Raw genomic sequence first — 576,716 nt, 5'->3', positions numbered from 1 at the left:
TACAAGTAAGGCTTCGTCCTATGTGGGAGACAAAAGCGACCGAGCGACGCGTGCGACAACATAGGGCGAGGAGCGCGACGCGCGCGATGGTATATGTTGTCCTGTGTATAGGCGACTCTCGAGAGCGATCCGTACGGAAGAAGATGTTAGAAAAATTTCAGTTCAATATTAAAAGACAACATGTCGCATAGTAATCGTAAAGTTGCAATGTTGGATAATATATATTTAAAAACATCGTTAATTCGAAAAAGGCGTAAGAGAAGGCCGACAAATAATATATATCTGGAAAGGGCAAGCATGGGAGAATTCCATAATTTATTTAATATGTTAAAAAGCCCAGGAAACGAATGTCTATTTTATTAGTACACAAAGATGTCAACTAACACATTTTATTATATTTTAAATGCAGTTATTCCGGAAATTAGACACTCTTTGACCAACTTTGAGTGTCCTATATCAGTGGAGGAGCGCTTACTGTTAATGATTAGGTAAGAAGTAATAAATAAATAATATATTCTATTTTTTTATTCATATTTCAAGAACATACAATAACTTAATTTAAATACGTAAGAAATCTGGATTCTCGAGTTGTTGCTGAGTAATGCTAGTATGCTGACTTGTGTCTGATGATGAAGTCTGCCATGTGATCCTGTTGGAGAGGCATACGGAGACGGTACGCGGGGATGTCCCTTTGTGCATCCGGCTGTGAAAATTGTTGATGGTTCTTAATTTTAAGGATTTTGTTTAATAATAGATCTTGAACAGCGCTACGAATTTAAGACCAGTTTCTTTATTGAAGGCAGGAGTTTGGCATGGAGTAATAAAGACTTGAAGAAGTTTATGTCCTCATCATCATTATCGTCCTTGTACAAAAGGTCAACCTTTTTCTTCTCAAGGTCTAGCATTTCTCGTTCAATTGTTTCTCTCAAGTCTCCGGCGATTCGTGTCCATTTCTTATTAGCAAGCAATCGATTGTGATAATACTTATGGGTCATATCCTAAATAATTGGGCAATTTTTTAATGAACTTATTAAACACTCTGTATAATTCTCAGACATTTTTATGACGTATTTTTGCGTTGTATACTATATACAAATACGCTCGCTCGGCTCGCGCGACTAAAATCAAATATTTCAATCGTCTCCGACGCCGCTTCAGTCGCGCGACTCTCCTACCTAGGACACCTTCGTAAGAAAACGTTGTTTAATAAATACGCCGTCGCCCGCACCGCCCGAATCGCGCCCTTTTGTCTCCCACGTAGGACGAAGCGTAAGCCAGCACCCAAAACAAATAAATTGTTTTAAAGTACACACCTTGATCTATGTTCTCCATAATTTCCAGGGGGTTAATTGCAAACCTTTCCACTTTTTAAGCGCAGTTTCACGCACAAAGATAAATTATATTAATACGCTTGATAAGAGACACGGATTTAAAACAATAGTTTTGCGGGTGGTAAGAAATGAGCTCCAACAAAAACCGGTTTTTTATGTTTTTTTATCATTTCAGTTGTATTATAAATCATCGATTGCGCACTTTTTTTTTGGATGAAATTGAAACTTGCTTTTTTTATTTTTGGGCATTGTTCGATGCACTGTGCGATGCCTCTAAATAGACGAAATCATCAGGATTTTTTCTTAATTATGGATCAATTGGAACCAAACTCGGCAGGTGGATAGGTACCCAAATGGAGTCCTAAAAAGTAAGTAGAAGTTTCACTTCAAATAGTGCACGCCCAATTTTTTCGAGTCCGGAGTTTACCGTTTTGAAAAAAATCAAATGTAACTTTATAAATTTCTACATATTTTGTCGTGCTTTTGTGAAGTTTATTCTTTTTATTTAAAGTATATTTGCGACAATTCACAATTTTTAGACTTTATACCACATATAACATAAATATAGTATCTACCATACGATCGAAAAAACAACGGCGTCGGCGATGGCTATGAAATGAAGATAGCTGATCTGGAATCTAGTCATAGATATTTAATACCGAGGAAAGTAGATTTTGTTGAGAGTGGCCAATAAACATTGTTTTTACCTTCTTGGGTAATTTCCTAAATCAATTGACATGATTTTTATTAAGTCATAGTTTTATATTATTATGTATTCATATTTCCATAACCATTGAATTTTGCCGTGAAAGTATATATTATAGTGAACATTGTCGTGCAATATTTATCAATTTCTAAGAGAGAAAATTAAATATTTAGCCGTTAAAATAATGTGTTATTTGATATGTTAAAAACTTTCACCAATTTTCAATAATTTAGCATATCAAAATATCTTTCACACCTGAGGCACTCTAATTGGTGACGAATAAAAAGTGTCAAGTGGATTAATATAATAATTTAATGTTTAATAAAGTTCAACTTTGATTTGAAATGATATTTATAGTAAGTAACATTAAGTTTTTATACAGGGTTGGATTGGGTCAGAGGGGCCCGGGTGGAATCTCGAGGAGGGGCACGAGTAGATTTTTTTGATTTGTATTGATTATATTGACTTGCTTGTATTTTTTCGCCTTACCTTTTGGTCAATTTTTTCAGTTGCGGACTAAGCCTGTCGGGGGCCCGGGGCGGCGAAGCTAAATGTGACCCCGGTCATTTTAGATAATGATATACTTCTAATGCACATTTTGTAAAAATTGAACGACGTATGTATAATGGTTGACAAAATTCAAGTATTTATACAGGGTGTCCCAGGCTGAGCCTGCGTTAGAAGTTTCTAGAGAACTACAATATCTAGATATGAGATTTTGTGCATATCATAGTTTCACAATGAGATCTATCGATTAAATATATTTTCAATATGGCGGCACTTTCGGAAGTAGGTACCGGAAGTTGACAGCAACTTTCATATTTTAAATGGGTGACCCCATTTTTTATTACATACTTAAATTCTCTGTAAAATTTTATGAATTTTGATATTAAACACTCTATACCTAACGTTAACCGTTTTTGAGAAAAAAAAATATTTATAATTTTTGGAGGAAAAAACTGCCTGTCAAAAATATGTATATAGCCTAAAAATCAAATTTAGTGATTGCAACCATTGCCACAGCCACTGTACCATAAAGAGAAGACATGTGGCTATCTATGTCTATGTGTATTAAATTGTCCGAATGTCATATAATAATGGCCGCAGCTGTCATGGAATTGAGCGGTTAAAACCACGCTGTTTCCATAATTTAACATTGACTTGACACTTCTTCTTGTATTTATTATTTTATGGTTAAAACATTATCATAAATCATTTTTTTTTCAAATGGAAATCCACTTTTTTTATTTCACTCGTGAAAAGGCTTTCGTTACTTTCGTTTTTAAAATTTGTTACTTTTTGACTATACATGTTCCTGTACCTAAAATAAATCGTTTTTAAGTTATTTAAGATTTAGCTTTAAAGCGTATATTTTTCTTGATTTTAACCTGTAGCCTATGACAGTATATTATCGATCATCATTTCCAAGCTATCTTTGCGCTGTTTTTTTTTCAATCGTACGGTATATTATTAAAATATCAACTATTAGATATCACTAAAGAACGAAAATACGAGATATATTTATATAAATACACTTTTTAAACTTTTAAGGCCAGCAGTAATTATAAATTATAATTAGGAAATTCAAATAATTCATTTTCTGACAGATGGAAATAAAGTGTCTGACTGTTTGACACTTAATGTCAAAGGAAGCTAGATAAAATCAAGAAAAATATACGTTTTCACTAGTGGAATAAAAAAGTGGGTTTCCATTTGAAAAAAAATATTTATGAAAATTTTTTAATCGCTCATTATTATATGAAATTTGAACAATTTAATTTTTGAAATAGATAGCCACATATCTTTTCTTTATGTCACAGGGGCTGTGATAATCACTAAATTTGACTTTTAGGCTGTACAAATTTTTTTGACAGGTAGTTTTTTTCGTCCAAAAATTTTAAATATTTTTTTCTTAAAAATGGTTCCAGGGAAATACCGCGACGAAATTATCGCGATTTTGTAAGTCCTCCAAGATCCGAGGGGCCCCTTCGCTGTTTCAGGCCCGTGGCCCCCGTTATACTAAAGACTTCACTGCTCATCATCAGTAGTGAAGCTAGAATACAAGTTATGCTGTGCATTGGTTGTAATTTAAAATGTTTATTCAGTAAAAATAAATAATGAAACCAATGAAAAATTTTATAACTACTGAACACATATTGGCCTTGTTTGCCAGTTGAATAAAAAATTACTTATTAAGATTCGGAGGCCCCCTAAAAGAGGGAGCCCCTTAGTCCGCCCCCCCCTTAGTCCGCCACTGAATTTTTTCCTATTGATTGGTTGTTAGTGTTTGAAATCAGGGAACAAATGCAATACAAATGTATCTAAATATTGTTAATTCAAAAAAAGTTTTGGGGATAACTTCAGAATAGTATCGTCACTTTTTTCCTGCTTCATTTCTACACTGAAGAAAACATAAAAGAAAAAACTACAACATTGTACTTAGATTTTTGTAACATAATGACACACAATTGTTGTATAAGCTATAAGTTATTATTCTTCCCTGACTCAGTTTCTAATAGTGCCTAGTAACAGCAAATCGTGTCAGAAAAATATAGTGAGTAGTGCTACAATTTGTAATAATGATTTTCATTTAAGTTTCAACAAGTACAATCTGAATCTCTCTGACACAAATTATTGTGAGAAATATCACCACACTCGTTCGCCATTTTCATATAAAATCAAGCATATCTAACTATTTTTGACATCTTGTGGTTGAAATAAAAGCTATACAAAGTGATGCCTATTGCCCTATTTTAGATGGAAAATGATTTGACAATTTTTTTTACAATTGTGGTGTTTATTACAATTGATTTTTTCCGTGTAAAGATTATACAGGGTGGCGCACCTCATTTGCCTCGGTTGATTATACGAAAACGGAAGATGTAAAAATAAAATATTTTATTTGTATATGTGGGGAGCGATGTACACAATTTAAAATTATTTTGATATATACAGGATGTTTCAGAACTAAGATCCATACCAGAATTGTATTTTCTCTTATGGAACACCCGGTATTTTATTTCATTTTTGGGTTCTTGGGCCCAAAAAAGGCATTTATTATAAGGGTTAAATATGTTTAAAATCTTTAGTTTTTGAGATATTTAAATATATTTAAATATGCATGCTACAACAGAATAGATTATTTACACCCTGTAAATTATTTTTCAGAATTATTTTTTGTGCTGAACTTAAAGGTAGAGAAATAAACTTTACGGAAAAATGTTACTGCTTCCTTAAATTTATACAGGGGTGCCAAAAATTTCTGATCTATTTTAAGGATTTATTTTATATAATTTTTTTTATATAAATCGAAGCAGATTCAAATGCTCTTTCAAACTATATATTAAGGTTTCCTATACCTACCTAGCTCAGATTTTGAATAAAAAGCGATTTTTAAATTAAATGACAATCAAGATGGCAATTTTCTAGTGACAGTTAGTAACTATTTTCAAAATCGACATTAGTTTATTGGCATTATTATTTAGAATTATAACAGTTTACTGAATTTTATCCACAATAGTTTAATAAGTATTCATTATATATTTTATCAAGAAAGATAAAGCTATTGTATAAAGCAGTATCTGCTGGCGGAACACATCCAATATTACTAGTGATTTTATTTTGTGAGGAAAATTGCTTCTTGGTCTCAAGGGCTTATGCTCAAAGATATACAAATAGGAATCTTCCTGATAAGCGTTCCTTTGAAAAACTACTTGTCCCATACTTGTTCTATTTCGCAGAGCTGGTAGTATGGTTTATAAAAAAACCTATTCTGCAGAAACCTGTCGTTGGAAGTGAAGAAAATTAATTTGCCGTAATTAGCTCTTTTATAGAAAATTCATATATCTACAAGTCATCGTAAAATAAATCAAAGAACTACTTCGTTTTTCTTGGTAGAATAATAAATATACATTTAATAAATATTATTTATTAAACTATTGTAGGTAAATTAAATAAAAGTAAACTGGTATAAATTTAAATAAGTCCGTAAACTAATTTCGATTTTGAAAATAGCTACTTATTGTAACTAGAAACTTGCCATGACGACACTAGCCCTCTTGGTTGCCATATTATTGAAAAATTGCTCTTTATTCAAAATATGAGCTAGATAGGTATAGTCAACGCTAATAGTTTGAAAGAGAATTTGAATCTGCTTCGATTTATATAAAAAATACAGAGCGTTGTATTTGAAATAACAAAGTTTTTATGTAAACTAAATATTTAAAATAGACCAGCAGATTTTGAGACCCCTGTATACATTCAACGAAGCAATCAAATTTTTCAGTAAAGTTTATTTCTTTGGCTTAAAAGTAAGCACAAGAATTAATTCTGAAAAGCAATGTACAGGGTGTTGACAACCTTTTTTAATATAGCATGCATATTTAATGTATAATGATCTATTTTACATGTAGCTCCTAAGACACGGGGCCCGCAAAGGCTGGGGCCGGGCTGGCAATTGCCACCCTGACTATATGGCCAGTCCGACCCAGTTACCAAAAAATGTAAAACAAAATTATATTTTTTTTGTTGTAGATGGTCCTAAGTTCCAAGAGTGAAATTGAAAAAAAAAACTAATTTAATTAGCTCTGAAAATTTAGTGGGTAAAGGTAATACTCTAAGATCCGGCTGCGTGATTATTGCGCTCATCGTATTTTTAATGAAAACCTAATTTTTACGTATATTTATGAAAATGAGAATATACTTTTGACTTTGACAAGGTGCCTATCAAAAACTTGCTGCAACTAGGGGTTGCCACGTTTCAAAGTATTTCTTATGAGCCCGGCAACAGTGCGTCGGGCATCTGTAGTTTCTGTAATAAAAAACTTAGAAATTTTGTATAAGTGCCAACCTAAAGTATGGGTTAGGATTAGGATCTATTTGAGGAAAATATTTTAAATTCTACAGGGTGGCTCAAAAAGGCATGAGTGGATCGGGATGATTTTTTTAAACGGAAAATGAACATTTTTAATATTTAAAGTATTTGAAAATATCTAACGGTTTCGCAAATATTCGCATTTTTATTTCACGGCTCTTTCAACGATAAATACCAGACGGATATTGACACAAGATACAGATTGATGGTCGGGTATAAGTTTACAAGTTGCAATTTCTGGGGTCTAGGAAGAGTATTTCCAGAACCTTAGAAGGGCGGGTGAAGACTGATAGGGCGGTGAGAGGCTTTTACATTAGATGGGTTCTTTACTGATGCGGGGGTACAAAAATGTTCTCTAGACACGTTATTCTTCAGTGTGTTAATAGTGCGCACTGGAGAATAATTATTTTTTCCATAGCAACTGCTAATATTGCCTTATATCTATCAAAATTAGTAGATAAAATAGTACTTTGACCGCAAGGGTAGATTAAATGATACTAACAGCGAGGATAGGTTAAAAACTTTAGTTCTTCTCGGACGTTTTTTAATTGCTTCCATTTTTGAAAATTTTTGTATTCCTTTTCATAAGTTATTCGAGATTTAAGTAGTTTGGATATGGCGTTTGTCGCCTCAGCCTGAATATCTGTTGGTAATTTATTTCGTTTTGATCCACTTCTGGCTCCAATTCAATCAGCAATCGACACGAAAGAGAATTAAAAAATAATGACTCAAAACTGACAACTTTATTTATTTGTCAAATTACATAGAAACCAACGCCAACCCAGCAAAATATTTTTAGCCGACCATACCAACTATATCGCCAAAAAAAACGTTTTTTTTAGAATAATTTTTTGTGTAATAATAAAATGTGAAATATGTCAAAATCCTTAGATTTTGGGTATGTGCTTCTTTAATAAAACTCACCTTTATTTTTTTCCTAGAATCGGAAAATCAAATAATATATAGGGTGTTCCATTAAAAAAACACAACTTTGATGTGTAACTTTTTTTGGAGACACCCTGTATAATTCTATATATTTTTATAAAATGCTTTCACTTAACCTACACATGCTGCCAAAATTTCATTTTGATATAAACTACTGTTCTCCTTCGTGCTTCCGCGGCGTATGAGAGGCGCCACCCTGTATAATGTATATTTTCCAGTACCACTTTAAAAAGGCACTGGTCGCACCCTAGTTGCGCCATTGCCTAAAAGGCTATTAGCCTGGTAAATGTGCGATTCTCTGTAATAGGCAATGATAGGCCAATGACAGAGAGGTATATGGAGGGTTCAGTCTCCAAGTTGCTTTGAAAAGGATAATACTGAAGAACTTAAGGATCAGAAGAGGACTAAATAAATTTGAAAAGGTCGCAGTGGATCAGGCCTCTCACGAAAAATCTAATCTTTATAATATAATAAATAGTTAAGAAAAATGAAACGTGTTCTAACTTTGCCTGTATAAGAGTAATATAGAAATGTGTATTTTGGGAACATTGCGTAAAATAACAAATGCTTTGTTTCTTCTTTCATCCCTTATATCTTCTGCTCCCCGAGTTTCTGCTAGAAGTCGGTCATTGTTCAATATTATTCCCCCCAGCTAGGCGTCCACGTCTTGTGGCACGACAGCTTTCTACCTCCTGGTTATATCTGTGGCAGGTGACTGGTTGCCGGTTCTTGTGCTTAGCCGCCGAAGACATTCCCCAGTTCGCAGTTCCGCTTGCAGTACGTCGCTGTGCACGACACACATAACCGCAATTTTATTCTTCTTCATTCTTCTTTTTTGTCTTACTCTTCGAAGATAGAAAGCAGCTCGCGCGCGCGCTCGCCAGCTATCGACACTATTCGATCGGTTTTATTTCGCGCTTCTATTTTGAAAGGTGGACGTTTTTGAAGGATTATTATTATTGAGCGATTGGGATAAAAAAATAAACTGTGTGACTAGAAGATGTGCGATTTCTAGTATGTGATGTATGGTGTTGTTTTTTTATTATTTGAGTTATAAATAATCAGGAAAAACATGTTGCAACCCAGGAAGTGTTTAGGGACATTATTTGCCCTCGCAGTGTTACTGGAATTTGTTCAAGGTAATTTACTATATCATATATTTTTTTAAGCATAATTTATAACCACTTATATCATAATAAATAATTAATGGTTTTAAGGGTAGCGTGGTATATTGTATATTTTTTTAAATTTCTCTGAATCATTCGATTTTTATTTTTCAAAGACCATAGGTATACAAGGTCGCTTTTATGTATGGAAACGGTCGATTATTAGGTAAAATATAGGAGGTATCGCAAAAAGTTAAATACATAAGTTATAGGATTTTTAAATATCTATTAGCGAGTAATAAATTTAAGTATACAGGGTCGTTCATAAAGTCGTGGCACATCAAAGTTTCATTTTTTTTAAATAGAACCCCCTATATATTATTACATATTTCAACCTTCCTTCAATTCTAAGCAAAAATCGAAATACACACAATGTACTTCAAACCAACTGTTTCCGAGTTATTGACTTTTGAAAATATCACTTAAACAATTCGATTTAATTAATTTCGATGTGTTTGGTTTGATTAAATGATGCCATTCTGCTGAAACTGTGATACTGTTGTAATGGGTTTTTAAATTCCTATTAGCTACTAGTAAATTTAAGTATACAGAGTCGGTCATAAAGTTGTGTCACATCAAACCTTATTTTTTTTAAAGGAAACCCCCTGTATATTATTGCATATTTCAATTCTTCGTTCAATTTTAAGCAATAATCGTAATACACAATGTACTTAAATTGAAGAATTAAAATGTTAAACGAAAATTTTGTAATTTCCAGACTTGATATAATTACTCTAATTTTATACATCTGTAAATTCTAACTTGAAAACTAATGTCAAATATTATTAAGTATTACAGTTTCTGCAGAATAGCATCGTTAAATGAAACAATAGCTTTTTTCGGGTTTTTGTTATTACCGATTCTGAACCGTCCTAGAGCTCTGCAGCGCATGCGCAAATGAAATAATGTCTTCATATTTCCTTCTGCGCATACGCATCACAGTTCTAGGACGGTTCAGAATCGGGAATAACAAGAATCCGAACAAAGCTTCTATATCGAAATTAATTAAATCAAATTGTTTAAGTGATATTTTCAAAAGTCAATAACTCGGAAAGGGTTGGTTTGAGGTACATTGTGTGTATTCCAATTTTGGTTAGAATTGAAGGAAGAGCTGAAATATATGCAATAATATACAAGGGGTTCCATTTAAAAAAAAATGAAACTTTGATGTGCCACGACTTTATGATCGACCATGTATACTTAAATTTATTACTCGCTAATAGATATTTTAAACCCTATTACTTTTATATTTAACATTTTGGTTGCGACCCTGTATACAATTTTTAACATTGCGATAAGATAAAAGAAAATAGCTCTAGAAAGTAAAAAAAAATATATGAAAAAAAAGGCCTCAGTGCCACAATTAATACAATATAGAACTAAAAGTATAGATCAAAAAGAAAAACATATTTTTAGTTTAAGATGTAGAATTTTTTTCATTTTTTGAGATCCATATTAACATTATTTATTTCGGATAATGTAATATTCTGCAATATAACATACATAGGTACATACAGAAAGTAAAACAATCCAGAAATCAGCCGCCATATTTTTACATGTTTTTTAAAAACTATTAATTATACTTCTTGTTTTGACTCTGCGTATTTGGTGGTCGGATGACGAAAGGACATGAGATAACTTACAACTTATTGGTCTGTATTATCGTTTGTTAGAAGCATATATTGTTACAAGCATATACCGTATGATCGAAAAAAAATGGCGTCCAGTTGGCTGGGAAATGACGATCGATGACAATTACAAGTTCAAGGATAAATCAGTATTAGAAAATTAAACTATTAATAAGGAATTTACCAATTAGATATGCTTTTGTAAATACTTGACAGTGACAGTTGTGTCTGTCATTTTAAGTCACAAGCAAATTGTATTTTCTCTCATTTTTGGGATGTCGTCTATCGAAATGTTCCTTGAGTCGTTATTGGACAGACTATAGGTACATACTTACATTTTACTGAAACTTATTTATTGAGTGAAATGCAATGGAATATAAATCTTCTTAAGTAGTTAAGTTAATATTTTATTTATAATCCATAACGCACCATAACATACGCGTTTTCTAATGAATCGATAGTTAGTCCAACGTAGCTAAAATACTAAAAATATCTTAAAGTACGGTATATATTAAGACTAGCGTGTACCCGCGACTTCGTTCGCGTCGAATTAATCATTTGTAATGGTGATGATAAAGCTAAGTAAGAATTTGCAATAACATACAAACTGGAGCAGAATCGTGGTTAATCAATTACCCAACTTTTTGGAATACCCTATATGATTTTTAAAAAAAGTTTCAAAATACGTAAAAAAACAAAATAAATTATGCGTGTCCAAGCGTTTTCCCGAAAGACTAACCGTTTTTTAAATAACAAATATTGTAATATTTGAGCGGCGTTTTCACACTCTTGGAATTTGAGATTTGAGAAACCCCTCCTTATCGAACCTCTACACCCCACATTCAATCCGTTTGCCAAAAATCAGCTTTAAACGTTAAGCAGTTTAAGCAGAATCGTGGTTACTCAATGGTCATATCTTATGAAACACCCTGTATTAATTTTTAAAAAAATCTTAAAATATGTAAAACAAAATAAAATATACGTGTTTAAGAGTTTTTCCGAAAAACTCACCGGTTTTTAGATAAAAAAATATTCTCTTATTAGAGGTGTGGTTTCACCCCCTTAGAATTCGAGTTTCGAAAAATCCCTTCTTATCGAACCTCTACACCCTAAAGTCAATCCGTTTTCCAAAAATCAACTTTTTACGTCAAGCGCTTTAAGAAGGATCGTGATTAATCAATGACCAGATTTTTCGAAACACTTTGTATACATTTTTAAAAAATCTTAAAATATGTAAAAAAACAAAATGAAATATACGTGTTTAAGCGTTTTTTCGGAAACTTGACCGTTTTTTAAATAAAAAATATTGTAATATTTGAGGGGCGATTTCATCACCTTGGAACTTGAATTTCGAAAAATCCCTTCTTATCGAACCTCTACACCCTAGAATCAACCTGTATGCCAAAATTGAGCTTTTTACATTGAGTGGTTTGAGCAGGATTGTGATTAATCAGTGAGTCACATTTTTTATATTAAGTATAGATATTTGGATTTGTATTGATATTAGGGTATATTATTAGGTAATGGCATTCGTTAAATGAAATGAACTTAAAGCACGAAAATTCTAGTTTATTTTTTGCATTCTTTATATCTCTAACAAGTCCATGATTAGAAACTTAAATGCACCTGATATTATTATATCTCGGCCATAAGTTTTAATATTATTTTAATACTATTTCTATGAATAAACAGACAATCGTTAAATGTCTTAGACGTTTTTAATTTTAATGTCAAACTCCATTGCCTCACAAATGCAAACGTATAGTTTTCTCTCAAGGCTAGAAACTTTTACTTGAGTTGAAATTCTCGTCCATTAAATATCAAAGGTTCAAACGAAACAACATTTTGTATTTTGTTGGGATTCCAATTGAAGAGTACCGAGGATTCAGTAGAAAATTCCGTTTTGAAAGTGGAAAGGTTACAGTTATTTCACGATAATTGAATATATCAGTTAATATTTTACAATAGAAATATATAGAATAGAGTATAGTTTTTTTATGAAAAATTAACTAGGTTAGAAAGACGTTCGTAATAGTAAATTGTTGCGTGGTAAATAGATAAATTAAGTTCTTATGGAAAATTACACATAAGTAAAATTGAACACGATACTATAGGTATACCAAAACACTTTGGATGTACAGGGTGTCTTATTTTCGTATGTTTTATTGGCTTTCTCGTTTACGAGTAGATATACCAAGATGCGGTTTTCATATCACTGATCACTGTGCTATGTTTTTTAATTTGAAAATATTGCCTTTTTGCATACTTATAACTCAAAGAAAATGTGAAAACTGAGTTCCGTTTACGTACGTAGTTTTTTACGTAGCATTCAGTGTCGTAGTCAAAAGTGGCTCACCCCTATAACTTTTTTATTTTTTTAGATAAAAAAAAACGAGATTTGGTATGTTACTATGTGACATAAATTAGGATTGATTGTTGTATTCAATTGTTTTTGGTCATTTCCTGTTTCACCGGAAATGACTACAACTTTTGATTTTTAAATGGCACCCTCGGTATTTTTTTACTATATTCGATAGAAAATTACATTCTGAATAGAATGACATATCATATGTCAACTTTTGACATTCTTGCTTAATAAAAAAAATTATATTTTAAAATTCAATCTAGAGTGCCATGGCTATGTTAAAAACACTAATTTTTCATCAAGGAACCTTGGAAAAATATATTTGATGGTCTAATGTTTTTAGTGTCTTGTCCTGGCCAGTTAGAAAATTCTCAAATCGTATTTTTAATCATTACTCAGTTTTTTCAAATGGAACGAGGGTGGCTCATTAGCATATTTGGAAAAAGCATTTTTTCTACGAATAATTTGATACCACACACTTGGTATTTCAAGTCAAGTTTTTGTTACGAACCGCAAGTTATAATTTCAAATAAACCATATGCGAAAATGTCAAAAGTTGTCATTCTATTCAGAGTGAGATTTTCTATCAAATAAAGTAAAAAAATACCGGGGGTGCCATTTAAAAATTAAAAGTTGCTGTCATTTCCGGTGAAACAGGAAGTGACCGAAAACAATTGAATACGTCAATCAATCCTAATTTATGTCATATACTAAAATACCAAATCTCGTTTTTTTAACTGAAAAAATAAAAATGTTATAGGGGTGAACCACTTTCGAGACGCACCCGGTATATAAATATTTCGAGATCTAACACAAAATAATCGCATTTAAGAAATTGGATTTAAAACAATTCGAATATGAAGCTCAATATCCGGAAATTTACGTGTACATCCCGTCATTTGAATAATTCACACAATAAACAATATTATGTCACTCTATGTACCATATGCCTAATGTTAAATAACTGGGATATTCAACAACTGTAGTCATGTAGTACAACTGTCATGTAGTCATGTCAACAGTCATGTAGTCATCAAAAAGTCATGTCAACAACTGTCGATTGTAGTCATTTCCGGTGAAACCGGAAGTGCCACTGAATTCACTGAATTCTACGTGAAAAACGCTATTATTTATAAAAAGTAGTATCTACGGTAATGTGAAAACTGCATCTTTGTATCTCTATTCATAAACGAGAAGCCCACGAAAATGGGACACCCTGAATAGGACAGATTTGTCCAAAACCTTTGCTTTTTGAAATACAGAGCGAATTTCAAATGTTGCATTTTTCCTTCTTTCCTCTTTCGTATTTCGCTTATGTTATAAAAGGTTATAATTTTACGAAAAGAGAACATCTGAGTTGCATAGAGTTTTTCACGTAGAACTCAGTGGCATAACTAGATTTTCGCTGGGAACTGTCATTCTTGAAAAAAAACCTTTATGTTTTCTTAAATGGAATACCCCTAAATAACACGAAAATATAATTGATTTTTTCCCAATTGAAATCCCAAAAATCAAAACGCGTTTCTTTTCAGGTTTTCATTCTTTGATAGATGGTTATTATTAATTTTGATTAGCGTCATATTTTTTGCTCTTTTAATATACTTAACTTATTTGGTTTGATGGTAGGGAGAAGATGATTATAAATTTTCTGCTTCTTTAACTAAAATAGGAAAAAATAGCAATGCCGTTAATCAAAATTAGTGCTAACCCTGTGTTACTGATTATCTATTGAAGATATCAAATACATAGAAAGGCGTAAATATGAAGGCGCAAATCAATTGGAAACATTCAAGTATATTTTCGTATTATTCTATTTTTCTTTAAAACAGTATGGAAATTTGAAAAAGTATAAACGGGGTTGAACATTTTAGAACAAGCAAAAAATGTTACGAGGAATGCGTTTTTCTCAAAAAGTTAATAATAAAAAAGTTTTTCTTCTTGTATAAAGACAATTCGGGGACATACTGTATAAGGAAATAATGTTAATGCCGAGGGTAATGCAGAAATTTTGCTTAAAATAACGTACCTTATGTAACTAAATTCTGAATATTCTGGTAGTCATTTACGTTCAGTAAAAACTTTGTTTTCTAATCTATAGCTGTGTCTATAGTTATATTTCGGAAAATCATTAAAAATATATCGAGCAAGGAGAAAACCTTCTATTCAAGGTCGACTGGCTTAAAATTTTTGACTTCTTGAATCGTTTGATGAAGGTTGACAGGTTTAAATGTTATAAACTTTCTCCTGTTTTATTAATATTATATTGACTTATTTATCCTACACCCGGCATTTCATCAGCCGACCATTTTTAATAAAATAAAAATAGTTTAGGTACCTAGGTCGACTCAGCCTTAAATGAGTAGGTACTTGGGATTCACAATCCTAAGGTAATAATAGACGGTTGAAGTGTAGTGCTTTAGCCACATTACCTTCCTTGTATACCGAACGGTTCTAGCATGGCAAGCAGGGTTGTTAAGTAGTTTATGAAGCAAAAAACTAAGCCATTTTTCTACGCGTAGTGTTTTGTATTAACTACGTTTTAAAATTTTAAAAACTACCTTCAAAACTACACAAAAACTACGGTAAAAACTACCTACAAAAATATGTATAGTAAAACATAAACAATTTAGACTTTAAACAAAAATCAAGCCAAATTCTTATTATGGAAGTATGAAGTTATATTTGTATAAGTTAAACAACATCAGAAAAAAAGACAATTTTTTTTCAACAAAAGTGTATTTTCTACGAAATACAAAGTAACATTGAACACAAAATAAACTATAAATTCTTATGGAGAAATTCTCCATAGACATTCTCCAGGAGAATATATGATTTTTTGCATCTAAAGGCACAACTTCATAATTCCCCTCTTCCCAGAAGGTATGGAGCAAGTATGGAGACGTCGACGTCTTCCAAGCATTTTTAACGACTAAGTATCAAAAATATCACATAATAAGGAACAAATTCACAAAATATAGATTTTTTATTTCTTTAAATTGATCAACAAATAAAGTTTTTAGGTTATGTTTTCACTGTTATTTACAAAAACTACATTAGTTACATAAACTACACATTTACTACTCGACATTTAAAAAACTACTTGTGACATGTAGTAAATGTAGTTTATTAATTACTACGTGTAGTTTAACAACTCTGATGGCAAGCTGTATCTACCTTGCTACTCCCAAGGTGTTAAACGCTATATACGGGAAACATGTTCAATTTACTAGCTGTTAGTTTCATTTTATATACCTATACGCACATAGTGCACACATTGTTTTTATTCTAACTGATCCAGTAATTTCAACAGATGACATAAAAAGCTAGGGATTTTTACATAAACGAGGTGCTCTTCGTTTAGTTGATACTGATCTGTGAGAATGTAAAATTTAAGATTAAGTCTTACATTTTAAACGAAATCTACTTGGTACTTTTTATTTATTTTGGCAGCTCAGTGAAACATTTGCAAAAGATCCACTTTTAAGACGTCAATAGTCCTATACACAAGAAGATTTGGCCTGAGGATTTGGCTTGCGGACTTGGAAGTTTGGAAGTTTGTGACAGGCTAAGCCTTGGGCGGACCAAGCCTGTCACATATCAAATCCGCAGACTTGATCTGTCAGATTAGATTCGTCTAACAAAACGAATCCGCCGACTTTATCCTTTTTTCCGTTTTCCGAAAGTCCGCCACTTTATCCTTCTTTCTTTCTCGCTCTTTCTTCCTAAAGGGCAGTTTTTATTCCAATATTTTGTCCCAAACGAAAATATTTAATCGGGCAAAGATTTAATCGGCAGACTAAAAACGGTCACATGTCACATGCAACGATATCTGAGAGATTTGAACAGTACAAGGTTTGGTTGAAATCATACGGTATCTCCGTTATTAGTGAAGATAGAAGGGTGCACCAACCTATCCCACTTTTTTGTTAAACGGAAGATGCTGTCAACAAAATGGCCTCTTCGTTTCAGGGTCAGTTTTTCGGGTTCAGGCCTCTTCGTTTCTGAGCTACAGGGTCTTTTTGAAAATTTTGCAATTTGGGACACCAGCCATATCTCGGTTATTGTGAAAGGTCTCGAGAAGGTGAAAACTATTTATTGTAGAACTTTTTTCGTAGAATACAGTGGCGTAGTATGTTATTCTACGAAAATAATATTTTTGAAGATATAAGTTATGTTTTCTTAAATGGTATATATATAAATTATATGACCACGTATATTTATAAATTATATGACCATAAGCTTCCCAAAAGTATTTATCGTACCGGAACTTTTAGATATTCCTTTAGATAATTTACGCGAAATATACTGTCATCCAGATGGAGCTCGTCTCACAACTTTGAAAAAAATAGAATTTTGTTAAATGACTATTTCCCAAATCAATGAATTGGGACCAATGGACCCATACGATAGCCTCCCTGTTTCCCGGATTTGTCCGCTCACAATTTCCATATTTAGGGATTTTTGAAACATGAAATATATCGTGGCAACTACAACAATGTCGAAGACCTGGAAAATGTTATCAGGCAAGCTTTTAGATATCTGCAAACCCATCCCGAAATAATAAATTCGGTTGTATAAAAAAATAAAAACATATATTCACAGATTCAGTGGTAATACTCTCTCTTTAAAAGTAAAATATTCCGGTCCCAAATAAAATTTTAATATGTGTATGACTATTTTAATAAATACCATTTTGATTTTTTTGTAATAAATAAATATATAGTGTTATATATTTTTGAGAAGCTCATCATCAACTCACATCAAAACATCAGCTCACCGTCAAAAGACGGATCATACTATAGTACAGTCTATAGTACAGTTCCCGCCAAATCTGTAGTCTGTGCAGTTAAAAATATTCAGCATGTTGAAAGATGGCAGGTCTCATCTCTTCGATGAGATCTTTATCGAAGCAGCCATTACACTTTTAGATTTCGACTGAATCAAACTACTGTACAGGGTGGGTCAAATTCGACGCTTTTAAATGGAAACACCCTTTTCTATAGGAGATAGACGAAAACTAGTATCGGTGTCTGGAGCTCAATTTTCATCAAAAACATGATGGTGAAAACCGCACATCAATATCTGCTACCGTTTCGGAGTTACGGGGTGTTTTTCAAAAATGTGCATTTTTAACAAATAGCTGTAACTTCTTTGCTATGGAAAATTTTGTATTTCTATGAAAACATTTCCAAAGCACCTTTTTACGTAGAACTTAATGGCTTAAGTATATATCTTTTTAAATTAATAATTTAAGAGTTATCAACAAAATATTGATTTTTTATTTGGTACACCCTTTATATTTTTAATTAACTGAAAAGAATTTAAAATTACCTTTCCAAAAATATAGCACACTTGATATTTTGTTATAATCCCCTTCGAAATACAGAATTTTTAAAAGTTCGCCACTTTTAACTAGTAGGCTTTGGACCCCTTATTGATGATATGCCCCTAATGGAACTCGAAAACATACTTTTCCAGCAAGACGACGCACCGCCTCTGAACGCTGAAGTTGTCAGTAAATTTTTGCAGCCAATTTGAAGAATAATTGGATAGCTAACCAAGATCCCAGCCGTTGGCCGTCGAGGCCGCCTGACTTAGTACCCATGGATCTAATCCTATGGATATATTTGCGGAAGAATAAAGGTTCCTTATTCTTCCGTATAATCTAGACAAGAATTAAAAATACTTAGCAGTTATGAGAAGGTATCTTTCGCCTCCAATGAGTTAATGAATTCCGCGAGAAATGTTTAAAAACTGCCCCGTCTGTCCATAACAGAAGACGGTCGATATGTCGAACACCGAACACCTGTAACAAACTCTCATGTCTTGGTTTGCTATTTGTTTTTATTATTATTAGACATAGTTTAAATGTGTTGATGTTGGTTAAATATATTTTAAATTGTTATAAAATTCTGCATCTCTCATAGCAAATATTATTTTCGTTTTAATTGATGCTTAATGCTCACAGCTAGAATTTTTTTGCATTACAGCCGGTGCCGTTCAAAGCCTACTTATTTAAAGCGGGCGAATTTTTATATACTCTATATCTCGAAGAGGAATCGAGCAAAATAGCAAGTGTGTTATATTTTTGGAAAGATAATTTTAAATTATTTTCAATAAATTAAAAATATACAGGGTGTCCCATATAAAAAATCAAATTTTCTGTTGATAATTCTTAAATTATTAATTTTAAAAAAATTATACTAAAACCATTAAATTCTACGTGAAAAGGTGCTGTGGAAATGTTTTCATAAAAATACAAAATTTTCCATAGCAAAAAAGTTACAGCGATTTGTTAAAAATGCATATTTTTGAAAAACTCCCCGTAACTCCGAAACGGTAACAAATATCGATATGCGGTTTTCACCATCATGTTCTGACAAAAATTTAGCTCCAGACACCGATATTAGTTTTTGTCTATCTCATATAGAAAAGGGTGTTTCCATTTAAAAGCGTCGAATTTGACCCACCCTGTACTTTTTAAGTTCGTAGACGAAAATACGAGAGTTTTAGTACATGACAGGCCAACTCCACAGGCCGAATCTTCTGATGTGTGGGGTGCTATTGATGTATCGGATGATAAACTGTATATTGTATCAGTTACAGAATATATTCGATAAGAACCAATGAATTTGTTGTCTGTGCAATGATAATGTCATTATCACCTGTGTACCTTTGCGCGTGTGACACTAATGTTGTGTGACAAGACACTTCACTCAAAAAGTTCGAAAAATTTATCTTAAAAAACTGAAAAAACAGCTTTACATTTAAAATGTTGTTGGGAAAAACTTACGCGAGACTGTTAAAAAATCACTTTCTTTTGATGCAATCGGTTCAAACAGCATTACTAATGAGCACTAGTGATATTTTGGCACAATTTGCAGTTGAGAAGAAAACTCTGCGTCAGTACGAACCGAGAAGAACGGCGGAATTCGCTTTCTTAGGTGCTGCTTTTGTGGTAAAATCGTTTTCTTCAGTATACAGTCCCTCTTTCAGACATTTTTTTAGGGTCCAGCACTTTCGATTTGGTATAAGGTTCTACAAAGAAAGTTTGGAAGCGATAAAACCTTACAAACCGGAATCAAGAAAATGAGTTGCGATCAACTTCTATTTGCGCCTGTATTTTTGCTTGTATTCGTGAGCAGTGTTGAAGTCTTGCATGGAAACAATATGGAGGGGATCAAAGACAGTTTAAGGAAAAAGTATAAAGATATCGTGATTACGAATTGGAAAATATGGCCGGCGGTGCAGATGATCAATTTTTCTGTGATGCCTTTAAAATACCAGGTGTTGTTTGCACAATTTGTAGCCGTGTTTTGGAACGTGTATCTGAGCTGGAAAACACAAAATAAGTGAACAGACATTACTTACTGAATCTAGATAATTATGTTGTTTAGTTGAAGTTATAAGTTGCAATGTATATTAAGATTACAACTTATAACTTATACACTATATACTATATATTATAATGTAGGTACACTTATTAGAATAGCGATTTTTATTGCTTTCAAATTTTAAAAAAAGTAAAGTAATTTAAGTTAACGCGTCTTATTTTTCCTGCTAAGGCTAATCTGGACGCTGCGCTGTATACTTTATACGTGGGTTTGGAATAGCGCAGTGATTTCTAAATTAACTACTATTACTCACGAGATATTCATTTATTATACAGCAGGTATCCAAAAACGACGGAAACAATAATATACTTTTCAAATCATCTTCTTGTTGCTTTAATTCTGGGGTTGAAATGCCATTCTAAAAAATATTTGCACTTATTTAAGACTCTATATTGTTTATGTAATAAAAAAAAAGTTTGTTTCGAACATAACCCTCGTGTAAAACTCCGTGTAGGGTCGTGTTGATTTCTGTAATTCAAATATTGTTTTGTTTTTTTATAAGTTTAAAGTATAGTAATAAGTTTGGAGTAATATTAAAAGCAATAAGTGGGTTGAGCATTTTTTTGTTAATTTATGTCAACTTTTAAGGATTTTAGATTTAATTTGATTAATTACCATTAAGATCGAATCTATCGAGGTCTGTTGAAGGAAAATCAAAAGGTTTTTGTGTGGTAGGAAGAGCAATGGTAATATTTAATGACTTGTTTATACATAAACATATGTACCGTTGTGTAATAAAAAACAGACATGATTATTGTTCGATGAGGAGAAACGTGGGGTCACATCTTTAGGAATATGCATGAATTTAGCATAGCGCATGAATAAAGCAGTATTGTTCGGTATGTTGTTTAAATAAATGATAGATTTGCTGAATATTTTGTAGCTAGTAGGGATGTCCATTAGCGTAACTAGCAATACATCTTGAGGGGGGGGGCTAGGGATTTTGTTTTATAAAAAATGAAGAATAATATCATTAAAAATAAATTAAATACATTTTTTGAATAAAACGTTTACACTCGCGTTTGCATGAATTCCTCTATCAATAAATTTTATTGACTTTTTTGCAAATTTTGCAAAGAAATAAAAACTGACACGTATTTTTTGAACACAGAAAAATAATATTAACTAAATAAAAATGGAAAAAATCATTTTTACTACATCACAAGCAAATAAAAATTAATATTTAGCCAAGAGTCATCGTTCAGTCAAAATTCAAGATTTCACTGGGGGTGCCAGCTAGGGAATGCAATCTCGCAAATGCGGGATCGCTCTGTGATTCCGCGGGCTCAAATTTGCGGGATTTACCGTGCGGGATCTGCGGGATCGACACCAGGGGACTCCCCTTACGGCTTGGCCATTAAAAATAAGTGAAACAAGCAGGTTAGTTATTAGATTTCTTTCTGGCGTGCGTAAGTGAAGAAAAGCGTTTAACTAGTACTTGTGGACAATTTCGTCAAATAAACTGCCGGACATAATTATCGGGACAAGCAAAATTTTAGGGTAAATTTAAAGTTGTATATCTCTTGAACTAAAAAAGATTTTGGGATGCGGTTTGGACCAGGTTTTAGATGCATCTATTGTGATTAAGATACCATGTGATTTTCGAAAATATATTTAGCGAATTCTCGTATACAGGTGGTTTTATAAGAGTGTGAAAATTTGGTCAAGATTCTTTTTTACCGTAAATTTATTTACAGTTTTTAAAAAATCGAAATTTTTACCAAGTACGACTAATCTGTATTGAAATTAAAAAAAAAACAATTTGATCGGTTTTTTATTTTTTTTTGTTTTAAGGAAAATACGACGTTTTTTCGAAAAATATGCATTTTTAGTCATACGATGGTCCTAAATGGTACAAAAAGCTTTGTACATTCTGCATATCCCAAAAAATTATTGATATAGAGTGTATCTAAAAGCAAATAACTAACACAAATTGAAAAAAAAAACCTTCAACATCAGAATAATATTTTTATTTATAAAATAAGTAGATAAATTATAATAAAATTTAAGTTTATTTAATATTAAATATCTTTTTTGAACACCCTGTATACATCGGTCCAAATTTCTGTTCAGCTAGTTTAAGATACACGCTATATCAGTATATTGTGAGCCTATGCAAATTGTGCAATTGGCCTTTTGTACCATTTAGGACTATAAATGCATATTTTTCGAAAAATCTCGTATACAAAATACTCGTACAAAAAATTTAAAAAAAACACCAAATTGTTTTTTCTAATTTCAATACAGATTAGTCGTACATAGTTAAAATTTCGATTTTTCAAAAATTGTAAATTTCGGTAGAAAAAATTCTTGACCAAATTTGTACACTATTATAAAACACTCTGTATACGAGAATTCGCTAAATATATTTTCGAAAACCACATAGCATCTTAATCACGTCTAAAACCTGGTCCCAACCGCATCCCAAAATCGGAGAGAGAAAAGAAGAGCATTTATTGTTTACAATCCCGCAATTTTGCGGATTCGCGTGATTGATTGCTTTATTCACGCGGGTTTGCAGGATTCAGATTTTGGTGCGGGATTGCATTCCCTAGTGCCAGCAGTACCTGGAAGTCTCGGCGCCCCGTGCCCACCTGTTGTTACTTACGTCAATGGTATTAGCGTAACTAGCAATTCATCCTGGGGGGGTCTGGGGCTGACCCCAGGGGGCCTAGGTCTTTTGTTTTTTAAAAAATGAAGAATAATTTAAAAAACACTTTTTTGAATAAAACGTTTTCATGAATAATTTATGAATAAATTTTATAGACTTGGTTATCAAACCGTGTTCCCGTAGATTACTTAAATACCTACAAATTTTCTAAAAAAATAAAAATTAACACATTTTTTGAACACAACAAAATAATATTAACTAAACAAAACTAGAAAACGGAATTTTTACTACATCACAAGCAAATAAAAATTAATATGTAGCCAAGAGTCATAATTCAAGATTTCTCTGAGTGGTGCCCAGCGGTACCTGGGGGAGTGGGCGGCACCCCTGTAGTTACGCCAATGGCCAATGGGGATGTTAATAGGGGACTGAATCATATAACATACCGATTTGGTCATTTTAGAAGTGTAGCCTGGATTTTAACGTGTAAAGCTTGATTTTCATGCATCCGTTGTCTGACGATACGATGATACGATATTAATTTTATTGGTTGAATTTAAAGACTTCCATTGGTTAGAAACGGTTAATCAATCTTTAAATTCAACCAATAAAATTAATATCGTATCATCGTATGGTCGGACAACGGATGCATAAAAATCAAGCTTAAGACAGAGAATAATATACCGGTTGACAGACAGAGAGACAAAATCAAAAACGGCATACAATGTTGCCGGTTTTTACGTTTGTGTAGAAAAAAAATTAACTATTTTAAAAACTTTCATGTATACTACTAAAATGAATACATCTAAGCTAAATATAATCTTTTACATCTGTAGTAAAATTAGTAACTAATTGTGGAAAATAAGGTTCCAACCAACGTATGTATTTCGTATGTTGTAACATATCAAATATAAAGGCAATGAAAGTCTAAAACATATTTTTTCCTATTTTATTAGGTGTGTCATATTTGCCAACAACTTTTATGGACTTTACAGTTTTTAAATACTGTTACAAATATGGTGTCAAGACGTAGGTGAAAATTATGAAAATATTTCGGGGAAGATTCACTTAGAATCGTCACAGTTTTTAAAAGAAAGTGAAGGTGTTAATGTAATGTAAACACTGAGAAAGCTAGAAGGTGGTAAATGTCTGTGTATATTAATTCATGGAGGTTGAAACCACAAAAAAACGGAAAATTAATGATAAGACCAAAAATGGAGAATAAAGATGATAAAAGTGAATGAAATGAGAAGTAGATATTTTAATAATAAAGGGAGAATATGGTCAAATATATAAAATTAAATATAAATATAAGTCTTCTTTTATAAGACCATCTTTAAAACACTTAATAACATATAGTCGACGTAGAAACTTATTTTGTCCCATTTCTGTTATTTCGATAAACACATTTGCTATTTCATTAGCATTTATATTTTCGGACTGGTCTGTATGGATCTTAATCACGCCTACTTCTTTGACCCACTGTCAACTTCATCAGGTCATCAGGTAAGACTGGTTTTCTCTGCATACAATGTTACTGGAGATAACAATTATTATTTGTAGAAATTTCTACATTTTTACAGCAAATCTTTATTTTTTGTAACTTAAAAATATACGTTTTTTTTATTTTATAGAAAATTACAGATATTTTATAAAATTTCAATAGACATAATTTATCGTTCAGAACCTTATTAGAGAAGAAATTAGTAGCTTTTTAATACTTTTGGGTTTACAATCATTCAAACAAAGTCTAAAAAATACAATTACAATTAATAGAATATTCTAGCAAGAACTTGCAGCTTGCGGTGCTTAGTTGTATCCATAAAGAAGGCCTAATAATTTATTAGCTTATAAAACAATAACTTTTTTCTTTCACACCACACTTCCTCTTGACGGATGATAATCAAAGAACAAAATGGGATTACTCGCAAATTTTGAAGTATAATTAGCGGCAAAAGTTAAAGTTTGTTGAATATTTTTACTAATTGAAAATTATTACCACTAATTTTGTTATTCTGAATGCTTACTAATTGCTATTGAAATTAAAGGAACACACTTCTTCGCTAATTGAAACCACTAATTTATTCCACTATCCACTAATTTCGAAGTTCTGAATGAAGCTTTAAAAATAATTCCGCAAAATGAATGGAACTTAAAATTCAAAATCTCTTTGTAAATAAATCTGTAAAAGAACTATTCTGAGGCTTTAATTATGAATACCCTTTTTTGTAAAGCATTAGAGTGTACAAGAAAGAGCTTTTAGTATCAAGGGTATGGTTAAAAAAATTAAATTGTGCATGAAGCATGCTGCGTATGATGCCGGATCAGTAAAAAAATATCCTCATCTGTTTTGAATGAGATCAACGTTCTAGTTAATCTATCTTTCTAGTTAGTTCTATCTACTAGGTTAAGTTATATAACGACAAAACAAAACATTACTTCACCACAATCCACCAAAACACTTTATTTTTGCACTGGATGCGCGTTTCGCTAACCATGCGTTAGCATCATCCGCAGATGATACTAGCATGACGCAAATAGTGAAAGAATTGCGTTGGGAGACTTTTGCGGCATTTTTTTACATTCTATGTTTTTGATTGGTTTTAATATTTTTACATAATCCTCAAAACAAATGAGATGATGGAAACTATTTTCGATCGTTGACGCACACTGGAAAAAGCATGTATCTCGTATGTTGTATTATATCGAAAATAAAGGCAACGAAAGTCTAAGGGTGTGTACAGACCTGACGAGATGAGAGTGAGACGAGCGCGAGATATTCTAAAGTTTAGACGGATCCTATCTATAGGGATATAGCATAGCTTATCTCTATCAACACCATTTATATTAACTATAAAATACCATATGATCGAAAAGTTTTAAGATAAAGCGCGCTTTGTGTGATGACAGATGACGGATGTGATGACGTTTTATGCCGAAGTTAAAGCTCGCTTTAATCATACGTTGTATCTGTGGTTGTATAAAATAAAGAACGAATTTTTAAAACGGCTCAAGTTTCGTTTACTAGAAATGTAAGAAATATTTTGATTATTTAGTATTTGGAAGCCTTTTCGAATAGTATGTAATAAAAAATTTTCTGCGGAAATCCATCCTTTTCGAGTTTTTCAACTTTAGACTAGCTGAAATCAGGGCTACTTTCGTTTACTTGGAAACAGTTATGTAAGAAATATTTGTTTAGTTAGTTAGTACTTGAAAGCCTTTTTGAATAGTAGGTCACAATAATTTTTCTGCGGAAATGCATCATTTTCAGTTTTTCAACTTTAGAATTGCTGAAATCAGGGCTACTTTAGTTTAGTTGAAATCAGTTATGTAAGAAATATTTGTTTATTTAGTACTTGGAAGTCTTTCCAAATAGTAAGCATGAAAATTTTTCTGCGAAAATTACCATGAAATCAGTTACGTACATGAAAACGCGTTTCTGTTTTTCATTCTAGAAATGTTTCTAAATAGACACGCAAAAAAGCTTCTTGCGGAACTGTACCATTTTCATTTATTGATAAAATATTAGCTTACTTCGGGTTTTTCTTATTACCGATTCTGAACCGTCCAAGAACTGTGATACGCATGCGCAGAAGGAAATACGGAGAAATTGTTTCATTAGCGCATGCGCGGCAGAGTTCTAGGACAGTTCAGAATCAGTAATAATAAGAATCCGAACAAAGCTAAAAGTACTCGGCAATTGGAATTCGTACAGACGCGTTTTTGCTTACAACGTGTTTTGGTTTGGTTTGTTGGTTCATTTTTGTTTATTTTCGTTTTTTTCTCGGTACTGATGTTTAAATTACAATATCTACTAGGTTAAGTTCATACCTATATAGAAAAATTGTTTAGAATATAAAGCAGGAACATGTTTTTATGTAACCGATTTCAGTTATTCTAAAGTCGGAAAAAAGAGAAAGAGAATGACGCATTTCCGCTGAGAAATTTTTATGATTTTGTGTTTGGGGAGGCTCTTATATACTGGATGTTTTGTTGTTTCCTTTATAAATTATTTGAAGTAAAAAAAAACTTCACCCATTAAAACGATTACGTAGAAACATATTGAAATATAAACAGGACAAAATATCATTTTATAAAATCTACATTCAGTTTCAATAAAAGTTGACCAGAACAAAAAAAAAACTTACCGCCGATCTAATATCAATATTTTTCTCATAAACACTTCTTGTATGCTATGCCGGTGGCCTTGGCGTTGCGTCATTCTTCTGATTATTTCGAAATATAGCTCCGCCACTATATCATAATATAAAGCTAATCTCGTTCTATTGTGGCTCGTAATAAGACTCTTTTCGGTACAGTTCAATATCTTAAGGATTTTATTACCAGAGGATAGTAACGAAGTGAATGGGTCTGTTTTTTTATTTTTATTTCGGGCGAAAAAACCGGCTCTGTTCTAACGAAAATAAATTAACTTTCTCTCAAAAGCCGTTTGTAGTTCTTTTTTGTCTTTTTATTGCCTTCTCGGTTCGGAATTTGCTCACCATCGAACAAAATTCATTATACGGATCGGTTGGCTGCATATTTTTAAAGATGAGACTAATTTTTTGATTGCGGATTTCAAAACAGTTATCGTCGCTTCTGGTACGAAGTGTGTCTGGAAATTCCTATTAATTTGTGGTTTATATTTTATTGTTTTTAATATTCCACAAAGAAGATTGAAAATATTTAGATTATCTCAGACCAAGAAGGGCTTAACGGTAAAAATGATAGGGGAAGTTTACCTAAAACGGGATACTTAAGGTTTGGATCTGGTTTCTGAAAAAGTTTAAGTATAAAATCAGGGACAAGCCTCGTAGTGAACATACCAAACATAACTTTATTCAAAAAATAAACATAACATATAAAACTATTAAACATAAGGAAAAAAAAAGAATCTTCTTGCGAGAGTCAAATTTCCCATTTTAGGAACATATATATATCTAAAACGGGATCAGTAGTGTTTCTAAAATGGGATTATATTTCCAAGCACAGATCACATATGAAAAAACTGGTTTCACTGTCTGACACACCGCAAGCTTCGTGGACCCATCTTTGGCAGGAACTGCATCGAATCCACTGGTCACCAGGTTTGCTGCTTAAAAAATCTACTTCACAATTAAAAGCACACAGGATTTTCTTGATCATTACTGTTTTCTGTGGTCAATCCCACCTTTTTGGTATTTTTGTCCTTCATTTTTGTTTAACATCTTTTTGGTCTCTATATAGTCTTGTTTGTTGCTTCATCAGTCTTCTTTTCGGCCGAACTATTTTTCTGTGGTTTCGAGATTTTCTTTATTGATTTTCCCCTCGATAACAAACTTTACGTCTTTTTGCCTGTATACTGGCATTCAATTCATCTTTATAAGGTGTACTCGTTAAAATGGCGGCTTTACCTCTATTTGCAGTTTTCGCTGCCCTTCTTAATGTTGCTTTTGGGTATGGTTGAACCATTTCTGGTGTAACACTATCATGCAGTATTTTGATTAGAGGTGTATCATCATCACTGGAGAAGCTATCATCTGACACATGAGGACGAGTTGATTTTGAATGTGGCAGTGTGGGATTCGAATATGAAGTAGATAGAGGTGGTGTTTGGTGCCTGATTGGAAATGGTTGTACTCTGTCTGGTGAGACCTCTTCTGTTGGATGCGATTCATTTTCTAGCTGATCAGTGGGATCAGCAGCTATAAACATATCGTCAGTGAAAACATGGCGATTAACGGGAAATAAGCCTGTTTCTAAAATGGGATACATCCCATTTTAGAAGCAGATGCCCTGTCCCATTTTATCAACACATCAATGTATGAACAAAAAATACGACACGTTATCCATATAAGAATATAACCTTAACATATCATACGTTAAGTGGTCGTTTATATCCTATTAGTTGGTAAAAAATATATCGCTGCCATCTCATTGACCATAAAGACAAAAAACTTATGTTTGTAGATCTAAATTTTTACAAGAAATGTGTTAAAAACTTAAAAACTCACCTAGCGTCGTTGCACCAGCTACGATTTTAGTCAAACTGCTAAAGGTTACTCACACACTAACAGAAACTATTAGGTGAATTGCACAATAGATGGCGCTGCATGTACTACAAAACAATTAGGGTATCCCGTTTTACCACAGTATCCCATTTTCGGTAAACTTCTCCTACAACCCTTTATTAACAAATTTAAAGAAGGCGATCATTCTTCTCAATTCTCTTTTCCATTCTTCCTTTATTAACAATCAGTTGTTAAAAGTAAAGATGTACCTAAAGAAAATGAGAAAAAAATCACTTCTAAAGTATTCAACGCTAAAATCATTGTTTTATTGGCTATTTTCATAATATTTAGTTCAGTTAACAATTTTTTCAATAGGAACTCGCAGCAATGAACATTAAACGTGCATAAGGTCGGGTCAGCGAATATACACTATCAGACAAAAGTAGAGAAACTTTTTAAAACTCGTCGGATTTAAAAAACCTCCAATATTTAAAATAATGTTTGTTTTAAACATACTTCCTTTTAGCAATACCATCATTTTTTGCCACATTCCAAATTTACCTTATCAGGTTTTTATTTATAATATGGACACAAATATTTTTGAAGGGACATAAATAAAGAAACCAACATAAAAATTGACCATACTTAGTAGTTATTTGCTTAAGGTGAAAACTGTTGATATTCTGACTTACATTTTTACTAAATATCTTCTTCTTAAAGTGCCTATCCTCTTTGGATGTTGGCTATCACATCGATCCATATTACTTTGTTCACTGCCGTTCTGAACAAAGCTGTTGACGTCAATCCGGTCCATGTTCGTAGATTTCGCAGCTACGATATTCGTCTGCGTCCCGCTGACCTTCTGCCTTCTATTTTTCCCTGCAGTATGAGTTGGAGTAGGCCGGTATTTCTCGTTCCGCATGATGTGTCCGAAGTATTCCAGTTTTCTGCGTTTGACATTCACCAGAAACTCCAACTCCTTGTTGATGTGGTGTAGTACACTGTTGTAGACTCATTTGACACGCAATGCACCCACGAAATCCTAAGCATGCGCCGATAGCACCACATCTGAAATGCCTCCACACGCTTGCATGATGCATCGGTAAGGGTCCACGCCTCTGCTCCATACAGAAGTGTTGCGAGCACGTAGCATTACTAAATATGCCACGCGGAAAATATTTGTCTGGAGATCCTCCCGAAAAAATAATCAACCCACATCGGAATGGTGTACGGCAAATGGACATAAGCAAAATGTTTAATTTGTATAAGTCTGTCATTAGCAACACGATTTCCAATTTCAAAACTAGCAATTCCTTAAAGACTATTAAAAAAAGTGGTCGACCAAGGAAAACAACGAAAAAAACATTGATATGATAATTAAGAAAATCGCCTTAACTAATCCGCATAAATCGGCAAATCAAATTTTGAGTGAATTATCTGGTATCAATATAAGCTCTAAGACCATCCAAGGAAGGCTAAGGGAAGCGGGATTATTTAGCAGAAGGAGCAGCCAAAAAACCACTCATCAGTAAGAAGAACCAGAAGGCCCGATTTATATACCTTCGCAAAAAAAATATTTTCACTGGTTGACGAATGACCGAAAAAAGGTCCTGTTTTCAGATGAAAGCAAATCAATATATTTGGATCCGATGGCATATCGTGGATACATCGCCCAGAAGGGAAAAGATTTGATCCAAAGTATACCAAGGCCACTAAACATGGTGGTGGATTTTGCTACTCACGGTTACTCTACCCATTATTAATTTTATTAGGTTAGCAACAACTATGTACTTGTAATTTTTATATTAATTTTTGTCCCTATAGTTTTTTATTTAACTGAATAAAATCTTAAGTTTCCGTGAAATATGTGATTACCTATTTCATTTAAATAAGAACTACTTAAGTATCTTTAATTTTAGCAATGCATAAAATGACCTCAGTCCCTGCGTTAACAAATAAGACACAATTTTAAAAAGTTTCTCTACTTTTGTCCGATAGTGTGAAAAACAAAACTATTTAAAATATCTAAATACGACTAATACAGTACTTTTCATTACAGTTGAGGGTTGGAACCTTTGGTGTTACACAGCAAAATAAAAACACTAAATCACCACAATACACCAAAACACTTTTACTTTTACACTGGACGCGCGTTTCGCTAATCATGTTAGCATCATCAGCAGATGATTATAAACTTCTTTTAGTTTATAATCATCATATAAACTAAAAGAAGTTTATAATCATCTGCTGATGATGCTAACATGATTAGCGAAACGCGCGTCCAGTGTAAAAGTAAAAGTGTTTTGGTGTATTGTGGTGATTTAGTGTTTTTATTTTACAGTACTTTTCAAGAAATGCACCCGCTACAGAGGTCTAGACATTAATTACGAAACAATATTACATAGAAAAGTTTTTGGGAATGTTAAGACACACAAGTGAAACTTAATTTTGACAATACAAGGTGATTACCAGTTGGGGGTTAGAACCGTTGGTGTTACAAACAGCAAACTAAAACACTAATTTACCACAATACACCAAAAACGCACTATTACTTTTTTTATAATCTCTAGGACCTTCTAACCAAATTCTAACCGTATCACAGGTAATAAATTATTATACGCACCATAGTAGTTCTGCGGTTAATCAATTTTCTGACCTATATTCTTCTTTTGCGTCTTGGTTTTTAACGTAATAGAATTTCTGTTAATTCTAGTGCCATTATCTTGGCGGTTTGAAGTATAGAGCCTTACGCACTGTCTCCATTTTGAATAAACTAATAGAAGCCTTTTGACATTAGATGTGTAAACTGGAAATATGCTTTCAAGTCAGTGATGAATTCAAGCGGTGATTCAAATGACTTAATCAATTCACTTGACTCGTGTAAACGCGCCTTAACTCAGCATTATGGGTAGTTGAGTTCCTCTCCAAGTATGGTTAATATACCTTAAAATATTTTATAAATGTAAGTGAAATGTCGAGTTCCCGACTCAGTAATGGCATGCACGGTCAAAATCTGGAAAACGTTCTAGTTTTACACCAGCCGTGAAAGCCTACATTCTTGGCTAGCTATTTACAACGGAATACAGCTTTAAAAAAATTAGATAGATATTTTTAAAAGCCGAATTTAAAACCAGCTTTTCTCTGATCATACGGATATGGATATAATGAGTATCCAAAAGTATGTTTTTCTCAAAATCTGGATAACGATTTAGTTTTGAACCGGCTGCGGCCGTGAAAGTTATATTTCCAAACTATTGCATTATTGCATTTGTTTTATTCTAAAATACCATACGATCGAAAAAAGGCGTGAGAGACGGCGTGGAAAAGAAGATCGCCCTCATTTGTTATATAAAATTATACGGGGAATGTCATCAATCGTCATTTTCAAGCCAACTAATTGTCATTTTTTCGATTACACTGTATATTTATCTAATTTTGTCAATCAACCATTAACTATTGTTAGTCAACTATTAACAAAATATTTATGTTAGAAGGATGTTAGTTAATGGAATTCAAGAAGGACATTAAATATTATCGTTAATTAATAGAAGCATAATTTAAATACTCGTAAAATACTCAGAATATTCATAAGTGGTTTCTTTTACTTTCACTTTTATCTAAGAAATATACCTTTACATAAGAAAAATTTAGGAGTTTGAATTTCCTAAAAAACTCCCAAAAGGTTTATAGTTCTTAATACATTATTGTAGAATTAATTATAATATATTATCAAAATAATAATATAATTATATAATAATAATATTATTAATTAATAATATATTATCAAAATTTATAATAATTAAAAAAAGTGTTTTCTGTAAGCCTCCTTCATCAACCATTTCTAATTTTAATCATAATGTAGTTATAAAAAAATGGGTGGTCAAAAACAATACTATGTTATAAAAAGATACTTTTAAAGGTAATAATTATTCTTCAAGAAAGGTTAAACCTTGTAGAAAAAGAACTTTATATAAATATTATTTTATAATTACTTACTAAGGACACTATTCCACCCATTTTTCATTAAAATCCAATCAACATTTATGTCTTTTATCCCATAATACGACATTATACAATTAATGTTGACACGGTAGATACATACGTATTTTATACACGAATACACGGCATTAATTATATATAATTAACTTCAGTATTATTTCCCGATGCCTTGGCCAGAAGCTTATATAATAAAAAGCCATGCTAAGCAATCAAAAGAGATAGATGGTATAGGTCTTTCAACTAGACTTTGAGATTATCACTTAGTAAGTGGCAGTGGCGGATACAGAGGGAGGGCCCATGGGGCCCGGGCCCCCCCTAAAGTCTGTGAATTGTGTAAAATGTTAGGCTTTTGGGCAAAAAATGGCGCCTTAAAAAGCATATTCTACATTGCTTTTCATTTTGGCCCCCCCCTAAAATAAATTCCTGTATCCGCCCCTGGTAAGTGGTATTATTCTATTCTTTTAGAATCTCCTTCTTTACTATTATTGTACTTGCAGACTTTTCCCTGTGAAACCAAAAAAAAAGGCCTTTAATGTCTAGCAATGATATACAGGGTACAATAATTTCAAAATGGCAGTAGGGTATATCTCTTGTCACCCTGTGTGTGTGTGCGCGCGTGTGTCGTGTGTATCTGTATATCTGTACATTTGTAAAATAATATTATAGGACGTCTTTTCGAGAACTAACTTTGATAGAAAACGTGTATTTAGGAGATTGAATACTCGATAATTAGACTGCAACTTAATTAAATTAATTATATTATCAGATTTTTTATTAATTAGAATTAAAATAACTTGATAATTTTATAGGGAACACACTACATAAGTTACATTTTTAAGCTTATTCTCAGATTTATTAATGTGACATACATACATTTATATATTTATACCGGGTGCGTCTCAAAAGTGGCTCACCCCTATAACTATTTTATTTTCTCAGATAAATAAACGAGATTTGGTATGTTAGTATATGTCATAAATTAGGGATTTATTGCCGTATTCAATTGTTTTCGGTCACTTCCTGTTTCACCGGAAATAACTACAACTGCTAATTTTTAAATGGCACCCCTGGGTATTTTTTTACTTTATCATATGTCAACTTTTGACATTTTCACTCTTAAAAACATCGTATTTCAATCAAAATTTTTTAATAAAATCAATGTAGAGTGTCATGGTTTTGTTAAAAACTCGTTTTAATCAAGGAGCCTTGAAAAAATAGATTTGATTGTCTAATGTTTTTCGTGTCTTGTCCTGGCCGGATAAAAGATGCCTAAATCGTATTTTTAATATAATATCTCAATTTTTTGAAATGGAACGAGGTTAGATTAGCATATTTGAAAAAAACATATTTTTACGAATACTTTGGTACCACACATTTTGTATTTCGACTCAAATTGTCGTTATGAACCCCATGTTACAATCTCAAATAAACCGTTTGAGAAAATGTCAAAAGTTGACATATATGATATGTCATTCTATTCAGAGTTTCATTTTCTATCGAATAAAGTAAAAAATATTGAGGGTGCCATTTAAAAATCAAAATTTGTAGTCATTTCCGGTGAAACAAGAAGTGAACGAAAACAACTGAATACGTCAATCAATCCTGATTTATGTCATATTACTAATGATACTAATAATCACTAATGTACCAAATCTCGTTTTTTATCTAAAACAATAAAAAAGTCATAGGGGTGAGCCACTTTTGAGAAATATCCGGTATGTTTATATACCGTATGATCGAATAAAAACGGCGTCCAGTTGGCTTGGAAATGACGATCGATGGCGTTTCCTACATAAATTTACATATAAAATGACAGCAATCTTCATTTCATAGCCATCGCTGACGCCGTTTTTATTCGATCATACGGTATTTGTACTAATTTGATTAATATTTTACAGTGTATCTACTCATGAAGATGACGTAAAAAGATAAATTATTAAATATAAAATGTTGTGGTGACTGTGGTGAGTGTTGGCGAAATCGAAGGCTTCAATCTCTTAGCAGAGGACAGAGGATAGAAATAAAAAAAATATATTTATCACCGGAATTTGTCGAATAAAAGTACGAAGAAAGTTTTTTGACCTGATGCGTAGGAAACCCGGAAAAGATCGGTTAACCGCAGACACGTGTTTTTGGCATACGGCTTTCATCCGTGCTGTTCATTCAATTATAATCTGACAACTAGGATCTGAGAAATACATAAAGAACATAGTTAGCATCAAATAGCTACCTAGACTGACTTAGAACAAAAATCTTATATTTAGTAGCTTAAAAACTTTTATTATTAAAAAAATATAATTTGTTATTTGTCAGATTTGTAATTAATAGTATACAGTTCATACCAAATAAACTTTTAGTCACGTGATTAAGCTTGGCCGGCACAGCGTTGCCCACTTTCATATAGGAGTACCTTCTTTTAATTAAAACATTTTAGGAAACAAAATTAAATTCATAATAAATATATCAACAGTTATTATTTACATCAACAAAACTTACCTTCTTAACAGCACTGGAGGGACATAAAGGGCCATTACTACCGGTTTCCCGTTTAAAATATTCTGATAAAGTTGCGATGAGTTTTTTACGGCTATTAAACTATCTCGTACCTCTTCGCACTAAAAGAGGTTCTACAAAGAACAATGTTCGACTGCAAGGACTGCTAGTAAACATTTTCAAGCTTAAAGTACCATAACACTATTTATTTAAACCAAAAACTCGTAATACAAAACTTAAGTGTCAAAACGAATGACTAATAAATAAATAAATTGAACATAACGGCAACTTGACATTTTTTACAGCAGAGCTACTACCTGAATCCCTAGCGTGAAATTTCAATTCCAGTTAATTAGCACTGCGCCGAATATGTCCATGGTTGGCAACAATGAATTTAAAAATCGCGCCCCCGATTACGTAACTAAAAGTTTAATTGATATGAAATATAGGTACTGAGTCTGTGGTTCAATCCTTGTGAAACATCGTTGAAATATTAGTCTATACTAATATATAAAATCCTTAAGTGACTGACTCACTGATTAATCACGATCCTGCTCAAATCACTCAACGTAAGAAGCTCAATTTTGGCATACAGGTTGATTCTAGGGTGTAGAGGTTCGATAAGAAGGGATTTTTCGAAATTCCAGTTCCAAGAGGGTGAAATCAGCCCTCAAATATTACAATATTTTTTATTTAAAAAACGGTCAAGTTTCCGAAAAAACGCTTAAACGCGTATATTTTATTTTGTTTTTTACATATTTTAAGATTTTTTAAAAATATATACAGGGCGTTTCGAAAAATCCGGTCATTGATTAATCACGATCAAAGCGCTTGACGTAAAAAGTTGATTTTCGGAAAACGGATTGACTTTAGGGTGTAGAGGTTCGATAAGAAGGTATTTTTTGAAACTCGAATTCTAAGGGGGTGAAACCACCCCTCAAATATTAGAATATTTTTTTTATTTAAAAACCGGTGAGTTTTTCGGAAAAACTCTTAAACACGTATATTTTATTTTGTTGTTTTACATATTTTAAGATTTAAAAAAAAATTATGCAGGGTGTTTCATAAAATATGACCATTGAGTAATCACGATTGACTGTGGGGTGTAGAGGTTCGATAAGGAGGGGTTTCTCGAATCTCAAATTCCAAAAGGGTGAAAACGCCCCTCAAATACATATTACAATATTTGTTATTTAAAAAACGGTTAGTCTTTCGGGAAAACGCTTGGACACGCATAATTTATTTTATTTTTTACATATTTTGAAATTTGTTAAAAAATCATACAGGGTGTTCCAAAAATTTGGGTAATTGATTAAACACGATTCTGCTTAAACTGCTTGACGTAAAAAACTTATTTTTGGTAAACGGATTTTTCGGAAGTCAAATTCCAACGAGATGAAACAACCCCTCAAATATTACCAAGTTATATAATAATATCGCCGTATTGTTTTTCTCATGCTGACAAAAATGTGAGAAAATTTTATCCAGTTTGTATGTTAATGGAAATTCTTGCTTTGCTTTATCATCACCATTACAGATGATTAATTCGACGCGAACGAAGCCGCGGGTACACGCTAGTTATTATATAAAGTATTTACTAATATAATATTAGTTAACTAAATCTTTAATATTATAAAAATAAGTAAATTTTCGATTTATTTCAGTTAAAAACATTCATACGAGACTGTAAAACAAGATTATTCACTCAATGGAGATGTCTATTTGAAAAGAATTAATTCAGTTTTGCCGTGCCTAATTTTTCAATCTTTCTCCTAGTTATATCAAGAATTGTGAGTTACGAAAATCGGACTTTCGTCACGTCTAGTAACAGCGTGAATAGGTATTACTCGCTTATTTATTTATACCAAATAAGCGATTCAGCTATGTCGGAATTAATTTAACAAACTGATTTTTTAGTGACTTGTAAATCTACTTGTCCAGAGTCATGATGAAAATTCAATCAACTTTTTATTTGCTCCTATTTTTTAATAGAGTCCCCTTAATAATAGTGCCGGTCGATAGAGATTACAGGGTGCTACAAATTTGAGGTACGAGCATTGGCATTCTCGGTAACAATAAAGCCGGTCCCAGACACTACGTGTATTTGGCGAATATTCGGTATTCGAGCTTATTTGCGTAGCGTGTGGGAGGTTACGCTTCGACGAAGATTCGTACTTCGTCATTTTCCCAGCGGTTGTCGGTAAACTGGCACGAATCAAAGGAGCTCGTAGTGCGGCGTAGTCAACTTCGAAATTACCTGAAATTACTCCCAGACGCTACGGCTATTTGTTTTGTTGAAAATCAAGACGTCCCCCGTCGCCCGGCGGCGTTGCTCTACTACCGGAAATATTTGTCATTGGACGCATTTTTTCAAATAACGTAGCGTGTGGGAAGGTGGCCGAAGCCGCAGTACATAATCCGAATGCACGTAGTGTCTTGGACCGACTTAATAGATACGAACATGGTTAAATTGGGGCAAAGTTGCCCTTTAGGATGTTCACGAAGATGCTATAATTTTTTTTTAATTTCAAGGATTGCTGAGTTTTTTGGAAAAAACTGATTTTTTTGAAAATCATTTTTATTTTTTCCTGGCGTTACTTTTTAGGAAATCAACAAATTAATTGCATATTCTAATTGCCACTGTATTAGGGCTATCTGATAGTATTTTTAGATTTTCAAATTAGCTTTTTAACTCGGTCTCCTGAGTACAATGATATGTCACACTTAATATTTTTTTTGTTTCGGACATTTGAACATAATTTATTTAAATTAATTTTTAAACTAGTTTTTTTTAAAGATTTAATCTATTCATCGTTACAATATTGATAAGCTTTCAAACGGTAAAACATTGAATGCGGAAAATCAAATGCAATAACTAAAGGGTCATTACTTGGCGTAATTTATAAAAGTGAAATCAATACATTTCAATATTTACAATGAAGAGTACCAAATGCATTCGGAACTATAACAAGAAGTTATGTTCAAAGAGCTATAAGTAAGATTGAACAAAAAATAAATTTGTACATTAGGGAGGGTGGTAACCCTTTCGATCATGTTGTAGAAACTACTTTATAGAAGTTGATTTATTTATAATAACTATGATTAATATTATGAATATTATTAGATCGTACATTGAGATTCCAAATTCACAATAAAAAAGGAAGATAATATCGCTGACCTGGATATTATTTATTTGAATCTTTGAATTAGCTCGATTTTCCTAATTCAATGCGCAATATTTAATTAGCGCTGATCAATAATTATTGCGATGAATATAATCAGATTAAATAATTTAAAAAACCAGAGTCGTACTTTAAATAATAAATAGTTTTGTTGTTGTTAAGGTACCCAAAACAAAAAAAGTATCAAGTGTGGCATATCATTATACTCAGGAGACCGAGTTCTTTCAAAACCTGAAATAAAAAATGCAGGTCCTTATTTAAAAAAATTAAGTTGGCCTCTGTATTTTACAAATTATCAGCTAATTTGAATAGGCATAATAAAGTGGCTATGAGAATAAGAAATTAGTTTTTTGATTTTCTAAAAAGTAAGGCAAGGAAAAAATAAAATTGATTTTCCAAAAAATCCGTTTTTTCCAAAAAACTCAGCAATCCTTTTTTAAAATTCCCAAATTTTTAAAACTTTTTTGATGGCATCTTGGTGAACATCTCAAGGCGCAACTTTGCCCCAATTTAACTATCTTCATAGCTATTCGGTTTCCGGGACACCAACGCTCGTACCTCGAATTTGTAGCACCCTTTATACAGGGTGTCCCAATATTCCGTGGACATAGAACTATTACGTATTTTTGGAATGAAAATAAGTTCATTGGATACAATTTACCTCTATACAAAAGTGCTTCGTTTGTCCGCTAGAGGGCATCAAACTTTAAAAAAATAAACACATTTTTTCAGATGTTTTAAGAACCGTTATTTCTATTTGAATCAGATTTTGGGTGTCTATGTTTTGCTAAGTGCTTTAACATTTAGCTTTCACATAAATCCCTAGATGAATTTTAGTATAAATATTTTCCAAGTCCACCGACGACAGATTTTCTTTTCGCAAAACGATGCTTCTAGTATTTATTACATTTTTTATCTCTTGTAGAAAAACACTACATCGCATAGTTTTTGAGAAAACATTTTTTGAAGAATTTATTTTTACAAAGCAGACCTAGAAAATATACAGAAGTTCTGATATTCCGTGAACAAAGAATAACTACATATTTTTTTGGATCAAAATATCGTTTGTCTGTTAGAGGGCATCAATCAAAAATAAACCCGAACGTTAATTAATTTAAAAATTATTATTTTTAAAGATTTTTATGAAGCCTATTGTCAAATATAATTTGTGATACTAACATAAAATACCATATTTTCGCTAACTAGATTATTAGAGCATAATAGATTTTATGCGCTTCCATAGATGGATGTGACAAAAAACATTTTTTATAAGTTAGCTTTGAAAAAGTATTTCTTCCTAAAAATGTATGCACGGTGGCGTTTTTTACAAGAGACAAAAATGTAGTAAATACTAAAGAGACCATTTTACAAAAAGAAATTTGGCCTTCGGTCGTGTCGGAAAATATTTATACTAAAATTTCCGTACTTTTTCCTGATTTTTATAAAAGTCAAATGTTTGGTTTGGTTTGATATCTTCTAGCGGACCAATGAAGCTCTTTTGTATAGAGGTAAATTGTGTCAAGTGTGAACTTATTTTCATTCCAAAAATACGTAGTAGTTCTATGTCCACGGAATATTGAGATACCCTGTATTGTACAGGGTGGGTCAAATTGGACGCTTTTAAAGGGAAACACCCTTTTCTATAGGAGATAGACGAAAACTAATATCGGTGTCTGAAGCTCAATTTTCATCAAAAACATGATGGTGAAAACCGCACATCAATATATGTTACCGTTTCGGAGATACGGGGTGTTTTTCAAAAATGTGCATTTTTAACAAATCGCTGTAACTTTTTTGCTATGGAAAATTTTGTATTTCTATGAAAACATTTCCAAAGCACCTTTTTACATAGGATTTAATGGTTTAAGTATATATTTTTTTAAATTAATAAGTTAAGGGTTATCAACAGAAAAATTGATTTTTTATTTGGGACACCCTCTATATTTTTAATTAACTGAAAAGAATTTAAAATTACCTTTCCAAAAATATAGCACACTTGATATTTTGTTATAATCCCCTTCGAAATACAGAATTTTTAAAAGGTCGCCACTTTTAACTAGTAGGCTTTGGACCCCTTATTGATGATATGCCCTTAATGGAACTCGAAAACATATTTTTCGAGCAAGACGACGCACCGCCTCTGAACGCCGAAGTTATCAACAAATTTTTGCAGCCAATTTCAAGAATAATTGAATAACTAACAAAGATCCCAGCCGTTGGCTGTCGAGGCCGCCTGACTTAGTGCCCATGGATCTAATCCTATGGATATATTTGCGGAAGAATAAAGATTCCTTATTCTTCTGTATAATCTAGACAAGAATTAAAAATACTTAGCAGTTATGAGAGGGTATCTTTCACCCCCACTGGGTTAATGAATTCCGCGAGAAATGTTCAAAAACTGCTCCGTCTATCCATAACGGAAGACGGTCGATATGTCGAACATCTGTAGCAAAATCTCATGTCTTGGTTTGCTATTTATTGTTATTAAGTTTATACTTTAAATGTGTTGATGTTGGTTAAATATATTTTAAATTGTTATAAAATTCTGCATCTCTCATAACAAATATTATTTTCGCTTTAATTGATTCTCACAGCTAGAATTTTTTATTCTTCCGCAAATATATCCATAGGATTAGATCCATGGGCACTAAGTCAGGCGGCCTCGACAGCCAACGGCTGGGATCTTTGTTAGTTATTCAATTATTCTTGAAATTGGCTGCAAAAATTTGCTGACAACTTCTGCGTTCTGAGGCGGTGCCTCGTCTTGCTGGAAAAATATGTTTTCGAGTTCCATTAGGGGCAGATCATCAATAAGGGGTTCAAAGCCTACTAGTTAAAAGTGGCGAACTTATAAAAATTCTGTATTTCGAAGGGGACTATAACAAAATATAAAGGTATTTTTGGAAAGGAAATTTTAAGTTCTTTTCACTTAATTAAAAATATACAGGGTGTGTTTCTGTTGATAACTCTTAAATAATTAACTTTAAAAAAGTTATACTTAAACCATTAAATTCTACGTAAAAAAGTGCTTTGGAAATGTTTTCACAAAAATACAAAATTTTCCATAGAAAAAAGTTACAGCGATTTGTTAAAAATGCATATTTTTGAAAAACACCCCGTAACTCATAAACGGTAACAGATATCTGTTATGTTTTTGATAAAAATTGGGCTCCAGACACCGATATTAGTTTTTGTCTATCTCCTATAGAAAAGGGTGTTTCCATTTAAAAGCGTCGAATTTGACCCACCCTGTACAAAATTATAACAAAATTATATTATTTCACTATGCTTACAAAAACTCAAATCTCTTGTTAGCATAGGTATCATTAAAGACGTTATGGAGGTTGTTATATAAAATTTCACTTTAAATTACATTATAAATTACACCAATTTGTTAGATTCTTATAAACTTATTCTTTAACACATAGTTTAAATACACATTTAATCGGCGTATATGTAATTACAGAGAAAGTGCAACATATAAATAGCATGTTCTACTGTGCTCTTAACTCTACAATCTGTTATTACTGTTGGTTTTCTTTTATAGGGAAAAGTAAAGAACAATGAAACATTGTATCATTATTTCATATGGAAGTTATATTGTCATATAAGCTTTCCATTGACTGTTTTTCAGATTGTAAAAAGGCCTAAAAATACTTTAATTCCCTTCATGAACCATGCTTTGAAAAATTACACCTAACTATACCTTAGAAATGCGGATTCTTTTTCTCTTTTAGTTACAATAGGTCTTTGGTCTTTGTTGGTTAACGTAGAACTACTAAAATCATAAAATCACTTTGTCCCCTGTGGCACAGATTATACAGATTATAATCTTTGTTTTTTCTTTATTGTTTTTCGTGGTTCCAATTTTCGGAATCGGTCACTAGTTAGGTGACTAGTTTCCGCACAATGCACGCCCACTTATGGCCTCTAAAATTGTGCACAGCGCCTGACCGGCACAGTTATTAGAGAGATATCGGAAAACCGAATAGCGTCATCCAGTATTTACGCGTACCTTATTATGTTACGATATGCGCGAGTCAACGCAACACCCGCTAATAACGTTACCGCTTACCGCCTGACGTAATTTGCGGATCAATTACACCAAGCGCTCTTTCTAAATAACCTCTGGTAACGTTTAAAAATTGCTTAAATCGGCATGTGCGGGTATTTGACAACCGGAGCCGGCCGGCGAGATCTTTTATTTTAGGTTAGGTTTGAATTGTTTTGAATTATTGGTTTAGTTTTATTAGGTAATTTGATATTTAAGTAGCTGGGATTAGTTTTAATTAAATAAATATGGCTCAAAATATGGATTCCACCTCTTCCAATACTAAAGAACCTATAAAGAGTCTGAGGTTTACAACAGATGACGACTTAGCCCTTCTAAGAGAATTTGTTGCTTGTTGCCCTAAACCCATTGGCAGACGTTGAACAATAAAGCACTGGAAGTAAGCACTTTAGCCCTTTAGTTTTAAAATACCTAGTAAACAAAACAATTGCAAAGTTTTAAATTCAAAGTTAGGTTAAGTTTAAATAGCGGACGCGACGCGATCATAATTCTTTCCGAACCGATAACTATAAATGAAGCTAAGAGTTAATACCACCTCACGTAAAAGGAAATAACACCTGGCAAGCATATTAATGTCCATGCACGCTATTCGGTTTAGCGATATCTCTCTATTACGCTGTTTATTGTTATTTTACGCGAGTTTATTTTTGCGCACAGGAAATTTGACTCGTTTGCACATCGTCATAAAAAACAATTTTCGTACCACGAATTAGGGACAAGATTTTTATCTGTATACTTATAGGATACCTAATCTGTGCCTGTGGCATAACATTAATGCCTGGCTCTATAAAGTACTGCCAGTAGGCTGTTTCGAGACCAATACATACTGGATGTTAGGAAAGACCAGCCCTACTGCACAATTCGAGCCGTGTGTAGTAAAAAAGTTGTATTAACAGTATTAAAATACTTTTAATACAACTTCGCATCAAGAGTGCCCCGTATATATTCTTGGTTGGTTTTAATCAATTTAGAAAATAAAACAGTAACGCGAAACAAAATTATATCGCGACATACTTCTGATCTGCCTACAACGGCTAAAAGCATTATTAAGATACGGCCACCGGGTATTATGTACGGTAAATTGTTTTTACCATATCTTTTAATATCATAATGTTGATTGCTTCCTCCCATGCAAGTATAAGTATTAGTATTAGGAATACTTGAACCGCACTAATAACATTAGTTTTCTTCGTTTTTCACATCTCGAACCGGTCATCATAACTCGGTAAATCTTGAAATAGTGCGTAATTATTTCGTATTAGTTGTTTGATTTATTCTGTATGTTAAATCTATAATTGGATTAAAAAAGAAATAAAAAGAAACACAATTGTATGACAGCTGAATTAATTGATATATTGTACTGGACATATTAATCTAGTAGATTTGAATTCTTTTATATCATCTAATATAAAAAATTCTCATGTCACAGTTTTAGTTACCATACTCCTCCGAAACTGCTTGACTTATTTTGATGAAATTTTATTTACTGGGTGGTTAATCGACGTTGGAAATTTTATGCAAATTTTGAACTGTTTAAATATTGGCTTTCCTATTGATTTTATAGGGAAGTCATAAATAGATATTTTAAAGGTCTACACATGCCTATATAATTTGAACACATACCAAATTTGAACAATGTTGAACAAACCGATTTTGAGTAATTTGAGAAAAACTCTCGGAAAAACTGCATCTATTTTCAAATTAAAACTGAACAGGTAACAATCAAATACCAATCAAAAATCGACATACTTAAGGTGTGAACGTCATTTTTAATATTCAGTATTAGTAATAACACAGATTAAGTATACTATATGTATACAGATAAAAATCTTATCCCTAATTCGTGGTACGAAAATTGTTTTTTGTGACGATGTGCAAACGAGTCAAATTTCCTGTGCGCAAAAATAAACTCGCGTAAATAACAATAAACAACGTAATAGAGGGATATCGCTAAACCGAATAGCGTGCATGGACGTTAATAAGGCCAGGTGTTATTTCCTTTAGGTGAGGTGGTATTAACTCTCTTCATTTATAGTTATCGGATCGGAAAGAATTCTGTTCGTGTCGCGTCCGCTATTTAAACTTAACCTAACTTTGAATTTAAAACTTTGAAATTGTCTTGTTTACTAGGTATTTTAAAACTAAAGGGCTAAAGTGCTTATTTCCAGTGGTTTATTGTTCAACGTCTGCCAGTGGGTTTAGGGCAACAAGCAACAAATTCTCTTAGAAGGGCTAAGTCGTCATCTGCTGTAAACCTAAGCCTCTTTATAGGTTCTTTAATATTGGAAGAGGTGGAATCCATATTTTGGGCCATATTTATTTAATTAAAACTAATCCCAGCTACTTAAATATCAAACTACCTAATAAAACTAAAGTAATAATTCAAGACAATTCAAACATAACCTAAAATATAAAATCTCGCCGGCCGGCCCAGGTTGTCAAATACCCGCACATGCCCATTTAAGCAATTTTTAAACGTTATTTAGAAATAGCGCTTGGTGTAATTGATCCGCAAATTACGTCAGGCGTAACGTTATTAGCGGGCGTTGCGTTAAAAATTGACTCGCGCATATCGTAACCTTGATAAGGTACGCGTAAATTCTGCATGACGCTATTCGATTTTCCGATATCTCTCTAATAACTGTGCCGGTCAGGCGCTGTGCACAATTTTAGAGGCCATAAGTGGGCGTGCTATGTGCGCAAACTAGTAACCTAAAACCTAACTATTTCCCGATTCCGAAAATTGGAACCACGAAAAACAATAAAGAAAAAACAAAGTTTATAATCTGTATAATCTGTGGTAATAATTTATTGTTATATACATAAAAAAAACTGAGCATGATAAAATGGTATCTACTACGCAAGAAATAGTTTAGACAATGTATCTGACATCTTTCGGTTAATTTCTCTTGAATATTAAAATTTTATTTAAATTAAATTACTTTTGACAATGACAAAATCATAGTTTGTAAACCTAAGGTATGTCGCTGTATTACTGGTGTTGCAATCTTTTTTAAATTAATCAAAACCGGCTGATCCAAAATTGTTCAAATTTGGCATGTGTATTTATCACATACATAAGCCTTTAATAATCTATTTACCGACTTCGCTAGAGTAGCCAATATTTGACCAGTTCAAAATTTGCATGGAATTTCCTATGTTTCCAAAGGCGATGCACCACCCGGTATATATTCAGTAGGTCTGAGAATAGGTTGTTATTTATTTTTTAGATTGTCCACCCCATTTTTTTTATTTGTTGTATTCTGAACTGTATTCCGGAAACTTCGGCAGCATATTTTGCACATAAAAATAAGTAAAAAAGTTCGTTTAAATTTATGTCCTTAAATGCTTCGTTTTGGAGATACAGGGTGAAGAAGTTTCATTTTTATTTCGATTTTTTTCCTAATAAGATAAGATACTAAATTCCTAATAATTTCTGAACTAAATGCGGTATTTGGATGAAAATTAGGGGAAAATGGGGGTTTTCCAACATGAGAAATTTGATTTCGATGTCAATAAGAATCCTACTTGTAGGGGGTGCCACCTACATATTTTTTAACTGTTTTGAAGAGTAATAACTTTTTGTCCGTCCCTGTACTACACTACTTAGTGAAAAAAAATATATACATTTGTGCCTTTTTCTACGTAAAAAATGTCCATTGGTAAAAATCCCTGCAAGCAACCATTGTTGAGATATTTGGATTCTTAATAATCAATACATGTCACGCATCAATGACTAAGATTAAAGATTTTCACTAGAAAGATATTTGACTGAACTAATATCATTTTCGATACATTTTAGGCATCATAGGTTCAACTGAAGTTGTTTTAAAACATAACTATAAGTTTTCTAGAAATTTCGCGATTTTTGAAAAATCGCATTTAAGTTAAAACAAGCAGTTTTTTTAGAGAAAAAAATTAAAAAATAAATCCTTTCAAAATGCCCATATTATCTAAGGCTAGCAAATCAAAATTAATTTCGGGTGGTTTTATTATCATTTTTAAAACTAAAATTCTTTTTCAGAACAATGTCACTTATTTACTTTCTACAAATAATATTACTAACTAAAAATTATTACATTAAAGACTAGAAAACACGCTTTTGCGTGGCCGAAACGTACCAAAAAGAACATAATGAGATAATTTAAATGTTGAAATAATTAGACAGGTTGTTGAAATAATTAGACATATTTGGGCATCAACTCATTTTAACGGAAATACGATTTTTCAAAAATTATGAAATTTCGAGAAAATTGTAGAACAGCTTCTGTTGAATTTTTAGTATGATCTATATCAGATATAGAGTCTGTACTAGTCTAGTGAACATGTTTAATTTTTGTCATTGATGGCCATGTATTGATTAATAAAAATCCAAATATCTTGAGAACGGTTGCTTGCAGCGATTTTTACCAAGAGACATTTTTTACGTAAAATAAGGCGTAAATGTATATTTTTTAACTCAGTAGTGTAATACAGGGACGGACGAAAAGTTATTACTCTTAAAAACAGTAAAAAATACATGTAGGTGGCGCCCCCTACAAGTAGGACTCATATTGTCATCGAAATCAAATTTCACATGTTAAAAAACTCAGATACCAATTTTCATCCAAATATCCACATTAGTTCAAAAATTATTTCGAAAAAATCGAAATAAAAATGAAAATTCTACACCCTCTGTATCTCCGAAACGAAGCATTTTAGGACATAAGTTTATACGAACTTTTTTACTTATTTTTTTGTACAGAATATGCTGTCGAATTTTCCGGAATACAGTTTGGACCACCCTGTGTATTTAATTGCACATTATGCTATTTTCAACATTTTTATTGAATACCAAAAAAACTACAGACATATTATACTATTTATACTGATTAAACAATTAGAATTAAAAAATTAAAAATAGCAAATTTTGCATTATCATGGAATAATAAATACCTGACAATACGTATAGGGGTCGTAATAGTACCGTATGATCGAATAAAAACGGCGTCAACGATGGCTATGAAATGAAGATCGCTGTCATTTTATATGTAAGATTATATAGGAAATGTCATCGATCGTCATTTCCAAGCCAACTGGACGCCGTTTTTTTTTCGATCATACGGTATTATTCGGCAAAACTACAGAGAAACAAGAGACATCGTTTGACATGTTTCTAAGGTTCTTAAGGATTGATGTTTATCGACGACATGGAGCAGGAAAAATAACAAATGGAATGTATTATGATGATTTATTGCAAGTGCATGGACAACAAGTCCATAGCCTGGGAACACGGGCATTTTCCCTATAACAACGGTTTTCATTTTATGGATGGTTTGTCCCGTTTGATATTTACGACCCTTGATCAGATGAAGCAGGCTAATAGCTTTCTTGACCAGGTTTGTTTATTGGTGATTATCTTGACTGAAAAATGAGAAAATATAGAAAATGTTCTATTATTGTTGGGAAATTGGTAGGGACAGTTTTATAGGTTACGGTTAGTTTTCAATTATACAGGGTGGTCCGAACTGTAAGTTTTCGGAACTTCGACAGCATATTCTGCAGATAAAAATATGTAAAAAAGTTCGTATAAATGTATGTCCTAAAATGCTTAGTTTCGGAGATACAGGGTGTAGAAGTTTCATTTTTATTTTGATTTTTTCCAAATAATTTCTGAAGTAACATCAATATTTGGATGAAAATTAGTGTCTTGGAGTTTTTTGGCATGAGAAATTTGATTTTGATGTCAATATGACTCCTGTTTGTAGGGGGTGGCGCCCCCTACATGTATTTTAACTGTTTTGAACAGTAATTACTTTTCGTCCGTACCTGTATAAAATTAGTCAGTGAAAAAATATACATTTCCGTGATTTTTTATATAAAAAATGTCTCTTGGTAAAAATCTGTACGAGCAACCGTTCTCAAGATATTTAGAATAGGAACAGTCAATACATGTCATGATTGACAAAAAATAAACATATTGAGTAGATAGTTATGTCTTTGACTAAAATTATAAATTTCGAAACTTTTTATTTTTTTTAAATTAATCATACATTTTTGACACAAAAACATTTCAAATTTACGATTCCAGTCTAATAACTATTTAGTCACAATGTTTAATTTATATTTCAATGATGACAGGTATTGATAATTTTGATTCCTATTTGGAATCAAAATTATCAAAAACTATTATCTCGAAAACTATTACTCGTAGCGATTTTTATCAAGAGACTTTTTTTACGTAAAAAAAAACATCGTAAATGTATATTTTTTTACTCAGTAGTTTTATACAGGCACAGACGAAAAGTTATTACTCTTCAAACCAGTTACAAATATGTAGGTGGCGCCCTCTGCAAGTAAGAGGGCGCTAATTGACATCAAAATCAAATTTCTCATGTCAAAAAACTTCCAGACACCAATTTTCATCCAAATATTTACGTTACTTCAGAAATTATTTGGCAAAAATCGAAATAAAAATGAAAGTTCCACACCCTGTATCTCTGAAACTAAGCATTTTAGGACATACATTTATATGAACTTTTTTACTTATTTTTATCTGCAAAATATGCAAAATAACAAAATATGTTTCCGGAATACAGTTCGGACCACCCTGTAGTAGTTAATCTTGACATTTTCAACCAAAGTAGGTTTTATGGGTTACGGTAATTGCTCATCTGGGGAGAGAATATTTGATCTTTTCAAAATTTACATGGGATTTCCTATGTCTTGTGTAATTTGATATGGTATGTTAATGAGATATTAAAACTAAAAAAAAAATATTGGGATTTAGGCAATCTTTTGCAAACTATTCCAAAGGATTTTTTTATTATTTTATTAATGTTTTTAATATAACGATATTTAAGAAAATATCCTACTTGCTTTCTTTACTGGATTATTCTCTGGTTTCTCCAATTTTAGACCCAGAAAGTTTAAGCAAAAAATAAGTATAAAACAAACTGGTGCCTGGTGCTTTAGAACAAGTTTTACACCTTTTCTAGACCTGAAATTTAATATTCATTAGGTTACTAGCTAAAATTGTTTTTATAATTTCAGTGGAAATAAACATAAAGCTATCTATCTAACGCGCTACTGCTTATATTATACATACCTTGTTATGAATTCCATAAATAATGTTTAATTGCTGATCTATATTCTGAATCTGAACGTCCGTATAAGCCCTGAACTATAATTTTCATCTCTCCTCTTATGGTCTGTTATGCCTAACTATGCCACGCGCATTATTCTAACAAGTCTGTGAGAATTAAGTAAACTTTGCACGCCTACATATCGAAGATATGCTAGATAAAATAACTTTCTATTCTAAATGATCTAGTTTGAACCTCGTCAAAAGGAGAAGTGTATTGTGGGATTTTTCGGACTTGGCACTTGCATCATTAGTTCTGTGAAGTAGATAGATATTCACGTTAGTCTGTAATTGTATATAAAATAATATGTAGAATGTTTAGGAGGGGAGTTAATCACCCCGACCTTACAGATCTATTGCATGTTCCTCTTCCTTGAGTTATAACAAGTTATAACTCATCATACAGTCTCAGGGCTTTAACAAAAGCCAGTATCTGAGACGGCTCCACAGAGGCCAGCTCTCCATCCTCGACATTAGCCGTACCAAATTTCATGGCACGAACTGTCGTCGTCTCGTAACGACTTAGTGATAAGGTGTTCTGGTGTTTCCCCATTTTCCCCACAGAATCTGCATTCGCCGTTGTTTCTCAGCTTCAGCCTACTGAGGTGTTCGTTGAGGAGACAGTGTCCTGTTAGAAACCCCGTGACAATCCGAAGATTGATTTTACTTAAATCAAGGAAAATCTTTGATTTTTCTTGGTCGTAAGTTCTGAGGAACTTTTTCGAGTGTCTTAGACCGTTGGACGACACCCATTCCAGGTTACGGATGGAGTATTCCAAGTTCTTTAGTTCTGCTTTAAGTTGGTTTCCACTTGAGAAGCAGAACGGTTCTGGTCCAGTTAGTGGGAGTGTTCCTTTTCTAGCTAGATCATTTGCTTTTTCATTGCCTTCTATCCCTTGGTGATCAGGCACCCAGAGTAGGAGGACTTTCTTTGTCTAATTTGTTGAGTTTCTCTAGTCATTCTTTGACCAACTTCGAATTGATGGCTACTGAGTTGATCGCGTTTAGTGCTGCTTGACTATCGGATAAGATGGCTATTTCCTGTTTTCGATAGTTCTTATCTAAGATAAATTTTAAGCATCTTTCGATAGCGTAGATTTCTGCCTGAAGGATGCTGGGGTAGGTGCCCATTGACTCGGAGTGTATTTAGTTTTCGGCCCAAATACTCCTATCTCTGTCCCTGCTTTGGTTTTGGAAGCATCAGTATACCGCGTTATGGTCTATGGTCTTTTACATGCTGTGTAAACGTTTCTTCCTTCCAATTCTTTTTATTACTCAATACTACCGTGAGGTGTTTCACAAACTTATAAATTCTTGGTATGTCATCCACTGGGAGTTGGAGAAGTGGAATTTTCTTTTTGAGGGTGTTCCAAGCCTAACCTGAAAATTATCTCAGTACTGTTTCCGTCAATGACCATTCTAATTATTGTCGCTTTGGCATAACTACCGACGACAATGTGCAGTGGTGTTAGGTCTATGATGACCTCCATTGCTGCTGTTGGGTATGTTCTCATGGCATCTGTAATGCAGATGCATGATGCATGCCAGTCTCTGTACTTTGCACAGGTTTTTCCTTGCTGTACGTTGCTTTAGTTTTGTGTACCAAGCAATTTCTCCATAGGTAATCATGGGTCTTACTATCAGACTGTCTTCTGCATATCATGAGAGCCTTGTGGCATTGCTGGTAATATTCTTAATATATCTGTTCCAGAGAAGTTTACTGTCCAGGGTTATTCCCAGCTATTTGACTTCCTGTGATGGCAGTATATCCTTTCCGTAAGATGGATTCTTTTCAAGTTTTTTAGACTTCGCTTTCTGGTGAATGGCATTACCGCGGTTTTGTCTGAGTTGCTGCTCAGCCCAACGCGACGGTCCTGCAACATCTCTCAGCGATGCGGAGTCCTTTTTGGATAATATCACACAGGGTGCCTTCATGTTTCTCCCGTGCAATCATGACTATGTCATCTTCATTCACTATTAAGCTCCATGGTAGGGGGAGGTCAATCCACCTTGTGGAGTTCCTTGCGTTGTTTTAACAACTACAGTTTTGGTGCCTATCTCAGCCTCTGCTGTCCGTTTTGAGAGAATTTCCCAAAACCAGCGAATGATCGTACTGTTCACCCCTCTTGTTTCCAGAGATCGCTTGACCAGCGAATGATCGTACTGTTCACCCCTCTTGTTTCCAGAGATCGCTTGACCACGTTGTGAGGTAAGTATATTGTCAAATGCCCCCGCAATGTCCAAGAAGGCACAAATTGCTGTTTCTTTGCTATCCAGGCTTGCCTGTATTATCACGGTTAACTGGTACAGAGCAGTTTCTATGGAAGTAATCATAGTAATCAAAGTAACGAATATTTGAAATGATTACTTAGTAGTCGAGTAACGATTAGTAACGAGGAAGAATAAGTAATGAAAATCAACATCACTAATACAGTAGCTACCAGTTTATGCAAATTAGTAGAGAGTTTAAAGTTTAAGCTGTCTTTATATTTTATTCGAAAAATGATATAAACTACCAGTTATAGTTTTTATTCAACTTCCTCGATTCAAGAATTAATTTTGTCAACACTCTCGTTACTCCGGTAAACTGTCTAAATCGATTTATATAAATTTACATACAAAGCAACAAAATTCATTTAAATATCAAATAACCTAGTTTATTTAATAAAGCATTTTTTCTGTAAAATCAGTCAATCAATTACACAGATAATTGTTGAAGAATTTTAATGATTAGAAATTATAGTTTGCTGGTGTTTTAAAAGTTGACTAATTAGTACAAGAATTTGTAAAGGTCGATTAATATCAGACACTATTTTTTTATTTCGTTTTGTTATACAACTTATTTGGGTTATTGTCGACCTGTAGACTGGTCGTTTTCACTTTCCTAGGTTGTCTTTTCTCTTTCTCAGTGCAGATTTTAAAATAACAGTCAGTTGGATAACTAATGAACATATCGTACTTATGTAAGCAAGTCCCCCATAATTACTTTCAAATCATTTACAACGCAGTTCCAGGGTCGGGTTTATATAGTATTGATATAACATTTTTTCATATCGCGATAAGAATGCATATCCATAATATAATATGGTCGGATATTTTATGTTCAAACAAATAATTTTTTCAATAATTTTAAATGCAATTTATAAAGCTTAATAGGTATCAATAATATTATAAAGCTTATTAGTGACGTAAATACTATTCTTCTTATTTCAAATAACTGATTTATTAAGAACCTGCATAATATAATAATTAATTAATAATTATTATTTTTGAAGTGAAAAATTACCTTTCCAAAAATATATAGCACACTTAATATTTTGTTATAGTCCCCTTCGAAATACAGAATTTTTCAAAGTTCGCCACTTTTAACTAGTAGGCTTTGGACCCATGGTATAAAGAAAACAAGGTATGATCGATAGCGGGTCCAATTTCGTTCAGTTTGCGCATATCACCTGTGACGTCATACGCCATACAAAAAAATATCCATATTGTTCAATTGCCACTAATAAAAAAAGACCTAAAAGAGGGAAGAATTAGGACATAACCCCAAAAGTTATGTCAAATCATCGAGCTTGACATTTGAAAAAATATTTTCACATTTTGACACAATTAAATTTCACAGATGACACAATCTGTTTGACAATTTGAAATTGGCGCGCAGTGCTTGCCGACCAATGGTGCCGTTTATCACCTGTGACGTAGTGACCAACCTGCGCAATATCATACCTTGTATTCTTTGTATCATGCTTTGGACCCCTTATTGATGATCTGCCCCTAATGGAACTCGAAAACATATTTTTTCAGCAAAACAAGGGACCGCCTTAGAACGCTGAAGTTATCAGTAAATTTTTGCAGCCCATTTCGAGAATAATGAATAGCTAACCAAGATCTCAGTCGTTGGCCGTGGAGGCCGCCGGACTTAGCGCCTATATGGATTTTTATGTTCGCAGAAGAATAAAGGTTCTTATTTTAAAATTGCCCGTATAATCTAGACAAGAATTAGAAGTACTTAGCGGTTATGTAGAATGTAGAATGTTTATGAGGGGAGTTAATCACCGCGATCTTTTGTGTTCCCCTTTCTTGAGTTATAACGAGTTATAACTCATCATACAGTCTCAGGGCTTTAACAAAAGCCAGTATCTGAGACGGCTCCACAGAGGCCAGCTCTCCATCCTCGACATCAGCCGTACCAAAGTTCATGGCACGAATGGTCGTCGTCTCGGCTTACTCAGTGATAAGGTGTTCTGGTGTTTACCCATTTTCCCCACAGAATCTGCATTCGCCGTTGTTTCTCAGCTTCAGCCTACTGAGATGTTCGTTGAGGAGACAGTGTCCTGTTAGAAACCCCGTGACAATCCGAAGATTGTTTTTACTTAAATCAAGGAAAACCTTTGATTTTTCTCGGTCGTAAGTTCTGATTTAGCAGTTATGCGAAGGTATCTTTCATCCCACTGTGTTAATGAATTCCGCGAGAAATGTTCAAAAACGGTCCCGTCTGTCCATAACAGAAGATGGTCGACATGTCGAACACCTGTAGCAAAATCTCATGTCTTGGTTTGTAATATATTTTTACTGTTGTTAGATATAGTTTACATTAAATGTGTTGATGTTGTAATGTTGTTAAATATAGTTTAAATTGTTATAAAATTCTGCATCTCTCATTGCAAATATTATTTTCGATTTAATGAATGCTCACAGCTCGAATTTTTTTGTATTACTGTGGGCGCCGTTCAAAGTCTTATTCAAAGTAGGCGATTTTTTAAAAACTCTATATCTCGAAGAGGAATAGAGCAAAATATCAAGTTTGTTATATATTTGGAAAGATAATTTTAAATTCTTTTCAATGAATTAAAAATATACAGGAACACATATACATGAATTATAAATATACATAATACCATATAAAAAATCAAATTTTCAGTTGATAACTCTTAAATTATTAATTAAAAAGAAATATACTTCTACCATTAAATTCTACGTAAAAAGGTGCTTTGGAAATGTTTTCATAAAAATACAAAATTTTCCATAGATAAAAAGTTACAGCGATTTGTTTAAAAAGCACATTTTTTAACTACTATACTACCTAACCTAACCCCGTAACTCGACAAACCCGAAAGGGTAATAGATATCGATGTGCGGTTTTTACCATCATGTTTTTGATCAAAAATTGATCTCCAGACACTGATATTAGTTTTCTTCTATCTTCTATAGAAAAAGGTGTTTCCCTTTAAAAGCGTCCAATTTGGCCCACTCTGTACATACACTTAATCTAAGGACCATTTTTAGATTAGGAATTTCAAACTCAAAAACTCAAAACTGATATTCTACCAAATAACATTAGCCTTTAGTAGAATTACAGATAACATAGTAATCTATGTAACATAGATTGAACACTAACAAGAATAGAACACTAACAGTCTTTGTACAATACACTAACTTAACCTAAGAACATTTTTGTATTTTTTTTTCAAACGTAACAATAGTATTAATTTTTGCGGCGTGATTTAAAAAAGTCATTTTAACGCCGAGGCATAAAAGTAAAGCACTTTTAAGCCTAGCAGAATAGTACGAAAATATATTATTAAATTGACATAAAGTGTTGTTGATACAACGAGTGTGACCATTGACCATATTTTCTCTAATTACCTACGAGATACTACTTTTAAATATTTTTATATTATTTGGCAACATTCGAAATTGTTTAATAAATTATTTGTGACGTTAGAAAAAAAATGCATGTTCTACTTGGAGTAAAAATTACTTTTTGTGCCTCGCCTGAAATGTCAAACGTACGCCAAAAAATAGATCATTTTTACTACTAACAAAACAATATCAAAAACTTAAAACTAATAACCTTGGTGATCAACCATGAGAATCTGACGATTGTTGCAGCTTTGCTCGTAGAATCGCACTATATCACGTGGTTTTATTGAACCGCACCAAACATCTGGGAGGGCTAATTTTGAGACAGGGGGGGCTATTCCACCCCTAGCCCCCCATAGTTGCGCTTCTGAAAGAGGACCAATTAATTTGATCCCACTATTCGAACTATTTTAATTGATTATTTGCATTGATTAATAATTGCTCTAAATAAGTACTAAAAAAACTGAATTTTGTATGTGTATTAGATAAAGTAGTAAAAATGTTGCTGCAAATACTAAAAAACGGATATCTTTTTCAAATAATGTCATTCTCTAGTTTTTCAGTAGAACTATTTTTAGTAGGTAATAGCCTTGTTAATGGTTTGTTATACGCATCACAGAGATCTTAGTCTGTTCGAGTGTGAAGAAAAGTGCGAATTTTCTTCTCATCGACAGTTTCGAGATCTCGCGCTCATTTATGGCAGATGGCAGACAGTTACGTTTTATTACGTCAACTCGTAACCTGAATTCTTCATTCTTATCGGTTCTCTCTAGTTTGAATTCAAACAAACCGAACGAAACACAACAAAAACACGAAATCGCCATAACTATTTCTTTAGAACAAGGTCAAATATTGATGTTAATTTTAAGCAAAGTTTACTAGTCATCGAGTCAATAAATTATCACTATTCAGATATTCGGTCTATATTTTTTATACACGGTTCATAAAACCAGTCGTATTTTTTTTGGAAAAATGGGTAGATATATACAGATATAGAGAGGGTGTAAATAAATTAGTGCATAAGTGGTGGTAAGTTTTCATATAAAACTTATTGATTTGGAACTTACTTACGTGTTGTTCATTAAAGTTTTTTTGGAATTTAGATACAAATTTAACATTTAACTGTTTTAAATTATATCATTTCTAAACATATTTCAAGACTCCTTTGATCTTGGTCTTGGTTTTGCAGGGTCCAGGCTTGGTCTTGGTCTTGCTCCAAGACTCTTGGAAGTCTTGTACTTTTTTAATAGAGTTTTGCTAGTGAAACTTTCTATATAAAAATATAATATAAATAAATAGTATTTTAAGTAATTTAATGGCAAATGAAACTTTACTGAAACAATATTTGTCTGATGAAAACTTTTATTTTTCAATATATTATATTGAAACAGCATTGGTTCCTTTAAAATGTTATACAAAAATCAGGAAAACACTATTTGCGTTAAATTAAAACAATAATTTGCACCAAATAGGTAACTTTTTATATCATATTTATTTATTTGAATGTTTTTTTTATTATTTTTATTTAATGAACTATAGGGGGAAAGGAAGTAAATATTTTTTTAATTGTTTTCTGTGAAAATGAGATGTAAATAAAAAACGTGAAAAAAAAGCAAGACTGCAACTGTCACTGGAAACTTGCCGTGACGACAATAGTCCTATTGGTTGCCATTTTATTTAAAAATTGCTCTTTTTCAAAATCTGAGCGAGATAGGTATAGGAACCCCAATATAGTTTGAAAGAGCATTTGAGTCTGCTTCGATTTGTTTAAAAAAATACAGGGTGTTGTATTTAAAATAACGAAGTTTTTATGTAAAATAAATTCTTAAAATAGATCAGGAATTTTTGATACCCCTGTATAAATTTAAGGAAGCAATAACATTTTTCTATAAAGTTTATTTCCCTACCTTTAAACTCAACAAAAGAATTAATTCTGAAAAGTAATGTACAGGGTGTTAATAATCTATTCTATTGTAGCATGCAAATCTAAATATCTGAATATCTCAAAAACCAAAGATTTTAAACATATTTAACCCTTATAATAAATACCTTTTTTTGGGCCCAAGAATCCAAAAATTAAATAAAATACCGCGTGTGTGTGTTTCATAAGAAAAAATATAACTTTGGTATGGATCTTATATCTTGGATCTTGTATGGCCTCCCCACATAATATACCCATAAAATATTTTGTTTCTACTTCTTTCAACCGAAGCGAATGAGGTGCGCTACCCTGTATATAAAATATTATACAGGGTGGTCATATGAATATGTTACAAATATGACAAAACTCTAAGAGTTTTAAAGCATTAATTAATTAAAAAAAAAGTTATTAAAAAATATAGCTTACTAAAATATCTAAAAACCATAATGATTACAGTAAGTATGCAAATAACATTGCAAAACAACCATTTTAAGAAAGTACACAACGTTAGTTCTATTAATGTGAAAAGAAGTCTCCAATTTGCTCTCTTTTATTTTATGGTTTAAATTTTATAATATGTCTATACTTATATATTCCAAAATTTATAGGGAAGTCAATATTTACTAAACCATACCTTATATAGATACTCGTATTTCTATTCAATCGATATACCTACGATATATCTTTCTGTACCTAATAATTACTAGTATTAAAGGTATTCTATCGACCATATTAAATGAAGTAACGTAACGAAATAAACACATAAACCATGCGAAGAAACAGTTAGTAAACTCGGCGAGGAACAGTTGCCGGTTAAGTTTAACATAAGCTGGTAAATGAATGAAATTACTTTTAAGGATTCTGTTATTAAACAGATTAATGATAGTATCGGAACGATGAGTATATATGCACTCGAAAAACGTATAAAACAATTTTTTAATAAAACTAAAGGTCAACGATTTTTTCTTGATTAATGATTTTGATTGTTTGGCTGGCAATGAACTTAAGAAATTCGAATATTTATCGGCTTAATAGCCGATAAACTAGGACCAAGTGGTGTAAAATGAGACAATTTTTTTCTTCTTAGAAACAGCCACTTAAATACAGAAATATTTCTTCTATAAAAGGCATTTGGTGGTAACGACTATCTTGTATTCATTTAAAACTTCCCAATATGGCGGACTTCAGTATGGGAGGCTTAAAAAACGAAAATCTCTAGACTGGAAGTCGATTCCAGTCTAGAGATTTTCGTTTTTTTTACACTGGAATCGACTTTGTAGTACAAATCGTTCAAATTGATAATCTGTGGTAAATCCAATTGAACTCTGACACTTAGCTGACGGTTCCTTTTTCTAAATATTTTCATTATTTTTTGAGTTTTTATTCACAAATTCTACTTGATTTTATTCTTTTATTTAACCTGCAGCCTGCAGTACTAATTATATAGTTATAAATAATATTTTCCCCGATCAAGAACTGAGGAATAGGCTGGAATATATTCAAAATGTGTAAAACGCTAAAAAACGTATTAGAAAACATTGACTCGTCCACAAATTCGTGAAAATAAATTAGTCCAGATGTTTGTAAAAAGGTCTCTAGTTATTTTGAGAAGTTTCCTCGTATCAGTAATTTTCAGATTTGTAATATATTAAAATAGATTAAAACTTATATTTCAGGAAACAGCGCGGGCATTACAGATTGTTGTAAATCAATTTTAAAATATAAAGAAGGTTTAAAACAGGTTTAAAAGTTGAGTTAGTAGAGAAGACCTAAATAAGGTAATGTTGGTAAAGGGACCAAAGATCAGATAACACTTGAAATATATAATATGTACAATAATTATTGTGAGTAGTTTTTATGAATCTGTTTGATATCTATTGCATTGTTTTTATATTTCTTGAAACATATATTTTTTTACTTTACAAGATACACAAAGAATAATAAAAAATACAGTTACTCACTAAAAGCACTTAACGTTTGTAATCGATGTGGTTAGAATATCAAACACCAAACCAAACCAAAAATTATGTTTATTTTACTGGTATTCCGCACATTTGAAAAGAAAGTCATTTCATAAATAAGCAGAAGGACATTGTATAGTACACTCTATATTAATAATTCTTTTTTATCCTATACTTGTTAGTTGACACATTACTTACTAGGTATAAAATTTAGTACTGATTCCAAATCTATAGTTGTGGTTGTGACATATTCTGATGTGTTTCTGGCAATTTAAAATAAGTTAATATTTAAACAAACATTTATGGCTTTCCTGACAGGAGTGTGAACACAAATTTAATAAAGGTATAATGTGGATAATGTTCTGATTACTACAGTTTGCATGGATGTTTTTGTTTGTTGTTATTTTTGATAAAGTATATTTGAGTATTTCTTTTTCCCTCAGAGGATTGTGTTCTAATCTTTATATATAAATTTTCATAAATTATATCTACAAAATTTATTACCTTATAACTTTTTGCTAAAGACTTTGTAGTTGATACAGTTTAATAGTATATAAAAGAACTATTTATATAAGATGTTTGAAAATATATAGCTGTTTTTGCACACATCAGTTCAATTTGTCATTAACTGTACTAAAATAAAAACAAATTAAGAGAAATGAGGTGATCTATAAACTATAACATGAAACGCATCATCCTATTTCCAAGTCTTCTATTAATTTCACTTATTAAACAACTACCGTATGATCGAGGAAAAACGGCGTCAGCGATGGCTATGGAATGAAGATCGCTGTCATTTTATATGTAAATTTATATGGGAAATGTCATTGATGTTCATTTCCCAGCCAACTGGACGCCGTTTTTTTTCGATCATACGGTATAATTATTCAATAATCTTGATAATTCTAGGAACTCTCAGATATCGTCAAAACACGAAAACAAAAATTCACAAACAGGGGAGTTAATATTTTCACTGAGAAAGTTTATAAAATACCTTTAAGTAAAATCTCCTCGGATCTGCGGTAAAATACCTTTATTCTTATTAAATAATTTCAATAATCTATGTGTTTATTTATGACAACCACCTAATAACCTAATTTTAACGTCAACTTGACAATCCTGAAAAATGTTATTGTTAACCAAAGACTAAATCAGTTTCTGAATTCCCTAACGCCACCTTATTTTTCATTAAAAAAAATTACTAATTTTCGTAACTAGGTCGGCCATATTGAGGAACTTTTAAAAAAATTGTACTATAGCCTGTGTGGCATATTCTCTGTTTGAGAACAGTCTTTGTGACCAGCCTGTGTAGCATATCCTCTGTGTGAGAATAGTCTTTATGACTAGCCTGTGTGGCATATTCTCAGTGTGAGAACAGTCTATGTGGCATATTCTCCGTATGAAAACAGTCTGTTTGACTACATGCCTTTGTGGCATATTATTATTGTTTTTAAACATGTATTTTTATGTTGGAATATTAAGAAACTATTAACTATTTAAGTAACTGTTTAATTTTAAATTCACCTCATTTTTCTCTTTAATTGCAGGTACGTCAACTCGGCAGCCAGGTCATACAAGACTTTTGTTGCTATACAACATTTGTCCATTTGTAGCGCCCAGATCAAAGTTGGCTATTACCATTAGTAACGTACCATCTTTTATTATTATTTTTATTTTATATTATTAGTTATTAGTTGTATTTTATTATATAACATTTACGCCCTTTAAATCTGTTTTAAGGTTTTTATTTATGAGTTAACAGCTTGAAAAAAATACTTATTGGCCCTTACAATAGATGGAGAATAAAAAAATGAACACTTAGAGTGATGTTTCAATTTAGAGTGCCATGGTAATAAATGTAACGACAATTTGACTCGAAATATCAAACCTGTGGTACCAAATTATTCGTAAAAAATGCCAAATATGCTAATGGGACACCCTCGATCCATTTGAGAAAATTGAGATATGATTAAAAATACGATTTGGGCATCTTTTAACCAGCCAGGACAAGACACGAAAAACATTAAACGATCAGATCTATTTTTTCAAGGCTCATTAAAAATTAGTGTTTTTAACACAGCCACTCTAGATTGAAATTTAAAATACGATTTTTTTAAGTGAGAATATCAAAAGTTGACATATGATATCTATTCAGTGTCATTTTCTATCGAATAAAGTAAAAAAATACCGAGGGTGCAATTTTAAAATTAAAAGTTGGTGTAATTTCCGGTGAAAGAAGTGATCGAAAACAATTTAATACGTCAATCAATTCTAATTTATGTCATATAATAACGTACCATTTCGTTTTTTTTATCTGGAAAAATAAAAAGTTATAGGGGTGAGCCACTTTTGAGACGCACCCGATAAATTAGAAAGAAAAGTAGAAAAACAAGGAAAACGAACTCTTTCAAAGTTTATTTATCTAAATTGTTTATGAATTTACTAAATATACTTTTCACAAAAGTCACTACATAAATCATATCACAACATGAAAAATATCAGGTGCATATTTGGCAAGTATATTATTCTGTTGTCCAGTTTTATAAGTAATGTCCTTTAAAAGTAAATCACTTATCGATTTATGTCAGCTTCGAGTAGAAGTACGGTTGAAAGAAAGCAAAAGAACACCTGTTTTCTCGTCGACTATATGAAAATTAAATGGCAGGACCCAATTCTGATAAAATTTCACCGCGTAATTGCACACAAATTAAGACCGGTTTTAGTATATTTGGTCCGACTTGTGTCCACTCCACTTTATTGCTAATTCTTACGCGCCAGACAATCTGATCGGTGAAAATAGGCCAGGTCAAGTATTTGATAACTTTTTTCTCATGTAGAAATTATTTCGGAATACTCGCTTCTGTGTGTCTGTAACGATGATTCTTATACAAGGTGGTCCGAACTGTATTCCGGAAACTTCAGCAGCATATTCTGCAGATAAAAATAAGTAAAAAAATCGTATGAATGTATGTTCTAAAATACTTAGTTTCGGAGATACAGGGTGTAGATGTATTTCTATTTCGATTTTTTCCAAATAATTTCTGAAGTAACGTCAATATTTGGATGAAAATTGGCGTCTGGGAGTTCTTTGACATGAGAAATTTGGTTTTGATATCAATATGACTCCGATTTGTAGTGGACTCCACCTACTAAATATGTTTTAACTGTTTTGAACAGCAATAACTTTTCGTCCGTACCTGTATAAAACTACTGTCTTTTGGTAAAAATCGCCACGAGCAACCGTTCTCAAGATATTTAGAATGGAAATAGTCAATACACATCACATTACTGACAAAAAATAAACACGTTGAGTAGATACCGTTTGATCGAATAAAAACGGCGTCAGCGATGGCTATGAAATGACGATCGATGACATTTCCCATATAAATTTATATATAATATAATGACAGCGACCTTCATTTCATCGCTGACGCCGTTTTTATTCGATCATATGGTCGTTATTTGACTGAAAAAATAAATTTGAGAAATTTTTATTTTTTTTAAATTAATCATAAATTTTTGTGCGACAAAATAATGATAATACAGTTTCTGTTGAACTTTTGACACAAAAACATTTCAAATTTTTGATTTCAGTCTAATAACTATTTAGTCCACATGTTAAATTTATGTCAATGATGACAGGTATTGATAATTTCGATTCCAAATATCTCGAGAACCATTACTCGTAATGATTTTTGCCAAGAAACCTTTTCTACATAATGAACGTCGTAAATGTATATTCTTTTACTCACTAGTATTATACAGATATGGACGAAAAGTTATTATTCTTTAAACCAGTTAAAAATATGTAGGTGGCGCCCTCTACAAATAGGAGTCATATTAATATCAAAATCAAATTTCTCATGTCAAAAAACTCCCAGACACCAATTTTCATCCAAATATTGACGTTACTTCAGACATTATTTGGAAAAAATTGAAATAAAAATGAAAGTTCTACACCCTGTATCTCCGAAACTAACCATTTTAGAGCATACATTTATACGAACATTTTTACTTATTTTAATGTGCAGAATCTGCTGCCGAAGTTTCCGGAATACAGTTCAGACCACCCTGTATATTGTCCTTATTTCGCATTTTTATGATTGTTTTTCAAACTTCAATCCATTGTCACCGTACATCATATTGCATTTTACTTTTTCTTTTCAATTATAACCACACATATTTTTTTAACCTAAAAGTCTTTCATATACAGTACCACATAAAGTCCGCATCATAATAGTCCAGGAGGCAGTGGATTTTTTTTGTATTTATTTTTCCAATCTTATATTAATGAAGTAAGAATTATTTTTTTTAACAAAAGACCTATTTTTTAAAAGTTTGAAGATCCTGTAACTTTAATATTATGCATTTCCCACCCATGTTTATAGAAATTTTTTGATGAAGAATCAGTGAGTACTTATATAGGAACCCAAAAGGCGGTCGCGGTCTTGGTCGATCTAAGCTGAGCTCTAAACAAAAATTAGTCGCATTTCGTAGTTGCAACAGTTCTGCTCGCGGTCACTTTTGTTTATATAAAATGAGTTCTATGGAAGAGGTCTTTTTTTGCTCTTCTGTTTGAAAAAGATTGTCTTTTCTTTGCTGATTGGTATAGTTCTTATCAACAGGATCATATAGTTCCACGTATTTTTTCAACTAAAACTATAAGTTTTTCGTCTTCCATATTCCACCATGTGCGAAATCACCATGCATGCACGCAAAACGAATAAAATGAAAAACTAAAAACAGTCTCTGGATCTGGATCGTACAGGTTAATGTAGGCACGAATGTTGCCGAATATAGACGATAGCATGGTACGCGATCAAAGAAAAACGCGCATTTGGCGTTCCCGACCACGTCTTGATCGCATCGCGGTCTCCCGAGATTCTTTCAAAAAGATCGGAGAAGAGCGCGTTGCGAGCGAGGCTAGCATCCAAACACCAAGTACAAATGTGTGTGTTATAAAACAAGGAAAAGATCTTCACTGAGCGCGATCGCGACTAGCTCGGTCTGCGATGGGACGCAACCGCGACCGCCTAGTGCGTTCCCTCCTTTAATGACATTAAAAATTTTAATGTCATTAAAATCTGGTCTTTATTTTTTTGAATTATGGTAAATTACTAAAATTGCGTTTATCTCATCAAGGAGACCGAAATAAATTTTAATCGGCATTAAATGGTTTACACAATTTTGCTAACAAGAGAAAAAAAAGTCAATGGCGCACGTTTTTTTTTTAGAAAAATATTCCAGTGATAATCCATATGCACGTCCCTGGTAAATATATCGACAATTTTTTAGTATTAAAATATGTTTGACATATAGTCTTAATAATTTTTACAATCAAAATTTTCATCGAATCGCTAAAAGCACTTGGAAGAAAACTTTAACAAACCGAAAAGAAATTAAGACACCCCTGTAGCTATGAAACCAAGCAGAATCGGACCTATGTTGACATAAAAAATAAATCTTATTTTTACATGAGGAATCTCCCCACAAGAGATGGCACATGTTTTTGAAACACTCTGTGTATCAGAGCTTATTGATGTGTATTATTTACGATTTTGAAATTTTCTATGCTATAAATTTTATTAATTTCGTTTTATAGAGTACTAATCTAATTAGTATCTATATATTAAGTATACTGAAGTTAGTTATACCCTTGGTTATACTAAGTTATTCTATGGGAAAATCATACCGTGACGTTTTCATTTAGATTAATGTAAAAACTCTCGTCTTCTTTCTGTTCCATATTATTGCCAACATTGACGGACTAATCCGTTAAATAATACTTAATTCGAGTTATTTGTTGAGCAGAAAATCGTTTTTAAATTGTAGCAATTCGTGGGACGACTACCGAAACCGCAACCGTTAATTCGCTTCCGTTCTGCTAAAGAATGGAAGATTTATCTTGACTGTTAATTTGGAACAGAAAAACAACGTTAGTGAAAAAGGCATAATCTATTTTTGTAATAAAAAGGGATTTCAGAATGAATACTATAAGTACATTAAATAATAAACTTGTGGCGAGTTCATTTCTTGAAATTGGCCTTTTTTTTGGCCACAAAATTGATTTTTTTTATTATTATTTTTTGTTATAAATACATTATGCCAGGATCCCCCCATATACAGGAAATCCCATGGAAATTTTGCACTGTTCAAATATTATATATACAGGGTGTTTCAAAACAAATGCGAAAAACTTTAGGGGGTGATTCCTTGTTCAAAATAAAGGGTAGTTTGCTTTATAAACGTTGGGTCAAAAGTCAACCATTAGGGAGATATCGCGGTACAAAGATGGCGGAAAAATAATGTTTTTATTTTTTATCTTGAAAACGAAAAGAGATAGACTATGAAATTTTATGGAAGCATTACTGTTATGAAAACACACTTTCTGGTAATTTTTTCACTTTTTTAAAATGAGTGGAAGGGGTTGAAATAAACTACCATACCCCTATCATTCTTGTTAACGAAATTTAAAGAAAAATCTTATCAAATACATGCAAAAAAATTAATTTGGATAGTTTAGTTTGTTTAGAAACTTTTTTATCTCTTGTATTTTTTTGATAAAACTCACCGATTTGAAATTAAAAAATAAAATGTAAAGCATTACATGCCAGGACAAAAAACATTTTCTGATAAAGAATCTAGTGGGCTGCTGTAATTTTTTTAGGAAAAAATCTAGTCGGCCGCTGTTACTTTTTAGGATGTTCCTAATATTATTTTATTTGACATTACTCTACTGCAATATGTTATTATCTAGATGATTATTATTATCGTTATTATCACTAGATTCTTAATCTAAAATGTTAAACTGTCCTGATATGTAAGAGCATTTGCATGTGTTTGACAAGATTTTCTATATATTTCGTTAACAAGAATGATAGGGGTAGTTTATTTCAACCCCTTCCACTCATTTTAAAAAAGTGAAAAAATTACCAGAAAGTGTGTTTTCATAACAGTAATGCTTCCATAAAATTTTATTAGTCTATCTCTTTTCGTTTTCAAGATAAAAAATAAAAACATTATTTTTCCGCCATCTCTGTACCGCAATATCTCCCTAATGGTTGACTTTTGACCCAACGTTTATGAAGCAAACTACCCTTTATTTTGAACAAGGAATCACCCCCTGAAGTTTTTCGCATTTGTTTTGAAACACCCTGTATAATAGCTCTAAAAGCCTAAAAGGCTCATTGCTTGATTGGTTATCTTTCTCCATTTGTTTTTGTATTTCGCCTGTATTCTCCACCCATCCACTCTTATCCTTCTCAAGTCCTCTTCAACATCCTTTTTCCATCTGGTTCTCGGTCTACCCCGGGCGGCGAATTATCATACTAGGAATACTTGCTTCAGCCATCCTTTCAATGTGTCCCAGCCATCTCAGTCTTTGTGCTCTTGCTACTCCCGTTATACTCGGTGCCCGATATGGTTCCTTTAATTCTTCATTTGTTTTTCAGGTCCATATGTTGTCTATCTTCTTCCCTCCAAAAATCTTCTTCAGTATTTTTCTTTCTCAAATCTCTAGCCTCGAACTTTCCGTTGCATTGAACGTCCACGTTTCACATGCATACAGCAGTATTGGTCTTATCATTGTTTGGTACATTCCGATTTTTAAACTTCTAGAGATGTTCTTACTCTTAATAATTTTCTATAGCACGCTAACACTTAAATTTACAAATATTCAAATATTGGCTCCCCTATTAATTTTACAGCTACGTCGTAAATAGATTTTTCAAAGGTTAAGCTGGAAAAACATGCCCAATTTCCACAATTTTGGACAAGCTGATTTTAAGTAAATTAAGAAAAACTGCATCTATTTTTAAATTAAAACCATTATTTTCCCCTTTCTTGATTTATAACTCATCATACAGTCTCAATGCTTTGAGAAAAGCCAGTATCTGAGACGGTTTTACAGAGATTAGTTCTCCATCTCTGATATCAGTCGTACCATAAACTAACTTACATAGTCTGTGGTCGTACCACATGGCACCTATTGTTGTCGTCTCGGCGCACTCAGTGATGAGCTGTTCTGGTGTTTCCCCATTTTCCCCACAGAATCTGCATTCGCCGTTCTTACTCAGCTTCAATCTACTGAGGTGTTCATTGAGAACAGTGTCACGTTAAATGCCCCGTGACAACCCGAAGATTGTTCTTACTTAAACTTAAACATAACCCCAAAAGTTATGTCAAATCATCGAACTTGACATTTGAAAAATTATTTTCACATTTATTATGTCATCTGTTTGACAATTTGAAATTGGCGCGCGGAGCTTGCCGACCAGTGGTGCCATTTATCACCTGTGACGTAGTGACCAACCTGCGCAATATCATACCTTGTATTCTTTGTATCATGACTTACGCCCATACATAATACATACCCCTGTCTCTATATGATAATATCTTCTTGACAGTATTCTTTATCTAATAGATATTTGAGAATGCCAGTGGTGGAGACAGAGAGGCCCATGAGGCCAAGGCCCACCATAAAATCTATAAATTGGGTTAAATATTAGGCTTTTGGGTTAAAAATGGCGCTCTAAAAAGCATATTCTACATCACTTTTTATTTGCCCCCCCCCCCCTAAAATAAATTCCTATATCCGCCCCTGGAGAATGCTATTTTTTAAAGTATCACCCTCTATAAAAACACCCCTGTAAATTAGATAGAAATCGACAGAGAAATATTATTAGGACAATTATTAATCTAAAGATGTTAGGTAGTAAAAATAGTATTGCTTGCTCTATAAAAACATTATAAAACAAATTGTAACACTTTTACATGAAATCTTGAAACTGGATCACCGGAAACATTCGCAGTTCAATTTTTAAACACCATAGATAGGGATACATAATTACGTAATTTAAATAGCCTTCTTTTTATTTCAAACATAAAGTATATGTGCTATTACAGATTATTTTATATTTTTTGGATATAATTGAATCTCATTAAATAAAACTGGTTCAGTAATTAATAACCTGTATACATTATATAGGAATTTCATACAACATCATTTAACAAAAAGGCATAAAGAAATTATACAGGGTGACCCAGTGTTCTCTGATAAAGTTTCATTTCGGGTTAACTCCCCTCCTAAACATTCTACATTCATTCATTTCAGGTTCCTTATTTAAAATCTTTACTTTGAGAAAATGTGATAGCATTAATGTCTGTATATGTCAAAATTAATTATTTTAAAATATGTGTAATAATAATAAATAACGCTTTATTGTACAAAAAGCCAAAATAGCTTCATCAAAAAACAAAAAAGCACAAAAAATATACAAATATTGAAAGATCTGACCAAGCATCAAACAATTAAAAAAAAAACTACGTCATTAAAATTGCAAATAGAACATACATGGACATTGCAGAACACAAAAAAAACAAACGTATCAATAAAAATTTTACAATTGGAAAATTTTAAGTGGTTATACTCATTTAGGAGTTATTATAAAATATTAAATACTAGATTTTTAACCAGTGTGTGAGATGATTAAAATTTTAAAATTCAAAATTGTTCAAGATTAAACATCAACAAAACTGTCGTTTCCCGCATATAGGGCTCTCTCCGGTAAGTATGATTTCAGAGCTTGCGAAATGCGGGAAAGAATGAAAGCGACTTGATATCCAAAGGCAGATGATTGCAAATTTTTTGGCATTGTACAGTATTGAGCCTTTAACTAGTTCTGGGCTCGGTGTTGGCAGATAAAGATCGTGCTCCGCATTCCTAAGTGGATAGTTGTGAGGTGGCCTTTCGGGAAAAGCAGATATGTGCTTGCGGATTAAGCAAACGAATTCAAATACGAATAAAGAAGGAAGAGTCAGTATTTTGAAATTTTTGAAGAAATTCTGGCAGTCCCAATAAATATCAAACTGCACTCTTTTGAAGTTTGAAATACGTTCAAATTTTGTCGCGCAGCAAGTACCCCAGAATTGAAGAGCATAACGAAGATGCGACTCAAAAAGGGCATAATAGACTATTCTAGAGGTTGATAAGTTAAGTCAGCCAAATCAGCCAGCGCTTAGTTTCTTTGATAAAGCTTCGATGTGCAAGTCCCATTTTAACTAGTAATGGGAAAACCCGATTAATTTCAATAATCGAGTTTCAAGCGATTGCAATAACCGAGTGATCGCTCGAGCGAAATATTACTTGTATTTAAAAATACGGTTTTTCGCCTGTCGCTTCTTGTAAGTACTAGAGGGTACTAGTTAACGCCAAGCAATAAGTTGCGTGCGCAGGGCACATATTCTTTCGGCGATGAATGGCAAATAGCAAGCGACGAGCGATTCGCTTGATCGCTTGATTTAGTTTATTTCAAAGCATTGTCGATGTAGGTCGTAAAATTTTGTCCCTCAGATACGCAACAGATAAATATATATACGGCGTCGTATAAATTTGCTACCTGCAATGTATGTAGAAAATTCGCTCGACTTTTTATCGAGTATGTCACATTAAAATCGGATTTCAATTTATTTCATTCTAGGATAGCTTGCGTTCGTCGCTTGTAACTCGTCACTTGCACCGCTCGTTTATAATCGGGCGATGTCGGTTATTTCAATAATCGAGTATTCTAGCGAATTTTCGCTCGAGTTATCCCATCACTAATTTTACATAATAAAATGTACTGAACAAAGAGAAAAGAGCAAGTAAGTAGAGCGAAAATTCGCTCGAGTTATCCCATCACTAATTTTAACGAGTTGTCTACAACAAGTCCTAAGAATTTCATAGAATCCACGACGTCAATAGTGGTGTTATTAAGTACAAAAGGTTGTATAGTACTTTTATATGACAAAACTTTAGTTTTTGATAGGTTGAGGCTAGGAGATTAGAATCGCATCAAGATTTAATGGTGCGTAAGTCACTGGATATAGTATCATACAGTGCCGTAACATCTGGGCCGCTCCAAGTGAAACTAGTATCGTCCGCAAAGACGCAGATTTTACCGCTAATGTATAGATTTGCAATGTCGTTGATAAACACCAGAAACAAAATAGGGTCAAGTACTGAACCCTGAGGGACACCACATTCTATAGGCTTGCAAAAAGACATAGACGTATCAATCCTCCCAAGCTGCCTTCTGTTGCCAAGATATGACTTAAGCCATTCGAGCGGCACTCCCTTAAATCCATAGTATTGCAATTTGTTAATTAAGATATTATGATTTACACAGGCGAAAGCCTTAGAGAAATCACAGAAAATTGTAGCTGTACATTATTAAAAAGGTCGAACAATGGTGTATTTTTTATACAATAGTACAAACTAAGGAACATACTATAGTACAAACTAAGGAACCCTAGAATGGTGTGAATATATTAAATAGAAAACCTAGTAGTAAAACCTAAAATAGTTTCCCTCGGGATATTGGATCACCCTGTATACGAACTTCTTAAAACGTTATTTAACAAAAACATACAAATTATATCTCAGTAGCAATTTACCCGGTCTGACGTATTGTAGCATTTTATGTAACCAGACATCTTTGCAGCGAAATATAGTACGTGAGACGGCGTGTAATGCGGAATCTCACAAACGCTGTAATTAGCGTTGAAGATTGATTTCGTGAGGTTTTGATAAGAAGTGTAGCATGAGAAGATGCTCGCAACTGAACAATTAAATTAGAGAAAGATATGCAAATTTTCGACGCTGAATTCCCTCTTTTAAAAAATGAATAAATTAACGCAAGTAAGTGCACATACAGAGTGTGGCAACTCGAGAAGTAGCAAAGCACTAAAAAAACATCGGGATGGCCTTAAATACAGGGTGGTCCGAACACATCTCCGTGGCTTTTTACGTAAAAATGTCTTTTGGCAAAAATCGCTACGAGCAACCGTTCTCAAGATATTTAGAATGGAAATAGTTAATACATGTCATTATTGACAAAAAATAAACACGTACGTTAAGTAGGTAGTTATTTGACTGAAATAATAAATGTGAGAAAGTTTTATTTTTTAAATTAATCATAATTTTTTCTGCGAAAAAATGATGATAAAATAGTTTCTGTTGATCTTTTGACACAAAAACATTTCAAATTTATGATTTCAGTCTAATAACTATTTAGTCAACATGTTTAATTTATGTCAATGATGACAGGTATTGATAATTTTGATTTCAAATATTTCGAGAGCCATTACGCGTAGCGATTTTTACCAAGAGACATTTTTTACGTAAAAAGCACGCAAATTAAAAAGTATATTTTTTCACATAGTAGCTTTATACAGGTGCGGACAAAAAGTTATTAGTCTTTAAACTTTAAACCAGTTAAAAAATATGTAGGTGGCGCCCTCTATAAGTAGGAGTCATATTGACATCAGAATCAAATTTCTCATGTCAAAAAGCTCACAGACACCAATTTTTATCCAAATATTGACGTTACTTCAGAAATTATTTGAAAAAAATCGAAATAAAAATGAAACTTCCACACCCTGTATCTCCAAAACTAAGCATTTTAGGACACGTATTTACACGAACTTTTGACTTATTTTAATGTGCAGAATATGCTGCAAAAGTTTCTGGATTACAGTTTGGACCACCCTGTATATCGAAAGGGAAACCAAAATAAGAGGGTAACAACTACGGATGGTTTTTTTCCCGACATATACCGGGTGCATCTCAAAAGTGGCTCACTTTTATAACTTTTTTTTCAGATGATAAATCGATATTTGGTATGTTAGTATATGACATAAATTAAAATTGATTGCCGTATTCAGTTGTTTTCGGTCACTTCCTGTTTCACCGGAATTGACTACAACCAAGGCTACAACTTTTGATTATTAAATGGCACCCTCGGTATTTTGTGACTAATCGATAGAGAATGACACTCAATCAAATTCTGACATTTTCTAATATGGTTTATTTGAAATTGCAACATGCGATTTACAACGACAATAATTTGACTCGAACTACCAAGTGTGTGGTTCTGAAGTATTCATAAAAAATACTTCTTCCAAATAGTACATATGAAATATGAACTACCCTCGTTTCATTTGAAAAACCTTACGATTATATCTTTACGATTTGCATCTTTTAACCGGCCAGGATAAGACATTAGATGATCAAATGTATTTTTCCAAGGCTCCTTAATTAAAAATTAGTCTTTTTAACACAGCCATGGTACTCTAGACTGAAATTTAAAATACGATTATGACTTTTTATTACTCAAAAAATTAGTCTAAAAAAGATTTAAGATATGTCAAGGAGGGTGGAGGGTGAGTTAAAATACAAATTATGTATTTATTTTTACGCAATATTCCAGGATATATTATTACATACCCTGTCGGCAACAGAGAGTCTTGGGTCGGTATTTACATGTCTAATGTTTATCTAGGAGTGAATTGCTACGGTGATCGTCGGAGAGAGAAAAATGCGAAGTGTTCCATGATTTCATGCGCTTGTGAAATACTTGCTCTTTTCTCTTTGTTCAGTACATTTTATTATGTAATATTTAGTACACATATTGATTGTACTCTTCGTATACACGAATATCTGCACCCAAAGCGAGATTTTGCCGACCGTGTATTATAATTAGGCGTGGTACATAAAATTGTGATAAAGATACAGTACATACCTACTAGATTAAATTCCTAACTAGAATATTCATTATACTAAACTAGGAACAAAAATGTTGACATTGTCAATTGTTTTTCGTCCTAATTTTTACATAAGTACTTACATGTTCGTTCTTCTAATGACAGAATCGCATGGTTTGTAGTCGCTAAGATTTTTTTAAAGAAAGGAAATTTAATGTAGCGTAATAATATTTATGTTTAATCTCGTTATATAACTATTGAATAATAAATAATCGACTCGTATGTATTTTTATAATACGTGGTTATGTAAAAATCGGTATTATTCGTTTATTAGTTTTTTTTTCTTCAGTATAATCCCCGTTAAATTTGTCGGAACCAAATATTTTCGATACAGTAGATCGAGATAAACGAGCGTGGTAAGTACGCACGATCACGTAAAATTGAATATATTTTTGATTGTCGTTTTGTAATGTTAGTCAAGCTCAATTAATTTCGTATAATAAATAAAAATAGAATTATATTCAATATCTATTATAGGGGCTATAAAAATAAATATCGTAGATACATAAACATTTTTAGAAAGTGTACTATTTTGACGAGGTCAATCCCTAGACTCTAAAACAAGAAGACATCAAACGACTTAATGCTTTTGAAATGTGGATGTACCGTCGTATGCTCAGGATAAGTTGGAGCTCTAGAACAATAAACTGAAGTTTTAATCAAAATGAAAACTCGTGCAAACCTAACAGGCATAATTAAAATCAAAAAGACTTCCTACCTTGGATACATATTGCGGCACTCAGAATATGAAGGAAATACGGCTGATAATAGAACGAAAAATTGATGGAAAATGCAGCATAGGTAGGGAAAAGAAGTAATGGCTACGTAACATAAGAGACTGCTTCCACACTGCCGGAAACACCCTTATCCATCAAGCTCTGGACAGAGAGTCATATATCATATTGATCGCCAACCTCAACAGAGAAGGCACCTAGGAGGAGGAGGAATACTACCTCATCTACTTTAAATTGACATAAAACTTGTCAAAGATTAACACTAATTCTAGATCGATTAAAAAAGGATAGAACGTTTCCAGGCACAGAAATATATTTCCTAAGAATAATTTTTTCTCGAATTTTAAACTATACCCTTTAAAAATCATTTTTAGTTCATATGCAAATAAATTTAACCTTCTTAAGCCCAACTGGCGCTATTAATAAATAAAGAAGATAGTACGGGCCAAAGAAATCACGTCTAGTGCTTGGCCTCTCCAAAATTAACATCGATTGTCATTCCCCAGCCGTCTTTGACGCTGTTTTTTTTGAATGTATAATTAAAACAGAATTTTTTGACAACAAAATATATTGCCGAATATTTATATGTTATAGTGATTCATTTTACAGTCTTTAGGTCTAATTTAATGATAATAATATTATTATAGATACAGAGTTTTTAGAAAATATCAGTATGAGGGTGTTGCTCACCTACTGAAGGTAGTAAGAAACTTTAAATATAGAAGTTGTAAGATTTTAACTGAAGGCCAGAAAGTGAAATAAAGATAAACAAAAGACGATCAGAAAGTCAAGAAACTAAACACTAAATATCTCAGATAATCCTCTACCTACACCTTGACAAAAATACTATTAAATTCAATAAAACTGAATTTTTTTTAAATGCACTGATTAAACAAAAATAATTAAAAAACGGTTTACGCAAATATAGGCAAACTATGTTTGAAATGACCGGAAAAGATATTTAAAAAAACTTAAAATATAGAGGGTGATCAATTAGAAATTAATAAATTTATATTTTTTTTAATTTTCAGATCATCTTTTGTTCTTTATACAATTTATAAAGACGGCAATAATCATTCCTCTGCATAAAGGAGAAGACAAAGATGAAGCTTCTAACTATCGCCCAATTGCACTCCTTCCAACGCTATCTAAGATCATAGAAAGGTTGGTTAAAAGAAGGCTGGTATCTTTTCTGTTTAAGTACAAAATACTTACTGAATATCAATTTGTATTTCTAAGTAACAAGTCCACAAATGACGCTATGTTTTCCCTCTTTAATAAAGTTTACTCCAGCCTAAACCATCTTTTTCTCCAGCCTAAACAAGCAACAATTTTCTGTGATTTTTCTAAGGCGTTCGATTGTGTAAATCATAAGATCTTAATTAATAAACTGCAGCACTATGGGTTCAGGGGATCATCTCTCGAATGGTTTGTCGTATCTGAGCAACAGAAGTCAACTTGTGAGGGTGGATACCACGTTGTCTTCTAGCAAGCCAATCGAATGTGGAGTACCACAAGGCTCAGTACTAGGCCCTATTTTGTTTCTTCTTTTATTAACGACATTGCTAACATAAACATTAGTGGCAAAATATGTCTTTTTGCGGACGACACTAGCTTCACTTGGAACAACAAGGACATCACGGCACTTCATAGGATTATATCAAATGACTTAATCACCATTAAATCTTGGTGCGATTCGAACCTCCTGAGTCTCAACATTTCTAAAACTAAAGCTTTGTCGTATAAAAACTCGTTGCAGCCTTTTGTACTTAACAACACCACCATTGACGTCGTCAAATCTGTAAAATTCTTGGGGCTTGTTGTGGACAATTCTCTGAAATGGGACATACATATCGAAGCTTTGTCGAAAAAATTGAGCTCTGCCTGTTTTGCATTAAGGTCTGTTTCTAAGGAGCTTAACTTGTCAGTGGCTAGAACTGTTTATTATGCACTTTTTGAGTCGCACCTCAGGTATGCCCTTCCATTCTGGGGTGCGTGTTGTGCGACTCAATTTGACCGCATTTTCAGGCTCCAGAAGAGAGCTGTTCGATATTCACTGGGACTAAACAGAAGAACTCATTGCCGGGACTTTTTTAAAAATTAAAAATATTGACTCTTCCTTCCCTAATTATATTTGAATCCGTTTGCCTAATACGTAAACATGTATCAGCTTCTCAAGAAAGGCCATCTCACACTTATCCACTCAGGAACGCGGAGCAAGATCTTTATCTACCTGCCCCACGCTCAGAGTTAGTTAAAAGTTCAATATTTTACAACTCGAAAAAATGCACAATCACCTGCCATTTGAAATCAAATCCATAACATTATTTTTTTTCATTTCGCAAAGCATTGAACTGTTATTTACTAGACAAGGCTTTCTACGCTGTAAATGAATTATATTTTGAAAATCAAATTTGAGCTTGTAAACACTGGTCTAATGTTTGCTATTGCTATATTTTACTAATGACATCGAAATGAATTTATTTAGAGGTCATTGATATTTTACTATAAACTAGCTAAATATTTTTGAATATTATTTTTATTTTTTTGTTCTTTGACATTATAAACATTTATAAATGTTTATTTTAACAATAAGACTGACAATATTATTTGTATAATGTTTTGTATTATCTTTTGTTTGTTTGTTTGTGTACCTTGTTTTTTTACTTTGTTTGTTAGTTTACTTTTGTCTACAAATTGAAAAATTTTTTGACAATAAAGGCATTTATTTATACTCTACTTTTAAAGTTTTTTACTACCTCCAATAGGAAAGTCGTATAAGTACCTACTAAATATCTCCGAAATCGCTGCTACAGGGAATACAATTAATGAAGTGTTGTAAATATGTTGTACAAATTAAAGACCATTAGAGAAAGTTTAGCAATCTAATTGTTTTCTAGTTATAAACTCATTTTTACTGGAATCCTGCGTAGCATTGAAGAAAGCCATGCGACATTGATGATGATCGTTTAAACGCTTTAATTCAAAATTATTATGACTCATAGCATTTGTCAGGTTAAAAATTGATTATTGAGTAAATTAAAAGAATTTTCTACTTTGTTGTAGGCAATTTAAATGTATTGTATGGCAATTTTAAATGAATTGTATGGTTAATTTGTATGGCAATTTTAATGATAAACGCCTGTTAATGAAATAGCGAAAGATAATAAATATAGATAGATAATAAATATCATAGATAATAAATCTTGTCTTATATTTAAAAGAAACACAATTTTCTCATTAATTGTCTATTTTAGGTATAGGCGGTGCTTAATAAAATAAAAGATTAAACAAAACTTTGTTCGATTATGATATAAAATACAGGGTGTTCTATTTAAAATAGTGGAGAACATTTAGTTTTGTATATATCAAATAAGAATGCAAATTTAGGTAGACTGCATTTTGAAGACACTATTATACAGTACTTCCGCTAAAAAACATCAACGTTAAAAAAAATTTAAATTTCTACGAATTTAGAATTTTGAGGGGGCTTTAAATAAGCAGTAAAATTAGTATAAAAACGGTTATATTTCAAAAGTCACTCGGTATAGTATATGACATTATGGTATTTTGTAATGGAAATTTAATGACAAATCCACCGAGCTAAAAAAAATTATAGTATTCCATTCAAAAATATACAACTTTAGTTTGAAAATATGTTTGAATCACCCCGTATGTTTAAAAAAGTATTTTTAAAATGTGCGTTACCATTGCCCTCATATTCTGAAAAAAATGAAATAAGAATAACAAATGAAATAAGAATAACAAATCAATGAAATAAGAATGAAATAAGAATAACAAATCAAAAACTTAATATAGAGCTTTTTCAAAAGCCTGGGTCACTCTGTCTATAGTTATTTCATTAAATTTTGGAATAAAAATTAAAAAGTACAAGAGAATATTTTGTTATAAATAAATAAATAATAAATAAATGCCTTTATTGTCAAAAAAATTTTCAATTTGTAGACAAAGGTAAACTAAACAAATAAAGTAAACAAACAAGGTACACAAACAAACAAACACAAGATAATACAAAACATTATACAAATAGCATACAAATGAAGCATAAATCCCAAGCATCTCAAGAATGAGAATGAAACTTTTTTTAATACAACAATAACCCAAGCGGTACTGACATAAAATAGACATATCGCACTCGTTAATACTACATAAATGTTCAAATTATACTGCCTTATAAAGGTTTATTCTCACCATACCTTCCATATCAGCTCCCTTCCGTTTCCCTTCCGTTTACATAAAATATTATATCATGTAAATGAATAGGACGATGCACACTATCCATTCCGTTTCCGCGCATCGGAAACAGCGCTATCAAGTTCTTACATTTTTACCATCTTTGCTAACATTTTGCTGATATTTATTTATTCTTTCCCCTCTTAATTAAATCTATTACTTTTTTCAAAAGATACATCATCATCATCATCATCATTTAGCTTATACCGTCCACTGCTGAACAAAAGCCTCCCTTAACTCTAGCCATTTCCTTCTATTTTGTGCCACTTGAATCCAGTTTCCAGCCACCCTCTTAATGTCATCTGTCCATCGACTAGGAGGTCGTCCTCTGCTTCTATAGACCTCGTGTCTCGGTAATGAATCATACTGTTTTCTCTAATCGACTTTCAAATAGAGTGTTTTAGCATTACCAAATAAATAAATAGAGAGTTTCCGAAGGAATGCATATTGTTTATTAGAATAGTGAATAAATAAAAGCATTATTATAACAAACTTATTTTCCAAGTTTTACAAAAAATTTGTATAAAAAAGATTCAGGAACATTTTTACTACTTTTTTAGTTGGGAAACACACGGTATAAAATCCCATATCGCACGAATTAAAATAATTGCTTATGATTTTTCTTCTGCTAGCAATGAAACACCTAAAGATTATTTATTATTTTGACCTAATAACACAAATCGCACCAATTCGTTACACTAACGAGAAAAATGTAATCCGACTGCATAACGATGCACATAATATACACACTACAAGAATAATATTTTATTTGTATAAAGGCTATATACTTATGTATAATTATAAGAGAAATGAAGTTATCATTATCGCATTAAGTACTCACTTAGTAATGTTAAGACATAGTACATATGTTGTTTGTGTGAATTGTAATTTCCATATCATTTATCAAAATGGAAATTATGATTATGCTTGCTTAATAATCGACATACCTACTTGAAGAATATTACATTCTAGAGCACCAATTGTATATTAATTGATTTATTAATATAGAAGTATTATTAAATTCTGTGCTAGCAGTTTTGATATCCAATGAACATCATCATTTTAATTCCTCAAAGAATTAAATCGTTATTACAAATATCGTAATCGTAGATTGTATAAGAGTGTTGAAAATTTAATATTAAAATTGTTATAATTATATATATTATTTATATATTTTTTTTATAATTTTTATATTATAAAAGCAAAGCATTTTCGAAAGATTTTCTTAACTTTAAGCCTTAATGCCAAATAAGAAATTTGTTTAAGTTTTTCTACTAATTTCAAGTCTATGATGAATATATTTATAGTTTTTGGACTAAATGGAATTAATGAAAGAATGATTCGATTTAAACAAGTTTTTTCTCCCAAGAAGATGCATTACAATAAACAACAATGATTTCTTATGTATCTTATACCTTACTGCCATTTGCTGCCAACTGCCAAAACCTGGAATTCCGTATTTTTTATATTTATTAAGTGGTGAACTTCATTGATGTTTACGTTATGCGTTATGCCGGGTCCAGAGGAAGCAGACAAAACAACAACAGAAACATTCACGTTTTACGACAAAATTGCGTCAAATCCAATACATTTCTGCAACATTTTTGTCTCATTTTTGTTTTGTTTCAAAATTCGGAGACTTTTCTGTGTCCCGTCTCGAGTCGGTAAAGAACAAAGTGTCTATGTTTTGTTCGTATATTTTTCGACAAGTTGTCGGCGCAGTGTGGATGGCATGTGCTGCCAACAGTAGGAGACCAGTGATATCACACATGGTGAATAAAACTCATTCGCAACAACTAAACTTTTGACTTTGTTGTACTTTTGTCCTTGCGGTGTGGACAATTATTTGTCTCAAGTTTGTCTTGTCAGAATTCCACAGTTTTTGTCGCAAATTTGTCTGGTTTTTGTCTAAAAATCGTGTTTACTTTTTGTCGCCTTGGTCTGGACCTGGCATTAGGTCTCATAACTTTCTCTAGGAGATGCGAGACCCTGTCGTTGGTGGGGAAGCTCCTAGTCAGGTGCTAAGGGGAATCCCCTCTGGGGGAACCGCCCGGACCAAGTGGAGATACTATGGAGATACCAAAAACCAATATCATGCACCAAAAACCTAAATCTTATGATAGCGGGACCAAGTTAAAGGGATACGTGGCTAGATAGAAGACTAGCTTCTGCCGGTCTCAACCTTGGGGCACCAGGGAGCAACCCATTGTATCAGTGGCGCATCCAGAGATTGAGTCTGGGAGGGGTAGTGGCAATATTTAAATAAAGTAATAGATTTAAAATAAATTTTTGCTCAAAGGTATTGTGACTATATGGAAAAAATAAACTTAGATTGTTCTAGATTCAATTTTATTTTATACCAGATTTTCTTATTTTTAAATTTCTTCCTAGAAGGGGTAATTACTCTCATTACCCCTCCCGTATATGCGCCCCTGCATTGTATTCTCGTCTCCCTTACTTCTATATGCGGGGCTCTGTAGAAATGGACCGAGTAACCCTTGCGGTGTAATTGATTTGGAAAAAGAGGTATATATCCTCTATTATAGAATCGGGACTACACCGGTATCAGGTCTAAGGAGAGACCAAATTAAAGAGGTGGAGAAAATGGAGACAAATCCTCTAGCCTCCACCTCACGGATACCTCAGCAGGGGACAAAAAGCTCCTCGACTGTGAAAGGCATACGGAGGGCTAAACCCCAACCGTGGCAGGGTGTATACTCCCGTAGAAGGTAGATGCCCACTTCTCGGAGGATGAACATCTGTTGTCAGAGAAGAATTGGAAACACAATAGCAATTTTTAAGAGAGATGAGATGAATTTACAAGTAATTTTAAAAATACATATTTGTATTTTAGATGTTTTAATAATATGAAATAGTTGAACTTAATAATCATATTTAAGTAATGTGGTTAAGAAAATGGTTATCGAACTCAAATTTTGGGGTGAGAAGATTAAATTGAAAGTTTTACACGTGCCAATTAAAAAAAAGTTAACGATGTTTGTATTTTGTTTATGCTAATTCTCTTACATGCAGTTTTTTGCGAAGAAATATTTCATTTATTTTTTAAATAGTAATATAAAGTAATATAACTAATTTTGATTTCTAATTTTTTATTCATATTTTCCTTCCGTTATACTGCATGCTTAGAAAATTAATAAATGTTTATATTTCATGATTTTAAAATTTGTTGTTAATATAACAAATTAGTTCTGTAATTATTATTATTTAATAAACCAACGTTGCCATTTAGAGACTATATTATTTTTAAATAGGATCTAATATAAATAATTTTGACTTCTATTTGTTGTTTATATTTTGCTACTACTTAAAAAAATGTTTATATTAAATGATTTTAAATTTTGTTGTTAATAGGTATAACAAATTATTACTGTTATTATTATTTATTAAACCAGTCTTTGCTTAAAAACATTAAAAACCATTTTCCTACATCCAAAATAAAAAGTATTATTGCAGTGTAACAACAGAATATTAATAAAAAAATGTAAAATATATAGACATACTATCCCTAACTAACTAATGCCAAAGTTAGTTTATAATCATCTGCTGATGATGCTAACATGGTTAGCGAAACGCGCGTCCAGTGTAAAAGTAAAAGTGTTTTGGTGTATTGTGGTGATTTAGTGTTTTTATTTTGCTAATGCCAAAGAATAATATTCTTTGCTAATACCAACTAATACGAATATATGGCAACAGCGCCCTTCATAATGTATTTTCTGTGTAAATACTAGCACCTCAATAAAAAAAATAATGTGTCCTTAAGATGCCAGATGCCGGCTTCTTTCATAGCATTGCCACCGACCGCTGTCGGGTTTCTAGGAAAGAAACCTACGTCGCCAGACGACAACTAAAATCCAGTTTATATTTTATTAAAATCGATTCTGACGAATAAATTTTGATAAATGAATGAATTTTATAAGGCTGTACTTAAACTGCCGTTAAACGGTAGCTTACTAAAATGCCGTTAATAGGTATGACGTCGTTGATGTGACGCATTTGACGGCTTTATGAAATATAGGAATTATATAAGGACTAACTAAAGCTATCCACCCCACCAAATAACCAATTTAACCAACGCAACTAATCTTGACACTGATAAAAAAATTTAAAAGACAAATATAAATTAGTAAAAACCAACCAACCCCACCAAATAACCAACTAACCAATGAATTAACACCCTCCAAATAACCACGCTAACCAACCCGCCAAATAACTGAACCAATCTAACCAAAAAGAGTGAAACCAATGCAATAAGATCACGCTATAAGCAAAAAAAAATATAAAAAAGTGTTGGTCACCGTGAGATTTGAACCCCGGACCATTCGCTCACGAATCGATAGCCTCAACCACGGAGCCACAGGTGTTCTTGCAATATGTTTATGGCTAGGCATTACTTTCCGCCGACATGAACGATGTCACAATATCTATTAACGGCGTTTTAGTAGGCTACCGTTTAACGGCTGTTTAAGTACATCCATTTTATAAATGAATGGTTTTTGCTGCCGAATTACTAGAATACAATATTTCAAGGCAGATGACGCATCTATTCGATAATTTTTATTCGAATAGTTTTTGACGAACGTTTTCTTACTAGCTATCGAATTATTCGAATGAATTGCAACTATCAAATGTTTCGATAGTATTCATTCGATAGTTCCCACTACTAGTCAAAATGACTCTTATTTGTAGGGGGCGCCACCTACATGCGTTTTGACCATAGACTTAAAATAAAATATAGACTGAGCATCTCATTCATAAATAGCTGGAACGTGCGGTCAGACAATGTCTTGTTATTGTTGTGTTATGGTTTTAGGTTATAACGAGTGCGACACGAGCGATAGATAGGTTGTCTCTGTCGTAACGGTCGTTCCCTGACGACTCTGCCGAGAAACACAACACTGTCTTTCGTTTCTCGAGTACACCTGAACTCTCCGTATCATAGCCGGGTAATTTTTTTATTTTAATGAAGCTATAATTAAATTAAAAATATATCGTATTTAAACTTTTTTATATTTTATTAAGATTTAGGACAGGTTTTTTAAATAAAACTTTAGAAAAAACAATTTAGAGTCCAAAAAGGATAAAAATAATAAAATACACGTTATAGAAGAAATTTTATAATCGAAATTAGGTAATTTTTGAAATTAATAATAAATTGTTAATTTTAGTCAAACATTTACAACCCTTAATATTAATCAAAACAGGATCTATTTCACAGATATAATAGAATCGGCGACAGGGAGAGAAAAAAAATATGATTGTTGTAATTTTTTTTCTGGTTAAGTGATGTCTTATTATGTAAATTAGAGAAAACATAAATCTGTTCCATTAAAGCAAGGAAGATGATAGGAAGTGGATAAAATAAAAACTACATTTATTTAACTCGGTACTGTCTTTATTATACCGGGTGCGTCTCAAAAGTGGCTCATCCCCATAATTTTTTATATTTTCAAATAAAAAACAAGATTTAGTATGTTAGTATATGAAATAAATTAGGATTGATTGACGCATTCAATTGTTTTTGGTCACTTCCTGTTTCACCGGAAATGACTATAACTTTTAATTTTTAAAACGGCACCCTCGGTATATTTCTACTTTATTCGATAGAAAATGACACTCTGAATAGAATGACATATCATATGTCAACTTTTGACATTTTCGCATATATGGTTTAATTGTAATTGTAACACGCGGTTCATAACGACAATTTGACTCGAAATACCATGTGTGTGGTATCAATATATTCATAAAAAATGCTTTTTTCCAAATATGCTAATGAGTCACCCTTGTTCCATTTGAAAAAATTGACATATGTATGATTAAAAATACGATTTGTACATCTTTTAACCGGCCTAGACAAGACACAAAACCTATTAGACGATCAAAACTATATTTTTCCAAGGCTCCTTGATTAAAACTTAGTGGATTGAAAAGAACTGGATTGAAATTTAAAATAGGATATGTTTTTAAGCGACAATGTCAAAGTTGACATATGATATGTCATTCTATTCAGAGTGTCATTTTTATCGAATAAAGTAGCAATATACCGAGGTGCCTTTAAAAATCAAAAGATGTAATCATTTCGGTGAAACAGGAAGAGACCAAAAACAATTGAATACGTCAATAAATCCTAATTTATGTCATATACCTACTAACATACAAATCTGTTTTTTTATCTGAAAAAATAAAAAAAAGTTATAGGGTTGAGCCACTACCATATTAAAAAATATTGTTTCATAATGTAATATCATTTTAAAATTCTTGTATGTTATTTTAGATTCTGAAGATAATTTTAGAATAAACCGGAATATATTTTTAATAAAAACATTATTAATTATTAACAGGGTTATAATTATGATTTTGTTACAATGTAAGTAAGTAAATAATGTAATGTAAAAGAAAAAAATCAGATTTTACATTTTACTAAAATATTATCTAAATAAGCGCCTTTCTACAACAACGCCACTGACTGTCAATGGGTAAATTGAAAGTTGCCTACCGGTCAAAAGTCGTTTCAAGACTTAAATGGATTATTTAAGTCAAATTTCTTGCAAATTTGGCACTGGCGAACCATATTTTATAGTTTTTGAACAGAAAAAGTCAATAAAATAAACACTTAAGGACTACAAGCTAAGAAAATGCGTTAATACAGCCGGGGAGATAGCGGCAACAAAGCTTTACCGCACACGTGCGACACGTACTACAAGGTAATAAATGAATGAATAGGCTCCCTCATAAAATAATTAACTAGAAAGAAGTGTCAACTCTGTGTTAAATCGTGGAAACACGATACGCCACCGAAAGCCTTCATTGTCGTCTGGAGAACTAATTTTCCAATTGACAGGTTGACATGATGGCTTCATTTTTATTTCCGTTTCCGGTTATTCAATGGCGGGCCCTCTTTCAGTTTAAATGTATTTTGTACTCTTTCTTATCATAAATAAAACAAAACAAAATTTTATTCAAACATATTTATTTGAAATATGAGACAACGGGACTAAATAAATATAAAAATAAAGAATTGAATGATTTCTACAGCAATTACTTAATTATATGCAATTTTAACGTAAATTAGTAAGGTATAAGCATGACTTACAGTAATTTGTAAGAAATAAATACGCGTATTCACAGACATCAAGGATAGAAAAACGGGGGCAGACATGAGAAACAGGAGCCTTATACAAAAATCTGAAAACAGAAAACAAATTTTTTTTTTATACTAAAATTAACAATGTAAAAATATCAAGGTATAAAAATATAAATATACTGTTTAAAAAAGCGTCCATTATTCCCAAAGAGACCTGGTTTGTAAATCAAAAAGAAGCAAAAAGAGACTTTTAGTCGGATAACAATCAGATTGTATCAGTCAGATTTACTGCATTATTGACAATAAATCGCACATACTGGAGATAACTAATGTTGGCTATAGTTAAAAAATGATCTTACCTTGCTGTAAATTGTTTCCATTTTCAAAAAAATCGCCGATCATAAACATAACAAAATTTTCTTGCATCTAAAAAATACAGAAATAGTGTTTATTTACTACCTATTTTTAATATACATGGGACATACCTGGTACTGCAGAAACGTCTTTTTCTCCAGGATTGTTCATGTAATAATATATTTTATATGCTTTACTACCTTTATATTTATAAATTTCTGCCGAAATATCAAATTGAATTTACAAAACAAAACTAACCGGAAAGAATTAAAATGGCGTCGAAATTTGTTCTAGAACAAATCTGAAGTTGTCTCTGAAATCTGTCAATTCTAAACTGTGAAGTTAGACAATAGTTAGAGAGAAACATTGCTGTCCTTGTCTAGGCGGCCATACTTGTCGTCAGGAGATGACAGGATTGACACTAATGACTGTTTCCAATTTTCCCATTTCACTGTCACCCCCCTGGGCTCCCTCGCCTCTAATCGGTGTTGTCATATTGTAAAGAACTTATCCTTATTAAACAGTATCCGACTTATAATTTAGTAGTATAAGGACTATTTAATACATCTATGGAATATTAAAACCTACTTTATTAAACTGTAGTATTAATATCTCAATATATGTGTATAACAAGAAAAAAAATATTGATAATATTAAAGACGTGAAACATAGGCTGTATGAGGAAGGCTCGGTCGACTGTACCCAGAAGTAAACATGTGTACACAAAGGTTGTTTGTCCGCGTTGAGATGTAAATAGTGTAGTCTATATTTTATTTTAAGTCTATGGTTTTGACTGTTTTTAAAAAGTAATAACTTTTCGCCCGTACCTGTATAAAACTACTATCTAAAAAAATATACATTTCCATGACTTTTTACGTAAAAAAATGTCTCTTGGTAAAAATCGCAACGAACAACCGTTCTCAAGATATTTAGAATGGAAATAGTCAATAAATGTCATTATTGACAAAAAATAAGTACACATTGAGTAGGTATAGTTATTTGACTGAAATAATAAATTTTTATTTTTTTTTAATTAATCATAAATTTTTTTGCGAAAAAATTATGATTAAACAGTTTCTCTTGAACTTTTGGCACAAAAAGATTTGAAATTTATGATTTCAGTCTAATAACTATTTAGTCAACATGTTAACGTAGTCAACAGAGTCAACATGATAATTTCGATTTCAAATATCTCGAGAACCATTACTCATAGCGATTTTTACCAAGAGACCTTTTTTATGTAAAAAATGTTGTGAATGTATATTTTTTACTCAGTAGTTTTATACAGGTATGGACGAAAAGTTATTACTCTTTAAACCAGTTAAAATCTTTGAATAAGAAGACTAAGGAAGGAGCATATCAAAAATCTTAGGTACACCGCGATGGGCCTCAAATATGGCCGACTTAAATTCCGATTTATCAGTGTCGTTCTAATTTTATTTAAAAAATGTAAAACTATGATGTAGGGTAGACGTGGGGTAGACTCAATAATTTGTTGTTTTATTTTACGTTGTGAATAAATTTTGGTAGTTATTAAAATTGTCATAAAAATATATAATTCTAATAAAAATAGATAAGTTATAATAAGTATTTATTACCACAAACATCCGATACGCTACTGAAGCAGGTAAGTCAAATTAACGTATCTAAATTCTTTGACATGTAATCTTTGACAAGTAATAAATAAAAGCTAAAATGCAAGAAAAATATATAATTTAGTTAATTTAAGTGAATTTCATAAATGATCGGTTTACTACACGTATGTATATTATATAGTCACTTACTAGCGAAAAGTTGTTCCATTGTTTCACTCAATTTTTGCCGAGATCTACCGCACGCTACACAACCAACTATTTTCGAGTCTTTTTCGATAAATCGCGATAGTATCACTGTTAATTTAAGTGCTGCCACAATTTCCATCTAGATTTACTACCTTTATACAACTATCAGTAGTAGAATAAATAATAAATAACATAAAATAAGCTCCATAAAGACTGACAAATCCACAAAATTTCATTCAAACCAAACCAAATCAAATTCAAATGTGTCAAATGAATCGTCAAACAGAACTGTCAAGGATCCCCACCCTAGAGTGCTTTTATGGTGCTTTTTCCGCCCACCATGCATGAATACATGGATAACATTATGCTCCTTCCTTAGTCTTCTTATTCAAAGGTTAAAATATATGTAGGTGGCGCCCTCTACAAGTAGGAGTCATATTGACATAAAAATCAAATTTCTCATGTTAAAAAAAACACCCAGACACGAATTTTCATCCAAATATTGACGTTACTTCATAAATTATTTGGAAAACATCGAAATAAAAATGAAACTTCTACACCCTGTATCTCCGAAACTAAGTATTTAAGGACATAATTTATACGACCTTTTTTTTACTTATTTTCTTCTGCAGAATATGCTACCGAAGTCTCCGGAATACAGTTCGGACCACCCTGTATTTAAGGTCGCGGTTTAAACCCTCTCTTACTCATTCTACATTCTACATTATAGGTCTCATAAGACTGCACATTGGTAGTATTTTTTAAGTATTTATATGCTATACAAGTCTATATTTTAAATTTATCGTACGTTACTTTGATTTACTTTAAAATGTAAAATATTATCAGTGTAACGACCAGATTTTCGTTTTTCTTTAAAATTAAAAGCACGTTTATAAGGTACGTGAGAATTATTTATTTATTAGGGGGGTTATCGACACAGAACATGCTGTTGTGATAAGAATATAATATCAAAAACTTTAGGAAATATAAAATATATCTTTTTATGTTTTAATTTTACGCGATATACCGTATGATCGAAAAAAAACGGAGTCCAGTTGGCTGGGAAATGAACATCAATGACATTTCCCATATAAATTTACATATAAAATGACAGCGATCTTCATTCCATAGCCATCGCTGACGCCGTTTTTTCTCGATCATACGGTATAATATTAGAATGAATTAGATAAACTTTACCATAATACCATACGAAAAAAGATATCAAATCTGACGACTGTCAAATAGGATAGCGTTTACTGCTAGCTGACCTTAAGGAGGTTGTAATTTGCTTTATAGGCAACCAATTCCGACCGCAGCGCTTCAACGCCAAAAATCAGAAATTATTCCTACCTATTTCACGCCGCTGTCATGTTGATTGCATTAAAATAATATTAAAATCGTGGTTTTGACATAATATTTAAGTATTTTAGCTTCTTGCTAGTGCAGTTATTGAGACTATAAAACACTCAGGTACTCTATTTCTGGTAGTAAAAAATAGTTATCGTCATTCTCCAGTCGTTCCATTTGACGCCGTTTTTTTCGATCATACGGTAATATATTGATTGTGTACCTAGTATGAAAAGTAAAACTTTTTCAGAAGATGGTGAAAGATGACGGCTTCATTTTCTACGAGATGCAGAACATATTATTTTTTAAGTACCAAACATGAAACACAAGCTTTAAAATTTAGCTGCTTTGACGTTTGTGAAAATCATTCAAAAATATATGAAAATAGGTAATAATCTATTTGAAATTGGCAATTTTGTGGAAAATATATTTATAAATGTTAATGTTTTTTAGTCTGATTTTTCTGCTCATGTCATAATTATATTTAAATTATACAAGCGAATATGTATGTTGGAAAAGTCGGATTTCAAATATTTTATATTAAAAGTTTTATCGGCATTATTAAGCTTCTTGCAGCACGAATAATGTATTTCATTCTATAAACTACGGATTGTAATTATTATCTACGTTCGGCATAATTCCTTTCATGGAGTCGTTAAAATTCGTGACCTCCACTTTCTCAATACACAATCGATAGATTATAAACCATGTATTCTGCAACTTTCTTCTCCGCCGCTTATGATAAACACATAAAATTCTTATTCTAAATTAATGAAAGTGTTTCCAATTGTTCTTATTTTTGCATTAGCTGGGCAAGCTGCCTATCGAATTGTCGCGCACGACCTTAACAATCGATTAATGCGTAAAAATATGTGTACCAACTATTCATTAGTGAAATATTTGAAATTATAATGTTTTAGATATCTGATTGTATCTATGATTCATATACACATGTATTCAAAATAATAGTACTACAGTTGCATGTTAGTTATGTTTGTATATGAAGTTTTGTAAAGTAAACTAATAATTATATCAGCAATATAAAACACTATAATTCACCACCAATACACCAAAACTTTTAACACTGTTAGCATCATCAGCAGTTGATTAAAATTAAAACTATTAATTTCAAGATGTATTCTTCTTCTTCTTTCCATGCCGTCTTCTCATAGAAGGTTGGCGACCACTTTTCTAAATTCTTCTCTGTCTTTTGCAACATGGAACAATTCTCCAACGCCAAGATTTGTCCACTCTCTAATGTTTCGGAGCCAGGATTTTTTCTTTCTGCCGATACCCTTCCTCCCCTCAATTCTGCCCTGCATAATATTTTGTAACAGTAGATTTTGTCACTGCGTAATATGTGTCCCACGTAAGATGTTTTTCTTATCTTAATGATTGTGAGAAGTTTTCGTTTTCGGCCTATGCGTCTCAACACTTCGTCGTTGCTTATTCTATCAGTCCAAGGTATCTTCAGAATGCGCCTATAGAGCCACATCTCAAATGCTTCGAGCTTTTTAATCATTTGAGTCTTCAGCGTCCAAGTTTCTACTCCGTACATTAACACCGACCACACATAACACTCCACGAATCTCAACCTGATGACAAGGTTTAAATTTCTGTTTGTGAGCAATGTGGAATATTTCATAAATGCATTTCGAGCCATTTCAATTCTGATCTTAATTTCCTGATCAGGGTCCATTTCAGAATTTATGGTAGAGCCGAGATATTTGTATTTTTGGACCTGCTCTATTCGGTTCCCATTTACTGTCAGAATAGGGTTAATATTTGGGTTTTTGCTTATGACCATCATTTTAGTTTTCTGCGTGTTTATAGCAAGTCCCACTTCTTCACACTCTCGACTGACTCCTTCCAACAGGGTTTGAAGATCTTCTGCACTCTCCGCCATTATGGCAGTATCATCGGCGAATCTTAGGTTGTTAATCAATGTCCCTCCAATGTTTACTCCCTCAGGTCTCTCGTAAAGTGCTTTTTGAAATACAAACTGAGAGTATAGATTGAACAGTTGTGGTGATAGAACGCAGCCCTGGCGAACTCCTTTTTGAATCTCGACTTCATCAGTCTCGATGTCCCCAACTCGAACCACTGCCGTTTGATTGTAGTAGATATTTTTTATTAATTGTATATCACTTGGGTCCAATTTGATGCTCTTTAAGTTCTCTATAAGTTTGTCGTGTTGGACTTTATCAAAGGCCTTTTGAAAATCAATGAAACAGACATACACATCTTTATTGTATTCTCTACATTTCTGTAGCATTACTGTGATGGCAAATAAAGCCTCTCTAGTTCCCAGACCTTCTCTAAAGCCAAACTGCGTCTCATCCAGTTGTTCCTCGCATTTTCGATATATTCTCTGTTGGATTATCCTCAAGAGTACCTTCAGAGTATGACTCATCAAACTGATTAGCCGATACTCATCACAGGACTTGGGGTTGTTCTTTTTAGGCAGAGGGATGAAGACCGATTTAAGCCAGTCTTTTGGGATTTCTCCTGTTTCGTAAATTTTATTGAGCATTATTGTGAGTTGAGTTAAGTTTCTATCGTCTAAGGCCTTCAAGAATTCTATTGGTATATTATCAGGTCCGGTCGCTTTTCTGCTCTTTGATGTTTTTATAGCATACTCCACTTCTGATTTTAAAATACATAGCTGTTCCGCCTGGTTGCTCTCATCTCTGACGTCATCTCGTCTTGCTGCAAATAGATGTTCAATGTATTCCTTCCAAGTTTGTCTTTTGCCTTCTTCTGTTAACTGTATATCTCCCTGTGCGTTTCTTGTGATCATCGGTATTCTTTTTTTTTATTTCCAGTTAATTCCTTTAACTTTTTATGTAGATTAAAATAATCATGTTTATTGTTCAGTTGTTCCATTTCACGGCAATTCTCCTCCATCCATGTCTCTTTGGCTTTTCTTATGCGGTGTTCTATTTGTCTTTTTGATTGTTTATATTTTTGCGGGTCAGTGTTTTTGTATTTACGCTTTTCCTCTATAAGGTTTATGATTTCCTGTGTCATCCAGGGGTTTTTCGTATTATGTTCTCTTCTGCCTACAACTTGGTCCGCGGCAGTCAACATTGTAGATTTGATTTGGTCCCAGGCCATGTCGATATTTGTCGCTGATGCTTCCAAAAACTCACTTGCTATTGAGTCGTTAAACTCCTTCTGATACTGCTGTTGTTTGAGCTTTTCTGTGTTTATTATCTTCGGTTTTATTATCCTTTGCAGCTTCCTTAGTCTCACTTTTACGTTGGCTACAAGCAATTCGTGGTCAGTGTCCGCATCTGCACCTGGGTAGGTTTTAGCACTCTCAATGCTATTCCTAAACCGTCTGTTGACACAAATGAAATCAATTTGATTCCTTATGATCTTCTCTTTGCTACTTCTTGGTGATGTCCAAGTATAGAGTCGTCGAGGTGGTAGCTCATAAAAAGTATTCGCAATAACTAAATCTTTCTCCTGACAAAACTCTATGAGTCGTTCCCCTCTCTCATTCCTATCTCCCAGTCCGAAGCCACCAACAGTATTCTCGATCCTTCCCTTGCCAACCTTAGCGTTGAAATCCCCCATTATCACGTTAATTTCATGTTTCTTCAACTTTTTAGTTAGCTCGTTTAGGTCTGAGTAGAACTTCTCTATAGTTTCTTCATCGCTGTCGGCTGTGGGAGCATATACCTGTATCAGGTTGGTGTTTATAGGCTTTGTACGCAACTGGACCAGCATCATTCTTTCATTATAGGGCACGAAATCAGCAACATATTGTTTGAGTTCTTTTTTTATCATAATACCCACTCCATGTTGGTGTTCGCCGTTCTGACATCCAGAATAGTACAGTACCACATTATCGCTATTACATTCTCCAGCATTTGGCCATCTAACTTCGCTGAGACCAAGGACTTCTATGCCCATTCTGCGCATCTCAATAGCAACGGTTGTTAGCTTTCCAGTTTTATAGAGGGTCTTGATGTTCCACGTTGCAATGCGAGTTAAAGTCGTATTACTCCTGTTCTTCTTGTTACTCTTGTCAGTCTTTAAGATAGTTGCGTTCTTATTCGTTCTCCTGTCACGGGGATTTCTCTGGATGACGACCTGGGAGGCCCCGTGGTCTAATCGTGATATTCCTCCCCTGCCGGATCTTGGCTTCCGTATTCCATGATCAGTAACATCTCTCATTCTTGTACTTGACATAGTGGTTATACTAGGGATGCTTACTAGCCTTTAATACGGTGGTTTCCCGTTGCCTTCCGTATCCTCATACCGTTGACATTGCTGTTCATCCGCCTTCGGGGTCGATTTCTCAACCCCAGGACAAAAGGGTGCCCTTGCCTCAGCTGTTCCTCCGCCCTCTAAGAAAGAGGCCGTTGACAGCTTGAGGGGGATAGCTTATTCCGGCTATCGTCGTTCGGTGCTTTCATACTATCCCTCAAAAGCAGGGTTGCCACTTTCGCCGGGTCCGCCGCATCGAAGATCTTCTTCTACGCCTTTACCGCCGGTGTGGGCTTCATCCGTAACCCTGGACAAGGGGCCCTCACAGGGTGCTATCAGCCGGAGCCAGCTGAACCCAGGTTTTTTTGCGAGGTGTTACTCCTCGATCCCTCCTCCTTCCTTGTCTCTTGCGTGACAAGGCCCCAGGCTTGGGACTGGTTTAGCGGAGTTCTAGATGTATTAGATATTAGAAATACTAATAGTGGCCTGAATTTTGGTATCTACAGGGTGTTTCCTTCGATGTTTTCTTTGGGTATCCCGGAAACTACTGGAGATAGAGAGTCGGTTAAATGGAGAAAGAATTGCAGTTTTGTGGGGTTATCAATATGCGCCTTTCAGATTTTTGAAAACGTTCATGGCTTAATAGATATTTCGAAAAAAAAAAACACAAATTTCGGCTAATTTAAAAATTGTCCCTAATTCCATTATAATGTATTTCAGACAAAAAGTTTTCAGATAAAGGTTATAGATAATCACATTTCTAATGAGTTTGTGTTCTCCGATTTTTTCTATAATCTATAATTTTTGACATATGACACAAACATATTTTTTTTAAGTGGTTGGCCATGACTCCATAAAAAGTGCCATTTTTTAAGGTTTTCAGCGATATAAGCTAAAATATGATTTTTTTTCGCAAATTACTTATTTAAGTATAGCCAATTCTTATCTTCCTTGACTAATTTGACTTAGTTAGCATGGTATTCTTATTCTGTTATGATTTATAACTTATAAAAAGACAGAATAATTTATTAAACGGTGCTTTGCAATTTACAGTACACAAACTAAGACTTAAAAAACTAATATTGCTACATACACTTTAAGTTATTTTAGCAAATGTTCAAAAAATCCGCCATTGTTTTGAGTACATAAAATGCACCTTTTTAAAAACGAATTACAAGCTTTTTCCACAGAACGGTTGACTACGGCCGGTCGACCCGTACTGGCTGGGGATCGAACCCAGTACCTTCCGCTCCGCAGATCGACACACTCACGCTGGAGCTACGGCCGGCCACTATGGTTTCTCTTTAAAAAAACATATGTTTGTGTCATATTATGTCAAAAATGACAGGCTTTAGAAAAAAACGGTGGGCGCAATCTCATTAAGGATGTGATTATCTACAACTTTTATCTAAAAACTTTTTGTCTAAAACAGATTATAATGGAATTAAGGACAATTTTTAAAATAGCCGAAATTTGTTTTTTTCGAAATATCTAGTAAGCTATGAACTTTTTCAAAAATCTGAAAGGCGCATGTTTATGACCCCATAAAATTGCAATTTTTTCCCCATTTAACCGACTCTCTATCTCCAGTAGTTTCCGAGATACCCATAGAGAACATCGTAGGATGTTCTCGGTATAGAAAAAAAAATATCACTATATACACACAACATATTCCTAATGAGTCTTATGACTTTGTTAAATAAAAGATGTCTGGTTTAAATTTCTAAGTTGACAGCGATCTTTATTTCCAAGCCAACCCTGACGCCGTTTTTTTTTTCGTTAGTAGGGTATGTTCAGGCAGTGCCTTCTATTAAAAGATCAGCCTGCGGACGAGATTTATGACGTCACGCTAATTAGATATAACGGATTAATAAATATGTTGTAGAATACATGGAAAACATAATTATTCCTCAGATTTTTGGTTTGTATTTTAAAAATGATATAGTTTACATGAAATATACATAATATACAGTTAACAACTACAACATATATACCTATTTATAGTAATAAATACTTTGGCAAATAAACTATGAACCATACAAATGCAGCAAATATTTTACAATGTACAAATAATGTATAGGTACATAAGATAATGGGTAAAATGTAAATATATTTTAAATTTTGGGGTTTGAAAATCGATCTAATTTAACAAAAAACATTCAATATCTACTAATAGTGATGTATTATTATTTGCATTCACAAAATTTATATGTATATTTTGCAAGTGCGCTTTTGCTTTGTCTAAAAAAAGGCGTCAGCGATGGCTATGAAATGAAGATCGCTGGCATTTCATATATAAAATTATTCTAAAATTTTTGATTTTCTTGGGATTTTTAGGTTCGGGAAAAACGCTGATTTAAGTTTTCATTTGGGTTTTCATTATTTTTATTTGTTTAAAAAAAAACGCTTTGGTTAACTATAGCCTTCATCAGTGTTGTGTCATATGAAAAAAATAGTCTTAACAGTAAAACTATCTACATTGACTATGGAGTACGCAGTAAACATTATGTGGTGCGTGGTGTGAATATTTTATATGTAATTTTTTGGATTATATTCGGCATTATTTTTTTCATACGACACAACACTGATGAAGGCTATAATGTTAGCTGAAAGCATTTTTTTTAAACCAAATAAAAAATAATGAAAAGCCAAATGAAAAACTTAATCAGCGTTTTTCCCGAACCTAAATCCCAAAGAAAATCAAAAAATTTAGAATATTTAGAAACAAGGTTCAAGAATATCAAATTTTCCAAGATTGTAAAATTTAGTTAATTATTTTATGTGTACAATTATTTAGGGAATGGCATCGATGTTCATTTCCAAGCCAACTAGACGCCGATTTTTTCAATGATACGGTATAATTTTACATAAAATGTTAATAATATTCGACCAATTAAAACAAAGAAATATGAATTTCTTTAGTATATTTTAGTAACACCTTTATTCTTAAAACTTAATTTTGTATTGCAAATATACCAATTTTATTGTTATTTTATTCATATTGTATTCAGCCATCACTTAAATTTTTTGATATTAATTTGGTATTATAAATAATCAACACTATTCAGTAAAATTACTGAACAAATATATGTTATGCTTTACATACATTATATTATCAAACAAAAACACATTCTTCTTTTAAACTTTATCATTCTTGTCTTTACAAAATCTTTTTTAATTTTGAACTCAAAATAATAATCTTTTCATGATCTTTAATACACATATTCTTTATTTTTCCCTAGATCATAATACCTACTTACATGTTTATCTTACGTGTTTGAATCTATCGAAGCTGAACCAACAACACTTGAGTGGAGATTCCACAATATGAATAAAATAAACATAATTGTCCAGTTTTCTTTAATACCATCCTGGGAGAATATTATTTTAAATTTATTAAAGATATTTTCAATAGAATTGTCTCACATACATTATATTATCAAACAAAAAACACATTCTTCTTTTTAAACTTTATCATTCTTGTCTCTACAAAATCTTTTTTTAATTTTGAACTCAAAACAATAATCTTTTTCATGATCTTTAATACACATATTCTTTATTTTTCCCTAGATCATAATACCTACTTACATGTTTATCTTACGTGTTTGAATCTATCGAAGCTGAACCAACAACACTTGGAGTGGAGATTCCACAATATGAATAAAATAAACATAATTGTCCAGTTTTCTATAATACCATCCTGGGAGAATATTATTTTTAAATTTATTAAAGATATTTTCAATAGAATTGTCTTGATTTATAACTCGTACCCACTTTTCTTGCTCTTCCGGATACTTAAGCTGCCTAGTATAACTATCCCTTTCCACCAGGAACACAATAAAGATGAGGCAGAGCACCAAAAACACACTCCACTTAAGCTTTATTGATGAATTGTTAGAGTCTTAAAAACACACACACAAAATCACGATAAATAAAAATTTATGGGCACTTTTAGGTTAAAGCACGTAACAAAACGTGTAATATTTCGTGTTTTTTATGAGAAACAGAGTGACCATCATAGTAACCATATAATTGCAATTTTTTCCCCATTTAACCGACTCTCTATCTCCAGTAGTTTCCGAGATACCCATAGAGAACATCGTAGGAAACTCACTCTGTATAGAAAAAAAAAAATATCACTATATACACACAACATATTCCTAGTGAGTCTTATGACTTTGTTAAATAAAAGATGCCTGGTTTAAATTTCTAAGTTGACAGCGATCTGTATTTCCAAGCCAACCCTGATGCTGTTTTTTTTTTCGTTAGTAGGGTATGTGAAAAAATGTATCCTGTAGTGATTCACAAAAAATATGGGCAACACTCTGAAACGTTAAGCATTTTCTATTGATCAGGCAAGTTTTTAAGCAGTTTTAGGCGAATAAAAATCTGCTACTACTAAGTCAAGGTCATTACTCGCTGACGAGTATTTGACACGTACCAGAAGATGGTTACTCACTGCGTCTTTTCTCGTGAGCTTTTCTGTGACTGAAAAACCCGACATGTGTGTTATCTCTCTTCCGCACTCTGGACATTCAAAAATCTCATTATTTTGTTGCCCCTTTACTTTTTGGTTGTCGTTGTTAACTGTTAACTGGGTTTACAATCCTTCTCCATTGTGTGCTGCTTCCGTGAAAATATCCTTGTACCTTTTGAGTTGTCCATCCGATTTCCTCTTACCGTTTACACTCTCGCTGTAAAGAAGCTATTTTGGTATGCGGCTTTCTTGCATCCTGCATACGTGGCCAGTAATTTTTTGGCGTGGATTTAGTAATCATGACTTCAGCGCTCTTGCAGCTAGCTTTTTCAAGGACGGATACGTTTGAGACAAGGTGGAACTGTTTGATTCTTAAAATGTGTCTTTGTTGCAACTTGTTTAATGCTGTCATGTGCCGGCGCACAGTGGGGTATTTGACACAGATAGTTGATCGAAATTTTTTTTATGTAGACCTTATATAAATTATTGCGATTTTCACTTAAAGAGGAAATAATATGAACAAAATAAAAGATAATTCGTCGATTCTAAAAAAAGAAAGAAAAATCACTGTTCCAGTGTTTCCACGCTCAATGCCACTAATGCCAGTAGTAATATCGCAACTGATACTACTAATGCTACGACTGATCCGCGAGCAATGCCCATACCACTAAAGTCGCTACTAATTGCCAAATTGTGCTATACTGCTAACAGCACTAATGCGATCGCTTTGTACAATAACAATGCCATCGCGGTTTACACCTCGTATAAGTATATCACTGATTGGCAAATTAGAGGAAACCAAGAATGTTTTTCTCATTTTATCAGCAAAGTCGCAAAAAGTCGCAGTATTTTATTTTACTGTATGAAAGCCCAATGTTTACTAAGTAAAACGTATATACACAATATGCTGAATTCTTCGAAATGCGCAACTAAATCTCTAAGTATAAATGTCACAAATTTAATCTAATAAAAATGTCACAAATTTAATCAAATTTTCTGAACGCCTAACTGTAAAAATCGTTAGTATAGAGAATATCAAAATAAATAATACGTTTTTGTAGAATACATACCTGCAGCTTGCTGATCCATTTTCAATCAAAACAATAATATAAACGTAAAAAGAGCACAAGAACAACAACCATTTATAATTTTAAACATAAAATTTAGCCATTTACCTCTTATTTGTGAGAAGTAACAACTTTGACGTTTCGTTGAAACAAATGAATGCAACTAAACACACACATAGCAACGCCATTCATGGCATCTTAAACACATTTGCTTTTTCGAATTTCGATCACCTTTTTCATGCTAATACCCCACCGTGCGGTGGTACGGCATCCAGGTTTCGCTTCCATATAACATGGGGGAGATTAATATAGCTCGGTACACTGCAAGTTTCGTTTTTGTGCTCAAGTCATAGTTGTAGAAAACCCTGTCTATTCATTTCCAGAATGCTCTCAAAAAATGAAATCGAACTGCCAAGATAATTGAATTCCGCTACATATTCCAATAGTTCTTTTCCGATTTTTATTTTTTTGTTGCTTTTTACATTGTTGTGGTTTTCAGGGGGAGAGCACTTGATTTTAAGTTTTATCGATGTTCAGCTTAACGCTTTTTATGCAATATATAACTGCTTTTATTTTACAAGTCTATATGAATATGACTAAATCTTAACATTATTTCATGAATCTAGTTATAATCGCTCAAGCCGAAACACCCTGTATGTGTTTCAGTTTTATGTTATTTTAAGAACTTTTCGAATTCAATAAATTTGCGACTACCATAATATCTACTTAATAATTTTCGAACCTGGCGAACTACGGTACTTTCACTTGAATGTGCTTGACTAAACTTTCGTGATATTTTTTGCAACCTAGGGCTATAACAGAGTAAATTCTCCTACCGGTTCCTCAAATTTACAGATAATATTTTCTCTAACTTTAATAAAGGTGTGGTGTCAGTGTATCTAAACACGAATGGAATTTGTGTCACTTGATTTCTTTTTAAATAGTGAAAATATAATAAGAACAAAATAAGAATAACTAAAAAATCGTATTGATTATTTTAACATTCCTGACTTTATCATTTTTTTCTGTCATCTACTAAATCTACTAATAGTTATTTTTTATACAAGACGATAAAATGGTATTTTATCGTCCACCGAAAAGATTAATTTCGGAAGACGATAATGCAATTTTACTGTCGTGTATAAAACATTATTTTTTTTTCCATAGCGAGTTACGTTTTAAAAAATATTCAGAAATTATTATTTCAAGGAATTTATTACAAGTAGAAAAAATATTGTGCTGGGTTGGCGTTGGTTTCTATGTAATTTGACAAATAAATATAAAGCTCTCTCTTTAGTTGTCAGTTTTGAGCATAGACAAACAAATAAAAAGGGACTGACAAATCCCATGGTAAAGAGTGGGACAACGTTCCCGTAGCGCAACTCAGAATAACAATTTTGAAACCAATTAGCAAGACCATGGCAGGACATACGTCTTTATTGCTATCTTTCTTTATTATGTGTGCTTTATATGAAAAAGAAAGAGACAGGTATAAAACGTATCGTAAGACATTATCGCACATTCTGGCTGGGGGGAAATTTAAATTAGCCATTATTAGTAGTATTCTTTCATTCTGAAACTGAAATTTTTCACTTAAACTGATTTATTCCCTATACCACGTAAAGGGAACGTGGTGTAGGGAATAAATCAGTTTAAGTGAAAATTTGCAATTTCTTTCAGAACGAAAGAATACTACTATTATAAGGGAAATTATAAAAAAAAGCAAAAATTGTACTGTTTTATAAACATATTTATTTATACATAAAAATAAATAAACTTTTTATAATATAATAACAAAAAATAACAGTGTTTATTCCACCCACCTACCAATTTTAAATGTAGAAGAACTGACTGTTGCAGGAAACGATCGGCCAATTTTTATAAAGGGCATTAAAAATCTCATTTTCGAAAAAACTGCCTAATTGCAATAACATAGTGAATATCCAAGCAAAGAAGACTTTGCGAGAATCATGATCCTAAACCATTTTCAAGTCCAGTTTTAATCCTAAAACAAAAGTAAAATAGGTATATTAATAAAGTTTCTGGTTACTATAAACCAGCTATAAACTCTCTACCCAAAAAATGAAAAAAATTAATTGTATTAATTTGTTATGTTAAGAGAGGTTCGAAATATTTTTGACACTACTACTTCTACTTTTTTCTTAATAAGATGATAAATATAACTACTTACTTTTATTTTACCGGGTGTCTTTAACATATTTATCAGAGAAAGGGGGTACCAATACATATAAAAAAAAATAGATGATACTGGCTCCTGCAGCAATAAAAAAATAGTAAAACTTAAAATTATAAGTAACAAACTATAAATACCTATCTGGAACAAAAGAATTTGTTCCCTATCCATATTCACAAGTCAATAAAATGGAGAGTTTAGAAAAAAAGGTAATCACCAAAAAAAAATTAACAAATATGACGAATTGTCATGATGTTGTCATCTTGGTTGTCATGATAACGAAAACGAAAAGTGATTGTTCTAATTTCTATTTAGAAATTACGTTTTATATGGCTACTTCTTTCTCTCTTGTTATATTAGAATGAGATAGTGGGCCCAATAGACGCAATGCGCAGATCAACATAAATAGAACGAAATTTTGCGTTCTGAGTTGCGCTACGGGAACGTTGCCCCTCTCTTTGCCATTTAATTTGCCAGTCTCTTTTTATTTGTTTGTCTATGGTTGTGAGTCAATATTTTTTAATTCTCTTTCGTGTCGATTGCTGATTGAATTGGAGCCAGAAATGGCACAAAACGAAATAAGTAAATTACCAACAGATATTCAGGCTGAGGCGACAAACGCCATATCCAAACTACTTACATAACCCGAATAACTTATGAAAAGGAATACAAAAATTTTCAAAAATGGAAGCAATTAAAAAACGTGCGAGAAGAAATAATGTTTTTAACCTATCCTCGCTGTTAAAGTATCATTTAATCTACCCTTGCGGTTAAAGTACTATTTTATCTACTATTTTTGATAGATATAAGACAATTTTAACAGTGGCTATTGAAAAAATGATATTAAATACTGGAATTTTAATTTAATATTTTACTTATAAAATTTCTTTATTAACAAAGGAATGTCACCGCTACACCTTGCCACCCAAAAGAAAAAGTATTTCATTAAAAATAGAAGAATATACATAGGTATATACCAGGTAACCTAGTTTCCACACCTATTACAAACAATTCTTTTATATAAATATTAACTTTTTACGAAGTTGGCCTCTCCATTAGATTAGGCGATTATTTTTCTTTACTTTATTTAAATTTAATTTCTTTCACATTCCTTCAAAATATATTTACATGAGTTATTTAGTACACGGTTTTTATTTTTGTCCATTGGTATTTATTTAGTTCTTTTTTTTTCAGGTGGGTATTCCAGTTTCACTTTTGCAAGCTGGTACTTAACTATACGTAAGTAAATCTGAAATAACCGGTAAAACACGGAAGCATTTTTTTGAAAATATGTTAATGATATTTTTTTAATTGATAGTAATAAAACAGGTTCTATGAATGCGTTGAATTCACAAAAATTGTTTTCACAAGGTAATCTATACCTTTCAGTTTAGGCTACATTTTATTTAAAAAAAATCTAGTCGTATTGAACTTCAAATGATAAAGCTTTATTACTTTTCACTTCCTTCAATCGAAGAAATAATTTTTGAATTACAAATAACAAAAAGGAAGAAAGAAGAAATTAGCATATTCGTGAACAATGGTTCAATAAACTTCTAGTTATGTTAATAAATGCATTTTATTGATTTATTTATGTATGATTTTTTCCTTTAATAACTATATAAATGTTTCGCTTATGATTTTTTAGCTTTCAGTAAATGTTAATAGTTTTAAATAAAATATGTAACATAACGATTTTTAGGTATTCAAAATATGTATAGATATGAAATGATAAAAGTATTTTTTGCTGGATGCTGGATTGTAGTGATGGGAGAACCCGATTAATTTCAATAATCGAGTACTCGAGTTTCAAGCGATTTCAATAATCGTTCGCTTGTATTTAAAAATGCGGTTTTTCACCCGTCACGCGTCGCGTCGCTTGTAAGGCCAAACAGTAAAGCTACGTTTACACGATGCAAGTTTTGCTTGCGCAAGAACTTGATTGCAAGTATTTGCTTAATGTAAACTGTGTTTCAAGTAATTGTTCAACTGATTGTACAAGAAAAATTACTTTGCAAGTAAAGTTGATCGACGGTCTACTTTTCTTGCACGCTAGTACTTGCAGAGCGAAAATTTTACATGTAAACACGTTGTCAAGTTCTTGCAGTAGCAGTTGCACGAAAAAATGGCCCCAGGCAGGTTGTCTCACGACCAAATTATGAAGTTTTTAACAATTTACGAAAAGCACGAATGTTTGAAGATCGTTAGAAGAGCACACTTAGTGTACACTATAGAAATAAAATTATGAGATGCTGCCTCTGAAAGAGTTTTGGAATAAACAGTTTTTCCTCAGATTTATCCATGGTTTTACCCGTACTCTTGTTTTTTTATTTTTTTCTAACAAAGTACGCAATTCATCACTTAACGTATGACAAAATATTTACACCACATTTAACAATCTCTGTGGTATCCATAGTTCTTGCACAATAACTTGACTAGTGTAAACATACAGTTTTAAAATGTTCAGTTGCAAGTACTCGCAAACAAGTATTTGCGCAAGCAAAACTTGCATCGTGTAAACGCCGCTTAAGTTGCGTGCGCAGAGCACATACTCTTTCGGTGAAGAATGGCAAGTAGCAAGCGACGAGCGACGAGTAATTGGCTTGTTTAGTTTAGTTTAAAACATTGTCGATGTAGGTCGTAAAATTTCGTCACTCAGATACGCAACGGATAACGTCGTATAAATTTGCTACCTGCAGTGTATGCAGAAAATTCGCTCTGCTTTGTATGGAGTATTTCACATTAAAATCGGATTTCAATTTATTTCATTCTAGGATCCCTTGCGTTCGTCGCTCGTAACTCGTCACTTGCATCGCTCGTTCATAATCGAGCGATGTCGGTTATTTCAATAATCGAATTTTCGCTCGAGTTATCCCATCACTACTGGATAGGATAAATTCGGGGATAAATTTTATTGAATTTTGGATTTAATGTTCTAGCAATAGGTGTTTATATTCACTACAATAATATATAAATAAGAGTGATATATTCTATTAATTAAACAGGGTGAGTCTTAAATAAGTGCAAATATTTTTAGGGCTGGTAAATCTCGATAAAAGAAACACATTTGCTCTTTACCGTTTTTCAAATAACTCCAAAATAACCGAGTTATTTTATTTTGAAAATTTTCAAAAAAAAAGTGATGATGAGAACCACTAGATCTTTTCGGGGTTTTCTTTCTTGTAAATTTAATCTACTACCTATGTTGTTATATTATCACGAAATTATCGTTTTTAACTAAAAACTAAATAAATTTCCAAAAAAAAATCAAAAAATTCCAATTTTTTTTCGCAAAAAAAATTCATACTTAATCGTGATTCTGGGATCGAAATATACTACGTCTAAAAATATTTGTATTTATTTAAGAGACTCCTAACCTAACCAAATGTAAACCTAACCTAACCAACTGTATATACAGGATGATAACTAAAGCAACGATGGATAAATATTTCAAATATTATATATGGAGGGATTGGAAAGGGAACATTGGTTTCTTATAATGTGTAGAATTTGATACTTAAATTTTTACTCGTTTTCAACAATGTTGCTTACTTTTAAACACCGATAGGTTCAAAACTAATTGTACAATTTTAAGATTTTGCTATACGACATCTTATTTCTATTCAAACGTTTATAAACATTAATTATTATTAATTATAACAAAATAGTTTTATAATTATCAGACATTATAGATCAAGACCTATAATATAATTAATTGCTAAAATATCTTCATGTAAGCCTTACTATATTAGGAAAACCAGGAAGACATATTTGCGGTAATTATAACAAATTAGATGTTTTATTTATTTTGAAATTAATTAGATTTTTATTTATTATATGATTATTATTTTTATATTAAGTATTTCTCACAAATATTTATCAAACTTGTATTTCGGAATCTGATTTGTTCTAGTGTGTATTTTTAACGACTCTTTTTTCAATAAAAATCGATAATTTTAAAATCGGTCGATCAAAGGAAATGGAATGCAATTATCTGAATTTACATAGCAAAAATGGAGTGTAAGCCAAACTGTTGAAGTTACTTCTTTTAATAGCACTCCATTAAATCACTTTTAACTATTATCTCCCCACTAAGAACTACTTCATAAATACCTCGTCGGTTTTATTCTTCAATCTGTAATAATCTCCGTAAATCTTTTTTGTAAAAAATCATTGTGCGCTTTCCTCAGCGTTTTCTTTACACAAAATATAACTAGTATTCATATAATATTACATTTATGACTATTTTGAAAAGTATTTTGGTATTTTACATGCTTTGTATTAAAATAATTAATCTTTAAAAGATCACAAATAAAATTAAAAATTACAAAATTTGTTATATTATTTTTTAATTATTTACAAAAGGCCTATTGAAATCGAAAGCCATATAGACATGCCAAAATGTGATGATGATTATGATTACCTATTATTAAAAGAGTTCATATTTGTTATTCGAAATATAAAATTTTTAGAAATCCATAAATTATCCAGTTATCTGTCAGGATATATATTATATAGATTATATTGTATTTTTAGAAAAAAATTGAGGGGGATGAAGAGTATTAAATTTTAGGTCAATACCATTAAAAAAAGGTCTATAATCAAAAAGCGAATTGCATTTAAAAAAAATCCTATTGCCATCGTTGAATTGTAGGTTAAAAACTTTTACTATTAACTACTTCTCTTTTTTTCGCAAAAATTATATCTGCATTCTGTATAGAAGAGAGTTTTTTTCGCAATAACTTTTTTAAAGTCTTAAAGTTTTAAATGTCCCCTAAATAGCCTCGAAACTAAGATGGTCGTGACAAATGTAATTATGTATCTTTTTTTTTCCATAAAAAATTGACATTATGAATACGGCAATTTTCTAACTTCGCTCCAAAGCGAGAAACATCATAAAATACGTGAAAATGAGACAGCCTGGACATATTTTCAAAATTTAGATCACTCTTTTTTAACCTCTTCTGTATTAGGGTTCAGAACTGGGAAATCCCGGTACTGAAAGTACCGGGAATTCCTATCTTTTGAACACAGCTTTTGAAACATAGGGTTTTTCGCCCGTCGCGTCGCTTGTACTCGTAACGCCAAGCAGTAAGTTGCGCGCGCAGAGCACATATTCTTTCGGTGATGAATGGCATGTAGCAAGCGATGAGCGATTCGCTTAATCGCTTGATTTAGTTTATTTCAAAGCATTGTTTTGAAATATGTCACTCAGATACGTCGTATAAATTAGGTCGTATAAATTTGCTATCGGCAATGTATGTAGAAAATTCGCTCGGCTTTTTATCGGGTATGTCACATTAAAATTGAATTTCAATTTATTTCATTCTAGGATCGCTTGCGTTCATCGCTTGTAACTCGTCACTTGCATCGCTCGTTCATAATCGAGCGATGTCGGTTATTTCAATAATCGAGTACTCGAGCGAATTTTCACTGGAGTTATCTCATCACTACTCCTATTATTTTTAGTTCTGAAGTTCTTTTGAAGTTCCTATAACGTTTATTAGGAATTATTGCAGTTTAAATATGTTGTTTTATTATTCAATATAATATACCGGGTGCGCGTCTCAAAAGTGGCTCACCCCCTATAACTTTTTTATTTTTTCAGATAAATAAACGAGATTTGGTATGTTAGTATATGACATAAATTAGGATTGATTGGTGTATTCAATTGTTTTTGGTCACTTCCGGTTTCACCGGAAATGACTACAACTTTTTATTTTTAAATGGCACATTCGGTATTTTTTTACTTTATTCGATAGAAAATTTGTATATATTATTAATTTATACAGGGTGAGTCTTAAATAAGTGCAAATACTTTTAGGGATGATATATTTCGATCCCAGGAACACGAATCCCAGGACTGTTTTTTTGCAAAAAAGGTGTTGAAAATCGTGCATTTTTTTAAAAATTTTCCTGTATATTTTAGAAAATTTTTTAGAACTGCCTGTTCACTGCAAATTTACCCATATTATAATTATTTCTTAACCTACCAAACCTACCATGCTTATGGTTTTACTTTATGGTTACGACACTTAAAGAATGGATGCAAATAGAGAAAAAAAAACAGGTGGCTTACAAAATTATTTAAAAATAAATCAATTTCTTTTTAAATTTTCAAACTTGAATAACTCGGTTATGAGAAGATATGTTTCTTTTATCTACCAGCTCTGAAAATATTTGCAAACTCACTCATATAGTCATCCCACTCACACATATATTCAAGACACCCTATAGAGAGTAATATCGCACTTTTGATGACTGTCTACTGCTGATTGAGCTACGATTTATTTGCCTACCCTTTTGCATACGGCTTTTTAAATAAATAAATATGACATTCCACCAATCGACATGCATGTATGCGATGATTTTTTTGTAAAAATTTCATGCCTCTGTCGTGTAGAAAAATGTTTACCAACAATTTTCCACGTTTCTTAATAATAATCCTTAAAAAGCTATTTGGCAATTATAACTCGTGTACCTTATAATATTTTTAGTGTCAAAGTTTCACCCTTTCGATTGGCCGCCCCTATTTAAGCCACTTAAGGGATCGCTCTGGCAGACATGAATATTTCATAATGGCTACACGAAAGGATAGTTCACAAGAAAAATTAGCCATGTAACGATGATAAGATTTTTTATGTAGCCAGCTCTCCGTCTATTACCTGTATACAATAAACAATATTGCTTAATTATTGAATACTCCCACATACAGTATGGTGCATTTTTAACTTACTCGGTGTTTTGATAATACCAATTTATATTTTTTGTTTTATCTTCCCTGTTAAATTAGTCTTTTGTTGCATTATTTTATAACGATTATCATTCGAACTTATTCAAATCACGCATAGCTGACTATTTTCCAATGTCTTCCAACGGTACAGATACCTATTAACATCAATTTGAGAATTATTCATCGAATCCCAAAGCTAGTCGTTCATTTCGACGATAAATAATTATTGAACGTACGAAGTCAGAAAGTAAAGAAAAAAACAAAGAAGAAAAAATTGCGAAGCCATTGAATCGAGGTTCGGAATGGTTGACCCACTGGGTTACTTCGCCTCACTATTCCGATGGATTAGATTAAAAATTGCCGATGGCTAAAAGTAAAATTCTTTCATAGATGGAGTCGTATTGGATTCGAATATGTGTGTTTCTACGAATTTTATACACAGTGATTCATTGTCGATGTTAAGTTTGAAACTTGATGGACGTTAATGGGAAACGAGTAATATTTTTTTGAAAACTTTGATACTTATATGAACCCGTACCTGTTCTGTCGACCTAAATTATTTTAAGCTTTTTGTTTCATTTGTAAACTAGTAGCCGCTTTGTTATGTTAAATAGAACACCTTGCATACCATGTTTTTTAAAACTATTTTAATTTCTCAGAGAGCTGCAACAAGTCAGGTTCAAAAAGACTTAAATTTTAAGTCTTAAGTCGTTTCTAAAATCAAAATGATATAAATCTTAACTTCAATATAAAGTCTAAATCATGTAAATCTTAAATCGTTGATTTAATTTTTTTTTTCAAGTCAAGTTTTTTTCGTAGACCAAATCACTATAATGTACTTTTAAGTCGTTTTTATGATTTAAGTTTATATTTTTGATTTCGATTAAGTCGGCAAAATGACTTAAGTATCTATTTTTTAATCTATACTAATATATAAAATCCTTCAGTGACTGACTCACTGATTAATCACGATCCTGCTCAAACCACTCAACGTAAGAAGCTCAGTTTTGGCATACAGGTTGATTCTAGGGTGTAGAGGTTCGATAAGAAGGGATTTTTCGAAATTCCATTTCTAAGGGGATGAAACCACCCCTCAAATATTACAATATTTTTTATTTAAAAAACGGAAAAACGCTTAAACAAGTATATTTTACATTTGAGGGTTGCAACCTGTATGAACCTGCAAAACCTGCAAAAAGTATATTTTATTTTGTTTTTTTACATATTTTAAGATTTTTTAAAAATGTATACAGGATGTTTCGAAAAATCTGGTCATTGATTAATCACAATCCTGCTTAAAGGGCTTGACGTAAAAAGCTGATTTTTGGAAAACGGATTGACTTTAGGGTGTAGATGTTCGATAAGAAGGGATTTTTCGAAATTCCATTTCTAAGGGGATGAAACCACCCCTCAAATATTACAATATTTTTTTATTTAAAAAACGGTCAAGTTTCCGAAAAAACGCTTAAACAAGTATATTTTATTTTGTTTTTTTACATATTTTAAGATTTTTTAAAAATGTATACAGGATGTTTCGAAAAATCTGGTCATTGATTAATCCCGATCCTGCTTAAAGCGCTTGACGTAAAAATATGATTTTTGGAAAACGGATTGACTTTAGGGTGTGGAGGTTTGATAAGAAGGGATTTTTCGAAACTCGAATTCTAAGGGGGTGACACCACCCCTCAAATATTAGAATATTTTTTATTTAAAAACCGGTGAGTTTTTCGGAAAAACTTTTAAATACGTATATTTTATTTTGTTGTTTTACATATTTTAAGATTTTTTAAAAATTTATACAGGATGTTTCATATGACCACTGAGTAATCACGATTCTGCTTAAACTGCTTAACGTCTAAAGCTGATTTTTGACAAACGGATTGACTGTGGGGTATAGAGGTTCGATAAGTAAGGGTTTCTCGAATCTCAAATTCCAAGAGGGTGAAAACGCCCCTCAAATATTACAATATTTGTTATTTAAAAAACGGTTAGTCTTTCGGGAAACCGCTTGGACACACATAATTTATTTTGTTTTTTTACATAATTTGAAATTTTTAAAAAATCATACAGGGTGTTCAAAAAAGTTGGGTAATTGATTAACCACGATTCTGCTTAAACTGCTTGACGTAAAAAGCTTATTTTTGGCAAACGGATTTTTCGAAAGTCAAATTCCAACGATATAAAACTACTCCTAAGATATTACCAAGTTATATAATAATATGCCATATTGTTTTTTCTCATGCTGACATAAATGTGAGAATATTTTATCCAGTTTTTATGTTAATGGAAATTCTTGCTTTGCTTTATCATCACCATTACAAATGATTAATTCGACACGAACGAAGTCGCGGGTACACGCGTGTTAATATAAATTTTCTTAAATATAAATTACCGATTGCCGATTTTCTTATTACCTATATTATAATCTTATTGTAGGTACAAATTAGATTAAAACCACATAAAATAAAACGGTTAATTTTCAGAATAACTACAAATACAAAAATATGTTTTTTTTATAAAATTTCACCAATTTTGTATATGTATTCAATACAAATTAGATGTCATCGAATACAGGTCCATTAAAAGTTGGTGATATGTCAGTTGATCACTGTGTAATAAATATGTCTATGGTATAAGTTAACGGTTGGAGGATTTTAAGTTACTCTTCAATATATTTGATATCAATTTCTTTTGTTCGCCTTTCGGGGTACATAACGGAGTAAGGGATTCACTTGAAAGACAACAGAATCTACTACGCAAGCGTAACACGACAAATAATCAAAACGGGTTCCGGAAACTTTTTATTTGCTAGTGGTATTGAGTATTATTTTTTATCTGCTGCCTGACTGGCCGCCTAACATTTAAAAATAAATGCTGATGTTAAAAATTTATCATAAAAATATATAAAAATCTGACTTATTAAGTCTTTTATAAAAAGACTTAAATCTTTTTAATGACTTAATTCTAAAAATTTGCCTTTTTTAATACTACCTACTTAACTCTTTTTCTATATCGGAATAAAGATTTAAATCTCAAATTATTTTGAAAATGATTTAAATTTTAAGTCTAGCTTTCGAAAAATGACTTAAAATCAAACGACTTAAGTCATTAGAGTGATTTCAATCAAAAAAAGACTCTGATGAGATGGTTTCTCATAATTTTTCGGTTATACTTTTAGTATACCTAAGTTTTCGAAGTAAAAAACGTGTCTAATATACACGTATAAACAACCGTCCGTCGTGAATCTCCCTGTGTTTGGTGATATGAAATATAGTTTTTCTCAATATATTTTGTTAATGACAAGAATTTTTATATTAATTTTTATGTTCATATAAAAATTAATATGTTTCAAAATGTTTTTATGTTAATAACTATTTTTAATTATACTTTCATATATTTTTTAAAAACCCTAATGCATCTCAAATCGTTTTCTAGTGTTTATAAAATACTAGTGTGTATCCGCGATTTCGTTCGCGTTGGATTGATCATTTGTAATGGTGATGATAAAGCAAAGCAAGAATTTCCATTAACATACAAACTGTATAAAATCTTCTCACATTTATGTCAGCATGGGAAAAAACAATATGGCGATAATATTATATAACTTGGTAATATTTGAGGGGTAGTTTTATCTCGTTGGAATTTGACTTTCGAAAAATCCGTTTGCCAAAATAAGCTTTTTTAGGTCAAGCAGTTTAAGCAGAATCGTGGTTAATCAATTACCCAACTTTTTGGAACACCCTGTATGATTTTTTAAAAAATTTCAAAATATTTAAAAAAAAAAAACAAAATAAATTATGCGTGTCCAAGCGTTTTCCCGAAAGGGGCGTTTTCACCCTCTTGAAATTTGAGATTCGAGAAACCCCTCCTTATCGAACCTCTACACCCCACAGTCAATCCGCTTGCCAAAAATCAGCTTTAAACGTCAAGCAGTTTAGGCAGAATTGTGATTACTCAATGGTCATATTTTATGAAACACCCTGTATAAATTTTTAAAAAATCTTAAAATATATAGAACAAGAAAATAAAATATACGTGTTTAAGAGTTTTTCCGAAAAACTGATCGGTTTTTAAATAAAAAATACTCTAATATTTAAGAGGTAATTTCACCCCCTTAGAATTCGAGTTTCGAAAAATCCCTTCTTATCGAACCTCTACCCTAAAGTCAATCCGTTTTCCAAAAATCAGCTTTTTACGTCAAGCGCTTTAAGCAGGATCGTGATTAATCAATGACCAGATTTTTCGAAACACCCTGTATACATCTTTAAAAAATTTTAAAATATATAAAAAAACAAAATAAAATATACGTGTTTAAGCGTTTTTTTCGGAAACTTGACCGTTTTTTAAATAAAAAAGATTGTAATATTTGAGGGGTAGTTTCACCCCCTTGGAACTGGAGTTTCGAAAAATCCCTTCTTATCGAACCTCTACACCAATCAACCTGTATGCCAAAATTGAGCTTCTTACGTTGAGTGGTTTGAGCAGGATCGTGATTAATCAGTGAGTCAGTCGCTTAAGGATTTTATATATTAGTATCGATTAAATGAATTTAAATTTATATATTTTTAATTTATTTTTTGAAAATCAAACTATTAAAGCAATATTAATACAGATATCAAAATCTACCGTGATGGGCGACATTGTTAATTCATTGTCTAATCGGGCGTTGATGTCTCTGATGCCAATGTTTACTAGGCAATTATCTGGGCATCTAGGTCGTTGCGTAGTGTATATCGATATCGATAACTGAAGTGTGTATCTTAGGTAATAATATTTAACAGTAATATAATATTAATAATAAGTCGGTTCAGAACGTTCTACGAGGTTTTCCGACACCTAACCTCCACTCTTGTCTATTTAGCCACAGATCATCAGGTATTTCTTATAATATTATCTGCTGAAAATAAATCTGTCCAAAGAAACAGGAATGATTTTGACAGGAACATCCAAATCCAAAAAAATATGGATACTGGGTGCGTTTCAAAACTGACTCACCCCTATAACTTTTTTAATTTTTCTGATAAAAAACGAGATTTGGCATGTTAGTTTATGACATAAATTAGGATTGATTGGCGTGTTCAATTGATCTTGGTCACTTCCTGTTGTCCAAGGAAATGACTACAACTTTTGATTTTTAAATGGCATCTTCGGTATTTTTTTTTACTTCATTCGATAGAAAATGACATTCTGAATAGAATGACATATCATATTATGTCAATTTTTGACATTCTCGCTTAATAAAAAAATCGTATTTTAAATTTCAATCTAGAGTGCCATGGCTATGTTAAAAACACTAATTTTTAATCAAGGAGCTCTGGAACTCCCCCCCCCCAACAGATATTAGTTAATTATAACCTATTTTATAATATTATAGTGCTCAGTGTTTTTTAAACAGTAAAATTGTCATTCCCCCGTTATTCTTTTTTTATTTTAAACTAGAAAGTTAGATACGATTTGAATATTAGGTGAGTTTTTATATTTTTTTAAAGTTTATTTTAAAGAAATTAATTGTGCTGTTATGTGCTATGTTATTTCTATATATACATATTTTAGCATTTTCTAGTTTGTACATATTTTTGCCAAAAAAATATGGTCACCCAGATGTATTAAAACCAAATATTTCGTATCTTTAGCTATATGTGTATATATTCATAAGCGTCGCAATTTTTTAATACTCGTAGACCACGATAGAAATGGAGTGCGGCCAATTTGCTCACACGGTGGTTTCCCTCTCGTTTACGGTCGTACCGCCTCCCAATCACGACCTCACTCGACTTCCGGTCCGCTAACGGGACCTGGAACCATCGTCTTCGAGCACTGTTAGACCAACAGAACGCCTCCGGCTAGGTAGACGTTGCTCGCTCTTTCCGATCGCCTTACCGGAGGCGTTGTCTATAGCCTAGTGACACACTGACGACGGACGACAAGGTTTGTTTGTCACCGAAATGCTGCTTATGGCGAGCTTAACAGTAGTGATGTCGAATATCGATACTTTGCGATACTAGTAGCTACTCAATACTAGAGTGTCATTGGCTGCATTCAGCAGACGCCACCGATTAGTAATCGATAACTAATCATATTCTGAACGCACCTAAAAATTTCCAATGACTAATCGCCGATTGGTAATCGGACGCCATTTTTACAATCGTTCTCAAAGAGCGATTTGTGATTAGCGATTACCGATTTGTTTATATAAAAAGTGTTAACAATATGACAATCTCTGAATAGCATGCAAGATTATTTATAGAAGAGAATACTTTTGATGCATTTGTTATTATTTATTTCGTAGTTATTTATAAATTTGTAAAAAAAATATTAGTGTAAGAAATAAAGTAAAAAAAATAAATATTATTTATTAAATACACAAACGGGATAAATGAAAATGATATAAATAAATAAACTAATATAAAAAAGTCAAAAACCATATCAAAAATTAAATAAAAACTAGCGCCCTCTCCCGTTAATCGTAGAATTTATAAAAAGGCATTCAGAAAAATTACAAATCGCAAGAAAACGATTACTAATCGTAAATGACCGATTACCAATCGGATTCCGTCTGCTGAATGCAGCCATTATTTTTTTGTCCACGACCACTTAATAATAAATCAATATTCTACTTCCTAGCTGAAGGAATATGGTACCCATATTTGTAATAGAGTGAAATATAACAGCTGATAACAGTGAATTATGATAAATCACTCTTTGCATTTACTTTACATTTGTTGCTTTGCCAACGTGACACTCACAACATCCCGATGCGCGGCGTGGATGATTTGATGTTTTTCTTATCTTTTCTTTTTATTAATTTTGACGTTTAAAATTGTCAAATTTTAAGTAGATAGTGATTATTAAGTGGTATATCAAGAACTAGAAATATCGTTTAAAATAAAAAAATGAATTATGAGAGTGATAATGAGCTCTATACACCACCAGAGATAGCAAAGGCGGCCAAATTAACAAGTCTTGGATTGCTACCACAAAAGTCTAAGGATCATTACATGTCTGCCTATAAAAACTTTCTAGACTGGAGGATTGCTAAAGGCATAAATTCGTTTTCCGAATCCGTGTTATTAGTATATTTAATTGCAATTGTAACGGAACAAAAATCAATGTCCTGATTGACTAAATAATGTTGGTACGATCTTTTCATGCAAAGAGCTTGAAATAATATCAAGGAAATTCAAATACATATATAACTTTAAATAAAACACAAATTACAAACTAGTTACACAAAACAACAAAAAGTCAGATGCTGGGACTACAATTTATCGTTCTCCAACAACTGTACTCAACTAAAGTTGGTAGAAGTATGTGTTTTATTGCAAAAAACTTGAAGCAGCATCAATAAAATTCAAATACATATATAACGATAAATAAAACACAAATTACCAACTTTAGTTACACAAAACAACAAAAAGTCAGCTGCTGGTAGTACGATCTATCATTTTTCAACCAATTTATTTTACTAAAGGTGGTAGAAAAAAGTACTAATATACAGGTAAGTCGTAAAACACATCTAATAATAAACTTCCCAAATATTTGAAAATAGAATAGATCGAGATGACTGCGACTCTCGATAGCAACTGATGATATTGACATTTTTATTATCTTTTAGTTAATTTTGACGTTTGAAATTGCCAAATTTTAAGTAGGTAGTGACATTTTCCCCTAAAACATGAATACAATAGTTAATAGTAAGATTAACACTAAAAATAGAAATTCAAACACTCCTCATAATTATTATGGCCGTGGACAAAGTATAGTATTCAACTCTCAATTTATAGCCATTATTCACTCGGGTGACTTTTCAACATTTTCGATACAATTAAGAAAAAAATAGTCGATTTTTTTTAAACAGTCTAAAGTATTTTAAATATCCACAAACTGGTCCAGTTTTACTGTAAATCCTTGAATCGTCAATAACTAAAATATTTGTGATATTTTTTTATTTAAATTTTTAAAAACTTTATAATCGTTGAAAATAAAGACAACAATTTCGTCAATACTAAAGCTCAGTTTATAAGAAATATGAATCTCATTTTAGAAACTGTTTAATTCAGTAAATTTTGTGAAATAATTTTAAAATAAAAAGAATATATTTACAGTAATAAACAAGCTTGTCTAAAATAATATGCAATGACCACTGAAATGTATACCACAAATATTAAATCAAGATTTCTATTATGAATTTATTTCATCGTTTAAAATACTTCATAAAATTAGTTTACTAAACTATAATTACCCATTACGGTCTGTAGACAGTGTAACATATTTTACATTAATAATTTATAATTTCTATGTTTTTTAGTAATTACTGGAAAGTGGTCATTATCTAATGATCCTACGAACCATTAGTTTACTTAATATTTTAGGTAAGGTAATCATTTAAATAGAGGTAAAAGGTTTTTTTGTTTGTTTTTAGAGGTAAAAGGTTTTTGTGTTTGTCCTCTTTCTATATCTGCACCCATTCTCCTATCCCTGTGCCCTGCACTAACTTATGCAGGTTCTTGATAAGATGGGAGCATAGTTCCCCGGATCTAGCCTAGCACTAAAACGTGTCGCTTGCGATCTAGAGCCTCGCAATGACATATTATGTGCTCCGCTGTTTCAGGATCTTTATCGCAGAGTGTGCAGCAAAAACTTCCTTTATACAGGTTGAGCTTGTTCAGGTAAAACTTGACAGCCATGTGTCCTGTCAAGAGGCTTGTTGTAATCCGCACTTTATTCCTGCTAAGCATTAGCAGTTCTTTTGCGGTTTTAGGGCTAGGTCCTTGGATAAAAGCTTTGCTGTGCCTGTGCGCCTGTCTGTTTCTCCAATGGACATTCTGCTCTCTTCTGAGTTTTAGTGCACTACGGGCCATACATTTGGCTACTTCGGGCTCATAGGCGCCCCAAGTGCCGCCTGACTATCTGAGCATAAGGTAAAATGTTAGACTAATGTCAACACTAGGAGAAGGTAATAGTGGAATATACTAAACTGACTAATATAAATTAAAAAATATTTAAACTGAAAATTTATTTTAAAAAATCCTTTTTCATATCTTAAACTTCAATACAGTAATACCCCGACTTACGCTACCTCGACTTACGCGAATTCGGAGTTACGCGATTTAATTTTCTCGTCTATTCGTTTTTTGTTTGAACGCCGTGCAGTCAAGGTCAAGCGGCGGCGTTTGTTTCTGACTCCCCCCGCCCGCATTATTATTCGTTCAGTTTACAACAAGCACATACGTGTAGTGCGGAATCGGCGCGTAGGTACATAAGTTACGATTTTGTGTTTTTTTGTGCGTTGTGCGACGACCTGAGATATTTACTAAGTACTATGGCATCCAAACGAAGTAGAACCGACTCTTTTGCTTTAAACAAGAAGAGAAAAACATTATCTTTGGAGTGTAAACTTAACATTATTAAAGACTACGATGCAAAAATAAAAATTTGTGATTTAGCGAAGAAGTATGAACTTCCGGAATCGACAGTCAGATCAATTACGAAAAGTAAAGAAAAAATTCTCGAAGCTGTGAAAAATGCTCAGTCTTTGAATTCAAGCATCATTCGTAAACGGCATGGTATTATCGCTGAAATGGAAACATTGTTAAAATTATGGTGTGATAATCAAGTAAGTGTGAAAAATTGTCCTATTGATCAGAACACGGTGTGCTTTCAAGCTAAACAAATTTTTGAGAAATTAAAAGAAGAAGCTGGGGAGATGGCTAAAGATGAAACGTTTAAAGCCAGTAACGGTTGGTTCAGCCGGTTCAAAAGTCGCTGTAACTGGCATAGCATTGCAGAAAGTGGAGAGGCGGCAAGTGCAGATAAAGAGGCAGCATCTCTCTATCCAGAGAAACTCAAAGCTATGATAAATGAAGGTGGCTATACCAGCCAAACCATATTCAACGTAGATGAAACTGGCCTATTTTGGAAGAAGATGCCTAAAAGAACTTTTATTGCGCGTGAAGAGAAAACTTTTCCAGGTTTTAAGGCCGCCAAAGATCGATTGACAGTGATGCTTGGCGCGAATGCAGCTGGTGACTTTAAATTAAAACCTCTCTTAGTTTATCGCTCGGAAAATCCAAGAGCATTGAAAAACAAATCTAAAGCTGGTTTGCCCGTGATTTGGAAGTCGAATCGTAAAGCTTGGGTGACGGCCTCCCTTTTTGAAGACTGGTTTGGTCATCACTTCATACCTGAAGTCGAACGTTATTGCCAGTCTAAACAAATCCCGTTTAAAGTGATGCTATTAATCGACAACGCGCCAGGTCATCCTCCTGCTACTTTAACTAGTTTCGACCCACGTGTGAAAGTTGAATTTTTGCCACCAAATACAACCAGCTTGCTTCAACCGATGGACCAGGGCGTTATCAAAACATTCAAAGCTTATTACACGAGACGATCGTTTGCACATCTGCATGAAGCTATGAGACAAAACAACGAGCTCTCTGTTAAAGAATTTTGGAAACAATTCAACGTTTTAGAAGCAGTGAGAATCATTGGAGAATCTTGGAATGAAATTTCACAAAAAACTTTAAATGGCGTCTGGAAAAAACTCTGTCCATTTTTTTTCTCCACTATGACTCAGGCGGAATTAGTGTCAGGGCCTGATGAAATTTGCAATGTGATCAAAGACGTTGTCGAACTTGGTAGACAAATAAATTTAGAAGTGGATAGTGATGATGTTCAAGAGCTGTTGGATTCACACAATGAGGAGCTTACAATTGATGAGCTCATAACAATGCGTGAACAAGAGGAAGAAATTGATAATCATGATTCTTTGGATCCAGTTCAATTAGAAGATCAAATGACAGTTGGAAACTTGACAGAAGCCCTCAGTTCGATTGAAAAAGGGTTAACAATTTTGGAAAGCATAGACTCCAATGAAGAGCGCAGTTTTGTTACAAAACATGGAATAAAAAAATTACTAGGATGCTACGAGGAGATATTACGGGAGAAGAAAAAATCATTGACTCGTCAGACGACTTTGTTACAATTTATGAAACCTTCTACATCAAAATAACTTCGGATTGTGTTTATACACTCTATTATATAGTTTGTATATTGTATTGTCATATTATTTAGAATTAGATACTAATTATTTCCTAAATTATTGTTTTATTTAGTCTCCAGTCCCAATTAAACATACTTTGTATGTCTTTATATGCAAAATTGTACCCCGACTTACGCGAATTCGACTTACGCGGATAGCGCTCAGTCCCACCTATCGCGTAAGTCCGGGGTATTACTGTATTCTAGTCTTGGAAGGAAAATTCCAAACATTTAGGTACTACTTACTTGATCTAGTCCACATATTTGATTGGTTATTGGTTACGAATACAGACAAGTATGGTAATAAAATACATCAATGCAAGAAAAATAGATATATTTTATTTAAAATTCTAAATATTTTTAAAGCAATTATTATCTATTGTGGTCCTCTTCTAATCCTTAGGTTATATTCTCTAATTCTAATAATTTCAAAAATGGCATACCTTGGGCATGTAATGCGTAATGATAAATACCAACTTATCCAGCTAATACTGCAGGGCAAAATAAATAGCAGAAGAGGTCAGGGACGCCGACGAACATCATGGCTGAAAAATATTAGTGGACGGGAATGACGACCGTACATTTATTCAGAGTGGCTGTCACTAGCATTATATGGACCAACATGATTGCCAACATTCATAGAGGATAGGCACTGAAAGAAGAAGAAAATAATCATTTCAAAAAGTCTAGCAACTTGGTTAGGTTGGGTTAGGTGAGGACTGAACCCTCTATATAGCTCTGATGTTCGTTTGATTGATTATCAAAAATTGACTTCTGCATGTCCGAACTACCGCACAGTACATCACATGGCCCATCAACGTACAAACCTATAGTGACAATGGGGTTAGGAGACGAACTAATGAACCACTTCGACGAGATTTAGAATGTTTTCAAAATATTTTTGGTAGTTATTGTTAAATTCGTAGATATTATAAAAAACATCAATGGATATAAATAATGAAGAATTATAACAATTTTTATATTAAATAAAGCGATAAAACACATGAATCCTCAAATATAATTAAAGGCTCATTGTCTGATCGGATGTTGATGTCTCCGTAATAATCAAATTTTAAAATTAAATTTCTGTCAATTATACTATTGCATACCAAATAAATATATACATTTTAAAAGAGTATATCATATCGAAGAAATTTTACAACAGTTTTGTTTATTTTTAATGCTTAGAGTAACGAAAAAGGATCTTTATATGCATATTGTTTTCAATGTTTATGCAATTCAGTTGTCTATATACAGATATCTGAAAATTTATGGTAATACAATTTTCTTGTTTGTTTTCCTTGTTTGTAATATTTTTTTGTTTTTCTTGTTTGTAGTATTATACTTCTATAAAACACAGTAATTTGAAACAAGAAGAGAAATTGCATTATATTATATTTTTATATGTTAAAACTTTTATTTCATGCTGGATTTTATTTTTTTTATTTTAATGAAATTTAATGTCAAAAAATAATTTGTAAATGAACTGTTAAATGCGAGATAGTTCAAGTTTTTTTTGCAACAGAAAAAGGGGTTAAATGATATATAATTGACAAACAAAAAGAATCATTCTTTTTGCACTGGTTATTTTGGTTAGAATAATTACACATATTTTTCAGTAATTGTGTTAGTATAATAAAGAATTCAGAAATATAGAAAGACAACAAAAAACCTTAACCAAAGAAAGAAACAAGACACCGCCTAAATGCATAAATATGTAAAACTTGATTGACTTAAAAAATATTAAAAAGAAAAGTTTTTATACAGTCTTAAATAAGAGCAAAAAAATAAGCCATAAAAGAAACATATTTTCTCTTTACCGTTTTTCAAGTAAGTCAAAAAACTGAGTTATTTTACTTTGAAAATTATAAAAATATACAGGGTGCGACAAATTCGAGGTACGAGCATTGGTATTTCGGAAACCGTAATAGATACGAACATAGTTAAATTGGCGGCTGTTTCCCAATTCTTCCCGATTCCTTGCCCCCTCCTTGGGATGTTCATCAAGATGCCACCAAAAAAGTTTTAAAAATTTTTGAGTTTTTTGGAAAAAATGGATTTTTTTTGAAAACCAATTTTATTTTTTTCCTGTCGTTTTTTTAGAAAATCAAAAAAATTAATTGCGCATTCTCATAGCCACTTTATTAGGGCTATCTGATAGTATTTTTGGATTTTTAAATTAGCTGATAATTTGTGAGATACAGAGACCCCTTAATTTTTTTAATAACGGACCTGCATTTTTTATTTCAAGTTGTGAAAGTACTCTGTCTCCTGAGTACAATGATATGCCACATAACACTTAATGATAATTTTTAGAATACCTATCATTAAAACCTGAACATGGTTAATTCTCGAAAATTATATTAAAATTTGTCAATCTCGATAGCGACTTTTAGAATTATACTTTTTGATCATGATAACATGGTATATCATGGTATTCGATATTACTGTAGAAAAAAAAACGTTTAAAAATTCGTTAGTTAATTTGTAGATACTTTCTACTTCTTGTGCTTATTCTCTAATGAATATTTGCGAAAACATTTTTCATTGATATAAATTTTATTGAAAAGTGTACACTTTACGGCGACGTAAATCAAATTTGCAAATTGATATCTCAACAAATTCGAATATCAAGTGTATAAGCAGCGAATTACGGTTTTTAGATGCCTTTCCATCGTTAGCGGATGTTTACCATCCCGACCTAATAAGTCGCTCGTTTTTACTCACGTCCGATGCCGAGCTAACGGTTATTTAACGCACTTTACCGTGTCCGTCCGTCCGGCGTGACATTAACCACGCCGATTACGGACGACACGTTCAAAATTGGACCGACTGCGACTCTCGCACCAGACTTTTTAATTTTGCGCTCTGAAAATTTGCATTTTGACACCGATAGATGCGCTTTAATTATTTTGGTATGCGCCCCGTCATTTCGGCCACTAGAGTGGATCGAATTTCTCCGTATATCTAGAATATACCGTGTGTTGCATCGCCGACCTGAACATAGGAAATCCCATGCACAGTATGTCCCCGGATTGTCTTTACAAGAGAAAAAACTTTTTTATTATTGACATTTTGGTTGGGAAAAATGCATTTTTCATAAAAAAATGGCTTGTTCTAAAATGGTCAATCACATTTATACTTTTCCAAATTTCCATACCGTTTTAGAGAAAATTATAAAAACGTGAATATATGGTTGAATCCTAAAATCCTAAATATAAGTCCTAAAATCAAAACGTTAATGTTAATATAATTTCGTTTACATTCTTTGATAGATTGTTATTGATATAATCTTAATTAACGTCAATTTTTGATAGAATTTTAATTAACGCCTTTTGCTTTTTTGGACTTAGTTATCGGAAAATGTAATACTTTAACAATAACAAAAATATGACGTTAATCAAAATTAATAATGACCATCTCTCAAAAAATGAAATCAAATATAGAAACGCCTTTTGATTTTTTGGACTTTTGGACTAAAAAATCATCCGTATTTTCATGTTTTTTTTTTAATTTCCTCTAAAACGGTATGGAAATTTGGAAAAATATAAACGGGATTAACCATTTTAGAATAAGCAGGGCAAAAATTTTTGTACTATAAATGGTGTCGAAATTGTACTTTCTTAAGTGGGACTGTACATTTTTCGTGGAAAAATGTGGGGTCATGTATAGTATCCTTGAGGGTGCATCAGAGGGGTGCATCCACATCCACATTATCCTAGAGAAAGAGGATCGGCGTAACGACCTTGAAACAATTTCCAGTAATTCTATTGGCTGAAATTTTTGCCAGATTAATTTTTCAGCCAATAGACTGGAAATAGTTTCAAGGTCGTTACGCCGATACGCCGATCCGCTTTTTCTAGGATAATGTGGATGGCACCCTGACGTCATTCAAGTCAGTTGTCAACCGGCACGTTGGCATTATTTGAAATGAGGGCCGCTAGGAGTATGATCTGTATTAAACCCCCTGCTCCTAGCAACCTGCATTTCAAATCCACGCATCGCGTATCACCCAGATCACCGTTCGTCTAGAAATATGTACGTGAGTTTAAGTTTGGGTTAGTTTGGGTTTGAGAAGTAAGAACTGTACATTTTTTCTTGCAATTGTACCTATGTACTCCTTGACTATCAAATGTACCCAAAATAGTACAATAATTCCAGACCAAGTCCAGACCAAGGCGACAAAAAGTAAACACGAGTTTGAGACAAAAAAAAGACAAACTGGAGACAAATTATCCACAGCGCAAGGACAAAAATACAACAAAGTCAAAAGTTTAGTTATTGCGAATGAGTTTTATTAACCATGTGTGATTTCACTGGTCTTGGCAGCACACGCCATCCACCTGCACCATCCACACTCCAATGATAACCCATATGCACGTCGCTGATGAATTTATCGATACTTTTTTAGCATTAAAATATGTAGCACTTATGGTAACTTTTACCCTCAAAATTTCATTCGAATCGCTAAAAGTACTTGAAAAAAAAATATAATAAATCGAAAGATTATTAAGACTTTAACATCCTGCTATGAAACAAAGCAGAATCGGATCTATGTTGATATGAAAAATACGGCAAGAAATGGCAAATGTTTTTGAAAATGCTTTAAGTTAAACTACATCATATGCTCACAAATACTCATAAAATTTCATTCAAAACATTGTTTGTAGTTAATTTGTGACATTGTGTCATTCTCCTTGGAGCCTCGCCATCGTATGAGTGGCGTCACCCTGTATATCAAAAATATTATTTTAGCTAAACCTTTTGTTATTTTATTGTAATTTATATATTTAAGTAGATATTAAAAAAGGTATATTATTGATACTAAAATTAAAGAAAATAATTATAGAAGAGTCCGGCAAAATCCCTTTTAACATTAAGTTTATTTATTGTAATATTGATTGTTGTAAACGTTTACCATTCTAGTTTAAATAATTGCTAATAATAAAAGGTATATTTAACTTTTTAATTTGAACTGTCAAGAATTAGAGCAAGGTTGATGAAATAAAAAAAAGATCTCAGAAATATTTACTTGTTCTTTTTCAGTCATTAACACATTTAATTTTAACAGTTACACGTATAAACAGTTGTTGAATATCCCAGTTATTTAACATTAGGCATATGGTACATAGAGTGATATAATATTGTTTATTGTGTGAATTATTCAAATGACGGAAGGTACTCGTAAATTTCCGGATATTGAGCTTCATATTCGTATTGTTTTAAATCCAATTTTTCAAATTTTGAAAGAGGATTTCCTCTAGCTTCAGACTAGAAGTTTCCCCATTAACGACAAGGTTTCGCATTTCCTAGAGGATTTTTTTTTAATTTTATTTAAAAATAGTTTATTTAAATATGTAATAAAGTACCATCAATAATTTGCTGGTTTTGTTTTACGATGAGCAAATAAATGTTAATAATATTTTCAATTCGGTAGAACTGACATGAAGAAAAATATAATTATTTAGTAACAACAATCTCTACAACAATACAGGGTGAGTTTCCTACGATGTTCTCTATGGGTATCTCGGAAACTACTGGAGATAGAGAGTCGGTTAAACGGGGAAAGAATTGCAGTTTTGTGGGGTCATAAATATGCGCCTTTCAGATTTATCAAAAAGTTCATGGCGTAGTAGATATTTCGAAAAAAATAAATTTTGACTATTTTAAAAATTGTCCCTAATTCCGTTATAATCTATTTTAGACAAAAAATTTTCAGATAAAAGTTGTAGATAATCACATCCTTAATGAGATTGTGTCCTCCGCTTTTTTCTAAAATCTGTCATTTTTGACATATGATACAAACATATGTTTTTTTAAATGCAAACCATAGTTGGCCATGACTTCATAAAAAGCGCTCTTTTTAAGCTTTTTAGCGATATAAGCTATATGTTTTTTTTTCGAAAAATTACTGAATTATAGCCAATTCTTATAATTTTTAAACAATTTCACTTAGCCATGAAAACAAGTTCAATCGCCGTTGCTCTCAGAAATGTGATGCTGTCACATCCAAACTTTGTAAATTAAAATAAACAAAAATTGTAGATATGAATTTTTCAAGTGTTTCATGTTCTAACATGACTTTCATTCTACCCCCCCCCCCTCCCATAATGACAGAAATGTTAAAAATTATTTATATCATAATTATGCAAACTCAGGGATAGGAAGAGGTTGACCAATTGCATGGGCCTTCTCGATCACCTGACCTATCCATTTTAGATTTTTTTATGCGGTATGGTTAACAATAAGGTTAAAAACTTATATGAACTTACTTATGAATTAAGAGAGGCACTCGAACGTGCGGTACGAGAGAAGTTTCATTAAGTCGACCGGTCCTTCTGTGAGAATATGTAGTAATTCACTTTTAAAAAGATGCAACTCAAAACAATGTCGGATTTTTTGAACATTTTCTAAAATAACTTAAAGTGTATGTAGTGATATTATTTTTTTAAGTTTTAGTTTGTGTAATGTAAACTTTAAAGAACTTTTAATAATATATTCTGACTTTTTATAAGTTATAAATCATAGAAGAATAAGAATATCATGCAATCTAAGTGAAATTAGTCAAGAAAGATTAGAATTGGCTATAACTAAATTTATCTTTTCTAACATATTTTGAAAACCGTTCTCTAAAAAACGTAGGTAACATTTACTGGTCAACATATCCTCGAAGATGTATGGCCAAGAAAAGTTGAACCAATAATCCTAAACGCTTTTCTTCATTTGAAAAATTCATATTTACAATTTTTGTTTATTTTAATTTACAAAGTTTGGATGTGACAGTTTCACATTTCTGAGAGCAAAGACGATTACACTTGTTTCCATGGCTAACTAAGTGAAATTGTTTTAAAATTATAAGAATTGGCTATAAGTCAGTAATTGTTCAAAGGAAACATATTATAACTTATATCGCTGAAAAGCTTAAAAATGGCGCTTTTTATGAAGTCATGGCCAACTATGGTTTCCATTTAAAAAAACATCTGTTTGTGTTATATGTCAAAAATGACAGGTTTTGGAAAAAACGGAGGACACAATCTCATTAATGATGTGATTATCTACAACTTTTATCTGAAAACTTTTTGCCTAAAATAGCTTATAATGGAATTAGAGACAATTTTTAAAATAGCCAAAATTTGTTTTTTTCGAAATATCTAGTAAGCCATGAACTTTTTCATATTTATGACCCCACAAAACTGCGATTCTCTCCCCATTTAACCGACTCTCTATCTTCAGTAGTTTCCGAGATACCCATAGAGAACATCGTAGGAAACGCACCCTTACTACCAGTTAAGTACAGCATGATCGAAAAAAAAGGCGTCAAAGACGGCTGGGAATGACAATCATTGATAATGTTGGGGCAGTCAGTCTCTTGACATCATTTACTAAAAATTGACACAGGATTTGTAAAAAATCAGCACTAATAACAAAGAAAAGAATGATTAAAAAAGGATAGAACATTTCCAGACACAAAAATCTATTTCCAAAACCAAAAAATTATTTTTTATCAAATTTTAAGCTACACCTTTTAAATATGAATTTTACACAAAATGAAAATAAATTACAACCTTCTTAAGGCCAACTGGCACTAAGCGCCATTAAAAAATAAAGAAGAGTACGGGCCGAAGTAAAAGACATCTACGGCTTGACGTCGCCAAAATTATCATTGATTGTCATTCTCCAGCCGTTTTTGACGCCGGTTTTTTTTTCGTATGGTATATAGTTTATGATAAAAGTCAAAATTAAATAATAGAGTAGTATTTTAGGGTAAATATCATATTGGGACTGATAATATACTTATTTTTATGTTTTTTTAATTTTATGATACAAAACCATAAGATGTTCTATCATTTGTATCTTTTCATGTGTAGGAGGAACACGACCGACAACAATATACAAATTACTTTTCTTATACGCAAGCCCATTAATAATAATTAACAGTTGACGCTTTGTTGGTTCTATACAATTTACGTTCCCATGAACGCAAGAAAAATATAAAAATATGTCTTATTATACGGAGAAATGGCGTTGAATTCTTTGGCTCTTTGACGTGGGTTGCAGTGAAAGTTATAAGGCAGGTTATTGGATATAAACATGCGTTTCGTCAATCGATTATCCACTTTAATACATTCAATAATATAAAGAAAAAATAAAAATACTAGTTGAAAAAGTATTATCATGATTTACTATGTTTTATGTATGATTTACATACATGATACAAAAAAAAATCATACATATCCGAACGCTACTTCAGGATTAAGCAAGATGATGTCTACTCTAACCTAAGAAAAATTCAAGCAGGCATACCGCAATGAAGTGTATTGGGACCGGTCCTTTACCTATTATACCGCAGCGACCTGCCTGCATTCAATGAAAATGCTGTTGCTGCTACATTTGCAGATGATACTGCAATTCTAGCCACCCCAGACAACAATACCAAGTCAACCGAAAAGTTACAGACTGCAGTCGCCGAAATACAACGCTGGACAGCAAAATGGCGGCTTAAATTGAATGAAAAAAAAAATCATTGTATATCGATTTCACTAATAAACGAATCGAGTACAAGCCAGTATATATAAATCAACAAGTAGTTCCTTACGAAAATACAGCTAAATATCTTGGCATGACACTTGATGCAAAATTCAGGTCGCATGTGAAGAAAAAATGTGAAGTACCCAAATTAAAGTACATGAAAATCTACTGGTTACTAGGGCGACATTGACCCCTATCAATATATAATAAGCTTTTGCTTTACCAACAAGTCCTGAAGCCAATATGGACTTATGGTATTCAAAAAAAACTTTGGGGATGTACCAAACAAAGCAACCGAAATATTATCCAAAAATTCCAAAACAACGAGGTATTGTTGACGCACCGTAGTATATTCGCAATGGCAGGCTACATAAGGAAGTGGATGATGTCGACGACGTTATCAGGAAATATGCCTCAAGACATGAAGAGAGGCTCCATCAGCACACCAACATCGAGACCCACCAGTTCCTGGATAATGATGGCTTAGTTAGAAGACTGAAAAGAACAAAACCATTCGAACTAGTGTAGTAAAAAATGTTACTACAGCCCAGTGCATTCTAACATAGTGCCCCGACAGAACTGACAGAACCATGCAAAATTACTATCATAGGATTAGTATTTTATACTTATCCGTAGCAAGTAAGTCAAAAACAAATAGCTTATTAGTGAAATTTTACTAGATTGATATACTAAATTGCCAAGGGTGATTAAAAAAAATACTATATTTAAAAATACCGTATGATCGAATAAAACGGCGTTCAGTTGGCTTGGAAATGACGATCGATGACATTCTCCATATAATTTTACATATAAAATGACAGCGATTTTCATTTCATAGCTATCGCTGGCGCAGTTTTTTTAGATCATATTGTATTTAATTAAGGGTCGTTGCACACATGCGTATTTTACCATCGGGCACAGTTGCGGCACCAAAATTTCGGCTTCAAGTACTAGATTCTAGATTGTATGGGAGGGGGAAGTTAATCACCGCTTTCTTGAGTTATAACTCATCGCACAGTCTCAAGGCTTTGCTAAAAACCAGTATCTGAGACTGTTTAACAGAGGTCCATCTCCGATATTAGTCGTACCAAAGTTGTATGGCATGATTGTATTATTGCACGAATGGTTGTCGTCACGGCGCACTCAGTAATAAGGTGTTCTGGTGTTTCCCCATTTTCCCCACAGAATCTGCATTCGCCATTGTTACTTAGCTTCAATCTACTGAGATGTTCATCAAGGAGACAGTGTTAAGAGACCCTGTTAAAAAACCGTGGCAATCCGAAAATTGTTTTTACTTAAATGCAGGAAAATCTTGAATTTTTCTCTGTGGTAAGTCCTGAGAAATTTCTTTGAGTATCTTAGACCGTTAGAGGATTCCCATTGCAGGTTACGGATGGAGTCTTCCAGGTTCTTTAGTTGTGCTTTAATTCGGTTTCCTTTTGGGAAGCAGAATGGTTCTGGTCCAGTTAGTGGAGTGATCGGATCCTTTTCTAGCTAGATCATTTGCTTTTTCATTACCTTCTATGCCTTGGTGCGCTGGCTCCCAGAGTAGGAGGACTTTACTGTCTTTGCCTTAATTCTGCCTTTTATTATGCTTCTCTAGGCATTTTTCAGCCAACTTTGAATTGATGGTTTCTTAGTTTTTTTTCCAATAACAAGGGGCCGTCCTCTGCCGGAAACACTGCGACATGTGAGGATTATTGTGTTTGTCCTCTTTCTATATCTGCACCCATTCTCTTATCCCTGTGCCCTGTACTAACTTATGCAGGTCCTTGATAGGATGGGGGAGCATAGTTCCTCCGGTACTAGCCTAGCACTAAAAAGTGTCGCTTACGATCCAGAGCCTCGCAGTGACATATTATGTGCCACGCCTTTTCAGGATCTTTATCGCAGAGTCCGCAGCAAAGACTTCCTTGATACAGGTTGAGCTTGTTCAGGTGACACTTGACAGCCATATGTCCTGTCAAAAGGCCTTTTGTAATCCGCACTTTATTCCTGCTAAGTATTAGCAGTTCTTTTGCGGTTTTAGAGCTAGGTCCTTGGATAAATGCCTGCTGTGCCTGTGCATCTTTCTGTTTCTCAAGTAGATATTCTGCTTTTCCCTGATCCAGAGTTTTAGTGCACTACGGGCCATACAATTGGGATGGTTTCTGAGTTGGTCGCTCTTAAGGCTGCTTGACTAGCGGATAAGAAGGATATTTCTTGTGTCCCATAGTTCCTAACATAAGTTGCATGCATTTTTCGATAGTGTAGTAGGTACGCATGGGTCCGGAATATTTAGGTTTCGGCTCAAATACTCCTACGCATCCTACCAAATACCATGATATAGTATGGTCTTTTAAGTGCTGAGCAAACGTTAGATAACTATACCAATTTTTTAATACATTTATTTTAGTTACTTTTAAAAAGTTGCAGATATATTTAATTTTTTATACAACATATAACATACTTTGAACATTACTTTGACTATTTCCAAGAACAGACAGCAATTTAGCATCTGACACTGAGAATTCAATTTCATTTGACCATGTGATTAAACTTTGCGCTGAGAATAAAATCAGATGAAAAGTGTCATGCGAGTGAAAGGAAAGGTCACTCTTGTTTAGTTGAATATATCGATAATATGTAAATTTGTTATAAGATATGAGATATATTCTGTCAGAACAAATATTATTAGTAATTTAAGGCGATTTTATTATACGTTTGCATAACTTTGGCATTTCTTAATAATTGTTTTATTAGCTAACATTAAAAAAAACTAAGTAAAAAAAGTAACAACAATTTTAACAGCATATGAATTTACAAAAATAAATATATACATATTTGGGCACTAAATAATTTGCAGCAGCTGACGCGCCTAAAATAAATTTTCTGACCCAGTCCTGTTTCCATTTAATTAAAACAGACCTAAAAAAATCAGTAGACTAGGTGAGAGACGTCTAAGGTTAAAAAACCGTTATTATTTTTATTGAGTGAAGATAATGTGAGAAAAAATTCACAATCTTTTACAAAGATACAACGCGACGGGGTGAGGGACATTGAAAGTGACAAATTAATATGCAAAAATGTGGTTTGTATTGTATACAACATTACAAATAATTTTTGAAAACAGTTTAAAAAAGTAAAAATACTAGAGGATTAGCATTTTTAACATTACTATTGTAATTACTAAATTACTATTGTCATAATTATGAAATAAAATATCTCCTTGGACTGAGATTGTCTTTAATTTTAAAATTTTCAGATGATTCACTAACCATTATCAAGTGTAAACTATAATAATCTAATTCCTAAAACTACTGAGCTTATATAAACAAGGAATTGATGGACCCGTGGCGTAGTTGTGTAAAGCGTGACGTTGTCCACCGAGGACGTTTTATAAGTGGCTTCCATATTGTAGAAGTTTCCATACTTGGATTGCTGTAGGTATTATTGTTTGATATAAAAATGTCTTCTTAAATTTTTCGCTTAAAACCAAACCTGAGATGGGACCATAATATTAGGAAATTAGCAGGGATAACTTGGGCCCGCATATTGAGTCAACCATAAACAACAATGGGTCCAACTACAAAGAGATATGAATATGTGAGGGAGGCTACATCATAATTGGAAATGGTTGATAAACTGAAAATGATGATGATATTCTTTTGGATCCCAACTAATTCTGAAACTAATAGTATAACAATCATATCAGAAAAATGCTTGTTGTCTCTGCACATTTTTTCCGTATTATATCCCATTAGAATGGAACAAATTGAAGTAGATGTATGTAAACATTTTGATCTACAATTATTTATCTAGTATTATAACATGATGAGATATCATTGTCTGGTGAAAACACCTCTTTGTGCAAATTGAGATTGTGATGTACCTAAGTATATCTACCTAATTCTAGTTTACCATAAAGACGTCACCAGACAACTTAGTAGTGAGTAGTCAGACAGCAAGTTTTATTTTCTTTTAAATATGAAATATGTGGGACTAAATACATTCCAACTTTGAAAATATCTTAATTCTATCGCTACTATTAATATTGAAGCTATCTAATCAGACTTTTCCTAGGCGTTTTACTAAGCGAAAATATACTAATAATAATTAATTATTGATGAAAAATTACAGAATCGATTCTTGGTATCCTTCACATATCATAAGAAAAATGCATGTTTTTGGAATTTACAAATATTTACTATAATAATTATTATAAATTGAAATATTATTTTACTAGTAAAAATTAATTGTGAGACTTAAGAGAACTAAATTAAACCTACAATTGTTTTTTTTTGAAAAATAAATTTAAGGTTTTATGCAATGCAGCAGACGATAAAATATGTATGTCTAAATTTCTTACTTTACGTAATATTTAATTTATTTTGAATAATGAAGCAAAAATTCGGAATACTGTTGACAAAGTTGCTATACCGGGTGCGTCTCAAAAGTACTCCTGTAACTTTTTTATTTATTCAGATAAAAAAAACGAGATTTGGTATGTTAGTATATGACATATATGTATTAGAATTGATTGACGTATTCAATACTTCTTATTTCACCGGAAATGACTACAACTTTTGAATTTTAAATGACACACTCGGTATTTTTTTACTTAATTAGAAAGAAAATGGCACTCTGAATAAAAAATATGCTAATGAGCCACCCTCGTTCCATTTGAAAAAATTGAGATATGATTAAAAATACGATTTGGGCATCTTTTAACTGGCCAGGACAAGACACGAAAAACATTAGACGATCAAATATATTTTTCCAAGGCTCCTTCTCCTTGATTAAAAATTAATGTTTTTAACACAGCCACTTAATTGAAATTTAAAATACTTTTTTTTTAAAGCAAAAATGTCAAAAGTTAACATACGATATGTCATTCTATTCAGAGTGACATTTTCTATCGAATAAAGTAAAAAAATGTGCTATTTAAAAATCAAAAGTTGTAATCATTTCCGGTGAAACAGGAAGTGACCAAAAACAATTGAATGCGTGAGTTAATCCTAATTTATGTCAAATCCTAACATTCCAAATTTCGTCTCTTTATCTGAAAAAATAAAACGGGTATAGGGGTTAGAAACTTTTGAGACGCACCCGGTATTTTAAAACCTTCAATCTTCAATGAATAGCTGCAATAACTGTTCAAATATAATCATAAGTGCAAAAGTGCTCGCATTCCTTTTCACTGACGGTAGATGAGTTTTTAATTGCTTACTGGATTTTCGAAAATGCTAATATTAAGTTTTAATTATCGTCGAAATAATGCGTTGACAAAGCGCGATTGCTTCACGGTACATATTTAATAATAGAGCGCATTACAAAAAAGGAAATCGAGAGTTTAAAACGACATATGCCATAAAAGATGCCGTCTCGTATAAATTTCTATATATCTACCGCCGGTTGTGAATATCTTTCAATACATTCTACAACTTGTGTAATTTAATTTTATGCAACGTTAGACTGTATTAACATATCTCCAGTCTCTTCCTCAATCTGTACTAATTAAATATCTGATTTGCCACATTTTGTCGATGGTGGATTTCTAAGAAATTCTGTTGATAAAAAGTAACCGTTCTCTTTATTAATTAAAATTTATTGGTCAAAATAAAAAAAATCTTGGGTTAGAAAGCGAAAGAACCGGGGCCAGATATTTTTGTCTGAAATAAAACTGAAAACTCTATTCCTTAATATTTGTTTATTTCTATTAAACTTTTAGAATATCTCAAATGGTGACTAGAAGTGATATACGTTTAAGTAATAAAAGAAATTCTAAAAAAGGAAAATATACTACTACGAAGGTTTGGAAATTACGATAGATGGCATTTAACAAAATTATATGGTGAATTTCATTTCGAAGCCAACATCTTTTTGATCATATGGTGTGGTCAAAAAATCATATCCCATCAAAAACATAGAAAGTAAAAAAATGCCAAGTTGCCAAGTTTCTCAACACCATTCTTCCACTATAAAAACTTGTGAGATCTCATGTAAAACCAAGTCAGTTTATTTTATTTGGTAGGTACCTCTTTAAGCACTTATTAAACAATTTTGTTTTAAATTGTTAGTATGAATATTAGTCATCTTTATTTCTGTAATAATTATACTGACTTGGCAATTGCACAGCACGGACAGCACCATAGGTAATTATAAAAGAATAATCTACCATCTCGCTTGCTAAGAAAATGTAAACAGTGCCCTTAAAAATAAAGTTTTTTAATAATTAGGAAAGAATATCATATCGTGCAATTGCTAAGTCATTATAATTAGTACAGAAATAAAGATGACTGATATTGATACTAACAATTTATAACAAAATTGTTGAATAGGTGCTTAAAGAGAGACTAAATAAAATAAACTGACTTGTTTTTACATGAGTTCTCACAACTTTTTATGGTGGAAGAATTGTGTTGCGAGTTGCGAGACTTTTTTTACATTCTATGTTTTTGATGGTGGATCTCATTTCTTTTTGTAGGTTATCCTCTTAATTTTTTCTCGGGTAATATATTATTCAAAATAATATTAAAGAAGTTTGACTAGCAATAATTCATAAACTTTGAATTATCGTATAAAGTCAGATAATCGAATGGTAATTCTAGTTTTCTAGCGACTTGTTTTTCCGACTTTTGTTATAACCTAAATATCATCTTTAAAAATGTTCAATTCATGATTTTACCATTGCTTAGTAATGGTAAATTTGCGTTATTTTATTTGCACTGATATACAAATAAAATCAGAAGAGACCGCTTCGAGTAATTCTAGTTTCTCGACCGGAAAGTCAGTTACCGGTTGCGGCTAGACAGCTAAAATTTAATCCATAAGTATATTTCGAGATTTTTTATTTTTTCTTTATATTATTTAACCTAAAATTCGAAATTTGAAGTTTGTGACAAATCTAGAAGTACCTTAGAATAATAGAAGATTATTTTCTTTTATCTATGCTTAGAATTTTGATGATCTGTCAATGAGTCAATGTCGAAATTAAAGAAATTTGACAAGCAATAATTCATAAATGAGGTATCATTACTACATTACTAGATATTTTGGTAACCTAGCCAGCTATAGTATGTCCTCATGTGCAATTAAAATTAGTATTCTTGCTGTATCCACAACGCTAAAGGTAACGTAAGTAACCTTTAGTAAAGATAATTCACGGTCAGCAGTACATGATCTTTACGCATAGTGCTGGAAACCAGAAGCTGAGCGAAGAGCTAAAAGTAGACAAAGTATTGGAAATATTTAGTCGCAGCGACCAAGCTTTGTCATTTGATTTAATAGCCTGGCCATTAGCTGATCGCTGTGGCCTGGTCGTCGCGTCGCGTCAGTGCGTTTGAGCTCTTAATTACTACTACTACTGCTATTACTCGCTGACGAGTAGTTGACACGCATCAAAAGATGGTTACGCAAGGCGTTTCCTGTCATGAGCTTTTCTGTGAAAGAAAAGCCCGATACGTGATGTTATCTCTCTTCCGCACTCCGGACATTCAAAAATCTCATTACTTTGTTGCCTCTTTACTTTTTGGTTGTCGTTATTAACTGAATTTACAATTCTCCTCCATTGCGTTCTATTGTGCGCTGCTTCCTCCCACTGATGCTGCATATTTATCCCCTTTAAGTTTTCATGAACAACATCCTTATATTTTTTGAGCTGTCCATCCGGTTTCCTCTTACCCTCTACAAGTTCACCGTAAAGAAGAGATTTCGGTAGGCGGTTTTCTTGCATCCTGCATACGTGGCCAGCCCATCTTAAGCGAGATTTAGTAATCATGATTTCAGCGCTCTCGCAGCTTGCTTTTTTAAGGACTGATACGTTTGAGACATGGTGGTACCATTTGATTCTTAAAAGTTGTCTAAGGTGTCTCTGTTGCAACTTGTTTAATGAGCTCGTGTGCCGGCGCGGCGGTACGGCATGGCACCCAGGTTTCGCTTCCATATAACATGGTGGAGATTATTACTGCTCGATACACTGCAAGTTTAGTTTTTGTGCTCAAGTCATGATTGTAGAAAACCCTGTCTTTTAATTTCCAGAATGCTCTTGAGGCGCTGCTGATTCTGTGCTGAATTTCAGAGTCGATATTTGCCTTTTCCGAAATCAAACTGCCGAGGTAATTAAATTCCGATACATATTCCAATAGTTCTTCTCCGATTTTTATAGCGCTGTTATGATTTTCCGGGGAGTGCACATGATTCTTGTTTTATCGATGTTCAGTTTAAGGCCCAAAGTCTCGTATGCCCAGGTATATGTGTTCAGCATTTCCTGTAATTGCTGTAACGTATTTGCAACTAGAGGACAGTCATCACAGCAACTCCAATACGCTGATGACTGAGCTCTTAATGATATTACTGCTGCGACCAAGCTGCGACCGCTGTTGTTTCATTTGATTTAATGCCGTTGGCTATTCGTTGCGACCTGGTCGTCAGTGGGAACGTTATTAGGGATGAGTTTTGGTGGAATTCACGATCTTTTCTTATTAGATATCCTCTCGTCCATTTCGCATCAGTCTCAGTAACTAAAATTACACTGCCCTCTTCGTGTTTGCAGGGCCATTGACAATAATGTTTTGATTGTCTGCTATATGCATTATAATAATAATTCATCGAGAAAATTAATTCGAAAATACTATGTTGTTTGATTATTCAGAATAATACTTATTTTAGTTTCAAGCCTAGGTACGTGATTTATGACCTAATAAGTTCTGGGAAACCTACGTTGATTAATTTCGAGACAATTTTCTATTGAACTTAGATTTTTTTGTTACTTTTATTATTGTTGTTGTTTTTTTCTGGGTCAGCAGTTCAGCGAAACAAACCCATGTTTTTCACAGACAGTTTAAACAATTAGTGGTCCTCTCGTGGAAAGGTGAGCTGTGCGTGACGAGCAGACTATACGTTAGATCGAAGAAAGTTTTGACCGGTGTAAATGTCGGAACCTTTGTCGGGTCGGCCGGGGTTCGAAATTAAAAGAAAAACAGTTACGTAAAGTTGGCGGTAATGCGGTCAACCTTGTTATTTTTGCTACAATCTCGAAAGTCGCGAGCAAATTTAAACGGCGAAGAAAATTATCGGCCTGCGGTTTGGTTCTATTAATAAATCAAGCGACAATAATAAGACTTTAACTATAATAATACAATTTTTATAGCGATGGCTCCAATAAATAATTGTCCGCTATTTTTTTGCCGCCCCGCCTGCGTCCGCCATTGGTTGACCCAAAATCTTGTCACTTTATTATAAGAACTAAGTATTCAAGCTAGACCTATTCGGTGTTGAGATTTGAACACCGGTGTTAGGTGTTGATGACTGTAGAATACACGAAAACTCTGGGGTTTAAAATAAAATACTGTTTGCTTGCTGGCTATCGTGTATTGACTGAACTCGCCTTTCCGCATTACGTAAAGATAAACATTGTTGTTTACAGTTATTCAGAGTACATTTTTTATATAATAATAATCTCTAAACTATTGAACACTACATCCACCTTCTTCTTTTTAAACAAATTGAAATACATTAACAAAATTAGCAACAAGATATAACTTCTGCAACCTATAACTAAAACGATATAACTTATTACCTAGATATATTAATTTAACTAATTCTAATTTACAATAAACAACGAACTAGTATAACTTAATGCTAATAATAATCTCTTAGGGACTACACTATTTTGTAACAATAAAATTAAGTTAAATCACAAAATACCCACTATCCAAACAATACATTTAACTTCATTCAATAGTTCCCTAGTCATGCTCATGACTACTATCATTTTGTTCTGGTTTATTAGTGACTTTCCATTCTCCTTCAATTTTCTTTAAATGTATTATATTTCTTCGATAATCTTGACCTGTTTCATCATTCCTAATTTGAATATCCCCTCCATTTTTATTTATTACTGTATGCGGACTTGGATTGAAGTTTGGACAAGTTTTATTACTTTTAATTAAATTTTTCACATAAACTTTGTCACCTGGCTCCAAATTAGTTTCTACTGCCTTTCGTTTTCTGTCCCCGTATTCTTTTCCTTGTTCTTTTAATATTTTGTCTCTGTCTCTAACTTCACTGTCTAAATTATTGTTTTCTAGATCGCTGATGCTAGGAATCTTGTCTCTAAAAAATCTTCGAAAAAACAATTCGGATGGAGATTTACCGGTAATACTGTGCGGTGTACTATTGTACATCATCATGTAATCGAGAAGATCCCTTTTCCAGTTTTGTTTTAAAGCACAGCTAATTTTAATTCTCTTTAGTATGTCACGATTTTGTCGTTCAACTTCGCCATTTTGTTGAGGCCAATAAGGTATAGTGTGAAATAATTCGATACCGGTTTCTTTACAATAGTTTTTAAATTCAATGCTTGTAAACTGCCTGCCATTATCAGCATTAATGCAAGATGGATACCCTAGCCTAGAGAAAATTTCTTGTAATGTACTAATCGTGCTTTGTGCTGAAATATCTTTTAATACTTTAATCTCCTTGTAACGGCTAAAATAATCGACTATGACGAATATAAACTCGTTACTTGGAAGTGGGCCTAAGAAATCAATGGCAACAACTACCCATGGCTGTGAAGGCAGTTCCCGTCGTTTCATTGGATTTGGTCTATTCGGCGCTGAAACCAACGTACATCCTTTGCAAGCCTTTACAAGTTTTTCCGCGTCGGCGTCGATTTTAGGCCACCACACTTTCGTTCGTAAACGTTTCTTCATAGCTACGATGCCAGGGTGACCTTCGTGAGCTGCTTCCATAACTTTTGGCCTAAGTTGTGATGGTATAACTATTTTGTCACCTCTTAATAGAATTCCTTCATGAAAACACAGTTCTGAACTAAATATTTTATATTGATTAATTGATTGGTCCCAAACATCTTGAAATATTGCTTCTTTTACTTTGGTGATTTCTTGGTCTTTTTCTGAAGCTCTCTTGATATCAGATAATGAAACAGCAACAGGTCTTGAATAGCTTAGTATTTGGCAAATAGAATTTTCATCAAATGATTTATTTATATTTTCTATTCTTGGCAGTCTGGATAAAACATCCGCTATATTAAATTTTCCAGGGCGGTATACTACTTTATAATTGTAACATTGTAGTCGAAGGACCCATCTCTCTATGCGCGCACACGGTTTGGCTGTTGGTTTAAATATGGCTTCTAGTGGTTTGTGATCTGTAACCAATTCAAATGTTTCTTTTCCATATAGGTACATATGGAAATGTTCCACTGACCATACCAGCGCAAGAGCTTCTTTTTCCGTCTGACAATATCTCTTCTCACAAGCTGTCAGGCTTTTATTTCCAAATGATATAATTCGAGGACCAGATTCGTCAAATTGGATAAGTACACAGCCAAGACCAACTGGACTGGCGTCAGCTATGACTTGGGTTCTGTCACCTGGATGATAATAGCCCAATGTTTTGATGCTGGATAGGGTCTCTTTTAGTTTTTTGAACGAATGTTGCTGTTCAGCCTTCCAGTAGGACTCTATGTTGGAATTTTTTCCTAATTTTAACCTAAGTATCTTCCTTAACGGGTCTGTCAGCGTTGCTAGATTAGGGATCCATTTTCCCACGTAATTTACCAACCCCAAAAAACTTTGTATCTCCATAATAGTTTTGGGTGCTCGAAATGTGTTTATGGCTCCTATGTAGCTCTCTAGTGGTTTGATACCTACTGCTGAGAGCTGATGACCTAAAAATTCAACGCTTCTCAATCTAAACATGCATTTATCTTTATTTAGTAGGATGTTATTTTGATCTAAAGTTGTTAAAACATTATTTAATCTCATATTATGTTCTTCTAGAGTTGCTCCAAAAATTAAAATATCGTCGATGAAATTGACAACACCGTCACATTTGGCAAGTACACGTTCCAATAATTTCTGAAAAATTTCTGGAGCGCAAGATATGCCAAACATCAGTCTTTTATATCGTAGTAATCCTTTGCTGCTAATAAATGTAGTAATATGACGGGAGGCTGGTGAAATTTCGATTTGATGGAATGCGTTTTTTATATCTAATTTTGAAAATATCTTTGCACCTCTAAATTTTGGTAATAACTTGTCCATAGTTGGAAGTGGATGATTTTTACGCATAATAGCTGAATTTGCTCTTCGCATGTCAAGGCAGATTCTAACCTCCCCGTTGTCCTTTAATACTGGAACGATTGGAGATACCCATTTAGATGATCCTGCCACTTCCTCAATGATGTCTAAATCAATAAGTTCCTTAAGTTTCCTGTTGATTTTTTCTTCCAGTGGAATTGGTACTCGTCTATATGGCTGACTTACCGGCTGTATTGTTTCGTCAATTGGAATATCTACAACTGTGTCCTTAAATTTCGGAAATGGGCTTGTTGTGGCATTGACATTATGTAAACCAATTTTTAGAACACCTAGCTCTATTGCCGTTCTTTTACCAAGTAGATTTTTATTTCCATTTTTTATTACATAAAATACGGCTTTAATAGGCTGATTTCCAACATCAATAAATGCTTCAAAAGATCCCACGACAGTCAAGGGTGCCTTACTGGCATTGGCTAAAAATATTTTGTCTGGATTTTTTACCTGGTTATGGACTTGAACTCTCTCACGTTTTAAATATTGCCAGGCATCTAGGCTCAGTAAATTACATTTACTGCCTGAGTCAATGAGCATATCAATGTTCACTCCACCAATTTTGCATGATAGTGTGTCGTCTTGATCGATATGGAACACATAGTCGCCTTCATCTTCGGAGTTTTCTTCAATGGCATGTGCGTTCGACATTTTCGCTTTTTTTTTTTTTTTTGTTATAACTTTGTTACCTAGTTATGATACATTTACAGTATACATATTATTTAATTAATTTACATTTTAACACCAAATATTAACTTATATATATATATATATATATATATATATATATATATATATATATATATATATATATATATATATATATATATATATATATATATATATATATATATATTTGTCATTTAATTTCGACTTAATCTCTTAATGGCATATAAATGAAACTCGAATTTGCACCTCTGTCCCTTTAATTTGGACCTACGTCCCTCTGATTTGGACCTACGTCCCTCTGATTTGGACCTAAGTCCCTCTGATTTGGACCTACGTCCCTCTAATTTGGACCTACGTCCCTCTGATTTGGACCTACGTCTCTCTGATTTGGACATACGTCCCTCTGTTTTGGACCTACGTCCCTCTGTTTTGGACCTACGTCCCTCTAACTTGGACCTACGTCCCTCTAACTTGGACCTACGTCTCTCTAACTTGGACCTACGTCCCTCTGATTTGGACCTACGTCCCTCTGATATGGACCTACGTCCCTCTGTTTGGACCTACGTCCCTCTGATTTGGACCTACGTCCCTCTGATTTGGACCTACGTCCCTCTGTTTGGACCTACGTCCCTCTGTTTGGACCTACGTCCCTCTAATTTGGACCTACGTCCCTCTAATATGGACCTACGTCCCTCTAATTTGGACCTTAGTCTCTTTTATTTGTATTAAATTAAGCTTAAATGTACACATGTACTTAGTATTATAAATTAACACCAAAAGAATTTTTTTTTGTTAACATTTTAGCTGCCTATTTCCATTTCTTTATAAAATAAAATTTTCATTGTCTTGTTATTAATGTACTCTGATACTTGAAGGAACCAGGAAAATGATTCTAATATACAATACGATGTAAAATAAACCCAGAACGTTTGACACGGCCGATTCCTTACCAAAGAAATGTCAGTCACTAGTGTTTAACGTGGCAGTTAAAGTGTTAATTTATTTTTCGAAATCGGTCAATATATAGTAAATATTTGGTGTAATTTTCCAATTAAAACTTTAGGTACTTACTCGATTGTATTTTAACCGAATCACAATATCTGTTTGGTTTAGTCCTCGTCGCCACTGTAGAATACACGAAAACTCTGGGGTTTAAAATAAAATACTGTTTGCTTGCTGGCTATCGTGTATTGACTGAACTCGCCTTTCCGCATTACGTAAAGATAAACATTGTTGTTTACAGTTATTCAGAGTACATTTTTTATATAATAATAATCTCTAAACTATTGAACACTACAATGACCACCGGTGTTTCAGTCGGTATACCGGTGTCTACACCGACACACTGAGATAAACACCGAACACCGGTGTTTATCTCAACACCGGTGTTCATCTACAACACCATTGTTTATCTTGACACCGGTGTTTATCTCAACACCGGTGTTTATCTCAACACCGGTGTTTATCTCAAGACCGATGTTTATCTTAACACCGCACCGATATGTATCGCGATGAACACCGGTATCGGTGTCGATGGTGCCGTTTGTTTGTTTTTTTTTTTAGTTTTTTTAATGTAATATTTTTTAGTTTATTTTACAGCTACGAAATTTTGTTTCTTTATGTTTTGTTTTGTTTTCTACTTGTTTTTGATTAAACAATTTTTTACTTTATAGTTGTTTATCTGATGCTTCCACTTTATTTTAGAAATTAGCCTGGCAAGTTAAGTTAAAGTCGGTGCGCTTTAATAGACGATAAAAATAAGCACCGATACGACATTATTATTATCAGGTATATTTTGAACTTATTAATTAACATTATTTCTTCTTTAACCCGTTTACCAAAATCCGGTGTCGATATCAAAACCGGTATCGAGATGAACACCGGTGTCCAGACCAACACCTGTGTCGAGATGAACACCGGTGTTGTAGATGAACACTGGATGGTCTATATTTGGCCACCGGTGTCAGCCTAACACCGGTGTTCCGGTGTTTGGAACAGGCCTAATTCAAGCATCTGGTTATTTTGATGAAACATTACACATCTACTAAAATATTTGCGAATATTGGTAGTTTTAGACAGATAGTTTTAAATAAGCGACAGGTAGTTTTAGAATGGCAGTTTTAAATAAGTGCAAATATTTTTAGGGGTAGTATATTTCGACCACAGAAGCACGATTATGAGGTTTTTATCGGGAAAAAAAATTAAAATTGGATTTTTTTTTAGTTTTTAGTTTAAAAACATAATTTCTTGATAATATGGAAACATTACGGTGCACCGAAAAAAAATATATTTTTTCTTTTTAGTTACCGTGAAAATATCGTTCAGAATGATAACAAAAATTGTGGTAAAGTTTGAGCTTTTCATATTAATATTAAGGGGTGCCTCATCGTGATTTTCTATTTCCCATTTAAATAACATGGGAAAGCATTTTTTTCTTTGGAATTTGATTGCGTTCTTACAAATTAGTATACTACAAAACAGCGATACTTCGATTAAAGTGTGAAATTAATAAGAAGCTTTAGTCAACTCGCGTACACAACAATGTTGCCGTTTGCTGTCGCCTTATTTTATGAACGGTTTTAAGTAACGCCTAGCTATAATAGCTAATTTTGCAAGAGCAGCTGTGAATCCATTGGTAAAATCGTCGCTTCGGGAACGAGAGGTCCCAAGATCGTGTCCCAACTTAAACCAAAACTTTTTTATTTTTTTACAGCTGTTTTTATTTTTTTTATTTACAGTTGTCGGTAATAGCAATCAAAATACGTCATAGGCGTGTTTTGATTGCGTTGGTTAGTCTCTAGGGTAAGTTTGTCTTTGTTTAGATTGCACGCGAAATACCCGACCGATTATCGTTTATGGGCGTGCAGAACTGCAAAATTAAGGGACAACAAACGGCAACGTTGGGTATGCGAGTTGACTATTGGAACGTAGAATCTAGTAAATTAATATGCCTACATACAGTGTATCAATTTTAAAACTTCCCACCCTCAATAACTTTCTTGCAGTTAAAAATATGAAAAATCGGAAAAACACGTCAATTTTATTTGTAAGGGGGACACTTTAAATTAATATTTTTAGCTTTTTTTTTAACCCCCTAGGAGGGGTAGATATCACTTTTACAATTTTAAATGGGAATGGGGGTCAAGTGGCACATCGTTTTAAAGGACGTTTAATTTTCTTTTCGGTGGTATCCTACTTTGTTGCTTTTTGTCCAGAGGTTTCCGAATAATTGCGTTTGAAACTTGCAGAAATAATTAAACATGCCTGCATTGAGATTATGGTTTTCAGGCTAGTGTTTATAAAAAATATTGCAATGGATCTCCTTGTAGTACAAATAATTAGAAGATTAGGTGGAAACATGAACGTAGCAATTATATTTTTTTAGGGGGGTCGAAATACTAATAAACAGAAAACATCATTAACATTAACGTTTATTTTCTTAAATTCGAATGAGTGGCAACCTCTAATCAGTTATACAGGAGGATTTGTTAACATTCCAGCAGGACGGTGGCTCCACCTTATTATTTTCTTCCGATCCGACAGTGGTTAAACGAGAGATTTCCGGGTACATGGATTGGCAGAAAGGGACTAATTGAATGGCTTCCAAGATCACCGGATTTAACACCCTTAGATTTCTTTCTTTGGGGACATCTTAAATCCATTGTTTATAGAGCACAACCTACTGATATTGATGATCTTAAAAGGCGAATTACAGCAGAATGCCGGTCAATTCCCGGTGAAGTTTTCCGAAATGTTAGGGAGGAGTTTGAAAACACACTTTATTATTGTTAACAGGAAAATGGACAACATTCTAAACAACTTATAAGATCGGGTGTAAGTGGTGTAATGTGATCTTCTAATCTTTTGTACTATAAGGAGATCCATTGTAATCATTTATGTGTAAACACTAGACTGGAAACCAAAATCTCAATGCAGGTATGTTTAATTGTTTCTGCAATTTTGAAACGTGATTATTCGGAAACCACTCGACAAAAAGCAACAAAGTAGGATACCACTGAAAAGATAATTAAACGCCCTTTAAGACGATGTGCCACTTGACCCCCATTTCCATTTAAGATTGTAAGGGTGACATCTCCCCTTCCTAGGAGGTTAAAAGAAAAAGGCTAACAAAATTAATTTAAAGTGTCCCCCTTACAAATAAAATTGACGTGTCTTTCCAATTTTTCATATTTTTAACTGCAAGAAAGATATTAAGGGTGGGAAGTTTTAAAATTGACACACTGTATATAGTAATACATAATAACTAACTTCGTTAGTTAGTATTCCTAATGTTATATTTATCGTTATTTCCTGTTAAAAATAAAACTTTGGCATTTATAAACTTTTAGAGTAAAAAGTTAATATGCGCTTTCACCGTGGTTTTGTAATAAACATATTACGTTTTGTATGATGAGAACATTGCTAAAATACTCTTATGTTTTAGACAATTAACAAGTAGATTTTGCTATGTTAATGCCCATTTACATTAACAAGCCAGTAAAGCAGGTAAGAAATAGTTATATGCTGACTCAAACCTTTTGCGTAATACTACTTAGCCGTGACATTTATATGAAGAAAAATATCATCAGGTTTAATCACATCTTATAAATAAGTGCATGTGAACCATTCAGCATCAAGGGAACATAGTTAGGTATATTGTAGTGTGTATTTAGGATTTATAAAATAAGGGTATTCCTTTATTTGCTCCATTTTACTAAACACCCATTCATTACTTATACACTGTTTAATATAATTTAAATCAATAATTGATATGATCTACAGAAATTATCAATATAATAATGGACTTCTATCTGTTTTATTATATACTGTGTGACATAGAAATTGTAATACCCAGTACATAGTTAGCTATATTTATAATGTTTTGTCGGTTGATTGCCTGCATGAAGTGTAGTAAACAAAACTATTTTTATACTAGTCTATTTACAAATAACCAGACTTTATTTAATTAAAAAAAATAGGTTTTATTTTATTATTTTTTTGAGAATTTTTCTCGAGACGTTCAGTATTTCCACTCAGACTTGCCACTAGAGAGTGGCAAGTCTGAACTGGCAATGGATAGGACATGTGGCAATGGGGAACAACAAGAAGCGTGGGCCGACCAAAAAAGAGATGGATCGATGACGACAGAACAGTGGCAGGAAGACAATGGATGGCTAGAGATCGCGAAGGACAAGATTGGCTAGAGATCGCGAAGCATGGAAAAACCTAGAAAATGCTTATATCCAACACTTGGTGGAACCAGGCTGAGAAAGAGAAGAGAAGAGAGTTCAGTATTGCTTTTGGGGTATTGAAAATCGTTTAGCAATGCCTCCTGTAGGAAGACGTGTCGTGTATCATCAATTAGGTGCATTTGACCGAGGTGGATAGTAGGCCTACGAGAGGCTGAGATGTCCTTTCGGGAAATTGGAAACAAGATTGGCCGGAATTTTACAACAGTGATGAGATGTTGGATAGAGCGGTTTGTACATTGTCTAAACGTTGTGTTGTGATTGATGAAACCTTGCTACAGAAACATTGTTTTTGAAAGGTGATTAAAACGATTTTTCTGCAACATTGCAACAAAGATTCAAATGAAAGATCCGCGCAAGTAAAACCGTATGAACGAAAAAATACGGCGTCCAGTTGGGTTGAAAACATTCCTCATATAATTTTACATATAAAATGACAGCGATCTTCATTCATAACCATCGCTGACGCCGTTTTTTTTTTGATAATATTGTATATCAGTTAGGTTAGGTTACGTTAAACTTGTTTTTTGCGTGTTTCGTATCACGCACGTATCACGTTGTATGCCTTTCGAATGAGATTTTGATGAATATAAATGTAAGTAAACAAAGCAAGAGTAATGATATATAAAACAACGCCAGATTTAGTAAGTAAACAAAGCAAAACCAAAACAAGAGGAATGATATATAAAACAACCCCAGACTTTCTAAATGGCAATGGAGTACGACAGGAAGGCGCGATATCACCAAAGCTGTTTTCAGCAACACTACGAGTAAAAGAAATCTTCCGTCAACTAGACTGGACCAACAAAGGACTAAAAATAGATGGAGAATATCTTAACCACCTAAGATTCGCTGATGACACAGTCCTAACTGTCAATTGCCAATAGTCCTGAAAAACTACAAACACAAATGAACGAATTAATTACAGCCAGCAATAAAGTAGGTTAAAATTAATTTAGCAAAAACTAAAGTAATGCACAACAAACTAGTAGACAGAAAAAATATTCAAAAGACATTCTAATAAATAACACGAAACTGGAAATAGTAGAAGAATATATATCTAATACACAGCTCGGGATCTCTACTACCAGAAATCAACCGAAGAATTATGTTAGCATGGAGTACTTATGGAAGAAACTTAATCATATTCAAATCTAGAATGCCACTTTATCTAAAGAAAACATTCGACCAGTGTGTTAAATATTATATATAACCATCACTAAATGCGTGTCTTTTCTTGAAACAGAAATGTTGAAAGTGAATTGGAACGCTACGTCACTTCGGCATTTTTATGGAATTATTAAAGGAGTATAAACCAATCCACGCCCAAAATACCGTCTAAAATGAAGAATTTTATATGTTTATCTCTCTTTAATTAAACTGATATTGCTATCTTCCATCTACTTCCGTTAACGCATAAACAAGTATGTTAGAAGGATGTGACCTTGAATGCTAACTTCTATTTATGTATACCGGTTCTGTAGCTACTTCGCCTCTTTGAATTAGCGAAATACATTGATACCTTCCGGATCTCTTTTTTACCGACCTTGCGGACATAAATTTTAATACTTTTATCGACACACCGAATATTGGTTTTAATTAACTTATTACATGTCGTACACCGGTGTCCTTCTTCTTCGTGCTTGTAGAACAAATAATTTGTCGTTCGGATACAAAATCATGGTCTGATCACTCATGCGGAGAATGCTTGTGCGTTTACGTGCATATAGCTAAAATATTAAATGTGGAATGCGTAACCCACTGTGGTAACCCAGTAAAAGCCTTTGAATAAGAAGACTAAGGAAGGAGCATAATGCTATCCATGTATTCATGCATGGTGGGCGGAAAAAGCGCCATAAAAGCACTCTAGGGTGGGGATCCTTGACAGTTCTGTTTGACGATTCATTTGACACATTTGTGGATTTGAAATTTTGTGGATTTGTCAGTCTTTACGGAGCTTACTTTATGTTATTTATTATTTATTCTACTACTGATAGTTGTATAAAGATAGTAAATCTAATCAGAACTTAAATTAACAGTGACACTATCGCGATTTATCGAAAAAGACTCTAAAATAGTTGTGTAGCGTGCGGTAGATCTCGGCAAAAATTGAGTGAAATAATGGAACAACTTTTCGCTAGTAAGTGACTATATAATATACATACGTGTAGTAAACCGATCATTTATGAAATTCACTTAAATTAACTAAATTATATATTTTTCTTGCATTTTAGCTTTTATTTATTACTTGTCAAAGATTAGATGTCAAATAATTTAGATACGTTAATTTGACTTACCTGCTTTGGTAAATTTGGTAGTGTATCGGATGTTTGCGTTAAAAAATACTTATTATAACTTATCTATTTTTATTAGAATTATATATTTTTATAACAATTTTAATAACTACCAACATTTATTCACAACGTAAAATAAAACAACAAATTATTGAGTCTACCCCACGTCTACCCTACATCATAGTTTTACATTTTTTAAATAAAATTAGAACGACACTGATAAACCGGAATTTAAGTCGGCCATATTTGAGGCCCATCGCGGTGTACCTAAGATTTTTGATATGCTCCTTCCTAAAGGTAAAAGCTCACATCAGCAAAAGCTCAGAAGGCAGTAGTGGGAGTAAATAATAAAAAAAGTTAACATGTCTAACCTTGAACTGCAGTCGACTAGCCAATTTTGCTTGCGATGAGCTTTTTTACTAAGGTCCGACCGAACCTGGATTTTTAGTCTCAGCCGAGACCGAGACAGAGACAAGATGCAATATACAGTGTGACAGTGTGGTCTGAACTGTATTCCGGAAAGTTCAGCAGCATATTCTGCAGATAAAAATAAGTAAGAATGTTCGTATAAATGTCCTAAAATACCTAGTTTCGGAGATACAGGGTGTAGAAGTTTCATTTCTATTTCGATTTTTTTCAAATAATTTCTTAAGTAGCGTCAATATTTGGATGAAATTTGGTGTCTGGGTGTTTCTTGAGATGAGAAATTTAATTTTGATGTCAATATGACTCCTATTTGTAAGGGGCGCCTCCTGCATGTATTTGAACTGTTTTGAAAAGTAATAACTTTTCTCCCATACCTATATAAAACTACTGAGTGAAAAAATATACATTTCCGTGATGATTTTTTATGTAAAAAATGTCTCTTGGTAAAAATGGCTACGAGCAACCGTTCTCAAGATATTTAGAATGGAAATAGTTAATACATATGTCATTATTGACAAAAAATAAACATGTTGAGTAGATAGTTATTTGACTGAAATGATAAATTTCTTTTTATTTTTTTAAATTAAATAAAAATAATTTAAAAAAACTTTTTATTTTTTTAAATTAATCATAAATTTTTCTTCGAAAAAATGATAACAGTTTCTCTTAAATTTTTGACACAAAAACATTTAAAATTTATGGTTTTAGCCCTAATAACTATTTAGTCAACGCATGTTTAATTTATGTAAATGATAGCAGGTATTGATAATTTCGATTCCAAATATCTCGAAAACCATTACTCGTAGCGATTTTTACCAAGAGACCTTTTTTACGTAAAAAACGTCGTAAATGTATATTTTTTACTTAGTAGTTTTATACATGTACGGACAAAAAGTCATTACTTTTCAAACCAGATAAAAAAATATGTAGGTGGCGCCCTCTACAAGTAGGTCACAGATACTAATTTTCATAAAAATATTGACGTTACTTCAGAAATTATTTGGAAAAAATCGAAATAAAAATGAAATTTCTACACCCTGTATCTCAGAAACTAAGCATTTTAGGACATACATTTATAAGAACTTTTTTACTTATTTTTATCTGCAAAATATGTTGCTGAAGTTTCCGGAACACAGTTCGGACAACCCTGTATATTCAATAGTTTATTATATGAAAAAACTACTAATTGAATTACTTTTTTAATCTATATTATAGGCTAAAAAGTAATTTTTCAGCATTGCATCCGTTCAAATTATGCAGTGTTTCATCATATTCTTTCAAAATGGTTCTTTGCTAGAGACGTTTGTTGGTGGTGCGGACTAGAAGTATATAAGCTGCTGGTTTCAGAATGGAGATGAATAATTACACACAAAAATTTTGTTGAAATTCTGTTGAATTTATAAAACTTACATTGATAAAACTAACATCTAACATTTGCGCGTTGTTTGTTAGAAAATTTTACCACGCATATGAATTTTTCTTCTTAGAATAGGTGCAAGAATCACCCCCTTAAATATTAGCCTGTCGTTAAGGAACACCTTGTATTTCGCCTTTTATTTCGTTTTTGAAATGCCTTGTATGACTGGAGTTGTTAGTTATTGCATGTATAGGTATATTATGAACATACAATATTGTCAGCATTTTGTGTAATATCAGTAACTCCTAGATATTTTAGGAGATGTTGGTATTAGACTTGTACCGTATGATCGAATAAAAACGGCGTCAGCGATGGCTATGAAATGAAGATTGCTGTCATTTTATATGTAAAATTATACAGGAAATGTCATTGATCGTCATTTCCAAGCCAACTGGACGCCGTTTTTTTTTCGATCATACGGTAGTTTGTGCTTTGAACATCTTTTAGTTTGTTGTCAATAACTATATACTAACATCCATACCCTATCTTTAAAAATTAGTTAGTTGATATGGTTACTAAAGCTAACTAATTACTATTGTTCCCTGTAGGAGGTGTGTAGATGTTTTTAATTTATTTTTGTATTCCTAAATAGATTAATGCTTTCTTGTGGCCAGAAAATTGTAATGTCCCTTAGAAAAATGGCGTTTCCTTTCTAAACGTTCCACATTCCATCAAAAATTCATTTGTACATGTCGAAGACTATTAATAAAACTTTTTTTTCGAATTCCACAGATTGCATATGCATGCATAATGTCAATTACGCCTCTAGCATATTTCCTACTACAAGGTCTTATTCGTAGTCATTATCATAAAATGGAAATATGATTGAGTAAACATATTGTTACACCTTTATTCCGTTTTAATAATAAGAGAGAAGAGAAACCATACTGTTAGCTGAGATGACTGAATCGTTTAAATATTCGTCAAAAACCCGTTAGAGTGATGTCGTGACATCACAGTTAATTGTAAAATTAATAAAAAAACACGAAAGGTGGGTCGTTTTGCTGTTCGTTTCATGTCAATCATTTATTTTTTGTTGAAAGACAATAAGAGGTAATTTATATCTATTGTCATTGTTGTATAAATACAACACTGACTTGAGCAGATTGTTTAATATAACTAGGCAATTATGTGGTAGGTTCATTTAGTACGTTCATTTGTGGATTAAGGAGTCTAACCCTTAAAGGAGTAACTAACAAAAATGTTACAATCTGGCCAATAAGCAACCTTAATTAAATCTATTCAGACATTGAAACTAAAATAATTTCGGACTTCTATTGTCCTTATTTATTTTTTTATTAAGACTTATTGATATCAGAAGGATCACTAACCGTGTAATTTTTTGTTGTTTCAGTCAAATGTAAAGAGTTTACACTACTTGATAACGGTCAGTGATTCTTCTGATAGAAACGTTGTGTTAATAATAAATCTAATGCTTTTAGTTTTTTAAACTATTAATTATTGGAAACTTCGGCAACATATTCTGCAGATAAAAATAAATAAAAAAGTTTGTATAAATGTATATCATGCTTAGTTTCGGAGATACAGGGTGTAGAAGTTTAATTTTTATTTCGATTTTTTTCAAATAATTTTTGAAGTAATGTCAATATTTAGATGAAAAGTGGTGTCTGGGAGTTTTTTGACATGAGAAATTTGATTTTGATGTCAATATGACTCCTATTTGTATAGGACGCCACCTACATGTGTTTTAACTGCTTTTAAGAGTAATAACTTTTCGTCCGTACCTGTATAAAATTACTGGGTGAAAAAATATACATTTCCGTGATTTTTTACGTAAAAAATATCTCTTGGTAAAAATCGCTATGAGCAACCGCTCTCAAGATATTTCGAATGGAAATAGTCAATAACTGTCATAACTGACAAAATAAACGTAAAAAATGTCAAGCAGATATTTATCTGACTGAAATGATAAATTTAGGAACTTTTTATTTTTTTATTTAATCGTAAATTTTTCTTTGAAAAGATGATGATAAAAAAGTTTCTTTTGAACTTTTGGCACAAAAAGATTTCAAATTTATGATTTCAGTCTAATAACTATTTAGTCAACATGTTTAATTTATGTTAATGACGACAGGTATTGATAATTTTGATTCCAAATATCTGGAGAACCATTACTCGTAGCGATTTTTACCAAGAGACCTTTTTTATGTAAAAAAAATGTCGTAAATAAAACGTCGTAAATGTGTATTTTTTTACTCAGTAGTTTTATACAGGTACGGACGAAAAGTTATTACTCTTCAAACTAGTTAAAAAATATGTAGATGGTGCCCTCTACAAGTAGGAGTGATATTGACATCAAAATCCAAATTTCTCATGTCAAAAAACTCTCAGACACCAATTTTCATCCAAATATTGAAGTTACTTTAGAAATTATTTGGAAAAACTCAAAATGAAAATTAAACTTCTACACCCTGTATCTCCGAAACTAAGCATTTTAGGTCTTACATTTATAGGAACTTTTTTATCTGCAGAATATGCTGCCGAAGTTTCCGGAATACAGTTCGGACTACCCTGTATAATAAATAAATAGAATAATCTAGAAACAATCTAATAATAGAAATATCCTCGAACAAACCTGTTCCCATTAAAAACAAAGAAATGGCAAATCTACTTAATAGCTTATTGGCTGATAACTAGTCAGCCCGTCGTTGAATGGATCGGCCATTTGGTTTACAAACAACCTTCTAATTTTTGTATTCTCGTCTTCGTTACTACTGACCTACATGAGTGAGGCACCGACCACTTGTCTTCTGCGATGCTGCCGTTGATGTTGTTAAATCGTAACCCACAAACGGCGAGAAGAGTATAAGAAGAAGAAACCTCTACCAGGACTGGTTTAAAAGTAAACAATGTCGAGAATACGGTGACCTAGAAATGTGTTTTTTTTTAATACCGTTAAACGAATAAAAAGAAAATGAATTGATAATTCACGACAATATCGGTCTTACATTACTTTCTTTGTACAAATATGATTAAATCATGAAGTAAGAAGTAATACACAGGTAGTAAATTTTTAGTAGCCGGCATACAGCACATCAAATCACATTTTTACGATGTGTTTACATTATTAGATGTAGATACAGGGTGACACAATTCCCCCGATGTAAATATGCTACGTTTACACATTGTAGTTCAACACGTATGCACAAAGGTTAAACGTCCGCCTCACAATGTAGCCACATATGTATAGTATTTACGTATACACAAAGTAAGGGATACACAGTGCTTGTGTATTACGTTTAAACTATGTTTACACATTGCAGTTGTGACTACCGCGTGTATACGTATGTATTTTGCTTCGTGCTAGATAAAACTACTTCTTATGAACGAATTTAGGAAATCTTTCAAGTTTTGATGCCTAACTTTTCGTTCTTTTTAAGAAATATTTATTCAATGATATCAATTATATCTTTTTAGAACGAAAATTAAGAAGGCAAAACTTTGTATTTTCCAAAAGTATCTCGATCGTAAGTTCAAGAGAAGTAGCCTTAAAATTGTTCCATTTTTGTTTTGTATTAAATGTACCATTTTTCTTCCATAAAATGCATTAAGTGGTTAAAAAATAAAATTCTTATATTTCTTTATATCATGGAACGCAATAGCGCAAATAACACAATAATAATAATTATTTACACTGCAGAAACCAGAAGTAAGAAAACACTGTAAAAGAACAGAATTTGTATCAAAATGTATTAAAAATATAAGTACCTACCTAGTATAACAACACACTAAAATGGTAAACACTGGTATATCGCCACGATTTGGTGGATCTCGTTTAGTCATTTTTTTCTCCTCTTTTCCCTCCAAGCAGTTGGTTTATTAGTATACTTATTCATCGAGCACTCTGTTGGACTTTGTTGTATTTTATTTCTAGATTAACAATCTCACCCTTAAATTTTATATGAAACTGATTATTGAATATTAAACATATCTGTATATTTATTGATCCATCAATAACTTACCGAATATCAGTGTAAGAAGTTCTTTGAAGTGTTTAAATCTTTCTTTCTCTGGTCCATTTAGATTTGTATTATATCCAAATTAAAAAAAATATATATTGCAGAGCTAACTCAGCTAACCTCTTTATCATTATACGAGAATATTTGGAGTTTTCATTCATTGGAGTCAAAATTTGGTAAATTGGGTATCGAGTAAGGGAAGAGTCGCTGCTATAATATTAATAATGCTCTTAGGAAGGTGTAACAAGGTAATTAAAAACTTGTACTTACCTTAAAATCTCTTTTAAACAACACACAAACAATGCATTTATATAGAGCTTCCGAATGATAAAACAATAATGGCTGCTACCACTCCTAGAAAGGAGAGAGAGGACACATAAGATACACTTGGTCGGTGTATCTACGCTGAGGCTATCCGCGCATGCGCACACCTTCATTTCATGCTAGAATGTAGACACAACAGTACACTATTACAAAGTGTCTATATAGATATTTATATTATGTGTATACGTCACATTTTTACTAGGTGTGTACTATAGGCACAACTATGATACGAAGTATCACACATGCATATGACTTATACATTGTATGTCTGATATACCGACGTCAGATTTAATCATTTTAATAATTATTTGTTACGTTACAAAAAACTCTTTAGAATCTTGAGTGCATACGGTATACAACTAGTAAACACTGTATCACACAATTCTATCAATATAAACCTGCGTGTATCTCATATGTATATGTTAGAACTAGATGAACACTTAGGTTCACTTTAACATATTGTTTCTCATGTGTCTCCCTTGTAGAAACGTAATTTCATTTGGACGTGCTATATGGGAAGGTTTATACCTTACCTCTTACCCACACCTTAAAAATATCTGAGCATTTTTTGGGCAATATGTAATCCAGAAGTCACTGGACATTGGACTATTTATGCATTCTCTTCCGGGCAACGCATTCTCCTATCCCTGTACCCTGCACCAACTTATGCAGGTCCTTCATAGGATGGGAGTATAGTTCCTTCGGTTCTAGCCTAGTTTTCCCAAATAAAAAGTGTTGCTTATAATCCAGAGCCTCGCAGTGACATATTTATTTATTTATTTATTTATTTAATACACTCCATTCAACAGCAAGAGCCAATTACTGAATGGGTCGTACTGTATCAATTACAAATTAAAATGAAGAAATTTATAAATCACAAACTAATTAATTATAATAAAAGGTACAAAACAAAATATACACAAAAGTAAAAAACAAACTGATAGATCAGATCAACAAAATTGACACAAAAAAATTGATAAAAAATTGATAATTGACAAAAAAAGGATGTTAGCCGATACTATTAATTAAAGATGAAAGCTGGACTCGGAAAATATATCCAAAATGCTCTGGCGTTGATTGTAGGCTAGTTGCATTCTATTAACTGGAGAATTTTTGTTAATGTTAGTCCCACAAGCGTCGACATAAAATGTATTGAAGTATCGAGCTGCTGCTCTCGGAACAAAAATATTCAGTCTATTGAGAATATGTGAGCAGTCTATTTTATTATGAATAACACCATATAGCGTCTTAATGTCAAATATTCCGCAGCGATCCACTAAAGAAGAAAACGAATGACGTTCCAAGAGGTCATCATGAGGGTAGCCTATACAAGGATAAAATCCATCTATTTTAAAACTAAGAAACTTCAGAAATGGTCGCTGGACACTTTCGATGTTATTTATATGTGTCTGGTAACATGGTGACCATATAACAGATGCGTACTCTAGCTTAGACCTAACAAATGTAAAATATTATAGCTTAAGTGCGACAGGGCTGGAAAATTATTTTGCGTTTGTAATATAATTAGTAATATAATTTCTAATATAATTCATATTATGTGCTCCGCTGTTTCAGGATCTTTATCGCAGAGCCTGCAGTAAAGACTTCCTTGATACAGGTTGAGGTTTTTCAGGTAAAACTTGACAGCCATATACCTTCTCAAGAGACCTGTTGTAATCCGCACTTTATTCCTGCTAATCATTAGCAGTTCTTTTGAGGTTTTAGAGCTGGGTCCTAGCTAGCTAGCCTAGCTATGCCTGTCCCCTGTCTGTTTCTACAGAGGACACACACATTCTGCTTTTCCCCGATCCAGAGTTTTACTGCACTTCGGACCATACCTTTGGGTATTCCCAGTACTGGCTCCGGACCAAGATAGGATGCCGATGATCCTTGCCTAGCTAGTTCATCGGCTTTTTTCGTTGCCTTCGATGCAGCTGTGGCCCGACACCTACGGTATCACTTAGCCTTTAGTTTATTTTTTAGTAATTTGTAAAGGTGCATTAATAATGTTTGGTTAGTATTCTAGTTGCAGTTGAATTAATTTATTTATTTCGAGAGGATTTTCAGTCGCCAGTACGGAATATTAATGAAGATATACACTGGACCGCAAGGAAAAAAGAGTAATAAGATCGAAACTAAACAAAAATGCAAAATTTATAAATTTCATTTGCTCCAGATATCTATATTATAAGATATATTCAAAAGTCTTCGGTTTCATTGCAAGACTGATTCTTAAATCAGTCTTGCCCTCGCACATTACTTTTAAACTGAAGTTACTGTTTTGTTGAGTAAAGTATATGGTAAAGCAACTGGTAATGGTACTGAATTTTGACATTTTTTTGCCCCATCCTAAGTAAAAACCTAGCTACACCCATTAGTGTGTGTGTTGCTTGGTCAACATGTAGTTGACATACCTATTGACAAACATATTGCTTAACGACGCCTGCTTTTGTCAAGCAGATTTCAGTCACTGTATTATTTGGATTGGACTTTGTATGAGGTTTTTGCGCGAAAAAGTATATTTGAAAATTTGAAATTTTTTGAAAAAATTTTGGAATTTTTTTTGGTTTTAATTAAAAGTCATAATTTCTTGATAATACGGCAACATATGTAGTAGACTAAAGTTGCAAGAAAGAAACCCCACAAAAGATGCAGTGGTTCTCAAAATATAAGGAAAAAATATATATATTTTTTAATTTTAATATACCGGGTGTGTCTCAAAAGTGGTCCACCCCCCATAACTTTTTTATTTTTTCAGATAAAAAAACGAGATGAAAAGATGAAAAGAATGTCGGCATGTGACATAAATTAGGATTGATTGACGTATTCAATTGTTTCACTTCCTGTTTCACTGGAAATGACTACAACTTTTGATTTTTAAATGGCACCCTCGGTATTTTTTTACTTTATTCGATTGAAAATGGCATTCTGAATAGAATGACATATCATATGTTAACTTTTGACATTCTCGCTTAATAAAAGATTGTATTTTAAAATTCATTCATTCATTATTCATTATAACTTGGTAATATTTGAGGAGTAGTTTCATCTCGTTGGAATTTGACTTTCGAAAAATCCGTTTGCCAAAAATAAGAAATAAGCTTTTTACGTCAAGCAGTTTAAGCAGAATCTTGGTTAAGAAATTACCTAACTTTTTGGAACACCTATGTATGATTTTTTAAAAAATTTCAAAATATGTAAAAAAACCAAATAAATTATGCTTGTCCAAGCGTTTTCCCGAAAGACTAACCGTTTTTTAAATAACAAATATTGTAATATTTAAGGGGCGTTTTTACCTTCCTGGAATTTGAGATTCGAAAAACCCCTCCTTATCGAACCTCTACACCCCACAGTCAATCCGTGCCAAAAATCAGCTTTAAACGTCAAGCAGTTTAAGCAGAATCGTGATTACTCAATGGTCATATTTTATATAACACACTGTATAAATTTATAAAAAATCTTAAAATATTTAAAACAACAAAATATATGTGTTTAAGAGTTTTTCCGAAAAACTCACCGGTTTTTAAATAAAAAATATTTTAATATTTGAGGATAGTTTCACCCCCTTAGAATTCGAGTTTCGAAAAATCCCTTCTTATCGAACCTCTACACCCTAAAGTCAATCTGTTTTCCAGAAATCAGCTTTTTACGTCAAGCGTTTTAAGCAGGATCGTGATTAATCAATGACCCGATTTTTCGAAACACCCTGTATACATTTTTAAAAAATCTTAAAATATGTGAAAAAAACAAAATAAAATATACGTGTTTAAGCGTTTTTTTTCGGAAACTTGACCGTTTTTTAAATAAAAAATATTGTAATATGTAATGAATTGAGGGGTGGTTTCACTCTCTTGGAACTGGACTTTCGAAAAATCCCTTCTTATCGAACCTCTACACCCTAGAATCAAACTGTATACCAAAATTGAGCTTCTTACGTTGAGTGGTTTGAGCAGGATCGTGATTAATCAGTATGTCAGTCACTTAAGGATTTTATATATTAGTATAGATACCGACATTCCAAATCTCGTTTTTTTATTTGAAAAAATAAAAAAGTTATAGGGGTGGGCCACTTTTGAGACGCACCCGCTAATTTTTTTTAAAACGGTAAAAAAGAACGAAGAAAGTTGTCTCTTTTATCGATATCTACCAGCCCTATTTTACATCAGAAGATGTTGCATTATTAAGATAAATACTATACACCATTTATTTAAAAATATATTGGTAGGAACTCTCAAGACAGCATTACGGCGTTTTCATACAATTATTAACGGCTTCCTGTGACTCATTACCGACAAACTTCTGACAATGTGGTGGGTTGTTCCGCAAAAAAAGAAAAAGACGAAAGATGGAGGCAGAAGATAGCCACGGCGCGTAGGGGAATGCGTTACCAGAAAAGTACATAATAAATGCTATTCGATGGAAATGATTCTCGAAATCCCGTCTACGAGTATATTGTGTAAGCGAGAAAATTTATAGATGCTGCAGAGGTATTTGAACGGTTAACAACATATGTTGGAATGTGGCAATAAGTTAAGTTCGCAAAAAAAATTCTCTTGTTTACCGAGTCGTAATAGCTGCAGGTTTAGATTCACTTATCCAGGTTTATCCTGTAAATTATAGCTTTTTGCTGGAAAGAAAGGTTGTCTCATTCAAGTTATTAGTTAGAACTTAATCTTCAATATCCCAAAGGTACAGTAGGTTCTAATTCTCTACAGCTCAGACATAGTATATTTTATATTCATTGTACAGGGTGGCGCCTCTCATACTACGCGGAAGCTCCAAGGAGAACTGGAGATTATATCGAAATAAAATTTTGGGAGCATATGTAGGTTAATTGAAAACATTTTATAAAATTATATAGAGTTCTACAGGGTGTCCCCAAAAAACAGTACGCATCAAAGTTGTTTTTTTGTAATGGAACACCCTATATATTAATTGATTTTCGGATTCTAGGAAAAAAATAAAGGGGAGTTTCATTAAAGAATCATATGCTTAAATTGTAAGGATTTTGACATATTTCACATTTTGTGAAAAAATAAAATAAATTTTAAATTTTAATAACAGCTACCTAAATTGTAATTTACCCTGTATAGCCTGATATATTACAATAACCATTGTATGTTAAACCAAATTAAAATTTGTCCCGAAAAGTTATACAGGGTGAGACAAAATTAACATTGAACATTGGCCACTTTTAAAAGCTAGTTACTCCTTTATTTTAAATGGAACGCCAACCATTATACCGGTATTCAATGGAGAATTCATATATCTTTAAAATACTATTAAGGTTGCCTACCCCGATGCAGATAAAGATTTTCCTAGATATTTTCATTTTTATCATTTTGTCTCAATAGATCTTAATTATTTGATAAAATATGTGTAAGTGGCTGTTATGAGGTTATGAAATAGCAAGTATACCTTTTGATAATTTAACAAAAATTTAAGGATGTAGAGTAAAATACTCAACGGTACTAAAAAGATACACGTTTAAAATATATTTTAATTATTACAGAATTAAAATATTACTACTAAAATTAGCTAGATGAAATGAAATCCCCAATATGTTTCCTTTTCTGTTCACCGCATAAAATGATTCTCTTTTCAAAAGAAAAAAAACCCTTTTCATCTTAAAAGGGCATATTATGTGAAGTTCTACTTCGAAAAGCAGTCACAATCATTTCTCTCATGTTGTCGACAATAGTTGGTCGAGTTTTGTAAAAACTGTCTTTGACATACCCTAATTAAAAAAGTCAAGACTAGATAAATTAGGAACATTTAAGTATTCTATTAAATTGTAAATGGGCACATAAGGCACCAACTAAGAGGATCATATCAATTCGCTCTGATTGTCACACAAAATTATAACTAGTTGTTAAAGTTGAACTCATTTCACAGCTATGTTGAAGTAACGTCAGAGGTATCATAGCCACCTAGATTTTATCAAATAATAAAGATCTACTGATACAAAACCATAAAAATTAAAATATCTAGGAAAATCTTTGTTTGAGGGGTAGGCAACCTTAATAGTATTTTGAAGAGACATGAATTCCTCCATAGTGTTTTTATTTTGCCATGAATTCCTCATTGAATATCGAAATAATATACTGGGTGTTTTATTTAAAATAAAAGAGTAATTTGCTTTTAAAAGTGACCAATGTTCAATATTAATTTTGTCTCGCCCTGTATCACTTTTTGGGCCAAGTTTTAATTTGATTTAAAGCACAATCGTTATTTCAACTACATATTGGGCTATACCGAGTAAATTCGAATTTAGGTAGCTTTTATTGAAATTTAAAAATTGTTCTTCATTTTTAGAGAATGTTAAATATGTCAAAAACCTTACATTTTAGTCATATACTTCTCTAACGAAATTCACCTTTATTTTTCTCCTAGAATCTGAAAATCAATAAATTTATAGGGGGTTCCATTACAAAAAAAAAACTTTGATATGTAACTTTTTTCGAGACACCCTGTAGAACACTCTATATGTTTAAAAAATGCTCTAAATTAACCTACATAGGTATGCTCAGAAAATTTAATTTCAATACAAACTGTTGTTCTCCTTGGAGCCTTTTCGTCGTATGTGAGGCGCCCACCTTGTATTTTTATTCTTCAGATTCTAGTGTCCAAACTTCAAAACTAAATAGATGCCACACTTTACTAGAGAAAAATAAGTGTATTTTCTCTTCGCTGGCATTTTTCTTGACCTAATGCATCTTCCTATGCATCTCGGTCGATTTCTTTCCTGTAAAACATATTAATATTTCATCAGGTCGACCAGAAACAATGGCGATTCACGCAATTCTCATCGTCGCGTCGTTATCACAGAACTTCTACTTTCGACACCGCGCACAACAGACACCCAACTTCCGCAGATTCTTCGACGGGAAACAATAGCTTTTAACCTGAATCCGATCATTAGCCAGTGAAAGGAATATTTTACAATGTTGCGCAAATCGAAGAGCATAAAAACATTGATAATTTGTAAAGACAGTTAATTTATTTCTATAGTTTCTTTTAAAGGAGATACTTATTTTACTACACTTACATAACTACTACACCAGTGGCGGCTTAACCATGAGGTCAAATGGTCAATGCCCCCCCCCCCAAATAAAAACAGGAATTGAAAAAAATACTAATTAAATTATACTTTTTGTAAATCACTTTTTTTCCCATTTTAAGATATTCAAAACTATTCCCAAAAATCTTCAAATTGTCCAATTTTCGCTTAAAAACGTTTTATTTTACCCATTTTCTCTACGGCCGGTCAAAATTTAATTTTGTCCTTCGTTCCCGCTATGTTTTACATGTATTAAACTCCAAATGCCGCGGCTTGTGACGCCAGGAATTGATATTTTCAAATAGACAACATGGTGTTTAGTTTGTGAAATCGTGCGGTAAAAAGAAAACAATTGCTTAAATTTCGAAAAACATTTAGAGCAATAACGCCGCATTGAAAATAAAAAAAGTGAAATAAAATTTTTAGAAGTGTGTTTATGTATATATATTATTATTTAAGTGTATTTTAAATCCTACCGTGGAAAATTTATGTAAAGAACATTGACTGAATTTTTGGTGAGATGGCACTAGACCACCTGTTTAAAAATGTAAGAGTAGGTTTCATTTTAATAGAATTTGTATTTATTTTTAGATTTATTTTCCTTCAACTAAATGTACAAGTACCTTGTAAGAAACCAATTAGGAAATGAGCGCGTCTTAAAAAAATCGACGCAATATTTTTAGATCTTGACCTCCCTACAGTAATGACCACGAGCCGCCACTGTACTACACTTTATTTTCTTAGTATAAAAATATCATTTTCTTAATTTGCATAGTATAAATATAATATAAGTAATATATATTTTTTATTTCAGGTAAGACAGAATGAAATAAAGTGGACAACTACTGAAAAAAATATACCAAGGAATACCTATGTAAGTGAATTTTGCATTTTTTAAGAGGACATCAAAACCAAGACACTTCGTAAAAACTTTGTAAAACGTAAATGAGTTTAGAAATTCCGAATATTATCATCTAAAATGTGTAACAAGCAAAAATCGTAGGAAAGTAAAAACTTAATAAATATACAACATAAATATAAATGATACATTTTGTCATAATATATCTTTCATAAATATATTTTGATGGATTTGATTATTTTATATTATTAAAATATAAAATAAATAATACTTCACAACTAATTTGTTATAGCAAAATAAAACACTAAATCACCACAATACCCCAAAACACTTTTAATTTGTTATAAGAAAATTTGATTTAATGAAACTGTAGGCACTTAACATGAAGGAGAAGTTAAATATCTTTACGTTACTCTTTCACAACAGAAGATTAATTTTAATCTTCATGCATACTGTTGACATAATTGCATAGGTACTATTATACGTTCAAGGGCGTACGCTTTTAGGATCAAACGTTAATAGCCACAAGTTTATTTGCGATGTTTTAAAAAATCTGTATTTGTCATTTTTGCGTTTTTCGATATGCTATAAAATAGTAGTCTGTAGTACCACAGGTTATACAGATTATAAACTTATCATCAAAAGCATTGTTTTTCGTGATTCCAATTTTCGGAGTCGCGCACTAGTTAGATTACTAGTTTGCGCACATAGCACGCCCACTTATGGCCTCTAAAATTGTGTGTGTGCACAGCGCCTCACCCGCCCAGTTATTACGCTGTTTAAACGCGAGTTTATTTTTGCGCAAAGGAAATTTTACTCGCTTGCTCATCGTCTGCATCATCTTACTAATTTTCGTACCACGAATTAGGGACAAGATTTTTATCTGTATACTTATAGTATATCTGTGGTAGTACGTTTTGGCATGGGGGGGGGGCAAGAGCTTTGTTTTGTTTGTTTTTTTATTTTGTTTTGGTAGGTGCCTATATATTTTTACCCAACTCTACTCGGTTTGTGGTTTGGTTTGGTTTGGTAATTTATATGAATTATTGGAATATGTCTCCTATACTGTTAAAATTGCCTTATATCTATCAAAAATAGTAGATAAAATAGTACTTTAACCTCAAGGGTAGATTAAATGATACTTTAACAGCGAGGATAGGTTAAAAACTTTATTTCTTCTCGCACGTTTTTTAATTGCTTCCATTTTTGAAAATGTTTGTATTCGTTTTCATAAGTTATTCCGGATTTAAATGGAAGTAGTTTGGATATGGCGTTTGTCGCCTCGGCCTGAATATCTGTTGGTAATTTACTTATTTCGTTTTGAGCCATTTCTGGCTCCAATTCAATCGACAATCGACACGAAAGGGAATTAAAAAAAATATTGACGCAAAACTGATAACTAAAGAGACAGCTTTTTTATTTGTGAAATTACATAGAAACCAACGCCAACCCAGTACAATATTTTTTCTACTAATAGTAATCAACTATAGTATTCAACTAGTATTCGGCAACTAATTTCTGAATATTTTTTTAAAACGTAACTCGCTATGGAAAAAAGTATTGTTTTATACACGACGATAAAATTGCATTATCGTTATTAATATTTTCCGGTCGACGATAAAATACCATTTTATCGTGTTGTATAAAAAATAACTATTAGACAATGTGATACCTAATTTCTTTTTTAAATAATACTTTTGACCACTGTCTAATCAATGTTTATTTTCTGACATTTTTTTAATGGTATTTGAACGAAAGCTAAAGATATTTCTTCACTTTCTCTTTATATCGACATTTTTACGTCGATTTTCCTTTTGATATCTGTGTGTTTTTGTAATTAGACGGGCGGCCGCTTGCGAAATATCCTTCACTTTTGTCCTCTATTGGAGCAGGATTTGCGCGAGTGTAGTGATGGGCATTACGATTCTTTTTAGTGAATCGAATCGTGCGAGTCAATTTCTTATAATGAATCGACGCTTACGATTCGTTCATGTGAACAAACTGCAAACAAATTTTGGTTATTACACTGTAAATATATATTTTTTTTATAAATAAGTTTTACATCGCTTGCATTTTATATCCATAATCATATAGACTATCATAATTATAAAGACGGCGTCAAATTAAAGTTTATTTTATTTACTAATATATACAGGGTGTTTCAAAGAACATGTGCCATATCTCGTGTGGAGATTCCTCACGTAAAAATAAGATTTATTTTTCATATTAACATGGGCCCGATTCGGCTTTGTTTCGTTCGATTTGGTTTCGTTCATTTTCTTTCGATTTATTATAATTTTCTTCCAAGTGCTTTTAGCGATTCGATTATTTATTATTTTATTCCTACTAATAAAATTTAGAGGGTAAGAGTTAATATAAGTGCTACATATATGTTAATGCTAAAAAAAGTTTCGACATATTCACCAGGGACGTGTATATGGGTTATCACTAGAACATTTTTCTAAAAAAACATGTGCATCACTGACTTTTTTCCTCTTATTAGCAAAAGTGTGTAGGCCATTTAATGCCGATTAAAAGTTGTATCTTGATATTTCGTCCATTTCAATCTCCTCGATGAGATAAACGCAATTTTATTTAATGACAGTTAACAAAATTAATGAATTAATTATATAATGTAATTTATTACTAAATTTTATTAAAATTTATAACACTGATGTACAGTGTTACCTACAGCAAATTTCCCGAAAAAATAATGTTATTTAAGAAAATTAGAAAAGGCCTATTTTTTAAAAGTTTTAACATCCTGTAACTTTAAAACTATGCATTTCCGCACCCATGTGTATATGAACTTTTTTTATGAATGAATCAATGAGTAATTTTTTAAAATTTTGGCAAGTTAATGACGATGCTATTAGAATTGGCTTAAAGCGAATTAATTAAATTGCGTTTATCTCATCAAGGAGATCAAAATTGACAAAATATCAAGAGACAACCTTTAATCAGCATTTAACGGCCTACATAATTCTGTTAACAAAAGAAAAAAATCAGTGGCGCCCATATTTTTTTTAGAAAAATATTCCAATCATAACCCATGTGCACACCCCTGGTGAATATGTCGACACTTTTTTTGCATTAAAAAATGTTTATTTTTTTTATTTGCATCAGTAATACATTTATGTTCAATTTTACTTAACAATAATCTTAATATATTGCAATAAATTTAACAACAATTTTCTAAATACACCTAGATTCAAAAATCACCTGTATGTGTATAATAATATTTTTTTAAAAAAAGTGGAATTTGTGGGAAAAAAATTAATCTGAAATAAAAATGTATAATAAACTGAAGTCCATAACATATACAAATCTATATTAAATAAAAATTATAATTAGTTGCACTTATAGTAACTTTTACCCTTAAAATTTCATTCGAATCGCTAAAAGCACTTGGAAGGAAATTATAAGAAATGAAAAGATGAAGACTTTAACCACAAATTACCTATAACAGATGCGAAAGAAAGCGACTGCATCGGAAACCGCTCGGCAAACCCGACACGCCTATTGAGTGGTGTAAATACACCAGTCGTTTAGTCCGGAAACCCATGCTGTGTCGTATTCGCTAGCTGGAATGACATAGTGCGTGGTTATATGTTTCTTTTTAAAAACGCGTGTAGGATTTTTGTTGAACTTTTGAACTGTTATTTCTAAATTTTGGTAATTTGTATATCTTATTTAAAATGGGATAAATGTGTTTATTTATAAGGAAAAAAAAGATATTTATAGTATAAAAAATTAATTTATTTAACAAAATTTAATTAAAAATGTGACAAAATAGTTACCTTTCTATTGGTTCTATCGGACTTTTTTCGATTATATAAATCTTTATTTGTAAACTTTAATACATCAAATATTTTCAATCTAATAAATCATTTAATGATGTAAATAAGAGGAAATTTCTCACAAGAGTGGTCAAATTTTATAGTTTTCATTATATCAAACAGCCTCTGAGAAATGTTTTCAACTCAAAATGCCTTTAATTATGTTTGACTACATCATTAAAAAGGGTACATCATTAAAAAAAATACATCAATGTGATATTTGTCTAAAATTTGCAAAAAATCCGAATCTCTGGATAACTCGAAATTATTTACCCATTTATCATGAAAGTGGAAAAATTTGTTCATTTATTTACAGGCTGGAAAAATTATTTATATTAAATTTTGATGAGTTTTGCACTGAAGAAAACATTCAGAGGCTGTTTGATATAATGAAAACTATAGAATTTGACCACCCATGTGAGAAATTTCCTCTTATTTACATCATTAAATTATTTATTAGATTGAAAATATTTTATGCATTAAAGTTTACAAAAAATAAAGATTTATATAGTCGAAAAAAGTCCGATAGAACCAATAGAAATGTAACTATTTTGTCACATCTTTAATTAAATTTTGTTAAATAAATTAATTTTTTATACTATAAATATCTTTTTTTTTTCCTAATCTCCTACGAGCTGATATAATATGACGAGCAATCTATTAAATTACTGTGAGATTATACAGAAAAGTACACAGACTTCGAGACATAGGAAAATCAAGTGCATTTAGCGTGTGTCCAAATTTTGACAAGTTTTCAAAAATGACAGTTTTGTTTAGACTGACGTTTAATTTCACCTGACTTCTCGGTGAATGATTTCTGATCTTATTTTTACTGGAGGAATCTCTCTCCAAGAGATGGCACATGTTTTTTGAAACACCCTGTATAATTGATATAATGGAACATAAAATTTTATTACTAAGATAATAATTACTTATCTAGGGGCACGGCACGTTAATACGCTCGCAAAGTCGAGCATAGCTTCCACCTCGAAGGTGTTAGCTGCACTTTTGACCACCCTATAACTTCGTTGTGGATAAAGCAAAAATATTAATTTTGACTAAATATGAGGACATACTATAGCTGATTAAATTACCAAAATATCTAGTAATTATATCTCATCGTTTATGAATTGTCGCTTGTCAAATTTCTTTAATTTCGACATTGACTCACCAAAATTCTAGGGTAGATTCTAGGCACTTCTAGAGTCACAAAATGAAAAATCTGGAAATATTTTTATGGATTAAAAGTTAGTTGTCTAGCCGCTAGAAGTAACTGACTTTCCGGCGATGGTAATAGGAGAACCGGTGATAAGATTGTTTTGAAAATTTGGATTCTTCCTACTTCTATACACACGTACGTATAGGTAAAATAAGTTCCAAACAACATAAAATAAAGTTATTTAATATAACATTAAGGTTAAAATTAAATACTAATAATTTTAAAATGAAGTTGTAAAATAATACCACAGAGGTGTCTCAATATGTTGGTAGGCATGATTCTGATACCCACATATACAATGTAACGTCCACTTACTTTTGATTTCGCCATTATTATTAATTTCCGCAACGTCACCTTAAAAAATACCTAATTTAATTATTCAATTAATAATTGCGTTTGAAAATTACCACTCGCGGTCTAGGCGTTATTTCAGTTTTCAGTAGATTTGCACGGCGATAAATGCTCTCTGACTGCCAGTATAGTTAGCGTTGTTATAATTAAAAACAGAATAATAACTGCCGATGTAATGACTTTCACGCTGAGCATAACGCTGAGTTTATTTGACATTTTTAAGGTTGACACATGGTTGACAGCTGTAACACACCAAAAATACAGCGCATTAATCTTAACTTTAACTAAAATCTAAACTATCGCTTAAAGATCTCCACAAACGTCAATAATTTTTATTAAAACTTATCGAAAAAAATTAAGAAGAGGTTGTTTTTTACATCGTTAGGAGTAGCAGCGATGAAAAAACAGTAAAAATAAAAATAATGGAAAGTTTAGCCCATCCAAAAAGATTAAATTTATCATTAATTTGAATTAAAGTAGAGTTAAGACAATGTTTTCGCACTTTTAAGTGAAATTTTTCCATATTTTGTTTATTTGCACTGCAAAACGTCTAAGATATGGGTATTTATTTAGTGCTAACTCAGTTTATAATGGACTAGTAGCTTTAATCCTTTATTGATGATCTGCCCGTATAATGGAACTCGAAAACATATTTTTCCAGCAAAACGAGGCACCGCCACAGAATGCTGAAGTTATCAGCAAATTTTTGCAGCCAATTGCGAAAATAATTGAAAGCTAAACAATGCGCCTATGAATTTATCTTTGCGGAAGAATAAAGGTTCTTATTTTTAAATTTCCCGTATAATCTAGACAAAATTCTATCTAGTATCTACTTAGCGGTTATGCGAGGGTATCTTTCACCCCCACTAAGTTAATGACTTCCGCGAGAAATGTCCAAAAACGGTCCCGTCTATCCATAACAGAAGAAGATAGACATGTGGAACACCTGTAGCACAATATCATGTCTTGGTTTGCTATTTATTTTTATTGTTATTATAGACATAGTTTAAATGTGTTGATGTTGTTAAATATAGTTTAAATTGTTATAAAACTCTGCATCTCTCATTGCAAATATTATTTTCGTTTCTAATTGCTTCACAGCTAAAATTTTTTGGAATTACAACTCTATGAAGAAAAAAATAATTTAAAAACTCTATATCTCGAAGAGGAATCGAGCAAAATATCCAGTGTGCTATATTTTTGGAAAGGTAATTTTAAATTCTTTTCAATGAAATACAAGGTGTCCAATATAAAAAATCAAATTTTCTGTTGATAAATTCTTGAAATATTCTCTAATATGAAAATATTAAGTTAAAAAACATGATATTTTAAAAAATAAAATTTATAAGAAAAGATATCAAAATTTTACCAAAACATCATGTTATGTTTTTTGGGGGGTTTATAGATATATAAAGTGCAGTAAAACTCTACTTTTATTTAAAATACAATTTCAAAATTACAAGTCATTCAAAACTAAACGTATGACTTAGATTGGAAAGAACTATTAAAAACACTATTTGGCGCTATTCTTGCAACGGTCGCGACCCAAAACTTTTGAAAATTTCGGAGCGATTCGGCTTTTTCTGGAATTATATCGCCAAATATTGTTTATTCAAATTTATTATTATTTTCGTTTAATTTTATAAATAAAATACAGTGTGTTGCATACAAGAAACTTTATTTTATATAAGGACGCATGTATGAAATACCTATGAAACATTGGAAACCGACGTTATGCCACGATCCACGATGGTTTTGCAGTTCACAGTACACAGCACAGCTTTTTAAGTTTTTAATGCCACTTTTTACAATTATTACCGGTTGGAGTAAATAAAACTTGAATTAAACTCAGAAGATAGCAATAATTACTGTGAAAATGGATGCTATAAACACTTTTCGGAATTTCTTTAATGAGAGCGGTTTAGATTTTGAAAGATTATTATGATTTTTGAAGATTCTGACTTTGACAAGAGAAAATTATTTCTGTTTTTGTTTGCCGTTGTTCTTAGCGATCGCTATAGCAGCGCCAGATCGCGTATAACGGTCGCGACCCAAAATAATTTCGCGACCCAAAATGTTTACGGGCTTTTCAATCTAAACTTGTTGCATTTATCTATGCGTATGACATGAGCTTGGCAGTTTTTCAGGTATTCACCAGGTGGAGGTGTACTCCGATAAATATATAACACATCATTTTATCCTTAAATTTTCAAAGTAAAATAAGTCGCTATTACGTTGGAGTTATTTGAAAAACGGTAAAGAAAAAAATATGTTTCCTTTATCAAGATCACCAGTCATGAAAATATTTGCACTTATTTTAGACTCACCCTGTATATCATTTTTTTACAGAAAAAATTGAAGGGTTTGTCTTTTTAACCATTTAAATGTATGATTTGGTAGTGTTTTCATTATTAATCTTGTTTTAATAAGTTAGGATACGATTTTGTTCTTTTACAATAATACTTAATTAATAAATTCTTAAATTCTTCCTTAATATTTTTGATTTTTAGGTCATTGCAAAGTTATATAATATGTTCGTATAAAATAGAGATTCTGTTATCATGCGAAGTGTTTTGCATTGGAATTGTAAAATTTCTATGTTTGATGTGGATGCTGTGCCCCACGACTGCAAGCTATAGGTCCTGACGGGTTTCAATATGCATTTATACGATAGGAGTTTATTTTTTAAGGATAGTTTTGATCTGCATCTCAAAAGCCCCCATAGTTTCCTTAGCTGGTGAAATTAGTGTAACTACCAATTTATCCTGGGGGGCTAGGTTTGAAACCAGGGGAAGCTTAGGGCTTTGGTTTTTTAAAAAATGAATAATAATATTAAAAAATAAACAATTTTTTTGAATAAAAGGTTTACATGAATTTCATCCATAAATTTGATAGACTTGGTTATCAACTCGTGTTCCCAAGGATTACTTAAATACCTACAAATTTAAAAAAAATAAAAACTAACACACATTTTTTGAATAAAGCAAAATAATATTAACTAAACAAAAACAGAAAAGGTATTTTTTCTACATAATAAATAAATAAAAATTGATATTTAGCAAAGAATTTAGGCAAAAATCATTCAGTCAAAATTCAAGATTTCTCTGAGGGGTGCCCAGTAGTACGTGGGGTGGGCCCGGCACTCCCGGACCCCCCAGTAGTTACGCCAATGGCTGCCGATCAAGTGCTTTTCTTTAGTTCCATATATGCTTTTGCCGCCTGTCCAGTTTCCAGTTACCTAAATTCTGACGTCGTCGCATCGTTTGACTGTGGTATTTTTACCACATACTTTTTACTATATACTGTAGGGCTACAATGAGCCTATTTATTTTATTTCAAGCAACTCTCCTTCTCTTGCAAACGTATTAATATTTGTAGCATCTTAGCCAATCTTAAGAATAAACTTTCAATATCTGTAGTTGTAATTATATGTTGGCGACAACTTTTCTATTTTTTTAAGATATTTTTAGAGAGTCAATACATAGTTTTGTCATTTTTACTAATCTGCTAACAAGAGTGAAAGTCTATTTAGTGCTGGATAAATAAGGCACATCTTTTCTATTTTTTTAAGATATTTTTAGAGAGTCAATACATAGTTTTGTCATTTTTACTAATCTGCTAACAAGAGTGAAAGTCTATTTAGTGCTGGATAAATAAGGCACATTTGTAGGTGTCTTATATACACAGGGTCTACAATATAATTATACTTTGTGGTTTTCTTAAATCGCCTTAATAGGATTTGTTAATGTAGTAAACGATTTGCTAATTAGGTACTTAGTTTATTTCCCTGTTTAACCTTTTTGAATGTACAAAATGCTTTTACGGTATCAATGAGCTCTTAATACACAAAATTAAATCATTTTTAATAAATCACATGATCAATAGTCTATGATCAATAGGATTATACTCCTAATGGCGCCTTCTCACGACTCGTGTACTTGGCAAGTATTTTTTATGGGCCTACAGGGTCTGGCGGGAGTACGGCGTAGTTCCTATTCCTATAATAAATAACTTAGAAATTCTGTATAGATGCCCGACGCACCGTGTATACCCTGTATACCAATTACAAATGTTTGGCAAGTACACGAGTCGTGAGAATGCGCCTTTAGATATACGCCAATAAACAAATAGTAGTTTCTTACTTTCTTATAGGTATATTTTTTAGGTTATTTTAAACAGTGTATTGCTGTTGTTATTTTTAATTTCTTTACTTTTCTTCTGAATGTTAAGTCAAATTTTGCCTAAAAACCATTAAACTGAAACTTTCTGAAAAAATAGAATTTTTCCATTAATTTTCTGAAATCACAGACTAAATAGAATGTTTGTCGAAATTTTTGAAAGGTTTTTTAAAAGGTATATGAAACGGTACAAATTTAGAATGATGCCGCATCGAATGGGAATAAAGAATGAAAATACGAGAATAAAAGCCGTTAAAAAACATAATGTGAATCAGATATAAAGAGAAAAATCGAATTTATTATTTAATTTCACGTAGATTCGTAAAAAAATCATCGATGCTTACATTCAATGAATTATAAAAATGAGAGGACCTAAATGTAAAATAGTTCATGATTTAGATATTCTTTAATAGAAATGAAACAGAAAAAAGTGACGGATTCTGAGGTTAGAGTAACAATATTTACACTTATATTTTATTTTGGTTTGCATTGCATTAAGGGTAGTTCCCTAATTTCAAACACTAAGAACAAATCAATAAGGAAAAATTGACCAAAACGTAAGGCTTTGGGCAAAAAATAGGCAAAAAAATTCTACCCGGGTCCCACCTCACAATGCCACCCGGGCCCCTCTTGCCCAGTCCGACTTTGATACTATTTATTCGAGTAACTGGTATGTTCAAATACCAGTAAGTGTATTTAGTGATGAGCAATGAGCGAGACTATAGTCTTTGTCTTGGTCTTGCACAAAAGCAAGAAAGATAAAAGCCATAGGACTTGTATGAGTCGCTTTAAGACACAATGCATACATATTAACATAATCGTTAGAACTCATATGGCTGACAGAACCGGAGCTGTTTTTCGGAACCGGGAATTTCTGTACCGCGTCTTTCCGTACTTTCGGTACTAACAAATTTTAGTTCAATGATGGTGCAGTTAATCAATTAGAAACCAAGGGATGATTTTCCAGAGAAAAATTGATACAAAATTGAATATCAGTCATGAGAAAATTAACATGAACACAAACAAAAACACAAGCAAAGAAAAAAATATGGGTAACTTAAAATTTTCATCAAACAACATAAACAAATTTAACAAAATTTGAGAAAAGAAACCTACATTTTTAGATTAAAATGCAAATATATATTAAAACATGACATTTAAACTTCAATAATTGCTAATAAATATGATCTTCAAAAAGGAATAGAAGCAAGAACAATGAGAAGTAGCATATCATTCCTTATTTAGAAGAGTTTGATTTCACCAAAATCAAACTCTTCTAAATAAGTAATAATAATTTTTTGGAGGTATAACTACATGATACCTATACAGGATTATCGAGAAGAGAAGATATAGAGAAGCTGAACAAACTAGACAAAGAAAAGAAAGTCCTCCTACTCTAGGTGCCCGCTCACCAAGGGATAGAAGGCAATGAAAAAGCAAATGATCTAACTAGAAAAGGAGCGAACACTCCACTAACTAACCGTTCGGTTTTACAAATGGAAAACAACTTAAAGCGGAACTCAAGAACATGGTAGGCTCCATCTGTAACCTGGACTATCGAAAAAAATCCTCAGAACTTACGACCGAGAAAAATCCTTGATTTAAATAAGAACAATCTTCAGATTGTCACGTGGTTTCTAACAGGACACAGTCTCCTCAACGAACACCTCAGTAGATTGAAGCTGAGAAACAACAGCGAATGCAGATTCTGTGGGGAAAATGGAGAAACACCAGGACACACCATCACTTGCTGTCTTCCACTGGCGAATTTGAAGTTCCAGAACTTTAGGCCCTGGGCTACTCGAGAACGGTTCTGAAAGGAGCTGTGCGCGATAGCCTGGTGCCCCATATGGCGCGGAACAGTTCTGAACTTGATGACTCAATTGAATCGTTCTTGAACAGTTCAGGGGTGCAACTTTGTTCAAGTTAGCAAACGATCGTTTAGAAGCGATGTCGAAATCAGATCGGTACTATGTTCATTGCAAAACTAGTGTCGCTCAAATGCTGCGAAATATGGTATCACTATCACACTCTTGCACACGTGTCTAGACTATCGCCTTGCCACAAAGCGAGAAATCAGAATATCGCTACGAATCGATGTTGCTACTTAACATTGTCAAGCTACAAATTACTTTGCTATCGCTTTGAAACATGAACAAAGTTGCACCCCAGAGCTGCACAACTGCGTGAATGGAGGACAGTATAACTGAGAGCGCCGAGACGGCAACCGTGCCATAAACTTTGGTACAGCTGATGTCGGAGATGGAGAGCTGGCCTCTATGGAGCCGTCTCAGTTATTGGCTTTTATCCCTGAGACTGTATGGTGAGTTATAACTCGTTATAGCTCAAGAAAGGGGAATACACAATAGATCTGTAAAGTCGCGGTGATTAATCCCCCTTCTAAACATTCGACATTCATCAATGGCCTTTCGCATGTAACTAAAAATATATTCTTTTTCCATAGCGAGTTACGTTTTAAAAAATATTCAGAAATTATTATTTCAAGGAATCTACGAGTAGAAAAAATATTGTCCTGGGTTGGCATTGGTTTCTATGTAATTTGATAAATAAATAAAGCTGTCTCTTTAGTTGTCAGTTTTGAGTCAATTTTTTTTAATTCTCTTTTATGTCGATTGCTGATTGAATTGGATCCAGAAATGGCTCAAAACGAAATAAGGAAATTACCCACAGATATTCAGGCTGAGGCGACAAACGCCATATCCAAACTACTTCCATTTAAATCCTGAATAACTGATGAAAAGGAATACAAAATTTTCAAAAATGGAAGCAATTAAAAAACGTGCGAGAAGAAATAAAGTTTTTAACCTATCATCGCTGTTAAAGTATCATTTAATCTACCCTTGCGGTTAAAGTACTATTTTATTTACTATTTTTGATAGATATAGGCAATTTTAACAGTTGCTATGGAAAAAATATTGTTTTATACATGAGGATAAAATACCATTTTATCGTCTTGTATAAAAAATAACTATTAATTATTGTTACCGAGTCCCGAAAGTACAGAAAAAACTGGGAATTAATAATGTTGAGTCCCATTTCTTTGATGTCTCAAATGAATCGGGTTCTGAACTCAGTATCAGTAAACTAGACCCCGTCGAACTAATCAGTGATACGAAAAAATAGACGTTTATCTATAAAAAATCCCATTATTTAATCATAATTTACGAGCTTAAATCTAAACTATCTCAACCACGTCTAGACATTTAAGACTAGAACGTCGCTAACAAGAAATTTATTAAAATTGCGGAACTCTGACGTAACGCCGGTTGCATTTAACATTTCTGACCGATTAGTTTTAGTCAAATTAATCTAGATGCCATAGAGCAGTTTTTTTATTATTTTTTTGATGTGGTGTAACAGTTTCTAGGCGCGAACTCTTATCCAAGGTCCGCCAAGTTCCAGGGCCGTATTAATGCATTTTCTTAAAACAGATATTTATGGTTTTAATAGTTTTTTATTTAGTTGTCTTTTAAGGCCGACCACTTTTTTATAGTTTGATATATCATTTAAATGCATATGTATTGTTATGCGTAAATATCTTGTAATATTTATGTTATAGTCTGAAAGGAACGATGCGTATAACTAGCGTTTTCTAATGACTTGAAAGTAACAGATAATTATCATATTTGTACGGAATGTTGCAATAGTAATTGACTTCCTATATAAATGAACTATATTCAATACTTAATATATTATTTAAATCGAAACATAAATGACATATGATATAAACTATTTAATATAGCTAAATTTAAAATATGAAAACATTATATATACCCAACTGCTTAATTATCCAATTCAGTAATTTTAAATGTTTTATAAAGCATATTTATCATTTACATTTATAGTATTTGTAATGTAAAATTATAAAAGATATACAAACACCAACTAGTTCTTACTAGCCATTGATTGTTAAAGATTATTGCAATATTTTACTTTGTAGTTGTTTTAGAATCAAGGTTCTAATAGAACAATCATTCGGCATCACTGAAAACAGACGTGAAGGATTGGTGTTTTTAAATGATATTGAATGGTCTTCTTCTTCTTCTTCTACTTATTTGAGATATGTGATATTATCTGTTAGTTTTAAGGACGCCTCCAATCAATATCTATAGATCTTAGCCTCCAATAACTAAAGCATACAAGGACGAATAACACCCAAGCCCAAATTGTTACCATGCCTCCAAACAGGGCCGTACCACATATTTTTCTTAACTTAGCTATAATTTGAAGAGATATTTATATTTTTGATAAATGTTTTGACTACGCCTATGGTGTGTGCTGCTTATTTAGGTGGCATCATACTAATTAGTTACAAAAAAACGTATTAAAATGTTAACAAAAGGTACAAAAGGAGTATCAAGTACGTATTATGTATATATTACATAAAAATAATTATCAGATTCAATAAGAAAACGCTAAAAAGGTGGATTGGACTGTTTATTTCCCTATGAAACGTAACTCCTGGCAGTCGACATATCGTTGCGGCTTTTAAACTTGAAAGCTGAACACTAAACACAGAAAAGTAATATAAATCGCTAAAATTGTAGCTGGTGACATTGAATTGCTTCCAAAAAAATGACTTCTAACAATACAAATTCTACTCCAGTCCGTATATGGGCGTTACTTGTACACCCCTTGTATTCTTTAGTCATGGGTTGCCTCTGTATGAGTTCTTGAGAGGTGGACTGCCAACTGTCCTATCTTTTTAGAGGTCTTCCAGTCGGCCTCTGGTAGAAGAAGATTGTAGAATGAGTGGAAGAGGAGTTAATCACCGCGACCTTAAAAATCTATTGTGCCTTCCTTTCTTGAGTTATATCTCATTATACAGTCTATAACTCATCATACATGGGGATCTTCCGGTTGTAGGAGAGGCAGGGTATTTCCCATCCTCCTCTGACAACAACTGCTCATTGCTCATCCCCCGAGGAGTGGACATCTACCTCCTACGACGTTATACACCCTTCCACGGTTGGGGTTTAGCCCTCTGTCTCCCACACAGCCGAGGAGCTTGTCTCTGGTTTAGGTACCCTTAAGGTGGAGGCTGGAGGATCTGTCACCATTTTCTACACCTCTTTAACTTGGTCTCTCCTTAAACCTGATACCGGTGTTTTCCCGGATCTATAATAGAGGATATATCTCTCTTTCTCTATTGTCTCATTCGATCTGAGGCCAATTTCTATTGTGAGGACCTGACTATGGCCCTCGTCCCTTGAGTTGATGACTCGCCAACTCGATGTCCTTACATTGGAAGCTGGTTATTAGTATGAAACACCGCAAGGGTTAGTCGGTCCACTTCTACAGATGCCCGCACGTAGAGGTAAGGGAGACGAGCATACAATGGAAAATATGGTACCTTTGGTGCCCAAAATTTGAGACCAGTAGAGGCTATTATTCTATCTAACCACGCATCTCTTTGACAGAATCCCGCCATCATAGGATTTAGGTTTTTGGTGAAGTCTCCTGTTGGTATATGCATTTTTTATAAAAATGTTTTAATTTCCAAAATCCATTTAGACTGTCTAAATACGAGCCTAAGTAAGATCTCTGGTGGTTATGTTAGTCACAAACTATTTTAATTGACCATGAAATAGGAAAGTCATCACTAAATCGGGAATATCAGTTAAACAATTAAATAAACTCTTACAATTATATAACAGAAGAACGAAAAAAATATACAAGTATAATGAAATCCTCATCTCAACATGAAGATTCTTTTAATTCTTATTTTTCTTTATTTTTAATTGACGAATGAAATGCTGAGATGAGGTTCATCCTTTGGCCTTTTCAAAAGTCAAGGATACTATTACGTTATTTATTAGATAATCGCATAAAACTTTCCTAGAAACTGGACTCCAAAAAAAAAATCAAGTATATTTTATTTATGTTAATTCAATATAATAATTTAATATTCTATAATGCAAAATGTACGTTTTCTATTATAGGCGGATTACCACAACAGTGTCAATATTAAACACGTTATCAGAAGATCAGCTCTCAACAAGGGGTACCGTAGAATTTTAGAATTTAGAATGAGTGGGAGGGGGGTTAATCACTGCGACCTTACAGATCTATTGTGTCCCCCTTTCTTGAGTTATAACTCATCATACAGTCCCAGGGCTTGACAAAATCTGGGACGGTTTTACAGAGGGTAGTTCTCCATCTCCAATATCAGTCGTACCAAAGTTGTACGAATGGTTGTCGTCTCGGCGCACTCAGTGATGAGGTGTTCTGGTGTTTCCCCATTTTCCCCACAGAATCTACATTCGCCGTTTCTTCTTAGTTTCAATCTATTGAGTTGTTCATTGAGGAAACAGTGTCCGGTTAAAAACCCCGTGACAATCCGAAGATTGTTCTTACTTAAATCCAGGAAGATTTTTGATTTTCTTCGAGTGTCTTAGACTGTTGCAGGATTCCCATTTCAGGTTGCGGATGGAGTCTTCCAAGTTCTTGAGTTCCGCCTTTAGTTGGTTACCACTTGGGAAGCAGAACGGTTCTGGTCCAGTTAGTGGAGTGTTCGCTCCTTTTCTAGCTAGATCATTTGCTTTTTCATTGCCTTCTATCCCTTGGTGAGCAGGCACTCAGAGTAGGAGGACTTTGTTTTCTTTGACTAATTTATTCAGCTTCTCTATGCATTCTTTGGCCAATTTCGAATTGATTGATACTGAGTCGATCGCTTTTAACGCTGCTTGACTATCAGATAAGATGGCTATTTCTTGTTTCCAATAGTTCCTATCTAAGATAAGCTGTATGCATCTTTCGATAGTAGATTTCTGTCTCTAGGATGCTAGGGTAGGTAATGCCCATTGGTTCGGAGTATTTCGTTCTCGGCCCAAACACTCCAATCCCTGTTCCCGCATTGGTTTTGGAAGCATCAATATACCAAGTTATGTTATGGTCTTTTAACTGCTGAGCAGACATTTCTCTCTTCCAATCCTTTTTATTGCTCAATACTACATTGATATGTAGTTGTTTAGATGTTTCCTTTTTGAGGGTATTCCAAGCCCCTGATCTGACAATCTCCCAGTGCTGATTCCGTTAGTGACCATTCTAATCATTGTCGCATTAGCATATCGGAGTACCGTAAGATCAAACTGCAAGACTCTTGCGGTCTTGCAGTCTTACTTTTTATTCCGCGTGTATATGATATAAGAAATTACATATTTATTCAAGATTATTACTTAATTTATTACAAATAGTGTTTTCCCGACTATTGCATAAAATTTTAAAGAAAGAAAGGCCTGATTCAATATAATATTTTCAAAAATAAAAATTTTCGTACTGCATAAAATTATTTTTTTTTTATTTTATTTGCATTAAATTCCTTAGTAAAACCAAGATCAAGATTTGTTTTTCAATAACAAGGGGCCCTAGCCGTCCTCTGCCGGAAACACTGCGAACCGTGAGGCCTATTATGTTTGTCCCCTTTCTATATATGCACCCATTCTCCTATCCCTGTACCCTGCACTAACTTATGCAGGTCCTTGATAGGATGGGAGCATAGTTCCTCCGGTTCTAGCCTAGCTTTCCCAAATAAAACGTGTCGCTTGCGATCCAGAGTCTCGCAATGACATATTATGTGCTCCGTTGTTTCAGGATCTTTATTACAGAGTCTGCAGCAAATACTTCCTTGATACAGGTTGGGCTTGTTCAAGTAAGACTTGACAGCAATATCTCCTGTCAAGAGGCCTGTTGTAATCCGCACTTTATTCCTGCTAAGCGTTAGCAGTTCTTTTGCGGTTTTAGACCTAGGTCCTTGGATAAAGGCCTTGCTGTACTTGTGTCCCTGTCTGTTTCTCCAGTGGACATTTTGCTTTTCCCTGATCCAGAGTTTTAGTGCACTACGGGCCGTACATTTGGGTATTCCCAGTACTGGCTCTGGACCAAGATAGGATGCCGATGATCTTTGCCTAGCTAGCTCATCGGTTTTTTCGTTGCCTTGAATACCGCTGTGGCTCGGCACCTTGAATAATTTAGTTCTGTTCCTTCGTGCCAGAGCAGAGCTCCCAAGGGTGGAACTCTGTAACGAAATAGCGATCGGTAGCAGTGAAGAATACTGTCGCTTGCTGTTTAGTTTGTACGGCCAAGGTCAGTATTCTTCATCGCTACCGATCACTATTTAGTTACAGAGTTCCAGTCCAGTTCACCTAGGCATTCCCAGACGAGTCTCGACGATACTTTTGTGCTCATAAGGAGTCATATTGACATCACAATCAAATTTCTCATGTTAAAAAAAAACCAGATACTAATTTTCATTCAAGCAAATACCGAATTTAGTTCAGAAATTATTAAAAATCGAAATAAACATGAAACTTCTACACCCTGTATCTCCGAAACGAATCATTTTAGAACATAAGTTTATACGAACTTTTTTACTTATTTTTATGTGCAGAATATCCTGCCAAAGTTTCCGGAATACAGTTCGGACCACCCTGTATATAGGGTACACCATTTAAAAATCATAAGTTTGAGTCATATTATTTAAAGAATGAGAGTTCCTAGCAAATATCTAGTTACCCTACTGAATTATACGTGAAAAGGTCTATGGGACTCAGTTTTCACCCTCTCGATATACAGTGTGGTCCGAACTGTATTCCGGAAACTTCGGCAGCAAATTAGCAGATAAAAATAAGTAAAAAAGTTCGTATAAATGTATGTCCTAAAATGCTTAGTTTCGGATATACAGGGTGTAGAACTTTCATTTTTATTTCGATTTTTTCCAAATAATTTCTGCAGTAACGTCAATATTTGGATGAAAACTGGTATCTGGGAGTATTTTGACATGAGAAATTTGATTTTGATGTCAATATGACTCCTACCAGTAGAGGGCGCCACCTACATGTTTTTAAATGGTTTGAAGAGTAATAACTTTATGTCCGTACCTGTATAAAACTACTGAGTAAAAAAATATTCATTTGCGACTTTTTTTACGTAAAAAATGTCTCTTGGTAAAAATCTCTACGATTATTGGTTTTCGAGATATTTGGAATCGAAATTATCAATACCTGTCATCATTGATATACATTAAATATGTTGACTAAATAATTATTAGACAGATTATAAATTTGAAAGTTTTTGTATCAAAAGTTCAACAGAAACTGTTTTATCATCACTTTTTTGCAAAAAAATTATGATTTATTTTTATCTACTCAACGTGTTTATTTTTCGTCAATAATGACATGTATTGACTATTTCCATTCTAAATATCTTGAGAACGGTTGCTCGTAGCAATTTTTACAAAGAGATATTTTTTACTTAGAAAATCACTTTGAACTCGGAGAACTCTGAAACTAAGCATTTTAGGACATACATTTATACGAACTTTTTTACTTATTTTTATCTGCAGAATATGCTACCGAAGTTTCCGGAATACAGTTTGGAACACCCTGTATAAGATAACCGAGAGGAGTCGAAAAATGCAATAATTTCAAATTCGCCTTGTATTTCAGGAACTAAGAGGGCTGGGACAAACCTGTATGTAGCACCTTTAGTTTCATAAAAAAAAGTATTGTGAAGTGAAAACCAACATCTTTGTATCTCTAATCACAAACGAGAAAATTTTGTGAAATGTGAATTTTGAACACACGAAAGTGGGACACCCTGTACGACTAGTATGTAAAATATTGTCAAAAATATTTCATTAAAAGTTAAGAAGCAAAAGCTTAAAAGTATACTCTCACATTCATGTTTTCAACCGTCAGATATTTTCCACATACGTCTTTGAAACGTAAATCAGATGAACCGAATGAGAGAAAGTTTTAGCGTGATGTTGGAAAACCATTAGTGTAGAAGGTATCGTAAAACATTCCGTTCTACTATACTTACTAGGAAGAAAAAATATTTTATATGGAAATATCATTTTATAGGTAAATATTATTAGCGCTTATTCAAGCGGTACAACAATACAGCCTCTGAGATTTTATTATACGTTTTCATATTAATTTCTACAAAATGAAAGTAATGTATGTGTAATTGATTAAAAAAAAGCGATGTCAAGTTGACTTGGAAATGACAGAGTTTTACATACCATACTGGTCATCGTAAAAGCGTGCATGTAAACAGCTTAATGAAGAATCAAATGTATTAAAAAGAGATCAATGTTGGGTCGATACATTTCTTCTATGCGGTATTGCCGAATTTTGCATCAAAATTTCGAACCACACAAGTAGGCGTTTATGAAAAATGTTGCATCTAGGATTGGAACTTTATTTTTCACAACTAGTTACTCATTTTACTACAGTTGTAATAGATTATATTTAGCTTAGATATATTATCTTCAATTTAGTAGTATACCGGGTGCGTCTCAAAAGTTGCTCATCCCTATAACGTTTTTATTTTTTCAGACAAAAAACGAGATTTGGCATGTTAGTATACGACATAAATTAGGATTGATTGACGTATTCATGTGTTTTTGGTCACTTCCTGTTTCACCGGAAATGACTACAACTTTTGATTTTTAAATGGCACAAAATGGTATTTTTTTAACCCAAACTAACAAGAGAATTTTTGAATTTTATTGGAAAAGAGGGCCCGAATTTTTGCTTGGGCCTTAGGGCCCGACCAGATCAAAAATAGGCCCTGAAAACAAATCATTGTTATTGTAAATTTAAGCCTATGTGTATTATTTAAAAAATCGAAACATAGAAAAAATGTCTTTTCAATGATATATCATGTAGCTATAACTAAACCTTCTGGTTTGTTTGATATAGTAATTTAAAGATAATCATTCTACCTATTATAATTGTTTCGTTTAAAGTCAAAGGTTTAAAGCAAATCGTTGCTATGACAAATATTCAAACTTTTATATCAATTAAATTTCTAAAACTGTCATGGTAATGAAATCTTTGGCATCCAATCCAAACCAAACCAAACCAAACTAATCCCAAATGCGTACCGTATAATCATAGTTTAAAGAATATAAATATATTTTAAAAACGGGCGACTTTTTAAACAGGGTCGTATTTATAAAAACAAAGTTGATGATAGCAACCCCAAAACGAAACGTCGATTTAAAAATCTGATAACACTGTTTTGTAGAACAAAAAAAGTTGCAATGAGAATGTGAAATTTATTTTTTATATTTATTTAAATAAAATTATAAACAAATACAAATCAAATCGAATATTCGTTTTTTTCAAAAAATGTTTGGAAGTACCGTATGATCGAATAGAAACGGCGTCAGCGATGGCTATGAAATGAAGATCGCTGTCATTTTATATGTAAAATTATATGCGAAATGTCATCGATCGTCATTTCATAGCCATCGCTGACGCCGTTTTTATTCGATTATACCACAGTTTAAAGAATATAAATTAGGGCTGTAACGAGCCCTGTTTTTTAACTTGACCGAGTACCGAGTACTCGGCTAAAGGTAATGGCCGAGTACACCTAGTACTCGGCTGCCGAGTAGTGGGGAATTGTCGGGTTTTTAATAGTCTTAACAGTTATGCGACCTTTATCAATATATACTAATTATACTATACACCATAACATAATAATAGTTTATTTTTTTTTATTTTTCTTAAACCTTTAGAATTATATCCATATATATTTTTTTTCCTTTCTTGGGTATGAGGTTTTTTTTTATTAATTGAAAATGGAAACTTTTTTTTATTATTATGCGACGTTTCGCCTCATCATGGTGGGCTTTCTCAGGCACTTTATTCTTGAAGCCGCAGCCGCCTTGCTACCACCAGTCTATATAGAAGAATGATATAGGATTCTTCTATATAGACTGGTGGTCTATTCTTAGAAAGCCCACCATGATGAGGCGAAACGTCGCATAATAATAAAAAAAAAGTTTCCATTTTCAATTAATAAAAAAAAACCTCATACCCAAGAAAGGAAAAAATATATATATGGATATAACATAATAATACATATTATATTTTATACATAATATAAATATAAATATATAATTTAATATTAAAGAAAGCTAGTTAAAATTCTTGGAATTCCCCGGCCTTAAACCAATAATCTTGTTTGATTTGCCTATGATTGGCGAGCGACTGGGATTCCCCGACTACAAACCAATGACCTGGTTTGTTTTACTTATGGAGATATTGTTTTATTCTGTGGTTTCCCATGCAAACTGATATTTCTAATGTGCTGGATTCTAAATTGATTCTTTTAAGGTGCGGTGGCGACGTTGATTTTGTTTTAAGCAAATCTTATATGTGTAACTAAGTTAAAAGTGAAAAATAATTCAAACAATTAATAATAAAAAAACCTTTAAAGTTAAATTAAAATGAGTGACCCTTTAAAGTTATATTAAAATGAGTGACAGTGCTGACCTCTTTTAGATTAGTAAGTATTAAATTATTATTTCACTGTGTTTGTGTTATTACTTTATACTTATTATTATTACTTTGCTAAAATACATTAATTAAAGTTATGAATGAATAACTTTTTGTGTATTTTATTATTTGCCACTGTCAGTCTCATTTCTATCTGTTTTGAACATGCATAAATGGATTGTTTCTATTACTATACTTTACTCGGCCTACTCGGCCGAGTAAGGCCGAGCACCGAGTACATATTACTCGGTTAAAATTCTGGCCGAGCACCGAACCAGTTGGCCCACTCTTCGCCCGTTTTTAAAATATATTTATATTTTTAAAACTGTGATTATACGGTACGTATTTGGGATTAGTTTCATGCCAAAGATTTCGTTACCATGACAGTTTTATAAATTTAATTGATATAAAAGTTTGAATATTTGTCATAGCAACGATTTGCTTTATTTCTGTAGGATAAAAACAGTCTCACTTCGTTGTTTGGGCGGGGCCAAAAGTGTACCCTTTGGACAGGACCTGATTAAGTAAAACTTCAAAAAATAAAAACAAACAATGATGAAAATTTGAAAAAAATGAAAATTTTTGTAAAATCATTGTGTAATATTAATCGTGTTTATCGCAATGAACAAATTACTTAGCATTACTACACCAAACTTAAAATAGGCATAAAATACTAATTAATGTTCATTCGTTAATTCGGTCATTACGGACCTGCACACTGTTTATCTAACCTGTGAAATGTTACGCGGGTGAATTTCTTCGAGTCGATATCTTTCCTGCTCCTACAACTGCGTACAGCACACAACACCATGGTTTTAAATGTTTTTATCATAGAAAACACTCAAATTATCGATGAAAAACATTAAATTTCGAGAAAAATGCACAAATTATAAAAAGTACCACAATCTAAGATGGCGGGTGGCTAGGTGAACCTCTTTTTGCAACAGCTGTAGCATCTCCCCTCTCTTATTCCTCCGTGGCTTTAAACCTTTGACTTTAAACGAAACAATTATAATAGGTAGAATGATTATCTTTAAATTACTATATCAAACAAACCAGAAGGTTTAGTTATAGCTACATGATATATCATTGAAAAGACATTTTTTCTATGTTTCAATTTTTTAAATAATACACATAGGCTTAAATTTACAATAACAATGATTTGTTTTGCAACTTTATAACAAACGGAAATTTTTTTTTTGATCTACCTGTTAGATATCCAATCGGTTGATTTAGACAGATCGAATATGTAGATTTTCCTTAACACAACAGAAAAATTATGAAATATGAAAGTAGTTTCGAAAAAAGTAATAGTATACCAGGTGTTCCGTTTATAAAATAACAAAAATGCTATGACTTTTCAAATAATCCGGCAATATTGTAACCCTGATAATATTTTAGATAAATGCAGCAGGTGCCTTTATGAAAAATCCCAAATTTTCAAAAAAAATCATCGGTTCTCCATAAACGTCTAACGTACCATGGCCGTGAATCACTCTGTAGAAGTTGTTTGAAACACTAGGTGGCACCACTTTTAGTTAATTTCTTAGTTTAAAAACCAATTTAATTGAATTAGACACATACTAGATTGCTCCAACAAATGCGTTTGTCTATTCAAGAAAAAATCATATCGTTCATTGTGCGTAGAAGCGGCGACACATTAATCCAACCTCGCCTTACCAACATGGCGATAACTAGATTTAGATTCCATGTCAACAGTTTTCTTCCATGGAATAAGTCTATGAGCGCTTTTAAATGGCGTAACCACATTTTTTTTTGTCTCTCGGTACTGTACAAACGAGGAGTATGTATTACATCAGCTATGTAGGTCCGTAAACAGTGGATCGATTACCATCAAAGGCGTTCTAAACAACGTCGTCTGCAGAAGAGAAATTCTACGTAAAGATCTAGGATTCAAATTAAATTTATCGATAAAAACAGCAAACAACTACATTTTTTTTAAATAATGATTAAAAAAATATTTTCCATTTGCATAATTTTTCACTATAATAAGAAAAGACATAATGTGTATTATATACCGGTGGCGCATCGTCGTTGGAAACAGCAAATTCTATGCAAGCAAATTTTGAATTGTCCAAACATTGTCTTCCCTGTTGAATTTACAGCGAAGTTGAAAATAGTTTTTTAAAGGTCAGCGTATGTTGAATGCTCAATATACATGCCAAATTTGTACAATTTTGGACCAGTCAATTTTAACTAATTTGTGGAAAATTGCATTTATTCTTAAATTACAACAAGTGCAAAATATAACACTAAATCACCACAATACACTAAAACACTTTACTTATGCATTGGACACGCGTTTCGCTAACCATATCATTCGCTAACCACGCGTTTCGCTAACCACATTATCGGTAGATGATTAAAGCTAAAAAAACTCTTTTTTGTTTTTTACTTTAGATGGAAGTAGTATTAAAACTAAAAAACATGTTTTTTTGTTTTGAGTCTCAAGGGTAGGCAACATTAATAATATGTTGAAGATATATGAATTATCCATTGAACACCAGAAATAATATACTAGAAAATAAAGGAGTAACTTGCTTTTAAATGTAACCAGAGTTCATATTAATTTTGGTTTTTTGCTGTATAACTTTTCGGGTCAAATTTTAATTTGTTTTAACATACAATGATTATTGTAATTAAGTATCAAGCTATACAGGGTAAATTTAGGTAGCTGTTATTGAAATTTAATATTTATTCTTCATTTTCACAAAATGTGAAATATGTCAAAATCCTTACGTTTTAGGCATATGCTTCTTTAATAAAATTTACCTTTATTTTTTACCTAGAATCCGAATATCAATTAATATATAGGGTGTTCATTATAAAAAAAACCATAACTTTGATACGTAATTTTTTTGGGGACACCCTGTAGAACTCTATATATTTTTATGAGAGGCGCCACCCTGTATTTGGCAATTTAAAAATTGAGTTCTGAATTTGGGATTTCCTTTATCTCCAACGACGATGCACCATCCGTTATACTAATATATTTCTATTAAATGCACTTTTACTGATTTTGCCATAAAATGAAAATGGCTGTGCAAATATTTCCTCTCTGATACTTTAACTCGACCTGAATACCTGAATCTTAAAGAGCGATAGATACCACAATGCAAATCATAATTCTGAATTATTACGATAATGCTACAAGGGATATTCTATAAGTAGTTTGTTTCAAGAAAACAGAGAAGATCTATAGTGTGAATCGTGAATCATGGGCGTAGCCAAGGTGGGGCAGTTGTCCCACTCTATATACAGGGTGTTTCAAAACAAATGCGAAAAACTTCAGGGGGTGATTCCTTGTTCAAAATAAAGGGTAGTTTGCTTCATATACGTTGGGTCAAAAGTCAACCATTAGGGAGATATCGCGGTACAAATATGGCGGAAAAATAATGTTCTTATTTTTTATCTTGAAAACGAAAAGAGATAGACTAATGAAATTTTATGGAAGCATTACTGTTATGAAAACACACTTTCTGGTAATTTTTTCACTTTTTTAAAATGAGTGGAAGGGGTTGAAATAAACTACCCCTATCATTCTTGTTAACGAAATTTAAAGGAAAATCTTATCAAACACATGCAAAAAAACTAATTTGGATAGTTTAGTTTGTTTAGAAATATTTTTATCTCTTGTATTTTTTTGATAAAACTCACCGATTTGAAATTAAAAAATAAAATGTAAAGCATTACATGTCAGGACAAAAAACATTTTCTGATAAAGAATCTAGTGGGCTGCTGTAATTTTTTTAGGAAAAAATCTAGTCGGCCGTTGTTACTTTTTAGGATGTTCCTAATATTATTTTATTTGACATTACTCTACTGCAATACGTTATTATCTAGATGATTATTATTATCGTTATTATCACTAGATTCTTAATCTAAAAATGTTTTTTGTCCTGACATGTAAAGCTTTACATTTTATTTTTTAATTTCAAATCGGTGAGTTTTGTCAAAAAAACACAAGAGATAAAAAAGTTTCTAAACAAACTAAGCTATCCAAATTAAAGCATTTGCATGTGTTTGATAAGATTTTTCTTTAAATTTCGTTAACAAGAATTATAGAGGTAGTTTATTTCAACCCCTTCCACTCATTTTAAAAAAGTAAAAAAATTACCTGAAAATGTGTTTTCATAACAGTAATGCTTCCATAAAATTTCATTAGTCTATCTCTTTTTGTTTTCAAGATAAAAAATAAAAACATTATTTTTCCGCCATCTTTGTACCGCGATATCTCCCTAATGGTTGACTTTTGACCCAACGTTTATAAAGCAAACTACCCTTTATTTTGAACCAGGAATCACCCCCTGAAGTTTATCGCATTTGTTTTGAAACACCCTGTATACCAGTATTCCGAATTACCCTCATTTCCTCCACTATTAATAATGTTCTAAAATTAAGAAATACCTATTGTATTTATCATACCAAAGAATAAATTGGAAAAATGATCATTTCACATTATATATACAGGGTGAGTCTTAAATAAGTGCAAATATTTTCAGGGGTGGTATATTTCGACCCTATGTCTATGAGGTTTTTTTGCAAAAGAAAAGATGTTGAAAATCGTGCATTTTCTTTTAAATTTCCCTGTATATTTTTCGAAAACTTTTTAGAACTGCCTGTTCACCGCAAATTTTCCCACGGTATAATTTCTTAATCTCTGATATTACCATAGTTACGGCTTTACTCTATGGTTACGGCACTAAAAGGGATGCAATTACAGAAAAAAATCCGGTGGCTCTCAAATTTTTTTTAAAAAAAATCAATTTTTTTTTTAAAATTTTCAAATTTAAGTAATTCGGTTATTTTGGACTTATCTAAAAAATGGTAAAGAGAAAATATGTTTCTTTTTTCGAGATCTACCAGCCCTGGAAATATTTACACTTATTTAAGACTCACCCTGTATAGCTTAAAAGCGAAAAATGTTAGAAAACACAAACAATTTATTCAGTATTTTTTCCATTTTTGCTTATATCTTCGGACACTTGTTTTTCTATAAATTGGTTCAAATTTTCCTTTTACATAAACATAATATATTATGGCTGATTGGCTCTCTACGAATTTCAATTTTTGAGATTATTACTAGATTTGGAATGGCCTATTCTTCTTAATATACTTCTTTTTTTACTTTTATTAACTTTTAATCAAATAACCTATAACGAACATATAAACCCATGCTACTAATAGAAATAATTAAAACGTTTATGTATTTTTTATATTTCCCTGGTATAACAAAGGCCATATGGCATAACTTGCTTCTTACATGACGTATAGCTCAATAATATTTCTTGACTGATTGTTTATATTTGAGTGGGCAGTCGTTGTACGATTAAACAATTAGGTTAATATGTTTCAACGGTCAATAAATAAAAACGGACACTAGGTTAATATAGGATTTTTATTTTAACGGTACATGCACAAATTATTTTTATGGTAATATTGTAGTAATATAGTATTTCATATTTTTAGCTACATAACGCCAACTTTTAGTACATAAAAATATTATGCATTATAAAATTACACAATTCTACCACCAAATGATTTCCACGTAGAAAATCTTTAAAAAATAGTTTTTCAAGTAACTTTAAGTAATTAATCTAATAAAACTTTAAAGAAAGTAATAATGTTTGTCTGATCAAAATTTCTGTTTTTCAATATTAAGACGACAATATTAAAGTGTACTTATTATCTTCAGATAGCCCTAGAGATTTATCATCAAATGCACATAAGAAATCGAATGTATATTCACCTATATAGAATATATGGAAGATTTCCAACGACGCGTCGGCTACTAGTGCAGAAAATCCGGAGAGGAAGAAGAACCCATAGAGCTAAGGCCTCCGAGTATATATTCCAAGGCCTCCGAGTGAGTGATCAAACAGGATTCCAAAACCCAGTATTATTATTATACAGTCTTAAAAAAGGCAACAGTGGTGTGATTACATGTGTTAAATTGTACCCTGCGGTGGCACAGTTGTAACATAGAGGAGGGACAATTGTAACGTGTTTATTATATTGATTCTTCACGTGAAGCAAATGAAATTGATTCTTTTTTTGTGTAACTATTTTGTGCTAGACAATGACTGAGTATTGAAAAGAAAAAAAATTCGGACTTCAAGACACGTTTTTTGAAGGGACTAGAGGAAGCAGCAGAAGCCAACATCAGTGACATCGGGAACTTTGCAAAGAGCTGCAAGTGCTTTAACGCAAAGAAAAAATGAGAGGAAAGTTTGATATACAATAATACAGGGGTATCACAATCGGTCCAAGGCCTCCGAGTGAGGGATCAAGCAGGATCCCATAACCCAGCAACCTAACCTAGAATTTTGATCATTAAATTAATGGATTCGAATCTAATTCATCCGTCTGGTATAACTGATAAAGAAGTCTGGCAAGCCACTAAATTAAAAACATCCATAGGCAATTTTATATATGTAAAAATTTTCCATTATACTAAAATAAAATAATAAAAATATTGTAATAATTATATTCCTGCACATCCACTGTGGGTACCCAGAGCACATTTTCATTGGGTGCCCGCAGTGGAGCCACGGACGATCGGCTCTCGAGCATTTGGAGGGACAGAGGCTGACAACGGACAGCATTGTCCCTCGTATGCTTGAATCTGAAGTGGTCTGGAGCGCCGGCACCGTATGTGACACGGCTGCGAGAATTATAAGAGCCAAAAAAGGAGCAGAGAAAATATCTGCAACAATCAGGAGAGAGAAGGGTTATTCAAGGGGCGGATACAGGAATTTATTTTAGGGGGGGGCAAATAAAAAAGTAATGTAGAATATGCTTTTTAGGGCGTCATGTTTAACCCAAAAGGCTAATGTTTAACTCAATTTACAGATTTTAGGGGGGGGGGGCTATGGGCCCCACCTCTGTATCCGCCACTGGGTTATTCTGTAACTGAAAGGGTAAATGGATAATGCTGAGGGTGCTGAAGTAATACCGAATAGGTGGTTCCATCACTCTTCTATCAGCACCTGATCTTCGCAAGGTGGTTTTTTTAGTGGGTAAAAATCCCACACTACCTGAACCTAACAACGCACAGGTGTCTTTTGAAGATTTTTCCCCCTGCAGCAAAAAAAATATCCCTGTACATTAATTGAAAAGGTAAAGAATAAAGTGAATCGGCAACCATTTAACCACGGAGACCATTAAACGATCTCGACAATATCGGATAGTACCCGTCAAAGAGACATATATAAGCAGACGACGAATACGTAAAATCGAAAGAAGAAAATATCGAAATCTGGGTCAGCTTCGATTAGTCGGTCAAGCGGCGGTGCCCGCGGCGAAACAAGTGTGATGCCATCGCTTTTTTAGATGAGCGGGCAAATCCTTTTGCGAATGGCCGCTTCTTCGTGGCCTCATGTCGGATTTCACACGCCGCGCCGTCTAGGAAGCGATTAAATCGGACCAACATCAAATTGAGGAACATGGAATACTAATAATTGATGTACCTAAAATTTTGCAACTTCATGAATATTTTTAATACGTACAGAGTATTTATGAAAATCTGCAGTAGAGGCTAGTGTGCAAGAACTGTAGAGATGCAACACCTGTTGAAAACACAAACATATTAAAATATTTTGTGGTATAAATAGTAATAAAATTATCCTCTATTTTTGTACATCAAAAAAGTTATAATTTGACAAATTCTTGTCCGTGTGTCTGCCCCCCGCCATGTAATCGGTAAACATATATTTTAGGTATAATTTTCATCCATGTCTTCCAGCTACGTAATCTGTTTGCAGCACGAGCGAATGTCATTCACCAAGTGAACCCCCTTCTTTCGCTCAGCGTGTAAAAAACCATACCATAACGTGGTATACTGATGCTTCTAAAACCAAAGCAGGGACAGTGATAGGAGTATTTTGGCCGAAAGGCAAATACTCCGAACCTAGTAATACTGGGCACCTACCCCAGTATCCTTCTGGCAGAAATCTTCGCTATCGAAAGATGCGCACAATTTATCTTGAATAGCAACTATCGAAAACAGGAAATAGCGTATCCGATAGTCAAGCATCATTAAAAGCGATTAACTCAGTTGGGAACCAAACCGCGGAGATAAGAGTTAACAAAAATTTATCCACAGACACCTTCAATGTGTGTCAAGGAGTCCGCCAGGGCTGTATACTGTCACCAATACTTTTTAATATATACGTCGAAAAAATATTTCAAATGGCCCTGGAAGGAGAAAGTGGAGGAATTAAGATTAACGGAGTTCCAATTAACAATATTAGATATGCAGATGATACGGCAATACTAGCACCAACTTTAGAGGATCTCCAGCAAATAATAAATAAGATAGGGGACATGGGAAATCGTTTCGGTCTTAAAATCAACGCTGCTAAGACCAAACTTATGGTAATAGGACGCCAGCCTACAATCAACATCGCATTGACCGTGGATGGAAATATTATAGAGCGAGTTCCACGATTTAAATATCTGGGTGCCATGATCAATGAACGATGGGACTGCGATGAGGAAGTTAAACTTAGAACAAATTATGCAAAGTCAACATTTTTTAAACTTAAAAACTTCCTATTAGCACGCCGTCTCCCGCTAACACTTAGACTATGGGTAGTAAAATGCTACATATGGTCTATCTTACTATACGGCGCAGAAACCTGGTCTCTCAAGGCTAGAACCCTGAACCGCATCGAGGCTTTCGAAATGTGGACTCTCCGGAGACTCTTACGTGTGCCATGGACCGCACATGCCACCAACGAAGAAGTTTTAAGAACTGCAGGCTATGAACGAGAAATGCTTAACATAGTTAAAGAAAGGAAAGTCTCATACCTCGGCCATATCTTTAGAGGAGACAAATATTACATTCCTAAGCTGATTCTACAAGGCAAAATAGAGGGACGGCGAGGCCCAGGAAGAAAACAACATTCCTGGCTAAGAAACATACGGGATTGGTGTAACATCAGCGACGCAGCCACCATATTTCGAAGAACCGAAAACGGCAGTCTACACATTGTATGAAGAGTACAGATTTCAATCGCCAACGTGCGGCTGAGCACAAGGCACAGGAAGAAGAAGAACTCAGTAACCATCAATTCGAAGCTGGTCAAGAATGCCTAGATAAGCTGAACAAATTAGGCAAAGGAAATAAAGTCCTCCTACTCTAGGTGCCCGCTCACCAAGGGATAGAAGGCAATGAAAAAGCAAACGATCTAGCTAGAAAAGGAGCGAACACTCCACTAACTGGACCAGAACCGTTCTGCTTTCCAAGAGGAAACCAACTTAAAAGGGAACTCAAGAACCTGGAAGACTCCATTCTTAACCTAGAATGAGAATCCTCCAACAGCCGAAAAAGTTTCTCCAAATTTTCCAAACTCGAAAAAGTCTCTCAGAACTTACGTACCGAGAAAATCAAAGATTTTCCTTGATTTAAGTTAAAACAATCTTTGGATTGTCACGGGGTTTCTAACAGGACAATGTCTCCTTAACAAACACCTCAGTAGATTGAAGCTGAGAAACGATGGCGAATGCAGATTCTATAGGGAAAATGAGGAAACACCAGAATACCGAGTGCGCCGAGAAGAAAATCCTTCGTGCCATAAACTTTGGAACACAAAATAGATGTGCATATTGGAAAAACACTGGAATTTGTAACAAAAAGGTAGCTAAAAGCAGATTGTACTTCTAAAGTTATACATGCCATTTGTCTCTAAAAGTCATCTTTCTTGGTTCATTATTTTAACATGTCCGCGCAATGTAAACTGCCTTTTTTCTACCTCTAAAGTTATATTCCATCTCCATCCTAATGGTATCGATTCTCACTCTTTCTAGTCGAGATTTTTGGCAACTTCTTATTTAGCAATCCATTTCGTTGTCTTTATAAATGTTTTTTTTTGTCGCAGAGAGGGGTGTATGATGTATGTATGATATTATGTAATGAGTATAATTTTACTAACATAAATATCAGGTATATTTGACCATACTATTAGTGACCATAGTATTAGGTATATTTGACCATACTTTTTCATTTGTACCACATTATATTGTATCATTGTACTTTTTCCTATGTAGATACAATACTAAAAACTTAGATTTCATAATAATAATAGCTCCCGTATATAGCGTTTGACGCCTTGGGAGTAGCAAGGTACAGCTTGCCATACTAGAGCAGTTCGGTATACAAGGAAGGTAATGTGGCTAGCACTACGCTTCAACCGCCTATTATTACCTCAGGATTGTGAATCCCAAGTACTCAATTAAGGCTGAGTCGACCTAGGTACCCAAACTATTTTTATTTTAATAAAAATAGTCGGCTGATGAAAAGCCGGGTATGGAATTCGAACCCACTACCTTGAGATTGGTAGACGAGAGCCTGTACCTCTACGCCACCGGGCACCTTAGTTTAGATTTCATAATTAGGTATATCCGGAGTACTAATGCCTGTACTAATGGATACATTAAATTATGATTCTTTTCGAATATTGCTCATTGATGAGTACTTAATTTGTGGCAATCATAGATCCTATCTATGAGTGTCACAAATTAAGTATCTATGGAAAATATTCCGCAGAAATTTGTGAAGCCAACGTGGTGGCATTTATCTTTCCTCAAAGAGAGTTGATCATAAAAGCTCAAAATAGGCGTAATACACCTTCGGTGATCTTTTTGTACAAATTGCTAAACTATTACATACGATGTGCTAATTGCTAATAGAGATGTAGATAATTGCTAATTTTTTGGAGTAAATTAATCTACTTAAACCTAATTTATACCTAAATTTATCTCTAGATATTTTATCTGGTCTACTAAAATTAGGTTTATAAAAATAATGTCCCCTTCTTTTTGCTTTTGGTAATTATCAATTAGGTCCTTTTGGATCATTTTATTTTAGTTTTGTTATTTCTTGCCTACTTTTATACTAAAAAAAATCCCTAACCAATGTAAATGGTTAAAACAGAATACAAATAAAAAACTAGTTTAGCTAATTTTAACCGTCTGCAAATAATACCGTATGATCGAAAAAAAACGGCGTCAGGGATGGCTATCAAATAAAGATCGTTGTTATTTTACACGTAAATTTATATGGGAAATGTTATCGATCGTCATTTCCCCGCCAACCTGGACGCCGTTTTTTTTTATCGATCATACGGTATCTACTAACATGGTTTGCAAAGCTTAGTACAGAGTTTAAAATAAAGTGTTTTGATGTGTGAATATAAAGTATTTTGTTATGTAAAAAAGTTGTCAATGATAAAGTATTCCGTTTCGTATACGGGGCAGCTGAAAAAATATGAAATTCAATATAATAAATTCTAAATTCTAACGGAATAGTCGCAAGAGGTTTGAAAAAAAACAGCGAAACATTTAATATTGCGTTATATAAAAAGTTACTTCTGTCTCAGCTGCCGAGTGGCATATTAATTATAAAAGTCACATTTAATAAGTTAATAGTAAAGTTCACACTCCGAAATGATTATGTAACAAGAGCTTGATGCATTTAACAGTGATATACGCCTATCCAACGCTACATAACTTCTAGTTAATGTCAGAGAGATCTATTAAAATTAATAGGACCATAAAGTAGACTAAATAGGTATAATAGAGAAATAATAACTCTGAGAAATAAATAGGTATTTTTTTTGAAAGAAAAAAACCATCATTGGCAGTTGGTAAGACAACCGAAGTAGTGTCAGACTCCTTACTGACTAAAACAACCCTCAGAACCTTTATGTCTCTCTCTCTGGAACCGCGTTAGCATTACTTCAGAAGGAGTGTTCTATGTAGATGTTCTGTTCTATGTAGCTGGTTTGAACCTCTCGAATCATACGTTCTCTCTCTGTTCTTTATTCCATAAGGCTTCCTTAGCCATTTTGCTTATTTCCTTCCAAAATATTTCGTTCCTCAGCATGATGCCGATTAGGTTATCTGGTATTAGTTTACCCACTTTCTCTTCTACAGCATGTCTAATAAAGTTCCATCTTGCGCAATGGAAAAATGTGTATTCGACATTGTCAACCAGTTCGCAGTAACGACAAGTATCCGTATAAGGTGGAAGCGTTTAAAATAAGCTTCAAGGTATCTATGTCCGAATAATACTTGTGTTAGGTAGAAGTCAACTTCGCCATGATTTCTGGAGATCCTGTGCTCTATATTACATATAAGACGTCTTGTCCAGCTTGCTGTGGCTTCTTTATTAGACCACTCTTCTTTCCATGTCTTCATCATGTCCTCATATGATCCTTGCTTTTTTCCTTTTCCTTCTTTTTCCAGCTCTGCTCGATGAGCGGCTAATAGATGTATTTGGCGGGGTTCTTGCTATAACCAGTGCACTTGTTGACGTAGTCCTAAAAAGTCCTTAAAAAGCGTTTCTATGAACTTTTTTCTCCATCGCTTCTACCCACATACTTGCTCAATATAGCATTATGGACTGAGCTACTGATAAAAGAAGTATTCTGTTATTTTCTTTAGGGCCGCTTATATAGGGTATTATTCTTGAGAGGGTGTGACCTTTGTTGCTCTTTCTACAGTCTATTGGCTAAGACTGTAGAAAGAACTTTCATAGTCATATTTTTATTTATATGTATTCCTAAATATTTTACTGATTCTTGGCTTATTATTTCTATGTTTTGAATGGCGATTTTTACATGCTTTATTTCCCGTCCTGCTATCGGCAACACTGCTTCGGTCTTCTGTGGAGCTAAGGTAAAGTTTTTGTTTCCAACCGCTCAGTGTTACAGAGAATTGCGTGGTTTGCTTTCGCTTCCAGGATGCCTGGACTTCTTGCTTCTACAATTATCGCTAGATCATCTGCATAACCAATAAGACTCACTAAGAGCTTTAGGACGCCATCTAGATGTTCCAGAGTGTAGAACCTAACACCGATCCTTGTGGGACACCACTAGTGACATGCATTGCAGATTCTTTTCTGGTAATAAGCCGTCTTCAAAATCTTCAAAGTAACTGGCCAGCATGTTATAGGTAGGGGGCTATTTTTCATTTTCTCAGTTCTTCTAACATTTCCTTGCATAGAGCTGAATTAAACCTAGTAACAGTAGACGTTAAAAAAACATTTTTTATGTCTACTGTTACCATGGCACAAAGTCCTCTTCGATAATTTGGTATTCGGTATACGTTTTCCATCCAAATTGTTGTTCTGATAAACTTTCCCCTTTAGATATTTCTTCCTTCAGTCTTCTTAGCAGGATGTGTTCGAGGAGTTTTCCGAGCACATTAAGGACGCATATAGGTCTGTAGGATTTGTCTGAGCTTTAACACGATTTTAGTTGTTTTTCTATGACTACGAGTCGTGATATTTTCAATGTTTTAGGTATTCTACCGTCTACCAGGATATCGTTCATTATTTGAAGGAATGTGTACCGCATGCAAATGCTTTAATGACTTCGGGTGGTAGCATATCAGGCCCTGGAGCTTTTTTATCTTTGATTTTGTCAATGGTCTCTACAATTTCTTTTTTAGAAAACAGAGGAATTTCACTTTTCTGTACTTATAGACGTGTCCATTCTCTAACTTCGTGCTGCGGGAAGAGAGAATTTACTACCTTTTTTGTCCTTCATCCTTCATCTAACATGACGACGGGTGTTCTACTTTTTATTATGATTTGGAAGCCTTTGCCCCATATGTCGGAGTCGATCTCGTCAATAACATTTTTCCATCTTTTTGAGAAATTAATAGTTATGAAAAATAATAAGAAATTAATGAAATTCATATTTTAGTACATACTCTAAGTCTTTTGGTTATGTTAAAATTACAATCTAGAAAGCAAATAATCAACAAGTTGTCTTAAAATTTATAGAGGCCATTATTAATCTTAAATACAATATGCACATTGCGTGCTCCGTATCCACATTGTATATGTTTTTGTTCGCATTCGTTGTACAGCACACTAAAAAATCTTTTTATAAAGTATAATTGGTTTAGCTAAACCCCCACATATCTCTATCATAGTTCTATAGTTTTATCATATTTTTCTGCATTAAAATGACAAACATTTGTGTATAAGTACTTAAGTTATGTGTGAGTATGGGAACTAGTTTGATATTTACGGCCTGTTAATTTCTCCATATAATTGCAACGAGGAAAAATAGTTTTCAAACGAAATGTTATTTCCGGGTAATAATAGATAGACTACCGGCGATTAAAATAAAAAGTAAACGCGATATGCCATGTTACTGTTGCTTTTTAATTGTTGCATTTTTACTTATACGGAAAAATAATTAACAAATGAACTTCTGTATGAACAATAAATAATTCCGGTAAAAATAGGCGAGTCTTAAATAAGTGCAAATAGTTTCAGGGTTGGGAGATCTCGATAAAGGAACATATTTTCTCTTTGCCGTCTTTCAGATAAGTCCAAAATAAACAAATTATTTTACTTTAAAATTTACAAAAATGTTTTTTTTTATTACAGTTGAGGGTTGGAACCTTTGGTGTTACACAGCAAAATAAAAACACTAAATCACCACAATACACCAAAACACTTTTATTTTACACTGGACGCGCGTTTCGCTAACCATGTTAGCATCATCAGCAGATGATTATAAACTGAGATGATTATAAACTTTAACTTTAGTAGTTTATAATCATCTGCTGATGATGCTAACATGGTTAGCGAAACGCGCGTCCAGTGGAAAATAAAAGTGTTTTGGTGTATTGTGGTGATTTTATGTGTGTTTTTATTTTGCTGTTTTTTTTGCTTAAATTTTAAGAACCACTGGATTTTATCTGTGTTTTCTTATTTATAAATTTAATCTGTTACCTATGTTGAAGATATTATATTTTTAGCGGACCTATAAAAAGTTTTTTTTAATTTCACTCAAAATGAGTTATTTGGGTCATAAATAACCTAAATACAAGATATTTTCATGGTGTGTGTCTGTCTGTCCGTCTGTCTGTGTAACACGATAACTCAAAAACCGCTAAACCGATTTTAACCAAATTTGGAACATCAAACCAAAACACGATAACTCAAAAACCGCTAAACCGATTTTAACCAAATTTGGCACAAAAATACTGTGTCACCCGAGAATCTGGCTATTAGTTTTTGGTGGGGGTGGGGAGTTGGTAAGGGGCTATGGGAGTGGGTTAAAAACTCGTAAAATCGTAACTCCAAAATTACAGTAGCTAGCGAAACGCGGTTTTCAATTTAAGATTAGGAATAATATTTGCAACAAAATTTGTAATAACATCAAAATCAGTCAAAGTCGCAGTTTTTGAGATATTCCGTGTTTCCGTAGTCCGTTTTTGAGAAAATCCGTGTGGAGAACTCCAAACTCCCATCGGACGCGACCTCAGGTGGCGGATAGGGGAAATAACCGCGGACCAAAATTGGAAAAATACCTTTACTTTGAAACTAAAAGAACTGCCTACCAACTTTTTATTAACATATTTCAGTACGGGCGGCTATGCGTTTTTAATCATGTCTCAAGTTTTTCAAATGGAACAAGGGCGGCTCACTAGCATATTTGGAAAAAGCATTTTTTTCGAATAATTTGATACCACACACTTGATATTTCGAGTCAAATTGTCATTATGAACAGCATGTTACAATTTCAAATAAACCATATGCGAAAATGTCAAAAGTTGATATGTGATATGTCATTCTATTTAATGTGTTATAAATTACGTACATTTTTTATCAAATAAGGTAAAAAAATACCGATGGTGTCATTTAAAAATCAGAAAATGTAGTAATTTGCGGTGAAACAGGAAGTGACCAAAAACAATTGAATATGTCAGTCAATCCTAATTCATGTTGTATACTAATATACCAAATCTCGTTTCTCTATCTGGAAAAATAAAAAAGTTATAGGGGTGAGCCACTTTTGAGACACACCCGGTATAAAGACAAATTGTTACTTTCCAACACCAATTAATTGTTACTACTAAAAAAAGCTAGAATAAAAACGGCGAAAATTTCTAAAATCGAAGGTAGTTATACAGGGTGGTCCGAACTGTATTCCGGAAACTTTGGCAGCATATCCTGCAGAAAAAAATAAGTGAAAAAATTCGTATAAATGTATGTCCTAAAATGCTTAGTTTCGGAGATACAGGGTGTAGAAGTTTCATTTTTATTTTTATTTTTTCCAAATAATTTCTGAAGTAATGTCAAAATTTGGATGAAAATTGGTATCTAGGAGTTTTTTGACATGAGAAATTTGATTTTGATGTCCATATAAGTCCTACTTGTAGAGGGCGCCACCTACATACTTTTAAACCGGTTTAAAGAGTAATACATTTTCGTCCGTACCTGTATAAAACTACTGAGTTAAAAAATATACAATTACGACCTTTTTTACGTAAAAAAGATCTCTCGGTAAAAATCGCTACGAGTAATGATTCTCGAGATATATGGAATCGAAATTATCAATACCTGTCATCATTGACATAAATTAAATATGTTGACTAAATAGTTATTAGACTGAAATCATAAATTTGAAAAATTCTTGTGCGAAAAGTTCAACAGACACTGTCACAAATAAATATCTACTCAACGTGTTTATTTTTTCTCAATAATGACATGTATTGACTATTTCCATTCTAAATAGAACTCTCAAGAAAAATCTTGAGAACGGGTGCTTGTAGCGATTTTTACCAAGAGATATTTTTTGCGTAAAAAATCAGGGAAATGTATATTTTTTACTCAATAGTTTTATACCGGTACGGACGAAAAGTTATTACCCTTCAAAACAGTAAAAACACATGTAGGTGGCGTCCACTGCAAATAGGAGTCATATTGACATCAAAATCAAATTTCTCATGTCAAAAAACTCCCATGAGCCAATTTTCATCCAAATATTGACAATGCTTCAGAAATTATTTGGAAAAAATCGAAATAAAAATGAAATTTCTACACCCTGTATCTCCGAAACTAAGCATTTTAGAACATATATTTATACGAACTTTTTACTTATTTTTATCTGCAGAATATGCTGCCGAAGTTTGCGGAATACAGTTCGGACCACCCTGTATATAATTACCAAAATAACATAAATGAAGGTAAATAACTACATATACAAGAACGAAGATAAATGGAAAAATGTGATGGAATAGTATTAAGCATAAGTGTATATTTTTTTACTTTGTTTTTCAACTTTGTGAACTTTATAACATTTGATTTTATAATTTGATTGACGCTTTCCCGGATAACATATTGATTCTCCGGGATCCGGGAAAATTTACCTAAATCCGCGATTTTCCCGGAAATCCCGGACGTCTGGCAACCCTTCTCCAATCTAGATATACACTCTTAGTTAAAATACAAAATTACGTTTCCAATTTAAGTAAATCCGTAAACCAATCAAACAATAAACTACATTTACTACACATTTTAAGAAATACAGTTAAATTAGTTTAAAACCCAAAACATATAGCCTATTTTAATTGTCTAATATAAATTACATGTCATGTATACGAAAATCCAAACTAATTCCTAATGAATTAAAATGTAATGAGTAACGGTTCCGCCAATATGGCATTTTTTTAATTAAATTTCAATCTAGTTCGTAGTGAACTAGTTCAACCCCATATCGTTTTGTGTGTTCGATCCTAGTAGGCACGCGGTTCGGCACGGCATCGGCATAGTAAATAAGAAACAATTAAATTGACTGCTGAATTCAATTAAAATAAAATTACAACATTTTACTTCGAAAAAATACACTTACACGAACCAAAATTATACAAGTGTAACACAAAAGCAAAATAATACATATTCTTTAATGGATGGAGCGTAGATTTACCGGACATTGATGGAAATCTTCATCTGTGAACTACAGAAATAACTGTAGTACAAATCCTTTATCAGGATTAAAATATATGCTTTTATTTGTGTAATTTTGTAGAGTAGTATCAAAGGTTCAAAATTAAATTGTAACCATTGTTAAATGGAACGTAGATATACTTCAGTACAAAATGAACATTAATGGAATTCCTCATCTGTGAACTACAGAAGTAACTGTAGTATAAATTCTCTATCAAAGGATTAAAATATATGCTTGTGCAATTTTGTTTTTTGTAATTTTCTAGACTAGTATCAAAGGTTCAAAATGAAAATTTATTTACTGATTTTGTGAATTACTTCATTATTGACGAGCTAAAGCAGAGGTTTAGTACTATATATTATACTCTTTATTATCTATCTCTATTGATCTTCTTCTTTCAGTGCCTATCCTTTATGGATGTTGGGAATCATGTTGGTCCATATAATCTTGTTAACAGCCACCCTGAATATATAGAATATACGAATATACTACAGAATATACGACATTCCCGTCCACTGTCTAATATTTTTCAGCCATGATGTTCGTGGGCGTCCCTGACCTCTTCTACTATCTATTTTGCCCTGCAGTATTAGCTGGATAAGTTGGTATTTATTATTACGCATCACATGCCCAAGGTATGCCATTTTTCTCACTTTCACACTATGTACAATTTCTAGTTCCTTTTGCATTCGTTGGGCCACGGTGTTGTTTATGACAAGGTATGAAATCCTGAGCATGTGCGGCGATAGCACCACATTTCAAAATCTTCCAAGCGTTGCCTGCTCCCACTCCATAGCATCTTAGGACCTGTGTTCTTATAATAATATTTGTAAATATATGAACCGCTTATAGTGACATATGAATGAAGCCTAACGTATTACCAGCTTTGTTGGAACTCTAATATAAGGATATCGAGTTGGCGAATCAACTCGAGGGAGGAGGGCCATGCTCAGGTCCTCAGAATAGGAACTGACCTCAAATCCAAGGAGGCAATAAAGAAAGGAAGATATATCCTCTGTTATAGATCCGGGACAATACCGCTATCAAGGAGGTATATAAGGAGAGACCAAATTAAAGACGTGGAAAAAATGGAGACAGATCCTCCATCCTCTACCTCAAGGATACCTCATCCGGAGACAAGCTCCTCGACTGTGAAGCACATGGAGGACTAAACCCCAACCGTGGAAGGGTGTATACTCTCGTAGGAGATAGATATCCACTCCTAGCAGGATGAACAGAATGGGAAATACCCTGTCCCCGCTACAACAGGAAGATCCCCATGTATGATGAGTTATAAACTGTATGATGAGTTATAACTCAAGAAAGGGGGACACAATAGATCTTTAAGGTCGAGGTGAATAATCCCCCTTCCACTCCCCATTCTACGTCCTTCAATATCTTGTTTTGCTGGCAAAATATCCCCCATCGAATGTTGAAGATCAATGAACTCTACCCTACAAATAACAAGTTTGAACAACACTATGTAACACCATGTGCACCTGGATGAAGTCCAGACGAAGTCCAACTTACGAGATATCCCTGAGTAACATTGTTATCTTTGTTTCTAAAATAGTCTTATGTTTACACAACACTACCAGTGGCAGAGGTCTGATGCAGTCTTGAGTATATTAAAGCGTCTCCTTCTGATATTGATAATCATTGCTCCCTCTTCCTTTAGATGAATTCTACTGGTGAATCGTCTTCTCATCCCTAATCCTACAAGGTCCCCACATTTAAAAATTCTCTCTTACCTTTGGATGTTTATTTGTTGTTTGTCTTGTATCTCCAGTGAGAGATTACTGGAGACCATTATTGTGATTCAAAGAGAAGAAAACAGGTTGGAGAGAATCAAGAATTAAAAAATAATACATCAGATCTCATCCAAGATAAGTTATAAGTAGACAGCTGAGTCACACCACAGTATAGATAGGTTGCTAGAAAATATTTTTTGGCATCTTTTTTCGTTGTTTTGACACTAATAAATGGGTTATTAAAAGCAGATTTCATCATTGTGCAATGAAAGCCCCACATACCACATGCGTTACAGTAGAACTTTTATGTAATCATGAAAAATCCATTATTTGCACAGCTACAAAGTATTATCATCTTATTGAGCAATTCTGGTATAGCTGACGACACTTAAATATCTTGTTGGCTGTAACTTTTATTAGTAGATACGTTTCCTTGAAGAATTAAATTCAATGTTCAGAGTATCACGTTGGAATTTTAAAGGAGTGATCCTATTTCTTTGTCTAATACGTAATATGACCGTATCGGACTCATGAATGAACCAACCTGTTTATTGTTTAAAATATCTCGTAAACAATATGGTCTAAATTTAAATTTTCCAATGCTACATCCAAAGAACAACAACGCTCTTACGATCACATCAAGTAAAAAACGAACCTGTGCGAAGAGCTCGAGGCTCTTTGGCGATTATGAAAGTAAAGGCCACGCCTAATCACGGCGTCGAACTTACACCCAGTAACACGCATTCCACCGACTAACCTGTTTCTTCAATTCTCTCTCACTTAAGAGGTCACCACACAGACCGATAAAAAACAGAGAGATGGTTTCTCAAACTTGGAACTCTCAAGCCAGAATTATTAATGTGACATATATTTATTATCGACCTAGTATGAAATGATATGACATGTAGATGAACAACGACACCCTCTAGACTCTAGATCATTACGTATTTTTATTTCATTTTTTTAATAATTTGAACCGAATTTGACCATGTCCAGTAGCAAAAAATCGTTAAATAACGTCTATAGTTACTCAAGACTCAAAGTCTCGGTCTCAACGTTTATACAATATTAAACTGTTACACGTGTTTCGCTCATATACGAGCATCATCAGACCTAACAAGAAAGAACCTAAATAAATAACAAATAATAAAAAGGTCATCATAACTTAGAAATACAATTAAAATCAATCCAAATACACGTTCACATTTTACAATTAAAACAACACTGAGACGAGGCTGAAATGACCGGCAAATACTTTAATTTAATTTGAACCAGGTCTCTTTGAGAAAAATGGATGCATTCTTTAAAAGTCTATAGTTATACCTTGTAGAGGGTTCATTTCTGAATATTTCGTCACTCAAACAGAAATATAAACTTTTTTGAAAAATGCCAATAGGTTAGAGTACAAATGAAAACCACTATCTTTCTCAGTGGCTTTTTTATTTGTGAACAAATTTGTCCAAACAAAAAAAGCTAACTTCTTGACAATTTAGAGGATGAAAATCGCATCGTCATCAGAAGAAAAAATATAAAGAGAATAAGAAAAAAGTTCTGATTGGGTATCATTAGATAAAGGTAAATTTGAAAATAGATTAGGCTAGGTTAGGTTGCTGGGATTTGAGATCGTGTTCGATCCCTCGGATTCGGAGTGTTCGAGCCCATTGCGATAACCCTGTATTATTGTACCAATCCTTCCTCTTATTGTTTCTTTGTGTCAAAGCACTTCCAGCTCTTTGCAGAGTTCCCGATCTTGCTGATGTTGGCTTCTGCTGCTTCCTCTAGTTCATCCAAAAAACCTTGCCCTAAAGTTTTCAAGCGTCGGTTTTCCAGTGCTGGTACAGCAGGTGCTCTATGGTTCCTTCTTCTTCACCGCATTCTCTGCAGTAGTCGTCGTTGGAAATCTTCCATCTCACAAGGTTTATCCCAAATACGTTTAAATAAAATATACGACGGCCTCCCCATAAGAGCAATGAGAGGATTTACGTCCCAGTATTGAAGGAGGACAGAAAATCGAGTCGAATGTTCAAGACATAGGTTCATCCTTGTTTAGTCAAACCTCCTACAAACCAAGGAATATGTAGGAAATCAGGCCTGGATTAAGGGGGGGTGGCACCTTGCTGCTTGGACTTGATGGTAGTTCCTAAAGCCTCCTTCAGTATGTCGATTGTCACAAATGGTGGCTCATCTGCAATGGCCTCTCCCTGGCCCCTCTTTGGCGAGTCTGTCGCGTTCTTGACTGCCCAATACATGTGCTGTGGTCCGGCACCCAGAACAGAGTGGCGCCGCACAGTAATGCCGAAAACGCGACGCATTTCCGACCATCAGTTTTGGCGAGATCTACCTACCTTTAGATTTTGATACAATAGTTTCGGAACACCCTGTATTTTTAAATCTACGAAAACTTAGGGATATTTTAAATTAATTTCAGATTCAAGAAGAAAAACTAAAGAAAACTTTAAAATTGACTAAAGTAACAGACTTTTTATTTGCGAAACCCCTTTAACGTCAAATTCTGAGTTGAATAAAAATCAAGATCATGAACAACTGCCTTCCTGTTCAACTTCAAGCAATATTAGTTTAAGTGAAAATAACAGCAATGAGGAAAAAATAATCTGACCTGGGGGCCCCAAGGGCCTATAGCCCCGGGCCCCCTAGGACCTTAATCCGGCACTGTAGGAAATGCATTGAAATTCTATAGCCATCCTTCAATATCGGAACAGGAATTTAAGCGGTACCCTCCGTATACTTTATTTTAAACGTATTTGGTTTATCCCTTATTCTGAGGTTTACCCCCGTGGGTGGGGTAGTTTCCAGTGACAACACCTTAATTATGCGTACTACGTTCTTTTTGTGCTCTAGTAGTAGTTTTGTCTTTTTGCTATCTGCCACTGGCCACAGTCTTCGAACTGTAGCGCAGTCCTCGTGGTGTTGGCACCTTGCTGCTTGGACTTGATGGTAGTTCCTAAAGCTTCTTTCAGTATGTCGATTGTCACAAATGGTGGCTCATCTGCAATGGCCTCTCCCCTGACCCCTCTTTGGCGAGTCTGTCGCGTTCTTGACTGCCCAATACATGTGCTGTGGTCCGGCACCCAGAACAGAGTGGCGCCGCGCCGCACAGTAATGCGGAAAACGCGAAAAGTGGCAAAAACTAATTTCTTAACTTACTACTACATTTATTTAAATTATTTTTGTTAAATGTGGTTTTCTAAGTATATAAGTGATGTTTTGAATTCAGAAAATTAAATTATGTATACAGAGTATACTTAAATTGGCTGTAAAAACTAAAAAATATGTTGTAGAAAATTGAATTATATTATTTTGTCTTTAATAGCATATTAATTTGATACTCTCTTCTTTGAAAAGTTTAAAAAAAGTTAATAATACGCAAGAAAAAGAAACTAAAAATTATCTTAAAGCTTCTAGATAAGATGGATAATATACCTATTTAAAATGGATTTAGCAAATGGATAAAACATAGAATAATTTAATCTATAATAAGTTTTAGAGCTTCAGGATGCTGTTCTATTTTACTTGACAGAAGAAGTCTTGGTGATCTCTTACTATATATCTGTAGTAGAAGGTGCATGACATTCTTGATAAAAGTTGTTGACTGAATGTTGACGCATCATAGACACATTGACACATCTTTGTAGTTTATATTAACAATAAATATTCAAAATTAATGAGATTTCTAATAATATTAAATTTAATGTCATATAAGCACAAAACGAATAAAATCTTAATCTTAAATGGGAATAGCAAGTTAAATTATACATTAAAAAATTACTTTTAAATTTAAATACATTTTATATCGAAAATTAAATTGAATAAGAGAAAATATATTACCAGTTTCCTTTCTAAAACTAATTAAAAATAACCAACAACAATATTTTACAGCACCTAAGAAACACCCAGTAATATATTGTCATAAGTAATTTATTTTGGTAAACTAGGGAAAGTAAAGCATTTTTGGGAGAGTTAGGCAACCTAGAGAGAGTTCCCAAGAGTTCCCAAGTAGAAAAACATTCAACATAAGGGTTTAATGTTTTATATTTTATTCCTATTCAGAACTTAATTTTTTTGTCACTTGTACTGCACCATTAAAATTGATGTGTAAATTCTTTCTGAATTGGTTATTAGACTTAAGTACTTTTTTTTATTTTCTCTAAACTCATTTCAATAAATTCATGTTAATATTTCCTACTGTGTTATTTTGAAAACCAATACAAACTTTTATATCTTTAAAACGAGAACTTTTAGCTCTATGCAAAATATGTAGAGAATGCTAATTAAAATTCTTAGTTCAATTTTACAATCTTAATGTATTATATTGTTGTTAGTAAAAAATGTGAATTTTGACATATTATGTTGAACACAACTTTCCAATTGATTGGATAAGAAACGTTAATTGGCGTCTTCTTCAGCGATTATGTTGCTTTACCCGATATTTAGAATTCCAAATATCATACTTTAGCATTTACATAGGTATAGGGACTGACTTTATGCTCATTTTTTTGCAACTTATTTATGATAAAATAATAAAATTTAATACCAATTGCCTAAACTTACAGTCAAAGAAATTCTAAATCTATACTTAAATGACTTAAAATATATGTTGATAAGTAAACTCTACACTCTCCATTAGATATTAATTTGTTAGAATTTGACTTTGAACCGAAAAAAGTTTTTAATTCAAACATTCATTGAATTATTTCTATTATTACTTATGGAATAATAGTCACTCTCAAAAATATTATACAAAAAAGGTTTCTCGAGTAGCTAACTTTACCATTCCTTTTCCATGCGTTTAATGTAATTTATCGCTCTAAGGATGTAGACATCGTTTCATTTTCATTTCATTATACATAAATTCAAAGTATTAAAGCTTTAAGTTTTTAAAGAATAAATTATACTGTTCATGATTTTCAAATTCTTTATAACGTAAACATCTCAGGCTACATCTTTACAACCTAACAAAACCTAATAATGTTTTTGAGAGAGTAACCTACTATTAACTACTACTAACCTAATTAATTTAATGCTCGAAAAGATAACACATGTTACTGTAAATGTCCGAAATGCGGTAAACACTAGGATAAGCGCGCTAAACCTAGGATTTACCAAAAGCATTAACTAATTAGGTTAGCCTGGTTATTTCGAGGATGTTAATGCATTGGTTAGCCTGGTTATTTGGAGGGTGTTAATGCATTGGTTAGCATAGTTAATTGGGGGTGTTAATGCAATGGTTAGGTGGTTATTTGGTTTTTACTACAACTTGCTTTTGCAAAATCCTAGGTTTTACCGCATTTCGGACATTTACAGTAACATATACAGGGTGCTACAAATTCGAGGTACGAGCATTGGTATCTCGGTAGCCGTAATAGATACGAACATGGTTAAATTGGGGCAAAGTTGCGTATTGGGATGTTCACCAAGATGCCATCAAAAAAGTTTTAAAAATTTCAGGGATTGCTGAGTTTTTTGGAAAAAATTGATTTTTTTGAAAATCAATTTTATTTTTTCCTGTCGTTACTTTTTCGAAAATCGAAAAACTAATTGCACATTCTCATAGCCACTTTATTAGGGCTATCTGATAGTATTTTCAGATTTTCAAATTAGCTGATAATTTTTGAGATACAGAGGCCAACTTAATTTTTTTAAATACGGACCTGCATTTTTTATTTCAGATTTTGAAAGAACTCGGTCTCCTGAATACAATGATATGCCACACTTTATACTTTTTTTTGTTTTGGATACTTTAACAGCAACAAAACTATTTAATTATTATTTAAAATAATTTGAAGTCCGACTCTGGTTTCTTAAATTATTTAATCTGATTATATTCATAGCAACAATATTGATCAGCTCTAATTAACATTGAATAAAGAAAATCGAGCCAATTGGAAGATTCAAATAAATAATATCCAGGTCAGAAATTTAAAGATATTATTTTTAACTTTTTTATTGTGAATCTGAAATCTCAGTGTGTGATCTAATAATATGCATAATATTAATCGTAGTTATTATAAATAAATCAACTTCTACTAACTAGTTTCTAATGTTCTACATGTTCGAAAGGGTTACCACCGTCCTTATTGCACAAATTTATTTTTCGCTCAATTTTATTTCTATACCTCTTTGAACTTTCTTCTTATACTTCCGAATGCATTTTGTACTCTTTATTGTAAATGTTGAGAGGAAGTGATTTCACTTTTACAAATGACGTCAAATAATGTAGCCCCTTGGCGATAGGTCTACGAATCTCGCTGGACATTATACGGCTCTACCATTTCCAATCCATCTTCCGGGAAAATGATTTGATTGTTTATATTATATTATATTTATATTAATTACTTTATATTATTTTATTGCATTTGATTTTCCGTATTCAATGTTTTACTCCACGTCATTGTTAAGTTTGAAAGCTTATCAATATTGTAACGATGAATAGATTAAATATTTAAAAAAAAACAGAGCCGGACTTGAAATTAGTTTAAATAAATTGTGTTCAAATGCCAAAACAAAAAAAAATATTAAGTGTGGCACATCATTGTACTCAGGAGAGCGAGTTCTTTCAAAATCTGAAATAAAAAATGCAGGTCCGTATTTAAAAAAATTAAGTTTGCCTCTGTATCTCAAAAATTATCAGCTAATTTGAAAATCTAAAAATATTATCCGATAGCCCTAATAAAGTGGCTATGAGAATGTACAATTAGTTTTTTCATTTTCTAAAAAGTAACGACAGGAAAAAATAAAATTGATTTTTAAAAAAATCAGTTTTTTCCAAAAAACTCAGCAATCCTTGAAATTTTTAAAACTTTTTTGATGGAATCTTGGTGAACATCCCAAACCGGCAACTTTGCCCACATTTAACCATGTTCGTATCTATTACGGTTACCGAGATACCAATGCTCGCAATTTGTAGCACCCTGTATATTACATATTTAAAAGTTTATTCAGATTATCATCTCTTAATTGAATAGTGTTCATTCTAATACCAACCAGTAAGATTCAATATGAGTTCTTTACAACTATTAAATAACGCAAAAAAATATAAGAACATCTAGAACCTAAAATTTTAGTAATTACGTAAAGAAAAAATGGGAATATCTAGGGAATATGTTAAAATCACATAAAAAAATCAAGTATTAATAGAGCAAAAATTAAAAAAAGAGTAAATAAATAAAATTAAAGTGCATCTTTTATTTTCTAAAAGATGTAATAACTAATTTTGTGTTCCTTTTTAAAATGGTATTCATAAAAGTCTTGTTGTTTCAGGTTTCGAATATGCAAGTACTGTCCCTCGACGAAGAAGAGAAGACAACAAAGGTATGATAGAAAATAAAAAATAACCAGTGTATAAAAAAAATATATAATTATCTCGGTGTAGTACTAACCAAAAGTTGTTTTTGTTCATTATTCAGCTAGCTTATTCATTTAAAGATTATGTTCAGTAGATTAGTTCCCAAGATAAATATTAATGGTATAGAGAAAGTCGGAATACCGTGTCAATCAGATACATTCCACTAGCTTCATGTTATATTGAATTGTATTCACATAATATGTGTTTTCAGTACGTGTAAAGAATTGTTTTTGATTCACCTGTTTATCAATGAATGATGTATAAAAATATTGAGTATAAAAACAGTTTTAAGCAAATCATTAGACAAGATTTTTTTTCTTGAATTTTACTAATAACTAACTAACTTAAGTTGGTAATTTCTTTGGTTGGCAACATACTAAATGCTATAAAAACATTCATTTTTGTCTCATATAGGATTTTTCTTTCATTTTCTATAGAAGAAATACAAATAAGTATTTTTTTGATTTTTTTAAGTAATGGTACAGTTTTTAAATAAATCTCAAATTTCAGACTTAAAAATCACTTATATAAATAAATTGATTTCTTTAAGGGAATACCTATAATAGACTCAATACCGTATGATCGAAAAAAAACTCCGTACAGTTGGCATGGAAATGACGATCAATGACAGTCCCCAAATAATTTTACATATAAATGACAGCCATCTTAATTTCATAGCCATTGCAGACGCCGTTTTTCTTTCGATCATATTACAGGCTGTAAATGTTAATATTTCATTAATACTATTTTGTGATTATTGCATTTCATTTCCTCATTTCAACAGTACCATTTAAACTACAGATAGGTATAATACAAATGGCTGTTTAGATAAACTTTGTTATTATTCTCGGATAAAGAGATGGTAGATATCTATTCTATTATAAGTTTTCAATAAGAAATGTCAAGGTTATGTATATCACTTTGTTGTTAAGACAATACAAAAGGAAAATTATAAAAAATCGATATTAAACGCTTAGGCGCGATTCTCACTATAACGTAGCCTCACCGTAACGTCGAGCCGGCCCACAGTGCTTCGAACATATGGCTCTAGAGGACAAAAATGCAAAACTTCTCTTTTATTGTAGGCAATTTATTCAAACTAGGTTTACTTGACACAAATGATGAGTACTCTCATTGTACTAAATGATGATGTTCTTAGTCCCACGTTTATGAAAAAAAATCTTATAAATAATAAAAATGTTGGAATTGTGTTCCATCTAAGGAAATAATAATTTATAGTATGAAAACGGTGTAAGTATTAAATAAATCCCTGTGATACAAAAGAATTCGAATAACATTAGAACATGATTCCTACAATATAAACCTAATATAAGATAAAAATGTTTTTCTTTAATGAAAAAGAAACATTAATGATATATTTAATTAAAAAAAAACTTAAGATACTATAAATTTACTTTAGGACAACAAAATGCATAGATCGTAACTACTCTGATTCAGAAGAATCATTGCTGACAGAACCTTCCAAATTTATAGTATCCAAATCACAGGTAGATGAAATATCCTCACATATACGATATTTCTGTACATCATTTTCTAATATGTTACTTTTTCGCGTTGTTACTGTTCTTTTTGTTGGTATGAGGGGTTCGGATGTTAATAGTTACCTCTTTAATAGACCATATCCATATATTATTTTTTCGTTTTCTTTGGTATGAGGTTTTATAATAAATTGAAAGATGGAAACATTTTTTATGCCACATTTCGCTCCAACATAGTGAGCTCAGGCACAAGTGGTTATAAAATTGGACTGGAAGGTTCATCAATATCTAATAAAGAACACATTTTTTGAAATATAAATAATTTTGAGTTCTTGTCCTTATGATTAAGCCAAGTATTAACCAGATCGGCATTGCTTATCAATTTTACTCCATCTGAAAAGTATTAAAAAATAAAGTCCGTCGCAAGCGGACGCAGGTGAACTATACAAAAATTAAAAGTGTATGAATATGGCAACAAAAATATTCAATAAATACGATATGTTTTGATATGTTTTTTTTAATGACTTTTTGAAGTTTGAAAACGTAAAATTTTTATACCCATTTAAGAATCATCTTAAAAAATAAATAAAAACTAAACAATAACGAACTTGTTTAGAAATAAATTTAAAGTACATACCTTGTTTAACAATATCCATAGTGGCTTTCAATTAAGTACATACCGTTTAACTCCATATACAGAACTACTATGAATGTTATTCTTTTTACTAATATAAGATAATGATCGCAAAATTTATTTTTAGTGAAAATATTTGCTAACAAAAAACGCTGTTTATGAAAAATAATATACAGGATGGTTGAACATTGCTATAAGTATAAAATTACATATTCAGATATTAGTAAATTTTAACTTTTTTTTCGATTTATGTCCATGGGACGAAGCACTGTGCGGCCCACTAAAGGGTATTTAACCCAAAAAGTTGGCCAATATTCTAATATCTAAATTCAAGATATCAACCAACCGATACCAGGAATTATTTGTATAAACATGAATGTAAATACATTCACCTACCCTCAAATGAGGGTGGGTGGTAGGGGTCAATGACCCGCCGTGTTACACTCCGCGCCAGTCACAAATTGTTCTTCAAATAGACGGTTTGTGTATCGCTGTGCTTTTAGAAAATTTACTTAATAATAATTATCTTAGTTTTTCTTACTAATCGCGATCTTTTATTGATCTTATATTCGTATTGAGGGGTTGAAGAAAGATTTGTTTAGAATTACTCTTTAGTATGACTGTTATTTTGTAGTTAGAACAATATTAATCTGCTAGTTCAATAATAGACATATTATTTAATTTATAACAGAATGTTTATGTAAACTTTCAGTATGTAATCGAACCTTATCAAGTACCGTATGATCGAAAAAAAAACGGCGTCCAGTTGGCTTGGAAATGAACATCGTTGACATTCCCCATATAATCTATACTAATATATAAAATCCTTAAGTGACTGACATACTGATTAATCACGATCCTGCTCAAACCACTCAACGTAAGAAGCTCAATTTTGGCATAAAGGTTGATTCTAGGGTGCAGAGATTCGATAAGAAGGGATTTTTCGAAATTCTAGTTCCAAGAGGGTGAAACCACCCCTCAAATATTACAATATTTTTTTTTTAAAAAACGGTCAAGTTTCCGAAAAAACGCTTAAACACGTATATTTTATTTTGTATTTTTACATATTTTAAGATTTTTTAAAAATGTATACAGGGTGTTTCGAAAAATCTGGTCATTGATTAATCACGATCCTGCTTAAAGCGCTTGACGCATAAAGCTGATTTTTGGAAAACAGATTGACTTTAGGGTGTATAAGAGGTTCGATAAGAAGGGATTTTTCGAAACTCGAATTCTAAGGGGGTGAAACTATCCTTCAAATATTAAAATATTTTTTATTTAAAAACCGGTTAGTTTTTCGGAAAAACTCTTAAACACGTATATTTTATTTTGTTGTTTTACATATTTTAAGATTTTTTATAAATTTATACAGGGTGTTTCATAAAATATGACCACTGAGTAATCACGATTCTGCTTAAACTGCTTGACGTAAAAAGCTTATTTTTGGCAGACGGATTTTTCGAAAGTCAAATTCCAACGAGATGAAACTACCCCTCAAATATTACCAAGTTATATAATAATATCGCCATATTGTTTTTTCTCATGCTGACATAAATGTGAGAAAATTTTATCCAGTTTTTAATGGAAATTCTTGCTTTGCTTTATCATCACCATTACAAATGATTAATTCGACGCGAACGAAGTCGCTGGTACACGCTAGTTTTACATATAAAATGACAGCGATCTTCATTTCATAGCCATCGCTTACGCCGTTTTTATTCGATCATACGGTATATCAATCTGGCTGGTTTTGTAGCTTAAGTATTCCTTTAGAAGGCCTTGAGGCCTTTTTTTAATCGAATAAAAATGTAGTGTTTTTCACTTTCAACACCCTGTATCTTAGAAACAATGCATTTCTGGACCTATGTTTATGGGAACTTTTCTCCATAAAATAACCTGAGGAATCACTCGAGTATTGACATGTTATTGAGGGACACCCTGAATAAACTTATGTATTTATATTATATACAGTACATCTGTCCGTTCTATAGGTACGGGGTATCCGTGAGAGGGAAAACGATATTCTCTCGATGTTTTTCGTAAAAAATTAGACGACGCGTCTCATCAATAAAAATTCGACAAATTTGCAAGTAGCCAATAAAATGAGTGGGCGGAGCAATTTGCGGTGACGTACTCGTCAACTCGACGAATAAAATATATTGTTGTTAATTTAAATGTTTTTTATCCGCATTCCTTTCATAGACACAGATCCAGCAGACGTACTGTAATTCAATCTTAATCTTCAATAAAAAAATCATCATCGTCCATAAAAAAAACGCTCGGTATGTATTAAAATTTGAAGCAATTTTTTTATTTTCTCATGTTTTAAAAAGCGGAAGAATGCAAAAAAAATACAAATATTATTGGCCAGGTTTTGAGGTAAAATACCCCATAGTTCGGCCGTCTCGACAGAAAACATGAAGTAGATGGAAGGGGGACGTTGCGATGCCGACGACACGACGCGATGGCGACGGCGACGTTATGAGTAGTGTGAATATTAGAGACGAGCAACAAATCGCAAACTGCGATTCAATCGCAGCGACTTTAAGATCGCAATCGCAACCTGCAATTGGCTCTCATAGGAAACCGCGACTGCGATTTCTTCTATTTGCGAGTTTCAATTTAGATATATTATTATAGTAGTGATTTTGCTGCGATTTGCGATTTTGCTGCGATTGTGATTTTGTAAACTAGGACCGTGATGAACTTCTGCCTGCGAAATTGAATTTTTAGGAGCTGCGATTTGCGATTTTGTTGCGAATGTAATTTCGTCGTCCATTGAAGCATTTTATAGTAAACTGCGATTGATTTTTTTCTCTAATTTTATTTATTTATAGAGAAGGTATTATTTTCTAGGGCCAAGATCATAATATACCGGGTGTTTCTCAAGGGTGGTTCGGCCCTATAACTTTTTTATTTTTTCTCATATAAGAAAACGAGATTTGGTATGTTAGGATATAACATAAAGATTGATTGATATTGCAGTTTAAAAAAAAACTTAAAAACTCAACAACTGATTTGTATTAACTTTTTTAACTGTTAAGCTATAGGTACATACACAGATAATACTTATATACCTAGTACAATATTTAAATATTAAAATCGCAATCGCAGGTTACAGTCGCAGCGATTGAAAAATCACAATCGCAGTTTCAATTGTGATTGGAGAATGGCAGTTTTGCTCATCTCTAGTGAATATGTTCATTGTTGGCAATTTAAGAATATTTACCATGGTGACCGGCGGCGGCGGCAAGCAGGCGGCTCGACGTGACGGTGGCGGTACGTTATAGTGAGAATCGCGCCTTAACTGAATTTTTTGAAATATCGAATGTAGTCTGTAAAGAAATGTAAATAAAAGCTCATCTTCGACAACTAAAGATTCTTATTTTGGTTGTTTTGTACGGATATATAAATTTTGTGTAAATAAAATGTAAATAGGCGTAATGTACTGTATTAATATTGAGCCATATTTTTTCATATTAACAAACAGCAAATGCATGCTTATCTGAAGTCCTAATGCCATTATGATTAAAGAGTTTTATAATCAAGTGTGTTTTTCCATTTTGATTTTTAAACAAACTGTATAGTAGCTATATTTTTTAATCCGTTTTTTATATTTATTATATATTTTTTATTAATATAATATATGATTAAACACAACCAACTTGATAATAAAAACTTTTTGATCAAATGTATATGAAACTTTTAGTCATTAGTCATGAAGCATATACCGGGTGCGTGTCAAAAGTGGCTCACTCCTATTAACTTTCTTATTTTTTCAGATAAAAAACAAGATTTGGTATGCTAGTATATGACATAAATTAGTATTGATTGACGTATACAATTTTTTCAGTCGCTTCCTGTTTTACCGGAAATGACTACAACTTTTGATGACTTTAATGACTTTACTTTCTTCGATGAAAATGACACTTTTAATAGAATGACATATATCATATCTCAACTTTTGACATTTTCGAATATGGTTTATTTGGAATTGCAACATGCGATTCATAACGACAATTTGTCCCGAAATACCAAGTGTGTTGTACCAAATTATTCGTAAAAAATGTTTTTTTCCAAATATATGCTAATGAGCCACCCTCGTTCCATTTAACCGGCCAGGACAAGACACTAACATTAGACGATCAAATATATTTTTCCAAGGCTCCTTGATTAAAAATTAGTGTTTTTAACACAGCCATGGCACTCTAGACTGAAATTTAAAATACAATTTTGTTTTAAGCCAAAATGTCGAAAGTTGACATATTATATATCACTCTATTCAGAGTGTTATTTTCTATCGAATAAAGTAAAAAAAATACCGAAGGTGTAATTTAAAAATCAAAAGTTGTAGTCAATTCCGGTGAAAGAGGAAGTGACCGTAAACAATTGAATATGTCAGTCAATCCTAATTTATGTCATATACTAACATACCAAATCTCGTTTTGTAACTGAAAAATAAAAAAAAGTTATAGGGGTGAGCCACTTTTGAGACGCACCCGATATAGGTACTTCTCGAACAACTGGTTGTAATGTTGCATTTTATGTTTTCGAGATCAACTAAAAATGTCTGGACCAGTGTTTTTCAATCTGTGGGTTTTCCCTAGAGAGGTCACGAAGCCTTACTCGGAGGGTCCCCGGCTGAAAGAAAAGGTCGAGGTTCTTACACAACAAAAACACAATTTTAGTGAGAAGGATGTGCTTGTTTATTTTTCAAAAGTTTATCAAATTGTGGTGCTATTTTTGAAACGTTAATAATCAAATCGTTTTCTAATTCCAGTCTATTTCTCTTTTTAGTTTTAATGTCTACCATTGAAGAAAATGTCAGTTCACACAAGTATGAAGTGGCGAATGACACTAATAATTTAAGAGCTTTCCTTGCCAGCTCTGAATATTTGTGTTTTCTTTTTATCCAAAATACGTCGACACTTTGTGAATAAAATTCCATTTTAAGCATGCCATCAGCGGCTAAATCTAGAAGACATTCTTTCATTTTTATGGTGACATCAGCCAGATCTATTGATTTGTCGAAAAAAAGGGTTTAAAATCCATCTACGCCCATTGCCAGCTTCAGAGTGCAGAAGTCTAGAAAGTATGCCAAAAGTTACTCTTGCAAATTATGCAAGCTCTGTATGGAATGTGAGCTGATACTGCAAAACTTTGGTCTGTTGCATTATCTTCAATAACCTTCTGAACACATAGAAAAGATTCGAACATTTTGTTTTACAGAGAAGTTGACCACAAACGAAGTTTTGCATGAAATGCTTCTACTTTATTTTTCGCTGTTAAAATATTTTCTTCTCTTTCTTGAAGGTTCTTGTTCAAATTGTTAAGGTGGCTAAAATATCTGCCAAAAATGCTAATTTCAAGAGCCAAATAGGGTCAGAAAAACGAGACGCATATTCAGATTTTGCATCTTGTAAGAACATTAACAATTCAGCTCTCAGTTCCAGAAATCTTGTCAATTCCTTTCCTTTGGATAGCCACCTGACCTCTGTGTGATAAAGGAGATTTTGATGAAGCGAGCCCAAATCTTCACAAATGATTTTGTATAGCCGGGTTTGCAAATCTTTACCTTTGTTACAATTCACAATTTTTATTACCTCCTTGAGCACGTCATTTAAATCAGAAGGTATACTACATTAGCAGCTAGAGCCTGTCGATGAAGAAAATAGTGTGTCCAGGATATGTTTGGCATTATCGATTTTAACTTTGCAATAAGTCCGCTCTTTTTGCCAGTCATAGCTTTAGCGCCATCGCTACAAATAGTGAAACATTTTTTCCAATCAATGTCGTAGTCGCGAGTACTTTCTAAAAACATATCGTATAAACACTAGCCAGTAGTGTTTGCAGGAAATGCTTTGCAAAAAAAAATCTTCTCTGATCTTCTTATTTGCTTCAAAGCGCACAAATACTATAAACTGTGCACAGTCAGAAACATCTGTAGATTCGTCAAACTGCAAAGCAAAATATTCGACGTCGCAGTTTGGCCCGCGTAAATAAATATACCAAAATAGGAAAACATAATTACCTAACTATATAGTCATTTCATTAAATTATTCTTTTGACTTTCTATGACACAGGGGGTCGCCAGAATATTTCAACCTGTAAAGGGGTCGCGAAATCAAAAAGATTGAAAAACACTGGTCTAGACTAACTGAATGTATTCAACTAGCAATTATTATTTTGATTTACTTCGACTTAAGTATCTGTATATAATAATCCTAGAGCCAGATACCCCTTTAACGCAACGGTGCATTAATATACGAATATACACTTATCCTTAGTCAGTGCTAACATATATTTTTACTCGATTTTTTTTCTATAATTCTATTATAGAAAGTATAATGAGTATTAATATAATATGTAAGTAGTATTAATACATAATTTTTAAAACCGAGATTAATTTCAGAAATTGTCAATAGTTATTTAGTTTACATTTTTATTCATACGTTTTCTTTTAATTAAATTAAAAGAGAACGTATTATACATAAACTTTAGAACAACTAAAATCTTGGACAAAACTAACTTACATTATGCCACTGAACATCGCCTTTATTAACCAAATGCTATATAATAGATACATAACATAAGAAAAGGTGAATATAGATACTTATTTGTTATTATTTCATTAAAATATCAGTTACAGCATGCAATTGTTGTTAGTTATTTATAAATATGACATATGTGTATAGAAAACATCTCCATTTCATTCTTTTGTATTATAAACTAATTATTTCTTCCTCTATCTCGTAGATGTGACAACAGTCCTCCTAGTGGACGCCCATGGCAAAAATTCCTTGGGCCGATTTCTCAGCGTCCGTCCTGACGTTGGACTGATAACATCTACTGCGCGGACGTTCATTCAAGACGGCGTGACTACCGAATATGCCACACAAGTACTGGGTACCACCCTCGATAATGGACGACTCTACGCCCACTTACTGACAAAAACGTCACGCGTTTTGTACGACAACGATTTACAGACTAAAGGATACGAGCAACAACCTCTCAAAAATGACTGGAAGCTTGACCAGAACGCAAACAAGAATTTCGTACGCAATACCGACTTTATTTCACCCGATCCTGCCCAAGCGGTTTACGTATTTCCTACATCCTTACCATTTGTTCATGAAAGTTCCACAAAACCCCAACCCAAACTATTCGTGGATCAGGAGATACTCAAAGAAGCTCAATCAAACAACGCTCGAGTCATATATGACCAACAAAAATATGTTGTACGTCCGGAAAATCATATCGTAAAAATTAACGCTCAAAACGACTTCACAAAGGAGAACATAATACATCACAAAGATAATCCAATCGATTTAGGAATTAAGGCTACCAAAGTACGTGCTTGGGATAATCTTCCCACATTCACTGTTAGAAATGAATTTTCACCTTCAGGCCTTTCTTTTATCGATCTTCCAGATTTCGATTCAAATACGGAAAGATCTAAGCTTACAAGTCCAGCCGATAGAAAAGCCAAACTCTTATTTAAAGCCGGTTTGCTTAAACCGAACACTGTTCAAATGGAAACAGTTACTTATACTGGCTTTGCTGATTTTACTACGACAGTTGCAAACACAGTTATTGTTTTTACACCTCACACATCTGATGCTGCCAAAAACACGGCTCTAGTAACTAAAATCGCTGTTGAGCCTACAATTCGACCAACTGCAGTTCATAGATTTCCATTCCCAACAAGAAGAGCTACCATTAAAACTCCAAAGGAAAAAAGCGGAGGGGAACCTGAAAGTACGGAACCTACCGTACCCACAACTTCCCAACAGAACCCTACCTTTATAACAACCGAAAGTAAACCAACAACAACACAAAAAAATATGGTAAAACTTGAGGAGTTGTTTACTCCTTCAGGTCTTAATAAACTGACTATTAATAAGGAAGACAGAAATGGTAAGATTAATAGCCCAGATGAACCGCTCGACTTAGCTGCTAAAATGTCGGTACTTGCCAATGAACAAAAGCAAGAAGGAATAACACCTCCAGCCGATACAACTATTTATTCTGAAAATATTCTACAGCCGTCAGAAACCCAGCCCGTTATGCTATCAACTCCTAGTGCGGAAGATATTGCTAAGATTTTAGCATCCCTACAAGCCCAAGCAAAAATGGCAACTGAACCACTAAATAGCAAATCTGAAACACTATTATTGGAGAAAAATAAATCAGAAGTAGTCCCGAAAATCAGTACTGGGGCTACAACTATCTTCTTTGAAGACGATTTTTCATTTGAACCAACTACAACTCAATCAACAACTACAACACCGTCTGAAACTGTAGAGAAAAAAGAAACAACTACAACTGAACAACCTTTAATACAAACAACATCAGAAAAAGGTACTACTACGACTGAAAAATACGATGAAATTACTACAACAGAAAGGGAACCTACAACCACACCGGAAATCACTGAAAATGAAATCGACACAAACAAAGCACATTTGGATTGTCACGATAACTCTAAAATAGTTCCAACGACTGTTTATAAAACATTAACATATCTAACAACTTTCTATATTCCATTAGAAGATAGCACAAGTACTTCTATTAAATCTAATGTAGTAGTATCTAGTGATATATCATTACAAACAGTATCATGTCATGAAAATTCCATACAAGCAAATGATGTGGTAGAAACAACGACAGATGCAGCTGCTGAAGTAACCGAACCAATTGAACTAACAACAGAAGATAAACTAACTACCACTACACAAGATGAAGAGGAATCCGATACCACAACATCTATTGGAACAACAACTCCTCAAGAAATCACAACTGAAACACGTCATGTTACTGAATCAGAACCAGAAACAACTGAAGCTACAACGGATGAAGGAGATGAAGTTGAACTTATTTTCAAGACATTATATACTACTTATACTTACTTAACAACTTACTTCCAAGATTCTACAAGTTCGGTTGCCAGTAGAATTGTGGTTACAACTAATGTTATTACCTCGACACTAGATCCTGGCAACGATGCAACCGATCCTGCTATGGATGCCTTATTGGAAAATTCTGATACGTCTGCATATAAATCAAAGACTGTAACTTTTGACGATTTAGCCGATATACAACCCTCGGCAGTAGGTGTAATTTCTTCTACTCAACAACCTATAAACACCGATTATTTGGATACTGTCAATGACCATGATGAATCTAAAATTGCTACTCCAATTTTAGATGATAAACATTTACAAACTGCCAATGGCATTAAAACTTTGTATACAACATATACCTATTTTACAACTATATTTGTCGACGGCGAAACAGAAATTTCTAGTAGAACTGAAGTATACACTAACTATGTAACTCCTAGCGCCGTAGGAGATAACCCATTAGATATTCTTGCGACCAAACTACCAAATCTCGAAGAGGACAGTGTGTCAGACACAACTACAGATAACAGCATAGAGAGTCAATTATTATTACAGAATAGATTAAAGAGTCTTAAATTTACTGGTGCTAATAATTACAGTAGCATTAATAGGCAAAAGAGCGCAAATAGTAATGAATATTCGATAGATGTTGATCAGAATGATGTTAATCCATCCAAGACACAAAATAAAGATGAATATATTACTTTAAATAGGGATAAGGAACTTGAAAATAAAAAAGAAAATGAAAATGATATTTTAGATTTAAGTGAATATGAAACGATTTCAACGATGGTTACAGATGTTCGCAGCAGCACATCTAAAGGGGATCAGAGAATAATTGAAAATTTAGAAAAACGAAATGTACTAGTAGATGATCAAGTTTTCTCCGAAAGTAATAATGATAGTGAAATTATACCATCTCCGACTTTATTGTTACAAACATCTTATACAACTTTTACATACTTTACTACAATGTACCATGGAACAACATCTAGTGATATTGCCAGCAGATTAGAAACTGTAACTAATGTAGTTACTACGACTCTAACACCAACACAAGTTTTACAAACGGAGGATGCTAGCCTTCCTGTAACTTATTATACTACATTTACGTATTGGACGACGTTCTATAAAGAAGGTCAAACTAAAGTTACTAGTCGTGAGGAAACTATCTCTAATATTGTTACTCCCGATTTCAAATCTACTGAAGCACCAGAAGCTATTATCCCATTAACCACTTCCACAATAGAGCAAACAATTAGCCCTACTGCCACGTTGGATCAAACTACCAGTCAAACTGAAACTGCCAAAAGTATTATTCCTTCTTCTGTTGGTGAAGATGAATTAACGACTTTCTTTACTACTTATACTTATTACACTACTTCTTATATCGGCGATGAAACTATTTTGAATAGCAGGTTAGAAACTGTAACAAATGTCTTAAATAATACCGAAGATACTCATGAAAATCAAATAGGGAGCGATAAAGGAGCGGATAAAAACTCAGAAGTAAAATCAACTGGGCTGTTGTCCACTATTGTTAATACTATTGAAAATAATGGTACTACTACGGTGATGTCAACTGATGTTTTTGGTACATTCATAGACGGAGTTTATGCTAAAGTATTAGAAAGTACATCGTCTATTCTTTTAAAAAATATTACGCCCAGTGCTACTGTAGACGTAAATATAAAACCTACCGGTATTGTTAGTATTAATCAAGGAAAAATAGTAGATGCTGACGGTGTTAGTACTTTATTTTATACTACTCAAGCTGTAGGTAAATACATTGATGATCTTTATGCTCAGGTCATTGAAAGTACAAGTTCATTAACAGTAAATGAAGAAAGAAAGGCAGCTTTACCGACTGATTTACCAACAGCACACCGTACTGGTTTAGTGAGACGTATTGAAGGAAGCATCATTCAAAATCAAACCACTACGTTATATGAAAGTAAGGTTCTTGGTACTATAATAGACGGGCGATACGCACAAGTCATTGAAAGTACTTCAAGCTTCATATTACCTACAGCTAGTGCCAGCATAAACGAAATCGTTCCTACCCCTACGAAAATTTTAGGTAATGACGCTACTGCTATTGCTATTGCTCCAACTCCAGTAGTACTTGAAGGATCATTAAGCGACTCTGTATCAAAAACTGATGAGAACAGCACTGAAGAGACTGGCGAAGACGAAGAGGATGATGATAAAGGAAAATCGAAGGGCAGACTGGGTTTTCAACCAAAAAAAAATACTTTTACTCCCGCTATTCGTCCATTTGCGCCTCGTCAACGACCACCTTTTGCTCCGCGACGTAACAAGTCCGGAACTACTACTGCGGCCACAATAACGCGTTCTGATTTTACTCCCACCGTTACAGCAGTACCAGCTTCAAAAACTAATCGCTTTGGCGGACGAAGAAGTTCATCTGGAGCAAACCAAGCTATTCAACCGACGGCGTCAGGTGGAAGAAGGTTCTCTAGGCCAAAAACTACAACAACGAATACAGGAGGTCGTAGAAATAGCGCAAGTCAAATTAAGCCAACAGCTACAGGATTTAGAAGAACAGGAAACTCGAGAACATCATCTGTTAGTAGCAATAGATCTAGCTCATTATTTGGTGGAAATTCAAGGTTTAGAATTAGACCTACTGCAGCAGGTGGTTTAAGTCGATCACCAAGTTCCAAAATTGTAACGGAAACACCGCCAGATGGTATTGAAAACGATCTAACTACGGCCGTTACCGATAATCCCACAGATAGTTCAGGAGAAGCCAGCGATACCACTTTACCACTTCAAAGTACTACGGAACAAAGCCGACGAGGAAATAATCCTCTTTTACGTTTTAAGAGACCACCTATTGCTCGGGCCAATCCAGTATCAAGAACTACTACATCCAAATCGACAACAAAATCTGGATTTAAGGCCAACAAGGGTTCAACAACAACCGCTAAACCAAAAACTACATTTGCTAGACCTAATTCAGCACTAAACAGACCAAGGGCCGGAGGTCTGTTTCCTAGAAGAAATCTTTTTACAACTACGACTACACCGGCTCCAGAAGACGAAGCAGAAGAGGAAGGAGATGAAGATCTCGAAGAAGAGGGGGAAGATGGTGATGAGGAAGAAGATACAGATTATGAAAGTTCTCTATTAAACACACAAACTGAAACAGCTCCTACTACTCCTACTTCTAAGGGAGGCCGAGCATATAACGGTGTTCAAATAAGACCATTTAGAAAGAGGGCAAAAAGACAAGCAATTTATTCAAGATTCAGAAGGCCGACAGGAAGAACAACTGCAGCTCCGTCATCTGAGGTCCAACCGTTAGAAGAACCAACATCATCAAAACCCTCTCTTTTTAGAAATAGGTATCAAGCCAATAAATATAAAGCTGGTACAACTTCTGCTCCGCCATCGACAACTAACGCCCCTCCTCAAAGACAAAGAATATCACCTACAAAGCCTTCTTCTGGAAGAACCCAATTTACGTTAAGGGAAAAAGACACTAGTTTAAATAGAAAAACTAACTTTAAAGCAAGAAACAGCATCAGTAGAAGAACAACTACTAGTGCACCTCGAAGCAACAGCCGTTTGAGAAGTGGATTCTTAACGGAATCGTCTGTTAATAGAAAAACTACTGCGAGCAGTAGAAAGGGTAGCAGAACGAGAGGAAGCACACGCAGACCCAATAATCGTAGAGGATATCAAAACGATCAACAGATTGACGATAACTTCGTTATTCCAAAATTTGATGGTACAGTTACAGTGACTTATCAAATTCCAATTGAAACAACGATTTCTCTAATAAACGGTAAAGTGACCGAGTATCAAAACATAGTAAGCGCTAAACAAAGCACACAAGTCCTTAATCCAAAACAGTACTCAACATCTGTTAATCCATTTGGAAAAGAAATTAAAGTTCTGTTAAGTGAAAATACAGCAGTTGGAAATAATGGCGCTACCTTAGTTACTCAATTTGTTCTGAACGAAACACCAACTACAAGTGTCACTTTCACCCCAACGACAATTGGAGGTCGTAAAACATCATTTTCGCATGTTGTTCCCAGTACAGTATACCAAGTTGAGGAAGTTGTTAATACGATACAGCCGGCTTTAGCCGCTCAAGCTCCTCTAGCGAACATTTTATTATCACAGCTACTTTTAGGTGGTGCTTTACCTCAAAATCCATTGTTAGGTTTACCAAACAATCCTGGAGTACCTGCTGTTTCTGCCACACCAACAACTGAGTACAAAACTAGAACTAGTACTCGAGTAACTACTGTAACTAGTACGATTGAAACTATTCTTCCTCTTACTTTCAGGGGCAAGGAGATATTAACTACTATTTTTGATAGTACTTCACAAGTTATAACTGCAATAGATTACTTTACCGATACGGTAGTAGTTACACCAACCTTACCAGTCTTTGGACAAGCACCGCAGCTAAACACGCTTATATTACCACTTCTTCAACAACAACTTCAACAGCAACAGCAAGCCAATCAACTACTGCAGAATCAAGCTTTGTTGTCACAAACACCTGCCGGTGTATTTAACTTAAATGAAGCACAACAGGTGTTAATAGAAGATGCAAATCAGGACCTAGATTTGCCTGTAGAAGAAGAGGAGCCTCTTCAAAATGAAGCTGTTGAAGTTACCAGTCGTGCACCTAAAAGAAGTAAAAAAAATAAAAATAAATCGTCACCGTCACGGGTAAAACCACCGAAAGAAACTAGTGTAATAACATTGTACGTGTCAGGTCGAACGCCGGGAGATTTTACCACTGTTTTATCGACAGTTACTGTTGGAGAAGAAAATAGACGAAAAAGAGAAACATCTTATATTCCCGTACGACCTTCTAAAAGTTTTGATGATAAACTTATTAGTACCGTAGAGCCTTTTGATCAATTTGTTCAACCAGCTACCAAAGAAGTTAATATAGAAGAATCAGATGCAACAACGAAAGAAACAGAAAGCTTAGAAAGCATAATTGGCGATGTTCCTAAACATTTTAGAACTAAAACCCCAAGTCATTTACTTCACAAAGCTTCCAAAGCTACCAAAAAATATACCTTGAAGTATGTTAAAGCGTCAGATAATAAAGACTTCAAAAAAGTTAAGTCTGACGGTGATTTTTTAGCGTAAGTGACCTTAGCAGTATCACTGCCCCTGATGATGCCAAGGTCGAAACGTTCACATTGAAACCTAGGGGCCTTTTAAGTGTGCAAGAGGAAGTTAACAATACTAACAAAAATTATTACGTTTCGAATAAATTTGGCAATAATATTATAATTAATACAACTAATGATGATGTAAATATAGTTAAGAATAGAAGAAAAAGAAATTTAAATGTAGAAATCCAAAATAATAATAGTAAAAAGGGTAACAATAAGAGAAGAAGAGTTGTTAAGAAACTCATTAGAAAAAAACCTGTATTATTAAATGATGAACTGACTCATAAACAAAACAATACTACACAAACAAAAGGTTTAAAGAAAAGGCGACGAAAAGTTAAAATAAAAAAGAAAAAACGACTTTTAGTGCCTAAAGAGGAGATACAACAGAGTACAAATTATTTAAACGGCTTAGAGGAACACGGTCAACAAGCTACCAAACCTAGAAGAAAAATTGTTATAACGCGTAAACGAATACTACCAAATAAAAGCAAATTACTTAATATACCATCGGTAGAAATAAGTCCAACGGCAGAATTATTAAATACACAAATGGTAATGCAGAATACTTATTTAGATGTGCAGATCGATAAAAATATAAATAATATTCAGATAAACGAATCTCGTCCGGGAAAAGACATATTATCATATGAAAAACATAATGACAATAATGAACAAGGTACGATTGATGATATTGAAGAATATGACGAAGACGATGAGAACGAAGACGAGGAAACTGAGGAAGAGGATGAATTTGAAAATGAGGAATTTGATAATGAAGACGTTGAAGATAATGAAGAAGATGTTAGCGATGACGAACACACAAATGAATATAGCGAAAATGAAGAAAACATAGAAAATTCTGAACATGTCGATGAAAAAAATAACGACAATAGTAGAGTAAACGATAACGAGGAATCAACTCCATCATTCCAGTCTCTTCCGGAATATGAGCCCTTTTTCCCAGAATTTTCACAATCTATTCACGCTCCCATCCTTCCTTTTAAAACGACCGTTTTATCTACTGTCGAGTACCTAACTAAAACGGTAAATGCTACAATATTGCGTACTTACACTTTTGTTGTAACCCGTGTGGCAGGCGACCAGGAGACCGTCACTTCGACTACAGAAGTACGACCACAAATAAAAACTACGACAGTTACTGAATCCGCCACCAGTTTTACTACTCTAACATTACTAGATTTGGACAATATGGACAAAGTTACTGATGTACAGCCAACTTCTCTTCCCAATCTGGAATATAATCCTTCTTCCTTATCGGTATCTAACTCCGAAGGTGAGTGCTTCTCTCTTTGTATATCGACAGTTTTTTTTGTATCATGTAGATCAATAGTTGTATTTTTGTAAATACCAGTTCTCAGATAAAACTATATTTTTAAATTTATTTTATTAACATTTAATACTTTCTTAGAATTAAATGCAAATCCAAAAGAAGAAGCAAGGAATTTAGCTACAAGAGTTATGTCCAACGGGGTCGAAGTAATTGTAGCTGGAGACAAAACAACTTATCCAGGAGATAAGGAGTTTAAACGTGTACAATCCGGTATTCAAAAGCCAGTTACGTTAAAACCTAGTACTTTATCTGATCATATGATGTTAACGTTACCTCAAGAAACTTACATTGTAAGTTACAAGTTTGAAATTAATATAAATTTTAAAAGCCTGTTTTATTTTTCAGACAGAAAAACCGATGAATGAATTAGATCCAAATCAATTTGTAGTCAAGACATGTCTTACAACTTTTACCTATTTAACCACCTATCTTGAAAAAGGTACTACGACAGTATCTAGTCATGAACAGGTTATTTCTAATGTAGCTACAGAGGAAAGAATGAACACTGGAAAAATACTTCCAACTCCGGCAGTAGGAATAACTTTAACTCAGGTATTCAATAAATATGTAAGTTAAAACGTTAATTCTATTTCAATATTTTAAATTTGCAGTATCCGAACTTGTCTGTAGGCGTTTTTCACACTACATATACCTATCTTAACACGATTCTTGATGGGGAACAACCACTAGTAATATCATCGCAGCATGTTGTATCTAACACCGTAACTGCTCCCGATGACTATCTTTCATTATTAAGGCCTTCACAAACTACCAAACCTGTTAAAGATACAAATACGTACTTTAGTACTATCAACTTAGAAAAAACCTTATATGAAGATGGCAAAGAAAGTGTAATTAGCACTAAAGAAGTTGTAACACAAGTGGTTATTACGGAGAGTATACCTCCTAGAGATAGACCTGTTATGACGTCGTATATAGCGTTGGATAGTATGAAACATCTCGAGAATAGATTAGTAGAGCCTACAAAAACCAACGAAGAAACTACTGACGTAACCAAAACATATTTCGTTACTTATACATATTACAATACCGTTTTGGAGAATGGGACACCTACAATATATACGAATATTTCTACAGAGAGTGACGTAGTTACAGAAAAAGTTCCATTGCTTACCAAAAAAGCCACTAATACAAAAGTAACAGATGAAAAAGATGATAAAAGTTCCCAAAGTATACTACAAACTGATGCTAAATTTAATATTTTAGCGACGAAAGTTTATTATACAACTTTTACGTATTTAACGACATTATTGAAGGAAAAAGATCCGAAATCAACTATTATTAATTCTAGCACAAAAATTGAAGAAAATATAGTAACAGAAACTTTGAATCCAAGCTTGTTTAATTCTGATTATATTTCTTCTTTAGCAAATGACATTAACAAAAGCTCTGATACTATTAAGAGGGTTGGAACGTTACTCAACGGTCAAGTTATCGATATAACTTTAGTGCCAAACCCGCATTATATAGAGATCAAACCAACTCAGGTTCTACCTATAGAGAAAACAAGTTTACCGTCACTAGAGGCCAGTATCGAAACAACAACAAATGCTGTATTAGAAGGGACTTTCAGTAATTCTAAACCTAATATTATAACAGGTTCTACTATTGTATTTATAGACGATGATCCTTTTGCTAATTTGCTACCAACTCCAAGTTTAAGTAGTACTTCAACATGGAGTACAGGAGCAAGCAGTTCATCGCAGATAGTAAAGGAAACGAAAGTGGATGTAGTAACAAGTAAAGTAAAACGCCCTGGACATAAAACTAAAAATAAAAATAAAGTGAATCCCTCTAAAGCAACCGCAGCAAATATCCAATTCAGTAGTGTTAATAAAAATACGAATAAGAAGACTGATAAGAATGATAAAAATAAAAAACAAACACCTGGGAAAACACCAGGCACGAAACAACCAGCGACGCCTCCGCAAGATTTACTCGGATTAGGTTCAATTAACATTCCAAATACATTGGAAGCTTTAACGCCTGTACTGAGCGCTATGGCGGGATATATAAACCAAAATTTAAAGAGTACAAGACGAAATGATGTGAATACTACGATAACTCAAGGAAAAAATCCTCTGGGTCCTCAAGTAATCGAGGCTTTACCGCAGAATCAACAAGAAATAAAACATCCCGGCCAGGACGGACCAAATCGTTCTCCTGTGTATATTCCAGTTGGTGGTGCTGTAGGGGATGATTTTGAAATTGCTGAAAGTCAAAACATTGCTACATTTGAATGGAATGATTCAGTAAGGCCTGAGACGTTAAGTAAGTAATTTTACTTTTTGAGTAATTAAATGATGCACTTTTATATCACATTAGGGGAAAAACCTAATAGGTTAATCCCTAAATGGGAACTATCATTTATATAAATATTGATTAAATTGATTTTGATATATTTAAACCTAATTCAAAACATTTAAGAAAAAAATATACTATCTGAATTATATTTTATGTGTACAGAGTGTCCCATTTTCGGGGGTTTCTCGTTTATGAGTAGAGATACAAAGTTACGGTTTTCACATCACTATGTTATTTTTTTATGAAACTAAAGATGATACACACAGATTCTCCATTTTACTTCAGATTCTACACACAGATCTTAGTTCCTGTAATAGAGGGCGAATTTGAAAATTTTGCATTTTTCGACTCGCCTCGTATCTCGGATCCCATAACTTATCGAAAAGGTCAAAATTGAGTTTCGTATAGTTTTTCACGTAGACTCCAGTGGTATAATTAGTTTTTCGCTGAGAGCTGTCATTTTTGAAATATGACTCAAACAAACGAAAATTTTTATTTTTTTTATTTTGTCTTATTACGAGTTTTCTAGAAATATATTAAACTCTATTTTTATTTTCATAAAAATGAGAAGACCAAAAATTCAACCTAGTTAAAAAGAGTATTATTTTTTTTTATTTAATTTAACCAGATAATTTTGCATTCGTTTTTTCTTAATAAACTGCACCGAAAATGAAGCACCGAAATGAGCAGATTTTAGGTAATCATTTTTTTCAGAGTTATTGATATTTGTGATGTGCTTGTGCAATAATTTACCTTAATTTTAATTTACATTAATTCTTTTTTTTATTTATTGTGTTTTTAATTTTATTGTTTTTATAATTCAAATTATTTTTATTAATTTTTATTTTAATTTTTTAATAATTTTTTTTGCAAAGAAACTACCTATTTGGAACCGGCCGCATATATATTAGAAAGTTAAATAATGCATTTTTTACCGTGTCTATACGGACTCAGTTTTCAGCTTTTCGATAAGTTATAAGATATCCGAGATATGGAGGTGATCGAAAAATGCAATATTTTCAATTCCTCCTTGTATTTCAGTAACTAAGACGGCTAGGACAAATCTGTGTATAGCATCTTTAGTTTCATAAAAAAAATAGCACAGTGATGTGAAAACCGCATCTTTGTTGCTCTACTAAACCCTAAACCCTGCAAAACACACGAAAATGGGACACCCTGTACACATGTACACATATTTTTTCTCTATAATAATTGTGTCAAATTTGAGAATTTCATATAATTATGTCAAGTTTGAGAATTGCATAGAGAGTTCTGATCAATGATTAAAGAATACAAGGACTAATAACACCCGAGACCAAATTGTTACCATACCTCCAAACAGTGCCGTGGCACATATTTTTCTTAACACAACTGCTTGAAGAGATATTTATATTTTTGATAAATGTTTTGACTATGTCTATGGTGTATGCGGTGGTATTATACTAATTAACTACGAAAAATACGTATTAAAATGTCAACAAAACGTACAAAACTAGTAGCGACGTATAGCACATATCAAGTACATATAATATCAGAAAAATAATTATCGAATTCAATAAAAAACGCTAAAAAGGTGGAGTAGACTGTCTATTTACCTATGATACGTAACTCCTGGCTCTTTCTTATCGCTGTGGCTTTTATACTTGAAAGCTGAACAACTAATCGCCATTATAATAAAGTTTATACAAAATTCACTACAAACAAACTATTAAAAATGACTATAATTATCGCTGATGACCAGTTGATGACTTATTCGTTACCTCCAAAAAAATGGCGTCTAACATCACAAGTTCTGCTGCAGCCCGTATATGGGCACTACTTGTCCTTGTATTCTTTAGCCATTGGTTCTGATCAAAATCTGTCTGACATATGAAACTTAAATTTATTTTCTTTCCAGGTAAGTTAAAACATGAAGCACCTTTGTTAAATGACGGTATTCCTATTAGTCCAGGAGATATCATTACAGCAAATTCCGACGTTATAGTGGGCAAACCTGGACGAGTTGGTCCACGCCTTCCGTCGACCATTCCTATCCATAACGAAGAAAACAATATTCCCCTCGGAATGAAACCTCCTCCTCTGCCACAAAAAAATTCCTGGAACTCTCAAAATAACTTATTAAAACATAGACCTCAAGGCTCCTTAATAAAAGATAATATAGCGAGTCAAGCAAATATAGTACATGTGCCGAACAAAGAGACTCCGCCTTTCCAAAAACAATCTTTAGAAAAATTCAAAGGTGATAAAAGGAAACATATACCGTTAGATTCTTTCAATAGAGGTCAAATTCTCTCCCATCAGTCAAATAATTACCAATCGGGTAACCGTTACAAGCAAAATCAGCAAGCATTTTCCGAGAGCCAACGTGTTCAAGATTTCTTTATATCGGGAGGAAAAAACACTAGAAATAATTTTGCAGGGGGGAGCCATGCAGTATATGCTGCACAATATAGCGGCGAAACGCCACCTCCATATCTAGCAAATCAAAATGCAGCATCTTATGTTCCACCAGAGAAGATTCCTACACCTAGTTTGCAAGAAACTATATATAAAAATTACCACATAGACACTCAAAATCAAAACTCTTATCCTCCAATATATGCCGCACAACAAAAACCAGTTATTATATCATCTATTCCGCTGGTACTACCCGAGGTAATCGAACGAAGTACCGGACAACCCCTTTTGGTACAACTACAACCATCTCAAGTAGCTTTTGTAAATATCCCTTTCAATCGAACGACAGCATTAATTTATGGTGGATCAACGGAGATACATCCCAACGGACAGTATTTTGATGACCCTAGTCCATATCCAGAGCCGGAGTTTTCTGGCATCGAAAATTTTAAAAATGGTGTTCCACAATTAGCCTCTATTTATCACAATACTCCACCATTCGATGGAATCAGCCAAAAACAAGTATCTGGTGTTATAAAAGTCGGCGCATCAAATGATCACATTGTCAAGCAGGAACCTGACACCAGTGAAAATCAAAAAGTGCACGTAAACATAATTCCGACAAAACCTAAAGAAGTTTTACTTCACCACGTTGGAAACGCAAACATAGATGTTCAGCCTCCTCCATTATCTTTTGGACTTACAAAGCAACATGGTGACTTAAATGCTCATATTATAAATCACGGAACTGCAACTGTACCAGTACCGTCCGTTCCTATTGTAATTCGTAATAAAACTAATATAAATTACAATCAAGAATATCTAGATCCAAACTATTTCCCAGAACAAAAACCACAAGAGAAACCAAATCTGTTTAATGCAGAAAATAACTTTGAAAATGTAGCATTGACAGGTGAACAATTGCCTCCAGCAATCAAGCCTAATGCTCATCCCGTTAACAACGTTCAAGTACACCCTCCGTCAACGTACTATCCGAAAATACAATCATTTCCAAAAGAACCCTCGACAGATATGGTACCTCCTGTATACCATAAAACAAAACCAATATTACAACAGAAACCAAACAGACCAAATAAAGTGAAATATTCCCAGCCACCTAAACGCATCTTGCCACGACCACGACCTAGACCGAACACGCAAATTTCAGAATTTATAACACCTCCTGCTAATAAGCATCTATTGCCAAATAAACAATTTGACAATAGATATGTACCTGGAAAGAGTCCATTACCAATACCTCTCGGTCCAGTTACTACAGCAGTTTTTAATAACAACATAGGATCGGCAAATAATTTCAATCCTCCCTCAGTTCAAAATTACTCACCACAACAAAGTAACAAACACGAAGGAAATCCGGTAAATTTGAATAAATACCATACTGAAAATATTTACAAGGAAATAATGGAAAACGAGAATGGCGATGTCGATTCTTCGGATGATCATCTAGAAGATGATTCTCCAAATGAATACGGTGAGGTGGTTCAAGAATCAAATCCTCGGCCGTTGAAACCAGGAGAAATTCCTATCGAGCTATTAAGGAAAAAAGAATCAAGTAGTACCACGGAAAAATCTAACGATTTTGTAAGGTTCCCAGACTCTAAACAAAATAATTCAATTGTTAGATTTCCGTATGATCATAATCAGTTTTCTCAGTTCGATCTTAGCAATACAAATATTAAACAAACTGAAAATTCATATGAAAATCCTAAAATTCAATTTGACGTGCCAAAAATACACGAACATAAACCCATACAACCACCAGAAGAAGCGTCCTATTATAATATAATCAATAGACCATTCAATACCAAAATTCCGCAATATGTAACATCAACAACCGCAACTATTCCATTCGGCGAATTCGAGAATAATCAGCAAACTGAAGAAAACTCGTTAGTTATTAATAATATTCCAACCATTTCCAGAGTTGAATCCACTACAAAAACTACTCCTGTTAAGCAAAAGATCCAGACATCCTCCCAAAAACCGGTTTTAATTTTCATCGATGAAAATGGATCAACAAAGGATGGATTCTTTAATAGGAGACCCACGGAAAGCAGTAGGCCAAAAGTAACGTCTTTGCCAATAGATACTCACACTCCTAATTCGCCTATAGTTGTAACAGTCCCGATTTTCAGCAATGATAAACCGTATTCTCAAACAGAACGACCGTTTGATAGTTCTAAATACTCAGGGAACCAACCAACTAATGAGGTGAATATTATGACTCCAGCTGAGGATTCTATTGAAATTAAATTGTCAACAACCGAAAGGACTATCGTGTCTAATATAACTATACCAACAGTTGATAAACTATCTGAAATGCCAATAGCTGGATTAAATAGTGGCGAGACGTTGGCAATTGACCTAGCAAATTTAACTCAAGAAATAAATAATATGGAAATATTACAGCCACCTCCACCAATAGAAGATATATTATTAAATATACCAAGTCCAGTTATGAAACCACCCAGGATTAACGTTAATTCTCCAGGGCATGATATAGTGCGTGTTCCAAATATACATCAATATAATCCTGACGTCGATGTAGGTGTAAGCACTTTAAAACCACTAGTACCAGCTCCAGTAGAAGAAATGCTTCCACCCCCTCCTGGGCAAATACCGGTTCGTTCAGAGATCTCTATACCAACGACGGAAGTGGTACTGGGAATGTCTCCGCCCCCTTTGATAACAACTCGCAATCCTATAAATAACGTTATTTCTGTGCATCATGGCACTTCTATAAAACAACCTACTATTACCACCGTTACCACGCAAAAATACGATCGGCCTACAAGACCTAGAATACCAGGGTATCGTAGACCAGGTCATAGAAGAACAACGACGGCAACTACTCCGTTCAGTAGCCCATCGACCACACACAGAATAACTACTTATAAGGGACACTTTAAAAGACCTACTGGTATTCTACAGCCTGTAAAAATACCTTCCGGGCAAAATAAATTTAATAAAAATTTTACTGAAAAAAATACTCTACCTGAAGATAACTTAAATGCAGCGTCAAATGGTGCTGGTAATATAATTACACCTACACCAACTATTAAATCCAAACCATCACTGGACGTTATTATAGGGCATCCAAACATGGGCGATGTAGAAAAGCAATCCGTCAAACAAAAAACTAAACACGTCGTGGAAAAAGTAACTAGTGATTTGCCTGAAAAGACTAGTACAACTCAACCTACTCCCGAGTTGATAACTGTTCCGCAAGATCTAAATGATATCATAACAAAACCAGTCCACCACGCAGGCAATGAAGTAAAAATAGTTGACGGTGACAGTGTATCCAAAAAGCACCAACCAAGTCAGGTGAAAGAATCGCGGCCTACCATTGTTCCTACCCGATACATTACCCATACCAAGACTCATACTGTCACAATAACAAAGACAACCGTAGTAAAGACACTTGGTGGTCCGCCAAGTACGCTGACCATACTGGTAACAAAAACTGAAAAGAGTTACATTATAGATACTGTGACGGAGATTCATACTTTGGTAAAACCGACTAGCATAGTGGAAACTGTCACTACTACCATACAAAGAGATCACTCTCTATATTCACCCGAAGTATATCAGAGCAAGTATCCAAAGATACACATGAGACCTGGTTTGAAACCGATTAACAACAAACCAGACGTCGTGACACAGATAAGTAGTAGCTTCGATGATAAAGGGGACAATGAAAATGAGGATTCTTTAGAAGACTTTATTATAAAAGATGCAGATGATATTGGGTAAGCATTGATTTGTTATTTTGTTTTATACGTATATGTTACGGCTAAAGCGTTCCCTTGGCTAGTTTATAGCTTTTTTGAAAAGCATATTTATCAAATCTATCTAAATATCTCATTTATTTTGATAAAAATAAAATTTCAACTAAAATAGCTACAAATGTTTGTTCAATTATATATTTCCAGCTAGTTTACAACCAATACAAAATTTATCACAAAGTATGAACCATTATACAAAAAATGAATCGTTTTTTTTTGGCTAGTTTACATAATCATATTTTATACATTTGTGACTGACAGTGGCTAAATATACAGTAATTTTCCAGAAATGAACAAGCCACAAAAGGATAGATATTATTTTCTTGCGTTGGATTGTATAAATAGTTTGATAGATAGTATACAAACCAACCAATATTCCTATCTATTTTAGATAAATCATAATATTCAATCCTAATAATAAGACATTCAGATATTAATAATTTCTCATAAAGCTATAAATTATCCAGTTTAAGGGTAAATACCGGGTGCGTCTTAAAAGTGGCTCACCCCTATAACTTTTTTATTTTATCAGTTAAAAAAACGAGATTTGGTATGTTAGTATATGACATAAATTAGGATTGATTTACGTATTCAATTGTTTTTGGTCACTTCCTGTTTCACCGAAAATGACTACAACTTTTGATTTTGAAATGGTACCATCGGTATTTTTTTACTTTATTCGATAGAAAATGGCATTCTGAATAGAATGACATGTCATATGTAAACTTTTGACATTCTCGCTTATTAAAAAATCGTATTTTAAATTTCAATCTAAAGTGCCATGGCTATGTTAGAAACATTAATTCTTAATCGAGGAGCCTTGGAAAAATAGATTTGATCGTCTAATGTTTTAGTGTCTCGTCCTGGCCGGTTAAAAGATGGCCAATTCGTATTTTTAATCATAACTCAATTTTTTCAAATGGAACGAGGGTGGCTCATTAGTATATTTGGAAAAAGCATTTTTTTACGAATGATTTGATACCACACACTTGGTATTTCGAGTCAAATTTTCGTTATGAACCGTAAGTTATAATTTCAAATAAGCCGTATGCGAAAATGTCAAAAGCTGACATATGATATGTCATTCTATTCAGAGTGTTATTTTCTATCGAATAAAGTAAAAAAAAATATGTGTGTGAAAACATTTGAACACGTCCTTCATCCTAATTTTTGTCGTTTTACTATCATACCAAATCTCGTTTTTTACCCCTAACCAAACCAAACAGAAAAAATAAAAAGTTATAGGGGTGAGCCACTTTTGAGACGCACCCGGTATATACTTTTTCATTATAGAATATTTTATGCTATTTATGATTATGTCCTCTACACAGTCCTTTTGAGCCTCATAGTGTATCCAACAGTTTTTGCGTCCATGAACTCTAGATTTCTACTAAAATGTAGAATGAGTGGGAGGGGGGTTAATCACTGCGAACCTAAAAGATCTATTGTGTTCCCCTTTCTTGAATTATAACTCATCATCATACAGTCTATAACTCATCATACATGGGGATTTGCCTGTTGTAGGGGGGGGGGCAAGGTATTTCCCATCCTCTTCTGACAACAGATGTTCTTCCTCTGAGGAACAGATGTTCTACCTCCTACGGGGATACACGCTTCCACGGTGGGGGTTTGGCTCTCCGTGCCCTTCACAGTCGAGGAACTTGTCTCCGGCTGAGGTACCATTTATACACAGTGCACCCAGGCCGAGTATATGAAACGGTAGCTTGTGTAGCCTGTTGGTCTAGAGATAGGCTCCCGACCCTTACTAGATGAGGTGGTAGCTTGTGTGCCACTTGTGGAGGCTGGTCTCGCGTAAGTATCGGCTGTCTTTCCTGTAGTTCCCTTTGGGGTTGGTCCCTTGGAACTTGCACCGTTAATCTTCACAGTGTTGTTAGGGGGTTTTCCTCTAGCTTCACCCTAAGAGTTAGTCGCTCCACTTCTTCAGCGCCTCGCATGTAGAAGTAAGGGAGACGAGAATACAATGGAATGTTCCAAGATTTCTACTGAGCATACTATTGATTCTTTTAGAGTATTTTTGCCTCTCCTAAGTATGTCTGCTTGTGTCCAGTATCAAAAATACATATTGGTGTTTCAACCACCGCTTGGCCATCTTTTATAAATTAATTCTGTTTTTAGTTTCATTCTGTTCGGGTAATTTTGGAAACGTACGTATCATATTGGTAGTCCTGGTGCGTTTTCTATTATCTTTTGCAGTTTATCCGCACTTCGCTACTGAATTTAAGCTACTTGAAGTGATATGCTTGGACCTGATCTCTAGTAACTCTTATGTTTTTTTTCGACTAGCGTTTTTATTATTACTCTAGTGATTATAACTTCTTTCGAGTGAATATAAGAGCCACCTCTAGATGTTGTTTTTTAAATAAATAAGTTCGTTGTCCTTTAGTCGTTGTTCTTTAGAAACGAACATTTTCATTGCATACAGAAGTCAGTTGTGACCTATATACTTTCTCACGACCAGCTATACCAATTATAGGGTAAATTTTATTAACCAGTATTTTATTAACAAACGTCCAGTGTAACAACTGGGTTTGTAACAACATATCCTTTATACCTCTTCTCTTCTAATACCTCCTATTTATTTAATTTGCAGTCAACAATCCTCCCACAAGAACCAATACAACGACAACGATTCTATTTTCGTTGTAATGACAGACAAGAACAAAGGCGGTATAATCAAAATACCTCCGGCCAGTTCCGAAGAAAATTCTTCACAAGACCAATCCAACGACGGACCTCCACATCGGGATGAAATCACCGAAAATGAAGCAAACAATATACTGTTGGGCGGAATTCTAATAGCCAATCGACCGGAAGTGAACTCGCCCGATGTAGATGTCAAAAACAAAGATCGATGCAGTCCGGAATGCAAGGCGAGCAGAAACGAATTGTGCCAACGGATAGGAGGCACAATGCGGTGCGTTTGTAGACCAGGATTCGCACGAATGTTCCCCGATAGACCTTGTAACCGTAAGTTAATTATCATAAAGGCGGAGATTGACTTGAGCTGAAGGTTGTAATGTATCTCACGATTCGTATCATCCATGTCCGATCATCCATGTCCGATCAGCACAAACGCAAGCACTACATTACAATGTAGACGCCGTTGCTTGCGAGCCGAAAGATCTTGAGAAACACGACAAACAGGAAGCCCAAGCAACGCAAGTACAACCATAAGCGCCTTTACAGTACAAATCAGTATAGGTTCGGCGAACGTCCGTATTCCAATCATATTTCTGGTAGATGCAGTAGCTTCAATTGTGGTTAAATCTCTGTTAATAGGCGGTGTAAGAAATATAATAAATAGCTCAAATTTGAATAAAGGTGCCACTCCCAATTTTTAGATCGGATAATTATTGAAGGTTGAGAAAATACTAGAGTGCAGCGAACCGAGCATTTGAAACGATATTTTCACGTTTCGACTCCGCGAGCAGCGAACAAGTTAGTTCCTTAGTGCACGGGCTTTCCGATGGCCGGCTTATCTCACAGCAGGTCTTATTGCTTTGTGTACCTACGCCATTAAAGCAGGTTGGTCATTAACAACTTCTTGTAGGAAGCGGGAATGTCATTTGGCATCATGGATCTATCCCGTGGGGACATATTGTGTCTTTTTATTAGCTATTAATAATGTTAATACTAAGCGGATACAAAAAAATACTACTCGCCTTCATAAAAGTCTCTCTTATTTTGAATTTGATAAATATCATACGTTACATCCACAACTCACAGCTCACCATCAAAAATCTTACGATTAATCTTAATATTTCCACATGGAGAATGAAACGTTGAAGTAATTATACAGGGTATTTCAAAAAACATGTGCAATCTCTCGTGGGGAGATTCCTCACGTAAAATTAAAATTTATTTTTCATATCAACATAGGTCCGATTCTGCTTTCTTTATTAGCTACAGGGTGTTAAAGTCTTAATATTCTTTCGATTTATTATAATTTTCTTCCAAGTACTTTTAGTGATTCAAATGAAATTTTGAGGGTAAAAATTACTATAAGTGCTACATATTTTAACACTAAAAAAGTTTCGATAAACTCATCGGGGACGTGCATATGGGTTATCACTGGAATATTTTTTAACAAAAATACATGTGCGCCACTGACTTTTTCTTTTGATATCAAAATTGTGTAGGCCGTTTAATGCCAATTAAAAGTTAGCTCTTAGTATTTTGTTGAATTCGGCCTCCGTGATGAGACAAGTGCAATTTTATTAATCGCAATTAATAAAATAAAAATAAAAATAAAATTAATAAATTATATATTTTACCTAATTTATTATTAAATATTATTACTATTACTTATTATTACTAGTAGTCCAACCAACAGCAATTTCAAATAAAAAAATAATGGTATTTAAGAAAATTACAAAAGACCTAATTTTAAAAAATTTTAACATCCTGTAACTCTAAAAATATGCATTTCCATACCCATGTTTATAGGAACTTTTTTTCATATTTTTTGATGAGGAATCAATGAGTAGGTACTTATTTAGAACTTTCGCAAATTAATGATATTATTTTTTTTAAAGGTTGCTATTATACATATATTGACTTGGATCAAGGCAAATTAATAAAATTGCATTTATCTCATCAAGGAGACCGAAATCGACAAAATATCAAGAGACAACTTTTAATCAGCATTAAACTGCTTACATTATAACACGATAAAAATGAAGTCAGTGGCGTACATGCTTTTTTTAGAAAAATATTACAGTGATAACCCATATGCACGCCCCTGGTAAATATGTCGATTTTTTTTAGTATTAAAATATGTCGCATTTATAGTAACTTTAACCCTCAAAATTTTATTCGAAACGGTAAAAGTACTTGGCAGAATATTATCATAAATCGAAAAAATATTAAGACTTTAACACACTGTAGCTACGAAACAAAGCAGAATCGGACTTATGTTGATTTGAAAAATAAATCTTATTTTTAAGTGAGGAATTTCCAACGAAATTGAAAACCGTGCTGCAAAAAAAATTCTACAATTTTAAAAATATATAGAAGTATTAAGTAAATAGTTTGAATTGTACTAAAGCATAACCTTTATTGGAAGTTTAAAAATGAGCCGAGCAGAGTGGATTAAGTTTGTGGAAGCGATGGAGTTAAATTGCTTTCAAAAGGGGTAGCTGTGATAAATCTGTTGAGCGGATAAAGCGGGCAAGCGACAAAAAGAAAGAAATAATTTCGTTAAAAGCGGGTAAATGCAGTTTAAACTTTAATTCTCACTATACCTTCCGTTTCCATACCATATCTATTCAATATCCGTTTCGTATATTTTATTGTATTGGCGCTATACGTAACCTTCCGTTCCGTATAGTTCCATACTTTTTATTGTACAGGGTGAGTCAACGATAGAGTAAAGTCCATTATCTCATTTGTTTCAAGGTTTACAAAAAAATGTTTAATATAAAAGTTATAGGAATGGTTAAGATACACATTTTAAAATTATTATAGAGTATACAAGGTGCTTCAAAAAAATGTGGCTTCTATAACATATGTTTTTTTAAATGCAACACCCTATTTTTTATTTTATTTTTAGATTCTGCGTAAAATTCCAATACTTTTTTGTATATAATGTTATATACCTAAAATTAATACTTTTTGTAATATTTCAATTTATTTAAACAAATGTTAAATTGCTGTGTGGTAAAAAATTGTCAGTGGTGCCATTGATTCTGAAGTTGGAGTACCAAAATTTGGTAGGAGAGGTTTATAGAGATAAAAAAAATAGATATATGTAAAAATATTTTAGTTAAATGATTCAGGGTGTTCAAAATACATTTGTGAATTTCAACTACTTAAAATTAAAAAATCTCAAATTTTTTAAACGGGACACCCTATATATTATAATTTTTTCTGATAGATTTGACAAAACTCTTCAACTTTTATTAAGTATGTCATATCCCTACTTTTAATAGTTTGCGATTTATTCCCATTTTTTTCTATTTTTACCCATATTTTTAATACAATTACCCTATCAAATCATAGTTGCCATGACAAAACAAAACTATTTATTACTTACCTTTAACAAGTAGCTTCATAATTAGTTACAATTGCTGGTATTAGTTAAAATTAATAACCTTTACTGAAATAAACTAAATCGCAGTAGTGAATTTCTTGGTGTATTTCTATATTATGAAAGATGACACTTGGGATTTTTCGTCGGGGCGAATAGCCACAGATTAGGGTAATACTAGATAAACCTAATTGCTGAAGACTACTGATATATGAATTTTCTTCGACATACAGTAAAGTTTTTTCTCGTAGTAATTCTGGTTTATAATTAATTTGGTAAAGCCAATATTACTACTGCCACGAAACCGTCCCATTATACACTGAAGATGTTTTCTAGATAATATACATCTATCCTTATAGTAGTTAGCAAAGTAGGTACTATATAATATATAGTACTGATCCAAAAAATGTGGTTTTCTAAGCTTGTCCGTGTATATCAATCACATTGACAAATTTCAAGAAAATCTGTAACTATTATCTTTACCATTTATACTTATTACAACAAATTAAACTAAAATTCAAATTTTGTTCTTAACTTGCTTAACAGACATGAAATTGTGATAAATATTACTTTTTGTCATGGCAACTATGATGTTATAGCGCAACTGTATTAAAAATATGGGTAAAAATAGAAAAAATTGGAATAAATCGCAAACTAATAAAAGTAGGTATATGACATTCTTAATAAAAGTTGAAGAGTTTGGTAAAATATATCAGAAAAAATGATAATATATAGGGTGTACCATTTAAAAAAATTGAAATGCCTTAATTTTAAGTAGTTGAAATTTCTAAATATACTTTGAACACCCTGTAACATCTAACTAAAATATCTTTACATAGGTCTTTTTCTATATCTCTATAAAATTCTCCTACCAAATTTTAGTTGTCCAACTTTAGAATCAATGCTAGCTTTGACAATTTTTTAACCCACTGCAATCTAACATTTGTTTAAACAAATGTAAATATAACAAAAACCATTAATTTTAGGTATATAACATTATATATAAAAAAGTTATGGAATTTTACGCAGAATCTAAAAATAAAATAAAAAATAGGGTGTTGCATTTAAAAAAACATGTTATATTCGTCACACTTTTTTGAAGCACCCTGTGTACTGTATAATAATTTTAAAATGTGTATCTTAACCATCTCTATAACTTTTATATTTAATATTTTTTTGTAAACCTCGAAACAAATGAAATAATGGACTTTACTCTATCGTTGACTCACCCTGTACAATTGATATAATCACGAAAGTTTTATTTTAAAAATTTGTATCTTTTGAAAAAGGTAATAGATTTAATTAAGATGTAAAAGAATAAATAAATATCAGCAAAATGTTAACAGAGCTGGTACAAATGTAAGAACTTGGACAACGCTGTTTCCGATACGCTGCAGTCTGTCCGCCAAAAATATGTATGGAAGGAAAGGATATGGAACGGAAGGGAAACAGAACGGATAGTGTGCATTATCCTATTCATTTCCATGATATAATATTTTATGTAAACAGAAGGGAAACTATAGGGAAAATATAGTGAGAATCAACCTTAAGCCGGTCGAAGCTGATTGACTGGCGCACTATGGCCATGCGCATACTGTTGTTCCTCTATTTTTCACCGCTAGTCTGCCGCGATAAAGCGAGAAGTGGAAAGCCGGAAGCCGGTGCACTATGGACGAACCCTTAAATGAGAGCGCTCGGCTCAAGTCATTCTCCGAATTTAATGACTACTTATCGTTATACACTATAATATAATCGCATCCCCTTATTTCAGCCACATATACGTATAGTTTAAACGTTACGATAGATCGAATCGGAAAACACCGACAAAAGTATTCAGAAAAGCTCACCATGGAAAATAGCACTGACTTTATAAATTTGGCCAGAAAAACGCATGAAGCTTTGGACAGGATGGTGATGCAGTCCGATCTTCGGGATATATATCACGGAGTACACGTAATGGCGTTCTATCCAGAAGAGGGTACAGAAGAGGACAAAGTTATTAGTCAGTTTTATCTTCAAGTAAGTGTAAAGATAATTATTGGAGGGTGATATTATTAACCCCATGTCAAACACGACGTTTCTATTTTATTCCTTATCAAGCAAACGTAATTGTTTCATCAGAACTACAATCAATTGTTCTTTTTTTGTTTTTAAATATAACGGTATGTGTTATTAAAGGTTTCGAAACATTTTGTTATTCTAAAAAAGACATGTAACCGATTTGCTGAATTTTTATTTCAGGACAATCGTGCATCTTTGCACGATTTTTGCGTAGAATTGCATAAAAAAAAAGAAATTAAGTAATACTTTAGAACTTTTATCTTAATCTAACACTCAACCCTATCTTTTTGGTATGATCTTCTCGCAACTTCAATATTTCAAATTTATATCTTTTAGACTAGGTATATTAAATTTTTAAATATTAAGTCGGGCTCAAACGGCTCGTGTACTTGGCAAATATTTGTTATTGGGATATACTAGCCATGTTGTGTGAGTAGTTTACATGTGCAATTATTATTTGTCACTTTTTTCGCGTCGTGTGAGCGCCAAGTTTGCCATTGTTTTTTACAAAGATGGTATACTTGCCAAGTACGCAAATATGGATGTACTTGCCAAGTAAAAAAGTCGTTTGAGCACGCCTTTAAACATTTAATTCCAAGCTATGAGGACACTGGATATATTATTGTTTTCATACATTAAAGTATAATTCTAAAGTTTCATTTTAATACTAAAATTATGCGCTTTTGTGATATACAGGGTTGTTTGCCACATACGACACGGAGTATTGTAGCTAAACGATTAGATTTTTGCATATTGTAAGTTTTGGATTCGTTGAAGGACTATTAGAGCTACAATTATTTAAATAAATTTAAAAATATTTTATATATTTTTACAAGATACAGAGTGTCCCAAATAAATAAAAAATATCAAAGTTGTATTTTCTTAAATGGAACACCCTGTATATTCTTACATTTTTTGTTTCTACGATTAAAATAAAGGTAAATTTGATTAAGGTTTACTGCATTTTAATCTTACCGTTTTTGAAATATTTAGGTTTTTGTCAAAATAGATTAATAATTTTAATGCTTTATTTCCTTAGGCGTATTTAAGTGTTTAAAACCAAATATTCTACTGAAGATTTACTAAACAAGATATTTACTAAATCTTGTGTTGCAATAATAAAAAATATACTACCTTATACAGAGTGTCTAAAAAATTATTTTAAATAATTACTAGCTTTAAACGGCAATAACTTGTTTAATTTAAAAGGAATACCCTGTATATCTTATGAGAATCAGATGCACAATTTAATTGTCTATCAAATTGTATTATACCATTTTTACCTATTTATTCACGTTTTTGTAGAAAATGCATTTTCTTATACTTTCGACCTAATTTATCAATATTACAGTTGAGGGTTGGAACCTTTGGTGTTACACAGCAAAATAAAAACACTAAATCACCACAATACACCAAAACACTTTTATTTTTACACTGGACGCGCGTTTCGCTAACCATGTTAGCATCATCAACAGATGATTATAAACTAAATAACAGTTTATAATCATCTGCTGATGATGCTAACATGGTTAGCGAAACGCGCGTCCAGTGTAAAAGTAAAAGTGTTTTGGTGTATTGTGGTGATTTAGTGTTTTTATTTTGCTTTTAATTTATCAATAATAATCAATATACCCATGGAATATTGATATTTTAAATTATTTTTAAAGATGTTACAAATTTTTAAAGAGAACTGATATTAATATTGCAGATATAGTTTGTTTATTTCATTAAAAAAATTAAAAAAACTATTTAAATATTTGTTAAAGGGGGTCAATTGATATGATTCCAGTATTCATACTACATTAATTGACTGTTTGCGTTGATTAATAATAATTGCTCCAAATAATACTAAAAAACTTACTTTTGTATGTGTATTAGACAACGTTAAAGTTACATCTTAAAAATGTTATTTAATTTTTTGACGAATGCTTATTTATAACAACAGAGACGTTCATTTTCATAACGTATTATTATATTGATTTCTGATCCAAATCCACATTTATTTAGAATAATTTATTAACTAACACAATTAAGTATGTAATTAATTAATATTTGGGCGGATATCATGGTGGTATATTTAATTAATGGTATACTTTTTTATAAAGATTTAAATAGCTTTCTTTTTGTAAACTAATGGGCTAGTAATATTATTGTTTTTAGCACCTGTACATTTTGTACATTTGTTGCGTTAAAAACAATCTAAAATGTCAATATTCCATGGGTATATTGATAAATGAGGTCTAAATTATAAGAAAATGCAGTTTCTACGAAAAGTTGAAGGGATAGGTAAAAATGGTAGAATACAATTTGATAGACTTGACTGAATTAAATTCTCATCTGATTATCCTAAAATATACAGGATGTTCCATTTAAATTAAACAAGTTATTGCTGTTTAAAGCTAGAAATTATTTAAAATACATTTTTAGACACTCTGTATGAAGTAGTATTATTTTGATTATTGCAACACAATAACTGTTCTATAAATAAACCTCAGTAAATATTTAGTATTAAAAACTTTGATAACCTTGGAGAAATGAAGCCTTAAAATTTTTAGTGCAATTTGACACAATTGAAAATATCTCAAAAACGGTAAGGTTTAAGTGTGATAAACCTTAATCAAATTTACCTTTATTTTAATCGTAGAAACTAAAAATGTAATAATATACAGGGTGTTCCATTTAAAAAAATACAACTTTGATATTTTTCATTTATTTGGGACCCTCTGTATCTTGTAAAAATATTTTTAAATTGTAGATCTAATAGTCCTTCAATGAACCCAAAACTTAAAATTTGTAAAAATCTGATCGTTTAGCTATAATACCCCGTGTCGTATGTGGTGAACAACCCTGTTATATTTGAGGAGCCTGGGATCATTTATATTCAGTCATTTGAGAAACACTGTTTTTTTATAGTTAAGCTGTTAATTTTCCATTCTCAGACAGGCCCGGATCTGTAGAGTTCAGATACAGTAATTTTTAGTAAAAAATATTTTTAAAAAAACAATAATCCCCTGCATATTTTCCCAAATTATTGTTTTTTTTATTATATTTTTTCTTTTTTGTTTAATGTTGTATAAAAAGTTATATACAGTATGTCCCCGGATTGTCTTTATAAGAGGAAAAACTTTTTTATTATTGACATTTTGAGAAAAATGCATTCTTTATAAAAATATTTGCTTGTTCTAAAATGGTTAATCCTTTTTATATTTTTTAAAATTTCCATGCCGTTTTAGAGAAAATTAAGAAAAACATGAAAATATGGCTGAATTTTTGATGTCCTAAAAATCAAAAGGCGTTTCTATGGTAATATCAATTTGATTTCATTCTTTGCTGTTGTTAAAGTATCATATTTTCCGATAACTATCATCACCCTTTCCGTAGCATTGAACTAAATAAATTTTGTGCTTCTTTAACGTTTTAAAACAACAAAAAATATTATGTTAATTAAAATTCTATGAATAACAATCTTTCAAAGGTTGAAATCGAAGTTATTCTACCATAGAAACGCGGTTTGATTTTTAGGACTTCAGGAAAAAATTCAACAATATTTTTAAGTTTTTCTTAATTTTCTCTAAAACGGTATGGATATTTAGAAAATTATTAACGGGATTAACCATTTGAGATCAAGCAAACATTTTTATGAAGAATGCTTTTTTTCTCAAAATGTCAATAATAAAAAAGTTTTTCCGCTGGTAAAGACAATCCGGGGACATACTGCAGAGAAATGTGAGTTACTTCATAGCATCACATTTGCCTTTTTGTAAAAAAATACTGTAGGAAAAATTCACATTCAATAGCCCCCCATACACCAGAAGATTTGGCCTTCTAATTTAACCTGTGGACTTGGTCTGCGGATAAAAATGTTGTGTTTGTGTGGCTAAGTCTGTGGGAGGTTAATTCACAATTGAAGAGAACATTTGAGACTTGATCTGTCATATTAGATTAGTCTAAAGAAACGAACAAAGGATAAAGTCGGCAGACTTATAACGCTCTTTCTTTCTAAGCGGCGCGGCAGTTTCAATCCCGATAAACATTTATCTATATAAAGAGTACTATAAACCGTCTAATTTTGTTCCAAACGAGCATATTTAATGGGGCAAAAATCTAATCGGCAGACTAAGTCAGCGGGCTAAGTCCGCAGACTAAATCCGGAGGCCAAATCTTCTGTTGTATGGGGGGCCATTGATAACCAGTCTTTGTTGAAGGGCTTCAACCACTTTGGCATTTCACTATTTTCCTAATATTAGTCCAAAGCTACGATAACCTAACCCAAACATATTTACGATAAACATCATTCTTAACATTTTTTTAGCTCTCCGATAATATCGATGAAAACCGTATGGAGGGTATATTTAAGAAGTATTTGAGAAACAACAATTACTCATTAGGAGGCACCGACGTCTTCACATCCGGCGAATCGATAGAACATTTGAAGGCTCGCGATTTTAATGAATGCGATTTTCCTCGCTTCCACGATTGCTCGGACAATGCTCAATGCTTCAATCTTAAAGGAACGTATACATGCTCATGTAGAGAAGGCTTCTCAGGTAAGAAGAATGAAGAAGCAATTATTAGATTGAAATGTAATTGAAACTTCTACTTACAGATTTATCAGAGAACATGCTCTATCCTGGTAGAATGTGCAGCGCTGAGCAGGTTGGTTGCGAACTGTGTAACTACCATGGAACGTGTTATTCCAGAGGTCCGGATGAAATTCTTTGCGAATGTTTCCATTGGTACGCTGGAGAATTCTGTCAAGTTAACCTTAAAGGTATGTGAATATTTTTCAACGATTTATTTTCAATTTAGAACCCTAAATTAATATTTAAATGATCTAATATAATTATTAATTAATTCATAAAGGGCAAATGTATTCATATGTGAATAGATAGTGTATTTCAAAAACAGCGTTCATTATACAGGGTGGTCCGAACTGTATTCCGGAAACTTCGGCAGCAAAATCTGCAGATAAAAACAAGTAAAAAAGTTCGTATAAATATATGTCCTAAAATGCTTAGTTTCGGAGATACAGGGTGTCGAAGTTTCATTTTTATTTCGATTTTTTTCAAATAATTTCTGAAGTGACCTCAATATTTGGATAAAAATTGGTGTCTGGGGTTTTTTTGACACGAGAAATTTGATTTTGATGTCAATATGATTCCTACTAGTAGAGGGCGCCACCTACATATTTTTTAACTGGTTTGTAAAGTAATAGCTTTTCGTCCGTACCTGTATAAAATTATTGAGTAAAAAATATACATTTACGACGTTTTTTACGTGAAAAAGGTCTCTTGGTAAAAATCGCTACGAGTAATGGTTTTCGAGATATTTGGAATCAAAATTCCCAATACCTGTCATCATTGACATAAATTAAACATGTTGACTAAATAGTTATGAGACTGAAATCATAAATTTGAAATGTTTTTGTGCCAAAAGTTCAACCAAAACCTTTTTATCATCATTTTTTGCAGAAAAATTTATGATTAATATAAAAAAATAAAAATTTTCCAAATTTATTATTTCAGTGAAATAACTATCTACTCAACGTGTTTATTTTTCGTAATAATGACATGTATTGTCTATTTCCATTATAAATATCTTAAGAACGGTTGCTCGTAGCGATTTTTACAACGAGATATTTTTTACGTAGAAAGTCACAGAGATAATAATAATATAATTAATAATAACGATAATTTTTTCGCTCGGTAGTTTTATACAGGTACTGACAAAAAGTTATTACGCTTCAAAACAGTTAAAACACATGTAGGTGGCGCTCTCTACTAGTAGGAATCATATTGATACCAAAATCAAATTTCTCATGTCAAAAAACTCCCAGACACCAATTTTCATCCAAATATTGACGTTATTTTAGAAATTATTTAGAAAAAATCGAAATAAAAATGAAACTTCTACACCCTGTATCTCCGAAACTAAGCATTTTAGGACATACATTTATACGAACTTTTTTACTTATTTTTATCTGCAGAATATGCTCCTGAAGTTTTCGGAATACAGTTCGGACCACCCTGTATATTACCTATATAAAATCTTTATACTACCGTTACCTCATGAGGACACGAATGGAGTCTTCCAGATTCTTCAGTTCCGCTTTCAGTTGGTTCCCGCTTGGAAAATAGAATGGTTCTGATCCAGTTAGTGGGGAGTGTTCGCTCATTTCTAGCTAGATCATTTGCTTTTTCATTGCCTTCTATCCCTTGGTGAGCAGGCACCCAGAGTAGGAGGACTTTATTTTCTTTGCCTAATTTGTTGAGCTTCTCTAGGCATTCTGACCAATTTCATTTGCTTCTCATTTTGACCAACTTCGAATTGATGGTTACTGAGTTGATCGCGTTTAGTGCTGCTTGACTATCGGATAGGATGGCAATTTCCTGTTTTCGATAGTTCCTATCTAGGATAAATTGTACGCATCTTTCGATAGCGTAAATTTCTGCCTGAAGGATGCTGGGGTAGGTGCCCATTGGTTCGAAATATTTAGTTTTCGGCCAAACTACTACCACGTTATGGTATAGTCCTTTACATGCTGAGCAAGCGTTTCTTCCTTCCCCCAATCCTTTTTATTGCTCAATACTAAAGTGAGGTGTTCCTCAAAGTTGTAAATTCTTGGTATGTAATCCACTGGGACTTGGAGAAGTGGAATTTTCGTTTTGAGTGTGTTCCAGGCTCCTGACCTAAAAATTCTCCCAGTACTGTTTTCGTCAATGACCATTCTAATCATTGAAGGAAAACAATATACAGGGTGGTCCCAACTGTATTCTGGCAGCATATTCTGCAGATAAAAATAAGTAAAAACGTTCTTATACATGTATGTTCCTATTAATGTATAAATACAGTTCGAACCACCCTGTAAAATAATTTGTATACCAAAAAATATAGTTAGGAAAATACAGTTGAAGGTTGGAATCTTTGGTGTTACAACAGCAAAATAAAACACTAATTCACTACAATACGCCAAAATACTATTTATAACGCTGGCGTTTCGCTAACCATGTTAGCATCATCAGCAGATGATTAAAACTGTTCTTAAACTCAAAATCATCTTCTAGTGCTGCTAACATGGTTAGCGAAATGCGTGTCCAGTATTAAAAGTAAATTGTTTTGATGTATTGTGTTGAATTAGTATTTTATTTTGCTAGTTAGAAGAAATCTAAAATTTTTGCTAGATTAAACCCCTCTATCTATATGAATACTAAAAATATTAATTTGGAGGACAAAATCTTTTAGCTAAAATATCTTCTGAATTATGGTAGCTTATATTGTTGTATAAAATTGTTTTATTTTAAATTGAACCTAATGTGCATTATTTCAAAAATAAAAAAAAAACAATTACTAATTCCAGATTTGTGAGAAAATTAAGATATTGTTGCTCTCTTCCTGAATTATAATTTTATTATGGTTTATTTTATTAATTCATACATAATTCTTATTATTACAGTACTTCTCATCGGGCTGTTAACACTGGGACTGGTTTTATTCGCTCTCCTATTGGTGTGTATTATACTCACTTGCGTACGAAGAAAGCCTACCAATCGTGGTGTTTCCAGCACTATGGGCTTTTTGCCTCAAAGTAGCGTTAACAGAGACGGCACACTCGACAGGCGGGCTATGATCGAAGACACCAGTTCTGAAGACAGTAGAAGTGAAACAAACACATTACCACCATACGTCCAACAGGTAAGCAACCAACTAAGCTAAATCTTCGGTCTACCGGTATTTCTGAAATATTTCCGTACTGGTATCATCTCGTATCCGGAAAATTGCCCGAAAACAAATCACCCAATCACCGAAACGAAGATTGTCCTAATGGAATATTGCCCGAAAAGATAATTTCCATAAGAACATTTTCCCGAGTCAGAAAGTTGCCCCAAAATAGCAATAATTTTCGGTTCATTGTCATTGTCATCTCTGCCAATTTCTGTAAAATTGTATTTATTGTGTAATCCGAGTATAAACACGTAGAATGGTAGTCAAAATACCGGTTTTAAAGAGTACTAGAAAACCGGTTAAAAGCGTTACGGTAATCCGAAAAAAAACTAGTTTAATGCCTCTAGCACCAAACTCAAACTCTGACAAGCGCAGCTGATTTTATTTTTGTAATCTGAGGGGGGCCACCTATAACCTATAATTATGCCATCCTATAATTATATCTGACCAGCCATCCTATAATTATGTCCAAACGGTAGGTATTCTGTTCCACCCGGTATTCCTAGGCATGTTCGGTCTTCCGGTATACCAGTACCACGACCGGCACTCTTGAAATATTCCGGTATCGGTATCGTCTTTTACAAGACCGGTATACCGGTTTCGGTACCGGTACCGGAAGATCGGTTTCAATCGGTACAGAAAAATAGATTTATGATAATATGAAAATGAAAAAACCTGTATAAAACGATTTCGGTACCGGTTTTTGTGTAAAGCTGATTGTGTTCTCCTACTCTAGGTACGGTATGATCGAAAAAAAACTGCGTCAGCGATGGCTATGGAATGAAAATCGCGGTCATTTTATATATAAAAATATATGGGGAATGTAGTCGGTGTTTATTTCCAAGCCAACTGGACGCCGTTTTTTTTCGATCATTCGGTTTAATACGGTCAGGAACATGCAACGTAATTTATTGTGATGTATTTTTTATATTATTTTGAAGGCATTGCTAGTCTAATTTGGTCTAGTAATCTAGGTAGTCTTATTTTTTTAGTACTTCTAAAATTCAAGTAAAGCATCTGACTCATGGATCACTCTTGTATATTATATAAATTAAAATGTCCGTAAAACTCCGATATTCAATAGCATCAACTCCATTATTTAAAATATGTAAAATAACATCTTATTTCCGCTCCAATATATCTCCAAAAGCTCCTTTATAGCTCCAAAAACAGCAGCTTCCAGTACTTTTTCTATTTTTCATAAGAGAATGTTAAGACAAGAAATCAAGAATATGCCGGAAATGTGAACATAAACAATGAAAATTTTAAGTTAGATCAATAACGTTATAACAGTAACGGATAGATTTACGACATTATATTCCGAGAAATCTAATTTATCCCTCAAAATACCGTATTTACTTAACGTTACAGGCACGGAAATTTTCTATTTACATTTTTTAATACGGTATCATGAGGTACAACTCACTGGCTCAACAATCAAAACTGCGATGTTATTTCGGTCTTTCCGATATTCCGGTTCATCCGGTCTTCCGGTCCAGCCGGTATGCCGGTTCAGTATCGGTCCCACTGATCTAATTGTTGGAACCGGTATACCGGTTGTAGGACCGGTACTGAAATATTAGGACCGAACATCCCTAGGTATTCCGGCCCAACCGGTATTCCGGTATATCCGGTATACCTGTTGTATGACCGGTTAATTTTGATACCGGATACCGGTATTGACATTTTAGGACCGACCATTCCTAGAACCAATAAACTGCATTTCCTTAATATTAGACTAATTATTGAATAATTAATGAAAACTCTTGTCACTTAACATACCTGAGATAATATATCTGGTCTTATAGAAAGTACCAAAACTGAAACCACCACCTGCAAAAGGAGCCTTGAAGAAAGTATCAAAGGTATCAATGAGTAGCGGGCCCGAACGTCGTGAGTCATCATCGATTATCTTTCCAGGTAAGTTAAACTCCTTTTTATAATAATTTTTTTTTCAATTGGGTATTGACTTGAACTACAAAAAATCAGTCAGTTAGGATGTAGCAATTCCTGAATTTTTCCACTGAGTGTCCCACGATGGTAGTTGGGGCATGGTTATTCAACCATGAAAAAATTATCGAGTTGTAATCAAAAAATAAAGGCAACGAAAATTGGAGTTTTATATAAAAGGATTTTTTTTCATTGTTTAGCATTTCTAGGCAAATAAAAATTAAATGTCCTTTTATTACAGATCAAAAAGACCGAGCGTTAACTGTAATGATACCCAGAGCAAAATATCATCCCGCTCCACCTACGTCTCCACTGATAAACTACACGAGTTTTGACACCGGGAAACCCAGCGTGCCATGTATTAACAATGAGGCAAAACTTCTAAGTTATTTGGATGCTGGGCCCTGCTCTACTAAGGTACTAAACCTTATTCAAATCGAATTTATATTTGTTTGTAAGGGGGTAAAAATACAATACCAGTTGATTGGGTAACATATGGGTAACACTAACTTCTGTTGTTATTAGGTTTCCAGTTGTGAATATGATTTATCATGTATAAGATCTATTCTTTACCAAATACTTGTATTGTATTTACTAAGAGTGGGTCCTCGTTATTCTTAATATAAGGGTCCCCACCTGGGACCCTCCACTGCGACCACGAGGGCTTTAACACAAAATAAACAAGAAATAGTTGCGAAGAAGCTAAAATAAACAGCATTGTTAATATTAGATTTGTTATTCGTTAGACCTTATTTATATCAACAAATAAACAAATTTTAGTATAAATAAAATCGAGGAAAAGTCGTTACTTAAGCCCGGTTGGCACGGTCCAAGTGTACTTGGACCAATTACTATTGGATGCTGCCATATAAGTATAGGTACATGGATGCTGTGCGTGTCTCACAAATATATTTGGTGTCTTACTTGTACGCTGCTTCTATCTTATCAACTGTTTTATCTAAGTTGAGTTGGAAAGCACATTAGTTCGCAGTCAGCCTACTTACTTGGATGTTACGAAGCCTTCCAGATTGACTTTGCTTCAAAATTGAAGCCTTCCAGATTATGCTTGGTCCAAATGCACTTGGACCAGAGAAGAACAATCGTCTTGGACCGTGTCCAATCCGCCTTTAATAGAAAATAATTTAATAAACTTTGTAAAATATTAAGCAACATTAGATTTAAAATTTTAGATTGAATCAAAAAGAAGATCTAGCAACACCGCAAGTGAATCTTTCATCGAAGAAAATCCAAGTTCGAGAAAAACATCAGGAGCATTGGTATCGGCTGGATTTGAGGTGTCCGCAACAGTTGTAAATAATATGGGCACTTTAGGTAAAACATGTAACACGAAAAATATGCTTAAATTAACTGGAATATTTTGTTTAGGTACCACCTGTGGAACCGAGGCTGACAGAAGCGAAAACGCTACACTAATACACAAAATTAGTGCGGATTTAATATCTAGAGCCGACACATCATCGCAATTTAACACACTGAGAAAATCTATTGTGTAAGTATTTCTCATAAGTATGATCGAAAAAAACGGCGTCCATTTGGCTGGGAAATGAACATCGATGACATTCCCCATAAAATTTTACATATACGAATTATACGATTTCATAGACATCGCTGCTGCCGTTTTTTTTTCGATCATACGGTATTTAAGAAATCAAATTGGCATTTAGACATATCTGTTTCTTTTTATTAAATGAAAAACAAAAAATCCGGCGACGACAGGAACAGAAAAAATAATAAAGGATTATCAAGATTTCACCTTTTTTCCCTATGTCAAAAGTCGTCAGTGATACATTTTTGGAACTGCACTTGTCTGAGCACCTAAACTTTTGACGCAATTTAGCATTATTTTCTAAATCTTTTTTAAATTTCTAAAATCGCAACAATCACCTTCAATTTTACAACACCCCATACTGACATAATATATTTTATGCTAAAGACTTATAGGTATGATAGATAAACTATCCCCTCAGAAAACAGGGTAAATTATCTGAATTAAGAAATGTTGATTCACAAAAAATTCGGAAATAAGTCCTTTAAATAGCAAGCTTTTTATATTAAACTAGTTGAAGCCTGGCGCATCCGCCAAGACCTCAGGAAAAAAATACTTTTTATTTTTTTTTAATTAAACGAAAAACAAAAAATTCGGCGACGACAGTTTTTAGAAGAGCCAATTAGCTATCTTTTAGTAAAAAAAGCAACTTTCTAGAGCAAGTCGTTACTTCAGTAGAGACGACACAGATAAACATTAGCATATGTAGATACTGGGCGACAACGTTGCACAAACGCCTCTTTGATTGATTTTTGTCAAATAAAATTCAATCTTGGAATCAAAATACCTTTTCAAAATCACTTTACCTATCAAAACTCATATTTTTATTTAAAAATAAAGTAAATATCACACTTTTCCTAAATACACTTGTAATTTTTGATTAAAATGAATATTCCTCCAATTTTAATCTTATTTTTTCTAGAAATTGTGAACGGGAAGCGGTCCTACAAAAAAACTAATAAGTAAATATGTCTAGATACTTGTAGTTGCTACTATAACTCAAAAAATTGTGTAATAAATTTGGTTTAACTATTTTCAATGATTTAATAATATTTCTTGAAACACTAGTAATTTTTTTTTAATTTAAGTTTATTTGGTCCACATCAAACTAAGAGCTTACCTAGAAATTGACAAATAATTTTATTTTTAGGGATGATGATCTAGAGTCTAACAGTAATTGGCTAGATATACCTAGGATAAGGTCAGTATAATTGGATTTTATTCATTAGCGAGTGATCTTGACATTTTCGTAGCATAGATAAAATTAAATATTTCTGGGCATTGATGCATTTATTTGTAAATTTAAGTTGTTCTTCAAGAATATAGATTTTATCAACTTAAGTTTTACTTAATAACAACTCGTGATACATACAAGTCAAAACGCCTTGTCAAATTTCATTATTAAAGATAATGTTAGTCCAAGAACATATTATGCTAGTAAACGTTATCCAACTCAGCAATATCACATGTTATAACTATAAGTATATTAATTTCACTTTTTTCGATTTCAGTACTGTATCAGAATCTCGATCGTACGATGAAACGACGATACCCCCTCCGATGAAATCTTTTAGGAGTGACTACGATACAAAGTCGCTACAGCACCAAAATGATGTAAGTACTTTATATCGTCTTTGTAAATATTCTATTTTACTAAGTATTTATTTAAGTATCACTAAAGAATTTCTAAAACTTCTCAAGAATTTTTTTTTCTAATTCCCTTATTTTTATGCGTATGTTTTTATGGCAGTTAAGAAAAAAATGCTTTTTAGAAACATCTTCAGACAGTCATTGTGAGAAATTTTAGAAGACTAATCTGTCAAATATATTAGGGTTGGTTGGTTAGAGTGGCGAGTACGATCGGTTTTACAGAGGTTTTATAGAGGTTAGTTCTCCATTTCGGATATCATTCGTACCAAAGCTTATGGCACGAATGGTTTTCGTCTCGGCGCACTCAGTGATTAAATGTTCTGGTATTTCCCCATTTTCACTATAGAATCTGTATTCCCCATTATTTCTTACCTTCAACCTACTGCAGTATTCATTGAGTGGCAGTGTCCTGTTAAAAAGCCCGCGACAATCCGAAGATTGTTCTTACTTAAACCGTAACATTAAGTCAAATCATCTTTGATTTTTCTCTCGCGAAATTTATTCGAGTATCTTAGACTGTTGGAACAGTCTCATTCCAGATTACGGATGGAGTCTTCCAGGTTCTTGAGCTCTGCTTTAAGTTGGTTTCCACTTGGGAAGCAGAACGGTTCTAGCTCATTTAGTGGAGTGTTCGCTCCTTTTCTAGCTAGATCGTTTGATTTTTCATTGCCTTCTATCCCTTGGTAGGCTAGCACCCAGAGTAGAAGGACTTTATTTTCTTTGCCTAATTTTTAAAGTTTCTCTAGGCATTCTTTGGCCAATTTCGAATTGATGATTATTTAGTTGATTTTCGAGCATATTTTCCATCTCCTTTCCACCAAATAAGCTTTCTTACTGTCGTTTACCTGGTGGCAAAATTGCAAGATATCAGCCTATATTTGACAGATTGTAAATCTTGCATCCACTATCTCTTACATGAGATTTCCAATTATTCACACTTTACTAAATTACGAGAAGCCATAAGCGTTTGATTGAAATAGTTTCTTTTACTCAATGTCACTAGTCTAAATTTCTAAACTACTTATACATATCATGTTTACTCTAACAATTTACAAAATAAAACTATTGTGGAGAATCAATACAGCCAAAATCATTGAAGCCTCTATAGTTCATAAAGATGTACTAAAGTTCTTAAATTAGACATATTTTACGTATTTTAAAGTTGTTAATCTTTTTACACCGATTTATCACTTTGTTATTCTTTTCAGGAGGCCAATACAATGGCGGAGCGTGACTTGGGATCAACGTTCTTGTTGCCCCATACACACCTGTATAAACCTGAGAGAGTAAGTAGATTGTGTGGTCTATCACTACTGGAAAATGATAAAAATCCTGAAATATGTCCTTTATTAACACACCATCGAAATAATTTGTTATCTGATTTTTTAACGGTTAAACAAAAACCCATTTTTTTTTTTTTGATACTACGGTATTTTTTGAATGTAATTTTTTTATATCTAATTTTTTCCTTTTTATTTCAGGGTTCAGATATATCAGGTTTCGAGTCTTTGTAACACTCTGCAGGTTTTTAAAAGACTAGTAAAAGTACGTTACGCAATTGTCCAAGTGCCTTATTTATTATTAGTACCTAAATATTATTATTTAGAAAATACAGCGGAGCGAATGGTTAAAAAAAATAATTTCATATATCTAGTTGTTTCAAGTTTACCCTGTTGGCCATAATTTATTTAAATTGATGTAAATAATTTATTTCGCGTATTATTTTAATAATGTTGTATGAATGAATTATCCAGTATGGGCCTTTTATTACAAATTTATTGGATCGCCCGGATACTGCTGTGAATGCGTGTGAATGTATATATCGTGTGATATAAGAGTAATTTTTATATACAATGTAACGAAACAAACATATTTATATTTTAAGTAAAAAATCTGGTCTTATATAAGTACTTACTATACGTTATGCTGTAAATTTGTAATGTATAATAAATATTTTTAAATAAATAAACGTAATATATAAGTATATACATAATTTGTGTAGCAGGATAGGAGTGCCAAAACAGTAATGTGATTTCCTTGGAAGAGATCACTTTTCTAATAAGAATTTATTGTTTGAGTTTACTAATTTTGTTCTATCGAAAACAAGAAATATACAAATGTTTTAAAATATAAATTGCTTTTATTTATTGACCTACAAAAAAAGGTAATAAAAGCAAAGCCAAGTTAACTCGGTTTGCTATTGACATTCATTATTAAATGCCTTGGTATGCTTATTTCAAAATAAAAATTTATTAATGGTTTACAAATAATACAATATATGACATTTATGTGTTACGGGTAATACGCGAAATTAGTTAATTCGCGAATTATCCGGTTAAAATGCGAATTAATCAACAGTCAGTTAGTGCATCTGGCTCACCCCTATAACATTTTTATTTTTTCAGTTAAAAAAACGAGTTTTGGTATGTTAGTATATGACATAAATTAGGATTGATTATGGATTGATGACGTATTCAATTGTTTTCGGTCAACAACTTCGGTTTACAACTTTTGATTTTTAAATGGCACCATCAATATTTTTGTTTATTTAATATTTTTATTTACTTTATTCTATAGAAAATAAATATCTGAATAGAATGACACATCATATGTCAACTTTTGACGTTTTCATATGCATATGGTTTATTTGAAATTATAACTTGCAGTTCGTAACGAAAATTTGACTCGAAATAGTGTGTGGTATCAAATTATTTGTAAAAAAATGCTTTTTCCAAATATACTAATGAGCCACCCTCGTTCCATTTTAAAAAATTGGGATATGATTAAAAATACGATTTGAGCATTTTCTAACTAGCCAGGACAAGACACTAAAAACATTATACGATCAAATCTATTTTTCCAAGGCTCCTTGATTAATAACTAGTGTTTTTAACATAGCCATGGCACTCTAGATTGAATTTTAAAATACGATTTTTTATTAAACGAGAATGTCAAAAGTTGACATATGATATGTCATTCTATTCAGAATGTAATTTTCTATCGAATAAAATACCGGAGGTGCCATTTAAAAATCAAAAGTTGTAGTCATTTTCGGTGAAACCGGAACTGACCAAAAACAATTGAATACGTCAATCAATCCTAATTTATGTCATATACTAACATACCAAATCTCGTTTTTTTATCTGAAAAAAATCAAAAAGTTATAGCGGTGAGCCACTTTTGAGACGCACCCGGTATTGTAATAATGTTCGCAAATTATCCTATTAGAACGCGAATTATACAATATGATTGGTTATATCTGCTAACACTTGGTTATTTCGCGAATTAGCCAGATAATATGTTAAGCGAGCAATTAATATCACATCCATAGGCGTATGCAGGTAATAGTGATGGGCATTACGATTCTTTTTAGTGAATCGAATCACACTATTCGATTTCTCATATTGAATCGACTCCTACGATTCGTTCATTTGAACGAACCACATGCACAATTTATGTTTCATAAAAATAAGAATCGTTCAAATGAACGACTCGTTCAGTTTTTGCCCACCTCTAGCAGGTAAAATGAGATGCAATTTTATTAGATAAATTTTAGCATTCATTTTGTACACTTCAACAAACAAATCTTTTTGCCAATCTAGCAATTTTTTTCAGTCTTAAAAATAAAACAAAAATCAGGCAGATGCAACCACATTCTGCTTATTAAAACAGGATAGGCTTGAATTACATAACATATTTTTTAGAGGGTGTATTTTTTGCCTCCTTAACACATTCATTATGTTCTTATAATAATCACAGTTTAAATAGCCGATTTTATCACTTTTTGTAACTGCGATTTTAAAAAAGTCTTAGGTCGCATGTACGGAATGACTGAAGCGGAGCACCTGGAATGAGAACACCGTAAAACGCATTTATGTTGACACCTGTTTAAGCTTCCTACCATATGATTGAAAGAAAAAAATGGTGTTAAAGATGGCTGTGGAATGACAATCGATGATAATTTTGGCGAGGTCAAACCCTTGGCGTTGTTTACTTGATCTGTGCTGTTCTATATTTTTTAATGGTGCTTACTGCCAGTTGGCCGTAAGAAAATTGTAATTGATTTTTAAGGTGTAGGTAGTTTAAAAATCGAGAAAAAAATAACTTTTACGAAATAGATTCGTGCGTCTGAAAATCTTCTATCCTTTTTAATCTTCATATAATTAGTGGTAATTTTTGACAAGTTTTGTGTCATTTTTTAGTAAATGACGTCGACACAATTATCATCGATTGTCATTCTCTAGCCGTCTTTGACACCGTTTTTTTTTATCATGCTGTATATTGCTGCCCTTGTTCACAAAAGATACAATACTAAAGCCCCATACTCACACTTCGCTCCTGCGTCCCTTCCTCGCGTTACTTCGTCACTTCACTTCGTTCCTTCGTCCCTTCGCTTCCTTCCTTCGTCCATTCGATGCTTGGAAATTAGTCGATTATGCAACAACACACCACAAAATATTTTTAATATAGCAGCTACATGTTTATTACGAAATATCTAGACCTCTAAATATCTAACCTCTAAAATTTTTAAAAAATCCGAAAGGCGCATAATTTTTATTTTATAAAACTGCCAGTAGCGTGGCAAATTCTCGCGGGGCCCCCTAACTATACTCAAAAATTCCTTCAAATACATCATTATTGTGATATCTGCTTGAAACATTTCAGTATCGTGTACAACAATATGATAGTATGAATTTACAAGGCGAGTCAACAATATTTATTTAGTTTATTATGTATTTTATACTCTTAAACTACTGAAATATGACATTAATTAAACGTTGATTTATAAGGGCATCATGCATACTATTTCTATTCAACATTTTTGTACTAATAACAATTACATAAATATGGACATGTATTTTTCACAAATATGAAGACATTATTGTTTTTTCTTCCTTCCATTGATATACAGGATGTCCCATTTTTGTGTGTTTTATGGGGTTTCTGGTTTATGAGTAGAGATATAAAGATGCCGTTTTCATATCATTATTCTACTTATTATGAAACCAAAACAACTACATACAGTAGATTTATCCTAGACTCTTAGTTCAAAGTTATTTTTTTTTCAAAAATAAAATACAGAAAACTTTTTAATTAGTAGAAATTTTTTATTTTTCGATAAAGTAATCGTATCTTCGAATTATCTTATATGCTAGATTGTGAAAAGGTCGTGATGGGAAATTTGGGTAAGTACCACTTTGTAGATAAATAAAATCTGGGTATATCCTGTATATATCTACAATGTAGATTGGTATGAACATTCAAATTTTGAATAAAAGTTTCCGACGACCGCATAGTAAATACCCAGTATAATACCGGGAATAGAAATGTACCAATATATATATATATATATATATATATATATATATATATATATATATATATATATATAATAGCCAACTGACGCCGTTTTTTTCGATCCTACGGTATATACCAGATACCCTGATTTTGTTTTGTTCTACCCATTGAGTACTTACCCACCGCCCGTGTCTCGTTTTTAAACAAGTATAAAAAAGCACTGTTAAACTATTTCGTTGGGAGGTCTATTTCAAAAAAATGACTCAAACTGCTATGTTCTTTTCAAAAACAGGAGACTCTATATACTATTTTTATTTTATTTGCCTTGTTATGAGCTTTCTAAAATTATAATTGAAATTATATTTATTTAGGTACTGCTACACTTCTAAATTGTCCCTTAGATTTTATTTAACAATTTTACTCCTGATAATTTTGATTTGCATCAGTGATATTTTGATAAACTACACGGAAACTGAATTTTGCTGCTTTTAAATAACATAGTAATAACCAACATTGTACGTCGAATAAATTAGTAAGAAAATAAATTCGATATTTTCTATTTTATCTAACATCTTGGCCTCATCTCTATCAGTACAATCGTACGTTTTTTTCAGTATTAATCTTAAATTCGATACTTAACGACGGGCAGTGGTGAAGCTATGGGGGGTGTTGGGGATATACCCCCCATTTATAAGACAACGCGACGTCTAAATCCCAAATTAAAAATATTAAGGATGATACGATTTTATTTTAATTTTAGAGTTGTCATAACAATAATTATTTATGCATGTTATAATGTTCAACAATAAAAAAATTTAAGTTTTAAATTAATAAAACAATTTTTTTTTTTAAACGAAGGGTTTTTATTTTTTAATTATTCTGAAATTTTGCATTTTATGGGAACCTTTTATCTCCTTATCTTATAACTTATGAGAAAAGGTGAAGTACAAGATCGTGAAATGCAATACTTTCAGGTTCACCATATGTTAGGAAGTAAGAGAGCTAGGACATATCTGTATGTACATCTTTAGTTTCATAAATGTAACAGCGTAATGTGAAAATCGCATCTTTGTATCTGACGACTCATAAACGAAATACCCTGCATAATACACGAAAATGGGAAATATACAGATGTACTGCCAAGTCAAGAAATCAACTACGAATGAAATCCATAGATCGATTTATATATATTTATATATTTTGTGTTCGTGATAATTCCTTTGCTACTTCGTCCAAAACCAACAATACGAGGAAGGAGAGCGTTTCGAACGAAGGACACACAGTCGCATAAAATCGACATTTCCTATAGTAAATATAAGATTTTGGACGAAGGGATGCAACGAAGGAAGGAAATGAGTATGGGGCTTAACACAATAAACGTTTTATAACGGTTGCTTTTGGATAATTAATTCGCATTTTTAACCTGTTTGCGGTAGATAATAGGCGAAACTAACACATATTCGGGTTTTATTCATTGCATATAGACACAGATAATTTGGTGATTTAACTGGATAATTCTGCGAATTAACTGATTCGCGTATTACCCCTAATATATATAGGGTGAGCCTTCAAAAGTGAAAAATCACTAAATAAACACTAAAACTGCATTTTTTCACTTTTTCAAATCTTTCAAATATTCGATTTATTGAATTGAAAAAATTACCTCAGATTTTTAGTAAATTTTATGCTCTACAAGAACTCCGCGATTTCAAATTTTTTATCATAAACCGTTTCAAAGTTATGGTACTTTTTAATGGAAAAAGATTTTTTAAGTGTTATTTAAATGAAAACTTCACCGACACCTCTTTAAAATTGAGCTAAAAAATCCTACCTTCCGAGGAGATTTTTTTCTCGGTTATTTTAACCCATAAAATTCTAAATAAATAACTCCCACAGACTGTAACTACCTATTTCTTTTTTTACCTATATAACCACTATAACCTATAAAATTAATAATTAAAAACCTATTTTTATCGCTATTGTTGGTTTGAAAATTACTGTATGATTCAGATATTTTTCAATGAGTCACAAATAAAATAAAATTTATTAAAGAAACTAAACCAACATAAACAAAAATAAATATTTGAGATGTCAAGTAGTAGTAACAAATCATACTGGTTTCGTATGAGGAAAAATACGTTGCTGAAATCGAATTTAAATCTCTATATCTTTAATAATCAAGTTAAAACTCTTGATCTAACATAAAAACGTCTAAGCAACCTTCACTTCCAAATCAACTCAAACGTTTTCTTTTATCGTGATGCTATTATCCATTTCTCGTAAATAAATATCTCCAACATAGACTGTAACTAAAAGGACATTCTTTTTAATATAACCAGCAGTATAACCTATAAAATTAATAAATTAAAACCCATTTCAATCGCTATGTTTTGTTTATTTGATGGATTGTAAGATTTGTGTTTTTTCTACGAAAAAACTTATTTATTTACCAGCATAATGTGGTTATTATTTTAGGGAGGTCAATAGTACTAAAAATAAATAAATATTTTTTAAGACGCAATCAAAATTTAAATTTTTTGGGAGTGCATTGACCATTTGACGCTCATGGTTAAGCCACTGTTATTTACTAATTATGCGTTTTTTGAACGATACCAGAGGTTAAATAAATTGTAAGTCTGCAAAAATATATTTCATCAATAAAATAATTGATCGAAAAAGGGTTTTTTACTTGTAATGTTTAGAAATTTTTGCATTTTTAAAAATAAACACTTTGTATCTCGATTATCTATATAACTTATCAGGTGAAAAGGATCTAGTGACATTTCACTAAAAATCCAGTCAATGTAGATAAATAAAATCTTCCACGGTACATCCATATACCAAAATGTAGATCCAAACCAAAAACCTATGGGAACAAAGGACAAAATGAGTTTCCTTTGACCACGCAGTAGAAAAATGGGTATAATAAAATGAATTCTAATCAATTAAACCGGACATATATGGGAATAGTTTTGAATATATTTAGAACGAAAAAAGTATTTACAAATATATATATATATATATAGTTTTTCTATATTTTCTCCCAATTTTTTGGGAGGCATTGACCATTTGACCTCATGGTTAAGCCACTGTTATTTTTACTAATATTGTTTTGAACGATACCAGAGGAAAAATAAGGATGTTGACTCGCAAAAATAAACGACATCCCATGAAGAATACCGCATGATCGAAAAAAACGGCGTCAGCGATGACTATGAAATAACATTTTTTCGATCATACGGTATAATCAAATGTAAAAGAATGTTGAAGTTCTCGAAACGCAGTTGGCAAACTAGCAAAGTCTGGATACCACATGTAAAATTAAGATTAGTTATTTAGTGTACAGGAAGTTACCTATTCAATAACCATGATATTGCTGTCTAATCAATTACTGTTTGACCATCGGATCTTGAAGCTTGAGAAGGAATGCGATAAAAAATCGATATCCAGCACGTTTATCTATAAAATTGCAAAATTTATTTATAGACATACTGGTTAAACTAAAAATTTAATATATTTTTTATTATATTTAAAAGTTAAATTTAATATTCTGTTGAACATTATAATGAATTTTAACGTAGTTTATTGTTATGACATATCTTTTATTTAATAATCGTATTTCCTTAATTCTTTATAATTTGCTCATTTAGACGTTGAAGATTGTCAACGATATAATTGGCAAAACTCAATTATACATGGGGGGGGGAGTATCCCCCCCAACACCCCCCATAGCTTCACCACTGCCCGTCGTTAAGTATCGAATTTAAGATTAATACTGAAAAAAACGTACGATTGTACTGATAGAGATGAGGCCAAGATGTTAGATAAAATAGAAAATATCGAATTTATTTTCTTACTAAATTTCCAAGGTACAATATTGGAAAATACTAACTTGCTTTCAAAATTTTCGTAAAAATGATAGTTGACATAGGATTGTTTTGATCGTTAATATCAGGAGTTTTTGTTCGTAGTAGGAAAATCTTAATATCAAGTTTGAAAGTGTTTATGTCATCAATGAATAAATTTCAAGGGAAATCTTGGAATATTGAACCTCAGACAAGAAAATAAAAGCTTATTTATATAGGAGTTAATAACTTTTTTGATGAAATCTCATTTGGTTTAAATGTTGAAAATCCTAATAAATCGATGAAGAAGTCACAGAGTTATGCTTGTTTAGATATAAAATAACTAAACTTAGAATCAGGTATGACGCATTTCAAAATATTTTATGAAAAATTTGAAATTTTATACCAACAAACATTGTTAAAATCCCAGGAATCGATATCTTAGCTAATGTCAAAGTATTAGTAGACAAATTTCCTAACGACCTAACACAATCTAGCATCGGAGCTACAAGCAAAAAATTACTTTATGAAAAATCGAAAAAAATTTCACAGTATCAGAGAATTTTCTGATTTTATTTTGAAAAAAAAACAATTCCTGATTAGAAAGTATTTTGCAAAATTTGCAGGAAGAATTCCAATTTTGTTTGCAGGAAAAAACCCTTAGGGGTTATTGAACCAGAATGAATTTTTTCTAAATGTCAAAATAACAGAAAGTTATTAATGAGGTCTACTATATTCCCAAGAGTATAAATATAAGCTCAATTCGAATAATATCAGTTGAGAATAATCGAGCAAAAGATGGGTAGACAATGGACTAGCCTCGTAAACAAAACTGCTGGCGAAGGATACCATAAAAAGTAATAGGACTTGGATCTAATGGTGAGTAAAATTATGTTTTGTTTGCGCTTCCAAAGTTAACTATTTCAAGATTTTTTTGCTGGAAGTAGTTATAATCTAAAATTATTTATTATAGAAAAACTATAGTTAGTACAGATATATAAATAAATATACCTCAAGACTAGTTTAATCATCTGCTGATGGCAGACATGGTTAGCGAAACGTGCGTCCAGTGTAACATTAAAAGTGTTTTGGTGTATTGTACTGATTTAGTGTTTTATTTTGCTGTATAACACCAAAGGTTTAATTATTTCTTCTATTATATTAATAATAAATAAATAAATGATTCAAAATATTTATCCAAAATATAAAAAAGCTTCAAGTGTGTAGCTCTTGTTAAACAATACGATTCAAGCAGATATCACAATAATGATTAATTTGAAGGAATTATGATATAGTTAGGGGGCCCATATAGAATTTGTACGCTACATGCAGCTTTTATAAAATGAAATTGGGCGCCTTTTTGATTTACAACTGCGTTTAGAGGCCGATACCCCGTAGTCTAGAGATCCGTTGGTCACACTATACCTATCAACATTTACAGTAATTAGTAAAAATGATTTCATTTTTCGATAACCTTAGGGTATCTCAGGTTGAGCTTATTAGATAGTTTCTAGAGAACTACAATATCTGGATCGGAGATTTTGCACATTACTGGGTAAGAACGAGATCTATCGATTGTAATATGGGTATATATGGTACTTCTGAAATACCGGAAGTTGACAGCAATTCTTATTTTAAATGGTACCCCCATTTTTTATTACATACTTAAATTATCGGTAAAATTTTATGAATTTTGATATCAAACACTCTATATCAAACATTAACCGTTTTTGAGAAAAAAGCATTTAAAATTTTTGAGGAAAAACTGCATGCATGAAATTGAGCGATTAATAAATTGTTTCATAAATCATTTTTTCAAATGGAAACTACCTTTTTTATTTCACTAGTAAAAAGCAATTGTTACTTTTTGATTATATATATTGTTATATATATAAATATATCGTTTTTAAGTTATTTAAGATTTAGTTTTAAAGCGTATTTTTATCTTCTTATTATATCTAGTTTCTTTTGACATTAAGTATCAAACCATTAGACATATTTATTTCCTTCTGTATAAAACTAATTATTTCAATTTCATATATATAAATACTGCTGGTATATACATATATAAGGAATATTATAATAAAAAAATTTTTTTAATTATTCTTGATATTACTGGTATTATACCGGGTATTTACTATGCGGTCGTTGAAAATACCTTTTAAAAAATTAGACTGTTCATCTAAATGTACAGGTACCGTATGATCGAATAAAAACGGCGTCAACGATGGCTATGAAATGAAAATCGGTGTCATTTTATATGTAAAACTATATGGTAGTATAACTATATGGTAGCTATACAAAAAGTAACGAATTGAAAAACCTTTTTACTAGTGAAATAAAAAAAAGGTAGTTTCCATTTGAAAAAAATGATTTATGATAATTTATTAATCGCTCAATTTCATGACAGCTACGGCCAATATTATAGGACATTCAAACAATTTAATTTTCGAAATAGATAGCCACATGTCTTCTCTTTATGCCACAGTGGCTGAGATAATCACTAAATTTCTTGTTTAGGCTATAACTCCACCCCCCCCCCCACCCAATTTTTTGACATGCACTTTTTTCCTCCAAAAATTTTAAATGTTTTTTTTCTCAAAAACGGTTAATGTTTGATATAGAGTGTTTGATAGCAAAATTCATAAAATTTTACCGAGAATTTAAGTATGTAATAAAAAATGGGGGTACCCATTTAAAATAAGAAAGTTACTGTCAACTTCCGGTATTTCCGGAAGTGCCGCCATATTGAAGATATTTTTAATCGATAGATCTCGTTGTGAAACAGTGACGTGCGAAAAATCTGTAATCTAGATATTGTAGTGCTCTAGAAACTTCTAATGCACGCTCAGCCTGGGATACCCTGTATCTTTACCCCAGTTGTTCTAAATTTATACTAAATATTAATTTATTTCCAATGGCTAAAAACTATCTGAAAAGAAAAACAAAAAATGTAATGTATATATTTAATAATTAAAATATCATATGCAGAAATTAATAGTTAATGCCTAAATACATGCATTCACAAATAAAAAATAAAAAAAAACTTAAAAGACAACACACATTTTTGATTTAACTGGTTCACAATAAAGCTTCCAAATTTAAGGGAAACAATTTAAAAAAATCAAGGATGATTGTATTTTTTAACGCCCACTAGGTAAAATATTAAAATATTTTAAAAATAGCTATACAAAAAGTTATTGCTCAATAGGTTTCTTTAGAAAACTTGGCAGTTAATATTACATATTTTGCATTGTAAAATGCATTGGGTAAAAATGTCTCAAAATTTTGGGTATAAAGCTGTAAAACCTGGTAGAAATACAAATTCCTTCTCCCTATCCACAAAATAATAAGTTTATATATAAATTTTAATACTTCTGATCCTTTTATAAATGCGCCACAACACCTAAAAACATTTTTTAACTATTAAACGGTAATTTACCATTAAACTCTAGTAAACCACTTACCTAATAGAAAAAAAAATAGCATCAAAGCACCTTAGTTTCTTAGTCTTTCCAATCCTTTTTAATTTCAAACGTCCACTCCCATTTTAAGTGTTCATGCTTATCATCGTCTGTAAACAACGAATTTACCGTGTAGGAGCCTCTGGCCATTAAGCCCGAAGGAGCATCTTCAGATGGGGTTGTATACGACTGAATTTCTGCCTTTGGAGCATATGAACCGACCATGTGAGTCATTTTATCCACTAGAAAATAATTTATTCTGAATGAATAAGTTTTGCTATTGTTAACCAAATTAGACAACAAAAAAATATATGGCAAAGCCATCTAGAATTATTTACCTGCTTTGCATTTATGATAAGGATAAACAAAAGAATAATCATAATAATATCTGTTTCCCTTTTTATATACAGGGTGAGTTTCCTACGATGTTCTCTATAGGTTTCTCGGAAACTACATAGAGAGTCGGTTAAATGGGGAAAGAATTGCAGTTTTGTGGGGTCATAAATATTCACCTTTCAGATTTTTGAAAAAGTTCATGATTTACTAGATATCTCAAAAAAAAAAATTTTGGCTATTTCAGAAATTGTCCGTAATTCCATTATAATCTATTTTAGACCAAAAGTTTTCAGATAAAAGTTGTAGATAATCATATCCTTAATGAGATTGTGTTCTCCGTTTTTTTCTAAAGCCTGTCATTTTTGACATATGACACAAACATATGTTTTTTTAAATGGAAACCCTAATTGGCCATGACATCATCAAAAGCGCCATTTTTAAGCGTTTCGGCGATATAAGCCAATTCACAATTCAGAGTTATAGCCAATTCTTATCATTTTTAAACAATTTATTATAGCTTTTAGGGATATGAAAAACTTAAAAAATGGCGCTTTTTATGAAGTCATGGCCAACTATGGTTTCCATTTAAAAAATATATGTTTGTGTCATATGTCAAAAATGACAGGCTTTAGAAAAAAAAACGGAGGACACAATCCTTTAAGGATGTGATTATCTACAACTTTTATATCTGAAATATTTTTGTCTAAAATAGATTATAATGGAATTGACACATAGCCGAAATTTGTTTTTTTCGACATATCTAGTAAGCCATAAACTTTTTCAAAAATCTGAAAGGCGCATATTTATGACCCCACAAAACTGCAATTTTTTCCCTATTTAACCGACTCTCTATCTCCAGTAGTTTCCAAGATACCCATAGAGGACATTGTAGGAAACTCACCCTGTTGTACCGTTTGATCGAAAAACACGGCGTCAAGTTGGCTTTGAAATGACGATTCTTCTTCTGTACTTAATATGGCCACTCGCTTTTATTGCATTCAGCCAGCAATCTAAAAAAAATCGAATTTTTGATTTTTTTTAAATCATGATTTTTTTGGTTCTACTCTTTTTTAATCTTTCTATAATTATTAGTGTTAGTTTTTGATAATTTTTAGTAAACGATATCTAGAGATTGACCTAGCCAAAATTATCATCGATTATCATTCCCCAGCCGTTTTTGACGCCATTTTTATTTGATCATACGGTTATTTTTAGTCTTTTGCTTTAGGCAGTGTATCAAACTGTTTAACAATTTGACACATGAAATGAAGCATATAGAAGTTAAGAGAAGTTTTATGAAAAAGTAAAAATATTCTTTAAAATTAATATTGAGCCATATTCAATTTCTGATTTATTATTTTATAGATTCTTTTTGTGACAGAAGTTGTGACAGTGAACAAATAATGTGACCTTAATGTGACTAATAATTATTGATGAATATTATGGTATAGTCTGTCCAACGAGAGGACACATGACAGTGACAGTTCTATCTGTTTTTAATACACCGGTAAAATAGTATTTTCTGCCATTTTTTAGTTTTCATCTGTCGAAATCCTCCCTCACTCGTTAAACAGACTATAAACGTAAATATCTTCTTAGTTTATAATATTAGGTATAATTCTTCTTAGATCGTAAAGAACCTCACAGATACATTTAGAATTTATTTGAGCAATTGTATTACCAAACATAACATGATGTCAAATGTTGAAATGTGAATAAATTACATGAAAAGAACTATATGAATTTAATACAAGAATAAACAAAAGAATTGCCTACAGTTTTGTTAAACTGATTTTAATAATATTATCTCACCTGTAATCCCCAATTTACTGGTTTTCTGAACATACTTTAATCCATGTACTATTTCACGTTGAACGATAAATTCAATTCTAATTTTGTATGAAACTCCTTCTTTTATAACGAAGGTTTGCTTCTTTAATACTGCCAAATCTCCAGTTAAATCAAGGGATATTTCTGGGTGATCTACAGGAATTAAAACTAGTCTCTTTACTATAACTTTTCTTGGATTATCGGGTTCTGAAATAATAAAAAATAGATAAGTAGGCTGCATTCAATAATAACTAAGACAGTAACATACCAACAATGATTGGGCCTTCTTGGGCTTGTCCTAAAAGTGTTTCTTTGTATTTTCTTAAACTTTCATCATCTTGATCAATTTCCAATATTTCGTTTATACTCTTCTCTGGCGGAGGCTTGTAATTAGAATCGGGCTCCTTTTCCAAATCATCGGGAGTAGTAACTTCATTATCGTCGGACATTTTTACAGTGCCTAATTTTAAGTAACAATAATAAAAATTGCTATTCCATTCACATACAAAATAAATAGTGAATCATACAACGATCTAAATTAAAAAAGAATAATACACATTGGAACAATAAAATGCCGCTAATCTATTTATAAATATTTCTTTAAATATAAGCCCCATCAAATTGGCTTTGGAAACCGTTATTGGTAAGGTTATGGTGGTTATATTATTAATGAAAATAATGTATATCGGTATCTTAAAATTAATAAAAAGTATTTTTTAAATATTAATCGCAACGCAATAGATATATAAAGTAAATAGAAGTTAGATTTTAACTGATAAAAATTCGGCTTTATCCCAAAGTAATGAACAGGCATAAGTAGGCACATATTATTTGTAAATAAATTAAACAAATTAATAGAAAAAGGCTAATATATCATATTTATTACTTACCTACTATAAATGATCTTTAATTAAAACTAAAGAAAATTATCAAACAAATAAAATAAAAAAATCCTCTCTGAAAAAATGGGTGTATGCCGTCGGCTATAACTGATGTAAATTGTGCGCATGGCATGAATTTTTCCAGTAAGTAAAAATACGGCTGTGATATCGACGTGAACACGTTTGCGCATATTAAGTTCACATTTTAAGGCTTTTGTTAAAATAATATAAGTGAAATTTCGGAATATTATTTACCGATTTCCAATTATTGCAAAAAATACCGGTCAACTTAAATCTTATTTTAATACCCCAAACAGAGCCCCAAATTCTAACCATATTAACCTAGGATATTAAGCCATATTTAAATTTTAATCGTTAATAGATGTATATGCAACCAAACATACACACTATCAGGATATGCAGACTAATGCAGACTCTTGATGCCTAAGCTTGATGCAGAGAAAAACTTTTACACAGTTTTTGAAGGAATGTTTTGGGATTTTTCCGTATTGGGGGGGGGGGGGTACCTCTATCAGTATTCTTATGTGGAATAATACTACATTTGTTCAATTGTAATTCTTCAAGCCTTGCTTTGGTTCAAGCTTTGCTTCCCATATAGAAAGTGTCGCTTGCAATCCAGAACCTCGTAGTCACATAATATATGCTCTGCTGTTTCAGATTTCAGGATCTTTATCGCATTCTGCAGCAAGGGCTTCCTTTATACAGGCTGAGCTTGTTTAGCGGGTTATGTTACGTCAAGAGATCCGTTGTAATCCGGACTTTATATCACTGTTGACCTGTTGAGCGTTAACAATTCCTTGGTAGTTTTAGAATTATGTCCTTAGATGAAGCCACCTTGCTATACCTGTATGCTCCTGGCTCCAGTGAACGGCCTCCTTTTTCCTAATCCATAGTTTTACTGCACAAGATATTTCTAGTAATGGCTCTGGATCAAATAGGCTTGGATAGAATTCCGATGATCCTTCGTCGACTTTTTCGTTGCCTTGGATGCCGCTATGGCTCGAAACCCTGAATAATTGATTCTGTTCCTTTTTGCCATCTGCCAGAGTTCCAATTTTATCATTATTAATTTCAATTTTATCATCATTTCAGACATTCTCAGACGAGTCTCGCGATACGTTTCATGGGCGGCTTAACTGATGCAGACTAACTGTGAGCATGTTTGATTTTGTTAGTCAAGTAGATGTTTTAATTTGCACAAAAAAAACTTCTGTTCATTTTAGTGCAACACAAACAAAAAATCCTTAAGGGAATTAATTGTTGTACACACAAGATTTTTTGAATGTCCTTTTTCTTTATTATTTGCTTTTCACTACGAACTCCCTATAGATGGATACATTACTTTCTCATTATACGGGTGAGTTAAAGTAAAGTAAGTTTTCAAATAAGTCCAACCGAGTTACTTTACTTTTTTTTCAAGAAAAAATATTTTTTGCTTAAATTTTGAGAACCAATTGATCTTTTCTGTTTTTTTTTCTTGTAAATTTAATCTACTACGTATATTGCTATATTATCAAGAAATTATGTTTTTTAACTGAAAAAAAAATTATGTGTGCGCACTATGTACGCATATTTGAAGTCAAACTTCTTCTTTCCTCCGTCTGTCTGTCCGACCCATAATTAAGAAAAATCCTGATGACTTCGTCCATTTAGAGGCAGGGGCGGATACAGAAATTTATTTTAGGGGGGGGGCAAAATAAAAAGCAATGGAGAATATGCTTTTTAGGGCGCCATTTTTAACCCAAAAGCCTAATATTTTACGCAATTTACAGATTTTAGGGGGGGCCGGGCCCCATGAGCCCCCCTCTGTATCCGCCATTGTTTAGAGGCATCGGTCGCATCGCCCACATAGCCTACCCACCAAATTTGGGCGCGATCGGACGACATCAACTTTTGACGTTTCTGCCGTCAAAACTAACTGTCACAGTGGCACCTGTCGTATACGGTCAAGTTGGCCTTGGTCCAATCTATTGACATACCAAATTTCATTTAAATCGGGCGATTTTTTTGGTTTGATTCATTGAAACGTCGTCAAAATATCATGAAAAGATGGGGCTCTTCGAGCTTTCACTTCAGAAATTCAAAAAATTCCTAGTAGTATAAAGTACAGTATTTTAAGTTAACCTTTTTGCTGCTAAGGCTAATCTAAACAGGGCAATCTAGACTAATCGCAGTCCGCGCCAGCGAATAGGTATGTTCCCTCACAGAAGCCTTTGTCAGCAAAAAAAAATAGACAATAAAAATACATACTTGATTTTAAACTTTCTTTGTATATTTAGCTGAAGAGAACTGTCGTCATAATTTAAGTATTTAACATAGTATTATACATGGTATCCCAGAAATAAGTGCAAGTATTTTATAACTGGCAGTATAGTTCAACACCAGAAACACGCCTGAGTTTTTTTTCGCGAAAAAAATAATTTGAAAATTCGAAATTTTTTGAAAAATCTTTCGGAAATTTGTTTAGTTTTTAGTTAAAAAACATAATTTCTTGATAATATGGCAACATATAGGTATTAGATTAAATTTACAAGTGGTTCTCAAAATTTTAGCAAAAAATCATTTTTTTGGAATGTTTGAAATTTCTGTAAATCGATGTTTTGTTTTGATAAAACAAACTGATTCATAAAATTAAAAAAAAAAAGTTTTGCCGAAACCCGGGATCGAACCAGGGACCTTTAGATCTTCAGTCTAACGCTCTCCCAACTGAGCTATTTCGGCTGTTGATTAACAGATTTTAAGTAGTTATTTATGTTCCACGTGCCTCTGGTAATTTAATTTCACAAAAAAATGTAATTTTAAGTCTATCTACAGAGTCTATCCAGATACAATACATTCAAAGTCCTTTAAATGTATTTGACTTCCATGTGTATTTGATGCAAGTACACTTTGATTCTGTCAACTAGGCTTTAAACAAAATACAAGGGTCCGTTACAGTAGCCCCCCCCGGTTCTCCAAACTCTTTAATATTTTAGCACTGTATTGCACCCACCTAGCACTACCTAGCACCCTATTTACAGAGCTAGCACCACAACCCCTAGCGAGTTACAGGACATTTTTACCGGGGGGCTAATGTAACACTAGCCCCAGTTGAATATTTCCCTTAAAACTTTAGCACTGTATTGCACCCACCTAGCACTACCTAGCACCCTACTTACAGAGCTAGCACCACAACCCCTAGCGAGTTACAGGACATTTTTACCTGGAGGGGCTAATGTAACGCTAGCCCACCCCCCTGTTGAATATTTCCCTTAAAACTTTAGCACTGTATTGCACCCACCTAGCACTACCTAGCACCCAATTTACAGAGCTAGCACTACACTCCCAGAAGAGTTATAGCATATTTTCACCTGGCGCACAGTGGGGCGGATGGCAATTCTAGTGGGACAAAACATCAGCGATGTTTGGGACTTTATTATCTCGTAATAAGAGATAATAAAACTAATGGGCATAAAACTGTTATAATATACATGACACAAAAACCGTACTGTAAACTATTGCCAAATAAATAAAATTATATCAGGTGAAACACTTACAAAAAACACTAATTAACAGTTATTTCTTAATTACTTTGTAATCTTGTTACACCCTGTATATTTTATTTTAAAAAATATTATTTTATTAAAAAGTAAATAAAATAGATGTTTAATTTTAATTTATATATATAGTAAGGATCTAAGACAATAGTTTAAACTTTTATTAAAACTTATAAATCATTTAATTTTATTAGAAGTTATAAGAAATTTAAAAAAGGCTTTTGCATATCATCATGTTTTATTTAACTAGAACATCATGTGGGTGTTTTTGTCTTGAGGAAAATTGCCGAACTGACTATTGGTGTCATTCATTGATTTTTTGAAATCAGTGCCTTTCGATAGAGTTTCAGAGTTTTCAACAATTATTACAGCAGCATCCCTACTCCCACTAGATCTAAAGCTGATCACAGTACTTGCAAAACCAAATCTTCTTTTGAAAGGTCTCTATTAACCCTTTAACAGAGAGTCTTTGTTTCGTGTTTATACTAGCCGATTGAAATTAAACTTTTAAAAGGGTTCACCAGTTCAGCTTAAATTCCTGTAACTAATAAAATGCCTTCTAGCCACGATTTATTCTATTTGCGAAAATTGCTTAAGGAAAAGCAACTTTTTTTCTATTTTCGATATAAAACAATGGAAAATGATTGCAAATGGGCCTCAACACCTTTCGTTTTATTGTCACTAAGAAAGTTGGGATCTAAAAATTGCATCACGACATCCCACAAAACGGTCAAACTGGTCTTAGATGTTGATTTTAAAACGCCTTTTTTTTGAGGGCTTCAAAAAATTCTTGGCAGCTAACTTCAACCTAATCTAACCGGTGAATCGGTGAGAGACTCCTAAAAATTATGTTTTTTTTGTCAACAATTTGGCAACGCCCGGTACAAATAAGTATCGGCATGGAAACTACAAATATTCTAGCATCAAAATTGCTTACTACTTTTTGGTAACTATTGGTAACTCAAAAGATCTACATCATTCAATATATCGATATTTGATAAAACAAGTGAAAGTTTGATATCTGCAGAACAAAAGCACGAAATATTTTAACGAATAATATAGGTGTATACTCTGTTTTTTTTCTCAGGTAAGATTTCGACAGACGATGACAGAAGAAAAGCAGATGACGTCCCATACCAATCTATTTATTTTACTAAAAAAAGTTTCTAATAATTTTTAAGTTAACTATGGATGGGTTTAAATATAAATCCGTCATGCGTCGTCTCTTGTTGTTTTAACCAGTTTTATTGGTTTATTTCAAAAATGACAGATCGTATTTCAATTTTATTGGTTTGACGGAACGATGAACGAAAAACGGACGCCGATGCGTATGAACTCGACTTTAGATTTTTGACGCTTGTCAAAGTCTTGCCAAATTATAGGTTATAATCTTTGGTTATAATTTATAATTTTGTGACATCTTTTGTCAAATACCCTGCGTTTTGGAAGATGATGCATTTTGATTCGTGTTATTACGTGTGTTTTGTGTCTTTTGAAGTCAAGTGGAGGAAAAATCGAGTGAAAATTAACTGTAGACCCAGAGCACAGTTTATGGTTAATTCTCGCTACCCAGGCAGAAAGTCTTATACAGATACACCAATAAAGTTACTAAGTTAGCCATCAATAAAGTTCGTATACCATCTCGTCGTAGATAAGTGCATCTCGAATGTGGTCCATACTAAACACATACTAAAAACTAGAGTAGCTGTAAAATATCGACATCATACGATAGGTAAATAATGGATTTTAGTACTGCAGGAAAATAATGTCAAAAGGTACTGGTTTAAAAAAATTAAGATTAATGTTAATTAATCAACCTTTAAGGTATAAAATTTGGTAAGTGTTATTATTAATAAAATAGTTTGTTTTATTCATGTTGTTTTATTTATTCCTGCGGAATATTACAAATTTCTATTTTTACATAAGTTATATTGATAAATATAATCATAAATTCGAGAAGTTTCATACAGCTTGAAAGTAAGAAATAGTTCTTTTTTATATTTTTTTGGTATGGGGTGTCTTGCTCTTGTTTGTTTTGTATTAGCACATACCGTTTTTTTATTAAATAAAATAACTCGGTTACATTTTTTCAGTTTTATACAGTTTTTTACATAATATTTTGAAGTAATCACTTGTCAGTCAAATTTTAAATATATTGATTTCCTGTTATGCGTTCCAGTTGTATCAACTTATTTCTTTGTAAAATAAAATAAACTACTTTGAAATTAAAATGACATACACATCTATCACTGTCAAGGATCTTCTCGTTGGACAGCTATAGTATAAAAGTAAAAATAACATAATTTGGTTTTGGAATAGAATGTATAAGCACTTGTAAATATTTTGTTTTCGTATAACTTCTGCCTTGCTGAGCAGAAAACGACCTTTAGTTGATAAAAATGTATCGAAAGACATACAAAGAATATATATAACCAAAAAATAATTGATGCATTTTTATATCTATTGGAATGCCTACAATTAATTCATCAGTACACATTATTTGGCTTATTTCTAACAAAACGGTTTTGTCCCGCTAGAATTACCGTCCGCCACATTGTGCGCAAGGTGAAAATATGCTATAACCACAGACTTAACTATGGCCACCGTCTTAAAATATTCTAATTAAAAAATTTTAGACGGTGCATTGGCTATAACCACCTATAACTCTTCTGGGGGTGTGGTGCTAGCTCTGTAAGTTAGGTGCTAGATAGTGCTAGGTGGGTGCAATACAGTGCTAAAGTTTTAAGGGAAATATTCAACCGGGGGAGGGCTAGGTTACATTAGTCCCTCCCGGTAAAAATGTCCTGTAACTCGCTAGGGGTTGTGGTGCTAGCTCTGCAAATTGGGTGCTAGGTAGTGCTAGGTGGGTGCAATACAGTGCTAAAATATTAAAGAGTTTGGAGAACCGGGGGGGGCTACTGTAACGGACCCGATATTTTGTCCCACTGGAATTGCCATCCGCCCCACTGTGCGCCAGGTGAAAATATGCTATAACTCTTCTGAAAGTGTAGTGCTAGCTCTGTAAATTGGGTGCTAGGTAGTGCTAGGTGGGTGTAATACAGTGCTAAAGTTTTAAGGGGAGTGTAGTGCTAGCTCTGTAAATTGGGTGCTAGGTAGTACTAGGTAGGTGCAATAGAGTGCTAAAGTTTTAAGGGGAAAAATTCAGCCTTCAGCCGGGGGGCTAGCGTTACATTAGCCCCCCGGCATAAAAATGTCCTGTAACTCGCTAGGGGTTTGTGATTTGCTCTCTGTAAGTAGAGGTGCTAGGTAGTGCTAGGTGGGTGCAATACAGTGCTAAAATATTAAAGGGTTTTGGAGAACCGGGGGGGCTACTGTAACACGGACTCGATGTTTTGTCCCACTGGAATTGCCATCCGCCCCACTGTGCGCCAGGTGAAAATATGCTATAACTCTTCTGAGGAGTGTAGTGCTAGCTCTGTAATAAATTGGGTGCTAGGTGAGTGCTAGGTGGGTGCAATAGAGTGCTAAAGTTTTTAAGGGGGAAAAATTCAACCGGGGGGCTAGCGTTATTAGCCCCGATGCAACAGTCCTGTAACTCGCTAGGGGTTGTGGTGCTAGCTCTGTAAATAGGGTGCTAGGTAGTGCTAGGTGGGTGCAATACAGTGCTAAAATATTAAAGAGTTTGGAGAACCGGGGGGGGGGGGGCTACTGTAACGGACCCAAAATACAAAATACTTGAAGCAGTAGAATATACAGGGTGTTGCAGAAATAAGTGCAAGTATTTTAAGGGGTGGTAGACCTCGAGAAAAGAAACATATTTTCTCTTTATCGTTTTTCAAATAAGTCCAAAATAACGGAGTTATTTTACTTCGAAAATTTCCAAAAAAAATATTTTTTGCTAAAATTTTGAGAACCACTGAATCTTTTCTGGATTTTCTTATTGTAAATTTCTTAGGTAAATTTAATCTACTACCTATGTTGCCAAATTATCAAGAAATTATGTTTTTAACTAAAAACTGCAAAAAAGTCCAAATTTTTTTTCAAAAAATTCCGAATTTTCAAAATTTTTTTTCGCGAAAAAAACCGCATAGGCATGTTTCTGGGGTTGAACTATATTACCAGTTAAAATACTTGCGCTTATTTCTGGCACACCTTGTACAGATATGACCACTAACGATAAGAATTTTTAGCAATTACAAAGATATGGGCAGATCCGGAGGGGGACAATCTAGGGAGCCTGACTCGGTGGGCAGTTTCAGAGGGGTAATGAGGGTAACAGTAGCGTGTCGTGGATAAAAGGGCGGAGGGGGCGAAGACCTTAAGGGGTGCAATGATCAATAAAGGATCAAATAAATTTAAAACTTTTTTTAAATAATAAGACTACATGAAAACTTTTTTTTTAGTTATAAATTTGTTTATTAATTAAAAAGTTAGTATACAAAACAGTTATTTCAAAGATGCAAGCGTCTTGTTTTAACCGATTTAAAAGAATCAATGATTTCGTCTATAGGTATTTAGATCCTGGGCTATGTCTGCTTCAAAACTGAGAAGTGATAAATAATCCTCTGGTAATTATTAATTCTTCCTAATCTACTGAAAGATCCTTGTGCACCAGCACTGTTGGTGGCTATAGTGTAAAAAATACTCAGTAATGCACACAAAGATGGATATGAAGACTCTAGGTCATTGGAAATTAAAAATGATAAATATTCGTCAGGTGCAAATTGCATTAATTTCTTCTAATAAACTGCAAAAATGTTTATATTCATCAACTAAAGAATAATCCATAACAATCCATAAGACATTTTAAATTGTCATCATTGACGTCCATATCCCTCCATATTGGTCCATATCCAATAAACAATTAAATTTTTGCCATATATTGAGACATAAGTCTTCAAAACGATTCTCTAGAGTACCAGTTAAAATACCATAAAACACTGATATCTTATTGAAATTATCTTCAGAATTTTGATGTAGGTAATCATTCTGAATTTCATCATGAATTTTTTTATTCTTTGTCTTTTTGTGGAAAATGATGTTGACGTATTGCATTTATTTGCCAAAATAGTAGCCTGTTTTTTAAAATTTTCAAAATATTTTTCACTTCTTAATGATTTGAGATCTGTAGTTACCGCAGTAATCATATGAGCAGCTGTACATAAGTTGATATTAACCTATTGCAAGTGATTGAACAATATATTAATTTTATTCAGCACTTCATTATAATCGATTATATTTCGGTCGGTGATTCCCCGAATTTATTTCCATCGCGACTGCTTTCGTCTTCTTCTTTGGCGGCGCCGGCGCAACGTTATGTCTAGACATTGTATTTTTTTTATAGACAATGGTCTAGGGGTAGCGTAGTTTCAAGTGGGTTCAAGTTTCAAACCCATATGAAAACTTTCGTACGTAGTATCCTTGTATAAACAAGGGAAGTATATACGCCTACTTCATTAGAGATTCAAATTATTAAATATAAGTGAGCATTAAAAAACAAAAATTAAATGTGAAAAAAATATACCTCATTTTTTATCTTGAAGAGCTAAGGGCACGGTAGAGCACCGTTTGTTTTGAGGTTAAATTTAGTTTTTCTATTTTTTTTCAAAGGGCGCCAGGGGTGCTAAGCGCATACGGGCAGAGGGGGCGTTCGCCCCCCTGGCCCCCTATACGACACGCCACTGGAGGGTAATTAAATGTCGGTATGTCAAATTTGGAGGGCAGGTAATGTGAGCGACGCCGACGGTGTCACATGGTCCAACCCTGCAAAGTTGGATACGACGCGACGTTTCGTTTAGATCTTCATCAGGGTGCGACTAACGATGGGATATTGAGGAAAAATGTGGAACGATTTCGGCATAATTGAGGAGGGACTACAGGATGACGCTCTCGACATCTTGAACCGATCATAATATCTTAATTAACAAATTGCAATACTATGGATTCAGGGGAGTGCCGCTCGAATGACTCAAGTCATATCTTGGCAACAGAAGGCAGCTTGTGAGGATTGATGCGTCTATGTCTTCTTGTAAGCCTATAGAATGTGGTGTCCCTCAGGGTTCAGTACTTGGTCCTATTTTGTTTCTGGTGTTTATCAACGACATTGCAAATCTAGACATTAGCGGTAAAATCTGTCTCTTCGCGGACGATACTAGTTTCACTTGGAGCGGCCCAGATGTTGCGGCGCTATATGATATACTATATCCAGTGACTTACGCACCATTAAATATTGGTTCGATTCTAACCTCCTATGCCTCAACCTATCAAAAACTAAAGTTTTGTCATATAAAAGTACTATACAACCTTTTGTACTTATATCCATATATATTTTTTTTTCCTTTCTTGGGTATGAGGTTTTTTTTATTAATTGAAAATGGAAACTTTTTTGAATGAAAACATTCTTCTATATAGACTGGTGGTAGCAAGGTGGCTGCGGCTTCAAGAATAAAGTGCCTGAGAAAGCCCACCATGATGAGGCAAAACGTCGCATAATAAAAAAAAGTTTCCATTTTCAATTAACAAAAAAAACCTCATACCCAAGAAAGGAAAAATATATATATATATATATATATATATATATATATATGGATATAATTCTAAAGGTTTAAGAAAAAGAAAAAAAAATAAACTCTTTTGTACTTAATAACACCACTATTCACTATTGACGTCGTGGACTCTGTGAAATTCTTAGGACTTGTTGTAGACAACTCGTTAAAATGGGACTTTCACATCGAAGCTCTATCAAAGAAACTAAGCGCTGCCTTTGCGCTACAATCAGTTTCTAAGGAGCTTAACTTATCAACCTCTAGAATATCCCATTATGCCCTTTTTGAGTCACATCTTCGTTATGCCCTTCCATTCTGGGGTATTTGCTGCGCAACAAAATTTGATCGTATTTTCAGACTTCAAAAGAGAGCAGTTCGATATTTATTGGGACTGAACAGTAGAACTCACTGCCAGAATTTCTTTAAAAATTTCAAAATACTGACTCTTCCTTCTTTATTCATTTTTGAATCCATTTGCTTAATCCGCAAGCACATATCTGCTATTCCCAAAAGGCCATCACATAACTATCCACTTAGGAATGCGGAGCACGATCTTTATCTGCCAACCCCGAGCTCAGAACTAGTTAAAGGCACAATACTGTACAGGGTGAGTCAACGATAGAGTAAAGTCCATTATCTCATTTGTTTCGAGGTTTACAAAAAAATGTTAAATACAAAAGTTATAGGGAAGGTTAAGATACACATTTTAAAATTATTATAGAGTATACAGGGTCCTTCAAAAATGTGTGGCGGATATAACATATGTTTTTTTAAATGCAACACCCTATTTTTTATTTTATTTTTAGATTTTTGCAATATTTAAATTTGTTTATACAAATGTTAAATTGCAATGTGGTAAAAAATTGTCAGTTGTACCATTGTTTCTGAAGTTGGAATACCAAAATTTGGTATGAGAGTTCTATAGAGATTAAAAAGAAGATATATGTTAAGATATTTTAGTTATATGTGTATTTTTTGCTGTTTGTATATATATTTTTTTTGTGCTTTTGTTTGTTTTGTGATTGCTTTGTCGATGAAGCTGTTTTGGCTCTTTGCACAATAAAGCGTTGTTTTGTTTTTGTTTTCCTCTAAATGGACAAAATTATCAAAATTTTTCTTAATGGGTCGATTGGAACGAAACTCGGCACGCAGATAGAGGTACTCGAATGGAGTCCTCAGACGGACAGACAGACAGACAAAAGTAAGAAGATTGACTTAAAATATGCGCACATAGTCCACACCCAATTTTTTTTTCGCGAAATTTCAGCGATGGCTATAAAATGAATAACATCCCTGTAATTTTAATTTTACATATAAAAGTATATGAGGAATGGCATCGATCCTCATTTTCAAGCCAATTAGACGCCGTTTCTTTTTCGATCATGCGGTATTTTTGATTGGTTACTTATGTACTGGTACACTGTTATCTTAAAAAGAAGGCACAGGAAGTTATAAAAATAGTTACTTTACTAAGATTGTGATATTTCTTCTTCTAGTGACTAAAATACTACTACTTACCGTGCTAGAAAGAATATATATAGTGCGAGTGTTTTTCCGTTTTTCCTAATATCTGCTCAAAAGTTGTGGAAAAATATTAACTTTCTACTAGACAAAATATTATGTCATAAAGGCCTGAAAACACATCAGGAGAAGGAGAACTAAAATCTTCTTTCTCCAATCTCCCGGTATATTATATGACATCTTCCTTATAATATTTTTTGTCTACGGAAAGAGATATTCCCTATTGCTATTTTTCAAATTCTCACCCTGTAGATATAGGATAAAAAGAATAAAAGCCAAACAATACCTAACGCGGTTCAAACCATCGGGCCCTACAAGTCGACCCATCTTTAAAAAGTGTTATTTAATTTTCTCTATAGTGTCACCGCACGTGCCACTATTAAAGGTCTTTGTGTATAGACTAGTGCAATGTTGCCGTTATCTAAGGGGTGAAAATCCTCCCTAAAGCCGCGTGTTCACGGGTCGATTTGAGTTGAACAATCTGAATCGCTTCGGCGTAGGTTGAAAACAGATTGAACGAAAAAAGTTTACATTTATCGAATATTTCGCTTAGATATTACTAGGGTTTCCAAACCGGTACCTCGAGATCCCCGAATCGCGGTAAATGCGTTTACCGCCGAAATCCCGATATTAAATCCCGGGATCCCTTAAATCCAATCTAAAATGATTATACACTTTATATAGTCTTTCTAATTGTTGTTATTTAGATTAAGCAGAACGTCAATATCTTTGTATATATTTATACTCATGAACAGTGAAACACTCGGCTTAAGAAAATATTATTTATTATTTTGAAAATGTTATATTAGATTATAAGGCGTTTTTTAGTTTATATTTCTTTTTTTATACAGGTAGAATTTTGTCTGAATGTAATTTTAAATTAAAAAAAAATACATACGTTATTTGCACCTTGTAAAAAACACGATATTTGTTTTTCAAATTGTGGTTTGTTAAGCAAACTAATATCATTTTTTTTAAACTAGTATTAACAACAAGGTAAAAATACTGCACCTGGCAACGCGGCAAACTCTATCCTGCTCCCCTTACTCCTTTGTCCATCTGGCGCCCACGACCGTTCCGTCGCCTATTTTGACGGGAAGGTCGGTCACGTGATACGGCTGGTGTCTGCAAAGCAACGGTGGCGCAGACTGCCTTGTTGCCAATTGTCGATAATTCTCCGAAAAATATATTAAAAATCTTATTTTTTGATTGATTGTTTATCTGCTATTATTATGATATGTATGACAATTTTTTTATTGTATATATTTGGCTACGGCTTTTTTTATTCTTTTTATCTGGAGATCTGTTATTTTCTTCCGACCTTCTTTACTTTTGGACTCCTAAACCAAACCAAATAATACCAAGATAGATAAAATATTTACTCAGATTATATTAAAAAATATACGATAAGAATAAAATAATAATAGTGATACTTTAGAATCATACATATATTTTATTTTTATTCATAAAATGTGCAAATATTGAAATAAAAAGTATTTTGGTGCAGGGTAGACGTTACGTTTAGTGTATGTGTTGTTAGATGACTGAAAATTTGGGAGACATTCAATTTTAAAATCAAGACATTCAAAGCAATCGAATTCGTATTAAAATTAAAGAAAACCATAGAATCGCAGAAAGAAGCTTGAAATCAAAGCAATCAATCACACTTGTGCAATTTCGTGTCGACTGGAGAGTTAGTTACAGATAGCGGCAAGACGTTTAATATTTTCCTAACCATGTTTGCATCACCAGTTTGAAACAAAATACATTATATAATTGATTATTTACTTGTATTGTATTGTGTTATTTTATTGTAAATGTAGTGCGAACCTTATCAACATTCAATGCGTTCAACCACATGTCTTGTGGATGTCGCCGCTACCCATTTTAATAAATAAATATGGTATGCGAATAAACATTCTCTACGGATTTAAGTAAATTTATTTAGGCATTTAATATTAACTTTTGCGAATGACGCCAGCCTGTGGTTTAAAATTTTATATACATTTTATTAATTATTATATTTTGTATAAATTAACTTGGTGCTAGGTAAGATCTACCTACTCATATATTTAAGTTTGGTTTGGCTCAGCAAATCATTTGTATAATTTTCTAGCCATCACAGCAAAGAGTTACACGAGAGAGAGAGAGAGAGAGAGAGAAAGAGAGAAAGAATACACGAAAAACTTAAACTATTGACCCTCCAAATTGCTCCTGTTACAAGTTTTAGCAATTTACTAATGCTGATAACTTATGGTAGGTACGGGTAAAAAATGTAAATGTAAACATGAGCTAACAATAAGTAAACGTAAAATAGTTAAACATGTTTATCGCTTCCACAAACACATACAATAATATTTCTTCGACTTCTTTTATGTACAAACGAGTGGGAGTTGCGAAAGACACAGATTTACAATTTTTTAAAACATTGTGGTGATACACCAACATTTTTTAAATTTTGAGTTGCGTATGTACAGTACGTCTGCTGGATCTGTGTCTATGAAAGGAATGCGGACAAAAAACAGTTAAATAAACAACAATATATTTTATACGTCGACTTGACGAGTACGTCACCGCAAATCGCTCCGCCCACTTATTTTATTGACTACTTGCAAATTTGTCGAATTTTTATTGATGAGACGCGTCGTCTCATTTTTTACGAAAAACATAGAGGGAATATCGTTTCCCCTCTCACGGATACCCCGTAACTATAGAACATCCAATAGCAAGTACATATTTAATTTGATTAATCCAATTGTGTTTAAGTGATCGTTTACTCTTGCAATATAATAATGACTGTATCAAAAAGCTTGAATGTAGTTACAGTATCATTACTAGAAATCTTTGTATTTAAAAATCTTGTTCGTCTATTTCATGTATTATCATCTACATCTACTCGTATTATTATCATGTAGGTATTTCAAAAACTATAAAACACTTTTTTCGTCAATGGGTATGCTGTATGATACCTTTCAATTTAATTAGTGTGAATTATTAGGTAAAAATATTTGAGTCTACATAACACAAAAATTTACAAATGAGTCAACAATGTTAGCATTTGCGTCTAGTGTGGAGTTCATAAGTTACAGTCACAAGGTCAGTCAAGGTCTTCATCCAATATTTTTCCATATTATTAAGTTATTAGGTATGTGGGTTATTACGATGGTAATTAAAAAATATCAGGAAATATCTGTAAATCAACGTGACAACAATGCAATTTGACTTTCTAACCAACAATCAACTCATGAACTCATCCGCGATGCGATCGTCATGGCCGCGTAGCTGGTGGCTGCTGAATCTCGGATTCTGCGCGGTTTTTCCTGTTTTGTGAGTGTTTTTCGAGTTTAATTTCGTACTTTAATCGTTAATATAGTTTGTTATCTACGTATCCTGATTGTTTCATACGTTGTTAGAACAATTCGTGTCGTATTTTGCGTGTTTTTGATAAAATTTCGGTGAAGATCTCTGCGAATATTTCGCTGGGAGCGCATGCGGAGAGCAACAGTCTGAGGTCGAGACACAGTGTTGCCAGATTTTCAGTAGAGGAATTTATAAAGATTGCTTTTAAGGTGAGGTATTTTTGTAGCAATGTTTTGGGAATTTGGGGCTATATACATAAAAATTGACTTTGAATTAAAGCTATTAAGTTACAAAAATATCTATTGTCTATCTTTTATCTTGTTAAGATATAATTTTTGGAAACTACATGTATATAGATTTTAAAAAAGTCGGCTAAATACAATAAAAAAATTAATTATTATGTACTAGACTGTCTGAAACATTTCGATTGTCTCTTGTTTGTAGATATCTAATATGTTGGTATATAAAACTACTTATGATCAAAAAGTTTTACGATCTAGCATGCTTTGACAGTTAAAAAATAGAATAATATAATATCCTATATGATTTGTTTATTTGTCATCATCACAAAGCCCGCTTAAAAAACTGCATTGATCCTCAAAGTGATTTTTCAAATGTCGTGTCTTAATTATAAAAACAAAATGTAATATACAGTGTGATTGAAATGTTTTTATGATCTCATATATGTTTATGTTAAAGATAAAGCCCTTTTTGATTTGCTGTTTTTAAACTTACTTTGAAGTATCATAATATAACTATTAAAACATTAGGTTTTCTTTTAAAGTCATTTCGTGATATAGTTGCGATCCTAAACAATTCAAAAAAGAACAAAGAATTTCTAAAATTGAGAAATGCCGATCATTTTGTGTATAAAATTATACAGTGTATGCAGAGCTTCAAGCTCACAGAAAACTTAAGTCTTTTTTGATTTAAATCATGCTGCTGTATCTACTTGCCCCCCTCCCCCATCTTGGAAACGCCATTCAGAATCCAGACTTTTAGTCGTGAATTTTGCAAAATAGAAATGCTCTATTTTGGTAATTTTTGGTAACTTGTTTAGTTCTTTGTTCATTATTATCCCCATTTAAAACCTCTTACCTCTTATAGCACAATAAATAAAATGTTTACATTTACCTCAAAATATGACAATATTTGATTTTTCTATGGGGAAAATGTAAACGAGATTTTTTTAGAATCTATTGCAAATTTCTAGCGTGTCTAAGTGTCTTAAAATATACTTTTATAGAATTTTCAGTGCAAACATCAAAATTTCAAAGTTATAGATACTTTATTAAAATTATGTTTGTTGAAATCGTTTACCATTACCCCAATTAACCATAAGTAGTAGAATATTACTAGATTTATTCATAAATGCATAAAAAACGCGCAATATGTAGCTTTTGGTAATAGAATACAGTCAAATATAAAAATGACGAAACCTTTATGGAAAATGCAGGCATATATATTTATGATTCTTACACCTGTGTTTGTGATCAATAATACAGCGTTCTTTACTGGTTTTGTTAGTTAGCAATATTTAATAGATTAACAATATAATTTAATAGAATCCCTGAGATAGATAGATTCCATGATTTTGTGATAAGTACTAGTACCAAGAATCTTGAAATAAATTTGAGGTTAGAATCTTAACATTATTCCTCAAGATCTGAAACTGTTCAAACTTCTATTGTAAAAATACCTAATTGCTTTCCCATCACTGTTAGACAAATGGCAAAGAACGAAGGCAAGACATTTTTCCAAGCTCGGTTCCATGCTTTAGAGCTATTGTATTATCTACATGGATTAAATAAAAAATTATCTATTTATCTATCTATCCATAATACACTTTTTGCAAAACCAAGTTAGTATCTTGTAGAATTTAGAATGAGTGGGTGGGGCGGGGGGTCAATCACCGTGATCTTACAGATCTATGGCGTCCCCTTTTCTTGAGTTATAACTCATTATACAGTCTCAGGGCTTTGATAAAACTATCTGAGACGGTTATGCAGAGGGTAGTTCTCCATCTCCGATAAAGTCCAGTCGTATCAAAGTTTATAGCAAGAGTGGTTGTCGTTTCGGAGCACTTAAGTTAGCATCTTAGCAAATTATTTGATTGATATTTGCTTATCACGTTGATGATGCTAACTTGGTGTTATGTTGTATTGTACTGAACTAGCGTTTTACTAAGTTTTTTATTTCGGCTCAAGTTTTGTTTACTTTAAATCAGTTATGTAAGAAATATTTGTTTATTTAGTATTTGGAAGCCTTTTTGAATAGTATGTCACAAATTTTTTTCTGCGGAAATGCATAATTTTCAGTTTTTTAACTTTAGAATAGCTGAAACCAGTTACATGAAAACACGTTTCTGTTTTTCATTCTAGAATTTTCTTTAAATATAGACACGCAAAAAAATGAAAATGGTACACTGTGATTTATTGATAAAATATTCTAAAATATAGCAAGATTTGAAAAGTACTCTACAGCATGTTTTGATTACTTTGGTTAGATTTGTTGGTTCATTTTTGTTTATTTTCGTTTTTTCTCAGTACGGTATTGATGTCTAAATTACAGTATCTACTAGGTTAAGTTCATACCTACACACCTGGCGGATACAGAGAGGGGGCCACGGGGACCGCCCCCCCCTAAAATATATATATTGGTTTAAATATTAGCCTTTTGGGTTAAAAATGGCACTCTAAAAAGCATATTCTACATTACTTTTTATTTGCCACCCCCCCTAAAAAAATCCTGTATCCGCCACTGCCTACACAAGAAAAGTATTTAGAATGTAAAGCAGGAATACGTTGTCATGTAACTGATTTCAGTTATTCTAAAGTCGGAAAAAAAGGAATGATGCATTTCCGCAGAGAAATTTTTATGATTTAGTGTTTGGGGAGGCTTCTATATACTGGATGTTTTGTTGATATTTTTATAAGTGATTTCAAGGAAAAAAAAACTTCACCCCTTATTTCTATTAACCATACCCAAATCAGAGAGTTTTGCAACATTAATAGGAATGAATATCTTCAAATATTAAAATCGAAATTTTGCGTTGCACTTCGAAAATAAATTTCCTAAAATATTTTTTTATTTTTGTAGGCCTTGGCAACAACGCAGACGTCCACCGATCGCCGGTCGCCAACCTAGACGCGCCGCCGATCGTCGCCGACGACGTCGGACCCCGCCAACCGCCGCCGCCTCACCGCTACCGCCGCCACGGCCATAGCCGCGCTTCGCTTCCAGACACGAGAAATGCTGCTGCCGCTCCCGACGCGCGCCGGAAAAGGACAAAGCCATCGAATCGTACGTGACAGAGAGAGATCCGAATAGTGGAGAATCGAGTGAAGCGACGAACCTTTGTTACGTAAGATTCAGTAGGAATTCGTCTGTCGGTTCGATTCGTGGCTGTCTGTGATCGGTTCGGCACGTCTACTTTGTCGTCGTGTAATCGGTGTGAATTTTGAGGACGAATCCAAACAGAAAGAATCAAAGTTGGAATGGATAATTAGTTAACTGTGAACATAGACGTAACAACTGTCTGGCCCCGAGTGTTCTGTGTGCTGATTTGTTTTGTTTTATTTATTGTAGTGACGTTTTTTTATTGGAAAAGTTCTGGATTTCCATTAAAGAAGTTATTTTAGTGTTTCTATTTTTGGGGTAGTGAAACTTAAAGAGCGGGAGACTTGTGTAAAATAGTGTAACAGTACTGGGACCAGTTACGCATTGATGAGGATTATTTATTGGTTTTGGACTCAACTATAATTAAGAGTGAGTACCTTATCTAGGTACATTCTATTTGTTATTATATTACATACAGTGCTATCAAAAAGTTTCATTATAAAGAGGATATAGACGATAAATAATTATATCAGAATTTTTTCTGTTAAACTGTGACATCTCTAACATTTAACATTTAATGACATCTAATGACAACTTTATTTTAGTGGTTTTTCAGTTGAACAATTTTGATTCATATTGGTTGAAAATTACATGTCAGTGGTGTAACTATCATAGGGCAGTTCGGTGCAAAGCACTGGGGCCCCACAGGAATTTGGGGCCCCTCAGAGCCCTTAAAAAAAATTAACAAAAAGTATACATTATTTTGGTTTTGTTCTTTACTCAGGGGCCCCCAAAAATATCTTGCACCGAGGCCCCCAGTTGTCAAGTTACGCCACTGCGACATGTTCTTAAATATAATGTGATCTAAAAGGTCTGTTAGATGCTGCTTTGTATATTAAGAGAAAAGTCTTATGGGTAAAGCATATTATTGTAGGTATTTTTTACACTCCAAAAACTCAAATTCAACGATCCTAAGATCCGAGCTAAAACCTTTTGATTGCTCTGTATGTATGTATACATTTAATCTAAGAGTACCTGTACCACAGTATTATTATATGTGTTGATTAATGTATGATAATACAAAGTTTCCAAAACACAAAATTATATTTTTCTATATTTTAGAAACTATCTATATTTTATACTGTTTTTTGGCGATAGACGTAGTGTGGTTTTTGTACCATTATGTCGTTTTCTTTCATTAGGTATATGTTATAATTCATAAGTTATTAAAGGACAAGTGTGCAAAATCTATTCAGTGATTATACACTGCTTAGTCTGATATATTATAAATAAAAACATTACCAGTAGTTAGGATTGAGAATGAAGGCCTGACAGTGTACTCGTGACGTCATCAAAAGAAGACAATGGACGGAACTCTTTAGAAGAATATAACCTTCGATAGTCATTTGTTAAAGTCGATTGTTAAAGCCAATTTTTAGAATGATCACCATCTGAGCGAACTGAGGAAGACTGAGAGAATTATATAGGTCCCATTGGATCCCCTGTATAAAGCATTCAATGGAAGACGCATACCGTCTAAGCCACCAGTCAATATCTAATTTAAAAAAAAATATTTGATTGAGGGTTGTTTTTCGTAAATCAACCACAATAGGCCGGATTTGCAGGTATACCCTGAAGATTACTAGATGCGACATTCCTCCCATCGTAGGATGTAGAATTGGATTTATTGTGTTAGTCCCATAACATATATTTACTAAAAAGTTGTAGAATAGGAAAAAAATCAATGCATTTTAAAATTGAAATTCGTAACTAAAAGAAAAACATACCTACGTATATTGAGTTATTACTCTAGAAAAATTGTTGGTAGAAACGCTGTATATTGCAAATTTTGCTGGCGACCAAGTAGTGCTTGCGCAGGATAAGTTTCACTGAAAACTGAATATCTCGCAGTCAGTAGTGAAGCGGCCTTTGAAGTTGTTGTTATGGATGACACTCAGGTCACACAGGTCCACAACTTTCATCTCATCTCATTTGCCATTACACACTGCCGAGTATTTGACATGCGTCAGAAGATGGTTACGCGGGGCGTTTTCTTTCATGACCGTTTTCTTTCATTTCTTTTCTGTGACTGAAAAGCCCGATACGCGATGTTTCTCTCTTCCGCACTCCAGACATTCAAAAATCTAATTACTTTGTTGCCTTTTTACTTTTTGGTTGTCATTGTTAACAGAGTTTACACTTCTTCTCCAGTGCGTTCTATTTTGCGCTGCTTCCTTCCACTGATTCTGCATGCTTCCCCTTCAAGTTTTCGTGGAATTCTTGCATCTTTTGAGTAATCCACCCGGTTTCCTCTTGCCGTCTACAAGCTCGCCGTAAAGAAGATATTTTGTCAGGCGGCTTTCTTGCATCCAGCCCATCTTAAGCGTGATTTAATAATCATGACTTCAGCGCTCTCGCAGCTTTCTTTTTCAAGGACCGATACGTTTGAGACATGGTGGTACCATTTGATTCTTAACAGTAGTCTAACGTGTCTCTGTTGCAATTTGTTTAATGCGTTCATGTGCCGGCGGTACGGCACCCAGTATACATCCACAACTTTAAATATTTAGGGTCAACCGTAACTAACCAGGGTACTGGAGAGGACTAAATCACTAAATCAAACTCCGCATTCAAGCTGGCAAAATGGTAGGATGATGGTAGCAAAATGGTAGGATGATGGTAGGATGTCTGAATTCATTGTGGTAGAATCGACATCTATCTCTTAGAACCAAGAAACGGCTAGGACAAATTTTGGTTGGGTTTGTGATATGCTACGGTTGTAAAATTTGGGCTCTAACAGCAGAAATGAATCGGAGACTTACAGCAGTCGAAATGGACTATCTCAAAAGCAGGCATATTGGAACTGGACCGGACTACCAACAGATAAATTAGACACAAAATGAACGCCCCAGAGTTAGTTATAGATAGAATAGAGATCAGAGGTCTGAAATGGTTTGGATATCTATTAAGAATGCCTGAACATTGATGACCAAAACGACTGTTTCAGTGGAGTTCTTCACAAAGAAGAAGGCGAGATAGACCAGCAAGGTCGTGGAATGCCAATATCAGACAAGCGATGACATCCAAAGAGCTAGAAGAACTTGATGCACTGGATAGAGAGGTTTGGCGAAGGCGAATAGGGAGAGATTAGTAGCTGTATTCTTGATAAGAATTCGCAGTATTTTGAAAGTTATACAATTGAATATGTTGTGTTAAACTTTGAATCCGAGTGACTCTATTTTGAACAAAAACTTGTAATGTACTTGAATAAGCACGAATCCATATATGAGATATAGCGGAATGGCACGCAAAAAAATATATCAGGGAAACTAAGAGTCATTGAACCTTTCACTTGATCAAAAAGTTGAGCTAACAAGAGCCCAGCACACAGTTCTAATTTTGGAGTGGTTAGCGATTATAAAGGATTAACCCTGCTTTTAACTATCAAGAGTTTTACTTCAATTTTGCTATTGGCAGATAACAACAAATGTGTGGTGATGGGTGCTGGAAGAATCTCGACCCCTTCAAGCTTTAATGACAAAGTGATTGAAGGAGGAAATAATCTTGCCTAAAATTAATATATTGACTAAAATGTCTTAATGGATCTAAAATCTGGGCCATATCAAGCAATAATATACATTAGCTAATCGTCTTCACAAGACCAATACCTAGTATTTCGGTTCGTTGGTCTCACGATTCTTAAAATAGTAGAAAGAGGGATATTACATTTTGGCATTGTTAAAAGCTTATTTTTGAACTTGTAAACATTCAGATTATTAAAGTTCTGCTTTCTGAATTCCAACATTTGAAATGAATCGTCTAGAATGATGGATCACATTGTAAAGGAATATGGACAATGAATCTATCATTGCCTTTTTGCTTATTTGGTTTGGAAAATGGGCTCTCGCAAAGTTATTTATTTGCGGATAAGTATATGATATAATAATATATTATATAAGTATGTGATAATATAAGTATATGATAATAATTTAATCAAGGTGAAATAGTCTCCGCGACTTCTCAAAAGTTTTTTAATAAAAAATGAAGTTCGTTTCGTACTTGTACAAAAGTTGCAGGTGGATTCCGCTACAGAAGAGTTGCTGTATAATTTTCCAGAGACATCCCAGAACAATTTCTTGACACAGAAAATGTAAGTCTCAAACAGAACAGCAATAAATCATCCATATAGAAAAAGATGCTACAAACTAAGACAATTGTAGGTATTTTTTGGAATAATCTATTGCCATATTATTACGGTTAACTTCGGATCACGAATCAATTTCTTGTCAAAAGAATGGAATCTTTTCTCTTTTTGGTATCATTGTCTTTTTGCTCGGTTGTTTTAGAAAACAAGCTCTCGCAAAGTTGTTTGTCTGCGGATATTTTGGGATAACTGCTAATTTAATAAGGTGAAATAGGCTCCTTGACTTTCCGGAAGCTTTTGAATAATGAACTGTTCGGCAGCAGGAGGATTGCTGTATAATTTTCCAGAGACAAACGTTTTTAGAAACATAGGTAAATTAGGTCTTAAACGGAACAGCAATAAATCATCCATATAGAAATAGATGCTATATATTGGGACGATTGTAGGGTGTATTTTTATCTATTGTCATTTTATTACTTCAACCGAGACTTTAACAACTGTGGGTCCCGACGGAATTTCCTCTCAAAATAATAGAATATTTTGGTAGTAATTTCATGTGAATCGCTCAGAGTAGAAGGATCACTCGTGAAGAAGTAGAATCGATCATCGTTTTTCTGCACGGTTGTCTTAGAAAATAAGCCCTCGCTGTCGAATATGACATTTCTTCCATGCGTCGATAGGACACTTAATTTTTACTCGATTGAGCCAACTTGGATGTAGACTAATCCATTCTTGACAGGTGACAGGTCCAACTAAAGGCTGTCCCTATAAAATATTCTCGAAATATTAACCTGCTGTCCTACGTTATACTAAGACAGACAAGTCAACATTACTCGTAGCTATTTAGCATAACAATAATATTAACGTACTTATACAAATTGAAAATGAATTGTTTTCATTGGAAATGTTTTTATATTTATAATTTATTATTATTTCGAAGTAAACGAAAATTCTTTTTACGAGAATTTAAAATTTTTAAAGATACATAATAAAATTGTAAATTTTCGACTATGAAAATATCGATGAAGTCTAGAAGTGAGGCGTCAAGTTGCAAAACCCGCCTTATCCATTTTTTTTAAATGGCCTAATGACATATACTTATGGTAGGCCCTGAAATCTAGATAAACATAATCCCAAACTGCAGTAAAAGTCGCCTATTCCTATCTAAAAGTAAAATATAATATATAAACAAATTGCGCTACTGTGGCAAAATTCGTCTTATCCACTTATATTTGCTATTTATTGTCATTATTGTTAGAAATCCCGCATTTTTTCATAAGATTTTTCATTACTATTAACGTCTTTTCAAATTCCTACTTAATTTTAATGAAATAGTATATTTAATAAATCAAGTTAGGATGCAAATACTGTATGCTCGAAAAAAAAATTCCCATATAATATCACGCCATTCTTCATTTCATAGCCAATATGCATCATACTGCAACAAAACCGGTCTTATCTGAATTATTTTTGTGCTTTTTCTGTTTAAAAATTCAATATTAATTTTTATTTCTAGAAAAACGAGATACAATAATTCCACTCAATCGACACGTTTTTTTGTAAATTAACGCTTCAAACATTTGCTAAAACGGTTTTTGCTTATTACCTCGAAACAACGTTTGTGGGATAAGACGGATTTTGCAACTTGACGCCTCAAGTAATTTATCAATTTTATTAAAAATTTGAAACATGTAGGTACTCCTATATTTAAGTTATTAGATATTAACGAGGGTATTATAGATGTTTGTTTTACTTCTAATATCTAATATTCCCGCTCAACTAATACTCTAATTCTAATAATAAATATAGGAATATTAGTGAATGTGCTAATATCAAAGATAATATTATTGTTGTAGCTTTTATAGCACTTATTAAACTACTAAAAATAACTTCCTTAATGAAACAAAACATCAGGATATTAACTAATTTAAATAACAATAATTATCATTTGACTTCTAAGTTGACAGCTGTAAATATTAAAAATTTAATTTGTAGTGTGCGACGTTTTTATACATGTCAAGGTGGACTTTTAATAAGCGAAGTTATTTTTTATTAACTGAAGACTAAATTGGATTTTTAATATTTACTTTACTCTCGTATTTACTGGTTGGTAATTTTAAACTTTATTTCTTATACTTTATATGAATAGGTCTTTATAGACTTTGAGAAGGTTTTCGACTCGACTTATCGTAAGGCAATAATAGAAACCCTACCGAAACAAGGTATTGACAGGCCTTATATAGAAACTTTAGCCAATATATACAAACAATCTAAAGCAAAAGTAATGATATATAAAACAGCCCCAGATTTCCCAACTGGCAAAGGAGTACGACAGGGAGACGCGATATCCTCAAAGCTGTTTACAGCAACATTAGAAGAAACAACTGGACTGGACCAACAAAGGATTAAAAATAGATGGAGAATATCTTAACCATCAAGATTCGCTGATGACATAGACCTAATTGCCAATAGTCCTGAAGAACTACAAACACAAATTAATGAATTAAGCACAGCCAGCAATAATGTAAGTCTTAAAATGAATTTAGCAAAAACTAAAGTAATGTATAAGGAAGTAGTGGAGAGAAGGGACATTCTTCTAAAGGGACATTTTATCTAAAGAAGAAAACATTCGACCAATATGTACTACTTGTCATGACCTATGCATGCGAAACCTGGACACTTAAAACAGAAATCGTAAGGAATCTGCAGGTCACACAATGCTCAATGGAACGAAATATGCTGGGGATAACCAAGAGAGACCGTAAAAGAACAGAGTGGATATGAAAAAATATCCAGTTAATAGATGTCATCCACAGAGTCAAATCACTAAAATGGCAATGAGTAGGACACCTGGCAAAAAGAACAGACAACTGATGGACCATAAAAATTACAGCATGGTACCCACGAGGAATTAAGAGACCTAGAGGAAGACCGGACCTGGGATATGACCATGATATTAGGAAATTAGCAGGGATAACTTGTGCCCGCATAGCTAACAATAGACAACAATGGACTCAACTACAAAGAGAGTATCTAAATATGTGAGGGAGGCTACACCATAATTGGAAATGGTTGAATAAGCTGAAAATGACGATGATGACTCTATATGAATATGAACTGGAATAAAACCCAAGAAGACTAAGAAGGTCTAACTTGTATTATAATTTATTATTCAAGTTAATAAAACTTTTTAGATGAGTTTAACTACGGTAGCGAGCATAGTTTTACGCACCGGTTTTGCTAGTGGAGACATAACTGATATAATTAATAAATTTGCTCTTAAAACATTTAAGCACTAGTTGATTAAAAAACGTATACCATAAATTATATTTTATCCTCTCATAGTATATGCCTATTTAATTTTTAGCCGACCATACCGACAGGTAATAAGTTTTTTTAATTTCACTCAAAATGAGTTATTTGGTTCATAAATGACCTAAATAGAAAATATTTTCATGGTGTCTGTCTGTCTGTCTGTCCGTCTGTAACACGATAACTCAAAAACCGCTAAACCGATTTTAACCAAATTTGGCACAAAAATACTGTGGCACCCCAGAAACTGGCCATTAGTTTTTGGTGGGGGTGGGGATTGGTAAGGGGGTATGGGAGGGGGTTAAAAATTTAAATAATCGTAACTCCAAAATTACAGTAGCTAGCGAAACGCGGTTTTCAATTTAAGATTAGGAATAATATTTGCAACAAAATTTGTAATAACATCAAAATCAGTCAAAGTCTCAGTTTTTGAGATATTACGTGTTTCCGTAGTTCGTTTTTGAGAGAATCCGTGTGGAAAACTCCAAAATCCCATCGGACGCGACCCCAGGTATCAGGGGAAATAACCGCGGACCAAAATTGGAAAAATTCCTTTACTTTGAAACTAAAAGAACTGCCTACCAACTTTTTATTAACATATTTTAGTATGGGCGGCTATACGTGCCTCCTGGCGCCAATTTTTTTATCATGTAATGGGCACTTTGTTTACTCACTTGTTTCGTTAAACTATTTGAATCTATTTTTGCTTTTGATCAAATCGGTATGAGAAGCTGTGAAGCTATAAAATGTTGTTTCTGGAGAGTTGAATATTCGGGAAAATTGAGTTATTGAATGTTATTGCACACACAACAACCACGTAATAGTAATAACATTTGAAATTGGATCAACCAACACAACGCGGCGCCAAGTTCTGGTTGTTTTTCACTTAATTTTTACTACCCGAATTACAACTACTAGAGCACAAAAAGAACCTAGTACGCATACTTGTAGGTGTCATCACTGGAAACTGTCCCACGGGGATAAACCTCGTTAGATGGAAGATTTCCAACGACGACTACTGCAGAGAATGCGGAGAGGAAGAAGAAACTATAGGGCACCTGCTGTGCTACTGTCCAGCACTGGAATACCGACGCTTTAAAACTTTAATGCAAGGTTTTTTGGAGGGACTAGAGGAAGCAGCAGAAGCCAACATCAGCGACATCGGGAACTTTGCAAAGCGCTGGAAGTGCTTTAGCACAAAGAAAGACTGAGAGGAATGTGTGGTACAATAATACAGAGGTATCGCAATGGGCTCAAGGCCTCCGAGTGAGAGATCTTAACCTAACCTAACCTACTACCCGAAACAGCGTTACATCACACAAATTTCTTACATGAGTGTTTTATAGTTTCAATAACTGCGCTAGTAAAAACTGAGGTTAAAACTAAAGTACATACTTAAATAATATGACAAAGCCACGATTTTAATATTATTTCAATGCGATCGACATGAACGGTAACGGGACTGCGTGTAATAGGTATATACTTTAGTTGGGCGCTTCTAATTTTTGCCGTATTGAGCGCTACGGTCGGAATTTAAAAAATCGACTACATCAATACATTAAGCCTATACTTGCAAATACATCTTTCTCCGATAGGACTACAAAGGATATCAAATGTTTTATTTGTTACAAAATAAATTACAAAATTGTCGAAAATGCGGTACCTATCTAGTTAAGTTTTCTAAATAGGTAAAATGGTGCCTCATTAGCACTGGTGCTAAAGTTTAAATTTTTACCTAAGTTGCCTAACTACGTAGAAAAAATTAACGAATTGAAGCAAAATGATACTAAAATAGATGTAAAATGGGTTGAAGTGTTTTAGCATTTTTTCTTGGAAGATATTTTGTTCATTGATTGACTAAAATCGGAGAGAGACTCATCGTCATTTTTAAAGCTACTTTATGCCGTTTTTTTATCATACAATATATTTCTAAATCACATCCGACGAGAGAAGGGACAATTTGAATTCTATAGTTGGACATAGGGAATGCAATCCCGCTGAAATTCCGCGGGATCAAAGTTGTGGGATTTACCGTGCGGGATCTGCGGGATTGACACATTACTACTGGGTAACCGAATACTTAAATCCCCTTACGCCTTGGCCATTAAAAATAAGTGAAACAAACACGTTAGTTGTTAGATTTCTTTCTGGCGTATGTGCGTATAAGCAGCGTAAGTCAAGAAAAGTGTTTTACTAGTACTTGTGGACAATTTCGTCAAATAAACTGCCGGACATAATTATCGGGACAAGCAAAATTTTTAGGTAAATTTAAAGTTGAATATCTCTTGAACTAAAAAAGATTTTGGGATGTGGTTGGGACCAGGTTTTAAATGCATCTATTGAGACTAAGATGCTCTCTGGTTTTCGAAAATATATTTAGCGAATTATCGTATACAGGGTGTTTTACAAGAGTGTGAAAATTTGGTCAAGAATCTTTTTTACCGCAAATTTACAATTCTTAAAAAATCGAAATTTTTACCAAGTACGACAGTACGACTAATCTGTATTGAAATTAGAAAAAACAATTTGGTCGGTTTTTTAATTTTTTTTTGTTTTAAGGAAAATACGACGTTTTTTCGAAAAATATGCATTTTTAGTCATACGTATGGTCCTAAATGGTACAAAAAGCTTTGTACAATCTGCATATGCCAAAAAATTATTGATATAGAGTGTATCTAAAAGCAGATAACTAACATAAGATAAAAAAAAACTTCAGAATAATATTTTTATTTATAAAATAAGTAGATAAGTTATAATAAATAAGTTTATTTAGTATTAAATATATTCTTTGAACACCTTGTATACATTAGTCCAAATTTCTGTACAGCTAGTTTAAGATACACGCTATATTAATATATTGTGGGCCTATGCAAAATGTACAATGCCTTTTGTACCATTTAGGACCTAATGTATGACTATAAATGCATATTTTTCGAAAAAATCTCGTATTTTCCTTATAACAAAAAATTTTAAAAAACCCACCAAATTGTTTTTTTTCCAATCTCAATACAGATTAGTCGTACAGAGTTAAAATTTTAATTAATTGCACAAAACCATTATATTAGCAAGTTTAATAGATTAAGTACAAAGAGGAGCATTTATTGTTTACAATCCCGCAATTTTGCGGATCCCGCGGGATTGATTGCTTTAATCCCGCGGGTTTGCGGGATTGAGATTTTGGTGCGGGATTGCATTCCCTAGTTGGACACATTATACATCTCCACTTATTTTTTTACACCAAGTATTAAAGAATATTACATTAGAAAAAAAATCTTCCAAATGATAAAAATATATTCCCGAGTGTATTCCTATTAACAGCAAAAATTCAGATTTCCAAGCATGAAAGCAGAAGAGCCAACTCATGCGAAATAGAATGCTTACATTGTGAAAGTAATCTCAAATCAATATAATGCTTACAATACCAACGACCGATGACCTTTTGAAAATATAAATTGCTTTGCTAAATATGAAAAAATATATTCTATAAGAAAAAAGAATAAATCATTTATTCAAACAACTTAAGGTAGTATCAGACACAGCTACTTTTGTTGCGCAATTTTTTTGCAGCCGCTGCAAAAGTTGCATACAGTGTTCATACACAAGCAGAAAGTAGCCCAAAATGCGCAGTTTTTATGCAGCAGCTGCCTAAAAAAGTTGCAGGTCGACACTACATGCTTTTCATATGTTCACACCAAAGCGCTACATTTGCAACATATTTTGGTAGCCGCAGCCTTGGAGGGGCAACATTCAACAGTACACCTCCCACAGCTCAAGGTATCGTGCACGCAACGTGTGAATTTTCGTTTTTATGTCTTCATCGGGCATATGTAATTCAGAAGAAATTTCCGAAATAGCGGCTGGTCTTTTCGTTTGGTTGTGATAGAATGGACTTTTTACGTTCCATAAACACTCCTTTGCTTCTACCACTTCTATTAAACCTTTTACTTGTTCTCTGTTCCAAATCGCTTTGTTTTGACTTCGACGACATCGCAATTTGTCGGTTAATTCTTTACTAAATACCTACATATAAATCCTGGAGTTAACTGAAAAAAAGTGTATACATTTCGGGCATACCAACAGAATACTGCACCGATGTCCGCAGTAAAAGTTTCAACTGATTAGTAATCTTTTGCTGCACTTGCAACCTTCCTCAACAAGTTATTTCTTAAACTGCGCGCAACAAAAAAGTAGCCTACGCAACCAAGCTGCGATCGCAACGTTGCAGGTTGCCTAGGTATTCACACTTGCAGCAGATCAAGTTGCGCAGTTTTTTAATGTGCTGCGCAACAAAAGTAGCTATGTCTGATACTACCTTTAGTACCCTTAAAATAGTTAAGTAACAGCTCAAAAGAAAATAGTTTGAACTACTAAAGTAAAAAAGCACAAATTACGAATGCAACAATGAAAAGAATTAATTTTGAACTTCCTATGATTTAAATTCCAAACAGACATTTAACTGATGAAGCACTGTTATTTATTAATTCTAGATAATGAATGTAAAATTGGTAATAAAATAATACAAAAATACCATAGAATCCAGTAACCAGTAACCAGTATTAACAGTAACATCAATTCCTAGAGTACTTAATACAGAAGGACAATACAATTTAGAAAAAAATAACTTGAATTTTTGATTTGATGCGAATTTTCAAGGTTCCATTCTAGGTCCCATTATATTCCTGATGTTATTGATTCTCATGATAATTTGGTATTTAAATTATATTTAAGGATGACCAAAAAGTTTCAAAAACACGAGGGAAAATTTTACAAATTTACACGTCCATGATTTTAGGATAATTTATAATACTCGTATAATCTGCTCTCATATAATATGTTATAGTTAAATTAAAATTATATGAATATCGTGTAAGATTTAGTTGGTAATGCAGTGAAAAAGGAACACAGGTGTACAAATCAGATTTAGTGTTTGAAAAGGTTAGCAAAAACATGCTTTAGATCCTATGCCAGCTATTTTGGCACTTTGACAATTTTTTAGTAATTGGAAAGGTGTTTTGAGTAACGTTAGTCACAATACATGGATACTGACTGCTTTCATATTGTTTTGACTGTTAAAGTATGATATGACATTACAAAATGTTGAAAACTAATAAAAAGGTGTTAAAAAAAAGTTATATTATTAACTTTTAGTAATATAACCTTTTAGTAAATTTAGTATAAAATGTTACAAGATTTATGTAAATTATCAGTTAGTATAGGTGTGTATAAAAAATATTTTAAATAGGGCTGGTATCGAAATTCAAACAATGAAGATTGAGCTAACGCTATTGTCCTAAAGCTCCTTCCTGAACAGAAATGTCTTAACTGCTTCAAACGTGGTTCAAGGACTAGTCAAAAGTACAGATTATTCAATACCTAGCTAGATATCTACATATTTTCAAGAGTTTGTGTTTCATCTTAAGGGGATGTAGAATGTAGAATGAGAGGGGGGGGGTGGGTAATCACCGCGACCTTAAAGATATATTGTGTTCTCCTTTCTTGAGTTATAACTCATTATACAGTCTATAACTCATCATATATGGGGATTTTCTCTGTTGTAGGCGGGACGCATTTTTCCGTTTCCTATACGGCTGGCGCAACCGATTGCGTTAGTTACATAGGAAACGGACTCGAGACTTACAACTCCGTTTACTAAGTGGTCATCGCAACCCATGCAAAGAAGCGCTTGCAATGAACTTTCTAGGTATGCTCTATTTGTAGTCACTTAGGACTTTTAGGACACAGAAAATGGGACACTCAATATTACTTGTAACCGCTACACTATAACAAAACTCTAGGAATTAAGATTTAAACAATTTAATTTGACCATTAATCGAATAAATAAAGTTACAAAAATATTATTCCTACAATGAAAATCATAATAATTCCATTCATTGATTTATATAGGGTGGATTGCTATAATTGTAATGCCATGTACGTATAGGTCAAACAGGTAGAAAGTTCCGGTCTAGCAACTCATTGTATAATAGTCACACAGTTAATGAAAACTGAATTAAGTTATTAGATAGAGAAACAAAAGGTAGACGTTTAAATTACCTATAATAGTTAGAAATATTAAAATCAGCTAAAAACGACAATAATTTAAACGACCAACAAGGATTTCTAAATACATTTTTTATAACCCCTATTGTAAACTCCTTAAATCAACCACCATAGCAAATATATTATATATCCTTGAAATGTAATTAGACGGGAGACTGTTAGTTTTTAAAGAACTCGTAAAAATGTCTAAGTCACTCTTTTAATTTTTTTTTGATACATCTAAAAGCATGTTTTATTAAAATTCTAATATTTCAACGATGTTTCACAAGAAACCAACCACCGACTCAGCACTATTAAAAAAACAGATTGACATATCAACCACGTCTTAAAGCTGTGTTGCCGAATTGCCTTGCCAATATTAGCATATAAATCGTTAAAAGTTACCTATTACATTTATCTCTCAATTATGTTGCTTTTTTTTTGGAATCCAGAATAAAAATAACCTCATTATTAATTTAAATTTACTAAATTTAACACCTATGCAGGTCCACCTGTCATAATAATAATATTACGACTCATTATAATAATATTATTTGCATTGGTTGCGTTAACCACTTAGTAAACGGAGTTGCAGGTCCCGAGTCCGTTTCCTATGCGATTAACGCAATCGGTTGCGCTAGCCTTATAGGAAACGGAAAAATGCAGGCGGGACAGGGTATTTCTCATCCTTCTCTGACAACAAATGCTCTATCTCTGAAGAGTGGACATCTACCTCCTCCGAGGGTATACCCCATTACACGATTAGGCTCTTCACAAGCGAAGAGCTTGTCTCCGTCTGAGATACCCGTGTTGTGGTGGCCGGAGGATTTGTCTCCATTTTCTCCACCTCTTTAACTTGGTCACTCCTTAGACTCGATATCGGTGTTGTCTCGAATCTGTAATAGAGGATATATCCCTCTTTGTCTATTGTCTCCTTGGATTTAAGGTCAATTCCTAGTCTTGTGAGAACCTGACCATGACCTTCCTCCCTCGAGTTGATGGCTCGCCAAGTCGATATCCTTATAATGGAGTTCTGGAAATGCTGGTGGTCCTTGCTTGCCACTCGGTGTTGGACGGCTTTCCATCCCGACTTCTTTTTTCTTTCCTTGCTGGAGCAGAGGTAAGAGGTTCTCGCCTCCTCTCTGGCCCTTTGTTTGACATAATAATATAATAAATAATAATAAATAAATAACGCTTTATTGTGCAAAAAGCCAAAATAGCTTCATCGACAAAGCATTTACAAAACAAACAAAAGCACAAAAAATATACAAATAATAAAAAATATATAATACAAATCATACAATGCAAAAAAAATTAAGTCATTAAAATTACAAATAGAACATACATGGACAATTGCAGAACACAAAAAAGGCGTATCAATAAAATTTTACAATGGGAAAATTGTAAATGGATATAATTTTAAGAGTTATAAAATATTAAATACTCGACTTTTGATCAGTGTGTGAGATGATCATAATTATAATATAAAATTCAAAATTATTCATGATTAAACATCAACAAAAAAGTCGTTCACCGCATATAGGACTCTCTCCAGGAAGTATGATTTCAGAGCTTTGGGAAATGCGGCAAAGAATGAAAGCGACTTGATATTCAAAGGCAGATGATTGTACAGTATTGAGCCTTTAACTAGTTCTGAGCTTGGGGTTGGCAGATAAAGATCGTGCTCTGCATTCCTAAGTGGATAGTTATGAGATGGCCTTTCGGACAGAGTAATAGCAGATATGTGCTTGCGGATTAAGCAAACGGATTCAAAAATGAATAAAGAAGGAAGAGTCAGTATTTTAAAATTTTTAAAGAAATTCTGGCAGTGAGTTCTACTGTTAAACAACTGACATGCGACAGGCTGTTTCTTAGTTCCTTTACTGTCTTCTTTTTCGACGAGTGTTTTCGATTTTGCTTCCTCTGGGGCAAATCCTTCATGGAGTAGTACATACTCCTGCTCTGCTGAGAGCTAGTCTCAATCATCTTGCATCTAGCCTGCCGGGTTGGCCTAGGTCTAGGCTTCTCACCTTTACTATAGGAGATGGCAGCTTGTGTGCTACTTCTGGAGGCTAATCTCGCGCCTCTCCTCTTTGGCGTTGCTGCCTTTGAACTTGTACCGTTGTTAGTATTGCTAGGGGGTTTCCCTCCAGCTTCACTGCAAGGGTTAATTGGTCCACTTCTACAGAGCACCTCTACTACAGAACGCATGTTGAGAGCCCAATGTTGAGACCAAAAAAGACGAGCCTTCTATCTAGCTATGCAACCCTTGGTTGTCTCCTCTTGGTCCAGGCGGTAAAGCCAAACCTTTGTCGTGTGGACGTAAACCACATATTAGCTGACAATAGTTTCGGAGAAATCTTTTTTTATTATTTTTTGTTTAATTACTTATGGGGGAAGGGGAAGGGTAAGTAAATTACAGTTTCAAAGTTTTAAAAAATATCCATGAGAAATAAGAGCACCTAAGTTCAAAAAGAAACACGTTAATTTTCTGCATTAATTAGAATTATGACTTTCTCTTAACATTGAGTTTAAGTACGTCTTCAATGAATTATTGAGATATAAATAAATAAATAGATATTCTTCTTAAGGTTGTATAATGAATATTCATGATCTTCAACGACATTCATAGCAAATGGGTATTAGAAGGACTACGTAAACTATATTGGATAGCCCCCAATTGTGTTTTAGTTGTAAACTTAATAATATATCATACATGAGATAAAATTACCAGTGAATTTAATTTAGCTTTTTTGGGATAAACTGATAGACATAGAGAAACAAAATGTAGGATTTTTATTTCTTCAGTTTTAAAAGCAACCAAATATTAAACAGATTTATATTATAGTATTATTATTTATATACATATGTTAAAAATATTTGTGTTTTTGTTTGAAGAATAATCTTTAACACTTGGCCTGTAGGTCAAAATTACGATGTGTTGTTACTGTCATGCGAGATTTCGTGTGTAGTCCATTTAGGATAATTAATCAACAGAAGAAATAATAATATCAGTCTAGCTTATACTTTGTTTTGGACGATATATTTATCAAAAATTACCAATTAAAAATTATTATTAAAGACTACAAATATAAATTGGAAATTATATTACGAATAGAGTACTAGCAATTTTAAGAATAATGCTTATTTAACGAGTGTATTTTTTTCATTTCCTACAAACATTTCAATAACTAAAAATATAGTCGGTTCAACGAGTTAGGGGAAATTTCGACAGACGACATCCGAATAAACTTATTTTGAACTTTGAATTAAAATGACAGGGATACAACTAATCTTAGACATTTTATGTTCCAATAGATATTTATAAGTGTAATATTTATACTATATACCGTATGATCGAAAAAAATGGCGTCCAGGTGGCTTGGAAATGACGATCGATCCCCATATAATTAAAATTTAAACGGAAACCAGAACTAGTTTTCTAGTTTTCTAATCGTAAAACAAATTTCCTTAACCAATAAAATATATTTTAGCGTTTCAGGGGGTCTTATCATCTGCCTCCGTCCGTCGTCAGAAGCCAAAAAGTATATTTACTTTGATACATATTCCCCCGGTCTCCTGATAACCATAAATCACTTCTTCTTGCCCGTTAATTCTTGAAAGAGTATGGTGACATCATGTCTCAATTGCGAGGATCGTTGTGGTCCATCCCTCTCTATCTTGAGCGGCTAGAGAAGCTTCTTGTATACTGTGACCAATAAAAAAAATTTCATTAGTTTGATTTACCCAGCGCGTCTAAGACCTGCTTCTTCTTGGTCGTTTGCCATTAATCTTCCCTTCGATGATGATTTTTTCCTGCCCATCTGTTCTTTTCGAAATGTGCCCAAAGTATCTATGACTGGTTTATTTTGGTTGAAAGTCTTGTGTTTACTTTCAACTCCCTTAGAATTGGGACGTTGGTCCGATCTTCTCTATGAAATTTGCAGCATTCTTCTGTAAGGGTACATTTCGAAAGACTCTATTTTTCTTCTGTTCGGAGTTTCCAGTGTACAAGTCTCAGATGCAGAAGTAGCAATAGGAAAGATCTATGTATTTCGTAATTTTACTTTGTTGCGCTGGGATATTGTAGATCATTTCCATATTCTAGTCAGTTTTATTGTATTGTTACGATCTATTGTTAGTCTGCGTGTGATTTCTTCGTCACAGCATCCCTTATTTGTTATTAGGGATTCGAGGTAATTGGACTTTTCAATCACTCTGCTAAGTTTGATGTTTCATAACTTTTTCTTTTGTCATCAGATTTTTATGATTATGGTATCAGTGTGAAGGTACATTTATTGGCATTATTTTTTATTATTTTAATGGCTTATATTTTCGGTTAGTTGGGTTTATACCGGGGTAAATCAAAACGTTGTTATTTGCAATACACATTATTATAACACCATGTGGAAAAAATGAGACGGGCATTTTGGATAAAAAACACTTTCCTGTAACATTAGATGAAATGACATTAGAATTATTGACAAAACAATAATTCTATAATAATTTTAATAGCGTGTCCACCTCTCGCAGCAATAAGCTCAGGTCTTCGTCGGCGTCGTATCGAATAAATAATGGTAGTTATTTTTTCTTGATCTATAGTCTATAGCTTGATGAATATCAAACTATAGATCAAGAAAACCGTTTACAAAAGTTAAGGCTAGCATTAACGGAGGAGGAATCTCCGTTAATGCTAGCCATAGTTCTTGTAAAGTTTGTGATGGAATAGGACGACGACCAACAGCTCTTTTAAGTTCATCGCACAAATGTTCAATTGGATTGAGGTCGGGATTACCTGAAGGCCATTCGCATCTTCGTCTGGCATTATCATGCATCATTATAAACTGATTTCCAATGAAAGCAGCAAACGGAACGACAACTTCTTGGGAGGACATTCTCAATATAACGGTGAGCTTTGCGAGCTCCATTTTCAACAAATTCAAGATTGTAAAAATCTGAGTACCTACTTTATTTAAAAATGTGTAGCTCATAAAAAAATAGAGATAATAGGATAATTCAAAAAACGAAATGCTAGGAATACATCTAAGATCACAGGAAAATCTTTTTTATCCAAAATGCCCCTCCCATTTTTTCCACAGGTTGTTTTGAATTTACTGCAAAAAAACAAAGTTTTGATGCACCCCGGTATAAACCCACCTAACCGAAATATATAAGCCATTAAAACAATAAAAAATAATGCCAACAAATTTAGCTACAAATTAACACCATAATCATGAAAATCGGAGTAGAAATTCAAAGTTATGAAACATCAAACTTAGTCAAAATTTTAGGGTATCGGAATTTTGTGCCGGACAGTTTATAAACAAAGTAAAAGTTTTCCTGTAGGATAATATGTACACATTACTATAATATCTACATTATAAATAATAATAAATAAATAAACCCAAGTAGCATTTTCACGACTTGCGACCACATGTTTACTAAACACAACGTTGGATTAGTTACAAAAAATAGTTAGCTCCCTACCTTGGGTATTAAAATAAATTTAAACATTTTTATAACGTTGTACCGACGTTGGACTAGTACTACAGCAAAGTAGAAGCTTCTGCGACGTCGAATAAACGTTGTCTTGTAACCTTTTTTGCTTAAGTGATCTTTAGGTGATTCGGACAACGTAGTTACAACGTTGGACAATATAGAGTTTTCCGACGTCAGTTTCAGGACCTATTCCAACGTTATGCAAACGTCGTCTATTTTACTAATTCCAACGTTGTTTAGATTTCCTTATTCTTACGTTGGTAGGACGTCGAGTCACTACCTTTTTGCAACTGTATTGAACCATAACCTTAAATCTTAAATTTTCACTTCATTGTTCTGTTCAGTCAGACAGTTCAGTGCTGCTTTTATTTTTATAAAAAAAACTTAATTAAAACGGGACATAATAAAGGTACATATAAAACTAAATTTAAATATACATCGACATATATTACCGATAGTTTATCCACTCCCTCGTTTATTTAGATTATAGAGGGCGGCACAAGCTAGACTCTAGGATGACTAAATTAGGGCAATCTTGCGTAGTATACTACCTGTTAAGGCCGAACTGCGACTTTATTAGTCCAGTATGCGACTACTCGAACTACTCCATCTTAATCTCCAAAACAACAATGTGAAAGCCGCCATGTTGTTAAATAAGTAAATGTTTCGTTCCTAAAATAGCAATTCCTACTTTTTGAATACATTAACTTGAAATATTTGACTCTAAAAAACACGCGGAAACAATTTTTTCGACTGCGAATAAATTATTCGCATTTTACTAAAAGAAAATTCAAGAAAATTATTAGAACTTCTTTAATTTTAAGGCCCATTAGTATTTTTCAAAGTAGAAACAATACATTTATCAATAAAGTTGTTTGCGTTTAACTTTTTTGCCTTGGGTAACGAGTTACAGAGTCGGTTAAAGTGTTTCAATAATTATGATCTTCAAACATCCTCCACACTTAAATACTTTTGTTTTGTTTTCTTTCACTGCCATCTGACATATGTCTCTAACTAAATCATAAAAATAATATTTTTACTATAATTATCCCAATTTAGGATAAAACGCGACTTAGACGCCATATTAGTTTTGTATTTCTGTGAATTAGGATTTTAAACAACGTTGCAGTTTGTACTAAATTAGGCTTCTAGCCAACGTCGGTATCCAACGTCGTTTCGACCCAAAAATTATTCTCAAACTAGTGCAGACTAGGGTTGGCACGAGGTTGTGCCGACGTTGCGCCCCAACGTTTGGTCGCGTGACACAACGTTGTCCCGACGTCCAAATGCTGCTTGTGAACATAACAAATACCTTTATTAGCTAGTCATTTTATTATATTTGACTGGATCAAAAAACCTTTATTTTTGTTTTTTCCATAGCAACTGTTAAAATTGCCTTATATCTATCCAAAGATATTTAAACTCAAAAATACAAAAACTACAACCTAACCTAACCGAGTTTAAATATCTTTGTATCTATCAAAAATACCGTATGATCGAATAAAAACGGCGTCAGCGATGGCTATGAAATGAAGATCGCTGTCATTTTACATGCAAAATTATATGTGAAATGTCATCGATCGTCATTTCCAAGCCAACTGGACGCCGTTTTTCTTCGATCATACGGTAGTAGATAAAATAGTACTTTAACCGCAAGGGTAGATTAAATGATACTTTAACAGCGAGGATAGGTTAAAAACTTTATTTCTTCTCGCGCGTTTTTTAATTGCTTCCATTTTTGAAAATATTTGTATTCCTTTTCATAAGTTTATTCGGGATTTAAATGTAAGTAGATTGGACATGGCGTTTGTCGCCTCTGCCTGAATATCTGTTGGTAATAATCTTGGTAACAATCAATCTGCTGGCTCCAATTCAATCAGCAATCGATACGAAAGAGAATTAAACAATATTGACTCAAAACTGACAACTAAAGAGACAGCTTTGTTATTTAGCATTTATTTGTCAAATTACATAGAAACCAACGCCAAACCAGCACAATATTTTTTCTACTCGTAATAAATTCCTTGAAATAATAATTTCTGAATATTTTTAAAACGTAACTCGCTATGGGGAAAAATATTGTTTTATACACGACGATAAAATTGCATTATCGTCTCCCGAAATTAATTCACTCGCGATTTCATCGCTTGTGAATTAATCTTTTCGGTCGACGATAAAATACTATTTTATCGTCTTGTATAAAAAATAACTATTAGAGGCCGTTGAGTCTTTTTTTGTAATTTCTGTATTGTTAAAGTCAAATACAAAAATAATTTATTTTCATCAGTTGAATCATATTAATAAATATTTCTTTTTTTTTCCAGTGGCATCTTATCGAAATGAAAACTCCAACTTCTTTTCCTGAGATCTGACGCTCCACCGCACCCCAACTCCGAGCCGAAAATGATGGAAGTGACGCCCCACCTGAAAACCGTCCTAAAGAACTACCAGTACAGCGCTACCAAGTCGCTCCAGGGCCCCGGCTTATCCCTCAACCCGTCGCCGATCAAGAACGAGGTTCCTCCTAGTCCGGAAGGTACCAACAACGATGAGGACTTCCAACCATCCCCGGTACCTTTTCCGGTGCAGCAGGTGCCCATTCTCGCCGCTCCCGACACCTCGTGCAGCGAGAGGAGCGAGACCATTTTGGAGGGCGAGGCGATTTCTTGCTTCGTCGTCGGGGGCGAGAAGAGGTTGTGTTTGCCGCAGGTGAGTACTCGATTGTAGAGGGCACACGTTTTCACTGTGTATACAATTCTAATTAGGGTTACCAGATAAAAACCCGTCCATCCCGGGCAAGCCTTCCCAAAAATCCGGACGTCATAATATTTTAGCGATATAAGAGCTAAAAATAGTACCGTATGATCGAAAAAAAAACGGCGTCAGCTATGGCTATGAAATGAAGATCGCTGTCATTTTATATGTAAATTTATATGGGAAATGTAATCGATCGTCATTTCCCAGCCAACTGGACGCCGTTTTTGTCGATCATACCGTAACCGTATAATGTTTTTTTTAGGAGTAAAAGTGATACTTTTTGTGGCGACGGTGTACGTTTGACAATGCAGGCGTTTGGGACGTTTCAAACGTCCCAAATAATAAAAAGATTTAAAAGCAATAAGCCTTGTAAGTAATTATATATCGAGAAACTATGGTTACTAGTATGTTAGTTTAATAATATATTTTCGTACTTTTGTGCTTAGGCGTAAAAGTGCTTTACTTTTATGCCTAGGCGTTAAAATGATGTTTTTATGTTGTCAACCACTTCGCAAAAATTTATGCTTTTGTGACGTTTGAAAAAAAAATACATTTATAACTTTCAAAACTTAAAACTTACGAAGTAAAGCAATGAATTTACACTGCTGAATTTATCGATGATTTTTTAAGTAACTAATTTTATTAAAATTAATTATATTAATTTGCATTATTGCAACATTTCTTAATGGAACATTAAAATCCGGACGCTTATGTCCGGATTAATCCGGACATCTGGTAACCCTAATTCCAATATTCGTTAAGTGCTAATTGAGTACCTTAAGCTACCTTCATATAGATAGGCAGAAAGTAGTCTCGACTGACTAGTGAGAAAGAAAATCTAGGAACTAGTGGGGTTGCAGTCGGAAGGGTTTGACAAAGAATTAATACACTTTGTTAATTGTTAATATATAATATATATCTATATGAAGATCTCTATATAATTAGAGATGTCTGTATTTATACAGGGTGTTTCAAAAAACATGTGCCATCTCCCGTGGGGAGATTCTTCACGTAAAATTAAGATTGATTATGTCGATCAAAAGTTGTCTTTTGATTTGTTTTTTTTGAAATGCAATTTTATAAATTTGCCTTAAACCAAGAATAGCAGCCTATAAAAACTTGACAAAGTGTTAAATAAGTAACCATTGATTCCTTATAAAAAAAATGAAAAAAAGTTTCTTTAAACAAGGGTGCGGAAATGTATAGTTTTAAAATTTAGGGGATGTTAAAACTTCAAAAAAATAGGTATTTTGTAAATACCCCCCAAGTAGCATTTTTGGACACATTTTAGGTAATGTTTCTATTAATTGTGTCTGTTTCTTGACACAAAATGGACACGGTATGCCACAAATACGAAACATTTTCGAAACCTATATATTTTATATGGCTCTATTACATGTGTTTCCAATATGGTGGCGGAATCAAAACTTAGAGGAAATGTTTCGAAACATTTTCTGCAATTTGTGTCCAAGATGGTTTCGTTTTCACCAGCCACTGTTTCTAAATGTGAAGAAACAAAATAACAAACTAAAATAGTCTATATCTGTGTGTGGATTTCAAAATGAAAACAACCATCAACAATGGCGACCTCCGCCATCATTTTTTTGTCTTAAAATCTTTGTTTTTAGGTTTTCTCGCACAAAAAATGTCTGGCAATAGCAAATTCATCGTTTAATTTAATAATGTACTTTTTACATTATTAACTACAAAATATTTTTGTTTGAAATATAGATTTTTGTTTTTATTTCTATATATCATGATTCTGAAAATAAAAAAATATATAAATCAATGTAAGTAGAACGCGTTCTTATGAGTTTAAAAGCTCAACAGCCGATAAAAACATATTTTTAGTTAAAAACACTATCACTAGTCAACATGGCGGAATTTTAATTCATTATTTTATAAAATTGACATGGAGTCGGACACAAATCATCTACATTATTTCATATTTATGTCTAAAAAGAGAGAGATTCGTGATGAACTGACAATAAATGGAAACCTTGTTTCCAAAATATTTCGATTTAGCGCTATCTGTTTAGAAATTTCGAACTAGTTACCTCTCAACAACGCCAATCAAAACTTGTGGTCAAAATAATTAAAACATTTTTATAGATTTATTATAACACAATTAAAACATAAAAACATACATTTTCCATTGTGAAAAAAAAAGAGAAAACGCTTTGCTGGTCACGTTTTTCTTCGGTCTCCTGTTGGGTATGGGTAGTGGCTGTTATTACCATTTATTCCTAAAACAAATAATCTCTGTTATGTGTATAATAATAAAATTATAAAATCGCATAAGAAAAATATATCTGTATTTGTACTCACCATAATATCTCCTTCCTTCTGCTTTTTTAATTATAGTACATCATAGTACAAGGAACTTTCCTGGTACTATAAAAACTTAAAGAATGCTTATGTGCAAAAACTGCAGAACAATAAAGTAAGGTTATGCTTTCATGTATATCAAATAAATTATGGAAACTTTTCAAGCACAAAACGGGTACAAAATATGTAAATGTGAGCCACATCTGTTTCTTAAAAGTTTCGAAAAACCATATTTTGGTAAAATCTTTCAAAACAAAAAGCGATTTATGTTACAAGACATATGCATCAAAAATGTGACGAAACTGTTTCTCAGCAGAGATTTTGTTTCGATTTTGTGTCTAAAAATGCTACTTAGGTCTACCATTATTTTTTTAATTTGCTTTTGGTAGCTCTTGATAGCATCAGTAGTATACATTTTAATAAAATTTAATAATAAATTAGATTAAATGAATAATTTATTAATTTTATTTTATTAATTGTAATTTAATTTATTTATTAATTGTAATTAATAAAATTGCGTTTATCATAAAGAAGACCGAAATAGAAAAAATATCAAGATATAACTTTTAATCGGCATTAAACGGCCTATACAAGAGAAAAAAGTCAGTGGCGGTAACCCATGCATATTCACGTCCCTGGTAAATGTGTCGACACTTTTTTAGCATTAAAATATACACTAATAATATTTTTTACTTTCAAAATTTCATTCGAATCACTAAAAGCATTTAGAAAAAATTATAATAAATAAAAAACGAAAACTTTAATTCCCTGTAGCTATGAAACAAATCACAATCGGACCTATGTTAATATAAAAAATAAATCTTTTTTTACGTGAGGAATCTATCCACAGGAGATGGCACATGTTATTTGAAACACCCTGTATTTTCGAAATGTTCATGTAACCCAGTCAAATTAGAAAAAAAGCTAAAGTTTTGAAAATAGTCTTAAACGGTTCCTCTAGACTGGGTTTGCTGTATATGCCCTGATTTTATTACTTATTAATTTTTTATTTTATTTATTTTTTTGCTAATTTTATTTGTTTGTTGCTTTATTAATTTTGTTTTCTAGGTACTGAATTCTGTACTGAGGGAGTTCACACTGCAAGAAATAAATCGAGAATGCGATCAGCTACAGATATACTGTTCGCGATGCACGCCAGAACAACTCAACGTCTTGAAAAGCCACGCTATACTGCCTTCTGGAGCGCCCAGTTGCGGTCTCATCACCAAAACGGATGCGGAACGTCTTTGTAGCGCCCTTCTATTTGGAGCACATAAAGTAAGTTGATAAAAATATTTAGATATTTAGAACTATTGAAAAGAGTATACGTCACGTATACTCTTCATATACGTTTCATATACGTGCTCTTTCTCTCTGTATAAGTTTAATTCCCTCTCTCTCTGTCTCTCTAAACTCTACAATCTACGTGTTTAATTATTCGGTGTTTGACATCATTTTAAAAAGTGGTAGAGCATCTTTCGTATTTTAAATGGAACACTACTTTCATATCTCATAATTTTTCTATTATACTCACCTGTCTCTAACATTTTTTGAGATAATAAAAAAAACATGTGCAAAATGGACAAAAACATAATCTTGAATGGAAACTACGCTACGCATTGGTAAAATCATGAATTGAACATTATAAAAGTTGAAATTTGGATTATAAATTAACGAAAGTCGGTATATTCAATATGTCTAAACCAACTGATTGGATATTACACAGGGAGAGCAAAAAAAGATATTTCCGTTTGTTATAAAATTGCTCAAATCTTTGTTATTTTAAATTCAACCCTATGTATTGTAACGTTTTTAGTTCGTTACATGTCTTTATATATGATATATGATGTCTGGCGTATCATCACCGGATTCCGTATTTATAAATAACATAACGCAACCGTTACTACTTCTAAAAAATAACAGATATAAAATAACGACACGTAGAGATCGGCCGCTCGTGAAACGAAAAACGAAGTCGGCGCTCTGCACCGCCAAGAAATTCTATGCTGCTCGAAGCAGTTCCAAAAAACAATTAGTATGGATGGAAAACATGTTATTTCAACTTGTGTCTAGCCCTAGCAGGCAACTATTAAGCCCGACCAATCACGTTAGAGTTTTTGACAAACACAAATGAATTAACACACTTCAAATAACCACGCTAACCAACCTGATTGGTCAAGCTTAAAAGTTGACTGCTAGGGCTAGACACTTCTGTTATTTCGTCAACCATCGATACAGGCGGCGAGACACGGACAACGGAGTGGGGAATGCGCTACGGCGAACGTAGCTGCTTCGGCCGATGCCGTCACTGGTCGTATTGGGCTTACAACAGCTTAAAAATAATAGGATATAAAAGAAGCAGGTTTTTTGAAACAGTTGCGGGCATAACGCCTGGCGGTCGAGATAACAGGAGTGGGAAAGAAACGCTGCTGCATCGGTCGATTGTCGATGGAGGCTCGCAACGGGTTGGAGAAGCAGTCATTTTAGATACGTTGTTTTTCAACCTGTTACGAGCATAACAGGGCGGCGGTCGAGATAATCGGAGTGGGAAAGGAACGCTGCTGCATCGGTCGATTGTCGATGGAGGTTCGAAGCAGGTTGGAGAATAACGCATCAGTTGTTTTAGACACATTGTTTTTCAACCTGTTACGAGCATAACGGGCGGAGGTCGAGATATGGCGCTGTATGTTTCAGTACTTACTTATTAAGTTTCAATATTTAGGTATTCATTTAATCTGAAAAATTTTCAGAATATTTTAAGATTTTTTAAAAATGTATACAGGGTGTTTTGAAAAACCTGGTCATTGATTAATCACGATCCTGCTTAAAGCCCTTGACGTAAAAAGCTGATTTTTGGAAAACAGATTGACTTTAGGGTGTAGAGGTTCGATAAGAAGGGATTTTTCGAAACTCGAATTCTAAGGGGGTAAAACTACCCTCAAATATTAGAATATTTTTTATTTAAAAACCGGTGAGTTTTTCGGAAAAACTCTTAAAACACGTATATTTTATTAAGTTATACGTTTTTATAAGTCAGGGTGTTTCATAAAATAAGACCATTGAGTAATCACTATTCTGCTTAAAGTGCTTGACGTTTAAAGCTGATTTTTGGCAAAGGGATTGACTGTGGAGTTGAGGTTCGATAAGGAGGTGTTTGTCGAATCTCAAATTCCAATAGGGTGAAAACGCCCTAGCGTAAAATATTACAATATTTGTTATTTAAAAAACGGTTAGTCTTTCGGGAAAACGCCTGGACACGCATAATTTATTTTGTTTTTTTACATATTTTGAAATTTTTTAAAAAATCATACAGGGTGTTCCAAAAAGTTGAGTAATTGATTAACCACGATTCTGCTTAAACTGCTGGACGTTTAAAGCTTATTTTTGGCAAATGTGAGAAAATTTTATCCAGTTTGTATGTTAATAAAAATTCTTGTTTTGCTTTATCATCACCACTAGAAATTATTAATTCGACGCGAACGAAGTCGCGGGTACACGCTAGTTTAAGTGTAAAATTAATTCGAATTCTAGTGTGTAGTTGGTTTACTTATGAAGAATATACTACACATTTTCTTATTGCTATTTTTTGACCGCAAATGGTAAAATCATAACTAAGAGCTTCTCGCCCGTCGAGTGAGATGCACCCTGTACACTGCTACGCAATTCAGGATCTACCCGGATCGAGGGGCAGGGCGTAGGTAGATCGGAATGTATAGGTATAGATGAGTGGCGGAATTTTGGCTTTTTTATATCGCAATTTGTAAGCAGCGCTTATTTGTAAACAACCACCGTTTTTAGAGAGGTATTTTAGATAACAATCGATATTTAGAAATCTTTTGACACCCTGGAAATACTACCACCGAGCACGTCATTGTTGCAACTTGCAACTGCGTTAATACGCCTGGCGGTGACCGCCTCATAGTCTTTTAGATATTTAGCAGTAAAATAAAGAAACCTGTTATTTTTAAGCTGTTTTTTATAAATAACTATAACAACTGTTTCAGCTGTTATCTAAAAATAACAGTTTTGCCCATCTCTACTCAGGCCTGATAATTTACTTGAAACACTTGGCGTAGTTCTAACGTTCTCAAGTCGACAATCCTGGGCGGTTCTGTGGGCATTTATTTTCAAGGTTTCGCTCTCCGCGAGGTAACGTCACTTTTGGTTTGGCGGTCTGTCGCCTGTCACCATACTAACCCGGCTTTTAGAAATGGTAATTTAAATCTTGCTGCTTAATTTGAATCGGCTGCTATTTCGAAGCTACAGATAAAGATGAGATATTATCTTTATTAGATTCGATATTATTATTGAGTATTTTTAGGGTAGAGTTTTGGATTGGCCCACCTTAACTCGTATTTGTATTTTGCTGGCACGTTGGTGTTCTTTTGCTTTTGTCTTCTAGAATATTAAATGGAAGAAAGGACAATTGCCTTTGTTTATTATACAGCCCTCGGAAGTATTTCGAGGTATGTTTATTATGTTTATTACACTACCGTTCTAAATGATAGTTTCGTGTTTTTAGGGTCCAAGGTACGGATAGTGTTCCAAAGTACGGACATTATCCAAGGTACAGATATCCAAGGTACGGACTGTATCCTATGGTTAGATGCCCTATGTACGGGTAGTTTTCCTATGGACAGGTGTCCGATGGAGGGATGCCCCATGTAGGGATAGTTTTGCCTATGTATAGAGTGCCCCAGTATGGATGTAGCGTAAGCCCCATACGAGAATGGCCACGGAACGATGGGTGGCCAACAAATCTCTAGAATGGTGGAGAAACTCACCAGGGCAGAGACAAGCGAAAAGGTTCATTGTAGAACATTCGCCAAAATTCACGGTAGACTTGATAAGCAAGGACAGAACGACAGTCAAAGCTGTAGTAGGTCTACTAACAGGGCATTGTAAGCTAAATAGGCATCTAAAGCTGATGGGATTGACAGACGAAGCTATGTGTAGGTTCTGCCAATCTGAAGAAGAAATGTCAGAACATATTTTATGTCGGTGTGACAGCCTGGCAAATGTGCGGTTTCCGGTAATAGGCAATGATAGGCCATTGCCAAGGAGCTACATGGAGGGTTCAGTCTCCAAGTTGCTAAACTTTGTGAAAAGGATAGGACTGGAGAATGTAATCTAAGGATCAGAAGAGGACCACAATAGATCTGAGAAGGTCGCAGTGGATCAGGCCGAAAGCCACCTCTAAGAATCTAATCTAATCTAAGCCCCATGCTGCTTTGCTCCTGTTTTTAAGCCTAATCAGTAGTTACGGCTATTTTGGTTCATGGTGTCCTCGTTTTGACCCCTTTTATTGTATTGGTCAACAGTGACGCCGAGAGACAGTGCAGAGGTACAAGCCCAACTCATGCTGTACTGTTTGTAGCAGGATTGTCTAAAGAACGAGCAGCTAAGTTTAGATTTAAGTTCTGGTTCTATGATTTGCATTTTCTATATTTTCAGTCTTGAATAATATCGTACAGACTTTACGCTTAGTGGTTAAATTACCTGTGTCAGATTAGTATTTAAAATATGATTTAGATCTTAGTTTCTTTGCGAACATTACGTCTTGTAATAGTATTACTTTCTATATATAAATAACGTCATTTTGACAGATGAATAACCGAACAGATTCTAGAATCTACGGCTTGCAACATCTCTGATTTAACATCGTATAAAATATAACAAATAAAGTAATGCTACTTTTTTTATATTTTTAATAACTCTGTATTGTATTTTCCATAGTCTTTCAGTGAACATATTTAGTACTATTTTTAACATAACTTTCTTCGATATCTATATCACAACCACTATAGTTGCTAGAATTCTACAATGTTATTTACCATCAAAGAACATCATGAATAAATATAGTCATTAGTTTTAAGTAATATACAACTGTGTTTTCTATCTCTGTTCGTGCCTGGCGCCCAATATTTATATTTTTGATTTATTATTGTTAATTAGTTTTTCTCCAGTGAAATACCTTATCCACGACTGCTCTACCGTTGAAAAGCTGCCGTTCGCAGTGGTAGTGTTTTAAAAAACGCTATAGTATATTATTTAAAAAATCAAGAGACTAATAACATTGCTAATAGAATAGCTTTTCAACGATATACCATGTTCCTATACCTAACCCTTCCGGTTTATTAAGTAGAGCTCTTTAAAAATTAATAATTCTTAATTTTGTTACCATGACAATTTTAAAAATTTAGCAAGTACAGTCTAATTGATAGTTATAAAGTTTGAATATTTGTCATGGTATGGTAACGGTGTTCTTTAAACAAAACAACCAAAGTCTATATATTTGAAACAACTGCATATAGAATTATTATCTTTTAAATGACTTTCCTGAAGAAACAAAAAGGTTTAAATATACACATTATATATCGTTGAAAAGCAGTTTTATTTATGTTTCGATTTTTTAAATATTTGAATTTAAAATAGCAATGATTTGATCGATTTTATAACAAAGGGATTTTTTTTGATCTCCCTATTTGATATTTAATCGGCTGATTTAGATAGTTCGAATATGTCGACTTTCCTTAAACTATAAACTAAATTTCAGCTTTCAATATGCCGAATTTATGATTTAACCTCGGATTTAACTGTCTATAGGGAAATTAAAATAACTTTGGTTGCACATCCTAATACGACCACCAGCAAACTCCATAAGACGACGCATGGTGTCATTGATGACGTGCACCGAAAGTTTATGAATTTAACCAACGCTTATTCAAGATCTTGTCTTTCCTTCATCGGGGAAACTATAAGAGATAGCTATAGGTTAGTAAATTAGAAAAATTATGAGATACTAAAGTAGGTAGTTTCCAATAATGTAATAATATATTGGGTGTTCCATTTAAAGTGTCAAATATGCTACCACTTTTAGTATAAACCGGCATTGTAATGTTGAAAATAATTTAGACAGCAGGTCCAGGTGCCTTTATACCTCGCTTTATACAAAAATCCAAATTTAAAAAGAATCCTATCACATTTAAACATCTATTTTTATTAGTCTGTAGTATATCAGTCGTTTTGCAATGTTTATTGTTAATATAATTGACACACTTTATTTTCACGAAATAATTCCACTATGCACATTGTTGTTATAATAGCGATTAAACAGTTTTGAAAAGAATTAAAAACAAGTTCATTTTATTCATTTCGTCAAAAAAATATTTAAAAATCGTTTTTATGGTCAAAAAGGCTTTCATTTTGACATACATTGTACAGGGTGTCCCACTAAGAATAGCTCTCGGCTGTATCTCGGAAAGTATTAGCCGTAGAGCCAACGGAAAAAAATATTTATAACTAAAGGGGCTATGAGAAATTGCTGGAAATTATTTTCAAGTTTGTAAAACGGCCGCTAGAGGGCGCAACTGCTATGGAAAATAAGAAAATAGAATTTTTACAGAATTTTGCCTAGATAACGAGTACTATAAATAATAGCTTCATAATCTTCAGTAAGTTTTGGATTTTTTTTGTTAGAACCATTTTCCCCTATCTGCTAAAATAAAGTGGTGGGGGAAGGTTAGATGTATCTTTATTTATATGTTAATAATTCCGGCCTGGATGATCAGAATCCAACAAACGAGGGCTCGTTTAAAAGAGCGTTTCTCACTCTATATTATACCATAAAAATAATAATAATAAGGTTTTGAACGTAGACGCTAGGGGGCGCTTTCTTACAATTTAACAAACATAGCGCGTTTTTTCAAAAAAATTAAATACAATAGTATACGTAATTTTAGCTGATAGTAAAGAGTAGTAAAAGCTTAAAAAATCAGCGAAAACCGCATCTTGATATCTTCTGTCAAACCGAAGATATTAGCAAAATTATAATAAATAGCAAAAAATAAGCTCTTAATTACCTTATTTTTACAACACGGTATCAGTAGCCCTCTTGATTATGCCCATTTTAACAAAAAAATAAGATAAAAACAGTTAGTTTATCTTAAAATCAACGAAATAGCAGAATACCATAATACCAGATGTATTCATATCTAATAATTAAGATATTAATAACAGTGAACAAGAAACGATGATTCAGTGAAGTCATGGTAGGCTTTGGAAAAAAGTTGCTTTTGACGTAATAGTATTAACGTCAAATTGTTATTAGATCAACATTTTAATAGTCTTTTATCTTTTGACTGGTTTTTCAAAATGCCAACAACTTCAACTACTTCAAATAATAATGGCATTTTGAAAAAGCAATTAAAAGATTAAAAAAACGCTGCTAAGATAAATATTACTCATTAAGCAATACTAAGTACTGTTATATTAATCAATTAAGGCTGCGTTCACTGAAATTTATGAAAAAAAGCCCTTTGCCTTGGGTACAGATACCGCCACGTTTTGAAAATAGCTCAAAACGAAACAAAATTGAACGAGGCAACAGGAAACGCTAAAAAAAATCCCACTATGTCTTTGTGGGGAGTAGTTTTCAGGCGCTTTTTTAAGAATCGAAAGTAGGTCAAGACAACTGGAAATAAACCGAAATGCGACAAAATTGGGTGACGAAATGCGACCTTAACCTGCTTTGAAGTGTTCTTCGCATAGTGTAGAGGCTGTTTAAGATATTTCTAACGTATATTTGGAGCATTTTCCAAACCTAATCTTACTAGACTGTTTTTGTTTCTAGAACAATCAGCCTCTAAGGCCCAGGAAAGGTGCCACGTCGTTTCCAGTATATCACGAGTGTTTTGGCGAGGCCAGGGGGCGATGCTATCCAGAACTGTTCACTGGAAAACATACGAAATGTATTGAGTGTTCAGATTGTCAAGGCGGTTTCAATCCTCAGCAGTTCGTCTGTCACGTGCATAGGTAAGGGATTCTATTTTTTGTTTATTATAAGTAATATTTAAACATATATCGTCGGCTTTGTGACGAAAAGGCGTATTTCGATTTTTGCAACTTTTGAGGAGTGCATTTTAAAAATTCTAAATATTTATTAATTTTAGTATATTAATTTTGTATTTAAAATTAATAAAAAAAATTGATATAAAATTAATAAGGTATAATATTGAGATACAGCCAATTTTCCATGCTAAAAAATGACCAATTGGGCATGTAATATTATTTTTTATCTAATTGATTTTTGACAGGAATTTGGAAAATCGAACGGTACATTGGGGTTTTGACTCCAGTAGTCATTGGAGATCGTATCTTCATGTGCCAGATGAAGAATCCGATAAAGACAATTGGGAGAAAATTCTGGACGAGATGCTGGAAAGGTATTTGGGCAAAATTCCTTTCCCACCTCCCCCAGTGGTGGAGAGTACAGTAAAAAGAAAACAGGTGAGTGATGTTTTTAAGTTTAGAAGTGAATCTAGAAACAATAGTTTGCTATTAATTCAATTGGATGTTGTATATTTATATTATGATTTTTAATAAGTGTGAGTGGGTTCCTCGTCTATATTTTTATGCTCTAGTTTGGCAACAAATATGATCTGAAGACTGATTATAAATAATAAGGACTAATCTCCGATCGGTCTTTCTTATAGATTAATTTGTGACAATATTTTAGGACAATCTAAATAATTCCTCTTTTTTTTATTGGATATAATATACACATGATCCAAGATATGTTCATATTTTTTAAATTAATAGGTATACAAATATTGGTATACTCTTTGGCTGTACTACTGTGCATGAGTATTCTCTGCAGTTATACATATATTTTCATATAGACGATTGAATTGAAGAAAATTCAAGTTTTTATTCATCATTTTTAAAGCATTGTTTTAAATTTTATAAATTTGATGGGTATTTTGGTTTTGAGAAATGAAAATTATTCAGTGTAGAGGATATGCAATCAATAGTGTATATTGTAGTGTTATGTAAATATTATTGGAACTCTAGACACACAGTAGATTTGCAAGTGATTAACCCCTCTCCTAAACATTCTACATTAGAACAGTTGTATTAGATTTAAAGCGTAGTTTACACGGGAGAGAAAATTGAGATAGAACTTGCTAGAGTAATTTGCGATAGTGTTTACATTTAAGCAAATTTTAAAGCAATCTCTTGGCATATGCTTTGAGCAAGAAATTGCATGCACGTATACACGCTATGGTGTATATTGCACAAGTATATTGTTAAGTAGAAAAATGTCGCGCCGTAAAAAGAGAATATAATATATAGAATTATAAGCGCCGTAATTAATTAAATAAATTAAGAAATGAAAACCCAAAGCATTTAAACAATTTTCTGCGAATGTCAGAAGTCGATTTTAACTTTTTACTACAACTAATTTCGAATAAAATATTAAAATTGGATATGCCACAATTCCGGAAATCCTTCAAATATATTAATCAAAGTGATGGTATCTTCTTTCGACCACATACGTTTCTCCATTTTAATATCGTTATTTAACACGCCTTCGAGAATCACTTGCACCAAAAACTTTCAACAAAACGGAAATAGATTTTAACTTGCCAGAGCACTCTCCTAACCTGTTTACACTTGCAAGCGTCTTGCGCCGCAACCACTTCCCCGCCAGTTTTGTGACTTGCTGGGAGAGTGCTTTCGGTTACTGTTTACATTATGCAAGTTTGGTAGAAGTGCTCTCAGACATATACTTGCGATAATTTACTTGCCCGTGTAAACTACGCTTAAACACCTAGATCGTTCATTGAAGAAATAAGAAGAGGCGCAACCTTATCGGCGATTTTGTGGCACAAAATATGTCCGAGATGTAGCTGGCGTTACCGTCAACCTGTCCGAGATTTAGTTTAGCTCTGCGCCCGCGCGGTTGCGTGCTTATAGTCGTTTACAGCGCAGTGGATAAAGAATACTGTACCGTAGTTCTGCTTTCAGTCGACAGAGTGGGTGTTGTTGGACAGGAGACAGTGTTACCAGAACTACGGGTTAATCCGTAGATTTACGGATTTTGAGTACAGTACGTTAATCATACAGATTTTTTCTCATTAAACAATTTAATATAATATTATATGATTAAACAAAGAACGGTGTCAGAGTTGGCTTGAAAAATGAAGTTGGCTTTTTTTATTTCATATGTAAAATATTATAGTAAATGTCAATAATCGTCATTTCCAAGCCCACTAAACGACTTTTTTCGATCATACGAGATATTCAGTACTTATAAAAGAATTTTTATTTTTGTTGTTTATTCTCTAACACGAATAAATTTTCAATACATAAACGCGGATATTTCACCAAAAGATATTTTCGTCAAACGTATTACACATTTTAATACGGTAACACTGTCGCTTTCAGTTCCACACCGTCTTCGATATTCCTTCGCTGGCCGAATTAGAGAAAATGAGTGTTTTATGCGTTGGCCGCAGAACGAGTAGTGGCTCTACCGTACAGCATTTGAGACGTAAGGGGAAATCAAATCAGCCTTGTCACGAATTTTCCCATTAGGTGGCGTATCTTCCCAATCCTTTCAATCAACGCCTATAACATAGCCCATTCATACCTAACCTGTCTTTCACTTGTCTTAAGGCTCGCGACTGATCAATGTGCCTTAGCCCATTTCATTTCCATTGAAGCATCACATGAAATCACATTTAGTCGTTTAGTCACAAACGTTTTTGACTAAAACTGTTTTTCTGTGTATCTCCAAGCTAAGTAACATATTAATTAATATTACATTCTTTGTTATATCAATTAAATTGAATGCTATTCAATATTCACGTATAAAAATAAATAATAAGTTGACGAATATTCAAAACAGTGATAACAATGTTTATATTTAATAACATATGATATTATTACCATTGATTTTAAAACACTATTGCTGTGGTGTTAACATTAGAACTAAATACGCTGATAAGGCCGTGTTCTAGTTGTGCGTTAAAGATGATTAGAAATTAGCGATAACCCCTGTGTTTTTTTTCGATGTTCATTGAAACGAACAGAATAAATCCGCTGGAGATTTTTAAACTAAATTCTGTAAAGGTTATTTGGAAATGTATCGCTGTCATATAAATAGACTCTTATAGTAGCGTATGATCGGAAAATAAGCGGCGCCAAAGATGGCTGTGGAGTGACAATCGATGATAATTTTAAAGACGTCAGTCTTTAGACGTCATTAACTGACTTAACTAAAAATTGACAAAAAAAACTTGTAAAGAATCCACTGAATATCATCAACAATGGGACTGCTTTTCTACTAGATGTTGTTGTTCCGTTTTTCAAACGTCGCAAATAGTTTTTTAAACAATTTCGAACTTTGCAAATAATATAAAAAGATTTAAAAGTAATACCTTGTGAGTAATTTTACCGCGCTGGCAACTCTTACTTTTGGGTCGGTATTTACATGTGTGGAAGTAAATCGCATAGGGATCTTATTAAGTCGGAGTGAGAGAAATGCGACGGTGTGCTGTTGCGGCGTTGCCACATTTCTCCGTTACGCCTTTCTCTATCAAGTAAAGTAAAATCACGATCAACCGCTTATTTTTAAAAGACTTTTTTTCCAAAAGATAACTAGATAAAATCATTAGATATATGTTTCTGAGCATCTGAAATAGAATTATAAGAATATCGTTAGGGTGTCCATTTTTTTATAACGAGAAAATGTTAGTAATCGAGAGCATTTAAAAACTCAACTTTTTAACACATAACACGCGATAATTCAAGACTTTAGATATTGAAACTTTTTTTTATTTTGAAGTTCGGATCTTTTACAAGATATTTAAATAAGAAAAATTTGATAGGCTTGTTTTTTTCCATTCAAAAATTTAAAAAAATCCATCCATTGCCTTTAGTGCATATCAATTTTCAGCAATCATGTAACTTTTTTATTTATAAAGATTTTCACATACTGACTGCGAAGAAAATATAGCGGAATAATTAAGAAAGTTTTTCAAAAAAAAACTACAATCAATTCTAATGGATTTCGAGATATCGATTTTTGAATTCAGAGTTCTAATAGCGCGACCACTGTCGAACACCAACTCAGTTCCACTTATTTTTACCAAAAGTGCAAGTGTTTCTAATTTGCACTTAAAAATTGACAAGCTAGGTATAGGGAAAATTACGACTCGTTAATAAATAAACAGATAAAGTATCACGAGACGTAATTAAATCGTGAAGCTGAACGCATGATGAACACCCTTTCCTAGAATTTTAAGTACTGATATGGTCCATGATACAATTAACATTGCTTATTGTTTCATGGATATGGTTGACCGGTCGACCGTATTGCTTATTATATCCATGATACAATGAGCAATGTTAATTGTATCATGGATATGGTCGGCCGCGACGAATCTGCTAGGTATATCCCCTTCCACGTCTCTTAGCAATTGTGCACAGTTTCTCGGTTTATTTCATACGTTTGGCAACGTTTTTACTGTTCTCTCTTTGTCCAGTATATTATAAACGCATTGTACTCTTCTTACATACGGAAATGTCGACTAACCTTTGCCAGCCCTTAGTATATCGAGAAACTATAGTTACACTGGTTGAATTTGACACTTTATGTCAGTTTAATAATATATTTTCGTACTTTTGTGCCTGGGCATAAAAATGACTTTTTTGCAGGCTTTTTTGTATTGTCAATCACGTCGCAAAAATTAATACTTTTGTGAAGTTTGAGAAATAGTATATTGTTTTATTATGAGTAAAGTCATACTTTTTGCGGCAAGCCTGTACGTTTGACTGACATTACAGGTGAGGCACAAAAAGTCATTTTACTCCGAATAGAAAATGCTATTTTTTATGCAAATAATTTTTATATAATTTGAAACGTTGCAAATAATATAAAAAGATTTAAAAGTAATATCTTACTTTATATATCGAGAAACTATGGTTACACTGGTTGAATTTGACACTTTATGTCAGTTTAATAATATATCTTCGTACTTTGTGCTTAGGCGTAAAAGTGCTTTACTTTTGTGCATAGGCATTAAAATAACAATTTTATATTGTCAATCATGTCGAAAAAATTACCACTGTTGGGACGTTTGTCCCTGTGTCACTATTGTGTCAGAACTAATCTAAATCCTGTCGGCTAAATTAACTACGTACGGGATACCCCGACAGGACTTAGTGTGGAAACACATTGCAAGCAGTTTTTCCGCTTACCGGTAGTCGGCGCCGATCTGAGTACCTATTCTTGACACCCTTCGCAACTTTGCGTATACGCATCAAATGTATTGTTATATGGCTTTTTCGGAGATCCGAGATGCGAGCGATATTTGAAGATGCGAGTTGTCAAGAATAGGTACCCTGAGACGGCGCTGGTTGCCGGTAAGCAGAAACCTGCCTCCACTATGTTTGTACCCTTAGATTAGTTCTGCAATCAATCCACGAGGATTTATTATTAGATAGTTTTGCCTGATAATCTCAATTTTGAAAATGGGCATAGACTAGTTCTAATCTAAGGGGATGATCTAATCAAATGCTCAACTAAAAATATCAATCGACTTTTCCCAGCGTTTTCCAACACGCTTACATTTATTTATTATCGTATTTATTCCACTTAGCTTGACTGTGTATGCCTTGTATGTCATCCACAGATATTTTGTCTTAGAAATTTTCAAAAGAGAAAAACAACAAAATTAAAATTGGAAGCGTATTCGAAATTTGCGTGGCCGAGAGAGCATATGACGTCACAAGCGGTATTCCGTTCGAATGTTGTGCGAAGACCGCCCGCTACAATCGATTATTTGTTTTAATTTAAAATAAAATATTAAGTTTTGTATAAATGTATTAAATATTATGCTGGGTGCTCAAAGAAACGATAATTTTTGTTTATTTATTTTATTGAGCGTCAAAAAAATGCATCTTTGTTAGGATATGTTTTTTAAATATTTTTGTATGATAACTTCTTCGCATTGGTAAATCGAGGGTAAAATGTTATTTTCAATGCGTGAGTTTTTAACAAACATAATATATCAAGATGGTTAATGTCAATAAAATTCAGCGGTAAATAAAAAATGATTTTTCTACATATATGGTATTTTTGTTTACAAATACATATAGTCTGTCAAGCGAGGGGATACTTGAAAGTGACAGTTATTATCTGTCATTTTAATTCGAACAAATCATTGTTTGAATTATTTAATCTGAGTCTGAACAGAACCTTTACCTAACCTTTTTTTTTGGTCATTTCTGGACATCGTCTGTCGAAGTCTTTCCTGACTCTCTGGATCACAGACTTAGATTAAATAATTCAAACAATGATATGTTTACATATGTCACCGATAATTAATGACGTTTGTGTAATTTTATATTGGTAGATGAAGTTTGTACTGGAGGGGGGAAGTTGTTGCTATTTTGTCCCTCTTTCTTCAGTTATAACATCTCGTAAAGTTTCAGGGCTTTGAGAAAAGCCAGTATCTGAGACGGTTTTACAGAGGCTAATTCTCAATTTCCGATATCAGTCGTACCAAAGTTTATGGCACGAATGGTTGTCGTCTCAGCGTCCTCAGTGATGAGGTGTTCTGGTGTTTCCCCATTTTCGCTACAGAATCTGCATTCACCGTTGTTTTTTAACTTCATTTTACTGAAGTTTTCATTGAGGAGACAGTGTTCTGTTAAACATCCCGTGACAATCTCAATAGTGTTCTTACTTAAATCAAGGAAACTTTGGTTAGGTTAGGTCATCCATATAAAATTAGGAATGAACTTATTTTTACTTGCAAGTATTAGGAAAACTATTTATTTTTTTTAATTAATTTGCCAGAATTGTGAGACAATATAATATTAATAGATACTAGATTAGATTATACTCAATAAAAATGTTTCTTACTGAAATATTTTTTTCTCTCATTCTTATCTACGAATTTACTACTTACCTATTACTACTTATCAATGTAGTAGTATTACTGAGATAGTATTAAAATTGAAAAAGAATAATTGAACAAACCACGTCGATAGTAGATTTCTAAGATATCGAAAATGGTCACTATAGTATGAGAGCCGAAGGAATTTTTATTTTTTCGATTTTTGTTCTTTATTTTACATTAGTGTAACCTGTATATCTCTCTATGGCTTTTGGACTAATATACGTTTATTCTATCTATCATCTAATGACCCTTAACTGATAAATGGAATAAGTGCATTCAATAGAAAAATAGAGATCTCTCTCTCATTTACTCACAATAGTATTTACGAGTTTTTTTTTGTTTCTGATAATATATCTTTAAACTATTATCTCTCAATTAATTCAGTTCAAACGGATAGCTACTTTTTATTACCAGTGCAATGGTGTTATAAATATAAATAATATATATGTTACGGTTAAGGTCCGATGTCCGGTTAATGTCGACATTACCCGGTTAATCTCGAGAATAACACACAACAAAACAACCAAAAACATAACCTAACCCAAACATTAACATGTTAATGTCGACATTAACCCGACATAGGACTTTAAACGTAACATATATATATATATACACTTATATATATATATATATATATATATATATATATATATATATATATATATATATATATATATATATATATATATATATATATATATATACAGGTTCATATCAAATAAACTTATAGTCAAGTGATTAAGCTTGACCGGCACAGCGTTGCCCACTTTTACATATTTTCTTTTAATCAAAATATGTTAGGAACCAAAAATAAATTAATTATAAATATATAAACAGTTATTATTTAAATCAACAAAACTCACCTTTTTAACAGCACTTAAGGGACATAAAGGGCCATTAATACCGCTTTTCCGTTCAAAATATTCTAATAAAGTTGCGATGAGTTTTTTACAGCTAGTAAGTTATCTTGTACACTTCGCACTAAAAGAGGTTCTAAAAAGAACAATGTTCGACTGCAAGGTCGGCTAGTAGTAACAGTATTTATTTAAACCAAAAACTCGCAATACAAAACTAAAGTGTCAAAACGAATGACACGAAATAAATAAATAAATGTGGCAACTTGACATTTTTTTTCAGCAGAGCTACCAACGGAATCCCCAGCGGGAAATTTAAATTCCAGTTAGTCAGCCCGGTGCCGATTATGTCCATGGTTGGCAACAATGAATTGAAAAATCCTCGATTACGTAACTAAAAGTTTAATTGGTATCAAATATATAATATTTATTATGTGCTTATGTTTTGCTAGGCGTTTTAAAAACCAGAAAAGGTACGGGAAGGATGAAACCTACATACCCCTACATAAATTCTAGTAGGAATAATTTTTCCAACGACTGAACTGTATGTTAGAGTAATATAAGTACTAAATAATTGTTAATATCAATAATGAAATGTTTATAATACACATCATTGCAATAATTAGCAAAAGATCTCGCATTAATTTGTATATACAAATTAGCAGATTACTGAAATATTTTATTGTTGTGGACAATGCCTAATTTCAGAATGTCAAGTAAAGTCATGAACTCTACACATATATATAATAATTCAAAAATGTTTAATATTTACTTTAGTCTTTGGATTATACGTCGCTTATTAATGTTTCCAACTAAATAATGTACAGTCACTATTTGCTAAATATTTAACAGCATAAATAACAACGTTTGAAAAAACGTATTTTTCTTAATATTTTGAGTTTTGAATTGGAAATCATGGTACAAATATTACATCCAAATTTTATTTGTTTTTAATTATAGTCGATATGTTTTCAAAGTTAAAATAATATTTACTAATTAAAATATACATATTTATTATTTTTTAGAATAATATGTACATCTATAATTCGATGATAGGGACGCATTTTAAAAAATTAAATTTAAATTGAAGGATACGTTTTAAAACGGTTTTTTCTTATGTTGTCATTTACATTACCTATTTATAGTAGTATATAAATTTGACAATTTGATCGGAATTTTTAAACGGCAGCGTGGTAATTGATGTATTTTTTCAAAACTGCGAACTCTAATTTTGTATGAGGAAGAATTTTATTTTTTAAGATAAATATTATATCGAATCAGCGTTCTTGTAAAATTTTATGCAAATGTCGGGAAAACACTATTTGCAATAGTTTAAAACAAAATAATTATGGAGAAATAACTTTTTATATCATATTTATTTATTTGAATGGTTTAAAACAGCCTTAACTACTAATACTAGCCTTAACTACTATTACGGCAATATTCAGTGAGTTTGGACAAAAAAGCTTTTATACTAATATGGCATATTATAGCGGGCTACCATAAATTATACAATATAATCGACAAAAAACGGCGTTAGCGATGATTATGAGATGAACATCGTTGTTATTTTATATGTAAAATTATATGGGGGAATGTCATCGATCGTCATTTCCACGCGTTGGCGTGGAAATGACAACTGGACGCCTTTTTTTCGATCATACGGTATATCGCTGGCAATAGATTTTGAGAAACTTGCAAATATTGTTAGGGGTAGTATATTTTGACCGCGACTGAGGTTTGACTGAGGTTGTTTTTTTGACGCGATTCGATTATGAGGTTTTTTCCCCGAAATTTTTTTTGGAAAATTCGGAATTTTTTGTATTTTTTAGTTTTTTGTTAAAAAACATAATTTCTTGATAATATGGCAACACAGGTAGTAGATTAAATTTACAAAAAAAAACAGAAAAGATCCAACGAGGAAATTTTCCAAAAAAATGATAAAAAAGTAAAATAACTCGGTTATTTGGACTTTTGGAAAACGGTAAAGAGAAAATATGTTTCTTTTATCAAGATCTACCAGCCCTGAAAATATTTGTACTTATTTATGACTCACCGTGTATATACTACTACATACATACTGGCATTACTCGCTGACGAGTATTTGACACGCCTCAGAAGATGGTCACGCAAGGCGTTTTCTTTCATGTCGAGCTTTTCTGTGACTTAAAACTCCGACACGTAATGTTATCTGCCTACCGCACTCCGGACATTCAAAAATCTCATTGCTTCGTTGCCTCTTTACTTTTTGGTTGCTGCTGTTAACTGAGTTTACTATTCTTCTCGAATGAGTTCTATTGTGAACTGTTTCTTCCCACTCATTCTGCATATTAATCCCCTTTAAGTTGTCGTGGAAAATGTCCTTGTATCTTTTGAGTTGTCCACCCGGCCTCCTCTTACCGTCTACAAGCTCACCGTAAAGCAGAGATTTTGGTATGCGGTTTTCTTGCATTCTGCATACGGGAGCTTCTCAGAGTCAGCTTTTTCAAGGACCGATACGTTTGAGACATGATGGAACCATAGGATTCTTAAGAGTTGTCTAAGGCGTCTTTGTTGGAACTTGTTTAATGCGTTCGTGTGTCGGCGGTACGGCAACCAGGTTTCGCTCCCATATAGCATGGTGGGGATTATAATTGCTCGGTACACTGCAAGTTTCGTTTTTGTACTCAAGTCATGGCGTGACTTTAATTACTAAATTGACAATTAAGATTGTTTTTTTTTCTTCTAATACAACGTAGTTCTGATGCCATGTCCAGACCAAGGCGGCAGAAAGTGAACACGATTTTGAGACAAAAACAAGACAAACCTGCGACAAAAATGAGAAATTCAACAAGACAAATTTGAGACAAAGTGTCTATACCGCGAGGACAAAAGTACAACAAAGTTCAGTATATGCGAATCAGTTTCATTAATCATGTGACCTTTCTACCAGAAAGAAGATAAAGATATATTACTAGCAACCAGTAGTGTTGTCTTTGACTCGCCATCCCATGTTCCAAAAAGAAACCCCAAATAATGTTTTTGTTTTTATTTCTTCTCGCATACTATATAGTTATTAATATTGCTTTTTTTTCTTAACATCATCAACCGAGTTTATATTTAATGCTAAACAAATCTCTTCTAATGCACCAGCTTTCTTGTAACAATTTTTGTAGTCCTTGTTTTTACCCTCCCAAAATAATAAATGCGCTCTATAAAGCTCTATTAGTTTGCGGGAATTTTCCGTATTGTACTTTCTCTCTTCTGACATTTTTTTATAGAGATGGAGCACTCCATCATATACTAATGTCATAATGTCATATATTAGCAGTACCAGCACACCACAATACTAAATTTTTGTGGTTCTATTAGTATCCTACTTTTTCAACGTACGACATCCACTCTGCACGGACAACTTGTCGTAAAATACACGACAAAACAGAAATTCTTTGAACTTTACCGATTTGAGACGGGACATTCAAAAGTCTCCGAATTTGGAAACAAAACAAAAATGAGAAAAGTCGCTGAAATGTATTGGATTTGTCGCAACTTTGTCGTAAAACATGAATGTTTCTGCCTTGTCGCTGTTTTGTCTGCTTGGTCTGGACCCGGCTTGAGACAGGCTTATTAAGAATCTATTACAGCTGTAGAAAAATGAGTACTTTAGTACTGACTCTCCATCACTGTCGTACACGTTAAAATCCAGACCACGCTTCTACTGTGATCAAATCTGTGTAACCTTCAAATGCTATTATTCATCTATTGAAGCGGGCCGTCTATTTTCTATCGACCCCGACGTTGCCGCGGTATTTACCAATTATCTCAAGCGAACAATGTCACAGATTCGTCTTGCGACACCCCTCACTGCTACGGCTATTTCCACCAGACAGCAGATACGCACACAGACACACTTTCGCAGCGATAATCACCATATACCGGGCGTCGTTAATATCCGTTCCACGCCATTTTTACCGTCGATTTAATTCGCGACCGCATAATTTAAAGTGTGCGGTATTTACCGTAGCGTCGGACGATTTTTTATTCCGAACAAGTATAACTACTGCATAGCAGTACAATCGGCGTCTAGTATACAAAGGTACAGTGAGCTGGTCAGTACTACGCCGAATATAAATAAATATTTTGTTTGTTTGTAGAATTTAAATTAGAAATACTTACGGGCGAATTCGGAACGGTCGGCTCGTAAAAATAAATTATCATTGTAGTTGTTGTTCGCGTTTAAGAACGGGTTTAAAGAATGCACGGTTAATAAAGAGAGGAGAAAATTTTAGGCGCCAGACGTTCGACGGTAATAAACAGGACTTATCCTAAAAAATAATCCTTTTAGATGGAATTCTTTAATTACAAAATATTTTTTAGAGATTTAAGTGGTTCTTCATTGAGGCATTTTTAATAATAATTAATAGTTTATTGAGTACTAACAATATTTATAATTAGTGCTAGCGGTACAACTAAATTTTCAAGAAAAAGCTGCACTTAATGATACAAGCAAGCCACTTTGCAGAGGTGTTCTAGGTACTTAATAGAATGATTTAACCCGTAGTTCCTAAATTTTTATCCCTTAGGATGCGAGTTTGAGGGGTGTGGGTGAATTTAGGGGGTAAAATACTGAAATGTGTAAATAAAGCTCAAAAGGCACATTTAAACGTAATATACTATGTCATGAACTTAATGCTTATGTTAAAATACACAAATATCCCCCGGGAGTCGAGCTAAACCACCATTTTTCAAAATAGCGACTGAAAAAATGACATTTTTGATAACTGGAAACATTAATGTGTTGGGTATCATTTTATAAGTTTTTGGGGTCGCTGAATACGTTAGTAATTATAAAAATACCATTAAATACGACCTTTAGCCATTAGTAGGAATTTTGAAATATTGTAGAAGTTATAAGTGTGGTTCCAAAAAAATAGGAAAGCTGCGAAACCGTTTGTCATGAAATACGCAGTACCTATACGATTTTACGGATCTCAACAGTTTCTTTCCTCATGAAAATCAGACGTGCCCTCCATCACTATCACTAAATGGAGAAATGAAAAGTGGAGATAAATCCCAGCTTGTGCATATGCTTGAAAAGCTTGCACCTCAAACAGCAGCTTCCGATGTTTATGACTCCTTGGTACTTGATGGTGCTCCACTGGCCCACAGTGTTAAGCCCCGTTCTGGTATTAAAAGCTTCAAAGAATATGTTGTGCAATTGCAGCAACATATTAGCAATTCTGTCAAAAATTTAGGAGCAAAGCAGGTTGACATAGCATGGGACATGTATTTAGAAACAAGTCTTAAGAGCACTATGCGCAATAGCAGAGGTTCTGGGGTTTGTCGTCAAGATCTTCCAACGAAAGGTTTCATATTCGAATGTTCGCCTTTATTTAAATTTATGTAATGTTAATTTATCTGTCTAGGAACCCTGCCAAGTAATTGGGATGATTACCTTCGTAATGATCTGAATAAAGAGGAATTGTTCAGTTATCTAGCCCAATCGCTTTTGGACAGTCCTGATATCCATATTGTGACAAACGTAGGCGATAAAATATTATCGTCGGTTCAAGGTTCAAGGTTCAACAATTTACACGGTTTCCTATGTACCCATATGGAGGAAGCAGATTGCCGCCTCATTTTACATACGAAGGATATGGTGTCGTACAATGCTGAACGTGTGGTGATTCAGAGCAACGATACTGATGTTGTAGTACTAGCAGTTTCATTCTTTTTCGAACTGAAATGGAAGGGACTGCGGGAATTGTACACACTTTTCAGGTTTGGAAATCATCGCCGATACATTAGTGTCCATTCCACTGCCGAAAGTTTAGGAGAAGCAAAGTCAGTTGGAAGAATACACAGTTGCCTTGTATGGTGTACGGGATGAAAACAACTGCAGAAGGGTTAATCAAGCAAGGAAACATTTATTCGCAACTGAAAGCAAACACATAAACGCAATTCCTCCAACAAGCGGTGCACTGCTTTAACACATTAAACGATGTGCATACCAGGCAGGTCACTCCTCCAGATAGTCCTCCTTCTCTAACAATGTGGGGTTGGGCCAAAGAAAAGGACCATTTTGGACTCTCTTCCAGAGTTTTGGAGTGAATGTAGGGCTCTAGACAGCTGTGGCGTGCAGCGATTCGTTGCAGCCACATCGCTGGCTTTCACAGCCTCTGGTGCAAAGGCTGTGAAAGCCAACTATGTTCTTGCCGTCGGTATCAACTATCCTGCATCTTGGCATGCAAGAAGTGCAAAGAACAATGCTCTAATCAGAGGTGTGTGAACATTATCAATATTCTTAAAAATATGTATGTTATTTGTTTTTTTTTTATTTCTAGGTACAGCGCTCCACAGTCTGAATTAGATAATGACCGAGATTTAGACGAAGTTTAGATTTACATGTTAAATATTTTTTAGTTTATGTTAAATAGATAGTACATATTATGTACCTACAGTAAAATTCGTTGCCTTCTAACTTATACTCACCTATTTTTTCTTACCCATATTTCACATACTAACGGCTAGATAACTGGGGATGTATCTAATTGTATTTTTATGGTTACGAACGTATTCAGCGCCCTCAAAAACCTATAAAATGATACCCAACATATCAATGTTTGGAATTATCAAAAATGTTACTTTGCCAGTCGCCATTTTGAAAAGTGGCGTCTTGGATCGTCTTCTAAGGGATGTTTGTGTATTCTAGCATCAGCATTTCGTTCATGAGAAAGCATTATTACGTCTAAATGCTCTTTTTTAGCATTATTTCCGCGTTTCAGTATTTTACCCTCGAATTTCACCCTCACCCCTCAAACCGGAATCCTAAGGGATGAAAATTTAGGAACTACGGGCCAAATCGTTTTATTAGGTCCATAGACCATCTCTGCAAAGTGGCTTGCTTGTATCATTAAGTGCAGTTTTTTTTTGTGTACCGCTAGCACTAAATATGTTTATTTTCATCCTTTCATATATCGGTCTAGAACGTCTTGCGATGTTTGTCCAATGCAATTCCGATGTTGTGGATTGGATGTTGTCCGATGCAACTTCCACGTCTTCCGATCGTTCCATTGTCCCTCGTTTAGATTTCTGGCACTCATTGCTCTTGTGACACCCTCCTTCCAAGTCTTCTTAGGTCACGTTTTCTTCGATGTTGGGGTATCCATTGCATAATTTGTTTTTGGAAGTCGGGTGTCATCCATCCTCTGGACATGTCCGTACCACACAAGCTGTTGGCGTTCGATGTCGGTTGCCAAAGATCTCTCTATTCCTATTCTCTGTCGGATTTCTTCGTTTCGGACTCTATCTCTTCGGGAAATTCCTAAGGTTCATCTATAGGCATCCATTTCTACCGCTTCCAGTTTTCTTCGGTTGGCTTCCGTTATTCGCCAAGTCTCTGCACCATAGAGTAGATTGCTCTTTACCAGGGTCTCGTATATATTGATTTTCCGTTTTTCCCTGTTTCATTACTCCAAAATACTCCATTCAGACAGCCAATTATTCTTCTAGCTTGTGATATTCGTTTTTTAATTTCTTTGTCATCTTTAGCTGTTGTATCAAATATCATTCCTAGGTAGGTGTAGTCATTGCAGGCTTCTCTTCATTTTCCAGATGTACGCTAGATAATTCTGCACCAATAGGTTGATATTTAGTTTTCCGTGTGTTTATTTCCAAACCCCATCGTTGATATTTCTCTTGTAGTTTTCTTGAATTTATTTTCATAAATTTACAAAAATAATTATTAATATACATGTACTAGATAGAGAAAAACACAAGGCTCTCATCAATAACGCCATTACTAATAAGGTTAGACTAGCTAGGTTGCTGGGGTTTGAGATCCTGTTTGATCCCTCATTCAGAGGCTTTGGGCCCATTGCGATACCCCTGTATTATTGTATACTAAACCTTCCTCTCATTCTTCGCGTTAAAGCACTTTCAGCTCTTTGCAAAGTACCCGATATCGCTGATGTTGGCATTTGCTGCTTCCTCTATTACCTTCAAAAAAAACGTGCTCTAAAGTTTTAAAGCGTTGGATTTCCAGTGCCGGACAGTGGTACAGCAGGTGCAGCTATGGTCTTCTTCCACTCCGCATTCTCTGCAGTAGTCATCGTTATACAATTATGCATACTAGGTTCTTTTAGTGCCCTTGTTAGTTGTTTTATCTTTTTGCTATCGATACCACTGTTTACAGTTTTTAAGCTGTAGCGCACGGTGTTGCGACGTCTCTTGATGCGTAGCCTTGATGTTAGTTCCTATAGTTTCCTTTAGTGTGTTGATCGACACAAATATTGGGTCATCTGCCACGGCCTCTCCCCTGGCCCCCTCTTAGGCGAGCTTGTCCGCTTTCTGGTTGCCCACCACATTGATGTGGCCTGGCCTCTGGCATCCAGCACAGAATGGCCCTGCCTTGACACTTCCAGGACAGTGCTTCTCGGCAGTCCATCATAGTTTTCGATCTCACTGATTGCCATGGTGATGCTTCTTAAAGCACCCAAGCTGTCATAGTATATCACGATATCTTTTATTGGTCTCTCCTGGCGTAAACCTCTGCTGGTAGAACAGTACAGCCATTCGATAGCCTTAAAGATCGTCGAATGTCTAGTTCGGAAGCAAAAATCAGTATGAAAAATACAGCAGTAGACTGCTGTCTCTTCAGTGTTCATTACTAAGTTGCTTTCCTATTCTCTTGTCGGGAGGCGAATTCTTCTCTTTTCTCCAAAATCATGTTTGGTGAGCATAAGTCCGTTTTCTGCTCTAACAGATGTGGACTCGTGTTCCCCAGGATTTTCTCTATCATTTGCAATATCCCCGAGTGACCGTAGTTGGTCTGGTTTCACAGATTGGATTCCCATGTTATAGGACACCCTTAGCGGCCAGATCCTTCATGATCCAGTAGATTGATTGCAAGACCAGAATTACTTCTAGCACAGCTTGCGCTGTGTTGTTCCTTGTTCCAGTTGTACCTAGAGCTGCTAATCGCTGTATTTTTGTGGGGCTTTTCTATTAGCCTCTTTAAGTACTCTTTTATATATATATATACAGGTATATATATATATATATATATATATATATATATATATATATATATATATATATATATATATATATATATATATATATATATATATATATATATATATACGTTTGTGTGGCTAAGTTAAAGACTTGTGCACATTGTCATAAATATTTTAGTGCATAAAAAAATTAAGTTTCACAATGAACAAAATAAACACAAAATGAATTATAAAATATTATTATTTTAATAGAGTAAATATTACATGATACAAAAGTACGTATAGTTTTTTTCTTTGTGCCATTCGTGGCATCTGAAGTAAAAAGAGTAAGCCATTTACCTATTGGAAACAAGAAATAGCCATCTTATCCGAGAGTCAAGCAGCATTAAGGGCGATTAAAGCTTGATTTTCATGCATCCGTTATCCGACGATACTATGATACGATATTAATTTTATTGGTTGAATTTAAAGACTTCGATTGGGTAACCGTTTATAACCAATCAAAGTCTTTAAATTCAACCAATAAAATTATTATCGTATCAACGTATCGTCGGACAACGGATGCATGAAATCAAGCTTAACTCAGTAACTATCAATTTGAAGTTGGTCAAAGAAAATACCTAGAGAAGCTGAACAAATCAGACAAAGAAAACGAAGTCCCGCTAATCTGGGTACTAATCTAGCCCACCAAGGAATAGAAAGTAATGAAAAAGCAAACAATCTAGCTATAGAAAAGGACCGAATTCTCCACTAAGTGGACTAGAACCATTCTGCTTCGCCAGTAGAAATCAACTTAAAGCAGAACTCAAGAACCTGGAAAACTCCAGCCGTAACCTAGAATGGGACTAGGACTCTAACGGTCCAAAGGGAATGGGATTCCTCCAAAGATTTTGCTTGATTTAAGTAAGATCAATCTTCGAATTGTCACGTGATTTTTAACAAGACATTGTCTCCTCAATGAACACCTCCAAAATGGGAAAACACCAGAACACTGAGTGCATCGAGATGGCAACCACTTGTACCATAAACTTTGGTATAACAAATATATCGAAGATAGAGAACTAACCTTTGTAAAACCGGCTCAGATACTGACTTTTGTCTAAGCCCTGAGACTATATAATGAATTATAAATCAAGAAAGGGATATATCCTCCATCTCATATAATCTACATCTACCCATTGAAAATAAAACGGGTTAAATATTTATTTATATCTAACCATATTTTTCTAGGGAGAGCTTTTGCCATATTATACTGATTTTATTTTGCTTCGGTAGAATAACAAAGACAGGGAACGAGAGACGGAGCCCGAAAGAGAAAAAATCTAAAAATGGAATAACTTGACCTCGGCGGCTGCTGAATATTTTACCTCGCCGGTTTAGCAATTCAAACGGTTCTGAATTCGCTAATGCGATAGAAAAAGGTCGGAGCCGACCACCATTGTCGCAATAAGGAGACAAGAAAACGGTGAAAAATCAACAGATTGCACGTTACATTCTCGTATAATTTATAACAAAAGCGCCTTATACTTGCTGCTTGCGATATAATCTCCGCGACCTATAACACCGTATTTTATAACATTACTTAATACTCTTACACCAGGGTTAAGCATATAAAAACTACAAATATTTTGGTGTAATGAATATTAGTTGTTGTAGATCGTAGGCTTTATGGGAGTGGGGAAGTTAATAACCGCGACCTTATAGATCTATTGAGTCTTCATTTCTTGAGTTATAGATCATCATACAATCTAAGGGCTTTGACAAAAGCCTGTACAGACGGTTTAAAAAGGTTAGTTTTTCATCTCCGATATCAGTCATACCAAAGTGTATAGCACAAATGGTTGTCGTCTCGGCGTACTCAGTGATGAGGTGTTCTGGTGTTTCCCTATTTTCCCCATAGAATCTGCATTAGTCGTTGTTTCTTAGCTTCAATCTACTGAGGTGTTCACTGAGGAGACAGTATCCTGTTAAAAACCTCGCGACAATCCGAAAATTATTAATTAAATCAAGTGAAATCTTTTCTCATTTTTCACATTCCTAAGTTTCAAGAAATTTCTTGGAGTTTCCACTTGGAAAGGAGAATTGTTCTGGTTCAGTTAGTATTCGCTCCTTTTCTAGCTAGTTCGTTTGCTTTTTCATTACCTTCTATCCCTTGGTGGGCTAGCGTCAAGTAGGAGGACTTTATTTTCTTTGTCTAATTTCTTCAGCTATTCTAGGCGTTCTTTGATCAACTTCAATTGACGGTTTCTGAGTTGATCGCTCTTAAGGCAGCTTGACTATCGGCCTCATACACCAGCGGATACCATACCAATACCACCATACCAATTTGATATGACACGAGCCAAATAAGGATAAAACTTTGTGTTTGTGTGGCGAGCCAAGCTGTTTAATAGTAGCTTTGTTCGCACATCGAAATATCCAACCGGTTGTCAATTTATTTCAACGCATCGTTGGTTTCCGACTAGTCTCAAATCTTGTTGTGGATTATACTTCTGCAAACCGTCAATCGAAATCGAATGTCAACAAATCCACGATTTATGGGGCAATTTACTTGCGACAGTTTTCTTCAAGTATTTAGTTACTGTACTAATTGAATAGTAAAAAAAATAAATATTTTTTGTTGTGTTATAAATTATTGTTGTTTTATTAAATTTGGTTAAGTCTAAATTAAGAAATTATGACAAAAAATTGTATCTAGTGTAAAAAAGTTCAATTATAGAACTGTAAAAATGTTTCAATAAATACAGGGTGCTACAAATTCGAGGTACGAGCATTGGTATCTCGGAAACCGTAATAGATACGAAGATGGTTAAATTGGAGCAAAGTTGCGCCTTGGGCTGTTCACCAAGATGCCATCAAAAAAGTAAAAATTTCAAGGATTGCTGAGTTTTTTGGAAAAAACGGATTTTTTTGAAAACTAATGTTATTTTTTCCTGTCGTTACTTTTTTGAATATCAAAAAACTAATTGCACATTCTCATGGCCACTTTATTAGGGCTATCTGATAGTATTTTTAGATTTTCAAATTAGCCGATAACTTGTGAGATACAGAGGCCAACTTAATTTTTTTTAAATACCGACCTGCATTTTTCATTTCAGATTTTGAAAGAACTCAGTCTCCTGAGTACAATGATATGTCATACTTTATACTTTTTTTTGTTTTGTGTACCTTAACAGCAACAAAACTATTTAATTATTATTTAAAAAAAGTCTGACTGTGTTTTTTAAATTATTTAATCTGATTGTATTCATCGCAACAATATTGATCAGTGCTAATTAACATTGAATAAGGAAAATTGAGCCAATTGAAAGATTCAAATAAATAATATCCAGATCAGCAATTTAAAAATATTATTTTTAACTTTTTTTATTGTGAATTTGAAATTCTCAGTGTGCGATCTAATATTTTGCATAATATTCATCGTAGTTATTATGAATAAATTAACTTCTACTACTAAACTAGTTTCTAATGCTTTACATAGTCTACATGTTCGAAAGGGTTACCACTCTCCCTATCGCACAAATTTATTTTTGTTCAATTTTATTTATAGCTTTTGAATAGATCTTTTTATACTTTCGAATGCATTTTGTACACTTTATTGTAACTGCCGGGATGTGTTGATTTCACTTTTTTGTATAATTTGGACCTGTCGAATTACTTGACGTCATCAGACGGTCCAGGTACCTCGCTAACCATTATACTGCTCTACCATTTCCAATCCATCTTCCGGGGAAATGATTTGATTGTTTACATTACATTTTATTTATATTATTTTTTATAATTTTTTATTATTTTATTGCCTTTGATTTTCCGCATTCAACCCACGTCACTGTTAAGTTTGAAAGCTTATCAATATTATAACGATGAATATATTAAATATTAAAAAAAACAGAGCCGGACTTGAAATTAGTTTAAATAAATTGTGTCCAAATTTTCAAAACATAAAAAAATTAAGTGTGGCATATCACTGTACTCAGGAGAGCAAGTTCTATCAAAATCTGAAATAAAAAATGCAGGTCCGTATTTAAAAAAATTAAGTTGGCCTCTGTATCTCACAAATTATCAGCTGATTTGAAATTCTAAAAATATTATCAGATAGCCCTAATAAAGTGGCTATGAGAATATGCAATTAGTTTTTTGATTTTCTAAAAAGTATCGACAGGAAAAAATAAAATTGATTTTCAAAAATATCCATTTTTTTCCAAAAACCTCAGCAATCCTTGAAATTTTTAAAACTTTTTGATGGCATCTTGGTGAACATCCCAAAGCGCAACTTTGCCCCAATTTAACCATCTTCGTATCTATTACGGTTATCGAGTTACCAATGCTCGTACCTCGAATTTGTAGCACCCTGTATAAATTATTTTGGCCACATTAATTGTTTTATTCATGTTGATACAGAAATAATACAGTTTTGTTTTTGCTCGTGTGTCAATTAAGACTAAAACTAAAAATTTCTTACCAGCACGCGGACTGTTCTGACGATTAGAAATCAGCTGTCAACTCTAAATTTTTGGTCTGCGAATGCTGGATTTTTAGTTAAGAATCACGAATTTTCGCAAACGCTTTAAACCTAATGCGCATATGCGTCGGACCGTTGTTAACTATCTTTGACTGATTTGCAAACGAAGCTAGTGATTAAAACTTTCAGAAATTTCAAAATATTAATAATATTCTTAAAGATTAATAATAAATTCTAGCAAGAATATTTAATAAGGTAAATCTAATCGGGATATTAAGTTGGCAGACCAGATTTGGCAGCCCAAATTGACTAAAGCTTTGATACGTGCCGAGCCTAGTCCGGCGACTAAATCCAAACGGACCAAATCTTACATGTTAGTGCCATCATCTTAATTTTCAGCTTATTCAACCATCTCCAACTATGGTGTAGCCTCCCTCACATATCTAGATACTCTCTTTGTAGTTGGGCCCATTGTTGTCTATTGTTGGCAATGCGGGCCCAAGTTATTCCTGCGAATTTTCCTATGTCATTATCCCATCTCAAGTTTGGTCTTCCTTTAGGTCTCTTGATTCCTCGTGGGTACCATGCTGTAATTTTTTGCCAAGTGTCCTGCCCATTGCCACTTGAGAGATTTGATTCTGTGGATGACATGTACTACCTGGGTCTTTTGTCGTATCCACTCTATTCTTTTACGGTCTCTCTTGGTTATTCCCAGCATATTTCGTTCCATTGAGCGTTGTGCGACCTGCAGTTTCCTTATAATGACCGTTTTAAGTGTCCAGGTTTCGCATACATAGGTTATGACTGGTAGTACACATTGATCGAATGTTCTCTTTTTTTCCGTCTACAGAACTCAGTCTTCCGTTTTAACTCACAGGTAAAAAGTTATGTGCGGACATTTTATTTACTTTTTTTTAAGTATTTTTTAAATAATATATTTGTTATGACAGTCTCTCAAAACAATAAAGTCTTTACTTAATTAAACAATATTTTTTTTACTGTGTGTTATTACGTATAAAAGATCCCTTTGACGATTTATATCGCCAAAAGGCATCATTTTATGCTTTATACCAGGCTTTATACACACGCAATTATATTATAACTCGAAAATTTTATGAGCCGGAATAGTGAAAACAATGGAGGTAACAAACGTGGAAGGAGCGGGAATACAGAAGTCTCCCCCTATAATAAAAGCGAAATTAAATTTAAAATGTCAAAGCTTGGGGTGTGTAGGTAGAAATCATTAAAACTCAAGATTTATAACGTTAATATTTTCCTTCTCCCGAAAATCAGGGCACGTAAAGTTAAGATATATGTGCGAATTACCTTTTTGGAGATTTTTTATAACTTGACTTGGTAGCGGAATTTTTAATATAAAAATAGATGTATGTATGTGTATATTACATCCATGAATTATTATCAGTATTATTAGTGTTACCGATCCCGTTAGTTCTTATACACAAACACACCATAACTAATTTAAAAACATACATATTCAAAGAATATTTCTTATATACAAACTAGACCATCTATAGGTATACCCAGACATGTCAGCTCTAGAAAAATCTAGTAAACCAATGTCGGTATCTATTTTCATTGGCCTACTTTATCGACTTGTCTATTTAACTCAAATTTATACTCAAAGTATACTTTTTATGCGTGATACTCAACCTATTTCTTCTTCAGATTTCTTGGTCACTCTTAGTGTACGTCCATAGTGCATAGTGCACCGGCTCTCCGCTTTCTGGAGGCTGGCTTATATCGCGGAGGGTCTACAAAGTATCTAGAACTGCAAAGAGAAATTGCTCAGCAATGGAAAATGCAGCGTGTGGAAATAGTGCCCTCATAATATCTTCAATGGGAGTTATTCCAGTCTATTTGGAAAAACAACTTGAGAAAATTGGTTTATCGAAGAACATATACCATCTAATGCAAAAGTCTGTGATTTTTGACACCGCCAGTATCGTCAGGTTTTTTCTTGGAGGGTTATAACATTATAACATCACACTATATTATAATTAGTTACTTGCCAGTTATGTGGTCGTACTAATGATCCGCTTATTCATACCTATAAAAGGGTACACAAAGAAAAAATTGCTGTCATTTTTGCTGTAAAATTTATTTATTTGTTCTGTCACGATTTTTAGAGATGTTGAGTTACAATGTTGTATTTTTTTATTTTAATAAAGAGTGGGCCTTATAATGCAACCTCTTTACTGTAATTACAAGCACATCATGCCCCAATAAATGTCAAAACAATTTTTCATCTAATATCCAACCTTTTGATACTGATATGAAATTCGTAATTGATAATATGATATCTAAGGTAATATCTGACACTACCAGTATCAGTTTTTTTACCGAAGAATTTGTTTCTGTTCTCAGAGGGAAAGGTTCAAATTCAAACATTGCATACTCCAAATTTCCTAATGTTTTATACAGGGTTTGCACTAGGGTTTCCAATTTTCGAGGTCGGGATCCCGTTTTGAAATCCTCCTTAAGGGTTAAAATGAACCTAATAACCGAGAAAAAAATATCCCCGGAAGGCAGGATTTTAGATCAATTTTGAAAGGTGTCGGTGAATATTCAAAGTTTTCCATTTAAATAACACGTAAAAAAATATTTTTCCATTAAAAGTACCCTTTCCATTAAAACCAAACCAAACTTTCAAACGGTGTATGATAAAACAATTTACTTCGGGGATTCTTGTATAGAGCATAAAATTTCCTAAGTATAAGAGAGTATTTTTTTTAAATTCAATAATTCGTATATTTGAAAGCTTTGAAAAGTGAAAAAATGTAGTTTTAGCTTTGGTTTTAGAGTTTATTTAGTGATTTTTTTTTTGATGTCACAGGGACAGGCAAAACGGTTTATGGTGGAACACTTAAAAGAATTTACAGCAGACACAGCAAGCACAAGAAAGCTGTTAAAATGTAGTGAGTCCACTAACATTGCACCAGACATACACAGAATCTTGTCTAAACTGATGTGGACTGTAGCTATTATTCCTAGATCTATTCAAAGTCATCTACATTTTTTTTAAACAACTTTTTAAAATGCGCATTTTGCTTTTTCGAAATGGGAGCGTATTTAAGTTGATTTCTGCCAACTAAAAACCGCACATTTTCGAAACATTTTTTTCTTTCATTCAAACGTTTATTGAAACACGTCCAAAATTTCGGAAACGTAAACATCTCCCGTCGTCTAATTCACTATTTCGTTCTACTCGGAAAATATATCCTATAATTATATCCATCCGAAGAGCGAAAAAAAGACGAGTAAATTTGGCAATGGCGCGACAGTCATCTGTCACGAATTAAAGCTACATGTGCTCGCATCGCGCACAAAGCCCGCTTTAGTTATTGCGATTCGAAACTGGCTACAGATGATGTTTTTCGCCAAAGCCTAATCCTTTGAAGCGCTGCCAGCGGGCTTTAAAGATGTTTCTATATCGATAAATTGTTTTTTGTTATTCTAATTATGTTACCGATTTATTTGGAAGGAATTAGATGCCACGTTGCACATAATATATTTTTTTCACAGAATAAGATTTTGATATGTATTGTTTGCCTTTAATTTATTGAATTCGTTTGCAAATTTTTGCATGAAAAAGATAAAAAGGATTTTTTTCATTATAGTTATTTGAGTTTATGATGGTTCTGATGTCTACTTGTGGTGGTTATACCAGGAATACCAGGAAAATTGCAATAAATTAAAACAATAATTTTAAACAAATAACTGTTTATACCATATTAATTTTAATTGTTTATAACACATGAGCGCCTTAACTAATACGGTAGTATGTACAAAGGTTTTATACGAATATACCTTATGGGGCTACCACAAATCACATAATCTCTAGCAAGTTTTGGTGAAACTTTTTTATATTATTTTTGATTCAATAAAGTACTTATACGGGGGAAGGGTAAGTAAATAAAAATATTTTTTTTAGTTATTATCTATAAAAACTGAGATAAACCTAAATAAAATCTTGTCAATCTTGCCAAATTTTCTTAACAGAATGTCCTTCATTCAGCCATGTTTCGTCTAGGTAGAAGACAGATTTTCCTTCCCCCCAAAAATTATGTTTCCGCTGTCAATGAGTTCCGGTTATACTTTTCTCACGAGAAGTTTATTTCCTTTAAAGTTGTCCAAAGTTTTTTTCTTCCCATGACCGACAGATTTTCGTTTTCAATTACAACTTTCTGAATTTTATCGATAGTTGGTATTTTCTTGTTTAAGTAAAAGGCGTGCACATGTCTCCTTATTGTGCTTCTAGAACAGTCATCAACAACCAATGGTTCCCCCTCGTAGATGTTTTGGATTCACAAACAGTTCCACATTTTCTCTCTTTCAGAACTCTACTACTATAAATGGTAGCTTCACCAACTCCCGTAATATTTGAACATTTCGTAGTAGACTTCTCGCACAGTAGCCGAGGCATCTTGATACATAGAGAAATCATGAACATTTAAAAGTATAGTTTTCGCTCTTAAATCAAGAATACCATTTATTTTGCCTGGAATAAATATCTCCATGTTTGCAAATCAACACCGCAAGGTAGACACAGCGATACCGAATGCACGTAATTTTTGACAGGTTTATATAAATGTATTTTTACAGGTGTAAATTGGTGGGGTTCTTAACCACATAAAGTGATCAGGTAGCTATTATACCATAGAATAACTACAGAACGATCAGCCAACGTAATAAAAACAAAATAAAAAGTGTTTGTTTTATTACGAAAATTATCTGCTTTGATCAGAAACGCAACTCAGAGGAAAAGTAAAAAATATACAGAAATTAAAAATATAAAAATTATTTTCTAGTTATCGATTTTTGAAATGTGCTTTCATTATAGTATTTATAATTACAACACATTAATATAATTAATGATTGATTGATATTTCATAAAATTAATTAAATAAAGAAAAAAGTTAACTTAATGACTGTGCATCAAAAAAAAATATATAGATAATAGTTAATCAATAATTATTTACTGTTTTAGGCGGAAGTGATATTTAAAAACAAAAAGTCGAATTTTCTAATTAATATTTGTCAGATAGGTGCGATAATTTTTTAATTAAAAACATAATATTTGTATAGCGTAAGGACTACCGGCAATATAGAGCTTTGAAGAATTCACACATAATCGCTCGTTGTACTACATTCTAGTTATATAGGTACCCAGCTACAAAGAAGTAGTAAAAAAATGCCACCTGAGGGTAGACTGAATGGGGGGGGGGGGAAGTTAAGCACCGCGACCTTATCGATCTATTGTGTCTCCCTTTCTTCCGTCTTCAGTTATAACTCATGATACAGTCTCAGGGCTTTGACAATAGCCAGTATCTGAGACGGTTTTACAGAGATTAGTTCTCCATCTCCGATATCAGTCGTACCAAAGTTAGTGGCACGAATGGTTGTCGTCTCCGCGCACTCAGTGATGAGGTGTTCTGGTGTTTCCCCATTTTCCCCACAGAATCTGCATTCGCCGTTGTTTCTCAGCTTCAGCCTACTGAGGTGTTCGTTGAGGAGACAGTGTCCTCTCAGAAACCCCGTAGCAATCCGAAGATTGTTCTTACTTAAATAAATAATCTTTGATCTTTCTCGGTCGTAAGTTCTGAGCAATTTGTTCGATAGTCTTAGACCGTTGGAGGATTGCCATTCCAGGTTATGAATGGAATCTTCCAGGTTCTTGAATTCCGCTTTAAGTTGGTTTTCACTTTTAGTGAAGTGATCGCTCCTTTTCTAGCTAGATTGTTTGCTTTTTCATTCCCATCCAGAATAGGAGGACACTATTTTCTTTGCCTAATTTGTTCAGCTTCTATAAGCATTCTTTGACCAACTTCGAATTGATGGTTACAGAGTTGATCGTTTTTGATGCTGCTGAACTATCGGATAAGATAGCTATTTCTTCTTTCCGATAGTTTCTGTATATAAGATAGCGTAGATTTCTGCCTGAAGGACGCTGGGGTAGGCAGGGGCGGATCGTGAATTTGTGGGGCCCTGGGCTGAAACTACTTAGGGGCCTACATAAGTACTCAACTAATAGCCATATCAAAAAACTGTTTCTATAATGATATATTATTATTCTTCTTCTTTACGTGCCGTCTCTTTCGTGGAGGTTGGCGATCACATTGGCAAAATCTTCACGATTCTCGGCTTTCTTTATAAGTTCTTCAAAAGTTAGGTGAGTCCAGTTTCTGATGTTTCTCAACCAAGATAGTTTCTTCCTGCCGAGACCTCTCTTTCCTTCAGTCTTACCCTTAACTATCAATTGTAAGACGTGGTATTTTTCATTTCTCAATATATGCCCTAAGTATGATGTTTTTCTTATTTTTATTATATTGAGCAATTCTCTTTCTCTGCCTATTCTGCTATAGACTTCGGTATTTGAGATATGTGGATTTAAGTAACATAAATGTTACTTAAATCTACGCAAGTATTAGTTGTACAAAAGGCGACCTTATTGCTGTGGTAGCAATCTCTTCCAGGCAATCTTTGGGTGAGAGAGAAACCGAAATAGTGATATTTTATAAGAATATAAAAAACAATAAAACAATTTTATTTATTTACTTATTATGAATTAGTAAAATAAATTGATAGGTAGTAGTCACAGAAATTGACAGTTATTTGGTCATCACATTCCAAGTCTTTAGTTAGATCACAATTTATGGAAAGAAGTGATAAACTATTTAGTCGATGGTTAGACATTGTTGTCCTATATTTATTTTCTACATAGGACATCTTGGAGAAGGAGCGTTCTGCTTTACAGCTAGTGATTGGCAATGTTAAAAAAATCTTTAAAATGGTATAGCAGTTAGGGAACACGTTAATAAGTTTATTTTCATACATGAGCATAAAAATGTCACTGCAAGAGGTGTAAGACTCAGACATAGATTGGAGTAAGTATGATTTTAATTGAATGCACTCATTCACTAAATGCTCGTCTACGTCATCGGGATTGTAATCAATAATATGAAGTGTAATTTCCAAATCTATGTTTTCGATATTTTTGTCTTGCAAATCCATTAAAAATTTGAATTTCTTGCTATATGTCTCATAGACTTGTCTCCTTTTATTTAAATCCATAATCAGCTTATCCAACGCAACTTTTAACGTGTCTCTTTAAATCTTTCTGCGCCGTATACTGAGAATTCACCTGTAGACTTATCTGAAAATTTTGGGATAATGCATCTCTTGTTTATGTAATTTAGTCTATTATTACACTAGTACTTAATTTTTTAGCTTTTTCGTCGTATTCCTGTAACATTTGATCTGATTGATGTCGTATGTTGCTCACAAAGTCTTTTAAAGAAACAATTAACTTGTTGCCTTCACAAATGTCTAAACCAGGGCTCTGTATTTTTTTATTAACTAAATGAAATCTCTCCAAAACTTCTTCCCAAAAGATAATCAAAATTGCAGTCTCGAGTTTCGCCATTTTATTGAATAAATTTCGTGCCTCTTTCCGGAAATCAACTTTCTCAACCTCATTTTCGCTGAAACTTTTGAAATTTTCATAATGTCATCATAGTTATTTTTTTAAGGCTTTGACAGCATCATAGTGGCAAGGCCATCTTGTCTGGCTTAAACTTTTAACCTGAATTTTAATTTTATTTCACGATTCAACAGTTCCCACCTATGGGTCTATTGTTTTTCGCGGGGCCTGAGGGCCCCTTGTAACCTCGGGGCCCTGGGCTGCAGCCCAAACAGCCCGTAGGTAGATCCGGCCCTGGGGGTAGGTGTCCCACCTGAGGGGAAGAACAAAATGACTGGTCAAGACTAAACATATTAAAAATGTTCCAAACGTTTTTCTTCAACACTGTGACAAAAAAAAGTTTTTATGTTATGTTGAAGTCTATTTCAATATCTAGTTTATTTCGGAAAACAAGACGACTAAATATTAACTGCGTATTTGATAATTATCAGATACACAAACATAACAGATTATTGTAAGAAGAACTGAAGAAAAACAAAATACGTATATATTTTATCTAATAGAAGAGAATTCGTTTTAACATAGGCGGTAAATATTTGATATGAGATAACAATGCTAAAACAAATATATAGGTTGTTCCTTTTTTATATATACACTTAAATATTGTCTGGTTTAATTTACGGATATAAATAATTAAGTAGTTATTCGACAGAAATTCCAGATAAACAAATCACTTTTATATTTGCGATTTACTTAGCGAGACCATTGTTATAAAATATGCTTTTTGTAATCGGTAGTTTATTTTTGAGAATATATCATTTTGTGACGTTAACTAATATCAGGGTCGTATTTATTTATGTTTTTAAACATAATTTGTAATAATAAATAACTAAAATACTAATAATTGTAATGATTATTAATTTCATGTTTAAAGTTCTTATTTTTATTTAACCTATATAGTTTGAAAGAGCATTTGAATCTGCTTCGATTTATATTAAAAAATACATGGTGTTAAATAAAAACTATATATAAAAAATATAAAATAAATAACCAAGTTTTTATATAAAATAAATATTTATATATTAAAATAATATCTCAATTTTTGTTACCCCTGTATACATTAAACGAAGCAATCAAAGTTTTCAGTAAAGTTTATTTCTCTGGCTTAAAAGTCAGCACAGGAATTAGTTCTGAAAAGCAATGTACAGGGTGTTAATAATCTATTCTAATGTAGCATGCATTTTTAAATATCCTGAAATATCTCAAAAACCAAATATTTTAAACATATTTAACCCTCTTAATAAATGCCTTATTTTGTGCCCAAGAATCCAAATATGAAATAAAATACCGGGTGTTCCATAAGAAAAAATATAACTTTGGTATGGATCTTAGTTCTGAAACACCCTGTACATTTCGAAATAATTTTAAATTGTGCACATTCCCTCCCCACATATACCCATAAAATATTTTGTTTCTACATCTTTCCGTTTTCGTATAATCAACTGAGGCGAATGAGGTGCGCCACCCTGTATACTCTATAATAATTTTAAAATGTGTATATTAATCTTAACCTTCCCTATAACTTTTATATTAAACATTTTTTCTAAACCTGGAAACATGTAAGATAATGGACTTTACTCTGTCGTTGACTTATCCTATACAAGGCAAATATGCGGTGGTTTGCCATTGCCTTCCTTGAATTGGCGGCTCGCTGGTTGCCTATTTAAATAAATAAATATTTTTATTTAAATAAATTCGAACCCAGTACCTTTCGCACAGCAGATAGATCAACTACCACCGGAGCTACGGCTACAGTAACCATTCTCAAGATCGTGAAATTATATGGGATTCATAATCCAATGTTAATAAATAATAAGCGGTTGAAGACATTACTATTAAAGATAACACAGAAAACGCAACTAATTATAGCAGAAGGAACTAATATTTTCCATTAAAACTAATATTATTTAATTAAAACGATCTTATTTCGATTGGAGATAATATTGTGTTTACGATATCGTTGATACGTTATAGTATTTACCGTTTTAATAGTCTTTCGGTATTATCTGTTATTTTTATCTCACACGACCCAAGCAACGGTTAGATAGTTAATTTTACTTGTTTATTTCATTTTTCTTTGCATAGGAGCAAAACGAAATCGACTTTCCTTGCCCTCTTGGAACTCGTTAACGCCGTACACAAGATTTATGTAGATGTGCATGTGTATGTGTATTATGAGAGGTCGTAAATAACGAAGTTGCTTTTACTTCTTCTTTCTCCTCTTCTTCTTCTTTTTCTCGTCATGAAAATAACCCGCCCGACGAACGAAAAAATACGAGCAAAAACAATGAGGAAAGAAAAGGAAACGAAATCATAACGGTGACTTGCAATGCTGTAACAGCAGCAGTAACATGGTCAAGTTTACAACCATTCTAATTACTGTTTCGCGTTTTTAGTGCAATTTTATTTTTATTCATTGATTTGTTGTCATCATAACCAGTTGCTTTCAGTGCTTCATTAACATTTACAGGGTGCTACAAATTGGAGGTACGAGCATTGGTATCTCGGAAACCGTAATAGATACGAACATGGTTAAATTGCTATCCAAAAAGTTTTAAAGCTTTCAAGGATTGCTGAGTTTTTATAAAAAAAACTGTTTTTTGGAAAACAAATTTTATTTTTTCCTGTCGTTATTTTTGAGATAATCGAAAAACTAATTTCACGTTCTCATGGCCACTTAATCAGGGCTATATGATCGTATTTTTAAATTTTCAAATTAGCTAATAGTTTCTGAGATATATAAACCAACTTATCTTTTATATACGGACCTGCGTTTTTTATTTAAGATTTCGAAAGAATTCAGTCTCCTGGGTGCAACGATATGCCACACTTAATATCTTCTTAATATATTCTTAACGCTTAAAAAAATAAAATTAGTAAGGTAACAAAATAAAAATAAATAATGTAACATAAAATAGCAAGGTTGGATGTTTGGAAAATCGTAACTGCGTTCAGATAGGGAAAATACAGTTAGAAATTAAATTACAATTACTTGCTTAAAAAGTTAAAACATTGACTACATATTATATATTTTAGGCCAAAACCGTTCTACGATTGCCAAATAATCACAATAAGTGCAATAAATTTAAAAAATATTGAATGACATTTCAAAAGGTTTTATTTTTCAAAAAAATCTCAATGGAATGTTTTGAACATTGTTAATTAAACAAATCTTTTAATCTAAATTAGAATTACACTAATTTATCTTATCTTTTTTATTGATAAAAATCTCCGAAACTTAAAAAAAAGTTTAGATTTTGTATGTGTTTTTTACACTTTCTGACCTTTTTGCATCCAAAGAATATACTTATTATACATATACTTAGGTAATGCATTTGTTAAAAGTGTAATACTTTTTTCAGATCAATTTTAAATTTTTAAAATTTCCGCTGTACTGTCAAGGATGGGAAAAGAAAATAGAGAAAGAAGAGATTGTAAAACAGTCTCTACACTATACCCGAAATGTTTTACGAAATCGTACTATTTTGTGAAATAGCACGAAGCAATCAAGGTCAAACCTTGTGGTGGCTTCAGAAAAATAAGTAAACATTGAGCATGAGTAAATAATATCATTAATTTGTAATGGAGTGTAATCTAATACCACTAGAAAAAACAACCAACTAGATTACAATCTTTACATGAAATTTCATAAATACACGACCTTTCCAATGGAGGTGTTTGATCTTTAGAATTACCTAATAATTGTTGTAATTTATTATTAGGACTATACACAAGTTCATAATTGACATTCTTAAAAATGTTTTTGTAACCACTGGATAACTCTCGATCAAGCGGTATTGAAAAATTGAAAAAAAAAGGATTTTTAATAATATATTTTAACGAACGTGAAAAGTTGGTATAAGTTGAAATTTTCCAGGATTTTATCGATTTTCCATTTGTTTGGTGTTGATCTTGGCGGAAAATTTATTTTCCCAGGGTAGTTTGAAAATTTTTCTCGTTTTTACGACTCCTCGAAAAATTTCCAGGGGTTAGCTTTTTTCGTTCGCCACTCATTTTACTTGGATTGAAAATGATCGATAAATACAGGCCTTAGAAAAGATACATTTTCAGCAAAGTTTTGTTAGGTTTTTTTGGAAGGATAATAAATAAATTACTTTCTGATTTATATATTATTTCTAATTGAAGCCCAAAAAATGTTTAGTAGTGATTATTAAATATTTATATTTCAGAATTTCTCTTCAAAAAATAACATTTTTTAAGTTTTTGTATATTTTGGAAAACTGAATACGTCTAATTCAATTTTAAACCCTTTTTTCTTTTTCTGGTACTTTTTGCTATTTTGTCATTTAGCATATCGGTAATTTTATTATTGCTGAGCATTCTGGATTGATTTTATATGACATTTTAACATATCAACTCAAAATTTTTTTGGCCCATCACTATGAAATATATGATAAACTCCAAATACAGCATTTAACTGGTTTTTAACTTCACTAAATAAGGTTAAAGCCATACTACCGTATGATCGAATAAAAACGGCGTCAGCGATGGCTATGAAATGAAGATCGCTGTCATTTTATATGGGAAATGTCATTGACTGTCATTTCATAGCCATCGCTGACGCCGTTTTTATCGGATCATACGGTATTACTTTTTCTAAAAAATAATAGTAGCAAAAATGTAATTTAAAATTTACGTTATCAAATACATTTTTATATACAGTATGTTTCCGGATTGTCTTTACAAGGGGAAAAGCTTTTTTATTATTGGCATTTTGAGGATGCATTCTTCATAAAAATTTTTGCTTTTGAAAAAATTCAACTAAATTTTCATGTTTTTTCTCTAAAACTGTATGGAAATTTGGAAAGGTATAACGGGATTAACCATTTTAGAACAAGCAAAAATTTTTATGAATGCAATTTTCTCAAAATGCCAATAATAAAAAGGTGTTTTCTCTTGTAAAGACAATCCGGGGACATACTTTACTGTACATTGTACAGTAGCAATATGAGAAAAAAATATTATTTGCTAGGATCCTTTTTTGCGAACTTTCTAAAACACAATGAGCAAAGAAAAAATATAAACTAAACAATTATATTTAAAAGAAATTACTTATATGGAATATAATGTAAATCAAAATTGTACAGAAAAACCCTCTCTAGCTAATTTTTAAGTAATTTAATATATCTCGCCAGAACTTATTATACGTATAGTAAACTAATCTTCTTTTTTTTTTTGGTTTCAGGTAAGACAATTACTTTAATTCCAATTTCACTAGTACTAGTAGGTAAGTTTTACTACACTGTCATAAAATAATAAATGAAACTCAAATGTACAGTATGTCACTCCGTTATGAAGCTAGGGGCATTCATAAAGGGGGGAACAAAATTATCTGTTAAAGAGCAATTCATGGGCGTATGCTATAAGTATTTTAAGTAACATTATTTGCTTATATATGCAAACTTTTCAAAAATACCAAATTAACTTTATGTTTATCAACGATTTTCCACGTAAATGAGACATAATCTTTATAAAAATAAAAATATTAAGAAGAACAACGCTAAAAAATAATTAAAATCACGCAACTATTTTACCGATAACGACTGTACTGTTCTCAAGCTCGGTTTACTACCGTTTTAATCGATCTTTCTCATAAAAAATTAGACGATGCGTCCCGTCAGTAAAAATTCGACAAATTTTCAAATCTTAATTAGCCAATGTAATGTGTGGGTGGAGTATGTTTTGCCATACTCGTCAAGTCCACGTGGAAACTCTGCCGCGTGTATATACGTAGAGATCTATAAAACACATTGCTGTAAATGCAAATAATTTAAATGCGTGTTGTAGTAAATTGATCATACTCCAATATTGTGTATGAATTCTTGAAATTCATTTTCATAGACACAGATCCAGTAGACGTACTTTACGTGATTTCAATCATATTACCTAACAGGCAAGACATACTGGTTAAAGACTTTGCATACAATACTTCTAGTTAGTTAGTTCTTCCGTTAACATTTTACTTTGTGTTCAAATTAATAAAATTTTTGATTTTTGACTTGCATGAATGTCACTAACACTATTTTCCTAAGCTACTGTCTTAAATATTAAGGTGTGTGTACTGAAATGTAGCTTATCAATGGTGAGTGTTTAAAATGAAGAACCCATATTTTAGTTGAATACTTCGCGAGCTATCTTCTGCTGTGGCTAAAGATATCCTACTTGAGGTTTAAATCTGCAGCCTCTCTCTCTCTTTAAAATTATTCTTCCAGTGGGGTTCCTTTATTAACATTTTTGTGTCTAGCCAAACCATGAGATGATTGTTGGACCACATTAAAATGAATTTTTGTATTATTTTACTACACATTTTTTTAGTCGTAGAAGAATGTTTTCTTCGATGATCATTATATCTCACAAATTCTATTTGTTAAAATGGTAAAATACTTAATAACCCAAGAGCTATCTTTCTGTTTTTGGCAGTTTAACCAGTGATGATAAAATGCTCGGCGGTTAACGAAAACGGGTAGAAATTGTATTATTTTTAAAGTAACAGTATTATTTTTAAAGTAAAGACTTACAACTTATTATTGAATTCATATAATCATAGAACTGCATAGAAACTATTCGTGTCTTTAGACGTTTCTGATAAACTTGAAAAAATAATGTCTATGAAAATTCGATACTACTAACTTACATAAGTATAAATTACAATAACTCTCCAAAAAAACTTCTGAACAAAATTGATTTTTGTTCCATGTGGCTGCTTTCGAAATTAGAAGTAAAATCTGCAAAAAGATCATTTTAACTAGAAAATCGAATATCTACTTGGTACCTATGTACTTGTTTCCGAACGATTTCATCTTGATTTTTTGTCTGCTACGTTTTACGTTGTTGAAAAACGTTATTTCGATTATTCCATCACGATCTTACGTAAACATCGTTTAGTGCAGTATTGTCCAAACTAATGCATCTTGAACAACTAATGGTGTTTGAGACATATAACGATTGAAGAATCAAAAGAAATCGGACTATCAAAATCATTACAATTGAAAGTAACTTAAATTGAAGTTGATGATAAAGCTATAAAGACAGACAAACAGGAAGCAAATGCATACAATACTTCTCATTGAATAGCACTCCCTTTAACAGTTCCGTATATTTGTATATTATTTTTTTTTATTCCGTATATAAATAACATTATTTGCTATATATGCAAACATTTTGAAAAATACCAAATTAGCTTTATGTTTATCAACGATTTTCCACGTAAATGAGCCATAATCTTTATAAAAATAAAAATATTAAGAAGAAAAACACTAAAAAATAAATAAAATCAAGCAAATATTTTACCGATAACGACTGCACTGTTCTCAAGCTCGATCTACTACCGTTTTACTACTACCGATATTTCTCGTAAAAAATAGACAACGTCAATAAAAATTCGACAATTGCAAATCTGAATTAGCCAATGTAATGAGTGGGCGGAGTATGTTTTGGGGCGACATACTCGTTAAGTACACGTGGAAACTCTGCCGCGTGTATATAGGTAGAGATCTATAAAATACATTGGCTGTTTATTTAAATGCGTGTTGTAGTAAACTGATCATACTCCAATATTGTGTATGAATTCTTGAAATTCATTTTCATAGACACAGATCCAGTAGACGTACTTTATGTGATTTCATATTACAATGATATTCATTCAATGATGTCATACTCCAAAAAAAACTTTTGAACAAAATTGATTTTTGTTCTATGTGACTGCTTTCGAAATTAAAAGTAAAAAACTGCAAAAAGATAATTTTAACTAGAAAATTGAATACCTACAGGGTTGCTTCCGAACGATTTCATCTTGATTTTGTCTGCTATGTTTTACGTTGTTGAAAAACGTTATTTTGATTATCCCATCACGATCTTACGTAAACATCGTTTAGTGCAGTATTGTCCAAAGTAATGCATCTTGAACAACTAATGGGGGTTGAGATATATCAAGGTTGAAGAATATCAAAAGAAAGCAGACGTATCAAAATCATTACAGTTAGAAGTAACTCAACTTGAAGTTGATGATAAAGCTATAACGACAGACAAACATGAAACAAATGCATACAGTATACTTCTCATTGAATAGCACTCCCTTTAACGTTTGTTTAACATCTTACTTTGTGTTTAAATTAATAAAATCTTTGATTTCTGACTTGCATTGTTCAGTTGAATGTTGCCAACATTATTTTCCTAAGCTACTGTCTTAAATATTAAGGTGTGTGTACCGAAGTGTGGCTTAATCAATGGCGAGTGTTGTGAATATATACCTCTTATTTTAGTTGAATGCTTCACGGGCTATCTTTTGCTGTCGCTGAAAATATCCGAATTGATGTTTAAATGTGCAGCCTCTTTAAAGCTATTCTTCCAGTGGGGTTCCCTTTTATTAACACTTTTGTGTCTGTCCAAATCATGAGCCTCACCCGACTGTGCCCGTATCTTTTTTTTACGTTCTGCGTCCCTCTGATGTTCTTTAAGTCTAATGATCATGAGTCTCTTTGTTTCTCCCAAACGAAAAACCCCACTCACATGGATCTATAAAATACCAGAATTGTCTTAATATAAGAATAGGGTTGCCAACTTTCAAAATAAAAAATAGAGTATGATAGGGTAAAAAAGAGGTACAGGCGAAACATTTTTTGAAACCTGGCCCATTTGTCTAGAATTTACCTAAAAGTTATGTCAACGGTATGCGATTGATGGTCTTTTTCTGGTTTGTAAAATTTTTTATATACTTCTTTCCTATTTATAAAAAACTCAAAACTTGTTAAAATAAAACAAACTATTTTCAACAAAACTTTTTTTTTTCAAAACATAAGCTAACAGTAAGTAAACCTAAAATAGTTAAACATGTTTATCGCTAGAAACGACTGGGAGCAGCGAAAGACACAGATTAACAATTTTTTAAAGCATTCTGGCGATAGACCAATATTTTTAGATTTTGAGTTTGGCATGTAAAAAAGAGGACTTTTTCAATACGTGAGAGAAAAGAGGACAGTGAGATTGGAAAGAGGACTGTCCTCTGGAATAGAGGACGGTTGGCAATCCTATAAAAAAATATGCAGTTGCTCCTTAAGGTTTGGTATTTGCCAGTCTGCTTCTCAGTGATTGTAGATAATTTTTGTATTTTAATTCTCTGCCCTCGTCCTGACCTTCTCTGATGTCGTATGTTCTGTATGATGCATAAAGTTTATTAAAGATGAAGTCAAAGTTTTAATCAAAACTCTTTTTATTCCAGTATTATAATTGATTATGGATTGAACGATTTTTTTGTATTTGAACAGAGCTTCGTACATGATACGAACGATTTTTTATTCATTACTACCAAATCTGAATCTCTGAATCTGCAAGTTTTGGTTAGATGGGTAGCGGTTCAGTGAACTTTGGGTACTACTGGTAGTGAATGGATGTAAACATTCGTATTTATTCGAACAGTGATACCCTAGTATGAACTATAATTATCAAAATAATGTAAATGTAAAATGTATAACATTAAAGATACATACATACATACATACATACATACATACATACATACATACATACATATACATACTGCCATTACTCGCTAACGAGTATTTGACACGCATCAGAAGATGGTCACACAAGGCGTTTTTTTTCATGAGCTTTTCTGTGACTGAAAAGCCCGATACTTGACTACCGCACTCCGGACATTCAAAAATTTCATTGCTTTGTTGCCTCTTTACTTTTTGGTTGTCGCTGTTCACTGAGTTTACAATTCTTCTTTATCGAGTTCTATTGTTAGCTGCTTCTTCCCACTCATTCTGTATATTAATCCCCTTTAACATCAAAAGATACAAACATTATCGTTGCTTTGAGTTCCAGGTTTCGATACTGGATTTTATCTCAAAGGTAGCAGATCTCCTACATTAATAATAGTAAATGTGGCATATTAATTATTATGCGACATATTATTATTAAATGTATTATAATTATGTTTATGGTATTAACACTATTTATCATTTTGTTTATTGAGGTGTTTTTCATAGCTAAACCAAAACTGGTACGATACGATGATGGTACGAGACTCTATACGATAATTACGCCATCTAGATATATTTCTACTGTAATCAGTATATTAATAATTCAAATAATTGTTAATCTGTTGTTGGTAGTGTCGTTTTTGCTATAGGATATAATTGTAATTTTATATCCTATCGCAAAAACGTCGAAACTATCAAAAAATTATTATGACCTCCTCTAACGGCAATTACCGGGCATTACGTATTTATACCGTAGCATTCTGCTCGTTTTAAGTGTTTATTAATTCCGCCATAAAAAGGAGGAAAAAAGAGTGAAATGTAAAAGAGTCAACAGCAAAAACGTTCTGCCATCGTTATGCGAACGTAAGTAACGGCATCTATAGGCCGGTCGGGAGACGGCGACCAAGAAGTGGTCGACCTTGAACACCATCACAAGGCGGTAGCAGCAGCGGTCGCGTCGGACACCACCAATCGTCCGTCGTTGCCAGCTTGTTGGCTTTTTGTTAATCAGTAAGATTTTTAATGGCGGTAAAATTATTTTACCCGGTGTATTGAAATTTCGGTAAGTACCCGATGTTTTGCATCCGGTATATCCTCCTCCTAGGTGCCTTCTCTGTTGAGGTTGGCGATTAATATGGCGTATGACTCTCTGTCCAGAGCTTGGTGAATAAGGGTGTTTCCGTCGGTGTGGGTCCAATCTCTTATCTTACGTAGCCATGATTTCTTTTTCTTCCCGATGCTGCGTTTTCCATCGATTTTTCCTTCTATTATGAGCTGTATTGCTTCATATTCTGAGTGCCGCATTATAAGGTAGGAAGTCTTTTTGATTTTAATTGTGCCTGTTAGGTGTGCACGAGTATGGTATAAGAACTTCCGCATGTTGAGGAAACCAGCCCTAGCTATTTCAATCCTTCTCCTGATTTTCTTAGAGTGGTCTAGCTGGCTGTTTAATTCCCTACCCAAATAAAAATATCTCTGCGTGGTTTCGAGATTGACGCCGTTTACCATTATGTCGGTATTCTCATTGTCTTGCGAATCAAAATCATAGTTTTTGTCTTGACGTTAATCTCTAGACTTATTCTTCTGTCAGTTTGTTCATTAGGGTTTGCAGCTGGTCTTCGGATTCTGCTAATACCACGATATCGCCTGCGTATCTTATATGTATTGTTTATAATTTTTCTATTTATTTTAGCCCTTTCTGGACAATTTTGAAGAGATTTTCGGGTTATACATATATTCGGTATATACCCAATGGGTAAATACTATATTGAATTTGGGTAAATACTATACACTCGGTATACACCCAAATATGTTTATTTTGTTAATTTAACGTAGTATAACAAATTTTAACAACAATTTGTTGTTATCTTACTTATCTTACTCCACAAAGAACTGTATAATAGCGCAATAGCCTTAATTGTATCAAAAATACATCACAACGCAGACAGTTCAATTTAGGTTAGGTGAATAATCGAATTTTGCAAGGGTTTCCGCGACGAAATATTCTTCCAATGGGTATATCGGCGGCGTCTCAAAAGTGGCTCACCCCTATAACTTTTTTATTTATTCAGATGAAAAAGCGAGATTTGGTATGTGAGCATATGACATAAATTAGGACTGATTGACGTATTCAATTGTTTTCGGTCACTTCCTGTTTTACCGGAAATTACTACAACTTTTGATTTTTAAATGGCGCCCTTGGTATTTATTTTTTGACAAATTCGCTCAAAAACAAATTGTATTTCAAATTTCAATCTAGAGTGTGGGAAAAATAGATTTGATCGTCTAATGTTTTTAATGTATTGTCCTGGCCGGTTAAAAGATGCCCAAATAGTATTTTTAATCATATCTCAATTTTTTTAAATGGAACGAGTGTGGCTCATTAGCATATTTCGAAAAAGAATTTTTTTAGGAATAATTTGATACCACACATTTGGTATTTCGAGTCAAATTGTCGTTAATTTTCTATTGAATAAAGTAAAAAAAATACCAAGGATGCCATTTAAAAATCAAATGTTGTAGTCATTTCTGGTGAAACCGAAAAGAATTGAATATGTCAAACAATCCTAATTTATGTCATATACTAACATTCCAAATATCGTTGTTTTATCTGAAAAAATAAAAAGGTATAGGGGTGAGCCACTTTTGAGATGCACCCGGTATACCCTACACCTTTTGGGTTGTTTTGGGTATATACCAGGTGTACAGGGTGCTACAAATTTGAGGTACAAGCGTTGGTATCTCGGAAACCGTAATAGATACGAAGATGGTTAAATTGGGGCAAAGTTGCGCCCCTTAGGATGTTCACCAAGATGCCATCAAAAAAGTTTTAAAATTTCGAAGAGTGCTGGGCTTTTTGTCGTTACTTTTTAGAAAATCTTCGTAATGCGCAAATGTGCGCTATCGAAAACGAGCAAGACTTGCAAGAGTCAATTTACCTGTGAATTAAAATGATAAAAACAATTGTCACTATCATGTATCCTCTTATCTTCTAGTTAAGAAGGTTTATCTTCTAGGTAAAATATTAATTCCTATTCGACAATTGAATTTCATCGTATTTTAGATTAAACAAGAGCTGTTCGGGCTTAAAATTTCTTATCGGTTTGAACAGACCAAACTCCTTTCTTAGGGTTTCTAATATAGAAATAGCCCGCTTGTCCTAAGCTTCTAATAAAGGTTATTGTTTGTGGATGGCTGAGTTTCTAACTTTAGGAACGTGCAATCTAGCCTTTCAAAGGGTATAACCTCTCTACAGGACTGTTCATTGATGTATTGGTATATTTATGGGGGCGTCCATTAATTACGTGAGAGGATCAGGATGGGGTGAGGGGGGGGGGGGTCGAGACCAATCTCACGAGATCTCTCCAGGGGTGCAAAAGTCAAGGGGTCAAAAAGTCCTCACATAATTCATGGACGCATGGACGACATTTTCTGGCACCTCTATCGATAAGTTGCCCTAGTTAAATCTGTTCAACCCTGCATCGACGTTAGGGCCATTTTCTGGTTGTAATATTTTTTGGTGATTGTGCGTGTTGTATATAAAAAGAAATAAATTCCTGAAGAAAATTACATTTAGTCATGCTAGACATTTCTGTGTTAGTTATAACTTTTAGTAAAACAAAGGGATATACTTCCTGCTATTTTAATAGTGTTTAGAGAAGAACCCCAAGTCTTTACTTGCAGTCGTTCAGTATATTATGTTTCAAAATGAAATACTAATCTAAGTATGGTGTTAAGGAATGTAACTTATAAAAAATTTGGTGCTTAGGTCTCTTATTATTAATATCATAACTACGGTAATCGCAAAACATTTTCCGATGCACGTCATCAATCATATCGAAATTGACACTAAAGCCTATAAACCTGACTAAATTAAATTTTGGCCAGAAATATTTAAATTTGTTGTATAATTTAAGATACCAAGCAGGTCTTCATTTTACTTTATAGAGCAAATGATTGTAACAGATATTTTATTTAGATTAAAGCGATTTTTATTATCGCCATGTTGGTCACATTGCGCCGCGATCAGCAACGTTGTCATTTATTATTTGACAATTATCATAATGTCAGTCATTATTTGGTATAATATCGTGTTGTTGTTGAATCTTTGTGAGCAATTCTCGTTTTATTGTCGATTTTCATATTCTTTTTTAAAAAATTGTACTTTTAAGCACAAACTGTCCTTTTAAAAACTAAAGTTTCAAGTTTTTGTATTGCATTTCTTGAAATTGTGTGTTGAAAATATGCCGCAGCATTTAAACAGTCAAAACAAAGAGCTTGTAGCTTTCCTGATAAACTATTTTGAACGAGAAGCGAGAACGTGACAATAAAGGTCCTTTATTACCCTTGACTGCAGTCAGAGAAGTAAGTTTGATTGGTAAGCACATACCACTTCCAAAATTATTTCTACTTATTTCGATTTGTAACGAGTAGCTACTGCCTTAAATTTAAATATTTCTATTGTGAGTGTTAGTGACTACTGTTAATATATAAATTAATTACTAAAATATTAATTATTAAATTAAAAATAAAACGTAAAAATTTTTAAAAAATGAAATAATAAATATATTGTTCCTCAATTTTACATTAAGGTTCATCTCATAAATCCATCACAATCTGGCAGCGCTGTCGCCATTGCTTGTCACTCAAAGATGATCACGTGCATCGGAAATTGTTTTGCGATTACCGTATGTTTCCAGTTTTTTTAGTACATACTCAAAAGTATCTAAAGTCTGTCCGAGTCAGGGAAGATTTCTCAAGATGACATCCAAAAAACGACAGACACAATTTTCACTATCTTGCATACCCTCGCTGAACAGGCTCTACGTATCTATCTAGTTTGGTAGAAATGGGATTATTTTATTTTATTAGTTATTCAGTTTCCAACCTTATAATTATTTCTTGGTGTACTTACCACTTACCCCCACTATATTTTACTAAATATAAATTGGTCTAACAAAATATGATTTTTTTTTATTTAGTTATGGCGTGTTTATACAGCCAAATCAACAATTCTCTAATGACTATAATGATATATTTTTCTTCAAATTAATTATATGACACCCCGTACATATCGCTTTCTATCGGCAAATAGAAATAAACAATTTCTTTTTCCTCTACACTAAGTGATCCCTCCATTAATCTTTCTCGGTTCCGTCCTGCAATCTCCATTATTCTAATATACACCCCTACGCTCACCCCCGCCGATCGAACGTCTCCACCCCTCCCTCCTCGCACCTCGGCGTCTAGTCTTTCGCCGCTCCTGCCCCCGCTTCCGTCAATACGGCGACGGCCACCTTGCGCTCGGTGACCCGGCCTCACGAGCGAGGTTGTCAGATTTTCTCTGTTTTTGCCTATGTCCGAAATTTGTATTTGTCCTATTAAGGTTATTGTGCAGTGTTTGTGGGGCAAGATAAAAACAAATTGTTTTTAGAATTATTTGTTATAGTACGTCAAATTAACAAAATAAACATACTTGGGTATATAGTGGGTATATATTATTTACCCAAATTCAATGTACCCTGTATTTATTCATTGAGTATACGGATGCAAAGCACCGGGTATTTACCCAAATTTCAATATACCGGGTGTTTTCCCTCCTTTAGAGTCAATATAATATAAGATTTTAACACTCTTGCCATGGAACAATATACAAAAATCGCTTTTAAAACGTCCTTCGACATTGTGCGATGCCTAGTCGCCATTGGTTTCGTTCATCCCAGTCTCCGTCACGCAGATCCCTGGAGCTCATCGCCTTCTTGACACCCTCCATCCAGTTTGTGCTTGGTCTTCCCTGTTTTCTTCTCTTTTGTGGAAGCCAGTTTAGTATATATTTCTGAGGCAGTCACGTGTTTCGAGTCCGTCCTAACGCTTAAGGTATTTGTATTGGTTACATGTTTGTATATATTGTTTTGCGATTATGTTATATATTATTATTATTTTGTTATATTCATTATCAGTTGCCCGGTGGCGTAGAGGTACAGGCTTTCGTCTACCAATCTCAAGGTAGTGGGTTCGATTCCCACACCCGGCATTGTCGATGACGCTGGAATAGTGGCAGGAAGACAATGGATGATACTGGTTAGAAGAGGCCTATATCCAAAATTGAATGGAACGAGGCTGAGGAAGAAAAAGTGGTGGTTTTTCAATCAGTAAACCAAATTTAACGTCTCTTCTTCCGAAAAAAAAAATTATATCATCAGTTTTTCATTCATTCTGTTTATTCCAAAAACGATTCGTTATAGACTTTATACACAAAAACATCGTTGAATATCTTATCTGGCGTTATAAGATTTAAACTTATCTCTTACTTTTAAACTTTGATGTGCCTTGATAAAACCGACATCATCACGAATCGGTCGCCAATGCTTGGGCCAGCTGAGTCAATCCCGCTCGCATATCTCAACATGAACATATCTAATAATCACCTCTCCAAAATGTCCATAAGCATTGGCCAGCAATATTGACACATCCATTGTCCAACGTGTAGAGGAGCCATTAAACTTGGGCTTGGTCCAATAGGCCCTCTACATGTTGGCCCAGGTATGTCCAATATAGCTGGGCAATGCTTATGGTCATTGAGGAGGGGGGAATATTGATCATGCTGGCGGCATTGGCTGAGTTTAACCAAGCATTGGCGACGGATCCGTCTATTATCAGTTTTTTCAAGATACATTAAAGGAAGATAGTCTTGGCGCTGGCAGGTGCATCCGCACGTTGGCTGTACTGGTCGGTGATATTTTGCTTTGTGTATATTTACTAAAGTCTAGTGAGTTGGAACGTCACGGATAATCCCGACCAATCAAAACACAAGGATACTGTTTTGTCCTGTTGCTCACTACCGATCGATACAGCAGCTGACTCTGAGATATTTCATTTCAAAATAAAGAAATCAAAGCAATCAAGTTCGTATTAAAATTAAAAAAAGATAATTACGAAAAACAAAAGATTGAAACCAAAGCAATACACAACAAAAAGGTACACCTGGTAGAAATTGAACGACCATCAAATTCAAAGCTCGACAACCTATGCACTATGATGGTACACACTGGCTTAGATCAGCACTAAATATATAAATCGTAGCAGCCTCCCAACGTGTGGACAGATTGCAATTCTCTGTCCAATACGTGTATCAGCATATTGGCCAACGTGTAGAGGGGATTGTCTTTTATATTTTGTTTATAGAAACATAGTAGGCGCCTGTCAACATATATTAAATGTCAAAATTAACTGTCGTCTTTAGTTAACTTAATGCAAAAGTTTTAGACCGCTTCGTTTAGAGCTGTACTTGAGTTTTTGTAGTCGACCAGTCAGTCGAAAAATGGAAATAAGCCGAGAGAATTTTCGCGCAATATTTTTTTACCATTTTTGAAGACAGTTGATTTCTGTTTTCGGCAATGAAGCACCACATTTGTCGACAATTTCTCGTTGGTATGGAGAATTTAAACGTGGACGGATTCGTCTTATCGACGATCCAAGAATACCATCAACAACGGCAGTCGTCCAGGAAAACCTCGATGCTGTGCGTAAGTTAAACCAAGAAGGTCGACATATCACATATTGTGAAATTGAGTGCCCATCATTGGGCATTTCAAAGACCTTAATTCAAAAAATTTTACCCGAAGAGTCTTCTTAATTAGTTTCTCGTTAGATACCGCATCTGTTGACGAAAGAATAAAGTCAATTGTTGTCAAAAAATTATACACCGGTTTAACACAGGAAACTCAAAAATATATTCAGTATTGTCAGTGATGATGAATCCTGGATTTATTCTTATGAACCCTAAAATAAACGTCATTTGGCTGTTTGGGTGTTCCGAGATGAACCAAAATCGACGAAAGTTATCCGTTGCTCGAACAATTTATCAAGCAACAATTCATCTGCAGGATCAAAGAATTGTTGGTTGGTACATATCTATTTGTTTGCCGGAAGTAATTCTGAAATTTGCTGAATTTGGAAAAACGAACCCTCAACGACGAATAATCCTTCACCAAGATAATGCAAGTTCCTATATAATAACAGCTCGAAATCAATTGTTTTTAAAGCAAGGAAACATCGAATTGTTAGACCATCCTCCATACAGTCCAGATCTAAGTCTTAACAACTCGGTAACTTTTACAAAAATTACCTGTGGTCAAAGGTCCCAGTCCCCAGAAGATGCAATCAGCGCCTTCAAAAACGCAATTTTGAAGGTACCAACAAGTGATTGGAATAACTGTTTTCAGAATTGGTTCCAACGGATGTAAAAATGCATTTCTCTTTATGAAGAATACTTAGTGAATACAATAGTGTTTGTACTGTTTTTTTATCTCTATATGCAAAATATAAAAACAACCCGCGTATGCAAGACCAGTTATCGAAGCTGCAAGGTCTCGAAGGAAGGGGAAGCGGTTCTGCATTTCCTGTGCCACTGTTTGGCTTTGTACGCAGGACCCGCAACCGTTTCCTCGGTGGTTACAGCTTTGTAAATCTTGACGACGTTACCGGGAAGAGCATAACGGAAGTCACCCGTCACCTTAATGCCACCTAATCAGTTATCAGTCCAACTTTTCCATCCCTAGGGATAGAGTTTTAGAGTAGAATGTAGAATGTTTAGGAGAGGAGTTAATCACCGCGACCTTACAGATCTGTTGTGTGTTCCCCTTTCTTGAGTTATAACGAGTTATAACTTCTCCAGTCTCAGGGCTTTAACAAAAGCCAGTATCTGAGACGGCTCCACAGAGGCCAGCTCTGCATCCTCGACATCAGCCGTACTAAAGTTCATGGCACGAATGGTCGTCGTCTCGGCGCACTCAGTGATAAGGTGTTCTGGTGTTTCCCCATTTTCCCCACAGAATCTGCATTCGCCGTTGTTTCTTAGCTTCAGCCTACTGAGGTGTTCGTTGAAGAGACAGTGTCCTGTTAGAAATCCCGTAACAATCCGAAGATTGTTTTTACTTAAATCAAGGAAAACCTTTGATTTTTCTCGGTCGTCAGTTTTGAGGAACTTTTTCGAGTGGTTGGAGGACACCCATTCCAAGTTACAGATGGAGTTTTCCAAATTCTTCAGTTCCGCTTTCAGTTGGTTCCCGTTTGGAAAACAGAACGGTTCTGGTCCAGTTAGTGGAGTGTTCGCTCCTTTCCTAGCTAGATCATTTGCTATTTCATTGCCTTCTATCCCTTGGTGAACAGGCACCTAGAGTGGGAGGACTTTATTTTCTTTGCCTAATTTGTTGAGCTTCTCTAAGCATTCTTTGACCAACTTCGAATTGATGGTTACTAAGTTGATCGCGTTAAGTGCTGCTTGACTATCGGATAGGATGGTAATTTCCTGTTTTCGATAGTTCCTATCTAAGATGTTGCTTGTTTTTCCTATCTAAATTGTACGCATCTTTCGATAGCGTAAATTTCTGCCTGAAGGATACTGGGGTAGGTGTCCATTGGTTCGGAGTATTTAGTTTTCGGCCCAAATACTCCTATCCCTGTCCCTGCTTTGGTTTTGAAAGCATCAGTATACCATGTTATGGTATGGTCTGAGGTCTGAGTAAGCGTTTCTTCCTTCTAATCCTTTTTATTACTCAATACTATAGTGAGGTGTTTCTCAAAGTTGTAAATTCTTGGTATATCATCCACTGGGAGTTGGAGAAGTGGAATTTTCTTTTTGATGGTCTTCCAAGCCCCTGACCTGAAAATTCTCCCAGTACTGTTACCGTCAATGACCATTCTAATAATTGTCGCATTGGCATAACTACCGACGACAATGTGCAGTGGTGTTAGGTCTAGAATGACCTCCATTGCTGCTGTTGGACATGTTCTCATGGCATCTCTCAGGATTTTAGAGTGAGTGGTATCAAAACGGCAATTCTGGTAATTGGAGTTCGACAAGCAAGCGGTCGCACTCGCCTCTTGAACCTACCAACCAACCGATGCAAGACCAAGACCAATGTTGCTCACCACTAAATGCCAAGACTCGTAAATAGAAAAGTAGTAGTTTCACCCCTTTAACATACTGCCATTACTCGCCGACGTTACTCATACCCCTTTAACAAGCGAAAGGGTCGCGTACAAGCGGCAACGCTGCTAACCAGCCTTATTGATCAGCCCGGGTCCCGACGCCAGTCGTCGACGTCTCCGACGACGTCGCGACGCGTCCCCACCGCCGTGGTAGGTCGGGGGCGGCGAGGGAGAGGATAAAATGACGGGAAAACTGAGGGCGGAGGGGTTCGGGTGATGGTGATATTTTTATCCAGCTCGCTATAGGGCGGCAGCGGGAAAATAAGCGGTGGTTATGTGTGTGTGAGCGTTTATTCTTTGATTTTCCTTCTCCAAATACGCACTTACGTCATTGGGTTGTTATGTTCGACGCACTTTTTAAATATTACATACAATAATAGCTCTTTGCTAGTTTTATAACTACTGTTATATCAATGAATAGGGATTGCAAATTTACCGACATTTCAATTTACCGGTATTTACCGTTTTATTCCTTATACCGGGTGCGTCTCCAAAGTGGCTCACTCCTGTAACTTTTTTATTTTTTCAGATAAAAAAAACGACATTTAGTATGTTAGTATATGACATAAATTGGGATTGTTTGACGTATTCAATTGTTTTTAGTCCTGTTTCACCGGAAATGACTACCACTTTTGATTTTTAAATGACACCCTCGGTATTTTTTTATTTTATTTGATAGAAAATGATACTCTGAATAGAAGGACATATCAACTTATGACATTTCTGCTTAAAAAAAATCGTTTTTTAAATTTGCCATGGTTGTGTTAAAAACACTAATTTTTATTCAAGGAGCCTTGGAAAAATAGATTTAATCGTCTAATGTTTTTCGTGTCTTGTCCTGGCCGGTTAAAAGATGCACAAATCATATTTTTAATCATATCTCAATTTTTTCAAATGGAACGAGGGTGGCTCATTAGCATATTTAGAAAAAGCATTTTTTTACGAATAATTTGGTACCACACACTTAGTATTTCGAGTCAAATTATCGTTGCAACCGCATGTTACAATTTCAAATAAACCATATGCGAAAATGTCAAAAGTTGACATATATTATATATGTTATTCTATTCAGAGTGTCATTTTCGATCGAATAAAGTAGAAATATACCGAGGGTGCTATTTAAAAATCAAAAGCTGCGGTCATTTCCGGTGAAACAGGAAGTGACTAAAAACAATTGAATACATCAATCAATCCCAATTTATGTCATATACTAACATACCAAATGTCGTTCTTTATCTAAAAAAAATAAAAAGGTTATAGGAGTGAGCCACTTTTGAGACGCACCCCGTATACCTACTAGCGAAAAAAAAAATATAAAAGCAATTTCTATCACATTAAAGCAGCATTTTCAAATATTTCCTCTAAACCTTCTTGCTGAAAATATTGCATTTCTGTTTTCAAGGTTTGGGCAATATCCATAGATGTTATATATGTTTACAGCTAGTTTAGCTTGGCTGGATTTTGCATTTTTTCTTATGAAAGTAACAGATTTTCCTTAATTGACAACAGAGTTTCTGCCGATGTTGAATGAACCGGAATATCAGTGCAATTCAACTTTAACTTTGTTAGAAACTGAGTTACAATAATTAACAAATCATCAATATCAATAGCGTTCGGGTACGATTTTTTTATTTTGAACTTTGAGATGCGTTGAACTAGTTATAGTTTTCCAAAGTCAATTGGAATAAGATGGAACTTTTAATTTTGGTAGTGTCTTTGTGGGCGTCATTGTTGGAATCGACTGGACAAACGAATTACTTCCTAATTACCAATTATCTTTGAAGAAGAAGAAGGATTTTATATAAGCCGCATCAGCTGCTGGGCCATTTAGCGGTAGAAGCCAATTATCTTTGGAAATACTATACACTATTATTTTTGTTACAGCGTTTTATTAACAAACTAAAGTGTTCTTGAATAGATGTATTTAGATATTTTAAATATTCTACGGACAAATTGGGCCTTGTTGGATCAACGCAGTGGTGTTGGCAAAAATAATAATATAGTATTTCCGTAGTCAATTTGAAATACTGGGACTCTTAATTCGCTTGTCCATACGATACCGACAAAGACAGTGCTGAAATTAAAAGTCCCAACCTATTTCAGTTGACTTCGGAAGAACTGTATTTGTTCATTAAGAGTAAAAATGATACTCTTTGTGGCGAAGCTGTACGTTTGACTGACATTACAGGTGAGGCACAAACAGTCATTTTTATTCCGAATAGAACATTAACAAAGCACATTAACAAAATGAATACTTTTGTAACGTTTGAAAAATAAGTGTAACTTTAATTTTGAGTAATTTACGTTGTTTTCAATGTGTTCTTCTGTGCTACTTGAATTTTCGGCATCTACTGTAATAGCTTCAGAATTTCTTCATTAGTGAGATCTTTTATTTCTTCTATCCATCATCAACAAATCGGCCCTTTCTTAGAAACTTGTCAATTTGTCTATCTAATTTTTTTTCAGCGAATTAACAACTGTACATTTTTTTACATAGTTTGGTTAAAAATGTGAACACAGTTTACCGGGTGGTGCATCGTCGTTGGAAACAGGAAATCCCATGCAAATTTTGAACTGTTCAAATATTGGCTCCCCTATTGATTTTATAGCGAAGTCGTAAATAGACATTTTAAAGGTCTACGATTGGTAAACATACATGCCAAATTTAAACCATTTTGGATAAGCCGATTTTGAGTAATTTGAGACAAACTGTAATTTTAAACTGTAATTTTCAAATTAAAACTGAACAGGTAACAATCAAACACAGTCAAAAACCGACATACCTTCAGTTGTCACCGTCATTTTCAAACAACTTAATTTTAATATGCAGTACTAGTAATAATTTATTGTTATACACCTTTGAATAAGAAGACTAAGGAAGGAGCATAATGCTATCCATGTATTCTTGCATGGTGGGCGGAAAAGCCACCATAAAAGCTCTCTAGGGTGGGGATCATTGACAGTTCTGTTTAGTATAAGTCTTTTATCTATGGTTCTGTTTGACGATTCATTTGACACATTTGAATTTGATTTGAAATTTTGTGGATTTGTCAGTCTTTACGGAGATTATTTTATGTTATTTATTATTTATTCTACTACTGATAGTTGTATAAAGGTAGTAAATCTAGATGGAAATTGTGGCAGAACTTAAATTAACAGTGACACTATCGCGATTTATCGAAAAAGACTCTAAAATAGTTGGTTGTGTGGCGTGCGGTAGATCTCGGCAAAAATTGAGTGAAATAATGGAACAACTTTTCGCAAATTTAAGTCGGCCATATTTGAGGCCCATCGCGGTGTACCTAAGATTTTTGATATGCTCCTTCCTTAGTCTTCTTATTCAAAGTTATACACCGAAAGAGTGTATGAGTCAGAGTATGAGAAAAGTAAGCATGATAAAATGGTACTACGCGGGAAATAGTTTAGACCAGTGTATCTGACATGTTTCGGTTAATTTCCCCTGAATATTAAAATTTTATTAAAATTAAATTACTTTTGACAATGACAAAATCATAGTATGATCATAGTTTGTAAACCTAAAGTATGTCAGTTTTTGACTGGCGTGTTTGATTGTTACCAACTTTGTTACAGCTTATCATGCTAAATATGCGATTTTGCATCGCAAATATCGATATTTTTAAATCGATTCAGAATCGGTATGGAATTCGACGCGCGTGGACGTTAGCCAACGCTAATTGAAAATATTTTTCCAGGTCTTTTCTCAATATTTATTAATAAGTTTTCCGAGATTTCCTTTAATTTTTTTCTATAATTTTAACATTGGTACTGCGAAATTAGCTAAAATATTTGCCAAGAATGTCAACAGGACGTTTCTATGAAATATTTAATAAATACTTTGTCCTTAAATTGAGAAAATAATTTATTTCTGCAATTTTTTATGGAATTTCTCGTGATAAACAGATTGTACAATTTGAAATATTTGTTATTAATTTTCTTTTCGTTGTTACTCACATTGCTAGTTAAAAATATAAAAAATGAATGCATATATAAATGATATAAGAAAACTGAAGGTAAAATATAAGAGCGTCGAAACACTTAAGTCGAAACACCATTTCACTAGTCCGAAAAAGCAGCAAAATAAGCGTTCGGCATTTAACGTTTTATGTAAAACTGGCTAGGTATTTTTACACAAATGAAGAAGGAAATTAAAGATAAATGATTATACTATATCCGTATTGTAGCACATTTTTAGACAACTTTTTGCTGGTCAAACATCAACAAAATATTACTTATGTTTGGACCAAATTTTATCGAAAATAAAGACATCATTTAAAATTCCGTTAGAATACGGAAATAGATTGAAGTTTTGTGATTACAGTGATATATAATTTATATGGTTTTGTAACAAATTGCTCGCTATTTTATGGCAAATGCTGAAGCTCTGCAAACCTTAATCAACCTTTAATCAAAGCACGTGTGTTTTGAGTCTACACTAATTTTCCATATATTTCTACATGCATTTTTTACAGTGTTGCAAAATCTATCAGAAAAAATGAAAATATTATAGGGTGTACCATTTAAAAAATTTGAGATTTTTTAATTTTAAGTAGTTGAAATTCCTAAATATATTTTGAACACCCTGTAGCATTTAACTAAAATATCTTTACATATATCTTTTTGTTCATCCGTATAAAGCTCTCATACCAAATTTTGGTATTCCATATTCAGAAAGAATGGAACCACTGACAATTTTTTACCACACTGCAATTTGACATTGGTTTAAACATATTTAAATATTACAAAAACTATTAATTTTAGGTATATAACATTATATATAAAAAAAAAGTTATCGAATTTTACGCAGAATCTAAAAATAAAATAAAAAATAGGGTGTTGCATTTAAAAAAACAGGTTATATCCGCCACACTTTTGAAGCATCCTGTATACTCTATAATAATTTTAAAATGTGTATCTTAACCTTCCCTATATAACTCTTTCCTTAAGCCGCAACCGCACATGCAGCATTTAGCGAACTCAGAGCGCTCGTGAGCGGACTTCGCCTTTCCATCCACACATGCGGGCATCGCCTACTCTGATAGCAACAACCACAAAACACATACACAAGGAGAAGTGCTAGCGTCTTGCTAAATATTGGAAAGTGAAATTGACGTTTAAATTTGAGACTGTTGACAAGTCTACTGCTACTAGCGCCCCCAATATCGCTTGTAGGAACTACGGACTAGATTGTCACGCATGGCGGAAAGTTTAAAACAATAAAAAAATTTAATTCTTCATTTATTTTTAATTATGACATAGATAAAAACACAAAAAATACACCATTTTTTAAAAATATGTTTAATATCAATATCAAATATACAACAGAAATTAATTTCACCACAATAAATTAATAAAATTAATGTTACAAGCAGATCAAGACAAAATTAATTATAACAAAACTGAAAAAATGGCGTCATAGATGGCTTAGAAATGAAGATATATATATATATATATATATATATATATATATATATATATATATATATATATATATATATATATATATATATATATATATATATATATATATATATATCATAATTTTGAAAGTAAAATTATATAGGAAATGTCATCGATCATCATTTTTAAGTCAACTGGACAATTATTTCAAACATACAAGCTGAGTTCGTTCATAGTGCTTTGAGAAATCTAGACAAACAAAGAATAATAAATTAAAAGTATTCCAGAGGAAAAGAGAGGAAAAACCTGTATCGTCTCTGATATCTGTCAGGGTATTGTTGAAAGTGTCATCTTTTTGCTCGAAGTCTTCAGGTCAATTAAAAAGATGACATTTACTACAATACTTTGCCATGACTTTGCCGTAACTTTCACAAATATCAGAGAGAGAGAGTACAGGTATTGCCTCTCTTTTCCTCTGGGATGCTTTATATCTGTTGTTCTTTGTTTATCTATATTTCTCAGAGCATAATGCCGAACACGACTACAGTATATAACAATTTCAATATCCTAAGTGGAAAGATCACCTTTCTGTTTTGTACTATGGTCCCTTTCTTCCGATGGCTCATCTCGTTGATATTTAGGAAGTTTTATCAAAAACCTATATTTGCCTAAATAATTTATGTATTAAATTTACAAAGCAAACTGCAGCGTGTAAACAAAAGAAATAAAATGGCGACAAGTCAACGTCAACGACCCGACAAGGAGAAAAGTGGTGTTCGAATAACAAATTATGGGTCACCAAATATTGTTTTTGTCTCCTTTCAACGCACACTTTAGAAAGAAAAAGAGATGAACTGGAATACTGAAAGTACGTCAAGGTTTTATCTGTCACTCTTGTCAATAATTTATCGGTAAGGAAGATTCCTAGAAAATCGCTTCTAGTCAAGTTTTCAACCATTGCCAGTTCTCCCATAAGAAGTGTCATCCACCTGGCAACAACATAGAGACGAGCGCTCGTTCTTGTCCCCAATCGAATCCCGAACTCCTACTTCCCCGCTTACTAATCCACACACATAGGAAATCGGTTAGGTTATGTTGTAGAAGCCCGGATCGGAGATCGCCAAATGCCGCATGTGCGGGTTGCGGGTTGCGGCATTATACTAAGTCTGAACTCCCCTGAACACCAACTTTTCGACTAACTGACTTTATAAATGCACGCATTCATTTAATAGTGTTGAACATTTTGAACGTCAACTGAACCTTAACTGAACTCCAGCTGCCGAGTTTATAAATTCAGCTTAAGTGTCGGTTCTGGACCTACAAATGATGTACCTGCACCTCTTTTCTTTGACTGACATTGTTTTTAATTTTATACGTTTCCATTCCAGTGATACATCTAATCGAAACGTACAATAGTATATAATATTTAATAAAAAATCAATTAAGTATATTGAACTAATACATATTTGAAATTTTTGTTTCAGGTAAGACTACTTCAAATCCTACTTGACTTGGTGGTAAGTTGTAGTATCTTATCAAAATAATTTCACGTGCAAAAAAATATGTTTGTCGTGATTTCAACCTCATATGAAATTAATTACTACATATATATCTCTGGTAAACATTTATCGATGGCGGAATTTCATATTTTAGTTGTCTAAATGATAAAAGATTAAGCTGTTATATTCCTTAATTTGGCAAACGTGTAGAAAAATAAAAAAAAACAATAACATATAACATTAATAATATTAAGTGTAATGAGACATGTATGTTTACTGAAGGTATTTACATTGCTTATCTTCTAGTTTTATTGAGGTGTTTTTGTTTTTTGAATTACATTATTATTTTTAAGAGAATTACTAAAACTAGACCACAGATTAACACAGATCTTAACTAAGACGGAGAAACATAAATGGGATGCATTCGATCCTTTTAAAGAGGCTATTTAAAGAGACCGAATGCAAAGTGTATGCGTATGATGAATCGTTACAAAAAAGCTGTGCCACAGATTAAGTATTATTTCAATTGGGATTACATTTTTTACAAAAGGCAACAATGCATTCGAGAAAAAAAAGACGCCATAGCCCTATTAAAGTCTGACAACGTCATGGCCCTATTAAAGGTCCAAGGTCACGGCGGCGTTTATCGTCAATATTAAATAAGTGCCACATCTGTATAAAGGTTGATTCTCACTATACCTTCCGTTTCCATTCCATGTTCGTTCCGTATTTTTATTGTATTGACGCTATACGTAAGCTTCCGTTCCGTATCAGTTCCATACTTTTTATTGTACAATTTATATCATTACCTTACGAAAGTTTTATTTTAAATATTTGTATCGTTTGAAAAAGGTAATAGATTTAATTAAGAGGTGAAAGAATAAATAAATATCAGCAAAATTTAAACAGAGCTGGTAAAAATGTAAGAACTTGACAACCCTGTTTCCGATACTCTTCAGTCCGTCCTCCAAAAAATGTATGGAAGGAAAGGATATGGAACGGAAGGGAAACGGAACGGATAGTGTGCATTGTCCTATTCATTCACATGATATAATAATTTTTGTGAACGGAAGGGAGCTGATATGGAAGGTATAGTGAGAATCAACCTTAATACTTACTCTGTGACTAGACATTAAGAAATTTATGTTTATGCTTATACAGGGTGGTCCGAACTGTATTCCGGAAACTTCGGCAGCATATTCTGTAGATAAAAATAGGTAAAAAAGTTCGTATAAATGTATGTCCTAAAATGCTTAGTTTTGGAGATACAGAGTGTAGAATTTTCATTTTAATTTCGATTTTTCCCAAATAATTTCTGAAGTAAAGTCAATATTTGGATGAAAATTGGTGTCTGAAAATTTGTTGACATGAGAAATTTGATTTTAATGTCAGTATGACTCCTACTTGTAGAGGGCGCCACCTACATATTTTTTTAAATAGTTTGAAGAGTAATAACTTCCCGTCCGTACCTGTATAAAACTACTGAGTAAAATAATATACATGTACGACGTCTTCTACGTAAAAAAGGTCTCTTGGTAAAAATTCCTACGAGTAATGGTTCTCGAGATATTTAGAATCGAAATTATCAATACCTGTCATCATTGACATAAATTAAACATGTTTACTAAACAGTTATTAGTATGAAATCATAAATTTGAAATGTTTTTGTGCCAAATGTTCAACAGAAACTGTTTTATCATCATTTTTTCGTAGAAAAATTTATGATTCATTTAAAAAAAAAATTCTCAAATTTATTATTTCAGTCAAATAATTATCTACTCAACGTGTTTATTTTTTGTCAATAATGACATGTATTGACTATTTTCATTCTAAATATCTTGAGAACGGTTAATCGTAGCGATTTTTACCAAGAGACATTTTTTACGTAAAAATGTCACGAAAATGTACATATATTTTTTCACTCAGTAGTTTTAGACATATAAGTTTTACACGTTTTAAAACACATGTAGGTTACAAATAAGAGTCGTATTGACATATTGTCATCCAAATATTGACGTTACTTCAGAAATTAATTATTGAAAAAATCGAAATAAAAATTAAACTTCTACACCCTGTATCTCTGAAACTAAGCATTTTAGGACATAAATTTATACACGAACTTTTTTACTTATTTTTATCGGCAGAATATGCTGCCGAAGTTTCCGGAATACAGTTCGGACCACTCTGTATAGCCAACTTTCCAACGTTCATAATAGTGATTGTTGATTTTTCTGTCAATTTTTAGATATCGTTTGTCGCAGTTCTCACTTCTCTCGTTAGACTACCTAAAATAACTTCTATCTATGCAAATATGAATTGGTCATACTATGTATGCAATTTTCTTACCGCTGATATATTTAACTTGTGACTATTTCAATTATTCACATGCATACTTCTGTTGCGAGTGTACAAAAATTTTATTAAGGCGGCGCGGCGTCTTTATTTTAAGAACAGGACTGGCAGTTATCGTTAAAGAAAGAACCATTAAATTGTTAAAATCGCATAAACTTCCAAGTAGAATCGATTTTGCTCAAGTAACGATGTTTTATTGTGAAAGTCTGTACGTATTTTTTTTTCTCAAAATTGGTTTACAATTTTTACAGATATTTAATCAATGTCTTTGGTTTTTCTTAGCAATAATAAATTTCTATGTTCCTTCAAACATGGATCTTAAAAATTTATACTAATCTCACCCACTTCAGGATTTCCGAAAAAAAATTATTGGAGAGTGAATAACAGTGAAGTGAAGTGAGTTTTTTCCAATGTTGTGGTACGAATGATGAACGATGCCGATGGTACGATTGAGTGGCTGATCTGGAATTATTTAGATCCACCTATTTGATACAATATTTTTTCACTATATTTTTGTTTACATATCGACTCAAACATTTTAAATTTCTATATGTTTCTAGATATAAATACCTACGCTAATTTCCCACTATTTTCCGTTGAATTTCTATTCTACAGGGTGTTTCAATAAACATGTGCCATCTCGTGGAGAAATTCCTCTCGAAAAATGAAATATATTTTTCATATCAACATAGGTCCAATTCTGCTTTGTTTCGTAGCTACAGGAAGTTAATCTTCTTCTTTTTTTCCAATTATTATAGTATTCTTACAATTGCTTTTAGCGATTCGAATGAAGCCTTTGGATTTTTTTTCGTTTTTAAGTTCTTCATTCATCATAAGCATTTGTGGCATAAATTTCATTTTTAGTATTAAAAGAATAAGTCAGAAGTAACACGAGACATATGGAAAAATAGGAAGACATATTTAAATACAAATACTGCCAAATAAAATATATCTAAGTGTCCCAGACGACGTAATACGTCGCATCCTTTGTTTCTGTGTATGCCATACCAATTGTGTATCGTGATTTTACAGTTGTAATATTTATGTCGTTGCCAGAAAGCAACAAAAACTTCATAAATCCCTGTTGACATGACATGTCTAATTTAAACGTCGGCTCTGTGGCAATAGTATGTCATAATGAGGAAATATTGGTTAAAGTCATAGCTAATTAATGCATTATACAGTCGTATTATATAGATGCAATATTACCTTCATTATAAATGTCACAAACGCATAAAGATCTGAAATACTACTAACCATGACGTCACTTTTTGTCCAATCGTACGTTCTGTGGCTTTTACAAGTATTGATCAAAGCGGAAAGAACTATATAGAACTCGCCAGAACCATAATCGCTATGATCTAACAAAGTTAATTCTAGGTTTCTAATACAAGTCGATTAAAAATTTATGGTTCCTAGGACAGTTTTTTTCCGAATTTAAATAAAAAAGAAAGAACAAAATTAATGTGCGCTACGAGTTATTGGCCTTGCCGAATTCTATGGGAACGGGATATAATAAAGGCCTTTTTTCAGTAATTTACGACTAAACGGCCTTATCTTTTCGAGGCGATCGCCGTTCTTATCCGGATCTGAGGGGGAGGGAGAGCTTTTTTTTATTTAAATTGAGCAATAAAGCTGTCTGTTGTGGACACGCGAAAACTTTACAAAATTAGAGGCCAGGGACGGCGATAGAAATAGGCTGAATGTGTATTTGATAGTTTGATATTTAGAAAAGATTGAATGATTAAGTATGGGGTTTCCGGAGAATTAGAAAAATTGTTCTAAAAATCTAGTCTTAACTAAGGGCGGACTCTGACGTCTCGTGTACTTGTACAAATATTTGTTATTGGCATATTGGTACTTGCCACGTTGCGTTAGCGGGTTATTTGTGCAATTGTTTGTCACAAGTTGCGCTGTGTGAGCGCCAAGTTTGTTGCAAAAAAAATGCTAATGTCGAGGAGCTTGTCTTCGGCTGAGGTACCCGTGAGGTGGAAGCTGGAGGATCTTTAATTACAGTTGGGGGTTGGAACCTTTGATGTTACACAGCAAAATAAAACACTAAATCACCACAATACACCAAAACACTTTTACTTTTACACTGGACGCGCGGTTCGCTAACCATGTTAGCATCATCAACAGAAGATTAAACTAAACTTTTAATTTTTTTTAAGTTTAGTTTAATCATCTGCTGATAATGCTAACATGGTTAGCGAAACGCGCGTCCAGTGTAAAAGTAAAAGTATTTTGGTTTATTGTGGCGATTTAGTGTTTTATTTTGGAGGATCTAATCTGTCTCCAATTTCTCCACCTCTTTAACTTGGTCTCTCTTAGACCTGATACCGGTGTTGTCCCGAATCTATGATGAGGATATATCTCTCTTTCTCTATTGCCTCCTTGGATTTGAGGTCAATTCCTGTTGTAAAGACCTAACCGTAGCCCTCCTCCATCGAGTATGTACTCGCCAACTCGATGTTTTTACATTGGAGTTATGAGCCTGGATTTCTCGGCAGAAAGACCGCGTTGCCTCTTTAGAAGAATTCGTTAAGCGTCATACAAAGAATGACAGAAAATATAATTTTCCTGTGAATTAAAATGAAAGACAACTCTCACTGTCCGTGAGAGTCACTCAACACTAGCCACAGCTTCTTCCACTTTAAGGTACGTCCAGACCTGACGAGACGAGCGCGAGACATTCCAAATTCGCTAAGCGTGGACGGGTTTCGCGATAGCCTCGCGAGACAACCCACGGAGCCTCGTTGCTATCCGTCTTCTGTCGGTTTTGCGAAAACCGATCAAAGAAAGCTCGGACGTGTCACAGCCTGAATCTGTTTTTGGTTGGCTCGCTCGACTGCGAGATATTAGCTCTGATTTATGAATTTCGACTATTTAAAATTAAATAATCTCAAATTTGTTAAATGGTACACCGTATGTATTATCATTTTTTCTGATAGAATTAACAAATTTTGTGTCACTGATAATTTGACCGTACCGAAATCTAACATTTCTTTAAACCTTTTTAAAGCTTTAAACAAATTAAATTATTACAAAATCTATTGTTAGATATATAACATTATTATATGCAAAAAAAATTACCGAATTGTACGTAGAATCTAATAATAAAATAAAAATTGGTCAAGTGCGAGTCGGACAAGCGCACGGTTCCGTACCATTCATTATCTATACAACATTAGACACTATATTATTATAATTTTTTTTCCGATTTAGCTGAAATTTTGAATGCGCGTATAAGTAATTTAAAAAACGATTAAAAAAAGTTGCCTTGACTAGGATTCGAACTTGCCTGACTACGGCTCCTAACGCTTTAACCACGCGGCCACCGAGGACTTGAATGATTCTATGTAAAATTTTTACTTAAGATAATGTTTAGTGAAAGTACTTTTTTATTTATAAACATTTATTTAATTCTGTTTTTAGTACTTGTTCTTATAGCGGCAACATAGATACATTATCTGTAAAAATTTCAACTGTCTATAGCTATAACGGTTCATAAGATAGACCTTTGTGACAGACGGACGGACGGACAGCGAAGCCTTAGTAATAGGGTTCCCGTTTTTACCCTTTGGGTACGGAACCCTAAAAATATGAAAACCTTGTATGAAGCTTCTTAACCTTCCCTATATGAAGTGTTAAAGGGGAAAACAACCAAAAGGAAAAAAACTGACCATGAATAAAATACGACGAACCAAATACCATATTAAAATTACAAAAATTTACTACTGTATGCGTTATTATTTGGCCATCGTTTGTTATATTCAATTACGATTTAATCTGTTTGGGTTCCTTTCACTATGATCCAACTCGTTTGTCTCGTGGCAGGCTTGCCTCAAAAGATGGATAAAAGATGCCTCGCTCTCGTCTTACTCTTGTCTCGTTAGGTCTGGACGCACCTTTACATAATCAAGAGGCCTACTCTAGTCGACGAAGCATAAATATGTTATGCTTTTTCGATTATTTGTCTTACATTTAAGATTTGTTCTCTTGTTCCTTTTCTTACACATAATATTTTTGGGAATTTCGACACTAGTAATTTAAAAAATATAGTAGTATAAAAATGTGGTGCGCCTCTGGATAGAAGAAAAATCTATAATTAAAATTTCAAAACGGCCGATCTGTGTTCGAACCGAAAAAGAGAGAAAAAAGCGAGCGCTATAATTACAGCCGGCTACTGATGGCGTGATGAAATAACGCCCGTTATTTACGAGATATTTCCTAGTCTCGATGGGAAATAAGGGCGTTATGGTCGTAAAACCCACTTTCTGACCGCAAGCAACGGACTTATTTTTAGTTCGCATTTTGCGACGGATTTCTGTATAACGGTGGACCTTGTAGAGCCTCTACAAAATCTGAAATCACGTCCAATATTTTTATCGAAATACTGCCGAATATTATTCATTTTTTAATTCCTTTCGACGGTTGAAAGGAGAAACTGCTAATACGCCACTTTCGTAACTTTACAGAAGACCTGTTTGTTTGTTTTATTTTGAAACTCTGTCGCTTAAGACATTATGTTTCTCGTCATTTATTCAAAATTTAAAATGTTTAATGCGCCAAACCATAGGATTATTAGGATAAAACCTAAGTAGATCGACGCAGAAAAATTCGCTGATTTCGAAGGGTATAAATAACTCAATTTCCACAAAAGTGGCGTATTAGCCATTTCTCCTTTCAACCGTCGCTTTCATTTTGCACTCTGGTTCAATACAGGGTGGTCCGAATTGTATTCGGGAAACTTCGACAGTGCATTCTGCAGATAAAAATAAGTAAAAAAGTTCGTATAAATGTATGCTTTAAAATGTTTCGTTTTGGAGATACATGGTGTGGAAGTGTTATTTTTAATTCGATTTTTTCCAAATAATTTTTGAGCCGATATTTGGTTGAAAATTAATGTCTGCGATAATAGCAAAGGGTAAAATAACCTGGATTGTTCACTGTTTATATTTTGGATACTCTATCATATACTTTTAACGACCGTTGTTTTTATAATTTCACTTTTATTTTTCCCTTGCTCTAGTTGTTTCAGTAATCAGTGCTAATTCAACAATTTACCTTACGAGCTCCATCACATAATATGTGTAACACCTTGGTTGAGAGAGCAGAGAAATAGCCCGATTGACTTTGGAAATACTATAACTATATCCAGAGCTGCAATAAGTCAGTTTTAAAAAGACTTAAGTCTTAAGTCATATCTAAAATCTAAATAATTTAAGTCTTAAGTCAAATTCAACATAAACTTCAAATGATTTAAGTCTTAATATAACGTTATTTAACTCGTTTTTATGATTTAAGTCTATATTTTTGACTTAAACCATGATAATCTACAAGTTAAGTCAGTAAAATGAATTAAATCAATATAATTACCCTCAAGTCAAGACAGCTAGAATTCAATTTAAGTATCTTCTGTTAAATGTTAATATTAATTTTCTTTTATCCCCAATTAACGATTAAGTATCTTTCTTACTGTGTTTTTTTTTTATAAAATTTAACCGATTTTGTAGTAGGTAGGAACTTTATATGTATCCATTACAGATAGATGTCATCGAATACATGTCTATTAAAAAATGGTGATGTGTTGTGATCACTATGTAATATGTAGATCGATGGCATAAGCTAAGGGCTGGAGGATTTTAAGATACTCTTCAATACATTCGATAAATTTCTTTGGTTCGTTTTTCGGGAGTTTCGGGCTACATAAAGGAGTTGGGGATTCACTCGAAAGACAACAGACTCACTACGCACGCGTACCACGACAAATGTAGATGTAAATGACTTAAGTCTTTTCTAAAGGTGCTCGCGCACTTAGCCGAAGCGTAGCGAACGGAAGTGGCGCGAAGAAAATCGCCCGACAAATTTACATTTAAGTTAATGCACTACGGCGCGGCGGCGCGAAGCGAAGAGGCGCGTCGGTCGACGCGCAAATTCTTTTCGGACCAACTAGGAGTCGTTTCTCTTGACGCATCAATGCGCGGCGATAGGCGGCGAGAAGTTTCAGATATTTGTAGATTCTTGTCTCATATCCAAGTTTTTGCGTTATTTCAAATCAAATCAAAATAGTTTATTTACTTTTTTTTAAACATTAATATACACAATAAACAAAGAGAAAAAATTAAGTAAATGGGACTGTGTCGCGATTATAAAAAAAACCGATACACAAAAACAAAAACAGTAAATGTTTTTGAGTCGCACAGCCCTGTAAATATTTAAAACAAATATACATGCATAAATGATACAAAGATTAATACAAAGAATTCAAAATAAAATACATAAAATATACTCAAATACAAAAAAAGAGAATGCAATCAACGGGAATGACCAGGAGGAAGGCTAGGGCACCAGGGAAAAGTTAAATTAAGTTGAAATCATCAGGTTATTATTAAAATTAAAAACTAAAAGGCGACGAAAGCAGGCAGGCAGGTTAGTCACTCGTTTAAATTTCTAACGGTTTTGTTTTTGTTGTTCTAAATATATAGACTTGACACTATTTACAAATTTTTCATATGAAAGCTCTTGAACGCATTTAGGAATCTGATGCCACAATTGAATCGCTACAAAGCTGAAAGATCTCTGAAATGCCGCAGTTCTGTGCTGGGGGACTTTGAAATTATTTACATTTCTGGTAAAATAAGAATGTTCATGAGAATTGAAAAGTGAATTTAAATAGGGTGGTTTTCCGGTTTTTAAAACTTTATAAATAAATGATAACATATGACATTTACGTCTATTGCACATTGATAATATAGAATTACTATTTAGGTATGGTGTAATGTGATGTCTATAGGGTATATTAAACGAGAATCGCATACATGAATTTTGAATTTTTTGTATAGATTTCGCTAGCCCTGCAGATAACGAGGCATCATAGACTATATCACCATAATCAAACAATGATAAAATAAGTGTATTGCATAAGTAATATTTAACAAAAGGTGGTAGAAATTTTTTATAAATATTTAGTTTTTTTAAGCGACAATATGCATTAGTAAGTTTATTTTTAATGTGTGAATTGAAAGTAAGTTTTGAATCGACATGTATTCCCAGATTTTTGGCCTCAGCAACTACAGGTAGCAAAACATTATTGATCTCAACTTTGAAATTTTTTGTAATACCCGTCACTCGAGCCTTGCTGGATTCAAAAAAAAGTACACAAGATTTCGAAGTATTTAATTTCAGATTATGATCTGTAGCAAATTTATCAATCCTATTTATATCAATATTATATTGTAAATTGGATATGATATAATTCTCGTTGGTGAAAGATAGATACAATTGTGAATCATCAGCGTATTGTTGTAACTTAGAATGCGATAATTCGTCATTCATGTCTGCTACATATAAAGAGAATAATAGCGGGCCCAATATTGATCCCTGAGGAACACCAGCGGTCATAGGAGTATAAGGAGATTTTAGCAGACTAAAGTCTTTTTTTATGCCAACACAATGCGATCTTTGAGTAAGGTAAGCACGTAAAAAGTTAACGGATTGTTCAGATAGTCCAAAATAATGCAACTTTGCTAGTAATAAGTTATGATTTAACGTGTCAAATGCTTTGCTAAAATCAAGCAGACTTAAACACGTTGTTTCTTTCATTTCCTGGGAAAGTCTTATATCATTAATAAGCTTAACAAGACATGTAGTTGTACTGAAATTTTTACGAAAACCTGATTGACAATCAGGAATAATTTTCATTAAATCGGTGTAAGTAATAACTTGATTACAGATATGTCTCTCTACTATTTTTGAAACAACCGGCAAAATACTAATAGGTCTAAAGTCTTCCTGATTTGTAGGATTCGTTTTTTTTGGAATAGGTATTATGACAGATTTTTTCCACAAATCCGGAAAAACATTCTCAAGAATACAGGTATTTATTATATTCATTAGTGGTTTCCCACAAAACGGCATGCATAGTTGTAGATCTCTTATTGACAAATTGTCTTCACCAACCGCATTTGTTTTAATTGACTGTATAATTTTATGTAATGATGTCTCATTAATTAATTTAAAGTTCAGTTCTGAAGTAATATTTTTGTGCCTATTATTATTGTAAAAAAAAATTTTTTCTATCGAGGTTGTGTCGATTATTCTATTGCAACTAGCAAAAAAATTATTAAATTTTATAGGATCCGCAATTTCAGGTGGAACTTCAGAGGTTATTCTATGAGTGAGATTTAATTTTTTTGCTGCTTTCCAGAAGTCACTACCCTTTTCACTAGATAGAGACTTAAAATAAGAAATTTTTTCACGGTTAATAGCATGTTTAGTGTAATTTCTTAGATCACGATAATATTTAAGCCGAGCATCCGTCTTATTTTTTAAATATTTCTTATGAGCATTATCCCTCAATTTAATCAAACACTTAATAGTGCCTGTAATCCAAGGTGTAAAAGGCTTAATTTTAGTTTTTTTTTGTTTTAAGGGTGCGTGTTTATTAATAAGATTTGAAATATTATTATTAAATAATTCTAATTTTGTGTTAATATTATTTGTATAATAGATGGTACCCCATGGTAATTCTTGACCGTCTTGTTGAAACTTTTCATAATCAATATTGTCATAGTTCCTGTATTGCATATATTTTTCTTTATATTCGGTAATGGGTATATTAAAATTTCCAAATATTAAACAGTGATCTGATATAGTCTCAGAAATATTAAAAGAGTGACTACTTTGGCAGTAAAGATTATTGTCGGTAATTATACAGTCAATTAGTGTAGATGCGTTCGTGTTCATATCTATCCGCGTAGGTTCCGTAATATGCTGAGTTAGATTAAAGGTATTAAGCAGTTCAATCATTTTTAATTTAGTTCTTGAGTTTTTTAATAAATCGATATTAAAATCTCCAGTTAGAATAATGTGGTTATAATACGGAACAGTAGCAGATAACATGTTTTCTAGAGTGTCAAAAAAATGCTCTAAATTCGACGAAGGAGGTCGATATAAACTCACAAATAGCAAAGTTTTCTTATTTAGGTTGATACGTACGCCAACATATTCACAACTCTCAGAGGTTATTCCAAGATCCACAATTTGACTACTAATATGTTTCCTTACATAGGCTCCCACGCCGCCACCCCTGGCCCCACGATCCTTGCGTATTAGATTATATCCCTCAAGATTAAAAGAACTTGAATCCCAGTCAGATGTTAACCAGGTTTCTGACAGTCCTAGTATGTCAAAGTTGCAATCATAAATATAATTAGCGAACTCGTCAAACCCTGTATTGAGTGATCGAACATTTAGATGAGCAGTGACAAGGCTCTTAGTTTTGACAATTTTGGAATTATGGCCTACCTGCGCAATATTATCACCTAATATCATTGAGATGTCGCAACCCAGTACCCACGCCAGTGCCTAGCTCCCATCGATCACACCCTCTCAGATTATAGCAAACATACATGCCCATCAAAAGCAGTATCAGGAATGTTTAGCCGTAAAGTACAATTTATATTATTCATTACCCAACTTATATAAGATGAAAGAAGATTTTATAGAAAAAATACAATAAGTCACAGCTATATCTCGCCGCCTACTATAATCAAATAAAACTTACATACAAAATTTCGTGTTCATTAGCTTAGTAATTGAAGCATCAATAGAGAATAAAAAATTAAAGTTCAATAATTCATAGATATATTCACCCGCATACTAGAATAGGCAGACTTGAAATGCTTATATCAAAACGAAATTAATATACACTTTCCCTCAAAAAATAGGTATTTTCAATAGAAAACAAAAGTATAAGCAATAATTCCCAACCATATCTAATACGTATAACAATTGCTAGAAAGCCAATACATTAAAATATGAAAAACAAAGTAATATTATGCAGTTTCTTTAAAAAATAGAAGCATTCAAAACAACGAATTATACAATACGCTTATTATGATAACTAGAAGAACAACTCCTTAAAGAAAAAATTAAATATAAATGTTTTTTTTTAGATATTCAAATATCTATAATATCCACACATTTTTTTAGATATTGAATTTGGTATAGTGAATTGATATATAAATTAGTTAATTGAAAGAAAATCAAAGACAGTACCTTGAGAAATTAGTCAACGAGGTATCACACTGAACTAGGCTTTTCCAATCAGCTCACTGAGTTTTTCCTGAGAAAAGACAACCACCTGCACACCTTCACACAGAACAATCACCTTCCCCGATCTTGTCCAGCAGTGATTTCGAAAGTGCCCACGGGCAACTTTAAATAGTTTTAAATTCTCGGCCGTAAGCAATTCAGTAAACAAGACATTTGAACCTTTGAGCAGTTTTTTGCTATAAAATATTTGATCTCGAAGCCATCGACAACAAAATGAAACTAAAATAGGTCTTGGTTTTTTGTCTCTCGTATTAGTGGTACCCAAACGATAACAATAATTTATATCGTTTTTTTGCACATTTATATTGATTTTGGAATGCATTAGATCGCATATGGCCTGATAGATGTCAGGTGAGTCCTCGTTCACACCGTGCACCAGAATATTATTGTTGTTTGTAGCGACCTCTATCTTTATTTGATTCATATCCTGCCTTAAAGAGTCCAATGACGTCATTACAGTTTTTTCGAATAATGAGAATTTTTCGGATAACTTCAGTAAATCGCCATTTAAGACATTGTCTTCGCTGGCACTTGTCCTTGCCATGGATTTTTCTTGTAAAACGTTCCGGAAGTCATTAAGGTCAGTCTTAAACTTGGCAGCCAAGGTTCAATATTTGAAACTCTCCCACCTGCTTTTTAGAGGAGTCCTCACTTTTGCCTCCACCTCTGGTCATCATTGCACTACTCTTGATCACGAATATGACACTTTTTCTATTTTTAATAATAATTACAGGTACTATAATTGTAAATTAATACGACTGCCGCTAGCACATAACCTACTCGGTACGCATGCTTGACAAACCCCCCTGCTGTTATTTGGTAGGAAGAGGTGCTAAAGTGGCGGCAAACTTCTTTTTATCTTGTCTAAGATCATTAAACAAATGATGAAATTCACTGTAGGTGTCTCTCTTTTAATTTATATTATAAACCCAGCATTTTTTCTTGTTTTTATCTTCTTCTTCTTCCATAGTGGCATTTAAACTTAGTACAAAAAGGTCCTCTTCTGACGAACTGCTCATCTACTACACTAGATAACGCACTGAGTTCAAATCATGAAATAAATAAAATTCGCGTCGCGTCGTTCGAGACGCCACGCTTCGCCCCAGTATCGCGGACATCAGCTAAATGACGCTTCGTCTCGCGACGCTTCCTTTCGCGACGCTTCGCCTAAGTGCGCGAGCACCTTAAAACGACTTAATTCCTTTTCTATTTCGGAATAAATATTTAAATCACAAGTCATTTTGAACGAGTCAACTTTCTAAAAATTACTTAAAATAAAATGACTAAGTCATTAAAATGATTTTAATCAAAAAAAGACTTAAGTTTTCTGTGAGCTTGCAGCTCTGCCTATATCACTATATGAATATTTAGAAGTCATCTCGTAGTGAAACAAAGTAAATCAATGGTAATAGATGCTATTTGTTATAGGTATTTTAGAAAGATTCAATTCATGCGAAAAATATGGCGTAAAATTTATACTACTTAAATTATACATCGTAACAAACCACAACTCTTTTTAAAAATAGAGTATATTAGCTCAAATTGCATAAAGAACAAGTTATATAAATTATACGTTGTTAAAAAGTAATGTAGTCAATGCTTTAATGAGCGTTCACTTAATTCTAAAAGTAGTAAAATTGTTTAAATAATAAGCACAACAGGAATATGTCCAAGGAAGTGTTAATGTTAAAATTAATGTTTTGATTATCTATATGGCGCCTAACGCGTAAAATCTTCCGATATTTTCAAAATATTTTCTATTAAAAGTATATCAATAGATGAACTATAAGAACATTTTCAGATTATATTATTATATTAAATACTTATTGAGCGAAATTATAATATTTAAAAAACACCGTCGTTTTGAAATAACTTTAATATTTTCAGTTACTTTATTTATTAAAACATAACATTTAGTTTTAATCAACTGATGATGATAGTAACTTGGTTAGTGAAACAAACATCCAATGTTGAAAGCAAAGTGTTTTGGTATATTGTGGTAAAATAATGTTTTATTTTGTTATTGTAAAACCAAAGGTTCCAACTCCAACTGTATTGTGATAAAACAAAGTATTGATATGTTTGTGCAAACTCTAATACCATTTTTTTAGTTACATATTCTAGTAATATCAAATTAAATACCTAATTAAATAGTTGTTATTTATGTTCTAATTTGCATTAAAATGACAATTAGAAATTAATAAATTGTGATATGTGAGAATATATAAAATATTAATGGCTATATGATATTACTGTTTCTAACATTAATATCTGTTTTGTAATACATTCGGAGTGTTTCGACATAAACTTTAAATTTATTACTTTGAACTGACGTAGAAAATATCTTGAAGCACACTTCAACTCGCTGGCGTACTTAAAAACTGTTCATCGAATCGATGGCTAACGAGAGAACACGAAGAAGTGATTTTTAAGTTCCTGTCAAGGTAAATACACTTTAGAAAGAGGGGATTGATTAGATTTATTCTTAATTAATTTTCAGCCTATCGTACCATTACTCTATTAGGTATATTCAAAAATATTAGGCATATTTCGTCGTAGATATATCACTAAGTGGCGTAACTCATTTTTTTATATTTTGAGCGGTTTAAAGTGATTTACGACTTTTGTTTCAATCATCATCGTTTTCAGCTTATTCAACCATTTCCAATTATGGCGTAGCCTCCTTTACAGTCGGCCCTTTACTCTCTTTGCAGTTGGGCCCATTGTTTTTTTTCCAGCCAGATAATTGGCCTGGTATGTCGGACTCGGGTTTCAATACCGACTAAAAACCTCCTCTTTCTCCGGCCTCTGCAGTCCCCGCGGAAACCGCCGTTAGGCATTACTTTGCAGGAAGAGGATCTAGCAATTGCTCTTCCTTCCATTAACTGAAGCCAATCTTCTCTTCCTTTAACCGTTCTTGTTGCTCACTCGTTTTTTCTCTATAGAACGCAGGTGTTTGCACTTTCGTTGTGAAAGTATTGGTCGCGTTCCAGGATGCCTCCGAAGAAAGCATCGCATCAATTAGTATCTCTGGTTGAATTGCTTGTTCGAGGACAATCTCCAGATGACTACGCATTAAGTTGATACGTGGGCACACAAAGAACTCGTGCTCCACGTCTTTAGGAACTCTTGGACAGGACTGGCACAGTTACTCCGGGCAATCATCGAGCTTAAAACGATGAAGATATGCTCGGAAGCAACCATGTCCTGAGATCATCTGTGTCAGGTAGTAGTTGTCACCATGTTTTCGACTCAGCCAAACATTCAACTGAGGTAGAAGACAGTACGTCCACCCACCCTTTGTTGCGGCCTCCCACTCTACCTGCTACCTGCCATCGGCGTATGCTATGCTGCCTCTTTTCTCTTCTGAGTGCATTAGTGCTCAATGCTGACGATCCTCTTCGTCGATAAAGGACAGGATGAGTTTCCTACGATGTTCTCTATTGGTATCTCGATACTCGAGATATAGAGTTGGTTAAAAAGGGAAAGAATTGGCAATTTTGTGGGGTCATAAATATGCGCCTTCAGATTTTTGAAAAAGTTGATGGCTTTCTAGATATTTCGAAAAAAATAAATTTTGGTTATTTTAAAAATTGTCTCTAATTCCATTATATATAATCTATTTTAGACAAAAAGAGTTTTCAGATAAAAGTTGTAGATAATCGTATCCCTAATAAGTGTGTGTTCAGCAAAATAAAAACACTAAATCACCACAATACACCAAAACACTTTTATTTTACACTGGACGCGCGTTTCGCTAACCATGTTAGCATCATCAGCAGATGATTATAAACCAAAGTACAATCTACAAGTTGAGTGTTTATATTCTCGCTCAGTGGGCACCGAGTGGGCGTGGCAAAATCTAGCCAACCGAGTCAGAGTCAACTGAGCGTAACAGTTAGATTTCCGCCACTAGAGTCGTAGGAACAAAGAACTTGAAGGAATTGGACCGTTGACTCTGTTCATACTATCTTTACATTTATTAATTCTGATGCTTTCATATGCATCTAATTGCCTGTAATTTGAGACTTGTTTAATTAATTTTAAATTATTAAGATCTATACAATGTTCATTATCAACAATATGTTCGGCAACGCAAGATTTATCCGGTCTACCATATCTTATCTGAGCTAAATGTTCTTTAAATCTAGTTAATATTGATCTTCTAGTTTGCCCAACATATTTCTGATTACAATCTTTACAAGAAATTTCATAAATACCCGACCTTTCTAGTGGAGGTGTTTTATCTTTGGATTACCTAATAATTGTTGTAATTTATTATTAGCACTATACACAAGTTTATAATTGACATTCTTAAAAATTCCTTTTAGACCACGGGATAACTCTCTATCAAACGGTATCGAAAAATATTTAGACGTATCTTTCTCCACTTGAAAAGTCGAATTTTCAGAAATCATTAACCTATACCTACGTTTTCTAATTAATTTATCAACTAGTGAAGGAGACTATTTTTCTAACATGACTTGAAAACCGTTCTCTAAAAAACGTAAGTAACATTCACCGATCAACGTACCCTCGAAAATGTATGGCCAAGAAAAGTTGAATCAAAAATCCTACTAAACATTCATATTTGCAATTTTTATTTATTTTAATTTACAAAGTTTGGATGTGACAAGTTTAGTATTTCTGAGAGCAACGACGATTGAACTTGTGTCCATGGCTAACTTAGTGAAATTGTTTAAAAATGATAAGAATTGGCTATAACTCAGTAATTTTTCGAAAAAAAACATATTATAGCTTATATCGTTGAAAAATGGCGCTTCTTATGAGGTCATGGTAACTATAGTTTCATATGTCAAAAATAACAGGCTTTAGAAAAAAAACGGAGGACACAATCTCAATAAGGATGTGATTATCTACAACTTTTATGTGAATTTTTTTTGTCTAAAATAGATTATAATGGAGGTAGGGACAATTTTTAAAATACCCGAAATTTAAAAAGAATTATGAAAGGCGCATATTTATGACCCCACAAAACTGCAATTCTTTTCCCATTTAACCGACTCTCTATCTCCAGTAGTTTCCGAGAAAACCCATAAAGAACATCGTAGAAAACTCACTCTGTATAAAAAAATCCCTAAAATATATCGGTATTTTTTTTCCTACGCCCAAATTCCGTTTAATATTGTAAAACGCTATTTACAAAAATATTCTGCACCTATTTGGCGAAAAGCTCTAAAAAATGCGAAACATTTCGAACGAGCGAGTTAAAAAATTCCAACTTTTTCCTGGAAAGCCAACACGTTTTCAGTTTTCGGAATCGAAGAGATTTATATAAAAATGTTTGGCGGTACACTCTGGCGCCAAGTTTTTTGGAATTTCAAAGCCTGTTAATAAAACGAGCGTATTTCAAATAACTCTTTGCGATAAATCTTCTTTTAACTGACGAAAAATTACGGTTATTTGGTTATGACAGAATAATTAATAATTCCTAACGTCGATTTTGATTGTAGAATTTATCGGTAATTTATTATAACTTTTATTTAAGATATTTGTACACTTAGATACTTTGTTTAGTATTTTGCAAAGGACTTATATAACTTTATTTTAATAACCCTAAAACTTTGATTTGTGTACTGCTTATTCCGAAAATGAGGGCTTATAATAATAATCCAGTAACTAAATTGTTTTCATGTTCACCCAGTTTTACTACTTACATTATTAGTTTTAGCATTTTAAGATGATCAGATTGGAAAAATTGTTACAGATCGATTACAATCCATTTTAAGTTCGACATATTTTAATGAGTCTTAATACTTTCCCGCTTTGTTCTATTATGCAGTCTTTGTGGAGTAAGAAAAGTAAGATAACAACAAATTGTTGTTAAAATTTGCAATACTACGTTAAATTAACAAAATAAACATACTTGGGTATATACCGAATGCAAAACATCGGGTTTTTACTAGTGTTGCACAAGACAAGAATTCTTGTCTTGAAAATCAATTTCTTGTCTTGTCTTGAAATTCAAGACAAGAAATTTTCAAAGTCTTGTCTTGCAGATTTGTTGAATGGCAAAGTCTTGTCTTGTCTTGCAAGACTCTTCAAATTTCTTGTCTTGAAAAATTTTACATTCTTTATTACAGTCTTTTTTTTATAAAACCAATATGCCAATATAATTTTGTGTATAATACCAATTACCAATATACGGTTTGTCGCCTCGACTTTATTTTATTTCATTATCAACTCTAAAACAGTGGCTATGATAGAAAAAAAAATGAACACTGGTCAATATTAACACAAATTATACAGATTATAAACTTATTGTCAAAAGCATTGTTTTTCGTGGTTCCAATTTTCGGAGTCGCGGACTAGTTAGGTTACTAGTTTGCTCACATAGCACGCCCACTTATGGTCTCTAAAATTGTGTACAGCGGCTGACCGGTCTTGTAACCGGCCCAGTCATTACGCTGTTTAAACGGGAGTTTATTTTTGCGTACAGGAAATTTTACTCATTTGCTCATCGTCATAAAAAACAATTTTCGTACCACGAATTAGGGACAAGATTTTTATCTGTATACTTATAGGATACCTATAAGTGTGACCAACGGATCTGTAGCTACGGGGTATCGGCAGGGGAATGCAGTTGTAAACAAAACACGCCCAATTTCATTCATAAAATAGGCATGGGCGTACGGTGTTATATGAAAATAATGTGTATCATAAATATAATACTCAGATTAATAATTTTTTTCAAAAAACTTTATGCTGTTTGAATCGTTACTGTTGAGTTAGCAGATAAACACTAAAAGCTTTTATTAAAGCTTTTAAATATTTTGAATCATTTTATTATTGTGTTGTTAATATAATAGAAGAAATAATTACAGCTGGGGGTTGGAACCTTTGGTGTTACACAGCAAAATAAAACACTAAATCAGTACAATACACCAAAACACTTTTAATTTTACACTGGACGCACGTTTCGCTAACCATGTCTGCCATCAGCAGATGATCAAGACTGAGTCTTGAGGTATATTTATTTATATATCTGTACTAACTATATTTTTTTCTATAATACATAATTTTAGATATAACTATTTCCAGCAAAAAAAAATCTTGAAAATAGTTAACTTTGGAAGCGCAAACAAAACATAATTTTACTCATCAGTAGATCTGATATTGCCTATTACACCAGATATGGTATCGCTCCGCCAGCAGTTTTTAAAGGTTAGGTCATTGTCTACCCATATGTTACATCCAAATAGATAATACTTGGCTATATTTTCGAATTTCGCGTATATATATTTATATCTCTCTCTGCAATATAATGGGCCGCTCCATTAATATTTATCTGTTATTTTAACATTTACGCCAAAAAAATTCATTTGATTTTAATAACCCCCTAAGCGTTTCCCTGCAAAAGGAAAATTCGATTCTTCCTGCAATTTTTGCAAAAGCTTTCTAATTGTGGGGACGAGTTTGAATTCGAGATAAAATCTATTTATCAAATTCCTGACCACTTCGAAAAAGTCGTTGAGCTTTTCGACAGCAGTCTCACGTGGTCGTTTCTTTCCAGAGAGGATATCATTTTATCGGGGTTAGTTTTCAGCCTTTTTTTTATCTTCTGTGTGAATTTTTTTATAGCCGATACGCTAACTCCGGTATAAAGAAATATCCGCTCAAGTTTACGTTTAAGCGGCAACTCAAGCGAACTCTCTGTAGCTTCTTCATCGCAAACCCTATTATGAACACAAGGAAATACACCAAATGAGATTTCATCCACGTTATTATTAACTTACCTATATAAATTAGCTATTATTTCTCTTGTCTGACTATGTAGCGTCTTACCCTTAACAAATTTATTCGTTTTAAAACACAAATATACGATCAAACTTGATATTAATAATTAAAAACTACGAACGAAAAACATTATAACAAGATAACAAAACAATAAAACACAACTTAACTATCAAATATACTAAAAATATAGGAATAAAGTTTAGGATAACCGGTATAAAATAATGAAATAAAGTAATAATGATCAAAAAAATGACACCGCCACTGGATATTTCAATAGTATTCAATATTCCTACTCTTTTCAGAAGAGACCGTGAAGTTGGGGATAAAGCAAGCGAATAGGAAAGGCGTAAAAGCCATGGCAACCGCGTGGTAACAAATCCTGTGACGTACTTGGCCAATCATGTTCGAGGAATAGGCGGCCATGCGCGGCGATGCCGGTTTGCCAATGATATCGTTGAAAAATCTTCAACTTTCATAATAAGCAGATTATACAGAATGAAAGAAATAAGTTATTAAATAAAACATATTGAACAATATGAACTACGTTAAAATTCCTTAATAATATACGTCAGAATATATGCTAAACACATTATATATAATAAAAATATATTAAATTTATAGTTCATGTCTGGCAATTTTGCAATTTTATAGATAAACGTGGCAATATCGATTTTTTTTTCTGGCATTCCTTCCGTAGCTTCAGATCCGCTGGTCAAACAGTAATCTGTGATATTAATCCCGGGTTTATACAACATTTGCATAAGTCATAATTATAATCACAGTCTTAATCATCGTCATAATCACTCTTTATGAGAACTGAACTGTGACACAAAAATCATCTCTTTGATCTATGTACGGAACGATCAAAATATTCTCTCATCAAGTGAGTTTTGACATTGACAGTTTTGATTTTGACCAGTTAATAAAAATATTCTAATATGGTAATTGCAAAACAATTTCCGATGCACGTGATAAACTTTGACTGACAAGCGATGGCGACAGCGTTGCCAGTTTGTGATGGATTTATGAGATGAATCCTTGACGAATGCCGACGGATGAATTCCGGACGAATCTTAATTTAAAATTGACAAACAACATATTTATAGTGATTAATTGATGTATTTGTTTTATAGCTTATTTTACTTATTACAATTGGCAAAAACTAATCCATTATGAAGATTATTATAAGCGTTATTATAGGTTATTTATTTATTGATGTGCATCTTACAACGCCATAAGTGGTAATAACAAGTAAGAGGGTGCTATTAATACACAAAGTAATAATCACAGAATTTAATAAAAACTAACTTTGAAAGTGGTATAATGTGCTTATCAATCAAACTTACTTTTCTGACTGCAGTCAAGACAATAAAGGACCTTTATATATTGTCACGTTCTCGTTCAAAACAGTTAAAACAAAACAGAGAAGCTACAAGCTCCTTACTTCGGCATATTTTCAACACACAATTTCAAGAAATGCAATACAAAAACTCGAAAACTTCGGTTTAAACTAATTTTTGCAGCTTTAATCTAAATAAAATATCTGTTTCGATCATTTGCTCTATAAAGTAAAATGAAGAGCTGCTCGGTATCTTAAATTATACAACAAATTTAAACATTTTTGCCAAAATTCTATTTAGTCAGGTTTATAGACTTTAGTGTCAATGTCGATATGATTGATGACGTGCATCGGAAACTGTTTTGCGATTACTATATAAATTTTCATAAGAATTTTTTATTTGTCATTGTCCTAAGAACGTTTAATCAAAATAGCTCAATGTGTTTTATAGTTTTAGTGATCAAAATCACTCCCTATCATTTTACACAATTAAATTCAACTAATGTATAAAATTGTGTCGACAATGATTTTATAGATTTAATATTACCCTTGATTATGTATAATATATAAACAAGGATATTACAATTTATAATACAATTAAATACAATTAAATCTGCCGCCACTAAACAAAGAAGCGTTCCCGGTAGTTTGTATGCATTTAGTGACGAACAATAGAGAAAAACTACATCTGATTTTCTCCGAAGCCATTGCTCATTCTGGAAGCGTCTGATAGCTCGTCGCGTAATAGCAATAAAAAAAACTGTAGGCGCGGCCAACATCAAAGGGAAATAAAAGCCGTATTCTGTCGCTTCTGTACGAACGTGAAAATTCGTTCTTTGTTTGGATTAAAAGAAAAACTAGTTATCGCATAGGGGGTCAGAGGAAAACGCTGTGAACTGAATTTCTATCTTTCTTAGCCGAGGAGATATAGCATTACCATTAATATGTCTCGTTTTTTAATTCTGGGTGCAACTTTTTCCAACATAAAAATAATTTAAATTAAATTTGTTTGCATCCACCCTTAATTTTTTTTGTTATCTCTGGAATCTTCTAACTATAGCTTAGATATTAATTATTTGATGCACCATTAATGCACCAACAAATAATGGTCACAAAGTCACCAACCTCAGATTTGCAGACGATACGGTGCTTCTAGCGGGAAACGAAGAAGAATTACTGCAGCTTCTAAAATTGGTCGAAGACGAGAGCGAAAAACTTGGAACTTTGGAAATTAATCCCTCCAAAACAAAAATTATGATTATCGACAGGCAAAACAACAACAAACCTGATGTAGTGAGCACCGGTCGTTTTGAGGTTGTCAGTCAATATATAGATATTGGGTCACTTATAAACAACACAGGATCGTTAGAAGGGGAAATAAGAAGAAGCTGTGAAATGACAAGAGTGGCAGTGCGAAACCTCTCAAAGACATGGCGAGACAAAAACATATCAAAGCACTTAAAAAAGGCTTGTTCCCTGCCTAATATTCCCTATATTAATGTATGGCTCCGGGTCCTGACGATGAGACAGTCAGAAATGAAAAAAATTGACGCAACTGAGATGTGCTGTTGGCAACGAATGTTCAGAATTCCCTGGACTGCCCGGCGAACCAATAAATCTATAATCCAAGAACTGAACATCACAGAACGTCTCCCAAGTTCTATACAGTCACGTATACTTAAATATTTTGGTCACGATGGAAAGACTCATTATACAGGGCAAGGTTCCAGTAAAAAGACCAAGAAGACGCTCGCCCTCCCGATGGATAGACCAACTATCAAAGCTCACCCAAGCTGCACACGCTTGTACAGTACGTCTGTCCGTTCTGTAGCTACGGGGTATCCGTGAGGGGGGAAACGATATTCCCTCGATATTTTTCGTAAAAAAATAGACGACGCGTCCCATCAATAAAAATTCGACAAATTTGCAAGTAACCAATAAAATGAGTGGGCGGAGCGATTTGCGGTGACGTACTCGCCAAGTCGACCTATAAAATATATTGCTGTTTATTTAAATGTTTTTTGTCCGCATTCCTTTCATAGACACAGATCCAGCAGACGTAGTGTACATGAACCACAAGACAGGGAAATATGGAGACAAACTGCACACGTCACATTCCTCTTGTAGGAATAAAGACAGAGAGAGAGAGATAGAGATGCACCATAAGTAGTTCTGCGGCTAGTCCATTTTCTGACCCATATTTTTCTATTACGTCTTGGTTATTGACGTAATAAACTTTCTGTCAATTCTGTTGCCATCATTTTGTAAGTTTGAAAAGTACAGCCTTATGCACTGTCGCCATTTTGAATAACAATTTTTAATACATTTTTAATACATTTTGACTAACAGAAACTCTTTGACATGAAATGTGCAAACTGGGAATATGCTTACAAATCAGTTGCATTCAAGTACCTTGATCAATTCACTTGTCTGGTCTAAACGCGCCTTAATACATATACCTGAATAATAGCATGTACCATAAAACATAACCTGAATAGGTGACAGCAAAATCGTGGTACAAAGTGGTCCAATAATTGGTGACGTCTGTTGTAACTTGGACATCGTTAAATAAATTGATAGAACTTAAGAAAGAATGTAGAATGTATAGGAGTGGGGTTAATCACCGCGACGTTACAGATCTATGGTGTCTTTCCCTTTCTTGATTTATAACGAGTTATAACTCGTCATATAGTCTCAGGGCTTTGATAAAAGCCAGTATCTGAGACGGCTTCAGAGAGGTTGGTTCTTCATCTCTGATAACAGTCTATCTATACTAAAGTTTATGGCACGAATGGTTGTCGTCTCGGCGCACTCAGTGGTAAGGTGTTCTGGTGTTTCCTCATTTTTCTAATACAATCTCCATCGCTGTTGTTTCTTAGCTTCAATCTACTGAGGAGACAACAATCATGTCATAACCAAACAATCTGAAGATTGTTCTTAGTAAATCAAAGAAAATCTTTGATTTTTCTCGGTCGTAAGTTCTGACAAATTTCTTCGAGTGTCTTAGACCGTTGGAGGATTCCCATTCCAGAGTCTTCCCATTCCAGAGTCTTCCATGTTCTTCAGTTCTGCTTTATCTTGGTTTCCACTTTGGAAGCAGAATGGTTCTGATCCAGTTAGTGGAGTGTTCGCATCTTTTCTGGCTAGATCGTTTGCTTTTTCATTGCCTTCTATACCTTGGTGAGCTCAGAGTAGGAGGACTTATTTTTTTGCCTAATTTGTTCTTTGGACTAACTTCAAAGTTAAACATTCGTAAAATTCTAGACTAACGTTTAGACATTCTTTGACTAACTGCAAATTGATAGTTACTGAACTCAGTAACTATCAGCTGATCGCTTTTAAAACTAGTTAAACTATGAAGAGACCTGGCTTATAATATAACTTTATTTCAAACATGAAATGAAGTCAAGTAACTATTTTTTAATTCGTCATTCAAAAATCATTGGACATTAAACAGATTTTTTTAGATATATTAAGAAATATACTTTAAGGTCCCTATATACCAAAGGACTATTCGTTGGTTTTTAGGTGCCTAAAATTATATACATAAAATGTATTTTCCTCGCTATACATTTACACGAACTATTACAGATACCATCTCCCTATAAACGGGGATCAAATATTTATTTGACACGGTTTGCTACTTTACGTCACGCGTGTGTTAGTCATGCCATTCTGGCAAACGTAAATTTTTCATATTTTACTGCAGAGAAATTAAATTAACATGCTTAATTAGCACCATAAATTGTATGGAAATTACTTTAATCCAGATCAATTTTACGATAACTTAAATATTTAAAAAAATCGAAAGTGATTGAATTAAAACAACATTAGGGAAAGAAATAACTAAGGATGGTTGCAGGATGGTGTATATTTTACTCAAACATGGGTATTTAGGCTTTTTGTACTATAAAACAAAGAATACATACTACATACCCCATGAACAATGTAGAGAATGTTATTTAGGAGGGGAGATAATCACCGTTACTTTACAGATCTATTGTGTGTTCCCCTTTCTTGAGTTATAATGAGTTATAACTCATCACACAGTCTCGGGGCTTTGACAAAAGCCAGTATCTGAGACGGCTCCACAGAGGCCAGCTCTTCATCTTCGACATCAGCCGTACCAAAGTTCATGGCACGAATGGTCGTCGTCTCAGCGCACTCAGTGATCAGGTGTTCTGGTGTTTCCCCACAGAACCTGCATTCGCCGTTGTTCCTCAGCTTCAGCCTACTACCTGAGGTGTTCGTTGAGGAGACAGTGTCCTGTTAGAAACCCCGTGACAATCCGAAGATTGTTTTTACTTAAATCAATCTTTGTTTTTTCTCGGTCGTAAGTTCTGAGGAACTTTTTCGAGTGTTTTAGATCGTTGGAAGACACCCATTCCAGGTTACGGATGGAGTCTTCCAGATTCTTCAGTTCTGCTTTCAGTTAGTTCCCGCTTGGAAAACAGAACGGTTCTGGCCCAGTTAGTGGAGTATTCGCTCCTTTTCTAACTAGATCATTTGCTTTTTTATTGTCTTCTATCCCTTGGTGAGCAGGCATCCAGAGTAGGAAGACTTTATTTTCTTTGCCTAATTTGTTGAGCTTCTCTAGGCATTCTTTGATCAACTTCGAATTGATGGTTACTGAGTTGATCGCGTTTAGTGCTACTTGACTATCGGATAGGATGGCAATTTCCTGTTTTCGATAGTTCCTATCTAAGATAAATTGTACGCATCTTTCGATAGCGTGAATTTCTGCCTGAAGGATGCTGGGGTACGTGCCCATTGGTTCGGAGTATTTAGTTTTCGGCCTAAATACTCCCATCCTTGTCCCTGCTTTTAAATATATATGCTTACATTTATTTATGTTCAAACATACATATTTTGTTACAGATACATATTATGTACAGGGTGTAATTTATATTCTGTTGTCTGTTAAGTCCAAATACTTTAATCGCATCACGTGTGCCATCTTCTCCATTATCAAAATTACTATTTTATCGTCTCGCTTCTTCTCTCCTCCAACCCGTTGGACTCGCACCGCGTCTGGTGCAGAGTCTAGTGCTTCGGAGACGACCAGGACCAGGTCAGGTCTTTGACTCTCGCGGGGCCCAGTTACGCCAGCAGGCCGCTGAGACGGCCGGTCGTTGTCGTTGCCCCATCGTCGTACTTACGGTCGATGCCATTGCTGCAGCAGACCGACGCGACGGACGGCCCCACCGAGAGAGGTCATCGCGAAGAAGGCCTTTCGTTTCGTTGCAGTCTGTCGACGAGGTAGACGAAATTTATTGCGCCTATGACATCACATACACTTTGTTTCATCGTATACGAGGTTAGCCCGAAAAGTTTCTGATTACCCGGATTCAAAAAAAATGTTAGACCACTAATGTCTGTCTCCTCCCACTAGTTAAAATTATTCGAAAAAGTCATCATAAATAGATAGAATGCAACTTCACTTGGGTACTATCCTTCCTGAACCATTGAATTAGGCAATGAAAATAAAGTATCTGGATGCCTGCTCACCAAGGGATAGAAGATAATGAAAAAGCAAATGATCAAGCTAGAAAAGGAGCAAACACTCCACTAACTGGACCGGACCCTTCTGCTTCCCAAGTGGAAACCGACTTAAAGCAGAACTGAAGAACCTGGAAGACTCCATCCATAACCTGGAATGGATGTCCTCCAACGGTCTAAGACACTCCAAAATCTTCGCATTGTCACGCGGTTTCTAACAGGACACTGTCTCCTCAACGAACACCTCAGTAGGCTGGAGCTGAGAGACATCGGCGAATGCAGATTCTGTGGAGAAAACTGGGAACCAAACCACAACACCTTATCACTGAGTGGGCCGAGACGACGACCGTTCGTACTATATACGTTATAAACTTTGGTACGGCTGATGTCGAGGATGGAGAGATGGTCTCTGTGGGGCCGTCTCAAATACTGGCTTTTGTTAAAGCCCTGAGACTGTATGATGAGCTATAACGCGTTATAACTCAAGAAAGGGGAACACAATAGATCAGTAAGGTCGCTGTGATTAACTCCCCTCCTAAACATTCATGAAACCATTGAGCTGGTTCACAGTGAGTCGGCAGCCTTTTGCTATAAGAAGGCCACAATTTTTTCAAGGAGATATAAGCGGGCCTCATTTGCACACGCATCCAGAAAATGCACAAGAAATCTCTGCCCGAAGCCTAAAGTACCAAGAAAAATTAGCAATACATGTTAATGCTATCTCTGCCAAATTAACGGATTCTGGAAGTACCATTTACTCAAGAGTGGTCATTGGACAGCTCCCCTTGCTTTAAAGCCACATTAACGAGTAGTTGAGTTACTCAACTACTCGTTGCATGATCAAGCGAAACTACTCAACTTGAGTAGTTTCGCTTGATCATGCATCGAAGCCTTGTCGATGTAGGTGGTAAAATTTTGTCACACAGTTACGTAACAGGTAACGTCGTATAGTCCTATAATTAACAATGCGGTCCCAATGAAAAGAACAATCTGTTGTTTGGAGATATTTTACCAAAAATACTGATAACATATTGCCAATCTGCAATATATGTAGCAAATTCGCTCGATAGGATGGCTTGCGTTCGTCGCTCGTTCATAATTGAGCGATGTCGGTTATTCCAATAACCGAGTACTCGAGCGAATTTTCGCTCGAGTTATCCCATCACTAATCATGATAACTTCCTCGTTCGACGAAAAGTTTTGTAAATAGTCAGGAGCGAGGCTGGTCTTGGTCTTGCACGACCAAAATCAAAACCGACCAGCATACAAGACTCTTGCGGTCTTGCATGTTTTCATATTTTTAAATTTCAAATATTGTGTCTTTAAATTTTCATTAGCATTAGATTACTTAAAGTACTATTTATTTAAAGATTTTTTATTTTTATTTTTTATTTAAAGATTTTTTATTAGATATTTATTTAAAGATCAGTATGTCGGTCACTTAAGGATTTTATATATTAGTATAGATAAAGAAATACATATATTTATGTATACAATTATACAGTTCACTGATTTTGAAAATGATAAAAAAATTAGGCTCACTAAAAGGTATTTGATCTGAGACTTTTATATTTTTCCTTCAAATTAAACATAAAGAATAAGTATTAAAAAATATCCTTTTGAATACTGAGCGTTCTGTTTTTTCGAGGTAGACGAACCTGAGTAATATGAATTATGAATTAAGAATAAAATGACTTGTTGGAGGCGGTATCGTCGTTCGGCCTTGGCGGTCTTAAAAGTGGCATCGCCGCCGACAACCGCCAGGTTGAACGGCCTGAAGTAGTACTGAGACGGTGTTGCCGGTCGATCATAATTCTGGTAAATCAGAATTATAAATTTCTCTGAAAAATGTATTATTACTCTGTAAGAAGATCTCTACTTATAAACGAATGTCTCATCAAATTTGATCATACTTATAGAATATTATTCGGAACAAATCAACAGTCAAAATGATTTTAAAAAATAACTCTGTAGAGTTTTTGACAATGGGAGTAGACATATCATTTGGGATGAATTAGTGTTCCAATAGCAAATTAAGACAGAGCAATACCGGATTTTTCTCAAAAGTGGCTCACCTCTATAACTTTTTTATTTTTTCAGATAAACGAGATTTGGTACGTTAGTATATGATATAAATCAGGATTCATTGACGTATTCAATTGTTTTCAGTCACGTCCTGTTTCACCGGAAATGACTACAACTTTTGATTTTTAAATAGCACCATAGGAAATGACACTCTAAATAGAATGACATATCATATATCAACTTTTGACAGTCTCGCTTGAAAAAATAGGGTTTTAAATTGAAATCTAGAGTGCCATTGGCTGTGATAAAAACACTAATTTTTAATCAAGCCTTGGAAAAATAGATTTGAACGTTGTCGTGTCTTGTCTTAGCCGGTTGAAAGATACCCAGATCGTATTTTTAATCATAACTCAATTTTTTCCAAATGGAACAAAGGTGGCTTATTAGCATATACTTGGGAAAAGCATTTTTTACTCATAATTTGGTACCACACATCTAAATTAAAATTTAAAATGGCATTTTTTTTTAATTAAAAATGTTAAAAGTTGACATATGATATGTCATGGCACCCTCGGTATTTTTTTACTTTATTCGATAGAAAATGACATTCTGAATAGAATGACATATCATGTGCCAACTTGAATTCTCGCTTAATAAAAAGTCGTCTTTTAAATTTCAGTCTAGTGTGCCTGTATTAAAAACAGTAATTCTTAATCAAGGAGCCTAGGAAAAATAGATTTGATCGTCTAATGTTTTTAGTGTCATGTATGTGTGTCTTGGCCAGTTAGATAATGCTCAAATGGTATTTTTAATCATAAATATCTCAGTTATTAGCCGACCATACCAACAGGTATGGTAGGCTATTAACATCGGCAGAAAAAAAGTTTTTTTAATTTCACTCAAAGTGAGTTAGTTGGGTCATAAATGACCTAAATACAAAATATTTTCATGGTGTCTGTCTGTCCGTCTGTCCGTCTGTAACACGATAACTCAAAAACCGCTAAACCGATTTTAACCAAATTTGGCACAAAAATACTGTGGCACCCGAGAATCTGGCTATTAGTTTTTGGTGAGGGTGGGGGGTTGGTAAGGGGGTATGGGAGGGGGTTAAAAATTTAAAAAAACCGTAACTCCAAAATTACAGTAACTAGCGAAACGCGGTTTTCAATTTAAGATTAGGAATAATATTTGCAACAAAATTTGCAATGACATCAAAATCAGTCAAAGTCGCAGTTTTTGAGATATTCCGTGTTTCCGTAGTCCTTTTTTGAGAAAATCCGTATGGAGAACTCCAAACTCCCATCGGACGCGACCCCAGGTGGCGGATAGGGGAAATAACCGTGGCCCAAAATTGGAAAAATTCCTTTACTTTGAAACTAAAAGAACTGTCTACCAACTTTTTATTAACATATCTTAGTATGGGCCCGGACGGCTATACGCTATAGACTACGGGAGGCTAGGTTAGGTTAGGTTAGGTAGGCACCTAACCTAGCCTCCCGGCGCCAATTTTTTGGAATGGAACGAGTGTGGCTCATTAGCATATTTATCAAAAGTAGGTATTTTTTACGAATAATTTGATACCACACACTTGGTAAGTTATAATTTCAAACAAACCATATGCGAAAATGTCAAAAGTTAACAATACTCGGATTCAAAAAATAAGGCTTCAAATAACTAATACAAATACATTATAGTTCATTTCTTTTCCCCCCAATATTTTTGTGTCCAAGGACGGAGAAAATTGAGAAAAACTGACGTTGATATCGAGTAGTAAAGGAGTGTAGAGGGGGAGGGTACCAGTGGAGTCAAATTATCACTCCGACCGGCAGCGACGTCATCAAGCCGTAACAGCGCCCCCTGCTAATGAGACTTTAACGACGAACTTTAACGAAGTTATTTGATATGCAAGCGCGAGTGTAAGTAAGCGACCTCTGCCAGTTGAGAGCATTATTAATATTTATTTTCCGACGTTAAAGGACAAAAGAGCGAAGGGTTAGATCTAGTGCAGGGTCGTTCTTTATGAGAGGAATATTCCATTTTTTTCTCTTCTTTAATAAAATTTTTGCGTATTAAGTATGTAGATGTTTTTGTATATAAATTATTTTATTAATTATTTGATTTCTTTATTTATATGCCTAATGTATAATTTATAGATTATTATAATACAGAGTTACTTTTATCATGTGTCTCGTACCATCCTAAACATGGATCTCAACTAGATAAAATTGGAGTTGAAATGTTGATTCTTGAATAAGAGATTTGCGAAAGATTGAAATGGCTTATTATTTCTTATTAGCCATAATAAATCTTATGTATGTATGTATAAATAAGGAATTGTTAAATAAGAATATGCGAGGATAAGAATATATAACCAATCACGAGAGTAGCCACAAAACGATGAATGGACATGAAATCTCTAGAATGATGCAGAAATTCACCAGGCCAGAGACAGGCGAAAAAGTTCATTGTAGAACGACGTATAGAGGTTAGGTTAGGTTAGGCTGCTGGGGGATCCTGTTTGATCCCTCACTCGGAGGCCTTTGGCCCATTGCGATACCTCTGTTATTATTGTACCAAACTTTCCTCTCATTCCTTCTTTGCGTTATAGCACCTAACCAAACCAGCTCTTTGCAAAGTTTCCGATGTCGCTGATGTTGGCTTCTGCTGCTTCCTCTAGTCCCTCCAAAAAATCGTGTCCTGCAGTTTTAAAGCGTCGCGTCGATATTCCAGTGCCGGACAGTGGCACAGCAGATGCTCTATGGTTTCTTCTTCCTCTCCACATTCACTGCAATAGTCGTCGTTGAAAATCTTCCATCTCATGAGGTTTACCCCTGTGGGGTAGTTTCCAGTGACGACATCTACAAGGTTCTATTTGTGCTCTAGTAATTGTTTTGTCTTTTTGCTATCTACCACTAGCCACAGTCTTCGAGCTGTAGCGTAGAACGACGTAGAATATTTGCCAAAATTTATGGCAGACCTAATAAGCAAAGACAGCAGTGGGTCTACTAATAGGGCATTGTAAGCTGAGTGCATGAGAGACGAAGCCATGTGCAGCTTCTTTCAATCTTCAGAAGAAAATGTGCGGTTCTCTGTAATAGGCAATGATAGGCCATTGACAGAGAGGTATATGAAGGGTTCAGTCTCCAAGTTGCTAGACTTTTTGAAAAGGATAGGACTGGATGATGTAACCTAAGGATCAGAAGAGGACTACAATAGATCCGAAAAGGTCGCAGTTGATCAGGCCGGTGCCGATAGCCACCTCGGAGAATCTAGAATATACATATAACCAATAGTAATACTGTCATTAACCAAACCGACATTTTCTGCATTTTGCAGAAATAATAATACACTGTTTAATCAGTCATCGATTCAATTTTTAGTCGACCGATTATTTAGTTGCAGAATTGAAACTAATATACCTATTCTTATGGAGCTGCGCACACTAGTAATCAAATAGTCGGACGACTAAAACTGGCATAGCGCGTGGGCGTAATTTTTAAAATAGCTTTAATTTTTTAAAATACATTAAGAATTTACTAACCAAAAATACTTGAAAGTACCCATTCTAAAATTTATAAATACTTACTACCAAAATGTTTGTGGAAAATATATCTTCTTATCAGCATCAGCTAGTGTATTTGTACTGTAATACCGATACACTTTAGCAATAACACGTGTCAACTAATTCAATAATAATTAAATCACTTAAATATGATGCTTAATGTTTTTTCCTATTGCGCAATAATACATTTATTTGAAACTAAAAGAATTTTGGACTTCCATTGACTTCCATTGTTGTTGTCAAGTGTAAAACTAATCTAATTCCTAAAACTACAGAGCTTTTATACTACAGCCAGGTATTTACTCGCGGAGAAGTTGGGTGCTGTCAACCGCGAGGTTGTCTTCTTAGAATTTCAGCATTGGTGCATTTTATCCGTGGTTGCCATATCGTAGAGGTGGATGGTTCAGTCTCCAAGTTGTAACGTAATAGGATTGTTAAATATGTTTGTTATTTGATTGTTTGCTATAAAAACGGCTTCTTTAAATTTACGCTTTTCCCAATGAGGTTTCCTGTGGATAACCCTAGCTTCCGACTTTGTATTGTACTGTTTTAACCAAATATGGTTCGGGGCAACGGAACAGCTGCGTCGAAACACCGGTTCCCATTAGAACACCGAAGTTAAGCGACGTAATGCGATACTAGTGGATGGACGGGTGATCGGTTCGAAACTCTGCATCGTGCTGTTGTCCAAAAAAAAGGTAACCAATCTATTGACACACTGCTCATTCACGCCGGTTCGAGGCCGGATGAGATCGGATATCTCGTGAGTAAGAGCCGATTTAGACACTTGCCAAGTCGGTAGGCCAATGACCATGATATGGCCGAGGACCGCGGTTCGGATTCCGCGTAAACAAAGTAGGCCCCATCCAGATTAGCCCTGGCAGCAAAAAGGAGACTTAAGATTAACTTGAAATCTTTACTTTACTTTAAACATGGTTCGCAATATAAACTCGGTATTTTTTCACTTGAGATGAGATTGTTCTATTTAGAATATAATTTTCTATGGAATAGAGAATAGAGTGAAAAAATATCGAGGGTACGTCAAAAAAATATAACCAGAAATTAATCTCGTTTATTTATTCAGAACAGTGAAAAACACCTAGTATAGAAATAAATATACATTTTCATTATGCGTGTACTTCTCTAACCTCAACATTGTTGTTTATTCAAATATTTTGTTGGTAACAGTAAACAAAATATTTGTTAAGCTCAATAACACAAATTTCACCGTTCTGAGTTATTTCACTTGATAAATATTTGTTGATAATTTATCAGAATTTCGAGTCCCGCAGGAACTTTTTTTATTAATTCCCCTAAAAGCAAAACTTTCTTCTCCTAATTTACTCCCACGGCATGTTCTGCGGCCAGATGGTTTTATACAGTTTGCTTAAAACTTTTTGGAGTATATCAATTTTGGACAACCGAAGTGAAGTTTTTAATAGGGAGTATATTTATTATATATCCAATAAATTTTGTTTAGAGGAGTATGAGCGGGGCAGTTGAATATAAAATTACATAAATTTACCATCACTACACAAAAACTACTTTATTTTAAACCCTGGAGGCATGTTTTTTTAACATGATAGCATTATCATCAGCAGATTATTAGCACTGTTTATTGTAACAAAAATGTTGAATACTCTGGACTGTCCGAGAAACCAATAAATCAATAATTCAAGAACTAAACATCACAACGTCTCTCAACCAGTATCCAATCGATGAGCAAGACTGGTCTTGTACTTGCACAAAAAACAAGATGAATACCTACCAAGACTAGCCATAGATCTGCAAAACCGTAACCGACCAGTGCGAGACCAGAACAATTATGGACAAGCCGTTTTTAACTAATTTATAGGCAGTTTCGGTAAATAAGTTAGAGGCATATAGGCAGTAAAGGTAAATAAATTTCATTATCTAAATAGAATGACTTTTTAGGACCATTTAAACTTATCATGCAGCCATTGTTTCTTAAAGTCAGGAACATTTAAAGAAAACATGAAAAACAAGACAAGTAATCGTGAATGTTTTTAAGCTATAAATATATAAATATTGATTAGATTTGCACTATTTGCATTAGAACGCCGATGCACCACCCGGTATATTATCTAGCAAAATTAAGTAACACATCTCGTATATAACATATATCTCGTCTAATATTTTTATACTATATAAATAGAACAAACAAAATAACAAATGAAGTCACCAGAAAGCAACGAAAGACGACACAGACAAAACAACGTGTTGTCGATTAGAATACAGTTTGGCAGCGGCAAGCAGGTGCGCCATCCATCTGGATTAAAAAAAGGTTAGTTTTGGCAAGTGTACCGTGAAGTTTATTTTAGTCCGAGATTTTTTCTAACTAAACTATTTTTTCGTATCGAGTTCTTTATAAGTTTTATTTTTTCAGCTTTTCGTTTCTGGTTATGTCTTTTGTAACTAAATTGTAAATTGTAACCGCATTTAGTAGCGTATAACAGTATACATTTATTTGTATACAATTTATCCTATATGCATTACTATTGTTGCATTTTATGCTGGAATTTTTCAATAAACGGTTGATTTTCAACATTCAGTGTCTTCATTTTTGGTATGTCGATAATCTAGTGGGTGATTTTAGTCTTACACAGACGTTATGGTTTTAGTCATAACATTCTTTCAGGATGGACTAACCTGGTATACAGACGGGTCAAAGACCGCTGAAGAGACAAGAGCTGGAGTATTTGTGGAAAGACCAAGGGTAAGCTTATACCATCATAATATATGTTCAGACAATAAGGCGACACTTGGAGCGCTTATGAGCCCAAAGGTATCCTCGATACCCGTGTGGGAATGCCTAGGTGAACTGGGAGCTCTGGCACGAAGGAACAGAATTAAATTGTCTTGGGTGCCGGGCCACAGCGGCATCCAAGGCAACGAAAAAGCCCATGAGCTAGCTAGGCAAGGATCATCGGCATCCGTCCAGAGCCAGTACTGGGAATACCCAAATGTATAGTGCACTAAAACTCTGGATTAGGGAAAAGCAGAATGTCTACTGGAGAAACAGACAGGAGCACAGGCACAGCAAGGCTTTTATCTAAGGACCTAGCTCTAACTCCGCAAAAAAAAACTGCTAAGGCTTAGCAGGAATAAAGTGCGAATTTCAACAGGCTTCTTGACAGGACACATGGCTGTCAAGTGTTACCTGAACAAGCTCAACCTGTATCAAGGAAGTCTTTGCTGCAGACTCTGCGATAAAGACCCTGAAACAGTGGAGCACATAATATGTCACTGAGAGGCTCTGGATCGCAAGCGACATTTTTTATTTGAGAAAGCTAGGCTAGGACCGGAGGAACTATGCTCCCATTAGGACCTGTATAACTTAGTGCAAAGCACCGGGATAGGAGAATAGGTGCAGATAGAGAAAGGGGCAAACACAAAGGGGCCTCACAGGTCGCAGTGTTTCCGGCAAAGGAAGGCCCCTTATTGTGGGAAAAAAGACCCTCCTCCCTCGAGCTGATGACTCGTCAACTCGATGTCTTTGCATGGGAGTGCTGAGCCTGGATAAGGTTCAGCAAGTAGGTGGTCTTTCCCTTTGCCCCTCGGCAGAGAGACTGCGATGGTCGCCTCTTTTGCGATGTTTTCTCCCTTCACAGCAACCAATCACTGACAGCAATTAACTGACCCCTGCCAGTTCTTAAGCTTAGGTGCCGTTTCCACCAATCAATCCGCCGATTCTTGAGATACACAATCTATGAGGAGCATGCCTACCTGAAAGTGTATCACCGCAAAACGCAGCTGGCTCACATGTTGTGGACCGTTGCGTTGCAATCCGCTCGCTACTACTTCGTCCAGTATCGCCTCTTCTAGAGCTCTTTGCTGGTCGGTGGTCAGTGCAACCTCTGGGTAATCCTTTGACAGCACCGCAATTTTCACTTGCCCAGCAATAGCGGTAAAGCTGGTGATACGTCCCTGCTTGCCTCCCGGTGTTGGACGGCTTACCATCTTGTTTTTTTTTCTCTCCCTGCCGGAGCAGAGGTGAGAGGTTCTCGCTCCTTCTCTTGCCCTTTGGTGGAGATACGCCAAGCTGTTTCTTTACTCTCCCCTTTTTCGAGGAGTGTTTTCGCTTTTGCATTTTTTGGAACAAATCCTTCGTAGAGCAATCGGGAGGTATCTCCGTACTTCTGCTCCGCTAAGACCTACTCTCGCAGGTCGTCTACCCTTCCTGGTTGACCCAGGCCGGGTGAACGAAACGATAGCTTGTGTCGCTTGCTGGGTCTAGAGATACCAACTTTTGTCTCATTAAACCGGATTCGTATATTCTTCGATTCCGAAATACTGGTGGTGAGCATAGTGGCGTATATAGAGATTAAGTCTGGCAGGCCTAGTGTTAATATTTAAGTAAAATGCTAGATTTAAATTAAATCTACGCTGAAAGGAGAGTGACCGTAGAACAAAATAAGCTTGGATTTGTGTGGAGGGGATTTTAGTACTATTCATTTCTTTTATGACAATTTTATTTTATGTCACCTTCTAATCTATACTAATATATAAAATCCTTAAGTGACTGACATACTCATTAATCACGATCCTGCTCAAACCACTCAACGTAAGAAGCTCAATTTTGGCATACAGGTTGATTCTAGGGTGTAAAGGTTCGATAAGAAGAGATTTTTTGAAATTCCAGTTCCAAGAGGGTGAAACCACCCCTCAAATATTACAATATTTTTTATATAAAAAACGGTCAAGTTTCCGAAAAAACGCTTAAACACGTATATTTTGTTTTGTTTTTTTACATATTTTAAGATTTTTTAACAATGTATACAGGGTGTTTCGAAAAATCTGGTCATTGATTAATCACGATCCTGCTTAAAGCACTTGACGTAAAAAGCTGTTTTGTGGAAAACAGATCGACTTTAGGGTGTAGAGATTCGATAAGAAGGGATTTTTCGAAACTCGAATTTTAAGGGAGTGAAACTATCCCTCAAATATTAAAATATTTTTTAATTAAAAACCGGTGAGTTTTTCGGAAAAACTCTTAAACACGTATATTTTATTTTGTTGATTTACATATTTTAAGATTTTTTAATAAATATAAATTTACAGAAATTCACTCAATCATATTTTATGAAACACCCTGTATAAACAGGGTGTTTCATAAAATATGACCATTGAGTAATCACGATTCTGCTTAAATTGCTTGACGTTTAAAGCTGATTTTTGGCAAACGGATTGACTGTGGGGTGTAGAGGTTCGATAAGGAGGGGTTTCTCGAATCTCAAATTCCAAGATGGTGAAAACGCCCCTCAAATATTACAATATTTGTTATTTAAAAAACGGTTTGTCTTTCGGGAAAACGCTTGGACAAGCATAATTTATTTGTTTTTTTACATATTTTGAAATTTTTTTATGAAAAATCATACAGGGTGTTCCAAAAAGTTGGGTAATTTCTTAATCACGATTCTGCTTAAACTGCTTGATGTAAAATGCTTATTTTTGGCAAACGGATTTTTCGAAAGTCAAATTCCAACGAGATGAAACTACCCCTCAAATATTACTATTAAGTTATATAATAATATCGCCATATTGTTTTTTCTCATGCTGACATAAATGTGAGAAAATTTTATCCAGTTTGTATGTTAATGGAAATTCTTGCTTTGCTTTATCATCACCATTACAAATGATTAATTCGACGCGAACGAAGTCGCTGGTACACGTTAGTCTTATTTATAAATTACTTCCTTGGAGAGGCAATTACCCCCATTATCCCTCCCGTATATGCGCCCCTGGTTGAGCATCGAAATTGTCACCACTATATAAACATAATATACAAGTAGATCTCATAAAAATTGCTTTGGTAAAATCTATTTAATTATGAAACAGTGAAACAAAACGGACCTAACTACGCATTGAGTTCTAAATCATTGAATATTCTATACCATAGCTTAAAATTATTGGAGTTTCTTCTTAGTAGGCGTTTTAGCTATTGATGTGTTATTCTAAATCACATAAACTCCCGTACTATCGACATGCTGTTAGACAGACCAAGCTGAAAATTGCACATTTTGACCGACGAAAATTCAACGTCACTGCAGGCTGTGCACACTCGCCAGATGTACATTTCACTAATGGTAACGTTGTGTTACTTTGAGAAAATATATTATAACTTACGCAGCACCATGAATAATTGCGCCTGTATTAAATATAGACCTAAACTACTTTACGCTGTACTCTGAAACTCTGAACGTGTCTTTGAAATGTGCATCCAGGATTGAAGTAGAATTTTATGGAAATATACATACTATTCGTTAGTTTTTGATAATAATTTCTGAAATTACATTATAGTATTCTTAGTGCGCCAAAAAGTTCGAAGATAACAAGAAGTATTTTGGTAAAATAGTGAAAAGTAGCGATGTAGAATGAAGAATGTTTTGGGTGGGGAGAGGGAAGATACCGCGACTTTACAGATCTATTGTGTATCCCCTTTCTTGAATTTTAACGGGTTGTAACTTGACATCAGCCGTACCAAAGTATATGGCACGAACGATCGTCGTCTTGGCGCACTCAGTGATAAGGTGTTCTGGTATTTCCTCATTTATCAAAAAGTAGGTAGCTTTTGACAAGTATCGATTCCTAGCGATACTTAACCCATACTAAAAAGTCTTGATACTCTTAGGCATTGGTCGGCAACCCGTGTTTCTATTTGTTATATGGACCGTAAAATTTACCAGTAAAACAAAAAAAAAACAAAAAAGTAATGCGGAAGTGGAGGTAAAGAGTGTGGAAGAAACTGGAATACATTTTGGATGGAAAAATATTGAAACTGAAAGCACAACTACAATCTGATATCCGGCTTTGTGTGGGACCCGGAATCGTTTTCTCTGAGGCTACAGCTTCGTAGATCTTGAGGATCTTGCTGAGAAGAGCATAACGGAAGTCACCTATTTCCTCAATGCCCCCGAATGGTTATAGTCACTTAACAATCTCTCAGAAAGAGTGATGGTATCAAAACGGCGATTCTGCCGGCGAAATTAGAGTTCGACAAGCGGCTGTTATTCGCCACTTTACCCAACGATCTCTTGTGGATTGGAGATTTTCGAAAACCATTTGCAGTGGATATTGATCAAATGCCAAATAAGTTGCAGATTAATATAACTGATTTGTAAAGCAATACCATGCGAAAAACGGCTTTTAAGGCAAATACTACTCACTTGTTAGGTTTTTACGGAAACTTCCTTTCCAAGAACTTCAGAAAGTTAAAAGAATGGGAGCTAATGATGATAACTGTTTAATAGTACATATATTTATGCGAATTTTCAATCATAAACTACCGCAAAAAGGAGCACTGTGCTAGACTGATAGCTGCATAGTCAGATGCACTCTAGAGGGTGAGTCTTAAATAAATGCAAACATTTTTAAGGGTGGTATATTTCGACCCCAGGAACACGTCTATGAGTTTTTTTCGCAAAAAAAGATGTTAAAAATCGTGCATTTTCTTTTAAATTTTCCTGTGTATTTTTCGAAAACTTTTTAGAACTCCCTGTTCACCGCAAATTTTTCCACGATATAATTTTTTAATCTCTGATATTACCATGGTTACGGCACTAAAACATTACTACATGACTTATATTTTTAATTATTCATACGAGGAAATGCCTCTAATAAGTAAAAAATTGCAGAAAAGGGGTGAAAAATTCTGAAAAGGTATGACCAAAATAGCCTGTATTGTAAAGTGCAGCGATACTAGTTACGCCATTATGGTTAAATTTATCTATTTTAGTATAAAAACACTCCTTTTTAAGTTTAATTAGAAATAACAAGAACTAAATCTTATACAATTACATCTTTCGGTACTAGCATACATTATTACATCTCTGATTATGTAATAACGAATACATAAAACGTGTGTTTTGAGTATAATATTGTTTAAACTCGATTTTCAGTGTCTTACCTTGTCAGATAAAATGTTGAACCCTAATATACAGGGTTAGGTCCCAGAAATAAGTACAAGTATTTTAAGGGGTGGTAGATCTCGATAAAAGAAACATATTTTCTCTTTATCGTTTTTCAAATAAGTCCAAAATAACGGAGTTATTTTACTTTGAAAATTTACCAAAAAAATTTTTTTTTGCTAAAATTTTGAGAACCACTGGATCTAGATTTTCTTTCTTGTAATTTAATCTAATACCTATGTTGCCGTATTATCAAGAAATTATGGTTTTTAACTAAAAACTAAAAAAAACAAAAAAAATTTCAAAAAATTTCGAATTTTCAATTTTTTTTTTGGCGAAAAAAAAACCAAAGGCGTGTTTCTGGGGTTGATCTATTGCACCAGTTAAAATACTTGCACTTATTTCTGGGACACCCAGTATATATTGCAGTTGAGGGTTGGAATCTTTGGTGTTACAACAGCAAAATAAATTAATTCACCACAATACACCAAAACACTTAACTATTGTACTACTAATTTATATCATAATCGGAGAAATACAAAACACTTTTTCCTACTTCATATAAATTACACGAAACACATTTTTCCTACCTATACATCTATCTCCTTATGAGATTGCAATTTTTTAAATAAGAAAATAATGAGCTTAACAAAATTAAAAAAATTCTTCCTTCATTATAAAATTAAAATAGTTTTAATATTGTTTTGTTATTCTGTCAAGAAGGTGAGTTTTGTTGATGTAAATAATAACAGTTTATATATTTATAATTAATTTATTTTTGTTTCTTAAAATATTTTGCTTAAAAGAAAATATATAAAAGTGGGGAACGCTGTGCCGGTCAATGTACGTACTTTTCGAGATTTTTTTTCATACATATGTCTTTGTGCCTCATCCCTACAAGTGTTTATTTGTAAACTGACCTAATAGAACACTGTAAACTCGTTCCAAAGGGCACCCCGTACACAATGGCGGTGTCAGCACCGGACGGACCAGGTTTCTCGGCCCTTTTCTTTAAAATTACCCTTAATTAATGATCGGGGCCGTTACAAAAGGGTCCGTTTATTAGCGTGACTAATATCATCACGCTCGGTTTGATTTCGACAAGCGGAATGACACATGAATGACAATGTTCTTATTTTGGCAGCGTGGGGAACGAGGGACGATATTTTTGTGGTCTTAAACTGGACTTTCCCTTTATTCTTTGGGGTTGATTTCGACCGAAGAAGGGTTTTGTGCCTCTAACTTCTATTTTTAGGGTCAGTTTTATAGGTTCAGATTAATATTCAGATAGTAGTTAATCTTGAGATTTCGTTATACTGTTTTCGGTTCTATAAGTTGCGATAAGCTGTAATCTGAATACATAAACTTACGCACTTATTCCTTTATTCTGAAAATAGCTTTTTCGTTTTCTTTTACATACATATCAACATGCTATTCTTTTATTTATTTTAGTCGGACATATTAACAGTTTGTTGACTTCGCTGAAAAATTTAGAATATAGGAAGAGTGTTTTTTTTATATCTGGCTATTAATAACACAATAAAACACTAATTCATCACAAATACACCAAAACACTTTACTTTTGCACTAGACGCGCGTTTCGCTGACCATGTTAGCATCATCAGTAAATGATTAAAACTCAACATCTGCTAATATCGCTACCACGATCCATGAAGTGTGCTTGGTGTATTGTGGCGAATTAGTGTTTTATTGTGCTGTTGTAACATCAAAGGTTTCAACCGCCATCGCGCCAACTGTAATCTTTAAATGCAGATCCAACATGTTAGGACCAGTTTCAACCTAATTTTTTTAAATACTCGAACTTGTTAAATTTATTGCCAATCAAAAGAGAAAAATCAGAATTATCAATTATTTAATACTCATAATTGCTCCGTATAAAACATATATGATCTGTAAATACTGACAATCCGCTAATATCTACAGGATGGCGCCTCTCATACGCCGCGCCGCGGTGGCTCCAAGGAGTTTGTATTGAAATGAAATTTTATGCAGCATATGTAGGTTAATTCAGAGCACTTTTTAAAACTATAGAGAGTTCTATAGGGTGTCCCCCACAAAAAGTTACATATCAAAGTTGTGTTTTTTGTAATGGAACATCCTATATATTAATTGGTTTTCGGATTCTGGGAGAAAAATAAAGGAAGTTTTATAAGAGAAGTATATGATTGAAATGTAAGGTTTTTGACATATTTAACATTTTCTGGAAATAAAGAGCAATTTTTAAATTAAATAATAAAAGCTACCTAAATTGGAATTTACCCGGTATAGCCCAATATGTAGTTAAGTTAACTATTGCTAATTAATTAATAATATATTATATCAAATTAAAACATGATCCAAAAAGTTATACAGGGCGAGACAAAATTAATATTGAACATTGGTCACCTTTAAAAGCATGTTACTCTTTTATTTTAAATAGAACACTCAGTATATTATTCCAATATTCCATGGGGAATTCATGTCTTTTCAAAATTCTATTAAGGTTGCCTACCCCTCAAACAAAGATTTTCCTAGATATTTTCATTTACATTATTTGATCTGAGTTGATCTTTATTATTTGATAAAATCTAGGTGGCTGTGATATTATGTCTGACGTTACTTCAACATAGCTGTGTCTAATAATGAGTCCAACTTTAACAACTAGTTATCATTTTTGTGTTAAAACAAACAAAAAATCTCAGAAATTTGTCGAAAATGCAAACTTATCCTACATTAGAGAGAATTGATATGATTCTATTAGTTGCTGAATGCAATGTGCATTCACCAATTAATAGAATACTTAAATGCTCCTCATTTTATCTAGTCTGAGTTTTTTTATGGGGATATGTTAAAGAAAGTGCTTACAAAACTCGGCCAATTATTGTCATGAGAGAAATTATTTTAGCTACTCTTTATTTTCACATAATGTGAAATATGTCAAAATCTTTAGAGTTTAGGTATATACTTCTTTAACACAGTCGAACGCATTACGATAGTCTATGAAGCATGCAAATACATTCACATTCATGTCTCTACACCTCTGTGCCATTACATTTAGGGAGAAGAGTGCTTCACGCATTCCGAGTCCGTTTCTGAAGCTAAACTGGGTGTTGTCCATCGGATTTTCGCACTTCTTGTAGATTCGCGTGTGAATGATTCTAAGAAAGGGTTTGAAGTTTGAAGACATGGGACATAAGACTTATCATCCGATAGTCATCACATTGTGAGGCGTTGGGTTTCTTGGGCAGGGTTACGAATGTTGATTTAAACCAATCTGACGGTATTTTGTTTGAGCTGTATAATGTGTTAAATAATGCTGTTATCAAATCTAGACTTTTGCTTTCGTGATCTGCAATCAATTTAAGTATTTCAACGTTTATTTTATCGGGGCTGATAGCTTTTCCGTTTTTCTGTGCTTTTATTGCATGAACAACCTCGTCTTTGGTTATTGCTGGAGCCTTTTCAAGCAAGGTCATCATTAAAAAGTGTTTCGATATATTCTTTCCATCTCGCAAGCTTAGCCTTTACTCCTAGAATTTGTCCTCCGTATATTATCTCGTTGTTATCGTCTCTTAGGATTGCTTCTTGGTATTTTCTGTGTCTGTTTGTAAATTCTTTCACTTTTTTATGAACATTGAAGGTGTTATACTTTGCTTGTAGTTGCTCTATTTCTTGACATTTTGTCGACATCCAGATCTCTTTCTCTTCATGGCACTTTTTCCTAATGATCCCATATAAACGTTTGTGTTCTATCGGGTTTGCCCTGTGCTTCCGTCTGTCATCCATGAGGTCTACTATTTCCTGCGTCATCCATTCCTGCTTTTTGTTGGTTACCGCGAATCCAATATCTTTTTCTTGGATATTTGTTATTCTAGTTCTTAAACCATTCCATGTCTTTTCGACATCCTCTTCCCGTACGGGGGTGGTACGGGTACCTCTACCATTTCTAGTTCTTTTTCGATCTTAGAACTTATCTCTTCTTTTTCTCGGGGTTGTTCAATACTGCAATGTCTATTTTGACGGTTTTTCTCTTTTAACTCTCAAGAATCTCTTGAGTCTAAAGTCCAGCACGACAGGGTTGTGGTCACTGCCGATGTCTGCTCGAGGGTAGTTTCTTGTTGACTTCATATACCTTTTGAAGCTTAGGCCGAGCAAATGAAATCAATCTGATTCCTGACAATTTTTTTCTCCCTATCTGCAGGTGACCTCTTATAGGTAATTACCTAAGCTTTACTATTTATGTCAAGAAAAATTTTGTAAATTGCATATTTTAGCAGATATTTGTGAAAAACTGATTTTTTGGCCATTTGCGGCCATTTTTTTGGCTAAAGCCGACCACGCACGGTGTTACAATTTTTCCCTAAAAGGTACACAATCCGCCTCAAGTCCCGTAGTCGACGAATTAGCCGTGGTTTCAATCTTTATTTACTGGACTACAATTTTTATAAACTACTATATTTTATATATTCCTATAAAATGGATTTATTTATTCGATTGATCGAAGTATATAATAGTCGTTCGCACAGAACGACCGTATGATCGAATCCGATCGTTTTATTCGCGCTAAAACAGAAGCAGCGGTTGTTTTGCAAGGCAGGGGGCCCACGAAAAGACGGCCGAGACGAGGCGCAAAGGGGGCCGTCAAGTGTTTCGAACACGTGTTCCTTGTCTTTTCCCGTATAAATAAGTTTCTTTGTTCGCGAAGGCCAGCCCAGCCGCCAAGACGGCGCAGTATTTCGAAACTGCGGTCGCGTCGTCGACGACTCCTTCAAAAGAGACGGGGACAGATAGATTTATTTATTTGTCATGTTGTTGGACGAGGAGAAAAACACATAAAACATATACACGGTGGCAGTGAACTCTTTTGAAGCCTCATCAATATCGCCTTACATTATACTTTTCATACAGCGCTTCTTTTTTAATCGTGAGAATTCTTATAATTGCCTTCTATTATTGGGATGAAAATCTCCAATTTCTGCAAGAGTTATTTGAACTTCTAATTCTTCCTTTGTAATTAGGGTTTCCATAAAATCTTTTGGAAATTCCGGACAAGTGAACTCAGAAATCCGGGTAAAATCCAGACAAATGAACTCTGAAATCCGGAGAAAATCCGGACGTCGCAAAAATGATCTATAAATTTATTTATGAACAATAGCAAATGATAGCTCTGAAATCAACAAGATATAAACCAAATAAGCATCCACTTTCTAGGAGTGCACAAAAAGCGTAAAATTTAAGCACCAAAGTATAGAAATGGGTACTTTCGAACATGCGTCGGTTAAAGGTAAAGTCAGTCAAGTAGCTGAAAAATTAATTCAACTGTATCTGTAAAATATTTTACTAAGTTAAATTTTAACATATTTTTGTGACGAAGAATCAATAAATATTTATTTAATATTTTGGCAAGTTAATGACATTACATTTTTTAAAGGGCGCTATTAGAATTAGATTAAGGCTAATTAATGTAATTGCGTTTATCTCATCAAGGAGACCGAAATCGACAAAATAACAAGAAACAATTTTTTATCAGAATTTAACGGTCTACACAATTTTATTCCAGTATATTCCAAAATATTTCAGTGATAACCCATATGCGCGTCCCTGGTGAATTTGTCGACACTTTTTTAGCATTAAAATATGTCGCACTTATAATTTATAATACCCAAAATTCATTCGAATAGCTAAAAGCACTTGGAAGAAAATTATAATATATCGAAAAAAGATGAAGACTTTAACCCCCTGTAGAAGAATCGGACCTATGTTAATATGAAAAATAAATCTTATTTTTACAAGAGGAATCTTATTTTCACGAGAGATGACACATGCTTTTTAAACACCCTGTTTATTGCCGTTAATTCTACCTGGAAAATCACCATTGGCATCTTTGGATAAGCTTCCAAGCAAAATTATTTCTTGTTTCAGCCCTGCTGTTCCAGCATTCAGTAAGTCCTCGCATTTTTTTGAAAATTAAGAAAAATAGACAGAAAAAAAGAGTGGATTAAGAAAAATAGACACTTGGATTCCCTCCCTTGCTTCCCTCCAAAAAAGTCTAAATCCGCTTCTGTCTACAGGTTAACAAAAATGCGCCATGATTTTCATATACAGTTCATACCAAATAAACGTTTAGTCAGGTGATTAAGCTTGACACTTTTATATATTTTCGTTTAATCAAACTATTTTAAGAAACAAAAACCAAAAGAAAAATAATTATAAATATACTAGCGCGTACCAGCGACTTCGTTCGCGTCGAATTAATCATTTATAATTGTAATGATAAAGCAAAGCAAGAATTTCCATTAACATACAAACTGGATAAAATTTTCTCACATTTATGTCAGCATGAGAAAAAACAATATGGTGATATTATTGTATAACTTGGTAATATTTGAGGGGTAGTTTCATCTCGTTGAAATTTGACTTTCGAAAAATCCGTTTGCCAAAATTAAGCTTTTTACGTCAACTTTTTGGAACACCCTGTATAATTTTTAAAAAAAAATCAAAATATGTAAAAAAAACAAATAAATTATGCTTGTCAATTAACAAATATTGTAATATTTGAGGAGCGTTTTCACCCTCTTGGAATTTCAGATTCAAGAAACCCCTCCTTATCGAACCTCTACACCCCTCGTCAATCCGTTTGCCAAAAATCAGCTTTAAACGTCAAGCAGTTTAAGCAGAATCGTGATTACTCAATGGTCATATTTTATGAAACACCCTATATAAAGTTATAAAAAATCTTAAAATATGTAAAACAACAAAATAAAATATACGTGTTTAAGAGTTTTTCCGAAAAACTCACCGGTTTTTAAATAAAAAATATTTTAATATTTGAGGGATAGTTTCATCCCCTTAGAATTCGAGTTTCGAAAAATCCCTTCTTATCGAACCTCTACACCCTAAAGTCAACTGGGAATCTTGCCTATACCAAAATTATATAGCCCTTTCCAATTCACTTCAAAGGGAGGAAAATTATGTAAAACTGCCTGCTATTTACTGAAAACTGCCAAAGATTAAATTATAACTGTAACAACTTAATATATACTATTTCTAGCCTTTTTAATATTTTTTTAAATTAATATCCGACATATAAGAACACTTTGTATGCTTTTAATTAAGTTGATTTATCGTTTATAATATGTTGGACCTAATTAAAAGCACACAAAGTGTTCTTACATGTATTTCTACATTTATTTTAAATTAACTAAAACAACCCCCTTCCCCGCACCCCTCTCCCTCATTAGTATTTCTTCCTCCGACTACCAGAGGCGCCCTTGTATAATAAAATTGAAATGTATTATAAGTTGCCTATCTATTTAATAGTATAAGTCTTTTATCTATGGTATAAATAAACAGTTATTATTTACAGTAACAGCACTCGCCTTCTTAAAAGCACTTAAGGGGCATAAAGGGCCATTACTACCACTGTCCCGTTCAAAATATTCTAATAAAGTTGCGATGAGTTTTTTACGGCTATCTTGTACACTTTGCACTAAAAGAGGTTCTAAAAAGAACAATTTTCGACTGCAAGGTCTGCTAGTAAACATTTTCAAGCTTAAATAATTACAACACTATTTATTTAGACCAAAAACTCGTAATACAAAACTAAAGTGTCAAAACGAATTACAATGTCAGGAAATAAATCAATAAATGCGGCAACTTGACATTTTTTACAGCAGGGCTACCACCTGAATCCCTAGCGCGAAATTTGAATTCCAGTTAGTCAGCAAGGCGCCGAATATATCCATGATTGGCAACAATAAATTTAAAAATCGCGCCCTCTAAACTAAAAGTTTAATTGATATGAAATATATGTGATTTTCAATATGTTTTCAGTTTTTTACATGTTTTTTTACATGTTTACTATGTTCAAAGTAAAGCAAGCCGTTACGATGTACAAGATGGGTGAAATTCGACGCCTTTAAATGGAAACACCCTTTTCTATAGGAGATAGACGAAAACTAATATCGGTTTCTGGAACCCAATTTTCATCAAAAACATGATGGCAAAAACCACACTAATAATCGATATCTGTTACCGTTTCGGAGTTACGGGGTGTTTTTAAAAAATGTGGATTTTTAACAAATCGCTGTAACTTTTGTGCTATGGAAAATTTTGTATTTCTATGAAAACATTTCGAAATCCCTTTTTTACGTAGAATTTAATGGTTTAATTGGTATATTTTTTTTAAATTAATTATTTAAGAATTATCAACAGAAAAATTGATTTTTTATTTGGGACACCCTGTATATTTTTAATTAACTGAAAAGAACTTATTTTGTTATAATCCCCTTCGAAATACAGAATTTTTAAAAGTTCGCCACTTTTAACTGTAGGCTTTGGATCCCTTATTGATGGGCTGTCCCTAATGGAACTCGAAAACATATTTTTCCAGCAAGATGAGGCACCGCCTCAGAACGCTGAAGTTGTCAGCAAATTTTTGCAGCCAATTTCAAGAATAATTGAACAGCTAACCAAGATCGTAGCCGTTGCCCGTCGAGGCCGCCGGACTTAGTGCCTATGGATCTAATCCTATGGATATCTTTGCGGAAGAATGAAGCTTCTTATTTTTAAATTGCCCGTATAATCTAGGCAAGAATTAGAAGTACTTAGCGACTAGACAAGAATTATAAATACTTATAAATGAGAGGGTATCTTTCACCCCCACTGCGTGTTAATGAATTCCGCGAGAGATGTTCAAAAACGGCTCCGTCTGTCCATAACAGAAGACGTCAGATATGTCAAACACCTGTAGCAAAATTTCATGTTTTGGTTTGCTATTTATTTTTATTATTGTTATTAGATATAGTTTAAATGTGTTGATGTTGGTTAAATTTAGTTTAAATTGTTATAAAACTCTGCCTCTCATTGCAAATATTATTTTCGTTTTAATTGATGGTCACAGCTACAATTTTTTTTGCATTACAGCCGGCGCCTTTCAAAGCCTACTTATTTAAAGTGGGCGAATTTTTGTAAACTCTATTTTTCGAAGAGAAATCGAGCAAAATATCAAGTGTGCTATATTTTTGGGAAGGTAATTTTAAATTATTTTCAATAAATTAAAAATATGTAGGGTGTCCCATATAAAAAATCAAATTTTCTGTTGATAATTCTTAAATTATTAATTTTAAAAAAATTATACTTAAACCATTAAATTCTACGTAAAAAGCTGCTTTGGAAATGTTTTCATAAAAATACCAAATTTTTCAAAGCAAAAAAGTTACAGCGATTTTTTAAAAATGCACATTTTTGAAAAACATGTGCATTAACTCCGAAAATACAGTAACTCCGAAACTGTAACAGATATCGATATGCGGATTTCACCACCATGTTTTTGATGAAAATTGAGTTGCAGACACCAATACTAGTTTTCGTCTATCTCCTATAGAAAAGGGTGTTTCCATTTAAAGGCGTCGAATTTGACTCATCTTGTACATCAGAACGGCTGGCTTTACTTTGAACATGTAAAAAACTGAAAACATATTGAAAATATACAAATTAAAACTTTATTATATAAAATATTGATGCTACAATATACATTCACATAAAATATTCTATTTAAGTCAGAATAAAGTCCCTCTCGCTGCGTTATTAATTAGTTAGTAATTTGTAAAGTAGCCGAAAAGTGAATGGCGGAGTAATAAATTCAAGTTTGAAAAAAACAACGATCTTGTAAACAAACCTCGGAAACTGGTAGTTTGCATATAAACAGTCTGGATCGTCTGTTTATAACGATCGAGAATTTAATGAATTCGTAGACGCGAATCAGTCATTGTCTGATGAACAGAATGACAGAGGCGTAATCTCAATTTTTAAATATTTATTTTTTAGGAAAAAAAATTAAATTGAATTTGATAAATATAAATGTGTTAATAAATTTAAAAAATAAATACCCTATTTTTTCCCTTACATTTATGTAAAATGGTTGGATGGTACATTTATGTAAAATGGTTGGATATGGTACATGGCACCTACACAGAGTGATTCTTAAATAAGTGCAAATATTTTTAGGGCTGGTAGATCTCGATAAAACAAACATATTTTCTCTTTACCATTTTTCAAATAAGTCTAAAATAACCGAGTTATTTTGCTTTGAAAAAATGATTTTTTTTGGAAATATTTAAAACTAAAAAATATTCCAAAATTTTTTTCAAGAAATTTGAATTTTCAAAAAATTTTTTTTTTCCGTAACAAACCTCGTTTAATAATCGTGTTTCTAGGGTGTGTTTCTAGGGTCAAAATATACTACCCCTAAAAATATTTGCACTTATTTAAGACTCACCCTTTATATCTGTACCTCAGAAGCACTTGGGCTGAAGTCCAGTTTTTATAATTTTACAGGAAATGTGAAATGCCTATACACTAAAGGTATAGGGACCTCAGTCCACTATTTGCTTATTATCTTTTTTCATATCATATATTCGAATCCAGCCTTTCTGCCACAGAAAGCCGTGATAATGATATACGTTCAAAAGTTCCATACACAACATTTAATAAAGTAGTGGACTTCAGCCCAACTGCTTCTGAGGTAGAGATATACTCTTTTGAACCAAAAACAAGTTGTTAAGTTTATTGTGAAAATGTTGTATAATGTTACAATTCGTCTCAATGGCTCTTTTCTTGTAAATAAATTTGCTTGGTCAACAAAACTTACCATTCACCCAGCTACTTTAAAGCTTGGTTGAGACAGCCAATGCACAAATTACCTATAACAGATGCGAAAGAACACCGAATTACGCGTTCAGGTTTCTGTGACGTTCAGAAAGAGTTCATAGACAATCCGCATCAATGTATAGTTTGGGTTATTATTTGTTTGGGTGAAAATAATCTGCTCCAATATGTTATCGAGGCATACAAAAAGGTCCACAGATTTCGAGACATACGAAAAATCAAGTCCATTTAGCGTGTGTCGCAATTTTCACACCTTAAAAAATTAGTTTTTTATAGCTATAGCAACTGCAGCGACTATGAAAAAAGCTGTGTGGTTTTCATAGAAAATAAGGGCACCTGTAATTCATTTGAGAATGTTATAAATCGCTAAAAGAGGTTTCAAATCTCTTGGATTTCTATTACTATTAAATAAATTTTATTAAAAATTGAACTAAAATTGTTAGTATCATTAAAAACAATTTAAGGTGAATATTAAAGTAAATATAAATACAGCTCATTCTAAGCTCTACTTATCTTTAAGAAAAATTTAAATCATTGTTGCAATTGGGCCTTAATGCCATTTCGAATGAACAATAGTATTAATAATGTACATTATAATAATTATAAATTTTATATCATAGTGTTTATTAAAACTACTAAAACACTTTTAAACTGTGTATTATATTAACAACTTTTGTTTTTTAATCCAAAAAAAAGTTACCAATTTTCTCAATCAAAATATTTGTGGTCCTGAAAAGGACCTTCGTTTTCCCATGTTCGTCAAGGTAGGTAATGGGTAAACGGTAAAAAAAACAGGATAATGAAATTTAAAAAATTACAAAAATTGTTCAAAAGTGCCTCCCTCTTGCATTAAACCAAACGATCATAAAATCCCCTCCTCACATTGGATAACATATCAGAGGTGACAGTGTCAAAGGCATTAAATATTTTCTGCCTTAACTGCTCCAAGTTTTGAGTTTCTTCATGACCGTAAATTTTAGATTTTATGTACCCCCATAAAAAGAAATCATTCACCGAGAAGTCAGGTGAAATTAAACGTCAGTCTAAACAAAACTGTCATTTTTGAAAACTTGTCAAAATTTGGACACACGCTAAATGGACTTGATTTTCCTATGTCTCGAAGTCTGTGGAGTTTTCTGTATAATCTCACAGTAATTTAATAGATTGCTCGTCATATTATATCAGCTCGTAGGAGATTAGGAAAAAAAAGATATTTATAGCATAAAAAATTAATTTATTTAACAAAATTTAATTAAAGATGTGAAAAAATAGTTACATTTCTATTTGTTCTATCGGACTTTTTTCGACTATATAAATCTTTATTTTTTGTAAACTTTAATGCATAAAATATTTTCAATCTAATAAATAATTTAATGATGTAAATAAGAGGACATTTTTCACATGGGTGGTCAAATTGTATAGTTTTCATTATATCAAATAGCCTCTGAATGTTTTCTTCAGTGCAAAACTCATCAAAATTAAATATAAATAATTTTTCCAGCCTGTAAATAAAATGAACAAATTTTTCCACTTTCATGATCAAAGGCTTTTAAATGGGTAAATAATTTCGAGTTATCCAGAGATTCGGATTCTTTTGCAAATTTTAGACAAATATCACATTGATGTATTTGAAGACCCTTTTAATGATGTAGCCAAACATAATTAAAGGCATTTTGAGTTGAAAACATTTCTCAGAGGCTGTTTGATATAATGAAAACTATAAAATTTGACCACCCATGTGAGAAATTTCCTCTTATTTACATCATTAAATGATTTATTAGATTGAAAATATTTGATGTATTAAAGTTTACAAATAAAGATTTATATAGTCGAAAAAAGTCCGATAGAACCAATAGAAAGGTAACTATTTTATAACATTTTTAATTAAATTTGTTAAATAAATTAATTTTTTATACTATAAATATCTTTCTTTTTCCTTATAAATAAACACATTTGAATCCCATTTTAAATAAGATATACAAATTACCAAAACTTAGAAATAACAGTTCAAAAGTTCAACAAAAATCCTACACGCGTTTTTAAAAAGAAACATATAACCACGCACTATGTCATTCCAGCAAGCGAATACGACAGAGCATAGGTTTCCGGACTAAACGACTGGTGTATTTACACCACTCAATAGGCGTGTCGGGTTTGCCGAGCGGTTTCCGATGCAGTCGCTTTCTTTCGCATCTGTTACAGGTAATTTGTGGCCAAAGTGTGCTTGGATCAAATACACTTGGATGCTGTTAGGATCGTTGAACTGATTTAAATTCGGTTGTAGAGGAGTAGTTGTAGAGGAGACGTCCAAGTGAGATTTGGACGCCACTTGGATCGTATCGACCGATTTTAAATACTCGACAATGGTGACATCATGTCTCAATTGCGCGGATCGTTTTTCTCCATCCTTCTCTATCTTGAGCGGCTAGGTAATCAATAAATTCTTTAGTTTGGTCCACCCAGGTCGGTTTGGTCCCATAAGGTCGGAAACCTTTTTCTTGGTCATTTGCCATTAATCTTTCTTACGATGATGAGCTTTTCCACATTATGTTTTTCTCGCATTGTGCTTAAAGTAGTATGACTGGTTTATTTTAGCTGAATCTTGTGATGACTTTCAACTGCCTGAATTGAGACATTGGTTAGATGTACCTGCATTTGGAAAGTATCTATTTTTCTTCTGATTGCAGTTTTCAGTGTATTATAGGTCTCAGATCCATAAATAGCGATAGGAAAGATCAATCTGTTGCGCTGGGATATTACAGTTTATTACAGTTTTATTGTTAAGTTACGAGCTATTGCTAGTCTGCGTTTGATTTCTTCGCCACAGCCTCCCATGTTTGTTATGATGGATCCGAGGTAATTGAACTTTTCTACCACTTCAAAACCATCATTCCCCTTCATGTCACTAGGATTTTGGTCTTTGTCATAACTTGCGTTTTCATTTTGTTTAACATAAGTACATGTTCTGCACTAATCTTACTCAGTCTTCTCATTATTTGAACCAAATCTTCCCCTCTGAAAAATCTACTTACTTTAAAGTAATGTAACGGAGTTTCCTGTTACAAAATTCATTCCTTTTATCTACAATGAAAACTTATCGATTTGATATATTTTTCGACCGCGTGTGAGATTTCTCTACTACAAAAACCTTCCTTTGAGTCCCTACATTTTTAAAATAACTGCATAAAAATTATGGCGTCGTTAAATGGCGTCACGGAGGCAACCAAAGCGGCGCTCATATAATATAATCTAATTATAAAATAATTTTAACGACTCCAGGGAGTCACAGCACGTTCATATTTGTGATTATTAATTAAAAAAGACTCCGAGCAAAAGCCCTGTTTTGGTCAACCCTCGTATCATTATATTCATTTCAAACTATAGGTAATTATCTTGGTCGTCCAATTAAAAAGTAACCAAAAATAAATCTAGTTTGGTAACATGTCTTTCTCAGTTAAATAATTTAGTTAAATTAGTTAGTTAACTAGTTTAGTACAAAAGTAGTGAAAAAAGGTGCCGAAATATTTTAAAAGCCTAAGATTTGATATGATTACGAAAAAAATAATTAAACTATAAATTTAAATTTGATTTCAAAATAAGCTAAGATGATATGGATTAATTTTAAATCAGGAAAAATATGACTCTGGTTACTGTTCATAGTTTGCAAATTTAGGTCATACACGTGCTTCTCCTACTCTCCAACTACGAAGGGTGACGAGCGAGAAGGTGGTAAAAAGGTTTTACGCCATACCTCACTTTCTAGAAAAAAGGGAAAATATTTTTTATGGGAAAACTTTTTGGGACTAAAATAACGAAAAAAAAAACGTTAGCTTTTTATTATACAGATTTTCGAATGTTTTCCTGTTAGTTTTTGCATTTTTGTTAAAAAAGGATGTATATTTATAATTTAAAAATTAGTGTATATACAGGGTGGACCGAACTGTATTCCGGAAACTTTGGCATCATATTGTGCACATAAAAATAAGTAAAAAAGTTCGTATAACTTATGTCCTAAATGCTTCGTTTCAGAGATACAGGGTGTAGAAATTTCATATTTATTTCGATATTTTCCTAACAATTTCTGAACTAAATTCGGTATTTGGATGAAAATTAGTATCTAGGGGTTTTTAACATGAGAAATGTGATTTCGATATCAATATGACTTTACTTGTAGGGGGCGCCGCTTACATCTTTTTAACTGTCTTAAAGAGTTGTTCAACTGTTTTGAGGAGTGAATTTTAACTTTTTGTCCGTCCCTGTATTACACTACTGAGTGAAAAAATTGACATTTCCATAATTTTATATAAGTAAAAAAATGTCTCTTGATAAAAATCGCTACGAGCAACCGGAATTAGGAATGGAAATAATCAATACATATCACTATTGACAAAAATGGAACAACTTTTCGCTAGTATATAATTATATCCTGAGTAATTTACTTAATTATTTCAGTACCTAGCCTATCTATATACAATAAAATCTATACATTATTTACTGATTATATAGTTTAAAAGTAGTGTATACGATTATGAAAAAAAAACGAATTTATTAAAAGAACAAAAATTAATTAAATGTAATTTTAAATCAAGCGAAGCAGACGTCGCTCTCATAGTTTGCAAATTTAGGTCATACACGTGTTTCTAGCACTCCACGTGTAAGGGCTGGAGGGAGGGTGGTAAAAATGCCTTTTCAAGCTATCCCACTTCCCGGTAAAAAATGAACTGAAGAGTGTCTACTTTTTGCGCTAATAATATATGGAGGCGTCCATTAATTACGTGAGGCGTTTTTGAGTATTTCTTGACCTCCCACCCCCCTGGTGAGACATCGTGAAATTTGTCTCGACCCCCTTCCACTAATCTCACGTGAGATCTTTCAATTTTTTTTATTTTGTGTATAAATGTGGTGGATTTATTTAAATAAACACAATTTGTGCTCTTTATTATTTTTATTAAAAATAGTGAAGACTAGAATTTTTTTTGAGATTGTGGAGATCGTAATCTAAAATCACATTGTTATAAGTTAAATAATACTTATGGAATATAATTAATCGATTGTAAGATATACAGGATGTTTCAAAGAACATGTGCCATCTCTCGTGGAAAGATTCCTCTCGTAATAAGATTTATTTTTCATATTAACATACAGGGGGCAGGACAGGGGGTTAATGTCTTCATCTTTATATATTTTTTTTTCAAGTGCTTTTAGTGATTCGAATGAAATTTTGAGGATAAAAGTTACTATGAGTGCTACATATTTTAAAGCTAAAAAAATGTTGACATATTTACCGGTGACGTGCTATCGCTGGAATAAATTTCTAAAAAAATATGTGCGCCACTGTCTTTTTTTTCTTGTTAGCAAAATTGTGCAGACCGTTATGCTGATTAAAAGTTGTCTCTCGTGAAGTTCATTGAAGATCCTTGGATTCAAGATTCTTTCGGTCATTAACTTGCCAAAATGTTAACTAAGTACGCATTGATTCTTCACCAAAAAATAGGTATTTTGTAATTATCTTAAATACCATTATTTTATTGGGCATTTGCTTTAAGTAAAACTATACATCAGTGTTATAACTTTTAATAAAATATAGTAATAAATTACATTAAATAATTAATTTCTTAATTTTATTAATTGTGATTAATAAAATTGCGTTTATCTCGTCGAGGATATCAAATTGAACAAAATATCAAGATAGAACTTTTAATCGGCATTAAATGACCTACAGAGTTTTGCTAATAAGAGGAAAAAATCAGTGGCGCACATGTTTTTTTTAGAAAGATATTCAATTGATAACCTATATGCACGTCACTGGTGAATCTGTCGACACTTTTTTAGCATTAAAATATGTAGCACACCATAGTAACTTTTATCCTCTAAATTTCATTCGAATCGCTAAAAGATCTTAGAAGAAAATTATAATAAACCGAAAAAAAATGAAGACTAACCTTATTCTGTAGCTACGAAACAAAGCTAATCAAACAAAAACAAAATAAGTCTTATTTTTACGTTAGGAATCTCCCCATGAGAGATGGCACATGTTTTTTGAAACATCCTGTAGAAGACTTGTATCAGATTTTGTGTGTGTTAGTGGCTTGTTCAGAAACATAATTTCACATTAACATTTTTTTGATAATATGGCAACATAGGTAGTAGATTACATTTACAAGAAAGAAAATCCAGACAAGGTCCAGTGGTTCTCAAAATTTAAGCAAAAAATCTGTTTTTGAAAAATCTGAGTTTTGGAAATTTTTAAAGTAAAATAACTCGGTTATTTTGGACTTCCTTGAAAACAGTAAAGAGAAAATATGTTTCTTTTATTGAGATCTATGAGCCCTGATTGAGCTATCAGCCCTGAAAATATTTGCACTTATTTAAGACTCACCCTGTATAACGGTTAGAGACACTTCTGACCAAAACGTTGTGTAAGCAAAATAAATAGTAATAATAAAGACAATGGAAGTCCGAAATTCTTTTAGTTTCAATACTGAATCATTGTCTACCACAAATCAAACTAATATTCTGATGATTAGTTGCCCTGACATCTCTTTAGAGGACGCTATGGCAATCTCCTCCTTCAGGTTATATCTTGTCATTCATTTTAATAAAAAATTGTCATAACAAATATGGAACGTATTAATTCACTTTCATAATAAAACAGAAACGGAACGTGACTTTAAACTTGCTTTCCGTTTGCATTGCCGTTTCGGCCAATTCACGGATTTCAAACGCTAACAGCAAAAAATGGGTAAAGAATTATCAATATGTAGGAGAACCCCAAAAAAGTCATGTGTTGAAATCACAGCTTATTGAAATCTTTTAGCCTCAATATGAAGAACATTTAATGAAAAATGCTGCCCCTCCTATTCTTACCCGAAGTATATTAATATTGTCATTTTTCATCAATTGCAGAGGATTTTCTCGGAGATACTCTTAATATAGGAACTTTAACTTGAGTAAAATATGTTTAAAGCGTTACTATAGATTACCTAAATGTTTATGCGACCAAAACGTTAAAGGTGACATTTTGTTTATCAATAATTCATGAAAGCAAAAATGCGATTTTAATTCTTTTTTGTTTTGTTTCAGGTAAATCCTTAGATTCTTAATCATGCTGTGTGCAAGGTAAGCTAGATGCCATTTTGTTTTCATCATTTCGGATGGGTAAAACGTTTTGATGTAGATAAAAAGTGATATTGTATGTTAAAGCAAAAATAAGTTTACATTATTAAATTACTTAAATATCAATTACTTAAATATCAATTTCTTCAAATGCTGATATGTTGGTTGGTTGGTTGATTGAAAGTGGCGAATACTGCCGCTTGTCGAACTCCAATTAGCAGAATTTCCGTTTTGAAACCACTCACTGTGAGACTCTATCTCTAGGACAACTGGATTGTTAAGCGATTATCGCCATTTGATGGCATTGGGGAAACGGTTGACTTCCGTTATGCTCTTTTCTACAGCATCTTCACAAGATCTACGAAGCTGTAGTGTGGCTGTAGCCTCCGAGGAAACAATTCAGCTGATATGATACTACATATTCTTAATTCTCATCTATTCACAATGAGTATCAATAATATCGTTTGAATGATACATATGAAAGCAGTTGCAAGATCCTGTCTATCGTTCACGCAATTGTCAACTTGTAACCCAACAATATTCACGTTATTATTACATTAGACATTTTTTAATGAAATAAGCGAATTATATCGACAATATTAGATTAGAATATCTTTAGACGGTGATATTAGTATCTGTACTTCTTGAAAATTTGTTACGTCTTTAAAAATAATTTAAATTGTCAATATTCCATGGGTGTATTTATAAATGAGGTCTAAATTATAAGAAAATGCATTTTCTACGAATACTTGAAGAGGTAGGTAAAAATGGTATAATACAATTTGATAGACAAGTACATTGCGCATCTGATTTTCGTAAAATTTACATTTTTTTTATTTTTTTTATTTTTATTTTTATTTTTTTTTATTTTTTTTTATTTATTTTTTTTTATTTTATTTTTTTTATTATTTTTTTTTAAATTTCCATTTAAATTAAAGAAGTTATTGCCGTTTAAAGCTCGCAATTATTTAAAATAAATTTTTAGACACTCTGTATAATTTTTATTATTGCAACACAAAATTTAGTAGATAGAAAAACTTCAGTACAATATTTGGTTTTAAAAACTTAAATACGCTTAGAAAAATGAAGCATTAAAATTATTACTTATTTTGACAGAAACCTAAATATTTCAATGCTAAATATTTCAATGCGGTAAACCTTAATCAAATTTACTTTTATTTTAATCGTAGAAACTAAAACAGTAATAATATTCAGGGTGTTCCATTTAAAAAAATACAACTATAACATTTTTTATTTATTTGAGAGACTCTGCATCTTGTAAAAATATTTTTAAATTGTAGCTCTAATAGTCCTTCAATGAACCTTACTTCAACGAACCTTGCTCTAATAGTCCTTAACAACGAAAACTTACAATTTGTAAAAATCTAATCGTTTAGCTACACTACTCCGTGTTTTATGTGGTGAACAACCCTGTATAATATAATATTTTTATTCGAAGAAATTAACCTATATTATATTTTCAGTTTTCCTTAAAATTTCATAGGACCACTTTTTATATTAGATACTAACGATTAGGGATAGATTTTTTCCGATATATCGATAACTATCAATAGTTCTCGATATATCGAACAATAACAGTAGGTGAGTTCAAAACTATCGATGTATTGATATTATTTATCGATATATCGATAACTATAATATATCGATAGGTTAATTGCGGTACTTATCGATCGAAGGTAAAATATATAAATAGTGAGAAATATCAGGTAGTTAATCATTTATTATTTTTCGAAATAATCGTCTATTTTCTCAGTGTTAGACAGACAAAAAATAAAAATATTGACAAATAAATAATCAGTTTAATAAATCTATGTAATTTCACGATAAAAATGATTGAGCAAATCGCGTCGCCTCACCCACCCTTTTTTTATTCACGTTCCGACCATTCAGTCGTCATTCACTCCCCCAATCAAGGCCGACACCGTTAGGCCACAAAGGATGCGTTCACCTGCGAACCCCTTTAATTCAATTCCCAGCCGCCCTTCGCGCCCTAACTTTCTACGCCCCCGCAGCGTCGGCGTCAGGGGTCGTTGCAACCCTGAAGGCCCCCTAGCCCCACCCCTGGCCCTTTCCATGTCCTTGACCGTTCGCAACTCTCCCTTTCGCCGACGACGACGACGTCGTAATTTCACCCCGCCCCTTTCGCCCCGTTCCGTCATTCCCTCTTACTTCGCAGTTCCACAGAGACCTCTGGCGGCTCGGCGGTGTCATAAATATAACGAACAGCGCCGAGCGAACGCGATAACAGCCGAAAGTAACGGGTAACACAAAGAAGATAGAAGGGGCTGTTTTTTTTATTTATTTTGATACAGGTCAGGTCTAACTTTAACTGAAAAGTCATTGATTACCCATTTAATGTACAGGGTGGTCCGGAAAACTTCGGCATATTATTTCATGAAATGCTTCGTTTCGGAGATACAAAGTGTAGAAGTTTTAATTATTTCTGCTTTTTCCAAGTAATTTCTAAATTAACGCTGATATTTGTATGAAAATTGCTGTCTGGACATTTTTTGACATGAGAAATTTGATTTCGATATCAATATCACTCCTACTTGCAGGAGGCGCCACCTACATGTTTTTTGACTGATTTGAAGAGTAATAACTTTTCGTCCGTACCTGTATAAAACTACTGAGTGAAAAAATACACATTTCCGTAATTTTTTACGTTAAAAAGGTCTCTTGTTAAAAATCGCTACGAGTTACCGTCTTCAAAATATTTAAAATGGAAATAGTCAATACATAACCATTATTGACAAAAAAATAAACATGTTTACTAAGATTATGTAGTTATTTGACTGAAATGATAAATCTGGGAACTTTTTTAAGCTATTTACTATTTTTCTAGAAACATATACGATACAAACAGTTTCTGTTGAATCTTTGGCACAAAACATTTCAAATGTATTATTTTGTACTACTAACATATTCTATGATCTGGCTGCATGATTATTACGCTCATCGTATTTTGAATCAAAACCTATTTTTTACGTATATTTATGAATAGGAGAATATACTTTTCACAGGGCGCCTATCAAAAACTTGCCGCAACTAGAGGTTGCCACGTTTCAAAATTTTTCCTACAAGCCCGGCAACAGTGCGTCGGGCATAAACTCCAATAATAAAAAATGGAATTTTGTATAAGTGCCAACCTAAAGTAGGTATACGTTAGGATGTATTTCAGGAAAATATTTTAACTTATACAGGGTAGCTCAAAAATTATGAGTGGATCGGTTTGATTTTTTTTTAAATGGTACACCCTGTATATTATTCCTTTATTAGATGGAGAATTAAAAAATGAACATTTTTAATATGTAAAGTATTTGAAAATTTTTAACGGTTTCGTAAATATTCGCGTTTTTATTACATATGGCTCTTTCAACGATAAATACCAGACTGATACTGACACAAGGATACAGATTTTGAAATACTTTAAATATAAAAAATGTTTGTTTTTTAATTCTCCATCTAACAAAGGAATTGACAACAGGGTATTCCATTTAAAAAAAATCATCCTCATCCCCATCAAAATCATCACACTTATTGTAGCGCCACCTTGTAGAAGTTAAAATATTCTCATGAAATACCTTTTCATAAAAATTTCTCTTAAAATTTTTCTGAAATACATCCATTATTATACATTCCAACCTAACACATATTTTAGGTTGGCACTTATACAAAATTCCTAAGTTTTTTTATTACAAGAGCTACAGATGCCCGACGCACTATTGCCGGATCCGTAGGAAAAACTTTGAACCGTCGCGTCGCAACCCGTATTTGCGGCAAGTTTTTGATAGGCACCCTGTGAAAAGTGTATTGTCCTATTCATAAATATACGTAAAAATTAGGTTTTGGTTAAAAATACGTTGAGCGTACTAATTATGCTGCCCCAGTCAACTTGTGTAATTTTAGTCAAGTATGATATGTATTCACTATTTCGGTTTCAAATATCTTGAGAACCATTACCACCTTTTTTACGTAAAAATAACGGAAATGGATATTTTTCACTCAGTAGTGTAAGTAAGTAAGTTTCACTAAGTAGATGTAATACAGGAATATACGAACAAAAAGGTATTACTATTCGAAACAGCTAAAAAATATGTAGGTGGCGCTCCGTACAAGTAAGAGTCATAGTGACATCGAAATCGAATTCCTCATGTCAAAAAAGACACATAGGCACCAATTTTCATCCAAATATCGACCTTAGCTCTGAAATTATTGCGTAAAAATCGAAATAAAATTAAACTTCTACACCCTGTATCTCCGAAACAACGCATTTTAAGACATAAATTTATACGACCTTTCTTACTTATTTTTATCTGCAGAATATGCTGCCAAAATTTTCCAAATACAATTCGGAGCACCCTGTATACAGGGTTACAATTTTAACGTCTACTTATAAAAATATTTTAAGGACTAATTTTTTGTTTGATGGTTTGTGCCTAACTCATTTTATTAGGTTAAGGTTTAGTTCTGATCAATGACTAAAGAATAAAAGGACATATAACACCAGAGACCAAACTGTTACCATTCTTCCAAACAGTGCCGTGAGTGATAAATGTTCTTACTACGTCTATGGTGTAGGCGGTGGTAGCATACTAATTAACTACGAAAAAAACGTATTAAAATGTTAACAAAAGGTACAAAACTATAGTATCGACGTATAGCACATATCAAGTACATATAATATCAAAAAAATAATTATCGAATTCAATAAAAAAACGCTAAAAAGATGGAATGCATTGTTTATTTCCCTATGAAACGTAACTCCTGGCTCTTTCTTATCATTACGCCTTTTTCACCTGAAAACTAAACAAATTACCATTGTTATAAAGTTTATACAAAGTTCACTACACACAACAAACTATTAAAAATCGCTAAAATTGTCGTTACTTCCAAAAAAATGGCGTCTAAGGTCACAAATTCTGCTGCAGCCCCTATATGGGCGTTACATGTCCTTGTATTCTTTAATCATTGGTTCTCATCAGCTCAGTGTTAACAACTAATTCCTACCACAAAAATGAAAACAGTATAATATTCCCATTCTCTTCTCGAACACATTACTAGAAGCAATAAATATAAAAAAAATGATTTATAGGTGATATTACAACCTGAGACGAGGGTTAAAACCAGCAGGATAAAACCCTGGACCGGAGTTAAATTTATAGGTCAGCAGGGAGACCAAAATTATAACTTTTCGGGGATAGAGGTGTTAGGAATAAGAAAAATTGACCGCAATCCTCTCTTTTTTCGATATTTTTGAGAAGAAAATGTTAAATCGTATAGTATAAAACTATTTAAGTTTTATATTGTGTTTTTCAAACGTTTAAAAATAATTTTAATAGCGATATAACGAATATTCGCATATTTTTTGATATTCGTATTCGTGTTCGCAAGAAATTGGTGGTGTCTGAAAGTTCTTGTATATTTTTGGCAACACGTATCTCTCATGTAGACTTAAGCTGGATTTTCATGTATCCGTCATCCGTTGATCATCACGATGATCCGACGGGCGGCGCTCTGGTTAGTCATACACTGAGAAAACACCTTATTTATAATGCACTAAACTTATTAACATTTAATAAATGGTTGATTGAAATAGCGCGGAATAAAATTTTATTATTGAGAAACAATTGATCAATTAAAACTATTTAAATATACCTCTATTAGTAGCAAACTGTAAATTATTAATATTTCATATATATTTTATATATTGTTCATAATATTAATGAACATTGATTATTAACTATTGTTTCATTGGGACAATGATTTTTTTCATTATATTAATGATTTGTTAATCAAAGATCGATGCCTGATTTATTAATAGTATGAATCTAATTTCATCAATATAATGAAAATTTGGTTATTAAATTAATGTAAGATTTTCATTAATATAAAGAACGCGTTCATTGTACCAATGAATGCGTTCTTTATTTTAATGCTGAAACTTTAATGAACACATATTCATTATATTAATGTACTAAATCATTGATTAATGAGTTGTAAATTGTGACAATGAACAATGTTATTAATACAAGGAACACACTACATTATATTAATGTACGTGGTTATTAATATCAGGAATAAAATATTAGAACTTAAATGGTGGCCATCTTGATCGGTTACTTTGGCACTTTAATAACGTCTGTGTGGTTATGTTATTCAGTGATGCTTTAGTTTCATTAGAGCGGTAAGTGTTCTCTTCAATATTTTAAATAAAAGTCCTATCGTATTATAGTTAATTTGTTGTGTTGTCAAATCAAATTCCGCTGTGTAAGATCTCTGGTGCGGGTATTCATTAAAACAGCGGTTTCCAAATATGTTTCAGAATATAAAAAACAAAAAGAAGAAAAACATAGTGACAAGTCAAGGTATGAAACCGATTATGGTAAATTCCAATGTTCTTTTAAATTTGGCATTTTAATTATTTTGATATACGTCGCTTTTAGAATCGGAACAAGATGCTGAAACCTGCCTTCAACCCCTCAAATTCGACAATTTAACATCGGACCCACTTTATGCGACTTGGAAGGCCTGTTGCAAATTCATCTAGAGGTTATCAAGTATAACGAAACAGCTAATATAATGAAGAAATGGTCTTTTTATAGAAATCCCTCAGGATATCGACTGGCAAGTTAGTTTTCTTATTATAATTTACCCTAAAATAATAACATTATACTATTCTCTTCGTCGATTCATTTTTTTTTTAATTTTTAACTTGTATAATATGCTATATCAAGTTTGAATAAATTATTATTAGTTTATTGCACTTGTTTTTTATTGCCCTAATGGAAAAATTTACTGTGCTGGTAAGTAAGTCGGCACTATTGGTAATTTTGCTACCTTTGTAGCCAAGGGCTTGTTCAAATGGAAATCTATCTACATATAGTAGAATTATTTTAGGTAGTTGGCTGGGAAATGACTATTAATGACATTTCATATCAATGACAGCGATCTTCATCATCGATTATACGGTATAACAAGAGTTACTCATAGTGTCGACTTTTAAATGTATAACTAAACAGGTTACGAAATTATTTATAAATATAAGGTTTTAGGTACATTATATTAATGAAATCTGTTCAGTGTACCAATGAATGTGTTGTTCAAATTAATGAACACTGTTCATTGATTTAATGAACTTAAGGTTCATAGAGTTAATGAATTACTTTTCATTGTGCCAATGAAATCGTTCATCGGCTCAAAATTAATGATTTAATTCATTATATTAATGAACTTTTTCATTATATTCATGTCGACTTTTGGTTCAGTGTGACAAATTTGGGGCATATAACGCCATCGGGAAGTGGTTATTCTCTTTCCAGTTGATATACAGGGTCTTAAATTGGTGCAAATATTTTTAAGGGTAGTATGTTTCGATCTCAGAAACACGATTATGAGGGGTTTTTTTGCGAAAAAAAATGTTGAAAATTTGGATTTTTTTTTTAGTTTTTAGTTAAAAAACATAATTTGTTGATAATATGGCTTAAATTTACAAGAAAGAAAATCCAGAAAAGATTCAGTGGTCAGCAAAATTTTAGCAAAACAAAAAATAAAATTGATTTTTCTTGTAATTTTTTGGATATTACAGTTGAGAGTTGAAACATTTTGGGTTACAACAGCAAAATAAAACACTAATTCACCAAAATACACCAAAACACCTTACTTTTGCACTGTACGCGCGTTTCGTTAACTATATGTTAGCATTATCAGCAGATAATTGAAACTCAAGTTTTTTTAATCATCTGCTGATGATGTTAACATTGTTAGCGGAACGCGCGTCCAGTTGGTGTATTGGGGTGAATTAGTGTTTTATTTTGCAATTTTTTGGATGTTGTCAGTTGAATTCATATCTATATTTTCATATTTTTTCAGCATTTCTATATAATAGCTCTAAAAGCCTAAAAGGCTTATGGCTTGATTGGTTATCTTTCTCCATTTGTTTCTGCCTTTCGCCTTTATTCTCCACCCATCCACTCTTATCCTTCTCAAGTCCTCTTCTACATCCTTTTTTCATCTGATTCTCGGTCTACCCCTCCTTCTCTTTCCACCTATTTCACGTTTCATTATCATACTAGGAATTCTTGCTTCAGCCATTCTTTCAATGTGTCCCAGCCATCTCAGTCTTTGTGCTCTTGCTACTACCGTTATACTCGGTGCCCGATATAGTTGCTTTAATTCTTCATTTGTTCTTCTGGTCCATATGTTGTCTATCTTCTTTCCTCCAAAAATTTTCCGCAGTATTTTCCTTTCCCAAATCTCTAGCCTCGAACTTTCCGTTGCATTAAACGTCCATGTTTCACGTGATTTCAGTAGTAATAATGATCAATATCCTGGTAGACATACCAATTTTTAGAAAATGTATTTCTAGATATTGCCATGAATACATACAATTTTACATCATTATTCGCACGATTACACGGTAAACTATATGAAAAAAAATGGGATTAAGTCCCTGATTTACAACAGCGGATTGAAAGAATGTAATAAAAAGACAGGCACACCCATAGAAGCTTATTAATATTAATATGTTGATAGCCCCTCTTTTATTCACGACGAAATTAAACACTGGTATATGTTTACTTGTTTTTCAAGTACCTTTAACGCCGGGTCCAATGGGAACGTGTTTATTAAGAACTACGGGCTGGTCGAATATTATTTTCCTCTTATTCATTTTAATACCAGTCAGTGCCGTGTATTTTTAAGACCGACAAAGTACTAGACACACGCATATCTCATAAGGTTAAATTATACTAGTTGCCGGATTTGGTTTGAGTTTTTTAGGCAAAATTTACTAAAAAACTAACTAAAATCTACTGAAACTAAAATCTACTGAAACAAACATACTGACCAGTTGTGATTCAGCAGAGTAGCAAGTAATTCTATCTCCAACCATTACGAGTAGAGAATCAATAATCTATCGTCTTCAAAAAGTCTAGTAGAATGTAGAATGTAAAATATTTACTGACCTATTGTGTCTTCCCCTTTCTTGAGTTTTAGCGAGTTATAACTTTGTTTTGATTCCCATTTGGAAAACAGAACGTTTCTGCTCCAGTTAGTGGAGTGTTTGCTCCTTTTCTAGCTAGATCATTTGCTTCTTCATTGCCTTCTATCCCTTGGTGAGCAGGCACCCAGAGTAGGAGGACTTTATTTTCTTTGCCTAATTTGTTGAGCTTCTCTAGGCATCATTTGACCAAACTTCGAATTGACGGTTACTGAGTTGATCGCGTTTAGTGCTGCTTGACTATCGAATAGGATGGCAATTTCCTGTTTTCGATAGTTCCTTTTTTTTTACCTAAGATAAATTTTACACATCTCTGGATAGCGTAAATTTCTGCCTGAAGGACACTAGGATGGGTGCCTATTGGTTCGGAGTATTTAATTTTTGGCCCAAATACTCCTATCCCTGCTTTTATTTTGGAAGCATCAGTATACCACGTTATGGTATGGTCTTTTACATGCTTAGTAAGCGTTTCTTCCTTCCAATCCTTTTTATTACTCAATACTATAGTGAGGTGTTTCTCAAAGTTGTAAATTCTTGGTATGTTATCTGGACTGGGAGTTGGAGAAATGGTATTTTCTTTTTGAGGGTGTTCCAAGCCCCTGACCTGAAAATTCTCCCAGTATTGTTTCCATCAATTACCATTCTAATCATTGTCGCATTGGCATAACTACCGACGACAATATGCAGTGGTGTTAGGTCTAGAATGACATCCATTGCTGCTGTTGGACATGTTCTCATGGCACCTGTGATGTAGATACATGCCACTCTCTGTACTTTGCACAGGTTTTGCCTTGCTGTACATTGCTCTAGTTTTGTGTACCAAGCAACTGCTCCATATGTAATCATGGGTCTTACCATCATGGTATACTTCCAAAATGTTAGGGGCGCAGCCCCATCTTTTTCCCACCAGTCTTTCCGAAAAGTCTAGTAACTTGGAGACTAATGTCCATATGGCTCTTTGACAATAGCTTATCATTACCTAATACTTTTTTTTCTTCTTTCTCAGCCTGGTGCCATCCAGTGTTGGATATAGGCCTCTTCTAGATTTTTCCATGTTATGCGATCTCTAGCTAATCTTATACATTGTCTGTCTGCCACTGTTCTACTAGTGATGTAAAATTACCAGTAAAATCGGTAATTATAAATCGGTAATATTTTTTTGGTAAGGAGGTGAAATGCAATTTACGCAACGAAGTGTCGGGCTCTCTTAATAAATACCGATCCAAAACACCTTCTTTTACGTCTTGGACTCTAGTTTGGAACCAAAAAAAATCGGTAATATTACGGTAACATTCGTAATTTAAAAAAATAGTTTTTTTAAATATTATTTTTTACTTCAAAACCGTAAAAATATTACAAAAAAAAACGTTTATTAAACTAATCAGGGGTAGAGTGGCCTATGTTATATTACGTAAATAGAGTGGATAATGGTAAATCATCCTTAATCTCGTTATCTGGTTCTTCGTCATCATCGCAACTCTTTTATTAATTGAGTAAAGTCTATTACGAAGTCGATATCTTCTTCTTCCATTTCTTTCTCAGCAGCTTCTACCATTCTTGGATGTTCTTCTCCATTTAGTAAATTATAATTATGGGCAATATTAGTAAGTTTTCAAAAAAAAACTTAACTTTGTGTATTCATTTCATTTAACCCTTTTAGGTATTATAAAGTCTAACGTTAAAAATACTTCAGTTGAAACGTAGAAAAAATATTATAAGTATAAATCAGATTGTACTACTGATACGTACGTCACTGTGTAATATAATTTTGTTGTCCTTTCTCACCCCTATAATCCTTATACTGGGTGTCCTCTCAAGAGGATTAGTACGGTATTAGGCAAAATATTGTTATTGTTATTAATTTTTAACGGTCATTGCACAAGGAGAATTTATATGGGGAGATAATATTTTCAGCAAAACATTTTCATGGACGAATCCAAGATTTGTAAAGCAAATGTTTGCCATTTAAATATCTATATATATACATATATATATAGTATATATATATATATATATATATATATATATATATATATATATATATATATATATATAGATATATATATGTATATATATATATATATATATATATATATATATATATATATATATTTTATTTCCAGAGTTAATTTTTAAGTTTGTAAAACTTCTATGTGTTAAATGTAACTTTTTGTTTTCAGTAGATCAATAATTGTGGCAAGGTGTCTGAACACTAAAATGTTTAGTTTTTTGTTTACAGTACAGAGACAAATAAAAATTATTAACTCTGAACAACTTTTCTCTATGATCAACTTATTTAAAAACTAAAGTTTCGTATTGATGAATTATTTTAAAACTAAGTTCTCTTGAAAAACTATTGAAAAAATTATAGATTCCGTGATAGTAAATAATTACACTAAGCAATAACTATTATTTGTACTGAGAGAAACCAGAAGCAAGCAGACAGATGCGAACTCTTCAATGTTTGTTTTTGAAAGAGTTAAACATTATAATTTAGACTAATATTGACAGCTTCTATAAGTAAATATTATCAGAAGTAAATACGCACAAATACTCGTAAGATAATATGTGTATGTATGTTTACTCTGTTTTGAATGTTAATCTTTGAAGTAATATTGTAAACTGTGTTATTCAACAATAGTATTGTTTTTCTGTTTTAAAATATTAATTAAAAAATGTATAAATTGGGTGCGTCTCAAAAGTTGGTCACCTCTATAACTTTTTTATTTTTTCAGATAAAAAAATTGGCGCCGGGAGGCACGTTTTTAGTTTCAAAGTAAAGGAATTTTTTCAATTTTTTTTTATCTCAAAAACTGCGACTTTGACTGATTTTGATGTTATTACAAATTTTGTTGCAAATATTATTCCTAATCTTAAATTAAAAACCCCGTTTCGCTAGCTACTGTAATTTTGGAGTTAGGATTTTTTAAAATTTTTAATCCCCTCCCATACCCCCTTACCGTCTCCCCACCCCCACCAAAAACTAATGGCCAGGGCCATTAATCTTGGGTGCCACAGTATTTTTGTGCCAAATTTGGTTAAAATCGGTTTAGCGGTTTTTGAGTTATCGTGTTACAGACGGACAGACAGACACCATGAAGATATTTTGTATTTAGGCCATTTATGACCCAAATAACTCATTTTGAGTGAAATTAAAAAAACTTTTTTTTTCCCGATCTTAATATCCTACCATACCTATTGGTATGGTCGGCTAAAAAGAGATTTGATATGTTAGTATATGACATAAATTAGGATTGATTGATGTATTCAATGTTTTTGGTCACTTCCTGTTTCACCGGAAATGACTACAACTTTTGATTTTTAAATGGTACCCTTGGTATATTTCTAGTTTATGCGATAGAAAATGACACTCTGAATAGAATGACTTAAAATAATCATGTGAATCAATGAAATCATATATATAAGTTGACATATGATATGCCATTCTATTCAGAGTGTCATTTTCTACCGTTTAAAGTAGAAATATACCGAGGGTGCCATTTAAAAATCAAAAATTGTAGTTTTTTCCAGTGAAACAGGAAGTGACCAAAAACATTGAATACGTCAATCAATCCTAATTTATGTCATATACTAACATACCTAATCTCGTTTTTTTTATCTGAAAAAATAAAAAAGTTATAAGGGTGAGCTACTTTTGAGACGCACCCTGTATATATAATCATATAAAATACTGGAGAGTTTTCATTTATTTTAATCCATTGAAAACTGTCAAGTCTGCAAGGCCCACACAATGACGGTTATAACTTTTCCCAGTTTTAATAAACCTGATAAATTGTTTCATAATTATTCTTCTATGCAATGCTCTCCTCGATAGAGATATTGTAGGTTCTAATTCGCAATATCTATGTTGTATTGTTTGGTTTGTTTTGAATGAGTCTCTATTTGAAAGATGACCTTTCAACACTTCACTTGCTGTATCAAAAGCCTATTGTAGTTTAAAGAAAAAAAACGTCGGAAGAAAACACAAGTGTAGAGAGATCGATAAAAAAAGGAAAAAGGAAATTAAAGAGATCACTCAAAGTTTAGACAACGTGAGTAGCTAGAGTACTTTGGTACAATGCCCTCTGTACTGACAATATGTGAACATCATCAGCAACCGAAAATTTGTGGTAGAATCTTTTGTATGCGTAGTTCGTAGTGTTTCCAAACCGAAATCCCGATATTAAATTTCGGAATCCTAAAAATCTCGAAAAATTTAAATGCCCAATCTAAAATTAGTCGACTTTATACACTTTAGTCTTTCAAAGATCATATGTTATTTATACTAAGCAGACCGTCAATATATAAGAGTTATATTTCCGTGTTTGCTATATTTTTTTTTCAACAAAAATGGTTTTTTTTAATCACTAAATATGAATGATATTTTGTTTTGTCTATTTTAATAAAGCTCTCTTTTCATATTTCATGTAAACTATATTATTTTCAAAATACAAACAAAAAATCTGAATAATTATGTTTTCCATGTATTCTACAACATATTTATTAATCCGTAATATCTAACTAGCGTGACGTCATAAATCTCGCAGAACAGCCTCGGTTCTATTAGAAAGGGCAGTGCTTCGTTGTGGTTACCAAACAAAATTAAATTTATTTTCTTTTTTTTTCACTTTTTTTTTCTTTCAATTTTTTCATCATTTTTCTTTCAATTTCTTCAAGTGATGGGAAGGTTTAGGTAACCTTCCTTGGACTTCTAAAAATATTTCAAGACAAAAATTCGCCAAATCGGTCCAACCTTGTCGAGTTTTATTCTAACAAACGGTTTTCATTTTTATATAGGTATAGAATCTTCGTAACATTTACTTCTGAAGTATTATTTCAGAAAAATGGAACTAATCATGGAAGTACATTCTTTGAACTAATAACCACAAACTTATCAACAATCTGACCGCCCGAACTATACCATTTCCATCCTGAACAAAAGGCGAGCCGAGACAAAACAAATTTCCTCAAAATCCAAACGAGGCTTTTATTCGTGAATGACGAATACTTAGGCGTAACAACTGACCCCTTTTCCTTTTCACATTTCTTTTTTTTGCCTCGCTCTTATTCCCAGTCCCAATTATTCTCCTTTTTTATCGCTTCTCCTGTCGAACAAAAGCCTCACCTCGGATCTCGAATATCGGCGTATTCATTCGGGACCCCGTCCCTAGGAAAAAAGGGGTCGCACATCCTGTACGGCCTCTTCTTTGTCCTTATTTTTCTGCGATTCCACTTGTGCCCCTCGTGTCTCGAAGGGGTTCTCTTCCTTCTGCGTTGCCGACTTTTTTCCTTTTTGCAATTGACCAAGGTTCAAAATAGATGATGTTTTGTTGTTTTATGCTGCTGTTTACGACGGCTGGGTAATAGTGATATTGATTTTCGTTACTTTTGATTACTCGTTACTAATCGTTACTCGAGTACTAGTAATTTCAACCCCTTAGCGGCCGAATTTCCAAAAATCTCTTCTTAGTGCTCACTTACATCAGTTAAGGAACACATTTGTCAAATTTCGTGTTTCTATGTCAAGCAGTTTCGGCTGTGCATTATAGGACAGATTTATATCTAGGATAGATTTAAAAACTTCTATACCTACAATATTAACCCCCTAATTTCATCCCCTCATTACTGCTTACTTACGCCACCCAAGGAGCGTCCGTGCAAAAATTCATACTCTTACAGATTTTAATTTTTTTATACCTACAATATTAATCCCCTAATTTCAACCCCTTAGCGGCCGAATTTCCAAAAATCCCTTCTTAGTGCTCACTTAAGGAACACTGAAGGAACGCATTATATCACTTAAGGAACGCATTTGCCAAATTTCGTGTTGCTATGTCTAGCAGTTTCGGCCTGTGCATTATTATTATTATTATATTTTCATAGAATTCGCATTTGATTACATTTACGTACATCTTAGATATACGTATAAATACCGACCCATGTTAAATTAAATCATAAATACTACAAGTAGTTATAAGTTATAAGTAATCAAAGTAATCGTACGGTTTTAAATTCGTTAGTCTAAATCACTTGGGGTATTGGTATCGGATAAGTAACGAAACTGACGAAAGTAACGAATAGTTACTTTTTCTTTTTACGATTACTTTGATTACTTAAAAACTATTGTATATAATACTATAAATAACTATTACCTTAGTATACTGGGCTTTTGCAGAAAACTGACGATATTTACTTTAATACGGTTCTGTTCCTCAATTTTCCCCACCCGTCGTTCATGAACGAATTCGGTTCATCGACAAACCGTCTCTTTCATTGAGATCTTCTGCTGGAGACGTCCCCTCCCAATTTATGTTCGTTTTATAGCTCTAAACCAGCAGGAATTCCATTTGAGGAACGGATCCCTGCGAATTGGGAAAGTTTCGGGACCGTAATGAAATTATTTCGGATCTAAAAATGATCTATTTGAATAGTTAATATATTTTAGAATTTTATAATTCTAAAATATATTAACTATTCAAATATAAAAAATATTAATAAATTTATTTACACTATTAAAGCTACTTCAGTGTGAATTTTACAAAGAACACGATGCTTGGTGCATTTCAGTTGATTTCAAAAAATTCCGACCGCAGCGCTCTATACGGCAGAGATCAGAAATGTTTGCTGTAATGTATTTCACGCTGTCGCGCGTGGCGGTTACGTTATGTTGATCGTATTAAAAAAATATTGAAATCGGGGTTTTGTTATCATATTTAAGTATTTTAGTTTTTTGCTAGTGCAGTTATTGAGACTATAAAATACTCAGGAACGAGGTTTGTGTGATGTAACGCTGTTTCGAGTAGTAAAATGTATGTGAAAAAGAACTAGAACTGGGCATCGCATTGTGTTCTGACAATTTTTTTAATAAACTTGACGAAGAAATGTTAACGCGTAAAGGAGGGCGTAATTACGTAGCTGTTGGGTGCAATAACATTCAATAACTCACTTTCTCGAATATTCAACTCTCCCAAATCAACGTTTTATAGCTTCACAGCTTTTCAAACCGATTTGATCAGCAAAAATGGATTCAAGCAGTTCGATGAAATAGCGAGTAAACAAAGTGCCCATTACATAATCAAAAAATTAAATAGACTTACTTAGAGAATAAAGTATAATTTGCAATATTACTGTTATACCGTTGATTGAAAGAATTGGGTTGGGTTATACTTGGGTTATACTCTTTTTTTTAATCAACTAGTGCTTAATTTTTTTAAGAATATCTTCTAAAATTATAATTATGTACCTTCAAAAAATTTCGTTATAGTCGAAATAGCCCATGTTATGTACCCACTAGCAAAACCGGTGCGTAAAACTATGCTTGCTGCCGTAGTTGAACTCATGCAAAAAGTTGTATTAGCTTCAGTAATAAGTTATAACACAAGTTACAGCGCTTTCAGATCTGAAAGCGCTGTTAGACCTTCTGAAGATATCAAAATATTTACTTTTTTATTTATTTTTTTTAGAATTTTTACAAATTATACTCCCTGACACTATTAGAATAATTATATAAACTTTTTTTCGTATACTCGCGATTTAAACCCGTGTATTTGTATATACCGAGTGTTTACGATATTCTCCGATGGTGGCAGCACCGGCGGAGAATGCACCAAACCTTATTCATACTTTTAATATTCTGCTTGATAAAAAAACGGCTTCAAGTTGGTTGGGAAATGACGATCGATGATATTAGCATATGATGTTATCGATGATTGATTGGGTGAGCGTATATCAATGTTACATTAGCCTGGGTACTGGGTACCAGAACACTAAGGTAACAAAAAGACAGATGAAATGGCCAAACAAGAAACAAGGTTTATCAACGCCATTTCTACGCCCAGAACCAGGACCCTTCTGCGTATTATGCACGTATCGTATTTACAATGTATTTTTTGGTACCTAACTATTTATACAATACTAGTTGAAGCCTGGCGCATCCGCCACAACATCAGGAAAAAAAATACTTTTTATTTTTTTTAATTAAATGAAAAACAAAAAATCCGGTGACGACAGTTTTTACAAGAGCCAATTAGCTATCTTTTAAAAAGAGCAACTTTCTAGAGCAAGTCGTTACTTCAGTAGAGACGACACAGATAAGCATTAGCATTTTATATACAGTGTGGTCCGAACTGTATTCCGGAAACTTCGGCAGCATATTCTGCAGATAAAAATAAGTAAAAAAGTTCGTATAAATGTATGTCCTAAAATGCTTAGTTTCGGAGATCCAGGGTGTAGAAGTTTCATTTTTATTTCGATTTTTTCCAAATAATTTCTGATGTAACGCCAATATTTGGATGAAAATTAGTGTCTGGTAGTTTTTTGACATGAGAAATTTGATTTTGATGTCAATATGACTCCTACTAGTAGAGGGCGCCACCTACGTATTTGTTAACTGGTTCGAAGAGTAATAACTTTTCGTCCGTACATAAAACTACTAAGTAAAAAAATATACTTTTACGACTTTTTTTACGTGAAAATAAAATCTTGGTAAAAATCGCTACGAGTAATGGTTTTCGAGATATTTGGAATCGAAATTATCAATACCTGTCATCATTGACATGAATTGAAGATGTTGACTAAATAGTTATTAGATTGAAATCATAAATTTGAAATGTTTTTGTGCCAAAAGTTCAACAGAAACTGTTTTATCATCATTTTTTGCAGAAAATGATTAATTTAAAAAAATAAAAATTTCCAAAATTTATTATTTCAGTGAAATAACTATTTACTCAATGTGTTTATTTTTCGCCAATAATGACATGTATTCACTATTTCCATTCTAAATATCTTAAGAACGGTTACTCGTAAGGATTTTTACAAAGAGATAATTTTTACGTAAAAAGTCACAAAGATGTATATTTTTTCGCTCGGTAGTTTTATACAAGTATGGACAAAAAGTTATTACGCTTCAAAACAGTTAAAACACATGTAGGTGGCGCCCTCTACTAGTAGCAATTTTCTCATCTCAAAAAACTCCGAGACACCAATTTTCATCCAAATATTGACGTTACTTCAGAAATTATTTGGAAAAAATCGAAATAAAAATGAATCTTTTACACCCTGTATCTCCTAAACTAAGCATTTTAGGACATACATTTATACGAACTTTTTTATTTGTTTTTATCTGCAGATAAAGGTTTCCGGAATTGCCGAGGTTTCCGGACCACCCTGTATATGTAGATACCCTGATGGCACAGAATATCTAGCTACGCAAAAACATAAAATTCTACATAAACTGCATTAATTTTTTGAGAATTTTATAAGGAACACAAAAATGGTAAAAGAAATAGGGGTTGCTATTTAAAATTTTAGGGGTAGGTGCCCTGGGGGTCAAAGGGTTGAAAGTAACACGACAACAAATGCCTCAAAAATTGTCCCCCTTAATATGTAAATTGACGTATTTCGCCAAATTTTTATACTATCATCGGTAGAGGTAATATTAAATACTGTTCGTTTTCAAATTGTCACCCTGTATATTCTTTATGTTCAGGTCGGCGATCCAACACACTATATCGGGATAAACAACTACACCCTCCACACCTAAAGGAGAAAAACACACCGATAGGGTTAAAGAATAATAAATATCCAGACTTGTCAACCGACAAGAGAATTAATGAATGAAAAGACGGATTATACCATCGAATCATATTTAATTTTCGTAGGGAAATCGTGGAAAAATGGGTCGGTGACATGATAAAACACGGGAAGACGGGGTCGGGAAGGGTAGCGATGTTTGCGAGGGCGTGAAAATGCTTCGCCCACAAACACAATCCATCACGTAGGGGAGAGCTGTCAAAAAGGAGTCTGGCGGGTAAGGGATGAACGGCGGGCTGGATGCAACGGGACACGACACGGTGCATTGTGGTAGGGCGTCAAAGGGCGCCATATATTGATGGGGGATGATGTTGAGGTTTGTGGGATCTTTTGTGGAAAATAGACGCTATAGTTTAGGAAAAACTTTATATTGATCAACTTGACAGAAAAACCTTTTACATTATTAAATGCGCATAATTTTTCTAAACAAGACTTAATTATTCTCATAACCTCTAAATTATATATCAGCTGATTAGCCACAGAATACATAGAGTATAGAGTAATAATAACATAGAGTATCATTCTTATCAGATGACGTAGCGTAAAGGGCTTAATTAATCTGTAATTAGTATAGAGGCTTTTTTTAGACATCCTGGTCAATAGAAGTTTTTATGATCCAATTTAGATACAAATCTGGGCTCAAGTATCGTTTACTCGAAATCGCTTATGTAAGAAATTGTTTATTTAGTATTTGGCAGCCTTTTCGAATAGTATGTCAAATTTTTCTTCAAAAAAAAATTCTGCGGAAATGCATCCTTTTCGAGTTTTTCAACTTTAGAATAGCTGAAATCAGGGCTACTTTCGTTTACTTGAAATTAGTTATGTATCTCGATAAATATCGGTTATCGAATGGGACACAACAGAGTTAGCATGGTGTGTTACGCTGATGATGCAGCCATTATTGTGGAGACAGAGGACGATATGCAGAGACAGCTTCATAAATTCTATCGGGAAAGCCGAGAATTAAATATGATTATCTCCACAGAAAAAAACTAAATGCTTAATTTTCTCTAAAGAACCGGTAAGATGCAAATTGGTAGTAGAAAGCAACATTATTGAGCAGGTATCACAGTTCAGATACCTAGGAATAGATATGTCGCATTACCATGATCCAGAGAAAGATCTGAGAAGCCAGATAAACAGAGCAACGGCCATGTCAGGATGTCTGAGACAAATAGTGTGGACAAACCCCGGCCGTCATGCGAACAGACAGCAAAATTAAAATTTATAAGACCTGCATCAGACCAATAATGACATATGGCATAGAAATCCGAGAGGAAACAAATAAGACCAAAAGCATGTTAAGAGACCCTGAAATGAAGAATTTAAGAACCATACTGGGGAAGACTAGAAAAGACAGAATTAGAAACACAAATATCAGGGAACAATGTGGAATACAGGACGTAGTGAGGTGGGGTAGGCAAAGAAAAAGACAATGGTTCGCACACGTAAAACGCATGGAAGAAAACAAGCTACCACGCATAGCCCTTGAAGGGAAACTCATGGGTAAGAGACAGCCGGGAAGACCTCCAAAAAGATGGAAAGACAGTTGGCAGTCCATCTCCCAAGAACTCCTACAGAGGCAACCTTAAAATTAACAGATCGAAAGATCTCAAATAAGTAAAAGAAGGAGAAATCAGTTATGTAAGAAATATTTGTTTATTATTATTTGGAAGCCTTTTTGAATAGTACCGTAAAACTACGGACAGTTTTTGAGGTTTTTTGTAAGTTTCTTGACCTAAGTGTGTTCAAATTCAACCAATATTTTTTGTGTGGATTACTACATCCTTCCCCTATGTCTAACTAAAAAAAATGTTAAACTTTCTTTTTCTAACGTATATATTTTTTTTTGAAAAGTGTCAGAAGTTATCCCCATAGCTGGGGTAACTTCGGACATGCCTTTAAAAATGTGTAAATTTGATGTTATACCAGTTAAAAGGAAACTTCGGACAAAAATATAAGTTTTAAAAAAAATCAAGTTCATTTTTTAATAAAAACTCAAAAAATTAACAACTTCAAACGTTATTTAAGACATGTTTATTAAAAAAGATTATTTATTATAGATTATTTCTAAAAATATCAGTCAAAAAATTTGCCTCTTTCTCGATACTCAGCACTGGTTGCAGTCCTGGATTCTTATCATGAATCCCCTTAACTTTATCCCCAATTGTGGATTTGGGAATCCTATAATACTCAGCCGCCTCTCTTAAGGTTTTTCGTTTGGCTTTGACATCTGCTACTGCTTGCTGTAACCTCTCTGGTTAATAATTTTGGTAGGGGCGACTCCCTAGTTGCTTTTTGTAACTTCGAACCATGTCCGAAACCTTCAAAATATGATTTTTTTGCTTACGACTTACGACCATCTGGAAAAAAAATTGAACGATTCAAAATCTTCAAATTACATAAAACATTTTCCGATAATATACCTACTGAATACTGGAAAAAGTACGACTTTATGAATAATAGCTTTAGTTGTACGCCAGTTACTTTTTCCACTTTAAAAAAAAACAACAAAAATTGCATACTTACAAAAATTGACGTAAAAAATACGCCGGGCCCGAAAAACACTCGGTACTTAAGACACATCTGAGGGCAACTGTTTTTCTTTCAAGGGCCCGTTGTCCGAATTTACCCGTGCTGTCCGAAGTAGCCCGGTTTAGGGTGTCACCATTTTTTTTGCGGAAATGCATAATTTTTAGTTTTTCAAACTTTAGAATAGCCGAAATCAGTTACATGAAAAGGTTTCTGTTTTTCATACTAGAAATGTGTGCGTGATTGATTCTGATTTTACTGGGGTTGAGTTAAACACAGTGCAATACTAGATTTGTTTATTTCAACGCTCAGAGAAAGAATGAGAATAAATTTATAATGTCGTACCATCAGTACCCTGCCTGCGCATACACCTACCGGAAACGGATAGTGCACTTTACGTTATACTATAGTATACAACACACTATATCGGGATAATAATAACTACACCCTCCACACCTAAGGGGGAAAACACACCGATAGGGATAAAGACTAATAAATATCCAGACTTGTCATTGACATTTGAAAAGTACTCGGCAATTGGGAATTCGTAAACAGCGCGTTTTAGCTTACAGCTTGTTTTGATTGCTTTGGTTAGGTTTGGTTTGGTTTGTCGGTTCATTTTTGTTTATTTTCGTTTTTTCTCGGTACGGTATTGATGTCTAAATTACAGTATCTACTAGGTTAAGTTCATATCTACACAAGAAAAGTATTTAGAACGTACAGCAGGAACACGTTTTCATGTAACTGATTTCAGTTATAATAAAGTCGAAAAAAAGAGCATGATGCATTTCCGCAGAGAAATTTTTATGATGTTGTGTTTGGGGATGAAAGTGTGAACTTGAAGTGATTTTAAGTAGAAAAAACTTCACGCCAAATCTGAATACTTTAGGATATTTTTGAAATGAACATAGAGAGTAGGGATTGCATTACCGGTAAATCGTCTTTAAATACCAGTAATTTTGGTAGACATTAAAAAAATAAATATACACTAATCTAGAATGCAGAAGCCAAATTTTTCAGAACTCAGAAAATGTTTGAATCTTTTATTTCGAAGTTTTATTACGATTGCAATAGATTTATTACAATATTTATTGTATAACGCCATTAAAATATTCATAACTTTTATTACTGTTTCCAAGAAATCACGTAAAAATTATTTAGAGTTAAATTGCTGTGGAGCTAATTTATTATACTGAAACCAAATTTGTAAACACAAATAATGGGAAGGGCAACGGCCCAGCTACGTCGAAACACCGGTTCCCTTTAGAACACCGAAGTTAAGCGACGTAAGGCGATGCTAGTGGATGGAGGGGTGACCGGTTCGAAACTTTGCATCGTGCTGTTGTCCAAAAAGGGAAAAATGTAAAATCTATTGATACACACTGCTCATTCACGCCGGTTCAAGATCGGATATCTCGTGAGTAAGAGTTAATTTAGACACTTCCTAAGTCGGTAGACCATTGACCATGATATGGCCGAGGACCGCGGTTCGGATTCCGCGTAAACAAGTAGGTCCCGTCCAGTTTAGCCATTGCAGCAGAAAGGAGACGTTAACTTGAACCTCACACAAATAATGGATACCACGCTGTGGTTGTCAATATGACGGCTAATGTCAAGTTATGAGGCAACCTTACAGTTGGGGGTTGGAACATGGTTGGAACCTCTGGTTGGAACCTCTGGTTGGAACCTTTGGTGTTACACAGCAAAATTAAACACTAAATCATCACAATACACCAAAACACATTTATTTTTTACACTGGACGCGCGTTTCGCTAAAAAACTAAGTTTAAATAACAGTTATAATCATCTGCTGATAACATGGTTAGCGAAACGCGCGTCCATTGTAAAAAATAAATGTGTTTTGGTGTATTGTGGTGATTTAGTGTTTTATTTTGCTATGAGGCAACCTGTTAAATTCAACAACCTTGTCCCAAATGTGGCAATAACCTGCAAAATGAGTTAAAAATGTTAATTTGCTTATTTTATTGCAATGTCTTATAGAAAAAACAAGGATTTTAACGAAATAGTGATAGGTCATGGTCTTGGTCTTGCACAAATAGCAAGACAGACCAAGACTAGCATTTGATCTGCAAGACTAAGACCGACCAGTGCAAGATTTCTGGAAGACTAAGACCAAGCATACAATACTCTTGCGGTCTTGCATTTCTTTTCACGTTTATATAAAAGTTACGTATTTGTTCAAAATTATTGTTTTAATTTATTACAAATAGTGTTTTCCCTTTGTGTTTTAATTTATTACAAATAGTATTTTAATTTATTACAAATAGTGTTACCCCAAATAGTACTATTGCATAAAATTTCCCCAAATCCTCAAATCTAGCAGGCAGCTGGGGCTTAAGACAAAATAACATGAGAAACCAGAAAAATAAATGTTCAATGGAATTTCTAATAATAGCTCGAAAAAAACATGGACGTAGGAACGACGAGAATTTCACTGGCAAAAAATCTAATTTTACAACTTCTTGATCTCTGTTATTAATATTATGAAAGTATTTTCTACAGGACAACTGGAATCAGTCGTAAAACAAACAAAAAAATATTTTCGTTTTTAACGATTAATTGCGGACAGTATTGTTAAATGGTGCATATACAATTTATATCATCGTTAAATTATAAATAACCATAGACCAAGTGTCAAAAACAAGACAACATTAATTCCTCATTTTTAATTCATTTATCTACATAATATGAAGTATTTACGTATCTATGTACTTGGAAATTAAATATGAAATACTTTTATGTGTAATTGACGGTGTCTCCTACACGATAGGGTGAACGTTTGTTCCAACGCTGGAAGCAAACTTGGCACTACATAATAAAATATCAGCCACGTAAAGACCCGTATAGGAGCGCATCGAACAATGCTTCCAACGTTGGAAACTCCTTTGACGCGGCTGAAATTTACCAACGAGGGCCCAAACACCACATGCTTCCAACGTTCAACGTTGGACGCCATTTTGAACGCATTTTGGATGCATGGATATCATATTTACGCGCCCACATGATGGGGCAAATGTCCGTATGTCCAACGTTGGAACTGTTGGGAGGTCTGTGTATCCAAGGTTCGCCACATCGTGTGGTACCGGCTTAAAGTGAGCGAATATACTGAGAAGCTGGGAACCTGTCTGTACAACAAGAACAAAAGGAATCGTTTATTATCTGATAGAGCAGATTATTTGGTATTTTTCCATGCCAACCTACCACTTATTCATTTTCAGTATTAATTATTCTACTACTTATTGTTCTATTAATATACTTTATATTATACTAGCGTGTACCAGCGACTTCGTTCGCGTCGAATTAATCATTTGTAATGGTGATGATAAAGCAAAGCAAGAATTTCCATTAACATACAAACTGGATAAAATTTTCTCACATTTATGTCAGCATGAGAAAAAACAATATGGCGATATTATTATATAACTTGGTAATATTTGAGGGGTAGTTTCATCTCGTTGGAATTTGACTTTCGAAAAATCCGTTTGCCAAAAATTAACTTTTTACGTCAAACAGTTTAAGCAGAATCGTGGTTAAGAAATTACCCAACTTTTTGGAACACCCTGTATGATTTTTTAAAAAATGTCAAAATATGTAAAAAAACAAATAAATTATGATTAACCTAGGATTTTCCCGAAAGACTGACCGTTTTTTAAATAACAAATATTGTAATATTTGAGGGGCGTTTTCACCCTCTTGGAATTTGAGATTCGAAAAACCCCTCCTTATCGAACCTCTACACCCCACAGTCAATCCGTTGGCCAAAAATCAGCTTTAAACGTCAAGCACTTTAAGCAGAATCGTGATTACTCAATGGTCAAATTTTATGAAACACCCTGAATAAATTTATAAAAAATCTTAAAATATGTAAAACAACAAAATAAAATATACTTGTTTAAGAGTTTTTCCGAAAAACTCCCCGGTTTTTAAATAAAAAATATTTTAATATTTGAGGGATAGTTTCACCGCCTTAGAATTCGAGTTTCCCCGATTCGAAAAATCCCTTCTTATCGAACCTCTACACCCTAAAGTCAATCTGTTTTCCAAAAATCAGCTTTTTACGTTAAGCGCTTTAAGCGGGATCATGATTAATCAATGACCAGATTTTTCGAAACACCCTGTATACATTTTTAAAAAATCTTAAAATATGTAAAACAAAATAAAATATACGTGTTTAAGCGTTTTTTCGGAAACTTGACCGTTTTTTAAATAAAAAATATTGTAATATTTGAGGGGTGAATCGAACCTCTACACCCTAGAATCAACCTGTATGCCAAAATTGAGCTTCTTAGGTTGAATGGTTTGAGCAGGATCGTGATTAATCAGTATGTCAGTCACTTAAAGTTAGCTAGTACTAGTAAGGTTAGTTTTTATTTAGCTTCAAGTAATCCATTAGGTATTACGAGGAAAAATTCTAAGATTTTTTTACATTTTTGTATTAAAATATGACAACATTTTTTTTCCTTGTCATAAATAAGTTTTGTTTTTCCTTGTTCAAAAAACAAATATCTTTAAATATTCACAATGCGTCGTGTAGCAAAATTTTCATAATTTATTTTTTTAATTCTAGATTCCTGCGACTGATGTGGTTAAGGACCATCAAGCAACCTTGTCGGATTTACCACTCAAGAAACAAAAGTTGGACGAATATTTGGGTAACTTGGGTCGAGTACCGCCGTTTGCTCTTCCAGCAGCAGCTGCAGCCGCCATTATGCAGCAACAAATATACTCAGCACTAGAACCAGTTTATATCCATCGATGTTTACAAGTAAGTTGATCAGTAGTATTTCCTAGCTTGTCAAGCAGTCTTTATTTTTAACTCTAATATTTTGTTGTCATTTAAAAAAAATCATTTTTGATTTAAATAAGTTACTTAATAGTTATTTTTGTATTTTTTTAAATCATATTTATTTATTGTTTATAACGTTTATGATTTAACTAAACTCTTGTCATTCTCTGAAATGACTAGATGAATGGCTTGTAGAATGTAGAATGTTTGGGAGGGGGCTCAATCACTGTGACCTTACAGCTCTATTGTGTGTCTCCCTTTCTGGAGTTATAACGAGTTATAACATATACAATACAGTTTCAGGGCTTTGGTAAAAGCCAGTATCTGAGACGGCTTCACAGAGGCTAGTTAGTTCTTCATCTCCAATGCTTGTCGTCTCGGCGCACTCAGTGTGAGGTGTTCTGGTGTTTCCCCATTTCCTCACAGAATGGCTTGGATTTAAAACCAAGAGAAATAAAGTTAAGGATGCAAAGGCCGATATTATATTGTCTGCTTTAAATTTTCTCTGGGTCAAATATGTCATAAAAGAAGTAAAATTAAAAGTTGTTTAACATTTAATTACGTTTTCTTAGCTAATTGTCCGTGATATCGTGGTGATATATTGAAGTAGTAACACTACCAGTAGAGTGGTAATTATTAATGATGTATTGCTATTTTAATAAATGAATTACACGAATGAAAAATATTCATTTGGCTTGAGAGCAGCAAAATAAACAGGCAGTTATGGTTCAGTCAACTAAATATGGTTCAGTTAAAATGAACTTGGACTGCAAAATATTAGATTATGGCCTGATCCACTTGACCTTTTGAGATCTATCGTGGTCCTCTTCTGATCCCCTTAGGCCTATCCTTCTTGCCCTGGTGAATTTCTCTACCACTCTAGAAATTTATTGGTTACCTACCGTTTTGTGACCATTGTCGTGACAGCTTTTGCAATTACTGTCCTCCATTCACGCAGTTGTGCAGCTCTGAACTGTTCAAGAACGCGATACTCTCACTTCATTCAATTGAGTCATAAAGTTCAGAACTGTTCCGCGCCATATGGAGGCACCAGACTATCGCGCACAGCTTCTTTTAGAACCGTTCTGTGTAGCCCAGGGCGTAAAGCTTTGGAACTTGAAATTCGCGAATGGAGGACAGCATATGCCGCAGAGGGGTTCTGAATCTGTAATCTTCATTGATGAGCCATTTCATCTGCGTTTTCGTTATCCTTGTAACTAGAGATGAGCAAAGAATCGCAAACTGCGATTCAATCGCAGCGATTGTATAATCGCAATCGCAAGCTGCGACTGGCTCCCATAGGAAACTACGATTGCGATTTTTTATTTGCGAGTTTCAATTTAGACAACCAGTATTAATATAGCGGCGATTTGCGACTTTGTTGCGATTTTGCTGCTATTGTGATTTCGTAAACTGGGTTCGTGATTGCTATCTGCGAGTTTGAATTTTTAGGAGTTGCGATTTGCGATATTGTTGCGAATTAATTTTGTCGTCTATTGAAGCATTTTATAGTAAAGTCCGATTGGATATTTATTAAATAAATAATATAATAAATTTTATAGAGGAGGTGTTATGTTCTAGAGTTACGATAATAATATACTGGGTGTTTCTCAAGAGTGGTTCACCTCTATAACTTTGTTATTTTTTTTATAAAAAACGAGATTTGGTATGTTAGTATATAACATTAATTAGGATTGATTAACGTATACAATTGTTTATGGCCAATGACTATATTTTTTTATTTTTATTACTTTATTCGATAGAAAATGGCACTCTGAATAGAATGACATATCGTATGGCAACTGTTGACGTTTTCGCTTAAAAAAATCGCATTTTAAATTTCAATCTAGAATGTGAATGTGACGGCTGTGTTAAAAACGCTAATTTTTAATCAAGATATCTTGGAAAAATAAATTGGTCGTCTGTTGTTTTTCGTGATAATAATACGTCAATCAATCCTGATTTATGTCATATACTAACGTACCCAATTTGTTCTTTATTTGAAAAAAATAAAATAAAAAAAGTTATAGGAGTGAGCCGTCTTAATTTTTTTAAGGATTGGATAAAGAATTAGGTAATTGAGAACCGTAGAAAGTGTTGGTTACAGTAGTTGCAGCTGTTGCAGCATATATAAAGTTTTAATACCCATAATATGTGTTGCAGATGTTAAAAAAAATGATTATTATTATTTTTTTTTGAATTGTTAAGCTATAGATACATACACAGACAATTATATACCTAGTATAATATTTAAATATTAAAATCCCAATCGTTAAGATTACTGTCGCTGCTATTTAAAAATCGCAATGGCTGTTTCAATTGCGATTGGAGAATCGCAGTTTTGCTCATCTCTACTTGTAACCCTCGTGCCCTGGTACCCAGGCTAACGTAATATTGTAGCCTTTAATATTGTAGCCTAGGTTTATTTAGGATATTAATAAATAATACTAAAATTTAAACCGTTTACTAATGTAATGATTTTTGTAGGAATTTAATGTAAGAAGCCATCTCAGCGCATTCAAACCGGTAACTCAGAGTATTAGAGAGCAGAAACTTCGAAGTGCTAACGCGTTAGGGTTAGCAGCTAGATGTACCGCCGACCCACCACTTCTACAAAACCCAGACAGAGTAGTTCCCATATCTGAATCAGAAAGGTAAATGTGTTACTTTAGCGCGTATAAAGTTTTTATATCTTTTTCAAACCAAGACAAGACTACAAAGTCAACCTATTTATTTTTATAAAGTATACGAATTAATATTATTTTAATTATTAAACATATCACGAATTCAAGATAAATACCTTCTTTTGGGAATATGATAAACATAGATATGTATATTATCAATGTAGAGGGTGTCCTAAATTTAAGCCCCTTAAGCATTGGGATCTCGGAAATTAGAAGAGAATAAGTCGTTTAAATGGAGGCAAAGTTGCGCAATTTGATGCCGATCCAAATACCACCTTAAAATTCCGAAGATTTTTAGAAAAAAGTATAGTACTTATATTTTTTATTTTTTATCACTCTATTTTAATACCTAAATATAGCAATTAAATGTCATATTCTCATTGCTACTTGTTTTGATCTGATTATTTTTGTTGTTTCGTCTTTGAGCTACCATCATCATTGTTCTTTTTTTTAACTGCGCTCTGGATTTTTATTAAGTAATTTAAGAGTTGTTTTGTTTACTTATCTGAAAAAAATCATATTAATGGCGACATTTTCCATAAGAACTCATATTTATGTTAGAGACAGGGACTAAATTTTTGATAACATCTTGCCAGATAATCATTAATTTGAATTTTTGGAATAAGTGCGAAACGTCATTGGCTTTGGGGTCCTTAAAGCTCTTAAAATCCTTAATAAAAATCCGAGCACGTATCTCTTCTAATTTTCGAAACCCCCCAGTACAAACATTGTAATGACGTCTAGGGTTTGACAAAATTATCATCGTCATTCTTCAGCCGTCTTTGACGCCTTTTTTCGATCATATGGTATAAGCAGAATTATTTTGTGTAACACAGAATGCAAAAGCTTTTTTTTTAAACACAGAATGCAAAAGCTTTCTATTTTAATAATATGGGGGATTTTGCTTAAAAAAAATAGAAAGAATATTTCTCTAAAATGCCAACAATCTCTCCATTGAATTCTGCCTACAAAATTGATATATTTTTCAATAAATTGTACTTTGTACGCTTTGTAATAATCTCATATTTTCTTTTGAGAGTAAAGATACCAATTTGTAGGTTTGAAAGGAGTTACCAACCTAACGTGGCTCTAGCACCTCCCACACCCAAGAAGCATCGCTACGGAAAAATCCATGAGACGCAATCTAATCGTACTAGTCCTCCAGTCGAAAAAGCTGATATCCCCACTCTCGACCCACCGTCACAGTCGTCTCTGACCAACGGGCATCATCATGTTAAGGTGACCTTTATAACTTTGTTTACATTACAATTCATCCAAAATAATATATTATTTGTATTTAGTTTTTCTTTATTCCTAATTTATATTTAAGTTTTTGTGTATTTTCCTTGGTTTTAGAATATCAAGTAAATTAATTATGTAATAATTGTCTTGCATATTATGGGTCTTTATTTTAGATGACGTTTCGGCCAATTTTTGGCCTTTTTCGCAATCTTATCTACAATAATTTAACACAGTTCACACCTTAAGGTATAAAATTACATTTTAGAATAAAATCCTGTCCCGTAGTAATCTACAACACATGTAATAAGTTACAAAATGGAAACACAACACTAAACATGTAATGTGTTATATTAACATTCAGAATATTTTAATTTGGTGCAGCGACAACTGATTTATCTATATTAGTGGAATGTATAGTCCGTTTAGACGGCTGACGTCTTTTTTATCATTTATGGTCTTCTTGTTTTCTTGAATTCGAATCATTTCTAGAAATTCTCTTTATGCGTTTTTTCAGTTTTTAAAATTTTTGTTTCACTCTAATTAAATTATCGTCTTTTTACTGTCTCACGGTTTGTTAAGGCCGTTTTATTTTTTTTTATCAAATTTATGGCCCTTGATTTCCAAAAACCAAAAGAGGCCTTAAAGTTACCCAACCTCACTAATAAACAAAAAATTTTCAAACAGAATCAACAAATAATACAATTCAATTGATCGCTCCACAAAAAGCAACAAAACAAAAAAATAAACTAGAGTTCGCACCAAATAAACTTTTAGTCATGTGATTAACCTTGCAATTTTTAAATTCATTGTTGCCAACGTTGGATATATTCGGCGCCGTGCTGACTAACTGGAATTTAAATTTCGTGCTGGGTATTCAGGTGGTAGCTCTGCTGAAAAAATGTCAAGTTGCCCCATTTATTTATTTATTTCATGACATTGTCATTCGTTTTGACACTTTAGTTTTGTATTACCAGTTTTTTTTTTAGTTTAAATGAATTGTGTTGTGATACTTTAAGCTTGAAAATGTTTACTAGCAGACCCTGCAGGTTGAACATTGTTCTTTTTAGAATCTCTTTTAGTGCGAAGTGTACAAGATAGCTTCATAGCCGTAAAAAACTCATAGCTACTTTATTAAAATATTTTGAACGGGAAAGCTTTATGTCCCTTAAGCGCTCTTGCGTTTTGTTGATGTAAATAATAACTGTTTAAACAAAAGATGTTATCGTGGGACTACAATAAAAAAGAAGAAAGAAATTATTGGACAAACCTACAGTGAGATTAGCCATGAAACATAGCTAAAATACGACTACCCGTAGACACTCAGTGTTTCTGCCTTCCGGCTTCATCAGTACGTGAGGAATCAGCAACGATGAACTAGCGATCCTGAAAAAAGAAAAAGGGAAGCAAACGAGGCACTAGGCACCATTTGCAACCTGGTTAAGCAGTAGCTCACAATAGCGTTACTACCAAAACACCGCTGCGGAGGTATTCCAACATACCTCGCCGCTATCACCTTGGCCCAGAGAAAACAATAAACAAAAGATGTTATCGTGGGACTACAATAAAAAAGAAGAACGAAATTATTGGGCAAAACCAGGTTGCAAATGGTGCCTAGTGCCTCGTTTGCTTCCCTTTTTCTTTTTTCAGGATCGCTAGTTCATCGTTGCTGATTCCTCACGTACTGATGAAGCCGGAAGGCAGAAACACTGAGTGTCTACGGGTAGTCGTATTTTAGCTATGTTTCATGGCTAATCTCACTGTAGGTTTGCCCAATAATTTCGTTCTTCTTTAATAACTGTTTATATATTTATAATTAATTTATTTTTGTTTCCTAAAATATTTTGATTAAAAGAAAATATATAAAAGTGGGCAACGCTGCGCCGGTCAAGCTTAATCATGTGACTCAAAGTTTATTTGTTATGAACTGTATATATCTCTACCATTTTTGACAGGCTTATCACAACAATTCAGCAAAATGTTTGGAAAATCAACCAAACGTCACAATATCTAGAGAATAGAATCAAGAGCCATAAATATGACAAAAAAATAAAACGGCCTTAATAAACTATGAGAGAGTAAAAAAACATCAATTTAATTCATCAATTTCTAGAAATGATGAGAATATAAAAAAAACAAGAAGACCATAAATGATAAAAAAGACGTCAGCCGTCTATACGGACCTAATATCAACTCATATAAATAAATCAGTTGTCCATGCACTAAATTAAAATATTCTGAATATTAATATAACAAATTACATGTTTAGTGTCTTTAGTGTTTTTTTTACATTTTGTATCTTTTTATATGAACACGTGTTGTATATTTCTACGTGACAGGGTAAATTTTATTCTTAAATGTAATTTTATACCGGTGTGAATTTTGTTAAATTATTGTAGATAAGATTGTGAAAAAGGCTAAAAATTGGCCGAAACGTCATCTAAAATAAAGACCTATAATATGCAAGACAGTTATTAAATAATTAATGTATTACTTGATATTTGCCCAAACCTAGAAAATACACAAAAACTTTAATATATTATTATACATTTTAGGAAGAAACGGAAGTTGTTAATACGCCACCCTCAGACAAAGGTGTTTCCGTGGTCCAAATGAATAATCCGGAAATAGAATTATCTACTGATACGGAAGATAGTGCCTCGGAGACTTCGGATAAACACACCCCGAACCACGTTAAATTGGAAGAAGCGCTTAAAGCGGTTAAAGACGAGGACGTGCGTGATAAGATAATGGAACTGTTCCGAAACGTGGCGAAAGAACGCGAACGTGCCGTTTTTGAAATTCATTCCAAGGATCAGAGCAGGATCGAAGATCTGGAGCGCGAAAACGCCGAGCTGCGCAAAGAACTCGAACAACTGCGCCAGCGTATAAGCGAAGAAGCGAAAAGTGAAAGCGTATCCAGCTCTTCCATTATAGTTCAGTCGACGGAGGAGCCGCCCTCCGCGCCCACGCCTGTGCCCCAAAGCGTGATAGCGACGGTTGCCAGCGTACAGAACGGCGTCGAGGCGCAAGAAGTGATAAAGAACACTGCGCCGGAATGATCCGTCATCGTGATGCGCAAGCGCAGTGTTACAAAGTGATTTCCGAAGTACCTCGGTATTTCGAACGATCCCGTATACCTGAAAATGGTGCTATTTGTTTTGTTAGTGGGGTTGTAGATGGGCGGGTGTACGGGAATAAATGTTTGGAAACTTGCCAAAATATTACACAATCAGTATCCAAAATATATATTTACGTTTAAATTCAACACTTTGAGCTAAAGGTTTTTTCACACACATCAGTAAATCATCAAATTATTGACGTGATATAAATTAAATGCCTTATCTTGCCTAAGTCCAAAAATTAATAATTATGTTTGTTGGTAGTTCAAATGGACATAATAATTAGTTTTAAACTTTAAGTCTTTTGTGGATTTGTGAAAATAGCTGGAGATATTCTAAGTTAAGAAGAGAAGCATATTTCTAAGTGATCATTGTATCTATTGAAATATTTATTGTGGCAATGGATATGTAAGTTAGGGTTGCCAACTTTCAAAATAAAAATAGAGGATGAAAGGGTAAAAAAGAGGCACAGGTGAAACATTTTTTGAAACCTCGCTCAAATGTCTAGAATTTACCAAAAAGTTATGTCAATGGTATGTGATTGATGGTCTTTCTTACTTTCTTAACAATATTTACACTCAAAACTTGTTAAAATAAACCAAACCATTTTCACCAAAACTTTTTCAAAACATGAGCTAACATAAGAAAACATAAAATAGTTAAACATGTTTATCGCTTCCACCAAATATTTATTTTACATAAATATTTCTTCAACTTCTTTTCTGTACAAACGAGTGGGAGTAGCGAAAGACATAGATTAACAATTTTTTAAAGCATTGTGGCGATACGCAAACATTTTTTAGATTTTGAGTTTGGTATGTAAAAAAAGAGGACTTTTTCAATATGCGAGAGAAAGGGGGACAGTGAGATCAGAAAGAGGACGGAGTCCTCTGGAATAAAGGACGGTTGACAACCCTAAATGTAAGTATACTCAGTAAGCCAATGGCAAAATTTATCCTTGAAATTTTACCGATACTATACCACTGATACACACATATTAGTTCCGTTTCAATCAGCCATATCTTAAAGCTTCTAGAACTCAAAGATCATATTTCCGACAAAAAAAATGGGTATAAACTGGTTTTGCATTATGGAGAAGAAAGCTCCATACTCTCCACATTAAAGTTTGTTAACATATTTTGTTTCATTACCCCAATACCCCTGTATGCCAAGTTTTTAGTTTTATAATGTTGTTTCTATCTAGAAATGCTGAGGGAAATGAACAGTAATTTAGTAAATTTGATGCCACTGTATCTCCATAATTATTATTTATTATTCTAAAGGTAAGATAAGACAATTCTCTTTTCACCTAAATTTCATATAAGTATCGGCCATTAATTAATGGAAGTGTGAATTTACCTTTACCAAAACACATCACATTGTTAAAGGTGGGTATCCATTTAGCCAGGGCTTCATAACCAGTATCTATCTATCTTTTATCTTTATTTATTAGTTTAGTTCACTACAACTAACGATAAAAATACTGTATCAGTCTCGATTAATCCGATATCTGTATCTCTAGAACAACATCAATTTTAAAATTAACATTTAAATTTATTTTTTTTTTGAAAAAAATATAAGTATAGCAGTGAAAATCAATATATTCTACTGAAATATTCAGATATAATGTTTTAAGTTGATATAAGGTTTTAAAAAGTTCATTTAATAAAACATCATCAAATATTTTAGTTAGTTGAAGAGTAAATAAATATTTAAAAGATGAATTTATTATCAACAAGATTGAATATTTTTGCATTTTTCTTTTATTTAAAATTAAGTATATTTTATTTTACTTAATTTTGGAACTTATTTAAACTTGCCTGAATTTTTCTCAATGTTGCTAAATGAAAAAGATTTGCAACAAACGACTACCACAGCGACTACTGTAAAAACAGACAAAAAATATATCATTATGTATGTCAGTAATTAATTTAGCTAGTCTGGCGACAAAGGTCTGAAATGTTCGAAAAATATCTAATTATAATTATTTTCTATGGAACATTTACAGAAATGGATCCTCACCTTTAAACATACTATTTTGGTCTAGAGATAGACAAAGCCCTCATTTTTTAACTGCAGACCATTCAAGTCAATTCAAAAAAGACATTGTATAATATAATCGACTTTGTACAAAGAATAATAAAATATAAAAATGGACAACCAGTCTTCGCTTTAATAATAGACCTGTATATATTCGTATGTAATTTTAGCCTAGAGAACTTGTTTAGAAACGTAAATATCTTTTATTAATAATTATTTATCTAGTTCTCTTCTTGGTAACTGCATTCTATACACTTGTGTAATATTACTTTTTTAACGTGGAAAAATTATTAAATTTTATTTACACTATTTTGTAAATACATAATGGCCATCAGAGTGCAGTAGCACTAAGAGAGCACCGTAAATATTTTTCTTTAATTATAATTTCCGCTTTATGTACAAAATGCTGCGTAGGACCTGTTTTTAATTATTAATAATAAAAGAGGACATAATTGTTAGTTTTTATGAAGAGAAATTGTTCTTGTTAAATTGTTTTCAATTTTTAAAATTGATGAAAAATGGTTAAGTTCTGAATTTAATTCAATGTGCTTAATTTCCAGAATTTATTTATATTATCATTTGTACTACTACTGTAATGTGCAAACTTTTTAAAACAAATATTTACGTCAGTTACAGAACTTTACTGAATTTTTTGGTGAAAAACATGTTGAATTAAATTTAATCAAAAACCATAGATTTTGTTAAGAATTTATATTACGGATTTAAAAGTACAAAACGCGGTGCAAAGCATCCTCCAGTATATAAATTTTACTCTGTGTAAATCGGTGCAAACTCTAAAATAAGAATAAAAGTTCTTCAGAAATTATCCACATAAGTTTATTTTTTTCAATTTACGAATTTATGTGGTGAAGTTTTCTGGAAGAAAATATTTTTATTCAGGAGTTTTGCAGATCGACTCTTTTTGCGACTGAAAGGCGTTTTCGACCAATTTTTTGGGGACGAAATAATATGTAGATTCTCAGGAATACATAAACAAAAATTTATAATTCTACATAATATCATAAAAAAGATACCAGCCAATCTTTCGCTATTAGAGACGAACTAAAGGTGTGAATGTAACATACAGGGTGTATAATATACCTCACTCACTAGTAATATTTTCCATTTAATTTGCTTGAATTGTTTAATTAATATGACAATGTTGTAAAATTTGGAACTCTACTTAGCAAACCGTCTACTAGAGTAAACGTTAATAAACAATAATATGACTTTTCAATGATAGTGGCATTATAAAAACAATAAAAACTATTTTATAAGTGTGTTGATGAGAACCCAAAATCAATCCTAAAATTGCTGTAAATACACACACCGGAAAAGTCTAGGGATATTACAATTTTATCCAGCCATCATCAGTAATTTTATTATTTGCATTTCTGATATAATAAAATTAAAATAAACAAATAGTTTACAGGACGTATTGGAAATAAAAATGCGAAATTTACCGAATTTTTCAAATTTACCTTGATTTTTATTGAACTCAAAAAAATATACATATTTTTTTTTAATTCTAAACTGTGAATTAAAAAAAAAAGATAAAACCATTTTTACTTAATAAAGGGTATCTCCTCTACTGTTCATTACAGCCCTACATCATCTCTCCATGCTCCTGATCAGGTTGTCAATCTCTTCTTGAGGTACAGCCTGCCACGCTGCATTCACGGCCCGAACCAGATCCCTACGAGTTTCACGAGACATACCCATTCTCAAAATTCTTCTTTGGACCGCGTCCCATACGTGCTCGATGGAGTTGAGGTCAGGAGATTGTGCCGGCCAGGGTAAGATGTTTAATTCATGAGCATTGATAAACTCACTTACCACTCTGGCTGTATGAGGCCGTGCATTGTCATGCATGAGAATGAAGTTTCTCCCAAAATCATTGGCATATGGTAACACGACAGGCTCAAGAATTAAATCACGATATTTGATTCCTGTTAGAAACCTTTCAAGAAAAACGATATTGGTTTTTCGGCCTAACTGGACTCCTCCCCAGACCATAACTGTTCCACCTTGATAAGGGTGCACTTCCTGAACATGATCCAACCGAATAAAATTTCCCGGTTCTCTCCGTTCCCTAAGCCTTCTCGAATCCGGATGAATTCCAAAGCGTGACTCATCCGTGAAGAGAACATTGGCCCATTGTTCATTCGACCACTGAACATAATCTTGAGCCCACAAATATCGTACCTCTCGATTTCCTCTCGTTAAGGGTTGAGCTCTCCAGGGGCGTCTGCTTCTTAAGTTGACCTCTCTTAATCTATTGCGAACAGTGTCGGGACTAACGGTTACATTATGTGTTTCCTGGAGAACTAAACTAAGCTCTGGTGCTGTAAGAGTCGGTCGGCGTCGAGCATTTAATTGTAAAAAATGATCTTGCTGAGGGGTAGTAATGCGATGTCGCCCTGTGTGCCTTTTAGCAACATCACCACTTTCACGGTAGCGTGCACCACTTAATCGCGATATTACACTTTGCGTTGTATTTAATGCTCTAGCTACGTCGATTTGGCGCATTCCAGCTTCGAGCATATCCATGGCCCTTAGCATTTCGTCTCTGTTATGTCTACTCTCCATAATGTTGTTTAATACTAAACAGAGTTATTTGAATGAATTTTGGCCAGTTATCATAAAAACATAGCCAGTACAGGTTAAATTCGAACAACTAATGCTAGGTGCTTTTTATACATTTGACAAAAAATGCACAAACACTTCCGCAAATATCCCAAATTTAGAAATAACTAGTGTGACTACTTTGTTTCAATCGAAGTAGAAAGAATCGGCCTACAAATATGTGGTTGTTTATTCAAAACATTTATTTTTAACTTTAATAAAATGATATCCCTAGATTTTTCCGGTGTGTGTAGTTACTTAGTTATTCAAAAGCTATTGAGATGAATCAAAAAACAAACTATCGAGAAAAGATGTACCTAGATGATAAAATTTAAATTTCTTGCTTTGTTAACATATTCCACAGGGTGTTTCAAACGTTCACCAAAATATCAACATTTTGTTTTACCTTGTATATTTGACAGATGGAAACTTTCAATTTTAATTTAGAAAGAGATACTAAAAAGTCAAATAATTTAGCTACAAATTGTTTAAAAAATCATCAAAATCGGCCCACTAGAACAAAATATATTAAACTTTAAAATACAATTTTCGTGCCGGTGAGTGTAGTTTTTTTTTAATTTTACTGATCAATAACAGAGCTAAATTTTTGCACACGATTTTTTAAACAAGTGTTTATTGTTTTTGATAAATTGAAAAAACTTAGATGAAGTTTAGTTCCAAAATGCTTTTCAAGATATATATTTGTTGATTATATTTTTAATAAACAATATACCTAGAATATTCTACACCCTGTAGTTTAATGAATGAAATTTTTATTCCCTTAAAAACGAGAGATAGCGTTTTTGGAGAATTCCAAATTCTCTAAAAATGCTCTATATTTCGAACTAGAGTTTGGTTTATTTTGTAATTAATTTATTCTGCAACAAAATACTCTAATTTCGAAAAAAAACTATTTTAACACTCTAATTGCCCATATTTTTATATATATTTTGTTTTAAAATTTTTGTGATACCATAGCTTTCTTTTAGTGTTTTCAGTATTTATAAGAAATTTATATTTGTTTCGGCAGCTTGTTTTTTTAGAGGGCGGTTATCAAATCTAGTCTGCTCGGGTTAAATAAGAAAAAAAAATGTTCAAAATTGTTCCTATTTGTTAAAACGCGACGAGAAAATAATATTAAATGTTCGACTGCCATATTTTTGAATGTTTGTAGCAATATTAGAGACCCAGTTAGACGTCGAAAGCCTTTTTGATGCCGCTCTTTACCTTTATAAGAATTTTTAACTTTTGTGAGAGAAAGAACGGGAGAAAAATGTTATATTTGTTATTAAATTATATATTTGATCTCAGAACATGTAAGAATGCTGTTAGTTATATAATTCATTATAGATACGTTTGTGTGTGTTATACATAACTCTATTATAAATAATATACACAAAATTATTACATAAATATATATTTCTGAAAAATTATGTGTCAAACAAATAAAAGTGGATTAATTTATAAGAAATATAAATCACCTATAGTGTTTGTTTTATTTAAATACCTACAAACAATTTCAGATCTTTAAAAATAATATGACCTAAATTTATAACACAAAAAGTGAGCACAATATTTAATATACGGAGGGTGCCAAAAAGTTTGCTGCTAATGGAAATACCGTATGATCCAAAAAAAGGCATCAGCGATGGCTATGAAGTGAAGATCGCTGTCATTTTATATGGGAAATGTCATCGATCGTCATTTCCCAGCCAACTGGACGCCTTTTTGTCAATTATACTTTATTTTTCATTATTCAATTATTAAAAAAAATTGCGGAATTTCTTAAACATGTCCAATAACAAAATTAATAATTTTGATATGTCATGCGACAACTGTCATGGCGGCAAATTACACAAATCGTCTATGCAAAAAGTGGGGTTAGGTGACAAAATAGAAAATATTAAAGAGAAAAACTGTATTTTACGTCTATATACCAAGTTTAGCAGAATTTTATTCTATAAAGTCTTCTTGTTTTCGCTCTGCTACGAGGTAATTGCCAGGTCAATTTGTCAGTGACCAGCATGTTCAAGACGTTGACTTGCTCTAAACCAAGAGGTCACCAATTCTTATCTAATTTAATGTAGTGCATAAATTATAAAAAAATCTATGACTTTAAAAGAGTGATACCTATGACTTTCTATAAGAGATGCTATACCTGTGACTGTAAACCGTAACTATCTATTGAGGCGGATCTATAACTATCTATTCGGGCATCTATACAGAATTCTAAAGTTATTTACTATTAGGATTTACTACGCCATTGTCACCGGACCCTGTATGCCAATCAAAAATACTTGCCAAGTACATGAGTCGTCAGAGACCGCCTTTAGATATAAAAATGAAATGCTAGAAGGTAGATTATATTACAAAAACAGTCACAGAAGTCACACAAACTGCATTAGGAAAGTGAAACAAAAAGTGTAGAAATTGAGCATTATAATTTAATTATTTCTATTAATGTTTAGAGATATAAACAAAATTAAAAATGATAATAATCAAAGTACCAATTCCTGTTAAAAATCAAATAAAATTCAGACTAAAATAATTCCAATTCTAGACAACTAGAATAGAGTTTTTCATTATTTTGTCACCTAAAGCCGTTTTTTTCGCTATTGAGGGTAGGGGTAATGAGTCATCTCATATAGGACTTTGCTTGAAAAAGCGGTTACATAAAACAAAAAGTGGACAAGGCGCTAATAAGCAATAAGGGTCGAAAAGTAACAAAACCAGAAAAGTTGTTTATAGATTGTTGATGCACAAAATGCTTTATTTTAACACTTTGAATAAAATAATTATTTTTTTACTGAGAATTTGTTTTATTTATTATAAATATTAAATATGGTAAAAGTGAAAAGTTGCTTCAGTAGAAAAAATAAAATAGCAAATAAAGACATTCTGTCTTTTTTTCCACCCTATGGTATATAAAAAGGCATGATTAGGTATTATATCGTCGCGCGTCGGTGTAATATGTTAAACAGCTAACTCCATTATTCCTAATTTTACAGGTGAGGAAAAAACGATACAACAAAATACACATGTAGCAAGTATATTCATGCGTTAATATGATAAGGGATAAGAGGTGAACAATAGAACTCAATATTTCGTTAAAAATTTAACGTAAAAATGATGTATCAAACGTATTATTTAATTAACGTAAGAGTTAGCAGGTTAACACGTTTCATTAACGATATGTAAAAATCTATATCAATTTTGAAATACAACAAAAAAAGGCTTAGTCCATAGTTTATGAATAAATTGATAACTTTTTCATGAGATATGAAAATAACATTTGTAATTTTTTTGAAACCCGCGCCAAGACAAATAGGCAATATCTATTTCTTTTTAGATATTTCCTGTTCTGAGAATTCTTTACCCTTTCTTTAAAATGTAAAACTTTTGCTACAGCAGCGCCATACTAATTGTACCCTCTTTGGTGACCACTGTCATGGCGGCACATGAAGCTAAATCACCTTATCCACTTCCCCTACGTTTTGCTTATGTAAAAATGATCGTCTTGTCGTTATGGCAATTGTGGCATGACAATATCAAAATTATATTTTTGTTATTGTGTATGCTAGAGCAAATCAGTATCAACTTTATTTAAATAACTCAATCAAAAAATTACGATACACTGCGAACTTTATAGCACATCCTGTATATTCACATAACAATAAAGATAAAATAGCTTAGAGATAGAATATACTTAGTTTCTAACTTCTAAATACAGATAACGTATGTATAAAAAATTCTTTTTAGAAAACCTCATAACTTAAATTATTGATTTAAGTTTAATCACATTATTGTAAAGGACTAAAACATATTACAGAACAAAATATTTACAATTAAAAACTAATTCAATAGACACATAAATCATATCACTTTTAGTAGAGTGTTTCAATTTAAGTAATAAAATGGAATGCTCTAAAGTCCATTTAAATTCTAAACCTTATAACTATAAATTGAGTACTGTAAAAGTGCATACAATGTAAACAAAAATATTTTGTTAAACTATGTAGAATTTTCTTACATACATATATTGCAAAAGATCTATAATGGCAACATTCTAACAATCTGTTTTTTTAATAGCCAATAAAAAATTCTTTACATAAAATTATTTATCAAGACACGACAAATAAACAGGAGCACCAGTCAGTAACAGGAATAAAAATTATAACAAGGTTAATTTTAAAAATGATCGACTTTAACAGCAACACTATTCGCCGCATGATTACTAGGCAACAAAATATTATCCCAATCAGTATGTATGTCCTGTTCAGAATCTGTGGCTTTGAGGCTGATACCTAGGCTGGGTAATGTGTTAGCATAATGGGGGATGTTCAGAATCACAGGCTTAAGAAATTCTGTACCTACCAAAATAAAACAAAATATTTAAGTATGACACTATAGAGAGATATATTATGTAAATCAAAAGATAAATGTCCAAAACAGGAAAGATGACGATTGATTGTATAAAATACACCAATGAACTAAGAAACGATGAATGTATGACGGTAATTAATTCATTCGATAATCTTCTCCACTTTCAGAACAGCGTTCAGCTTTGTTCATCAAAGCTCCAAATAAAACCCAACGAGAAAATTTCGCCTACGTTGTTCCGTCTTTGGTTAGGTTCCGATTCTAAGACAATAAATTAGAAGGTTCAAACCTGCTTCACCTACGTAACCGTAGATGGAGCTGAAAACAAGGTAGGGTGCTATATAAAATATACATAGTATCCTTGTTTATATATTAACTAGTTATTCAGCGTGAGTTAGTTCTGGGGGTTTACTGATAGAATACGAGATTTGTCGTATTTTGAACTTCAAGCCTGCTTCCAGGCTTGAAGTTCCAGTAGGCCGCTTAAATTGACCGACAAAAACTTGCGCTTCTCCATTGTCTTTTCCAAATAAAAATATTCTGATACAATCGTCATCCTTCGTGAATCCGATATACTCACCTTGAGGGCCACACATAACCAAAGGAGATAACATGGTCTCACCTAAAAAAATAACAGTATTTTACAACAAAAAATTGCTCGTCGAAACAACTTTCGATTAACTACTACTGGTAAAGCACCTTTTAAGAAACTTAGAAAAGGAAATAGTTTGATTTTTTTGTATGTACACTAGATAAATTAATCTACTATTTCCCATCACCTGTATATCATGAGCCTATCCAGAAAAATAAAACTGAATCAATTAGTACAAAATCAAGCCAGTTTTGTTTTTGTTGGCTACGCCCATGACCGTTACCATTATCTAGATCCAGCGGCGGAGAGTTATCGCACAATCTGGGATCGGAAATTACAAAATAAATTTCCTTCCTTTCTCCTGCAGGAATGGCCCCTGCTGGGACTTCTAGTGACACTCCCCAGTACTCATTCACCAAGGTAGCGCCTCTATGGTCTACATAGGCTGATGTAACATCTCTCTTGCTGGGTCTGCTGTAATCTTGCATCGTCACATTTCTATTTGCGTCACTCGCGACCTATCAGTGGATAATGACAATTAAGCAATGTTGCCCTAAACCGTTAGTATGCAAAATAGATCAAGATTATTAATATGGGCGATAAAATGACAAAAATTATAAAGTGATAATTAATGTCATTCTAATAGCGTAACAAAGATTGGCGTAGTTCAATTGATATTTTTTATGATGTGCCTTTAAGAAAAGGAAATATTCTATTTATTGTTATGTAACTGATAATTTAATTAATGGATTCGTAAGGCTTGCTAGAGCGGTATATATTGACCACCAAAAAGTTTCCAACAAATAATTTTTTTTTTCATTATTGATTTATCAAAAACAAAATTATTTGGAGTCAATTCAGCAAGCCCAATAAATTATTTTGATATGACTGTAGGGAAATTAATATAATCTTTGTTAAAAATATAGCTGGGTTCAGATGACATGACATTGAACATTTATAGTTCAGAGAGAGTTATAACTGCGTCACAAAAGTTAAAACTAATATTTTTATTGAAAAAATCCACAAATATTGGACTACGAAGCTGACGTGCTCTATTAATTAAAAATGGGTCTATTTGGCATTATTTTTATTGTCACGTTTTTATGCAATTCAATTTCTTTGAGAGTTATTAACTATATCAAATACCAAAATTTTTGTTATTGGACATACTGAAATGATACATTACATATAGTTTCTAAATATAAACATCTTAATATATAGGATGATCCACGACGATGCCGATGGAATGGCCCTGGGGGCGTGGGCGCTGGAAGGCCCACGGCCATACAGCGATTTTTGCTTTTTTGCGTGTGAAGCGCTTTTGCGATTTTATCGTTTGAAGCTTTTATTTCGATTGGTGTCTATTAAAAAAAACGCAAAAGAAGCGGCAGGTATACAGTTTCTATCAAGATGTCAATTGGTAACGTCGCAAGCTCGTGGATTCCCGGCCCGTTCAACAGTCAATCCTGTGAGAAAGAGATAGGCGATATTGGCGCGGTTAGCGTTGAAAAGACGAAGATGAAAGACATGCTCGGATCGATCGTTGAACGGGCTGGATATTCGACGACAAACGCAATCTACTGCTAATGCCAGTGGTGTGCCTAAAAATGATTATTATATCCCATTTATTTCAGTAATTTTAGTTTATTTGTGTATATATTTTTATGTTGTAGTTTTGTGGTTACTTGTGTGTTATAATTATAATAATATAATATAATAAATAATTATAATTATATAATAGAATAGAATTTTACTAATTGCTAACGCAATTTTAGGACATGACTTATCAAACTTTTTGAAGTGAAACATCTTTACGCGCGCTGGGAGTAAACATTCAAAGCCGTGACATACGAGCTAGCGAGACGGCCCCGACACACGAGCTAGTGGTAATGGCTTAGAAATACGTAATGACGCGACGAGTATTTATGAGCAGTTCACGTGTTTCAAATTTTAATACAAATTTTGTAGAAGTGAATCAAATTATTACGTGTAAAAAAACATTTTTTAAACGTAAAAACTATCTATTGCACGTAGAAAACTATTTTAATTATTTTTTTATTTTACGCGAATAAAACTGTTAAAAACTATTTGTTACACGTAAAAAATAGCTATTTATGTAACTAGTACCTAAAATGATGTTTTTTAGGACGAATCATTACTGTTTGCGGACGAGGCGTTAGCCGAGTCCGAAATAGTAGATGAGTCCTAAAAAACATAATTTAGGTACGTGTTACATACACTATTTTTTGTCATACGCTTTTTACAGTTTTTTAGAACGCATATTTGCAAATTTTCCATATTTGAAATTATAATGTTTGAAAAAGTTGGCTTATAAATTCATATCTTAGTAACGAGTTTGTTTATTTCATCGCATTTTGACATGTCATTCGAAATTTGTCACAAAATCACACAAATTCATCAACAATTTTAAAATGTTCCAAATCCCGAACATATTGCTAATAAGGCCAAAGAAATCGTGTTGGATTTACTTCCTGTGAAGTCTCGTGCCATTTACCAGAAAGAATATGATGTTTTTTAATGAATGGAAAGACAAAAATGGCGTATTCGTTGTAAATGAAGATGTATTGCTAAATTATTTCCACGAAAAAGTAAGTACCTAGGTACTTACTTTAAACAAATAACTTAGCTTTTGATATTGTTAGTATTTAATAATTTAATTATAAATATATGTATAATTTTATGTGATTTTGTGACAAATTTCGAATGACAAAATAAAACAACCAAATAACGAATTTAGACATTTTAGTCCATAAAGGTTGCCATGACGACCTTTACGGCCTAGGCCGAAAAAGAAACATTTTACGGACTGAAATGAGTCCGTAAAATAGCTGTTTTTGGGAGCGTATGACAAAAATATCTTTTTAATTTATTACTTTTTCAACATTTCAAACTACACTTTTTCAAACAAATCCTTCAATTTAATAGAATCTTCCTAAACAGTAGATGTTTTCTATAAAAATAGTTTTAGATAATAAAATGAGAAAAAAATGCATACTATTTAATTTATTTTTCTTGTATTATTAAATACTACGTCCACCTATCACGGGGTTTCATCTTGAAATCGCTAAAGACGCTACAGAAAACAAACTGATGTGTTCTCATTTGCGTCTTTTGCGAGACACGCCGAACGCTACACGCTTTTGGTCGAGCTAGTCCTATATAATCCTGTTATTTTGTTTTAGTCGCAAAAGACGCTTCACGTAAAAAACTCAAAAATCGTGTGGCCGTGCGCTGAGACAAAAAGACGAACCGATCATAAGATTTTTTTGAAAATTTGGATTTTTAAATAAAGGCACTTGCTCCATATATCTAAACTATTTTCAGCGTACTGTTGCCGCCTCATTTGAATAGTAGTAGCATATTTGCTATTTTAAACAGAACATCCGGTATATTGTTACAATTTTGGAAACTAATGTCATATCTCATAATTTTTCTAATATGTCATCTTTTACCTATCTCTAATAGGTAGTTTTCGAGATAAAATCTAAGGATAAAATATAAAACATGTGTAAAATTGACAGAAAACTGATCTGAATAAGTATTGGTAAAATTATGAGATGAAATTTCAACTTTCACTTCAACTTTCAATATGCCCACTTCTTGATTTTACTAATGCTTATTCAAGATTATATGTGTGTATAATTACGAAAATTATAAAAGATAGTAATTTCTAAAAATCTAATATACCAGGTGTACCATTTAAAATAACAAAGATATTACTACTTTTCAAATGAAGCGACAACACTGTAAGGCAAAAAACAATTTAGTTCGATGCCTTTAGGAAAAAATCACCGGTTCTCCATAAACGTCTAACCTACCATGGCAGTGAATCACCCTGTATCCTCGTACAACTGCTATTATGATCCTTAATATGAATATCTTACTATAATTTTAATTAAACTAATTTCTCTACAGTCGATTGTTTTGTATTTACTTCTAAATTATTTTAAGAGAAAGGATAGACCACCTCCTAATGTTACATTGTTTCATCCATATTATGATCATGATCTAAGTCAGACACCTCGCAAAATCGTTAACTGTTTACCTGATTGTCATTAACGACGGCTTTCTTTGATTTCCTTCCAAAAGACCATTTCCGGAAGAGTCTGGGGGTGCTATTACCTCCCATTTTGAATGACTGTGCTTTGGTTAACTTAGGTTTAGTCGTTGGAGAGTTAGTGGCCGAGGAAGGGGAGGCATTTAGTTTTTGAGCGAGATTAGGCTGTGACCCGTAATAAGAAGCTCCCTGCTTTTGAAGCCACGCGTTCCTGGTCGATAAAAAGAGATGGGCAATTAAGGTTAGGGGTGAACTTGATAAAAAATAAACAAAAAAATGCTATCGAAAAAAACCCAGGAGATTTTCTGCATCTCTTTTTATGTACAGGTGGGTAATTTCTTAAATACTATTATTTCGGATATAAACACAGGTAATAATAAAATGGTGCCCTAGTTCAGTATTTTTTATAAGTGAGAATTATTTTTCGTCAAGTCCATCATGTAGATTTACAACAAAAACCATGATTTTCAATATTTTAAAAAACAATACAGCATATACAGATTGTGCAAATATTTCGTGAACATAAAACTCCTGCTTATTTTTGGAATCAAAATAAGTGCATTGGACACAATTTACCTCTATACAAACTGCTTCCTTTGTCCGTTAGAGGGCATCAAACTTAAAAAAAAATAAACTCATTTTTTAAGATATTTTAAGAACCGTTATTCCGATTTATATGGGATTTGTGATGCCGATGTTTTGGTAAGCGCCTCAACATTTGACTTTCTGTTTTACCGAAGCTGACTTACAAATAATATTTTTTTCGTATGTAGGCACATAAAACCCAGTATGCGCTAATAACACAAGTTTACAAATTCGGGTCAACTTTTGGACCCGAGCAGATGAGAACGATTCTTAACGTTATTTGATGCCCTGAACTCAGATTTTCAATTCGTTTGTCAAGATTGGCTCTAGTTTTCGGTGTGGCCGAGTCGTACCCACTATGAGTCAGGACAACAAAATGTGTCCTCTGTACCACTAAGTAAACCCACAGGACGTTTTACTACCACCTCTTCACATTAAACTTGGCCTTATTATTATTTAACTTTGTCAAAGCGCTCAATCGCGAAGGACCGGCTTTCTAGTACTTAACCAAGTTGTTTCCAAAACTGTCATACGCAAAAATCAAAGAAGGAATATTTCTCGGACTTGATATTCGAAAACTAATGGCTGACGTAACGTTTACAAAATGTTTAACGCTTGATGAGGCAGCAGCATGGGCATCGTTTCAAAGTGTTTACAACTTTCTCGGTAATCATAAATCACTGGATTACAAGCAAGTAATCGACAATTTGTTGCAAAATTACCACAAGATTGGAGCTCGAATGCCTCTCAAGATACATTTTCTGCATTCACATCTTGATTTTTTTCCGCAAAACTTGGGCGACACGAGCGACGAGCAAGGAGAGCGGCTACACCAAGATATAGCAAAAATCGAAAGGCGATACCAAGGATTTTGGGACGAAGGCATGATGAGCGATTACTGTTGGACCCTAATCCATGAAACGGATCCCAAGCAGTATAAAAGACTCAGTTCAACCTCTGTTCATTTCTGATTTATATTGTTTAATTCAATAAATGACCGTTAACGGTCAAAAATAGTAAAATAATGAATTTATTGAATATTTCGAAAACTAGAACCAATCTTAAAAAATGGACTGCTGATTTGAATTCAGCTCCAAAAATTATCTTAGAAATTGCTTTCAGTTGCTCAGGTCCAAAACCGTGTATACTTGTGTAATCTAGTTGTCGAAAATATGGAATGTTATGTCAGTATCACAAATTATATTTGACAATAATAATAATAAATGCCATAAATGAAACAAGTTTAGATTGGAAAGTGCCCATAAGAACACTGTAAATACTATTTGGCGCTATTCTTGCAACGGTCCCGACCCAAAGCTTTTGATAATTTCGGGGCGGTTCGGCTTTTTCCCGAATTATGTCGCCAAATATTATTTATTCGAATTTATTATTATGAAATACCTATGAAACATTGGAAACCGACGTTATGCCATGAACCACGATGGTTTTTGCAGTTCACAGTTCACACAGCTTTTTAAGTTTTTAATGCCACTTTTTCACAATTATCACGGGTTTGAGTAAATAAAATTTAAATTCAACTCACAAGATAAACACTTTTTGGTATTTTTTCAATGAGGGCGGTTTAAATTTTGAAAGACTTTATAATTTTTGAAGATTCTGGCTTTGACAAAAGAAAATTCTTTCTGTTCTTGTTTGCGGTTGTTCTTAGCAACCGCTATAGCAGCGCCAGATCCCCATACAACGGATACGACCCAAAACAATTATACGTTGTAGCGGGAAGCCGAGCTTTCCAATCTAAATTTATTCCCTTTATCTGTGCAATAAGCTTCATAAATCTGAGATGAATTAACGTTCGGCATTATTAGCCGACCATACCAACAGGTATAGTAGGCTATTAAGATCGGCAAAAAAAGTTTTTTTTAATATCACTCAAAATGAGTTATTTGGGTCATAAATAACCTAAATACAAAATATTTTCATGGTGTCTGTCTGTCTGCCCGTGTATCTGTAACACGATAACTCAAAAACCGCTAAACCGATTTTGACCAAACCAAACCAAACCAAATTTGGCACAAAAATACTGTGGCACCCGAGAATATGGCCAATAGTTTTTGGTGGGGTTGGGAGGTTGGTAAGGGGAGGGGGTTAAAAATTTACAAAAATCGTAACTCCAAAATTACAGTAGCTAGCGAAACGTGGTTTTCAATTTAAGATTAGGAATAATATTTGCAACAAAATTTGTAATAACACCAAAATCAGTCAAAGTCGCAATTTTTGAGATGAAAAAAATTGGAAAAATTCCTTTACTTTGTAACTAAAAGAACTGCCTACCAACTTTTTATTAACATATTTTAGTATGGGCGGCTATACGTGCCTCCCGGTGCCAATTTTTTTTAATTGATACCCTCTAACAGACAAATGAAACACTTTTGTATAGAGGTAAATTCTATGTAATGAACTTATTTTGATTAAAAAAATACATAGTTGTTCTATGTTTATGGAATATTGGAACTCCCTAGCTGCGTTCAGTTATTCAGGTTAGACGCACTCCAGACAAAATGTACGTCCAACAACGTTTTTAAACAGAGGGTATACTTATACACAAAGACATTCCAATCTTGTTTGAAAATAGTGGGAAAAGCACAAACAATTTTAAGGTGTGACGTCGCGTCCAAATGCACTCTTATTCTCAATATCTAAACGCAGCTCCTTTATATTTTGTAGGTTGCTTTGGGAAAAATATTTCTAAAAAAAATTCTCAAAAACTATGCGATGTGGCGTTATTTTACAAGAGATAAAACCGTAGTAAATATTAGAAGGGCCATTTTACGAAAAAAAGTCGATAGAGTTGAAAAATATTTTTAAGTACTAAAATTTATGTTGGGGTGGGGGTAGTTTTCACTATTCCGTTATTTTTCTTCTTTTTTTTTTGAAATTCAAATTTTAAAGCGCTTATAAAAACACAGGCACCCCAAATCTCATTCAAATCGGAATAACAGTTCTTAAAAAATGTGTTTATTTTTTTAAAGTTTAATGCTCTAACGGACAAACGAAGCACTTTTGTATAGAGGTAAATTGTGACCAATGTACCTATTTTGATTCCAAAAATACGCAGTAGTTTTATGTCTACGGAATATTAGGAAACCCTGTATATGACATATGTCATGGACGCTAAAGAAATAAAATCTTAAATTTGTAAAACAAATACCTATGATATTTTACTTTTCGTACTTAAAGTAGTAAATTATTTTTTATTATGCTTAATGATCTCCTGAAGATTTTCCTTAATACATTAGTTGAACTAAAAACCCACAACTATACACATCACCCATAAAAACTATACAGCACCACCACCAGCATGCTCTAAGTTCAAAATTCAATTAACAAATTCAAAAACAAAATTACACACGACGTACCATCGATACGAACTAGAAGTCCAACATATAGACTACCCTAAACATAAAAAATAATATAAACATAAATGCCTAAATACAAAAGACATAGAACATAGAATTAATTTTATTGCTTTCTAATCAAATCTACATTTCCGTGTATAACTAACAATCTGAATAAGAGAAAATTGAGAAATTATTATATTATATTAAAATCTCAGGCATCTAGTACTAATCTATTCATCGAATGTAATAAAACTTTCCGTTTGTGCGGTTTCATTCTAGTGGTTAGTATTAAAAAAGCTAAGCAGAACTCTTTGCACTAAATATTACAAAGTTTGTTTACTAATAGGAGCAAACTGTCTAGTACATTCACAGTAGTTCGTTTGTTATACCAGTTATTAACAGTTGCACGCTTACGCAAAGTCAGTATCTGAAAAGCAGTAGTTTTATAGATTTTTATCTATAAAATAGGGGCTACTTTTAGCCCCTATTGAACTTCTAATACAAAAAAGACTTGAGACACACAATGAGACGGATATAATTCTAACACTACACATCTTTTTCAGCATTCGAATGGTAGAAGCCATACTAGTACAAGATATAAATCTGTAGACAAACAATACAGTATAAATTTTATGACCTAAGCATCATCTGAACACGGCTGCTTAAGAAAATATTTGTAATAATAGAATATAAATAATCATAGTAGAATCACAGGTAGAATAAAACCTAGTAATCTTTATACAATATATCAATACACAGTATCGAGCGTAGCTATTCTGGTAAAATGAATGACGTCAAGCATAGATCCTTTATTTACATGCGAATGATGGTGTACAGAGAATATTTTCATCTAGAATCCTACCAGAACTGTGACTTGCCTAGAATAGAGACTCTCTGTAAGAGAAAGAACAATAGAAGTTGAAAAATTGAACGGTAATGACTGATCTGGCCATAAAACTGCGTGGTCTGTATTTTAGTGCATGCGATAGAGATAAATATAAATGACCGGTTGACAGACTGAGGGACAAAATAAAATGCGGAATAGTGTTGCCGGTTTTTGCGTGTATAGAAAAATATATTTAGAAAAAAATAAACTATTTTAAAAACTTTCATGCTAAATATAATCTATTACGGAGCTGTAATAAAATGAAATCTAATTGTGAAGAATAGATAGAAGTTCCAACCCTAGATGCTACATTTTTCGTAAACGCCTACTTGTTCGGTTTGAAATTTTAATGCAAAATCCGACAATACCGCATAGAGGAAATGTACCAACCCAACTTTTATCTCTTTTTAATACATTTGATTTTACATTAAGCTGTCTCATCACTGTCTTACACGGTAAAATCCAGACCACTCAGTTTCGATGATCAGATCAGTATGTATTAGCGTAAGAGAGAGAACAGACTTCTTCATTGCAATGAACGATTCAGTGATCACTAAAGCTGTAATGGCAGTCGTATAACGGCAGTTATGCCCTTTTTTCCCTAGAGCTTCCATCTTTTTTCCAAAAGTAGACCTAACAGTAACTTTTGGAAATTTTATCTTTAAACTATTGAAAAAGGAAAAACCTGCGTAAACCGAAATTGTTATTAAATTTCTTCATTAATAACCTGAATAAAATATAATCTGAGAGTAGAAACAGTACTTTTGAATAGAAAACAATAATAGTAAATACAAGATGTGTCAACTTAAGTTCAATTTATATTTACATATATATGTTATTATTTAAACATAATTGGTTTTAATGAAACCATAAATAACAGGCCAGAATAAGTACTTGCAAAAATTGAGTATCAAACACATCCTGAATTCGAAAAAAAACAAACGTTTACAATAAAAAAAGAACAAATTTACTCCCCATGTTAAGCAATACATTCTACATAAAAATAAATCTGTGTACATACAAAAATCAAGACAAAAAAACAAAAACGAATATTTTTAGCAACTGCACAGATTACAGATACGTACCTCAAATTATGTCCCACTGGCTTACGGTACAGTTCAAAAGCAGAACCTCTTTGCTCTCTTGAGCCTTGCAAATCAACAACTGGGGGCGCTCTGTGTTCTCCTCCACCATTGTCTAAAGGCGGTGGGTAGTCGTGGCTAGCTATGGGCTGAATCTCGCTGCGACTCGCGTACGAAATACTCGGATGCCTTCTGGGAGATTCATGTTGATACGGTGGTGCCATGTCGTAATGTCCGCCCATTGTAGGGGGGTAATACGGAGTGGCGTGATGGGGCACAGCCTGAGCATTGTAGTAATAATTGGGCGGAGTTTGATTCAGTCTTGGATCCACAGGATTGCTGTGACTTTTACCATGTTGGTAGACAGGAGGCGGTTGTACCATTCCGTAATTTTGTCCTTGGGGAGGCCTGTAATTTTTAGGTTTGGGAGGTGGTATAGGTTTGTACTGATTTCCGTTAATATTGGGAGAGCCCATATCATATCTAAAAATACGTAAAATGTAAATATATTGAGAACTGATGTATTTTTTCTTTTGTACCCATTGTGGTTTAAAGGAGGACTCCTGAGAGGTGAATGTTGATGTATGCTGAGCTGAGATTCTCTGAGATCTTGATTAGAAGCCCGGGAATATTCTGGAGGAGGTTGATTTCGACTAAAAAAGAATATTTATTAAAGTTAAAAAATATAATTTCCTCGTTATTCACATTCAAATTTTTACTAACTCACCTATATTTCCCATAATCAGTCTTAGTTTCCATATGAGATTTTGAAGGAATGTTTTGCTTAGCAGGAGACCTGGAGTACCTATATGTATATCACAATTATGATATTTATCCTAATGCCTATATATAATTATTTACCTATACATATCTCTTTCTACTGACCCTCGAGGACTAACGCCATCAGACAACATACCACCATTTTCTTCCCGAGAGTTCCTAGGACTTTCTTCAATAGGATCGCCAGGAGGCAAACCATATTTTAAATCCATCTTTGAGCCACCTAACCTAAATTATATAAAAAGGGATAAAATACTTCATAGTAATTCATTATTGGATAAATTCACTTGATCATTCTAAATCGATGGTGTGTATATTTCTTGTATAAGACAAAAATGAATATACACAGATACACAAACAAATACAGAGTTGTCGGTTCCTCCGTGTGGTAATCATGATTAAAGCGAGTTAGAAATCAAAATTGAATAAAAAATTTACAATTATAATTCGAAACGCATCCCTTGTTTAAAAGTAAAGTGTTTTGGTGCATAGTGGTGAATTAGTGCTTTTATTTTGCTGTTGTAACGCCAAAGGTTCCGACCCCCCAATTGTAATCTAAAAATCTTATGTGAGGTAATAAGTCCATTTCAGTATTACGAAAAAGTAGCAAAATAAGCGTTCGGCATTTACCGTTTTATGTAAAACTGCCTAGGTATTTTTACACAAATGAAGAAGAAAATTAAAGATAAAAGATTATACTATATCCGTTTTGTAGCACATTTTTAGACAACTTCTTTATTTTTAAGATTTTGATAGTCAAACATCAACAAAATATTCTTTATTTTTGGACTAAATTTTCTCGAAAATAAAGACACAATTTAAAATTCAGTTACGATACGGAAATAGATTGAAGTTTTCTGACTACAGTGATATATAATTTATATTGTTTTGTAACAAATTGCTCGCTATTTTATGGCAAATGCTGAAGCTCTGCAAACCTTAATCCAAGCACGTGTGTTTGGAATTCTAGGTGTGGCTTTACACGACAGGATCAGGCTAAGCCTTAGGCAGATTTCTGAAATATAATAATAATATATATTTCCTTCGGCCACACACTCATTTCACCCGACTCCTGAGAGCGATCCGAACAGTACAGCGTAATAGACTCTTAACAATATAGCAAAATGATCAATTAACTGTTGATATAGAATGGAAAAACCCATGCTGCAATACTATTCCAAGCACTCTCTTAAAGATGTATACGGTTGTCTAGTATTTGTAACTTTTTTAACATGCCTCAGTTTGTATTAATTATGGTATCTTTATCATTATCTTATACGTCGACATTCAAACTACCCGAGGTCTGTTTAATATGACATACTTATGATGATAGGGTCCTCTTGACGGGCTGCTTTGATTTACTGGGTCTATTTTGGAAAGAGTTGTCTTGAGATCGTCATGAAGATTAGGCCCGATTCTTTGTTGAGCAGCTTGATTTTGCTTATTGTACGAATCATAACTAGACAGTGAATCCTATACAAATATTTAAATTTAATTATAAAAAATGATTGTTAACAAAACACTTGGAATACCGATTTTGAATTTTGACTTCTATCTAAAGATCCTCCATTTTCATTTCCTTCTGTAAGTCCCGGTTTTGTACCAAATAACCTTTCGTGAGCGCTCCTTCCATTAGGAATCTTACCCGGCGTAGTCACTATACCCATCGGTTTTGCTGCTCTATCTACTCTTGGTGGTAAATCAGGAGCAGTGCCGTATAATCCTTCTTTAGCGGGAGACATGGATTGATCATGAGATTTGGTATGATTGTAAGGACCATGAAGACTACTAGCTTGTCTGAAGTAAACCAAAAAATGTATCACTATAAGAAGCAACAAAATGGAGACAGTCATTACCTTTTATGATCTGCATAGTCCCCTTTTTGATAAATATTAGCGGAATATATATCCCCTTTTCCATAATCCGCCTGGGGATCACCTGAAGTCAATCCATAGGTAGGGTCCTTATTATCTATAATTCCTTGATTACTATTTTGATTTCCACCACTAAATCCGTACCTAGTATCGTATGTTGGCTAAAATATAGTTAATTAGCACTTATTATACTATAAATTATAGTTATTTTACCTGATATGGCGGTAATGTATCACTAGTTGCACTTTCTGGAGGCATTACGACGCTAGGGTCAGAACTGGCCTTAGTTAATCGTCCCGGTACAGGTCCAGGGCCGGATCCAGAAGTTGGAGAGGACGGAGGGCCCGGACTATGTTCCAAATCGCTTTCGGGAGAGCTGGCGTACGAGAGACGCAATGAAGACATGGGGAAGAGGAAGTCGTCAGAGAGTGATTCTTCAGGCTGTAAGTGATTGTGATATATGAGGACATATAATGATTATACATGCTAGGTTATGAGCCAAACAAAGGAAGGTAACAGCCTGTTAATTTCGGAATTTGTTAGTACATATATAGGCACGTTATTATTGAAGTTGTAAGGAGTGTTTGCGAGGTGCTTCAGGTAAGGTCAATAGTCCACCTAAAGTATTGGACTTATACATATAAATCCAATGTTATTTTTATTAATTGATTGACGTGGGGTATCCACAGAGAACGATACGTCGTTTTTTACTCGGATAGTAGTCGAAGTTGCAAGTGGCAAAGTTAAAATACATATATGATTTCGACGATCAACATTCAAAAATTGAAAGAATAGAAGATTGTTTTTAAAATATATAGGATAACATATAACAAGTATCCCTGCATATACAGGGTGTTATTTAAATATGTAGCCAAACTGCAAGGGGTGAATCTTTTGCGATGTTGAGACAAAAAGATTATATAATCTTAGGTTAAATTAGCTCCTCTCTGCTGTTAACAGTTTGCCTTTGCTGAAATATCACTGCTATATTTTAACAAAATCGACTAAAAGTTATTTTGATATTTACAAAAACATATATATTTTGCTGGACACACAGAATATTGAAAGTATTTATGGACTTATGTTAATATATTTCTTCGTCAAAAAATCACCCCCCTCAAAATTTGACTACTAAAATCACACCCTGTGTTTTTAATCTCGAAAAACTAAATTTTTGTAGTGACACTTTAAAAAATCTCGACTTGATTCCCTAAAATTTACATACATTTACATTTTAAAATACCCATTTTAAATATCAACAACTAGCCCAGAAGATAGAGATCAATCCCAAGATTATTATTTTTATATATAAGTACTTACTGGGGCAGGATCAAAAACAAATAGAGGTATACAAGGAACAAAGCAGTAGAAGTAAAGCCACTTAATCAATTTTAATGAGATGCACAAATATTGTGAAGTTAATAGCAGGATGTAAAATAATGATGAATGAATTTCACCACTTGTTGATCGTATATGTTTTGGTTACTAAAAACATTTAAATCAGAAGATACAAGTATCTAGAGTTACTATTTTTCAGTTTAAAACCAAAGTTATTTAATTTCAAATTTACATGTAAAATTATACAGGGTAAGGCAATAGCGCGTCGGGCATCTGTAGCTCCTAGAATAAAAAACTTGGAAATTTTGTTTAAGTGCAGACCTATGGTATGTACTAGGCCAGACTAGGATAAATTTCAGGAAAATATTTTAACTCCCACCGAGTAGCTCAAAAAAGTGTGAGTGGATCGGGATAATTTTTTTAAATGGTACACACTGTATATTATTGCATTTTTGGCTTCCTTTTTCACCACTTTACATAATCATAAGATATGAGTAAATAGTAAATATATTTTGATAGTTTCACAGATATTAATAAATAAATAAAAAAATATATACCTATTTTTCAGCATTTCTTAAAAAAAGTATTAGAAATACAAGTACTGTCCTGAAATCAAAACCATAATAAGTATTTACTCTAGATGGTCTGTATTTACTCTGCTATAAATATCGTAACTTATATCATACAGAGTGTTCAAAATTCTACGCCAAACTTTCTAAAATATAAAATAATTTTTCTTCGTTTTTTTTTAAATTGAACACCCTGTATATTTTCTTTTTAATATATGGAGATATAAAAATGAACATTTTTTGTATTTAGAGTATTTCAAAATTTTTAACGGTTTCACAGATACTCGCGGTATTATTTCATAGGGTTCTTTCAACGGTAAAATACGAGAAAAATCATTGGGTGGCTTTGACAAAAATTTACTGTGGGAAATGCCATATAAAACATATGGCATTTAATAAGTCCTCGAATATCTGCAAAACCGTTAAACATTTTTGAAATACTCTAAAAAAAAATCATTTTTTAATTCATCTACTAAAAAAATAATATACAGTGTGTTTTATTAAAAAAAAAAACGAAGAAAAATTATTTTATATTTTAGAAAGTATGGCCAAAGGTATGGCGTAGAATTTTGAACACCCTATACGATTTAAGATTACGATATTTATAGCAAAGTAAGTACAGACCATCTAAAGTAAGTACCTAAAATAGTTTTGATTTCAGGACAGTTCTTGTATTTTTAATAATTTTCTTTAAAAAGAGCTGAAAAATATATATTTTTTGTTTATTTATTAATATCATTGAAACAATCGAAATATATTTACTCATATCTTAGTAAGTAATCTTATGTAAAGTGATCTGATAAGAAGACAAAAATACAATAATATACAGGGTGTTCCATTTAAAAAAAATAATCCCGATCCACTCACACTTTTTTGAGCCGCTCTGTAGAAGCTTTTAGAAAAGAAATATTTTCCTGAAATACATTCTAGTTAGAGGTAGGAATTCTAGTTCCTTCAGAGGAATAGTTCCTTGAACTAGGTGATGAGTTCACATTAGTTCCCGACTAACATTGACATCCCCGTTGCTAGCTAATGGGTTTCGTTGTCAGTCAACTATTCACAGTATGATCTGTATAATTTTTATAATGTACGAAATATAAGAAGGAGACGTGTAATTGTGTATATTAAAAACATATAGGTAAGTTTTATTGCAGATAAACAAAAATTAAAAAAGAAACTCAAATCATAATTTAAAAAACTATATCACAAATCAATTGGAACAAATATTACGAAAAGTTTACGAAAAATTGCATTTTTCCTCACTTCAAGCTTTTTGTTTTTATCTAAAAATTCAGAATATCTACTTCATTTTATAAGATATTTCTTAATTTTACGGACCTAAAGTGAAACATTCCCATAACTATTTAAAGAACAAGCTAAAAATCGAAAACAGTATCCACGACAATTTTCTGTGGCAATTACGCCACACACACACAAGGCCGAATCCATCGTCGTCGCCTTGTATTATATCTCGGATCTGCCGACTGAATAGATTTCCGTGAACTAGTCTTTTAATTAGTTCCTCTATGTCCGGATCCTACGGATAACATACGGCTGGCACTACCCACTCCTGTCTAGCATCGATCGCGCTGGCCGATCCGTCGCCGTCGCGTATTATTATACGGTCATCGGTCACAGTCTCGATCCCGGAATAGGTCCTGGGGAACTAGTTCTTTGAGACAGCAGGAACTAGTTCCTTGTAGTCCGGGGTCGGAATAGTTCATTGGAACTAGTTCGTTCACGAACTACACACCTCTAATTCTAGTACATATTTTATATCAGCACTTAAAAAAACTCCCAAGTTTTTATTCTAAGAGCTACAGATGCTCCACGCACTATGCCAGACCCTGTATAGTAAACGTCATCGATTGTCGTCACCGTCTTTCTCATCGTTCCAGGCCAACTCAACTTTATTTTTCGTGTATCGTTCCAAATGAAAATTATCAACTTTTTTCTTGATGTTAATAGATTTTAATTAAATTGTTGTTGTTGCTGATACAAATACACGAATGACACAAAATTTGAAAATAGTATCAGTAAAAAAATATATGAGCGCCATTATCAGAACATAGGCAAAGTTTACAGAATTTTTATTTTGCATACTTTGACATTGGTAATTTGTGGTTACAATATGCAAATGAAGTAAACATTTTGAAGTATTGAGTTGACAAAATTTTAAACGTACCATTATTATTTATACATTATTCTATTTTTAAAGGATATAACACGAGGATGTGAAGCCATCAAGGACAAAATGTATCATGGAAGATTAAAATAAACTAATGAAAACATCGTATCTTGTTTACACAAGTTAAAACATAACCCTAAATAAATTTAATCGTGCTCCAATATGCCGAAACATTAAATTTTATATCAGATCTATATTTTCTTATATACTGCAGGGTATTTTAGTTAAATATGTTATTACAGATAACGTTACGAAAATCAAAACACAACAAAAATGGATTAACGATTAGTGTATTAAGCAGATTAAATTTCAGCGTAAACATCCTCCCAAATAGGTTCAAAGCCAGCTCCAGTGGTGTCCCTAAACCTTTCTAATGCGTTATTTTCTGCAGCCCAAGCACTACTACTGTCACTACTGTTATCCATCACAACATAATCTCTCCGTTTCCCAAGCCATCTACTTGCATAATTATTATTCCGTTCGTATGGCGAATAAGTACGCTCTGTATACATGGAGGCGCATTCGCGACACCTGACGGGAGAGTGCTCGTCATCGTAGTAGGCGCTACTGCCCCCGTACATCGACAGGGGCGTGCGACGCGGCCGCGATCGGGTCTTTTGACCCCAGCCGGGCGGTAGCGAGCCCCCGGATCGGGGGTAGAGAGGAGGACATTGGTAGATAGTTGTAGGAAGGAAACCCTAAAACCAAAAGGGAAAGGGATTTGGTTAAAATAAGAAAACACCGTCACCTAATTGTTAGTCGTAAAGTAGCAAACACCATACTATATCTTAATATATATTATACTCTCCAAAATTTAAAAAATGTCAGATCACAAGGTTGTCCACTTTTCACTAGCAGGACTTTGCCAATCGATGGAGAAACTTATTTTAAGTAGAAAATCTTGTATCAAAGTAGGGTTGAAAAGGGTGTGTTTTAGAAATAGAGGGTATTGAGATTTTTGACAAAATGTCTACCTTTTGTGATACTACATGTGTGTCTACAAGTAGAGTAATATCTACCTTTTAGACATTATCACACTATGCGTTACTATATTTAGTAATAATATCTCGGCCCATGAGCTAGTGCTGAAGTTATGGGGATTCGTAGCCATAAGATTTAAAAAATAATTTGCGCGCTGTTTAAATAAATTCTGTTTAAATATAAATATCACACCATTGTTAAGCTAAATCTGTAATAAAATAGTCAATTCTTACAAAAATTCTTACACAAATATGTGTTTTGATGTTTTTTCGCATCTGCTGAAATTTCGACACAAATAATACTAATTAGGATTGATTGTGGTATTCAAATGTTTTCGGTCACTTCCTGTTTCACCGGGAATGACATCAACTTTTCATTTTTAAATAGCACCCTCCAGCGGCGGATACAGAGGAGGCCCTCGAGTCTTTGCCCCCCACCCTAAATACTGCAAATTGGGATTAATATTAGGCTTTTGGGTTAAAAATAGCTCTCTAAAGAGCAAATTCTATATTACTTTTTGTTTGGACCCCCCTAAAATAAATTCCTGTAGACGCCCCTGGCACCCTCGGTATTTTTTACTTTATTCGATAGAAAATGACGCTCTGAATAGAATGACTTTTATCATGTAAACACTTTTTACATTGTTGGTAAAAAAATTGTATTTTAAATTTCAAACTAAAGTGTCATGGCTGTGTTAAAAGCATTAATTTTTAATCACGATCCTAGGAAGGTTGAAAAGATTTAATTCTCTATTGTTTTTCGTGTGTTGTCCTGGTCGTCTAATGTTTTTGGTGTCTTATTCTGGTCGAATTATTAAAGGATGTCCAAATCAAGCCCCACAAAATGGTTATGGATAATTTGGTACCATACACTTGGTATTTCGAATCAAATTGTCGTTAAAAAATACCGAGGGTGTAATTTAAAAATCAAAAGTTGTAGTGATTTCCGGTGAAACAGGAAATGGCCCAAAAATATTGAATACGTCAATCAATCCTGTTTTATGTCACACTAACGTACCAAGTCTCGTTTTTTTTATCTGAACAAATAAAAAAGTTATAGAGGTGAGCCAATTTTGAAAATCACCCGGTATAATACAGTATACCAATATTTGATTTAAATATCTCTAGAGGTACTGTCAAAAATAATCGATGTTTTTGCAATTCTCAGCAACCTGTCTTTTAAAACGAACATTTTTTGACGTTATATCGATATTAAATTTTCTTCTTGAAATAAGTTTTTCTATATCAACTGTTCAAACGTCGTACTATTACAAAGTGAACAACCCTATAAATGTTACATTAAAGGTTTTGGGTATAGATATACCCAGACAAATTTTTCAGTGGTTCTTTACTTGAACACAAATTACCAACAAAAACTATTGATTGTAATCCAATTAGTTTTTTACTCTCGCATTTTCGCATTTATTTACTACTTTCCAAAAATAGTTTATTAAGATTTAAGATAAGTCATTTTTGTGAAATTTACTTTGTTGTTTCAGTAGTGTATATGTGTTTTTGTTATTAAATTAACTTATTTATTTATATGTATAAGAAATACGTTTTTTTATCAATTTTAATAATTAATACTGATTCACTAATAATTAATACTGATTCATCATTAATAATTACTACTGATTCAGCGTCAAATAAACACAGCTTCATATTTTAACACATTTAATAAAAAAATAGAACGCCACTCATAAATCATAATTTAAGTCAGTCATATTAAAGTACCTTCAAGGTACTTAATTGGTCTTTTTAATTCAATAGTTATGCTTAAATATATATTTTACAGAAGGATTCATAAATAATGAACCCAACACAAACGTGCAGACATTACTTATCGCAATCGATATAAACTGAATTTTTAGTTATGGTAATATAATCATTATCTGCCCATTATTTTGTTTTAATTTTTTACCGATTTTCCAAACAAACATAAATTCTGCATTAAAAATCGCTGTAAGAAAGTTATTTATAGAAAATATGAATTGTCAAGTTATCATCACATAATAAACTTTTAGCGCATATCTTACCTTACTCTCCGACATCCAGAGGGCACCGCCTTGCTGTTTATCAATTATTTCCCTCACTTTACGATACCAGGTGTCGCTATTATCGGTCAAATTAACCGTGGAATTAAATATATGACTCCAGACTTTATCCAATTTCTGGCACTGTTCCAAAAGTTTCTTAGAGCTTTTATGTGCGGTCCTAGACAAATTATGTAATCGATTTATTGATTTACAAGGCAACGAAAACTGCATTATACAGAGTGGTGTAATCGGAGATGAGGTTACCCATGATTACACCTAAATGGCAAGAAACTTTAAATTTCATTTTTCAATCAAATTATGTTTAACAGAATGGTCTCTAAAGTTTGCAGGAAACCAAATAAAAAAAATACTAAAATAATTTCTAGGTTAATTTTGTTTTGTATATTTTCATAAGGATTTTCTGGTGTAGTAAATAAATGTAAACTGATTAACCGTTTAGGGTATATTGCAACTAGGGTTTCCAATTTTCGTGATCGGGATCCCATTTTGAAATCCTGGGATAAGAACCTATAATCTCGGGATCCCGGAGAGAAGAAATACTTCTAAAAATGCAGCTACATACCGGGTGCGTCTCAAAAGTGGCTCATCCCTATAACTTTTTTTTATTTAAAAAAAAACGAAATTTCGTATGTTAGTATATGACATAAACTAAAATTGATTGACGTATTCAATTGTTTTCGGTCACTTCCTGTTTCACCGCAAATAACTACTACTTTTAATTTTTAAATGGCACCCTCTGTATTTTTTACTTTATTTGATAGAAAATGACACTCTGAATAGAATGACATATCATATGTCAACTTTTGACATTTTCGCAAATGGTTTATTTGAAATTATAAATTGTGGTTCGTAACGAAAATTTGACCAATCAAAATACCAAGTGTGTGGTAACAAATTATTCGTAAAAAAATGCTTTTTCCAAATATGCTAATGAGCCACCCTCGCTCCATTTGAAAAAATTGAGATATGATTAAAAATACGGTTTGAGCATTTTCTAACTGGCCAGGACAAGACACTAAAAACATTAGAAGATCAAATCTATTTTTCCAAGGCTCCTTGATTAAGAATTAGTGTTTTTAACATGGCTCATGGCACTCTAGGTTAACCTTTAAAATAGGATTTTTTATTAAGCGAAAGTATCAAAAGTTGACATATGATATGTCATTTTCTATCGAATAAAAATAAAGTAAAAAATTACCGAGGGTGCCATTTAAAAATGAAAAGTTGTAGTCACTGGAAACAGGAAGTGACCAAAAACAAATGAATACGTCAATCAATCCTAATTTATGCCATATACTAACTTCCAAAATCTCGTTTTTTTATCTGAAAAAATAAAAGTTATAGGGGTGTGCCACTTTTGAGACGCACCCAGTATATCAAAAAGAAAATGAGTAAAAGCTTTATTTAAATAGACAAAACAAAGTAACATTCATAATTAATAATTAAAAAAAAATATAGCAAACACGAAAATATAATTTTTAGATATTGACGTTCTGCTTAGTATAAATAAAATATGATCTTTGAAAGACTAAAGTGTATAAAGTAGAATCATTTTAGATTAGGCATTTAAATTATTCGAGATTTTCTGGATCCCGGGATTTAATATCGGGATTTGTGGGATAAACATACTCCGGGATTCCAGGATTTCTGTATCCCGGAATCCCGGTTTGAAAACACTAATTGCAATCCTATCTTAATTCTACCACTTTGTTTTTTAAATATACAAAAATGTAAAATAAAGAGATGCCCCTTATAACACATTATACTACACTTACATTTATGGTTTAATTAAATGTTAAAACTTACTTTGGTAGGCCTTGTCTCAGTTGTTTAATAACCATTTTCGCATCGGCTTTGAAGAATACCACAATGGGATACATTTGGGCGTAATTTAGCCTTTCGACGGCGTTAGGGGTGATGTCTAATAAGGCGTGTTTCCCAGTGGAGATTACGTCCCTTATGGCCGACAGACGAATGATATTTGAGGATTTTTGAGCCTTGGAATCTTCAGGCGACGGATCCAGTTCTGTTCAAATATATAACAAATATGTATGAAACATTTCTTTCATACGATAATTGGGAATCATTCTTTGCAACTTTTAATTTATTTTTAAATCGTGTTCCACAATATTTTTTTAAAATATTTTCTAAAATACAGTATGTCTTGTACCGGATTGTGTTTACAAGAGGAAAAACTTTTTTATTATTAACATTTTAAAAAAATGCATTCTTCATAAAAACGTTTGCTTGTTCTAAAATGGATGTATAGTGTATAGTATAAACGGGATTAGTTTATACTTTTCCAAATTTCCATACCGTTTTAGAGAAAATAGAAAAAAAAACATGAAAATATGGTTGAATTTTTACATATGAAGGGTCCAGAGGAAAAACATGATAAGGGCCATTTTACTAATTTTACAGAAGAGCACTGAACGGCTGGTGGTTCTCAGGTCCATAGGTAAAAAACGTCCTGGTATGGATCCAACTTTATGGCGGACACTGTAATTTTTGAATGGCTTCCCCGAAAAACGTTGTAACCGACATTTGTTTCAAAATGGAGATTTCAGTGAAATAAGGTTGTAATTTTCATAGGTATAACGTTTTTCCTCGTTTTTTTTTCACTGAAATTTCGATACTGAAAAAATTGTTGGTTACAACGGAGGAGCCATTCAATTATTATTCAATTATTACATTAATTAGTATTACATTGTTTATTAAGCAATATTAACAAAAATAAATTTGACTTATTTATATTACTAACCTTACTAATTTTTGTAAATCAGCTCAATTCTTCTGTTCTTTATTGGTGCAAACTTATCAGTAATATCGTCATAAAACGGATTTTCAAAAGTTCTTTGTGAAGAAAATTAACAAGTTAAATCAACAAAAACCATTAACAACAATAAATAATCAACAACAACTTTACAGTCTTTACACGGTTAATTACTCCTGCTACCCAAAAGCTCATTCACATCGGTCGCCGATAAAAAAATTCGGGGCGGGGGATTTACATGCTGCCGCTAGGCTGACGTCACGTTACCATGGAAACCGTGCAGCTGCTCGGAAATTTTACAATTTTGCGTAAAGTATGATATACATACTATAGTCGATTTTCCGAAATCAAATGTCGATTAGTGTTCACTAAAACTAGTTTTAGTTTAATTTCTTCAATTTTATCACGAAACAGTGGCGTATCATTAATTCGCTCATTAATTTATGAATAATTAATTGTCGTGCTGGACAGCATTCATTGCGAACTTACCACCAGGTTCAGCATTGGTCTGGTTGTACCAAAGATGCCGAAGAATGGGGTTGGAAGAAAACAAAAACAGGCATTACTCCAGTCACAACGTTGAAAGATCCAGCTCCAAAATCCCTAGTAGCATTTTTATCCTGCAAAACCAACAACTGCGGTAAAGCCACAAATGCCTGCGGTTACAGAAAAGCAGGATTAAAATGTTCAATGATTTGTGCATACTGCAATGGGAAATCCTGTGACGTCACTGAAGTGTCACTCGACGAATCCGACGAAGAGGGGTTGGACTTGCCTGTAGATATCCCTCTGGCGGCTGAAGATGAAGAGTTGGACGTATTGAGAGACCACCTTGATGAGCCCAGCACAGCAGACACGATCGACTTTGACATCAATGAGCCAGATCCGTCGGGCTTGTGCAGATAACTTAAAGTTTTTAATTTACCTAGTGGAGTAGGCCTCCGGGGAGACTACGTTAAAATAAACGCGCCATGTACTTTATCTCTTGGGTTGTGTGGAAACGAGTACACATTTTCAATAATTAAAATTGATTATTCATAAATTAATGAGCGAATTAATGATACGCCACTGTTTCATGACAAAATTGAAGAAACTAAACTAAAACTAGTTTTAGTGAACCCTAATCGACATTAGATTTCGGAAAATCGACTATACGTAATACGTCATATTTTACGCAAAATTGTAAAATTTCCAGGGATTTTTTGCCTAAACGGTTGACTTTAGCGAAAATTTTCATAAAACCTTTTTTATAGGAAATTTTATTCTCTTTAATTTTGCTTTCCTCAAATTTTCGCGAAAAACACAGTTTTCGAGATATTCACAAAATACCGGTTTTGGGCGCCATCTTGGCAAGATGGCGGCGCCGGCGGCAAGTCTGGAAATGTGTATTTTATGGATTTTAGTTAGGGACCTATAACCATAAAACCTATAGACCTGCAAAGTTGCAAAACTTCCGGACTTTTTTCCAAGCAAATATCCCCAATGAACTAAACCACCAGCCGTCCAGTGCTCTGCTGTAAAATTAGTAAAACGGCGCTTATCATATTTTTCCCCTGGGCACTTCAATTATTGCACATTCTTTTTTCTGTTATGGCTAAATTACTAAGTATTTTCGATTAAATTATGTGTATACTTTCTTGGTCATACAGACTGATTTATATGTATCCAGTAGCTTGCGCCAGCTACTGAATAAGCTGAGAGCCAGTTGATTGTTGATTGCCGCTTGATGTCAGCGGTTTTCAAAATGTAAACATTTTCTTATATTTTTAAAATAAGAAGGATAGGAAAACAATATAACATAAGAACATCTTTCAAAATACAAAATACACTTAGATCCATTTTATAACAAAATAAGAAGGATAGGAAAACAATATAACATAAGAACATCTTTCAAAATACAAAATACACTTAGATCCATTTTATAACAAACTAAACCAATGAATACAGAACAACAAACAAAAAATGTAATATACAAAACACCATGTGAATGCGATAAATTTTACAATGGTGAAACATCTAGAAACTTAAATGTTCGAATTAAAGAACATAAACATTATTTAAGAAAGGGAGATTTTCACAAATCTAAGATTTGCCAGCATTCATGGAACACAGCTCACAAAATAAATTTTAACAAAGCCAAAATTATAATGAAAGAAACGGTTAGTTCTAATAAAAATAAATGTATTGCTCATGCATTTGTAGATGTTAGTAATGTATGGCAATCGCTTCTTTGATTTTAAAGAACATAACATAGACATAACATACGAAAATTAATTAAAAATAATCATACAGAAAGTTGAGGTTTTTTGGTTTTGCCTTATTAAGTAATTGTCAGGTAGTAATTGTTAATTTGAAAAGAGAAATATTTTCAAGAATTGAGCAATCGAGAAAAATCTTCGTATGAAACCATTTTTTACAAGACGAGACCTCAGTGCGGAACTCAGAACTCGAATGGCCAGATGCTACGTCTTCTCCGTGTTACTCTATGGATGTGAGAGCTGGACACTGGATGCACAGACCGAAAAGAGAATAGAAGCCTTCGAAATGTATGTGTACAGACGATTGCTGCGAATCTCATGGGTACAAAGGATCACCAACGATGAAGTACTCCAGCGCATACAGAAACAAAAAGAGATACTGAACACCATCAAGGAAAGAAAAATGCGGTCGTGTGATTAGTGGTGGTAGGTCATGTGATTAGTGGTGGTAGATACGAAATACTGCGCCTCATAATAGAGGTCAAAGTGCAAGGGAAAAGATCAGAAGGAAGACGCCAGAACTCATGGCTAAAAGATTTAAGGAGATGGTTTGAACGCTCGTCTGCGGAAATCTTCCGGGCTGCAGTTTCCAGAGCCACAATTGCCATTTGGATCGCCAACCTTCGGCAAGAGAGGGCGTTATAAGAAGAAGAATTGTTAATTTTGAAGTCTAACTTGATATGTCATTTTAAAGAACCTCAACGGTTTTTGTAGACGTATCTGTTTAAAAAAAAAATTAGTGTTCTCGAATAGTTGAATTTAAATATTTTAAATAGTTTTTTTTCTTTATTCTTTGTATTTTTTTTGCTTCCGACGACGGAAAGAGATAAACTTTCCGAAACGTTAAGAATTTTTTGTTCGTTAGGCAAATTTGTTTATCCATAAACCTAACTGCTGATAAGTAGTTTCCGTTGGATTAACGCAGCAGTGTTTACAAAAAATAACTATTTTATTTTGTAAATTTTCTTGCAGTGGCGAAATACCCATATAGGATTTTTTGGCGATATTTTCAAAGTTAAACAACTCGATTATTTTTAATTTATTTGATGCATGGTTAATATATAGTGTATTTCTTTAATTCAAATCCACAACCCCTTAAAATAGAAACTCTTATTTAATAAACCCTTATAATATATCAAACACAACAAAACGTAAATATATATATATATAAAAAGTGTATTTCTTTAATTCAAATCCACAACCCCTTAAAATAGAAACTCTTATTTAATAAACCCTTATAATATATCAAACACAACAAAACGTAAAATACATACGGGGAGAAATGAATTTGTCCGGAAAATCTTTCAACAGTTTCTCTCTAGCGATGTCAGCTATCGGTCCAAAAAGAATAACTGGCCTTGTAAAACCTGGATGCTTCAGTAAAACTCTTTCATATGCAGGAAATTTGGAGATCGTATCCGAAAATAAAATGTCATCCCAGTGTTCCTTTCCCAAACTGAAAAAATGTTTTATAATAAGAAAAATTTGAAAATAAATTGCCACAATCACCTCTTTGATCTTCTATTAGAGCTTCTTCTCCTTTTAAAGAAACTACCTCGAGATTCGTTAGCGGACATTTCCTTTTTAGTTGCGTTAAATTGCGCGGTTGCTAGTTCTTCTGCGCGAGATTTATTTGGAATTATACCTTTTTGTACTTCTTGATTATTGCGACCTGAAATGAAGATTCAAAAGTCAGATAAAAAGAAGAAAATTTATTTCAGAAACGTACCTATTCGAAACACTTGCCAACAACCTACCACCCCATTATAGAGAGTGTCAATGACGTGAAAAATATCGCCAGATCTAAATGACATCTCACCCTTTTCTGGGCTTTCATAATGAAAATGAGTCTTGATATAAAAACTGTCTCCTTTTTGGGAAGCTACAATGAGCAATAAATAATTTAATTATATTCGATACATGTATGTTTCTAAATAATAAGCATACCAACAATGCTGTCGTATTCCTCCTTACAAAACTGAACTATAAGTTCGATTCGATCTTGTAGACTCAGCAAATAGAGGACAGCTTCCTCTCTAGTTACACCAGTCATATCCATATCATTTACCTAAAGAAATACAAATAAATATCAGTATACCGTATCGGCATTTCTGGCCTGGGGTACCGATTTTCGTGTGTACGAAGAGTACGGTCAATACGCTCAGTAAAATTAGATATACTAAATAAAGAAAGAGGAGCAAGTATTTTCCCAAACGCATGAAAACTAGCGTCGCGCATCGGATTAAGTGGTTATGTAATAAATATTTCGCATTTTTGCTCTTTCCGACTACTAGATCGCCATAGCGACTCACTCCTACACGTGTAAAGACCGACCTAAGGTTTCTTAGGTGGTCTGTCTAATTCGGTACTGTTTCGGTAATGTAGAAAATATACATATATCTACATTATTTTTCTAAAAAGCTATTAATTTCTAACGATGTAGAATATAGGATGGTGCAGGATGTAGAATAATTTTTTTAATTAATCATAACTGGTTATAATTTTATACATTTTACATAAAATTGAAATAATAATAGATGCATATTATACATAGAGATAACCATTAATACCGTATGATCGAAAACACGGCCTCCAAGACGGGTGGGGAATGACAATCAACGATAATTTTGGCGAGGTCAATCTCTAGACGTGATTTACTAAAACTTGTCAAAAATTAACACTAATTATAGAAGGATTAAAAAGGATAGAATGTTTCCAGGCATACAAATCTATTTCCAAAAAATATTTCTTTCGAATTTCACTACAATTTAACAATCATTTTTAGTCAATTTAAAAATACAGAATTTAAAAATGTTCGGTTATAACGAACCTCATGGGACCGGCGAAAACGGTGCGTTTTAAGCAAAGTTCGCAGTAAACGATAAATGCTGATAAATATAAAAGATGTGGTATTTTTATTAATACATAGATATGGTACATAACATAAAATATATTTTGTAATATGGTAGATACATTAACAACTGTTCTTAAGAGTCTAATTTAAAAAAAATATTTTAGTTTGCTTTATTTTTGTGAAATTAATATCATTAATATGTAATTCTACTTCGGCTAATTGATTAAGAACACTTTGCGGAGTATTTCGTGACTGAAGGAAATGACGAACGTTATCAATATGTTGAAGTGCCTCTGATGTGGTCGGAACTAGTCTCAATTCTGTACTCACAGGTTCTTCATCTTCCGCCTCCTCATCGTCATCAATATAAACTGAAGAAGACACAGAAGCGACAATGGCATCATCATCCAAGTATTCGACACTTTACAAGATTATCATCAATATGGACAAATTCATTAAACTCATTTTCAGAACAAGAAAGATTGTCTAGAATATTATCATGTTCTTGTCCAACTTTTTTCAGCCATTCGGCTACTGTCAAGTCATCGTCTGAATCCAAATCATTCTCCACTTTTAGGAAACTACCGTGTTGAAAAAAATTAAAAATTGTTTTGATATCCTCTGCCATGCCATATGAATGAAGTTTATTCCATCCAAAAGGTTGATAGAAAAATTTTCACCCCCACTATTAATAAAATGTGCCATTTTCGAAAGAAGAAGTCGACGATAGTGGCTCTTTAAGCTATGGATGACACCGATCCATAGGTTGTAGTTTCGAACTGGTATTTGGTGGTATGAACACTAACTTGATGCAGTTCAAATTTCTAACATCTGGATGAACTGGGCAGTTGTCCACTAACAATATGATTCTTCGGTTTTTACGTCGTAACTCGCTATCCCATTCCCGCAATTCATCCGCAAAAATCTCTGAGGTCATCCATGCTTTTTTTATTGAATTTGTAATTTACTGGCAACTGTACGACATTTTTAAAACATCTAATTCGGTGAATCCCCAGCATACCGTTTTAGGTTCATTAAAAACGTGCGATGGAAAGAACTCGGGGAATCTCCAGCGCCAGCGGTAAAATATCGTTTTAGGTTCGTTACAAAAGAAAAATCTTACGATCATATCAAAATTTAAGGTGCGTTTTATCCGAAAGTTCGTTATAAAAGTGTTATCGACGCCTATGATTCTTATGATAGGCAATCATTTTCACGCCGTGCCTGCACTCCGTGACCGCTGAAGTTTGGGAGTAGCGGAGTGGTAGGCTTTGGAAACAGTTGAATGTCAGAGATTGTTGATTTCGGCCCAGAGAAGACATTGTTTGTCAAGCTAGTTAGAATTACATTTTAAATATCAATTTCTGTTAAATATATTAATCTCCCGATTACATCAGAAGTGGCGATGAGTTTAATCCAGCGTTCTTAGGCCGTAACGGCGTATTTCTGACTTACTGACGACTATTGACTTAACTTTGACCTTGAGACTATGCAGTGCTGGAAAGAAGCGTCATATCACCCCTACAAGTTACAGACTCCGGAAGATAACAGGAAAAGGTAGTGAGCCAACACATTATCTGAACAAATCTCTTCTGAAAGGTATTTTAAAAATGGCTAGAAAAAAAATCGAGATAAATACTAAGGTAATTACAAGATAAATTTTAAGGTAGGTAGTATTTTTATACAGTAAAAAAGTTGTCATGGAGACAGATTTGAGTTTAAAGTAATTGTTCGGATTTCGGTGATATGAATCGCCTCGTGGTTCAAGAGGTCTCGAAGAGAGGGCGCTACCGTAGTCGGTTGATAAGGGTCGATTTCGCTTGCGAAAGAAGATGGCTGCGAACCTCAGCACAAACAGACAGTTTATCACGTAAAAAGTAAAATTTTATTGTTAAAATTAAAAGTTAAATAAATATCTATCTATGGTCCTCCTGAGGAATAAAATTTCTAGAGTTATGTGTTATTTAGTATATTAGTTATGTTGAGTATGTGTTATTTTATTCTCATTAAACTTCTTGATCAAGCCGAAACGTGGAACAGTGGTTTTCAAACATGATTTTTATTTTTTATGCGTTGAAATATTTTGTTGAGCTTTTTAATTAAAAATATTAAACAAAAGTCGAACAGTAATTTAATAATTTCGTTGTTTATTAAGTAAATAAAAAATATATCAGGTATATACAGGTATATTCAAGACATTTTATGTGGAAAGGTAAAAAATGTCTTCAAAAGTTTTTCAGTTTTTCAGAAGTACCTACTATCGATTGTTTCATAAATATATAATTTATATTTTTCATATATACATTTTTTTAATTATACCCCATTTTACTTATTACTTATTTTATTACTTTAAGTTTAGTTATAGATGTGTTATTAATATTTCAGCTATATTTTTAATTTACTGAAACTTTCAACTTTAGGTAGTCTAGTATTGCTAAAGAAAAATACAAAATACATTTGAACTGAAAGAGGGCCCGCCATTGAATAACCGGAAACGGAAATGAAAATTAAGCCATCATGTCCTTATCATGTCAACCTGTCAATTGGAAAATTAGTTCTCCAGACGACAACGAAGGCTTTCGGTGGCGTATCGTGTTCCACGATTTAACACAGAGTTGACACTTCTTTCTAGTTAATTATTTTATGGTTCTGTTTAACGATTCATTTGGCACATTTGAATTTGATTTGAAATTTTGTGGATTTGTCAGTCTTTACGGAGCTTATTTTATGTTATTTATTATTTATTCTACTACTGATAGTTGTATAAAGGTAGTAAATCTAGATGGAAATTGTGGCAGAACTTAAATTAACAGTGACACTATCGCGATTTATCGAAAAAGATTCTAAAATAGTTGGTTGTGTAGCGTGCGGTAGATCTCGGCAAAATTGAGTGAAATAATGGAACAACTTTTCGCTAGTAAGTGACTATATAATATACATACGTGTAGTAAACCGATCATTTATGAAATTCACTTAAAAATGTCCTTTAAATGATTCTGATTATGTTTCTCCTTTTAGTGTGTTGTAATAATGGTAACAATTAGCTGATAAGGTTTTGTCAATTGGTTTTGTATCAATTGTCTAGTATCAGCAGCAAACAATCTAACATAATATATTTTTATTCCAACACTTAAAAATGTTCTTTAAACGATTCTGATTATTTTTGTCCTTTTAGTGTGATGAAACAATGGTAGCAATTAGCTGATAAAGATATGGCCCAGCAGCAAAAAAAAACTAATAAATATTTTTATTTCAGCATTTAAAAATGCCATTTAAAAGGTTCTGATTATTTATGTCCTTTTAGTGTGATTGAGAGGAGTGAGGACACTCATAAGTCAGGAATGGCCGAATGTTATCGACGCCTATGATCCTTATGATAGGCAGTCATTTTCACGCCGTGCCTGCACCCCGTGACCGCTGAAGTTTGGGAGTAGCGGAGTGGTAGGCTTTGGAAACAGTTGAATGTCAGAGATTGTTGATTTCGGCCCAGAGAAGACATTGTTTGTCAAGCTAGTTAGAATTACATTTTAAATATCAATTTCTGTTAAATATATTAATCTCCCGATTACAAAAGGGTTCGTTATTTGCGAAAAAATTAACACACGTTTAGTAATACCGAAGTTCGTACCTATAGATTTGGTTCGTTATAAACGAAAGTTCGCAATAAGGGGGTTCGTTATAGGCGGACATTACTGTAAATTACAACCTTCTTAAGGCCAACTGGTAGTAAGCACGATTAAAAAATAAAAAGTACGGGCCAAATAAATGACGTCTAGGGCTTGACCTCGCCAATATTATTGACACGGATTGTCATTCCCCAACCCATTTTCATCTTGGAACAACTAATAAGTTAATTAGGGGCAATATATCAATGATCAATATTTTCTTACTTTGAGAATTTTATCGCCGGGCTGAAGACCTTGTAACGAAGCAGGGCTGCCAGGTTGAACTGCCGTTACAAAAATACCGGCAAAGTTGCCACCTGTCAAACGAATACCAACTGAACCCTCTTTGTGGAATGTTATAAATCTTGCATCAGGTCTAAATAAAAAAATACATGCAAAAAAAATAATAAATACTTATCTATATCATTAATTCAAACATATGTATATCCCATACTCTATTTATATCTGTTTGTATACTCCTATGATGCATAAATATATATATAATTATATTATAATCCAAAAAAAGTTTAGAATTACAAAATTATTAAAGCTCGTAAGATATATTATACTCACATAGGTTGTTTAGTTTTCTGGATGATTGGATCATCTTCATAGATCTGCCTTCTAGTACTGTAATAATCTTTAAAAGAACATAAATTAGACATTACAGTAATGTATAGAAAAGAAGCAAAATACCTTCTGCTCTGGGAGGAGGTGGTCTAGGGGGTTCATCCCTCCCACTTTTTGATCTTCCATAACCACTCACACTGTTCCTATGGTCTAACTGGTTTAAGTTGGCTTCAGAAAGGGGTCCCCGGGATCGACCTCGAGGTGCCAAGTTTGATTTTTCGTCCAAGGAGTTTGGACCGCTAACTACACAAAAAATGTAGTAGTATAAATTTCGAGAAATATGTATGATCAAGAGAGCTTTGACTTTAACAGTTAAGAAATATTAATGTATTTAATGCTCATAACAGTGGCGTAACTAGGAATTTTGATCTCTCCCGCATACCTCAATTTTTAACCGGTCGGTCGAGGCCCAGAATGGGGTCCTCTAAACCAGACCTAACCGAAGATATACAGGGGTGTAGCTACGCCACTGGCTCATAAACATATCTGTTATCGTACAAAGCACGCTTAAGTATGAATATTTGTTGGTCATATACACTCAGATGCAAAAAATGCAAAGGGCAATTTTTCGTCAATTCAAGATTAGTCAAGATTTTTTAGCAAACTATGTAAATGTAAATATATCAACTTTAAATCGTAAAATCAGTTTTTTATAAACTTTAGGATTGCGCTTTATTAAACAGGGTTTAGTGAATAGTTGTTCTTTACCTTAACTTTAAAACACACTGTGCAAAAATTTCACGAGCAAATTTTCATATAACATTATTTTTCTGACAGAACCATATCTCCTGAGCATTTTGTTTTTGTGTCATGTAAACAATGCCCCGATTAATTCTTAAGAGCGAAGTGAACTCACCACCAAGAATTTGCTATTTTTTCAATTATCATTACTTTTTGATATTATTTTTCAATATAACGACTTGGCCTTAGCGACTATTGTCGTAATGTCATATTACACTGCATTAGATACTCTATACTAAATTAAAAACCTTACAGAGTACGATACAGTCCTGGTTTTAACTGTAATAACGAAGTATACAAGAAGAAAAAGAACTTGTAAAAAACAACTTAAAACTTTGTATTGCCTCCCTTGGCTGCCATAACTCCCTATAGACGTCCGTCCATATTGTCAATGAGGCTGCATATATCATATTGCGTTATGTTTTCCCATTCTTCTTTAAGGACCAATTGAAGGTCATTTAATAAAGCTAGTGCTATTTCGCGACCTCTAACCCTCCTGTCAAGCATGTCCAAAACGTGTTCCATTAATATCAGGTTCAGATAAAATAGGGTTCAGATCTATCGAACATGTTGAGCAGTTCATAGTAGTATATAGTTCACAATAATCATTAAAGCCACCTCATCATATTGAAAAATAACATCAAAAAGTAATTATAATTGGAAAAACTGTAAATTATTGGTGGCAAGTGCATTTTGTTCTTTAAAAAACCAAAGCATGTATTGCAATGAGCCAAAAAATAAAATGCTGAGAAGATGCGGTTCTGACTTATATATAATGTTTTAGGAAAATCTGCTCAGAAAATTATTGCACAGAGGGTTTTAAAGTTAGGGTAAAAAACAACCTTTTGATTAATCCTGTTCAAGATGCTAAAATTTATATAAAAAACGAGTTTACGAATTAGATAGAGCTAAAAATAAAAAAATACCGGGTGCGTCTCAAAAGTGGCTCACCCCTATAACTTTTAAATTTTTTCAGATAAAAAAACTAGTGATGGGATAATTCGAGCGAGTATTTCAATAATCAGTAATCGAGCGAAAGTTCGCTCGAGTACTGATTATTGAAATAACCGACATCGCTCGATTATGAACGAGCGATGCAAGTGACGAGTTACGAGCGATGAACGCAAGGGATCTTAGAATGAAATAAATTGAAATCCGATTTTAATGTGACATACTGGATACAGAGCGAATTTTCTACATACATTGCAGGTAGCAAATTTTTACGACGTTATCCGTTGCGCTACAAAATGTTACGACCTACATCGACAATACTTCAAACTAAATCAAGCGATTACTCATCGCTTGCTACTTACCAATCATCGTCGAAAGAATATGTGCTCTGCGCACGCACCTTACTGCATGGCGTTACGAGTTGCAAGTACAAGCGACGCACGGACGAAAAACCGTATTTTTAAATTTAACCGAAATTTCGCTCGAGCGATCGCTCGATTATTGACATCACAACTCGAGTACTTGATTATTGAAATTAATCGGTTTTCCCATCACTAAAAAAACGATATTTGGTATGTAAGTATATGACATGAATTAGGATTGATTGACGTATTCAATTGTTTTCGGTCACTTCCTGTTTCACCGGAAATGACTAAAACTTTTGATTTTTAAATGGTACCCCGGCATTTTTTTATTTTATTCGATAGAAAATGACACTCTGAATAGAATGGCATATAATATATCAACTTTTGGACATTTTCTCATATGGTTTATTTGAAATTGTAACATGCGGTTCATAACGATAATTTGACTAAAAATGCAAATTACGAAATTATTCGTAAAAAAATGCTTTTTCCAAATATGCTAATGAGCCATCATAATACCATGCTCGTTCCATTTGAAAAAATTGAGATATGATTAAAAATACGATTTGGGTATCATTTAACCGGCCAGAACAAGACACTAAAAACATTAGACGATCAAATATATAAAGGGAAATTAAAACAACTTTGAGTGCACGTCGTCAATGACACCATGCGTCGTGTTATGGAGTTTGCTGGTGGTCGTATTATAATGTGCAAACAAAATTATTTCAATTTCCCCATGTTTATCCAAGGCTCCTTGATTAAAAATTGGTGTTTTTAACGCAGCCATGGTATTCTAGATTGAAATTTTAAATATGATGATTTTTTAAGCAAATATGTAAAAGTTCACATATGATATGTCATTCTATTCATATATAAAAATCAAAAGTTGTAGTCATTTCCGGTAAAACAGGAAGCGACCAAAAAAATTCAATACGTCAATTAATCCTAATTTATGTCATACACTAACTTACCAAATCCCGTTTTTTTTATCTGAAAAAATAAAAGTTATAGGGGTGAGCCAATGTTGAGACGTACCCGGCTCACTTCAAATTTAAAGAAATTTTTTTTCCGTTGCGTTTTTTTTCGATCTGAGTGTGGTATCTTCCATACCTGATATAGGATCGGCTTTTTCATCAAATGAACCATTTTGATTAAGATTGGGATTACGTGTTGGCGGTTGAACATATAAATTTTGATTCGAATAACTCTGATTCGACGACGTTAAAAAATCATCACCTAACGAAAAAAATATAGATGTAATTATTTGAAGCTTATTTTCTTTTCAGTTTCTGACCTTTGTAAAAATTATTAACAGCTCCGGTAGTGCTTATAGAACTTTGAGCCTGATGTGAAATGTTCGATGCACCTATAAACTCCCTGGCTACTGTTAAATGTAATTTATCCTTACAACTATCCATAATCTTCTTAGCTTCTTTCAACGACATCATATCGTTACAGTTGGTGTTATTAATTTTTGTTATAAAGCTTCCAATATCCAGAGACTGATTGGAGTTGATTAATTGTTCTCTTGCTTTAGAAGATATTTCTTTAACAAAAAGTTTGCAGCCGAGAATAACTCCGAAGTCTTCTTTTTTAGAATTTTTAGTAAAAGTGATTTTTGTAGGTGCTGGAACAGTAACTCCAAGAGCTGCTAAGGGAGGTGGACCGCTGTAAGAGGCACTATGGGCGTGAGAGTGTTGAAAAATTCGTCGTTTGACCACCAGTAAAACTGTATCGCCGCTATCTCTGAGAACTTGAACGGCAGTGGCATAATCAACATTTTGTAATGAAATGCCGTTAACCGATATGATTCTATCATTTACTCTAAAAAAAAGTTTGTGAGTTATTACAGTTATACGGTTCACAGTAAATAAACTTTTAGTTACGTCATCAAGAGCGCGATTTTTAAATTAATTGTTGCCAACCAAGGACATATTCGGCGCCGTGCATACTAAGTAGAATTATAATTTCCCGCTGGGGACTCAGATGGCAGCTCTGCTTTAAAATATGTCAAGTTGCCGCGTTTATTTATTTATTTCCTGACATTGTCATTCGTTTTGACACTTTAGTTTTTTATTATTTTTTTTTAGTTAAATAAATAGTGTTGTGATACTTTAAGCTTAAAAATACTTACTAGCAGACCTTGCAGTCGAACATTGTTCTTTTAGAACCTCTTTTAGTGCGATGTGTACAGGGTGTCCCATTTTGGATGAAACCATACGGTATCTCCGTTATTCGTGAAGATAGAAGGGTGCGGTTTGCACATACCTGTGTCACTTTTTTGTCAAATGGAAGATGCCGTAAACAAAATTTTCATTGCCCTCTTCGTTTCTGAGCTACAGGGTCTTTTTGAAAATTTTGCGATTTGGGACACCCCCGTATCTCTGTTATTGTGCAGATAAAAATAAATGAAAAAGTTTGGTTTGGAATGTATGTCCTAAAATGCTGAGTTTCGGAGATACAGGGTGTTGAAGTTTCATTTTCATTTTGTGTTTTTCATATAATTTATGAAGTAACGTCAATATTTGGATGAAAATTGGTGTCTGGGAGTTTTGGGCATGAGAAATATGATTTAGATGTCAATATGACTCTTACTTGTAGCTACCTACATATTTTTTAACTGGTTTGAAGTATAATAACTTTTCGACCTTACCTGTATAAAACTACTGAGTAAAAAAATATACATTGGCGAAGTTTTTTACGTAAAAAAGGTCTCTTGGTAAAAATCGCTACGAGTAATGGTTCTCGAGATATTTGGAACCGAAATTATCAATACCTGTCTTCATTAACATAAATTAAACATGTTGAATAAATAGTTATTAGACTGAAATATTAAATTTGAAATTTTTTTGTGTCAAAAGTTCAACAGAAAATGTTTTATCACCATTTTTTCGCAGAAAAGTGTATGATTAATTTGAAAAAATGTATTTATTATTTCAGTCAAATAACTATATCTACTCAACGTGTTTACTTCTTGTCAATAGTGACATGTATTGACTATTTCTATTTTAAATATCTTGAGAACGGTTGGTCGTAGCGATTTTTGCCAAGAGACATTTTTTACGTAAAAAGTCACGGAAATGTATATTTTCTTACTCAGTAGTTTTATACAGGTACGGACGAAAAGTTATTACTCTTCAAATCAGTTAAAACACATATAGGTGGCGCCCTCTACAAATAAGAGTCATATTGACATCAAAATTAAATTTCTCATGTCAAAAAACTCCCAGATACCAATTTTCATCCAAATATTGCCGTTACTTCAGAAATTATTTGGAAAAAATCGAAATAAAAATGAAACTTCTACACGCTGTATCTCCGAAACTAAGCATTTGGAGACATACATTTATACGAACTTTTTTCTTATTTTTATGTGCAGAAAAAGCTGCCGAAGTTTCCGGAATACAGTTCGGACCACCCTGTATATTTATAATTTATTTTATTTTTGTTTCCTAAAATATGTTGATTAAAAGAAAATACATAAAAGTGGACAACGCTGTGCCGGTCAAGTTTAGTTACGTGACTAAAAGTTTATTTGGTATGAACTGAAAGAGAATACGAAAAACGCTCACTGTAAAAGCCTTTCTGCTGGACCAGCAGCTAGAACATCACTGACAGCTATACTTGGGTCACCTGAGGCAAAATGGGGGTTGTCTCTTCCTCCTGATACTGCAATTCCAAATCCAAAGCCTGGCACTCGGGTGACTGATATTTGTTTGTATTCCCATCCTCTTTCCTGAACAAACAAAAATACTATTTGATTACGACCTTCATTTACATAAATGTACATGAAATAAAATTAATATTTTACACATTATTTTAAGTATCAAACTTTAAAATAATGTATTTTAATGTTCATCATTACAACAAACAGGTGCGTCATGGCTAATTTAATTATTTGTGTGAGAGAGAGAATTTGGAAGTGAATTTGGAGGGAGAATTTGGAAGTGCATTTGGATAACAAGTACAAAAACGATATAAAATAATATCAGGCCATAAAGATATACAGATTAGAGACACAGTAAGTTTGTTTATTTATTTTGTGTCCTTTTACTGAACAATAATTTCGTTTTTATTCTTTTGCTTGTTGACTAATTAACTATGCAACTACTATTATTCAATTCTCTTCGCTTTTACTCAACTGCATAGCGCGGGTTTTTCATATATCCTAGCGACTGTTTCTGGAACGTTCTGTAATTTGCGATACCCTTTTGCTATCTACCAGTAAATTCTGACGCCTGATTCGCTTTTCTACTGGGCTAAGAGATGGCACTTCAACAATGTCCTCAAATAGTCCTCAACCAGCAATACACGTTGCGGTTTAAACCGTTGCATCTCCGACAGATGTCGCCACCTTGTTAATATTATTTACTGTTTCTACAGGGTCCGGCAATAGTGAAGAAATTCAAAAATCAAAACTATATTAGATATTTACTTTATATGGTCTGTTCTTACTTTGCTATAAATATGGTAATCGTAAACCATACAGGATGTTCAATATTTTACGCCAAACTTTCAAAAATAGAAAATATTTTATCTTCGTGTTTTTTAAATGGAACACCCTGTATATTATTTTTTATTAGATGGAGAATTAAAAAATTAACATTTTTGTATTTAAAGTATTTCAAAATTTTTAATAGTTTTCCGAATATACGCACTATTATTTCATATGGCGCTTTCACTGGTAAAATACGAGAGAAAAATCATTGAGTTTGATGAAAATTTACTGTGGAAAATGCCATATGAAATACAAAACCGGGAATATCTGTGAAATCGTTAATAATTTTGAAATACTCTAAATACAAAAAAAGTTCATTTTTTAATTCTCCATCTATTGAAAAAAATAATATACAGGGTGTTCCATTTTAAAAAAACCGAAGAAAAATTATTTTATATTTTTGAAAGTTTGGCGTAAAATATTGAACATCCTGTATGATTTACGATTCCCATATTCATATCAAAGTAAGTACAGACCATCTAAAGTAAATATCTAATATAGTTTTGATTTCAGGACAGTTCTTGTATTATTAATAATTTTTTTTAAGAAAGGCTGAAAAATATATAATTTTCATTTATTTATTAATATCTCTGAAATTATCGAAATATATTTACTCATATCTTAGAGTATGAAGCGTAAAGTGATCTGAAAGGAAGCCAAAAATGCAATAATATACAGGGTGTTCCATTTAAAAAAATCATCCCGATCCACTCACACTTTTTTGAGCCATCCTATAGAAGTTAAAATATTTTCCGGAAATACATCCTAGTACATAATTTAGTTTTGCACTTAAACAAAATTCGCAAGTGTTTTATTCTAGGAGCTACAGATGCCCGACGCACTATTGCCTGACCCTGTATATGCTCGATTGATTAACCTTAACAGCTCTACTGAATTTCGTAGTGTTCCGTATAAGTCCTTGCTTCGTATAAGTCCTTGCATAATTTGAAAAATTGGCACATAAAATGGAATTCTGAACCTCTTTCTTTAATAGATATCGATATTATGTTATCTAAGTACAGTTTTTGCGTGTTTAAAATACCAATTTTACAATTTTCTATTTTTATGAAAATAGTTGCTTCAATTTTATAACTATTATACTTTTTCTATTAATTTGTTTTTGTAAGATTATTAAATATCAATATATTTACTAAATAAAAATGTGTACTTTGTGAATGCTTTGAAAATGTTACAGTATCTCAACTATTATTATTTACTAGTTGAAGCCTGGCGCATCCGCCACGACATCAGGAAAAAAAATACTTTTCATTTTTTTTTAATTAAATGAAAAACAAAAAATCCGACGACGACAGTTTTTAGAAGAGCCAATTAGCTATATTTTAGTAAAAAAAGCAACTTTCTAGAGCAAGTCGTTGCTTCAGGAGAGACGACACAGATAAACATTAGCATTTTATATAATATGTAGATACTTCAACTACTGCTGCAAGTTATTCCTTCGATCTTCGGAATTAAATAAGCTTCCATTCATTAAAAATAGATATAAGATTGTTTAAATTATTCAATCTGTTTTAATCTACTAATAATATTGTCATTAATCGTACTGTTAGACGACCTTCAGGATAACATGTTATATGTATATTAATATTATACGAGATAAATAATAGTAATATTTTCCTTAAACCCATATATTTTAAAAAAGATTTAGGTAACAATATAAACTGGATTATTTAAAAAATTATTGTTAAAATTATACACATATAATCAAACTAAACAGTTAACTTTTTGCAATATATTCTAAAAAGAAAATTAAATAGCTTAGGACCAATAAATTGTATAAACTTTAATTAAACACCCTAGTAGCAAAAAAAATAATTAGGCATCCTAAATTTCAAATTAGGATCATACAATTTATTATTGTTGCGTCAATGTAAAACAACATATTTTAAATGCTTTGTTTTCCAGCAAGTTCTAGGTAAGTCTGCCATTTTTTAACACGCCCACACGCAGAAAACAAGGCATGTAGGTGTCAAAAACCGAAGACACCTGCTTTTGTCATTATTATAACAGCCATAGTTTACATAATTACAAGTTATCAATTGATCTGTGATGTGTTATTTTTAAAGTCGATTGTTTGTTTCTTTTGCATTAAAAAAAATGTGGTTTATATTTTCTTAAAATAAATACTAACACAAATTTTACATATATTTCAAAACAATGTTAGTTTTCTAAAAGCTCTATTTTTAAAGCACGACAAAAAGTTTTTTATACATCACCACTGAAACCTCTTTTTTAAATACCAATTATTTGAAGAGGTTTAATTAATAATTAAACCTCTTTTTTAAATACCAATCTTAATTAATAATTAAAAATATATTTCACCTTTAGTTTGATCTGCTATGAAAGTGCGATTTACATATATTTTTTAAACAATTATTTATATAAGCTTTATTATATGTTCATCCGTTTGTCTCAACATGTATGTTTTCACAATTCTTTTATTAAATATTTTTTAAAGTTAGCTTTGTTAACGAATTCGTTGCACTCAGTATACATATAACCGATTTTTGGGTAAAATAATACCTACTTTTAGACACTAATACCACAGTTTAAAGAATATTCTTTAAACTGTGCTAATACACTTAAAACAGAACTTTTATAATCATCGAATTAGTCTTAATGTTCTAGATAATTAGTGATAAAATATATCGAAAACAAATAAAATAAATAAAATCAAACTGGTTCAATACTGAATCTGAAAATAAAAGAACAAAGAAATATTTTCTGAGCCCCATACCTTTTTAAAAATGACTCACCCCTAAACCTTTTTATTTTTTCAGATAAAAAAAGAGTATATGGCATAAATCAGGATTGATTGACGTATTTGTGTAACTTTCTGTTTCACTGGACATGACTACAGCTTTTAATTTTTAAATGGTACCCTATCCTCGGTATTTTTTTAATTTATTTGATAGAAAATAACATTACAGTTGAGGGTTGGAACCTTTGGTGTTAAACAGCAAAATAAAAACACTAAATCACCACAATACACCAAAACACTTTTACTTTTACACTGGATGCGCGTTTCGCTAACCATGTTAGGATCATCAGTAGATGATTATAAACTAAAGTACAATCTACAAGTTGAGCGTTTATATACTCGCCCAGTGGGCACCGAGTGGGCGTGGCAAAAACTAGCCAACCGCGTCAGAGCCAACTGAGCGTAACAGTTAGATTTCCGCCACTAGAGTAGTAGGAACAAAGAACTTGAAGGAATTGGACCGTTGTCTCTGTTCATACTATCTTTACATTTATTAATTCTGATGCGTATCTTTCTCCACTTGAAAACGTAGGTATAGTTTAATGATTTCTGAAAATTCGACTTTTCAAGTGGAGAAAGATATGTCTAAATATTTTTCGATACCGTTTGATAGAGAGTTAACCCGTGGAATTTTTAAGAATGTCAATTATAAACTTGTGTATAGTGCTAATAATAAATTACAACAATTATTAGGTAATCCAAAGGATAAAACACCTCCACTGGAAAGGTCGGGTATTTATGAAATTTCTTGTAAAAATTGTAATCAGAAATATGTTGGGCAAACTAGAAGATCAATATTAACTAGATTTAAAGAACATTTAGCTCAGATAAGATATGGTAGACCGGATAAATCTTGCGTTGCCGAACATATTGTTGATAAAGAACATTGTATAGATCTTAATAATTTAAAAGTAATTAAACAAGTCTCAAATTACAGGCAATTAGATGCATATGAAAGCATCAGAATGAATAAATGTAAAGATAGTATAAACAGAGACAACGGTCCAATTCCTTCAAGTTCTTTGTACCTACTACTCTACTGGCGGAAATCTAACTGTTACGCTCAGTTGGCTCTGACTCGGTTGGCTAGTTTTTGCCACGCCCACTCGGTGCCCACTGGGCGAGTATATAAACGCTCAACTTGTAGATTGTACTTTAGTTTATAATCATCTGCTGATGATGTTAACATGGTTAGCGAAACGCGCGTCCAGTGTAAAAGTAAAAGTGTTTTGGTGTATTGTGGTGATTTAGTGTTTTTATTTTGCAGAAAATAACATATCATATACCCGGTATATATCAGAATACCTACTGTACAAAGAAAGAATGACTATAGTATATGATAATAGTATCATAATAAAACCTGTGATAACCATCAAAATAGTTTTATAATTTGGCCGCAAGAACTAGAGCTACGTTAAAACTCACTTTCAGCTACTGATAAAGAGATTACATTACATTTAGGAGAAAAATAAGGTCGTTAAACTTGACAATGTCGCCTTCTTGAAACTAAATTAAGGTCTAATTACCGAAGAATACAAACAGTTTTATTACTCTATGGTTTTATCTATTTGTAGAATCTGGCGGTTTCCTTTACTAAAACTTACTTAAGCCGCCGTTCTAGATATTAATTACCTTATTTACAATCTACGTTAACTAAAACACCCGGCATGAAAATGCAAAGTAAACGCGTGCCAAAATGCCTTCAATCAACTTTCGTACATATTTAAATTTTTGATGCTAAACGATGGAACTAAAAGCAAATCGTGGTACAATGTGCCATGAAAAGTGAAAAGTATCAGTAAACGATAAATCATAATGAAATGATATGTTCACATGAAAGGAGTAAAAAGATGGTATATGATAGAAATTAATGTAACTACTAAGGAGCAATGGAAAGATCAATGGTGGGGCTGTCTCTGAGAAATTTCCATACCGTTTTAGAGAAAATAAAAAAACATGTAAATATGGTTGAATTTTTGGAAATTTGGTTGTGGTCCTAAAAATCAATAAGGGTAATAAATTTCGATTTCATTCCTTGATAGATGGTTATTATTAATTTTGATTTTAATTCCGATATTTATTATCACCTTTTCCGTAGCGTTGAACTAACTACATATTCTGCTCCTCTAACATTTTAAGTCAGCAAAAAATATGACGTTATAATTAAAATGCTATTAATAACAATCTACCAAAGAATGAAAACGAAATTATATTACCATATAGAAACGCGTTTTGATTTTTAGAACATTAGGAAAAAATTCAACCATATTTTCATGTTTTTCCTAATTTTCTCTAAAACGGTATGGAAATTTGGAAAAGTATATAAACGGGATTAATCATTTTAGAACGAGCAACAAAAACTGTTTTTCCCTCTTATAAAGACAATACGGAGACTATATTGTAGAAATACTAATAAATACCGCTTATACCGTATAATCGAAAAATGCCATATAATTTTACATATAAAATGACAGCGATCTTCATTTCATAGCCATCGCTGACGCCTTTTTTTCGATCATATTGTATTTATATATAACAAAACAATATTTTTGTAAAAAAAGAAAATATCCTGTTACAGCATATTCTATTACGTTTTTTTATTATTTATTTTGTCCTGAAACTAACAGGTGTTATTTGGTTTAGGGTTTCGTATCTTGTAAGTAAAACGAAACCTTTAAACCTTTATAAGATCACTCTTGTGTCCATCAGTCTTATTTTTCTCGAAAGCTATATAACATAATATTACGTAGAAATTTGGTATACTGTTAGGTATTAATTAATGATTTTAGCCATATTATAGCATTTAGAATATTTTTCATTCGACCCTCGTATTGTGCATGGCTGCATGCAATATACTATGAGCAGGGGTCTAGGCCTGGTTTTACATTTATATATGCTCGTAAAAATTTCTTATTGCGCCAATATATATCGTACAATGGAGGTTTAGTGCCTTAAATTGAATATGTTTATAGAAATCCAGAATAAATGTTTGTATATTATAGAAGAAATATAATATTTGGACAGTTGTCCACTAGTTTAAACGACATGCGTACCTTATATTTGCATTAAATATGAATTCTTGATATATCTCTATAAATTTTTATAACCAAAAGAAAAATGCAGAAAATGTTCTCAGGAATTTTCGTATACGATATTTCTTAATGGGGCTTAAGAATAATCAAAGATGCGAGGTTCGACTAAGCAAGCTTAACAAAAATAATTTGGAAAAATACTGTGTAATTGTAATAAATATATATTACAAAAAAGAGAGTAATTGAGTATTTTAATGAATAAAAACAATACTATAATATAATTATAATAATAAAATTAATTCTTTCAATTGTTTTTGAGATGAAAAATAATAGTAAAAAATTCACAGTCCTTTACAAAGATGCAACGGGGGCATTGAAAATGATGAATAAAAACGTAAAAATATAATTAGTGTTAATATGAGTGTATTACATACATATGTTTAAATAACGAACTTAACAAAAACAACAGATTTAAAGATTCACTGAAAAAGTAGTAATGTTAACATTAAATAAAAACATTATCAATAATAATTATGCGATCGCACCTATCCGTAAAACAAACAAGCAAAAAAACAAAATAACATACAAAAACATCAGGTTAACATGATGACAGGTCATGATCGATGACAGATAAAGAATTCTTACGGAAAGTTACACTTTACGATATAATTTTAACTGTTAAAGGCAAACCCCATTTAAACACAAAACTTTTTAATACCTACTACTGTATCTAAAAGACATTTTTTTTAAATTACTAAATTCTTAGCCACGCTTCTGTTTTTCTTGGCTGTTGTGCGTCACGTCACAGGTTAACAGGCCCACGTTTGCACCACAAGGCGATGCTGCAGACCACTAGGTAGACCGGTCGTAGAAATTTATGTTATACAACTTGTAGTCAATCTACACAAATATTATCAAAAGCTTTTTTTCTTTTAAAATGTGTTCAGATTTTGTAAAAAGTATAAGTCAAAATCGCAAAACTTAAAATTGATATAAGTTTCTTAGTTTTTAACTAATATAATGGCGAATTACAACAATTCCTTTTCAATGAAAATTAATCAGTTAAATAAAATAATTTAAAAATTACTAGCTTTTTCCCGCGACTACGTTCGCGTTACACCTCGAATCGTTCATCCATTGATTTAAATGATTTTTTACTTCTTTATAGAGAGCTAGTGAGCATAGATGTTTTTTTATTTTTCATCTTTTTTTTTTATTTATTAAGAGCACTAATACTCTCTTTATAGGTTATTTTTTATTCTTTGAAGGATAATTGAGGAAGATATATTTCGTTATGATGTCACTAAATAAACCCCTTGTATAAAATTTTATACTGTCTGGTTTATAATGTTATAGTATTGCATTTTCGTACAGCAAACTTTTCATTCCCTATTCTACTCCCTAAGTGTATAAATTTCATAAATTCGCTTTATCTTTGTGCCAATTTTTATGTGTATAATCCAGAGTTCACCAAGTTTTATATAAATTTTTACTAACTTTACCCATTTGGTTGATGAATTTCAAAAATTTCTTCTAATTCTTTTTGTAGGATTTCATTCTTCTAGACCAAAGTAAGGAATTTTCATACAACAAACTGTTCCGACATAATTTTACTCTCTAAGAGGATGAATTTCCTAAAATCTCTTTGTGTAGCTAATTCGCTAATGCCGTTAAAACGAACCTTTGTGCTAATATTTATGTATCTAAAGCTGGCGGTATGAACTCACTCCTAAAATATCTAAAAACTTAATATATAATCTAACTGACACACCACTGACAATGACAAATAATTTTTTTCTGAAGGTATTGTGTGTAGGTGTTTTTCAGGTATGTTTTAGTATTTAGTCGTTTTACACAAAGAAATAGCCATTAAGCACTATAAAAATACTTCATAACAAATCTACACATTTAAAAAAAGAATCATCAAGATTGGTGAAGCGGTTTCGGCGGGATGGATGCAACAAAAAACCCTTTGAGCTTTTATATATTATGTATGGATTAATTATTTTTCCAACATATTTTACTTTGCAAATTTTTATAAATATTCAGACTCGCCAATATCCTAGTCCACCGTGTCCAGCCTGTTTAGCCAAACGTAGGCCGATTCCTCTTGGGCGGCGCGCGGCGTCGTGACCCTGGCCGATGGAAGAGTCTTGAAGACGCTCATCTATCTCATGTATAACATGTTACGCAAGTTTATTATTTTAATCTCGATTTTAATAGATAAATATGTGAAATGCCACCTGAATATCTTCCGCCATGACATGTTTTTACTTTTTTGTTATGGTAAAGTGATTTGTATAAACTTTATTCAATAACGTATATTATATATTTTCCTCCATTTGTGATTTTTTAATTTTAAGCGAAAATTAAGTATAACATTTTAGGAAAAAGAAACACTGTAATATTTAAAAGAATAAGAAGAAATTAGTCTTATTTTGAAAGAAGAATATAGAAAAAACTCTTTCTATAGAAAAAAGTCTTTATACTAACCAGAATCCGGTGGCATATACGCGGTCTCACCGGAAACATTACTTATTACTTCACATAACTTGAAGAATGTCTACTTTTAATAATGAACACTTCAGAAATACACCAGTAAAAACATTTATTATTTGCGATTAAAACTCGAATAAAATTATAAATATTAGTTACCTATGTTGTATGTAGCGAAAAAATCGCTACCTTTACTATTGTTACAGGTTAATTTTTTAAAGAAATATGTTACACAAATTAAAAACGCTAAAATTTTAATGGTATTACTTGTGCATTATTGGCCTTATAATGCAATTAGTTGGAATTATATCTTCTTTAAATATAATTAGACTTTTTAACGACTTTTAAGTTACCTAGGAAAAAATCTGTGCACGTACCTACCACTATTGTTACAGGTTAATTCGTTAAACAAATGTGTTACATATTATTCGTGGTATTAGTGGTATTATATTGGAATCAGCTTGGCATTAGTGGGGCATTATATGAGAAATTTTGGTATTTAATTTATATTTTTGGCATTACTTTGGCATTAGTATACAGACATTTGTCAGCAGTTTACTACTTGTAGATAATCAAAAAGTTTTCAGATAAAATTTGCTTTTTATGTCAGATCATTTCTATTAAAAATTACATTAGATTTTTATTAAAGACGCTGGGTAATTAAAACATTGACTAATAAAGCTTGTCCACTTTAAATAAGGGGTCACGAAATATCCTCCTTGGAGTGTTTGGGTTAAGGGATGTATAATAAATTAATCCTTGTTTTATAATAAAAACCATAAAACATTTATTTGTGAGTAAAATAATGCAATGGTTGGATATCTCTCCTTTATAATTAGGTGACTAAAAATACACTAAAATAATTAGAAAAAAAATCTTGTAATTATTTAGTAATTACGTCAATATTAATATTAATTGACTTTCTAGTCTATTTTATTTTATGTACAAATATATTATTAAATCTTAATCTAAGCATTAAGTAATAAAACAGTTTGTGGGCCCTCTTATATCGTAAGAGGTTACGAAATATACTCCTGGTTACACCCCTTACAGAAAACAGTGTAAGGGGTGCAAATAAATTGTATAATCACTGTTTTTTATAATAAAAACTATAAAACATTTCTTATTTGTGAGATTAAAAAAACAAAACAATGCATTGGTTAAAATAAGTACATTCAATACATGTATTGTGTTAGACCTTTATATGCCCAGTATATTTTTGTTTAACAAACCAATCAGGAAAAAATCAAAATCCCTACCGTTATAGGAGGTATAAGATGATTAAACTTATATAATGACAACTACTTATCGGATAACAAATTAATTACTACTGTCAGCTACTGTCTAGGTAGAATATACCTAGAGTACCTACACCTACCTATGATGTAGGTAGATTAAAGCTTATTTTGACTTTATGTCTCACTTCGGTGTCACAAGCTGAATTAATTTTTCAGGGATGGAAGTACAGTGCATGATATGGGGACCCTTATTCCGAAAGTAGTACAAAATTAGACCGGGTAAAAGGGCACTATCATCAAAAATCGATATATTAATACCACCGTATAGAGAAAACAAATACTTATTTTTTGATCCAGTACACAATAAAGTCTTCGTAGGGAGTATTTTTTTATAATTATTTACAAAAAAAACATTTCCATTAGCGCTTATGACCAAAAAAAACTTTAAACATGAATAACTCATTTCCAATTTCGTTGTTTTTTCTTAAATAAATTTGAAAATATAGTTCCTTAAACTTAAAACTAACACTTCTGACTTATTTTTATCGTTTAACTGGATTTCTTTCAGAATACAGGTAAAGCTAGGTATATATAAAATCTCTACTAAAAACAATGAAATTGCAGTCTACGCAAGGACATTGTCGCCAGGTATGTTACACAAACCCCAAAGAGACGAGAAATAATACAGATATTCAAGTTTCAGTCTCAAATAATAACTGCAAAATCAAATTATATCCCTCCCTACTCGAACAATAAACCATAAAAAGCCAGCATTTTCCATAAAATAAAAATAATTATTTTATACCTATACAGTTTTTATTGTTTAATCCACGGAGGCTTCCAAAATTTAAAACACGAAAATAACGGTAAATTTAGGAAATAGAAAATAAATCGACAGACGTCTTAAAAAATAAAAAAACAGAAATAAGAGAACAGCATCTGCACAGCCTGAAACTAACAGCCTAAGCATTATCCAGTACGTACTTTTTTTCTTAATTTATCATAGCATTTCATAATTTCTCTTAATTAATGAGTTAAAAATTAAAAAACAAAGAGAAATTCTTCAATGTCAATCCTAAAACTCCACTAACAGAATATTAAAATGATTCTTTTAAAAGCTCGGAGACCATTTAAATACCTTCGTGAGTAAATTGTTTGGAATTTCTAACTTGTTCGATTCAATACACATACAAACACCTCGCAGTCTCTTGCAGTCGTTTTGTATATTATGTACATTGCGCAATACAATAAGCAATACTAATTAAGTTTGTGACTCCAACCTGAACATATATCAGGTATTTCTGCGATAAGTAATGTGTATTACATATCTAAATAAATAAAACAAAGTTGAGTTACTTACACTATTTATAACTCAGGAATGGCTGGACCGATATTAATGATCTCTGATTTGTTGAATACCCCCTTAATACCCCGAATAGCAGAATAACTATTAAGATATCGGAAAAAATTCACGAAAAGAAAATTATCCATAGAGAAAATTAATTTTTAAATAAATTAGGTTTGGAACACGGTCATCTTCCGCATTTCATAGCTTATGTCACGCACGTTTATAGCTTCATTGTAATAATTATTGATGTCCACTGCATATCAGTGACATACTAAATATGACAGAATAAAATTCAATGAAAATAGTGGGAAAATAACATAATCAAATGTAGAAAGATATTGAGATATACGAGTAATAAAGAAACTAGTTGAAATGTAAATACAAATTAGAGGGCAAATGACAACATCTGTCAAATGGATTGGTCTCAATCATTACAGATAAACCGTATCACAAGATTAACACAAAAAACTCTGAAATGTTAAGCTCCTTGCTCGCACTATTCGCTGATGCGGTTCGTTGGTTCGTTTAGAAATTCGTCCATCGTGTTCGTGATATTTCTTTAGATGGTTCGCCCAAAAAAGACATTCCGCCGAATCCCCGCACTGACGAACCGCATCAGGAAATGCAAAATAATTTTATATATTAATTTGTTCTTTTATTATACCGTATGTTCGAAAAAATGGCGTTCAGTTAGCTTTGAAATTACTATTGATGACACTTCCCATATCATTTTATATATAAAATGACAGCAATCTTTATTTCCAAGCCATCTCTGACGCCGTTTTTTTTTATCGTATGCTGGTATTTAGAATAATATAATAACGATGAGCATATTCCTTTAAAGCAGATATTTTCAAAGTTTTTATTACTTTTTTAAATACATACATACACATCGGGACAGGTCAACTCTGTGTATAGGATTTTAACGGGTAAGACAGTGATGTAGGCAGCTTAATGGCAAATCAAATGTATAAAAAAGAGAAAAAAGTTTTTTTACATTTCTTCTGAGCGGTATTGCCAGATTTTGCATCAAAATTTCAAACCGCATAAGTAGACGTTTCAAAAAAATGTGGCATCTAGGGTTGGATCTGGATTTTCGACAATTAGTTACTCATTTTACTACAACTGTAATAGATTACATTTAGCTTAGATATATTATCTTCATTTCAGTAGTATACATGAACATTTTTAACATAGTTTATTTTATTCTAATTTCTTTAAGACTGCGATAATATACTGGTCGGCAAGAGAAAATCTTGGGTCGTTTATTTTAGTCATCATTTACCTACATGTCTAGAATTGAATCGCTATGGCAATCTTGTAAGTCGGGGAGAGAAAATTATTACCTATCCACTTAATCATAATCATAAATTTAACATAGTTTATTTTATTCTAATTTCTTTAAGACTACGATAATATACTGGTCGGCAAAAGAAAATCATGGGTCGTTTATTTTAGTCATCATTTACCTACATGTCTAGAAGTGAATCGCTATGGCAATCTTGTAAGTCGGGGAGAGAAAATTATTACCTATCCACTTAATCCGGAGCTCAACTTCATACGCTGGGGAAAATTCTTGCTCTTTTCTCTTTGTTCATTTATACAATCACAGAGTCTATAGACTCTGTGCACGACAATCGGCACCCAAAGCCGTGTGTACATTATCGGTTATATCATTAAATAAACTAACCAAAAATAATGTAAAAAATGTAAAATAAACTAACCATAAATATGTTATGTATGTGACAGTTTGGGAGTTATGGATAAGTGTTTCACGGAATACGGTCTGTTATTTATAGTTTATATATAAGTGACAGCTTTAAGTGCTTATTTTAGAAGTGTCTATCGGGAGACTTTCATCATTGATACTACGCATGCGCAGGTAGCAGATGTTGCCATATTTCTATAAATACTATTTATATCTATTTTATGTTTTTTCTAATCTCTTTTTCACTGAAGTTGTGTATAAAGGACAAAGGACAGTTAAATATTTATAAATGTTTAGAAGGCTGCTTTGTATCTTTTCCTACTGAAAGGTCTTTTAGCGCATCTTCAAAAGCAGCATGGAGTTATGATATCATTTTACTCGATTTTCTCCTATTTCAGGTAAATGTAGCAACAGTATCTTTAGTACAGTAACAATACAAATTCTATGATTAATTTTATATTTTAAAATTTTTAGATTTATATTGACGAATATCAAAATTCCAGTGATGTGAATTATGTGTAAAATAGAGGAAAGATACTTAATGGAGATTGTGAAGTAAGATACCTATTATCATTGTGATCGGATCATAATATAATCATTCATATACATTAAAAACATAAATTCATAATCATTTATTGATATTCTTATTTGATGGTTTTAAATCTATGAATATTATATCTGAATTATCATGTCATTACATCCAAGCGATACTTTTTTTAAATCATGTATGGGTATTAAGATATTCTTTGGTATAATTTAAATTTTGTAAAGTTGAGTTTCATCTTATTAAATAAATTAGGTACTTTTTCTTTTCAAATGTAGCCATCTATAGTGTTTTATTTGTGTCTAATTCTATTGATAATGAAATTAGAGCTGTCTAAATCTATAATAAGATATGTTGCCATGAAATAAAAACACATCTCTCTCAAAAAAAGTTCTTTAGGCATTGGGTCAATATATTAAAATTTTAATATTTTTATTCTATCTTGTGCGTTCCATTCCATGAGCAACATTTTTCAAAATAATGTTTATTTCATAGTTGGCATGAAAAAGGTAACTTTTTTTTATATGTAAGTGAATTTCATCGTTCATCATTTCCAAGCCAACTCTGACTCCGTTTTTTATCACACGTACTTAATTCACAAGAATTTGATGATTAAATACATATATCTTAATAAAGTAATTATAAATATATTTATTCAGATATCATTTTAGACCTACATATATGGTAAAAAATATTAGCTTATAATTTCTTATTTATTATTAAATTATAGTATTTTCATTTTCATCTTTACATTCAAGTATCTATTTCTGTATTTTATTCTCATTCAAACCAATAAATTTATTTTAACAGATTTTATTGTTTTTTTTGTTTTAATTAATAGGTAGGTAATGGTAATAATAAAATTATATTTAAAATTTCTATTTTAATAATGACAAAGCAGAAAATATAAAGTTTATAAAAAAACTAAAACAAAAATAAAACTTTATAAAGAAAATTAGGTAATTACCAAAAATTAAATTATAATTATATTAAAAAGGAAGATTTTGTGGCGTATAAAAAAGGATTTATTTATTATCTAATTTCAAAATAATACACATGCACAATTTGGCAACATCAACAGAAATTTGCTTACTGCGCATGCGTAGAACTCGGATGAAAGTCTCCCGTTAGACACTTCTCTTATTTTTCTAAAAAGCGACCCTGCGAGGTCCCATCTAAACCCTAATGTAGGTAGATTCATCTGGATCACCGTATCTGAGGGTGCAGCCACACTATCCTAAAAACGGCGTATCGGCGTAACGACCTTGAATCGATTTCCAGTAATTCTATTGGCTGAAATTTTTGACAGATGAATTTGACAGATAAAATTTCTGACAGATGAATGTTTCAGCCAATAGAATTACTGGAAATCTATTCAAGGTCATTACGCCGTTACGCCGATACGCCGTTTTTAGGATAGTGTGGCTGCACCCTGAACCATCGCCGCGCCGTCGTAACGTACACAGCTCTGTTGCTCTGTGTAAATCTTATTGTTTTTCGCCTTGTTATTTTTGTTAAAGTTAATAAAGTTAATTAATTCCAACTGGAAGTCGATTTTCATTTATTATAACTTATATGAAATATTTTTAAAAAACACAAATGTGTTATTTCATTTGACATTTCATATTGAATAATGATCAGATGGTAATAAAATGAGTGTTGATTTGTTTTAATTCATAGTCAACTTAAGCCGGTCCCATATGATGTGGCAAACACCTTCCAACGTCGGACACAATTTTTTTAGTCTTTAGTTAAAAAACATAATTTCTCGATAATATGGCAACATAGACAATAGATAAAATTTACAAGAAAGAAAATCCAGAAAATATTAAGCGGTTCTCAAAATTTTAGTAAAAAAAATTTTTTTTTGGAAATTTTCAAAGCAAAATAACTGGGTTATTTTGGACTTATTTGAAAAACGATAAAGAGAAAATTTGTTTCTTTTATCGAGATCTAACACCCCTTAAAATGCTTACACTTATTTCTGGGACACCCTGTATAAGTATAAAATTAGTTGACTCGGGTAAACTCGTACCTTCTAAAACCCCGTACTCACTATTCGCTCATGTTGTTACCTGATTATCTTGAAAATATATTTTCCTCATAGGCAAATATTTTAACTATTTATGACGTAAAAGAGAAACTAGGAAACGATAAAATTTATTTTTTTTGTAATTTTAATGCGTACACTGTTATTATTATTATTATTATTGAATAACTTATTAAATTCAATGATTTTCTGTTTATCTTCTGTGTCACATTCGATTCAAACCTTGAAAAAGCAAACTTTCACTATTGATTCGGATGAGATGGGAACGTATTATGGAAAAATAAACCAGATCAAACTGACATAATCGAGACTCGAGTTTTAGCAAAATCAACAACGTGAAAAAAAGCGCTGCATTAGTAAATGCTTATTTATACAGTATTTCGGGCTAAGCTTACATTAGAATTAAAAAAAAAGCTCGGTAAAGCTCTCAGAGTAAGAATATAATCTAAGCTAAAGCTTACATTCTACAGAAACTCCTTTTTTCGGGCTTAAAATATTTTCAGATCGAGAACAAGTTCGTTGTTATGTTGCTAAATTCTTTTATTGAGATTAGACAAATTTTATAGACTTTATTTAAATTTATAACAGGTTATTTTTATTTAATTTACCTACAATAAAGTTAATAATTAAGTATTTATTATTTTACCAACAATGAAGCCAGTATCTGCTGTCGGAAGGAATGAATATGTTAGTAATTTTATTTTGTGAGGACAATTGCTTCTTGGCCACTTGGCCTGAAGGGTTTATGCTCAAAGATATCCAAATAGGAATTTTCTTGCTCCTTTGAAAAACTACTTTTCCTATTTCGCAGAGATAGTGTGGTATATGAAAAACCTATTAGGCAGAAACCTGTCGTTGGAAGTAAAGAAAATGAATTTGCCTTTAGGTTCTTTTATAGAAAATCCAATATCTACAAGTCATTGTAATATAAATCAAAGAACTACTTCTTTTTTCCTTGATAAAATAATAAATACTTACTTATTAAACTATTGTAGGTAAATTAAATAAAAGTAAACTGTTATAAATTTAAGTCCATAAACTAATGTCGATTTTCAAAATAGCTACTAACTGTCACTAGCAAATTACCATGGCGACACCAGCCATCTTGATTGCCATTTTATTGAAAAATCGCTTTTTATTCAAAATCTGAGCCAGATAGGTATAGGAAACTCTAATATAGTTTGAAAGAGCATTTAAATCTGCTTAGACTTATTATTTTTTTAAATACATAGTGTTGTATTTGAAATAACAAAGTTTTTATGTAAAATATATATTTAAAATAGACCAGCAATTTTTGATACCCCTGTATACATTTAAGGAAACAATAAAAAAATTTAGTAAAGTTTATTTCTCTGGCTTCAAAGTTAGCACAAGAATTAACTCTGCAAAGTAATGTACAAATGTGTTGACAAACTTTTTATTATAGCATGCATATTTAAATATTTTTAAATATCTCAAAAACCAAAGCAAACTTGCAAACTTTTGCAAAACCAATTGCGTGAAAAAAAAAACTGTAAAATGTAAATCTGTAAACTAAATTTGTGTAAAATTTTTCATTTAGTTATGAAAATCCCTCGTATATGGATGGCATAACAAAATCACCACACAAATATAAGATAAAACAGGTCGAACAACTTGTTAAAAATAGCCAGGTTCTTCGACTTTATTTTCTGATGAATTCAACAAAGAATAGACAGAGTGAGATCGAAAAACGATGATACGAGCGTAATATAGAAAAAATGGCATACAAATGAACAATTATTTTTTATACTCTGGTAAAATTTATAAATATGTACTTTGGTATATTTATTATACCTTTAGTTGTACCCCTCTGTGTTAAATTTTAATTCCCTTGAACCTTGACTGCGCTCTAGTTGCAAATACGTTACAGCAATTACAGGAAATGCTGAACACATATACCTGGGCATACGAGACTTTGGGCCTTAAACTGAATATCGATAAAACTAAAATCATGTGCACTCCCCCGGAAAATCATAACAGCGCTATAAAAATCGGAGAAGAACTATTGGAATATGTATCGGAATTTAATTACCTCGGCAGTTTGATCTCGGAAAAGGCAAATATCGACTCTGAAATTCAGCCAGAATCAGCAGCGCCTCAAGAGCATTCTGGAAATTAAAAGACAGGGTTTTCTACAATCATGACTTGAGCACAAAAACGAAACTTGCAGTGTATCGAGCAGTAATACTCCCCACCATGTTATATGGAAGCGAAACCTGGGTGCCGTACCGCCGGCACACGGGCGCATTAAACAAGTTGCAACAGAGACACCTTAGACAACTGTTAAGAATCAAATGGTACCACCATGTCTCAAACGTATCAGTCCTTGAAAAAGCAAGTTGCGAGAGCGCTGAAGTCATGATTACTAAATCTCGTTTAAGATGGGCTGGCCACGTATGCAGGATGCAAGAAAACCGCCTACCGAAATCTCTTCTTTACGGTGAACTTGTAGAGGGTAAGAGGAAACCGGGTGGACAACTCAAAAGATACAAGGATGTTTTTCATGAAAACTTAAAGGGGATAAGTATGCAGCAACAGTGGGAGGAAGCAGCGCGCAATAGAACGCAATGGAGGAGAATTGTAAATTCAGTTAATAACGACAATCAAAAAGTAAAGAGGCAACACACTAATGAGATTTTTGAATGTCCGGAGTGCGGAAGAGAGATAACATCACGTATCGGGCTTTTCAGTCATAGAAAAGCTCATGACAGGAAGCGCCTTGCGTAACCATCTTCTGATGCGTGTCAAATACTCGTCAACGAGTAATGGCAGTAAGTAAGTAAGTAATTCCCTTGAAGCCTAGCATTCTGTATTTGACAAATATGTAGGCATATTTGATAATGTATATTTTTATATTATAACTGATTTAAAAAATATATTAATTCTGGATCATTCTTAAGTTAATTATACAGGTTATTTGCTAAGTTGTCTAAAAAAATTCAGAATGTGATTCTTCATATGTTCGGAGACCGTATTTAAGAAACTGAAGAACACTCCAGGCGATTTAATTCATTTTATTCAGAGGCTCACTTACTCTCAAACACTCTTCCAAGATGTAGCCTTAACAAACATACTCTCTTTACTTTCGACAGTCTCTTTTATTTTCGATACATTCTTGACAGTTATATTCGGCAATTTCTATATTTACTTGTAAAACTAATTGTAAAAGTTTCCTAAAAATAAAGTACAAAGTATTTAAGATAAAGTGTAAGTTATTTATTATAAAAAAGGCAGCAAGGCAGTATGGAAGTATCTCAACATTAAAAGAAGCAGTTTCATCCAGAACATAAGAAGAAAATACTACATATTGGCAGGTTCCTTACATTGGTGACAACGGTGGTCCAACCCAGGATCCTTACATTGGTGGCAGCGGGATCACATTATGCTCAAAAAATCCTTAGCACGAAAGCTTTGGGCTAGTTTTGATTTATTTTATTCTTTATGTTTTTTGAGTGCTCTATCCGAAACTGGGATTTGCGAATTCATTTTCGTGGAAGAATATTAGACACAATTAAATAAAAAAATAAAAATCCGATTTGTTCGTGGCATTTTACTTATAACTCAAAAGCTAACAACTTTTTGTAAATAACCCCTTCTTTCTATAATAATTCTCGTTTTTATAAATTTCTAAACAAACTGTTTTGGGTCAAGAGCCAGCAAAATTAACAGTTTTAGACTGATCGCTCAAAATTGTACTTTTTCTGCTATCCACACCCTTTAGTTGTTATTAATGGCTGATATGCCCTAAAATTATATGAGATTCATTCGCAAGAAGCTGAAGAGGATCCCGTTATCCTTATTATAAAAAAAACTTATTAGTTTGCCTCATCAATTAAATTAATTTATTAATAGTAGTGGGAAAGATATCAATCACAAATGGTGGTTTTGATTGTTCCGGATTGAATATGTAGTAATACACTGAAAATGGTAGCAGAATCGTAGAATTTTCACATTAGAGGAATCGCACAACGAAAAATTTCTTACAAAGAAATGTATCTCAAACACTGGCTGATCCTCATTTTGAAGCCGACAAAACTGTCTGTTCATAATACTGATTATGCACTAAATATGTAATTAATTGTTTGTGAAAAAGAAAGGAAAATTTTCTTAAATTCTTAATAATAAAATATAATAAAAAATAACTGCTTGTAATTAAATACTGTTTTCAAAGATCACTTATACCAGAATGAGACTGCCGAATTCTATTTCTTATAGCTCTATATACCGGGTGCGTCTCATAAGTTTCTCCCCCTATAATTTGTTTATTTTTTCGGATGACGAAACGAGATTTGGTATGTTAGTATACGACATAAATTAGGATTAATTGACGTATTCAATTGTTTTTCCTGTTTCACCGGAAATTACTACAACTTTTGATTTTTAAATGGCACCCGCGGTATATTTCTACTTTATGCGAGAGAAAAAGGCACTCTGAATAGGATGACATATCATATGTCAACTTTCTGCATATAGTTTATTTGAAATTGTAACACATTGTAACATGCGGTTATTAACATTTGACTCGAAATACCAAGTGTGTGGTATCAAATTATTCGTAAAAAAATGCTTTTTCCATATATGCTAATAAGCCATCCTTGTTTCATTTGAAAAAATTGAGATATGATTAAAAATACATCTTTTAACCGGCCGGGACGAAAAGACACGAAAAACATTAGACGGTCTAATCTATTTTTCCAATGCTCCCTGTTTAAACTAATAAATTAGTGTTACTTAAGGCGTGGCAAATACTTAAGGCATGCATTAATTTAAAAAAAAATTTAGAGATTACTTCATAAATCTTGGAAGTCTTGGATGATAAAGATTTGAATTATTACGGGTCTGTTTTGTTTAAGTAGCTAACAAATAATTTTTATAAGTATGCAATATAGGTATGATGTTCTATATTATAAGTATGCAATATAGGTATGATCTTGGACATACTGAATGTAAACTAGGTATAATTGCTGCAATCGATAATATATTTTGCTACTTATTTTCATCATAACAAAATCCGTTATGATGAAACCGTCAATACCGCTACTCATATTATGGGCACTTGGCACTGGGCACCTATGTATTATAAATCTCATAATGATGTTTAAAAATACAGGTACATACTATGAGTAGTGGTTGTGACGGTATTTTATTAGGTATGATGAAAAGAAGCTGCAAACGAAAATATCGTTGAAGCCAGCTATATTTTAATTTATTTTTATCTACAGTAAATATGCACGGTAGGGGTTCAAAAAATGCCTATACTGTGAGGTACCTCAATTCGAGTATAAATTAACATTTACCATAGATTTAGGAAGAACAGATATCACGTTTTGCATTTTAACCCGATCAAACAATCGGAGGTTGACTACGTACTGTAAAAACCAACTGAGATAGAGAAGGCGACATTGCCACATCTCAAATTTGCGCCTATCTACTTAGTTTGATTTGCAGAAAAGGTGACTTTAGGATATCACTTAAGAAGCATGCGTAATAATATGTTATTAACCAGAGGATATATGCATTACTATTAAAGGACATGTTTACTGTTTAATGTGCTGAAACGTCTAGAACTATTGGCAACGTCGCTGCTAGTCTTCCAGAATGAAATGAGCCGTCCGTCCCACCACCCCTCGCGACGGCCCATGGTCCGTTATAGCGTACTACGTTTAGCTTACGGTGTGTTTGAAGTCGGAATCAAGTCCGAAGTGAACTTTTCAGTGTTTTTCAGTAGTTTTTGCTTTTGTTTAACGTACTTTTGAATCTGCGAATTTTCAATATGGTACGACAGTGTCAAATGTGTGGAAAAATAAGCTCAAATTACCCGAATTTGTCTTTTCACAGGGAAGTATTGTTTCCGCCGCGCCGTAATCGCCGTACATAGGCGTCCCACAAGGGAGCCTCTTACAATTAAAATAATTTCTAATTATATTTGTTGAATTTTGAGCTATTAAAACAAGAACGTAGTAGCCGGTAATTGAATTATAATTCGTCTCAATTACTACTTAACTGTTGTAAATCATAACAAATTTGAATATAAACGTTGCATTTGAAACTTTATTATAAGCCAGAATGTGACATTTTTTTTCTTAAAATTGCGTCATATTTTGGTCATTATATACGATATTCTAAAGGAATTTTGCTCAACAAATAAACAAAGGTGTTTACCCGCCCTTTTTTACATTTTATTGCATTATTATATCTGCCCCTTCGGCCCCGTTTTAAACAATTTTTTACCACCGTACAAATACCTCTTCCTAGAGTTATTTGTACGGTGTGTTTACCTTTTTTTAGAATGGGACGAACTGTAAATAATTCTTATGCCCACTTGCACTGTTTGTATAAACTTTAGTTTAGCAGTTAAAACAGTGATTAACTATAATAAAATATGTATAGTTAATCACTGTTTAGCCTTTAAACAAAGTTTATACAAACGGTGCAAGTGGGCATTAGGCTACTAGTTTTATACATACCTATATACATAGTGACCCAGGCCTCCAAAAAAGCTTTTTACCTATTACTTTTTAAGTTTGTAATTTTTATTTCAATTTTTTACATGAGATGGGGGCCATTGTATCGCACATTTTCAATATATTTTTGTCAACATACAGGGTGATTCTCGGGGTGATTCAAACCGCAATACATATGCTTAATACAGTTCATGAAGATTGGGACATTTAACTAAAATTTGATTGTCTGATGAAGCTACCTTTAAAAGTAATGGATTTGTAAATAAACGTAATTTGTGTAGTATGGGATTTCTGTCACATTATTATGTGACAGAAATCCCATACTGTAGCACGCAGATTTGATACTTTTAATGATAAATGCTTTCTATTGAGAGACTAAAAGGTAATTGCCTCGTATCAGAGCCATCATAATACAAGAAGAAGACCGAAAGTCAAATCTTGTCTTATATTTTCAAAAAAACACAATTTTCTCATTAAATATTGATTTTAGGTATAGGTAGTTATTAATAATACAAGATTAAACAACTATTACTTAGTACTTCACAGGAAGCTATCGATTGCGAACTAACTAAATCGTTACTAATTACTAATTTTAAAAAGTTCTTTTTAAGATCAAAAAAGGTAAAACTAAAACCTAAATTATCATTTGAGATTAAATGGGAAGTTCTAAATAATGTTGCCTATTCTAAACAAGAAAAATTTATTTATAAGTTTTATAACATCTCTAATTAAATTTGGACGAAAATAATATTTCTGTTTGCTGTAGGTAATTTTCTCAGGGAAAATACGTAAATAAAAATGACTTTTTAAGTCAAAAAAAGTCAAAAGGACAAGTTATTCTAAAAAAGGACTCTCCTTTTCAAAAAAGGACAAGTGGCAACCCTAGGTATTTCTGGAATGGAAATTCAATGGCAAATCTACAACTTTAGTTTGAAAATATTTTCCGGTCACCTATGTTTACAAAAATGTCTAAAATGTGCTTTACCATTGCCTCCATATTCTGAAAAAAAAATTGAAAGAAAAGTCACCAATCACAAACCTAATATAGAACTGTTTCGGAAGCCTGAGTCACCCTGTAAATATTCAAAAGTAACTGAAAGTTTATATAGAATTAACTGAAAGTTTAAATTGAAAATCGACGTTGGAGCGATTTTCGAAAACTACCTACTAACGTTTCAACATAAGTATACCTATGTGGAATATTAATTATATTATTATATTAGACCTTATAACAAAACTCATCTGACGAAAAAGTGTTAGTGTAGTATATTAATATGGAGTAAACATTTTACTAATTACTTTACTTTTACTTTACTAATTAAATTCGTTCCAAAAAACGATACGCCACTGGCCATTAGAACAATCCAAATGCGCCTAGTTGCCGGGGTCGGAAATTTTAGACTTCTCTGTCTCTTCTGTCCTTGTTTGATACATTGGAATGTTTGATACACTACCAACGAGTATTTATGAATGAGATGTTCGGTCTATATTTATAAAGTCTTTGACATTTACATTCCAAGTATCTTCTTCGTCTACCAGCACCCCGTTCACCCTTATTCCATCATTTCTATAAAAACATATTATGATTTATAACTTTTAATTTTTATTGTGAAAATTGGTAAAAAGTTATTTTTTTGTACGGCGAATTTAAATGTTATGGGCCATCCATAAATTACACCTTAAGTTCGAATATTGGTTAAACCCTTGTTAAACCTAGGAATACCCAGGTAATAGCCCAAAATATGCAAAAGAGGGAGTCAGTTTAGGTTAGATTAGAATTAGGTTTTAGTTGGTTTTGCATTAATAAAAATATAGACCTAATCTAAACTTAATCTAAACTGACCCGCTTTTTTGCATATTTCGGGCTCCTACGTGGGTATAGGAGCCCGTCATAATGTCGTGACCATTCCTTCACGAATCCGCACACGTTTCTCTTCAGCATTAATATTTTCCTCACTAAATTCTTCACTTTTACAAAAAGACATCACGATAAAAATCAAATATCAAAATTATTTAACGTTGCGAACGGTTCACTTGTTCACTATACATATCTGGAATATATTTGTGAATGGCGATTAACGATGCGTTTACGTTAGACTGCCGAAGTGCTGACGTCACGAATGTCAAATTGCTTTCCAAACAAGGTTTAGTTCTTTTATATTTCTATTGAGCTCTTCCAAATGACGTCACAAGTTAATATAAAATATAAAAAAAACAGGTGATTGACGACAACCGCCGACTTGTGTCGGGTATTTTCAATACGCCTGTGATGGTTGCGCATGTTCCAAAATCTGTGAATTTTTTGTTTATTTTTGTCATAGATATTTTAGAATAGTAAAAAGAAAAGTTTAATTATTTTCGTCAGCATTCCACTTAACTAAATTCGATTCACATTGTAACTGCTATTTTTTTAAATAATCAAACAAAAACGTCGTTTGTAGTAAAAGGTGGCAATTTTCTACACAAACACTCTCTTGTTCTTCGACAATTGCTTAAAAACGTAAGTCTAAACTGTACTCGATAAGTAGGCAACAGAATTTGCGTTTCAATTCAAAATATGAATATTTTTTAAGTTTCTTCACTGTTTTCTTGCGGTAGTAATAGCCCTTTATGTCCCTTAAGAGCTGTTAAGGAGGTGAGTTTTGTTGATCCCCAGATGACTTTATGCAAAAATTGTATTAGACTTTTTTGAAGAGGCGTTAAAGTTGCACTGTCGTCTAGAATTTCGTTTTATTTGGAATAGGCATCTAAAATTATTTGAAAAAAATCTACCTTCAGATGACTAAAAATTTATAATACCGCCTAGAGAAAGCTACAATAAAATACCAACAAAAATATGATTTTGTCACTGTCAAATTCGATGTCACATTTTTTTTTGTTTACAAGAATCTATGTGGTTTGAAAAGGGTGATTAATTTTTTTCTGAATTGGAATGATCATCTACAAAATAATTAGTTGAACTGAGAATAGTATTCGCGGTGTATGATTACTAGATCACTCGCAGGCTTCGCTCATACCACATACATCAACAATAATTTAACAAATAAAAGAAATGGCTTCGGTGAACTATCCTGACACACGATTTTTCTTAGAAAATGAAGTTTATGTTACCTGAAAATGAACTTTTTGGATGGGCAACGGCCCAGCTACGTCGAAACACCGGTTCCCATTAGAACACCGAAGTTAAGCGACGTAAGGCGATGCTAGTGGATGGACGGGTGACCGGTTCGAAACTTTGCATCGTGCTGTTGTCCAAAAGGGAAAAGTGTAAAATCTATTGATACCATAGACTTAAAATAAAATATAGACTGAGCATCTCATTCATAAATAGCTGGAACATGCGGTCAGACAATGTCTTGTTATTGTTGTGTTATTGTTTTGGGTTATAACGAGTGCGACACGAGCGATAGATAGGTTGTCTCTGTCGTAACGGTCGTTCCCTGACGACTCTGCCGAGAAACACAACACTGTCTTTCGTTTCTCAAGTACACCTGAACTCTCCGTATCATAGCCGGGTATTTTTTTTAATGAAGCTATAATTAAATTAAAAATATATCGTTTTTAAACTTTTTTATATTTTATTCAGATTTAGGACAGGTTTTTTATATAAAAGTTTAGAAAAAACGTCTTAGAGTCCAAAAAGGATAAAAATAATAAAATACACGTTATAGAAGAAATTTTATAATCGAAATTACGTAATTTTTGAAATTAATAATAAATTATTAATTTTAGTCAAACATTTACAACCCCTAATATTAATCAAAACAGGATCTATTCCACAGATATAATAGAGTCGGCGACAGGGAGAGAAAAAAAATATGATTGTTGTAATTTTTTTCTGGTTAAGTGATGTCTTATCATGTAAATTAGAGAAAACATAAATCTGTTCCATTAAAGCAAGGAAGGTGATAGGAAGTGGATAAAATGAAAACTACATTTATTTAACTCGGTACTGTCTTTATTATACCGGGTGCGTCCCAAAAGTGGCTCATCCCCCATATTTATTTTATATTTTCAAATAAAAAACAAGATTTAGTATGTTAGTATATGACATAAATTAGGATTGATTGACGCATTCAATTGTTTTTGGTCACTTCCTGTTTCACCGGAAATGACTATAACTTTTAATTTTTAAACGGCACCCTCGTTATATTTCTACTTTATTCGATAGAAAATGACACTCTGAATAGAATGACATATCATATGTCAACTTTTGAGATTTTCGCATATGGTTTAATTGTAATTGTAACACGCGGTTCATAACGACAATTTGACTCGAAATACCAAGTCAAATCAATATATTCATAAAAAAATGCTTTTTCCAAATATGCTAATGAGTCACCTTTGTTCCATTTGAAAAAATTGACATATGTATGATTAAAAAAACGATTTGTACATCTTTTAACCGGTCTAGACAAGACACGAAACCTATTAGACAATCAAAACTATTTTTCCAAGGCTCCTTGATTAAAACTTAGTGTTTTTAACAACACCATGGCACCCTGGATTGAAATTTAAAATACGATTTGTTTTTAAGCGACAATGTCAAAAGTTGACCTATGATATGTCATTCTATTGAGAGTGTCATATTTTATCGAATAAAGTAGCAATATACCGAGGGTGCCTTTAAAAATCAAAAGATGTAATCATTTCGGTGAAAAAGGAAGAGACCAAAAACAATTGAATACGTCAATAAATCCTAATTTATGTCATATCCCTACTAACATACAAATCTGTTTTTTTTATCTGAAAAAATAAAAAAGTTATAGGGGTGAGCCACTTTTGAAACGACCCGGTATATTAAAAAAAAGACAAGAGCGACAAGACTTAAATGGATTATTTAAGTCAAATTTCTTGCAAATTTGGCACTGGCGAACCATATTTTATAGTTCTTGAACAGAAAAAGTCAATAAAATAAACACTTAAGGACTACAAGCTAAGAAAATGCGTTAATACAGCCGGGGACATAGCGGCAACAAAGCTTTACCGCACACGTGCGACGCGTACTACAAGGTAATAAATGAATGAATAGGCTCCCTCGCCTCTAATTGGTGTTGTCATATTGTAAAGAACTTATCATTTTTTAACAGTATCCGACTTATAATTTAGTAGTATAAGGACTATTTAATACATCTATGGAATATTAAAACCTACTTTATTAAACTGTAGTATTAATATCTCAATATATGTGTATCACAAGAAAAAAAATATTGATAATATTAAAGACGTGACAACATAGGCTTGATGAGGAAGGCTCGATATACTGTACCCAGAAGTAAACATGTGTACAAAAAAGATTGTTTGACCGCGTTGAGATGTAAATAGTGTAGTCTATATTTTATTTTAAGTCTATGATTGATACACACTGCTCATTCACGCCGGTTCATGGCCGGATGAGATCGGATATCTCGTGAGTAAGAGTTAATTTAGACACTTCCTAAGTCGGTAGGCCATTGACCATGATATGGCCGAGGACCGCGGTTCGGATTCCGCGTAAACAAGTAGGTCCCGTCCAGTTTAGCCATTGCAGCAGAAAGGAGACGTTAACTTGAACCTCAAAAAAACAACTTCTTGGATTCTTTGACTAAAATCTGATGGGGAAAAACACGTTTCACATAAAAAATATTCTTAAAAATGTTGTTATTTGATTTTTATAGCAAATTCCAGGGCAATTTCCATAACCGATAATGAAAGAGTGGCGGACTTGTTTATATCCGTTTCTATGTTTACGTTGACAGTAGTGAAGGTCGAATTTTGACAAATATTGCGAATTGATACATGGTTGTCAGATCAACTAGTAAATTATCCGAAATTTCATGCATATTTTTTGTTTAGGGAAAAAAAATGACGTCATAGGTTTTAAATTTTTTTTTAATACGAATTAGATTACTTTAGTTTATTAAATTGGCTAAATTACCGCGCCGGCGAGACGATTGCTATAGTTATAGCTCTAGCAATGAAAACACGCTGTAAGCTGGAAGCCACCAAAGCAAAAAAAAACACGCTGTAACAAGAGCGAAACTCAGTGTTTTGGTGGCTTTTGTTTCACTCTTCTGTTGTTTTTTTAGTTTTCCCATTCACACATTACCAACGCATTTTTATTATTAAAAATTGCTATTTTTTCAAAATAAAAATAAAAAACAGAAAAAGAAAATTCAGTGGAACTGGCAACATTGCTTTTCCTTTTGTCGCTGTCATGTTGAATCAAGTATTAAAATTCTCCATAACGTCAAATATGTGTCAAAAACTACTAAAATTAAATTAAAATATTTTAAAATTCTGTGCAGAATCTCCATTTATTTTTATTTAAAACTACTACTAAAAATGGTTACTTTTTGATAAAAAAAAAGAAAAATGCAAAAATCGTGTGTCAGGATAGTTCACCGGACCCAAAAGAAATATTTGTATTTTGTATTGAACTAAAGTAACTTTATTAAACTATGCTAGTTAATAAAATGTTTACATAGTCCTCCATTCACAGCCAAACAATACCGCAAATATTGTGAAATTCACGCCTCACATACAAAGCTGTTAAGGGGAGAATTTTTAGCATTCCACAAGGATGTTGCTTTCGGTCCATCTAAATTTCACTATTTAATATGCCCATAAAGACGGTTTTTTGAGTGTGCTCTACAGGATGAAGACGTCCGGCGAAAGATCCAGTGGTCTTGTCCTACCGTATCCTCAATAAACTGGAATCAATGTTTTTCTTTTCTTCAACATGAAGAATATTCAAGTAATTGTTATATTCTTCCTATTCAATTATTTTTGCATTCACACTTCCATGTGCTCAATACCTTAATGACTTTAGTTTCAAACCTCTGGTTTATTTTTTAAACCATTGACTTATTCGGTATAGGCTTTCCTTCTATAGAGACTGGGCTGCAAACATATCTAACACAGCGAGAATACTAATTCCAGCAAAATGCTGTTTAACCATCGTAACTTTTTCAGAAGTTGGGAAATTCATGTTTTTATTATTTTATTCAAAATTACTCTATTTGGTAACTTCAAATTTTTGTAAACAAAATGTGACATCAAAATCGACACTGACACAATAACATTTTTGCTGATATTCTAATGCCCACTTGCACCGTTAGTATAAACTTTGTTTAAAGGCTAAACAGTGATTAACTATACATATTTTATTATAGTTAATCACTGTTTAGCCTTTAAACAGAGTTTATACAAACGGTACAAGTGGACATAATTGTAGCTTCCCTGAGCCGTATTATACATTTTACTAAATTGAAGGTAGATTTTTGCAAATATCTTTTAAATGACTATTTCAAATGAAACGAAGTTCTAGACATAAGTACAACTTTAATGCCTCTTCAAAAGAGTCTAATACAACTTTTGCATAAAATTATAAAATTATCTGGGGAGATAATATTTTTTGATCTTTTCAAAATTTAGGTACATGTGATTTCATATGTCCTGTGTTCCGATGCGCTACACGGTACATTTATAATTAATTTATTTTTGTTTCCTAAAATATTTTGATTGAAAGAAAAATATGTAAGTGTGGGCAACGCTATGCCGGTCAAGCTTAATTACGTTCCTAAAAATTTATCTGATACGAACTATATATAAAAACGTGAGTGTCCTAGATACTCCATCGCGTTAGTTATGCAACGAACGTATGTGTGCAATTTGTAGTTTGGTCGTTTTTCGAACTATCGCCAATTCAGCCGACATCTTTTCCGCGACCACGGAGCCATTCGTTTTTCTTTTTCCTCGGTCTGAGCTACTAGTCGTAAACTAAATTTTCTATTGGGAGTTTCCCGGCGGTTTCCCGTACCGACGCGAAGATGGCGACGACCCATTTCTACGGTCTCGTTTATTTTGGAATCGAAAGAAATAGACCGGTTTGTTCTACCGATCCGTGATTCATTGGACCTCTACTAAAAATAAGTTGTTTTAGGTGCAGGCTCCTTTGTGTTACTGGCGATCTTACTACAGGGTGGACTTCTAGCTTTGTCAACAGAATACTTTGTATTTATTTTATTACAATAAAGGCATTGTATTTTTTTTTTGTCACGACGTGTTTTTCGATTTGTACATGACTGTTGTGGGGCTCAGACTAAACCAACACTCTAGACCAGACTAAGCCAACACAGAGATCAATGGAAGGGCAGAGCTCGGTTAGGCTCTGACTTTCGCTCCTTCTCATTTAGAAGTGATTGACTCTTGTTGATTTTTTTGGTTATAGTGTTTATGTTTTTTTTCAGCGTGTTATTTTTTATGTTGTAATATTTTTTTGTAATAGTTCTATTTTTATTTGGGAATAAAGACTTTTATCTACAACCGTTTAGTTATAACGTTTTTACATCCACTATTTTTTTTAATATTTCAGTTACGTTATGAAATTCATAACACAACTAGTGGTGTTATGAATCTATAACACAACTAGTTTTTATAATAATGAAAAACAACTAAAAATGTGACAAATGTCATAGTTAAAGGTGTTAAAGGTGGGCGACTAATAAACGAAAAATTTTCGGTTGTAGATAAAACGTTGTACATGACACGTGCGTTTAAACAGGATTACAACACTCGTGTGATCATAACGACTCGGTCTACGACCTCGTCGTTCTATTCGTTCACACTCGTTGTTGTAATCATGTTCATAAACACACTTGTACTGTAAATAACTATTATTATTATTTTATCTACAATATCACGTTGAAAACGGTTAATTATATTCTAATTAAATTTCACCGGAAGTATATTCACAATGTGTGCTGTTTTGAGCAATACTGTTTTCTGTAGTTGGTAGAGATTGTGTTGTCCAGGTGTACAGTCCATCTTCTACGATCTTCTGTATGGATTTTGATACCAATCCAGTTGCTCCAATTATTACAGGAAAGATTTTCGCGCGCATATTCCATAGTCTTTGTATCTCAATTTCAAGATACTTTATCCTTTTTTCTGCCTCTTTCTGAATGAGACTGTAGTCAGATGGTATTGCTACACCTATGATGAGACACGTTTCTTTTCTTATCTTTTATAATAATATCTGGTTTGTTCGCTAGAATAGTTCGATCCGTCTGAACTTGGATGTCCCATAACACGGTGACATCTTGAAAGTCCTTTACTGGTTTTGGCTTATGATGGTACCATTTTTCCTCTGTCGGGAGGTTGTAGTATTTACAAATATTCCAATGCAGGTGACTCGCTACTGCATTATGCCTTTCCAGATATTCTTTTTTGGCAAGAATATGACATGAGGAAACAGTATGATGGACGGTTTCTATTTCACTTTTGCATAGCCTACATTTAGGATCTTGAAGTGTTGTAGTTATTTTTGTTTTAAAATAGTTATAGTGGCTAATGCCTGATCTTGACAAGCTGTAATAAGGGCTGCAGTTTTGGATTTCAAGTCTCCGAGTTTCAGCCAGTTCCACGACATTTCTTTGTCGACATGTTCCTCAGTATTTGTCCATGCATTCTTTGATCTTGGCATTTGTTTAAAGTCTCCCTAACAATTCTGCTTTTGATTTTCTTTTTTGCGTCTTTTACTCTTTCAGTTTCCGTTTTTAATGGGTCAGTTGCCCCTACTTTTTCTTCTTCTGGCAGTTTTCTCAATATTTCTTCGATCCTTTGTTCCTTTGTTCTTCAAGCAATACCAACTTCATGAATTTATCGTTTTGTTGTTTCTTCAGTAATATGTAGTTCGCTAATCCCACTGATGTTAGGTAAATGAGTGATTCAATCTGCACTAATCCTCTTCCTCCTTCAGTACGAGAAGCATAAATCCGGTCTATGTCCACTCTGGGGTGTAACATTCCATGTATTGTCATCAGTTTCCTTGTTTTGGTATCTAACTTTCTCACTTCCTTTTTTGTCCATTTAACTATCCCTATGCTATCTTGTATAACAGGTACTGCCAAACTGGTTACTGCCAAGCATTTGTTTCTCGAACTTAGTTCCGTTTTTAGGATAGCGATTATTATTATTATTATTATGGGTGAGTGCCCTCTGGACAGACCTCCAGGTACCAAGAACAGCAGCTTTTTGGGACAGTGCCATCGTGTGTTTTCTGTCCCTCAATATCCAACTTCTGTAGCTCGTTCTAGCATGCAGCTCAAATAGTCCATTTGCAGATATTACAAATGGATGCACAGTAACCTCCCTTAGTTGGTAGATTGCCTTTAGTTCGTGTGTAAGATCCAGGTATTTAGAGATATTTCTATTCCTGACTTCCCTTATGTTGCTATCTGCTGGGATTGTGATATAAATTATTCTTGAGCGCTTCTCTTTTTTATTAAAGACAAGGATGTCAGGCCTGTTATGTTGGATTTCCCTGTCCGTAATCATCGTTTTATCCCAGTACACCTTCGCGTCATCATTTTCGAGCCAGTCTGCAGGTAAGTACTTATAGTATGTTGTCCCATTTACCAATTTAAACTATGTACCACCTTAACAACATCATCGTGGCGATTTTTATGATCTCGTGGAGCAAAGTAAGAACATCCAGACGACAAGTACTCGATTGCCTGAGGACTCGCCGCATAACCTACAGCGGTCATTGGGTAAATCCTGTTTCAGAATATATTTCCTATAGTTTCTTGTTGCCATTACTTCATCTTGAATAGCTCCAATAAAATCTTCTGTCTCCATCATTAAATATCCTTGAATGAGGTACAGCGTTGAAGATGCTGTATCTACTTCTGGGCTGTACCGATCATCTGAAAATCTGCCACGCAATTGTATTTGTCTCCAGCCTTCTTCCAACTCTCTGGTGTAATTTTTGTTGAATGTTACAGGCAGTGTGTTCCTTACCAAACTCAGAGGGGAGAGGTTGTCGTGGAGGGAGGTGCTGGCTTGGTGGAGTGGGTGCTCTGCTGACTTTAGTTTTCTACTTCTTTTGCATGGGCTTTTTTTATGTTTCGCAAATTCCTGCAACCATTTTTCATTTGCAGGTTCATTCTGTTGGCGATGAGTTGGGATGGTTTGAGGTGCCTTAAGAGGGTCGTTCTAATCCATCGTACCACTCCAAAGCTATGTACAACAGGTAAGACCCATGCATTAATAGCTGCCACTTTTGACCCAAAATATAGCTGTGTTAAGAATTATATTTAGCCGTTTTCTTAAAACTTCTTCAATTTGCTTTTTAATGGAGTGTTCTAGGACCATAGCTTGATGTAGACCTAAGTACTTATACCTTTCATTTGGAGGGAGTGGAGAAAATACCGAGTAGTCCATTAGTGATATGTCTTGAGCTTCCTGAATTTTTCCTGCTTTAATGTTGATAAATGAACTCCAAAAGACATCCGGATTGATCTTATGAACGAGGATACAAGCTCCAGTTGCCCTTTTAGCTATCATTTTGCATTGTTTGCAGCATATAACTTAAGATCGTCCATATATAATAGATGGCTAATCTTAAGGGTAGGTCGCCTGCGTAGGATGTATTCACGCTAGCTTCCAGGTAGCGTAGGGAGTACTACTGGTACTTCGTTTATCCTCATAGATACAGTAATTTCAACGAATGACATAAAAAGCTATATTATAAAATTTACGTAAAAAATGTGCTCTTCGTTTAGTTCGAAGCGGTGAACGGTTTTCCAGATATTTGCGTTTTAAAGAATATGCGATGCATCGATTTTAGTATTAGTGAAATGATAAAATGTAAGAAAATTTTAAATAAATTAATCTCTTTCGCTAATACTAAAATTGATGCATCGGGCCCTTTAAACGCAAATATCTTAAAAACCAGTCGCCACTTCGAACTAAACAAAGAGCACACCTTTTTGACATAAAAAAGTCCTAGCTTTAATTTTCATTCGTTGGAATTACTGTATCTATAAGGATAAAAGAAGTACCACCAGTAGTACTCCCTGTTCTAATAGGAAGTACACTTTCAGGACTGTTACGGAATTTTACACTATCGCCATTCGCTTTGCCATTAAAATGCATGTAAGAGTACTAAATTTCAAGGAAAACGCTATACCAATGTTCTTAAAAATAAACAAAATACATTAGGGTATATGTTCATAGAAACTTTTTGTTTTATTTTTACCTGTAGAATCACCCACCGAAGTGAGATACACCTTTTTTTGACACCCTGTATACAACTAATTTACATTACTTTATTGTTCTCTAGTTTGCTGTTATTTTTAAAAGGTGGATGCACAACATTTCGATTACTATGACATCTACAACAGATTTCAAGTACAAGCATATTTGAAAGCAATTCTATTTTTTTACGACTGCCTATACAACTTTCTAATAAACAACAAATACATAATAGTGTAGTCCATCTAAATTAGTTACATTTGAAACATGTCAGAGATAATTAAAAACGTTTTCCTAATCATCCATCACTACATATTAAAAATCTAACGTAGTAAATGAAGAAGAAAAAATACTTCAAACTTTTTATAGGGCTAGTGCAGCCTCATTAATTAAAAACGACATGAATAAAAACACTAAGCAAAATCTCCACGTAGCTAAAGAGCCTCTTAAATTATTTTTAAACTCCATAATAATATTTATAAACTCGCTCCCCCTTTTAAAATGCACTAGAAAGAAAGCGGAAGTGCATCATAAAACATCAAATTAAAAAGGTATTTCAAAGGAGTCCTGCGCCGGGAATTTTCACTCGTCAACCTCATTTTCCGCTAAGAACTTCACATGTCTTGGATAGTTGCCCAATAACAAAATAGATTATAATGTGACTGGTTTCAGTTTACTGTGTTAATTTTGGGAAATATAAAAAAATATGTTAAATTTTAACTACATATATAAAAATTCTCTAACAAAATACAGGGTGTTTCAAAAAACATGTGCCATCTCTCGTAGGGAGATTCCTCACGTAAAAATAAGATTTATTTTTCATATCAACATAGGTTCGATTATGCTTTGTTTCGTAGCTACAGGGTGTTAAAGTCTTAATAATCTTTCGATTTATTATAATTTTCTTCCAAATATTTTAGTGATTCGAATGAAATTTTGAGAGTAAAAGTTACTATAATTGCGACATATTTTAAAGCTAAAAAAGTGTCGACATATTCACTAGCGACGTACATATAGGTTATCACTGGAATATTTTTCTAAAAGAAAGCATGGACGCCAATGACATGTTTTCTCTTGTTAGCAAAATAGTGTAAGCAGTTTAATGCCGATTAAATGTTGTTTCTTGATATTTTCTCTATTTCGACCTCCATGACGCAATTTTATTAATCACAATTAATAAAATAAAAATAAAAATAAAATTAATAAATCATATATTTTACCTAATTTATTATTAAATATTATTACTATTAGTTATTATTACTATTACTCCAACTTACAGCAATTTCATACAAAAAAATAATGGTATTTAAGATTATTACAAAAAACCTAATTTTAAAAAGTTTTAACATCCTGTAACTCTAAAACTATGCATTCTCATACCCATGTTAATAGGAACTTTTTTCGTAATTTTTGATGAGGAATCAATGAGTACTTAATGAAAACTTTCGCAAGTTAATAATATTAAAATTTTTAAAAGGATGCTACCTGTATCAAGGCAAAATAATAAAATTGCGTTTATCTCATCAAGGAGGACGAAATCGACAAAATATCAAGAGACAACTTTTAATCCGCATTAAACTCTTTACACTATTTTGCTAACAAGAGAAAAAAAAGTCAGTGGCGTATATGCTTTTTTTAGAAAAATATTCCACTGATGTGATAACCCATATGCACATCCCTGATGAATTTATCGACACTTTTTTAAACTAACTTTAACTTTTTTAAACCCCTAAAAATTCATTCGAAATGCTAAAAAGTACTTGGAAGAAAATTATAATAAATCTAGAAAAATTATAAGAATCGGATCTATATTGATATGAAAAATAAATCTTATTCTTACGTGAGGAACCTAACCACGAGAGATAGCACATGTTTTTTGAAACACCCTGTATATGATGTGACTTGTTTCAGTGTACTATTTTAATTTTGTAGAAATTAAAAACAATAATATCCGTAAAAAAGGGAGATAAACTTAGTAAAGCGCCAGTGAGGTAAAGGGTAATATTACCGATAATTTTGGTAATATTACTTAATATTACCGCAAGACCGGTAACATTGGAAATATTGCTTTTGCGACGTCTCGCGTCATTTACTGTAAACACTCGTCTGCGGAACATTCGTCGAAGAACCTTGTTCTTGCGCTATTTCTGTCAAATTTGCAATAAAGTTTTAACATGTTGCGTTTTTCTTTGAAAACAAATCATCATATCCAATAGTATTTTTCGACGCTGAGCACGAATCGGCTATCAGAATTATGCTATCACATTTAATTTTTTTCTAACCTCTAAAACTTAATGAAAATCCGTAAAAATTATGGAAAATGTAGTAGAAAAAAATGATTTTTTTTTCTCGTGTATAACACTATAACCTAATTTAAATGGGCCTGATCAAGTCAAAACACCCTATCAGAATTGAGCTAGCATGTCTCATATTTTTTAAAAATTTTTCAAAAAACCGACCTCAAGTCATGATTTTCGAAAACCGCACGGATCTTAACCAAAATCGGCATAGGATTTTTTTGGGTCGCTGATCATTAATCTGACGTCGGATTGGCAGAATTCAAAATGGCAGATCCAATATGGCCGATGTGAATTTCAAAAAATTGACGAACTTGGACAAAAGTGTGTATATGGGAGTTTTTTGGGTCGCTGATAATGAATGTGACGTCGGATTCGCAAAATTCAAAATAGCGGAACAAATGTGGCCGGCGCAAATTTCAAGAAAAACATGGATCCGAACGAAATCAATATACCTTTATAAGTTTTTTGGGTCTCTGATCGCGAATCTGAAGTCAAATGGGTCACTGATCGCGAATCTGCCTACCCTGTGGGTGCGGGCACACTGTTCTTGAGGTCGGCCATATGGGATCCGCCATCTTGAATTTTGCCAATCCGACGTCAGATTCGCGTTCAATGACCCATTTCACTTCAGATTCGCGATCAGCGACCCAAAAAACTTACATATTATACAGACTTTTGTTCAAAATCATTTTTTGAAATTCGTATCCGCCATATCGGATGCGCCAGTTTTAATTCTGCCAATACGACGTCAGATTCATGATAAGCGACCCAAAAAAACCTCTATACGGATCCGTGCGATTTTCGAAAATCATGACTTGTGGTAGGTTTTTTGAGGTTAGAAAAAATATGAGACATGCTAGCTCAATTCTGAGAGGGTGTTTTGAGTTTATCAGGCCCGTTTGCATTAGGTTATAATGTTACACATGAGTTTGTTTGAGGATTTATGGAGTGATTAATGAGGATATATGGAGCTTAACCAACCAGAGGCAGGTGTATAACGAGATCAAACTGAGGTCGCATTAAGACGAAGCGGCAACAAAATCGTTGCCAGAGCTATTGAGTTGAATCCACAAGGCAGTAGAAGAACTAGTCGTTCAAGACATACACGGCAAAGGACAATTAAGAGGAGATTGAAGCAGTAAACCGCTCATGGCGAGATGTCAAATCAGTTGCACACAACCGAACCCGCTGGAGAGCGTTTATTTATTGAAGCCCTACACTCCACGTAGGAATTGTAAAGGACACAATGAAAAAAATGTCTGGTGAGGGTTGAATTTGAATTACCCTGTATATAATGTTCTAATAGTATATTATATGATAAATAATTATCATCACATCTAAAATTTTATAAATAGGCCATGAAGTCAGTTTCAAGTCGAACTAAAGTAAAAAAGATGCCAAAATATAGATCAGTTTTATTTATTATAGTTATTAATGATACAAGTTCGATACGAACATCATCATGAAACGCGTGTAACGTTAAGCCACGAGGCGTTAGTTTCATTAATAATTTCGTATCGAACGTGTATCATTCAAAATTTATCTACGACGCGACACGAAGGACGATCCAAAGAGATTTGATTTTATTTAAAATATCAGAGATATCCTAAAAAAAATTAAAATTCAAAATTATCAGGTGCCCATATTAGTCGACGCCGTAGTAACCGTGCTTGTTGATTGTTTCCATTTTGACTTTGACAACTCAATTATTGATGTTCAATTTTGTGTCAAACGTTCAGTTTTAGCAAAAAGCAAAAAATAATATTAATATGGGTGATTCTGATTCTGAAAGTGTCCCTTCGGATATTGAAGGCATTGCGCAAAACGTTGTCGATTCCTTACTCCTCGAAAAATCAAGACAAACGTACGAACAAGCCTATGTAAAACTTGAAGATTGGTGTAAAGGGAAAGGAATCAAGAATAGTAGTAACGAAAAGGTTCTCCTGTCATATTTTGAACATCTTTCAAAACATAGGAAGGCTTCATTACTTTGGGTATAATTATTTCATGTTACGTTCAGTTATATCAGTGAAGAAAAATACAGATATTATTACTCTAAAAAGAAAATCGGAAGGATTTCGGTCAAAAAAATCGAGAATTTTAAGAAAAGAAGACACAGCTCGTTTTTCGTTGGAAGCCGATGATAAAACTTATTTCTTGACAAAAGTTTCATTGATAGTGGGACTTGCGTGAGCCCGCCGGCGTATCGAGTTGACAAATCTGCAGCTGCAAAATGTTAAAGATGAAGGACAATGCATTCATGTCATTATTCCATTTACGAAAACAAAGATATCACGAGATTTTTTTATAAGGAAAGAGAATGTTGAAGAAATAAATATTGTGGAAATGGTTCGAAGATATCTATGCGGCCAAGCAACACAGAGCATACTCGATTTTTTGTGGGGTAGAGAAATGAAAAATGTATTAAGCAACCCGTTGGCATTAATACTTTAGGGAAAATGCCGTATAAAATAGCATAGTTCCTAAGTCTTCCAAATCCACAACAATACACTGGACATTGTTTCCGTAAATCGTCTGCGTCGTTGCTTGCAGATTCAGGAGTGGATTTATTAACTGTTAAAAGACATGGTGGTTGGCGCTCTAACACAGTGGCAGAGAGCTATATAGAAAATTCCAAAGAAAATAAGAAAAAAGTGTCATGTAATATTTTGGGTAACATTTCTGGCAATTATGGGTCTTCAACAAGTTCAAGCACTTAGGAAATAAATTTACTTTCTAAAAATTCAACTCACCTGTCATAGTCTGGAATTAATTTAACCAATTGTACTGATATTATAATTAATGTTTACAATAAATAAACGTATTTAGGTACCTTTTTTTGCTTGTTTCTTATTTTAAAATTTGCGTGTTATTATGAATTCATAATAGCACTAGTGCTATTATAAAAGCCATAATGACATCCAAATGACAACGTTAAATGTGTCATAATGACATTGTCGTAGATTAATAAAATAACTAAACTGATTTTTTAGAATACCTATAAGGCAGCAAGTACTTTTTAATCTATCATTTCATTAACATAAATATGTATATTATTATACCACGTGCATAATAGCTCAGATTTATGAAAAGAAAAAATATAGAACAATAGTGCATACTTACTCAAAGTATATAGGTGTTTGCATGCTTGGTCGCATGAGAAGGTCATTCCCATGTTCCCATAGGAGGTCAAAGTACATGAAAAATAGCGAGAAACGAAGGGATGGTTGAAATAAAATTAATTAAATAGAGGAAGTGCCAAGTCTAGACACAATACACCCGGATATATCTAATTCTTTTTGTTAAGTTATCCGACGTCTTCGATACTAGAACTTAAATGTAATGAAGAATTGAAAAATCACCTTGTAGTAAGGATATAAAACTATTCTAAATCTAATTTAATTTATATGAAGTCGGTTGTGTAAAAATAAATTACATACTTTGAAAATTTTTATTTATCTGTTAGTAGTTTCATTTTCGCAATGAAATATTTATTACCCATTATGAAAATATAAAAATTCGCAACAAAATTAGACTTAACTGCACTAATTCTGTTTATGGATAATGCACTATATGCAATACATGTAAACACTCAAATCTATTTGTGTAAATAATATTCGTTTGGTAATAAACACTAAAAATGTCTAAACAATGTTGGAAGATTACATTATTTTCTGAAACTATCTTAGCTTCTTAGAAAATCTTAATTTTTTTCCTTCCATATATCACGTATGCCTGACGTACATGAAGTATTTGTAGTAAATTTAGTTATATTTTTTTCAGTGAGGGGCAAAAGGCTCAAGTTTCGTTTAGCCGAAATCAGTTACATAGAATATCGGTTTATAGGATGATTCTATACAAGAAAACTAGCACTACATAATTTTATTTTTGCCGCGGAAATTATTTGTTATTGAGAAAACTCGAATTTTTAATTTTTTTTTTCATTATTAGAATGGCGTAAAAACATTTAATATAACGATGTGAACTAATTTTTATTCGAAAATATATTTTTATCACAATAATTTTCATTGATTTTTTCGGGTTTAGAAGTGCCGAAATGTGATAGGAAGATAAAAAGTAAATATTTTTATTTTTTATATTATATATATAGTTTGATTCATTATTTGCTAAAACTTTTCTAAATCACTTTTTCCGCGGAAATTTATCATAAGGGCGGTGTAATGGAAAATCTTCAATATTTCGAAGTTTTCCATAGTATTCTAACTTTTTAAATACTTTCGGTTTGGTTTGGTTGCTTTTATTGGGTTTGGTTGTAATGGGTTTGGTTGGTTTAGTTTGGTTTGGTTGTTTTTTAGGGTTTGGTTTGCTTTAGTTGTCGTTTTTATGCTTTATTGGCAATTTGTTTTTAATTTTCGCATACGTTGACCATAGCGATATTAATTCCGCGGATTTTCATTTTTGTATCGGTGCTTAAAAAATAAAAAATAAAATTACTTTTTTATATATCTCATTTCGTTACTTCTAAACCGTATTCAAAAAATGGCAACAGCGCATTTCCGCGGAATTTCATTTTCGTATTAGTAGTTACAAAGACGTCTAAAATATGAAAACATGAATTTTTCATGAATGTCATTTCGTTACTTTTAAACCGCATTCAAAAAATGGTGACGCATTTCCGCGGCAAAATTTTTTCAGTAATATACTCCCTGAGGTACCTAAATGACAAAATTGTCTTTAAATTAAACGTTCTCCAACCCAGTGTGCGTACATATCAAAGTAAAACCTCTGACCCAGAAAGGCCCAGAAAGACAAAAAGTTTTTGTCTTTCTGGGCCTGAAGATGGGAATTATTAAGTCCCGAAACATGTCACCCTCTTCTTTTTTTGAAGCAAATTAAATTTGAAATAAACATATTAAAAGATTGTGAGTTTTTTGTCCCCTACCCCTCGTCAGAGGTTTTACTTTAAAATTGTCTTTTTTCTTTTTTTAACAGATTTCGGCTAAATGAAATTTGACCCAGGCAAAATGACAGTTTTGTTGCAAAACTGAATGATCCCATTAGTTCTCTAGACATTTTCAAAACGGTCCGATTTTTTGTTTGCGCAAAAACTTGATACTTGGGACTGAACGGGTAAGACAAGTAAAACGATATTTATAGACGAGACGTTCAATACAATTTATCAAACTTTAAAAACTTAGTATATAGTGGCTCTATTTAAGAGCTTAAAATTTATATATGAAAAGCTTTTTTTTTTTTATTTATAGCTTAAAAATTATAAATAAAAAAAGGCCAAACCTTTTCATTCCATAAAACATAAACAAGGAACAAACTCTCCCTGTTTCTTATCTTATTTGTTGATTCAGGAAATTTTCTGATAAATAAAATATTTTTAACTCGTGCAACTGAAATTATATACTTACATATGTATTTTAACCGGAAGATAGCTACTATTTTAGTACTATTCGTGTCAAAGCGTTTCGTAGAAAAACAAATACATATAAAAAAATAACTAAACACAATAGAGAAAGAAATAATGAAGAAAAATGTATAGATAACTTAAGACAGTTACAAACATAAAATAGTAAAAAAAGATAAAAAAATATAAACATTAGCTTTTTAGATAATAATTTTTTATTAACTAAATCTGCTACACCTTCAATAACTTTCAAACGAGTTGATTAAATGAAAAATCATATCAGGCCTTTTTTGAAGTCCGTTCAACTTCGTACAAGAATATGTATTGACCTTTACAATACGCTGATTTGTTAGAACGCAACAAAGTTTTTTATTCTAGGAGCTACAGATGCCCGACGCAATATTGCCGGACCCTGTATATTTATAACACTTCTCTAAATTAAAAATTTCTCTCTCTCTCTCTCTCTCTCTCTCTCTCTTCTCATGTAAATTCCTATTTTGTTTTTTCAGGTTTGTAGTTTACAATTTACTTAACTGTTCGGAACCTGATAATGTATAAAATGTTCTGAATACTAATAGAAAAGAGAAATTGTTCTTTCTGAATCTTGAATCTGCTACTGACCATATTGTAAAGTTTTATTTTCTGCCGTATTGGAAACACATTAGCAGTTCTATTCGCATTATTATAATATAGAAGGGGAAGTTTTTTTTTAACGGAACACCCTGTATGTTATTACATTTTTACTTTCTACTCTTGAAATAAAGGTACATTTGATTAAGGTTCTCACTTAAATCTTACGGCTTTTGAAGTATTAACAATTTTGTAAAAATGCTGTAACAATATTAAAGTGTCATTTCTCTAAGCGTATTTAAGTTTTTAAACCAAATAAATACGAACTGAAGTTTCTTATACCGGGTGCGTCCCAAAAGTGGCTCACCCTTATAACTTTTTTATTTTTTCAGATAAAAAAACGAGATTTGGTATGTTAGTATACAACATAAATTAGGATTGATTGACGTATTCAATTATTTTTGGTCACTTCCTGTTTCACCGGAAATGACTACAACTTTTGATTTTTAAATGGCACCCTCGGTATATGTTCACTTTATTCGATAGAAAATGACACTTTGATATATCATATGCCACGTGGTTTTGACATTTTCGCTTAAAAAAATTGTATTTTAAACTTCAATCTAGAGTGCCATGGCTGTGTTAAAAACACTAATTTTCATTCAAGGAAACTTGGAAAAATATATTTGATAGTTAAATTTTTTGCGTGCCTTGTCCTGGTCGGTTAAAAGATGCCCAAATGATATTTTTAATCATATCTCATTTTTTTTCAAATGAAACAAGGGTGGCTCATTAGCATATTCGAAAAAAGCATTTTTTTACGATTAATTTGGTACCACACACTTGGTATTTCGAGCCAAATTGTCGTTATGAACCGCACGTTACAATTTCAAGTAAACCATATGCGAAAATGTCAAAAGTTGACATATGATATGTCATTCTATTTAGGGTGTCATTTTCTATCGAATAAAGTAAAAAAATACCGAGGGTGTCATTTGAAAATCAAAAGTTATAGTCATTTCCGATGAAACAGGAAGTAACCAAAAACAATTGAATACGTCAATCAATCCTAATTTATGTCTTATACTAATATAACAAATCTGTTTTTTCTATCTGAAAAAATAAAGCTATAGGGATGAGCCACTTTTGAGAAACACCCGGTAAGAATAGATAGTGAGAGGCATAAAATCTTGACATTTTAGATTTTTTAAAAACAAGTAACAAAATTACAAAAAGTACAGCTACTAAAAATGCTAATATTGTTAGCTGATTTGTTTAGAAAAAGGAAACTATTTAAATATTTCTGAAAAAGTACCACCAACAACACCATTATCAGACCAAATATCAATAATTAATTAATTATTTAACCAACACAATTAAGTACCTATGCAATTGCATAGGTACTTAATTGTGTTGGTTCACAAATTGCTCTAAATAAATGTGGATTTGAATCAGAAATCAGAATATTAATAAGTTATAAATGGAAACGTGTCTGTTGTTATGTTATAAGCATTCGTCAATAAACAAAATAAAATTTAAAAGGTATTCATTTTGTAGAATAGTGTCTCCTCAATTGTCTCATAACACTGCACATATACAAAATTCATTTTTTTTAAGTAGTTTAGAGAACTTTCAACGGCCACATTACTCATAACTTCTAAAAATCAAATCAATTGGCTACAAAAAATACTCCGTATCAAGTAGCGTGAATATCCCTGCTAAAAATATTTGATACATATGAGAAAAGAATTATGTACCATATACCCTAATCATACTGTATAAGAAAAATCTCAGAACTAATTATATATTGTGCTACCAATTCATATTGATAAAATTATATTACATACATGCACCTAGTATGTAGTATATAATTAAAATTTACTGTAAAACAAGTTAATAATTAGTTGTTCTTCAGGCGAAAAAAATTCTTGGCATTTCCTGTAATTTATAAACCATAAAATAACCATAACTAAAAAGTATATTATGAACTTTTCTTTAGTTAGCAGTAAAGCTCTTGATTGATTATATTTTATTTTTAACCTTAATCGATGTTTTGGTGTTATGGAAGTAAATTCAACTTTTTTTTCATAAAATTGTTTTATTACTATTTTGATAAGGCATTTTTTCAAGTTATAAAAAATGTAAATATCAATGCATTAACTTAAATCGCTGTTCTTTCCATCTTTATAATCAGATTTCAACTATTAAGTATTAAGTTCTAGTTAAATCTTAGTTTTGTCTTTAAATTAAAAGACAAAACTTAGAACTAACTAGAGCTAGTAGCTTAAATGAATTTCTATTTAGAACTAGTAAAACAACACAATATTTACATTAAAAAACATTTATTTAATGACTGGACTTAAATATACATTAAAATATAATGTGTGTTTCGAAATCTTAAAAAAATATTTAATACTGCATGTAAAAAATAGAAGTTTTTTGTTTCATCCGGATTAATGTCTAGTGAATAAAATTTTGCATATTTTATTATTAGGGCTAAAGCTTTATTTACCTTTTGCCAAGTTTAAATCAAAAGAATCAAAAAATGTGAAATATTAGTATCATCAGCATACATAACCATGTTAGAGTGGTAATTCAGCTGCATATATTAAAAATAACTCAGACCTCAAAGATGGAACTCTGATCCAGCAACCTCTCACTTGCTTCTAAAAACTATAATTATTACATATTAAATATGCGCTTTCATAACTAACTCTACCTGGCAAATTTACTGTCGGAAATGTTTTATATTTTAATCGGCCATTAAAAGTATAATCTTCACATGTAAAACGTCGATAAGCTTTAAAAAATTTCTCTGGTGGTATATTGTCTTCTATAAATTTGTTTCAGCTGCGTATCACCGAAATAACAAACTCGGACAAACTATTTTTTGGATTCGGAAAGCAACGATCTTTCGGTCCATTCTTTAAGCACTTCGAAATACCACGTAGTGACGGCATGGTGATGGTAAATTTTATCTCACGCAGAAACAAAATTGAAAGAAAAACCCAACGGTGGCAAATCGTACATTCTTAATAAACCGCACAAAAAATTATGAAACAAACTTGATAGTTTTCAATAAATACACTTCCCATTTAGAAACAGACACATCGAAAGCTAAAATTTATCTTTGTTGCGATCTTTGTTCTTATTGTCGAGAATATTTGAAATTAAAGTAGCGGCAATTCTTGGTGCGACCGCTGCGCCTCTAGCGGGATAAGGAACTATAAAAACTGCCTCCAGAGTGGAAAGGATATGGTGCTGTAGGCTGTAGGGTCCTTCGTAGCTATTTTATATTCAGATATAATTTGGATTTTTGCACAAAGACGCCTGCTCCATCTCTCTAAATTATTTTCAGCATTCCAGTATTGCGGCTTCATACTAAAAGTGGTAGCATCTTTGTTATTTCAAATAGAACACCCGGTATATTATTATATTTTCCGAAACTACTTCCATGTCTCAAAATTTTTCTGTTATACTAACCTATACCAATCTCTAATAGTTTTCGAGACAAAAAATAAAGCATGCGTAAAGTTGATAAAAACTTGATCTAGAATAAGCATTGGTTAAATCATAAATTCGCCATATTAAAATCTGAAATTTGGATTATAAGTTAACGAAAGTCGATATATTCGATCTGTCTAAATTAACCGATTGGATATTCCAGAGGGAGAGCAAAATTCATATTTATTTCCATCATCATCATCATCATCATTTAGCTTATTCCGTCGACTGCTGAACAAAAGCCTCCCTCAACTCTAGCCATTTCTTTCTATTTTGTACCACTTGAATCCAATTTCCAACCACGCTCTTAATATCATCTGTTCATCGACTAGGACGTCGTCCTTTGCTTTTATAGGCCTCGTGTCTCGATCTCCATTCTACAAGTCTCTTTATCCACCGTCCATTTGTTATCCTTGCCACATGTCCTGCCCAATTCTATTTAAGATGTAAGACAGATATCACAGCATCCCTTATATTTATTCTCGTTTGTTACAAAAGTGCTCAAATCTTTGTTAGTTTAAATTTACGCCTATGTGAATCACCCTGTATACAGGGTGGTCCGAACTGTATTCCGGAAACTTCGGGAGCATATTCTGCAGATAAAAATAAGTAAAAAAGTTCGTATAAATGTATGTCCTAAAGTACTTTGTTTCGGAGATACATGGTGTAGAAGTTTCGTTTTTATTTCGATTTTCTCTAAATTATTTCTGAAGCAACGTCAATATTTGGATAAAAATTGGTATCTGGGAGTTTTGTGACACGAGAAATTTAATTTTAATGTCAAAATGACTCCTACTTGTAGAGGGCGCCACCTACATGCGTTTTGATTGTTTTGAAGAGTAATAACTTTTCGTCCGTACCTGTATAAAACTACTGCATTTCCATGACTTTTTACGTAAAAAATGTCTCTTGGTAAAAATCGCTTCGAGCAACCGTTCTCAAGATATTTAGAATAGAAATAGTCAATACATGTCATTATTGACAAAATAATAAGCACACGTTGAGTATAGTTATTTGACTGAAATAATAAATTTCTATTTTCTTAAATTAATCATAAATTGTTCTCGAAAATATGATAATTAAACAGTTTCTGTTTAACTTTTGAAATTCAAATTTATGGTTTCAGTCTAATAACTATTTAGTCAACGTTAATTTATGTCAATGATGACAGGTATTGATAATTTCAATTCCAAATATCTCGAGAACCATTACACGTAGCGATTTTTACCAAGAGACCTTTTTTATGTAAAAAAAAATGTATATTTTTTTACTCAATAGTTTTATACAGGTATGGACGAAAAGTTATTACTCTTCAAACCAGTTGAAACATATGTAGGTGGCGCCGTCTACAAGTAGGAGTCATATTGACATAAAAATCACATTTCTCATGTCAAATATCTCCCAGAGACCAATTTTTATCCAAATATTGATGTTACTTCATAAATTATTTGGAAAAAATCGAAATAAAAATGAAACTTCTACACTATTTTAATCTGCAGAATATGATGCCGAAGTTTCCGGAATACAGTTCGGACCACCCTGTATAGTAGTTTGCAACTAAGAGAAAACTGTACATTCAAACATATAATTACATAAAATGCAGTAAAACCTACTTAAAACTGACAGAAAAAGCATATTAACGTTACTGGTTCAGTTACAATTAATATAGTAAAATGAAAGTACTTGCCGTAAGCGGCCGTATCCAGTAAAAGTGAATGAGGGATCTAATAAAAAAAGTTAAATATACCAGTAGCATGGTGTAGTATACAGTACTGTTTTATTGCTGTAACACAAGTCGAAAGTTAAGCAGTCGAAATATGTATTGTGTATTATAGAGCAAAAAATCAGAAAAATGTCAATTTGGCAAGTCAAACAATGATTATTTTAAATAAATAAAACACTAAATATAAATAAGACATAAATATAAATAAGATACAGACCTCATAATCTATCGTATTGTAAGAAAAAAATCGAATTATTTTGATTATTATTGCGATAACTTTCGACAATTTTATTTTTAAGAGTTAATAGAAATAGAGCTCTCTTGAAAACGTTTTACTCCTGTAAAAACATGTTTTTGGTAGCTACGAGGGTTTTAAAGATATCGACATACCTATAATCCCATCCATAATTAACTTAAAAAAATGGAAACTTTTTTTTAGTTAAAACTATGGAATGGTATGGCCGTCATCTGTCTTTGATCTGTCATTGTCTGTCAAAATCTTTCCTGAGTCGCTATTGGGTGTCCGGAAAGTTAATGGTAAATACTGAAAGGGGTGATGGACCAACTCATACGCATCCATTTTCCAGAAAAATATAATAAGTAATAATATGACCTTATACAGGGTGGCGCCTCTCATACGCCGGGAAAGCTCCAAGGAGAACGGTAGTTTATATCGAAATGAAATTTTGCCAGCATATGCAGGTTAACTGAAAGCATTTTATAAAAATATATAGAATTATACAGGGTGTCCCCAAAAAAAGTTACACATGAAAGTTGTGTTTTTTCTAATGGAACACCCTATATATTAATTGAATTTCGGATTCTAGGAAAAAAATAAAGGTGAGTTTTATTAAAGAAACATATACCCAAAATCTAAGGATTTTGACATATTTCACATTTTGTGAAAATGAAGAGTAAATTTTAAATTTCGATAACAGCTACCTAAATTTTAGTTGACCTTGTATAGCCTGATATTTAATTACAGTAACCATTGTACGTTAAACCAAATTGAAATTTGAACCGAAAAGTTACACAGGGTGACACAAAATTAATATGGAACATTAGTCACTTTTAAAAGCAAGTTACTCCTTTATTTTAAATAGAACACCCAGTATATTTTTTCGGTGTTCAATGGGGAATTTATATATCTTCAAAATATTATTAAGGTTGCCTACCCCTTAGACAAAGATTTTCCTAGATATTTTAATTTTTATGATTTTGCGTCAGTAGATCTTTATTATTTGAAAAAATGTAGGTGGCTGTGTAATATACCTTTTGTTAATTTAACAAAAATTAAAGATTGTAGAGTAAAATACTCAATGGTAATATAAAGATACACGTTTAAAACATATTTTAATTATTATAGAATTAAAACTACATATAGACCTATAATTATGTGACAAAAATTAGCTAGATGAAATCAAATGCTCAAAATGCTTCATTTCTTGTTAACTGCATAAAATTATTGTCTTTTCAACAGGATCTTTTCATTTTAAAAGGCATACATGGAGTTCTACCTCGAAAACCAGCTAAAATCATTTCTCTCCTGTTGTCGATAATAGTTGGTCGAGTTTTGTAAACACTGTCTTTAACATTTCCCCATATAAAAAAAACAGACTAGATAAAATCAGGAGCATTAAGTACTCTTTTAATTGGTAAATGCACACTGCATTCACCAACTAATACAATCATATCAATTCTTTCCGATGTAAGATAAGTTTGCATTTTCGGCAAATTTCTCAGAATTTTTTTTGTTTTAACTGACACAAAATGATAACTAGTTGTTAAAGTTTGACTAATTAGACAGCTATGTTGAAGTCACGTCAGACCCATATCACAGCCACCTAGATTTTATCAAATAACAAAGATCTACTCAGATCAAATCATGTAAATGAAAATATCTAGGAAAATCTTTGTTTGAGGGGTAGGCAACCTTAATAGTGTTTTGAAGAGACATGAATTCTCCATTGAATATCGGAATAATATACTGGGTGTTCCATTTAAAATAAAAGAGTAACATGCTTTTAAAGGTGACCAATGTTCAATATTAATTTTGTCTCACCCTGTATAACTTTTTGGATCAAGTTTTGATTTAATTTAAAGTACAATAGTAAATTTAACTACATATTACACTATACCGTGTAAATTCCAATTTAGGTAGCTTTTATTGTAATTTAAAAATTGTTCTTTATTTCTAGAAAATGTTAAATATGTCAAAAACCTTACATTTTAGTCATATACTTCTCTTACAAAACTCACCTTTATTTTTCTTCTAGAATCCGAAAATCAATTAATATATAGGGTGTTCCATAACAAAAAACACAACTTTGATATGTAACTTTTTTTGGGGACACCCTGTAGGACTCTCTATATTTTTAAAAAGTGCTCTGAATTAACCTACATATGCTCACAAAATTACATATCAATACAAACTGTCGTTCTCGTTGGAGCCTCCGCGGCGTATGTGAGGCGCCACCCTGTAGTTAAAAATCGATGGTTTTCGAGATATTGCCACTCTTAAAAAAAATTATAATTCTTAGATTCTGATTTAGGTTTTGCAACTGTGAATAGCCATGAAAAGTTTTATTTCACTTACCTAGGCGGCAAGGAAACAAGTGTTATCGCTACAGCAACAAGCAAAAAAACAATTTTGTTGATATTTTGTGACAGTACTGTTAATAACTTTTGCTTGTAAGTCTGGACTTTGTCCCCACTCCCTTCGAGAAGAAAGGTCCCAGTACCGTTTCAAAGTAAACCTGTGGACTGGTATCCTAAACGGACATGTAATTAGTCCATTCGAATTACCCACAAAATCTAAACTGGCAAGCTTATTTACATTTTTGTCAAACCGAACTACCGCTTTTTTTGGAAGATGTTCCTTTGGCTGCACGCCGAATAATGTGGTTTCAAAATGATGGTTGCCCGGCATATTATGCACATCAAGTTCCTGCGTATTTAAATCAAACCTAACTCCCACAGATAGATCGGCCGACTTGGTCCAGTTTTATGGCCCCCAGGTCTCCAGACCTGAACCTCCTAGATTTTTTTACTGGGGTTGCATAAAAGAAAAGGTTTATGCAAGACCAATGATGAATTACTTTAGCGAATAACTGACGCAGCCAAGAGCTAAACTTGGCAAGAAATGCAAGATGGATAAAGGCCATTTTAAAAAGATGCCGCGCCTGCATTCGCGTGGGTGGTGGTCACTCTGAACATATTGTTTGATTTTTTTCTAAAGTTAAATACATTTTTTTTCCACATTTTAATTTTGTTTAATTTTTTAAAATGTTCTCATAAAGTAAATTAAGTATATCGTTCACTGTAAGTCAATAACAATAAGCTGTTTATTAGAACAATGGGTAGTTTTTAAAAGTACATTAAATGAGCAAACTTTTCAAATCACTAACCAGGTTAGTGTAGACCTTTTTTTGTACAGTATGAGGTGTTAAACTTGAATGATAGAAAACAAAAATAAATTATTTCACTGTAAAATAAGATTTTTTACTGAAAATTTTGAACTTGTAGTTCAATGTTGTCTTTGTTTAATGAAATGGCTATTCACAGATGCCAAACCGAAATCAGAATCTAAGAATTATATTTTTTTTAGGAGTGACACCCGAAAAAAAAGAGGACGATTTTAACAAACTTTATTCTTCTTCTTTACGTGCGGTCTCTTTCGTGGAGGTTGGCGATCACATTGGCAAAATCTTCACGATTCTCGGCTTTCCTTATAAGTTCTTCAAAAGTTAGGTGAGTCCAGTTTCTGATGTTTCTCAACCAAGATAGTTTTTTTCCTGCCGAGACCTCTCTTTCCTTCAATTATTAAAGTGACAATATCTTGAAAACCATCGATATTTTACTAAAGTCATATTATGTTTTTCTGGATGCTTATGAGTTGGTCCATCACCCGTTTCAGTATTATCGTTGACTTTCCGGACACCCTGTATACTCTGTTTATATTTCAAGCATGTAAAGAAAATAATCGAAGACTATAACTCGTTATAACTCAAGAAAGGGGAACACACAATAGATCTGTAAGGGCGCGGTGATTAACCCCCCTCAAAACATTCTACAAAGAAAATAATATAACCGATTTTGTCATATAGAAAACTATTATGTCGGGACCCCATTAGCCAACACGCCACGCCACGCCACGCGATGCCATGTCATGAAAATCTGTGCGTATGTTTTTTCCATTTAATTACATGTATTGCGTACACATTAGGCAACACGCCACCTCACGTCACGCCATCCGACGCCATTAACACGCTATCACACGTGTGTCATCTGTCCCAGATCTGAGTACACTCTTTTCCACGTCGCAATACGTGGAGACCCACGTGTTGCGACGTGTTGACGTGGGATAGAGTGGCGTCGCGTGGCGTGTTGGCTAATGGGGTCCCGACATTAGTTCTTTGAAAGCACTATGGTAGTAATCCCAAAAAGATATATCAAAATATTTTTTTTATCTTGTTGAACCCAGTTTAACTAGCCACGTCGGCATGATCATCATCAGTAGATGATTAATCATCTTATTGATAAACGTAGTTTAAGTCATCTGCTAATGAATCAAAAAAAAGTTTTCTGTTGGAACACTAAAACTTGGAACCGAGGTTGGAACCTTCTTGAATAATACCGTATGATCGAATAAAAATGGCGTCAGCGATGGCTATAAAATGAACAATGATATTTCCCATATAAATTTACATATAAAATGACAGCGATCTTCACTTCATAACCATCGCTGACGCCGTTTTTTTTTCAATCATACGGTACAAGCGACCCATAGAAGACTCGTATAGGACAGAAATATTATAAAAGATGGTATAAAAAATAAAAATAGAAATACTATAATTATAATATCACAAAATAAATTACAAAAATTCAATTTATAACAATCCAGGCATATTATTACTCTGAAGAATAATACCTATTTAAATCAATAAGTACAGTACAGCGAACGCAATATGTTTTCCATACAATTAATTAACTATAAAAAAATAATAGAAGTCTTTCACGCAACTTTAACCAAAGCAGTGGCATGTTCATAGATGGTATTTCACGCTAACTTCATGTGTAATTCAAGGGTAATTCCCATGAAAATAATATAGGAAAAAAAGTTTATTACTATATTCATGAAAAGCATCATAATATAATTGTATATGGATTTCAAATTATAAGGTGTGTGTAACTATAATATGTACTTCCCATTTTTATATAGAATTTACAGTTTATTCACGTAGCAGGTTAACACACTTTTATTGTGTTGTACACACATACCAAAAAACGTATGCTCGGAAATATTAATTTTGTTTCACTTTGATGTCGAAACACGTGACTATAGTAATAATTATTTTTCATTACATTACGCTACCTTTTTTTTTCTCTTTTCATGGAACTCATGCAACAATTAAAATAATTTTATATTGATTGGTGTAGTGGAGGGATATAAAATTCGTATAACTATATTAGAAAAAAAAATGTGTGTGCACTATGTGCGCATATTTGAAGTGAAACTTCTTCTTACTTTCTGTCTGTCTGTCCGAGGACTTCTACCGACCCCATCTACATTCCGAGTTTCAGCCCCCTAGCTCACATAGGGCCCGAGTTACGACTAACCTCCGATCGTTACCACTTTTCCTGACGCGTCTCGTGTGTCACGGCCTTCAATGTTTACTCCCGTCGCGCGTAAAGAAGTTTCACTTCAATAAAGGCGTTATGAAGTTCTTAAAACTACAAAAAAAGCTGTAACTACCCTACAGTAGTACAGATAAAAACATACAAATAAAAACTTTTAAGCGAAAGCTTTTAGTTCAAATTTAAAGCAATACCGTTGGTCCATGTAGAGAAAGAACAATAAAAAAGTAAAAGTAACAGGCAATACAGTTCGTAAGACAGCTTTTAAATCGTTGACATTTACTATATATTTACATAGTACGGTACTAGCGCACGTTCGTACCTACATAGTACGTAGTGATTATTTTTGTTATGCCATTCAAGGTTGCCAACTGCAAGAAAATCATAATCGATTTCCATTGTATATGTATATCTATCTACATATTCAGAAAATCAGGACACTGCTTTCCAATTTTAAAGGATTTGATAAATATGTACGGTATGATCGAAAAATCAGCACAAGTTGACTTGGAAATAACGATCGAATTTTACAAATAAAACGTCAGCTATCATCATTTCCAAGCCAACTCTGACGCCGTTTTTGTAATCGTATAATGTATAATAAATGATTATACCAATAAAGATTAATCGGGTACTCAATGCTTTTGACGAATTAAATAAAATATTGAAACAATATTATCAATGAGTAAAGGTTTAGTTAAAAAAGGATTTCTTAACTTAAATTATATCCTACAATGATTTTTTTTATAATTCCAAGTTTCAGTTTTAAGGTCGATTCTCACTATACCTTCCGTTTCCTTTCCGTAAGTTAATAATGCCGGAACCCCATTAGGCCACACGCCACGCTATCCCACGTGAGCCCACGTGTTGCGACGTGGGGAAGAGTGTACATATTATGAGATCTGGGACAGATTAATCGCCCATCGCGCGTGTGATAGCGTGGGGTGGCGTGTTGCCTAGTGCGCAGGCAATACATGTAATTAAATGGAAAAACATAAGCACAGATCTTAATGACGTGGCGTGGCGTGTGGCGTAATGGGGTCCCGGCTTAATAACACTATAAATAGAATGACGTATGGCATGCCAACTTTTGACATTTTCGCATATTATGCTATATTTGAAATTGTACCATGCGACTTTCTGATTCGAAATACCAAATTTGAGGTATCAAATTATTCGTAAAAAAATGCTTTTCCAAATATGCTAATGAGCCACCCTAGTTCCATTTGAAAAAAATTGAGATATTATTAAAAACACGATTTGGATATCTTTTGGCAGGCCGGGACAAGGAACAAAAAACATTAGACGATCAAATATATTTTTTCAATTCTCCTTGATTAAAAATTAGTGTTTTTAACAGAGCCATGGCATGGCACTCTAGATTGAACGTGGCTAACGTCATATCCAAGGCCTGACTGTTTTGACAGTTCTACCGAAGTGGTCGAGAATTAGCAGTCGTAAACAAACCTATTGTTTTCATTAGTTTCGCAACAAATCTGTGTTTTTTACGCGTTTCTATGCTAATAAAATTATACTAAATAATTTTGAGTGTAGTCTGAGTGAATAGTGAACTATCTAGATCCGATCCATAACATCGTACCAGCGAAAAAAAAACATACTTTCGGTAAAAATTATAGTAAAACTGCGTGTCCGGACTGGGAAAAAGTTGGGGAATTTATATAGAAAAATAATTAATAGCGTTAGTGTTAGTGTATAGTGTTAAACCAACGTAAGTGACGTGTATTTTTATGTAAACAGTTTTCGTGTCTTTATTTTTACTTTGTGAAATAAAAAATTCCGCGACATTGTTCTGTGCCTTGTAGCAGCAATTATAATAAGTCCTCAGGATCTGTCTACATTCTCTTTCCCAACAATATTAACTGTAACTAGGTCACGTCCAAAACCTACAGAACATGCTGTGCCTACAATGTTTCCAAATCAACCCTCTTATATGACTGTGCATGTTCCCATAAAGAGAAAACATCCCGATGAAAGAAAACAAGATTTGGAAATTCAGGATGAAATAAATATTGAAAAGTATTATTATTATTATGAAATGGCAATGTATTTTAAAGAAATTAAATGATTGTACTTTATTTCAGTATTTTATATAAAAAAAATGATATCTTTATCTTTTTATTTACGATTTATGAAGATGGTTACTTGATGAACATCGAACTACAAATTACCTTATGATATAATAGTTAATTCTACCTGATATCCACATTTTTTAAATATGTTAGGCAAATTTTTACAATTATTTTTAATTAAACTTTAAAATGTATTCTGCCCTTATCATATACAATACATTTTCTTAACTTGTCGATAAAGTATAGTTTTCAAATTTTTTAATATTTGGAAGCTTTTTATCACAAGGTATATTATTACTAGTTGCTAAATACTCGCCAACGCAATTTTAGGACATGCTTTTTATTATCTGGATTTTATTCTGTTCATCTTATGCTGTAGTTTATTTCATATTAATATTCGTGTTTTAGATCTAAATTTTAATGCTATTAAATTACTTTAACGCGATAAAAAGTTAATGTTATTTTTTAATACCTTTGTGTATAATATTTTTCATATTTATATCTGGCAAAACTATCAATAAATACTATTATTTATGCAAAAACTATATGCAATACCATATGGCACAATTCAAAAGCCCGACTATTGCGGTGACGTCACAAATCGATGTCTCTGGCCTGTATCTCATGTTGGTTATGGATTGAAATTTAAAATACCATTTTTTAAGCGAGAATGTCAAAAGTTGACATATGATATGTCATTCTATTCAGAGTGTCATTTACTATCGAATAAAGTAAAAATATACCGAAAGCACCGTCTAAAGATATTCTATAGACGGTGCCGAAAGTGCCATTTAAAAATCAAAAGTAGTAATTTCCGGTGAAAGAGGAAGTGACTGAAAGTTTCGTTCTTACGGTTTTTATATTTTTTTTTAACTGAAACAGCTACAATAATATTTTGTCTTTAGGAACAACCTATATTAAAAGAACTAAAAAAACTTAATTAACTTGCACTCTATTCAGTTGTATAAAGCTGCGACTAATAGGTAAAAAACATAAAAAACCACAGTGTAATAATGCACAAATAGGTACTAGGTACAAAATCCACAAAGCCAATTTTACTGTATTGAGGGTTCCAAAACCTTTCAACTATTGGAATGTTGCGACCAAAATCTACCTGCTTTAAAGAGATCTGAAGAACCCAAAAAGACCGGAGTTTGTGGCTATTGATTTCTGAGAACAGGTGTCCAAAGATATTAATCACATTCTTAACAAAAACAAACAAAAATAAAGAAATGTTAATAGTTTATACAGACTTGCTTTATTTATATACCCCTGCCTGTTTACATACCTGCTATAGACATGTAAGTAATGTTTATATTTTTATCGTAAATTATAACTATTCTTTAAATATTTTAGGTACTTTGTTGTTAGTTAGATAGTGCTGTTATATTGTTATAATATGTTGTTAGATTGTTTATATATTGTCACGTAAAAGGGTACAACTTAATTTATAATTTACTATTATTTTTTGTCTCTTGAGTAAAGATAATTAATTAAAAAAATTGATTATTTAAACCTTTAAATTTAAACTATAATAAATCACTTAAGACCAGAAAATTCAGATTCCATGCAATGATCTTGAAAATATTCGTTCCCAATGTCATCATCCCATCAAAAGTCCTTGTACGTGGTTCGTCGCCCTCTCGGATGTACCCCCCTTTACGCCTCTGTACCAGAGTTTTGCGCCCTAATTCTACAGACACCTATGGACTTGTAATGCTTGAAAATACCGACCTTGAAATGTTTTTCCTCTAACTAGACTGTCTTGTTGGAATACTGATCATTGAATATACTGAATGAAACTTGGTTATTAAATAAGAAATTGAAGCTTCAAATATTACTGAATACTGGCATTAGCTTAAAGCGATATGTTTATACCAATAAATACATTAAAGAAACTCCCAAATCGTGCAACAACTGTCCACACAGATGACCAAACAAGAAAATAATGTCAAATAAGAAAAATACCATAATAAACACCTGTTTGCGTAATTCTATGCGACGTTACAATATTTATAGAAAAACTTACCTCAGACGCATTCAAACTTAAATTGTTTATAGCTAAGTTATCCATAATGGCAAAAAATATTTTTTACGACTGCCCCAAGTTCATTTTCCGCAGCTTCTCAAGTTTTGTCGCAACACTTGGTCACTGGTCACTAGATTTTTAAATCCCAAGGCATCCTTAAAGAATCCGACTTGGATTTAAGTAATTTCGGCACGAATTTGGTCACATTAACACTATCAAAGTAATTTTAAATTGTAACTATTTCACCAAAGATCACTTCAAGAATTTTAAAGAGTATTGAAAAGTCTATGAAAAGTAGAAGAAAAGTTTTGAAAAGCGGTACCTTAACCTCCTCTTTACGCGTCAACAGAGATTGGCGTTCTTCTGTTGTTTTGTTCGTCTCTCGCTCAGCGTCTCGAGCTCCTCCGCCGGACAGATTAAGAAACTCAAGTTGGATTGGAGAAACGATCCCTACTCTACTTTCTTGTTGCCGTTTGCCAACGACTTGCGACCGGAATTTTATAAATGAAATAAAACTATATTTGACCGCATTTTTCAAAATTTTCTTACTAGACGATGTACGATAAAATAAAATTTGTTTACTTAATATGTTAAAAAATAGTTTTTACCAGGCGCGGGCTTTAACGGTTAAAAAATCAAACTACAAAGTAGGTACGCTTAATCGTAAAACAAGGGTAAAACTTTTCGATCATACTGTATATTTCTATACATTTAAATTCCTATATTCTTAATTCTTAAAATCTACAGAATTAATATATAACAAATTGTGACATAAGCGCTTAACATTAACAATAGCTGCATTGTAAGTAGATATGTAACATTAGTCTATTGGTATTTGGGTATTTGTTATTAATTAACTCTTCAATTTATTGAGTACAATCCTTGGTACAATCGAGTACAATAATTCTTAAGAAAAAACGATTTTAAGGCGTGTGGCGCCATCTAGATGTGAAGCTAGAAACAATAGAATAGAAAATATTACAGTTCACTTTGCATTAGTTCCCTTCACTGTTAACAAAAGAAAAACGCCATGTATTTTACTGTTTGTGTTGATTACAGGCTCTAATCCTTAGCTCTATAATCTAAGCTCTAATCCTTCTCTAATCGAATAAAAAATATTTATTTCTATGTGTTAATCCTGGTATAATATAATCAGTCGAAATAGTTGTTGGTTTTAGTGCCCCCTGCTAATCTG

At 33.0% G+C, this 576,716-nt stretch overlaps 6 protein-coding genes and 1 non-coding gene across 12 annotated transcripts; 4 read left to right on the top strand and 3 right to left on the bottom strand.

Moving 5' to 3' along the window:
* Nucleotides 1-8,628: 8,628 nt before the first annotated feature.
* LOC115874374 (serine-rich adhesin for platelets) lies at nucleotides 8,629-226,188 on the top strand. Its single transcript, XM_030889520.1, has 3 exons — nucleotides 8,629-8,994; nucleotides 209,901-209,951; nucleotides 218,875-226,188. The coding sequence occupies exons 1-3, from the start codon at nucleotides 8,928-8,930 to the stop codon at nucleotides 226,167-226,169; spliced, it is 7,413 nt and encodes a 2,470-aa protein (XP_030745380.1). The 5' UTR covers nucleotides 8,629-8,927; the 3' UTR covers nucleotides 226,170-226,188.
* On the top strand, nucleotides 19,708-20,502 carry LOC115874375 (protein Mpv17-like). Its single transcript, XM_030889521.1, has 2 exons — nucleotides 19,708-19,972; nucleotides 20,023-20,502. Exons 1-2 carry the CDS (start codon nucleotides 19,787-19,789, stop codon nucleotides 20,368-20,370), a joined length of 534 nt encoding a protein of 177 aa, XP_030745381.1. The 5' UTR covers nucleotides 19,708-19,786; the 3' UTR covers nucleotides 20,371-20,502.
* Nucleotides 226,188-259,206, top strand: LOC115874373. Its single transcript, XM_030889518.1, has 18 exons — nucleotides 226,188-227,495; nucleotides 227,631-227,842; nucleotides 227,898-228,104; nucleotides 228,164-229,844; nucleotides 231,775-236,047; nucleotides 238,695-239,071; nucleotides 243,904-244,151; nucleotides 248,506-248,740; nucleotides 248,800-248,964; nucleotides 251,647-251,885; nucleotides 253,724-253,835; nucleotides 254,107-254,282; nucleotides 255,056-255,197; nucleotides 255,252-255,375; nucleotides 256,583-256,633; nucleotides 256,944-257,046; nucleotides 258,291-258,368; nucleotides 258,564-259,206. Exons 1-18 carry the CDS (start codon nucleotides 226,751-226,753, stop codon nucleotides 258,594-258,596), a joined length of 9,201 nt encoding a protein of 3,066 aa, XP_030745378.1. The 5' UTR covers nucleotides 226,188-226,750; the 3' UTR covers nucleotides 258,597-259,206.
* A 10,019-nt stretch (nucleotides 259,207-269,225) lies between these two features.
* On the bottom strand, nucleotides 269,226-272,889 carry LOC115874372 (rho GDP-dissociation inhibitor 2). Of its 2 annotated transcripts, none has more exons than XM_030889516.1 (5): nucleotides 272,746-272,889; nucleotides 272,124-272,315; nucleotides 271,838-272,062; nucleotides 269,693-269,931; nucleotides 269,226-269,648 (listed from the first exon to the last, which is right to left on the bottom strand). In XM_030889516.1, exons 2-4 carry the CDS (start codon nucleotides 272,302-272,304, stop codon nucleotides 269,732-269,734), a joined length of 606 nt encoding a protein of 201 aa, XP_030745376.1. In that variant the 5' UTR covers nucleotides 272,305-272,315; nucleotides 272,746-272,889; the 3' UTR covers nucleotides 269,226-269,648; nucleotides 269,693-269,731. The 2 variants fall into 2 exon arrangements, with proteins under 2 accessions (XP_030745376.1, XP_030745377.1); XM_030889517.1 differs by having other exon boundaries at nucleotides 269,226-269,631.
* A 2,516-nt stretch (nucleotides 272,890-275,405) lies between these two features.
* On the bottom strand, nucleotides 275,406-275,478 carry Trnaf-gaa. The gene has a single exon. It is a non-coding gene; the product is annotated as a tRNA-Phe (tRNA).
* A 12,109-nt stretch (nucleotides 275,479-287,587) lies between these two features.
* Nucleotides 287,588-471,113, top strand: LOC115874370 (ski oncogene). Of its 2 annotated transcripts, none has more exons than XM_030889515.1 (10): nucleotides 287,588-287,889; nucleotides 290,780-291,448; nucleotides 312,338-312,722; nucleotides 316,167-316,376; nucleotides 323,731-323,912; nucleotides 324,194-324,386; nucleotides 463,176-463,373; nucleotides 465,882-466,048; nucleotides 467,146-467,317; nucleotides 469,873-471,113. In XM_030889515.1, exons 3-10 carry the CDS (start codon nucleotides 312,417-312,419, stop codon nucleotides 470,377-470,379), a joined length of 1,935 nt encoding a protein of 644 aa, XP_030745375.1. In that variant the 5' UTR covers nucleotides 287,588-287,889; nucleotides 290,780-291,448; nucleotides 312,338-312,416; the 3' UTR covers nucleotides 470,380-471,113. The 2 variants fall into 2 exon arrangements, with proteins under 2 accessions (XP_030745375.1, XP_030745374.1); XM_030889514.1 differs by having other exon boundaries at nucleotides 467,137-467,317.
* A 4,814-nt stretch (nucleotides 471,114-475,927) lies between these two features.
* On the bottom strand, nucleotides 475,928-575,948 carry LOC115874369 (tight junction protein ZO-1). 4 transcript variants are annotated; one of them, XM_030889510.1, is made up of 26 exons: nucleotides 575,522-575,948; nucleotides 517,665-517,828; nucleotides 515,387-515,916; nucleotides 515,203-515,328; nucleotides 512,099-512,275; nucleotides 511,976-512,042; nucleotides 511,628-511,778; nucleotides 506,831-506,951; nucleotides 506,613-506,765; nucleotides 506,393-506,555; nucleotides 506,158-506,339; nucleotides 501,659-501,878; nucleotides 499,832-500,009; nucleotides 497,280-497,513; nucleotides 492,934-493,161; nucleotides 492,703-492,881; nucleotides 492,379-492,643; nucleotides 492,168-492,319; nucleotides 490,928-491,074; nucleotides 490,794-490,871; nucleotides 490,606-490,719; nucleotides 490,070-490,549; nucleotides 484,143-484,365; nucleotides 480,360-480,594; nucleotides 480,065-480,106; nucleotides 475,928-479,474 (listed from the first exon to the last, which is right to left on the bottom strand). In XM_030889510.1, the coding sequence occupies exons 1-26, from the start codon at nucleotides 575,564-575,566 to the stop codon at nucleotides 479,293-479,295; spliced, it is 4,836 nt and encodes a 1,611-aa protein (XP_030745370.1). In that variant the 5' UTR covers nucleotides 575,567-575,948; the 3' UTR covers nucleotides 475,928-479,292. The 4 variants fall into 4 exon arrangements, with proteins under 4 accessions (XP_030745370.1, XP_030745371.1, XP_030745373.1 ...); XM_030889511.1 differs by lacking the exon at nucleotides 497,280-497,513 and having other exon boundaries at nucleotides 575,522-575,947; XM_030889513.1 differs by lacking the exons at nucleotides 480,360-480,594; nucleotides 484,143-484,365 and having other exon boundaries at nucleotides 479,384-479,474.
* Nucleotides 575,949-576,716: the final 768 nt, after the last annotated feature.

This window comes from Sitophilus oryzae, unplaced genomic scaffold, assembly GCF_002938485.1.
Source record: "Sitophilus oryzae breed Bouriz unplaced genomic scaffold, Soryzae_2.0 scaffold_1274_pilon_pilon, whole genome shotgun sequence".
Lineage (NCBI taxonomy): Eukaryota > Metazoa > Arthropoda > Insecta > Coleoptera > Curculionidae > Sitophilus > Sitophilus oryzae.
Note: the sequence above shows the minus strand (reverse complement) of the source record. Positions and strands in the feature narration are given on the sequence as shown.

Excerpts from the sequence above, each read along its gene's own strand:
- LOC115874374 (XM_030889520.1), top strand. The coding sequence starts at position 8,928 with ATGTTGCAACCCAGGAAGTGTTTAGGGACATTATTTGCCCTCGCAGTG. Across the intron at positions 8,995-209,900 it reads GTTACTGGAATTTGTTCAAG|GTTTCGAATATGCAAGTACT; the intron begins GTAATTTACTAT and ends TTGTTGTTTCAG. Across the intron at positions 209,952-218,874 it reads AAGAAGAGAAGACAACAAAG|ATGTGACAACAGTCCTCCTA; the intron begins GTATGATAGAAA and ends TCTATCTCGTAG.
- LOC115874369 (XM_030889510.1), bottom strand. The coding sequence starts at position 575,566 with ATGGATAACTTAGCTATAAACAATTTAAGTTTGAATGCGTCTGAG. Across the intron at positions 512,276-515,202 it reads AAAAGCCGATCCTATATCAG|TTAGCGGTCCAAACTCCTTG; the intron begins GTATGGAAGATA and ends TTTTTTGTGTAG. Across the intron at positions 506,556-506,612 it reads TTGGCAAGTGTTTCGAATAG|GTCGCAATAATCAAGAAGTA; the intron begins GTACGTTTCTGA and ends TCTTCATTTCAG.
- LOC115874375 (XM_030889521.1), top strand. The coding sequence starts at position 19,787 with ATGTTGTTGGGAAAAACTTACGCGAGACTGTTAAAAAATCACTTTCTT. Across the intron at positions 19,973-20,022 it reads TCTTAGGTGCTGCTTTTGTG|GGTCCAGCACTTTCGATTTG; the intron begins GTAAAATCGTTT and ends ACATTTTTTTAG.
- LOC115874370 (XM_030889514.1), top strand. The coding sequence starts at position 312,417 with ATGATGGAAGTGACGCCCCACCTGAAAACCGTCCTAAAGAACTACCAG. Across the intron at positions 466,049-467,136 it reads CCCATATCTGAATCAGAAAG|GTTTGAAAGGAGTTACCAAC; the intron begins GTAAATGTGTTA and ends ACCAATTTGTAG. Across the intron at positions 467,318-469,872 it reads ACGGGCATCATCATGTTAAG|GAAGAAACGGAAGTTGTTAA; the intron begins GTGACCTTTATA and ends TATACATTTTAG.
- LOC115874373 (XM_030889518.1), top strand. The coding sequence starts at position 226,751 with ATGGTAATGCAGAATACTTATTTAGATGTGCAGATCGATAAAAATATA. Across the intron at positions 251,886-253,723 it reads TACCACCATACGTCCAACAG|AAAGTACCAAAACTGAAACC; the intron begins GTAAGCAACCAA and ends CTGGTCTTATAG. Across the intron at positions 255,376-256,582 it reads ACACTGAGAAAATCTATTGT|GGATGATGATCTAGAGTCTA; the intron begins GTAAGTATTTCT and ends TTTTATTTTTAG.
- LOC115874372 (XM_030889516.1), bottom strand. The coding sequence starts at position 272,304 with ATGTCCGACGATAATGAAGTTACTACTCCCGATGATTTGGAAAAGGAG. Across the intron at positions 272,063-272,123 it reads AGAAGGCCCAATCATTGTTG|AACCCGATAATCCAAGAAAA; the intron begins GTATGTTACTGT and ends TTATTATTTCAG. Across the intron at positions 269,932-271,837 it reads CAGTAAATTGGGGATTACAG|TGGATAAAATGACTCACATG; the intron begins GTGAGATAATAT and ends ATTATTTTCTAG.